Source organism: Diceros bicornis, chromosome 11 (genome assembly GCF_020826845.1).
Source record: "Diceros bicornis minor isolate mBicDic1 chromosome 11, mDicBic1.mat.cur, whole genome shotgun sequence".
NCBI lineage: Eukaryota > Metazoa > Chordata > Mammalia > Perissodactyla > Rhinocerotidae > Diceros > Diceros bicornis.
Window position 1 is genome coordinate 31,053,720 of NC_080750.1, and position 576,716 is coordinate 31,630,435.

At 39.2% G+C, this 576,716-nt stretch overlaps 2 protein-coding genes across 2 annotated transcripts; one reads left to right on the forward strand and one right to left on the reverse strand.

Annotated features, from left to right (window-relative positions):
- Positions 1-61,202: 61,202 nt before the first annotated feature.
- On the reverse strand, positions 61,203-307,758 carry RNF150 (ring finger protein 150). The gene is made up of 7 exons (XM_058550117.1): positions 307,275-307,758; positions 153,684-153,934; positions 138,255-138,326; positions 136,738-136,820; positions 115,727-115,823; positions 108,594-108,804; positions 61,203-67,028 (listed from the first exon to the last, which is right to left on the reverse strand). The coding sequence occupies exons 1-7, from the start codon at positions 307,756-307,758 to the stop codon at positions 66,910-66,912; spliced, it is 1,317 nt and encodes a 438-aa protein (XP_058406100.1). The 3' UTR covers positions 61,203-66,909.
- Positions 307,759-375,110: 67,352 nt separating this feature from the next.
- ZNF330 (zinc finger protein 330) lies at positions 375,111-392,514 on the forward strand. Its single transcript, XM_058550118.1, has 10 exons — positions 375,111-375,258; positions 377,122-377,254; positions 379,166-379,185; positions 379,286-379,356; positions 381,752-381,831; positions 384,253-384,379; positions 384,838-384,942; positions 388,879-388,925; positions 390,007-390,124; positions 391,513-392,514. Exons 2-10 carry the CDS (start codon positions 377,135-377,137, stop codon positions 391,785-391,787), a joined length of 963 nt encoding a protein of 320 aa, XP_058406101.1. The 5' UTR covers positions 375,111-375,258; positions 377,122-377,134; the 3' UTR covers positions 391,788-392,514.
- Positions 392,515-576,716: the final 184,202 nt, after the last annotated feature.

Genomic DNA, 576,716 nt, shown 5'->3' on the forward strand with positions numbered 1-576,716 from the left:
AAAAATTACATTTAATTATCAAACCATTGAAGATTTACAAGAGAAGAAAGCCAGTATAAGGGTAGTTATCTTTCCTTGTTTTTTTTTTTAATAGAACATAAAGAAATTCATTCATGCTTCTCCTTATGAATTGCTACTCTTTCTAAGACTCTAATTTTGAAGGAGCTGTCAGTTATGAGTGAAGTGGATGCCAGAGACCTCTTCCAGAACCAGCCCAGGGCCCCTGTCTCTTTGAGTCTGAGGAGTGAAGACCTTGGCTGGGCAGCCTCTCAAGCCAGTAAGCTGCTAGAGACCCATCATCAGTGCACGTCCCCATTTCTGTTTGATGTTGCTGCTTGTTGCCTTTCCTCAGCCACCCTTCTCCAGGTCTGACCTCCAGCATGTTGTGATACACGTTTGGCCTGGCTACATAGAACAATCCCCAAATGGAGACTTAATGATCTTGGGAACAAAATGGCAACATCACTGGGGTGGTTTTCATGGATCTTCTTTGGGGATATTTGATTGAGCATCTCCTAAGCAACCTGAATGGCTCAAAACGCGGTGTTCAGTGTTTCCTTTGTGACTGTAGTTAGGTCTGCACTGAGATCATCGTGGTAATCTGTTTAGAAGTATGAAAAGGGTCTGTTTAAGGCCAACTAGTATAAAGAAGGCATATCTCCAGATTTGGAGCCTAAAGTGGTATCTGCTCCTTTCTAAAGACAACACTTGCTGTTTCCAGTATGAAAACAAACAAACAAAAATTTTTAATGAGCTGATAAGGATAATCAAATAGTGTATGCAAAAGTTAAAGAATGACAATTACCCAATAAGTTAAACTATTTAGTATAAATAATAAAGATTAGTTTAATCATATTTTCTAACATAAAATATTGACTTAAAGATGCTATAAATATAAAAATAGTAAAATAAGTTATTTAAATAGGGTGAGATTATTCCCTAAAGGTCAGAAAAAATGTAAATAAAGGATTAAACTAAGTGGCTTCTGGACACTGCTGGCAATAGCTAACTTTTTCTAATGTACGGGTGTCTTGGAAGGGATGAAGCGTAAGAACGACCTTTTTCTCTGTCTCAGCGTTCCCACCCCACATCCCCTACCCTCCCTCTGCAACAGACAGGAGCGATTTGAGGAGCATCAGCTTCACTTGTGACCCAGGGTGAGACAGGAGCGGGACCCTCCTGTTCTGTGTGAACAGCAGCTGCAGAGGAGGCATCCCTGGTTCCCCTCTCCTCCCACTAGGCTGGTGGAGACTCAAGAGAGAGATGGTGGCAGGGAGTGGCCTTTCTGCTCCCTGAGATAAGGCTGTGGTGTGTTCATGCAGCTCAGGTGGAAGCTCCGCCCTTTCCGCACACTTCTCTGTGTGCTCCAGGGGCTTCGTCCAGCAGGTTGGTAGGACTTGGAAAAAGCTTACTTCTGTAGCTGCTTTGGGCATTTGCAGAAGCTCCATTGACTGATCAGTTACCTGCGACATCGAGGCAACAGCCATCAATTCTTGGAAACGAGAAGAAGATTGTCAGTGTGTCAAGGTGAAAAAAGAAATTGAAGTGTATTTACAACCTTGCCCCCCTCCTCCCTCTATCCTACTGGAGATCCTTCACTTGTTCCTTGGCTACCAGGCCTTCAGAATACTAAGTGGAGATGCCAAACTGAAGGAGCCCAGGTAGGGGATAGATCCATGTCCATAGGAGAAGGCAGGCAAAGGAAGAAAAGTCCAGGAAGGAGAAGGAGGTTGGGGGAAATAAAGAAACACGTCTAATGTGGAGAGGATTTTTACAGTCTTGCTGTACATTGTGCTGTGATGTCCTAGCCCTCCCCCAATGTTCGTCTCCCAATGACTCTCATTCAACAAATCCTATATCATTTTTCTTTATGTCTCAGGAAATATTTTAAAATCTACCATTTTAAACATTTTTAAAATAACAAAAGAACATTCTTACTGTGTACCAGGTATTTTCTAAGCGATTTAAAAATAATTGAATTCTCATAATAACCCTATGAGATAGGCACAATTATTTTTCTTACTTTATTATTGAGGAATTGAAGGCACAGAGAAGATAAATAGCTCAAGGTCACACGGGTAGAAAGTGACAAATCTGAGCCTTAAACTCACAGTCCAGCCCCTGAGTCTGTGCTTGTAGCCATTTGTATTATGCTGCTTCTCTTCCGTTTTTACATTGGATTTTTATTAAACATACAAAAATGAATATATACTCCTTTCTCAAAACATCAAATCATTATGAATCAGCCAAACCATCCCTGAACCACTCCCATCCTCAAATTCTGATTCTTTTTCCTCTCAGAGATAATCATATCCTTCCAGATCTTTTATCTCCTGTATGTTTGTAGGCATTTATGTATATGTGTGTGTGTATATATACATATAGTGTATATATATATGTGTGTGTGTGTGTCTGTGTGTGTGTGTGTGTGTATATATATATATATATGTATACCCACACATATATCCACATAGATATACACATGTATACTTGCAATTGTAAAAAATATAGACTATTGTGTGTGTGTGTGTTCTGTTTATGTTTTGTTTTACTATACAATGTGTCTTGGAGCTCCTTCTAGGTCTACATATATTACTGCTGCATTTAAACAAATTGTTGCATAATATTCCATGGTATGGATATACTATATTTTATTTAAGCATCTCCCCAGTGGGAGTTGGACCTTTAGACCGCTGCCACCACCACTCTTTCAAACAATGCTGCAATGGCCATCTCTGTACATATCTCCTGGGTATATATATGAGTATTTCTCAAAGATAGATTCTGAAAAGTAGACATGCTGGGTCATATACAAGGTGCAACAAAAATTTTAGTTGAATTGTCATTTTTGTGTATAGCAGTAGATATAGGCATTCCTGAGAAATTTATTTTCTGAAAAATCATGCTCCCAAAATAATAGCACTTATGGGACACTGCACTGGGCCAGACCATTCAAAATCTATGCAGCTTTGTAACCAGAGCACTAACAAAGCCAATAACTTTCTTTTTCTCAGCCACCCCTGCTCCAGGCCTGACCTTCGACTGTTATGATGGAGATTTGGCCTGGCTGCAGACAATAATGTCCACATGTCCACTTGGACCACCCAGGAAGGCAGCTCATCAAGGCTAGAGGCTGCCCAAAGGAGATTTTCAAAATTCACCAAAACACTAGACTGGAAATGCTGGATTATAGGCACTAAGACAACACAGCTGGAAGTGAAGCTCTGAGCCAATGGGGATGCCTTTACGGTGGACACAGGACGTGCAACCTGTCACAAGCCCTAAGCTACGCAAAGTTGGGGATGCACCTCTCCAGGAAAGAAGGGAAGATGCAGGAGCTGATTTTATTTGTTTGTTTGTTTGTTTGAATAGAGCTGAATAGATTCTGGTCTATGTGCAACAGCTGATCTGAGAACTTTTGTCTTTCTTCTAGAAGGTTATCAATTCTATTTCCACTTTTCCAGCTTTCCTTGCCCAGGAAAAACTGTGTATGATCCAACATAACTCCCTCATTATACTGACATCATTACCCTATTCATCAATCATGTATGAGTTACTTTATGTTATAAAAAACATGTACTGTAGCTGAACAGATTATTGCTAATTTGCTTTCAAAAGTGTTTATACCAATGACACTCCTACCAGCAGTGTACCACCATCACTTTTGAAGTTGGATTTCTGTTGCTCTTGGACATATCACTTGCTGTGACAGGTTCAAGTGGACCTGAGCTCATCAGGTAACCATAGCAACAGGATGATTTATTTTGCATATTCTCTCAGAATGATGAACTTAATTCCTTTGGGCCATGAGACTGATTTAGAGGTCTTAGGGTTTTCTCTTAAATTGTCACACTTTTTTTTTTAGGTTAAAATTTCCTCTAACTTTCCAAACTGAAGATGAGGCTCTTTAACAGAAAAGACAAAACAAAGTAAGAACTGAATATTCCTGCCTTTTTTGTGACATTGACTTTACGTTGCCAGTGACAATCTTGATTTATAATAAGATATACCATATATTGGCAAAATATAGGAAAGATATTCCAAATGTCCAATTTTTTTCAAGAAATAATAGAAAGTGCAATGCAAGGGGGAAGTCCATTATCAATATATTTCTAGGGAGCTAGCATATTAATGTATTACAGAGTACGTAATACATTATTACATTATTACATCACAAACGGTTAATTATTCCTCAGTGTTACAGGTCGAATTGCATCCTCCCAAAATTGATATGTTGGAGTCCTACCCCCCAGTACCTCAGAATGTGACCTTATTTGGAGATAGGGTTTTGACAGAGATAATCAAGTTAAATCGAGGTCATTAAAGTGGGCCCTAATCCCATATAACTGGTGTCCTTATAAAAAGGGGAAATTTTGGACACAGAGGTGTGCATAGAGGGAAGAGTTTATGAAGAGACACGGAGAAGATGGCCATCTACAAGCCAAGGAGAGAGGCCTGGAATAGATTCTTTCTCACAGCTCTCAGAAAGAACCAAGGTTGCTGATATCTTGATTTTGAATTTCTAGCCTCCAGAACTGTGAGAGAGTAAGTTTCTATTGGTTAAGCCATGTAGTTTCTGGTACTTGGTTATGGCAGCGCTAGAAAACTAATATACTCAATAATCAGTTCCAGTGGCGACCTCTAATAAACCATGCCTTCCAGTATCCACACCCTTATCAGTTCCTTCCCCTTGAATCTGTGCTGAGCCCATAGCTTGCTTTAACCCACAGAGTATGACTGAAGTGATGCTGTGGTGGTTCTGGGCTGAAGCCTTAGAAAGGTCGGGTACTCTAAGTTTTGTAGCTTGGGGAGCCCTGAGTGGCCATTTAAGAAGTCTGGCTGCCCTGCTGGAGAGACCACATAGAAAGGCCTTGTAGAAAGCGAGAGATCTTGAGTCTACATGGAGAGAGAAAGGTCCAGCTGTCCACGCATGTCAGCTGAAGCCAGCCTTCCAGCCACCCCTGCAGAGGTGCCACAGATGTGAGTGAACCGTCTTGGACATTATAGCTGCAGCTATTGTCTGACTGCAGTTGCATGGGAGATGAGCAGAAGAACCACCCACTCAATTCACAGAATTGTGAGCAATAACAAAAAGTTGTTGTGTTGTAAGCCACTGAGTATTGGGGTAGTTTGTTACATAGCAATAGATAATTGAAATGTTCCCTTATTCTACAGCAATAGAACCTCCAAGAGACCAAGTACTGGCTAATGGGATGTTAGGAAAAATATTCTAGAACATCTCTTTAAACCCCTTTCCCAACCTCCTCTCTGAAATGTGGACATGGTGCCCATCTTAGACAATAAGTGAGTAATGTCTTAGAGATAGCGGAACAATAGGATAGCCTGGGCATCTGTCTTGCCAGACCCAGACTAGTACATGAGCAAGATATAAACTCCTTGTTTACTGTTATTTTGGGCTTTAATTACAGCACTAAACCCATATCCTACGTCAACCTACAAAAACAGAAACCAATTGAAGAGTCAAAGAGTGTATTTGGGATCAAAGAATTGCAATTCAGGGAGTATAGATTCAGGTAGAAACACAAATAGTGTCCTGATTACAAGAGAGGGGCTCAGAGTTTTTATGGGAAAAAGGGAGAAAGATGACGTAAGTTGTATTAAAGAAGAGTTCATTGGCACTAGATGAGGTAAGGCTAGAATTGTACTTCATAGATTGGTTTGAGATTAGGTCATCAGGCGAAAGGCTAGACTTGTACTTCATTGATTGGTTGAGATTCGGTAATTGGCAAAGTCCAGTTTCATCATTCCTTACAAACAGGATATTCTTGTCTTTACTGACTCCCTGGAATGTTGGCAGTTTGGTCTAGTTTGAAAGATAAAGAAAACAAGACATGCAAGACAATTCCTCTGAAATGGCTGCCCTGGCTCTATTTTAATATGGCTCCGTTCATGTCATCTTTCACACCTAATTAATACATAAAAGATAATTTATTGATGAAAACATTTTACAATCTTTTTCTCAAAAAGTTTCTCAGCATGTTTCACAGTCTTTTTCTCAGGAGGCTGTGGTGAATTAGGACATTGCCTTAAATGAAAGAAAAGGAAGTAAAATACAGGACAAGTACGTGGGATCATATATGCATATGTATGACAACATTATTTCAGATGTGATCCTTGGAATATCAGTTCTATATACTTAGGACTTAGTTCTTAGTATGCCTCAGAAGGAATTTAAGAAACAAGGCAGACCACGTCTATCTTCTGTCTAGAGATTTGCAATGCATGTGAACCTTTTAAAATTCTGCAGTATCTAGATGTGTTCAACTCAATTAGAATCCCATGGAACTCACTTTGGGAAACAGTCCAATCTGAGAGTGACTAGATTGGTTTGTGTTGACATTGTGTATATTTTAGTGAGGATGAAAACTGGAATCTGCACCCAGTGAAAAAAAAGGTCCATATAGGATTAAGTTGTTGCTCAGAAGGTTTACTGGGTAATACTTTGCTTTTTCTTTTAATAGCCCTTTTGGGTTTTCGTTTTCTGACTGTGCTTACTTTAAGATCCGGCTAGGCACCCTGAAAGGCTTCCTTCCCAGCCTCTGGGATCTACCACAAGTCAGCTGCCGCCTCCTCCAACACAATAGCCCCGGGGGGATCTTTTCCTTTCCTCAGCTGCCTGTTCCTTCTCCCTTTCTTTACTTGGAGTTTTATTTTTTTTAATGGAATTCTTTTTCACTCCCTTCTTTCACATAATCTAGAAGCCTCAGGCCAACTCCAGTCCACTGCTGCACTCTGCCCTGGCTTCTGGTGCCTTAGCCTGGGTGGTGCTACGATCGTCTGTGAGCTTATGAAGGGAATTTGATATTCACAGAGTTCTCTTAGCTGTGAGAAGGAGCTATCTAGGAGAAACACTGCTGAACACCCAGATGAGTCCACCAACCAGGTCTTTAGATCACTGTGTCTGGACTACATACACTCTGTACCCTTGCAGGACAAAAGATTGAAAGAGTTACAAGAGAGTCTCAGACCTGGAAAGACTGCAAGGAGGAGTCAAATATTCATAGCTTAGTCAGAATTGAATTCACATTCACCGCAGACCCAGCCACTTATTCCAGGGTCTTTCTGTTAGTTCCTCTTATTTCCACTTCTCATTTTCCCTTTTTGATTAATTCCTTCCTTCCGCTTCATACCTGTTTATGTCTTCCTCATAAAACCACTGAATACAATTATAGGTCTAAGAAGATAAAATAAAGGTGTTTGGAAACTTTCTGTAGCTGGGTCAGGAAGAAGACTCTCTCCTTGATCAACCTCTAGTCAGGCTGGTCAAAAAGAAAACCACAGGCCCCAAACGGCATCATGCTAAAAGTCCATGACACCAAACATAGACTTAATGCTTGATCTAATTGCAATTTCAACCTCTCCCAGAAATGTACTCTTAATTTGACCAATCTGGAATTTTCTGGTGGAGCACCAGTAAGGTAATCTGTCACATAGGCCCTCTCCAACCCCCAGAGGAAGAAGAGGTATTTTTTTTTTTTGATAATTTTATTTATTTATTTATTTATTTTTTCCCCCAAAGCCCCAGTAGATAGTTGTGCGTCATAGCTGCACATCCATCTAGTTGCTGTAGAAGAGGTAATTTTCATCATAAAACCCACATCACTTCCCTTCCCCCCGAAAGAAACTCATCCTGGTCCAAAATAACCTCTTCTTTTCTTTTGCTAACAGCTCCATTGCCCACTCTTCTTCCTATAAAAACTTTCCATTTTGGGACCGGCCCTGTGGTGTAGTCGTTAAGTTTGGTGCACTCTGCTTCAGTGGCCCAGGTTTGTGTGTTTGAGGGTTCAGATGCCAGGTGTGGACCTAAATCACTTGTCAGCCATGCTGTGGCAGCGACCCACATACAAAATAGAGGAAGACTGGCACAGATGTTAGCTCAGGGCGAATCTTCCTCAAGCAAAAAAAATAAATAAATAAAAAGGAAGATCAGTGAAGGAAAGGAAGACTATTCTCTACCCACTCTGGGTCTTTTCTGGCTGGGCTACAAATTAAACTGACATGAGACCGAACAGCAGGAGAAAATCAAACAAAGCTTTATAACATGTATACATGGGAGAAACCAGGGAAATAGTTTCTCAACAAAATGGTGGAGGGTCTCTTCTTAAATAGATTTAGGTAAAGACGAAGGAGGATGTTGGAGGTGGGGGAGTCAGTTATGGTGATTACCAGAAAAAGGTTATTATGTAGCCTTGCATTCTGCATTGATAAGTTTCTATAGATGAGGTCATTCCCCACTCTTCCCAGTACAGATAGGGAGACACTTTTACAAATGGAGATTTCCCTTACAAATGTAAATGTTTAGTAAACAGAGCTTTGATAAGAATGGGCTTAGATATGGGTATCTGACTGACCTCCCAGTCTATCCATACCCAGAGTTAAATTCGTTTTTGCAGTTAGTGGGTGAGGTCAAATGTCACTCAGAGAAAATAATCAAGGTAAAGAGACATATTTTGAGGTGGCCAATTTTGACCTCCCACATTGGTAACAGATGTCAGCTCAGAGCTAATCTTCCTCAGTACAAAAAACCCAAAACCTTCTATTTTGTCCCACCCCTCTGAGCACCCTTCCACTTGTAAGACGGGATGCAGCCTCATTCATGAATTGTTTAATAAAGCCAATTAGATCTTCACATTTACTTGGTTGAATATTGTTTTTTCACAGGCTCCTCTGAGCTCTCTTCTCAACTAAGCCTCAAACTCGGCCTATAAAAACTGCAGATTCCCTGCCCTCCCCCACTGTCTCCCCCCAGCTACCCCAGGCACACACAAGCTAAGAGACTTGGACAAACACTAGCAGGGTTTCTAACAGCTCAACACCACATCCTGCCCCCCTTAAAATACCTTCTTGAGAAAGCTCAAGGCTGCCAGGAGAATTTACTGTTCGTTCCAGCCCAAACTGGTAATATGCAGACAGGCCACTGAACCTCTCATAGAGCAGTTCTTTAGAAAGCTTGCAATTATAAATCCTTTCTCTGCCTCTTTGAGACATAAATCTTCTACCACCCTGAACTGTCTTCTCAAAGACCTGAGAGCCATCTCTTTGCAAAGCAAACATTTAAGGAGATCATCTCACTTGCTCCCTGCCTGGCGGGCACCTCGCTCTAATTTATATCACTGCCTCCTGTCATAAACATTTGAGAAGTTTGTTTCTCCTCTGGATAAGAGCCACTGAACAAACCCAGATGGCCTCGTCACATGGACTAACCCCCTTCATACTTCTCAGAGTCTTTCCTTAGAACACCCCAACCTTTAAAGTGTTCCCTGCCTTTTGTTTCAGCCGTGTTGAGTTCAGTTCACACTGGACGCTTCTCTCTGTCACAGTAGTTATTATTGAATAAAATCTACCTTTACTGCTTTAACTGGAGTCCAGTTTTGTTTATCCTTGACAGTCAGAGTGTTGTTTGCATTCAGCTTTTCCTGATCTCCCCAGGCCTTAACTTGTTCTTATGCCTCCCACGTTTCCAGCTTTCTTTTCCACTGAATATTGGAAGCTCAATTGTCAGACTCTCCCCACAAAGGGCAAACCTGGTTCACACTGACGCACAATAGAAGGTGTGTGGTAGCACCTTGGCTAGGTTATCATCATTAGCATATTATCTGATTTCTTTCTCAAATGTTGGGTAAGACTTAATAAAAATTCATTTTCTCTGGGCTCTTTTCTTTCTCCTTTCCTCAACCCTTTCTGTTCTTCCTGCTTATCATTTTTGCATCAGGGGATACCCAGAATATTACATTGGGGGTCTTACATTATGTTTGATGTATGAAATGAAATGCATTTTCCTAACATAGCTCTACTTAACTAACTAGAGCAATCCTTCTGAATCTTTCCCTGTCCATGCCAGTTCAGGAGAACTGAGGGAAGTGCAGGGGAGGAACTTCCAAGGACTCTGCTCCACTTGAGATTCAGGGTGAATCCTAATATCATCACTGGAGGCCAGAGGTGACTGGGTTTTTTGCCCAATGCTTAGTGAAAAGCAGTGACTGAATGACTTGCCAGCCCTGGAGTGGCCCCTTGTGGAAGGGAAACCCAGTGTGATCGCTGAGAACCTGGAGGGTTTGGGTGAATTGGGTGAGTAGCCAGTCACCCCATCTGCAATTCAAGTCAGTGTTTGTGGCTCTTCCAGATTTCCCTGTCCACACTAACGTGCCCAGGAGTGGCTGTGGTTGTCAAGGACAAGCTACCAGACAGGCATATCCATGATCAAGATCATCTCACTCGCTCCCTGCCTGGCGGGCACCTTGCTCTAATTTATATCACTGCCTCCTGTCATAAACATTCAAGAAGTTTGTTTCTCTTCTGGATAAGAGCCACTGAACAAACGCAGATGGCCTCTTCTCATGGACTAACCCCCTTCACACCCCTCAGTGTCTTCCCTCAGAACAAAACGGAGACTGAGAAGTGTCGCACGGAGGACAAAATCCAAACTTCCAGGTGGGACAAAATTCATACAGAAGCCATAGGTACCTCCAGGAAATACTGTAAGACATTTAATAAAAGTGTATAGTAAACACCTGGTAAATGTTAACTATGCTGCAGGCACTGTGTTCAACACTTCATAAACATTACCTCATTTAATCCTCTCAAGATCCTCTGTGGGTAGGTTCCACTGCTACCTCTATTTATAAAGAAAATGGAGCTGATGGAAAGTGAGTAATTTGCCTAATGGCAAACTCTTAACCAGTGGCAGAGCAAGCACTTGACCTCACGGTATGATCCCTCCCCACCTCTCGGATTTTGTATCCTTACCAGGTGGTCTTCTGGTCACCCCACTGAGCTTCTGGCTCTCTCTCCAAAAGCCAAGCACGCTCTGCTCTAAGACCTGAGCAAGTACTTTTCCCTCTGCCGGCACTCTCCTTCCCTCAGATAATATGTGGGTTTCTCCCTCCCTTCTCCTAGGTCTCAGTTCAAATACCAACTACTCAGTAAGGTCTCCTTTAACTCTCCTATCTAGAATGGCATCCGCTACCCTTGTCAATCTTCATCTCCAATACCCTGCCTTATTTTTCCTTTTAGCGATTATTTTTTCAGCCTAGACCTCTGCCTTGAATTCTAGGCTGTGATAACCAATTGCCAACTCAACATCGCCACTTCGCTGTCTACCAGCCTTCTCAAACTCACTGGAGCCATATCCAAAAGCCAGCTGAAATCCCCCTCTCGCCTTCCCCCTGTCGGTTATTCCTGCAATCTTCCTCATTTCCATTAATGGCAACTCTGTTCTTCCAATCCCTCAGAGCAAAACCTTAGAGTCGCTTTTCAGTCTTTCCTTTCTCATACTTCCTGCTCAGTCTGTCAGCAAATCCTACTCTCTACCTTCAACATAAATCCTGGCTCCAATCACTTCTCATCACCTCTACGGCTGCCTCCTGGCCTGGTCACCATTGCTTCTCAGCCAGATGTTCGCAATAATCTGCTGATTTCCCTGCTTCTGCCCTAGGTCTCTTCAGTTTGTTTTCTACAGAGCGGCTATCAGGGTGGGGAAAATCCCCTTTCTTCCCTTGTTGTGTTCTTATGGTGAGACTAATAATAAAAAATTGACACAAGACTAGATTAAAAGCAGAAAAACTCAGGGCTGGCCGGTGGCACAAGCGGTTAAGTGCGCACGCTCTGCTGCGGCGGCCTGCGGTACGTGGGTTCAGATCCCGGGTGTGCACCAACACACTGCTTGGCAAGCCAAGCTGTGGCGGTGTCCCATATAAAGTGGAGGAAGATGGGCACGGATGTTAACCCGGGGCCAGTCTTCCTCAGCAAAAAAAAGAAGAGGATAGGCAGATGTTAGCACAGGGCTGATCTCCTCACAAAAAAAAAAAAAAAAGGAGAAAAACTCAGTTTCATACATATGTATTGGAGATCGTAAAGAAATGATGCTTAGAGAGTGAACAACACAGGCAGTACATATACCTTTTACTTAAAGAAACAATAAATTTGTGAAGAATTGACAGGACAAAGAAACCTAGGTTTGGGTTACATAAATAGTGAGGAATTTAAGCAGAGTTTAGGCTTGAGGTAGTAAATTAGCAAGGTTTGTTTATGCAGGATTCTTGGCCCTGAATTCCCCAGCTCTGGTGATAAGGATACAGGGAGAGCACCTTTCACGTGGGAGACTTATTTCCTGCTTTCAGGGGAACAGAAACAGGAGAGTCAGAATGCCCTTTTTGCTACTCAAGTAACTTTAATTCAAAATAATCAATATACTATTGTGGGATATTTTGGGGTGGTCTGCCCTGGGCCCCAACACAGACGAAGTTGTCCTCTTAAAATATTAATCAGATCATGTCACTCCTCTGTTCAAAACCTACCGGTAGGTTCCTGTCTTACTCAGAGTAAGAGCCAGAGCCCTCACAATGGGCTAGCAGACCCTATTCTCCCTGTGCACCATTACCTTTCTGAACTTGTCTCCTAGAAAATTGGAATAGATAACTGCAATGTTTATTGGAAGAATTCATGAATCAATAGCACTCATAGATCTACTTGTTCATCTCTTTATTATCTGTCTTTTTCCACCTGAATGTGGGAAGAGCAGAGACTTGTCCAGAGTAGGTACCCTATAAATATTGATAGGGTGGATAAACATCTAGGTGGACTCAGACTATCTGACTTCAAAGCTCATCTGCTTAACCCACACCAAAATGGACCTCAGGCCCTCTGATTTCATATACACTCTGAATCCCCTGACCTTTCTCAACCACCATTTTTCATGTGTCTGCAGCAATTTGACACTATATTCGCCTGCTTCTCTCTTAAAAGAGATTTCACAGCTGTATGCTTTTCTTGTATGCTAATGGTTACCAAACCTAGTATTTCGAGTTCCAGACTTGAATTTTCACACAGCTGCTGTGATGAGACCTGGTCCTGGAGAACAAAGTAAAAAAACTCACGCCATGTGCCAGCACAGAAGGTGCAGCCAATAGAGGTTAGTTCCCTTTCCTCTCTCAGGACAAAAAAAAAGGCACTCATCAGTTCAGTTTTAAGCTGGGGTGCAGATGGAGACCCAGGAGTGGGGGTGGTCTCTCGCCAGCTGAACATTTCTATTTTGTTTTACTACTGCTCTGTAGGCCTCCTCTTATTTGCATCAACCCTCGGAATGTGGAAGTGAAAATCCGTCCCCTGCCACCCCAATCCCTCTCAGATGCTTCTACTTCCTTTCTCGCCACTGTAAGGTTAGGCGATCTTCCTCTCTGGAAAGGATTTTCACACATGCCTTTTTTGGGCACGTCCTTCTTGAGTGTTTCAGCAGAAGGAGACATCCAGCCACACTCCTTTCTAGCTCTGTGATGTTGAGCAAGTCACATCATTTTTTTCCTTTTGGTAAAAATGTGTTCCTCATCTATAAAATGGGTACATTATTTGCTCCACCTAGTGTTGTGAGGCTCAAGTGATATAATAGGATGAAATAGTGGTTTAAAGGTATTAGATTGTATAATTTTTATTTATATTATAATAAAAGTATTATGTAAGAGAATAGAAAAGTGGTTGCTAGGAGTTGGTGAAACCGGCAAACAGTCAACCATTGATGATTAAGTAGGTAGTAACTAAAGATTTTTTCCTTTTTGCAATTACTGATTATAGCTTTTAAGTTGTTCCCCCACCCATTGTTAACTATGCTGTTTGGGCAATATGCCAGCTGACTCCCACTAGGTTCCTATAGATAACATGGGTGGTTGAGCTGTTTTTCAGGAATTAGAACCCCTTGTCCACTTCAGCCTGGTTGAGACAACTAACCCATCAACTGAGCCTGTGCAGATGTCCTATAAGCCACCTTTGATATCAAGAGGCTAAAAACTCCACCCTCAGGTCATGCTAATGCCATCATTTTGTGAACACGTGTCCTATGAAGAGGCGTGAAGTCTGACTACACTTGTGCAGATCATCAATTACCTCACCTCCAATCATCTATCTCCACATTTCAGACCCCCTTGCTCCCCTGGAGAATCTGTTTCCTTGCCTTTTCCAGCTTCTGGTGGCTGCTGGCATTTCTTGGTTCATGGCCCCTTCCTCTCTCTTCAAAGCCAGCAGTTTAGCATCTCAAATCTCCCTCTGCTTCTGTCATCATCACATCTCCTTCTTTCTCTTTATGTCAAATCTCCCCCTGCCTCCCTCTTAGAAGGACACTTGTGATTGCATTTAGGGCCTACCTGAAATCCAGGATAATCACCCCATCACAAGATTCTTAATTTAACCACATCTACAAAGATTCCTCTTCCATATAAGAGAATATTCACAAACTTGAGGGATTATGACCTTTGGGGTCATTATTTCAGCCTACCACATATAGGGTTCTATCGTTTTAAGGAAGACAAAAAGTCAAAAACTGTTGCACTAAATAATAATAGTAATAGTAATAATGATAATGATAATAATAACACTTATATAGTATATTCTATGTGCCAGACACTGTTTGGGTCACGGTGTGTTTGATATGTGGCAGACTATCCATTTACCTGCAGGTGTTAGGGTAAGTAGAAATGGGGGGCTACTGCTTGTTTAAGACCAAGAGTAGAGCTGAGAGTTATTAGCGAAGTAGCAAAAGCTGACGATGGACTATTGTTGGATGTAGCCAAAAAGAAGGTCATCAGTAGAAAACAGAATCCCTATTCCACACGTGTAACTGGTGGCAGTTAAATTAAATTCATTGGGAATACACAATCACTTAGATAGTAACCAATGATAGAACAGAATTCTCTCTCCAAAACTTAAAGGTTTTTTTTTCCTGAAAACTTCAGGAAAATTTTCCTGAAACTTAGCCTAAAAAATAATAAAAAATTCTATGGTTGGGTTACTTAAGGCCTTATGGGAAAAATAGGACAGAGGAACCAACCTTGCAGAAACTTACAAATATTATCACATTTTCTAAACTCAAACAATGGAGGACACACTAAGTAGATCATCGGTGACATTAAGCACAGCCTAAATTAAAGGGCACTGGATAATTAATTGCCACATACCTTTTCTTACTGGCTAGACACTTTTCAGGATTTCTCCCCCACTTAATTGAGATGGTTATAAGTTCAGTTGGCATTATTGCAGACAACACTTATTTGAATTTTAAGATATGTTTCCTTTTTTCCTGGGTCTGGTTTCCTGCTCAAGCATCCAGTCCTTTCCGATCTGGAGTTGTTTTCTTCTGCTTCCTAGAATAACTCTGATGTTTGTGAAGGAACATTTGCATAATAAAGGAGGTTATTTCTCAAACCCCTCGATTTATGCACGAGATGGTGAAAACAACAGAATAGAGCAGAGCATTGCAACCTGGCTCTGTCAGTTCCTTTTAGAGGTTTCAGTTCTTTTCTTTCTGCAGATCAGAGCTAATAATATAATGGACATTCAATCAGCATTTCTACGCACCGAGTGTTGGGCTCAGTGATTTACATAAGTTGTGCTATTTGCCCTCACAATAACACTGTGAGGCAGTGTCAATCACCATCTTAGAGGTGCGGAAACTAACTCTTAGCCTAAAAAATGTGGTCAAGGTAATCTCACTAGTAAGTGGTAGATATAGATTTGAATCCAGGTTGGGCTGACTCTAAATCTTTATGTTATTATTGCAGTAAAATATACATAACATAAATTTACCATTTTAGCCATTTTTAAGGGTATAGTTCCATGGCATTAAGTACATTCACATTGTTGTGCATCTCCAGAACTTTTTTGTCTTCCCAAACTGAAACTCTGTATCCACGAAACAATAACTTTCCATTTCCCTATCCCTCTCAGTCCTGGGAAACCACCATTCTACTTTGCGTCTCTAAGAATTTGACTATTCTAGGTACCTCATATAAGTGGAGTCATACAGTATTTGTCCTTTTGTGTCTGGCTTATTTCATTTAACATAACATTTTCAAGGTTCACCCATGTTATATTCTAGGTACCTCATATAAGTGGAGTCATACAGTATTTGTCCTTTTGTGTCTGGCTTATTTCATTTAACATAACATTTTCAAGGTTCACCCATGTTATAGCGTGTGTCAGGATTTCCTTCCTTTTTATGGCTGAGTAATATTCCATTGTATGTATATACCACACTTTGTTTGTCCATTCATCTGTTGATGGACGTTTGGGTCGCTTCCACCTTTTGGCTATTGTGAATAATGTTGCTATGAACAAAGTCCCTGCTTTCAATTTAAGATCCTAAATCTTAAGCACCGCTCTTCAAAGCAGCAAGATCAGGGCTCTGAGACCGAGGTTGGTGAGCCTGTAGTTTCCTTTATACAAGCCAAAACAAATCTAACATCACAGGAAAGGAAAGGAAGGAGTATAGGAACTTTGTTACCCTCCCCAACACCTTCCCAGTAGAAAAACAGATTCCACTATTGTTGACCTGATGGTACCCAGAATTAGCTGCAGAAATTGTGAAACACAAGTCACAGTTCTACTTCTTCTCCTTCACAGTTAAAAAAAAGTACACATTTTTCATCAGTATGGGAGATATCTCTTTTTAAAATCTGCTCTTTGGTATAATTTATATGACAATGCTATTTCAACCACACCATCTTACCTGCCTGGCTTTCTCCCTGTCTATCCACAGGAGCTTTTGTTCATGCTGATATCGGCCCGGCTCTGTATCACTGGGAAGACACATTTCTCATTCTTCTTCAAGGCATTTTCTGTCTTGACAGATCAGGTGTGGTTTATTTCTCAGTAATTAATCAAGAAAGCGTAAAAACAAAACTTTCTCTTCTGATTCTCCTTGGTAATCTCTCAGTGCCAAATCTCTTCAACATCCCCCCTGCTTTGCCTTCCTTCAATGTCTCCTGATTGTCTTGAGACATTGTCTCCAATGTCTTCCTGCCACTGGTTCAGGATCCCTTGAAGAGGCTGGACAGGAGTCACCAGCGTGTGGCAGGGTTTGGAGAAACCTCAGGGCTTCAGGGGAAGGACCCGCCTGCACTTTGCCGATGCCACATCTCCCAAAGCTGCAGTGACGGTGTCTCCAACTCTGCCATCCACCTCACCTCATTGCTCTCTTCCCAGCTCCGTGGTTTTCTGATGATCTGTCACAGGAATGACTCAAAATCCGTGGGAATGTGCACCTAAATTCTTATGGTTCAGGGAAAAGTCTGCAGAACCTAGATGCACTAGATGTTTCCAGCTCCAGTGTGCCAGCAGGGAGGTAGCTGGCCCTTATTCAGAACTGTAGGGACAAGAAAATAAGAATATCTCAAACTGAGCCGGGAGAGAGCAAGGGAGTGAAGTTTGTAGACCAGAAAAAAAGAATGTGAGGCAGATTTTGCATCAGGAGTCAGAGTACGAAGCCAGGAGATTGAGGAATCCTGTAGGGAAGGTCACGTGATAACGGAACCTGAGCTGTGGTCCTGCCCTGTGATGCCTGAACTGTGGGCTAAGCGTCAGGGACAGAGCCCATAACATTACTCCTAGAGTTTTGAAGGCAGGTGGGAGAAACCAGTGATGCAACTGAACGTCTCCCTTATGGTAGTTTTGTTTGTTTTTGCTGAGGAAGATGCACCTTGAGCTAACATCCATGCCAATCTTCCTCTATTTTGTATGTGGGTTGCCGCCACACCATGGCTGATGACTGGCGTAGGTTTGTGCCTGGAGTCTAAACCTGGGCTGCCAAAGCATAGCACCCCAAACTTAACCACTACGCCATGGGGCCGGCCCCTCCTCTGTGGTAGTTTTAATGTGCCTTTTTAAGCTTAAACTGGCTGTGAAGAGACAAGGTTTCTTAGAAGGGTGGGTATTTATTATTCAGTCACTTATTGTTCTTAAGGAGAATTTCTACTGTGGTGAACTTCATGAATTTATGTACTAGGAAATCCATGTTTTGGTATTAGGATCAATGTCCCCTCTGAGTTGTTTAGGCAGCAGGTGGAATACCTTGTTATGTGATTCACAGACTAGGAAATTGGAATCCATGTGAATAGACATTAATTTTGAAATCAAATAAAATTTAAAAGCAGGCTTACCTGACACTTTGGCTGCCTGTGGTCAGGTATTCTAAATGCTCCCCCACCTCCTCCTTCCCTGACCAAGCGAAGATCCTCTCCTGGCTCTTTTCCACACATTCAGACCTGACCCATTGCTGAAGGCCAGATCTGTGCCAACTCTTCTAAGAAAGCAGCCTCTGCTGCCCCAGCCTGGAAGCCTTCTCCCCTCCTTTCTCCACACTCCTGTATGACTTGTGGTCTCTCCCACACGAATACACTCTCATTACTAGTCTTAGACCCATTAGATACCACACGTTGAGAAGGATCCTTTTGCTTACTGTACTCTTTAGACATTTCAGGTGCTAAGTCTCGTCCCTTGAGAAGACTTGAGTGAAACAGGTTCCTCGTATTGTGTACTCCATAGGTAGATCCAGTCCAGTGCTGCGCCCAAAACTGGTTCTCAGAAATGACTTATTGACTTGAGAGGGTGCATCAGGAAATCCAGAAATGCTCTCTCGTCACATCTTAGTGCCACAGTTTCGTGGAACACTTCGGAGGAAGGACACCATGCTGGCTCAGCAGACCTTGTGTTCCACACTTTCAGTTGGGTCCTTCAGTGGCGATTTTCTAAACCTCATAACCAGAGGTGGACATTCAGAACAGAGGAAGGTGGGTGTATTAGTCAGGGTTTTACAGAGAAACAGTACCAACAGGATGTGTGTGTGTGAAAAGAGAGAGAGAGAGACTGATTTTAAGGAAATGGCTCAAAGCATTGTGGAGGCCTGGTAAAGCCAAAATCTCTAGGGTGGGCCAGCAGGTTGGAGACTCAGGGAAGAGTTGCCGACCCAGTCCGAGGGCAGTCTGCCTGCAGAATTCCTTCTTACTCGGGGAGGTCGGTCTTTGTTCTGGTAAGGCCTTGGACTGATCCGATGAGGCCCACTCATGTAATAGAGGGTAATCTGCTTTACTAAGTCCATGCATTTAAATTTTAATCTCCTCCCAAAAAAGCATGCTCACAGAAACATTCAGAATAATGTTTGACCAAATATCTGGGCACTGCCAAGTTGACACACAAAATTATCCATCGCAGTGGGGATGAGGTAAAGACATTTCCTCTTAAGTAGGTGAGCTTCCCCACCTGCTGGACTGACTAGCAAATAGAGGCTGTAGTGGACAGGCCTTTGAGCAATATTTCCTAAGGAGACTAGAAAACAAATAAAACGAATTCTCTAAATGGGAAAAGGTCAAAAGGGAGAGGTGCCATGCAGGTCCAGGCTGTTGATTTTCACAGGAAGGTGAACAGATGGGAGAAAGTCCTGGTGAGAACATAAGGCACCTCTCTCTGGGAGGCCAGAGGCAGTTGTTGAGGAAGGCTCAGAGCCCCTAGTGCTCCCCCAGACCCAGCTGGTGGGCTCCTCTGTGGGCCTGCTGCTGCCCCCTGCAGGTCCCCTTGCAGTGCCCCTTCCCGGTGGGCATCCAGCCAGAGAAGTAGGCTCGGGCAGAGGTGCCTGGCTGTCCGGCCCCTGCCACTGAGGGGCGGTCCTCCTGGGCTTTTCATCTCCACCCTGGCTGATTCCTTTTTTGTCTTTCTCATCCTGAGGACACTTGTACACTTCTTCAAGACGCTGCTCACTTGCCACCTCCTCCATGAGGTTTGTGCTGAAGCCTCTAGCCTACATTTATTTCTCCTCCATGGAATTGTCTCAGGGCTTCCTCTGAACTACATGTACCTCACTTCACTGGGCATTACCTACCTACTATCTGTGGGACTGTAACAAAATACCACACCCTGAGGGGCTTACACATCAGAAATGTACTTTTTCACAATTCTGGGAGCTAGGAGTCCGAGATTAAGTTGTAGACAGGGACGGTTCTTCTGAGACCTCTCTCCTGGGCCTGTAGTGGCCATCTTCTCCCTATGTCTTCACATTGTCTTCTCTCTGTACATGTCTGTGTCTAAATTTCCTCTTCTTATAAGGACATTAGTCCTATTGGATTAGGGTTCACCCTAATGATTTCATCTTAATTGAATCATCTCCGTGATCATCTATCTCACAAATCACGTATCTTCCAAATAAGGTCTCATTCTGAGGTACTGGTGGTTAGGAGTTCGACATATGAGTTTTTCAGGGGGACACAATTCAGCCCATAACGGTGCGCTTGGGCGAGTTGCTCAACAGCCCAACTTTTTCACCAGAAAAATGGGGAAAATAATGACTATCCCATAGTGCTTTTGTGAAGATGAAATGAGTTAGCATAGAGCCTGACAGATATTAATCATGCAATAAATAGCAGTTACTTTAATAATAATACTCAGTGATTATTGTTATTTAAATGTCTTATTTAATGATTTAAAAGTATTTCTAAAAATTTAACACTTAGAATTCTTATTAAAACAAGAATTAATAATAAGAACATTGGGTTAAAATTGTGGGCTTTGGATTCCTGGCTCCAGTACCTGCTAGCTTTTGGATCAGGGGCAAGTTATCCAATCTGTTTGTCTATGTCTCAGTTTTTTGATCTGTAAAGTGGGGATATGAGATAACTACCTCACAGAATTATGTAAAGACCTATTGAGATAATGTGTATAAAACATATTAATCATTCAATAAATGGTAGCTCTATCAAATTAAAAGCTCACACATGATGGAATACTACTCAGTCATAAAAAAGATGAATTCTTGCCATTTGCGACAACATGGGTGGACCTTGAGGGTATTATGCTAAGTGAAATAAATCATGTGGAAAAAGACAAATATTGTATGATTTCACTCATATATGGAAGATAAAACAAGAACAAAAAACAAACATATAGATACAGAGAACAGATTGAGGTTACCAGAGTGGGAGGGGTGCTGGAGGATGGCAAAAGGGGTAAAGGGGGGCATTTGTATGGTGATGGATGGAAACTAGACTTTTGGTGGTGAACACGATGTAGTCTATACAAAAGTCAAAATGTAATAATGTACACCTGGAATTTATATGATGTTATAAACCAATGTTACCTCAATAAAAAATTAAAAAGGAAAAAAAAGCTAACAGATTCTAAAAACACAGCGCTTAAAAAAGAGAGAGGCTTGTTTCTCCTCCATGTAACAGTCCAAGGTGAGCGAGCCAGACTGGGAAGGAAGGCAGCCCTGCATCACAAGGTCCGTGGCATCCTAGGTCCCTCCTCCTTCGTTCTCTGCCGTCCTAGGGTGTTGTCCTTATCTGCACAGTTGAAGTGGAGCTGCTGCAGGGTCCATGTTCCAGCCAGTGGGTAGAAGAAAGAGAAAATCTAGGATAAGTGACTTTCCTTTAAGCAGGTGACACACATATAAGTTTTCTCATCTTTGGTAAGAACTTGATCACGTGGCCATAGCTAACTTCCAAGGAAGGTCAGAGATATAGTCTCTAGCTTGGCAGCTTGTGCTGAGCCAGAATTATTCCGTTGTTATGGAAGAAGGAGGAAATGGATTTGGCGGGAGGTGGGGAGTGGCAATGAAAGCACTCTGCGACAGTAACTTTCATACTGTTACCGTGTGGCTTAAAAACAAAACTGACATGCCTTCCAATATCTTAGCACTATGATTATACTGTGTGGTCCTTGAAGGCAAGGGGTTGCCTATTACTTCAGTTCTTCTCATTCCATCTAAAAAGCCAAACTATTGAGGCATTTTTGCTAGTGGTTTTAATAAATACTTGGATTTGGTTGTTTGTATCAAGAAACATAGCACTGGGGCTGGCCCGGTGGTGTGGTGGTTAGGTTCATGCTCCTGGCTTTGGTGGCCCGGGGTTCACAGGTTCGGATCCTGGGCCCAGACCTACACACTGCCTGTCAAGCCATGCTGTGGCAGCGTCCCATATAAAGTAGAGGAAGATGGGCATGGACGTTAGCCCAGGGCCAGTCTTCCCCAGCAAAAAGAGGAGGATTGGCAATGGATATTAGCTCAGGGCTAATCTTCCTCACCAAAAAAAAAAGAAACATAGCACTAACATAGTTATACCTCAGCATCAGGTATCCTTTAATTTTTGAAAATGATGTCTTCTAACTATGTTGTCTATAAAGTAAATAAAATTTTTCTAGTTTATTTCCATTACAAACTCTTAGAGGTGTTCCTAAGAGAAGAAACCAGTCTTATTAGTAAAGAAAAACTAAGATCTATGAAACACTTTGGAAAAGGATGCCATGCAAAAACTATGCATTCCTTGATTGAGAACAAGAATGTAAAAACTGATATTTTATATAAAATCATTTAAAAAAGAGTTCAGCAATAAAATTTAACAAGTATTCCCCTCTGTCTCCATACAGTGCTGGTATTTTCCGTAGGTTTATGCATCTCTTGTTTCCCTCTATGTCTCTGATCACAATTTGTCGGTTTCTTTAACTCTTATTTTCCTGTACATTTCACCAGAATTTTTCTGTAGTCATCAAGATTTTACCATTCTTCCTTTCCTTTTATTCGTCTACTCTTTTCAGGTGATCTCACTCATTCTCATACATTTTCTATACCCAGGCTCACGTTTTGAATTGAATTCCAGCGTAAAATTTCCGAATGTCTGTCAGACATCCGCCCTGGATGTCTTAGAGTTAGCTCCAACACAACATGCCTAGAATTGAGTTTGTTATCTGACCTGTCAATCTGCTCCTTCTGTATTATCTACCTCAGTTAAGAACATTACCATCCATGGGGCCGCCCGGTGGCGTAGCGGAGTTCGCTGGCTCCGCTTGGGCGGCCCGGGGTTCGCCAGCTAGGATCCTGGGCGTGGACCTACTCACTGCTCATCAAACCATGCTGAGGCAGTGTCCCACATAGAGCAACTAGAAGGATGTCTAGCTAGGACATGCTACTATCTACTGGGGTTTTGGGGAGGAAAAAGGAAAAAAGGAGGAAGATTGGCAACAGATGTTAGCTCAGGGCCAATTTTCCTCAAAAAAAAAAAAAGAACATTACCATCCATGCTACACTCTAAGCTAGAAAGTCTGGACTTACGTCTACTCATTCTTACCCTTTGCCCTCCCCCAACCCCCTCCCTAGAACCTGATTGGTTACCAATGCCTGTCATTTCTAACTGTGCAATGTCTTTTGAATTCCTTCCCTCTTCTCTATCTTTTCCATCACTGCCAAGGGCTTTTTTGGCGGGGGGGGGGGGGGGGGGGTGCGGGGTGGGGGGGGTGAGGAAGATTGGCCATGAGCCAACATCCGTTGCCAATCTTCCCCTTTTCGCTGAGAAAGATTGGCCCTGAGCTAACATCTGTGTCCATCTTCCTCTATTTTGTACGTGGGACGGCTCCACAGCATGGCTTGGTGAGCAGTGCGTAGGTCGGTGCCGGGATCCTAACCTGTGAACCCCAGGCCGCGGAAGCAGAGTGTGTGAACTTAACCACTATGCCACTGGGCCAGCCCCCCTGGGCTTTTCTTAAAAAATAATTTCTGGCAGTATTGTGTTATTGGTTCTAGTCTTTATCCAGCTACTTTCTAAAATACACATCTGACCTTATAACTTCCCTTAAAAATTTTTTTTATGGCTTTCCATGGTCATTAGGGGGCTGGGTAAGTCCTTTGGCAAGAGATTCAGTAGTCATCACACTCTGGCTCGTCCTTTGCAATCGTATCTCCTTTATTACCTATTATGCCACCCATAGCCTGATTGTTTGCTTATTTGGCATTTCCCCAAAGTGATAATAAGGTGCTATCTCTGTATCTTTGTTCATGCTCGTCTCTCTACCCGGAATATATAGAAAATCTGTAAGTGCCGCGAGAGGTAAGGAAACAAGAGTGATCACTATTGTCATCCACAGAACATTTCTTTGGAAGGACGGATCTGCACTGGGGAATAATGAGGCACATAATATTGAATCTTCATGGTAGGGAAAGATAGAGGACACTGAATATCAGGGGGAGTTGGCAAATCCACATTTCACCATTTAACTTTGGGCCAACTCTTTTATCTCATAGAACCTCAGTTTCACCAACTACAACCTGGGACTAGAGAGCCTCATTTCAGCTAACAAAAATAGCATCCCTCTAGGAGAGATACTATGTTAGGCTCTCTGAAGGTTGATGCTAAATGGAAAACAACATAACACAAAATGAAACAAAACCCTTGTCCCTACCACTGAGGAGCTTAAAGTTGCCCAAATCAGCCTGGAAGTAGGCAGGACTGGTGCTGAGTACACTGATAGCTACATGGTGCAGCAAAGTCTCAGATGACAAAGTGGAAACCAAGCGAGTCCTTGTGCTAATTCTTTCTCTTGATATGCTCCTGTCTTCTTGATAGTAACTAGTTCTTCTGGAAGGCAGCAGAGTCAGCATTTCCCCAGCCAGCAGATGGCTCCCACAGAGCCTTCCTGCTGGTGAAGAGCAGCTTGGGGACATGAGGATGGAGCACTTGGCAAATATCCAGTGAATGACGAAAGCAGCTTCTGTTACACACACTTGCAGGATCCTTTAGATATCCGGATATGACGGAACAGGCTCCAGGGCCAATGAGATGTTTCCCCACATCTGCTCTTCTCTCTAACACTGAATTTATCTTTTGGTCACAATGAAATGTATGCTGTAAATTGTTGTTATGAAAGAATTTGCTCACATGATACAGAGCATTATTCTGAGACCAGCAGTATTTGATCAGCCTGGGCATTTTGCTTTGCAGAACTTAAATATATTTGATTGGGGAAATAGACGGAATTGGAATCAGTTCTGGCTAAGGGTGTGCAGAGAAATGTTTTCAGAACATCTGTGAACTGTGGTCATGGGCATGGTTCAGATTTTAGCTGTCAGGAGAAGAAGATTTGGAATAAAATCCCACAAATAATGGAAATCTTACATATATGGGTGGAATCGTTCCAGTTTTGCTAGGACCCAGACTAGCACTACCTCTACCACTTACCACCGCCTCTGGTAACACAGCCTCTGCCAACAGGCTGCTGTCTGAATGGACCAGATATAGAATGCTGGTGATGAATGAGTGCCTAAATGTTTACAACTATCACTTGCTGAAAGCTTCATAGGGAAACACAAAACTTCACTAGAGCAAGCTGATTACGGAGCAATGGTGGAAACAAGACCTTAATACAGCTGGTCAGAAGAGGAGAGAAAGCAATCAGGATAGAAGGAAGGGGATGAGAATCTGGAGGACAGTATTGGTTCTGAGACTTTCTTTCTCCTGCCAATCCCGTGGATTTGCGCCTGAGTCTCAGGTGGGAGCGATGATGAGCAGAAATGCAAAGGATGGTTTCATACACAGATCACTGTAGGGCGTTGGGAACCCAGGGAAAGTCTCCTCTGGGCTCGTGGTGACAGAATGTGGCAGAGGAAGGCATGTTCCCCACTTCGGTAGGGCTGTTTTAAAGCAGGTCATTGCTGGCTGCAATGACTGGGGTTGGTGGCCAACCCCAGTGGTAGAGAAGAGGCATCCTCATTTGACTCTGGCAGCAAAATTGTGGAAGAGAGCCAAAGCATAAGAAAATGAAAGAGCAAATGATCAGGAGTGGTATAAAGTGTTTGTTTGGGGTATTCTCCCCCTGCCCCAGGAAGGCTTGAGGGAGCGGAGCAGGAGGCCCCCACCCAAGTGGATGGGAGTGAACCAGATAAATGTGTTATATCAAATCACCAAAATAAAGTGTCCCAAATACCCACCAACTCATGTCAAATCCCAAGTCATGACATCACTAGAGAGACTGCTTGCTGGTCGTTTTCCAATTTAACTTGGAGGCTTGGAGATTTCATTTGACACAATCCTGTTAGATATCAGCAAAGCTTCCACATGCCACTGTAAATTTACTGTTCCAAGAAAAGACTGCAAAGATGCATCTTGTTTTTCTCCTGGATGTTCTTCCAAAGATAAAGCTTTTAAAAGATGAACTTCGTAGTTTCAGAATTCCATTTCATGTGTATATAGTTTATATGTATTTTATCTGTGTATCTGCTATTATCTGGACTTCTAGGGATAATTGTCAGAAATTTCTAAGCATTCTTTCTTGCTATTACTAAAAGTTGTACATTTTTGTAACGCTCTTAAGCTCACAGAGCACACTGACCTAACATCTTATTGTATTTTCTTCTCAGAAGAAGGTATGGGCCACATTTTATGGATGAAGAAACTAAGACTTGAGTATCTTCTTCAAAGACTGAGTGCTAATGGGACAGATGCTGCCTAAGCCCAGATTTCCTGGCCTTAAGCCTGTATTCTTTCCTCTATACAGAGGGATATTGTGCTACCAGTAAATGTTATTCATGAATCATTTCTAAAATGTAATTTTATCCAGATCTGATCAACCAAGTGCATGAGCTTGAAAAAATGATAGCGTTCCCTCTCTTTGATGTACTTGAGAAAATAGACCAAAATGCAGCCAGCAGAAAGGAAAACATTCTGAGAATCCTCCGGCTGTAATTTCTGTGTATGTTTCTCAGATAGAAGTTTGCCAATACAATGTCGGCTGTGTGCAGTCCTGCTCACAGTACTTAGTGTACTGGTACCCCATATAGAGTACACAGCATAGGGCTGGCTCTCTCTTTCCATAAACTAGTTGTCTTCTTTTGTCTCTGTCCTTCTCATCTGAAAGCTAGGCATGGCGCAGCCAAGCCCAGCTTTTCTGTTGCTAAAACAACAGCATGCCTGAAGCTGTTAAAGCTACAATCTGTCGCTCTGTATAATATCACAAGGCAAAGAGGGCATGGCTTACCCCTCCCCGTTGGTCACCCCCCCAAAACTCTGCCTTGTCTGATTTCTTTTCCCCTTCAACATCATTTGTGGTGTGCACTTTAACTAGAGGTCCCTTCTTTGAAAGTGTTAGAAGTCGCCCCATGATTTCATTTGTCCTGGTTAGGCACAAAACAATGACTTTTTCTCTTGTTGAATGATAGATTTTGCATGTTCCTTCTAGAATATATAGTCTCAAAAAAACTCACAACTTCCATGTTGTCTTAAGGTGAAAATCTCATATGACTAATGTTGGTAAAAGTGTTTGAAACCATGGCGCCTGGTCACTGATCACCTCTGGACTTTGGCAAGTTAACTTCTCCCTTGCTATTTTTGAAGGAATGACTCACTGTCAGTTCAGCAACATAGGAGATCTCATTAAGGGCAAACAGTGCAGAGCAGGAGGTTTTCCCACCAGTTGGGAGGTTACCAAGAATAATTCAAGACATTCACTCAGCAAGCCAGGTGCAATCTTCCTGCACACATCATTTCAGTATCAGCTGTGCTGTTTCAGTTTCTAACATACAAAAGCAGGGGCAATGTATGAAAAATGAATGTTTGTTTACTAATTAGAGCATCTTTTGTTTTTCTGACTGTGGTTGGCTCGGTTCCCCTAATTTGGTTCCGGTTTATGCAGAGCAAGCCTCACAGTGAGCTGGAGGCCCGGAACTTGCAGGAGTCTCCCCCACGGCTTTGGCCTCATGGGCAGAAACTGGGCTTGTCTTTGCAATGGAGCTGCTGCCCACTTGCATAAGAGGGACTGGTCCCTTCACACGAAGCTGGTGTTATGGAGAGTCACACTTGGATCTGTACTACACCTGTATGGAGATGTAGGCAATGGGGGTCCAATGCGTTTTCCAATCACTTGCCTTATATTAATAACATCTTTACATTTGTGTCTGAAATATATGTTACAGAGCATTTTCGAGTTGCAAAATCTTTTTGATCTCCATAAGAATCCTGTTACTAGCAAGGATTATTATCCAGAGTCCACAAATGAGGAAACTGAGGACCCTAGTAATAAATAATAAGATAAACAAGAACAAAGGTGACTTATTGCTGCCATTTATTGGGCACCTACTATGTGCCAGGCATGGTAGTAGCTGTTCTACTTGCATCATCACTGATTTGGTATCAATCCTGCCAGGTAGTATCCTTAGCCCCGTTTCATAGAGAAAGAATCTGATGCTCGTTAGCTCAGTTATGTTGTTACTTGCCTCAGGCTACACAGAAAGCACCAGAGCTGGATATAAACCCAGGATCCTCTGGTTCCAATTCCCAGGGTCTTTCCACCATCTCATACTCAAGTGATTTGCTCTAGGTAACCGAGGTCTTCCTACTATAAATCTAATTTGCTTTCCACTGCATCAAGATATCTCTTTGCAGTATAATTTACTTGTAGCTATTTTTTTTTAATTTATCTATTTTTCTCCCCAAAGCCCCAGTAGATAGTTGTATGTCATAGTTGCACATCCTTCTAGTTGCTGTATGTGGGACGCGGCCTCAGCATGGCCAGATAAGCGGTGTGTGGGTGCAAGCCCAGGATCCGAACCCGGGCCGTCAGCAGCGGAGCTCGCACACTTCACCGCTACACCATGGGGCCGGCCCTACTTCTAGCTATTTTTAAATTCACCCTTAATTGGTATTCTCTTCTGTATTCCCTCTCTCATATCCCTAGATTTTCCTACCTAAGAGTGTGCAATAAAAAAAAACAGTGTTTCTTAAGACAGCTTGATAGCACTTCAGGTTATAGCCCATTCTCTCAAGTCATGATATTCTCAAAACAAAAGCAAGTTTAATTACCTTTTTTAGAAAAAGGAAATACTTCTTGAACAGCCCTTATCAGAAATAAGGGGAGTGTATTATGAAATATTATTATCCTAGGCAGGGCTTGGAGTTTGGGACACATGCACAACCATTAGTCAGGGCTCTTTCATTGTCATGACGGAAAGTCAACTCAAAATGTCTTTAGCAAATAGGTGTTTATTAATTCAGATTGCTGAAAGGTCATGGGTAGATCTTAAGGAACCACTACATGTCTTTTTCCATTTCTTACCTCTGTTTTCCTCTGTGCTGTCTTCATTATCTGCCAGGCTCTCTCTAAGGGGTGGTATATTAGTTTGCTAGGGCTGCTGTAACAAAGTGCCACAGACTGGGTGGCTTAAACAACAGAAATTCACTGTTTCATAGATCTGGAGGCTAGAAGTCCAAGATCAAGGTATTGTCAGGGTTGGTTCCTTCTGAGGGCTGTGAGGGAAGGATCTGTTCCACACAAGGGCGTTCATTGAGGGAACAGCACAGAAAAAGCCGTGGAGTCATGGAAAAGCATGGCATATTTGAGAAGTAGCCAGCAGTCCAGTGCAGTTGGAGCATAAAAGTTGAGAAACTTCTTCTCCAGGACTTTGTGTTAACCCACGAGGACAACTCCAATCTTGTTTCCGCTGGATCTGGATCCACAGTTCGTTGGATTATTATTTACAGTTCTCTATTTTTTTGTTTCATGTAGTTATCAGTCCTCATATATAGTAAGTGGTTCTCAGGGGCCTGAGAATTCTCTAGTTCTAGGGAAAAGCAGAGACTTAAAAATGAGGGACAGAGAAAAACAAGGAGCTTGTCTTTGGGTCTAATTCCCTCTGAAGTATAAGTTTGGATGTCATAGGGTTACCTTGAAATTTATTGTGCAAAATTAATTAACAAAATTGCCTTAATCAAGTCTAGAGTTAATCAATATCTTCACCTTACTCTGAAGAAAATCAGCACTGTTGAATATTTTAACTTTGATCGTTCCCCTCCCAATTTACCTGATTTTGTTGTCTTTAAAAGTTAATTTAGTAAGGGTCTGTAGGTGGTAAATGTGCTCCATACTTATTTATTTGTGTATTTATTTATTTATTTGGAAACTGTCCTTATTTAAGCCACAGCCTGGGGACCAGGATGAGATGCTCAAATATAAGTTCTGTCTCCCAGCTTGCTTAGAGCCTGATGACATTACTTTTTATCTGGTCTCTCAATACTTCCTTATTCTCTTTCACTAACCATTTCTGTGAGACTGTTTAAGTGCCTTATGTTCCCCCACGCCAAACCTGCTTTTGTTGTAACATTTAAATTAGGACTCTCTTGGAAAATCCTCAAAGAATTGTCCTTTACTTAAAGGATATACCCAAGAGATTGTGTATATAGGATTGTGATAGTTGATTTACAAATGTTGAAGCCAAGTGAAAAATTGGTTCATATAAGCCATAATGTAGATTTCATGACTGGCCTATCATTTTAAAAATAAACTTTCCATTTTGGAATATTTTTAGATTTATATAAAAATTGCAAAAATAATACAGTCAGTTCTTATGTGCCCCTCACCAGATTCAGTTTCCTCTAATGTTATCTTGCATTACCAAGGTCCATTTATCAAAACTGGGAAGCACACATCGGTATGTTACTACAGACTAAACTTCACACTTTATTCAGATTCTACTAACTTTTCCACTAAGGCCCTTTTTCTGTTCCAGGATGCCATCAAGGATGTCACAGTGCATTTAATCATCCTGTCTCCAGAGTGTCCTCTGGTCTGTGACAATTTCTCAAAGACTGATCTCAATAGTTTTGAAGAGTACTAGTCAGGCATTTTGTAGAATGTTCCTCAATTTGTCAATTAGATAAATGATCTAACAAATTATTAGAAGGGGTTATCGATCTTAGGGAAGACTGCCACAGAGGTGAATTACCTTTCTTATTACATCATATCAGGAGGTACATTGGTCTATCATTTTAAAGAATCTATTTCTTCTCTTAAAACCTTTAGTTTTTATCTTTCTTCACTGCATATATCCTATGCAAATCTCTCCTTCTGGCTTGGCTCCATACAATCCACCTATAAAGATTCTCTAATCTCCCCTGCACCTTAAATACTTTTTCTTTAATCCTGCTCTTCCCTCAAGCTACTTGTCTCCCTCTCCATGTTTCCTTCTCTTCCACTCTCTCTCACCACCACCTCTTTCCCCACTTCGGAATATCAGTTCACATCCTTACTTATTTGCCATTTGGCTTGAGCCTCTTTCTGGCATCTGATTTGTTCTCCAATGATCTACAATGATCCTCAAATCTCATGATGGAGTAAGAGAAATCAGGAAAGAGGAAAGATTAGAAAAGACAGTATGACATAGTGGGAAAAGCATAGCATTTAGGCCAGGAAAGTTGAGTCTGAAAGCCAGCTCATTCACTTGCCAATTTTCTTATTCTTTATATGCACCCTCCCTCCATTCATACTGAATTAGTTTTCTGTAACAGACTATACTGTTCCAAACCCCTTGCCATTGCATGTGTCCCTTTCCCCTTAGCCTGAGGTGCTCTTCTTCGCCCATCCTTTCTGTGATCCAATTGTCTGGTAAACTCCAGCTCATCCTTCTGAAAAGCTAATGGACAGCATGGTGACTATAGTTAACAATACTGTATTGTATACTTGAAATTTGACAATTTTTATTTGTCAATTTTACCACAATAAAGCTGGGGAAAAAAAGAATCAATTTTTGAGTATTTCTTAGATCCTCTGGAAGATGTCATCATCCCCACCTTTGAGTTGGTGACTATCTTGTGCATACCTCTATTGCAGCATCTAATACATTGTACTGCAAGGTCTAGTTATCTATTTAATGTTGATTTAATGTATCTATATTATTTTGGGTTCTCTGAGGGCAGTTACTATGGCTTATCTATGTTTCCTTTGTACCCATCACAGGCACATATTTGACACAAAATTTTTACTGTATGACTAGATCAATTAATATTTAAAGTTGAGTAAGTCAAATAATATCATCCTTAGACAGGTTTATTGTAAAGATCAAATGAGAAAATTGTGGTGGAAGCACTCAGTAAATTGTAATGAGCTATGTAAATTTGAGTCATTATAACCCCTAGTCACCCATTTCTTACTCCTGTGAACCCCCACCACCCCAAATACTTTGTTTTTATCACTCCTATGCCACTTACCTTACTATATCTTGTTTTGAGGGCAGATCGTGTCTATTAGTTACCTATTGTCACATAACAAATTATCCCAAAACTTTGCGGCTTAAAACAACAAACTTATATTCTCTCACAGTTTCTGAGAGTCAAGAATTCAGCCACATCTTAGCTGGGTCCTCTGCCTCAGGGCCTCTCAGAGGCTGCAATCCAAGTGTGGCTGGGTGGTGGTCTTCTCAAGACTCAAGTACAGGAGCATTTGCTTCCAAGCTCACTCACCTGGCTGGTGGCAGCCTCAGGCCTTTGCAGGGCTGAGACATCAGTTCCTTGCCATGTGGACCTCTTCACTGGGCCACACAAGACACGGCAGCTTGCTGCCCCCAGAGCAACGGCTAGAGAGAAAGAGAGAGAGAGAGAGAGAGATGGTGAGCAAGATGGAAGCTACAGTCTTTTTGTAATGTCACCTTGGAAGTGACATCTCATCACTTTTGCCATATTGTATTTGTTAGGGGTGAGTCATTCACTAGATCCAGCCCATACTCAAAGGGAAAGGCCTACTTACTGCATGAATATCAGGGAGCAGGGGTCATTGGGACCATGCTAGAGGCTGCCCACCACAGCACACTACATACTGTGATGCCCTATAGGACCTAGCCCTGGCTAACATAAAGCAGGTTCTGCATACATTGTTAATAAATTGATTTCAATAGAACAGAGTTGATGACACCCCTGAGGTAGGACATATGTTGCCACCTGGAGACATTTTCCCAAACACCTCCCTGTCTCCCACTGCCATAGATTTGCCCCTCTCTGCTGGGCACCCTGGTCTCCTGCTGAGCAGAGCAGGAAGGTGGGAGTCAGCTAAGGCAGTCAACACAACCTATTTGGGGCATTGCTCCAATGTCTTTCTGGCATCTGTCTTGAATTGTGCATTATTTATATATAGCAAGTGACCATTTAGTCATTCACTCAACAAAGGTTAATTGAGTACGTTCTACGTGCCAGGACCTACGGATCCAGTGGTGAAGAAAACAAATCCCTGCCCTGTGGAGCCTACATTGTAGTAATTATTTTCCTTTTGGGCTTGAAATGGTTTCTCTACAGTTTTTGGGAAAAGAAGCCAGACTTTATTATACCTTCATTGCTGTGTCATGAAGGTCCTGGGGGAAAAATCTGAATAGACATCAGCTCATAGCAGGGGGGCCACTACTTTCCTAACTCTCTCACCTTCTTCAAGTCTTTGCTCACCTATTCAGTAAGGCTTATTCTGACCATCCTATTTAACAAATCTGCCAACACCCACTCCCACTTACCCTCTCGTACTCTTTCTTTTTTCCAATATCACTTATTATCTTCCAACATACTAACAATTTACTTATCATCTCTACTCTCTAGTGTCTATCTCCCTTTTGCTTGAATCTAAGTTCCACAGGGGTAGGGATCTTTATTTCCATCTCTGCTGTATCCCCAAAGCCTAGAACAGTACCTGGCACATAGTTGGTGCTCGGTAAATATTTGTTGAATGAATGAACTGAGTACCTCCAGGTCAGGCTTCCATTGTAGGCCCACTTTCTAGTTTGGCAAGATTTTTGTGAAGGAGTAGGGATGCAGAGAAAACCAGTGATGCTCTTAGCTGCAGCTATTGGGCCCTCAAAAGGGAATTAGATTTAATTTGTTCATCAGGCTAAAAAATGAGATGTGATTAGTAAATGTCAAATTGGTCAATGACGGATGTATGGCCATCATTTTCTCCTGCTCACTCTTTCTTCCATGTAGTCCATTTGGGGCATTGTCTGGTTTTCACCCAGTCCCAATGATTCTTTGCACATACAGGCTGAGCAGGTGGGGTTGTGAAAGCCTGGGGTTGCCTGGTGATTTGGGGTGAGTTATGTCTAATTGGTACAGAATCAGCATCCCTTACCCTTTATCCGCCAAAGAATGAGGCAATGCTGGGAAGCAACAATTGCCTTCCCCAAGCAGTTCAGAAAGTTCAATGCTGCAATGTTTCCGGGCCTTGCAGATAATAGGAAGTGATTATGGGAAGTGAAGTTACTCTGCTTGACCTCATCTTTTTGGTTTAAATTTGTTCTCATGTGTGTCTTCCACATTTTGCTCTTAATGCCTGATGGTTTTGAACCAAAATCCTTTAGCTAAGCCGTTAACATTTTGGTGGGTGGAGAGTCTGTTACAAAGTTGTACTTCATAATTGAACCACATTCACACATGTTCAGAAGATGATTAAGAACAGATCTTGCGGGCTGGCCCTGTGGCTTAGCGGTTAAATGCGCGCGCTCCGCTGCTGGCGGCCCGGGTTCAGATCCCGGGCGCGCGCTGATGCACCGCTTCTCCGGCCATGCTGAGGCTGCGTCCCACATACAGCAACTAGTAGGATGTGCAGCTATGACATACAACTATCTACTGGGGCTTTGGGGGGAAAAATAAATAAATAATTAAAAATTTGTTAAAAAAAAAAAAGAACAGACCTTGGCTTCGCTCCTGCAGCAGCTTTAGTCCACATAGAGTCCCCGTCAGAGGGTAGGGAAAAGTCGCCCTCTTTTGTTTCCCCATCTTCTCTCTTCTCTGTCTACCTTCAGAGTCTCCCTTCTGTTTCTTCCTGGCCAGCTTAGGTTGTCATTCATGTATTTCAATTCATCTGGTTTTCTCTTGGAAGTGGCACCAAGTCACAAGCAGGTAATAAGGGAATTGAAGTAAAAGGAATTTTGAGGTCCAGACTTGCTGCTGTATGATTAGCCACACCTTAGCAGAACTCTAGGTGTTTCTTTGCCTTATCAAGGGTTCACTTTTATTTTTTTTCAGAATAGGTCAGGGCCCAGGCCTGCGGCAGACGTGTATCGTGTATCCCTCCATGCGAAGAGGGTGAAAAGGGAGAAAACCCCCTCCTGCCACACAAATCTGAATGGACATAAAATCTCTAGCTCTAGTGGGGAGGAGCTCTCTTTAGGGAGCCAGAAGTGCTTGGAGAAGACACTATAGTATGATATAGAATCAGATCCTTTGTGAAACCAAGTGCACTGGAGGCTCACTTAATTTTTTTTTGTTTCAATTTTTAAATTGATATTCTTTTTTATACTTGAAAGTGAAATATGTTTATTAATGTAAATTGAACAAAAGTAGAGAAGTAGAGAGAGTACAAAATTAAAATCACATGTATTCCCCATCACTCAAAGATAAATAATGTTAACACTTTGTTATACTTCCTTCCAGTCCCTTAAAAATTTTTTTCATATAATAGTAACTATATAGTACCTAATTCTGGTTTTTTTTTTTTTTTTTGGTGAGGAAGATTAGCCCTGAGCTAACATCTGATGCCAATCCTTCTCTGTTTGCTGAGGAAGATTGGCCCTGGGCTTACACCCGTGCCCATCTTCCTCTACTTTATATGGGATGCTGCCACAGCAAGGCTTGACAAGCGGTGCCTCAGTGTGCGCCCGGGATCCGAACCTGCAAACCCTGGCCTGCTGAAGCTGAGCGCATGCACTTAACCGCTACACCACTGGGCCGGCTCCCTAATTCTGTATTCTCTTATTTTCCCATAGCATGAAACATTTCTCCAATTTTTACAAACTCCCCATGAAGTTTTTTTTTTTTCTCCAGTGGCTGCAAAATAATCTAGGAACGATATGGGCCATAGTTTACTAACCAATAGCCATAATCTAAACTAAGGATCAGCAAATTCTTTCTGTAAAGGGCCAGATAGTAAATATTTTAGGCTTTGTGGGATGTATATCTCTTTCACAATTATTTAGCTCTGCCATAGTAGTGCAAAAGCAACCATGACAATATATAAACCAATGAGTGTGGTTGTGTTCCAATAAAACTTTATTTACAAAAACCAGCAGTGGGCCACATCAGGCCCACAGATCATAGTTTGTGGACCCCTATTCTAAGCTATTACATTGTGTTAAATTTTGCTATTTTTGATTCTATGGTGAATATTGTGCTTCCTCATCTAGAATCACTTCCTCAGAAAACATTTGTAGAAGTAAAATTGAAGTGAAGGTCAAAGTCTTTGAAAGACTTTAAGGCTCTTCATCCATATTGCCAAATTTCTTCCTCAGAGAACACAGTTATTAGTAATGGAGGAGACTGCCAACTTTATCACACTTTTTCCAGTACTTATTTTATTCATTTCATTCAAAGCCATGTTTAGATAAATTACTAAATGGAAAAAAGTAGACTGAAAAAAAATAAGGTGTGAGGAAAAAATTAAAAATTTTAAATAAATAAAAAATCTTTCTCATTGTGATGGGCAAAAAAAAAGAAATTTCATTATTGTTTTAAACTGCATTTCTTGGAGGCTGAGAGTTTTCCCACGTTTGCTAATCTGTTGCATTTCCTCTTTGTGACATATCTGCTTATGTCTTTTCTTACTTAGAATCTAGACATACGTAGCTGTTCCATTTAACTACATTCAAGAAGTTTTAAAGGCAACATTTGAAACTACCTAAGTACATCTTGAGAGGAATATTTAAATACATTTTTGTATATCATTAACAATGGCGTTTTATGTGGCCATTACCAATTTTTTGTTTTTTTTTTGTTGTTCTTTTAGGACTGCAGGTGAACAAAATTTAGTGGTCTATGAGCCTCAGTTCACAGCAATCTATAATCAGACATCCATGTAAGGCAACTTCTTTATTTTATTTTATCTTATTATTTTCCCCCTTCACGTCTGGTTTCCTGGGGCTGCTGTAACAAACTGGCGTAAATTGAGTAGCTTACAACAGAAATGTATTCTCTCACAGCTCTGGAGGCCGGAAGTCCGAAACCCTATCACTGGACTGAAATCAAGATGTTGTCAGGGCCACACGCTTCAGAGGCTTTAAGTGAGCCTCTTCCAGCTTCCAGTGGCTCCTGGCGTTCCTTATTACGGCCACATGACGCTCATCTTCAAGGTCACTGTCTTCAAATCTCTCTCTCCTCTGTCTTCACGTTGTCTTCTCTGTGTGTATAAAATCTCCCTCTGCCTCCTTTTATAAGGACACCTATGACTGTATTTAGGGCCCACTCGGATAATCCAGGATAATCTCCCCATCTCAAGATCCTTAATTTAATCACATCTGCAAAGACCCTTCTTCAAATAAGCTAACATTTACAGGTTCCAGGCCTTAGGACCGATATCTTTGGAGGGGGGCATTTTCCCCAGCACAGTCTCCCATTTACATTCCTATTCTTGTCCCTGGTTTAAGCATTTCTACATATTTAATGTATCTTCTTCCAAACCTTTCAAACCTTTATTTATCTATGTATAGCCTTAAGAAATGTATAATGTGGTTGTGCTTATATCTCTTAACATTTTTAAATTAATATTTTAAAAGTGGTATTGTGCCTTGAAAAGCTTTCTGTTCCTTATTTTCCCTTCAAGATCAGATTTTTGAGATCTCTCTGGTATGCGATTATAGCTCTTCTTCTTTTCTGACTGCTGTGTGATTTTTTTTTTTTTTTTTTTTTTGTTTTGTTTTTTGTGAGGAGATCAGCCCTGAGCTAACATCCGCCAATCCTCCTCTTTTTTTGCTGAGGAAGACGGCCCTGGGCTAACATCTGTGCCTATCTTCCTCCACTTTATATGGGACGCCGCCACAGCATGGCTTACCAAGCAGTGCGTCGGTGAGCGCCCGGGATCCGAACCAGCGAACCCCGGGCCGCCGCAGCGGAGCGCGCGCACTTAACCGCTTGCGCCACCGGGCCGGCCCCTGCTGTGTGATTTTTTACCATATGTACAGTCTTCTACCTGTGGACGCGTGAAAGATCTCTAATTCCAGGTCAGCTGTAAATTTCTTATATCATTAACTTGTTTGTTTTTACAAACACATGTTTGGCTTTTGTGGTAATACTAACCAATGATGACTGAGTGTTTACAATGTGCTGGGCATCACATAAAGCATGTTTTCTACGTTATCCATTTAACCCTTCTAACTTTGTCTTTATCCCTTTAAACTTATCAAGAAACTGAGTGACAGAGCAGCCAAGCAACTCTTCTGAGGTCATACAGCCAGTGAGTGGGAATACAGTGTTGAAAAGGCAGTCCCTATTCCCAAGGAATTCCGGGCCAAATGAAGGAGAAATACACACATTCTGAAACTCCATGGCAGTGCGGGTGTATAGCCAAGCACACACACCACACACACACACACACACACACACACACACACGAGACTTCATGGGGCTCGTGCCAACGAATCTGCTCCCTTCATGGCAGGCACGATCTGGCCAGAGGTCTGGGGTTCCCCTTTCTTGCTCTGGTTGTTTCAGCCTATCTGTTCTGACTTTCTGCTCTTCGCTCTGAACACACAGCATCACAACAATTGCCAAGATCTATACACTGTAACCCCAAAACAGCTCTCAAATATATCTGTCCCCTCTGTTACCATACTTGCTCTATTTCCAATCTTCTTGCCAAGACTGTTGCAATGGCCTGGGTTAGCCAACCTCGTTGTGTTCCCCCCACACTCGCCTCCTTACCCCTGGTCTACCTGTCATTCCACAGCCAGATGAATTTTACTAACATGGAGGAAAGATCATCAAAACCTTCAAACCTCATGATGCATCTGCGCTGCTGAAATAACTGAGTGCAAATAACTTAGTGGACCATTCAAGGCCTTCCGTGATCTGACCCCAACTGACTAGCCAAGGCTGTCTCCCACCTCTTCCTTGCAGACATTTGGTCTCCTCATTATTTTCTGATTATGTCCTATAATATCTTAACTCTGAGTGGCCTTTTTCTACTCCCAGTATTTATTTAATTCCAACTTATCTTTCAAGTAACATCTAAAATAGTAGCATCCCCAAAAAATCATTTCCTAATTTTCCCCAATGAATATTTCCTTTCTTTATAATTTTTAAAATTTAGGGAATGTTTATTCAGTACTTATTCTATCCAGGCACTGTTCTAAAGCCATAGACATGAACTCAATTGTCTTTGTTCAACTTGGTAAAGTATTATTTTCCCCATTTTCAGGATGAAGAGACAAAGGCACAGAGAGGTTAAGTAACTTGCCTGAGGTCACACAGCTATACTTCTCAGAGTTGTTTAATCCTGGCAGTCTGTGCTTTTAACTGCTCTGTGTGCTGCCTTCCTCCCCTCTGTTCTCCTTTTCTCTCTTTCCTTATTCCCTCCCTCTTTTCCTTTCTTCCTTTCAATTAACAAATATTTGCATTACCTGTAAGGATAGATCAGTGAATAGAGGAGTTGCCCTCATGCATGCATGGTGGGGAGGATGCACAGAAACAAACCAACCAACCAACAAACAAAACTCACAGTTATATTAATCAAGGAAACTTCAGGCTGCTGTGACTTGCTCTTCCTTGAGCAAATCTTAGCATTTTAAAATTAACTCCATTGTAGAACTTAACACTTTCTTTTTTGAACTGTTTTGGAAGAGTTTGCATATAGATCTTACCTGTCTTCAGGTGGGTCAAATCCCAAGAAGTGCTGTTTTTTTCTTCTTTTATACTCAGTAATTTGGGCACAGTGAACACCAAATAGGTATGAGTTGGATCAATGGATTTGTTACTGAATCAGGTTTGTTTTGCCTGCCGCCTCGAAAGCCAATCACCAAGACAATGAGATTGCAGAGAGAAAGGGTTTAATCACAACACAGCCATGTGAGGAAACGGGAGAACGAGTCTCAAATCCACTTCCTGGAAAACAGGAGCTCAGGGATATTTATGCGGAAGGGGGCAAGGTGGTCTGAAATGTAGAGATAGACGGTTGGAGGTGAGGAGAGGTGAGGTAATTGATGATCTGCGCAGGCGTAGTCAGATTTCATGCCTCTTCATGGGATGCATGTTCACAAAACGGCGGTGTTGGCAGACCCGAGGGTGGAGTTTTTAGCCTGTTGAGGTCAAAAGATTGCTTATCAGACATCTGCGCGGTCCCAGTTGATGGGTTGATGGTCTCAACCGGCCTGAAGTGGACAAGGGGTTCAAATTCCTGAAAAACAGCTCAAACATCCATTACCATGGTGACCCAGGCTTCAAGGAGATGTTATCTATAGGAATCTAGTGGGAGTCAGCATGTTGCCTAAACAGCACAGTTAACAATGGGCGGGCAGTTAGCCAGTAACCGCAAAAAGGAAAAAAACTTTAGTCTTTAGTCCCTAGCTACTTAATCATCAATGGCTAACTTTTTGCTGGTTTCAGATTGATGGAGGAGCTTCAGTCAGTGCAGAACCTGCTAGTGATGGCTGGTCATCCTCAGTCCTGGGGCCTGACACATGGCTGATTCAGCATCTGGCTGGTTGGCCTGGGGGAGGCACAGGGCCCTCACAGTGGAGCATGAATCTATAGTATTTTTTTTTTTTCTGGTGAGGAAGATGTGCTGTGAGCTAGCATCCATTGCCAATCTTCCTCTTTCTTTGCTTGGGGAAGATTAGCTCTGAGCTAACATCTATGCCAGTCTTCCTCTACTTTCTGTATGTGGGATGCCTTCACAGCATGGCTGATGAGTGGAGTAGGTCCACGCCTGAGATCCGAATCTGTGAACCTGGGCCGCCGAAGCAGAGCACCCGGAACTTTAACCACTTGGCCAGGCGGCCGGCCCCGAATCTATAGTATTTTGATATATATCTGAGCAAGGCCTAGTACTTGAGGGTGAGGCCAGATGCCAAGAATCCCTGTCGGGATTTACATTAGGAAGAAAGGCTCGTCTGAGATACTGCTCTGGGTACACTCACTCTCTTCTTCTAGGATTCTGTGGGCTCTTCAGCGTGTGAAGCAGGTGAGGCTGGGCTCCGAGGGAATCTGCAATAAGCAGCACATTTTTTTGAACCCCATCAAAGCTGGTTGAGCCTAAGGAATTATAGTAATTAGCAACATGGCAACGATTTAGTTTCTAGAAGAAAGTAGGCCCTCCTGATGCCAGAAAAACAAGCGGTCAGAACAAAGTTCTCTCTGTGTGTAGCACCGCCTTCTAAAATTGGGGGAAATCGCTGAAAAGGCATCAGTGTGCAGCGGATGAGAGGCTGACTGACAGAGGTCGTCTGCATTTAAAAATGAGAAGCTGTACCTTTCAAAGTCTGAAAGCCAGGCCTGCCTGAGCATTGTAGCTGCCCTCCTTTATCCAGCCAACTTCTCGCACATCACTGCTTGGGGTAGCTGGCATTCCCTAATGTCTTGGGAGTGTGGCTAGTCTTGGTCTGATTACATCTGAAGATTCTCTTCAGACAAGTTCTGGAAAACTTCAATTTCCTTCGAGTAAACAGTTTATGAATCTGTGCTTTGATATGTATATGAGACAATCCACGTATCAGTTGCATGGAGTTTGTGGAAAGGAAAAAAGCTTGTAAAATATTTATACTCCCGTGTGAACTCCCGTGTGACATTGACCCAACTGTGTCCAGAAAATAACAAATCTTCCAGGAAGAAGAAATTGCTTCCCACTTCAGTGGAAGTCATCACACCTTCTTCCAGGCACCTCCACCTTAGTCTGAGAGACTGTCACAGTCTGTAAAAGTGCATTTGTCCTGGCCTAAGGCCAGAGACCTGGGTGCCAGGGTCCCTGAGCCCCAGAAAGGATGACCTAACCAGAAAGGATGATCTTTTCTCCACTCCCAACCTCTTTCTTACCCAAGCCTATGCAAGAATAGCAGATTCTTCTCATAAAGACCTCAGCTGGTGAGCAGCCTCAGAAGTCCATCGAGTCCCAAATGGATTTTATATTTCATTTACAAAGCATTATTTATTAGCATATGTGCAAATCTAGCAAGGTCACGTAATGTTACAATTCTTTGTTTTTCCTCTTAGATTCTGGGAACGTTTTATTCACCTTGTCCTTCACTGTCCAGGAGAGAGCCTGGCAGAAGGCATGTCTTCAATGACAATTTGTTCAATGAGTATATTTGATAAGGAATGCTTTGTTTAATTAATGGAAATGTCTTTGATATATCTGCTGATTATAGAAGTCTGCAAGTTCATTGTAAAAAAAATCAGCAACTCCTAAATGTATAGAAATCTATAACACAATATCTTCTCCCAGAGATAACCACTAGTTGGTTTGATGTATATACTCTCAGAGTATGTAACGCAGAAAGAAACAAGGAAAGAAAGAAAGAAAGAGAGAGAGAGAGGAAGGAAGGAAGGAAGGAAGGAAAAAGAAAAAGAAAGAAATTTGTTTTATAATCGCTTTTTCATTCTATATATGATGTAGAGGGCATATTTTCAAGTCAGTACACATGAATCTATATCATTTTTATTTTTTTTATTTTTTTGTTTTTTTGTGAGGAAGATCAGCCCTGACCTAACATCCGATGCCAATCCTCCTCTATTTTGCTGAGGAAGATTGCCCCTGGGCTAACATCCACGTCCATCTTCTACTTTATATGGGACGCCGCCACAGCATGGCTTGACTAGCAGTGTGTAGGTGTGCACCCGGGATCCGAACCTGTGAACTCTGGGCCGCCGAAGTGGAGTGTACACACTTAACCGCTGCCCCACCGGGCCGGCGCCTATATCATTTTTAAAAGGAAGTCCTTAGGGCCGGCCCCCTGGCTTAGCAGTTAAGTGCGCGCGCTCTGCTGCTGGCGCCCCAGGTTCGGATCCCGGGCCCGCACCGATGCACTGCTTCTCAGGCCATGCTGAGGCCGCGTCTTGCATACAGCAACTAGAAGGGTGTGCAGCTATGACACACAACTATCTACTGGGGCTTTGGGGGAAAAATAAATAAATAAAACATCAAAAGGAAGTCCTTAGTACCTTATTACACATTTGTATGTGTATAGCATAATTAAGTTAACAAAGCCACTATTGTTGGACTCTAGATTGTGTCCAGTTTTTACAATGATAAATAATGCTCTAATGAACATCCTTGTTGAGAAACACATTTTTGCACACTTGCCTGGTTATCTTCTTAGAATAAATTTCCAGAAGTAGAATTGCTAGGTCAAGGGTATTTATTTAAATTTTTGATATTTTCAGATTGTCCTCCAGATAATCTGAATTTTAACTAATTTTATTTCTAACAAATAAATAATTAACACATGACTATTACTAATAAATATCACATCTATTAAAATAGTAATTTTAAGTCATTTAAAGATTTCTGTCAAGGTGTTTCTCCACATCCTCATTAACATTGAACATTATCAATCTTAAGACTTTGCCAAGACAATTGATGAAAAATTATATCCCATTGTTGTGATTTGCATTCCCAATGTTATTTATGAGATTGAGCGTATTTTCATATGTTAATCTTCAGCATTTTTTTCTTCTTTGATTTGCTGATCTTATCCTTCACACATTTCAAATTTCTGGATTATTTCTTTAAAAAGTTCTTGATATCATATTTTGCCCAAGGAGCTCCAGGCAGACTGAGTTTTATTAGTCCTAAGAGGTCTCTGTGGGAGAGATATGACTTCCCAGGGTGAGGCTGGATCAGCGGCAAAATGACCAAGACATTACCATGGAGGTGGGAGTGAATATTATTATCTGAGGGATGAGATATGGATATACATATATATAGTCACAGTAGTCACATTTTTATCCAGTAATTCCAATTCCAGCAAGTTTGTCTAAGGAAAAGTTAGGAAAGGATACAAGGATTTATATTCAAGGATGTTCATCACATGCTCATTTATAAAATAGTGCAAAATTTGAAACAAACTAAATGCCTAAAATAGGCAAAGAATTAAGTAAATTTGGTATGTGTTATTATCACAACTTTAGTAATGTGACTGGCAGAGGTTAAAAGATATATAGAATTCAATGGTATCAGTTAACTATCGATAAGAATTGTGGTCTAAACAGACAAGAAGAATATGAACATAATTTGGAATAAAATCAGGTGGTTAATGGAGTGAGTAGTTGAATCCAGGCAAGAGGTCAAGAGGCAAAGAAATTTGCAAGAAAGGTGCAAATTTCCATTTACCCAAAGCAGGAGACAGTAATAAGTATAGTATGACTTGAACCCAGGAACATGGACCATATAGAATGAAGCCCCTGTTGCAACAGTGACTGTGAAAGGAGCTTGGCGCACCCATTGGAGACACCAGCAGGTTTGCTTGCATGTCTCCAGCCCTAGATGTGGTGTCCCTGCCCAAACTTTCTGGCCAATGAACAATCCCAACTGCAGATGTTGTCCTCTGCTCTCTCTTGTCATGGTAACTGCAGCAGGGTCTGCCATGACATTTACCAAATTTAAGTCACTCATAATATCTGTCAGTTTTTAATCTGTCATAATTAGTTTATTCACATACCAAACGCCCATTCTGGATTCCACTCCATACTCCTGTTCTCCACCTTCTGTCTCTCTGCTTCCAGAAGATAATCCTTTAAATAAATACAAAATTGTATTAGTCATCAACTGCTGCATAACAAATGATCCCTAAATTTAGTGGCTTATATTACTAACATTTAGTTTGCTCACAAATCTGCAATCTTGCAAGGTGTGGCAAGAATAGCTCATCTCTGCTGGGCAGTTTGAAGTCTGTGAGCCGAATTCATCTGGTACCTGGGTGACTGGGCTGGAAAGATAAGAACACCTAGGGGGTAGATCAGCTGGGGCTCCCCAGGCATCTCCCTCTATCTCTATACAGTCTCTCCACATGATGGCTTTGGGATAGCCCACCTTCATACTTATCTGCTCAGGGCTTCCAAGTCGTGTGTCCCCAGATAGAAAGCTCAGCAGAGGCTGTAGTGTCTTTTATGACCAAGTTTCAGAAGTCTCATAACATCACTTTCAATGCATCTGATCAGCTGAAGCAGTTCCAGAGGTCCCAGAGTGTCAAATATTACACTGTAAACAGAACTGTGAGATAGGATGTATATAGTTGTGGCCATCTTTGGAAAATTCGCTCTGCTCAAAAGTCAAGATAGGTTCATGGAACGGCCAGTATTTTAATTTTTTTGTTTTAAAGCATCCCTATGTACACCAAAGAGTGAAACATGTTAGAAGCAATTACTTCTACTAAAAAACTGCAGTAGTACTTCTGCCACTGCATTTTGGGATGAGTCTTCTTAAATTGCCACCAAAGAGCAAATGAGCAGTGTGATCAGTCATTAAAGGAGGTTTTAAATGGGGGGCTAACATGTAGCTCTATGGGGGCATCTTCCTCACCCCGCCAAGGTTCAAGAAAGGCTTCACTGTGTATTACCATCAAATCAGTTAATTAGGGGCTTGTAATTGGTTTGTGGAGTCCCGGGTAACTTTGCCTTCCTTGTCTTCCTTTTTTGCTTGTCTGGATGCTGTCATTTGAAAGCAGGGGAAACTAAACGCCATCCCTTCCTGGACAGCGAGGGCATGGAAAGGGCGCTGCTACGTGTGGAGACAGGTTGACATCCAGAACCTGCCTCACCTTGGGCAAGTTACTTCATCTGAGTCTCTTTTCCTTTGCAAGGATGTTGTTACTATTTCTTGAGAGATATTTCTCACCCTTCCTATGTATTGAAAACAGTTGTACTTCTGAGCAATTGGTTAGGATTTATGTGTGGACAGTGTGAAGTGCATAACTGACAGGGTTTCCTTTCTTTATAGGTTAAAATCTAATTTGTGATCTCCTCTAGCAACCGTATGCGTGTTTTCGGTACACTTGTAAATTTGAGTTTCACCCCTAACTCCATTTTTTTAACCTTGGAAAAACTATGAAGGAGTATTTTTTTTTCCACCCTTATTTTTCTTCTTTTTCATTTATATCTTTGTTTCATTAATTATGCCTTTTTTCTTTCATTACAAAGTAAATCATTTATTCATTGAAAGTGGTGCAATAAAAAAGCATAAAGAAACCATTAAAACCACCCATAACTTCACGAATCTTCATAACTTTGTTAAGATTTTGATGTGTGTGTATATAAATCGGGTTATGGTGTTTTGTAATTTGCTTCTCCTATTCAGCAACATATCACATCTCTTTTCCACCTATTTTATGATATCTTTCTGTAGTTTATGAATCTCTTTAAGTGCTCTTAAATTCTTTCTGGAACAACACACACCATATACATAAGTAGACAAACAAACCAACAAATGTGTCTCCCCAACCTGCCTCGTGGGTTGTTACCAGGATCAGGGGAGATAATGCAAACAAAAGTTTTCTGTGAGCTGTGAGGCAGAGCACTCAAGAGATAATTTATTCTAGTATCTGTTTGCTGGGATATTTGGTATAATTCTATATTTTTATAATTAGATAAATACTAGTGGTTTTAATTATATGTGAGTTTTCTGTTCGCATTCCAGCAAAAAGTAAGCGTGATGGGAAACCCCTACTTTCCTGGCAATACACTCCTTCACAACCAGCCATCTAAACTGAGGTGGTCATAGAGTGTTGATTCTTGTTGACTGTGGTTGCCAAGGTTACAACTGCTTATGGCAGTTATATGAAGTAAACCTACATCTTAAGCACGTGACTTAATGTTTCTGCTCCAATCCTCTCCTTTTCCTTTTTCATATTCCCTCGCTCTCCTGCTGGGTGACTTTGGCAAAAATTACAAAACGTGCTTCTCCTGCTTTCTATGTCCTGTCCCTGTCTGTTGCTCTCCCCTCTCCCTAGTACTCTCTATGTCATCTATACCTCCCCATCCTATGACCTAGTCCCACTGAGTCCTGCTTTTAGATCGAAAACGATCTGCTAACCATGTCTATCCCTTCCCATCTTCCACCTCAGGTGATCAAACGGATTTTAATAGGAAGTTACTGGAAATCTAGGGTTTCAAGACTCAAATGAGTGATTCTCTAATGGAGGAACTTCAGGCATAAAATTACATTTAGCTTGGTCACTCAGAAAAGTATGTCGAAATCTTCCACTATGTTAGTAGAATTTTGTTTTTTCTTTGAAATCCTTTGTAAATTTTTCCTTGTAGGCTATATTGTAGGAGTTGTGGCATAGACTTTTCTAGCTAACCAAATATCCATTTGCCTACACTTTCCTGGCCCCCTTGCAATTAGGTAAGTTCTTGATACACGTTCCAACTAGTGGGCTATGAGTCAAGTGATGCGTGTCACTTCTGGGATGAAGCATTTTAGAGCTGGTATGTGACTCCTCCCCACTAGCTCTTCTTTATCTGACTGAAGATGCCACAAGTTTCAGAAAGTGGAGCTATAAGATGGTGAGCCTCCATCAGCTGGAGTCTCTGGTTATGGGAGCAGAGCTCCTCACAAACTCATGTTAGACATGCAATGTGAATGAAAAATGGACTTTTGTTATGTTGAGCCATTGGAATTTTAGAGTTGTTTGTTTTTCAACACAGACTACTCTATCTTGACCAAAACTAGTGTACCCTAGTTCATATCATATTTTTTGTTGGTTCGTTCTCTTTCTCAATATGAAATGTTCCATTTGTCTTTTTTCCATGTGTCCATGTGTTCATTGCTAACATATAGAAATACAACTGATTTTTTTTGTGTGTGTGAGGAAGATTGGCCCTGAGCTAACATCTGTTACCAATCCTCCTCTTTTTGCTGAAGAAGATTGGCTCTGGGCTAACATGCGTGCCCATCTTCCTCCATTTTACATGGGACACCACCACAGCATGGCTTGACAAAGCGGTGCGTTGGTGTGCACCCGGGTTCCAAATCTGCGAACCCGGGGCTGCTGAAGCAGAACACGCGAACTTAACAGCTACGCCACTGGGCCGGCCCCAGAAATACAACTGATTTTTGTATGCTGATCTTGTATCTTGTGACCTTGCTGAACTCACTTATTAGTTCTAAGAGATTTTTGTAGATGCCTTGAGATTTTCTGTGTAATCACAGCATCTGCAAATAGAAACGATTTCTTCCTTTTTTATCTCTATGCTTTTTATTTCATTTTCTTGATATATTGCATGGGCTAGACTTTCAGCATTATGTTGAGTAAGAGTGATGGAAGCAAACATTCTTACTTTGCTCCTAGTCTTATGGGGAAAGAATTCAGTTTTTCACCATTAAGTGTGATGTTAGCTGTAAGTTCTCTGTAGATGCTCTTTATCAAGTAGAGGAAGTTCCCTCTGTTCCTATTTTTTTTGAGAGTTTTATTTTTTAATCATAGATGGGTATTAAATTTTGTTAAATCATTTTTCTGTAGTAATTGATATAATCATATACTTTTTCTTCTTTAGTCTATTAATATGGTAGATCCACATTAATTAATTTTTGAATATCTTTGCATCCCCAGAATAAATCTCACTTGGTCATAGTTTATAAATCTTTTCATATATTGCTGTATTCTATTTGCTAATATTTTGTCAAGGGACTTTCACATTTATATTCATCAGGGATATTGGCCTATAGTTTTCTTTTTTTTGGATTGTCTTTGCCTGGTTTTGGTATCAGGGTAATATTAACTTCAGAAAATGAATTAGGAGATGTTCTTCCCTCTTCTATTTTCTGGAAGACGTTGTGTAGAATTGGTGTTAAGTCTTCTTTAAATGTTTCCTAAAATTTTCTGGGACATCTTCTTGGCCTAGAGATTTCTTTTACGAGGAGTTTTCATTTAAATTTATAAATTCAATTTCCTTAATAGATATAGAGTTATTCAAATTATCTATTTCATTTTGCTTGAGTTGTGGTAGTTTGTGTTTTTCAAAAAATTAGTTCATTTCATCTAAGTTTTCAAATTTATGTGTGTACAATTGTTGGTAGTATTCTCTAACTATCCTTTTGATGTTTGCAGGATCTGTAGTGACTGCCTTTGTTTCACTCTTAATATTGGTACTTTATGTCTTCTCTCTTTTTTCTTTGTCAGTCTTGCTAGAGGTTTGCTCGTTTTATTGATCTTTCCAAAGAATCAGGTTTTTATTTCATTGATTTTCTCTATTATTTTTCCATTTCCAATTTTATTGGTTTCCATTCTAATTTTTATCATTTCCTTCCTTCTGCTTGCTTTTGGTTCATTTTACTCTTCTTTTTTAGGTTTTTGAGGTAAAAGCTTAGACTTTTGATCTGAGACTTTTTCTCTTTTCTAATATATGCATTTACTGGTATAAATTTATTTTGCTTTGGATTCATTGGGCTTCTTGACTCTGTGGAACAGTTTTCTTCATCAGTTTTGAAATTTTAATTAATTGCCTCTTCAAATACTGCCTCTGCCTCATTCTTTCCCTTCTTACCCTCTGAGACTTCAGTTAAACATGTGCAGTATTCTTTATGTCTCTTACATTGTCTTCTGTGTCAGTAATCTTTTTGTCATTCTATCTTTCACTGTGAGTAGGATTTTTCTATTTTCCAGTTTATATATTTTTTATTCATCTGTGTAAGCCCTATCTGCTGAGTTTAAAATTTGGTTATTTTCTTTCTTATTTCTAAAAGTTCCATTTGATCCTTTAAAAAATATGTTTTATACTCTAAACTATAGAACTATAAATCTGTTTATAGTTTCTTTTTCTCTTCAGATGTTGTTAATTTTTAAACAAAATTTTAAACTTAGTAAATTTATGTAATTCCAAGGTTTGAAATCTTTGAAAAGACTAATAGTTTATAGTCTGTGGTCTGTTTCTGTAGTCCATAGTTTCCATTTGATATCACTTATGACACCTACTTTCTTTAAGTACCTGGTTATCTTTGGCTTGGTCTTGGATTTGAAATATTTGTTGGGTAAATTATCTGAGGTCTAATAGGAAATCAGCTTTTTCCAGAAAGAATTTACATTTGATTCTGCCAGGTGCTTAGAGGTACTACCAGTTTAAGACAACTCCAAACCAAATTCAAGATTTGGAATTCCCTGGAAAATAAAGGAGATGCAGGAGAGCTTAACTGGGCTGCAATTCTGTGCTGAGACTGGTCTATGTGGGAGTACAGCCCTTTGCAGTCTAGATTATTATGGGGTGGATCTTTTATTAGATTTCCTATTATATGACGTCTCTGGGCTTTGATTTCTCTCTTCCTCTCTCCAGAAGGCCACCAACATGAAAATCCAAGATTTTTAGGGTGGATACCTACTGTCAGAGTGAAAAAAGCTTCTGTCTGTATTTGCACCTCTAGGATCTTGATTTCCCTTCTTTGTAGGCCTAGTAATTCCTTGCTATCTTTTTAGTTCTTTGATTCTTTTAAGATGTATTATATATATAATCTATGTTTATTTATATTTTATCTCATTTTAAAAATAAGTTTTTACCGGAAGCATTGGTCTGAATAACCTAACGCAGCATTTCCAAAAACAGGATGGACTTTGTTAAGAGAGTGAATGTCGTAGAACCTACACATCTTGGGGAAAGATACTCTCTTTTATTGTTTGTCTCTCTGGCTTCACTTCCTCTGAGGTTAGCACAAATAGGTTTTCATCTTAGCAGGAGTAGTAAATTCTGAAATCCAAGTGTTGACTTTCTGAAACTATTGTGTGTGTGGTACAGGAGAAATGAATAATTAATAGATATTGTCATTCTATCATTCCTTGCATCCTTGAGATTCAGAATTCTCCTCATAGAATAAAGGAAAAGCATACAGATGTAATAGAGAAGTGGTTAATTAAAAAACTTTGTGGTATTAAACCTGAATTGGAAATGTCAATGTAAACACATTTTAAGAAAATGTATATATCACTGAAGAGGCATGGAAACAATAACCAAACCAGTAGCAATGAGTAGCATGAGAGCCTAGCTTGTTTCTTGACATATTATTTCTTAGAGATATACTGATTTCATGTGTGGGGCAGAAATGTACAAAACGATTCTGGAATATTTTGTTATACTAGATAGCGAGGAAGCTCTCAAAGACTAATAATATCATGCAAGAAGGACTTAGGAGCCAACTCAGACTCCCATTAGCCAAGAACAGGGCAATTTGGCTTCTGACAGCAAAGCCTAAGCAAAAGGAATATTCTAATTGGTCTAGCCAATTAGAATCTTGCGTGGAGCATGGCTTTCCCAGGTATCCATTATAGATTTCTCTCTCTCGAGGACCTTACTTTGCTAAGGAGAGGCTGAGATAAGTCAGAAGCTGAGTTTTCCAGGTTCTCTGGTTTAATAATAGTACCTAGCCTCGCCTGAAGCAATACATAGAGGTACTAACCTGCTCTCCATCAGCATAGTCATCTTGGAAGATATTTCTCTAGAAATTTCTCTCATGACCTGTCGCAAATATGACAAATTTTTTGATTTATGTCATTTTATCTTTTATTCTTTTCTATCGTTTTTTCCTCCATATTTTGCAGCTAACATTTAAGTGGTTTGCTTACTACATTATTTTTCCTTAATCTCCCAAACTGCCAGGTATATAATACCCAAATATCACTAGTTCCAGTTCCTGGGTGAAGTGGCTTTTTCTTTTTGGATGAAAAGAGTAAAATAGGTAGGAGTGAGTTGGACAGCTGGCAGGTAGCTGGTTATTGCTTCAATCATTTATTCTACAAAGAAGCAGTGAAAACCTACTCTGAGCCAGGTACTATGCTAGCACTGGGATGCACGGAGAATAGAAATGGGATCCCCAATTCCAAGGAACTTGCAAGGAGAATCGATATCAATCTAACAACCATATAAGTGAATTATTAATGCTAAACATTGTTTAGTGCTATGTTTAGCACATGGAGTAGACCTGTCATTAGAGCTATGAAGCCAAAGTACAAGGCGCTATGTGAGCATTTAACAGGGCTGCCTAACCAACCTGGGGTGAGAGAAGGTTTCTCCAAGGGAAAGCTCCTGAGCTGAGATCCGAAGGATGAACAGGCATTAACTAGAAGGGAGTGGGGCTGGAGCACGTGGGAGAGTGGTATAAACTAATTCTGGAGATGTTGTCAGGGGCCAGATCATGCAAGACTTAGGAGGTCATGTTAAGGATTCTCTCCTGTACTTGGACTTAGTAGAAATGGGAGGTGTTAAAGGATTTTAATTGGGTCAGTGTGAGGGAGTGTGTGTGTGTGCACGCGCATGTGTTTAGAGGCTGCTCTTGCTGCTTCATTTAGGTAAAGAATTAAGTGCGTGAGCTATCTTGTGAAATGCTATGTGGAACAAGATATTTGTGGTCAAACAATGAGTAGACGACACTCTAAGAACACTCCTTCCACATTACTTTTCAGGAACTCAGGTTGGACCTAGGATAAGGCATTTCTAGTTTTGTCATTGCCAACCTCCTTTTCAGCTGGGGTATATGGTTTCAATAATACATAGCCCAAGGGCTCTGTTTTCTGTTGTAGACCAATATACTTTCTCCCTTCTGTGAAACACCCGCTACCCCAACCATGTTGGTTGCTGTTGTCTAATCCCCCTTTCCTACTGTACAAGTATTACTGGAGAGGATTTCTGAAAGGTTATTCTTCCAAGTATTATTTGAGTGGAATCCATGTACCTCTGTTCTCCAAGGCCAGGATGTCTTTTCCATTTGATGGTCAGCAGAGCCCCCTACTGGGAGAAACAGCTCAATGACATAAATACCAATACAAAGTGCAAGCTTTCTGTAACATTTGGTGTGTGTGTATGTGTTTGCGGTTCACTCGTTTAATGTTAAATGTAATTACTGTGCACCGGCTAAGAAACTTACTCATTATCTTTGCAATAACTCTGACATATAATTATAAATGATTAGCTTCTCATCTGGTACATTTTCCAATTACTCTGGATTTAAGAGTCATTGTAAAAATTAATACAAATCACAAACTTATACTCTTAAAAAATCTGGAATTGATGTTGAGAAATAATTTGGTCCAGACTCCTGCTTCAAGAAAAATATCTAATCTTTTCAGGATACTGAGTTGTCTGTTCTATTCTTAAAATTTCCAGGGAAGGCCACTCCACAATATCATCAAAAACCAATTTCTATGTTTCTAATAATCCATTGCATTCTCATATTTGATAAAAATATCTTTTAAAATAAACTTATTTTAGAATAGTTTTAGACGTACAGAAAAGTTACAAAGATGCTATAGAGTTTCTGTGTGTTCCTCACCTAGATTTGCCTATTGTTACCCTCTGACGTTCCCAGGGTACATTTGTCACAACTAAGGAATTGACGTTGGTGCGTTACTATTAACTGAACTCCAGACTTTATTCAGGTTTCACTAGTTCTCCTTTAATGTCCTTTTTCTGTCCCAGGATCCCATCCCAGATACTACATTACATTTCGTCACGTCTTCTTAGGCTCCTCTGGTCTCGGACAGTTTCTGAGCGTTTGTTTTTGATGATCTTGACAGTCTTGAGGAGTACTGGTATTATTGGTATTAGTATTTAGTAGAAAGTCCCCTCATGTTTATTTGTCTGATGTTTTTCTCATGGTTATACTGGAGTTATGGGTTTTGGGAGGAAGACCACAGAGATAGGGTACCATCTCATCACATCATGTCAAGGGTGCACACCATCAACATGACATCACTGTTGAGATTAGTGCTGATCACCTGGGAGGTGGTGTTGGTTAGATTTCTCCCCTGCGAAGTAAATTTTTGTTGGTGTTTTTGTTTGTTTGTTTTTTAAATTGAAATCTATTTCCTCTTATTTTCTAGAGGTAGAGAAACATGTCAGCTTTCCTTTCAGAAGAGGGAAGGCAGTGTGACGTAGTGGTGAAGGACAGCTTTTAGAAGCTGGAAAGACTTGGGTGTTTTGAACAGTTTTGCCACTTACTGGCTGTGTGATCTTGGGCAAGTTACTTCCTAAGCTTCACTATCAGAATTTGAAAAATGGGGATAACAACAGTACTTTCCTCAACTGTTACGGCCAGGGCCCAATCACATGATGCAGATAGAGCCCTTACCAAGTGCCTGGTGCACTAACACGCACCTAACTCTGACACCCAAGGGTTTGCTATTATTACTGACGTTCATATGATAGCAGTGATTATAAGCACTAGGTATTTATTTTAAAGTCACTGTTGAGTTTATTCTTCGGAGTCAGTAGCAGCAATTCCTCAGCATGCAATTCTTTCCATTAATATGCAGGCCTGGACTAGGGTCCTTTGGGCTAAAAGGCTGAGCCTGGGTGGTTCATTCAGTTATGAGTTGAACAATCTTCACCGAGCGGCTCCTAGGTCCTGAAGATACAGCGCTGAACCAACAGACACAGTGTGGCTGTAGCCCTGCCAGTCCGGAGGAGAGTGCTCAGAGAGAGGGAGATTGGAGATACAGGCAGGGCTAGAGCATATGGGACTCTGTAAGTAAAATATAACCTTGTTTCTTCATTCCTGATCTGTAAGTCAAATAGTCTCAGGCAATAAAACATGCTATGGGTGGAATTCAATCTCCTCCACATCCACCATCATAAGATGAAAGCAGCCCAACCAAGGTGGTGATTTCACCTGTTCTCTCTTGCCGCTTGGCACTTGGGGGCTCTCTATTGGGCTCTGAAATGACTAGAATGGTGGTTTTCAAACTTTAGGGTGCATTAGAATCCCCTAATGGCTCTTTTCAACATGAATTTTGTATCCTGTACCTGATATTTCCCACATTGTCAATCTCTCTGCGTCTCACTCTGCACTCTGTCTTCCTCACAGTGGTTTGTTTCCTCACGTGTTTTGAGATTTTTGTGTGTGAGTTTCTGTTTCTTGGAACTTGGTCGTGGAGATTTCCTTGAGGGCCAGGTTTAAAGAGTATCCTCCGGTGAAGATATGAGTTGACTCTACTGAACACTTAGTGTAACTGTCAGTCTGGGACCACATTAAACTCAATCTGTGCCTCAGGTATTCAGGTCCCGCAGGTGGTTAGATTCTGATGCAGAGCTCATGCAGAGGCTTGTCTGTGGTTAGGGCATGTGGGGGTGTGAAGTGGAGGGGGAGATGGTTCATCTTTTCTCCTCCTTATCTAGAACCAAGGCCACCACTTGTAACATCTGTATCAACTCCTTCTGGAAGACATATTTTTTCTGGTTTGCTCATTGAGGTTTTCCTAGTTTATCCATCATTGTGGGTGCTGGTTTGGGGCCAAGGTCTCTGATTCTGACCCTGGAGTCTGTCCCTGTCCCTGGCAAAAGCAGTATAAACTCTTCCTGTGGTCTATTTTTGTATGACCTTTAAGCTAGAACAGTTTTTACATTTTTAAAGGGTTGGTGAAAAACAACACCAGTGAAAGAAAGCGACAGAAATCACGTGTGGCCCACAAGCCTGAAATCTTTGTCTGGCCTTTTACCGAAAAAACGGAAAAAACGTGTGGCTCCCTAGACCATCAGGGATCAGCATATGCCCCCAGGGCGAACTCAGTTTTTGATGCTTACTTTCCCCTCTGAGTACTACTTTCTTACAGTTTCTGGCTTCCAAGAATTTCTCTTACTTTCCCACCAGCTTAACTATCCTTCTTGAAGGAGATTTCTAATCTTTTATCCCCATATTTTTAAGTGTTCTCTAGTTTGGAGGGTTTCTCTGGACATCTAGTTTCCCTTAATATATGAAAACGAAGTCTTTTCTCTATACTTCCTGTCAAGCAAGTCTCAGCGCCATAGCAGAGGCTAGAAGAAGGGCAGGCTGTTGCCTGTGAGCCAGTTTTGGAAAGTACAAAATAATAACCAATTTTATTTTGAAAGAGGGAGTCTAGAAAGTTAATAACGCATACTGGGATCTTAAGACAATGAGGTTTCTTGCATAGCTAAAATTAGCATCACTGGGGACTCACCTTATAGGTGGTCTGTGTGTGTGTGTGTGTGTGTGTGTGTGTGTGTGTGTGTGCGCGCGCGCGTGCGCACACGTGCATGTGTCCCTGCTTTTATACTGTGGTTGGATCCACCCTATTTTGTTTCCAGATTAGAATTTTTCCTGCTCAGGGAGTGTTTTGTGACTATACAAAATATAAATCAATATAATGAAGTCCACTTTCAGTTTTCCTTGCTTTCCATTCCTGAGATTTCTGAGCAGTCTGGAGATGCCTACCCATTTATGGAAGGAGCATGATGCAACCCAATGAACTCTGGCAATGGCGTCAGGAAACGCAAGTTCTAGCCCTACCTCTGCCCCTAATTAATGTCCTCTCCTTTCTCCTCCTCCTTGTTTCAAACAAAGGGAATAAAAAAGAGGGAAAGAGAAAGTAATAAGAGGCAAATGGACCACTTTTAATTTTCCCAATTGTAAAGGAAGGGCTGTACATTGTTAGATTTACTGCGAGTTTTGCTGGTAGAAAACATCAGGCCCAGGCCCATAGCGATGAGATGTTACACTCTGTTGTGTTCTTACATTCTGTAATTAACTTTCTGCGCTCACATTTATTTATAGATATTGATGCCATTTCCAAAGCTCTGAATTATATGTTTTTTTTTTCTTAGAGATTTGAGACCCTTGACTCCTATTAGATCCATAATATCAATGACAGCTGTGTTGTGTATATAGCTCTCATAGCAACCAAGGGCAGTTGCCTGCCAATGAAAGCTGGTTCTGGTTTCTCCCCTGACTATTTAGTAAACGATCCTTAAGAACAAAGAAGGTAGGAGTGTTAGCGGGAGGCACAGAGCGGGTGGGTGCTTAGGTTAGGGGGGTCATGACTATGATCAGACCTTCTGGATGTTCCCACTGGGAGAGAGTGGGGAACGTCTTCCACAGCAGAAAGGCCTGAGGGCTTTGGGGAGGTTAATTGTTACCTCCCAGTGTGCCAGCAAATACAGGCTCCCACTGGTTGCAGATTTAGGGTGGTATCCTACCAGTGGTAGGGCACTGTGACTGCAAATCAATGAAGGGAGATCTAACCATGGTGAGCAGAGGGCTCTCCTGGTATGTGATGGCAAGTAGAAAGGTCACTGTCCCTTATTCTTCTCACAGTCAAGAACAAAGAATCACAGTGAGAGTTGAGGGAAACTCTATACCAATGAGTGTGATGAAATAAAAGGTAAACTAATTTCTGTTTTTGGATCACTAAGCGTGATGGAACTATTGTTCTGAAACATCTGATATGTATGAAACCTCTCAGTCATCTGAATTTTTCATCAGCTGGCACTCCCACTCTTTCATGTAGTTATCATAGAGCAAAAATAATTCACATCATCCCCCCCATCATCCCCGTTCCTCAATCTGGCACAATGTCTTACTCAACCAAGGCAAGGAGATGAGCAGGGAGACTTAACATTGGTTTAGAAGGAATTGTGAGACTTAGAAAAGAACTAAATACATTTTTGTGTTTTTTGAATAGCTCCTCATACTGCAAACAGGTGTTCACAGAGAATCGGGTGGCCAAGCTGGCTTATTACAAAGCTCTGAAGAGTTTTAAATACTCCATTCTCAAAGGGCCGAATATGCTGCATGGCTTCTCAAAACAAAAGCCCACAAAGTGGACTGTGTAAAGGGGCAGGGACTCTACTTCCCCGGTCAAAGCGTGATAATAAGGCAGCCACGTAGCCCCCGGTGCTCCCTGGCACACATGTGACTCTGAGCGGCCCCGAGTGACCTGTTTCCTGGAACATCTCCAGCCCAGGTGAAGCAGGCACCAGGCTGGCGGTGCAACCTGTGCACGCTGACCTTTCCCTGATAAAGTAGGCGCAGGGACTAGAAACAAGGGTCTGTGGGGTATGCAATATAGACAGGTGGGAAATGAGATCTAGCAGCTTTTCTCCAGTTCGAATGCCAACACGTTCCATGCAAGCAGCCTCGTCCAGCTCAGCGTTGAAAATGAAGCCCCTTGAGAATGAGGATTCTGTCATCAGTCAGCTTCGGGTAAAGCTGGGTTATACAAAGTCGAATTGGTGACTTAACGAAAGCCTTCTCGAAAGTTTTTAATAGCTAATATGTATAGTATGAAGCCTTATCCCAACTAAGTTGACCTTGAGACTCTGAGCTGTAATTTCTAACACATCCCAGGATATGTCCCAGAGAACATGTTTCCCAAATTGGGAACCCCTGGTCTAGTGGAAGTATTGTGGACATTGGAGTCAGGAGGGAAGGTTTCTAGATCCTGGGTAATAGCTTCACATCCCCAGATGTCAGCTTCATTGCTGACAACAGGCAGATAAAAATTGCGATAATGAAGCACAAAGTTGAACGTGACTTCTAATGTGGCACAATCATGATTGTTACTAACAATCCCCTTAGAATATCTTCCTACCTACAAATTAAGCAGGGACTGGTCCCGAGAGCCGAGTCTCCAGGGCACAAATGTTTTTCTGCTGTCAACACAGCAGTTCGTCTTCTGGGTAGGAAACACCACCTGGAGGCCACAGCGCTCAACACAGTTTGACTTTTTGCCAGCTGACTGTGTGGAATCCACAGCTCCTGGAGGGGTGCATGGCCAGGTGGACGGCTTCTGTCACAGGCTGAACTGCACTTGGCATGTCCAACCCTGCCTGCTCCTCCAGGGGGCGCGTCAGACAGAGAGGCTCTAAGGCACACCAAGGGCCCTGCCAGTTTCAAGTAGGTGATAATAAATAATAGGGACACCTCTCTTCTTTCCTTTCTTCCCAGGCTGGCTGCTCCCATCGTTTTTTATTTCCTTAGCATTCTCTCGCTAATTCAAAGAAATTGCTGTTTACAATCCTTTCGAGATGTACAAGTAAATATAAAAAAGGACCTCGCCGCCCAGCTCATCTGGTGAGATCCGTGGTGTAACCCTGCTTAGGATAACCTGCCCAATATGGCTCAGACAAAAGTGCTCAGTTCCCACTCAACAGCACCTCAAGCTAATTTAGCAAGCATTCTTCTCCTGAAGTGCTCAAAAGCCTTTAATCACTTCACTTAGAGGAACAGAGCTAACAGGAGGTCTGGTTTCCGGCACTTGATTTACCTGAGAGAAATAAAGAATATTAAATCTCTCGTTCTTTTAACATAATCACCATTTAATGATGAATGTCAATGTTTTAAAATCCATTGTGACACCTCTGGAACTTAAGACCAGGCAAGATGATTAGGAAATATCAATGACACAAACACAAGCATCCGGTTCCATTTTATTAAAAAACAAAACCAAACAAAATTTTGCAATGAAATTTCCTGGAATTCACAATCCTTTTCAAATCTTTATAGTTGCAATTTTTTTTAACAAGTACATAAGAACACGATTGCACTTATTTACATGATAGTCTTCTATATAACAAAAATAGCCATGTTGTACGATTGACTGTTTCCAATTATCATCCTTAATATTTCATCACTAGCCCAGTAAGAGACGAACTGTTTCTGCTCTCCAAGCACACAGAGAATAGAATAAAGCAAAATAAAAGTCTGTCTCAGAAGACAAATCCCTTTAAAGACAGTTTTTTAAAACTTCTGTGTATTTCAAGAGAGATATAAAGTGCTTTGGGAGGAGTAAGGTAGGTGCCTGAGGTGAGGAAGAAGGAGAAAGAGATTTATACAGGAAAAAAAAAAATAGCTACACTGCCTTAACTAATCATTTAAATATGCCCGTGACTTTGTACAGATGATGATGTTTGGGGAAAATAGCTACAGAACACACTACTGAATTTTTCAGCAATTAAGAGCTAACCAAAGTCCAAATTAAAAGTCACCCATGCAAATGCCATCAGGAATAACTTTTGTGATTTCACGTGCCAAATAAATCAAGGGAGCTCAGTCTCATGATCTGAATATGAAGAGGATGGGTAAAGCCGTGATGGGACCATCATGTGTATGATCTGCAGACTGGCCAGAAAGACCTCGTGGGGAAGCTCAGTAAAATTCTACCCGTGACATTCATTTTACAATAAAAGCACACAATGTATGTTTAGGAAGGAAAAATAAATCCATTGGATTTTTTTCTCGCCAGTAAGGAGGCACTACAGATTGATGTATGATGCCATATCTGACTATTTCATAATGGTAAATTCATTCTTTGTAGCAGATGTTTTTTTCCAGTGGAAAAAAATAATGTGATATATACAAAGGGGTTAAAATAAATTGGGTTTTTTTCTTTTCACATTATTGAACTGGCAATTTCTGGTCATGTTCTGCAGTCTACAAAATCAGGTGTCACTTACATACTGCGTGTGAGGATCCCCTGGAAACTAGAATAGTCATCTTCCCAGCTCATGAACATTTTAAAGAACAATACCCATTATTTTTCAGGAAATGAATGGAATGTAACTTTTCACAAGTACAAAATTACTTCAAGTTTTCTAAATATAAGGGACATCCCACTATAAAAATAACAGTCCCTCCCTACCCTCCCCCACCCCTACATCTCTTTCTAATTATAAAATGGTACAACCATTTCAGATTACTAATGTGAAAGCAGGAAGGAAACATATTATTATGTACATGTACAAAACACGTCAGTATTTCACACCATTTACATTCATATGAAAGAAGTCTGTTTATTGACCTTCCTTTGCAATTTGACAAGAATCAAGTTGAGATAAGTTACAAAACAATCAGGCCCAGGCCTTATAACTCTGCACAAACATTTCAGCCAGAGGCATCTTCTTCGCAAACAAAGCAATTCAACATTTTGCAGAAGAAAGGGCTGCTGACAGTGAGATCTTCTGTGGGGTTCTTCAACTTTTCAGAGTTTGTGACATTCCTTCCTCTTTTGATGAATGTGGACCAAATTCTCAGCAATGGAAGAAGTTGTACGATGAAAGGCAAATAACCAGTTGTTGAGGAAATGGTGACCCTAGTCAAACTAATTGGCTGAAAAAATAATGACGATTATTCCAGCAGAGGGCACCCTGTCCCCTTGCAATAACATCCTGAACAGTAAGTACCATAGAAGCCAAACAACACAGCTGAAAAGTCCATATAGTAGTGGTCCTCAACTGTTCTACTATCAGTACCGACCATAGTTTGGTATGTTCTTCAAAAGAGCAAGATATAATGTAATTAACTAGTTCTTATACATGAAAATTCTTTGGCTATTTAAAATCTTCACATTCTCAGAACAATATTCAGAGTTCAATAAAGCGCTAGATTTGTCTACAACTTTTGAGGGAAAAGGAGGCTAAACACTAGACTTTAGAGATGGTGTGGTACTAAGGCCACGATATATTTTTTTAGATTTCTGGATTTAGTAAGGTCAATCACCAGCCTGCAAGAGAAACCCCTCGAAGGTTTTACAGTTTCATTCAACCGGGAAACCCACCTTTACTTTCATTTATGAGAATATTAGGAGAAAACTAAACTAGTCAATAGAAAAAACATGTGTCCATGTGGGTGGTGATCAGTCTTTGGTTTATACAGTACACATGGTCCCTGCATTTTCCCTGCTTCTCCAAGTCCTTCACTTTAGTAAGGATGACAAGACAATCGGCCAAGCAGTGACTCTGGGCAACCCAGGTGGAGCTACCTTCTCCAGATTTTCTCCCTTACTCTGCTCAGACCTGCAGACCTCTTAAGAGATGTATATTCTTGCCTTACCATTACCATCAACAAATATTTATCAGGTGGCCATAGCATGAATGGCTCTGTGGTAAGTGCAAACCTCAACAGTAGCAGGAGGATGAGAAGGTCTTTGATCACTGAGATTCCTGAAAAAGCCACTTGACCGTGAAGCACTCGAGGTGGGCATAGTTCAGAGGGTGGCAAAGGGAGATGCGAATGACCTCAGCAGGTTCCTTGCAGAACAAGCAGGTTTTGTAATTAAAGGGCTTGCTAATTAAGAGTTCACATCTAGGATCCGGTATCACGTCTTTAGTTTTGGGATGATAATTTAGTGCCATCAAAAGGTTCAGAGTGGAAGTGTGTGGCTACTGATCTATGGGTCTTTACAAATTCTTATTCCTATCACAAAAGGCCTGGAGTTGTGAGATGGGGAGAAAAGCAGGGAAAGGGAAGAGGTAAGTGACGATGAGAAACTCATACCTGCTTCTCAGAATCAATTTACTTTCCAAACAATCTCAACCTTCTTTGCAATCATAAGAGTTTAACTCATGAATGTTCAACTCCTTATCCGCCCCCCTCACCCCAAAAAACAAACAAAAAAACCCAGGTCAGCTCTAAACGTAGAGGATGACCATTTATTCGGGAAAAGCATCCATGTTCACATCCTGCCATCCTCTTTTCTGACTCCCCGCAGGCAGTATTCCCACCTCCTTATAACTGCCATCGTCAAATGTACTCTTCAGTCCCAGCTATGCAATAGCATGGATGAGGGACTTCTGTGACACAGAGCAGTGCACAAGGAACCGTGTGTCCCTCACCTTAGAAGGATAGTTTCTTTGTGCCTCTTTTTCAGTCTTAAGGAAGAAGTGGCCTCCTGATCACTTACCTGTTCGTAAGCAAGCTCTCCTGCTACGATGTTAAGGAGCATGAGTGGACATCAGATACAGGACAGCCCACAAGTCTGTCCAAGAAATCCTAACCCTGGGGGCCTGTGGTGAACTAGGAAGGTCACAAATGCTGGATGTGGAAGCTAATCGATCTAGAGAGCATTCTGGAACTGTTACCTTGCCATTATTTGCCTAGGAGACTTTTCTGGCAAGGAAGTCTGAAAAAAAAAATAACAATAGCTATAGGTGGTCTGAGATAAAATTAGTGATATGAGAAGTGAAAACGAGCCTAGCTCCACTAAGGAGGAAGTTAATTTGCTTCTATAGTAAACTGGTTTTCCTCACCAGAAGTGCAAATATAGATACTGCTACACCATAATAAGAAAAACACCAACAACAGTAACAATGATCATCACAAGAATAACTCTATAGTTCCAGAGCCACAGAGGTTTTTTGCCCTGAAAGACAGGAAAAGAATGTGTGTGGGTGTGCGTACAAAGAGAAAGGCAGTCAGAGAAGCCAGAGATAGAGAAAGACACACAGACAGAAAAGGGCAAGAAATCTAAGTGAAAGCAGATAAAAATGCTACCGGAATTTGCCTCAGGGGCTCTAGACCCAGAGAGGGCTGGGTCCTTGCCCCTTGGAGAGAGTGACTCTATATCCTAGGTTTTCTGAAAGAATTTTGATTTAATGAGATTTCTTTGCTTTCAGTCAAGGCGCGATGCATTCAATGGATAACGAAATGCCATTTATTTTTTATGCTCTGCAAGAATTTTCATCTAAACAAAACGCATAAATAAGAAAGAAGCCTATGTTAGGCGATCTGTCATCATTTTTGGTTCTGAAAGTGTGGCAGCCACAGGGATGTCAGGGCACTAACTGAAAGAGCCACTGGGCACCATGGTTTTTGATATGACCAAATCCAGACCCATGAAGGTCCAGGGATGTTTCCATCAGAATGAGGAAAATGCTGAAAACAAAACAAAGCAAACAAAAAAAACCTCTTTGGACAGGGCCGGCATGGTGGCGCAGCGGTTAAGTGTACACGCTCCGCTGCGGTGGCCCAGGGTTTGCAGTTTCAGATCCTGGGTGCACACCGACGCACTGCTTGTTAAGCCATGCTGTGGTGGCGTCCCATATAAAATAGAGCAAGATGGGCATGGACGTTAGCCCAGGGCCAATCTTCCTCAGCAAAAAGAGGAGGATTGACATGGATGTTAGCTCAGGGCTGATCTTTCTCACAAAAAACAACAACAACAAAACCCTCTTTGGACGGAGATTTGCCTCCATGGTTATGATCATTACTGTGTGATGTCAGAATAGGAGGTGCCTTTGTCACTATTAACTTTCTACCTTCTCCAAACTCTCCACCTCTTCCTGCCTCGATGACAGAGTTGACATTTCAGGGGTGACCAGACTCTAGAGACTAAATCAGTATTCAGATGCTGTATTCATAATCAGGGCTCAGTTCCTTCCAAAGGGACCAGCCACACAGGAGGTAGCAATTCTTAGAAGTGACTCTAAATTATTCTGAGGGAATGGAAATGCTCCTTTTCTTGCCCACAGCCTTGGGATGAGAGGGGGATGCTGACATCTGAGTTGAGAGTTGGCTATTGCAGGTGGTCATAATTCACCAAGTAGAGGCCAGACGGTCACAAGCCCCTAATACTTTTTCTCCCTAAGGCCACACAAAGTCTTGTATTTGGAGTCAATATGTAACTTCCCACTTTTTCCTCCCAAATACACAATGCTTTAGCTATGGCTGTGGGGCCAGGAGCACTGGGACTGGGAAAAGACTTTCTGCCAACCAGGAAGAAGGACAACTAGGGGTTGAGGTAAAGCTGGGCGCCCGTAGTCTGGAATTCTCCTTGGCTCCTGAGTGCCACATATCAGTCTACGGGTTTGTCACAGAAGCTAGGGATATAATTTTCTTTCAGCACCAAATCAACATGGTTTGTGTGACTTTTAAAAAAACAACTGGTCAGAGAAGTAACAGTAAACAATAATGGACATAAGTGGTGTGGTCAGACAGGTCAAGAAGAAATTTCAAAAAGGGCGTTCTGAACACTTATTCATTACAAAACAAATGGATCTCTGGGTTTCTCACTGGGTGGAGTCTAGTTCTCTCTGGAGGTAATTAGTATTTAACCTTTTGTCTTTGCAAGGCTCAGGGAATCTAGTGAGGATATTGGAGAAGCTCTAGACCTGTGCTGTCCCAATCGGCAGCCACGAGCCTCATGTGGCTATGAGTGCTGGAGATGCAGCTGGTCCAAACTGAGATGTGCTGTGAGTGTAACATACACAATGGATTTAGAAGACTTAGTACAAAAAAGAATTTAAAGTACTTCATTAATACTTTTTACATTAATTACATGTCGAAACAACAATATTGGATGAAATAAATATATTATTAAAATTATTTTTACCTGTTTTTTTTTTTACTTTTTTTAACGTGGCCAGTAGAAAATTTAAAGTTACATTTGTGATGTGCATTATATTTCTATTGGACAGTGCTGGTCTAGACACTCACTACAGAAAAACACACATCTGCAAATACACATCAAGTCTACATATACTTCTAAAGGGTTCCCATCCCTTTGACACTCTCTGTACACTACCAGCTCCCCAGCGCAGAGATCCCTCTTGGGGGGAGGGAGTGAAGAAGACTATGGGAGAAGGCCTGTTTCCATTTCTTTTGAATCCTTCCATGCTGGTTAAACTTTTTTTTTTAATTACCAAAGCCACAGGAAAATCCTCCAGAAACAAACCTTTGGTAAGTAGAGAACCTCCTAGGCTCAGGGGGTTTGTAGCAGAACCTCCTCGGGGTCAGGTCCACACATTTCAGATGGGCCTCCTGGGCCCCTCATCATCTACACAGAATCCTATAAGGGCCGCTGTGGCCACAGCACATGTCTGTAACCAATTCCTGATTGATCTGGTCGCCAGCAGGAAGAGAGAACACTTACCAGAGGACTACACAATCCACAAGGTATTTTCTCTCTGGGTAGGGAATACAATTTACAGTTCTTTTGCTGTTGAATTATCCTTCTAATCCCATTTGACTTTGGTTAATACCAAAATTTATTTTGGGCAAAGCTGACTGAAGGAGTCGGGGGTGCAGTCCTATGCTGATCGAGGAAAGGAAACACCTTGAGATTAAGAATTCCACACTGAGAACTAGGATGTGAAGGTATCCAGAGATTGCAAACTCTGCGACTAACAGTGATTTTAAAACAAGGCAAAACTAAACAACTTCTCCTTGGCCTTAAAACTTCAATCATTTAGATATTCATTCTCAGCAACACAGGAGTACCAAATCTCAAAAGTGGTTATTGTATGTTACACATCAAGTTACTCTGCCTCCCCAAGGTAAAAAGTCTGCTACATGTCATCAGTATCTGCGAAAAATGGATCCCCCTGGCAAAACACTCAGTGGTCATAAGGTCAGAAGGAGACTTGGGCACCATCTTGTTAAACTCCTTCACTTTACAGGTGGAGAAGTGGAGGCCCAGCAAGTATGTGGCTCATCCAGGCCTCCTGACTCCTGGTTCAGCTCTGTCTTCATTCCTCCCAGCCTCCTTCCCACGCCCAGACACTGGGTTTCATCCCAGACACCGGGTTTCATCACAGGAAATGTTGGACTCCTAGAGAGACGTGACATTTCTGGAGGTGGTAATCATTTTCCTTGCTTTGCTGCCTACTTAGAAAGCATCAAGTAGGAAATCATTAAAGGAGGTAAAAAAAGAGCGGCCAGTGGTCTCCCTTGACATACCCTCTACGTTTCAGCAGGCAGCAAGGTTTTATGGCAGACTCTGCTTTGGGATGTGTGTGACATAATGACGTGGAAAAGCCTCGTCAAATACGTAAATCACTCAGTGAGAAAAGCTTTCTGCCTAGTTTCCCCAAGCAGCAGCGCGGCCTTCTTACAGAGGAGGAGGCGATCCAAGATTGTTCAGAGAAAACTATTCACTACCTTAGTCAGCTCTGCACCTGTAGAGTCTACATGTATTACAAAATTGCCCACTGAAAAAATAGCACATCTCTGTCATAGTTACAAAAAAAGAATAGAAACATAAACAGTTTAAAAACGCCGGTGGGTTTTAGTATTCATCTGATACCTCTTTTCCTTGCCCTCTTTGTCTCTCTCAGTCAGGAGAAACTTGATTTAGCAAATTTCGATGCTGTACCTTTTAGATCAAATGGTGTATCAAATCACACCTCCTTCTCACTTGGTATCTGGATGCACTCAGGAAGCCCTGGTAAGCAATTTTCTAAGGATTCACCTAAATCCTTCCTCGAGGTCTGGCAAGCTTTAATAGAAGTGTGTTGGAACTAAAGTAAAAGCTAGGTGCTTTTGCAGCCCCCACTGCATTGGAGACTGGGCTCAAAGATGATTGGATCTTTTCTAAAGCTTCCATCTGCTGCAGAAGCCACTTGTAGAGGTAACAAAGGACTGTTCTAGCCTTGGGGAAACCAATACAACAGACATTTTACTTTTGAGAAGAATATGTGGTGTCTGGTCTTAAGACCAGGCTTGCAGTTCCGGTTACAAGCCCTACAGCCATGAAGAATGGAGTTAATGCTCTGGAGGGCACTTCTGAGTTCAGAATTTCAGCCAAAGACTGTAAGGTCCAGAAAAATTGACGTGCCCCACTAGAGCTTCCTTCTCATGTCACAAGGACCCTTAACAGAGCCTGGCAAGTGGAAGCCAGGGTGATGTAGCTGAAAATAAGGAGCAGTGGCCTCAGCAGATTCAGAGTTTAGTGTTGGGGATCTCTGGCAGCTGGGATCTTCAAAATCCACTTAAAAGAATTTAGATTCTTAATGAAAGCTGGCCTTAGACTGTTTCAGGGTGCTGAGGCACTTCCCAAAGCCATGCACACTTCAGGCTGAGAGGTCAAGGCCATTAATCTCAGAGATGGAATACAAACCCAGCATAGCAAGAACTGGTGCTTCTAAATGGAACTCTATACAAAAGCTGGAGTGAGTCAAAGGAAAAACAAAGAAGTGGATGTAAGGTAAACTACACACAGCTTTTAAAAGGAAACTGCCAAAGAAATCAAACGACATTCCAAAAAACAAGAGAACAAGACCTGGAAAAAATGGAAATGAAACTAAGAAGCCCTAATACTGTCCTTCAGTCTGTTTTAGGAGCTTCTGAAGTGTGTGTCTACAAGGACATGGAAGGGAAAATCAGCTTTCAACTTCCCAGCTGCCAAGGCCATGGACTGTTGCAGAGATGGAGAAACTGCATCCTGATGAACGTGACTTTGGATATTGCTTTTCATTACCATTCTTGAGTGGAGCGCCGTTGGAGTTGCCAACGTGTTCTGGAGGTGTGTGTGCCCGGTCCAAGTCTTGGGGGCACTCCTCTCTTCCTTCCCCTCGGGTCCTACCATCCCTGTTTTCTGTATTTGCCATTTCAAGATTTCACCTCTTCGCAGTCTTGGTCAGTGGAAAGTTCTACATCAGACAGTCCAACCTCCATTGCCATAATTAGCGAGATGTCAGAATCACTGCTTACAGCCGGTTCCTGCTCACCTGGGGAGGAGAAAGCAAAGTTGATGGTGAACACTGAACTATGTCTTTGGATGCTGGTTATCTCAATACAATTGTCTTTAGTAACATTTCTTTGAAGGCCAAAAGTTAAGACATTAGAAAATTGGCTATTTTGTAAAAATAAATCAGTTAGAGCCTCATCTCATATTATAGCCCAAAATAAATTCTAAGTGGGTCAAAAAGTTAAATGTAAACAAGACACCAATAAAACTAGAAGAAAATATATCTTACAAGTATATATCTAAGTAAGAAAATATATATCTAATATAAGTAGGGCAAGATAGTCTACATGGAAAAGCAATTGAGCAAATCACAGAAGAAAAGATCGATAAATGTGCATAAAATTTAAAAAATGTCAAAAACATGAAAAATAAGGTCAAAAGGCATATATCACATTGGAAATATTTCTAAAAACTTCACAGATGATTGTATTCTTAACATATAGAGAGCTTTTAAATCAGTAAGTAAAACTAACAGTCCAACAGAAAAATGGGCAAAAATTACTGTTACACAATTCACAAAAGATTGTAATATAAATGACCAATAAATATAAAGTAAAAATGAGCTACTCATTTTTGTTTATGAAATCTTCACTCTTTAAAAAAGAGAATGTTACAGGGGCCGGCCCAGTGGCGCAAGCAGTTAAGTGTGCGTGCTCTGCTGCGGCGTCCCGGGTTTCGCCAGTTTGGATCCCAGGCGCGCACCAACGCACTGCTTGTCAAGTCATGCTGTGGCGGCGTCCCATATAAAGTAGAGGAAGATGGGCATGGATGTTAGCCCAGGGCTAGTCTTCCTCAGCAAAAAAAGAGGAGGATTGGCAGACGTGAGCTCAGGGCCAATCTTCCTCACACACACACAAAAAGGTAATATTACAGTTAAGGGTACACTGAGGTAGCTTCTTTGATCTATTGCACTTGGAACTATGAAATTTTCATGCAGTAATTTCATTTCCAGAATGCAATATAGAGAAATAATCAGAGCTGCAAAAATAGTCCTTTAAGCATTTTTTACAGCAGCAAAACATTGCAAGTAACAAAGTCCAACAACAGAGAATATCCGAATAAACTATGTTACTTCTAAAGGACAATCTTCTTGTTATAACTTAAAATGACATTTCCAAAGAATTTGTAGTTACATAAGAAAATGCTCACGGTATACTGTCAAGTGGAAACAGAAGTATTCAAAGCTTTATATGCAGTGAGGTTGGCAGAGAAAGTTAACTAGAAGCAAGGAAGCCAAAAATTCTAATAAGAGTTGTCTGAAGTTTTGGGATCTATATTCATTTTCTTTTAAAAAAATTTTTTCAGTTTTACTCCCAAACATTCTGCAATGAACAAGTATCATTCGTTCACTCAAGACATAATGAGTCCCCATTATGTGCTAAGGATTGTGCTACATACTAGGGATATAGGTGAAAGTAAGACAATTCCTGTCCTCAAGGAGCTTACCATTCCATAGGTAAGCAGACCATTAGCTGGTCAATGACAACACATTAGGATAAGCAATATGCTGGAAAATGTATCTGGTGTTATAGGAGCAGGTAAGAGAAGGGTCAAAGAAGGATTCCCATAGGGGGGTGATGTTTAAACAGAGTCCTGAAGGATAACTCGTATTGCAGCACATGAATGAGAAGGAAGTATCCTTTAAGCACTAGCAATAGTGTGTACAGATATCTGGAGGTTATAGGCAGCCTTGTGCAGATGGACATCAGATTGTATTTAAATATGACTGGAATGCAGCCTCAAGCTAGGGAGTATGAACAGGGGAGGCTAAGGATCTCAGCTGCATAAAAGGCAGCTTTAAAACCAAAAGATCTTGTATGTTCCATTACCCTGCAGAAGAAATACACAATTAAAAGACCAACAAAATGTCTAAGTCCTAAGGATGGTTATAGCATGGATGGTTCTAACACTTTTGCTCTGATAATCACTGACACAATTTATTTCATGTTGAGGTACGGTTAAGGAAAATATATGAGCTTCATGAAGGGCAATGAATTCTTAAGATGTTTAAAAGGAAACAGAGAACTAACAGAGTTATGGCCTTAAGAATCAGTTTTAGAGAAATGCGGTGTGTCACAGGAATATACCCAACCTAAAGACTCAGCTCTACTATGTTTCCTGGGCCCATAAGTGCATGAGTCACAGTAACGTAGACAGATCAATGGCTAGAATAAAATTTTGGAAGCAGCTCTCTGAAGATAAAGGTATTTAGTATTTGAAAATGGTGGCATTCAACAAACATTCAATAAAACTAGTCATTTAGAAAAAAGGTTCTATCAAAAAACTTTTAGAATAAATGAATTCAGTAAAGTTGTACAATGTAAAATTAATAGACAAAAATCTATTGCGTTCCTATACACTAATAATGAACTATCGGAAAGAGAAATTAAGAAAACAATCCCATTTACAATTGCATCAAAAAGAATAAAACACCTAGGAATAAATTTAACCAAGGAGGTGAAAGACTTGTATACTGAAAACTACAAGACATTAATGAAAGAAATTGAAGACAACACATATAAATAGAAAGATATCCATGTTCAGGGATTGTAGGATTAATATTGTTAAATGTCCATACTTCCCAAAGCAATCTACAGATTCAATGTAATTCCTATCAAAATTCCAATGGCTTTCTTCACAAAAATAGAACAAACAATCCTATAATTTGTATGGAACCACAAAAGATCTCAAGGAGCCAAAGCAACCTTGAGAAAGAAGAACAAAGGTGGAGGCATCATGCTCCCTGATTTCAAACTATAATACAAAGCTATAGTAATTAAAACAGTATGGCATTGGCATAAAAACAGACACACAGATCAATGGAACAGAATAGAGAGCCAGGAAATAAACCCATACACATATGGTCAATTACTTTATGACAAAGGAGCCAAGAATACACACTAGGGAAAGGACAGTCTCTTCAATAAATGGTGTTGGGAAAACTGGACAGCCACATGCAAAAGAATGAAACTGTACCACTAGCTTACACTATACACAAAAATTAACTTGAAATTGATTCAAGATGCAAACATAAGACTTGAAACCATAAAAGTCCTAGAAGAAAACATAGGCAGTAAGCTCCTTGACATAGGTCTTGGTGATGATTTTCTGAATCTGACACCAAAAGCAAAAGCAACAAAAGCAAAAATAAACAAGTGGGACTACATCAAACTAAAGAGCTTATGCAGAGCAAATAAAACCATCAACAAAATGAGAAGGCAACATATTGAATGGGATAAAATATTTGCAAATCATATACCTGATAAGGGGTTAATATCCAAAATATATAAAGTACTCATATATCTCAATAGCAAAAAACAATCTGATTAAAAAATGGGCAGAAGACCTGAATAGACATTTTTCCAAAGAAGACACACAGATGGCCAACAGGTACATAGAAAGATGCTCAACATGATTAATTGTCAGGGAAATGCAGATCAAAACTACAGTGAGATATCACCTCACACTTGTTAGAATGGCTATTATTAAAAAGACAAGAAATAAGAAGTGTTGGCGAGGAAGTGGAGAAAAGGGAAGCTTTGTGCACTGTTGGGGGGAATGTAAATTGGTGCAGCCACTATGGAAAACAGTACGGAGGTTCCTCAAAAAATTAAAAATAGAACTACCATATGATCCAGCAATTCCACTTCTGAGTATTTATCAGAAAGAAACAAAATCACTATCTTGAAAAGATATATGCATCCCCATGTTCACTGCAGCATTATTAACAATAGCCAAGATGTGAAAACAACCTAAATGTCCATTGATGGATGAATGGATAAAGAAACTTTGGTATATATGTACAATGGAATATCATTCAGCCATAAAAAAGAAGGAAATCTTGCCATTTGCGACAACATGAATGGACCTTGAGGGCACTACGCTAAGTGAATAAGTCAGTCAGAGAAAGACAAATACTGTATGATCTCATTTATATGTGGAATCTAACCCCCTCCTCCCAAAACAAATAAGTTTGTAGATACAGAGAACAGATTGGTGGTTGCCAGCGGTGGGAGTTGGGGGGTGGGAGAAATGGGTGAAGGGGATATTAAATGTTAAAAAAAGCCCGCGGCATTCTTGGGATAGGCTGCATACTCATAACATGTAGGGAGATAAAAACATTAGATATGTTTATTTAAAAAAAAAGAAACTGTTGATCTGAATCATAGAATCCTGTAATAATAAAGATCTAAAGAACTAGTGGGAAAATATACAAATTTATAGTAAAAAAAAAAAAAAAAAGAAAGAAAGAAAAAACTGAAATTGGATCCCTGCCTCACACTTCACAACAAAATACATTGTAGGCTGGCTAAATCTCTCTCTCTCTTTCTCTCTCTCTCTCTCTATCTATACCTACACCGATAGCCCACCCTTATTTTTTGTGTGTGCACTTCCTTCTCATTTATCGTCTTCTCCAGACCCATCTGGTACCTCAATTCCTGACCTTTGGGAATTCTCTGACGCAAATTGTGATGGCTCCCTCTTTCCTCACGGCTGCTCTGCACTGTCTTCTCGGCAGGGCCACGGCTGGCTGTTGTGCAGGCTGTGCTCAGCACCACTCCACAGGAAGTCTTCAGTGGAGTCCTAGTGAGAGTAGCTGCTGAATTTGGGCAGGACACAACCCGCACAGCCAGACACAGGCGCTCGTTCTGTTTTTCCGGTCCACTATGTCACTGATCCTTCATCCATTTTTTCCAGTTGCCCAAATTTTGTCTCTTCTTACATTTTCCCTCTCCATGTTGGTCTACGCCTTACAAAAGCCCTTCGCTATAGTTTTGTGGGATTTTAGGAGAGACTGGAAGTAGTTTCATACTTCAATCCACTCTTTTTACTCAGTGCTCTCCTTAAGCATCACTTTTACAATGAGAAATGTATTTACTTAAAATCATATTTATGGGATTTTATATGGGAAGATAGGTTTACTGGGAACCTATCTTACTTTAGGAGACTGTATTCTAGTCTCAGCTATTAGTAACTATACATGTTACTTTGTATAAGTCACTTTCTCCTCTAGGGCTAAAGTTTAATTGTCTATAAAATGAGAGTTTGGACTAGATATCTTAGAGTCCTTTCCAAGTGGTACAGTTTATAAGTTTATATGTTGATGCCAAACTAGCACAGTGCCTCATATATGGTGGGTTCTCAATAATTAATAGAATTACCACTCAGAAACAAAGTTGTCTATCTTTTTTTATAACCCTTCAAATTGCTGTTGTTATTTTTTTAATTTTTTCTTAATCAAAAAGAAGGTCTGCTTATTGTATATTTAGTACTAGTATGTACTATTGGGAGAATTCAGTACGTTGAGTTGTAATGAAAGCTGAAATATCCCAGAGATAAAAAATGAGGGCTAATTTATAGAGATATAATCTCCATTTCTTCTCTCATTTTTGTTTCTGCAATGGTCCATGAACCAATGCAGCTCATAAAAAGCCAAAATTTTCAGCTCACAATTAAACTGTAAGTCAATGAAAGAGCTCATCATGGAGTGATTCTATGACTTTCATATAGATTTAGTGAAAAAAGAGAAGCACAGATGAAGAGCTAACTTAGAATCCTATAGAGATAGCTCACTGGACCTGCAGTGGCACCTTCTCACCTTCACTTCTGGCTTTTCACCCACCAGCCTCAGCAGATTTCACGGATTCATTCTCACCACAGTGTTTTCTAAATCGAAATGTGTGAATTGAAAGACAAAAGTGCCACAGGGGTGCTCTAACTATGGGCTGCTGAATTCGCGATGCTATTTTGGAAATTGGCTGTCCTGCACAGCCCTAGGCAAAGACGAATTCAAATCAATAAAAATACACATTTCCAAAAAATGGTTCACTTTGATGTGACGTTGCATCGACCACATCAGCTAATCATTTTCCATATCAAAACTTAAAAAAATGACCTGAAGACATTTGAAACTTGAAATTATTCTTTACTCTGTCCTATGTTTTCAATTGAACTTCGTTTGTTCCACAATTTTTAAAGTCCTTTAATCCAGGCAGATGTCTTACTTTGAGGCTACAATAATACAAATGAAAACGCTGTCATTAAAACATTTAGAAGGTTCTCCATAGGTGGCACTAATTGGAGAGTGTAAAGTAGCTATTAACAATACAAATGTTCACTGAATTTTACCTCCTTCCCTGCAAAAGCTAATAAAACTAATGCAAAAATAACATTGGCCTTTATTGAATTCTCACAACAACCTTTTGATGTAGGTATTATTATTCCCGTTCTATAGATGAAAATAAATACTTAGTCCATTTGACACAGTAGCATAATACCTACTTGACACTCTCTTCTCTTGGTTTTCATGCATTGTAAAGACATTGAGAGAATTTAAACAGGGAGTCATATGATCCACTTAATATTTTAAAGACCACTCTTGCTGTTACGTGAAGAATAAATTGGTAGGACAAAGGGTGGAGGAAATCCAGAGGAAACTACTGCAGCAAAAGAGATGAAACATGACCGTGGCTTGTTGTGGCAATAGGAAAGGAGATAAGGGGACAAACTGAAGAAATATTTTAGAAGAAGGATATCTAGAAAAGTGGTGGACCGGACAAAGACAGTAAGAGAGGAGAAAGTAGAGAATAACTCCCACATTTCTTGAGCAATACAGGTACCATTTACTGAGCTGGAGAAATTAGAAGATGAACAGGTGGGGAGAGATTGAGAGTTCCGTTTTGCATATGCTATGTCTGAGATGTCTGTAAGACATCCAAGGGAGATGTGGAGTTGGCAGCTAGATAAGGAGTCTGGAGTTTAGAGAAGAGGCCATGACTATCAATAAATGTGGGAGGCTTCAGCATAGAGAACGTATTTCTAGGAACAGATCGGAGAGTAAGAAGATAATGCCAGGGGCAGAGCTCCCAGGAACACCAAAACCTGGAGCCAAAGACTCAGACTGGTGCCCCCGACATGATTTGTTTGGCCCACACAACGTTTTTTTAAAAATGTGAATTAGTTACCAATATTTAAAAGTCAGGATATTTTACATACAAATTTATATTTGAAATTTATCTTGGAAAAAGAAATATCTGGCAATATATGCCCAATTTCTAATGGAAATCATTGAGGGGAGCTCAGTAAGGGCTACCCCACTTAGCTCAAGGCAAAGAGGCTCAAAGTCACTACAGTGGTCGAATAGCCTGCTGGTTCACATTACTTGGCCTGTGTAGACATTTGAGTTTGAAATCTCATATTTAGAAGGAGGGCAGAAGAACAGCAGAAGAGGTTAACCCCCAAAAGAGCCTGAAAATGGCCAGAGAATAGTGTGTCATTGATTCATTTCCTTCTTTTCTTTTAAATATATTCTGCTTTTTTATCTCCTTTATAAGCACTGACTCACAATTAATGATCCATACCTGAGGAAACGAGATCCTGTAAATATGACTGAATTGGTTGGGGTGGATTGAAAGACTGATCCCAAGTCATCTAATTCTTGGTCTTGAATCTCTTTATCAGAGTGGGTTAAAGAGCATCTGATTAGATAGTGAGCAGAAAATTCTGTTTTAAATAGAGCTTTGTGACCTATTTTGTTGACCCATAACTACTGTTTTCATATATTCTCACATTTAATTCTAAGTAAAATCCATTAATAGCCTAACTGTGGTCAGCCAAAAAATTCTAGTGGTGCGATTTGTTTTATTAATTCCATTTAGTCCAGAAATTATTCATACCTTTGGTTCGTCTCTTTCTTCTTTAATATATAAAATGTTACCTAAAGAGTCACAGGTTTCCTTTTGTGAAACAGGCATTGCCCTTGTCGTTCTGCTGTGGTTTGATATAACTGTCTATAACAGAGGGCCTGGAGGACTTTCGAGTTCATTCAACCTGAGAATATAAGATCCTGACATCTGCCCTGTCTGGTCTTGGGCACACTTGGCCTGTCTTTATCACTTCTCTGGCTCAGGCCCATGCCATTGTCAACACTCCCATTTCAAAATCCCACTCTTCATAAATAGGAGGCACTTGGTAAATGTTTGTAGCATTGAAGTTGCATTAAAGTTCCTCTCTGACCACACAGGGCTCAAGTTTTGTATTTTATTAGCTAATAACAATATTAATTCTTACTGAGTACTTAGTACATGCCAGGGACTATGCTAGGTGCTTTAAATAGATTATCTTAATTAATATTCACAATTAACCTATGACATAGGAAGAAATACTATTTCTATTTTCAGGTGATAAAATTCAGGCTAGGAAAGGTTAAAAACTTCCTGAGGCTTACATGGCAGTAAGATTTGGAACCAGAATTCGAACCTAGGTCTGTCTGACTCCAGAGTCCATGAACTTGACCATATCTCTACTTAAGAGATGAGATTCTTAACCCGAGGATTAGTGGACTTGCAGGGGAGTCCATGTGCCTGACACTACATACACATGTTGATGGCTATGTGCACATATGCATTTTTCTGGTGAGAGGGTTGCTTTCATCAGACTCTCACAGGAACCACAAAAGGCAAGAACCATTCACTAAGAGATTTTGCATCCTAGATGAGTTGGAGAACACATCACTGCATGCAACAAGAATGACTTAGCTTTTTTTTTTAACACATATTTTGGTTTACATTTCACTATGTGTTCTATTAACTTGACACTTTTCATAAGAAGTCACTGCTTTCCTACTTAATTGTTTCTTTATGATGGTTACTCAAAGCTAAAGCAGAAAATTATCCTTCCCAGATGAGGTTTGATATTTACTCTACTGCCTTTCTTATGAAAGAAGGCATAGAGCAGTAGCAGGCTGGAATAAGTCCTCCTCTGTTAGGAATTAACAACATTGCCCTTAGAATAAGCGTTCTCTGTGTTGAGAGAAAATAAGGTGGTGATGAATGTAACCCCCAGGTGTCCTGATTCCCCAGGAGGTTTGGTGTTCACATGCTGGGAGCTGCTCTGCATCACACAAAAGCTTATTTTTCCCCATGTACTTAAAAAATAAGGTTTCAAAGAAAAACAGCATCCTTCCGTCCACTGCTACTGATGCTTATCTCCTTGAAAATAAGACATCATTTCCAATCACTCCTGTATTATACAAGAGCACCATAGGGGAGATGCTCAATCAGACTGGCTGACTTACAATGTTGTTGTCTTTTCATTTCTTCTCAGAATCGAGGTTTCATAGGGCTGGGGCACTGCCTATAAGTTCCCTGTCATAATCTTAATGGGAAAGTTAATTCAGCTTCAAATGCATAATGTTTTCACTAAAGAAATGTGTTCCTTGCTTTTATCTTTTTTGCTTAATAAGAGTTTGTGAAGAGATAAACTTCTAATTTGGTTTACATTTTCTCTCTCATGAGTGACTTCTGCTGCGAGAATGTAGGCCTCTGGGTCACTTTCCTCAGAGCTGGGCAATAATGTTAATAATAATAGCTAGAATGTATTGACTTCTTCCTATATGCCAGGCATTGTGCTAAGCAATTGCATATGTCACAAATGTAACAACACCTTGAAATAGGTGTATGATTATCCCAATGATTGCTTCACATTTTACAGGTGAAGTCAACTTGTCCAAAGTCAAGAACATAGAAAGGGGCAGAAATGGAGTCCCAACCCAAGCCAGTGCTGTTGACAGCTGTGCTATTCTGGAATGGCACAACTGCTAGATATCTATTTGGCTACTAAGTTGTTCTCATAGACAATACTTGGCCACCTTTGGGAACCAAGCATTCCAGGCTTATAATACACAGTCGTGCGCCATATAACAATGTTTCAATCAACGACAGACTGCATATACGATGGTGGTCCCATAAGATTAGTACCATATAGCCTAGGTGTGTAGTAGGCAACACCATCTAGGTTTGTGTAAGTACACTCTATGATGTTTGCACAATGACAAAATCACCTAACAATGCATTTCTCAGAATGTATCCCCATTGTTAAGCAATACATCACTCTAAATTCATCCATTTGGCCAAGTGATTCCTATAATCATTCAGATATAACTGGCCCTTTTGCCTTTTTAAATTCTTGCTCCATAATTATAAATATACACATGACAAGCTCAAATTAGGGAAGTTTTTTCTCACCTTTCAGATGGGGAAGTCTAAAGCACTGTTTTTATTTGGTCTTGGTAAAGGAGAATTCCCCAGAAGATTATATATTAAATTAGATCACATAGTTATGATTTCACTTTGCTTTTATCTCTTCCTCATTGGTTTTCTTTCCCTGTGACACTTCATCCAAGAAGAGAAAGATTTTCTCCAACTGCTCAAATTCCTTCTGATTTAATTAACAGTTCATGCATTAATTCCTTACTAAGTGCCAAAAGAAGGGACAATGTGATTTTTGCATTAGTTTTACATCAGTTTTTGCAGGAAAGGAGGCAAAAATCTAGCAAACATTTATCTTAATAGCTATTTTACAATCACCAGTTAGTACCACCTACAGAAAACCGTAAGTGGTAAGCTTAATATCTGGTATATGGAAGGCTCTTGATATATGTGAATATGATTGAAGTGAAAAAAGAGAAAGGAAAAGCTGCCAGATGGATTTAGAGAGATAGGCAGATATCATGCAGACTTATCCATTTTTGCAATTGTATAAAATTATCTATAGACTTCATTTATTCATTCATCAATTTATTTAATTGCTCATTCATTCAACAGGTATTTAGTGAACACTCATTGGGTACACAGCATTGTTTATGAGTACCGTGGAGGAAATCAAGATGAACTAAACACAGGCTCTGTTTTTAAGTTGAACTTGATCTAGCAAAAGAGATCAGACTTGTATCTACACAAATTTAATACAAGGTGACATATGCTAAAAGAGGGGTATAAATAAAGTACTAAGAAACAAAAAGGTGGGGAAAATTTCACCTCTAGCTGGGTAACCAAGAGGTTCATGAAGTAGGTTACATGTAAACCAGTGCTGAGATCTGATTAGTACTGGGAAGTATGGAGATAAAGGGAAATGGCATTCCTTTCAGGAAAACCAGCATGAGTAGGCATCATCAGAGCAAATGTCAAGGCTGTGCATGGTGTGATCTGGCTGTAGCTTAGGATATGGAGAACGACGAGCCATGTGCCAGAGGCAGCCCACAGGTGCTCTGCCTGCTTCCTGCTCTCTGTGCTCTCCTGCTTCAAAGGGAGCTAGAAGGCTGGGTACTGTATTTCCCAGACTCCCTTGCCAGTCAGCTTCCTCTTAGGTCCTGCCAAGGAGATTGGAAGGCAAGTGGAAGAGGGAAGCTATACTTCTGGTTCAGGCAGCTCACTGTGGGTTCCAGAAGTGTTGGCAATGGTTTCAACAGAATCAGAGGGAGGAAGATCCTGAGTTCTTATGCAGCAACAGTGCTGGTGGGCTCCCCAGTAGAAGCAAGACAGCTCCAGCTACATCCGAGTAGTGGATGCGTGCTCAGGAGCTCTGGGTAACACTCTCTGGTTCCTCCGGTCTTCCAAACATTTTTTTTTTTTTTGGTAAATCAACTTTACTGAACGATAATTTACCCACAATAAATTGCATCTATTTTAAGTATATGATTTGATGAGCTCTGAAGGGTGTGATGGATGTATGCACCTGTGCAACTGCCACTATTATCCTGATGGTGTTTTTTTGAAATGTTGAACATTTCTATTTCCCCCAGAAGTCTTCTCACGCCCCTTTCTAGCCAGCCCTCTCTGTCGCTGGCTCCAGGTAACACCTGCTTTGTTGTTTTTTTTTTAATAACTCTTTATCAGAGTTTTTTGTGTGCGTGTGTGAGGAAGATCAGCCCTGAGCTAACATCCAATGTCAATCCTCTTCTTTTTTGCTGAGGAAGATTGGCCCTGGGCTAACATCTGTGCCCATCTTCCTCTACTTTATATGGGACGCCGCCACAGCATGGCTTGACAAGCTGCGTGTTGGTGCGTGCCCAGGATCTGAACCAGCGAACCCCGGGGCCACGGAAGCAGAGCACACACACTTAACCACTGCGCCACCGGGCCGGCCCCATGTCAGAGTTTTTTAACATCAGTTTAATTGACATTTGGGGTTGGATAATTCTTTGTTGTGAGGGGAATGTCCTGTGAATTGTAGAATGTTTAGCAGCATTCTTGGTGTCTACCCACTGAATGCCAGTAGTACCACCTCCTCCCTTCTGTGACACTCAAAAAAGTCTCCACACATCGTCAAATCTCCCCTGTGGGGCAAAATCACCTCCAGTGGAGAATCTTGATGCTCTAGATTAAGGTGCATTTTCCATAATTTTATATAAATGCAATTTTACAGTATGTACTCTTTTGTGTCTGGTTTCTTTCATTCAGTATACCCATTTTGAGATCCATTCATGATGTTGCATGTGTCTACAGTTCACTCCTTTTTATTGTTGAATAGTATCTCAGTGTATGGATATATCACATTTTGCTTATCCATTCACAAGTTGATGAACATTTTAGTTATTTCTAGTATTTAGCTATTGTGAATACAGCTGCTATGAACATTTGTGTGCAAGTCTTTTTGTGGGCATATGTTTTCATTTCTCTTGCATTGCTGGGTCCATATGGTAGGTACATGTAACTATACAAGAAACTGCCAAACTTTTTTTTTTTTGGTAGCAAAAAACCACATCACATTAACGTCACCTTAAAACAACTTCCAAGTGCACAGTCTGATATTGTCATCACATGCACATTGTTGTGCAATAGATCCCCTGAACCCCCCCAACCTGCATGACTCCTGCGAGATAGGATCTGACTTCTTTCTTTTGCATGTGGATTTCTAGTTTTCCCAACACCATTTGTTTAAGAGACTATCCTTGCCTGTTGTGTAGTCTTGGCACCCTTGTCACAGATCACTTGACCACATAAGCGAGGGTTTACTTCTGGGCTCTCTATTCTGTTTCATTGGTTCATTTGTCTGTTTTTATGCCAGTACTATATTGTTTTGATTAATGTAGCTTTGTAATATAGTTTGAAATCAGGAATTGTGATGCCCCTAGCTTTGTTCTTCTTCCTCAGGATTGTTTTGGCTATTCATGGTCCTTTGAGATTCCATATAAATTTTAGGATCGTTTTATCTATTTCTGCAAAAAATGCCATTGGGATTTTGATAGGAATTACTTTGACTCTGTAGATTGCTTTGAGTAGTATGGACGTTTTAACGATATTAAGTCTTCTAATCCATGAACATGGGATGTCTTTTCATTTATTTGTGTCTTTCAAATTTCTTTCAGCAATGTTTTATAGTTTTTAGTGTACAAGTCTTTAATCTCCTAAATTAAGTTTATTCCTTAATATTTTATTGTTTTTGATGCTATTGTAAATGAGGCTGTTTGCTTAACTTCCTTTTCAGGTTGTTCATTGTTAGTGCATACGAAAGCAACTGATTTTTGTGTGCTAATTTTGTATCCTGCAACTTGGTTGAATTAATTTATTAGTTTTAACAGGTTTTTTAAGAATCTTTAGGATTTTATACATATTAGATGATGCAAACAGAGATATTCAACTTCTTTCCTTCTAATTTGGATACCCTTATTTCTTTTTCTTGCCTAATTGTTCTGGCTAGGATTTCCAGTGCCATAGTGAATAGAAATATTCAATATAGAGCGAGAGTGAGCATCCTTACCTTATTCCTGATCTCAGAGGAAAAGCTTTCAGTTTTTCACTGTTGACTATGATGTGAACTGTGGGCTTTTCATATATGGCTTTTGTTATATTGAGGTAATTTCCTTCTATTTCTAGTTTGTTGAGCGTTATATCATGAAAGTGTGCTAAATGTTGTCAAATGCTTTTTCTGCATTGAGATGTTCATGTTATTTTTATCCTTTGTTCTATTAATGTGATGTATTGAATGTTGAGATCTATGACCCATTTCAAGTTAACTTTATATATGGTGCAAGGCAAAGATTGGTGTTCATTTTTCCCTAGCATTTTCATAATCAATTTCTTATATTAAATTCCCTACTTTGAAATACCTAGAATGATTTCCATTTTCCTGACTGGGCTCACTGAATATAGGCAATAGGGTTGGGAAGATAGGCTGCACTAAAGGTGAAGAGGAATTTGAATGTCAGGCTAAAGTGTCATGACTTAATTTAACATACATGGATTATATTACGTTTGTGCATAAGAAGTACTTGCTTAGATAAGTTACTGAAAAATAAGCAATCTCAGTTTCCTTATTAGTAAAATAGTGATAAAAATACTTTTTTTTGTAACCTGTAATAAAATTTGGTATGTGTGTGTACACACACACACACACACAGTGCTTCACTTCACAGTGTGTCTGCCTGGTAATATGCAGCTAGTATTGTATTTAATGTATTTACTGGAACCTGCTTTATTCCTTTCCAATTAAGCCTCTTGGCTTCCTTCTTCACCCATTAATGTGCTGGTGAACAAGGAGTGCCCTTTCTTTTCCTGACAACTACCCTACTATTTCTGTAATGTTCTATTTCTTCAGTGCTATTGGATGTAGATTGATGCATCAACATTTCAGAAAGAGCTCATTTGCCATGTGACAGCCTTATCCCTACTGCTTGTACAAGTATCACCCTGTTACAAGATAGTCCAACACAAGAGCCAGAAGAAACTAGAGAACACGGCTCTGATGGAAACACAAAGTCTAGTTTAAAGGTCAAGCCACAGAACATAGCAAAGTAGGGAATCCTTTTCTTTCCTCTGGAAGGGGTTGGGGAGAGGAGGACAGAAGTAGGAACATACTTTCTTATATGTACATTTTCAAAAAGGAAGAAGCATTTTAAATAGTGAATCTGCTGAAATATAAATCCTTAAGAAGAGCATAAGCAAATTATAAGGTAAATAATGCTCAATGCTAAACTGGAGACTAAACACTGCCACGAATATATTTGGGTCTCCATACACAGGCACCATTTTACATCAAGCTGTTCTACTACCACAATCGATATAAGATCTTGAGTGCAGTTTTTGTTTCTGACCATTCTGACCATCTGCTTCTCCAGAAAGCACATGGAAAAGGCTGTTTATAAAGTTTCAAGACTCCAAGTCATTTTTTAAGAAGAATCCCTGGTTGCCCCCACCTTTTCCAATAAATACTGCATAATTCACCTTTGGCTGGTTTGAGAACAGGTCACAACCTGGTGTTCTGGGGTATGGGGCAGGAGGGGAGGGCTCAAAGTGGTGGTACGAATGAGCCCTCAAAAACTGACAGGCTCACTCTTAGCTAAAGAAAAGAGGTCTGATGTTTTGACCCAGAGCATAGGTTTATATCCCCACAATAAATTACTGAAATTCACCCAGATGGATGTGTTTACATGCCTTCCTGGAAAACCTAATGGATTCTCTGTAAAGCAGATAACAGCCAAGAGCAGTGCTCCAGTCATGCATGTTATAAAGTCATAACCTAACCCATTCCTCTGGCTCACAAAATACAATTTCCAGCTCTTCGTGTTTAGAACAAAAAATGGAACTTGTAATCAATATTTGGCCACGCCATAGGAATTCCTTGCCACGACTTTAGAGTGAGAATAAAGCAGACACAAATGAGACAAGCTGTTCAACAAGGTAAGGGAACATGAAAGGGCAAAGGGAAGAAGGGGGGACACTAGCCGGGCCAGACATTTGTCCTCCTTTCTGCCCCTTGGGGACAGAAACCACTGGTCTTGTCTCTTGTGCCTTCTTCTGCTTTGTTTCATAATTAAGCAGATAAAGGTAGAAGAGCCTTAGAATTTACTTAATCAGTCACTCACTTGGTCAATCAAATAAAATAATGGATATAAAGCATTTAGCCCAGTTTCTGGTTCAGAGAAACTCTTAATACAGCATAGGCTATCGTGGTGACAACGATCAAGCTGGAGCTGCTGTTTATGTTGCTGTTCGCAGTTAGACGAACCCATCCGATGCACTTTATAAGTGAGGAGGCAGACCAGGAACCCACAGTCAGGTGACAGAATGGCACAATACTTATTATGTCAGCGTTGAGATTAGGTCTTCTAACTCCTAAAACAGCTCTTTCCAACTGTTTATTTCCCCTTTATGAGCACATTCTTAAACTTTGTAAAAAACACCATACTCCCTTTGATAAACATAAAAATCTTATCCCTCCCCACGAAGGCTTTAAATCCACATCCTCTCACAACCTCGCCCTTGAAAATCACTGCTATCTTTCCTGGAGCCCTACTGTAAGGAAGATTTTGTTGAACTTTAGAGTCAGTATTTTAAAAGATGATTTACATTTTGTTGTTTTCCAGATATAAAATTAAGTCATTACTTTATGGGATGTTTTTCCAGATACACTATCCCCTACCATCAATCATTGGTTCAAAAGGTTGAAATCTCTAAATGCTTTATCTGAGTTTGGTACCTCTTTAAAAATCTCATGCTACTTCGAAGCAGTTTTTTTTTTTTTTTTGCTGGGGGCAGACATTAGGAAAACACTACTAGATTGCAGGTAATAATACAGTAAACTAAACTGCTGTGGCCCCATCGCCAAGCGTTGATGCTTATTAACATTCAGGTCTCTGCTCAGCGTCACCTCCTCAGAGAAGTTGTCCTTGGCTGCCTGACCTAATAGCCTCCAGTCACTCTCTAACTCCTTACCTGACATTATTTTAATTTTATTTTTGATAGTTCTATCTTGACATTATAGTCTATACTTCTTTTTCTTCTGTCTTGTTCAGTAGAATGTAATCCCCATGAGATCAGGGACTGCCTGCATCACCACAAAATTCCCCAGCACAGAAAGGAGGGTCTGAGTTACACCAGATGCTGAATCAATACTCATTGAGTGAATCATGCTATATTCAAGACTGTCTTTTCAGTAAAAGCAAAAACAACAAATAAAACTACATTAGTTCCCTTTGTACCTCACTTCTAGTTTTATATCCCCAACAAAGCAACCACTATTATGATTTGATATGAAGCTTTACAGTGCATTTTATACAAACGTCTGTATGTGTGTATGTATATATGTGTGTGTGTACATGTGTACACAGGTAATAAATAAATTCATGAACAAGTTAAGTACTGTTTTGTGTAATTAATTTTTTTATATAAATGAAAGATTGCTGTATATGTTATTCTTCAACTTACTATTTTCTCTTAATCTTGCTTTTCAGATTTAATTGTACACTGTATTTCATTCCCTTTAACCTCTGTTAACTAGTTCAACTAAGAATATGCTATATTTTTAGCATATTCTTATTTTCCCAAATGAAAGACATTTAGGTTATTTACAATTTCCCAAATGAAAAACATTTAAGTTATTTATAATTTTTGACTAGTTTAACAGTTTTCCCTTGTATATATCTTCTAGCAGATTCTCCATAAATGTTAGATTCCTTCTCCTTTCCTTGTGTTCAGAGCTAAGAATACATGATCACTTTTTTCTCTAGGGAAGAAGCATTTTGAGGAGATTAATGTAGCTCCTAGATGCTATCATTTGTTTGGCTTTCCAGAAAATAAACATCAGAATAACAAAAGAAATGAAGAGGTGTCAAGTATCATTTTTAATCACTGGTCCCAATAAAGATTAATTATAATAACAGCTGGTCACCCGCCTGCATCTACATTGTAGTCCATGATTATGGCAGGGGGCAATGAAGGTGGGAGTAACAGTGCTGGTAGAAAATAGTAGATTCGGCCCAGAAGTGTTCTAATACTTTTTCAGAACTATAATTATTGTTTATCATCATCCATTTACAATGTTCTTTCACATATTGGAGCTGTTTTACTGCAGGCTGCCTGAATCTCAGAAAGGCTAAGTCATTCTCTCAAGGTCTCCCATGGAACCAGTAAGTGGCAGACCTAGGTCTCAAACCCACTTCTGTTCTTGCTCTGGTGGTTTTCACAGGGCTCCATGAAGTCCTGGAGGTCTGCAGAGGTTCCCAGGGGTCCTAGGGGTCTGCTGTGGGAGGAATCGGGAGGCTGAGCAGTGGGGGATGATGATGGTGATGATGATGAAGGTGACAACAGTAACTGGAACGAGGACACCTGAAACAGTTCTTCCCAAACCACCATCCTCCCCCTCCTCTAGCATTTAGTGGAGCAATATTCCGAGGCAGATGACTAACTAATAGTGCAATGAATCTGTTGAAATCATTTCTTAAACCCTCTCATTCACTTCACTAATCTGATCTTTATTTCCCTGAAAGCCAAAACAAAACAAGCATCTGATAGCAAAAATTAACTTCACCAAATGCCTCTTCTTAAGGTGACACAACAAGGGAGAGGGAAGGACCCGTCCTTCACTAGATGCTGTGCTGGGCACCTTTCATTTATTAACTCAAAAATCCAAAGAGTTTAAACTTATCTCTTTATTACATTTGAATTGTACACAAATAATTGGGTTTGAAAAAGGGTTTTGCTACTAAAAACCTAAATAAAAGGAATTTACAATGGCAGTTTGCACCTTGCTAACTCAGTCTCCAGTAAGTGGGGTAGGGGCTCTGGTGACTTGCCCTCTTGGCCCCCTGCAGGTTCCTTCCCACCAGGTAGGGGTGTGGCCAGAAGTCAGAGAGTGGTGCTGCCCACCATGATTCCCCCTTTCTCTCAAGAGCACCTGTAATCCACAATATTCCTGATACCTGGTTAACAGCACTGCCTTATTTCATTATTTAAATGTTCCACCTATGGATGTTTTTTCTCTTAACTAGAGCAGATTATTAGTTCTCAGAGGGCAGCGGCTTATTTTGCATAGATACTACCCAACCTCCAGCCCCACTGCTATACAAATAAAACAAATATGATGGTTATCACTTGAATGTATTGAATAAACGAATAGGAAGATCTGAAAAAATCATGTTGGTTTTTTAGAGGCTAAAAACACTGGGGAGGGAGATTCCTACTCTTCTGATTTCAGGGCCACATGGAGCACATTACACTAAGGCATCAGGCGAGCCCACAGACTAGGCTAAGAGAAACAAGATCTAGACTGCACAGTAAGTAAGGTAAGTGATTCATTTATTTATATGGTTCAGGAATCTTATTCCTGCTCTTCCCAACCCCTCCACCTTAGTAGGTATCTCCTAAGACCATTTTTTGGTTTCTTATTTCTCTTTAATGTTTTCAGAATTATGCTTAGCACTCCCTGAGAAGAGAGGCCACTTGTGTGGAAGTTTGTCCCTGTTGCTGGCATAGGTGGGGGTGTGGCTAAGCCAGCTGTTCTGCCAGTGGCTTGTTAAACTTAAAAGTGAGGAGGATTGAAAAGGTACCATTTATAGTTGGACTATCATGACAGGGTGAACAAATATGATAAACATAGAATTAGAAAAATGACTTAAAAACTAGCAATTTTCCAGTATTAAGGATGGAAGACAGAGGTATTTCATCCTAATATTCTTAAATACTTGTTCAAAAGACCAAATCCCCTGAACAAGCCCGTTGGGAGTTTCTGGAATTTAACGTGTGGGTTAAGGTCTTAGTATTTCCTGCACCAGCTGGAGAGTGATCACTCCCCTCTCTCTCTTTTGTAAACGAATGAGAGCTATACAAATCCCTTATGTAGACAAAGCCTGTAGCAGATCTGGCAAACGAGACCTATTTTTAAAAAAAGCACTTGGCAAAGTAACTTCTACTTTGTACGCATCTGTTTTACATCTGTCAGAATCTAAATTTCTTCCGAGAAGGGGCGATTTCATCCTAGCTCAAAAGGGGCATTAATAAATATTATAGTAAGTCATTGACATTGTTGGCAAAATGGCTTTAATTAATGAAACAGACTTCTAGATTAACTTCTGGTGAGGTCTTCTAGATACTTTCAGAGTGTTTTACAATGTCTTTTCCCCCTAGTTATTCCTATGTTTTGTGATCTTGCATAATGGAAAGTCATTTCAACATGTGGCCCAGTGTAGACTCTGAATTTTGATTTTTTTTTTAAAGGATAATGCTGCTATTTGGAATGATTATTGATGTTTATAATGAGTCCCTTCTCCTTTTTTTTTTTTAACCCCATGATTGGCCTAAATATTTGTCCAGGACAGAGCTCCTGCCTAACCCCCTTTGATTACTGCATGCTGTGTTTATCATTTTGCCAGTGTTTCCCAGTGGTGCACAACCAAAGAACATTTTAAACTTGTATTTTTGAAGAATCTGCAGCCACAAGCATAGAACGCATCCTAAATAGGAGATGCTCTGTTGCTGGAGAGATCTTACCATGTAGTCTTCAATGTTTATTTTTTCCTGCTCCTCCTCCTTGCAAATGTTTTATATTAGTTTGCCACATAAGAACAGCTGTCTGACACCATTTCTAAAGTCTCTTGTAATGTGAGATGCTTTGTCAATAATGGTAAATATGGTGCAGAGTGGTTAAAAATCCATAAATCCCCAAATCACATATAACCCGCTCATCTGGTGCTGAGTTGTCTCTGTGGATACCAAAGGAGTGTCTTCAATACTGGGGAGCTCCCAGGGAAAGCAGACTCCCTCACCCCCAGGATCTGCAAGCCTGGCAAAAAGCAGCAAGGGTCCTTGAAAACTTTACCTTAAAGACCCTGTTCATTAACCCACTGGAGACTAAGTCCCAGGCCACCTTCGGTTTTCTTCCACTTCCCCTAAAAGAAAATCTTCTGGAGAGGGTCAGGGGGTGTGGGCAGCATGGGAGCTGGTTGGGATTTCTAAGACTGAACATCTTTCCCTCAAAACTTTGACTGTAATTCCAGAATCAGAGATGAGTATATTTTTCCATTTTATGGTTGCGTTTTTAGAGGTAGGGCTTCTCTAAGAGGGGGATGCACATTTAGGCGCTGAGAGAACCCTGGAAGTAGAAGGCGAGCAAATCGTAAGCACAGACATACATCAATGTAGAGGCAAAGGCCCAGCAACATGACTCGGAGGATAAAAACATATTTGACTCCAAGAAATTTGCTATATCCATTATGAGAGCTAAGTCATGCTCCATATGTTCCATAACTGTAATTGTTCATCAAGATAGAAAAATAAAAACAAAGAAAGATAGAGTTCCTACCATTAATACCTCCTTCCAAGTATTCAGCTTCCCAAACATATTTTCTACACTGCATCTTTGGTGGAAGATTATACTGCTTAGCCGTTGCCAACTGAGTAGCGCTCAGTGGCAGATCTTAGCCGCCATGAATCTAAAGGAACTGTAAAAGGTAACGTTGTTGCCTTACCCATTTTCGTTTAGCAGTTAATTTTATGACACTAAAGACCTCTCTCCTCAGTAAAATTATATATCTGAGAAAACCAATTGTGATTCTTTCCAAATTCATCTTTTGCTCTACTGGATCAAGGATTTATTTTAGTATCTTGGCTTGTTAAAGCATTTTCTCTAGAGAAAGCACTTCCTTTTACCAGAATATGATTCTGGAGTTACTACTTATGCTTAAAAATGTAAGTGAATGCCTGAACCACAGCATGTAGGTCACATATGAGGTCCACAACATTTTATGAGCAAAGGATCAATTATGATAACAATAAAAAGGCAGTGGCCTCTGTCCGATATAGCCATGTTGGCTGCCAGGATTAGACTCCATCAGGATCACAAACAAGGCAGGACTGAATAAAAATTTACTTGTATCTTCTATGGATTTTCTTTTGAGATTGGGATTAGGGTTACAGGGACCAGTGGGCATCTTTACTGCATGCATGAATAGGCAGTGTGGGGTCTACCAAGGATCCACACAAGGACCAAACACCCAACACTGCACTCAAGTGTTCACCTGGGAAATTCTCAAAGCTGCGTCAATAAGAAATAGGTGACGTTAGTTGGGTTGAAGAGAACGTTCCAACTCCAGGGCCCCTGAACAAAATTAGTATCAGGGATGTAGACAAAATTTAAATGGACGGTAGGGATAAGACCACACTTAGGATGTGTGAGTCATCTGGATTCTGTCCTTCTTGAGCAGGCATTCTAGGGGCAGTGGCACAAGTTTTCAAACTCTGGTTTTAGAAAGAATTGCGTAGGAAGCCTGATAAGAATGACAGTTCTCAGCCCACCTCTGAAAATTGTGCTCTAGCAGATCTAGGGTGGGGCCCGGGGGTTTGCATTGCAATTACAGCCCCGTGGGTGTTCAGAACATATTTGAGAAACTCCAATGTGTTGGAAAGAACCTGGGCTTTGGAGGGAGTGACAGAGCTCTCATCCCAGCTGCCATTTACTCAAGGTGTGACTTTTTTTTTTTTTTTTTTTGGTGAGGAAGATTAGCCCTGGGCTAACATCCATGCCTATCTTCCTCTACTTTATATGTGGGATGCCTGCCACAGCATGGCTTGATAAGCGGTGCGTAGGTCTACGCCCAGGATCCGAACCCGTGAACACTGGGCTGCTGAAGCGGAGTGCACGAATTTAACCACTATGCCGCCGGGCCAGCCCCTCAAGGTGTTACTTTTGATGAGGTTCCTGGACCGCTCTCCACTTCAGTGTCTTATATGTAAAAGAGGGATAGTAATTATAAAAGTTAAAAAAAATATGCAAAGAAAGCTCTTTGCAAGACCCTTGGCACATGGCATTTGCTTGATAGTGTCTGAGTTCCCTCTACCTTTTCCTCTGTAGATAACAAAAGAACATTTTTCAAATGGTTATTACAGACCAGGCACTACGCTAAGGAGTTTTCATTACTTTTAAACCCACGAGGTAAGTGTTCTTGCTACTTCCACTTTACAGATGAGGAAACGGAGGCACAGAGAGGTTGAGCAATTTGCCTAAGGTTACACAGGCAGCAGGAGGCAGGGCCTTGACTTAGCTCTACTGCTGAGAATTTTACATTATGTTCAGGGGTATGAATTAGGGGCAGGAAATTTCAAGATCTCTCTCTGCTGTCTAATAAAGACCCACACTTACTCCCCAGTGCCTTTCCCATTTGGTCACGTCCCTTGATGCCTCACCAGCTGAAGATGATACTCATGCTCAGTGTGGACACAGACACATACAATTGTGATTTGGCTGTAAAGTGTGTCGTTCTATTTAGGGCACAGGTGCTAGGAATACACGGTACCTAAAATTAGAGACTGCCTCTACCCAAAAATAAAAGTCCAGGACCAGACGGCTTCCCTGGTGAATTCTACCAAACATTCAAAGAAGACTTAATACCTATCCTTCTCAAACTCTTCCAAGAAATTGAGGAGGGGGGGAAGCTCCCTAACTCATTCTATGAAGCCAACATTACCCTGATACCAAACCCAGACAAGGACAACACAAAAAAAGAAAACTACAGGCCAATATCACTGATGAACATCGATGCAAAAATCGTCAACAAAATACTAGCAAATCGCATACAACAATACGTTAAAAAGATTATACACCAGGATCAAGCGGGATTTATTCCAGGGATGCAGGGATGGTTTAACATTCGCAAATCAATCAACGTGATACACCACATTAATAAAATGAAGAATAAAAATCACATGATCATCTCAACAGATGCAGAGAAAGCATTTGACAAGACACAGCATCCATTTATGATAAAAACTCTGAATAAAATGGGTATAGAAGGAAGTACCTCAACATAATAAAGACCATATATGAGAAACCCACAGCTAATATCATCCTCAATGGTGAAAAACTGAAAGCTATCCCTCTAAGAACAGGAAACAGACAAGGATGCCCACTGTCACCTCTCTTATTTAACATAGTACTGGAAGTCCTAGCCAGAGCAATCAGGCAAGAGAAAGAAATAAAAGGGATCCAAATTGGAAACGAAGAAGTGAAACTGTCACTATTTGCAGATGACATGATTTTATATATAGAAAACCCTAAAGAATCCACCAGAAAACTTTTAGAAGTAATAAACGAATACGGTAAAGTTGCAGGATACAAAAATCAACATACAAAAATCAGTTGCATTTCTATACACTAACAACAAAATAGCAGAAAGAGAAATTAACAATACAATCTCATTTACAATTGCAACAAAAAGAATAAAATACATAGGAATAAACTTAACCAAACAGGTGAAAGAGCTGTACACGGAAAACTATAAAACATTGCTGAAAGAAATTGAAGAAGACACAAAGAAATGGAAAGATATTCCATGCTCTTGGATTGGAAGAATTAACATAGTTAAGATGTCCATACTTCCTAAAGCCATCTATAGATTCAATGCAATCCCTATCAAAGTTCCAACAACATTTTTCACAGAAATAGAACAAAGAATCCTAAAATTTATTTGAAACAACAAAAGACCCCTAATAAGTAAAGGAATCCTGAGAAAAAAGAACAAAGCTGGAGGTATCACACTCCCTGATGTCAAAATACACTACAAAGCCATAGTAACCAAAACAGCATGGTACTGGCACAAAAACAGTCACACAGATCAATGGAATAGAATCGAAAGCCCAGAAATAAACCCACACATCTATGGACAGCTAATCTTTGACAAAGGAGCCAAGGACATACAATGGAGAAAAGAAAGTCTCTTCAACAAATGGTGTTGGGAAAACTGGATAGCCACATGCAAAAAAATGAAAGTAGACCCTTACCTTACACCATACACAAAAATTAACTCCAAATGGATTAAAGACTTGAATGTAAGACCTGAAACTATGAAACTTCTAGAAGAAAACATAGGCAGTACGCTCTTCGACATAGGTCTTAGCAACATATTTTCAAGCACCATGTCTGACCGGGCAAGAGAAACAATAGAAAAAATAAACAAATGGGACTACATCAAACTAAAAAGCTTCTGCACAGCAAAGGAAACCATCAACAAAACGAAAAGACAACCTAACAATTGGGAGAAGATATTTGCAAACCATACATCTGATAAGGGCTTAATCTCCAAAATATACAAAGAACTGATGCATCTCAACAACAAAAAAACTAACAACCCAATTAAAAAATGGGCAAAAGATCTGAACAGACATTTCTCCAAAGAAGGTATACAGATGGCCAACAGGCACATGAAAGGATGTTCAAAATCATTAACTATCAGGGAAATGCAAATCAAAACTACAACGAGATATCACCTCATGCCCATCAGAATGGCTATAATTAACAAGACAGGAAACAACATGTGTTGGAGAGGATGTGGAGAGAAGGGAACTCTCCTACACTGCTGGTGGGAGTGCAAACTGGTGCAGCCACTATGGAAAACAGTACGGAGATTCCTCAAAAAATCAAGGATAGAACTACCATATGATCCAGCTATTCCGCTGCTGGGTATTTATCCAAAGAACTTGAAAATACCAATGCGTAAAGATACATGCACCCCTTCATGTTCATTGCAGCCTTATTCACAATAGCCAAGACTTGGAAGCAACCTAAGTGCCCATCAAGAGACGAATGGATAAAGAAGCTGTGGTATATATACACAATGGAATACTACTCAGCCATAAGAAACGATGAAATCCAGCCATTTGTGACTACATGGATGGACACTGAGGGTATTATGCAAAGTGAAATAAGTCAGAGGGAGAAGGTCAAATACCGTATGATTTCCTTCATTAAGTAGTAGATAACAACAACAATAAACAAACACATAGAGACAGAGATTGGATTGGTGGTTACCAGAGGGGAAGGGGGGAGGGAGGAGGGCTAAAGGGATAATTCGGCACATGTGTGTGGTGATGGGTTGTAATTAGTATTTGGGTGGTGAACACGATGTAATCTATGCAGAAATAGAAGTATAATGACGTACACCTGAAATTTATACAATGTTATAAACCAATGTTACTGCAATAAACAAAAAATTAAAAAAAAAAAAAATTAGAGACTGCCTAACTTGTAGGGGCACATTTCTTCTTTTCAGATAGTATAGAGACTTTTGGTCCATTATAGAAACAAAATGATACATAAATTTGTTTGGGCAGCTGTTCCCTCTCTGATGAGCCACGTTAGAACTACAGTTTCATTTCCAGGAGCAATAAATGGAGAGTCATGAGCAGAAACTTCAATTATCCCTGCCGAAACATGGCTAACTACTATGACACGAAGTGATGGTACTAAGTCATATGTCTATGTGCAGACATGCATGTATGCCATATCAACGTGGAGTTGGGTACGTGTGTAAAAGTACTGCTTGAGGCATGTACCCATGCTACATATGACACACAGTATGAACATGTGTGTATGCATGTGCATGTATAGGTAGGTGCAGTGTGTTTTTGGCACACGTACACACACACATGCTTCTACATATGCATGGCTGTGCGAGCACACATGCAATGTGTTTATCCCATTGCATGAATTTTCCTCAACTTCCTAACAGGGAAGACATGCTTTTTAGTCCATTGTGTTCCTGCTTGAATTTTGATTTCCGAATCCAATTTTCAAATTAACTTATTATTTAAATAACAGTTGCAGTATTATTACGGTATTATTTTTTCTTAAAAAAGTCATTCTGCTGTTCTTGTCGCACAGCAGGATTTTAAGAGCAGCCAACACTTTCTTGCGCTGACAGCTCTGATTAAGGCATAAATCTTTATTTATATAAATGAATGATTAGTTTGACAAAAAAAATTTTGATGAAACTTTAGTCTATAAATCTACTAATTGCTCCTCCCTGCTGTGAACATTAGTTACCAGTGAGAGTATTAACTGTGTATGTTATTGCTTAATAGGGGCACGCGCGCACACACACGCGCGCGCGCGCGCACACACACACACAGTTGCGCTGCATAGTCTTACCAATAGGTATTATTTAATAAGACCTAATAGGAAATTCGAAACAGTGACCTTCCCTTAGACATCAGTGTATGTAGAGGGAGTACTGTTGCCCTGCAACTTTCCCTAGATTTGGGGTTACAAAGCTGTGCTGAGCTGCAGAGAACATGCCTTGTCTCGAGGGGCTGCCACGACTCAGGTCCAGCCAATTGTCGCCATTAGGGGAATGAGGCCCAGGATCACTGCTGCTTCCAACTTTTTCAAGCTAGAAATTCAGATCTGTATATAAAACCTTACGATATTTAAGTGTTGGTAACTAGTTGAACGTTATCAGGAGCATTCTCAGGGCCAAACCCAACTCATCTGCAGGCAGAAGGAGTCACATGTGACATCAGTTTGCTACCTCTGCCTAGAATAATTCCTGGGGATTCCTAGAGCTCTAGTTCCTAGTGGTTTTGGATGATGAGCCAGGGCCCTGGGTGTTGGTGGGTGTGTGTGTGCACGTGCATGTGTACATGTGTGAGTGCATGTGCAATGTGTGTTTGTGTATGCATGCACATGTGTGTGCATGTATGCACACAGGGAACCTGACTTGATTCTCACCCTGGTGTCCTAGCGTGTGCTCCACAGGAAGCCTCCAGAATGAGGAAGGACAGTCTCCCTACCATCCTGGCATTCTCAGACTTATCCAGACCAAGTGGAGTGGGACCTGACTGACAACCACCACAGCTGTGTCCTGGATGGAGCTGAGAGGGAGAGTTTGGCTAAATCACTTAACCACAATATATTTTCTTTTCTCTAGAAGTTTCTCCACAAATTTTTCCCCCAAAGGGAGGAAGGAAGCGCAGTTAAGACCACCACAGAAGAAGCTGGTGAGTTAGATACTTCTGTATTTTAAGAGGTCTCCTAGTGGATTTTCCATGTGGGGGTGTGGGACTCAACTGCCACAAACTTGGAGGTTTCTGTCAATGGGTACTCTTAAACCTTTTGCTCCAAACTGTTCCCTGAGGTTTAACCTATAAACACAAAGAGAACATCAAGACTTAGCAAATCTGAAATTATCAGTTTACCCACAGATCATTTGTCCGTAGGTCTGTATACTCAAAACACTAAGATTATTGGTAGGGCCATTGTCTGTGGAATATAACCAATACTGAGCCATGTGTAGAAAAACATAATTATGACTTTCTAGAAACTGACACTAATGGGTTGTTGACTGATTGATGGGCTGCCTAGTAATGATGCTGATAACCTCAGAGGCTTCTCTGTAAATGGTGTCATAAGAACAGTCGTTATTTTATATGAGATCATGGTAATAAAAATTGCAATTTATAACTCAGTAGTACTCAAGTGATCAATTAGGGAAAAAGATAAATAACTAGAAGCGAGCATGCAGTTCTGGCTCAGGAAGTAAAGTAATTGCTGTAATTGAAGACGAGCAAGGTAATGTCGGTTTTCATCCCCACAGGCAGACGGTTTAGGAGACAACCTAGAGCTCTCGGGCCTTGGACTCTACCTATGAAAGGGGCTGTGTAGACATTTTTACAATATCAAGACATTTCAGTTGTACCAATAAGCACTTGGGATGTGTCTGTCCAATGGGGGTTCTCACCGGGAGGCAGTGAGCGGAGTGGGGAGAGGTAACATTCATGATTTATTGAGTGCCAGGCACTGTGCCATCAGCTGTATATGCATCGATTGATTTCACCCTCACAATAAACCTGTGAGGTGAATTTTATTTGGACAATTTTAAAGACGAGGAAATTGAGGCCCAGGGAGGTTAAGTGAGTTGGCCACAGCTACTAAGTCAGTGGCCGGCCAGGATTTGAGCCCAGATCTGTCCCATGCCAAAGTCATCTGGTTTCCCCCAGCCTATATTATCTCTCAGTAGGGTCATCTTCTCTCATCATGGGTTAATATAAAATAATAAGAGTAGTGCTGATGGCACAAAACAAAAATGAAGAGCTTCATTTAAGTTGCACCGGTTTCTGGGCTCTTGGTTTTATGACATTTCCAAGGCAATTGCAGAAATTTATGCCCACTCAGGCGGTAGAGTCTTTCTCCATCACATTTCCCTTTGCTGCTGTTTCTGCCGCTTTGTCTCTCTCTGCTGCTTTTAATCCCCTGTTTCTGCTGTGTAGTACAATATCAATAATGATAAATAATAAATCATCGATCCATTTCTACAAGGCATTAGTCTCCCTCCTTCCTTGTGATGGGGGACCAGTTTAGCCTTTGTGCTCCTGTCATATGGGAGTAGCATCATAGTGTTGTCCAGAGGAACTGGTTCTAGGGAGGCTCATCTGCTGGTGCCTTGGTCCACCTTGAATATCCATGGAAGAATATATATTTATATATTCTTTTCATTAGCAGACGAAGCGCAAATATATATTACAATACGGTCTCTTCCATCTTCTAACTATTGCTATTGTTCATTTCTTTTAAAATTCAGCGTGTTCATTCATTCGTTCAACGAATGTTTACTGAGTCTAACTGTATGCCGTGAACTCTGCTGGATTTTGGAACATGAAGATGAAAAGCCACAGTCCAAACCCTTTAAGGACCTCTAAGTTTAGTGGAGGGATAGACAGTCTCTCAAGACAGTGTAACAGAGGTAACTGAAAGGAGATAATTGTAGGAGAAGGGGTACCAGATTCTGTTTGGAGTAGCAGAGAAGACATCTCAGAGAATACAGCAGATGAGATGGGCTTGAAGGATACGCACGAGGAATGTGTGGAGGAAGAAGCATCAGGGACGGTGTGTCTGGAGCCACTAGTGGCTTAGAAACGCTTCTGTGTAAAGTGCCAAGTGGGAGTTGTGTAAAATCTGGGAGAGACCTGCAGAGGCCAAATGCTTCTTGATTTGTTGAGATTCGCCAGCTTCAGATTTGGACTCAGAGGTGATAAAAATGTTTTGATCAAAACAGTGACAAGATCAGATTTCAATAGATGATTATCCAGGAAGCAAGACGAGGACAGACGGGAGGACAGTAAGACTAGAAACAGGGGGAGTGAAACGGCAAAAATCAAGGTTAGAGATGATAAGGTCTTGAATTATAGCAGTGGCAGAGAGAAATGGCACACAGAGAGAGATTTAAAAGGCAGAATGAACACGGCTTGGTGACTGCTTTACTGTGGAGGGCAACAAAGCGGAAAGAATATAGGGTAGCCCCAAGTTATTGGCTTGAGCACTGGGAAGTAATTTCACTGTAAAAACTGAAGTCACTAACTTAATAAAGCAAGCCTACACACTAGTATATTGCAAATATAATACAAATGTAGCATGCAAAAAGGAAACACTCTTAAAAGTTTGGTACCATACACATTTTCTGAAGCCAAGTATGCCAAGCAAGGCCAATATTTTCATTATAGGAAAAAGCACCTTTTTCTGGGGGGAGTGGTTGGATGCTAATACAAAATGTGTATTGAATTAGTGGGTTAATTCTTCGATGGCATGTCAACTGACCCTTCTTGTTTTTCTTTATTTTTAAATTTAATTTTTAAATCAAAATTTTTTGATTAATTTTTATTTCACACCAAGAATATATAGTTTAACAAGAGAAACAGTATTTTATCCTTTACTTTTAATCATTCTACGGAAATTTTTACTCTGCTATATATTTTTTTTTCTGCTATATTTTTTAATTTCTAAGAACTCTTTCTCATTCTCTGAAAATTCCTATCATATCTTTCTTTTCCATGGACGCAATATTATCTCTGATTTCTGAAAGGACACAAACGATAATTTATGGAATTCTGTGCTCTGAATTATCTTGATTTCCTTGGAATTTATTTTTGTTATGTTCTCTCTCTTAGTTATAGTGGCTTCTTGCAATTACCTAGCCATCCTAGCTCTCCATCCATATTTACAAATGAGGCACTATGATTACGTGTGCTTGGGTGGGGCTGGCCAATGGGGAAGAGACAGAGATATGGGCCTAAGGCAACTACCATGTGGCTCAGGGTGGGGGAGGGAATATGGGGGCCTAAATGCTCTTACATAGTCTTTCTCTTGATCTTCTTTTGGTATGGGTAAGAAGACTCCACACCATGGTCTTCCTGGGGATCTGGTGCCCTATATCCTGATCCTCTCTAGAGTTCTGAGCGTGAACCTGCTAGCTTCTTACTGGCTTCATCCTTTAGAAGGCACTTAGATTTCAGCTTTCTCCACTTCATGAAGTGAATTTCCACTCATTTGTCATCCAAAATTTTTTGACATATTATCTGCTGTAATCTTTTCTCCATTCTTGGTGTCCATGTAGGTTTATAACTTTTATAAACCCTGGTGGGACTTCGTTAGGTAGCAGAGACAAACCTGTGGGTTCAATCTGCCATGCATAGCCAGAAATCTTGAGTTGATTTTTGATGGTTGCTTTACGAAGAAGACCAGTCCTGATGCCCTTGAGTCTTAAATCACCTCATATGGGTGTGTTTTAATGCAATTTCTAACTCTGTTATTTTACTATTAGTTTGGAACAAGTGAGTTTTTCTGGCATTTCTTTGTAGGAAGCCAGTTTAACTATGTGGTGCAGTATTGGAAAGACAACTGGGTAAGACAGGAGCTCAGTTTAGCCCCTCTGCTTCAGTTTTTCCTTTTGGGATAAATATTACCTGTGCAAGAATGTTACGTGACAGAACAGATATTATGGGTGAGTTATGCTTTGAGGTCTTAGGAAGAATGATCAATGAATTCAAGGTATTTCTTTTTGCCAGGAGAGAGCAAGCCTCAAATCCTTGAAAGATGATATTAAGATTTTTTTTTCCTGCTGCTATAATAACAGATTGGCATTAATTATTAAATTAAATGTTCTTTATGAAACATTCTCATGCCTCCTAATTTCACAGTAATAGAGAAGGAAATTGAATTTTTAGCATTCAACTTATTAACCAGTTAAACTAAATCCTTAATAAAATACCTGGAGCTTAAATATTTTAGTGACAAGTAAAATAGAGTTAAGTTCTAAACTATTTAGGTGGGCTGGAGAAATTCTTAGGTGATAATCTCTAATTTGCTTTAAAATAACATGACAGATACAAGAATGGATTCACATACACTGTAGACCACCCTGGAACTGGGGTCCAGTGAGTGGGGTTTTCTTCCTCAATTTGGGACCAAAAACTCTGAATGTGGTACTAGTGCCTCAGCGTTCTCATTTGTAAAATGGAAATAATAACAATTCCAAACAATGTCACAGGGTTTTAGTTTTTTTACTACTTCCCTGAGAAGAGAAAATGAGACAATATATGTGGTATTTACAATAAAAATAAAAAGCATTATAAATATGCAACGATTGTATGTATAAACGTTGAGACTAAATACCAAACTATGTATTCACATACATATAAGTACATAAACACAGACTTCACACTGACACCACTATCTATTGAAGAAACACAATGCTTTTTTCTAGTATTGTTTGACCATTGTCTAGCATCAACATTAAAACAGAATAAAGAAGAGCTGCTCTGAATAACATTTTGGTTTACATGACTTGGCAGCATAGCTATTATCGTTAAAATCGACACTAAAAGCAGCATTAGAACTAGGTGAGGACTGCTTAAAAGCTTCTGTGAGCAGAAGGCTGGAATGTTCCGAGTACGGGGTCCTCTGTATATCGGAATCTTAGAAGGAATCCGGGCTACGCTGTGCTGCTCTGCCAGCTGCCTACACCCACTGTCTTCCCAACCACTCACTTCATAGGAAGACGGGCAGATGCTGCAGTCTCATAGTGACCTTTTCTAGTCACAGAGAATGTGGTAGGGGGGAGAGCTGAGGGCACAGTTCTTTGGTAGGTTGGCTTAGTGGTGCTGGAGGAAGGGCAGCAAGAAGGGCTTTTAAGTGAGGATGTAAGATCTTTCTGTTGTTGTTTTGGTTTTTTTTTGCTGAGGAAGATTCACCCTGAGCTAACATGTGTGCCAGTCTTCCTCTATTTTGTATGTGGGTTGCCACCACAGCACGGCTGCTGACAAGTGGTGTAGGTCCGTGTCTGGGAACCGAACCCGGGCTGCTGAAGCGAAGGGTGCCGAACTTAACCACTAGGCCACAGGGCTAGCCCCGGGATGCAAGATCTTGATTGTACCTTTCCTAGTGAGACTTAAAAGGATACCAAGAGAGAGATTCTAACTTTAATCATAGTTATGAAACTGGAAAGGATCTCAGAAATCATCTGCCAGTACAGTGCCTTATTTGACATATGAGGAAATGAAAGTGCAGAGGGGGTATGTGACTTGCCCAAGGTCACACAGCTAACTGCAGGCCAAATCAGGACTCAGGACCAAATTTCCTGCCTCTGGCTAGTGGTGTTTCCATTATATCGTCTTACCTCAAGTAGCTCCAGTAACGTTTTGGTAGTTACACTTTTTTTTTCTGAACCACTGAATTTCATTTCTGAAATATTTTGGCTTACACAACCTTGAGACTCTGAATTTTCAAGCCAATTCTTATGTCATCCAAAAGGCATTTTTAGCTGTTCCTGCTTTCTTACTCTCTGAATGATGGAACTGCCCCATGATTTGCTTTAGAATTGAATGCAAAGAGAAATATTATCTTATTTACACTGGATGCTGCTCAAACATTGACAAAGTACTGACCCTCCAATTGTGTTTCCTGTCATCAGCTGTCACCTCTCTGCTGAGATCCATGTTCAGTGGGACAATGTCTGGTAAAATGCAGATCTGCTCAACAGCCCTTTCCTGAGCTCACTCGTGTAACAGCTGCTGAGCCACAACGTGTACCAAAAGGGAGACAGCCTTGGGAGGAATTAATCAAACTGGAGATGGTGCTCTCAGTGAACAACTCAGGACATCTGAGACAATCTCCCAGAAATGGATGGATTTCGTCTGCTGGCTGAGTTACTTCATTCCAGGAAGACAAGTTTCTTCCGAGTGGATGGTGTGTGTCATGCCCAGGCTGAGCGCTCCAAGTGGCAATATATCTGTGGTCTAAATTGATTAATTCTCTCACAGGCTGTCTGTGAATCTGCAGATCCTCAATACTCCCTGTCAGGGGCACCAGACGCACAAGAGAGGAAAACCCTGGGAGTCTGACCCTGAGTAGCCTTTCTTGGATTGGCAAGTGCTTTTCATCAGGGAGCAGCATTATCATGGAAAACCTGGTGGTTTGTGGATTGGATAGTTGCCATCTGGGTCACTTGATGATCAAGGCATGTTCTTATTGGAAAGATTTTTGCTTTTCAGAACAGCTGTCCCTCTGTTGAAGCTGTCACTGAGCTGAGGGCTCAGAAACAAGGGAGAGATGTTCCAGGGACCTGGCACACTATGAGTCATGGGGAGGATGGTGTTGAGCAGTGTCACAATCTGCAAATGCTTCATTTTGTAGAGAAGTAGTCCACCGCGGCTTGACTATTTCCTGAAGGGGAGATGACAGTGCAGTCTAAAATCTTAAAGGGTTGGCTGATTCTGTTGCCTGCCACAATGGGATATGCTCACAAATCAAAGCAATTATCCTTCCAGGGCTAATGTGAATCTTATGGGCACCAAGGGAGATCATTCTCGTCACTGGTTCCAGGCAGCATATTTATCCCTAGTCAAGGGTAGCTACTTTGCCATTTCAGGCTTTGATGCAAGTCAAAACAGCAGACGTGGCTGCTTCCTCTTGTCCTCCCTCATAAACAGTGGAATGCTTTATCTAGATATGTTTATTTCTGGATGCACCAATATATTTTGCAGCCACATGAAACCTGAAAATTGCTGCTTTGCAAATGTAGCAAAGCGTAGTTGTACATTTGAAATAGACATGTGATGTTCATGCCAACTCTTCCTTTTTCTCTCAGTTGTCTTGACTCAGAGGTTCAAAATCGGGTGCCCTGGAAAAGTCCTGAATGTACACTCGCTCTCTTGTTTTCATGTTCAGGTTGTGGTTCAAAATCGGGTGCCCTGGAAAAGTCCTGAATGTACACTCGCTCTCTTGTTTTCATGTTCAGGTTGTGGTGGGAGAAAGCCTGGGGCATTTAACACTTTTGATTATAGATGTTCTGAATGCATCAGTGGCTCCCTAAATAATAAACATAGAACTTAAAATTACAAGAGTGAATGTCATTTCTGGCCCAATTTTAAGAGAATGTGATTTACGAATGAAGAATCCCCAGAGAGCTCTATATTGAGTTCCTCAAATAAGAGAAAGCGGCTCATTTCAGACCCGACACACAAGTCTCTGAATGAATGCTTTGGAAGGTTTTTCCATAATCAGTACAGAGCACGGATCCCTCGAGAGCTCCTGGTGACTGCAGCGATAGCTGTTAATGGCTTTTTTTTTCTGAAAATGATTTTTTTCTGGGCTGCAGTTTCAGCTGTGTTTTAATAATTATTTTTGTCTCGTGAGTGCATTTTGAGGAGTATAAGCATATTTTTTTCCAAAAAGTCTGCCCTATCTCTAATTCTTTGAAAAGGGACCGTAGTTTAGTAGAGATATCAGCTAAGAACGTGGGCCTCAGGGGAAGGTCATCAAGACATTCAGGAACTGATTCTTTTGAACTCTCCTGGGACTCTTCCTGCCTCAGCTTCTACTGAAGAGATGTGGACAGCAAAGACAGATGAGACAGCATCTCCCACCTCTACCCCCAGCTCTTGCTCCCCGCCCCACTGCCGGATGTACAATGGACATGAGGGGAAACTGTTCTGTGATTCTTGACCCTATCACCCATTTTGAGACAACAAAAAGGAGAAAGAGGGGGCCGGCCCGGTGGTATAGTGGTTAAGTTCACACACTTCCCTTTGGTGGCCCGGGGTTCGCAGGTTTGGATCCTGGACGTGGACCTACACACTGCTCCTCATGCCATGCTGTGGCGGCATCCCACATACAAAATAGCAGAGGATTGGCACAGATGTTAGCTCAGGGACAATCTTCCCCAAGCAAAAAGAGGAAGATTGGCAACAGATATTAGCTCAGGGACAATCTTCCTCACACACAGAAAAGGAAAAATGGAGAAAGAGGAAGGTAGGGAAATTGGAAGAGAGATTGCCTGTGGAGAGAGCACTGTCATGCTGAATCCCACTCCTCTAGCAAAAAGTGTCGGGAAGGGCTACCGCCCACGCCCAGTGAGGGGTCACTGCAAGGGAACCCCCAAGGGGATTCCGAACTATGTACCCTGCAGGTGGGACTCAGCGAGAACTGACTCAAGCACTAGAAATGCCACAGCCGACTGTGGACTCAGGCCTCCTTCCTGCCTGGAGTCTGGAGAGAGGAGGCTGATGGCCTGCATGGGATCAGAGGCTGGAGACAGCTGGAGAGGACTGTCAGGGCAGGGGATGTGTGAGTGTCCCAGAGGTGGCCACGAGGAAGAGCACGCAGGACTGGGCTCAACTTGGGCCCTAGCCAGAAAGACCTCCTGGAGGGGTGAGGGCACTTCAGATGACAGAAGCTGCAAACGGAGGCCTGGATGCACAGGGGCTACAGATGATCTTGTGAACAAGCAATAGAGAGCCATCTATCCTGAGTTATGGGAAGTACAAGGGAAAGGGCTCTGCAGAAAAAAATTACTTTTGTCTGTGTTTGGAACCTAAAGGGACTCTCAGAACTGTCAGTTACTTAAGAGTGAGCAGAAAATTCCTGCTGGAATTTTCATCCAGGGGCAGGGGACTATTATACCCACTCAATACAGTTGTGGCAGTGCAGCAAAAATCAAGATGCATTTTGAATACGTCAACACATTAGATACTCTATGCTTCCCCCAAGGATCAGAATTGATAGGAAGTTTCCCAGAGGAAACCCACACCACATTCCATTTTAACCGGCCGAGTTTTAGCCTACATACTAATTCACGTGTGCTGCTTTCTTCTATAAAGCTTGAGGACCAAGTCTCCCGGCCACACACGTTAAGCCATGTGCTCCTCAGAATGCATGGCGGCAGATTTGAGATGTCTTGATTCCGTGCATCTCCACATCCCTTTCAAGCTCCCAGCTCCCTCCACCCCTCCACACCATCGGCTGACTGCTGGTTCCTTCTAGTTTGAGGTGGAAGGAGTGGCAAGTAGGTAATGGTCTAGAGGCAGTATCGGTGGGCTTGCGTAGTGATTCAATAAAGGAAATAGGTGATGGTGTCAACAACTTCTTTGAAAAATAAAGTGAAGGTTTCAGATCCTCTTGAGATGTAGAGTGGAACTTCCCTTTGGGGAAGGACTAATAGAGTCTTCTCCTTTCGTGTCTTTCTCTAGCTCCTGTCTGGAGTTTCCAAATACACAGGCTGTTTGTCTAGCTGTGTTTTCCTTTGGTCTTGAGGAACTTTTTTCCTTGCTGAAGCAAATCCAACAATCTGCAGCCTGGGCTTGGGAAGTCAGAAGGCAAAGTATGTTTTTGGTACAATCAGGCATGCAGACAAAGACTGGTGAGGGCCACATGGGCATTCATACAAATGACCCCTTGCACGGAGGTGGAAGGGCAACACTGTGTGGTTTGAGACTGCCAAGTGAGGTTATAAAATGTGGACTGTCAGATACATTAAAGATACACAGACAAGAATGTCTTTCTCCCAAATGTCAGACTTGCAACAAGCGTGGATTTCCTTTGCTTTGTAAGTGTCTTTCCTCTTCTTTTTCCTGGAAGCTGAAGACGATCCTTTAATGCCAGATTTTTCCTTCTTCACTCTAAAGGCAATCTGTTCTACACCTTCCCCCCGAGTGCTGAAATGACTTTTACGTGCATTTGATCAACCATGCACCAACGTTATTTGCCAAGAAAGAAAGAAGAGATGTAGGGGTGAGAATGCAAGTAGTAACTAACAAATTTTTGATCTTTCAGAGATTTAGAAAAGAATAAATAAAGGAAATGAGAAGGGAGCGAGCAACTGTGTTCATTTTCTCCCCTTGTTCATCCTCTGAGCATAGCGCAGCTAAGCACGGGGCTCTGGAGAAAGACACTCCTTTCAATTCCAGCACCACCTGTCCCTAGCTTATGACCTTGGGTCAGTTACTTTAATCTCTCTGTACCTCTGTTTCCGCTTCAGTAAAATAAGGATAATAATAATATTTACCTGTTAAGGTTGTTGTGAGCTAATATGTGTAAACAGCTTAAAAGGGTGGCTAGTACATGGTTGGTGCTACGTATTTGCTAACTACTGCTATTTCTTCATTTTCTAGTAATTGCCTGGGTCTCTAGAGATGTGAGGCAGGAAAGGATAAGGTAAAGAAAAGTCAGGTTGGGGCCGGCCCGGTGGCAGAGTGGTTAAGTTTGAGTGCTGTGCTTCGGCAGCCCGGGGTTCGTGGGTTTTGATCCTGGGCACAGACCTACACACCGCTCATAAAACCATGCTGTGGGGGCATCCCACATACAAAATAGTGGAAGATGGGCACAGATGTTAGCTCAGGGACAATCTTCCTCAAGCAAAAAGAGGAGGATTGGCAACAGATGTTAGCTCAGGGCTAATCTTCCTCACACACAAAAGAAAAGTCAGGTTCAACCTCCACTGGGTTATTTATTTGTGATTTGTAGCAATATTGTATCCCAGTCACACTTATTTCTCAATCCACATTCTTTTAGATACCATTATTGAGTTGGTTACAATAATGTCGATGAGAACTTAAATCTTTCCCTCATTTATTCATGCATCTGTATTTGTTCATTTATTGATTATTTGAGTTAGGGCACTAGGCAATTTACAAACCTGTAGAGAGCAGAGAATTCTCTCCTTAAGGCATCTACAGCCATTTGGTTAATGGTATAAACCATTAACATCTAATCAGAATGATTATGTTTGGAATAGTCTGTTAAATCCCAACAAATAAAACTTATCAGAATTAAACGGTTTAGGAAAAATATTTTATGAGAAAAATTCAGTTTCTGTACTAAAAGAATGATATCTCTAGCCATATTCACACAAGCCATCAGTCTTCAGCTGTGATCTCATGCCTCCTGTCTCTTCATCTTTATCAATACCTTCTTTTGAAATTACCTGGCATTTTCCCTTCTGCTGTGAACAGAAGCTCCCTGCTTTGAGCTTAGATTGAACACTTTCACCTCAAGTCATTCAGTAAACATCTACTGGATGCCTGCTATGACCTAAACACTCTGAGTCTATTTTAGGCAAAAACAGTTTGGGGATTGTGAATTATATGGATACAGACCATAATTTTCCATTTCATTTTCAGATGTATTTTAACCCACAAACTCTGCCTTTTCATTTGTTATCTGGGCTTTACTGAAATGTAACAAGTATGTAGCCACTTTTCAAAATAAAGAATCTAACATGACATTTTCCCTTAAAAATCAAATAATTATTTTATTGCAAGGAAAATGACCCATTTTTGATTTGGTTCTTTTTATGGACTCAAAAAAAGCTCATGCTTTCAGTGTTTTTGAACCGCTAGCAAAATTTTATCAGGCTTTCTAATATAATTCACTGAGACCACTAATGGTGATATATCTGATGGTAATTGAAGATGTCCACTAAATGGAAAAATTACGTGACCACCTTGTACTCTGAAAAGAGAACTTATTGTTTGACCTGACTCAGCTACTTACTCCTCTGGGCCACAGTTTTCTCATGGTAAAAATTAGAAGCTTATCAGAGGAAATGAACAGACACTTCTCCAAAGAAGATATACAGATGGCCAATAGGCACAAGAAAAGATGTTCAACATCACTAATCATCAGGGAAATGCAAATCAAAACAACACTAAGATAACACCTCAGGCTCATTAGAATGGCTATAATCACCAAGACAAAAAACAACAAGTGTTGGAGAGGATGTGGAGAAACAGGAACCCTCATACACAGCTGGTGGGAATGCAAACTGGTGCAGCCTCTATGGAAAATGGTATGGAGATTCCTCAAAGAATTAAAAATAGATATACCCTATGATCCAGCCATCCCACTACCGGGAATCTATCCAATGAACCTGAAATCAACAATCCAAAGAGGCTTATGTACTCCTATGTTCATTGCAGCATTATTCACTACAGCCAAGAAGTGGAAGCAACCTAAGTGTCCCTCGACTGATGATTGGATCAAGAAGATGTGGTATATATATATACAATGGAATACTACTCAGCCATAAAAAAAAGACAAAATCGTCCCATTTGCAACAATATGGATGGGCCTGGAGGGTATTATGTTAAGTGAAATAAGCCAGAAAGAGAAAGACAAACACTGTATGATCTCACTCATATGTGGAATATAAACCAACACATGGACAGAGAAAACTGTATTGTGGTTACCAGGGGCAATGGGGGTAGGGGGTGGGCACAAGGGGTGAAGGGAGACATATATATGGTGATAGACAAACAAAAAGGTACAACCCAAAATTTCACAATGTTATAAACTATTAAAACATCAATAAAAAAAATTAGAAGCTTATCATGGTAAAGATTAAATGATTTTTAAGGTTCTCTTATCCCTAAATTACTAGGATTCTAGATCTGTGCTCTCCAATATGGTAGCCACTAGCCACATGTGGCTCCTGAGCACTTGAAATGCAGCTGTAAATGTAAGTGAGATGTGCTGTAAATGTAAAATACCAGATTTTGAAGAGTTAGTATAAAAAAAGAATATAAAATATTTCAGGTATCTTGGGTTAAATAAAATATATTATTAAAATGAACTTCACCCATTTATTATTTTTTTAGTGTGGTTATAGCAAATTTAAAATTACATATGGCTTGCATTACATTAATACTAGACAGTACCACCCTAGACTTTCAAAACAAAGGGATGGAAATCTATCTTTAAGGACTTTTAATGTCTAATGGTCAGTGTTTCAATATTGAGGTCCCTATGCCTCTGAAAGTCAAGTTTTCAAAGTTAAAACTCTTACCTACCCAAAACCAATAAACCCTACATGGGCATTTACCATCAAGTTCCACTTGAAGTTACTTTGTTGAGGTCCTGTGCAAGTTCTATGGTTCCAGTATTCAATGTTCAACCCCTATGGTATTGTCTCAACTATATCACAAAAGGTTATAGGAAATACACCAAAATGTTAAGAGCATTTATTTCTGGGTAGTGGGGTACTAAGCGATTTTTGCATTTTTTAATTCTTTTCTCCATCTCTCAATCTTTCAACAATGAGGACTGTTAGTTTCTTCATCAGAAAAACTCATATCTTGAAATTTCAGCATGAATGACTTTACAAATTCTATAAATATCACAAATATATAAAAAAGAGGCCAACTTAAAAGGAAATATCCCCAAATGTTTTAATCTGCTTGTCTATACTTCCAAATTTTCTATAGTTAATAGGTTACTTCCATTTAGGGAAAAAATATACCTTATTTAAAAATTGCAATATCAACCCACCCTTTTAAACCTTCAAGCTAAATTAATTTGCAGGCTGATTTTCTTAGAATTTTTGAAGCTTTTCTATCTACTGTGTTAGAATGAAGAGTAGATGCTTTAGGATTTAGCTTCAATTTTGATGCTAATTTTAATATTTTTTTAAATTTATTTAATAACAGCTTTATTAATAACAGTTTATTTAATAACAGCTATTTTAATATTTTTATAACTATCATCAAACAGAACAGTATTTAGTTAGAGTCCATGCAGGAGATGGGGAAGAAACTCAAAAGATATATTAATGTGCCACTGTGTCTAGGGGGTTAGGTTGTACTGCAAAGATGCCCATCTAAAGGGGTGCCATTTACATCTGAGTCCTGCAGTAACAACGGAGAGCACCCTCCTGCATGCAGTCCAGACCAGCTCAGACAGCCATGCACACACTCAGGAGGGCTCAAGGGCATGCGTGCACACACACGCATGTGCACACACACAAACACAGTGAGTAGGTTTGGGCCCTATTCCCCTCCGCTGAGTATACCCTGCAGTCGCTTTCCTCAGCTGCCCTCCACTCTCAGAAGCCAAACCCACCACCCTACCCACTTCAGGGACCATGGGGGTACCTGCAGTGCTGTGGTGTGTGCCCTGGTATCAGTGTGTGGGCAGGCAAGACAGAGCCAGGTCTGCTGTCTGCCCTGCTGGCTCTGGAAAGAGCTGGGCTTCTAAAGGCCTGTCAGGTATGATTATTTAGCCTGGCAGTGTTATACTCATTTAATTTCTTTTCTTCTTGAGGAAAAGTGTCTTTTTCCAATTCCCATGAGGCAATGGCCCTTTTGACCATGGCACTTCTAAGCTCAGCAGAACTTACTGTTGGTAGTAAAGATGATTTCTCCCTCCTGTGGGGTGGGATCTGTAATCTGGACCACCTGTAAGGCTCCCACAGTCCGGACAGCAGGGTCCAAAGTGACTGAACTTTCATTTACGGTCGTGTCACTCGCACCGGTGATCTGGTTGGTCGGTGGACCTCCCAGAGATCCCTCGAAGTCGGTGGGCAAGTCGTCCATGCAGTCGGCATTGGGCTGCCAGGAGTAGAAAAAGATCTCGTCTTAGTGTATGTCATCAAGTTAGAGATGAAGTGTCTATAGCCTAAATATTTTGTCTCCATGAAAAACCAAGTTCTTTACTGTTTTCTTCCCGAACCATTTTATTTAAAAATATTCCACATATAGTTTCTGTAATTAACATGAAAACATCTTCCAAAATTTCCTTTCCAAGGGTTCCATTTAAATCTAACACAAGGTTTTAATTCCAAAAGTAGCAATATCCAAATATTAATATAATTACTCAAGGGGAATAACATTTATTTATAATGATAGCCCTTCCTTATATACAGTGTTTACTACTCATATAGGAAGTAGCTGACAGCCTAATAATTACCCCCAAAGACCCATGCATTGTTTGCAAATGCACTGATGACACAAGATGGGGATAGAATCTGACTCATTGTGAACTGTTAATCAGAGATACACATATACACAGAAACATGCACACAAAAGCACAGGGTGAGGCTATTTTGTTGTTGTTGTTCAACATAAGCCAAAAAACCAGCTGTAGAAAAAAGTCCTATTTACTCAACATGCAATTGATCATACATTTGTTAATTCCTCTAAATTAAAATCTTAGAATCATAAAACTAGAGTGAGACCATCTAGTTTAATTATCCAGTCATTGCAAGACTCTTTCCCCTCAATATCCCTGACAGCTCCACTTGAACAACATAGAAATGGGAGCTCTTTGCTTTGCAAGGCAGCCTACGTTGGCCAGCTTTGGTAGACTATTCTATTATTGGCCAACTTTGCAAGTTTTACTCTTTGGTAGTTCTCCTGTTTGAAGTGATATTGAATATATTTATACCTCTTCCACAAACAGCTTTTTAAATGACTTTTAGTTGTTATGCCTCTACCCAAATTCATAAAAATTATTTTTAAAGGTGACGGTAGAGAGATATGGTTTTGAGAAATACTTAGAATAGCTATTAAATTGTTTTCTCTGGTCTGAACATCAACACTGCCTTGCGTGATGATAATTACTACACGGTTTTGCATTGCCAATGGTTACAGATCAGGATGGGCAGGATTGGGTGAGGAGAATTTGGGCTGACATTGACTGAATTAATATCACAATGGCTACACTGTGTTCAAAGTTCATTAAGAGAGAAAATCTACAACTCATGGACTCATTGGGAGCACAAGGCAAGAAATTCAAAGAGCTGGACTCTTGTCCTGGTTTTCTGCTCTTCAACCAGTCTCCTAAGCTCCACACTTGTCTTTGGAAATCTCCATCATCCCACAAATCCTCAAATTCAGCTCATTCCCTTTTCTCTGTATTGTCTCTCCTTTTTGCCTTCTCCATCTCTATAGAAAGGGAGACAATTTATTGAAACTCAAGCTGTCAAAAGTCAATTCACTGAATGACCGATCCCCCAAATTTACTGATTGTGATATTGGACATGAGCAGGTATGTTATTAACATTTCTCTCCCCTTTATCAGTCTCCCTTCAGTTTCTTCCCCAGTAATATTCCATTCTCCACTTTCTCACCAAAACATTCTTTTGTAAAAACACAGTTATGATTCTTCTTTTCTCCTAAAGGATGAATTATAAGCTCCTTAGCATGGCAAAACAGACACTCTACAGCCTTGCCCCAGCCTACTTTTCTGGCCTCACCTTGGCCTTTGGAAACACACATAAGATACCACCTATTCCCTATCTCAGTGCTTTACTTATGCTGTTCCTCTGCTCAGGATGACATCTGCCCCAATCAGCCCTCTCCCCTTTCTCATCACAGGGTCTCAAACTAACCCTGGTGAACTCCTAATCACCCCTCAATTCCCTGGCCAAATGTCACCTTTTCTGAGTAGGTGCACCTTTTCTCCCTCCCTGGTGGTCATTTTGATACTCTAACACTTTTCCCACTCTGTTATGGTTGTTACTGTGTTCGTCTCACTCTACTAGTCCACAAGTTTTTTTTTCCAGTTTTATTGAGAAATAATTGACATGTAAAATTATATTAAAAGCATACAACATAATGGTTTGATATATGTATATATTGTAAAGTGATTACCACAATAAGTTTAGTTAACATCCATCACCTCACATAGTTACAACTTTTTTTTCTTATGATAAGAACTTTAAGATCTACTCTCTTAGCAACTTTCAAATACACAATACATTATTGTTAACTATACTTACCATGCTGTACATTACACCCCCAGCACTTATTTATCTTACAATTGGAAGTTTGTACCTTTTGACCGTCTTCACTCACTTTGTCTACCTCCCACCCCCTGCCTCTGGCAACCACGAATCTGTTGTCTGTTTCTCTGAGTTCAATTTTTTAAATCCCACATATAAGTGAGACACAAGCTGTTTAAAGTGAAGCAACTACATTATATAGATCTTGAATTCCAAGCCCTCACATAGTGCCTGACAAATTATTAAGTGCCTAGTAAGTACTGATTTGAAAATCTTATCTGAGTCTCAGTTTACTGCTTTGAAAACTTAGGAATGTTAGTATCAGCACTAGACCAATTAAGGGAGGATTTGAGAAAATACTTTAAAAATTGTCAAGTTTTGTACAAAGGTAAGGCATGCTATTCAAGGGTAGCAGAATACGCCACCCCAAAATATGCTCCACTGGCATAGGATTATTTTGAGCTGAAGACAACTGAGAAGAAGCAGATAAAGAAATGCTCTCCGCCCTCCCCTCTTTGCCTAAAAGCAGGACATAAATTTGTAACGGTGTCCCCTACTCCTTGTACCAAGAAGAACATTTTTATGACCAGAGACTGGGAGTTGACACCAAAATGGATCTGTACAAACAAACCTTACTAACATGCCCTTGTCTGCCATTAGCTTCCCCCCTTATATTTACCTTCCCATAACTTGCTGCCCTAGGAACTCAAAGCCTTTTTCTTCTGTGTTGTCACCTCTCTGAAAATTTCTTATTCTTTTCTTAAGATGGTATGTAAGCCCAAGTTCTAACCACTCCTTTGTGTTACTCATTGTTAAGTGCTCCCATGTGTATGTGCGATGCATGTGTTAATAAACTTGTTTGATTTTCTCTTATTAATCTGTCTTTTATGAGTCTAATTTACAGGGCCCCAGGTGGACAACCCAGGAAGGTAGAAGGAGAAGTAAGTCCTCCCCCCGACACACACTATGTGAAGATGCTTATAAGCAAAACCAGTTGGGTGTGGGATATCAGGGAGGAAAGACTTCACAATGAGGACACTGTGCTGTTTATTCTTTCAGCCATAAGCACCTGAATGCAATCATATATGCATCAACAATTGACATTTTTCAAAATGTTGATTTTTCTTGTTGATATTGTTCCTTTGTTTTCTTTCTTTTCTTTTTTTAAAAAAATTGTTTGTGGCCTAGTGGTTAAGTTCAGTGCGCTCTGCTTTGGCGGCCCGGGTTTGGTTCCCAGGTGCGGACCTACACCACCACGCTGTGGTGGCCACTCACATACAAAATAGAGGAAGATTGGCACAGATGTTAGGTCAGGGCAGACCTTCCTCAGCAAAAAAAAAAAATTATTTGATTAATTATGATGCGGCGTGTTTCCTTTTACTTTGTGGACTAGTGGGAACAGTATTATATCTTTAATGGAGGGGGGAGAGGGAAAGAGAAAGAGCTATTTAGCTCAGTGAGACTGTTAATGGTAGCAGGAATGAATAATTTGGCTTAGATATGATATTTAATAGACCATCCTTACACAACCTCACAGTTTATATCTACTCTAAGTGGTTCATCAAATAGAATAATATTTTGAAAAGAAACCCAATTTATATACCTCTAAGAGAAATTATAGTCATAATGTTTAGTAAAAGATGTCAAATACCATCTACAAGTGAACATGGTATAGGTATTCAAATTCAAGTTAGCATGAGGAACGTCCTCAAAAAAACCCAACTGCTAAATAGATAGGGACTTGTGAATACACTAGCTACATTGGATTTTCTGTTCAATAACAATCATCCTATTCATACCAGGATAAGAGTGACAGGAGCAGGTGTTTGTTGGGGTATGAAAGGCCCAGGTTATATGGTATCTTATAGGAGTACTCACGGAAACCTGTGTTCTGTCATCCTATAAAGACTCGCCTAGGCCTGACTGGAGAGAAAGGAGGGTGAAGTACTGTAATGGAGATAAAGGGATGAAAACACTTCTGACAATAAAGGACTTTTTTCTCCCCTTTCAGTTCAGGATTTTACTTCTCTTGGCAAAACATAATGGAAAAAGATCGCATTGTAATGGGAATTTCGTGATCTGCGAACTATGCTCTCATTCTTTAGCTCATTTTAGAGAAATCCACTTACAAAATGAAAATGTCCCTAGCTCTTAGCTTTCACCTTATATTTATTTGCCTTACAGCACAGGCAAGCATAAGGATACTCAGTTAAAAACAAAAACAAACAGAAAAACCTCACCACTTGTATTTGGACAATCCAGTGGATCAGGATTACAACCAAATCATTGGTTGTAATTGAGTGGACATTGTTCAAAGGAAGATCAAGGTGAGCTTCATGAATCAGATTCTGTGACTACAGCCTTCAGACTCTGAAGGCCTACAATGCCACAAACATTTATTAAGTACTTAGCACGTGTAAGGGACACAGACATAAGGACCAACAGGCACCAATTATAAGACAGACTGACAGGATTTCTTCAATTTTCCTTGATTAAGAAGAAATGGAATATAAGGAATTTAGGAAAATTGTAAAATAATTTCTTTATGCCACATAAGAAAGGTTTCAGTTAGCTATAGGAAGTGTTTTCTAGTTGAGAAGGCTGGGCGCTTGTCCAATGACATGGAAAGTTATAAGAATGGAGTGAAGATTTCATCTCTCTGGTATAATTTAGGCATGGCGCTACCCCACGGCGAAGGACGGAGTGGGGTACATTCCTCCCAGATCCAGACTTGAGTATCATGCTCTAGGAAAAAAACCAGAAAAGCCTCAGGAAGGCACGGAGGGTAGCCATATGCCTTGGTGCTTCGTGAGAAGAAGCACCCTACGCGTGCCATCTTCTTCACGGAGGATGTTCTGTTCTCTGGGGGGAGCTTGGATGTATGTCATGTTCCTGTTCGGCTGGCCTTTAAGAATCCTTGACAAAATCAAAAAGATGCTACTGATGTTTATTTTTCTGAAAGTCAAGTGTGCCAAGTGTGCCAAGTAAAATCCTATCCAGACTTGCTAGGCATCAAGCCAGAATGCCCACTGGTAAAAGTCAAAATGTTATTAGTTTTGGAAATAAGCCAAAAGGCCACCCAATAATTGTATTTTAAAAACAATGAATAGCTCTAAACTCAACTCATTTACAAGTAGCTTCTGGAGAAGTTATACTTCCCCAGGGAAAGTCTGGAGTCAAATGCTATTAGGACAAAATTTAACCACTGGGGGTGGTTTGGTTTCATTCTCTCAACCAAGAAACACTGGGATCGACACTTAGGAGCTTTGAAAATATCCTGAGCAATAGGAACTAGGTCAAACGATGTGACTGTCTACTTTTAATTGTGAGTGTTTTAAAGATTCTGAAGACCAAAGACACATACATATACACATGCAAGCACACACGTACATATATTTCCCCTCTCCCTTGTAAGAACTAGTTACAGCCATAAATGTGAAAACTGCAAACACTAGTTCAATTTCCGAAGTCACCAGTATCTGGTAGAGATGTTGGGTTTTTTCTAATGTTTCATGTTCACTGTAATTGATTTTCACCTTGAATGCATTATGCATTTACAACTCTGGTCTGAAAATTTAATGCATGGCTCTTCAACCCTAGCTCAGAGCTATATGTAGTCACACAAGTTGATTTGTGTCTGGTGTATCAACTGTGAAAATCAGCATACAGCTGGCATGGGGACAGCTAGTACAGGGTAGAAAATTCAGCCAATGCACGACCTCATCATGCTTCAGGTGTGCCTTCTCCAACAGAGTCACTCTGATGTTCCTAGGAAAATTAGCCCTTTGGCATTAAAGAAAACCTTTGATATCTGATCTGATCCTTCCTTCTTCAGTGACATCTTGGGACTATTGACATTCGCTTTATTGTCTGCCATTAGTAGTGAGGAGTGACAACAGGGAGCCTGCAACAAAGTTGGGGGGGAAGGAGAGATGCTGCTTTCTGGACCCTGTTTGTCTAGCTTCTTTTAGACAGTGCCTGCGTTTTTCTCATATCTCTCTGTGCAGCCCTCAGATTTGGTGGCCTGGTTTGCTTTCTGCCCTCCCCACAGCAGCTGGTGTCTCACTTGATATGGTCCTGGGAAAGTCTTCCTGCAGCATCAAGCCAGCCAGCTGGTGGGATTCTCTCTGCAATGGGGAAGAGACTAAATTTATAAAATGTATAACTGAGGGGACCAGCTTGATGGAAGCACTAGAATTAAGTGGCTCTGGCTCTGGTTTCCTGCTCACTCAAGTTCTCCACAGAGATCTGAGTTCAGCAGGGGCTCTGAGCCAGATTCCCAGCAGCTGTCTTCCCCTCCCATTGTTGGGAAGAGCTCCTTTCCTCTGAGAGCTAGGTGATTGTGGGGCAACATCAGAAAGTGTGGCATGCAGATCTCCTTGAGGACAGTGCAGGGGTAATGACACAAGAGGTAATCAATGCACAACTGGCCGGTCAAGCCTCTGCTGGTGTCCCGCCTATACTCACACACTGCAGCCCAGATGAGAAGCCCGTGAGCTACATAAGCAGGATCCTGACTCACAGACAAAGAAAATCGACATGGTGAGAGGGTTGTGATGTTCTCAGATTCAGAAAAAGTGAGAGGAGAAGTGTTTTTGGACACGGGAGTACTCTTGGGACCTCGTCAGATGACATCACTGCTATGGGGTTGAGGCGACACAGAAAATCCAGGGATGATGCTTTCTCCCTGCTTTGGGAGTAATGCAGAAAGACAGACATGACGATGCTGTAGGCTGTGCTGTGCTTACCGGGATCCCTAGGGCTTTAAGAATGTTCATCTTGCACATGGGACAGGTGCGATGGTCTAGAAGCCAGGGGTCAACACAGGACTTGTGGAAAAGATGCCTGCAATGAGAACCATACATCTTAGAGTGGCAGTCACTGCAGAGACTACCTAGTCCCCTACAGCCCAGAGACCTGTCCGGGGTCACTCAGCTGCTCAGTGGCAAAGCCGAGACTTGAACCTCTATCTCCTAACCTCCTGGGCCAACTTCCTGCTATACCCTGTGGTGATTTCCAAATTGGTCTGGATCCCAGGAGTGTCCTATAGGATAGAAAACCGAATCTTCCAAGTTTCAGAAATGGAGAGAACATAGAAACTGAGAGATTTTTCTCTTTCTCAATAGGAAGAAGGTTTCGTAGAAAGAATGCAAGTAGAGACACTGGTACAGACCTTTCAGGACACCTCGATAGAAGCTACTTGTAAATAAATCCAAAGTTTCTTTTCCCACAGCCAGAAGACAACTGCAAAATAAAGGCTCATTTCCATTAATATTTGAGGGTCTAACATAAAACGGCAGAAGAGCTCCTGGAAGCATTTAACAACACAAATGACATTTTAAGTTGTTATGGCCGCTGGTTGTCAAATCAGAAGCCGAGCGAAAGGTACTGTAACATTTCCTGATGTGTTCAACTCTACTGCCACGTTCATGTACCAGCCCTTGGGAGCCTTCATCTGAGGGGCAGGATGAGGGGGGCATTTAGTAGGTGCAGGAAGGCCTCCTAACTGAACTTTCTTTCAACTTGGCTTACAAGAGCCGACTCAGCAATACCAGGAAGTCCGAAGCTTTTCTTCTCACTCACAAGACTCCAGACCACAGGCAGAAGCAGTCAGAACTTCTCGCCTGGGGCAAGAAGAGAGAGAACTGTCTGTCTTAAGTATGAGGGCTTCTCTAGGACATTCCATCCACGCCTGACTCTCTCTCTCCTCAGTGGTGCACTACCCTGGAAAACTTCTACTCTCTCTCACTTTCGTCTTCTTTTGTTCTAACAGTTTTCTTTGTGTTAGAGGGCTTCAGGCTCAAATGCTGAAAAAGGACCTCCACGTTAGAGAAGCGTACAGGAAGTGCCACCTTTTAAACTGAAATTGAAAAGAACCCATGTGCCAAGGATGGGATTAGCTATATACAGGATATGACCAGATTAGGGATTAGAAAAAGGACAGGAGTAATCTGGGTGTGTCATTATGTGCCCAGATTGTGGTGTGGAAAGCCTGCAGATTTAGCGCTTGGAAGCCATACATCACATTCATTCATTCCTTCATCCACGCATTCAACAACAAGTAGTATATGCCAAGAGTCCTGCTCAGCACCAGGAATCAGTGTGATAGCGATTTGGCTCCTTCTTTTAGGGTATAAAACAGGAGACGCAGACATTAATAAAATAATATAAATAAACTATTTAATGTCAACAGTGCTAAGTACCATGTTATGACAGGGAGCTTGAGGGGGCTTATAACTGGGAGATTTATCCTAGTTTGGGTCCTCAGGGAAGGTTTCCCAGATAAAGTGCCAAAACTAAGGTCTGAGGGGTACACAGACATTATCCACTTGAAGGGGAGGGGAGAAGGGTATTTCAGGCAGAATGATTGGCTCATACAAAAGCCCTTGGCTGAGCGGAAAGAAGGCCAGTCCCAGGGCCACGAGAGATGTGAGGGAGAGGCTGACATTGGATGAAGCCACCTCCCACCCCCGCCAAAAGCAATATGCACCTCCCTGTGTTCAGGCTGTGCACTCAGGAAACAAGTTCCTAATCTGAACTTGCTTACCAGCTGGTGTCCCTTCTGGGAAAGAAGTCAACATTCTGGTCCCTTTGACTGTTCCCAGGAGGCAGGCCTCTGTTGTGTTTTCTGCACATATGCTGGAGTCAGAAAGACGGCAGGGCCAATCATTAGCTGTTTTAGCTTAAATAAGTCACCTGGTAACCCCAAGTCTCAGCTGCCTCATCTGTAAGATGGAGCTCTATCTGCTCACGCAGAGAAACCTTCCCTGAGTCTCCAATCCACAGAAGCCAGTGGTTAGTCAATAACAGCCTGAGTTATTTCCCTCCATCCACTGGTCATTCTTACATCTCCTTTGTGATGGTTAGTTTCATGTGTCAACTTGGCTAGGCTACAGTGCCCAGTTATTCAATCAAACAGTAATCCAGGGGTGTTTTGTAGAGATGGTTAACATCTACAATCAGCTGACTTTAAATAAAGGAAATTATCCTAAATAATCTGGGTGGGCCTTATCCAATCAGCTGAAAGACATTAAGAGCAAAACGGAATTCCTGGAGAAAGAAGAAATTCTATTTCAAGATGGCAGCATCAGCTCCTGCTCAGTTTCCAGCCTGTAGGTCTGCCCTACAGATTTCAGATTTCCCAGCCCCTACAATTACATAAGCCAATCTCCTGAAAAATATCTATCTATATTTATATATATAAATATAGTGGGATGCATATAACCTACTGGTTCTGTTTCTCTGGAGAACCCTGACCAATACATCCTCCAATTAGAATATAAGCTCCATGAAAGCAAGATCCTTGTTTCCCTAATTCACTGTTGTATCCCATCATCTAGAATAGTTCCTGGCACACAGATGACGCTCAAGCAATATCTGCTACATGAATGAATATTCATCAGAGGACCTGGACCCCTCACTGCCTGCACATGGTTATCAAGTCCCATGGATTCACTATTCCTAAATCCCTTTCACATTCATGGCTTCTTTTCCTTTCCCAATGCCGCTCCCTCATTCATAATCTCATTAATTTTTTTTCTGTATTACTGCAGTACCATCTAACTGTTCTCCAGCCACCAGTCTTTTCCTGTTCTTTTCATCCCACTCATCCTTGCCAGATTTATCTTCCTAAAATAAAGCACTAGTTACATCACCCCTTGTTCCACTCTGTTCTGTGCTAGGAGCTGGGTCCAAAGAAGAATAAGACAAGGTCCCTCCCTTCAAGGCAGTACCACAGTCCTTCAGTGGTTCCCTGTGAATGACAATGTAAAGGCCGTTGAAAGGCCACGCTCTTGGATCCATCATTTTCCGGCTGTTTGATCTTAGACAAGTCTCAGCTCTCCAAGATTCAGTTCTTTATCTGTGAAATTTTATCTTTGCAAGTGAATGAGTCTGTGTGTGTGTGTGAGAGAGAGAGAAAGAGAGACAGAAAGAGAGAGAGAGAGAGAATAAATAATGCCCACAGCTTAAAACATAAGTCCCAGCCCTCCTTAATTATAAGCTACGACTAATCTTATTAACACCACTGTATTGCATCTTGGTTTTTTTGATATATGTTATTACTCTGATTTCTACTCTTTAGGATAACCTTTATAACACTGAAAGCAAGTAACTGCAAATTTAAAAAAATCAAAGGAAGAACCAAGGGGAAAGAAAGTGTTGAAATGACATTACAGTGATCATGCTGATTATTAACTAACATTCATTTATATCTAGCACCATATTTCTTGTGTTGTTCATCAAATATGAAGACTATATCTTTATAATTGGGATTGCAAAACAATTTTTCCCTCCCAAATAGAAAGAAAAATAAAAGTCACTAGACTAAATAAATAAAGGAATAGGGAAAAAATCTAGAGTTTAGTGAAATGCACCAACAGTGTAGTAAGGCAAAGCCAATCTCAACGCATCCTGTTTGTACAATTTGCAGCAAAGCACTGTCCCTTCCCGTGTTTTAAGAAAGGCTGCGTGAGAAAGGACACCGAGAGGAGCCACGAGACAAGATATTCTCTCTCTTCACAATCCTGACGAGCTGGAAATACAACAGAGGGCTGACAAAACTCTTCTCCTTCCTTTCACCAAAGGGAAGCAAACATTTTAGAAAGAGTTCTGCAAACACCTGACAAAAGATGACACTGACAACTGCATAATGATGCCAAGATGATTATAAATAATAAGTTCTCACATTTTTTAGCAGTAAGGACAAACCCAGTTAAACTCATCTCCACCTCTATTGATTCTTCTTTTCTGTTGTCTTTTCACCTACATGTGTGACTCTTTCCCCAATTAAATGACATTTTTTTCCCACCTGGAGGAGGAAGGGGCTATTCTGGCCTTTCCATTTCACTCTCTTTTGTAGGCTTTGTCAGACCCTGCCACCCTGCCCTTGACATTAGGATCCTATGGCTTTCCTTTCGGCACCAGTGCAAGCTGTTTCATTCCCTTTGGTGAAATAGTTATCAAAGAACATGAGTCACTCAGGGACCTAAGAAACCCATTCTCCCAGGTAACATAAACTATTGAAATAACATACATCCAGTGCTTCGTTGGATAGCCAAAACATTTCTTCAGAGACTCTGAATCTTATTTGCAAAGTTATCAATGAAGTAAGACAGTATTTTAAATTAATAAACACTAATTTAATTTAATCAATAAATATCTACTGGTTATTGAATGCCTACTATGTACCAGGCATGTTACATCCATTATTAATTCACAACCTATGAGGTAGGAATTATTATTCCTAGTGTATGGAGGAGGAAACTGAAGCTCATTAAAGTAAATTATCCAAAGAGCTAGTAAGCTGCAGAGCTCTCACTCAAACCCAGGCCTACAGTCAGTGTTATCCAATTCTACACTCCATGACCCTTCCTTCCCTCACTGAACTGTCATGGACAAGGAGAGGGGGAGTTGGAGGAATTCAAATTTTTATTCTTTCCCAAGGTATTTTTTTGCTCCAGCTTCAAGGAGGCAATATCTTAGTTACAGAGGTTGGGGATCAAGCAAAACCACAGGGAAAAGTCATCTCCCTTAAGTGTATTCGCTTGGCTACTGAAGAGAAAAGCTGTCAAATATTGGCCTCATCAGGCCTGTACTTAGACATCAGTCTTCTTGATTTATTTGTGTAGAGGATAACGCTGGCTTCTAGATGCTTTGAACTCCCCCATTCTCCACTGCCCAATGGATGTGGGAAATGTTGAGTTGGCAGCTCCATCAACTTTCTGCAAAATTTTCAAATTTGTATCATGAAGTGCCGTGAAAAGTAATATCTACTTTTTTTACAAGGCTCTTCTCGACCTGGTCTGGTTTCTCTTTCTTGCCTTACCTTCCTAAAATACAAATATGATATCACTCCAGACTTGAAATGCTCCAGCTGCTCCCCACTGCCTACAGCACAAAGTCAAAATGCCTGATCATGGTACACAAAGAAAGCTCCCCCAGTGTGGCCCTTCTCACATCTTCTGCTACGCCCCCATGTTGACCCCACACTCTCACCATAACTCTGAATCCCCTTCTCACTTTTTGTGTGTGTGTGTGTGTGGCAAATCTTGCTCATGTTTCAAGTCACAGCTCAGATGTCCCTTCTATCCCCTGAACATCCCATCCTTTTTCTCCAAACTCTGCCAAGGAGAGTGTCTTTTCCTTTTCTTCCTACTGCGTTTTCCCACAGTGCTGCAGCAGCTAAGTATGTGCTCTGGTTTCAGGGTCTGAAGACCACTCCTTAGCTTTGTGACTTTGACAAATAATTTAACTTGCCTGTGGCTCAGTTTTCTCCTCTGTAAGTATTTTATGACAATGTCCTTTAATAGTCATGACAACCCTCTGAAGTAATATTGTTTGGGATAACCTTTCAGAGGGTTGTTATGACAATTCTAAATGACAAAGGGCACAAAACACTTGGAATACTACCTGGCATGTAAGAAGCTATAGTATCACGGTGCTGGTGTTTTTTTGTTTATATGTGCCTGAAACTAAAAGTATTTTAACAACTGGTACAGCACAGGCACAGACCAATCAGAATGGATGCCAGCCATAAACAATGAGCACAGCCCCAAGGCTTAGTATTCACTTGGTTTACTGTTCTAGGTCCGGAGTGAGTTTGTGACACCTTGGAGGGCAGAGAGGAAGTGTTTCTATCTATCTTCAAAACCTAGCAGAGTACCTGGAATGGGATATGCTCTCAGAAATGTTTGCTGAAAAAATGAATCCTGAAAGTCCATCTTCCCCAAATCATTATTTAATTAACAGTAATTTAGTTCCTATTCCATGCAAGTGAGCTTTTTACGGTAGAGCTTACTCTGGAAGCACTTAAGTTTTTGTGGACTCTAAGATATGAAAGAATTCTGCCTTCTTCTGAGTTCCTAATGAGGAGATTATGGGTGTTGGTAAACCCATGCTCTGCCTAGACTGTCTGGCAGACAACACATAGCCTTGCAAAACAGGGACATTCTTTCTACACAAGTCTCATTTTGGGAACATTGATTCATGGATTTGGGCACAGGCATTACTTGGTTAGAATGACCAAAATGGCAGTGGTGATGGCACTTAGAAAATGTCGACGGAGCCCAGACAGTGTAGTGGATGTTGCATAGGAGAAACGTATTCCACTCTTACCCAGAGGACAAAAGAGATCTAAATTGCTCTTATTGATTTTCTTAATAGGATTCTATTTGTTTAGCTGCTCCTAAAATCAGGTGAATTCAATGAGAATTTCACCAGTATCTTGATTCCCATGGCTTTGAAAAACACATGGAAATCATCAGCTTTTTCTGTGTATTATCTTTGTGTGGCCCAGATGCCTTGCCTGTGGTCAAGTAATTAGCAATCAGGCATTCAGTATATCATGGAATTTATATTTTCGACTGTGCTGTATTATGCAAACCAGTGGGTTTAACATCCATCCCCATTAGTGAGAAAAATGGTTAGTGTTGACGTACTGGTACTTTGGTATAATATGGACGGTGGATTTCTTTGTTATACATGAGGAGGTCTGAAAAGGAATACTTCTCTGTATTGTTAAAGAGATTCCAAAATGGATACCAAAACTTCTAACTACTAGGAATGCTGAGTTCTGAGAAAAAGTAGGAAAATTGACACAGAATAAAAAAATCATCAATGTATAGTAGTTATGTATTACTACTTCACGCAGAGCACTATGCTAGGCATTGGGGTACAAAGATGAATCAGATACGCATCCTGTTGGTGAGGTGTTTTTAATATAGAACTGATAGGCTTCTAGGAAGATACACAGTCCACACTGCGTGGAGATTAAAAGCTCTGGCTTGGGAATAAAGCAGGTTTCATTTTAAATTTTGGCTGACTGACCTGGGATAACTTCTTAACCCCTCTGAACCTTAGTTGATTAATTTATAAAATGAGGATAATAACAGTACCTATCTGAGATGTTCATCATTATTGTTCATCTAATATGTCAGCTCTTTACAGAAAGATGGGAAGATTATGGGCTCTCCTAGTGGTAGCTACGGCCACGTGACTAATTCTGGCCAATAAGTTATGAAGAAAAATAACAGATTTCACTTCAGACTATGGCATTTAATAACTGGTCTGTCAATGAACAATGTTCAAGATGGCAGCTGCTTTGTCAGCCTGACTGCCATGAGCAGACTCTTCCTACCGACACACAATGGACATAAAACATAAGTAAGAAATCTTTGTTGTAGTAAGCCACTAGAGTTGGAGTTTTTTTTGTTACTGCAGCAAAGCCTAGCCTATCCTGACTCGTAAAGTACATTACGGAGTTGTTGTAAGGATTAAATATCTGTGTGTAAAGTGCTTAGTTAGTAAGTGTTCAGTGGATTAATAGTGACAATAACTCTTTTAAGTGATGTTAGTACAACATGTAAAGTGACAGATCGTAAACAGATACAAGTAAAACAGCCACAGAATTCAGGGAATGGAGCATCTACTTTGTGAGGAAATTGGAAACTATAGGATGGGAAGAACTTTGAAGTGTGGAGATGGGAGGAAAGAAATCCAAGGAGCAGGAATTTACACAAGTAAAGGCATAGCTGCAATGTTGTGATATGTATAAGAAATGCAATTGGGTTGAAATCTAGACTATTTTAAAAGTAAGAGCAAGTAATAGAGTTGGAAAGGATGGGTCCAAACCAGCATTCTGAAATAATCCGGATGGACTGAGTAGAAAGGAGGTGTGAACAGTGAGGAAAATAATCATGGACCTGAGCCAGACTTTCCCTCATTCCTCGTGATGATGAACTTCTCGTTATTAGGTTATTTCCTTCCACACTGTCTCATCTTTCCACATCTCCTATACAGAAAGTCCTTGCAGTGGTGCCAAGGAGCTGTTTTGGGGTCTTGGTGTGGATCAAACCAGTTAAGCAGACACCAGCCCCTCCCTACCATTAACTCTATCCAACTGGCCCAACGCCTCACTGTGGGGGTGATTCTGCTATTGGGCTTGGTCTAAAATGGTTGGACCAAGTGTGAAAAACTGCATTTCCCTGATGCCCCCTACTTAGATTATGTAAACATCGTTTAAAAAAAAAGGAAGAATGAGCCAGCCTTGATGGTCTAGTGGTTAAGGTTCCATGCTCGCTGCCTTGGCAGCCCGGGTTCGCTTCTCAGTCTCAGAACCACACCACCTGTCTGTCAGTTGCCACGCTGTGGCAGCCATGCACATGGAAGAACTAGAAAGACTTACAACTAGGATATACAACCATGCACTGGGGCTTTGGGGAGAAGAAAAATAAAAGAGGAAGATTGGCAACAGATGTTAGCTCAGGGCGGATCCTTCTCTGCAAAAAAAAATAAAAAAATAAAAAGCAATCATTTGTCTAAAAAAAAAAAAGGAAGAAGACAAGGAAAGGGAAATACGAGCTGTCACACGGAACTGGCAGGAACCATATTCTGGCTGTTATAAACATAATTACTTTGTTTTGGCAAACTAATATGTTATGCTAGCAGTTTTACCTGAGGGAGAAACAAAAGAATGCAATAGAGTAAATTACTGCCCACCTCACTAGCACAAGCACTGCCCTTGTGTGAAAAACGCTGGTCTGTTTTCAGGCCCACAGTAACAAGCTTGGAGTCATTGTGGCGAAAGTAAAATCCCTAAAGCTGGGCTAGATTTGATTTGGTTTCCTTGGGGTTCTTAGACATTTGGTTCAGAGCGAGATGGGGGTTTCTGAGGCAGATTTTTAGCCAAAACCATATTCCAGAGAGTTGAGTATATAGCAGAACACCCTCGTAGGGCAGGGTGAGGGTGGGGCTAAGGTGTCAGGTCCATGGCCAGTGGTACAGTGGAAAAAGTGCTGGCTTAGAAATCAGAAAATCTGGCTTTGCTTTGGTCCCTGTGACCAAACGCTCTGAGTTAAGGTTTTCTTCTTCTTTTACTAAAATAAAGGGGCGATAATGGTACCTGCCCTTTATATATTATAGGCTATTGTGAGATATGTAAAGAGCTGTGTAAACAGTAGAGTGCTTTTCAAAGTTAAAGTATTATAATAAACAACCATCTATTTCACCCAGTTGGGTTTAAACAGCATTAAAGAAAAACCAATAAAACTTAAAAAACTAAGAAACTGCATCAGATCCTCTTGCTACTAAACTCAACGGCTTTTTTAGCTACAGTGGAAGAAATCGATCCTTTGGGAATGCAATTTACAAGAGAATTGCAGAATCCTCATTTTAGAGCATGTCTCACTCCTTTGGGTTCTGGTAGAGGGAGGCTCTGTGCTTAAAACTTGACCCTGGTCTAATTATATCATTTGGCTGGGGTGGCAAAGCTGGTTGGCATTTGTCCTGTGTGTCTAGTTGATTAATATAACCAGGGATCAGGACATTTGCAATCAGAATGCCATATTTAACAAGGTTATTACAGTTCAAGATTTCTTTCCTAAGGCAGTATTTGCTCTGTTGAAACTATAACAGAAAATAACACATCAGACATCACTGACCAGCAATGCAATCTCCTTTCATGTTTCTTTCCTTTAATCTCTTAGATTAAATGATACCTAATTTTTGGCAATGTACACATACAAATCCAAAGTAATCAAAGAAACATTACTAGAAAACACCATCAGCAAACTCTGAACTTAAATTTTACCTAATTTTGACTAATGTACAAAGTGAACTACTTTTTCAAAAAGTCCACAGCATAGCTTCTTTGGTACTTTAATTTTTTTTCCATTATTTTAATTGAGGGTATAATATACAGTAAAATGCATAAATATTAAGCAAGCTGGATGATTTATTAAGAATGTATATATTTATGTACATACAACCCAGATGAAGATATACACTGTTTCCATCCACTCCCTGCCATGTATTCACCATTATGACTTCAGTCACTATAGATTAGCTCTACCTGTGATTGAACTTTATGTAAATAGAATTATAAAGTATCTATTCTTTTTTTGCCTGGCTTCTTTTGCTCAATATAGTGTTTTGCAGATTCATCTGTGCTGTGAGGAATATCAATAGCTTGTTACTTTTCATTGCTGAGTAGTATTCCATTGTATGAATGTACCCCAATTTGTTGATAGATTTTTCTGTTGTTAGACATTTGCGTTGTTATGATTTTTTTGGTTGTTATGAATAAATGCGCTATGACCATTCTTGTACAAGTCCTTCTGTGAATGTTTGCATTCATTTCTCTCGGGTATACACCCAAGAGTAGAACTGCTAGGTTAGAGGAGGGTATGTGTTTAACTTTAGTAGAAACTGTCAAACAAATTTCCAAAGCAGTTGTGCTATTTTAAACTCCCACCATACTACATAAGTTTTAATTTGGCAGACTGTTTAAAAATTATTATTTTTAAAATAATGATTTTCATAAACAATGACTATTGAGTAGGATGCCTTACACCAACATAAATTTCATATAAATTTTAAAAATGTACTTAATTGATCAGTTATTTTATTTCTTGATCGGGAAGGATTGAAGAGGAAGAGAGAAAAATAAACAAAAATAACTCAAATTTTATAACATAACTTTTTTCTGTTAATCAAAATGTATCATAAAAACAAAATAAAAGCATTTAAATGAGAAAAAGCATTATTTAACAAAAATATGAAAACAAAGTGTTTAAAATAGTTAATAGATAAAATAGTTAACATTTTGTCATTTCTAGGCCATATCATTTTCCCCCTACATTTTAACATCTCTGAAATTAGGAAGCACCTTACAACCAATGATGATTTATATTAGAAATGATATATGAAGAGTTTGTGTTAGTCAACAGTGATACCTCAGAGAAATCAAAGACGTGGGAATTAAAACTAAGTGCTACCTTTATATTTGGCTATCAGATGAGAAAGATGTTTAAAGTGCTACCAGTTCCTGGTTCCAAAAGGACACTAATAAAAGCACTCTCACATTTTGCTAGGGAGGTGTAAATTGTTACCACCTTGCATGAAAGCAGTTGGACAAAACTTATTAAGATCCTTAAACTCACTTTTGACCCAGTAAATTCACTTTTAGGAATATATCCTAAGGGATAAATACAGAAAAAAAAAAAATAAACAATTAAGGTCTTGACTTTAGAATAATAAAAAGTGGGAGCAGTTTAAATACTGAATAATAGGGATCAGTTAAATAAACTCCAAAAATGGACAATTATGCAACCACTAAAGTATTTTAAAATAATTTCTAAAGTTACAGGAAAATGCTTACTTTTTAATGTCAAATGAGAAAATAGAATAAAAATTGTATTAATGGCTTGACTCTACAATGTTTAATAATACACATGTGATATTTATATATATGCATTATACAAATTAAATATACCAATATCAATAATGATTATTTCTAGATGGTGAGATTATTATTTTTGTTAACTTTATACTCTATTTTCAAGATTTTCCACAATTAGCAATGAAACCTTGAAAGTTATTTTTAAAATCGCATCTATAAACAAACTGCCGTAAATAGAATGCCCAATAATCTAATTTGCACAACATGGGCATGAAAGAATGCATCAAACCTTAGGAAAATCAGCCAATACTCATCACTCTTAAAAAAAAAGGAAGTTGGGAAAAAATCTGTTCCTAATCAAGCCTGTTACATATAACAGGCATGGCAGGGTGAAGTCAGGACAGACCCCCTCCTGCCTGGCTAGAAAGCAACACTTTGTTTTCCACTTCACGAGTTTAGAACTCATAGTTGAATCCTGATCACATTACAGTGCTTTGTAAATTTTTTTTTACTCATAAAGAGTTTGGAATTTTCTGTCCACACAGACATTCAGTTCACTTGACTTATCTTAAAATCAGACTGGGTCCCTGGGGTTAAAAATCTTAAGGGGCTAGTGTCTATTTTTAGTGCTTTCAGTAAAACTTGTGGTTCTTAGAGTTTGCAAATATTAAAATGATGTCCATTTTTATATCAGGTTATAATTCTTCTTTATGTTATGTTGTTGATTATGATCATGTCGTGCCTGGTAGGGAGAGTGAATGAGAGCTCCTTGTACCCCCTTAAAAAGGGACGTTCACAGATGAATATCCGAGTCCAAATGTGATGTTGCCTTGGGTTGTCATTAAAGGATCTAAGACATGGATGCCACATCCGAGTTTCAGGAGAAGCAGGAGAGGCTATGAACCGCCCAGGTGGGTTTGGTTGGAAGGATCCAACAAGAACAAGAAAACTCTCTGGGACACACTGAATAAACAGCCTTCTAGGGAGGCCCATCGGATGCAAGCCACTGGTGGTAAGGCATTTTTGGTGTAGGCGCTGTGTTCTCATACATTAGATCAGTAAATCCTATTAATTCAATTTTAAGGAGGCTGGGCCTTGGCAGGCAAGTCACTCTGGAAGACTCAGGCTACGTGCCTGTTAAGAAAGCTTTACAAATGGATCCTTCTACTGTGTGCTATGTATATAGTAATAGATGTATATATTTATTGTAGATGTCTCCCAGAACTGCTTCTCTCGTAGAGGAACATGTCACCTGTCCTTGGGGACAGGAGTTAATGGATTGTAGTATTTTGAGAAGTCAATTAATCATTAGGCCCATGTTAAAAATATACATTAGTTACATCAACTGAGACAGAAAAGTAGCTAGCTGGCTGACTGGTGAGATGGACAGGGATGATTTATGAGTGTCTTGTCAATTGTAGACACATGTTATGTAACAGACCTTCAAAGAAGTCATCGAAATTAGTAGACCGAATTTAGCCTCTGACTTTTCAACAGCTCTCAAAAAATTCCTTCTCCAAATCTCCAAGCCTATCCCCTTGAGGTTCTGACTCAGATATTGAAATGTTGTTAGAAATTCCTTTGCTAGTTAGGCTATCTATTGCCCCAATTTGCACGTACATGCCTTGTTTGTCCTTTCACTACTAATTTGTATTGTACTTGAACAGTAATCACTTACTCTGTTTTTGATTTTTAGTCTGGCATATTATTGTGTTTAAATCTCTATTTCATCTCTTTCAACACGAATGCTATTACTCATGGCCTGATCTTTGTGAAAGCACAGCCTTAAGTTTCAAAGAAAAAAAAGGAAACAGTATGATAGTCTATGTCCTGAATTACTAAAGGGAGCTCTTAAATTGATACAATTGAAATTTAGCCCCATTCCTGAAACAGAGAGAAGAGAAAGAGGATGGACAGCATAGTATTTACATACAGAATCAAACAATGATCTGTCCAAAATGGAAGTCTGCCTAAATGACCCAGTTACGGGAGTGTTCTGGGGCTGGATAACTCAGAAGAATGTCTTAAAAAGATAAGCCAAAGCTGGCCCTCAAGTGATTTTTTGAGTTATAAAGAAAATGTGTTTCAGGGCTTGAAATTTGTTTCTTCTGTTATGGTTTCTGAGTGAAACAGTGTGCTAGCTGCTGGATTTTTTTCTATTGTTTAGATTCCAAATGGAAAGATATGAGCATGTTCTAAATGCAAACAAATGAGATGTATCTATCAGTTACCAACTAATTCGGGCACCCATTTTCAACTATTTCAAATGCTGACTCATGCTGGGTTTACCTCCTGAATCTCTCCACACCAGGTCCATCTCTCTACATCCCCAGTGCCAACACTCCAATTCAGCCAGCCAGCATTTCTTATTTGGACTTTGCAATAGTCTCCTAACTGGTCCCCCTGACTCCAGTCAGATCCCTTTGAGCTGCACTTCACCCCACTGCCAGCGTGCTGTGCAGGAAACACAAGCCAAACCCCTCAGCAGGCCCCGAGAACCTGGCTATAATTCAGGCTCCCCAGATAGGCATTCAGGTCCTAAACGATCTGGGCCGGGCTACCTCTCCACCATTATCCCCGACATGTGCCTTACACTGACAACTCCAGGTTACCACTAGTTATCGTTGCTTCATATACTCTTCTTAGCTCTGAGCGACTGGAAAACTCCTTCAGTACAACTTTATGGAAAATAATTAGGCCATTTGAATTCATAACCTTAGAAACAAGGAAATAATCTGAAATACGAACTAGGGTCTACACACATAGCCTTGCTTATAATAGCAAAATAAGTGTGTGTGTGGGGGGAACAATTTAACTGTCTAAAAATAGTCAAATAAATCATGCCATCTGGAATATTATATATCAATTGAAAATGATGTTGAAAAAGTTTTAAAAACACGGAAAATGTTTATTCTAGAAAGGACTTAAGGTGACTTAGGAGATGCAGATATCCAAAAAGATGCCATAAAAGCAAAAAAAGAAAAAAAAAAGAATGGAGACATAAAACAGAGTCAGGCATGAAGCTAAAAAATCTGTTTTGGCTATGAGTGGGCCACAAATTTGGCTCTTAGCTCTCTATCAACAAACGCAGAAAAAAATCTGGGGAGTATCACAATTCAGTATCCACAATATAAAAACATTCCCTTGCCTGGGAGACATGCAGTTGGATTCTATACATGAACTGCTCTAGGAGTCCCCATGAAGAAGCCAGAGTACAAAATCCTAACGATGGACACAATGGCAAATCTTCCAAGATTGCATTTTACAGTAATCTCCGATAAAAGCCATGGCAGCTGCATTAGCCAACTCAATTCTCCTGCAGGGAGCTAATATGAAATGGTGCATGTTTGCAGTTTTCTGAGAATCTACCTTGCTACAAAAGTACATTTTAGAGGAATAGAAGTACTGAATTACATTTCAATTAATCTTCCCAAAAAATAAATTTTTTTCAGTCTTACTTCTGATACACATAATGAATTTAAAATTTTACTTGCTGAAAAAGTACCTGGAGTCCAGCTAATCTAGCTGGATAATTAAAAATAGACATATCAGAATGAATAATTAAGGGGCAAGAGTAGAAGCAGAGAGATTAGTGAGAAGGCTGCTGCAGAAAGCCAGGAAAGAACGGATGGTGGTAATGATGTTAGCGATGGTAACAGGAACAGTGATAGTTCCAGTAATAATGATAAGAGTAATGTCATATTAGTATCATAATTACAGCAATAATAATAATACTAGAAATATGTAGAATTATCATTCTTTGTCAGGTTTTGAATTAAATATGTAAAAACCAATTTTTAGTTAGCCAACTTAAATTACATTCTTGGAACACAATCTAAGTTCCTTCATTGACATTTTCTTCTGTTAATAAAAGTCAAGCCTAAATTAAATACAAAAAACTCCAGACTGGGGGAAGGGGGAATTATTGCTTAATGTCTACAGAGTTTCTGTTTGGGAAGATTAAGTTCTGGAGATGGATGCTGGTGATGGTTGCACAACAATGTGAATGCACTTAATGCCACTGAATTGTAAACTCAAAAATGGTTCAAATGGCCAATTTTATGTAATGTATATTGTACCACACACACAAACACATTTCCAGAATTATCTGATCTAACAGATCATCTTGTCAGGACACAACTGACATCCTGTTGTGAAGAATGAGGAGCCCAACAAGCTGGGGACCTGCAGAGCCACCCACTGACCTCAACTCAGAGGCTGCTCGGAGCAGCCATGGCATTGCTCTCCTTCAAACATTGTTTGGAAGTTCTTCAGTGCTTGGACACTAAACAGTACAAGTGCAACACTTCCCAACCAGAACTATTTCGGGATAGATGTTATTAGTTACTTCTTTTATCCAACCATCTTCGCCTGCTTCAAGATACAAAGACCTCAGTAAAAGTACAGGCAATGATGCCTCCTACAGGACGCTCCAGGAAACACTATTGACGAAATGTAGCCACATGACGTAGTTTGCTGTGTGGGAATTTTGTTTATGAACAAGTTAAAAGTTGGGGCGCATCTACCAAAGATAAAAAGTTGAGTCTTAGAGGATGTTATTTGTAATCCAACTGTGATAACAATAAGCCAGTAAGACACACCGCCTCTACAGGCCACTATTACGCAATCAAACTATGTTGTCTATACAGGAGAAACTGCTTTCTCTGTCATCTCTAGTAGGGTGGGATGGTGAAATGCCAACAGCTCATCAATGGTTTATTAAGAAATAAGCTGAAGGGAATCAGGACACATTCCTGTTTTACCTCAGTGGAACATTCTGACTGACTTGTAAAAAGACCCTCACTCTTGAGGAGTGGGTTCTACATAAGGACCAACATCACAGGGTCTTTGGTTGGTTTATTCAACTTAGACTTTTATCAGCTTCTGCCTACAGAGTCAGAGACCAAAGGAAGGTCAAAATGAGCCACCAATAATCTACCATTTCTAGCAAATTCTTATAATGTTAAGTGAAAAGAGCAGGATATTAAATGATGTTGACGGCAGTATCTCAAACTTACAAAAATAGGCATAGGAAATAAAAGGAAAGAAATATATAAAAATGTTAGCAGTAGTTACCTGCACGAGGAAGTTAGGTAGATAATTATATATTTATTCATTTTACAAATTTTCTATAATGAGGATATAATGGGCAAAACAAACCATTGTTAGAAAATACGAAGACATTTCTTTTTTCTGTGGAGCCCATCTTAACTTCTTTGTGCCTGGTATTAGTTCCTCCAAATTTTTTATTCATGTTGCTATTATTGTTGCACATAGCACTCTGTATTGTGGTTACTTATTTAAACTCCCATCTCTCCTCCACTAGACTGGTTTCCGTTAGAGCAGGGATCACGCCACCTATCTTTTCATCTCTGGTACTTCACACTATTCCTGGCACACAGTTGCTACAAAATAACTGTTTGTTGTTTCCGATGAACATTTAGTTACTAAAAAGTTTATGGCAAGGGTCTGCTTGTTACCAAGAAGCTTTTTAATTTTTCCTAAATTGTGGAGGAGAGTTTGCAAAAATCAAAGGAAAAGACAATAGTAGAAACTAATATCCTCCCAAATTAGTAATAATGCTTTAGTGATAAAAGCAGTTGAGAGATAGGAAAGAATTTTATATGTGCATAGGGAAAGGATGCATACATGGCTTCATTTTTAAAAAAATGGCAAACAAGGGTCTTTGTCCTGCCCAAAGAGTTCATATTCTTTGAGCATGAGTGTTTGAAATTGGGTGGTTAAACAGACTGAAATGAATAACCATTGAAGAACACGATGGATGGACATCATAAGATAAAAGCTATGAAAGAAATCAGAGAGCCTTTCTTATTCTCTGGACAAGAGAAGACAATACAACCTCAGTAAAATATCTTTTGTGGCTAAATATCATAATCACAAATACTAGCCTAAGTCACAAAAACTAGCCTTAAAATATAGTATATTGTATATTTCAGCATATGTATGCTGTAGCAAAACCAAAGTTCCTTGGAAAATACCTTAGTGGTGTATTAGGATCAAATCCAAACCACAAAAGTTAGACTTGATGGACCCCGAGGTGTTTTGTGTGCTGCTATGGGTCTCTCCCTTACATTAAATGTACAAGCCCAGCTCACCCCACGGGGAGCCTCGCCTGCATGTGATAGAGAAGGACCCTGAGGAAGAAAGACCGAGGGGCAAGAAATGGTTGATGTGTATGTGCATGACTTAATTTTAATAATCATCATGACTACAAATAAGGAGGGGAAATCATCATTAATTCTTCTTAATTTGTGCAAAAAGAGACACACAAGAGAATGATTTTGAAAAAGTCACAGTACAAGTGTGTCCCTGGGTGATTTGGAAAGAAATCTTCAATGGCAACAATAGAGAAGAGATGCACCTCGCATGTCAGGAGTCAGGAGGCCACAGAAAAGAGTAGGACAGAATGAAAACAACAAACTGGAACATTTTTTTGAAAGAGTTTTTACTCAAAGGGGACACAAAGAATTCTGTAGATGAGTCAGCCTGGAAATAATGGGAAAGAGAGTCTATGAAGTTCATAGGAACAAAGACTTAATAATATCCCAGAGGAAATTATCTAACGAAAAGCAAATGCCAGTGCATCTGTTTGATAACATCCATTAGTGCACACTGTCTGGCAGAAACCAGCAACAGGCATAGAAATATCTTGAATTCAAAGTCAGCAAGGAAAAAGACAGATGAGCTCTTCAAAGAGTAGATATGTGTGGCTAGTCTAAGATCAAACAGTCATTAACTGTAACCTGTGTTCGGTAATGTTCAAAAAGTATTTTGTTATTCAAAGCAGGACCCACAATAAGGAAATGAAAGAGGATGGACAGTAAGGAGCTTGAAGCCAAAAGAAGTAAGGAATGAGCTGAGAACCAAATAATGATGTAAAAAGGAAGAGCTTGAGGCAAAATTGAACTGGCCTAGGGTAAGGGCTAGTATAAATAAAATTAAAGTTCCTAAACTTTCATTTTTTTGTGGTAAATATTAAAATGTTATTTTTTTTCTTGGTTACTATTTCCAAAAAAATAATACTATAAAAGGAGATCTGGAATAATATATCAGGAAAAATCTAAATACAGCTAAAGTAATGCAATTTGTCATAATTAAGAATTGAAATCAGCCAAATGTTCCACAACAGAGGCAGGGTAAATCAAATTGTGGTACATCTATGGCTTGGATGTTATGCAGCCTCTAGCAATTATATGTAGTAACACAGAATACACTCATAAGGGCTCTAAACGAAGAAGATATTTTATATGGCACGAATTACGAAGCTAAAGCAATGCTATATATAGTTTTAAAAACAGATTTTCTTAATTACATTTGGATTCTCAGGGAAAAGTTGCTATTTAACTTTAATTTGCTTTGGGTATTTTTTATAAGTAGCACCCTCATAGGGCTCTAAGCAATCTCCAAGTAGCAAAGGAAAGGAAAGCACTTTCCTTGCTTATAACTACAAGGCTTTATAAAACCCTTAATAAAATACAGCAGAGATGAAAGATGCTACCCTGAGAGGCTCTCTGTGGTTCACATACTGCCATTCTTTGCCAGTGTTTCTAAAAGTCACCAAGTAGATACCAAATATAATGTCTAGAGATGAAGCCGGCTACCTGAGGGTTACTGTAGATTTTCTTGTTTAACCTGAGGGGTGACTGAAGGGGTCAAGAGGATTTGTGAGCTTGTTTTGCAGAAGAAAGAGAATGCCTTCAGGGAGGCTGTGATCACTGGATGACCAGCCCCCAGCTACCCTTGATGCCCAGAAGTCAGATGGCCCAAGGGCTTCTCTGGAGTGAAAGATTACCCCTTTGTTTCTCAGAAACTCCTCCTGCCAAGCCCCTTAGCTCTATAAAACTCGGCTTTCTTCTCTTCTTCAGGACGGTTTGAGAGAACCCATCCCCCTGCCTTCTCATTTTGGCCAATTTGAATAAGACCCTTCTCCATCTCCAAGCACCGATGGCTCAGTGATTGGTTTATTGTGCATCAGGTACATGTACTTGAGATTAAGAGGTTGGGTATCAGAGACAGAATTTATATACAGCATCGCCATGTGAAGGAAACTACTAAGTCTTTGTGTGTCCAGATTTATGATTCTGTCTTAGAGACAGTCAAGCATCTACAAACTAAGGAAAGTGAATCCCACCTGAAGGGGTTGGCTGGGGCCACCACAGGGCACTTTCCTCAGGCTCATTTTCCTAATGATCAATTTGCTTAGGAGCATTTCAAGTAAGATGCATTCCCCTTGGGAGTTTCTGCATCTGAGTATTTTTTTGTCACTTCTTTGTCATTTTGGTTTTTTTTAAACTAATTCCTCTAAAGGCATATTTTATTTCTTTTGTATTTCTAATAAATAGTTCTTAAAGTTGCATCGTTTTATGAATGAATGGATTGTTTTATATCTTTGTGTATTTTTTTCTACTTTATTGGGACTTAAATACTCTAAGAATTTTTTTTTTTTTGTGAGGAAGATCAGCCCTGAGCTAACATACATGCCAATTCTCCTCTTTTTGCTGAAGAAGACCAGCCCTGAGCTAACATCTATTGCCAATCTTCCTCCTTTTTTTTCTCCTTTTTCTCCCCAAAGCCCCAGTAGATAGTTGTATGTCATAGTTGCACATCCTTCTAGTTGCTGTATGTGGGACGCCGCCTCAGCATGGCTGGACAAGCGGTGCGTCAGTGCACGCCCGGGATCCAAACCTGGGCCTCCAGCAGTGGAGCATGTGCACTTAACCGCTAAGCCATGGGGCCAGCCCCTCTAAGAATTTTTAAAGCTAATCTTTCTAAGTCAAGAAACTTTCTTCAAGGGATAATTTAATTTCTATTTTTAAGATACTTCACAGATGAAAAAAAACTAAAAAAAAAAGTTTTCAATGAGAGGAGGACAGCTTTTATATGACTTTAAAATGTTTGATCTTATTCAAGTATTTAAACTTAACTATATAAAAAGAATTCAGATGCCTTAACAGTGAATTTCAATTAGGGAGAGGGATTAGCATTATATGAGACACAAGGGGAGTTTTTCCAACTACACATGCTGGTACCCTCCTCTAGATTCTAGAAGTTTTGGGGTGAATGTCACATTCTCTTCCTGTTAGTGAAAAAAAATCAAGGGAAATGGAATCTGCCTTTGGCTTCCTACTCACTCCTGACCATATTCTGGCTGTCGATCCCTTCATGATTATTCATAAAATATTTTTAAGAGTTTATTAATTTAATTAAAATAGCACTTGTAAAAGTGAGAATGGATTCTGAATATCATAGACCTGCTGTTAAAGAAAACTCACACTTGGAGCTACATCATCCAGTTCTGTACCATGAGGTTCTAGTTCACAGAAGTACCCTTCCTTTGGTGCAAAGAGGATCAGAAAAATATTTCTAACATCACAAGATAAAGTGTTTTCAAGGAGAAAGGTTACACAGAAAGAATAAGCTTTTCTGTCATTTGATATTTAAACATGGAAACATTTGGGCAGATGGACCTTGCAGGGCTGGGCCAAGCAGGTCTGAGTTGCTGAGGGCAGCAGGCACTCTCCACACATGCTCCCCTCCAAAGCAGGCAGCCTAGCGACTCACCGGCAGGGCAAGACCCGGACAATGTCGTTGGGCTTGTACCCTTCAATGCAAACCGCACAGTTGTCAAAATCCGGCTCTGTTTCCTGCAACAGGGAAAGCACAGATGAGCCTACTTTTATTGCTTCAACTCTGTGTAAACACCCAAACGACAAGCCAAAGGAGAGCTTGCCTGGAGCAAGGCTTTCAATAGACAAGGTGCCAGTTCTCTTAATCAATAATTTACTGTATATTGGCTTAATTTCCATTCCTTCTAACCTCCACTTTCTGTATCTGGGTGCCACTGCAACTGCTTTTGTAAGGAAACAATTTTTTTAATGTACCATGACTAATAATGCTATTTATTATAATTAGATATAACATCAAAATCTTGAGGATGAGAAATAAAATTTATGGAAAATTGTCTGAATGGTATTTAATCTATCCATTCCTCGGGAATATAATGTACAGAACTCTAAAATAGTATTCTAACTTTTTTTTCAAGTATATAAATCTCTTTTAATCCCTCACAATGTATCACTTATGAAATAGTCCTTGTTCTTTTACTATTCTTTGAGGGGGAAAAAGTAATGAAAAAAATGTACTTTAAATTTAGTAATGCTTTTAAATGAATTTTATCTTATTTAGCTCAACAGTATTTTTACATAGTTGAAAAACAGCAGCATATAATTGCAAGACAAATCAATTATTCAGACTGGAGACAATATCTGTATACACAGAGAGTTGAGAATCCCTTACAATGCCCCCAGGAGCTCCAAATCTATGTATTGCAATCCACTGCTCTAAAATTTCTCCTGGGGAAATGATTTTTTTTTCCTAGGGAGAAGAGAGACCTTTACAGGCTTGCAGGCATGGACTACACTGCTTTGTTGTCCCTCCTCAAGATACGCTTCTATTTTGGCTTTATGTCATCATTCTGCAGTGAGGGAGGCTGTTGCAATGACTTTGGGGTTGTAGATACTAGATTTCAGAGAGACTGAATACACTTTTCGCATTTACTGTACACTTAAGTGGAGGACACTGCTCAGTATGTAACACTGTCTTCCTTACAAGGATTCATGGAAAACCTTTCTCAGGTCATAATCCCAGCAGCAACCATTTTGTTTTTATCTTGTGGGACACTGGGCTAAGGTAATTAGATATTGTTTGAATATTGAATATTGTTTCCTTCTTTGCTTTGGTTGCTAGAAAGTCCTAATCTAAACTTGGGACGCATTTACATTATACATTTCAGGTAATGCATTTGTGTATTAATTTCATCCTGACTTCATCTATGTTATCTACATTTACTTCTCAGTTTCTTATATCTTCTGTCCAACTATTTACTTTTCCTACTGTATGCATTTTATAAAATTCTTTACATTATATTTAATCAAGACAAGCACAATAACAGACGCTGGGAGGAGAACTATTAGCATGCATTCCTCCTTTCCTCTCCTTCCCTCTCTTCCACCCTAGCTGCCAGAAAAGTCAGGAGCTTCTTTGAATAGCTCCTCACCAAAAAGAAAAGAGGCTGTTACCTTGTCACCCTTCTTGATGGTTCTGACCTGGAGCTTGCTGATCGCTTTCTTGGCTGCATCTCCCAGGCGGCGCTGAAAAACCAAAAGCTGCTTGTTAGTGAGAAAGATGTGCAATTCTTGACTTTGTTTCTGATGGCATTTAATGCACCAGGGCAGTTATCTCTGAAGTCATGCACAAATGGCATGAATGTTAAGGATGATGGCTGGAAGAGATGGGGCAGTGCTCTCTGTGCAAAGTGGCTCTATTAATCGAGGTCTATTAAAGAACGTTGTCATGGAGAGAAGCTCTTCATGCCCAATGTTAAGCAAGTGGCATATGACATGGGAAGATCCTGCCCTACAGTGACTCTAATGCAGGTTACATCTAAGCAGACTAGCAAAAAAAAAAAGGTTTAGTAATTTGCCACTCTAGCCACTTAATTGAGATAGCCAATCTGGAGTAGTTGGAATAAACTTCATCTCTTTTGCACAATCAGGGTTTAGTGCTTGTGTATTCCTTTCAATTTGGGATTTTAAGCAATTTCCTTTGCTTTTATAGACCCAACCTAGCTTTATATTTGGTCTGTACTTCCCTATTCCATCACATTCTTACATGCCAATTTCATCTTCTTTGTGTATGTTTAAGTGTGAGTGTTTATATAGGAAAATTCATAAAACATACACGCTCATAACAAATAATTAGGAAGAAAACACCTGAGTGACCATCATTACCCATGCCAAGGGATAATATATTATATACTCATTTTTTTAATAGAGAAAATTACTATCCTAATGAGCCCTGCAATAAGGCAATGATAGGGCAACAGGGAAGAGTGGGAGAGGGAGAGGGAGATAGTGGGGAGATAAATAAGTTTTAATCTGTCAAGGAAAAAAGTGGTGCGCTTGTTGAGTTTTCTACCTGTTGTATCTCCTTCTTAGGTATGTGTACTTCTGGTCTGTATTAGATGTGTATTTGCAGCAGTGAAATATATTTGAAGAACTAAGATAAACAGGGCAAACATTAAACAGAATAACCATGTGTTTTCACTAATTTTGCTCCTTTTGGAAATAACAGTCAAGCTTCTTACTTTTCTTTAAAATTGTGAACGTATGCTAGTGAACGGTTAATATATCATAGGTACTACGATAAAGCTCTATATGCAATATCACCTTTATCCTTACAACAACCCTATAGAAAAATACTATTTTATAGAAATAACTAAAACTTATACAGCTTAGGTAAATTGTTTAATATTATGGAGTTTGTGACAGGTCAGTCAGAATCTGAATAAAATTAAGTCTGACTTTAAAGCCAAAGCTAAACTACCACTCTCATTATTCACCAATCACCCAATCAGCCAATCAGCTAACCAACCAACATTTGCCCAGCCAGCCAACTAACCAATCAGCTAGTCAGCGAATCAACTACATTTGGCCACCCAGCCAACTGAACAATATCCAGCCAGCTGGCCGGCCAGCCAGCTAACCAATCAACATCTGGCCAGCCAGATAACCAGTCAACCAGCCATTCAGCCAACCAACTAACCAATATACTGGCCAACCAATCATAATCTATTAAGTACCTATTATGTGGCAGTTCCCTAAGCATAGAGCAGTTAAAATAAATAAGTAGAAGAGGGGCCGGCCTGGCAGCGTAGAGGTTAAGTTCGAGTGCTCCGCTTTGGTGGCCTGGGGTTCTCAGGTTCACATCCTGGGCGTGGACCTATGTACCACTTATCAAGCCACGCTGTGGGATTGTCCCACATATAAAAGTGGAGGAAGATGGGCACAGATGTTAGCCCCGGGCCAATCTCCCTCAGCAAAAAAAAGAGGAGTATTGGCAACAGATGTTAGCTCAGGGCTAATCTTCTTAAAAAATAAATAAATAAATAAAATAAGTAGAAGAGATGTTCTCCTTGTTAATTCATTTTTCTCTTTACTATTTTGTCCTTAATTTCTAAAATAATTTCTGGCATTTTTAACAGAAGAGTAAGCTTTGGCTGTTTCCTAAAACGCAACCTACATGTACTCGAGATTTATGCAGAAGTCCATGAGTAGCTAGCAAACTAAGGTAGGAGGAAAAATAGGAAGAGTCTATAATGATAAATACCAAGGGGAACATGAGAATGAGAAGGAAAGAAAAGAACTGAGATGAACTAAACATGATGGAACTCTCTTTCTTCTCCTCTTCCTCTAGTTATTGCATAATCATCCTTTGGTCTCAACTTAAGCCACTTCTTCAAGGAGCCCTTCCTCCATGTCTCCCTGAAGAGAAGATTCTGCTAGTCTCTACAAAGAGAGGGACAGCACCTTGTCCCTGTGCTTCATAGCACCGTCACAACATTTGCAATTTGATATTTGTTTTTATGATCAATCCTTTTACATTTCTCTCATGTAAACTCCCTGAGGGCAGAACTGTGTTTTTTCTGCTTCTCACTGTGTCCCCAGCACCTAGAACCAACCTTCACTATACTTCAATAAACTTCAAGCTGCCTTCACTAACTGACACTCAATCATTCAACACATACTTGGGATTACTTATTTTGTCCCAGGTCCAGCTCTGGCTTTTGAAAAAAATGGTAGTGAAAAAACACACAAAAATTCCTGCCCTCTGTAGCTTACTATCTAGTGGAAACTCAATAAATGGTTGATGAGTGAATAAAATCTTAAACCAATAGATGTTTTTTAAAATCTAGCCAGTTAATGAGAAAATTTATGGACAAACTATAAGTAATACATGTGGTAAGGCAGGCAAAGCTGTGGTCCTGGCCTTGGCAAAACCAGCCAGTCTCAAATAAGGGCTGCTTTTCATTGAAGAAGCCTGGAGAAAGAACTGAAAGGCATTGAGAAAAGGCTACTAGTTACCAGGAGTAAATGCAATAAACCTGCAGAATGTTACATTTAGAATAAAAAATCTGGACCAAAAATAAGAAAATGTTGATTGTTTTTATTTTTAAGTCAACAGCTCAGATATTTATGCAGTTGTGTTTAATTGGTATTATATAATATTTGGCCCCAATTCCATCACTTTAATTGTTCGTTACTTCTAAAGGCTAAGCAGGGCAATTAAGTGGCTAAAATTATTTTCAAAAAATGGTCATAGATTATACTCAAAGGAAGACCAATATTTTTTCTTAAGGAGGTGAACCAGAAACAATATTTTCAAAATTTAATTTCACTTAAAACAATTCTTTAGCAAATGAAATATGCCCTTCTTAAATGTGAGCATGTCAGGTAAGTTCAAAGACTACTTTAAAATTTTGCCATGTATTTAACGTTACTTTTGGCGATATCCGAATAAAAATGGGGTTTCTTTAAAAAAACATCCCCTTTCTCTTTTCCAGTAAAAAAGCCCTTTCCATGCCCTTTTTAAGGAAAATTCAAGCTGCCTTTATATAAAAAGTAAAAATGGTGTGTCTATTCAGAAAATATAAAGCAAGCTGACATTAAGATATTGGAGATTATGGCTAACAGTCTACGTAATGGTTAGGGAATTAGAAAAAAGGATTCCATTACTAGCATTCCGCTGACTGATGGCTGAAGGAGGTTCAAGGAATTCAGTGAAGGATAAAGTCATTTGGGAGATGAGCTTCCCAAATTAGCAGAATTGATAGATGGAGAAATTGGAGTAAAAAAGAAAATGATAAGGTTGTCTTCACCATCAGGTCTATGAGGCCTTCTGCCCTGGAAGCTCTGAGAAACCAAATGATTCACAAGGCAGGAAGACATGTTTTCCTTAATCATTCTCAGAAATGGTATAATCGTCTTCCTTTCCCTTTCTCTGTCCTGTGAAGTTCCCTGAGTCAAACCTTACTTCATATGTTACTGAGAGATAATACACATTTACCTCTGTTGAGGAGGAAAAGGATAGTGTTTTGGCAAGAGCTGATGAAGGATATGAAAGTTTCCCCAATCAGGGGAAGAATAGATGTTCTAAATACCTGGAGAATACAGAAAAATCAGCTTCTGAGAGATATATAATAATTATGGGTCCACGTAATACTAGATTTCTTCTGTAGGAGTTCTGGATTAACAAAATAAAGGGAAAAGCACCATAAAGTTTTAAAAAATGCTATGATGATTTGCAGGTAGTCAAATTCTGGCAGTATATGCATGTCTCTTTTTCTTTTTAAGTGACATGAAAATCACACACAGAAATATTGACTTCTGAATTTTAAAAAAGTTCCTCTTTCAACAATTTTCAAACTAGTATTGTTGGATTTCCAAAATGCAAACTAAAGAGATAATGAGTAAAACATAAACATTCTTAATAAAATGGCCTAAACAAGGTAGTCGTTGCTTTTGTAGTTGGCGTCTTTTGTCTTTGGGTTATTAACTGCACCAAGCATAAATGAGAGTGAAAACTGCAGGCCCTGCTCAAACTGAGTCTCTTATGTAGTCTTGAGTAGAGAAGCAGGGATGGAATCAGAATTCTATAACAAAACAGATTCTTTTCTTTGTAGTTCTCAGAAATGCAGAGTAATGTGATGCTAATGGAAGGCACAGGGATGACCTCAGGTAGAGGGACCACCCCAGGTTTGTACAGGCCTTTTGTTTCAGGTAGGGATTCCTCCCACTTCTCCAGGTCGCTCTTATGAATTTTCTCTAACCCAACCAGACTCAAATGATACTATACTTTTCACTAAAGATTGTCAGGAATTGGGCCATCTTGGTAATTAGATTTATCCATCAATCTGATCTAAACAGGTATAAGAAAATATTTACCAAGGTTATTGATTCCTTGACAACAGTGAAGATAAACAGCTTTATGGAAAATAAATACTGAGCCATTTATTAAAAGAATAAAGTCCTACATAAATGCCAACAAGGATGATAAACAGTGACAGACTCCAATTCAACCCAAGACTTATAAATTAGTTATCTCCTAAATATTTAAGAAACTGAGAAAAATACCAACACTTTCCTCTTCCCCTCCTCTGTGTTATAAACAGAAATGCAGGAAGGTGATAAAAAACTAGGAATAAGGATGCCAAAACCCGGCATCAAAATTGAGTTTATATTCTCCCTATGTCTTTGGATTGGATAATTCTGTATCATATTTGCCCCTTTTCTGGAAGCTATATTTTATAATCATGACTATTATCATCATAACCACCACCACCAAGTGGGAAAACAACTAAGTGTTCTTATGTTCTAGGTGAAGGGAGGATGCTGTAACCATAGAGTTGGTCCCAGTCCTCTGGAACCTCATGTGGCCACGGGTGACTCAGACATTCCCTCACTCGCTCTATTACATAATAATGATCCTTCCAGGCCTGGTTGATATGTCAGAAATCATGGCACAGCCAGTCCAATTAATTTCTATGATGTAGAGCACCACTCCAAAAATCTAGAAAAATGGATAAAAGAATGAAACTGACTATTCTGATAGACATGGTGACCTCATAGAGCGATGACTTAAAGCTGTTTATGCACACACGATATAGGTAAAAACATCAGGGTTATTTTTTGTGGGAGGTGTTGCAGAGGCAATCGCTTGGAAGTTAGAAGATACAACTTTTATCCTATTTCTGTCACTATCAAACTGCGTGACTTTGGCCAAGTCACTTAAACATTCTGGGCCTTAGTTTCCCTTATTAGTAAAATTAGGGATGTAAAGTCATGTCATTTCCAGCTTGACCAGTGCATGGTTTTCACCTACGCAGAACAGAATCGGGAGGCAAAGATTCTTTGAGGCCTGAATTACCTAAAAAAAGCAAATCAACGGCTAATTACTTCGCTGAATACTTCATGGATACAATGTACACTTTGCCTTTCTGTCCCCCTGAGAGCTTTGAATTTTCTCTAGAGCAACATCAGGGACCATTTTTGTTCTCGCTCTTTAGGAGACAGAAGCATCTCTGCCTGCAGACCTACCCTTGATGGCTGACACTTGGTATATTCCTTTCCTTTCCCTTTCTCTTTCCCCGTGAAGTTTAAGTTTGTTTTAAATTCCATCACTTCTCTTGTTCCAACATAACTTCAGTACCAATATGTGCAAATAAAATCAAATGGACATGGGCCATGTACATGCAAATAACAAGGAAAGGCATTCTCAAGGAGAGGTAACTCTTTCAGGAAAACTTTGTTGAATGCCATTACCAGGCCTCACCTAAAACAAAACAAAACAAAACAGGTCTGGTTTCTTTGGATTAGCCTCGAAGGCAATATTGTTTATGAAGAAAAGAACCTTACTTAATTTAACTGATCTGCCTATATTCAAAGTACCCACCATCTACCGGGAGTCCTGTGGTTTTCAGGACAGAGACCCAGTCCTTGTGTCTGAGATGGGATGTCCTAGGAGATAGTGAGACAGTGTCCCAGAGCATCACCAGAAGGCAGGCTCACCTGCCATGGCAGGAATGCTGCTTGCTGGCTTTGCTTTGCCATCGTATAGGGCTTCTATAAGCAGGATAAGAATTAGTGAACAGTAGCAAAAGTGGCACCTCTGGGAAATGAGGGACACATGGCTCCTTAACCTCCTGGTGGGAGGACTTAACCTCCTGGAGGGGAGGACTGCCCATAGTGCATATTGGTGTTCATGATCAGGAGTCTGTCATGTATCTGACCCCCCCACCTCAAAGTTCAAGAAGAGGTCACTAGATGGGAAGTCATTAAGTAGGTAGAGTGAAGATGAATCCTTAGCATCCTCAGTGAAGCTCCCTGAGCTGGGAAATCTTAAACTAGATACTAGAAAGGACTTAACAATCAATCCTTACTTCTAATGCCAAAAAGGGCCAATGTTCAAATAGCAGAATGGTGCAGAGTTCCTTGTATTTACTGTTCTGACTGAGACCTACTCCTCATGGGCTAGGTCTCCTCAGTATCTCAATACCGTTGAGGTAGCTTAGCTTGGTCTGGTGGAAACTACTCTGACTTGAAATCACCAACCTGTTTGAGTGTCCTTGAAAAAAAATCACTTAATATTTCTCTCTCAAATCTATTATACCTAATGTCCCTTTAAGTTCTAAAACCTATAATTCTGGTTTCAGGCAGTTAGCATTCTCAAATGGGTGAGTAGAATTATGGCCTGGTGTCTTCTACCTCCCAGTTCTTACAACTGTGGTTTCCCATCTGCAGCCCTCCTGGGAACACGGGTTCTCAGGGCTGAGAGGTGTCCCGGTTCTGCAGCGTAGAAGTCCACTCTGGTGACATCAATGGGCTATTTTCTTACAGTGCTCATCCAGGGGCATCATGAAAACTTGTGAGGAGAGAAACAGAGATGTGTCACAGTATTTAAAAGTCACCCACATGTGTTAAACGGCCAGCAAAATATTTTTCCTAATCATCATAGGGCCTTTCCATCTCAGAAAAGTGGGTAGTGGCTGGCAACTTCTCTTCCCATACCATCTTGGTGCCTTTACTAGTGTCCTGCTCCCTTCACAAGTGCAAGTGTGACAGAAAAGGCTTCCTTCACCTAAGCACCCTTCCCTCAGCTTCCTCTCCTGACCCACCTTGCTTGGCTCTGGCTGGAGTGACCACTGCTCCTATCTTTATGATTCAGACCCAGTTCCTGACTCCAAATGCTCCTATGCACGTACCACATTTGATTGTCCTCTTGCCTCATGACCCTGCCCTGCCCAAGACCCTGATTCTACTTTGCTCTAAAACCACAGTTAAATACAAACCCTATTCACTTTTAAGTAGTCCCAGCTGCTGACACCCCAGCTTTGACAGTATTCTAGACCCTCAACTAAGCTGCCTAGGGGAGTCATATTTATGTCTGGGTTTACGTCCAATTATATAACAGAGTATTCTGGACTTCATCAGAGATGAGACGCCATTGGGCTGGAATGTGACATGATGAAAAGCAGCCCCAAAGGTCCTGTGTGTGCTCTGGGCCAACCTGTATCCTAACCCATAGGGGATGCTTCACTGGGCTCTTTCATGTCACAAGGCTTGCTTAGAAATGGGAAACAGGAGTCTAGCCACCTCCTTCAGCTCTGCAGAGACACAACTTGAAACAATCAATCACTGGACTCAGGCACATACAGGTCAGCTGACAGATCAGGGTCCCCAAAGGAGGCTGGCCTGGAAGAAAAGATGACAGACTGTACCAAAGACAAGCGTCATGAGTGAAGAAGGTTGCTGCAGAGCAGTGGACCCTGAGCAGAGGAGCAGTGGATCCAGATGCAGCGAGAAGCTGTGTGTGGTCTCTGCCAACTAGCCTCCTTGCTTCACCTCCCTCAGAGTGCCTGCATGCACTGGGAAGGCGAGGTATGAGGCAAGAAGGGAATAGTTTCAAATAGCGATAACAACTGAGAAGAAAATAGAATACTTAAAATGATATGATAGAGGGAGAGAGACTGGGCCATGAGGCCACATTAGTGTATCCGAGGCTGTTTCTAGACCTCTTCTCCTGGGACACCCACTCTGCGGGGGAGCTGACCCTGTCCTGACCTTTTAAATGGCATCTATGTACTGATGAATCCCATATTTCTATCTCCACCTATTCTTCTCTCCTGACCTCCACACCCGCATATTGAATACCTCCCTGGCATCTCTGTTTACATATCCGATAGGCTCCAAAAATTTAACATTTCCAGACCCAAATTCCAGATTCCCCAGCCTCTCTGGATCTCTCCTTCTATTTTTCCCATTTCAGTTAATGCTGTGAGAACCAACCGAATTGCATCCTTGATTCTTCTTCTCTCACACATATGGTAACCATATGATTTATTATCCAAACTGGAACACTTGTGAGAGTAAAATGGGGAGTTATTAATAATTAGGCTGATATCACACATATAAACTAGGATATAGTCCTTAAATTCTACATTTAATCCACAGGATTTTAAAATACTGTCCTAAGCTGATCCCTCCTGAGCTTCTCCACCTCACTCACTCTAGTCCAAATCCATCATCTGTCATCTGACTACTATATAGCCCTCCAAGTGGGCTCCTATCTTTTTTTATGTGAATTGCCTGTTGATGCCACTACAATATAAGCTATGTGAAGGCCACGTCCTTGTCTATGTATTAGATGTGGAAAATAACTTTTCTTATGCATAGACACAGAAACTTCTGGAAGTACAGAAAGGGAAGTGTTAAGAGTTGCTGCCTCCGGTGAGAGTTGGAGGAAGGAAAGTTGACAAAGGGAGTTTGAGATGGAAAGAAAACTTACTTTCAAATGCACACACTTTTATTTTGTCTTTTTGTGTGTGTGTATACACACAAAATGTGTGTATACATTATTAATGTTAATTAAAAAATTAACAAAATTTTAATTAAGAAAAAATTGTTAATTAAAAAAACAGTGATGCATGGGAAATTATTCTCCAAGAAAGCCAGACTCTTTCTCTGCAGTCTATTTATATGCCTTCCTTTTCCCAAAACTCTGGAGAAAAGATGAAAAAAAGATTCCATTTTGTTTCAAACTGTGTCACCTGAGCTAAAAAGCCCATCTCTAGACTTAACTCTATGTGAGTTATGTGAGAATTGAGCTATTTAATTTTGGGGGGGAAGTACATTTTCTAAGAATTGCGTTATTCATTAAGGTGATCTCATTAACAACTCCCTAACAATCTGTCACACCTAGTTTCTCATTCGATCCTCACATCAAGCCTGTGGAGTTGACACACGATCATTCTCACTTTACATCTGAGGAAATCTAGGCAAGAGAGGTGAAGTAACATAGTAACAGAGAAAGGTGACGGTCACACCACTAGGAATCGCTGGAGCAAAGATTTGAATCCAGACCAGCTCGACTCCAAAGCTGGTGTCTGTAACTATTACCTTGCGTTAGGTTTATCCTGGTGTAGCTGCTTTTGGAAACACAGCACACCAGCCAAATCTCCCTCTCCACTTTCGGCTGTACCCTTTATTCTCCATGTCACCATCTAAAAGAACTTGCTGAGAGGTTACTAATGTAAAGAGTATCTAGCAAATCTTACTCCATGGGAAACTGCATTGGAATGATCTTCTCCAGGTACAGTACACATGAAAGGGCTAGTGATCACCTAAGATGATGGTGACCTTCCCTTAACTGTGATCTGCACAAAGCCAAGCAGAGACTGAGGTGCTCACCTGGCTAATTCAAGTTCAGTCTCTCTTTCCCATGCCTGAATGGTTGGACACTTCACCAATGTAGCATTAACATCTTTGATAGTCCATTGCAGGCTGTGAGCCTACATCTAATCTGAGCATCACTCTTTCTGAAGGGCCAATAATGCTTTAATAAAATGACTTACATTGACCTGATGCTTATTATAGCTATAGCTTGCAGAGTTGTAACTTTCTGTTGAAGAGAATGGAGCACCGTCTATCAAAAGAGAAATATTTTTCTAAGAGAAATTATATGTTCTCATTCCTTCCGTCAGAGGGTTAAAAGTATAGTGTGTATTTGGATTAGGAAACAGTGTAACTTTTAACATGATCCCAATTCACTAAGCGACCCTGAGAGTAACATCCTTTAAATTCGAGGAAAGTTAATAAAATGGGAGCGGAGTAAAAACTTAACCCCATGAGGGCTGGCCCCGTGGCTTAGCGGTTGAGTGTGCGCACTCCACTGCTGGCGGCCCGGGGTTCGGATCCCGGGCACGCACCGACGCACCGCTTCTCCGGCCATGCTGACGCCGTGTCCCACATACAGCAACTAGAAGGATGTGCAACTATGACGTACAACTATCTACTGGGGGGCTTTGGGGAAAAAAAAGGAGGAGGATTGGCAATGGATGTTAGCTCAGAGCTGGTCTTCCTCAGCAAAAAGAGGAGGATTAGCATGGATGTTAGCTCAGGGCTGATCTTTCTTACCAAAAAAAAAAAAAAAACTTAACCCCATGAACCACTTCCATACCATCCACTTCCAATTTGCTTTTCGCATACATCACAGAGCATGCATATGCCTAGACAGACATGCAAACTACACCTACCTGCACAAGGGAATTAGTGATTGAAATAATGACTCAACTAATTCAAGCTTAAAATTTCATCTTTGCCTCAACTGTCTAATGATTGCTTAGATTGTCTATATACTCAGAACTATAAGGCTATCATTTCTATTTATCATGGTCAGATTAGCTGAGTATCTTAGCAATAACTGATATATATATATATATATATATATATATATGTATAGTTTCTTCATAAGTAACCCTTCGGAACCAGTGGAACTGAACATATTAGTTCTATTATCTATCTTCACTGCTTTGTGTCTAACTGGTAATAAGTGTCCATTTAAGTTCCAGAATATTCAATAAAAGTGGCAAAGTTGGATTTGTAAGTGATCATCAAGGAATCTATATGATAGATCTAATGGGTACCATTCATTGAGAGCTTAAAAAAAAGTTCAGAGGCTTTAAAAAATAATATACATTAACCCATTTAATTCTCACTATAACCATAAGAGGAAGGTACATTCTCATTTAGTTTAGAAAACTAAAGCATAAAGAGATGAACTTGCCCACTTTTGGTAAGTGGTGAAACTTGCCTACTATGTAGCCACTAAAAATCATGTTTCAAAGATCATTTAATAACAGGGAGAAATGCTTACCATTTTACAAAAAATAGAACACAAAACTTACATGTGTATGTGCTTGTGTCTCACACGTACATAGACACACATACAACGACAATTTACTGAATATATATATAGTGGGTTAAAAAACCTGAAGGGTAATGTACTCAATTGTTAACAATTCAGTGGAGTGATAAGTGATTTTAGCATTTTTCTATGATTGCCAAAATTTATTGGAATGAGCATGTATCATTTTGAGAATCAGAAAAAAGCAATAACAATGTTTTAAAAAATTATTCCAGAAGCTATAGAAAATTTAAACAGACCAATTGCCATACGATAAATAAAACAAATCTAAGAGCCATTCTCCTAAAACAAACAACAACTCAGAGCTTACTGGTTTACGGAAAATTTCTACTAACACTTTAAGAACCGGCTAATTCCACTGCTATTTAAAATGCTCTAGAGCTGGGCTGTCCAATTGGACTTTCTGTGATGATGGAAATGTCCTATGTACGCACTGCCATATGTTAGCCACTTAAATGTGGCTAGTGTGACCGAGGAACAGGATTTTAAATTTTATTTTATTACAATTAATTTAAATATAAATAGTCGCACATGGTTAGTGATTACTATGTTAGAAACCGCAGCTCTAGACTACAGAAAATAGAGGAAAATTTGCAAATTCTTCTTAGAAAGCCAGTATAACCATTACTAAACAAGATAAGAATGTAAACTATGCACAAATCTCACATCTGAATATCAAGGTAAAAAATAAATAATATACTAAATAAAATACTAACAAATACAATCCAGCACATGTTAGAGGAATAATATGTACTGGGAATTCAGGATGGTTCAATATTGGGAAATCCATTGATATAATCCACTTCCATTAATAGATCAAAGGAAAAAACTCAGACCATAGCTGTTGAAAGGCGTTTGTTAAACATCCATTCTTTTTTTTTGTGAGGAAGATCAACCCTGAGCTAACAGCCGATGCCAATCTTCCTCTTTTTGCTGAGGAAGACTGGCCCTGGGCTAACATCCATGCCCATCTTCCTCTACTTTATATGGGACGCCACCACAGCATGGCTTGACAAGCGGTGTGTCAGTGTATGCCCGGGATCCGAACCGGCAAACGCCGGCCGCCGCAGTGGAGCGTGGGCACTTAACCGCTATGCCACTGGGCCAGCCCCTAAACATCCATTCTTGATTAAAAACTCTGAATAAAATAGGACTAAGTTGACATTTACATAACATGATAAAATATATATCTCAACCTAGAAGACTGCATGAGAAAATAATAAAATGGCGAAATGATAAAAACAATTCCATTAAATTCAGGATGTTCCTACTAAATACTGAATGAAGGCGAATACGTTCACTATTACCTTAGTTGATTTTGGAGGTATAAGCCAATGAAATTAGATAAGAGGAAAAAATAGGAGGTTTAAAGTTTGAAAGAAGTAAATTATCACTAACTGCATATTATTAATGTAATCCTGATAAACCAATATAAACAATCACAAATACTACAATGTAGTGGTTAAGATCATGGGTTCTGAAGCCCTGCTGCTTGGTCCAATTACTGGCTCTATTGCTAACTAGCTGTGTGATCTTGAGCAAGTTATTTAATCTCTCTGTTTCCTCCTCTGTAAAATGGGGACAATAAAATTATCTACTATAGGGTTATTAAGAGGATTAGCATGTAAATAAATATAGAGCTCTTACAAAATGCCTATATATAATAACTACTATATAATATAACCATTATTGTTAAGGTAATAATAATAAGCATATTATAATAATTCAAAATTATAAGTTATAAAAATCTATAAATTATTAAATTATATACAAATTATTAAAAAATTTACAAAATTAACATATAAAAATCAAAACCCTTCCTCTATGAAAAAGGAGATTTCATTTATAATAGCAACACAATGATTAAATACCTAGGAACAAACAGAAGAAGAATGTGAAAGATTAAATAATATTTTAAAATGTTACTAAGGGATGAAAAGAATAGCTGAGTAAAAGGAAAACATAAACCATACTTGGATAGGAAAATTCAATATCAAAAGGTTATAAATGCCTTCTATATTATTCTATAAATTAAAAAACTAGGTAAAAGTGATTCTAAATTTATATAAAAATCAACATAAAAAAAGTGAAGATAGAGCAATAAAGGAAGATTAGCACAAACATATATCAGACATATTACAGGGCTCAAGTACTCAAAATAGTATTTTACTGGAGTATGAATAGATACGTTAAAGGTATAGTTTAGAGAGCATAGAAATAGAACCAAACACATATGGGTATTTAATATATGTTAAATGGGGGTACTGCATATGGGGGAAAAGATTATTCAATAAATATCAGTTACAAAAATAGGTAGGCTATCTGAAAAAAAAAATTGGCTCTCCACTTGGTTCTTTACACTGAAATAAGTTCTCTATAGATTAAAGATTTAATCATAAAAGTGAAATAACAGTAGTGGATGAAAACATGAGAAAATGTTTTTCTGTAGTCTTGGGCTGTAGAAGATCTTATTATCATAAAAAACTCAGGCTCTATATAAAAAGATTGATAAATTCAGTTACATAAAACTCCAAAATTTCTGCATGGCAAAAAGCACCACAGATAAATCAAACACAATGAAAACTTGAGAGGAAAAAATTAAATCCTTCATCACAAAAAGGGTTAACTTCTTTGACCAATAAAGACCTGATACACATCAATAAGAAAATGACCAACAACTCAATTGAAAAGTGGTCAAATAATATAAGCAGATACTTCATAGAAAAAAATTGACTTTTTCTATTTTACTTGAAAAGATGTTCAACATTACTTGTGATAAGAAAAATGTGATACCATTTTTAACTTATCGAAATGCACACAACAAAAAGCTGTCACACAATCTTTTGGTGAGAATATGGGGAAACAGTATTTGTTTATTATTATTATTATTATTGTATATTATATATAATGTATTATATTGTATATTATTGGGTATATTAGTATAAACAGTATTAGTATATTGCTGGTTAATGTATAAATTGATTCAACTTTTTTGGCACACAATTTGGTAGTAAATTTAAAATACATATACCACTGCCCTAGCTATTAAACCTCCAGAATTTACCTTACAGATATACTCACAAATGTGCTCAGTGTCACGTGTACTTTTTTTTTTTGGTAGGAGAAAATATGTCCATTAATAGGAGCTCATTTAATAAGTGTGACATATGCAGAAAATGAAAAGTTATACAGTCATTAGAAATGAGAAGGCAGCTTGGACTGAGTGTTGATATGGATTAATCTCCAAGACGAAGTGAGAAATAAGGGTACAGAGTTAAGTGTGCTATCATCTGTTTAAACACACACACACACACACACACACACACACGTGTTTGTAAGCACATAAAGTATTCCTGAAAGAGAAGATATTCCAGGCAGAGGAACTGAATAACTGAGGGACAGATATGAGAAGGCAATTACTTTTCGCTGTATGCCATTTTATACCTCTTGCATTTTATACCATGTGTATACATTATCTGTTTCAAAATTAATTGCTTTTTAAAATAGCTTTTATCTTTTTATCTCCTTTTCTTTTTCTGTTCACAAGGAGGAAACCCTGGCTCTTTCCAAATTATGTTGACACTGTTAGCATAATCTCAGCTCACTTATCCTTTCTCCCTTTATTATGTGCCTAAATAAATAATTGTCCAAAAAAGGAGCAAAAGAAATGTGAGATAAAGCACCTCCATTTTACAGAATACTAGAAAAACATCAAAATATGTGTATTTGGAAAAGATCTGAAAAACTATACAGCAAATGTTAACAGTGTTTATCTTGAGTGGCGGTATAAGACGTAATTTTGTTTTTGTCTTGGTATGTTCTGTGATTTCCAAAGTTTATACAATAATATGTATTACTTTTGTAATAACTTTTAAGTTTTTTTTTTTTTTTAACATTTTGCTACTCACCTGGTTCCTGTCCCTGGCATTTGCATATCGAAACCTCTGGATATAATAAAAGACGAGCCATGCGAGGGAAATGATCATCAGGACAATGAAGGAGATGGAGACAAACACAACCGAAGTGCGGCTCACGTATTTCTGCAAGTTCCGGGTTCCAATGGTGATGTACATCGTCACAGTGATGTTTCTCTCCAGCAGGCTTACTATCTCCTTCCCTTTTGGCTCAGGAATCATTATTGCCACGATGTCTTCTACACCTGTTGTGACAGGGGCAGGTGGGGTATGGGGGTAAGAGAGACGGAGAAAATCATAGTGAAATGTCTGGACAAAGTAACATGCAACCAAATAATGACACTACTTTTGAGAATTTTATGCCACATCTAATAGCCAGGTCTAATTCTAAGATCTAATAGCCAGAAACGGAGTCAGATTTTGTCTTTCTTTAGCTACCCTGGGATGGTGCTGTCTTGTATATGAGAAAAGAGCCTAAATTGAATTCATGATTTTGGTACCAGCTAGGTCATGATCACGCTATCTCCAGCTCTCTAAGGCATTGTTGACCCTGGTGTGTTAAAGGCAGACCCTTCCCAACTAGCCCAGTTTACAGTTCTATGTTGCATTTCACAGATCCCCTCGGGGAAGAGAAAAGGCACTTTGCACTCCATGGCAAAAGGGTAAAAATGTCCAGTTTTATGCCATCTGTCTGCGAGCTCTCTCTCTTTTCCCCACACAGACACTAGGAATACTCAATTATGGATCTCTACTTATCATTTCCAAGACAATTTTCCCCTACAATGAGTACCCAAAGCAACCCCCAAAAAAGTTTCTTAATGAGCTCTAGTATGATTTGCCAACATAAAACAATGGTCTCAGAACTATTTATTTTACCTAATTCAGTGTAAACATCTTCACACCTCGTGTATCCTCACACCAAGCAAAGGGATGATGGAGGCTGCACAGATAATTCCAGGATTGTTTTCCCTCCACCCTTGAATACTCCCACCACAATGCTGCTGTTATTGAATAATTGGAAGCAAAAGTGGCAACTTTGTTGGGTTTGAGTTATCTGGGTCATTGTCCCTGTTCTTCATGACACTATGTGAAGCACAGCCTCTTGGTGAGGAGTTTTGGGGCCTCTACAAGGGGGTCTTTAGTAAGGATATGAAACCAGCTCCAAATGAACCAAGTCGACATGTCATTGTGGCTGATACATGGACTAGAACACTGATTTCACCAGGATAGGTTCTTAGGGATCACCCCAATTCATACCTGCAAAGCTCTTCATGGGCCCCACTTCCACATGGAAATAGCCCATTACCTGGAGTCACTACAAATTAAAGGGAGCAAATTTGCAATTAGGATGTCGTAGATTCAGGACAAAATTAAACACCACTATAGCTGCTTAAAGCTGGCTTTATCCACATGCTGAGGCCAGTCAGCTGGATGGAACTCCCAGATTATATTTGCTCAGAGTGTTACAAGTCTCTTAGAAGCTACTTAAGGCTTTCACTTGACCTTGATCTCTATGCAGGTTTTCAATCCTAAATTCCTTGATGGTATTTCACTTAAGCTGAATAAACACTTTAAAAACTAACTGCATACAAAGGTGTCTGTATGTGCACCCTCAATGACGTATTTTTAAAAATTCCTGAAACCTTTGCATTGACCCAATTGTAAAATCATAAAGCCACATGGTGTTTAGATGTGGCTGTTGTTTCTGGGAATTACTGACACTGATGGCTTGAATTTCAACTTTGCAGAATTTACTGACAAGTCCAACACTCCTTTTCTTTTCATGTTTACTTTGGCTGAGGGCTGCATGTGGTCTGAGGTCTTGTGAGGGATTAAGGTTGCTGGCAGGTTTTGTCTCAACAGAAATATGATCTTCTTTGTACTGGACTAATCTGGTCTGGTGAGGCTCATCCCAGCGCTGGAGCCATTTTATAGATATTTAAGTAGTGGCAGAGTCATAACTTTTCACTTAATTGATTTCCTTATTTACATTTTTTAATCATGTCTATTCAAGGCTCAAAAATGAGATTTTATTTTGAGTAGGGAATCTTGGGGTTATTTATAAGAATTTGTATGCTCAGACTTGCATAAGTTTTACATTTTTTAGTAGTCAAATTTCATTAATACATGGCTGTACGGCTTCCAGTTTTGATACTCTGCTTAGGAAGTTCTCCACCAAAGATGATAGAAACACTCATCTAAAATTGCTTTTCGAAAACTTATAGTTTTACTTTTTACATTTAAATCTTGAACAATCTAAATGTGATTTAATAACAATACAACATTTATTGAGCTCTTATAATGTCATGGACAGAGAGGAAACAGATAGGATGCAATTTATTTTTCCCCTAAATTCTAAATATATTTGGGTCTACTTTTGGATTTTATTTTATTGTGAGGTTGATCTATTGTTTGCTGAATCTGTATCAAGCTATTTTAGTTGTGTAGCTTTTAACACATTTACTGTCTGGTAGCCTAACTTGTCCTTCACTAATTTCCCCTACAATTTTCCTATTAACTACTTATATTAAGAGACCGTAAAGCCTCCAGCGAAGAGTTGGGCTCTGGAACTGGACGGCCTGTTTGAAACTCCAGGTCAACATTTTTTTTTTTTTTTTAAAGATTTTATTTATTTATTTTTTTCCCCCAAAGCCCCAGTAGATAGTTGTGTGTCATAGCTGCACATCCTTCTAGTTGCTGCATGTGGGATGCGGCCCCAGCACGGCCAGAGAAGCAGTGCGTCGGTGCGAGCCTGGGATCCGAACCCGGGTCGCCAGCAGTGGAGCGCACTCACTTAACCACTAAGCCATGGGGCCGGCCCCAGGTCAACATTTTAAAAACAGGCCACCAAATTTTGGATATCCACCAAGTTTTAAATTATTCATCAATCGTTTTCAGGGACCTGAGACAACATTTTCTCTTCCTGTAGGGTAAAGGATAATTAACTATTTTAAAGCATTTCTTTTAAACTTAAGTGCTTAGTTACACTACTTGTGTTGCCTGTACCACTACTGTGCCTTCATGATACACAACATCCACTTGGAAAGACAAACAGTGAACATGGTAGTGGGGCGGGTCTATTCACCCACACTTCAACCTTATTCTTCTTCAATACTCATAATGAACTTCTAGGGCTGATGATGGTAAAAAATGGATGGGATTCTGAGATATTTCTCCATGCACTTTAGGCTATATATTGTGCATGATGAAGAGATACTGAGGGTATGCATTTATTCCAGTAGAAACAGTCATTGAGAATTTAGGTACTTAGGGTGTCCAAAATGGTACAAAGTAAAGTGGATTTGGATGAATTATCTGGCCAGTCTGATCAATGCACAAAATCCAGGGCAAAAAGCTACTATAGGATCTAATCTGTTTAAATGAGACATGTGCCCCAATGTGAGTTATCAGACGATTCCCTGATCTTTGCTTCATTTTGGAATGTGCAGCTAGTGTCAGGAAGAAGCTGGCAGATTCTCCCCAGGTATACTGCAGTGTAATTGCTTCTAAGGGTGTGTGTGAGGCAGGGAGGGGGAGAAGTAGGGGTGAGGAGGGGGAGAGACAGCAATGAAAGCCCAGCTGAGGGATCTCCTCAGAGTTAAATGCTGCCCTAAGTATCTAACCTACAATACACCAGAGGCTCTGAGACTCAGGGAAGAGAGGTTAACAAATAGCATGTTTTGTATGGGTAAAATCTACAAAGAGGCCCTGATATTTGGGCAATTCTATGTTTACTGCAACATCTAGTCACTCTAATACTGAGTGCCTCTTTTTGCAAAATTATGCCAGCCTACCATCTATTTTCCTCCCAAAGCTACTTTATACTTCTGAGTGATTGCTGTTGTGTGATCATTGTGTATTCTGGAGAAGCTCTTTAGGCCTGTGAGAGAATATGTGACCAGCACATCTATGATCTGGCCGCCAGACAAATGGCAGGAGTACCCTGTTTTTTCACTGCTTCCTTTTCCCAGGAGATGCTCAACTGCCATTATTTAATTTGGCATATGCGGAGAGGTAAGGGATCAAAACAAAAGTTCAGAAAGCCAAAGAATATTTAATAACCAGGAAATCCTTTACTTACAAATTCAAAACCAGTTTGTGTAAACATTGCATTAACAGAATGCCTAGTACACCAGCAGAGTGCTAGAGATTTACAGAGCCGGCAGCCCCATTCCTCCCTATGCATTTTGAAGGGTGATAATGTCCCTCCTAGGTTCATGTGAGCAAAAATCCTCTTTCAATTCTCTGCATCCCCTCGCTCCCCTAATCTTTACTTTAGTCTCAATGATAGCCCTTTAGAATTTAGGCAATAATAAGAAAAGGCTGCAGTTCCCATTTGTAGATATTTTCTATTTATACACTGAATATCTACCTTTTCTTTTTTTTACAGTCAGCTCCTGATTATCATCTATTCTGAAGTGAGATAATGTATGTGAAATGATTTTTCAAATTGCAAAGTACCATATAAATGTAAAGTATTACCACTTTCTGTATTGATTTAAAATATTTTTAATAAATACAGATGCAAAAATCCTAAATCACTCACAAATAATACTCCAACAATATAGTAAAAAAATCTTCACGGGCAAGTGGGATTTATGCTAGGAAGGTGAGGGTGATTTAACATTAGAAAATGTATCAATGCTTTTTAGTACATTAACAAATTAAAGGAATAAAGCATATGATTATCTTGTGGAGCTAGCCGTCCCCCAACATCTCCTCTCTTTTACTTCTACAGCGTTAGTGTTTAGCTGGGCACAAGCTGTCCAGCGAAAAGTGCTACTCATCAGCCTCCCTTGCAGCTAGAAGTGGCTACATGATTAATATTTGGCCATGCGGATGTGAGTGGAGATGATGTTTGCTACTCCAGGGTCTTATCCATAAAAGGACTGAGGATGCACACCCCAGATCCTGTCTTCTCTTTTCCCTGACTTCAGATAGAGAGATGTGGAGCAGGCAGCTTCTTAGAGAAGGAAGTCATGTGTTTAGGATGGCCCCCATTCCTGATTCTTATTAAGAGAAATATAAGGAAATTCCCTTAATGTGATAAAGAGTGTCTCTCAGAAGTAGTACATTAAATGGAGGGAAAAAACATTAGAAATTTTCCAGTTCAAATCACGAACAAGACAAGGATGAGCCAATATTTAAAGCAGATGTGGTATCCTGCGCAAAGAGACATAGAAATTAAACAGACTGGTAAATCTTGGACAGGAAGAGTGCAAACTGTCATTATTGGGGGGATTATACAACCACCCAAAAAGGCCAAGACAACTTAGCTATTAAAATTAGAAGAATGTTCAGTAAAATACAAGATTCAAGATCAATATACAAAAGTGAACAGCTTTCTATACACCAGTAATACCTAACCAGAATATGTAATGGAAAAAATTATCTACCCATATAGCAGAAGAAGTCATAAAATATCTAAGGGTAAACCTAATAAACACTAGCCCTATATGAAGAAAACTATTCAATAAAGTTTCTGTGAAAGACATCAAAAATTTCTGAACAAGAAGATTTCATTTTAACCCAAGGGTTATTTAGTATTATGTATTTAGTTTCCCAGCATATGTGATTTTTAAAGTTATCCCTTTGTAATTATTATTATTTTGTTGTTGTTGCATTATGGTCAAGGAACATAGCCTCTTGATATTGATACTTAATCATGTAATACATTTTTGAGGGGTAAATGTTCCATTTGTGCTCAGAAACATTGTATTCAAAAACATTCACTGTTGGGTAGACATCTCGCTTTGATCAAGCTTATTAATTGTATTCAGATCTTCCATCTTTCTGCTTATTTTTGTCTGCTTGATCACCTGAAAGGCGTGTGTCAAAATGTCTCATACAACTCTCGCTCTGGCAGTTGCTGCTTCACCTTTTCAGTTTGTACAGTTAACTGCATATGTATTTATGACGGTTCTGTGCGCTTACACTATTGTTGCTGTGGCGAGATCTAATGTCATCACGATTCTTGTTCTTTGGAAGTGATCTTCTCTTCCTGTTTGTAACCTTTTAGAGCTACATTTGAGAACAGTCTTTGAAGTTCTTAAATGTCACTATGTCTATTTATGAGTATTTATCAGTTAGCTTGGTAGCACATGAACACTTTCAATCTGAGGAATTTCATTTTTTCTTTAATTCTAAAAAATTGGTCTCCATACTCATTCAAATAGTTTCTCCTATATTTTTTCTCTCCTGTGATTCCTATTATCCTGTTGGTGGCACTTACTCTTCTATTTGTCATATTTTTTATATTTTTCCCCTCTCGTTTAAGAAACTTTTTATTTTGAAATAATTATAGACTAATAAGTGGCACAAGTAGTACACAGAGGTCCCACGCACCCCAACTTCCTCTAGTAGTGGCATTCTTACATATTAAAGTGCATTATCAAAACAGGAAATTGATTGGCACAATATAATTCACTAGATTATAGGACTTACACTTCACCAGTTTTAGCATGTACAGATTTTTAAAATGTCTTTGTGTAAAATTCTGACATTTTATCACACATATAGAGTCATATAACCACTACCACAATTAAAATATTGAAATACTTCATCACCACAAAGGAATCCCTTCTCTTCTCTCTTTCCCTAACCCCTGATGTCCACTTATCTATTCTCCATCTCTATAATTTTGTCATTTCTAGAATGTTACGTAAATGGAATCATACAGTATGTAACCCTTTGAAATTGGATTTTTTTCACTTAGCATAATGCCTTTAACATCCATCCAAGCTGTGGCGTGTCTCAGTAATTCATTCATTTTTATCGCTGAGTAGTATTCTATGGTATGGAATGTGGTACACCACAGTTTAACTATTCACTCATCGATGGACATATGGGTTATTTCCAGTTTTGGGCTATTAAGAATAAAGCTGCTATGAATATTACTGTACAAGTTTTTGTGTGAATATAAATTTTTATTTCTCTGTGATCAATGCCAAGGAGTGCAATTGTTAGGATGCATGGTAGCTGCATGGTTGTTTTTTTTTTTTTTTTCTTTAAATTTTATTTGTTTATTTTTCCCCCAAAGCCCCAGTAGATAGTTGTATGTCATGGCTGCACATCCTTCTAGTTTCTGTACGTGGGACACGGCCTCAGCATGGCCAGACAAGCGGTGCGTTGGTGCGCGCCCGGGATCCGAACCCGGGCCGCCAGTAGCGGAGGGCGCGCACTTAACCGCTAAGCCACCGGGCCGGCCCTGCATGGTTGGTTTTTAAAAGAAATTGCCAAATTGAGCGGCTGTATCATTTTACATTCCCATTGGCAATATATGAGTGATCCAGTTTCTCAACATCCTTGCCAGCATTTAGAATTACCACTGTTTTTTTTTTAGCCATTCTAATAGGTATACAGTAGTATTTCATTGTGTCTTTTATAATTTCTCTTTATCCATTCTAGCTGACTTGTGGAAGTTTCTCAAGCTGATCTTCCAGCTCATAAATTTATCTTTAGCTGTATACATTCTGCATTTTACCCCATTTATTGTGTTCTTTATTTAAACTATTGTATTTTTCATACTAAATGTCGCCCCCCCCCTTTTTTTTAACAACTTCTAGCTCCTGCTGCATAGACTCTTCCCTTACCTAATATTTGTGGTCCATCTTTCCAGTTATTCTTTCTCAGCTGGTATCTATTCATACTGTACTTTCTTTAATAACGTGGTACTCCTCAGTTGTCTCATCACCTCCATCTGTGAGCTCCTGTTTCCCTGGAGGAATCACCTACTTTGCCCGATAATTTTTTTGGGGAAAAACCAAGGCGGCGGCCCCGGTTTTGTTCCTCCAGAAGATTAAGGAGAGATGTGAAGACGCTCAGAGGGCCCCAAGCACCATAGAACCACCAGCAACTCCTCCCATTCAGGCAGGTTCTCTGCAACATCATAGACGGCTCGCCCTCCTCCCAGATGGCCCCATCCCATCTACCTAAGGCACTGACGTTCCGGCCTCCTAAGTCAGGAATTATCTTCCGGATCCTTATAGCTACACTGCTTTGTGCATCATCCAATCCAACCCAACTTCCTACCCACGTCCTGCTTCTCCAACTCTTCCTCTACGACTCTCGGAAATTTAAGTCTCTGGTCCACAAATTCCCTAGGAGCTGTCACCTCTTCTTGGAAGGATCCCTTCACCCCCTTGATCCTTCACCTCCTTGCTGTGATTGATCTGGCTGCCCTACGAGGACACTACTTTCTCTGCACTATGGTTAAGGGAAAAGTTTTTTTCTCTTTAAATTTTTATTAAACCACACTCCACATATCCTAGGGCTAGAAGATGGTTTTGTGTCCATGCTCCATCTTGCTACTTCCAGACCATTACTCCTAGCTCCATTCCATCCTCCTGCAAAACCACTTATCTTTTTTTTGGTGAAGAAGATATGCCCTGAGCTAACATCTGTGCCAGTCTTCCTCTATTTTGTACGTGGGTTGCTGTCACAGCATGGCTGATCAGTGGTGTAGGTCCGCGCCTGGGATCCGAACACGCAAACCCCAGGACGCTGAAGCAGAGTGCCCCCAACTTCACCACTATGCCATGGGGTCGGCCCCCCAAAACCACTTATCTTTTGAGATTCTCTCCACCTGGATTTATAATCTTCTCTCTGCTCTCCTCGCTTCACCTACCAACCTCCTGTTCATCTGCTTTATCTCCCCCTTTAGACCCCAGATCGGCCTGGAGCTTCAGTATTCACAAGGATAACACACCCAATACTCTGGCCTGTTGCTGGTTCACCCTCCTCTTCTCCACTGACCGTCTCCTCCAGTCCTCCTCAGACACACATTCCCATTGCCTTACTCCGGACCTGTCACTACTAGAAACCTCACCACCTCTGAAATCTCCATTTCAAGATGTCACTTTCCCCATGCCACTTCCTCTGCTTCCAGCTCTCTTTGCTCAGGTACCTTCCCACCCATTAACCCACCTCTACTTCCCTCCCATCCATCAGCCCTCTCCTGGCTCCACTTCTCTCCTTGCTCAGCCTAGATCACATGGTCCGTGGGCATCAGCACTCCTCTAACAACACTCTTAGCTCTCTTGCTCTTCTATTTCTCCACAGAACATGCCCTACAAAATCCACTTTTCTTATGCCTCCACTTCTTGTGAACACTGCTGAGAGAAAAAATCTCACAAGTTATCTGTTTTCACTTTAAATTTATGATCCCTTTCCTCAAATGAACACCTAATATTGCCTGTTCTACTCTATTTTGGACTCACTCTCCCTGTGTCCAAATGATGACCTCATATCTTTACATCTCTCCTCAAACCTCTGTACCCTCTTCCCACTCACATTCTCAGTTAATGATCTTACTGCAGGAGCTACTGAGAAAACATACCCATCAGAGGGAAATATCCTGTCCTATTATTAAATGAGGTAATTCACAGTGAAGCACTTAGCACAGGGCCTACCATAAAAAAGCCATAATATAGATGTTCAGTTTCATTAGTATCATTACGGTTTCACCACTGCCAAATACACGAATAGGACTGCCTCTGCCCCACCCTTCTCTTGGTACAATGCAGGACATGTGCCCTCTGCTACAAAGGTCTAATCCTGCCAGTGAAATGTGCTCCCAATGTGTCACAGTCACTTGGGCAGGTGTAGGCAGGGCACAAAGCACTTTTATGCAAGCAATGCTGAAAGCAAATGCCTTCTTTTCCTGCTCGTCTTAAATAGGAGCATCTAGGAGGCTAAGCTGTGGCAGCTTACCACCATAAGGGGAAAAGACTAGGAATAGAGCTGGCACAGAAGGAGGAGAGCCAAAAAATCAGGGCAGAAATAATCTGATGACATGATTTGAGCCTTGATCAAGCCATACTTGAAGTTAGAATTCCTTTGGACTTTGCATTTATTCTGCTAAAGGCAGTTTGGGCTGAGTTTTCTGCCCTTTGCTTCCATATTACATAACTAGCTAGTGACCAAAACAAAATTATTCTAAGAATCCAGGACTTCTGAATCACTGAACCTCATTATACTTGCATGTAATTTCTTAGGTGGTCTATAATTTAATTTTACCTTATTTATTTGAATTCATGTTAGAATTCACCATTAGTGTTTTCATCTGTGTACATTTCCAAAAAGAATGTCCACATCAAGGGAAATTATTGCTGTCTGCCTCACATGTATAATTCCAAGGCCATTCTAGGCCATGAATGTGTGGTCATTCCAAATGGCTCCAAAGTATGTTCTGTTAGCTTTTCTACCCCGGAAAGAGGTTAGTGCTATCCTGAACCATGTACCTTTCCTGAAACCCATGTATTGGTATGAGAAGAATGTTGTCTGGAACACAATCTTACTCTGGACAATAATCATAGTTTCAGGGGACAAAAACAAATTCATAGTAGGACTAATTTAGGAGTGTGAAAATTTTTCATTTGGGAACCAAAATGATAACTTGTAGTGCAAACCCACTGACATGATTTCTCCAGAAGACCGCTAAACTCAAAACATTAAAGGTTCACCTGAATTGTTGGGTAAAACTGATTAATCTGTGCTCCCCCAATGCTTTGCTGAAAACTTGAAATATGTCAAATGCTAGATGTACTGAAGTGCATTTGAATTATGCACCAGATCCCTTAAGTGGAGATTTGTCATTACAGTCAGAGGCAGACACTCAATAACAACTAAGCTTTATGAGGTCAAAAAATCTTTAAAGCAGATGCTAATGATAGCCAATTTTATTTTCCTTAGAATGGCTATAGTAATTTTAACTCGCTGACGTTGATTCCTTAGCTATATTTGAGATGATCAATGACACGTTTTTTTCCTGATTTACAAGTGTGTAGAACTTTCTATGAATTTGTGATAATTGTAGGGAGAGTTACAAATACAAAATAAGGTAATTTATTTATAGTCCCACCTGTGGCATTTTCTTAGAACATATTCAGTAAATTGGACTCAAAAATAACTTCTAGTTTTTGTGAGAATTTTAAGTGGTTAAAAGTGATATCATAGAGTCCACGCTGAAATAAATCATGGAATACTAAATTGATTTTTACAATAACTCAGTTTTTATTAGAGCAAATAATCATGCTTAAAGAACCTTCTGGTTACATATAATATGTTTTAAATTCTAATCTGAAAAGACAAAAGCCAATATACATGTAAGTCTAAGAAGCAGACTAATGGAATCACAGGATAGGAGACCACAAGAGACCAAAATTCCCCAGCATTCCTTTCTTCCTAATAATGTAGTAAATGAAATTAAATAGCAGAATAATTTACCATAACTTCTAGCTGAGTGACCCTGGAAGATTTACTAAAGCTTTAACCTTCAGGTTTATTATCTCCAAAACTCTAACAGTAAATGTACCTAGTCAATTAAATGAGTTAATGCATATAAAGAACTCAGGACATAGTAAGTGATCAATAAATATCAATAGTTATTATTATCATTGACATTATCAAATAATTATTTAAAATAACCCAGACAGTATAGAACTTGCATTTAGACCAAAAAGGTAGGGTGGGGGTGGGAAGGAGCATACTAACCTTGGTTTCCACTGAGGGCTAGGAACAAAGATGAGCTTCCAGATAATCTAGAGCACCCTGAATACTACAGAGACCCCCTCCAAACAGCTGAGGACCATGAGGCCCATGCTGAGCAAGTTGTCATTGCTGCAACATGAAAGGGTTAACTTTCTACCTCACATTGGTCAATGAAAGGAAACTCTGAGGCAGATAAATAGAAAATTAATCTTCAAAGAAATAAACGATCAGAACTGGGTTAACAATTAACGACCCAACTCATATTGCTCTCTTAAGGTAGTGAAAAATAAAAACCATATAATTTTTAGTTTGAAACAGTCACATAATCAAAGCAAACATGGATTTGTGTTTTGTTTTGCTTTGAACTACTGGGGGAAAAAAAAATCACATCAATTATTCCCCACTAGACTATTTTTAACAACGCATGAGAAGAACTTAGAATTACAATTAAAAACAATCACAATATTTTGGATCTAACGAACTTCTAGATATTTATGGTGTACTATATGGCACCATTACATAGAATAGGGAAACACACACGAAGCATCTCTTCTCACAATTTTTGCTTATTTGTTTGGTAGAAGTGACCTGGAATTCCCAATTCACTGCATAATTATTAAATCTCTCATTACTTTACTTGGTTCATCTCTATGTCTTTTTAGCATTCACTCAAGTTGTCTTTGGTAGTCTTTGAAAACTAGAAGTGAGAATTCCTTTTATTTTTTTATTTATATTCTTTTTTTTTTCATCAGGATAAAAGAGACCTTGTCCTCTTATTGGGTAAATATTTATTAGATGCATTAAAATCTCTCACCAGGTTCTCAAATGTCAGCTATTCATTATCTTTTCAACAAATATTTATTAAGCAATTATTATGTACCTGGCACTGTGCAAGGCAGTGGAGAATATAAATATGAATAAGACATCATTCCTCTACTCATAGAACTCATCGTCTAGTAGGGAAAGACAGACACATAAATAAATAAAATGTATTAAACTTAATACTCACAGTATTCCAACGCCATCCATTATTTGGAAAGCGCAATTATTGGGGGGAGGGGGTCATGAGAAATGAGTTTAACTTACAACTCTTCTAATTCCTATTTATTTGATCTTGGACAAATTACACAACTTGACAGAAGAGTAGTTTGCTTTTCTATAAAGTACATAATAATACATAAGCAAATAATTGACCCATTTGCTCTATAGGTAATCTGGTCCTAATAACAAAATATGCAGATAAACACACTAAATATTGCAAATGTAAAATGCTGGTATTAAGCCGATATCTAGCACAATGCCTCACAGGCGCTAGATTTAACAAATATTTGTTAAAGACTACATTGTAACATCACCTATTCTCAGATTTATCATCTTATTTTAGCACATTTTAATAACTACTTCGTTCATAACAGTATGTATGAATAAAGATAATAATAACAAAACATGTAACAACCCAGCTTAAGAAAAAAAATACGCCCAGTAGCTTTAAAGCTCCTCACATGGCTATGCACTCTCTCTCCTCCCACCCCCTCTGCTCCTAAATTTTGCATTAATTATTCTCTTCTTTCTCTGTATAGCTTAACATACATGCTTGTACCACTAAAAATATATGTTGTTTAGTTTTGCATGTCTCAATCTTTATATAAATGGAAAATGTTGTATAGATTCTTATATGGCTTGCTTTTTTGTGTGCCCTGAGCTAACATCTGTTGCCAATCCTCCTCTTTTTGCTGAGGAAGATTGCCCCTGGGCTAACACCTGTGCCCATCTCCCTCTACTTTATGTGGGATGCCGCCACATCATGGCTTGACAAGTGGTGCATAGATCCGCGCCCAGGATCCGAACCTGCAAACCCCGAGCCACCGAAGTGGAGCATGTGAACTTAACCACTAGGCCGGCCCCATGGCTTGCTTTTTTTTGGGGTAAAGCTTTATGAGTTGGTACTTATTCATGTTAAGGTGTATTGCTATAATTTATTCATTTTCATTCATTATAGTCTCAGTCCTAATTTTAAGGGGAATGGTTTTAATGACTTAAATTAGAGTATGAAGTTTACTGTAGAATTTTGCAGAAAGCTTTTATCAAGTTAAGAAAACTCACTTCTGTTCCTAGCTTGCTAGAAGTTTTAAATAAATTATATTGATTTTTTCTAATGTTTTCTGTATCCTCTGAGATTAAAATATAGTTTTTCTCTGTGGTAAATAACATCAGAAGACATTCTAATGCTGAACTAACATCACATTCCCAGAATAAATTAACTTTGTCACGATGAGTTCTTTATCTATTGCCAAACAGTTTGCTCGCCTTTTGTTTAGGATTTTTACATCCTTAGATTGGCATATGAATTTCCTTCCTTATCTGACCTGTGTAGTTGTTGGTATTGGTTTCACCAGAATTCCCTTTATGAAAAGTCCAGAATGGAAAATCCCTTTTTTAAAAGCAATTAAAGTTTACTATTTTGGTTTCCAGATATCTGGGAATCCCCACATAGTTTCCCTATGGTAAAATGATTTCAACAAATAATATTAAGGTCAGTTAAAACACCAACTATTAATATATTGAGAAAACACAGCAAAAGTGGGACAGAAATTGGTGATATACCTTGGTGGATCGTAAACAGGCTTCTCAAGGATCAGAGCTCAAGCTCCAAGGAAGTGGAAAACACTGCATATCCTTTGGCGGAGTCATAAATTCTAGTAACTAGTTGTGATGAACATTGTTATGAAATGTTTTTAGACTAACATATAAGTGAATAATGTCTATGAGGCTCCTTGATCTTTATGCTCTCCATCAGTAGTTCTCACAGCACGGGGAGCTGGGTGTATTTTATCAGGATCTCAGGTCTAGGAGGAGGAGAAGAGTTTGGCAATTGAGTACGTATTTTGTAAAAATTCCCCAGATCTGAAATATACCTCTCTGTCCTTTGTTCGAGACATTCTACACTGTAAGTCAAAGAGTCCACAGCAGATGCTGTCCATTACCCTTCCACATCTCCTAGCCCACACCATTTTAGGGCACACTGCCCTGACTTTCAACTGTTAGCATCTGGACTTCTTTGCTTAAATGACCTTCCTTGACCACTAGATACCACTGTGTGTGAGAGGGGAGGAATTACCACCACCTGAGGGCAGTCCTGAACTAATGACTGAGGAAGTTGGTGGGTAAAGACCTCAGCTCCCTCCCTGTGCTGGTGTAACTCTGTGGCGCTTGCCACACCATTTCCCAGAGCTCCCCAGCGGGATTAAGCTTCATCACCCACAGCAGTACCTTGCTTAATAATACACCCTTTATTGGCTCCTTTCCTTCCCCATCACATTACTCCATTCCCAAACTGGTATTTCCTGTAATCACCTCTCAAATAAATGGCTTGAACTTGAATCCTTGTCTCATGCCTGCTTCTGGGGCAACCCAAACTAAGACTGTGCCAAAAACTATTTCTCTTCTTTTCTTTCTTCATAATTCTCTGATTATAAATACTAGCTATAATGGCTCCTGCCTTAGCGACATACACTGCTTCCTAAATATCACTCTTTAATAGATTTACAAATAGAAAGAAAACATCAAAGGCAAAAACATGAACTTCTCCCCACCAATTTTTTAACTATTAAAAAAAAACCATTCAGCAGAAGTAGGTCTAGAGTCTTTTATTTCATGCTTTCTCATGACCAGTTGTCCTGAAGACAGCTGCAGTCACATATAGCTACTGAAAACCACCAACGAAACCACCTATCTGAAGAGAGAGTCAAGTATCTTTCTCTCCCATCTCTGCCCTTACGGGAGGAGAATATTCTTTGGATACTGAGCAAACAGCATCCACTGAAATTACTGAACGTGTCAGTCATTCTGTAAGGCTTGCTATCTAATATGGTAGCCAGGAGCCACATGTTGCTATCGAGTACTTGAAACAGAGCTAGTATGACTAAGTGGTCGAATTTTTAATTTTAGTTAATTTAAATTGAAATTTTAAAACCATTACTAGGTTCAATTAATGGAAAACTTTTAAGTATGTTTGAAACAACTTGGGTATGAGAATCTACCTTTCAAAGCTAAGTTTTATAAAAGCTAAATATAGATCAAGTATGTCTGATGAAAACTTAGCATCAGAACTGAGATGTGCTGAAGTGCAAAATACGCATTGGAATTTGAAGAACTAGTATTAAAAAATGTCACTAGTAATTATTAACATTTGATATTAATAAGATATTCTTACATTGATTAGATGTTGAAATGATAATATTTTGGATATATTGGGTTACATAAAAATATTAAATTTAATTTCTCTTGTTTCTCTTTCCTCTTTTTAAAAAATGTGGCTACTAAAAAATTTAAAATTACATATATGGTTCATATCATAATCCTATTAGAGAGCACTGTACAGTCATTCTATCCACAACTTTTATTTGCTAGCCTCGTGGGTAAAGTCATTGCTGTATAAGAAGATTAAGACAAGGAAATAATACTCCCTGTTCTTAAGAGTTGACATTTTAAAAGAAATGTCACAGGTTTGGTATTAATATTGAAGCCAAACTTAAGAGCAAAATAAAAAGAAAAGGCATATATAACTTTCTCATGGAAAGTAGCTGTTCTCTTACATGAACAGATTACTGATCCTAAAGTAAATTACAGAACATGATTTAAGAAACAATGTTACCCTCTTTAAAAGTCTACAAAGCTTGCTCTGCCCAAACAATGAAGTAAATACTCTGCCAATGTCAGCTTTCTAGACTTGAATGGAATAATAGAATCAGGCAATTAGGTCCTAGAAGGAGGTTTCCTCATCTACCCTGTTGTCATCTTCTCCTTTATTTTACAGATAGGGAAAATATGGTCTAGCCAGCTTAGGTGACTCGGTTAAGGTTAGAAATGATTTTATTCTTTCTCAAAGAAAAAAACCCCATTAATTCTCAAATATAATTTATGCTATTAGTAAAAAACTTTCTGTATTGCAAAGCTCAGACATTTAAACCAGTGGTTCTCAGATGTACCAACTCTTCTTGATACTTCCTCTCATATGTCCTTCCACATTTCTGATATGTTTATACTAATATTTCCTGGATCACCAATTTTGGACATTTTCTATTGACATCCTGCCATGGTAGATGAGGACTTAGCTCACACTCACCTTACCATCCCTCCATCCCCACCTAATCCCTCCCTGGATGAATCAATAGTATTCAGTGCAAATACTGTTCATTGTAGAGCCGAGTAGTGTGTTACAATTATGCGTCTTTTCTTCATTTTTCCTGAGGTTAATAATTGCATCATTCTTCCATTTGTCTGGTTTTCCATATTTCTATTGTTATTTTTCCCCCCCAAATGCTACTATCTCTGCCATATGCTCACCAACAACATTTTCTATATTCCCCAGACACGTCAGTTCTGCTTGTCTTTAGACTGAGACACTTCCCGCCTGGAACCCACTGTTCTGCTCCAGTATGGACCGAATGCCTTGAAGCTCAATACGCAGCTATCATCTGGGGGCTTAGCTTACATGGTAATCTAACGATGGGAAAGTTTTACTTCACTTTGCACTTTTACTTTAAAGTCAACTTTAAAAACATCTTTTATTTTTATTTTGTAGACATATTAAATAACAGCAAAACAGTACTGCCAATGCCACAAATGCCACCTCAAGCCATAGAGGTTTAGCCTTATTGTTGCCCAAACCTGGTTGATTGCAAAGTGGCCCTAAGTTCTGGAGTACACAGGTGCTGGTGTCAGTGATGCTTCCAGGGTCACTTTGTGTTTAACTCCTAACCGTCTAGCTCATCATTGTTGGAAAACAGGATCGAGAGGCTTCTATGCCAAGGTCACATGGATCCAGTTGGAATTTAAAGACACGGCTTTATTACTACGGTGGTGGTAATGGCATCTGGTTCTGCTTATCTCATCTGTTCATCCAAAGAAAGTACCAATTTTAAACTGACCACTGAAGAGTTTCCCCATGTGGACAAAGCTAGGAAACACAGTTGCAGAACTACAGCGCTCTACCTCTGGGAGCCACCTAGAGACCAACCTGCCAAGTCCAATCCCCATATTTTGCAAAAGAGAAAACTGAGGCCTAAAGACTTACCCAAGACAAAAAGGAGGTTGGTGGCAGCTTATAAGTGGGTTTTAAAAACATTTAGAAAGATGCAAGTAACTTATTGCTGACAGTTAAATTATGATCTTACAGATGGATGTTGTCATTTTGTATAGGCTAAGCTTCCTAGAAGAAGCAAAATTATTTAAATATTCATATCAATAATTGTAGTTCTTGGGCATTTATCTTGTAATATTATAACAACTAAATGTGTAAATTGAAGCAACAAGTCACAATCTTTCCACCTTTTTTTTTTTTTTTTTTTTTTTACCACATGAAACACACATCTTGAGGACTTGTTATTAATTATTTACTATCTGGCTTTGGAGGTGACAGTACTTGAAGCAAATTATAGGTAAATGCTGACAGTTAGGCTGATTCCAGAAAGATGCAGCCAATCACGGCTGAACAGAGAAATTAAGCACATTTTTACTTCTTGTTCAGAGAGAGACTTGCCACAGTCCCTAGACACGGGACTGAAGACACTGACTTATTTGTATAAAGAGACAGTGGCCAGTAACCCCTCCCCTCCCCCCAAAAAGTCAAGAACTAATGGAAAAAATTGTTCTTCTTTTCTTTTGGACCTGTTTTTTAGCATTTATTCAAATTTTCCAAATTATACCTAGGTTATTCTAGACAACCCTGCTAATGCACAGTAATTCTATAATTTCTATTCACTGACTTACACATGCCCACAGACTGCATTCTAAATATCAAGGAGCTAAAGGCCTGTGATACCCATCACAGGCTTTCCATATGCTGCCTTCACAGCCAATGCAGAGTGTTCATTATATAGTGCTAATTGTTTCCCTTTGCTTATTCTAGAAATTACTACTTGTTTTCTCTTTTGTAAACAACTGTGAAGTGAAACAAAGTGATAGTTTTCTTTACCCCATTAACAACTTTCATTTGGAAAATCATTTGCAAACATTAGTTTCTGAAGCCTCAGAACTATTCCAACAGATTGGAACCATAAAACTTCATTTCCTCAATAGAAACATACCACTCTGAATGTCAAGATTTCAACATTAAATAAGATTCTAATGAAGGCGAAAGATAGTTACATATTTGGGTTGCTGAGCAACAAATAAAACATTTTTCCAAATCTAAAGCAAATAAGTATATTCTAACTGAAATTTAAGAACAGTAATTTATATGGGAATAATAATAACTAAAGGACAAATTTAGAGCACAAAGAAAAGCTTGGTTGATTTTTCCCAGCATAATGTTAGAATACTTATACAAAATGTGGAAAGAATAGAACAATGTTAATACTCTTATCTTCAGATAGTCCAATTAATGGGGTCATTCAGGAACTAAAATTCTTAAAATAATGCAAAATGTCTTCTGAAAATATATACAACATAGTAAACCTGGCTTCTTCCCAGGAGGAAGGAATTTTATTGATAATATGAAAAATGCTTCAAGTTCTTGATTTCTTTTCATAAAAGAATGTACAGTAATTATTCCAACTTGAGTTCTCATTATTTAAAACTTAAGTATACTTGAATATAATTTTATACCTTATTCTCAGCCTGCAGAATTTCCATCTGAGTACTTAGGAATTGTCAGACAAACTTGCTAGGGAGAATGAGATAAGGAGTTAACCAGGGACTGGAAAGGGAAAACGAAGGTAAAGCAGGAGGTTGAGCAGTAGAACTTTATCTCCAGGGCAAGCTTAGGAGACTAAACGGGAGGCTGTGGCAGGGTCAGCCAGGCCTTGGCCTTGCTCCTGAGGCTGTGAGCAGGAGAAGAGCTCAAGTCCACACAAGAGCAGCCAGGGGAAGAACCATAGTGTGCGCTCTCCTCTACTCCGTGAGTGAAGCTTTCCTGGGCACGACAAGGCTCTCTGACCCTAGTCCTCCCTGGTGGGAAGGAGACACTCAGAAATATCTATTTCAAAAAGTGAGCTGTGCATGTTAATGAGCAAGCCTCCTCCTCCTCCCTGATTCCAGGGACAACTATGGAAGTTGGCCATCCTATGCGGAGAGGGGGTCTGCCCCTTGTCTGGGAAAAGAGCTGGGATTTGGTGGAGCATCAAGGGCTCTGAGGCTGTCAGGGCTGGTGTAGAAGAGGCCAACGGATATCTAACATCAATGACAGGACAGTGTACACCTGCACAGGAGTGGAGGGATGCCCCTTGAAGCAGAGTAGCAGGTGACCAGGAACAGTGGCATCAATCCTGCTCCCGAGGATCCCTGAGGGACAGAGAGGATGGGGAGATGACGCTCTCTAGAGTGATGCATCCTCCCACCGGTGTCATAATCAGTCTTGGTGGGTGTGTTAGTTTCCTATTGCTGCTGTGACAAATTACCACAAACTTAGTGGCTTAAAACAATATTAATTTATTATTTTACAGTTTTGGAGATCAGAAGTCTGAAATGGTTGTCACTGGGCTAAAATCAAGGTCTCAGCAGGGCTGTATTCTTTCTGGAGGCTCTAGAAGAGAATTTGTTTCCTTGGCTTTTCCAGCTTCTAGAGGTTTGTTGCCACATTACTCCAACCTCTGCTTCCTTCATCACATTTTCTCTCTCTCTGACCCTTGGCAGCCTCTCTTTTATAAGGATCCTTATAATTATATTGGATAATCTAGTAAAATTTCCTCATCTCAGGATCCTTAACATAATCACATCTGCAAAGTCCTTTTTGTCCTGTAAGACAACATATTCACAGGTTCTGGAGACTAGGATGTAGACATCTTTGGGGGGCCATTATTCTGCCCATCAGTGAAGGTGGCAGTAGGACATTTTTCTAGAGTACGTCTCTCAGGGACATGCAACTGGAGCCTGATCTTCCCTGATCATAGTGAAGGCCCCTGATTTTCCCAGCTGTTTATATGGCCTGGAGAAGTAAGATTGTTTATGATTTCCCTAAGGTCTTCATCCTGCTTGAACAGACTGCCTTCAGCCAGGGGCTGATTTCAATAAACGCTAAAGTCACTATTTCTCAGAGCGGAGAAGGGGAGTTACTCCCTGTCTCCCCTCACCCCCCTTTCCCTGCTAGCTTCTACCCTCTACCTCCTCTCCCCCAAACCCCAAATCCCAGCACACGGGCGGGCATTCAGCCATAAGCAAGATCTTGGGGAGAGAATTCTAAGTAAGGTAATGACACGCACTGTAAAACACTGGCCAGAAAGGATACAGGTCTGGTCCATATTGGCATGAAAAAAAGTTGCATGTGAGGGTGTTGTTGGCATAACAGTGACAATTTGCCTCCTAGGGACTAAAAATAGCTGCCACCCGCATCTGAGAATGTAAGAGCTTTCCAAATAATTATGCACTCCATCTCAGCTCCCTCAAGACCTTTGCAAGCCACGCAGAGACATGCATGCTTCCAGTCCCTCCAAGAGAACCTCTCGTGGAAAGGATAAAAACAAAAGCCAGCAGATTAACCATGTTTGGAGTGGAAATCCAAGGTCATGCCTGCTCTAAAACAGCCCCGCCAACTCCTGAAAGATTTTAAAGAGGGTAAAGTACTGAAAACTGTAGCCAGATTAATATCTCCTGACACTAGGAGTTACCAGATTGTCTTAAAGGCAAAGGCCCAAAGGATCTGACAGGAGAGGCTGCTCTGGGGCCCAGCTAATCTGTGTACATATCAGACAAAGGGCACAAGGTGAGAATAAAACTGATCAGGAGGGTTATTTATAATAAATATTGCTACTGGTTGTGAAGCTGTTGCTCTGACGTGCATGAACTTGCACACATATACACACTCACTCCACTGCCTATTTAACCAGCCCTAACAACCCGAAGCCAGAGGCTAATATTGAACAGTGAGTGACCTTATTGTGGCGGCTGGCGGCACAACAGAAACCACATTTAGAAGGCATCAAGACTAAAAGTAAGGTCTGAGAGTGAGGAAATCCAGGCTATGAAAGAAACGAAAAAAGGCTTTCCACATTCCCTGAAGACTGGCGGCCCTGAAGGGCAAAACATTCACTTGCTGAGCTCGCTGGAGCAGAGGGCAGGGGAATTTTTCGCTCAAGGCTGTCACCCATCTGGTTTTCACCTGGATCATCTGGATGGAAATTTATGTGCAATCAATCTACAGCTCTTTACTGAGTGCTCAGCACTACCAAATTTGAAGAGATAGCATGAGAGAATGGAAAGGAAACTCGATTTAGAATAGTTAAAACTGGTTTAGGGGCCAGCCCGGTGGCGCAAGCGGGTAAGTGCGTGAGCTCCGCTGTGGCGGCCCGGGGTTCGCCAGTTCAGATCCCAGCACGCACCGGCGCACCTCTTGGCAAGCTACGCTGTGGCGGCGTTCCATATAAAGTGGAGGAAGATGGGCATGGATGGTAGCCCACAGCCAGTCTTCCTCAGCAAACAGAGGAGGATTGGCAGATGTTAGCTCAGGGCCAATCTTCCTCACACACACACACAAAAAACACTTGTTTAAAGTCCTGCCTTTACCATTTCATAGCTGTGTGACTTCGGCATTTAATTCCACTGTGTCTCAGTTTCCTCACCTCTGTGATGAAATAATAATAATTATTACTACATAATATATATTAATTATATATTATAATTACACATTAATAATAATTTACATAAACTTGAGAATTTATCATTGTTATTATTATTGCTCTGGCTACTTCAAAAGGTTGATGAAAGAATAAAATATGAATGGAAAAGTTCTTTCCTATCCTATTAATGTTATAAAAATTATATACCACTATTGAAGAAGCAAGGTAAATTTGGTTTCCAGTTAGGGAATCTAGTTAGGGAAATGATACACACACAAGAGTTATTTAAAGAGAAAAACTGTATTTAGCAAAGTGTTACAGAGTCCTGTAGTCAATTAGATTTCCTGATTCCATGTACTAAAGGTTCCTTGTGTGCTACAGATCAAGAATAAAAGTGAGAAAAGCAGTGGTCAGGAAAAGCTTCATGGAAGAGAAGAGTTTGAGCTGGGAATAATTGAGGCAGAAAGGAGCCAGAAGAACATTTCGGAATGTGAGAGATTCACGAATCAGTACATAGAGAAAGCACGAAGTAAAATCTGCATATAGTTTCCCTGCTTACAAGAAATGCTGTCACCCTTCAGACTCACTTAAAACCCTCTCCTACACACCATGATGGGGAACAATACGGTAATCTCCACCAAAACAAAAAATGCACATACCTTTCGACACAGCACTTGCACTTTTAGGAACTTATCCTACAGATGTATGTATGTATATATATATGTGAATAATATTTATAAAGATATTCGTTGCAGCCCAGTTTATATACTTGATAGAAATATAATTTAAAATCTAGAAATATAATCTAAGAGGCCATCAATAGACAATTGGTTAGAAGATTGTGGTATATCCACAATGAAAGGAACTGGCCACCCACTTCCGAAAAAATTGTCCATGAAAACCCTGTGAACAGCAGTGGAGCATTGTCTGATACAGTGCCTGAATGTGAGAGGGTGGTGCAAGAAGACTGGGCAGGGTTCCGCTCTGCTGTTCACAGAGTTGCTAGGAGTCAGAATAGGCTAGACAGCACTAATAACAAAAGTATATAGTATGTTCCATATGCACTGATTTTGAATAATTGTCAAGATTTATTAAGTAAAAAAAGTAAAGTCTAGAACTGTGCATACAACATGCTACCATTTGTGTAAAAATAAAAAAAAAAGACTATGTATAGATTGCTGTCAATGCACAGACTACCTGTATAAAAGTAAAGAAGTCACTAGTAAGAGATTAGGATAGAGGAGCGGGGGAGATGCACTTTTCACTATATACCCTTTGGAATTCTGTTATCATATTCATTATTACCTATTCAAAAATTACTTTGAAAGTATCATCTGGTGACCCAGTGCTTTCAAAGACTCAAAATAAATTCGCACGCTTTGACTTTAATTTAGGAAGCCTCAATAAATAATGTTCCCTGAAGAGCCTCTAATTGAAATTGCTTCTAGGTAGATAAGAATGCATAACAAAGTTGTCCAACATAGAGTCCAGTCCAGTTCCCTGTGGACTTTATTTAATAGTTGGGTACTGTTATGGACTGAATTGTATCCCCTCAAATTCATATGTTGAAGCCCTCACGCCCAATATGACTGCATTTGTAGAAAGAGCCTTTAAGGAGATAATTAAAGTTAAACGAGGTCATAAGGCAGCTAATTTTCAATAAGGGACCCAAGAACATACAATGGAGAAAGGAAAGTCTCTTCAATAAATGGTGTTGGGAAAACTGGATAGCCATATGCAAAAGAATGAAAGTAGACCATTATCTTACAGCATACACAAAAATTAACTCACAGTGGATTAAAGACTTGAATGTAAGACCTGAAATCATAAAACTTCTATAAGAAAACATATGCAGTATGCTCTATGACACTGGTCTTAGCAGCATCTTTTTGAACACCATGTCCCACCAGGCAAGGGAAACAAAAGGAAAAATAAACCAATGGGACTACAACAAACTAAAAAGCTTCCGCACAGCAAAGGAAACCATCAACAAAAGAAAAAGACAACCTAGCAATTGGGAGAAGATATTTGTGAACTGTCTATCTGATACGGGGTTAATATCCAAAATATATAAAGAACTTGTACATCTCAACAACAAAAAAACAAACAACCCAATTAAAAAAAATGGGCAAAAGATCTGAACAGACATTTTTCCAAAGAAGATATACAGATGGCCAACAGGCACATGAAAAGATGTTCAACATCACTAATTATCAGGGAAATGCAAATCAAAACTACAATGAGATATCACCTCACACCCATCAGAATGGCTATAACTAACAAGACAAGAAATAACAAGTGTTGGAGAGGATGTGGAGAAAGGGAACTCTCATACACTGCTGGTGGGAGTGCAAACTGGTACAGCCACTATGGAAAACAGTATGGAGATTCCTCAAAAAATTTAGAATAGAACTACCATATGATCCAGCTATTCCACTGCTGGGTATTTATCCAAAGAACACGAATGCGTAAAAATATATGCACTCCTATGTTCATTGCAGCATTATTCACAATAGCCAAGAATTGGAAACAACCTAAGGGCCCATCAAGGGATGAATGGATAAAGATGTGGTGTATATATATACGGTGGAATACTACCCAGTGATAAAAAAGCTGAAATCTTGCCATTTGTGACAACCTGGATGGACCTTGACGGTATTATGCTAAGTAAAATGTCAGATGGAAAAAGTCCAACACCGTATGATTTCACTCCCAAGTAGAAGATACAACAACAACAACAACAACACACATACATAGATACAGAAATAAGATTGCTGGTTACCAGAGGGGAAAGGGGCAGGGAGGAGGGCGAAAGGGATGATTAGGCACATGTGTATAGTGATGGATGGTAATTAGTCTTTGGGTGGTGAACATGATGTAGTCTACACAGAAATCAAAATGTAATGATGTACACCTTAAATTTATATAATGTTATAAACCAATGCTACCTCAATAAAAAAAAAAAAGGAAGTCATAAGAGTGGGGCCGTAATCTAACAGGATTAGTTTCCTTATAAGAAGAGGTGGAGACACCAGAGCTTTCTCTCTCTTTCCACATGTGAGGACATAGCGAGAAGGCAGCAATCTATAAGCCAGGGAAAAAGCTCTCACCAGAAACCAACCCTACTGGCACCTTGAACTTGGATTCCTGGCTTCCAGAACAGTGATAAAATAAAATTCTGTTGTTTAAGCCACTCCGCCTGTGGTATTTTGTTATGACAGCCCCAGCTGACTCGGATAGGCACCATCGCGGACTCCTGTGGAGGAGGGCAGTGCTCGGGCCTTGAAGTCTGTGCTTGCAGTCCTCCAGCCAGCGCTAAACTGAGCTCAAGTGGTAACCGCAATGCGTGGCCCACAGAGGAGCATTGCTGAAACACGATAACACACCACTAGGTAAAATTGAAAGGAAGGGCCGGCCCCGTGGCTTAGCGGTTAAGTGCGCGCGCTCCACTACTGGTGGCCCGGGTTCGGATCCCGGGCGCGCACCGATGCACCGCTTCTCTGGCCATGCTGAGGCCGCGTCCCATATACAGCAACTAGAAGGATGTGCAGCTATGACATACAACTATCTACTGGGGCTTTGGGGGGAAAAAAATAAATAAATAAAAATCTTTAAAAACAAAAAAAACTGAAAGGATGTGTGCGAGTAGCCCAGGGTCCTGGTTCCTGGGCTGCCCCCATGACTGTGATTTTGAACTATCAGCCTCTGCAGGATTTGTCTCAAGAATCTCTAAGTTCCTTCCAGCCCGTGGGTTCCAGGATCTATGACACATAGACAGCAAAATGTGCCACTGCCAAGAATCAAATTCACTTCCAAAAATAGTGCAGTTTCATATTTGTGAAAGATAAATAGCAGCCTGTAACCTAGGAGTTCCCAATCAGGGAGAGCAGATCTACTTTAGATCTCAAAGCCTCACAAAGTCGAAGCTGGCTGCTGCTCCCGCGGCTGCAGACACAGAATCTTCTGCACTCTCTCTGAGTTTTGCTGGCATTCTCAAGGTAGGGAAGGCAGAACACGTTCTACTCTGACAATTCACTACTCTGAAAATCCACCTTTCAGAAACCCTGACACTCCAAAAAAGGGCAGTGAAGAGGTATTTCACCTCACAAACAGACAGAACTATGACAATTCCTGTTGTTCTCAAAGTAAGAGAGGGGGTGTTAAACCAACAACTAAAACACACATTGCCCAGGTATCATTCATACCAAAGATGGAAGTGACTGCTGATGGGCTGATCCAACACTTGGAAGAGAAAGACGCAGGAACACTCTTGTGGTTGAAACTTAACATCACATCATAGTGAAATAGCAATATTAGGAAGCCTTGCTGAAGCGCTGATGCTTTTTGTTTTTCAGTCTAGGGTTTTAATTCTTATTATCAAGGGTATGCATGACGTAGCAAAACCTAGGAACAGATATCCTTATGGTTCAGGCATGGAATAATCTCTTTAACGACAATGAGGTTAGGGAAATGGCGATGTTTGTTACAAACACTTGGGGTATGGGGTTTCAAGAGAAAATATGACCCAGGATTGTGGGCAACAATTTCATATTGAATTCATCCTGAACTTGGACAGAACACATTTCCATTGTATTTATTCCCAGCAAAGCTGAAGGAAGAGCTTTATCAGATCAGGAGTTGAAATGGACTTGAAAACCAGTTTTGAAAGGCAAGCAAGCCTCTTCAAGGAATCAGTTTAGAGAAATTCTGCCTCCAAATCTCTTCTAGTAGATAGTTCTGAATGTACGGCAAAATTTTATCCACTTAAGTAGTTCAGAAACAAGAATGATAAGATCTTAAAGCACAAATTTCATAAATATATTCTAGATTCCTTGGCTCAGTATGTATAAAGAAGACTCCTGATTATAGTTTTTACTGCTGGAAAATCTCTAGAACTCTGGATGCAAGAGTGGTTTATCACTTGAATTGTTATTACATATGGTAAGTACACAGACATATTGGTTTACCAACAAATATATTCAATTTTCAGCAACATCAAATTGCCACGCAGGTGGCAGACTAATAACTCTTTCAGAATATTAAAAGTAAATGCAATAAAATTTTCATGCACAAATCAAAGGACATTAAAAAATATCAGCTTCAAGATTGATATAATTGCCTGCATTGATTTAAATTTTTGACTTTGTTCTTGTCACACACTTAGGTCAAGACAGAGGTAATGGGAATTGTTAAAAATTTGCCTCCCTACACCCCAAAATGAGTTGCTGCCTAAAATGTTATATTTCAACATGGATTTTGTTTGGGAGGTTTCATAAATGTTAACTGCTTGAGACAGGCATCCTTATTCAAAAGTTATTTCAACTTGCTAGAATTAGAGATGGTACCAAATATAAATAAGTATAACAATATGGAACCTTTTCACCTGAGTTTTACAAGTCTTATGTCATAATAACTATCAGAATGACTCATTCAGTACTAATTTATCGTGGCCTCTTGAAAATTGCTACACAGAAAAGGAATTAAATAAATTAGCCTAACTAAACTTGTAATTGAATAACTACGTTGGAAAAATGTTTGAGAGGAACAGACAAACTTTTAAGATATAGGGCAGATATTTCTCATATCTATATAGTTGATCAGGCTTATGGAAACCTTTCAAGAGATTACATTCCTGCTATGCCTATGGTTGTAAAAATACAACCTATCTTTAAAAGTCTAATTGGAAATCCCTCAAAATGAACTGAATTCTGCGTTACTCCATCAAAGCCTATCTCTCTGAGTATCTTTCTCTTTTCTCTAGATATTGTTTTATTTATACTTGTCTTTTTGACCATCTTCTGTCTTCTCATATTTCCCCAATTCTTGCCCATTCTTGTCTTACTCCTCTTCATTTGTCTTATCTACTCCTTTCACACCCATCTTTTTAGTTTCAGTAATTATTCAATAGAGAGTTGTGTTTCTATTCTCAACTGTAAAAGAAGATGAAAGGAATAGTTCATATAATCTCCTAGGAGGATTAAAGATAAAACCAAATTTAATGATAGTTTTTTTGGTTTCCCTTTTATAATCTTTCATCAGTTCTTTTTCTTCACTTTATAGAATATATTTTCCTGCCTCTGGTTTAAAACAATATCCAAAGTAATTGAATAGGTATTTGTATTAAATGTAAGCAAAGAGTAAATACATTTAATAGAGGAAATAAATATAGATTTATAGGAATTAAATAGTACTCTTTTCTTATTGGAAAAGACTTTCTTGAAAAATCAGGATGTTTTAAAGGCATGGTTCGAAATTCTAAAGATAATATCAATAACTGAAATCTATTTGAATTTTGTTAAATAATTTATACATGCTTAGTCTCAAAAAGAATTTTAAGCAGTTTACAACAAAACACACACTTAATTTTTCTTTAATTCACTCACTTTTTTACTTTCATACTAATGAATAACATTTGTAAAATAACGGATTTGATGTGATTGATGTAATGTATAAATCTATGTGTATATGTCTCTATCTCTATCTATACTATTGATCCACACATCACCTGAAATCATTTCACAGCATGACTTCCCACTTTAGTTTGAGGAAATACGATATCTCAGTTCTGCTTAGAGAAAGCAAATAATTTTATTAAAGATTATTATACAGTCAAAGCAGCATTATTTGAAGAGTTACAATTTGGAGTATTAGAAATGCTTTTCACCAGAGTGTTTCTTGAACTTTTTTATTGTCAAAGTCGCATGCACAACACAGTCTTTATTGTATATTTGATTAAGCTCACACCAGGACAGGTTATCTGACTCCTATCATAGTTCTATCAGCAGCCTCTTTTTCTAAGAACAGACATATGATGTCAGCCCTTAATCCGTCTCCCGCCCCCACCTTCTTCCTCTGTCTTAAACTATGCCACACAGAATGATTAAGAGCTTGGGTCAAAATGACGTGGTTACATAACACCCACTATTTCTGTCTTATGGAAATGCTTCCCCTGGGAGTTACTCAATATGTTTCTTAGCTCAGAGAATGCATCTCCTCTCTGGGCTTGCATTGAAAATAATACCGTTTAGTCTAATCCCACTGACAAACTGCTAAACCTTTTAAGCAGGACTGCTGCACGCACCATGTGACATAACTCCGATTTGAACAGGGCTAGCAGCTTACAATCAAGTCAGGTGTAATGCAGAGGTGGAGAGCTGCAGAGGGAAGGCTGGGCAGCTCCAGTTCCAGCTCTGCCTCCCTAGGCAACTCACCTTCTCCCATGGAACCACCATTTTCTCAATGAGGAAGTCAGCTTTCATTATCTCAAAGGTCTTCACTCTTAAGCTCTTCAAAGAGCACTCTCTAAATTCAAAAAGGGAAAGAACATTCCCTGTAGTATTCACTACGGTATACCTAACGCCTACAGCACTGCCTGACACATAGTAGGTGCTTAAAAGATATTTGTTGAAAGAATGAACTAAGTGGCAGGTTTAACACTATCACTCTTAAGTGCCTGTCACTAATTTACGAGACTCGAGATTCTCTATCTGCCATGATAGAGATATATTCTTGAGTAGACACAAAATTACTTATTGAGCCAAGTATAATAAGTAAAAATAAACAATTAGGAAAGGACTGAATTTTGAGAAGGAGAAAAAGGGCGATGGAAATATTTTTAGGGAGTACACACACCACACAAAATAGTACTACAATGGGTGCTGGCTTTCAGGCTTAATTTATACTATAGAAAATCACATGTACCATATGGTATAACTCTCTCAGGAGACTCTGGAGAGGGATCTAGGCAGTGCCCCACCCCCCAACACATATTGATATTGGACTGAATTACAACCTTTGCAAACTATCAGGATAAACTGTTCACTGAAGTTTGCTGAGGGGACTGATGGCATAGGGAGTAAGAGAAAGAAGGTAGATGGCGCATCCTCTCTTGTCCTCTCACCTTGCCCACTGCCTTTTTCTACTTCAGTAACACCTGCCACATTACAATCCCCAACATTCACTTAATCCCCAATATCCACGCACAGCCTGTCTGTTCTCCCTGCTACCCCCAAAATCCAAGTGAAGGGGAGGGAAGGTCATGGGTGCATTTGATGACCATGTGGGGAAAAGAGAGATGCTGCAAGATTGACTTTTCTTCCCTTCAGCAGAGAAGAGAGGGCTGGTGAGGACCACAGGTGATGGAAGTGGAGGGGCAGTTCAATCACTAGGGCCTTGGGAAAGAAGAAAAGCAGTCCTACAAGGTTCTCCGTGAACTTATGAAGCCTCCACCACTAAGGATTTTAGCCCCACTTCTGTCCAGCGCCCTATTTCCATCTGTTCCCCTTCCAGGTCTTTCCCCACTCTCACCTTTCTTCTTCCAAGCCCTAACTCTGAGTGAGCCCTTGACTTAGGCCATCAGAACACCACCAGCTGCTTAGCTCTCAGAAGGGCCTGAAGATAGGGGAAGCCCATCAATGTCAGGGGAGCAAGGATGGCTCTTCTAGAGAGTGGAAAGAGTGGGACTGCGTCCCAGAAACCAACTAGGACTCTGAACTCAGTTTCTCAAAGACCGTTATATCTGCTGCAGTGGTTCTGTACTGTTTTCAGTTCATTCATTCAACAAATACCTATTGAACATTTACATTGTGCCATGCTGGGCTCTGGGGCTATAATGATGGTGAACAAAAAGATATATGTTCCCTACTTTCACGGGGCTTGAAGTTTAGTGAAAGAGACAGATACTAATTTTAAAAAATCTCTACCCATAAACATGCAGTTACAAACTGTGATAACTATCAAGAAGGAAAGGAATGAGATTCTCTAGGAATGTTCTACAAAGGAGCCTGATGTAGGGCTAAGAGTCAGGAAAGGCTTTCTGGAAGAATTGACACTAAAGCTGAGCTCTGAAGAAGAGGAGGAGATTTGTCATCAGAGGTGGGGATGGGAGCAGAAGGAAAAAGAGGAGGTAGGAAATTATAACCCCTTGAACTTTAAAATCCATAATTTTCTACATTATCTTATTCAGATGTGGCTAATAGAACTATGTCTGAAAACGTGCTAAAAGGCAGTTGTCCATGAGAATACTCTGGTAAGGTTAAGAGGTTACAGACCCAGGTGAGTATGAAGACAGGATTCTGATCAGTGATCCTTGTGTCACCAATTCTGTGTCTCGTAATAACCCTTTTTTGTATTTGGTAACTACAAAATTGTCCTTGCTAGATTTTTTTTTTTTAAGATTTTTATTTATTTATTTTTTCCCTCCAAAGCCCCAGTAGATTGTTGTATGTCATAGCTGCACATCCTTCTAGTTGCTGTATGTGGGACGCGGCCTCAGCATGGCCGGAGAAGCGGTGCGTCCGTGCACACCTGGGATCCGAACCTGGGCCGCCAGCAGCAGAGCCCGCGCACTTAACCGCTAAGCCACGGGGCCGGCCCCTAGATTATTTTTTAAACAAGTTGTCTTTGAGACATATGGACTTGAAAAGTCATTGCCGTTGTAATATAACCATTAATCCTAGTTGTCACAAGAAATTGCTTTCTACCTGGTATTTAACAGAAGAGCTTCTCTACTCTTCTCCCTCCAGGCCTGAATGAATCGATAAACCAGTGACTACAGCAGATGACATCCTTCTTAAAAAAATAAAGGCTCAAGTGAGGGATTTTTGTTCCAACAAACACCACAGGCAAAGGCCCTATGGCAAGAAAGAGCAGAGAACGTTCAGAGACTATTGGAGGGAAATGGGTAGATTAGGAGGTAAAATTGAGAGAGCTTGTAGGAACATGAGAGATGCGGGAGGAGTTGGTGCCAAGAATGACTCCAAGATTTCTGACCTACAAACCTGGACAGATGGTGGAGCCATTTTTTGAGGTGTGGCGACATGAAAGAAATCTAAATTTGGGAAAGAAGACATGTTTTGGATATGTTGAGTCTGAGGCGACTTTGAGAAATCCAAATGGAGATACTGAGTGGATGCATCTCTGGAGAAGTTCAGGAGGGGAGATATAAGGTTAGAGGCTGTCTGAATGTAATGGTACTTGAAGCACAGATGTGGACAAGGTTGAACACGCAGATGTTATAGAGAGAGAAGATAAGGCAGCCTAAGATCAAGCGTTGAGGATTTCCACATTTAGCACTGAGCAAAGGAGAAGGAGCCTGTAAAGAGTCAGAGAAGAAGCACTCAAGAGACAGGAGGAAGACCAGGCTGGACCAATGCTGCAATTACATCTGGTAAGAGAGGGAGTATTAAGTAGGCTTCTTTAAGGTGGTGTGAGAGCCTAAGCACTGTGCAAAATAATTATACTGGAAAATTTTTCCTGAATTGCAGGCGAAACCCATGGGAAATGTGGCTACATCAAGCTATGCCAAAATGGGTGTTAACCAACCCACATTAGAAATTAATTTTGGGAACACAACTCATCTGTAACTTGAGTACATCATGTACAATGATAGATGGACACATTTTACTTTAGTTACATGTTAAATATTTTGAGTGAACAGAATTTTTTTTCTAATGCCACTTTATTCCTGGAATTTACTATAATTTGAATTTCTATTATTAAGAACTAGCATGGAAAGTAAGGAGGAATGAGACATATGTGCATTTCTCCATTCTTGGTGCATTTTTCTTTTGTCTCTGAATGAGTCTCTGAATTTGTCTCTCTGCGGCGGCAGAAAGAATTGACCAACATGATCCCTGGTAAAGTGACGTCTGGCAACAGGAGCTGTGGCAGGGAATACAGCCAAAACCAGAGATGAATGTCAAGTTCCTTTAGATTTAATCTTCTCAGCAATACATGATGGAACTGGCCGTGGCTGATTAGGCAATAGACGCTTGTTTGGTTTAGTTGACATTTGCAAATTTGCAGGGGTGGCTCTACTAAAATTCTTATCTACTTCCTAGGGACGAGATGTGTTGATAAAGCACAGGCTCTGGATTCCCAGCTGTGATGTTCACTCACACCCAACAGTCTATTTAAATAGCATGTTATTCCTAAATATTAAGAAGTGCTTTGGAGATTAATACATCTTTTCTTTTTTTGGCAGTTGTCTTACATCCATATGTTTAGGTTTCAGAATTACACTTGAGAATATGAAACACAGGAGAACAAACCAGATTTAGATATTTCTTCCTTTAAAGCAAAATGGATACACACTTGAGTTTATACTGTATTGAGAATAGTGTTGGTCTAAACTATAGAAGTTTATACTTGAGTTTATACTGTATTGAGAATAGTGTTGGTCTAAACTATAGAAGTTTATAAGAAAACTATAGATGTCGGAGAAAGTTAACTTAAGAGTTAAGAATTCTTAAAAAGAGTTCTATGTACTAGGCTAGCTCCTACAAGGCATTCCAAAATTTCCAACCTTTGCTTGTTATGCGTTTCATTATTTTTAGATTTTCAATGTAAAATATTAATTTCCAAAGGTTAGAAAGGAATTGAGGCACTAACCAATCCCTACCTCTTCTTTTATAGCCTATCTCCTGAACAGCCCATTGGTTCATATCCACACACCTGAAATATAGAAGAGCTGGAAGGCTGCCCGGGCTCATCCCAGGCTCAACGTAACAGAGATTTATTGAACATTACGCTTACCCATGCAGGGGAATGGTGTAGTGGTAGTGACAGTCTTCTGCAAGGGCTCTGAAAACACCCCTCCCAGAAAGTGAAAGGCCACCAGGTAGAGATTTGGGGGACCTAGGTTCATGTCTTGGTTCTGCCCTCATTAAATGTGTGACTTTGGCCTAATGAGTAAAGGTCTCTGAAACTCATCTTCCTCTCTAACCAAGGGTGAGTGGAATGCATAGATAACTTTTAAAATTTCTGTCGAGTCTATAGTCATATTTTTCTTATGTTTCAGTTGATTTTTGGCAACCTCAGTGCTCCCAATCATCTTGGGTACTTGAAAGGCAGTCTGATTTGTTCATGTATTTAAATTTTCTAATTTTTAAAAATAAAACTGGATGTTGAATTTGAATTTCCCAATTATTTCACAAAAATAAAGACCTAGAGGTTTTATTTGATCAAAGGCAGATTCAAAAGTTGATATGTTCCCACTCCTTGGTGTGAGTAATAGGATTAACAGAAGAGAACTTTGTTTATATTTCTCTCTTTCCATCGAGGGCTCAGAAAGTATAATGCGAGATAAAACTCAGGTGGGAATGTGAGAACACCCTTTCTGTTAAGCTGCCAGAGGGTTGACTTTACAGGTTTTAGTGGGTTTGGTACAAACTCAGGCCTGGCTAATTCTAAACGCCATCTTCTTTCCTATATATACCACTTTGCCTCTAGGAGATCCAGTTAGAGACTGGAAATTCATTGAATTATTAATGGGAAAACAGCATTCTATTACCTATGTATCTCTATTTCTTAACACAAAGCCTTGTGTATAGTAGGTGCTCAATGATTAATCGGGAAGACTGGGGGGTAAGAGATTTCCATTGCCAATGACCTAGACTTACATCATTTAATTTGTGGACTGGTATACTGGATCAATTACAACTCTTCTTTTATCTCATAGGGGTCTTTGAATATGTGGGCCAAAATAACCACATCTTCATCTTGGTATCTAGAATGTTTGATGTTCTGATTCTTAGTATTTCAGCTGCTGAGCCTTCAGGATTTTTGTGGTGTGTGTTTGTGTGTGTGTGTGTGTGTCTGTGTGTGTATGCATGCGTCTGGCTGATTCCATCGAGATATATAATCACCATCTCCATTCCTACCTCCAAACAGTAGGCATCCTGCAAGAAGGATTCTTCAAGTTTCTGTGATCCTAAGTCCATTTTCAATTGCCCAAAGGAAGTGAGTGAAGGCTCTAAGTGAACTGCAGGAAAACCTGAGCAATGAAGATGTGAATAAGAAACAAGGAGATGACGTAGCTCCAATTCTCCAACACAAATTCCAGGAGTACTTAGCAATCATAACTGATTCCAGATGTACTGAAAGGTCCTTATCTACCAGGTAGGCACTCCCATTATAAGATAAATATACTTTCTCTGTAGCTATCTGCCTTGGAGTTTCAGATCCTTGAATTAGTACATAATTAAAGAAGTGAATTTCAATATATATTTGAAAATTCTATTAGCATCATTTCAAATGTTTTTTTTGATAATTTGTTATCCTCCTTTGTACAGTGTCTAAGTCATCTGCTAATTTTTAATTGGGTTGGCTGTCTTTTCCTTACTGAGTGGTAGGAGTTCATTATTCTAAATATAAGTCTTTTTTATTGGATATATGTATTGCAAATGTCTTCCACTGTGTGGATGTCTTTTCATTCTCTTAATGGAGTCTTTTAATGAATACACATTCTTAATATAATGAAGTCCAGTTTATCAATCTTTTTATAGTTAGTGCTTTTTATTTCCTATTTAGGAAATCTTTGTTTATCCCAAAGTTATAAAAATATTCATCTATGCTTTTTTCTAAAAGTTTGATTATTTTAGCTGTCACACTTATATTTGTGATCTCTCAATTTTTTATATGGCATGAAGAAGGGTTCAAAAATCCTTTTCTTCCAGATGGATAACTAACTGATTCAGCATCATTTACTTAAAAGACCATTCCCCCCTCTCCACTGTATTGCAATGGAGACTGCTCACATTAACTGACCCTGTACGTCGTGGTCCGATTCCAGACTCTCTTTGCTATGCCATTGTTCTATTTGTCTGTCTTATTTACTGTGATTTTATTATAAGTTTTGATATCTACTAATATAAGTCCTCCTACTTTGCTTTTCTTTTTCAGTATTGCCTTGGGTATCCTAATCCTTTCATATTTTCATATAAATTTAACATCAGTTTGTCAATTTACATACACATATACACACATGGATGACCTGCTTTGGGTTTTAATTCGATTTTACAATATCTATAGACCAATTTTGAGAGAATGATAATCATTAATTACAGAGAAATTAAAACCACAATAGGCTACCACTCCATATCCAACAAAAATGGCTAAAATTTATAAAAGGAAAAAAACCCTGATAATGCCAAATGTTGTCAAGGATGTGGAGCAACTGGAACATTCTTACATGGCTGGTGGGATACAAATTGATCCAATCACTTTGGAAGAATATTTGACAATACCTACCAAAGCTAAAAATATGCTTGAACTTCACCCAGCGATTTCACTCCAATCTTTCATGCTATTCCATGTCTGGCACACCCTTCCTTCTCTTGTGTGCGGAATACCTTTCTCTCTATAGCGTGTGGTTTAAAGCACAAGTTCTAGAGTCAGACGGCTTTGCCTTCATATTCCAGCTCCCCCTTACTGGCAGAGCGACGCTGGGTAAGTTACTTAACCCCATGTGTCTCTTGTGGACAAAATGATTAGCGTGTTTGCGTGTCATTTATGATGTGGATATTACTTAACCACCTCCTAGGGCTATTGTGCTGGGACAACTGAATGATATAAGCCACACAGGAACAGTGCCTGGCAACTAGTAAGAGCTCAATAAACGTTAGCTGCTATTATTATTTTTCTACCTATTGTAATCTTATCTATCTTTGAATGCCTACCTAGGTCAAATTGCACCTCCTCCAGGAAATTTTTTTCCAGACAAAGAGGAAGGAAGTATTAATTCTGAAAGACATTCAGTCTCTCTCCCTCTCTTTCCCTCTCCTTCCACACCTTAATCTTCTATTATCATACTCATTATATTTGGCTTTGATTGTGGATTGTTCTGTTGGCGTTTGCCCCTCCAGACTGTGAGCATCCTGAAGGTGGAAATCCCAGCTCAGCTGAGTGTCTCTCTAGATTTTCACGGCTGCTCTGCACTTAAATATTCAATATGTGTTAGTTACATTGTATTCAACTGAATCAGGGAAGCTGGGCGCCTCTGAGTAATAATGTTACTGGATGCATTTGCTTTCGGAAAAGCTTGTCATTTGGAACGGCTCTTTAACAAACGGTTGGACTCAGTGGACAGTTTGTGATCTAAGAGCAAAGCAACCAGCAGGGATCCAGGAAAGTGGCTTGAACACAGCATGAAAACACTTGGGCTGACTGGAGTGAGTGGTTGGGGTAAAAATCTGCCTTTATTATGAAAACGTGAAGTTGAAGAAGAGTTTTCCAAATACGATCTTAAAAGCAGTAACTGCCTTGGGGGGGATATTATGATACTTGCATTTCTCAAAGAGAATTGGATTTTCATACACTGGGCTCCGTCTTGAGTTTGTGGCTGGAAAGTCTTCGGTTTTTAATCCTCGAGTTTTGATTCTACTCAAGCTGAATCTAAAGGTCAATTTGTGCTAAAGGCTTTAATTTATTTTGCATTTAGTCTTATTTACAAAAATCTCTGAAGCACTGTGGTGAAAGATGTGCGCTCTCTCAGGCGGCTCGTGTTGGGGTCCCCAGGCAGGATTACAAACAGGGGCCCCACACCATGTGCATAAATATTTGCAAGGTTTACATCAAAGTTACAAACTGCTAAACAAAATGTTCTATCCTCCACCTTCATAAAGACCCGGAAGCCAGGTTCAAATTTAGAATTCTCGGGCTCCTCATGGTTCCCCAACGGTTCACGGTGGCAGAGGGCTTCCCTTCTCTTCTCACCCCCAGCGGCCCCTGATCTTGGGGGGCTTCCTGAGCAGGTACGGACAGCCCAACCCATATATCCAAGTTCCAGCCACAGCTGCCCACAAAGAGTCGCCATTTGGTCCTAGGGGAGACAGCATGGTTTACCCTCCAGAAGGTCGCAGAGACATGGTCACAGAGACAGCATGGTCTACCCTCCAGAAGACAGATCTAGGCAAACGGGCTGCTGGGGCCCTGGAAGTGTGAGCTCTGGGGTCCAGGGACTGCAGCATGGTCCTGAAGGAAAGCAGGGCTGTGGCTCGGTGTGGGCCCCTCCCTTGCATTATGGGGAGCGATATGGCTTAAAGAAGACCAAAACAAGGTTTTCTAAAGTATGAGGCCCTCCTGCTTGGATCTAAGAGCAATACTGAAGATACTTAGATAGTATGCATTAATGATGGAATATTTTTATCTCAGGGTATTCTTAAACTCTATTTATATGACCTGCTGGTATTCTTAACCACCAATATTATAGTATTAAACAAAATTTCTGGTGTTACTCTCTCCTCCTCAACAATGAAAAGCCTAAAACCTTAAAGAGTTTGTTGTAATACTGAAATATAAGTAGTTACCAGAGAGCAAGCAATTTTACTTGGGCTTTTTTCCCACCATAATTCTGAAAGCCATAATTTTTGGTGCCATTTCTACCTCATTCAGACTAATTCAAAAGAAAAAGAAAATTCTGGACTTTCTTTAAAACCAGGCCACGAGGGGCCATCGTGGCCAACTGGCAGATGGGTTGTCATTGGTAAAGACTCATCAGAAACTCTCTTCCCTGTATTGAATTGAGTTGTCTACCCCAACTCCAGATTCTGCTCCTCAGAGGGTCTACCCTTCTCTCAAAAACACAGATGTTAGAATATCAGATGTATTTACTTACTTATTTTGAGAAAAACGAAAGCTACAATACACTACCCTATACATCCCCATCCAGACAACATGCCTAAATAACTCAAATACAAGCTTTGAAGTCAAATAGATTTGATTCCCGTTTTAGCTCTGTCATCTTATCATTATGTCACATGAACTTGGGTAACACCATAAAGTCTACAGGTTGTAAGAATTAAACGGAATCATTTCTATAAAAGGACTTGGCATGGTGCAGAAATGTTCAATAAATGTTTGTTATCTTCTCTTTTTCTCTCTATTTCTCTCTATTGCATTCAACTCAAATTTTTAACTCATCACAAAAGTAAATTGATAATAATAAACTAGAATATAAGTGACTTTCCTTCACTCGATGATTATAAATCCCCTGTTAGGACATATAAAATCATATTTCAGATTCACATGCACAAAAATCTTCTTAGAGTGAGAGGAGTTTTGGAAGTTGATCAAGGGATGTACCTGGTGGTTCTGAAGAACAAAGAACATTCTTGATACTAAATCGAGCTCTCAGACTTCACATGCGAAGGCTATAGCTGCATTCCAGTTAACCTCATTCTTTTTTGAGTACAGCTACTCTTTTTAGAAATTACTTTTTCCACTAATCACTGCCAGTCATATTGAAGTTATTGTGAAATAAAGGATCTTTTCTTTCAAAAAGCCACAATTCAAATCATAACATGTGGCTGAGCTATGCAAGCTCCTGAGGCAGCTGCAACTCCTGGAAAACCGCAGGAAAGCTGCCTGCAAACAAGAGCAGAGCCCTGCCAGGCCTGGGCAGCCAGTGGGGGGCTGCTGGTCCTGACCCGGCTGGTCACTGGAAGAACCTGGCTGTGAAGCCACGTGAATTCAATTTCCCTGTCCCTAAATGTAATTGCTGGTTATGGATGGGTAAATAAACTGGCTTCCCTTGCCTCTCTCCTCTTGCTTTGTAATATTATAATACTTCGTGTATGTGAGCTATCTCAGCAAAATGCAGATTCACATGAAAATGGAGAATATGTATACACGTGTATACAAAAAAGTGTTGTAGCTTTTTCTTTTCATATGTAAAAGATGCGCTAACTTCTTTACTGAAGAAAACAACTCAAAGCTGCTTGTCCCAGACACAGCAATGGTATATTTAAAGGAAATTGTGTGGGGACATGTAGATTTCCAGTGTTTTCGTCTGCAAACAACTCACCGTCTCATTGAGGCATGACTCCTCGCTAAGCACTGTAGTGGAAGCTCCAGGAAAAAAATCACTTTTTTAAAGAAATAGAAATCCTTGCCATTAGGAGCAAAGTAAAATCACATTTAAAATATTTCTAAGAACATATGAAAAATATCACAATGTAATCGGAGTTTCTGGGTTCTTTTCCATTCAAAGTGAATCCTGAGGAGTGTGAGCTACCGCTGAGCCGTGACAGCCGCTGTGAATCCAGAGATTGTCAATTACACAGATGCTACAACACATAGGCAATAACCAGGACAATACAGAACCCTGATGGGCCTTTCAATGAGGAGAAAAGTTTATTTTTTCCCAATCAGTTTAAGGATGTTAAGAAGGGAGAGACTGCAATAGCATAAATGCTTTGGTGAGTTAAATTGAAAAAACACATTTTTTTAAATGATTTCTAATTAAATGACTTCTAATTTCAGAAGGAGAATACTCGAACCTTCAAACACAAACCTGGTAAAAATGGTTACTAGAAGCAAGAGTGATGAGGTAAACAGAAGAGGAATCTACAACCTTCCCTTAGTCTCTGCTCTTCCTCCTGAAGACATCCTTTCTAAATGTCTGCTTTGCAAAGGCGTCTTGCTTTCTTTTTTTTTGGTGAGGAAGATTGGCTCTGAGCTAACATCTGTGCCCACCTTCCTCTATTTTGTACGTGAGACGCCGCCACAGTGTGGCTTGATGAGCGGTGTGTTGGTCCATGCCCAGGGTTCGAACCTGCGAACCGAACCTGCCATGCCTGGGCCGCCAAAGCGGAGTGTGCAAATTTAACCACAATGCTACAGGGCTGGCCGCAGCCTTCTTGCTTTCTTAACCCAGTTCTCTCTCTATCCAGATGGACCTCCCTGCTCACTCCAGGGACACACTTGGCTTGGTCCTCCGCAGAATGTCCCTTTAAGTGCTGCTGGCCCAGCACACAGATCCCTGGGCTGCCCGTCCACTCCCAGGCAGGCCTGTTGCTCCCATGTTTCTTCTCCTGGTTCTTGCAAATCCAGCTCTAACTCTTGCAATACCTGTTTCTGCACCTCCTGCTTTCTTCCGGGACTTGGTCAAACTCCCTACTTTGGCATCTGATGTCATTTGACCTCCCTTGACTCTCTGCTCTGCAGGGTCCTTTAATTTGTATACAGATTTAAAGTTTTAATTTGATTTGGACCAGGCAACATAGAGTAGTGCTTAAGCACTTGGCCTCTGATGTACTTGTTGGCTTTGAGTCCTGGCTCCAACATTTTCGCGAGCTGTGTAACTTTAAGCAAGTTACTTAACTTCTTTGAGTTTCGGTTTCCTCATCATAACAGGGAGAACAACATCACCTAACTCATATGGCTATTGTGAAGAATAAGTTAGTAATTACATATAAAAGTACGTAAACGGTGCTAGCAACAGAATAAACACTGAAGGATTATTAGCTATTATTTTGGCTTCAACAGGATCTTTGGATATGAGATGTTTTGTCTACCATTTTCTGCCTCTAAACTTTTGCTGGCTGGTCCAGCCCTGATATCCCACCCTCTCCACCACCAGAAGAGGGAAGATCAAGGAGTTCTCCACAAGCGGATCTTGTGCCTCCTCCTCCCATCTTCAATTGTCAATATGCTGCCCAGGAGGGGGAGAAGTAAGAAAGGGAAGTAATATTAACTGAGTACCTGTCATGTGCCAGAGCTGGGCTAGTTGAATGCATCCTCCTTACCTCATGTAATTTTTGCAAGAGTCCTAGGAACCCAAATGCAACCATTGGCCCTTCTCTAAATCTTAAGTGAAAACAAACTACCTATAAAAAGACATCTTTGAGACAATTGAGGAAGCCAGAGTATGAATTTTCCAGAGGACACTAAACGTCAGAGAATACTAAGGACTATTTTTTAATTTTGTTAAATGCGATAATGTCATGGTGGCTGCGCATGTCTTAAAATGTGCTTATTAGCCAGAGATCCACATTGAAGTCGTTACAGGTGAAGTTACATGATGACGAGGACGGCCAATAAAATATTCTACCACACTTCCACCCCACAAGAGTATGTGGTGGATAGATGATACAATACTGGTAGTATTTTGATAATTTTTGAAGCTGTGTCATGGCAACATGGGGTACTGTTCTTTCTAGATTTGTTGCATGTTTGGAAACTTCCATAATAAGAGTTTTTTAAAAGAAGGTATCTCATTTACAAGTGAGGAAACTGAGGCCCCTATAGGTTAAGTAACTTGCCTAAGGTCACAGAGCCAGTATTGGAAGTTCTCTTGAGTCGATGCCAACTGCATTCCCAAGAGTGGCTCTTCTAAGTTTCTATGCTGTCCTCTTCACATCAGAATTTCTCTTTATCTTCAAGATTCAGAGAATCTTGCTTTTTCTTCACTCCCGTCTCTGAGGAAGTTTTCCTTTTTTCCAATCCAACTTCTCCCCAAGTCTCAGCCTAGAAACATCCTGAGTTCTTAATTTCACTATTCTTGATTCCAGCACAGTTAATGTGACCTTTCACTGTTTCTTTCCCCTTTTTTCAAAGTCTCTCCATCATAAAACAACCTTCTGACAACTGACCCTCTCCTGCCTGTAGTTCACTGCTTTCTGCTTGCATCCTTCCCCTGACACCTGCTGTTTGTCCAGCTCTTTACTGCGTGTCCTGCCCCCACCACACAAAATAATGGGCTTCTCGAAGGTGAAAACATAACCTAATTTCCAAACCATTTGGACATTTCTCAGTTTTCATCCTGCTTAATGTCTCTATAGCTGACTAACAGTCTATTTCTGCTTAAAACTCTTTTTGTGTTGCTTTTCCTGCTCCTGGACTGTCTTGGTTCTCCTCCTCATCCCTAAATCTCCTCCACCCATTGTACTGAGGAGTTCTTCCAGATTCTGTTTTGAGCCCAGTTCTGTTCCCTTTGAAAATCCCCTCCTCTGGCAATGCCTCAACAATCAACTTGAGGTGAATCCTGCACCTCTATCCCAGTTCCAATCTTTTCCTGGAGGTCACAAAACCTCACAATTGAAAGAAATTTTAAAATCACCTAGTTGACCTCTTTATCTCATGTGTGGGCTACTAAGTAAAACAAGTCAACATATGCAGAAATGCTTTGCAAACCATCAAGTACCAAGAGAATGTCAAGTTCAATGTGATCTAGTCCTGTATTTCAGTTGCTTGCTGGACATCTCCACATGATTGTTATTCAAGCCTCTTGGACTTAAAATGCCCCAAGTGGAATTCATCATCTTTCTCAGAAATCAGCTTCTTTTCCTAACATTCTTACTTCTGTGAAGGTCATTGCTATTATTTTAGTTACAGGCTTAAGATTTTGGGATCATCTTAGACTTTTTTTTTCAATAAATAGAAATTTTTTTAAGAGCAGGTTTAGGTTCACTGCAAAACTGAGCAGAAAGTACAGTGTTCCCAGATACCTTTCCCCATGTGCCCCCCACCCCCCAGGCCTCTTCCACCATCAACCTCCCCCACCACAGTGGTACATTTGTTACAAATGATGAACCTACATTGACACGTAATTATCAGCCAAAGTCCATAGTTTGCATTAGGGTTCACTCTTGGTGTACATTCTATGGGTTTTGACACATGGATAATGACACATATGCACCATTATAATATTATACAGAGTAATTTCACCGCCCTAAAAATCTTCTGTGCTCACCTATTCATCCCTCCCTCTAAACCTCTGGCAACCACTGATTTTTTACTGTCTCCATAGTTTTCCCTTTTCCCAGAGTGTCATAGTTGGAATTATATAGCATGTAACCTTTCAGATTGACTTCTTTCACTTAGGAATATGCATTTAAGGTTCCTCTGTGCCTTTTCGTGGCTTGATAGCTCATTTCTTGTTAGTGTTGAATACTACTCCATTGTCTGGATGTACCACAGTTTATTTATCCATGTACCTACTGAAGGACATCATGGTTGCTTCCAAGTTTGGGCAGTTATGAATACAGCTATTATAAATATACATGTGCAGAATTTAGACTCTTTTTTTAATCCTCTATAAACCTCACATCCAATAATAAGTTTGCGTAACATTTAGGGGTTCAAATACACTTAAAATATACTATCTCATTTAATGCAGGTATTATAATTTCGTAACCACCAACAGGAAATAATGCTCAAAGATGAGAAGGGCTCACCCAAGGCCATGTAGTGTTAGCAGACATGGAAGTAGAGATGGAAAAGCAAGGACTTGAGCCCCAGCTTTTCTCCGTTAAACATCAATCTAGTCCCTCTAAGTTGCCAAGTCCTAATATTCTGTGTCTTGAATCCACCCTTTTCTCTTCATGTTCTCTGTCACCAGTGTGGTTCAGAAAGGACTCTCTTGCATGGACTCTCACAATGCTCTCCTATTTGGTTATACTTCTCTTGGTCTCCCAGAGCCCCTCTTTTAACTTCACCACCTTAACCACATTACACAGTGTCTAAATATACCATACTATCTCCTCCCAGCTTGGGAAACCTCAGTGTCTCTTCATTGCCTAGTGAATCAAGTCCAATGTCTCACCCTGGTTCTCAGAGCCCTCCAGCCTGAATACCTCTGCTTCCCTCCAGTCCCTGCACATTTTCTGTATCATAAACAGTCAAAGTAACACCCTGGCCTTACCTGCCTTCCTCTAAGTCTTTGCTGCTCCAGGCCTTCTGCCATGCAGGCCCCTCCCTATCATCTTCACTGGCTGGTTTCAGCACATGGTCCCAGAGACAAGCAGAACAGACAGCAGGGTGCCCAGAAAGGGTTCCCAGTCGTCCACTGCCTGACAGTGTAATCACAAAAGGATTTGGAGGAAGAAAAGATGCTGCAAGTCACTTTCCCAGTGTGGGAGATCAAGATTTGGCCACCCTGAAATATGTCTCTTTACCTTGATTATTTTCCCTGACGGACATTTTACCTCCCCCAAACTACCTAAAGAATTTAACATAAAAGATCTGTTCCAGGAAGGAGTTACTGTCATCTGATGGCTGTAATACAATGTAAAATAGATGTTACAATAGGAAAGGCACCAACAATCCCCTCTTATCAAAAATTCTGTCTCTTCCTGGCCACAGTCTCTAGGTGACCCTGCTAGGAGTTGCCAGACAAACATTTACATTTATAAGGGAAATCTCCATTTGTAAAGGTATCTCCCTCTCTGGGAGAAAAGAGGGATGGCCTCTCTAGAAACTTATCAGTACGGAGGATAAGGCCTTAAATCTACATACCCTTGATTACTGTGATTTCTGTCTCCCTCCCCACCCCCAACATCCTCCTTTGTCTTTAGCTGAGGATGGTATTTAAGACAAGAATCTCTGCCATTGCGTTGAGAAACTCAGTTTCCCTGGTTTCTCCCATGTATACGTGTTATTAAACTTGGTATTACTTTCTCCTGCTAACCTGTCTTTTAATTATTTGGCCAGCCATAAGAACCTTAAGGCAAAGGGTGGAAGGGGATTCTCCCTCTTCCCCGACACCAGCATTCTGCAGTTGTATTTATGCACACAATTTTTTTAAAAGAAGGGGAAAAAAAGTCGCCACTAAAACTACTGACCCCCAGTTTTTTGACTCAAAAGAAAAATGTGGAAAGAATAGTAAATTCTCTGAAATATTGCACAGGTCTTTTTCCTAGGGGTTGTCCCAGTTATACAATACTGCTGGGTTTTTTCTTCCTATTTATCTGTCGAGTTATAAAAAAAATCCTTTAAAGGCAACCTTGCAGCAAAGAAATATTTATAAAAAGGACTTTACCCCAAAGAATGTTAGAAGAAGTGCATTGCAAGGAATAAAATGAACTCAGGATTTCCTGAAACATCATTTCTGACTTTGTATAGACCACGTTCATATTTTAATCTTGTTTACAAAAAGACACAAACTCTTGGATCTCAAAATGTAAATGAAATCAATGGTCTAGAATGAAAAGATCCATGTCAAATGTAAAATATCTTACAATCATCAAGAAAATAATTCAAGGCTGATGCATTTCTAGTTTTATGTAATTGATTTAAAACTATTTTCTCCAGGTATGAAAAAGAGATTTTTTCAAGTATCACTCTCATTCTTCGTAAGAGTCTTTGACTGAAAGGTTATATTTAGTTCTTATTAGACGAAGAAAATCAACAATCAGACCTCTTTCACTTTAGCAGAAATTTTACTGTAAGAAAATTTCAGAATAAGATATAGTGTTTTCGAGTGACTTCTCCAGTGAGCTGTTTTCAGGATTAGAAATAGGTGCTAAATTTTCATAATCATTACCATCACCTCTCCCACCCCCCACTGCCAAATTCCCCAGCATATGTTTTAGAACTAAACTGAGATTTAAATATCTGCCATCTGGAAACGCATATGAAAATCTTTCCACGTTTCCAAGTCTAGTAAGAGCAAATGTCTCTTTCATGTGTCTTTAACGCTAACCAATTCAAATGGTTTTCTGAACAACAGGTATTTCAATTACAGAAGGTTCCAGCAGCAGGGCTATTTCTTTGGTCCTTTGAAGGACTCTCAAGTTGATAGAGAAGAGAGCTTTAAATACATAAACTGAATAGTTGAGCATTTTATGGTTGGGCTCTAAATTCAGCTTGTAAGTCAAAATTAGCCTGGCAAACTCCTCAAATCACCCATAACGTACAATATAAAGGGTCGGTTTGTGTAGACTGTACCACCTGCTTGGCAATTTCTCACCTCCTTTAACTCTTGGCTAGTCAGTGCTTCCCTAGGCTTTTTATTATTCAGTTTATTTATTCATCCACAAAGCACTCTCTTCTCCTTGGCTACTGGAGATTTTTCTTGGCTTATTTATTTGTTTTCATTTTACTTTCTTTTATTGGTCAACGGCAAGAAAAATCCTTAAAGTCCTTCATACATACATCTTGTAGGTTTCTCTTTCCGTGTTAGGATTGACTGCTTCATGGTCTATGGTGTACTTTCACTCTCTGGTCAGTGGCAATATTTAAAGATATCTTTCTCTTCTTCCCCCTCCCCCACTGCCTTAGAGTTTCCTTTAGGAAATTTATATGTACATGTGATGCAACTCCACATTCTAAGGTAAAGCCACTATAAAAGGTAGTATATTCTGCACAAGGACATTAGGCTGAGGGGCAAATGGGTGCTGGAATCCAGCCCGATCTCTTCCAGCCAATCTTGTGGCCAGGCAGCTGGGCCTGCTCAGGGAATTTTTTGAATTCTCCCAGAAGCAACTAAATGTCCTGGCTCTAGAAAACATTCTTCCTTTGTTGGGCCTGTTTGTAATGCCTCTTCCTACTGCCCAGGGGACCAAGAGGTTGAGGGCATCTTCACCCAATCTTTCTAAACAACCAGGAGAATGTGGTAAACCCTGTGAACCATGGCCGACCATACACTTCCTACTTACTCAGCTCTGCCGGCCAATGAAAGCTAGAGCACGTGTCATTTCATGATGTGGATTTTTTTTCAGAAGCTCTTCACGATCTAAGCTGTTTCATTTGATTAGATTATCAAGTAAGATCCATGGTGGGTTGAGGATGAGGTCCAGGCTAGACTAGACCCTTCACACTGGCCATGAAAATTGACACACACGGTGGTTAAGCTGCACTGAACAGATAAAACACTTCCTCATCCTCTCTAGTTTGGCTGCATGCTCCAGCAAAGCATAGCTATCTTGCTCACAAACACCACTGAGTAACATCAGAAATCTAAGGGGTCAGGAGGAAATGAAGGAAAAGAGGCATAATCACTATATCTGTCCCTCCACGTGGCTTTAGGGACCTTTTGTTCCTCCAGCTAACAATGGAGGAAAACAGACAATTCCTGCCTGCGAACTGGAACACTAAACATATGGATGGAATCAAGACATCTGATAAAAGTTACAGATAATTCCACTTCAAAGATGGCTGTGCTTTTCATTTCTGAATGTTTTAATCATTTGGTCCATGTGCCTGTCTTCCCAACACAGGCCCTTGGGGGAACAGATGTGTCCCATTGTGTTACAGGTAAAAGCCCAACACATGGGAATTACGCTATCAGTAACACCACACGCCAAAGCCCACCTGTCCTTAGCACCCCACATCAATAATCTATGCATGGGAGAAACTGTGAATGAAATAAACTTTGTGGCAGTAGGACTCAAAAGGGAAAACATAAGACCTTAGTTGAGCAACACAGCTTGCTAACTCCCCCTGCAAACGGTAACACAGAAAAATTTGCATTGCAATTCATTCTCCATTCCTCATCTGAGCAGAATCCTGGGAAAGCAGCTGCAGCGACTACCACTGGAGGCCCAGCAAATGTGCTAAGATATCGGTGCCAATTTAAGAGAATAAGGGGTGACAAGAAAGAAAGGCCTCTTTACATAGGCAAAAATGGTCTCTGGGGACAGTCAGCTGGTACACAGTTGGGAAGCAAGGCTTATGATCCCTTTGCACCAGGGTTTGTTCTGCAGGCTGGTAGAACAACAGCTCTCTGGAAGCCTCAGATCTTTCAGCCTTAGATCTTTCATGATTTTTTTCCTCCACCATCACTTAGAAAGAGAACATATGGACTTTGTTAGAGGGGCTATTGTGGAATGTACAGTGACAAAGGCAAAATATGGCCCATTACTGGCTTAATGGCTATGTACAGATGGGAGTGAGATGATACCTTTGGAATCTTTTCGTTTGGTTGGCTGACTTTGCCAGTTACAGATCATTTCTCAACCTAATGGCAAAATGCCATTCAATGACCAAGCAAGTTTAAAAATCCCGGCATGAAACAAATACTTTGAGTGTATGGCATTATCCACATTGTAGCACTCTTTTTTTCATTTTGTATACCCAAATGATGAATGAATGAAAGCTGATTTGGGGAAGCAGATTGGCTGCAATGTTAGAGAAAAACCAGTATCAACTTGAGAATTATTTATTGCATTTTTGAGATTCCTTTTCTTAAGTGCTTTTTATTATACATTGTATCAAAACTTTCCTAATCACCGAAACAAAATGTGATAAAAGCACGGAGGACTATTACTGAAGACAAGTGTGTTGTCCTACTGAAGCGACTGTCAAAAAGCACTTACCTAAACTCATTTCCCCCAATGACTTCCATCTAAATTTGCCACATTGCAGGGAACTAAATCCTATTCCCTCACTTCATACTCCTTTAGATATAAGAATCTGATCCACAGTAGATCCAGTAAGGAAAGTGTTTGCAGATATTGTGGGACATATCATATACCAAGTTCAGGAATAACAAGAGACAATTTGACTGCACTAGGTGCCTTCCTTTATTCAACCAGTATTTATTGTGTACCTACGATGTACTCTAGTGCTGGCCAAGAGAAATGGGGTGGGGGCGGAAGGGGCTACAAAAAAAATTTTAAATTTTCTAGTAGCCACATTAAAAAAAAGTCAAATTAATTTTAATATGTTTTAATTTACCTAATACATCCAAAATATTTCAATATATTATCAATGTAAAAAATATTGAGATATTTTACACTCTTTTTTTATATTAAGTCCTCACAATCTAGTTTGTATGTTACACCTTCAGCATGTCTCAATTTACCATGCACATTTCAAGTGCTCCACAGCCATACAGAGCGAGTAGCTACCAAGTTGGACAGCACATCTTTAGACAAAACTGAAAACTAACCAACCGCCTCTGTGCTATCCTGCCTCCCTTATTTGTTTGCTCTGTTCTCTCTGCCAGAATGCTCTTATACTTTATCCATACATCCATTTACTCATTTAACATGTTTAAACCTTAGTTTACAGCAATACGGCAGAATAGTTAGCCTGTAAACCCATCTCTTATAAAACCCTAAGAAATGTTTGCTAAAACATAACATATTCTTTGCAATGCATAGCTAGAATTGAGGGAACATAAGGAAAATTTCCAGAACCAAAAACTAGACAGGGCTGAAGGTGATGGTACCTAAGCTGCCAATGAGTTGGTCCTAGGCAACTGAGAAGTTTGGCTTCCACGTAATAAAAAACAAGTTGGCATTCAGATCCGTCTCTAGCAATGGGACCACAGAATGGTATTCTCACAGGGAAACAGTGAATCTGGAAAAAACATGGCCCTCAATCATAGGGGAAGGCAACAAGGATAAGTGGGGAAAAAAATCCCTCTCAAAATTCATATCTTTTGGTCTCTCCTCACTTAGGACTAGGGTTCAAATTTAAACTAACACGTATGTAACTCCTAGAAATACTACTGGGTGCTTGGCAGAAACAAACACAAAACATCTCAGCAGGGTATACCTTCATCCCAGGGCACACCAGGTTATAACTGGTTAAGCTCTACCAAACATGAGCTTGCAATTCCAAATTATAAAACAAATGAGAAAACAATGCATCCTGGGCAAAGAGTTAGCTGATCAAACAAATAGCAGGATTAGACCTCCTCAAGAAATTCTAGTAATAGAAATATCAAAGGGAGCTTGTAAAATAAATACATATAAAATATTAAAGCCACAAAATAAGTCAGCAAAAACATGATAAAACAACAAAGATGATGAAAAAAGACCAGGCAGATTAAAACAAATAACCAAACTGTACTTGAAATGATGAATACAGTCATTCAATTGAAAAAAAAAAAAACACTTTCAATAATTGGGTTAAATAGTTATTTAGACCCAGTTTCAAGAGAGGGTTAGTGAACTGGAAGAAAACGATCTATAATTCCACAACTAGATAAATTATCATTTAAGAATTATCTTGAAATAAAGGCGTTTTTGACAAAGATTTATAGCTTACCACTAGAAGACCCTTGTTAAAAAAAAAAGTATTAAAATACATTGTTTAGGAAGAAGGAAATTGAACCCAGAAGAAAGAAATGAGATATGAGAAGGAATAGTAAATAAAGAAATTGGTAAAAATGTGCTTATATGTAAGCAAGCATCAATTATTTAAAACAGGTATAATAATAATAATAGAATAATTTATTTGATGATATAAGAAAAAGTAGACCTAAAACGACCTAAGCAAAGGAGATGACTGGAGTTAGTGTTCTAAGTTTCTTCTAAGAAAAGGACACTTATTAGCTTTATAATTTAAGTCACTTATGAATTTTAAAATCTTAAGGGTAAAATAAAAATTGAGATACTTTTTTATCTTTAAAATATGGAGAGAAGAAAGAGCAGACAAAGTAAACCCAACCATAACATTATGTGTCAGGCACTATACTAGACACTGGAATCCCCAGAATGAATAAAACAATCACCAAGGAAAAAATCCATATAGCTGATGGATAAGAAACACAAGCAAATATTTATGATACATTGAGAGAAAGTGAGAGTATGTAGGAAGGAATGATGTATTCCTCATGGAACATTCAGGGAAGAGTTAACAAGGAATCCTAGAGCAGCACTGTCCAATGGGAATATCATATGAGACACACATCAAGAGTCCAGTAGTCCCATGTGGCTAGTGGTGATCACATCGGACCACATGGGTCTAGAGCAGCATTTTCCAACTTGATGCTCTGTGTATCAGTGTGCCCGACGACATTTAGCAGGGATGTGCAACATATTTTCTGTGTTCAGTTGAGTTTGGTCAATTCTAGGATGAACAAAATTAAACAAGCATCTATGCTGCAGAGTTTCTCAGAGCTTTCAACACATGTACACTCCCAAGAGGGAATGTGGTATGCAGTATCATCTTTCACGAATATATTTGCTCATGTAGTTCTTTTTGTCTACAGCACATCTGATAATGCCTCCCAGAAAAATCTGCTGCAGAATATCACTGTGATATTGGTATTGGCAAGATGTAAAGTTGGAAACACAGGCAAATGTCAGATCAGAATCTTCTCCATTAGGCTAAGAAGTTTGGATCTCACAATAATAAGCAACATGACGCTCTGAAGACATTTGAGCAGCGGGAGTCAGGAGTAATGACTCTGGGTGTCAAATGTGTCCAGATAAAGCTAAGCTGTGCTATGGCTGCCACTTCCTAGACCAGATTTGAGGGGGGGGGGGGGGTCTCATTTTACTAAGAGCAAGGTTGATGGCTGCATGCTTTCCCCCAGTTAAACATATGCGAGGCTAACTTCTCTCGTCAGCTGATCACAAAATCATTCCTCCTCAGCGGGCCCACCACCTGAGATGAGAGGAGAAAAAAAAAAAATCCTCAAATTGTAGTGAACCCAGGACATGTACAGGCTTTCCCTGATTCTGGAACCAGCTTGGTTCAAAAGGAATTAGAGCATGCTCATAAGCCATGATAAATGATAAAAATCTCTGGAATACATGATTTATAATTAGGATAAGGGCCCTAAGTGCTATATAGATGACTTTACTTTTTTTCTGAAAAATATATTTTATTTTTTGAATAGGTCATATATACGTCACATTGTTCAAATTACACACACACACACACACTCTCTCTTATACAATGAAATGCCTCAATTCTACTCTTCTTCTACCTAGCTCCCATCACCTCTGTAGCAGAGACTGGGTAGAAGGTGTCTAACCCTGCTTCTTCATGTTGGCACACAGACTACAATTCCCAGCTTCCCTTGCAATTTGATATGGCCATGTGATTAAGTCTTGGTCAGGGGAATATGTGTCACCTCCCTGCCTGGCCCACAACAACCCCCCATTCATTCTCCCTTCTCTTTTCCCATCTTCTGGCTGAATGTTGACACCTAGAGCAACCTTGAAAGCCATGTAATTAGGAAGGAGAAGCCTCTATCAGCCTTGGCCCCTGAATGACTGAATGGAGCAGAGCATTCTCCCTGGTTCCATTCTACGGACTGTATGGATTTATTCCAATTGCTTGAACCAGTCTCTCATTCATGGACATTTGGATTAGATATTGATTTTTATTCTTCCCTGTGCTAGCATTCTTAAAGATCATTAGATAATTAATGAGCTTAGAATATTTTATCCAATCCTGCTTGATCAAAAAGTATATCTAGTGCAGAGTAAATCTGACAGGAACTTAAAGCTAGAATGTAACAGATGATGGATTGCAAGGCTGAGAATACTCTGCTACTGATGGACACACTGTTGAAATCTCACTTTGGATACTAAGTACACAGTGTTGGGACAAGCTGAAATCCGAAAACCCCTCTGTAGAATTAATCATATTTCTGTGGGAGCACTAGACAACCCCTCCATTCAAATGTTACTGATGTCATATGAAAAAAAGCCTCGTGGGTTCACATTTGGCATTCATTAAGAGGTAGTGGCTGGAATTAGTCAGAATCCTTGATGATTAATCTTTGATATGCATGGCCACAAATGGGGTTCAGTCACTTAGCCAGATGTTTCTTGTGGAAAGACTGGAGCACGTCACAGAAACCATTTGCTTAGTCATTTAACTAGAGTGTTTGCTTTTGCCAACAGCTTGACAGTTTAAAAAGAATAAAAGCCTGTTCCCCATTGGAAAATTTTGGAATTTTGCCATAACCATTACATACAGTGCTCTTAGGAAATTCCGGCTTTATGGCTCTTTAGACAAATGGAATATGAATTTTACTTCAGTAGAGAACACTAAAAAACAAAGTAATAAAAGAAAGCAACAATGCAGCACCATGTTCTTTAATATTCTTCTTTAAAATTAAATATCGATTATAATTTTGCAATTTATTTTCAAGCAAGAACTATTGAGTATTTGAGGCTCTGGACTTTAGTGTTGGTGTTGGGATTGTGGCAAAAATGAAATGCTTCTTAAATTTAAAACGCTATAAAATTCCCAGAGGTAAACTTGACACTTCACTTTATTTCATATGTTTTCCAGTAGTGAAAATATCATTTCAAATTAAAAAAATCTTTGTCAGTACAGCTTATATCCTAGAAGGTAATCAATTATATATTGGGCTTTCTTTGAAACAATGACATTAATTTAGGAAAGAAATTAGCAATCAAAAATAACATTAATATTCACCAAAACCAACATAATTTATTAAAATATGCCATAATCATTAATGATTACTTGCTTTCTTTGTGAATATTTAGGAAGCATTTGATTCTAAGAATGGGTGGCCCGGATATTTTCACAGCTATTCTTACAGACACTCAAGAGCTAGCTGCATTTTAATGGAGAGGCTGACTATATATAACTTGTGAACACATTGATATTCCCTGAGATGAAAGGTTCTGCAGAAATGATAGAATGTACATATTCCTATCAGGAAAAAAAAAAAAAAAAGGCAAACATTTTCCCTGGATTCTATCCTGGTTACTTAGCATGTCATTTACTTGATGATTTATAGAAACAGGCTCTATCCCCATGCCACTCCAAGTAACTTCCAGATTGTTCCTACTGGTATAGCTTATATTTTCTCAAGTACCATGGGAGAGGCTATACAACCAATACAAACCAGATATCCTTCTTCACAAACTCAAGATCAGGGATACCAGACTTAGGGCAAAGCAGCCTCTCTGCACCTGCCCCTTCAACTCTTCTTCAATTTATCGAGAACTTGAATTAGAGTAACACTTAACACACTAGTACAGTTATAACAAACAATAGTTTTTTATTAAAGCTTTAGTGCACAGAAAAGTTTAACACATTGCCCTTACTATTGTTATTGGTTTTATGGAAGTTGGATAACTTTAACACAACACAGAACTGGAATTCATGGTCAGTATTTATTTTGGCAGGAGAAATTACTGGTCATATATCAGCATATCAGCAAAGATAATTCCTTCACAAATTATGGCATCAAATGTTAAAGCCAGTCTAATCAATCAACAGAGTAAAAAGCCAAACTACAGAATGGGAGAAAATATTTGCAAATCAAATATCCATAATATATAAAGAACTATAGTTCAACAACAAAAAAATAACCCAATTAAAAAAGGGGCAAAGAACTTGAACAAACATTCTCTAAAGATAATATAGAAATAGCCAACAAGCATATGAAAAGATGTTCAAAATTACCAATCATTAGAGAAATGCAAATCAAAACCACAATGAGATATCATCTCACATCCACTAGGATGGCTACTATCAAAAAAAAAAAAAAAGGACCAGTCCCGTGGCCTAGTGGTTAAGTTCAGTGCGCTCCACTTCTGCGGCTGGGGTTCGGTTCCTGGGTGCGGCCCTACACCACTCGTTGGCGGCCATGCTGTGGCGGCAATCCACATACAAAATAGAGGATGAGTGGCACAGATGTTAGCTCAGGGACAATCTTCCTCAAGCAAAAAGTGGAAGATTGGCAACAGATGTTAGCTCAGGTTGAGCCTTTCTCAGCAAAAAAACAAAACAAAACTCAGAAAATAAGTGTTTATGAATATGTGGAGAAACTGGAATCCTTGTACACCGATAATGGGAATGTAAAATGGTGCAGCTGCTATGGAAAACAGATGGCAGATACTCAAAAAATTACAAAATAGAATTATCATATGATCCAATAATCCCAATTCTGGTTATATATCCAAAAGAAATGAAAGTAGGATCTTGAAGAGATATCTGCACACCCATGTTCATAGCAGTATTATTCACAATACCCAAGAAGGAGAAGCAACCCAAGTATCCACTAACAGATGAATGGATGAATATAATGTGGTATATACATACAATGAAATACTATTCAGCCTTAAAAAGGAAGGAAATCCTGTCACATGCTACAACATGGATGAAACTTGAGGACATGCTAAGTGAAGTAAGCCAGTCACAAAAAGACAGATATTGTGTGCTACTACTTATATGAGGTACTTCAAGTAGCCAAATTCATAGGAACAGAAAGTAGAATAGTGGTTGCTAGGGTCTGGGGAGAGGGGAGAATAAGAGTGATTGTTTAAGAAGTGCAGAGTTTTGCAAGATAAAGTTCTAGGGATCTGTTGCAAAACAATGTCAATACACTTAATACTACACAACTGTACACTTAAAAATGGCTAAGATGGGGGGCCGGCCCGGTGGCGCAAGTGGTTGGGTGCGTGCGTTCCGCTGCGGCGGCCCGGGGTTCGCCGGTTCGGATCCCGGGTGCGCACCGACGCACCGCTTGTTAAGCCATGCTGTGGTGGCGTCCCATATAAAGTAGAGGAAGATGGGCATGGATGTTAGCCTGGGGCCGGTCTTCCTCAACAAAAAAAGAGGAGGATTGGCATTGGATGTTAGCTCAGGGCTGGTCCTCCTCACACACACACACAAAAAAATGGTTAAGATGGTAAATTTTATGTATTTTTTACCACAATTAAAAACTTTAAAAAATTATAAACAAAACACAGTCCTTTTGACTAGTCTAAGAAACCACAGTTGTGAAAACTCCATTAGAACCCTATGGCTCCCAAAGGAAGTACTGGTTGCTTTTCATCGGATCAAAGCAACTTTAAGGTAATGAAAGTTATCTTTTACTTTCACCAACTCTCCACAATTTAACTCTCCACAACTCTCAAAAAGCCATAGCTCCACCATGTTTTAATAGCTTTGGGGTGTTCACTCTTCTTTCCAAAGCTGAGTGAACGATAAAGGGACGTAACTAAAATTCTCTAAGACTGTGGAACATAAATGTTCCCATCAATCAATCAATCAAAATAAATGAGGTGATGGATGTTACTTAACTAGACGCAGGGAATCCTTTCACAATGTATATGTGTATCAAATCACCAAGACGTACACTTTAAATATCTTACAATTTTACGGTCAATTATACCTCAATAAGCTGAAAGTTTTTAAAAAAGGAACATAACTGAAACTATCTACTTCAGATTAGGTGTTCGCTCTGGCTCTGGGGAGCAGAGAAACCGGCACTTGTCCTTATGCTATGAGTCTTCTTGGTGTGAGCCAGAATGCAAAAGGTTGCCAATCAGAGCTCCTTTCTGCTGCTGCTGACTGGTTCACATTCACAGCCTTCAAACGTCACCAACATGGGAGTAGTTTACTCTAAGAAGAATGCCATGGAATGCTTAGTGGATAAATGGAGAAGACGACACACAGAAGTTACTTATACATTTAATATCCATGGGAAAAAGTATATGTATTCCTAAGCCCCAAGTGGTAAAGTAAATCTAAATCCCATAAGATGGCACTATTGCTGCAGGAGACATTACTGGTTTTCAGAAGATGGCATAACAGGTAGTGATCCTCATTAATTACTCAAGCCTATGTCCTCACACTGACTCAGCTCCTTAAGACTGTGAGTGTAAGTACACATATACTCGTAATGACGAATATATGGCATTCGGTAGTGTGCAACTGCAACTTTAGGGCCAAAAAAGATAGATTATAAATATTATAAACAAATATATATTAAATATAAATATTAAATACAAACAAATATAAACTTACATGTAAACAAATTTAATTAAAACATAAATTAGATATAATAGGAAAACAAAGCATTTGGTATGTACTAATAACTTAAGATACTTTAATAGTGTCACTTCATTTATCAAACATTCTTTAGTGTCTGTTACATGCAAAACTGTACTAATCACTGGGCAAGGCCTGGGGGACAAGGAAAGTGAAATAACACAACCCAATATGGCAGCCGAAGTAAGAGCTTCATCCGTGCATCATGTTTAATGGTGTCTTACACGATAAAAGGACTGTCAATAGGTAGAAAGAATAAGATTTCAGAGGTGAGTGGAAAGACAGGAGTGCATTTAAGACTAACAGAGTATCATAAACAAAGCTGTAAAAGTACATAAATGTGAAGTATGTATGGAGAATAAAAAGATCTATGGCAAACGCATAGGGAACAGGAAAAAACATAGCAGCCCTTTCCACTCTAGCGATATTTTATTTTAAATTTCACATGTGGGGCTCTGTTTGTCTTGTTCATTGTTGTGCTTTATATGTTTCTGGCTTATAATAGGTGCTTGAAAAGATTTGTTGAAGGAATGAACAAAAGATGAGGCTAGAAAGACAGTTGAGGGGCCAGATCATGACTGTCCTCAACTGCTATAGGCTTGGTATTTGGATTTTTTTTTTTTTGTAGTAAAAAAACCCACGTAACATAAAATTTACTGTCTTAACCATTTTTAAGCATATAATTCAGTAGTGTTAGGTATATTCACATCGTTATGTAACATCTCTAGAACCGTTTCATTTTGCAAAACTGAAATTCTATACTCATTGGACAACAACTCCCCATTTAGTATTTAGATTTTGTCCTGTAGGCTATACTACGCCTCTGAAAGTTTTCGATAACGACCCCTGCATTTTGGGAAGTAACCTGTAAGTAACGCTAAGGGTGTGTTAGAGAATCAGTGGGTTACTCGAAGGGAAAACCATGAGGTGGTTAGTGAACTTCTACAGTGAATTGGCCACATTGTATATATCCCTGTTTTGTTAAGGAAAATCCCATTTGCAACATATTTGTTAGAATTGTTGCTATATAAATTTGTGTGAAAAATATTGATAATGATTGCTCATGTGGCATTTAATTTTAAAAAATATTCAAAATAATACCTTAATATCAAACAGCACAGCACAGCTCAAGATAAACATACTCTTAATCGAATCTACTGGTCTTACTTAAAAGACCCTAGCTCAAAAGCACTTCAAATCACTGACTGCTGGTTTGAATATTTCTAACAAGCACACTATTCTCCACCAGTCTGAACCCCAGGCTTTCACCTTCCCATGCTCCTGGCAGTGACCCAGTATTGAGCACAGATCCATCAGCAATTCATTTATTTCTTGCATGCTATGCTTTAACAGGACATAAGAAGAAATACATATAGAGGTGGGTTGTAGAAGAAAATTATAGACTTCTTGGCTGTTCTTATTTACTTTAACGGGCACACTATTTTATTTCTTCAAAAAAACGTGATATTCCACTCAAGGTTTTTTGTTTGTTTTTTCTTAATTAAGATCACTTTTGCTCATCATCTTCCTACTAAATCGCCCCTCAGCTTTTTAGAAAGCATAAAATGTGGCGCCCATTAATTTATATCACTGAAACAGCCAGTGTAAATTAAACTACCCTACTTTAATACATCATAATATATAAAGACTTTAAGGAACCAATAAATAATGTTTATGGGGAAAAACTTTAACTTGATGTGAGGATAAGCTAATAATAACAAGAGAAATCAACTTCATTAAGAGAATTTGGAAGAAGACAGAAAACAAACATAATCTGCTGAGAACATTAGATCTACATTTTCTTCTGAAGGAAATGCAATAGTGCAGGAAGACTTGGAATTTCCAAATTACTTTGAAGACGTTTTAGTCCCAGTTTCCCAATAAAATAATATAATTTATTTTCTTTTTTCATCTTGTAAACAGAAGCCTGAAACATTTTTACAATAAACTGTTGGATCAAAAAAAAAAGACGTTTTTCCCAAGATAGAAAGTTAAGGAGCTCAATGCCAAGGACTAAATTATTTCCAGCTGTAAAAGTGGATTTCATTTTTCCGAGGAAAGCTGGTAGTCACTGAATTCAATACCATTTGTATCATATTTAAGAAAAGATAATCAAAGGAAGATTAACAGTGCAAATCAGTTAGTGGGCACCATGTACACACACTTATAGAATCAACCAGAGTCATAAAAAAAAATTTAAGTTCCCATCTAGATATATTTCTAGACATAGAGGAATTTACATTTTAAAACAGCTAACATGCAAATACACATATCTATATACTAACATGTTGAAATATAAATAATTGTTTATTCACTAAGTTAAAGTACTTATAGTTTATAGAATTTAAATTGTATGTAAAATAATTATAACATATGCAGAGAAGGGAGACTCTATTCTGTTCTCCCACCCTAGAAATCTGGGACATCAGGTTAGTCACATCTGATCCTGTTTGAGATTGTACCCCATGGTGCTCCAGGTGAAGAGAATGCTTGGTTGATTTTCAGGTCCCAGAATAAAACTCCTAAACAAGAGGGAAGACAAAGACTTCTCTCAATCTTGGGAAAATGATGGAGACAGCTGAGGTGCATGCTATACTCCAAGACACTCCTGAGAACATGACCTTCGGTGGTACCACTAAATATCTTCCACACCGTGCAGAGGACTTAGTCCAAAAAAATCAAGAAAGAAGGCTGAAAAATTAATGGAGCTCTCAGTTTCTTTTGGTGCTATGGTCTGAATCTTTGTCCCCCCAAAATCCACATGTGAGAATCCTAACGCCCAATGTGATGGTGCTAGAAGGTGGGGCTTTTGGGAGGTGCTTAGGTCATGAGGATGGAGCCCTCACGAATGGATTAGTGCTCTTATAAAAGAGATCGCCCAGAGCTCCCTAGCCTCCTCCATCAAGTGAGGATACAAGGAGAAGTCTGAGACCCAGAAGAGGGCCCTCATTCAGCCATGCTGACACCCTGATCTCGGCCTTTCAGTCTCCAGACCTGTGAGAATTAAATTTCTGCTGTTTATAAGTTACCAAGTCTGTTGTATTTTGTTATAGCAGCCTGAATAGACTGACATTTGGGGACCTAATCATAGCTTTAAAAAATAATTTCTGTCCCATTTTGATGGCTATAAGAGCAGAGAAATGACTTGGAGCAGCAGGAGATGGCAAAAGGCAGTGACAATGGCCACAGAAGCACAAAAAATTAACAAGAGAGGAGGTGACCTTTGCTCAATACAGGCTGAGGGCCTCAAGTAAGGCCCCCCCAACACCAGAGGAGGGAGAACATGACCAGAAGCAAGACATGAACAATAGCCTCAGAGAGGACAGCCAGGCCCCTGGGGAGAAGGGAGGGAGCTCTGGGTGGTGGCTTGAAGGTCTAACGTGGATGACAGACTCAGAGTTCAGGAGGTCCCGGTCCCCTGTAATTGGTACCCAAGCACACTCAAGACACTGTCTACCCTTGGGAAGGATGCAAAAGCCCATGTTGTGTTTGTGTGGCAGGTGGGGAATAAAGTGTGGAAGTAACATTTTCAGAAAACAGAGTAAAGGTCCTAGGAAAAAATCACTGCACTGCTGCTCATGGTTGGGAACAGGTATGAGAGGAGGACAGATCTTAAGAGTTTCTTTAGTGAAAAGTAGGTGAAATCCAAACAGGAAACACAACATTCTAGACATTGGGATGGAGTCAGAGATCACCTGAGACCAGTTTAACTGGTTAAAGTTAGCAGAGGAGAGATGGAGAGTAAGAGGAGAGGGGGGCAGAGAAAGAAAAGGGGAGGGGAGAGCCAGTGGGATGGAGGGGGACGGAGGGAGGGGGAGTACACACAGAGCACATAGATTCATTTAAATAAAAGACATACTTTTAGGAATTGGGTTACGGCAAAAGAGGGAGTATACTGTCAAATGAATGTACTGTAAATAAATCCTTTGTAATAATTGCTAAAACCTGCACACACACACATACCCTCAACCACAAACACATGAACTGCACAGAGCACAATAAGGCAACCAGTGAGGTTTTTGAATATCAAGCTACTCCAAAAATGAGGAAATAAGGATTAACTAAATGTGACCCAGAACAGGTATTTTCTTACTAAATTATAGAATACACACATATACATTTGATCAAATATTAACATTTTAATCACTAGAAATGATAAGCAAAGTGTGTACTGCTTTGTGTTCAACAAGGAAGAGGAATCAAAATGAAAACAATATTAGTGGGGATGAAGCACTTGGAGATGTAAATAATAATATGCTTCTAACTTTCTCTTTTAATATTATTTCTGGGTCAAGATAAAATAAATGCAATACAAATATCTGCCTACAGATAGAGTGACCATATAATTTATTGTCCAAATCAAGGCACTTTTGAGAGTAAAAGGGGAAGCCATTAACAATTACACCAGAGCAACAGGCATAAACTGAAATAGTCCTGGGCAAACTGGGGAGTCTGGTCCTTTATGCATGGGTGTTACAAGTCACTTATATCAGTGGCTTTCTACCTATGAACAGCAAACCCTGGGTGTAGGGCGGGGCACAGAGGTACACTAAGAAGTACAGAAATCTAAATGCCCAACAAGGGCAGGCAGTAGATGGACTCATACACATTTATATACGTAGTATTAATTTTCAAATGGCTATAGACAGTATTATCTTTTACAAAATTTAAGTACATTTCAATATCATAAAATTCATGGTCGATTTTGATCATTATGCCTTTTCTCAATCAATGGCTCCTAAAAATACCATCAGCAACATGTGCTTGGCTGAGAAAATTTAACTTTTAAAAGTGCTAGAACTCACTTTTTGGTCATTGTTATCCAAAGCATTTACCAAACTCTTTAGTAAATGTTGGCTGTTCTTATAAACATTCACCTATCAAAAAAAATTCATTGAGCACCTGCTATGTAGTACTAAGTCTATAGCTAAAAATCTGAATGTGGTTGCTATCCTTGAGAAGCTCAGAGCCCAGTTAGGGAGACAGATGTTCAAACAAATAATTACCACCTATTATGTTAAGTGCTGTAATATAAGTAGAAGTCCTATGGACGTCTTATTGAAACTGACAAATCACAACATGCCATGGCAAAGGCCATATGATATATAAACACAGGGCTCTGAGGTCAGAGAGGGTGGACTGCTCAATTAGGGAGCACTGGTGAAAGGCAAGAGGGTGAAGAGGACACCTCCATGAAGAGGGAGAGTGAACGTACACCATGCAAATGAAAGAGGACAGAGGAACAGTACAAAGGAACTGCACGCAGAGATAACATCCTCGCTTAAACCCACATTACAAAAAAATCTATACTTCTCACGCAAATACAGAGCTGCACCTAGCCAAAAGACTGTCTAAACTACGGTTTGAAAACCTCTGACCAAGAGGAAAATTTTTCAAATATATTTCTTCTATATGCTGTTTTGGCTTAAAAAAAGTTCTATGGATTACTTTTGTTTGCCACTGGGAAGAAGAATTAAGAACAAGAAGAACCACCCTAGAATTAATGGAAAGTATACTCCTGCTTTTGATGAGATGCCAACGATACTTGCTTTGAAACAAATATAATGTAAGAAAATATAAATGAATAAAGTTTTCAAATGTAGATTATTATATAAATGAACACTGTAAGTAATATATGAGATTAAGCCTTGGACCATCTGCAGAGCCACCATGAACTATATCCAACGAACCAATTACCTGGTGAATGCATTTCATTCTTAGGACATGACAGGCCCTGGAGAAAATATAAGATCCAACTTGTTTTCAAAGAATGCTTCTTGAAACTATATCTTGATAACCAAAGAATCATAATCGTAGGTCTCGACTGGGCCTTAGAAAGATAGCTACTTTCTCTTTGAAAAGTTAATGATTCAAGAACATGGAATCATCAGTAAAAATTAAACATGTATTTATTGGACATGTTCTGGCAGATGAAATTTGCAGCTCGCTTGCCTATAATAATGTGAGGGGAAAAAAAAATCAATAAAACCCAACAATTTCTAGTGAATCAGAGAAATTCAATTTACGTAACAGTGTGTTGAAGAAAACATTTTGCATTTATTTGGAGACTGTCAGTCTTATTGCATAAAATATGAGCCTCATTTTATCTAAAGAATTAGATTGCTCAAGACAAACAAAATTTAAAATCAATACGATTAGATAAAGGGCAAGTCAACACCTCCAGGTCTCTCTGCTTTGCCTTCAAACACTCTGACATTATTATGAAGGAACAAACTATTCCAAAGGTCTGAGGCATTTGAAAAATCTGAGTACTTTCTAAAATTTCAACTAGTTTAATTCAAGTTGGTTCTCTTTCCATGCACGATGAGATGAGTTGGAAAAAATGCAGTTTGGCCCCATTACTGCATACATAATTTTTCACTATGTCCTAAAGGAAACAAATGTTAAAATCACTAGGAAAACAAAAGATACTAGCAATTGTCACTAGTACCAAACAGAAAAATAAATATCAGAATATATAAATTGAACACTAAAAATTAGAGGCAACTGGTAATTTCTATTGTAGGTAGTGATTCTTATCTCCTGTATACATGCTCTACTTCATTTTCTGATAATCATATATTCATCCTCCCTCCCTCCCTCTCCCCACCTCTCCCTTTCCTCCATGCTGGGGGTGGCAGTGGTGGTGGTGGTGGTGGTATCTGTCCTTTCTTCCTTACACCCACACCAAATGTACACATATAAAGCACCCTAAGAGAAGTTTCTGAAGTCCTTGAACCTTGTCTTCAGCCAACTTTTCCAGGAAAACCGAGAGAAGGATTAAATACTTCAAAGAAAACTTGGTAGAGCTGTATGACAATCTTTTTTCAGATTCAAAATGTGTTTCAGTGATCAAGTCATTTGGGGAAAATGCTTTGACTTTTTTTTATTGCAAAATATAATCTGAGTATCAATATGTAGAAAAATATTCAAATATAATTTCTTTTTCGGCAGTGAGCCTGCTAGGAAATAACACAGACTCATTTGAAAAGGAAAACTGGAAATCTTTCCAAGAGATAGGTAGGTAACTAGCAAAGAGTAGAGTGCATGTTTGAAGACATGCTGTGTTTGTGAAGGAGACGGGCAGGCCATGCAGAGAATTGACCTTTGAGTCTCTCTGATAAAGGAAAGATGCCAGTCTACACATAGATGACAGCAAAGAAGAATTTCTGGCAAGAGTTTACCTATTAATATGGTAATGGGTCATTCTTTCTTTATGCAAGAATTCATAAAACATTCACTTCTACAAAACGGCTGAGCTTTTAAAAACATTTGTTCTAAAATGCTCAGTAATATTAGAAGGAAGAAGACCGATTCTAGGTATACTCTGTCGAGCGCACATGATACAGGAGTTTTAACATCTTGTCTAGAGAAGTTTTATGTAGGGAGACTAAAAAGATATAACTACGTTCCTCTTATAAATATGTTCTTGGCATCTGAGTCCAGGTTTGGATTTCTATTCTCTTGTATTGTTAGCCAGACTAGCCTATGGGTATACATGCAGAATTAAATCATTTTAGGAAGGACAAAAATTGGAGGTGGGCATAAAGTGAAGGAAGTCACTTTGACAGGATGACTTAAGTGGGTCAATGGTTAGGTGGCTCAATTACCAGCCAGTTTCTGAATCCAGGGAATACAACGGTTTGATTAGTAACCATTCCTTTCTGTATTACGCAAGAGAGTCAAAGAGGTCATCCTTCAAGTGAAAGGATATGCAGAAGTAAAAATAATACTCAAGATTCACAACCTTGATTTCAGACCCTAAAATAGATAATCTCCCCATGCCCAATACACACACAACAGTGTTAAGGTTATCTGGAAGGATCTTGGAGAACCCAAACCAACTAACACTTATGAAGCACTTCGGTTCTTTACATTTTCTCATTGAACTCTCATAACATCCTCGTAGGGTAGGTAGTAGGGTTGAAGTGTATTCTACTGATATCAAGATTTCCTTCTCTTCTTTATGTAAATTAAATATACACGTGCAAAGTAACCCTACATATTTTAAAGGACGCATGCATATTTAAGGTGATACATCAAACACATTAGAGAGGATGCTTTTTGGAAGGGAGAAACAGTACACACACATATAATGTTAGCAAAATGTCTTATTTTTAAATTTAAATATTTTAATAAAATCATATCCTTCAAGCAACACGTATAATCACAATCTTGACCACTTAGTAGCCCATAAGGAGATCTAAGAAATTTAGTGACATTTCCTAGCAACAAATTCTACACATGAGCAAAGGCTCAAAATGTTGGTCTTTTTAAAGGAATTCTGGATCTACATCCAAATCCTAGTAATGGAGAAGAAATTACCAATTTCATGTGATCTAATCATTAATATATGAAAAATGAATACATAAAATTTCAATGGCCATTCTCATTCTCTTAATCGCCTATGCTAAATATTTATATGATTTTTTGATAGTTGAAAAAGGAAACGACAGAAAAAATCTTGTCTTGAGCTCGAAAATCTTGTCTTGAGCTGGAAAATATTTTCCATCCAGATGTAGATGATCAAAGAGCATTAAAGCCATTTAGGCTCAGATAAGAAGCCTCCCCCACCTTGTTCAAATTTAGCATATCTAAAAACCAGCATTGAAAGCCATTCCCTCACATGTTTCGGGGACTTTTTTCAGATAAAGGCAGGTTCTGAAATATTGAAGCAGGGAACATTCACATGAGCCTGGGAAGGTCTGGACCGGACTTCAAAACTGTGAAAAACATGGCCCATCTTACTGAAGCTTCAGTTAATGTCAATATCTGTTTTTCATTTGGGAATAGGAGTAATCAGTTAACATATTAATGCATTTATTTATAGTCACTGTTTACGGAGCATTTACCAGGTGCCAGGACACTGAGCTAAGTATTTCACAAGCATTATCTCTTTTAATTCTCACAATGACCCTATGAAGTACATCCCAATAGAATTCCCATTGTATAGATAAGAAAACTGACAGCTTGGAGAGGTTAAGAAACATGTGCAAAGGCGTTTGGATAAAAAATGTTCGTTCCAGGAATGCAAGCCGTGTTTTAAATCATTAAACTCTACTAAAACTCCCAACATTAATGTATTTGAATAGAATAAACAACTATAAATCAAAATAGGAGACTTCACAGAAACATCTTGTTAAATGGAGGGTCACAGTAGCCCTTTCACTTTCCAATGTGTACAGGTGTATATCAAAGAAATTTGACGAGCATTGTCAAAATCATTTTCTTGAATACGACAAACCCTAAATTAAATTCAATAAATACTTACTAGAGTCCTACTCTACCCAACACACTTTGCTTTGGATTCTGGGTTATAAACATAAGTCAGGTCCCTGATTTTAAGCAATTATTAACTTACAAAGTTTATTGACCCATTTTTACTTATGAACACATCCTTATCAATTATTATAATCGCTTTTAGATAAATAATCCTAGTAAATGGTTGTCCTCATTCTTTAGTATAAATATATTTGCAGCATATTTTATAAGAAATTGAAATTCAGATGTAGCATACTTCTTGGTCAAGGTGTCCACATGAAAGGTCAAATTGAAATAAATTATAAATGTAAAGGAAAAATGCCTTAATAGGAAAGCCAAAGAGAAGGGTCTATTTCTACAGGGGGAAATATAGGAGATGGATAGAAATGGGAACATTTTAAAATTAGAGAAATGCTGGAATTAATTATGATGCTAAAATGGGATTCAGCACAACAGGCAAAAGGTTGTCAAATATCAGCTTGGTTTGATTGCTGATGAAGTTTTGTCTCTCTTTCTTATATTCTTGGATGCAGGCTGGGGGAACTCTATTTCTACAAAGCTTTCCAGTTTTGTCTCCTACCTAAATAGACAGTAACACTCCTCTTTAAATAGAATGCATTCTTTTCCGTCACTCCCATTCATGACTGGACTAGAGTACATTCTTTGGTTGCCAAAGCTTGGGATAAGTTATATAAACTTGTTATTGGAGCATTCTAGGAAATACACAACCGCAAGTCTGGAAGGAAGTTGCAGAGTAGACTTTGCTTTCATACAACTGTTATTTACTGACACCCACCAGGGCCAAAATTGAAGTTCACACTTCATGAGTCATTGGTTCCATATCTTTGGAAGCATGATGTATGAAGAATTCTTTTCAAACTGCTGATTGCTTCCTCGGCTTCTGAACATCTGTGTTGCTCTGTTCCCATGACCATTTTTCTTTGGCCAGCTGAAGATTAATTCAAATCAAAAGGCAATTCATCATGCTAAGTTTTCTCCACATTTATTCCACTGGTGAGGGAATTATTGCCAGACAGTACGTCATGTGGTCTCACAATTACTGGCCCAGGTAAGAGGAGGTATGTTTGTCATTCTGCAGAAATGGATGTAAGGATAAAAGAAGATATCTCACTTGTTTCACCTTGTTTGCAGTACATTTTTAGATCACATCATTTTTTTTGCCTTTTAAATCTTAACATTTGCCCTAGACACCAAGAAAACAAAGAGAACTTTCCTCCTCCCCACGGAAAGAAAAAAAAAAAGTACTCAAACTCAGTGTTGAAGTCCAGTCTAGAACTTCCAGGCTCATGGGAGCACTGTGTGTACATGTTCCCCTGCTTTAATATTTCACAGCTTGCCTACATCTGAAAAAAGTTCAAAAAACAAGTGTGGGGGATTGGCTTTTTAAAGTTGCTAGTTTTTACATACATTAAAATGCTGTTCGAGTTACTCTGAACATGTCAAATGCCTTCAACCTTTCTTGCTGAAGGAATTTTGACCCCTTCCTGCACCGTTACATCTCTCCCCTGTCAAAGGGATTTCCATTTGTAGCAGAGACAGACAGAGGCTGGGCCAGATCAAGGATATGGGCTTGTGTAGCTCTAAGCCAGTTCCCAGAACTGATCAAAGACAGACACACACACAGATGGTGACTCACAAGATAAACTTTTCATCAAAAATAAATAAATTCAAGTAATATATCAGTGGGTATTGGTTATAAATCATTACATCTTGAAAAACAGAAAATGGGGGTCAAATAAAGATATTTTTAAATGCAAAAATGCCTGCCAAACACACAAAAACTCCTGTCAAATTAAATTAAAATGGACACAAGAAACTTCTTTATACAATTGACTCTCTTCTTTTTTTTTTTTTGTGAGGAAGATCAGTCCTGAGCTAACATCTGCCAATCCTCCTCTTTTTTTTGCTGAGGAAGACTGGCCCTGGGCTAACATCCGTGCCCATCTTCCTCCACTTTATATGGGACGCCACCACAGCATGGCCTGACACGCGGTGCGTTGGTACGCGCCCGGGATCCAAATCGGTGAACCCCGGGGCCGCCGCAGCGGACTGCTTGCGCCACTGGGCCGGCCCCAGTTGACTCTCTTCTTGAACCACATTCACAAGATTTTCCAGGGATCACCGTCAGAGACAACTAAGACTATGTACTGGCCAACCCTGAAACGGGCCTCATCAATAGTTGTTTGGTAAAGGTTCTCTGACTCTTTCCACTCCTCCTTCTGTTAAAATTTATATTGTTTTTTTCATGAATGAATTGAATGTATATTTCTACAGGATGTAATTTTTTTCTCTTGAAGCTCAAAGATGGCCAAAGCTGTCACCCGTAGTGCAGAATTATGCCAGGCCGCCCCCTGCCAGTGATACTGCAATTAACCAGAGGAGAAGTGAATGGAAAAATAAGAGTGTGCTGCTTGAGAAACATCTGTGAGTATGCTACCAAGGTATCATACAAACGATCAGGAGAAAACCAAAACCAAGAAGGGTTGTGACTCACTTTCTATAGGGACTTTAAAGACAAAGATCTACTCTGCACCTTACCTTCACTTTGATCTATGTCATATAAAGCCACCTTTCCTATTCTACAGAAAACAGAGTCTTGAGTAGAACCAGTGAAATCCTGCTTGCTGTAACACACCAACACCTGGCTGAGAACGTGTGGGCAAGAAGTGGCAGGGTAACTCACAGCAACTGCTACACAGTAAAGCTAAAAGAAGCTGCTGTAAGTACAATGAAGTACAAGGTCTCCATTTAGCTATGTTCTGAAGGAATGTTACAAATGTAATGTTACACATCAGTAGACCACTGGGGAACGAAACCCACAAGAAGACCAATCCAGGATGGGTCAGAACTGTATGTGAGTGAGAAAGAATTGGCTGTTGCAGCTGTGCCGTGAAGAAGACGGTATCTTCGATAGATTTATATAGCTTTGTGGAAGCTACCTAGATATACCAAGATGACTGAAATCAATATAGTTCTCCTCTCATTTCTCTCGCTCTCTTCTGATAAAATCTAAGAAGAGCAGTAACAGACTTGCAAAATAACAGCAGCGTCAGGCCTGATTTTCAGCCAGAGGCAGGGCCAGGCCAATTGTTTATGGTCGGCATCTATTCTGAGTGACAGGTATTATGAAACATTGTTAATATTAGTTGTGCCTCAACTAAGGGATGAAAAATATCTTAGAAATATGAAGTAAAGGGGAGAATATGAAGCCAGGTATTTCAAGGGTTATATTTTGCTAAAAGTGAAAAAGGAATTATAAATAGTCTATCAACAAGTACTAGAGATAACAGTTGAAAAGTGCAGCGAACACAATTAAGGATAAGGACATGAGCCTTTAAAAAATCTTAAGACATAGGATCTACAGAGAAAAAAAAAGTGGCACACTAGAGAGGAAAATGATAAAAATAAGAGCTATAAGAACAATAGAATTAAGATAAAAAAGCTTAACAGAAGAAAAAAAACTTTATAACAGCTATAACAATTAAAGGGTTAATTTCTAGTAAAATAAAAAAGACTTTAAAATGTTTTAAAAATTAAGACATCTTAAAATTTAGAAATAAGACCACCATCAAAACCCCAATGGATAAGTGGGTAAGAGATTCAGAAATTTATCTAAAGATAAAAGACAGAAAGTGAAAAAAAAAATCCACAAAAATGTTGCTCATAATTAAAGAGAGATGAATGAAGGTAATTATACCAGCAAATATTCCAGCAAAACTTTTTTTTAATAATAAAAGTCTTTGGGGTTGAAGCGGGGAAAATAAGTAAATTCATTCATTGCTGATGACATTATAAATAGCACATATCTAGAGACAGGTTTGCCAATGATAAAACAATAAATATGTTCAGTGATTCCACTGCTATAAATTTACCTATGGATATAATTGGTTAAAGGTGTATGATGCTTATAATAAAAACTATAAACAACTTAAATGCCCCCTAATGGAGGAAGAGTCAAGTATATTAGAGTGTATTGATGTAACTGAATATTACGCTGTCACTTAAAAGGACAAATCTGATCAAGAAATGTGGAGATTTACAAAAACATTAAAAGTACAAACATAAATGAAAATATATACATATATGTATGCATACATATATTGGTTATATAAAAAGTTACTTTTAAATTTATAAATATTGAACCTTATGCTGCCATTAAAAAGATAAATATGATTAACAAAGAAATATGAAGTATCAATAAAAATATTAAAAGTAGAAAGATACATATATATACACATAAATATATACGTATACAAATGCATACATATATTGCAATTATATAAAAACTACTTAAGTGTTTGAAACAAAAATCAGAAGAGAGCACAAAGAAATGAAACTGGTTGTAGTGCTTGGGATTTTCATTATGGGTAAATATTTTTCTAATTACAATTTTTTTTCTGTTTTTATTATATAAGTAGATTTAAGAGAAACAGCTTTTAAAACCTGGAGAAAAGTATTTTCCAGTTGACATATTCTGATCGTAAGAAACCCCAAAAGGAAATGAGTTTATAGACCTAGACCTCTCGGAAACGGAATTAGGGGAGTTTATAACTTTATTAAAGGTCACTGATACTTGGCTTGTATAAGAATCCCTCTCAGTGAGAATATACTCAAGAAAAAACTCAGCCCTTATAATTTTCCTTTCTCTTTAGAAATATGTGACTCTAAAATTGCTGAGTATACTATTTAATGGTGGTATGTAGTGAGTAATGTCTATGCAGAGATGTTTTTTCTGACTGGCAGTCAGCAAAATTGTGTGTAATACACAATTACATATATACACACACATACTATACACACATATAAACAATATATACACACACACAGATGTTCACAGAGTGACAATCATTTAAGTCCAACAAGCATGGTTAGATAATGGAGTGTGTCTTAGGGAGGGCTTTCCTGAAAGCAGCAGAGCTCCCAGTTCCTTCCTCCTCCTGCCGTAAGCACTCTGGCTTTGGGTTGGTTTCTTGAACACTTGAACATGCCCTGCCTCAGGGGCTTTGACTTTGCTGTTCTTTCTACCTGGAACACTATTTTCCCATCTATTCATATGGCTCAGCCAGAGGTTATATGCAAAATATACAACAACCAACACACTTTTGAGAAACAGCCAATTAGTCCGAACATCTGACCAATCAGAAGGATGCTGGAAGTAAAATCCGTAAGGCTATCCAGGGGCCTCCTCATGGAATGCCAGCCTTGAGGCCCTCACTTCCTTCAGACCTGGACTCAAATATCCCCTCTTTGAGGAGGTATTCCCTGACAGTTCTATCTAAAATAGCATCCCTGTCATTATCTTGTGACTCTACCTTCTTTTTTTTTTATCCTGAAGCATTTATCATTACCTGACTATATATTATATATTTATCTGTCAAACTTTCTATTGTCTATATTCCTCACTAGCATGTAAGTTCCATGAGGGCAGGGACCTTGCCTGCTCTTCTCAAGGTTGCCTGTGACTTCCACTTGCTAAATCCAATGGTCAGTTCTTACTTCTCATATTTGAGTTACCATTAGCAGTTGATCACTCCTTCTTCTTTGAACTCTTTTTCTCCTAAACTCTAAAACGTCAAAAGAATGTCTAATTTTCCTTCTGTTTTTCTGATTGCTCCTCCTCAATCTCCCTGACCTCTAAGGATTGGCTGAAGGACCCTGGGCTCAGATCCTTGGTGTTCTCAGCTAGAATCACACCTTTAAATAACACCTATATGCTGATGACTCTCAAATTTCTGTCTTCAGCCTGAACCTCTCTCCTGAAGTCCAGATTCATTTATCCATCTGCCTGCTTGACAGCTCTCTGGGATATCTAACTGGCTTCTCAATCTTAACTTGCCTCAAGTGGAACTCCTTGCCCGCCTCCCAAATATGTTCCTCCTAAATCCTCCCTAGCTCTGTTCATATTAATTTTACTAGTGGCTCAGACAAAAACTTTAATCTCATCTTTGATGCTACTCTTTCCCTCATGTCCCACATCTAGTCTATCAACAAAATGTGTTGATTCATACTTCAAAGGATACTTAGAGAATTTTATTGCTTCTCACCACCTCTATTTCCATCATCTTGGTCTGAGCCAGCAGCAACTCTCGTATGGATTATTGCAAAAGCCTCTTAACTACTCCCTGCTTCTCTCTTTGCTCTTTTCAATTTATAACAGCACCAGAGCCAGGATAATCTGGTTAAAATATGAGTCAGATCATGTCATTCCCTTACTCAAAACCCTCCAAGGGCTTCCATGTCACCTAGATGTCCTTATTATGACCCAACGGCTCATTATGACCTGTCCCCTTGTTATCTCTCTGCCCTCACCTCTCACTGCTCTCTCCTTTCCTTCAGGCCACTCCAGGCACACTGGGCTCCCCTCTGTGCCTCAAACAAGTCAGGAATTCTGCTGCCTCAGGGCCTTTCTGCTTCTTTCTTTGGCTGGAATGCTCTCCTCCAGATATGCACCTGGATGGCTCCTTCATATTACTCAAAGTCACTTTCTTAGTGAAGTCTTAGTTGGCTAGTATATCTGAAAATTAAACTTTTCTAGACTATTTCACTTATGTAATATTTACTTTGATCACAGCGCTCCCAGTTTAAAGCATTTTAATGGGAGGCGATGAGGCTCGAGGAGAAAGCACAGGCCAGATCATGAGAGCCCTGTTGAGCCAAGTGAAGATTTTGACCTTTCCCAGGAGGTAAGGAGCCAGCAAAGGCTGTTAAGCAGAGCTGTGATATCATCATAGTTGTGTTTTAAAACGATTATTTTGGTAGTGCCGATTTTCTTTTTAAACAAAGCATGGGAATATCAAACTATGGCATGATAAGGAGACCAACAGAGTTTACTTGGAGATTTCAAGCAAACCTAAAATTTTCCTTAGTCAAATTGCTTCTATTTCTATTTGTTACTCTGTGACCAACTTACACTTAGTGGTTACGTTTACTGAGTCCATTTCATAGGAACCAATGAACTTCAAGTTCTTAAAGCACTTGGGATTTCACATCAACTTTTCCCCATAATCCTCAAAGTTGCAAATATTAAATAATCAGAAACCCCCAAATAAAGCAAGATTTCACGTTAACAGGAAAACCTTTAAATATTAAACAGTACAATAAAATTATAAGTGATGTGAGCCCAACTGTGTAGCATGCTGGGAGGGAATCTATTTCCCCTCTAAAGGAACAGATTCTACTCTAGCAAATTGTTGTCAGACTTTTCTATTTTTCAAGAAAAGCCAAAACTCAGATGTTTATATAAAATCTCCCAAGTTTTGAAATATTGAAATGAAATCAAATCTTTCCACAATCACCTTCGACTCCAGCTATGGCCATTTTCACCATCTGATGGGTGGTTTTGGAGCCTACAGTACCCTCTCAGCCACTTACTTACTTGCTCAGCCACTTGACGCCTCAGTTTCCTTCATTGTAAAAATCAGATATTAATAACAATACCTATTTAATAGGTCTGTAGTAAGGAGTAAATTAAATAATAAATATAAAGTGTTTTACCTAGTGCATGTCATATAGTAAGTGCTCAAAAAAAGTTAGTATTCTCATGGTCAGTTTATTTTATGGAAAATAAACACTTGGCACCTGCCCACTTAAAACTACTGAAGTTTCTGAGTCAACTGATATTTCCTGATACACACTCAATGCAGATTACTATTCCAAGGGCTGTGCAGATAGGCAAGGAAAATAAGCAGGTACCTGCCTTGTCATGAAAACTAGAAGAGGAATCAGGGTAAATGTGTACCAAGCTGACTTAAGGACATGCACCAAAATTTATCAAATGAACAAATGGATCTTAGCAAAACCATAAATAAATCTGAGAACCTTAAAACAAGAGAGCAATTTGAGCTGTAGATTATAAGGCAGGGCAGGGTGTAGGATGAGGCCATACTGACTAGTTTCTTCAGGAAAATGAGTGTTTAGGCAGGTTTCAAAACAGGACAAGAGATGATATTTAAATTGGTGGATATAATGGGAAAGAAAAGCAATTAGGACGTTAAGGAAGACATCATGGAAGTCATCAAAGTGTGTGAAGCCCATATATTAGACAGATTTCCCCGGCTGGAGTGGGACTCTGGAAAGGGAAAAAGGGCCTGAGGCATTTGCCTATGAGGGGTGGTCATGAGAAGAGATTAAATCTGTCAACAGTGATAAAAATGAAAAAGAAAAGGAGATAAATGATCCAGCCTCATTTCCACTGCTAAAGCTGCCTCTTCAAAATACTCTCTCCCTCCAAAGGATGATCTGTTTAAAACGTCATTCCTTTAACATCACACTGAAAGCCCTCTCTCACCAGGGAGCATAAAAACTCCACAAGCCCCTGGTTTGCGAGACAATTGAGATGATCTATATTTATCCACACTTTTTTCCGTCACTCCTTTTAAAAACTGCACATTTGCTGTAAAAACCACATAATGACATTTAAGGGAAATATTTCAAATGAATAAAATTACCTTTAATTCCCAAAGCTCACACAATTCTTTTCATTTTTATATTTTCCTATCTCATTTATGTCCATAAGTCTACAGATTTGTCAGGTTATTATCATCATTGTGTATATTCAATTCCATTATCTATTTTGTTCATTTACCATGTATCCAAAGGTCCCCTAGGTTTCCACAGTCGTCATTATGACTTAAACATCTGCAATAATAGTTCATCAAGTTGATGCCCCTAATTTAATAAAATATTAGGCATTTAAATAATGCCTGTTCTTTTTTGTCACAGAAAATGCTACAATACACATCGTTTTGCTCAAAGTTATTCTTTTAATGCTGCTGGACAATTTCCTTGGGATAAATTCCAAGGAGTGGGATGACTGGGCCAAAAGGTATGAACATTTTTATTTCCCCTTACTCTACATATATGAAGACGTGCATGCATGGATTATAATACTATGATAAAGAGAATTGGGATCTTTGGATGCATAACTAAAGACACTTCGCCTGCATCGTTATTCACACCAACTCACACTTCAGTTCTAAAAATGCCCCATGACCTCATAAGAGTCTGAACACGCTAGAAATTGGCCATTTAATAGAGCACAACTGAATGTCAAGACACGTCTTTTTTCCGCTTTAATTCTCCCTACAAAGTTAACGTGCTGATAGTAGAGACATAAGTAGCGACCTTCTCTCTTTGGATAAATTGCCCAGGAGAGATGTGATAGTGAATCTGCAGCCCTTGAAATCTAATAAACAAGAATTATCCAACACTGAGAAATATGAGGCATAGGTCTCAACTGTATTAGGCACTAATACAATAAAAGGATGAGGTGAATGCACATATCAAATTGAAACTATAAATCATACTGAATACCAGAGAAACTGTTAAAGCAAATGTGATAATAAAGAATAAAATTAAGGTTTAAAAAACCTGTGATATTTCATAAAACACTGTTACTTTAAAATACACGCAAAAAAGAAATGTCCATGTTACTATTATTGAAGAGCACAATTAAAGTGAAACAACTTTGGCCATAGTTCTCAGTTGAGCAGTTGGTAATAAAAAATGGTTTGGAAGGAGTAGTGGTATGTTTTGATAAAGATAGAGTGCCTTGGGAATAATTAGTAAATCTAGCTTCATGCAGGCAATGTGAAATGAAGATTGGTTAGTTTTTTGGTTAATCTCATCAGGAGGAAAGAACCAATTCGGGCAGTTTTGTAATTTCATTTGACCATCTGGGGTAATAAAATACTATTTATTGCCAGGTGCCCAACTCCATTGGTGCTAGGCACACTGAGATCATGCCTTTGTGGTGAAAATGAGCAGATCACAGAAGGAGAGCAAGATCAGCTCTGCTTCCCTTAGCCATCCACTCCATGGATGAACTGGAGCCTCTTTAGACATGAAGCAATCCCCGAGGACCGCTCAACTTAATGGTTGCATTGTGTTCGCCAGCTTATAGGCAGGGAAGCAGCCTGTCTTCATGTGGTCCTCAGAGAACACAACCAGCTGTGGTTCAGGGCACTGGTTTCTTGATTTCATCTCCAACTACTTTCAAGAGAAGTTGTATGTCAAAGGTTATATAATGCTATACAATTCCACTTCCAGGAGAGTGGTGGTTTAGATGCTCTGAAAGGTCTTCTCAAATATAAAACAACTAGCATTAAAAAGTGTTATGGCATTGCTGAACTCACAGGATGTAAGAGAAACTTCTGGGGTGAAAACAGACAAAAAATACCTGGGGGCTTGAAAAAGTGGTGTTTTCTTGAGAGCAAACGCTATTGTCAGTGCTATAATGGGAGACTAGGATGTGAGGCAGTACCAAGGTGGCAGAGGTAAGCCAGAGAGTCCTTGATTAAGCCTAAGATGCTGGGTAGAGGCTAAAGTGGCCCTAAGTCAGCAAGTCCTGATGACAAACAAAAAATCTTTAGAGAAAAGTATCCTCAACTTAGGCCTTCTAGTTTTTCAACAGTTTAACATCAACTAAATCTGAACTCCATCATGAGTGAGAGTCAGCAGAAATAACAAACGACAGAGTCAGATAATGAGGACTTCATATAGTGGAATAAAAAATGGCTATGGAATGCTTAAAAAAATTAAAATATTTGAATTAAAAAATTTGAATCACAAAAATAATAAAGCAATAGGAGATAATAAAAAGTGATTGGGAGATTGAAAAATGGAACCTTTAGAAAAAAATATAACTATTAAAATAAAAATACTCTGTTAATGGCTTAATCTAGAGTATACCAGGAAAAACATTCATCACCATTTACCATCTGAGTCCCATGGGTCCTTTCATTGCTTATATTTTTTTTTTTTAAAGATTTTTATTTATTTTATTTTTTCCCCCCAAAGCCCCAGTAGATAGTTGTATGTCATAGCTGCACATCCTTCTAGTTGCTGTATGTGGGACTCAGCCTCAGGATGGACGGAGAAGTGGGGCCTCGATGCGCACCCGGGATCCGAACCCAGGCCACCAGCATCGCAGCGCGCGCACTTAACCACCAAGCCACAGGGCCGGCCCCTCATTGCTTATATTTTTAAGTCATTTTAATAAATAATCTATGGAAGAGTAAAGTGATAAAAGGATTCAATGCACCCATATGATAGTTTCAAGAGAGAATGAGCTTTATTCTACTAAAAATTAGTAAATTTTCTGTTTTTCAAAAGACCTCTAAGAAATAATGAGTCATGAAGTATCAATTCTTAAAAATAGTTAAAACTACGCATAAAAGAAAGTCAAATGCTAAAATTGGGTACCATGGGTCCTGATGATTAAGCAACCATTTAAGCACAGCTGAAGACAGAATTAGGAAACAGAAGGATGGATCAGAAGAAGCTACCCAGGATGCAGCACAGAGATAACTTGAGATAGAAAATACGCAAAAGAGGCTAAGAGATATGGGGGGCAGAGAATGAGAAGGTCTAATATATATCCAATGAGAGTCTCAAAAGGAGCAACTAGATAGAAGAGAGGCAGTATTTGAAGGTATAATGTCTGAGGATTTTCTACAACTGATAAAAAAAAAAAAGTCCAGAGACACAGGAAGCACTCTTTTTTAAATGACTCAAGAATTCACACTTCAAAAAATGTTTTACTCATAGACCCCAAGCACAGATGCACATTTTGAAGAAAACACGGTGCATCTTACGTCAGCATTTACTAAATGCCTGCATGTCAGAAACTGGGCTAGGCACTAGTGTGCCGGAGCAGTTTATTATAATGAAGGTATTCCTCTCTTTGCACAATGTAATTGTTGGCCTGAAATTTTGCGTAAATTATTTTTTACTGAATCATATTTTAAAGTTAGTGTAGTATATTGCTATTTTTAAAATATCCTATTATATAGCCCCTGGTAAAGAGGGGAAACTTTCTATAAAACAAATACTAAGAAATTGTGATTTTTCACACACTATATTTTTCTAGAAACAAGCTGTAAACACATTTCTGTGAAAGTAACTATTTTTACAGTTGTTGTTAACATAAATTTCAAAATAATACCTAACACCTGCCCAGGCCCTTAAAATAGAAGGGTGTGGGCTGGTGAGAGAGACATGGCTGAACAGTCAGCGCTGACAATCTCTGCTAGACCTTCCAAGGTCTTCTTATACTTACAGAGCCTTTGGTGGCTTCTCCTCTCCTTCCTCCTCTGCCTGAGGCCTTTGTAGCACATTTTAAAAATACGCAACAGAAGGAGGAACAATAATCTTTGCATTCCTTTCCTCCCCCTACACCCAACCCTCAACTCTTTCCTCAGTCCCCAAAGATACAAGGGAGGAAAAAATCCCTCTCATTCTCCTCAGCTCCCCAACTTCCCATCAGAGATCCCAGGTCTCAGGAGAGGGTAGAGAGCCAGGGCTTATTAGAGGCTTTCTGGCCTGTCTTCCTCTCCCTTACTCCTCAGATAGCCTTGCCTCTCTTTGATGATCACAGAACACAGGGCCCTGGGTTTGGGGAAAGAAGAAAAACCCATATAAAATGCAAAACTGGATTTTAAAAAAAATTATGCATGATTCACAATAGTGTATTAGCTTTCAAAGGAAGGGCTGAGCTAAATCTCAACTAACCAAATACTAGCTGTGTGATCTTGGGTAAGTTATTGAACCTCTGTGTGTTTCAATTCCATCTTCTAAAAATGGAAATAAAGATAGTATCTATCTCACAAGAGATTTTGTGAAGTACACCGTGACGTCCATTGTATCCAATTTTAGCTTTTGAGATTCATTTTGAAACAGTAAATACTTAGAACAGTGCCTAGTATATGGTAGGCATTCAATAAATGTTAATTCTTGTTTTTAAAAAAGTTATATTTATATAATTATATCTAAATCATATTTTACAGAATTAAAATTATATGTATAATTATGTATTATATATAAATACAATTTTAAAATAATTTAGATAAAGTCTGGAAGAATTTAACCTAAAAGGTTCACAGTGGTTATTTCTGAGTGGGGAAGTTAGGTTGATTCTTTCCTTCCATTACTTATCTGAATTGATTTTGTTTGTCCGCAATTGATATGTATTACCAATATACTTATAAAAAGAAAAAATTCATTAAAAATCACAAAGAATGAAAACGACTATCATCTTAGTTTGGTTTCCCCAAATATAAGGATGGGGAAAAAAAGTTACATTTCCTTATGTGACCAAACTACTTTAGCTTTTATAAATACATCCAGTATTCTGAAATATTCTATAAAAAACTACCCTTTTGTAAAACATTATTTTTACAAAAAGACAACATAATTTCTTTGGCCAACATGTGGTTTGCTCATATCAACACAAGATTTTCCAAAATCCTTATTGGCTCTAGAGAAAATGTAACTGAACTATATTCCTTAAGTTTCAATACATTCGATGGTGTTGCTGTTATGCTCTTTATTAGAACACCAGCAGAAAAAACAATTTTGTTTGGCAATGTGGAATTTGTAGTTTAATTCGACACAGGAAAGAAACCAACATATTACAACACTGATGTAGTTGTCAAAATTAAGCAGGGATAAAGGGAACACATTGTCCAGTTGGATGTTCTGAGAGCCAAAGTGGGTTATTTAATTTGAAAATAATACGGGATTAGCTATCTCAACTGTTCAGATTTCCCAGTAGGGTGTTTCTAGCCACTCAGACATGACAGTGGTGGCAAAAGCAACAGATTATGGTTGCTAATCAAGAGTAACAAGGAGACAGATGATTGAAAACAGGAGATCACTGAAAAATCATTCTATTTGGATTTTGAATGAAGCTGTGATTCGTTTGGCAAATTTATTGTCATAATTCCGGGAGTATGCAGTTCAGGAACATGCAGAGAAATCAAAAGAAGTTGGTCAGTATTCAATTTCTTTTTGTGTGTGTGTGTGTGTGTGTGATTTAATTGTTTATTTTTTATTTTTTTTAATTTTTTATTCTTGTTTATTGCAGTAACATTGGTTTATAACATTGTATAAATTTCAGGTGTACATCGTTATTCTTCTATTTCTGCATAGATTACACCATGTTCACCACTCAAATACCAATTACAACCCATCACCACACACATGTGCCGAATTATCCCTTTCGCCCTCCTCCCTCCCCCCGTCCCCGCTGGTAAGCACCAATCCAATCTCTGTCTCTATGTGTTTGTTCATTGTTGTTATTATCTACTACTAAATGAAGGAAATCATATGGTATTTGACCTTCTCCCTCTGACTTATTTCACTTTGCATCAATTTCTTTTTTTAAATCCATAAAGCAAATAATTCACACTAAGGTAATTAAGAGCGTCATGCTTTATTTGCTTTCTGCGGATGAGCTTGAATGTTAGAAAAGAACCTGGAGAAACAGTCTGCTTGATTAATACAAACACAGTAAGTGCCCATAAAAGCCCTGCTGAGAGGTCGCTGTGAGCTGCCGCAGCCCCCACCTCCACTCTTCAGACAGACCCTTTCCTGCTGCCACCCCTCACTGGCCTCCCACTGGACTCCGCTCACCTCTACTACATGCATCAGCTGTCCCTTTGACAGAGCACCTGTATCCTGGTATCTGCCCTCCTCTGCTTCACACAGCAAACCTGGGCAAGAGTCGAACACCCCTCTCTTGACATCCTGCCCCACCAACAGGAGCACACCCCTTCTGCTCTGAAAGCGGTGGGCGTGAAGACTAAACTTCACTATGGAGGACATAATAACTCAAAGCGATTTTCTCTAATTAAATACATCACTTACTCTTTAACAAAATTGAAATAATTATCTTTAAGCAACAATATGAAGCCACTATGGCTATGATCCCATGAGCTACCTGATGAAACAAATCTGTGCACAAAATAAAAAGTGGGTATTATCAATAAAATGTGTGCATACAATTTGTATTCTGAACTTGATATATTAAACGGATACATTCCTATTAAGATAACTGAATATCTATTTTATTTTTTCCATCTATGGGAGATGTATTCCTAATGAAAACTTTTAATAACAGGTTTCTTATAAAATTACTACATAGTCATTGGAAATGTTTGGAAAATACACAAAGGAAGAAGAAAGGGAGAAAGGGGAGAAGTAGAGGGAAGAGGAGGAGGAAGTGGAAAACCCTTACCCTAATCTCACCATCCAGTGAATATTCAACACTGTGAATATTTTGGTGGCTTTTAAAAATTAAGAATATGATATACTCTCTGATTTTCAGTCTGCCTTTTCCCATAAAATCAAGTGCAAACGTTTTGGTCAATACACAATCATTGGCATCGTGTTTAACAGCTGCACAGTATTCCATCCTGTCAGGCAGTACCATGTCGTGGTGTGAAGAACATGGGTCCAGAGCCACTCTGTCTCATGTCTCAATCCGGCCTCTATCGGTCACTAGCAATGTCACTAAAACTATCCTATGCCTCAATTTCCTCATCTTCCAAGTGGGGAAAAACCCATAACTACTTCATAGGATTGTTGTGAAGATTAAATAAAATGTTGTACACAGCGTATTTAGCACAGCGCCTAGTGTACAGTAATGCACATAATAAATGTTAACCATTAGGTTTTCCCATCTGCCAGTCACCCCCACTGCTAGACTGTGTAAGTTTCTTGAAGGCAGCACCTGTGTCTTTATGGGCTTTGAGGTCCCAGTGCTTGTCACAGAGTCGACACATGAGGAAAGTGTGAATGACTGAATGAACGAATGGCTGGCTGGCTGGATGACTGTTAACTGGCAGGTTAGGCTTTAGACAACAGTAGCATGCCATTAAATATTTGGAGAGGACCGTAATCTTGTCCCCCTCAGAACATGGTGAGTTCAGTCACCTTTGATTTCTTTACAAAGCGCTGAGGGTGACAGGAGGCATCATCTTGCTCTTAGCTGGACTGTGTGGCTTCTTCCGCTCTCTCCACTTTAAACCCATGAGCTTTCCTGGGCTCTCAAGTCTACTCTGCAATCCCCATTCCTTCTTAGTGGTCCCTTCACACTAGGATTGTTGAGACCCCCAACAGTACAGCCAGGGGGCCATATATTTAGCCAAATCATTTATTCCTTAGTCTCCTCACCTGTATGCTATGATCCTTGTGTCCTTTCCAGATACACATTTCAGTGATTTGGGTTTTACATCATTTCCACAAAGTCCAAATATACTAGGTTAAAAAAAAATACTGTGAATTGATCATCAAATGGAAAGTTCTCTTCCTGATTTGTTTCCAACCATGGAGTCATATATTTTTTTAATCTAACACTATATGTGCTTTCATCAGAAGTTTAATGGTCTTATCGTAGGGCCCAATTTTCCTGCATTTCTCTTTAGAATTCATCCCAGTTTCAGTTTCATATTTCTTGTAGTAACTCTTTTTTTTTTTTTAATTTTTTGTTTATTGCAGTAACATTGGTTTATAACATTGTATAAATTTCAGGTGTACATCATGATACTTCTATTTCTGCATAGATTACATCATGTTCACCACCCAAATACTAATTACAACCCATCACCACACACGTGCCGAATTATCCCTTTCACCCTCCCCCCCCTTCCCCTCTGGTAACCACCAATCCAATCTCTGTCTCTATGTGTTTGTTTATTGTTGTTATTATCTACTACTTAATGAAGGAAATCATACGGTATTTGACCTTTCCCCTCTGACTTATTTCACTTTGCATAATACCCTCAATGTCCATCCATCTTGTCACAAATGGCTGGATTTCATCGTTTCTCATGGCTGAGTAGTATTCCATTGTGTATATATACCACAGCTTCTTTATCCATTCGTCCCTTGATGGGCACTTAGGTTGCTTCCAAGTCTTGGCTATTGTGAATAACGCTGCAATGAACACAGGGGTGCATGTATCTTTACGCATTGGTGTTTTCAAGGTCTTTGGATAAATACCCAGCAGTGGAATAGCTGGATCATATGGTAGTTCTATCCTTGATTTTTTGAGGAATCTCCATACTGTTTTCCATAGTGGCTGCACCAGTTTGCACTCCCACCAGCAGTGTATGAGAGTTCCCTTCTCTCCACATCCTCTCCAACATATGTTGTTTCCTGTCTTGTTAATTATAGCCATTCTGACGGGTGTGAGGTGATATCTCATTGTAGTTTTGATTTGCATTTCCCTGATAGTTAATGATTTTGAACATCTTTTCATGTGTCTGTTGGCCATCTGCATATTTTCTTTGGAGAAATGTCTGTTCAGGTCTTTTGCCCATTTTTTAATTGGGTTGTTAGTTTTTTTGTTGTTGAGATGCATGAGTTTTTTTATATATTTTAGAGATTAAGCCCTTATCAGATGTATGGTTGCAAATATCTTCTCCCAATTGTTAGGTTGTCTTTTTGTTTTGTTGATGGTTTCCTTTGCTGTGCAGAAGCTTTTTAGTTTGATGTAGTCCCATTTGTTTATTTTTTCTATTGTTTCTCTAGCCCGGTCAGACATGGTGCTTGAAAATATGTTGCTGAGACCGATGTCGAAGAGTGTACTGCCTATGTTTTCTTCTAGAAGTTTCACAGTTTCAGGTTTTACATTCAAGTCTTTAATCCATTTGGAGTTACTTTTTGTGTATGGTGTAAGGTAAGGGTCTAGTTTCATTTTTTTGTATGTGGCTATCCAGTTTTCCCAACACCATTTGTTGAAGAGACTTTCTTTTCTCCATTGTGTGTTCTTGGCTCCTTTGTCAAAGATTAGCTGTCCATAGATGTGTGGGTTTATTTCTGGGCTTTCGATTCTATTCCATTGATCTATGTGTCTGTTTTTGTGCCAGTAACATGCTGTTTTGGTTACTACAGCTTTGTAGTATATTTTGAAATCAGGGAGTGTGATACTAATATTTTAAAAGTTTATGTTGAATATCATCAATTATTCATTAAGAATTCAAGTTTGAATTTTACCTTTAGCTGTATAGGCAAAGTAAGATGGAAAGCTAAGATAATTTACCCTAAAAGCTAAGATGTAAAGAATCTATTTGGCGGAAATTCACAAGATAATAAAAAGTTATCTTTTATCCATGTAGACAACTTTAACCGTCTTTAGTGTTTATACTTCTGGTTTCTACTATTCTCAGCCAATTCTTAGTTTTCAGAGAAGAAAAGTATTTGGTTAAAATTAAAATTCATGGGGCCAGCCCTATGGTGTAGTGGTTAAATTTGGCATGCTCCAATTTGGTGGCCCAAGTTCACGGGTTCGGATCCCGGGTGTGGAGCTACACCATTCGTCAGCCATGCTGTGGCGGTGACCCACATACAAAACAGAGGAAGATTGGCATAGATGTTAGCTCAGGGTGAATCTTCCTCACGCAAAAAAGGTGGAAGGTTGGCAATGGATGTTAGCTCAGGGCGAATCTTCCTCAGGAAAAAAAAAAAATTAAAATTCATAACAAAACTTGACTTTTATTTAATATTACAAAACTCTGAATATATATTTGCTATGTGAAGAGGTAGCTCTACTATCTCCAAATGAGTTATTTGATTATAAGAGGAAAAAAGAAATAACAATCTGGACTTATAAAAAAAGATATTATTGAAGGTTCCATGGCCATGATACCTTTGTACATAAAGCTAAATTATTTCTTTACAACAGAGTCACAAAAATTCAATTAGTAGGACAAATACGATTTTTAAAGTTCTTAATAAAAATAAGCAAATTGCTTTTTGAAAGATGGTGCCACCTTATATTTCCACCAGTCACAGATCAAAGTGATGGTTTGGGGCTGACATTTTTTAATTCTTCAAGAAAGACTTGACAAAACTGGGGCTATGAGTAAAAGTGAACTGAATATTTAGAACATACTATGTACAAGTTATTACGCTAGGCTCTAGCCTAGCGTAACAAAATAAATAGCCTAACAAAAATAAATACAATATTCTTTCCTTTGCAGGTGTTACGGACTCTCATTTTTTAGAATGTGTATGCCTATATGTGTATGCGTCCCCATGTTTGTGCACGTGTTTCTGTGATGGTTGGGGGGTTTGTAATCACAAAAATTGAGTAACAAATAGTCACACCCTTTATTCTGGTTGAAGGTTTTGGCCTTTCCTGCTCATTGAACTGTAAGAACCATTTTATAATGAATCAATGACAAAAAGTCCTAAGCAATTGACTGGTGGCTCCATAAACAGATTTAATCAAAGTTAAAAAACAGATTCCCCTGATTAAACCAAACAAGTTCAATATTTCTTTTTATTCTTTCTTTTTACTTTTTAAGCTCTACTTAATCATCATAAAACACATACTGGACATTTTGCTGTGTATCAGATGCTATTCTAAGCATTTAGGATACCTTAATGCATTTAATGCTGGCAGCAACCTTATGAGTTAAGAACTATTAATTCCCTCATTTTATATCTGAGAAAACCAAGGCCACATAGCTCGTAAATGGCAGAGATGGGATTTGAACTTTTGTGGACTAAATAAGAAAATGCACACTACTCTCCCTACTATATAGGCACTTGGAAAATCTTAACCATTATTGGCTATGTATGTTTCCATTTTGGCCTACAGGTTGTAAATACTACAAGGTTAAGGGTTATGACTAGAATGTCCTGTACATGGCTTTCCTCCATCAAAAAAAGCAAATTAGTTATATTTCCATTATACTTATATTAAAAAAAACCAATTAACACAAAAGACAAAACCCAAAAATGGGGGGAGGCGGTGTGGAGAGTGAATATCAATGAATTGAGAGGTATTTCGTTTCATTAATGATGCCCTTTCAAGCATTATTTGTTGAATTAAAGGCAATGCAGAGTGTTTGACACTGTGATGTGGCTTTATAAGCTACAAGTTTAATAGCCTGACAATTCTTAAATAAGTTCTATGTATATCACAGGGCTCAATGTCTCTAGATCAACTTGCTTCTCCAGTTTCAGCAATGAATTCTCGCATCCTGGGTTACTGCTGTCTAAGATGTGGGACAGCCACAGACTTGAGATCAGTGTGTGAGAGGCAGGGAAGGAAAGCAACAGAGAGAAATATAGAACATAAAGGAATTCCCTGAGAGTGTTGATTTCTGAACGTTTCTGACCCCTCTCAAAATCGGAAAAAAAAAAATTAAAAAATATTAGAAACAAAAACACTTCCTAGAATATAGGGGAAAAAAAACTCTCGTTGGTAATATATTTCAAGTTTTCTATACCAGTGGCTGTTAGATAACACTTAAGAGAAGTCTCCCCATGAAAGGCAAACTTTAAAAGGCAATGAATTAGCGTGTATGCACTCTAAGAAGAAATGCATTATAATTCACTCTTCGAAGATAGACTGGACTCAGTAATTTAATAATAATATTTCTGCTCATGAGGTCAAACATTGGAAAAACTGGCCTTGACATCCTCAAGACCACTGGGGTGTGAGACCAATATTCATCTGTCTCTTTATCAAACTTCAATTCCTCCAACATGTATGCCCTCCCTCTAACTACACAAAGTCATACAACTTGCATATGAACCCCCAAATAAAGATGACGTAAAAGTAGCATATCCATTTCCATTTTGATGTTGAAATCAGCTGGAATCCTCTATCTTTATACAGTAACCTCAGAAAAGGCTTTCTTTCCTGAAGCTGCTCTTGTTGAAATAACACACTGCAGGTGCTCTCTGCATGGGTAATTTCCCTCTTCTAACCTTTCTCAACGTTATTTGATTCATCTGATCCAAGTGTGTTCAATTTGGAAAGGGATGGATCAGCATGAACTTCCTCCTCCTACTGTTAAATTATTTCTCCTTATGACTCTTCTCCTCTGGATACAAGAACAGTAGAGTAAGGTGCAATGTTAAAAGCTATCATTTGTTCAGTATATGTGTGAAAAAAATTAATCCATTCCTCAGTCATTTTAGCACTCTACAAATTATACTTTAAATTTCAGAGGTGTGTATTTCCATAATCTGTAAGGTCAGTTTATTCTTTGCAGCCACATCAATGTTTCCTTTCTATGGAGAAGGTATCAAAAGGGATCAGTGAACTGCGAACAAATGAGCCAACAGCAGTTCAGACACTGAAGCTTAATCTAAAAAAAGGATACCAATGCCACCTTTATGTAATCTTTTAGTTAGTTTACACTTCCAAAATATTTTAGACACAAATACTAATAAGTCTTGATACTAAAGCAGTTATCCATTTTAAGAATTCACATAAAAAATTTTTTAATTTTAAATCAGGTATACATGTTCTAAATTTATCTAAGCCAAGAGTTACAGCACCTTAGTACACATTTTGCTATGACAGTTTATGAAACTAAAAGATCTTTGTAATACTAATTCTGTCTGAATATTTTTACAAATTTTTTTTGCAAAGCAGATTTCCCCCCAAAACACTCAAGACATACAAAACCACAAAACAAATAATATAGAGTACTTGGTTGACTACTAATCTAAATTAGCGTAAAGTCTGAATTATTAATACTGACTACCCACAATACACCATGTATGTTTTTAAATAACTTCAGATTAATTGCAAATAAACCATGGCTTGCCTAACTCAGTTTTTATGGGGAATTGCTTTAATAACATAAAATAATCTGTTAGCATATCAATTGCTTATCATTTATAAAACAATATATATAGAGTGACTGAGGTTGTCTTAAAAACTTCCCTTTTGCAAAAGTTTGAAGTCATCCTTAAGCTCTTTGCATTCTAATTTTTTTCAGAGAGGAAACAGGTAGCCCCATCTGAAGCACCACAAATAGACGAGCTTTATCATAGCTCCAGTCGAGTCCAAAGAGATCAGCTTTACCGTAGCTTTTGCAATGAGTTGCCAGGTTATTTCTTGGATTCATCAAGTCAAAGTCTGTGGCTGGGTATGCCTACCTGGGAGAAACAATCTGACCAATATGCAAGAACCAGAAAGTTCTAGGCTAAGCATTTAGTGATCTTGACATGGTCAAACCAGAGGGGTGGGGTACTTTGATTAAATTCAGGGCATATTATCTCCCTGCTGCTGAGAAAAAAATTCCTTGGTCTTAATGATCTAGATTTTTTTTCTTGATCAGTCAATATCACCACATAATTATTTATGTTATGTGCCAAATGACTTGCCTGTAAGTTAGTAAAAGGTCGTCTTTCAGATCATCTTTCCAGCTTTGATTCTCGTTTTCAAGTTCAGAGAGAATAATTTCTCATAAAGCCTTTTTATGCTAAGATGGAAAACGTCTCAAAAAGCCCAGAGAAAAAGCCAAATAAAAGAGTTTTGCAATCATCCAAGGATATTGGTAAAAATTAAGGATCTCTGTGGAAAAATTCACATATAAAATATTTCTCTACTACTAGGATAGAGTCAAAATGCATTCTTCTAGGTGAACTAAATTGGCTTCTATCACTTGAATTATTTGGCAAGTTTTAGCACTGAGACTGAACAAACACAATATATTTGCCAGGTTATTACTGGTGAATTTTGTCATTTAAAAAATGGAATAAGAAAATTTGGTAGCATTTCCAGTTTAACTCTGAAGAGTTGAAGACCTCTGGGGGCTGGCCCTGTGGCGTAGCGGTTAAGTGCGTGCACTCCACTGCTGGTGGCCCCGGTTCGGATCCTGGGCGTGCACTGATGCACTGCTTGTCAGGCCATGTTGTGGCGGCGTCCCATATAAAGTGGAGGAAGATAGGCACAGATGTTAGCCCAGGGCCAGTCTTCCTCAACAAAAAAGAGGAGGATTGGCATGAATGTTAGCTCAGAGCTGATCTTCCTCACAAAAAAAAAAAAAAGAAAGAAAGAGAGTTGAAGACCTCAAATATTTTTGAATTATGGACAAGAAAAAAGGAAAAAGAAAAAGGAGGAAAATAAAGGAAGGCAATGAGAGAGGAAGTAAGAGAGGGAAGGGGGAAGAAAATTCATTGCTGGAAAAAGCATGAAACATTTGGCCTATAGTTTAATGAATTTAAAATATGGAACAAATCTAAATATGGGGTTTCTGAGTGTGACAGAATTCTCTTATGAAAATACAACATCCTATGGCTCTTGAAAGGACATGTGTTAAGAGGCACAGAGATAATTTCATGGGTAACAGAGCCGCCTACACACTTTTAGGAAGTACAGACGTTTCAACTGAAAGAGATCATGATGGGAGCTCTTGTTCTTTCAGAATAAAGGCTATTTATTCACCAGTACTAAAATCTTGACAGCAACGCATTTGTACAGTCCCAAAGACCGAAAGCCATAGTGTCAGGGCTGGCACTGTCAAGTCCTGGTAGCACTTCGTTTTTCCCTTTATGAGAGAAAACAAAAATCAAATACAAATGAGAGATACTGCCATAATTTCAAGCAACTTCTAGGGCAGTGCTATTCAAACTTCAATGTGCAGGTGAACCACCTCCGGCTCTTATTAAAATGCAGATTCTGATTCAGCAGGTTTGGGGCTGTTGCATGAACACACGGTGAGCAGCAAGATTCTAGGGCATTAGCACTGAGGACCTTTTCACCCACAACTGTGCAACAGTGTCAAAAGAACTGTTGCAACAGGTAAAACGTTTTATATTTTGAAAGGGAGAAATAAATTTGCTTTATATTATGGCAGGATGAAATTTTTTTGCTACCCCTGACCACTTCTGAAAAACAGAAACCATTGTCACGAACCTCGATTGTGGCTGAAGGTCCCTGCAGAGTCATGACGGGTGGCCCTATGCTAAGAGAGACACACTGACTTCAGAACAATGAAGATTCTGTTTCTGTAGTGTTTTGTGGTTCAGGCATGTGTGCTTTCAAAGGGACAAGAAGGAAAGGAAGATTCACATATGTGTTTAAAATTCATCTTTACTAAGTTGCCTTAGCGAAAATTCTAACTGTATAATATCAAGTGATATAACATCTGTACACCATCAAGTAGTGCATAAAAAGGGCAATCATGAATATAATTACATTTTAAAATAGGTTTTGTATAAACATTTGAAAACTGAATTATAAAGTAGACAGATATGAAAAGTACGCATTTAATTTACCATTCTGTCTAAAGCTAACATCAGTTTTCAGTCTTATTTTCACTCGATGCACTGCTATAACCTACAAGCAGGACAGCACCATACCCAGTCTGGCTCCTTCTTGCATTAGTGGAATCACAGCCCCAAAACAAAGAGAGCTTTAATACTCAAAAACAATTATGTCACATTGTTTTGAATCACTATACCTTCCACATTGGAAATTTCCTGCCTATGCTTTTATTTGTCAACATCCACCACCCTGCTGATAGGTAAGCCAACACAGAGGACTGTCCCACACTGGTTCCATTATCTGCAATTCCTCAGGAATCAGGGCACTGTATTGGTCATGGTGCTGCTGCCTGCTCAGCGGGCATGTTAATCACAGCTACTATAGCACAGCTAGGGACATGGTACCCAGTAGAAGAGAGGAGGAGGAAGAAGCAACTGAACTGGAAACAGCCTTGGCTAGAGAGGGAAAAGGCTGCTCCATGGCTGCGGCTAGTCTTTTCCAGCTTTCTGGGAAGGCCATGGAATGCGGCCAAGACCATCCCAGAGACAAGAACACAAGGGCCAAGATTGAGATAGGACCAGGTAGCAACCCCTTTGCTCTCCTCCTCACCTCTGCTTCCAACCCAAAACAAAGATCAGAGGTCTCATGTAGGCCTCATCTCTGAGATAAAGCATCAGACTACCAATCTCACTTGCTATCTGAGATCTTTGTGCCTCAGTTTCTTAATTTTTATTACACAGCAATAATGCCCTCCCCCGAAACTCCCAGTTCACGGGGGGGATGCAGAATAAAATGAGATAATATGAATAGAAAAGGCTCAAGAAAGAGAAAGGACTATGTAATTCATTAGTAATTATTACTCCAATACTTGTTACTGTTTTTTAAATTTTTCACCTGGATTGCTACATGGATCTAAGTAGTCAACTAAAATATGGCGCTCAGTGAAAAAGCCTGGGGAAAAACGGCAAGAAAGTCTACTTTTTAAATTTAAATTCCACGTAATTCTTGTTTTTTTGTCTGACCAGCCAGGCAGGGCGGTCATCTCTACATCCTAGTTCCAGGGAAGACTGGGAATACTAGTAAAATGGTAGTTTTAGCGAAGACAAGATGGATGAATAAGGTTGTCCAGGCTAAGAGAGGGCAGCGGAGGCGTTCTAAGGAAAGGATTAGAGGCTGGGTGGGGCCTGACCACTCGGTGTTCAGCTCAGGCAGCTGCAGCACCAAGCAGGGGAGCATGCACGGTGAAGATTCTGGAAGTGGAAGATTGTTCCCAGGACTCCGCCCTTCCTGGGCTGCTAGGACAAGCAGAAGAATCTTGTAGTTTGAAGTCTGTGAGGGAAGGCACAGCCAATACATAGGGACCACAGTATAACTCAATATAATTACCAGTCTTGAACTTTGAGAATACATTATTTTAAAAATAATACATGACGAATAAAATCTATTAGGAAGTGGCTGATATTAAGCAATATCCTTCAAGCAGAGAATTGGGATTTGGCACCATGCAAATTGCAATCACGAGGGCTGGCATGTAAGTCTGGTCTACCTGGTTGTGTAGCATTACCGCAGACTGTTAAGAGAGAGCAGGTGTGCCCAGCAACCAGAAAAGGGGGAATCCTGACAGTAAGAATGTGAACGGGTGACCCCAGGATTATTCTTGACAGAGGGCTGCATGCCTATATCAATCAGGGTCATGTCTGAAAAACAGGAACCACGCTAAGTATTTCAAACAAAGGAAACTGGTTCACAAGGAAAAGCTGAAAAGTAAACAGGGGAGGTTGAGGCAACCTAGAGATTAGCATCAGGAGCAAGTTCTACCACTCCTGGGACTGGAGGGATAAAAAGACGGAGTATGTTACTAAAGCCCACAGGCTGTGGATGACCTGTGGGATCTAGACCAAAAGGTAAGGTTGTCAGTAGAGCGCAGTCACAAACCAGGCAAAACCACTCCTGAGATGCTACCCAAAGCAGAATGAGACAGAAATATCCGGGCTTCTCCTCTCCCCAGTCTCCTATCAGTGCCTCCCATTGCCAAACCTTCCCAGAAACCAGCTGGCAAGGGAACCCAGAATGCTCTCTGGGATACAGGGAAGGGCAGGGGATGGTTCCGACAGCAAACTGGCAGATGATGGAGACTAAGACTTTAGCCATTAGGATTATCCAGTTAGTTAACCCCTTGCATTGACCTTATGCACGCCACACAACCTTCCAAACACCATTTGTTTAGTGAAGAAACTATTCACTAACCAGCACGTTAAGAATTCCATTTCCCTTGGCAGCTAAATTTCTGAGTGTAAATTAACAAACTGGAAGTCTTCTGTCTTAAATATAGTCTCCTATGAGTTTTGTTAGCGTGATTCAATCTCCCTGAATGAAAATCAAGATCTTGGTCCCAGGAACCAAATCTAGACCAAAGTTGTCCAACTAGAGGAAGCCCTGGTTCCAGGGCTGATTCTAGAGTAAGGGTAGACAGACTTTTTCTGGACAGTCAGAAAGTAAGTATTTTAGGCTTTGTGGGCCATATGATCTGTTTCAACTATTTACCTCTGTACTATAGCAAGCAAGTAGCTCTACAAGATATCTAAACAAATGGGTGTGGCTGTGTTCCAATAAAACTTTATTTACAAAAATGGGCAGCTGGCCAAACTTGGCCCTCAGACAGGGCCATAGTCTACTGACCCCTGGTCTAGACCAATGTCAACCAAGCAAAGGAAGCCCATCTTGAAGTAACTCTCAAAACAAAGGAATAAATAGCTAAAAATTTGAAGGTAGGGCCATTACTATTTAATAATTGGAATTATACTCTTTAATCTCAGTCTGATAAGCAAAGGTTCAAAATGTTACTGTATTTTTCCTTGAACTGCTACTTTATATCATAAATCACTTAGAAAATCTCTAGTTTTATTTTGCCTCTAACACAATTTTTATATTCATGATGACTTTTGACTTATTGCTTTTCTATATAATTTGAGTTGCATCTAATTAAAATAAGATATTAAAGAATTTTCCAGTGGGCTTTTCAAAATATTTTCATTCCTAGTACTTAAAACAAAATCTGCTATCATTTCTTACTTTTCCTAATGTGAGGTTTGGTGGGAAAATCTCTAGCATAAGAACATTTTCTTCTAGAAAAATATTTTTCTAGATCTGATTGAAAAGTTGATGATACTATCCAGACAGTTGTTTTGATAAAAATGTATGACGGCATAATATCCACGAAAAGATTACGTACATTTTATAAAATCGCAAACGGGAACTACTTTTCAAAGATTTCTTTGAAGTTTTCTAAAATCGCATAAAATAAGCTGACATGCATAGATTAAACCACTTCTAGTCCTTTCTAGACCTTGAAAGTTTTGCTCTAACATCTTTTGCTGTTTGCCATTTGCTCCAAATTCATTTCTCCTCTCTACCACCTTTTAGTTAGGCCTACTTCCTATTTCTATATTAAAACTGGTTTTTTTAAAAAAATAGCACACAATTGTATCAGTCATATTGTTTTTCTTTTTCTCTTAAAACAGGTGCTTATTATAATATCAGGCTACGGATTCTAAAATACAAGCAAATATGATTTGACTTAACCAGTTACTCAAAGCTGGGCTCCCTACCTTCACAGCATGTGTTTTTCTGTCAAGGCTTCAAACTGGGCATTTTATTCTTGATTTATTCTTCCTCCTGCAAAATTTAGCATTTCCACGCAGGTGGACCGTAACTCTGTTCCTGATCTCCCTTACACCATCAGCTTTGAAAATTTTCTTTTGTCAAATTGGCAAGGCCAGCCCTCTTGAGATCTTTACTTGTCTCTGACTAAAAATAAAAACACATTGTCCATAAAACACAAATATCATTCACATAAACATTTCATATAATAAACAGTAAATAAAATTTTTTACTTTAAATTTTACTTAGGTTTAAATATTTCATACATTCATATGCCAGTGAATGGCATTTCCTTCCCTTGGTCAAAAATCATCTGAAGGAAGACAGCTCTAATTCACCACTCCAGTCACCTGATACCAATGGAATTACTATTCTTCTCTCCCAAACCCCAAAATGTTGGTCTAAGGGCTTTAGCTTGAGAAGCAGCAGCCCAGGACCCTGGAAAAGTCACCTGGTCTAGAGTTGTGGCATTTTTTAACTGCACTCACTACACTTCCTCCTTTCTGACTATATTGGGAGAGACGAAACAAAAGAGGATAGAAATCAGAGTTATGCCCATTCAAAACGAGAGAGGACCCAAGAGAAATAAAAACATATGTCCACACAAAAACCTGCACATGAAAGTTTATAGCAGCCCTATTTCTAATCATCCCAAACCCAAATGTCCTCCTGTGGCATATCCATACATAGAAATACTACCCAGGAGCAAACTATTGATACACGCAACAACAGGGATGAATCTCAAATACATTACGTTCAGTAGAAGCAGCCAGATGCAAAAGGCTGCATACCGTAGGATTCCATTCATATGACATCCTGGAAAAGACAAAAAAAACCATAGTGATGGAGAGCAGAGCCGTGGTTGCCAGGCGATGGGAGTGGGGGGAAGACTCGATCACAAAAAGGCAGCACAAGAGAATTTTGGGACGTGATGAAACTGTTCTGTTTCTTGATTGTGCTGGTGGTACACTGACTCTTGTCAAAACTCATAGGATTATATACACACAAAAAAGTGAATTTTACTGTATGTGAATTTTAAAAAATGTCAAAAAATTCTTTAAGAAAAAAAAGAGAGGGGAGAGCCTTGTGATTGTGGAAGCAAAAACAAAGCCCATGAAGACTAAATCCCACCATTGTTTATTTAACAATTTGAGGAAGATTCTAGTCTTCTTTTCCCTATGCTCCCCCTCCCTGGGTAAGTGTGACCAGTCAGCCTGGTGTCCTCACCACATGTCAGGATTCAGCGCTCGCAGAGGTTCTGCCTATGATGGCCTCAGGCCCTGCTGAGGACGGACCAGCTGTCCACGCTCCAAGGCTGGAGACCCGGCCAGGGGTGGGCTCTGCTTCAGGCCTTGTCCACTGACCACTGGGGTTAAGCTGTTCCTTTAATATAAATTATGGAGTCTTTGATTTTTCTTGCAACAGCTTTAAAACAAAACAAACAAAAACCCAGCAGCTGTTGCTTGCGTCAATCTCTGAGATTTTGGTCAGGAAAAAAAAATGAATCATTTTTTCCCTTGAAACCTAAGCGTTCCAAGGGAAGCACAGTAGTCCGCTCTCAATTTTTCATAAAACGTGACCATGCTCTGAAACTGAGAAGGATGCACAAGTGGCATAAATCGATTCTCTGAGAATTTATCCCGTTCCAACATGAGACTCAGTGCAACTGTCTGACCCCTCAAATTATTCCCTTCCCACTGCTGCATGTGGTGTTCAGCAGATGTTGACTTAATAATAACAGCGACTTCTACTTTTATAGTACTTACTATGTGCCAGGCGTGGTTCTAAGCACTTTACATATATTAACTCTTTTTTTCAAAAAAAACGATGATCCTGTGTGACAAGTACTCTTACTTATCATGCCCATTTTTCAGATGAGGAAATTGAAGCTCTTGAGATGCTGTACTTGACCATTCCCTGGGTCAGTGGGGTAAATGGGGAAGTGTGACAGGGTTGCCCTAGGCTCACACGGACTCCAATGAATAAAAGGAACAGTCCATTTTCTCCTCTCTGAAATCTCGGAAGTTAGAATCTCAGAAGACCTTGTGGGTTTTTTGAAAAGGTTTGTTGGCGAGGAGGGCCTCCACTTTATAAGCTTCGCTGCTTTGCAAGGGAAACAATTTCACTCTAACCCATACTAAAACTAAAACTCTAAACTAAACTCTAAACTCTAAAACTAAAACTAAAACTCTAACCCATACTAAAACTCTTACCAGGCTTGCTTTCAAAATCAGAGAAGACTGTGTCTATAAATAGTTTTAAAAGGAGTTTAAGATTAAAGATAGGTTCATAAAATGTCTCTTCCATTTCATATGCAAAACATCTCAGCACAACTCAGTCATGGCTTACGGTGAGATAGCACTATTTAATGAAGTTCTTTATCAGTTCTTTCAGGTTCAATAGAGATTGTTAATAGATGTGCCTAATTCATTGCAAAAAGCAATAAGGAGCATTTAGCTGCTGTGATGCATTCTTAGTGTGGAGATTGCTTAGAGAGGTCAACTCTTGGCTAAAAATGTTGGTTTTCTGCTTTCCCCAACCCTGTCTCCTTGCATTCAATACAACCTATCATATTTTCAATGATCAAATTAAGCCTTGCTTTGTTCTGAAGAACATTAGGCCACTAAAACTTCTAAGAAAGACAAAAGGCTGCTTTGATTTTTTTCCTTTCTTATTTTTACTTTCCTTCATCTTCATTCTTTGCGGAGAGTGTTATATAGTTATCAATGGCTAGAGTTAGACTGTCCGGGCCCACATTCCAGTTCTACTATGGAACAGTCAGGTGATCTTGGGTAAGTTACTTAACCTCTCTGAACTTCAATTTCCTCATTTGAAAAATGGGGATGGTAAGTAAGAATACTTATCATGCAGGATTATCATTTTTTTTTTTTAAAAAAGAGTTAATATATGTAAAGTGCTCAGCACAACGCCGGGCACATAGTAAGTACTATAAAAGTAGAAATAGCTGTGGTTATTATTAAGTCAACATCTGCTGAACACCACATACAGCAGTGGGAAGAGAATGATTTGAGGGGTCAGACAGACACAACTTTAAATACTACCACGTATTAGCTTCACGTCCTCTGAGCCTCATCTGTAAAATGAGGCTAATAATGCCTCCCAATGGGATTGTTATACACAGACTGAACGCCTGGCATTTCGCTGGTATCCTGCTCCTGTGTGGTAGTAGTCAGAACTGCAGGCTCTGGACCAGAAAGCCTGTGAGACCTTGGGTCAACTGCTCACCTCCCTGAGGTTCGTTCCCTTATAAGTAAATGGCAATAAAAGTAGTACTGAGTTCACAGCACTGCTGTGATGATTACATGAAATAAGACATATAAAGCCCAGTCAGGGCTCAACACACATTGTTTAAAATTATAAGACAGACACTCCTCTCAAAAAGCCAGTGTATATTATACAGGAAACTGGAAAAACTATACCTAATTCAAAAAAGACATATTCAGGTAATATTTTAAACAAATAAAAAAATGAAGAAGTACTTCTCCCTTGAACAACACCTCTTCCCAGGGAAGCCAGAGTCATCGGCTGTGACAGGAAGATTACCCTGCAGTGGCACATTAAATCTCTCCATAATCTGTCACGAAATCCCACTGCCTCTTCTCTCAGTCATCTCTGAAATCGGTCCTTTCCCTGCTCTCTCTACTACTAAGTTCTCGGCCAGTTTATTACTATTTTGTTTGGTTTTGCTGCAAAAGACAATATAAAACAAAACCTCTGGTTCATCATCAAATTGGAAATCGCCTGTCTGCATTCTGGCCCCTCTGCCATGCTCACCCAATCCAGTACTAGCTGCTATTATCAATTTCAATTTTCTTTTCTCATTGTCAAAATGTGGCACTGTCACCACTTAAAATGTGCCTTCTAATTCTTAATGAGCTTCATTTTCTATTCCTTATTTATCTCAAATAGTCCTCTTTTCAAACCATCTCCTAGGAAAAGTTCTATTCTGTGAAATATCAATTACTTATCTGAAATTGCATATTTTTTTCTCTTCTGCCTCTAAATGAATTATATTTGTGTGAGAAAGGGCCAGGGGAAAACATGTCAGCTGTTACAATCTAAGCTTAGCTCTGTGGAGGGCTTTAGAATTAGTCGTCCAGACAGGCTGACAGTGATGGGAGATGCTAGGATACTGGAGCTGCACATGCCCAGCAGGGCAAGTCAGACTGAAGGGGAAGGTAGAGCAAGTCTGTGACAGGAAGTCAACAGGAATCTGTTGGAAGTTAGGGGCACTGCCGCAAGGGTGGAACGGTTCTCGGGCCACGTGTGAGAAGTCTGATTACCAACGAGATATGTTCCTGTGGCTCTGGTTGAGTGACCTGTTTGCTGGACTACAAATCCAGTGTGCTTGTCACCACCGAGAAGCAGCAGGATTTCTAAAATATTAACCCTTGGATAAATAGCCATCCTATAGCACAGTACTCCTAATGCAACATTCTAAGTCACAACCATTCAGATCATCCACTGCTCTGTCTACAAGCTTTCAACACTCAGGCTATGGACACCTTCACATGCAAGCAGCCACCACTGCTGTAACATTTTTAGTGGTCAAATTCTAGAAGGGAAGTCCAGGGCTAAAGACATGTCAGCATTTGGGGAATTCTATTTTATTTTACCAACGGCCTTATCAGTCATTCAAATAAAGGATATTCCGATGTTAGTTGAGCTGTTATTTTGAGCTAGGTAATTTTTCTTTACCTTCTTCCTGTGTCTTCTCTGAGCTCCCTCTTAATTTCATCTGCCAAGCAATTCATTCTAAGCAGAGAGAGCACAGAAGAGGACTTCTCACATCTCTTGACAGAAAGCAGGAAATAAATGAGACAAAAAGAAAACCACGCTGCCCCAAATGAAAGCACCTAAGGCCCACTGCTTCGATGGGACAGAGACAAGAAAACAGCATTGTCAACCAGATCTTAGCATGGGAGGGATTTTCCGTGTTCCATATTTAGCAACTTTAGGTTTATGAAACTTATCCACTAAAAGAGGTAAATTTTTATCTTTCAAAATTATTAGGAAAAAACCCCCCGAATACCACTTAAAAGCATAATGTAGAAATATAAGCAAAGTCAAAATAGAGGTCTGTGAGGTTCAAGACCTTTTAGAACAAAGCAAAAATAATCGAACTATTCGTGTACATGTGAGAGAGGGGGAGAGAGAGAGAATATATCTACCTACCTGTATTTAGAGCGAGAGAATACATTGATAGAATTTTCTAAAACCAATTATTCCTTTAGAGATATGCAATATTCACGTGTTCAAAGAACCACTTAAATCTATTCCTTCAATAGCATTTGCATATGCCCCCATTCAGTATCAAGGGAGTAGAAAAGCTTTTAGTTTTCTTTCAGATTTCTACTCCCTGTGGAGAATTTTGTTTAATTTTCAAAACCATAATCTGTTCCATTTGTGCCCCACGGTTCTCAGAACTTTATGGTCACTCTGCATTCAATACTGTTTCACTGTCAAAGCATAATTATGTGTTTGTACCAAAGAAACCAAACGCAGCTTCCTTCCCAAAAGCATGCTCCAGCTTTGCCACTTTGGCTAATTGTTTAGTCCCAACACACGGGCCAGAGGCACCACTGCAATACGGTCATTTGAGCTCTAAGTTCCTCTGTTGTTCTGAACTCTTCAGAGAAGAGGGACTAAAATAATCCAAAGTAGTTATACATGTTATTGACTATATTCCCTAAGTTTCTTCAAAAAAAGCCTAAAAGCAAGGTGCATAACAATTGAGGGATTAAATAGTGATTCCTGCATCACCACTGCCCTGTTGGATGACATTATGGGCCATGTTTCCTGGAAACAACATAACTTTGAAACCAATGCACAAAGTAATTGAAGGATTCAATTCAATTCCTATTCAATAGTCATATGCACCCTTTACTGTTTTTTTATAGAATTTTCTGCCTGTTCTGGTCTTCCTGTCCTGAGATGGATGATTTGGGGATAACTCTCCTTGTGCTCCTGATCCTGACTTTCAACCTCCTTGCCTGTGCCTTTCTAACTCAGCGCAAGAGGAGGAAATGTGCCTAACACAGCAGGGGTTCTGCAAAGTCAAGAAACATCAGATAAACCTATTTTTAAATAGTTTGTTAGCTACATTTGCAAATATCATGCTCAGTATGGTTTTCTTCAACTTTCAGGTGAAGGATTTCTACATGAAAAGCAATGGGTACATTAGTCAATCTGGAAAAAAAAATACAGTTTATACCATTTTCCTTGTGTTTCCAAATCTTTTTAGACCCTCTGGAGATACTTATCATATAGTCTAAGAATAAGCTACCCTATGTTTTCTGACTTTAAGACATCCTATAGTAAAAGGCATACTCCTAATGAACCATCAGAATGGTTCATGAAAGATGGTGAATCCAATAACAGTCTTACAAAATTCCCCCTCATACCATAGGCTGATTTCTCAACAACCCAAAAAGTGCAGTGAAATAACCAATTCTTTTGAATTTGTATAACTAGGAAATGAGATCCTTAGATTCTGACTTTTTACCATAAGCAGGAAAAACATCAATAACCATTCTCAAAAAAACAAATCCAATGACTCACTGAAAATGGTTTGTGCTCAAGGCCATAGTCTTGATCCCAAATTAGGCCCTTTCTTTCTTGCCCTCCTCCTCTTCCTTTTCCACTCTGGTTTAGAACTATTAACAGGTTTGATTTACACGTTGGTGATGTTGGTCTTACTGAGGAATTTTGGCTGCGCCTTGTCTGGAAGTTACAGGAGGTGTTGAACCAAACTGAGACAGCATTATGAAAGACATGTGTGTGTATGAAGGGATCAATGAGGACCCTGATCAGTAGGAAACCTATGTCAAGGGAGGAGAGCCCTGTTGAACACAAACAGAACACATCTCTATTTGTTCCTTCTTTAAAAAGATTTTATAAGTGCCCCATCCCTACCTTTGCACATAACATACCTAATTTCTATCTCTTAAAATGCACTATAATGTGGTATCGGTCAGATTGCCCCTAATTTGAATCATATTTAAATTTTTAAGTAGAATGCATATTTAAACAGAATGCACTCATTTCATTTGTAGGCATGAATCAGAAACATGTGACAAAAAATGACAGCTCAGCACTCTTGAATGTTTACCATTTAATGACTTCAGCCTAGCAGATAACCGTTTCCATGACCTGAAGTATTATCACTGTCCCCTAAATAACTGAAAAGAATATTATCTTAGCATTTCTCTGGGCTTATAGCAATGCTATAGATTCTGAAATATCTGTTGAAGTTATATATCTGAAAGACAGAATATGCAAGTTATAACTTATCTCCAGGAAACAAAACCAAATAAGCCAAAGTTTACCCTTTAAAAGAGGGAACTTGCAGAATAGATTAATTCAACACAAAGCTAAATACCAGGGATACAGCATTTTGAAAATAATCCCAGTGTCTATTTTGATTATAACTAAGTCTCTTAAATTTGCCAACTATGGAAACAAAATGGACCTTAGAAATAATAGAGAAGCACTTCAGCTTTTCCCGCCAAGTCTGGTCTTGGCAGCCTGTGGACTGAGTTGGTACTAAAGGATGCTTAGGCTTCTAATCAGCAGTAAAGAGGGTCAGAGACAATTCTAGCATAGAGGAAGCATGAACCAGAGTGTAGACTCAGGAATAAGCCTGAAGCAGAGAGGTGAAATGACTGACTGGTTGAAATAAAGATTAATTTTGGCAGAATTTGGGTTAGACAATGTGGTAGACCATATTTTACAAATAGGCCATCACAATATCTTCCATCTCACACCTTCTTCTCACAATGTGACCTTGACACTCCTCCCATTGGAAGGTGGGGGTCTACAGCCCTTCTCTTTGAATCTAGCTGGGCAGACTTTTGCGACTCCTTCCACCAACAGAGTATTATAGAAGTTCTGCAACTTCCGAGGCTAAAGCATAAAAATGTCTTGCTCTCTATAATCAGCAAGACAAAAAATAACAAATGCTGGAGAGGATGTGGAGAAAAGGAAACCCTCATTCACTGCTAGTGGGAATGCAAACTGGTGCAGCCACTATGGAAAACAGTATGGAGATACCTCAAAAAATTAAAAATAGAAATATCTTATGATCCAGCTATCCCACTTCTGGGTATTTATCCGAAGAACTTGAAATCAACAGTCCAAAGAGGCTTATACACCCCTATGTTCATTGCAGCATTATTCACTATAGCCAAGAGGTGGAAGCAACCCAAGTGTCCATCAACAGACGACTGGATAAAGAAGATGTGGTGTATATATATATATATATATACACACACACAATAGAATACTACTCAGCCATAAAAAAGACAAAATCGTCCCATTTCCAACAGCATAGATGGACCTGGAGGGTATTATGCTAAGTGAAACAAGCCAGACAGAGCAAGACAAACACTGTATGATCTCTCTCATATGTGGAATATAAACCAACACAAGGACAGAGAGACCACTTGGTGGTTACCGGGGGAAGGGAGTTGGGGGGTGGGCACAAGGGGTGAAGGGGTGCATTTATATGGTGACTGACAAATAATAATGTACAACTGGAATTTCACAATGTTATAAACTATTATGACATCAATAAAAAAAACTGAAAAAAAAAATGTCTTGCTCTCTTGTGATATTCACTCTTGGGGCCTGCAGCCATGCCGTGAGGAATTCCAAACCAGCCCAGGTGGACAGACTACATGTAGAAGCCATATGTAGGTGCTCCAGTTGATACACCAGATAAGGTCTTCACAGAGAGTCAGCATCAAACTGCGAGACACATTAGTAAAGATGGTGCCAGACTGCCCCAGCCATCAAGTCCCCCCCACGTTTTGCGTTTTCTCAGCTGAGGGCCCAGACATTGGAGATCAGAGCCAAGCCATTGCCTCTGTGCTCTGTCCAAATTCCTGACACACAGAATCTGAGCATAAAAATGGTTGTTTTATGCCACTTAAGTTCTTGGGTGGTTGGCTACACAGCAAAAGTACCAGAACAGATATTTATTGTGAGGTAAGTATTAGAACTCATATATGACCAGATTAAGAGGTGTAATAGGAAATCATCGGCGATTTTCAAGCAAAGTGATTTTGCAATTAAGAGTTTAAGACATTAGAGAGGATAAGTTAGTAAGAAGAAAGATCATTTTAAAAAATTCTAACATTGGCCTGGTCTAATGCCATTTCAGTATAAGAGAATGAAAGAGAAGAAGAGAAGATATATTTAGTTGAAAGAGTCAGTAAATTTTGATGGTAATGGAGTTTAAAAGATAAAGGAGTGAGAGGAGTCACACACACTTCTCGCAAGTGTCTCTGGTGAGCAGGACAAACAGAAAGGACAGTCAGTTACCAGGAGGTAGGAGCAGAAAGATAGCTTCTGTTTTAGACTCAGAAAATCTGACGCAACAGTAGAGCACCCAGGAGGATAGGCTCTTTAAGCAGCTTGAAATAAAGGGCTAAAATCTAAGTGAAAAGATGGGTTAAGATCTACATATCATCTATATAAAGGAGATAGTTTAAAGTACAAAACCAAATTGCTCTGTGAAAGGAAAGAGAATATAGAAACAAAAGAGGGCCAAACACTCAAGATTTACAAGGCATCTATACTTGCCGGGCATAAAAAGAAATATCACAGAAAAATCTATTTAAACTATGTCCCTTTTCATTTATAATCTCAGCATTTGACTCTTTCTCCAGTTCCTTGACTACCTCCAATTCAGTGCCCCCCTTTCATACCCACATCCTCTATCCCAGGCCTCCCATTCTGCTCTGTCCTCCTTTCCTTCATCATGCAATCCTTGGCCTATCCTACCCATCATTCCTCTTCCTCCTTTTTCCTCCCTGGTATGGACTGAACTGTGCCTCCCACAAATTCATATGAGAAGCTCTAACCCCCAATGTGACTGTATTTGGAAATAGGGCCTATGAGGAGGTTATAAAGGTTAAATGACGTCATAACAACGGGGGCCTAATTCATTAGGGCTGGTGTCCTTATAAGAAAAGGAAGAGACACCAGAGCACTCTCTCTCTCTCTATCCTCCTGCCATGTGAAGACACAGCAAGAAGGCAGCTGTCTACAAGACAAGAAAAGAGGCCTCAGAGTGAAACCTACCTTGCCAGCACCTTGATCTTGGATTTTCCAGCCTCCAGAACTCTGAGCAATAAATTTCTGTTAAGTCACCAATCTATGATATTTTGCTACAGCAGCCCGAGCTGACTAATACACTCCCTGATCCAGACAATTCTTTAATGTCTTCCTCCAAACCTCATGCCAACCATGCAGGCCTTGTCCAGGCCACATACAAAAGACAGTCCTAAAGCATCTGAGATCATAAAGAGATACCATCACGGTCACCAAGAAATTTAAATTACCAGTAGAAATATTTACAGTAAGAAATGATCCATTATTTTTTATTAAAATACTCTTTACACAGTAAATTCTTCAATTGTGTTTAAATTTTAACTATGTAAATTTAATTGACACAAAAAATACTTATGGAAGTTTTTTGGGAAGAGTGCATAGTTAACACATCTGCAAAGAACAGAGGAAGACTGAAGTATAAATGGGAATACCTGGACTCCAGCTTGTGCTAAGTGGAGAGACAGGACATGCAGTGGGCATGTGGGAGTAAGACCCAGGCTTCCTAAGAGAGGTTTGGCTTCTAACACTATTTGCCATGTTGACTTCTCTCCTCAAGACAGACATTGGCAACAAAACTAAAAATCGTAAACCTTAGGGAAACAACAAACCACTACCTGCTAGAAATGATCAATAAATCCAGGGGCATGAACTAGAACCAGAGGACTTAGAGCTAGAAGGGTCCGTTGAGGTCATTTATTCCAAACCCGTCAGTTTGTAGATGAAACAGTTTAGGCAAGAATCTCTCAGGACCTTGTAACTCTCCCCTCCTCTTACGATATTCCACAGCATGTCCACTAAAGTTAGGGGAAGGGAGAAATCTTTCTCTCATGACTCTCCAGATTTTCATTCATTCATTCATTCATTCATGCGTTCATTCAACATTCAACAAAGATATAAGAAGTACTAAGTATCAGGCTTGTGCAAAGTGATTTACACAAAAGAGGAATAAAGTACAGTTCACAGTGACATGAAACCCCTTATGTGGTAGGAAACATTGACATTATAACACATAACAAGCACAAAAATGGTGCTTCTTGTTCCTGACATAAAGCACAATGACAATAAAAATAGCAAAACAATAACAAGAACAATGAGAACCATAATTCCAAAATTTCTAAAATTTTGAAAAATGTAAATCTTTACTGAATTTTGAGAGGTGACATAGAGGTAACTACAGTGTTGTTAGTGCTGTCAGAACTGACTCCTAGCGACCCTTTGTACAGCAGAGGGGAACACTGCCCAGTCTTTCTGCACCATCCTCTCACCTTCCAGTGCTACATCAGACAATTCTCCGCTGCTATTCACAGGGTTTTCACGGCCAATTTTTTTGGGAGCGGGTGGCCAGGTCCTTCTTCCTAGTGTGTCTTAGTCTGGAAGCTCCGCTGAAACCTGTCACCATGGGTGACCCTGCTGGTATTTGAAATACCGGTAGCACAGCTTTCAGCATCACAGCAACACGCAGCTGCCACAGTATGACAACCGCCAAAGGGGTGGTGTGGTTCCCTGACCAGGAAACGAATGTGGGCTAGGGGTGGTAAGTGAGCCGAATCTTAACCACTAGACCACTAGGGCTGGCTAACTAGACTACATAAACAAAATTTTCTAAAAATCTTCTTTTGACCTTGTAAGGGATTGAACAGTGGCTCCTAAAAAAAAAAAAAATGTTCAAGTCCTAACCCCCGGAACCTGTGAATGTGACCTTATTTGGACAACAACAGATGTTGTTGTTAAGGATATTGAGATGACAAATGTCCTTACAAGAGAAAGGCAGAGAGATATTTGGGACTCAGACACATAGCGGAGGCGGCAGGTGAAGACTGGAATGATGCAGCCCCAAGCCAAGGAATGCCTGGAGCTACCAGAAGCTGGAAGGGGCAAAGAAGGATTCTCCCCTAGAGCCTTCAAAGGGAAGGCTTGATTTCAGATTTCACCTTGATTTCAGATTTCTGAAATCCATAACTCTGAAAGAATAAATTTCTGTTGTTTTAAGCCATCCAGTTGTGGTAATTTGTCATGGCAACCCTAGGAAACTAACACAACCTCTTTCTCCCCAAAGGCCCATTAGTCATTACAACTACTCACCACAAAATTTTTTTCTTTTCCTTCCAAAACTCCAGCCAACCCGGGTCTCATCACTTCTCCCTAACTCCTTCCCACTCTTCCAAATATGTTCTTTTCTCCAGTAGGTCCCTGCTCTCTGTACATACAAGCTTAGTGAATGTGTCAAATTTTCTACATCCTTCAAATTACTTATTTTGCTTTATCTACCTATTTCTCATGAAGGTATGCTAAAATCTCCTACTCTAAGTGTGGATTTCTAAAGGTTTCATATTGCATCCACTAGGTTTTCTTTATTTAGAATCTATAGTGTAGGTACAGCACAAATTCATGATTGTAATGTCTTCTTAGTGGATTGTTCCTCTTAGTAATGAATAGTATTTCTCTTTATCCCTGTCAATGCTTTTGCTTTAATTCCTATTTTATTCAATATTACTATTATTGTTAAGGCCAGCATGCTTTTAGTTAGTAGGAGGGTGTGTGTGTGTACAAAAACGGTATATTGGCATTAACTTAATTAGTACTATAGATGAACTACACACAAATACACTTATCAGTTCAGTAAGGTATCTTTTCCAGTTTAGTAAGTAAGGGCATATACTTAAATAAACTAAGTCAGACGTATATAGTTTATAGTACTTAGTTCATGTCAATGCATCCCTTTTGATGCCCCACTAAAACAAAGAATAACTCCTTCAGGTACTGAAGAGAGAAACCTATAAGAGGTGGTCACAGCTGACACTGTTCTCTATTCCAGAGAACACAAATAAACTGCTACTATGTATGTGAAATAAAAGTGACACCTCCTTGCTACAATAATATTGTCAACAGCCCAACTGAACAGGGTATGACTAAGGAGTTTGCTCTGTAGAAAACTTTTCCTTTACTTTCTCTTTTCTTTATATTGCATATTTTTTCTACTGCCACTTTTTTTTTTTTTTTTGCAAGGAGGACTAGCCCTGAGCTAACATCCAATGCCAGTCCTCCCCTTTTTTCTTGAGGAAGACTGGCGCTGGGCTAACATCCGTGCCCGTCTTCCTCCACTTTATATGAGACACTGCCACAGCATGGCTTAGGAAGCGGTGTGTCGGTGCGCGCCCGGGATCTGGGCCTGCGAACCCTGGGCCGCCGCAGTGGAGCGCACGCACTTAACCGCTGCGCCACCGGGCCGGCCCCTCTACTGCCACTTTTTATCTCCACCTTTCCCTCTTCCTATTTATCAACTGTCTCCTTCATCCTAAGAGGCTAATTATCTATCTCCACCTTAAGAATTTAATTTCTTCTTTTCATCTCCCTTTCTCTTTTTCCCCATCTCTTTTAACTTGCAATACTATGAAATCATATCTGTTTTGAAATACTGGTTGTACAGTAGCTAATAAATGATGTTTTTTATAGTCCCTGCTCTTCATTTTAAAATCAGCCAAGCTTCTGTATGTTTCTTTAAAAAAAAAACCATAATGCACTATTTTTTCTTCCATATAGCTCTTGCTTACCTTCTTATTGTGGGTCAGTGACTCTCACTAGAAAAAATGTTCTTGCCCAACACTTACTGGTTGGAGTATAAGAATGTCTCTGTAATGATGGCTGTTACATCTTTTATGACAACTGTCTCGCAGACATTTTTTATCGACAGGAAAAAGTAGATGTGTACAAGATTAATTCTGAATTTCTCAGGTTGGTATCCAAAGTTGTCTCCAGTGAATCCTAGCAGTAGAGGGCAACACCCCGCCCCTCCGGGAGCAGTGTGGTATAGGGGAAGGAGATGGGCTCTGAAGCCCACGGAGCAGGTGTGCATATCAGCTTTGCCACTTACTAGCTGGGTAACTGTGGGCACATTACTTAAACTTTCTGAGCCTCCATTTACTCATATGTAAACCGGAAAATCAAAAATCACTTTTCAGTGGATTGTAAGGATCAAATGTTACTTAATGTCCATAAAATGGCTGACACACAGTAGGCATTCATTGCATATTAGCTGTGCCCGTCATCTGTCCCACTGGCATACCCACTGGGCCCTGAAACTCATCTGAGCAACCAGCCTCCTGATTTCTGCTTCTCATTCCGTGACAGGAAAAGGGAGGGGCAGACTAAAATCAGGTTATCAGAATGAACACAATTTAGGGAAGCTTAAGGCCAATTCAAAGGAGAAAATGGGCTTGAAAGAGTCTGAACTGTTTGTATAGCTAATATTAGAACATTACTCTGACGACTTAAACTAATGTTCTCTCTTGCCTTCTAATTACCGATAAAACCTTAGGAGAAATTTGCCTGGGTGAAGCTGCATAAAAAAAGTGAAATAAAGCAAAGCAATTATGTGGGAAACTCAACTACATCTTTTTTTTTTTATGTTGGTGTCCTGTGAATTCTGACAGCTCTGAAGGAAACAAGAATTGCTATAATATCACCTCAGAAATATAAGGTGCAGAAACACTTTGCTATTCTTTTACACACACACACACACACACACACACACACACACACGGGTGGAGGGGAAGGACGAGGGAGAGAGGGAAGGGAAGAAAGAGGGCAGGGGAGAAAGGGAGAGAGAAAAAGGGAGAGAGAATATGAATATACACAGTCTTACTAGGCTTTAACACTGGTCACCAGTACAACATTCTCACTAGGCTTTAACGCTGGTCACCAGTAAAACGTGCTTATATGTCCAGAATCAATTTTTTCACCTTCCAGGGAAAAAACTCTTTCAACAACATGTTCCATAATTCTGAGATAAAAGGGAGAAAACCAGTTCTCAGTTTCTAATATTTTACATGATTGTAACAAAGTCTCTGTGAAGCACTTGGCTGAATTCTCTTGCTGATCCAGCCTCTTTGAAGACTCTTCTCTAGGAAGGCAACGTCCATTGGGGTGTTCTGAAGCCTGGAGGCTCTCAGAGACACAAAGGAAGAAAAACTAGTTGCTACTTATTTTGCTGCCTGGTTTGGATCCTGGAACCCTCAAGGCAGAATAAATCTGAAGTACTGGACGGGGAGGGGAGCTCTGCAACCAGGAGATTGGCTGAGCTCTATCTTGGTCCTAGGAGGATTACAGCTACCATTGCATCCAAAAGAGGGAAAAACCACAGACGAAGGACATGGCTGTGAGATTCTTTAACCTTAGTTAAGGGCCTGGGTGCCTTGTTGTTGAGAGGGCATCGAAGAGGGATCCTGGATTCCCAGCCAACGGGGCAGGGGGAAACATAAGAAAGAAAATGGGTAGAAACAGTTCTAAAAGGAAAAGAAAACTTATGGTTTATGGTCAGAAAACAAAAGTGATCGGGGAAAAGTGTTCTGGGGACTTAAGAGTAGGAAGAACCTTCTAATTTTCTAACTCCCTGCATTTCTGACCTACCAGCACAAGGCCTATTGGGTAGATGTCCCCTCAAATGCATGATGAGGGGGCATCTTGTAATCACGTATGAAGGTACAGAAGACCACTGAGAGTGCCCCCCACACTATGAGAAGAACCAGCAATAGATACAGTCTGTTTTTCTCTAATCTTGAGACTTACTACATGGCGTTTTACTCAGGACACCTAAAGGTGAGCCTACGGCATCTTGTCATGGAGCTCTGTTCTCTGCCCTGTCTTAATGTTTTTAATCAGTAACTTAGGTAGGTACACAGATGCCATTGTAATCAAATTTATAGAAGACAAAAAGATAGGAGACAATGCCACTGGTTGTCCCCAACATCTTCCTTCAACAGACTTCGATCTTGAGCTGGGCACATGGCCACTGTGAATAAAGTCAGCATATTCCAGCCTCCTTTGAAGCTTGATGCTGACCTACGTCAAGTGTAAGTGACAGTGTTAACATGTGACTTCTGAGTGGTCCCAGAGGGCAGCCTAAGCAGCCCTAGAATATGTGTTGAAGATGATGAAGCTACAATATTTAAGAGAAGTCTGGATTCCTGAAGTTCATGAAGATGCTGGAATAACCCTGGATGTTACAAATCTACACTTCAATTCCATGAGAGGGAAGCTTCTACCTAGTTTAAAGCCCATGTTATTTTGGATTCCCTATTTTCTATTTGCAGCTACACCTAATATTAAAAGACTAATAGCTAATATGATGGATAACTGCATCAGGATATAAAAAGGCATCAAATTTTAGCTAGCAGAAAAAATGGGCTGATCTAACTAAATAAAATTTAATGGGATAAGTGGAAAAAAATTACTTCTACATTTATTGATGTACAAAACCAATCATACAAGGATAGCTAGGGAAGCATGTTTTAGTGGCACACATAGAAAGCAATTTTAGAGGCTTATGACCTCAATACAAGACAATAGTGACATAGCAGCCCAAAGAGCCAATGTATCCTTAAGATACATACATAAAAACATAATACCTAGACACTGGGTTCAGGACCTCAGATGGCTACAGGGTCTATACAGTGAAGAGTCAGGTCAGGAAGAGACAATGAACTGGTGAACACATGCCTTGTCTTTAGACAGACCCGCTACTCAGCTTCTGCCAATGGTTTCTTTTTAGGAATGAGGGCCCAGGGTTACCAGCTTTTCTGATTTTTTTCCCAGAGAAGCTGGCAATCTGGATTTCTATGTGACATCTCCATTTTTTCTAAACATCAGTTATTAATTTAAAATTTTTAAATGAAACTACAGATGCCAAAAAGAGCCAGACCTTCATGGGAGGCCTGTTGGTTGTCTGTTTTCAGGAAACTTTTCAGATGACAGGAGAGGATGACCCTGCTCTATCCAACTTTGGTGAGTCCACACCTGAAACAGTGTAGTTTTGGGGGCACTAACCTTAAGCAGAACCAGCAAGAAGGAATAGCAGTAAATCAGTGAGGGTAATGGAGGTCTGGCTTCTGGAGCCAGTGAGGCTAGGGTTAGAATCCCAGCTCTACTCCTTACTAGGAATGTGGCCTCAGGCAACTTCCCTGGCCTCTGCGGGGGTCCACTTTTCTTATCCATAAAATGGGGGATAATCATAATACCTACCCCATCAGGATGGATGTGAGGCTTAAATGAGCTAATGTGTTCAAAGAGCTAAACTCATGCGTGACACGTTTTAAGCAAAACAGGAATTGAGAAAACTTGAAAATATATTTTTTGAGGAACTGTAGGAACTTGAGACTTTCCCTCAGATTAGAAAAAAGATCAAATGGCAAGATATTAGTCTTCAAATGTCTGAATACGTCAGGGTGGCTTAGCCAGTCTTATTTATGAGGTTCAAGGGCAGGATTGGAAAGAAACAGTGGAAATTAAAGGGAGACATATTTGGATACAGTAAAAGAAGCAATCAAAAGTTAAGTAGGGGCCGGCCCAGTGGCGTAGCAGTTAAGTTCACGCACTCCGCTTCAGCGGCCCAGGGTTCACCAATTCGGATCCTGAGTGCAGACCTATGCACCACTCATCAAGCCATGCTGAGGCGGCGTCCCTCACAGAGGAATTAGACGGATGTACAACAATACATATAACTATCTACTGGGGCTTTGGGGAGAAAAAAGGAAAAAAGGAGGAAGATTGATAACAGATGTCAGTTCAGGGCCAATCTTCCTCAAAAAAAAAAAAGTTAAGTAGACTTTGCTGTTTCCAAATACAATATAATAGTTTCCTTTCGCTGGAGGAAATTAAACCTCAATTAGACAGCCACTGGGCAGATACAGCAGGAAGGAGTTGAAGTATTGACCTAGGGTGGGTATAGGAACCAGATAAACTAGATGACCTTCAGGTCCCTTCCAACTCCGAGATGTCTGTGATGCTCTTACACAGCAGCAAATACATTCAATTTCTTAGTTGTCCTTTAAGACAGATCCACTAATTCTTATGGAACAAGCTACCAACATACAAAGGAATGACAAGAACAAGGTAAGAATTCAGATATGCCAGAAGGTAATCACCACCAAAGGTTCCCCTGATTTGTGCCAACACACAAACTCATACACACACAGTATTCAAATTCAAGGCCAGCAGACCTGACTGCAATCTTAGTGAGTATACTGACTTAAGTCCAGGCTAGTGAGATCGTAAAAGCTCGCAGATCTAATATTCTATTTTGGTTGGCATTAAGGAAAAGGGAAACAAATGTGACATCTTAAGGAAATTTGTATTCATCACTTTTTTCTTTAAACCCTTGATATCAGGTATCTGAAATGTTTATTCTTAGCATCATTTATTAAAAATAATGCCATACATTTACAGAGTACTCGATTTATGATCACATTCGAAGAGATACATTATCTTGTTCTTTTTCTTTTAATACATCATGAGGCAGGTCAAACAGAGATTATATTTCCATTTTACAGACCAGAAAATTGGGCCCTGGAGGGTATAAATTGAGTAAATGGCAATACAGGGTCTTCTAATTTCAAATTCCCTCTTCTTCCCATTATGCCATATTGTATCTTTAAAGGGCCAAATAACTTTTTTTCTTTTTGAGAAGAGTAGAGGCATACATATTGTACACAGATAAATAGAAAAAGGTCTAGTTTATCCATTCCTCTGTTTATCCATAGATAAACTAATTCCAGTACAAAACACCTAAAAACATTGGATGAAATATTAAAAAACATCCCTTGTAAAAGAAATGAGTTGGAGAAAATGTCAGGCCGGAAACAACAAGAAGGCATAATTCTACACAGGTAACTAGCACTGAAGGGCCATTGTCCTGAGGGCATCTACTACTCCAGGCAGCCTGGAGCCAGAGCTATGAACCACACCTGCGACGAGAAAGAAGACCAAGCCTGGGCCCAGCAGGATGGGAGGACACAAAGGGAGATTCTTGTGTAAAGCTGGAATCCCTGAAGGGCAGTCCTGAAATGGATGAACTATGAAAAAAATAACAAACCCTGCCCTGCAGGAGAGTCTTCTGTTTGGGCCTTGGATCTGAGTGTGATAGAGAAAGAAAAAAAAAATCTCCCCTGGGTCTTTCTCACCCCAAACACACATTTACACAGGTAGAACCTGAATTTACTCTCTTGGGTGACCCATGATACCTTACCCTCCAAATTATTTTCAAGTGGCCTGAGTTAGTGCACCAAGGCTTTCTGCAGAAGCAAATCCACAGTCTCCCAGAAGGAGAACTCTATAAACACACATCTCAAGAAATTCTCATGAATGAAGCTCTGAGAAACATAAAGTCACAGTCAGATTCACTAAACACATGAAAACATAAGCCTCCATGAGTAAGACTTGGAAACAACAAGGTACAGAAGCAGACACGCAAAGCCTGCAGACATTAACAGAATATAAAATTAATGGGTTTATTATTTTTAAGAGAGTGAAAGAAGAGATTGAAAATATGAAAGATTAAGAGACTATAAAAATTGACTACACAGATTGGAACAAAAACAAAAAGCAAACTTGCGGGCCGGCCCCGTGGCTTAGCAGTTAAGCGCACACGCTCTGCTACTGGCGGCCCGGGTTCGGATCCCGGGCGCGCACCGATGCACCGCTTCTCCGGCCACGCTGAGGCCGCGTCCCACATGCAGCAACTAGAAGGATGTGCAACTATGACAGACAGCTATCTACTGGGGCTTTGGGGGGAAAAAAAACAGGAGGAGGATTGGCAATACATGTTAGCTCAGAGCCGGTCTTCCTCAGCAAAAAGAGGAGGATTAGCATGGATGTTAGCTCAGGGCTGTTCTTCCTCACAAAAAAATAAATAAATAAATAAAACTGTTTAAAAAAAAAAAAAGCAAACTTGCAGAAATGAAAAATATAATTGAAGGTCCATACTCAGGTTCACTAGACAATTACAGACATAGCTAAAGAGACATTTAGGGAACTAGGAGACAGGGCTGAAACATCACACAGAAGGTGTGAGGTTCAGAGACATGCAAGATAAAACAAAAGTACTCAACATTCATTATGGAGCATGGAGCATCATGCATATGGATGATCAGAAGCATATACAGAGATGTGTGGAGAGGCAATATTCTAAGTTGATAACTAAGGATTTCCTAGATAATGAGATCCACGCCCATACACCTCACAGTGAAACTGAAGAACACCCAATACATAGAGAAGATATTGAAAGCAGCCAGAGAGAAAAGACATAATACTACCAAGTAGTGACTGTGAGCTGATTTCTCAATAGCAACAATGACAGCTAAAAGACAATGGAATATTATCTCTAAAATGCTAAGAGAAAATAACTGTCAATATAGAACATGACCAGAGGTTAGCAAACTTCCTGTAAAGGACCAAATAGTAAATATTTTAGGTTTTGCAGGCCAGCCTCTGTCACATATTCTTCTTTTATGTTGTTGTTTTTTTTAATCAACATTTAAAAAATGTAAAAACCATGCCTAGCATGGGGCTGTACAAAAACAGGCCTCATACCAGATTTGGCCACAGTTTGCCAGCCCCTGGAAGAGACAACAAAGTTATCTGTCAAAGGGAAATAAAGACATTGCCCGCAGACTCTCAGTAAGAAAACTTTAAAAGGATGCACTTTAGGAAGATGCAAAATGACAGCAAAAAGTCTGAGATGCAAGAAGAAAATAATGAGCAAGCATTGATAAACATCTGTGAAAATCCAGAAAAACAGTAGATACATCTTCACTCTATATAACTATGCAGTAAAAAGTATATAGAATTAAAATACTAGAAAATGGGTTTCTACATATGATTTAGAAAGTTGGAAAGAGTGCTGTCAAGTGTGGGCTCATGGGTCAGTGTGGAAGAGCTGGGGTCCCCCAAACACAGAGAGTTTGCGCTCAGTAGTGAGTTCTTGTCCACAAGCCTCCACTGAGTTCTCTCCAGGAAGGCCAGGTGCAGGGAAGGAGGCCAGAGTGGGCCCCTCCTCAATACAGACATGGAGGAAGGGATGAGTTGCCCCTCCCAGAAAGAGACGAAATCCACTCCTCATCCAGACCCTTCTCTCATAGGGAACAAAAGCCTTAACAAAAAGAAAAGAAAACAAAACAAAAACAACCCAAATGTCTGTCAACAAAAGAACTGATAAAATTGATAACAATGGAACATCCTACATGCTTTAAAATGGACGAATCTCCAAAACAGAATTCTAAGGGAAAAATCAGATACAAAACGATTCCATTTATGTAAAATTAACCTGTTTTATAAAGTTGTATAAAACTTGTATGTAAAGTTTATATATATTGATAGATACATACACACATTTTTATATGGTGTGTAAAACAAAAGTGTGTATGTATGTATTTGTTCTTAGGATATGTAAGGATGAAACAACAAAGCAAGGGAATGATTCAAGAACTTCAGGATAGTGGCTGCCTCTGGGCAGGAGAGAGGCATGCAATCCGGGAGGGGCTCCCAGGGGCTTCTAAAGTGCTGTTTATCACTAATCTAGTTATACTAGTTAATCTCATATACTGAGTTAATTTAGTATACTGAGTGATGGGAATATGTTTTATTTGCAGTTATTTACCATTATTCTTTAATTTTATATATGTTACACGCACTGTTATGCATATATGATATATTTTGTAACTAAAATAAAAGTTTTGAGCAGATATGCATATAGCAGTTAACAGTAGTTCCCTCTGTGGTGGGGGAGGGTGCAGAAGAGGGGTAATGGCCACCTTTACTTCTTGATCAATGTGCTTCTATTTCTAGGTTTGTTTGTGGTTTTCTTGGTAAACACAAGAAGTAATTTGCATTCATACTTGGTTGTTTTTTTTAACACTAAAGATAATTTTTAGCTTCTAAAACAATGAATTATACTCATTTTAAGAAGATTCTTTTCTGCTTGAAAGGATGAACATGAGGTTTGTACAGCTTTCATTTTTCTAAGCTGCAAAAAGCCATGTCATAAATTTAAAAATAAAGATACCATATTTAAAGATACTTTAAAGTTTTCTTTACCATATGTGTTCACTTCAGAAAAGATGGCATTTAAATTTACTGTGATCAAATAATCCTTTTATTTTTATTCTGGGCAAAGTAACACGGTGATTTATAAGGCTGCATATTTCTTTACACAGACAAGAGATCCTGAAGTCTTGATTAGCCAAGTGGAGAAAGTACTCTGAATACTTCGCTGAAATTCCAAGAAACTTCAAGAATCAGTGTTGTGTTTCTTTTACCCCTAAATGACTTCAAAATTCCTTTGTTTGATTAACAATGGCCAATAACCAGAGTGAGAAGATCTTTATGTGGGACTCAATGCTCTCTTATGCTCTTTCCAGGTCTAAAAATCTTTTGGGCTTCCTTTAAATGCAGCCTTGTCCTCAGCAACTGGAAAATGTGATTCAATTACACTCTCTTCATGTGGTTTTATCAGAGGCAGCAGCCTGAATATAAAAACATTATTTACCAAAGCAGACCATAATCTCCAAACCATGTTGTTTGGGAATCTTTTACTTCTCCCCAAATAGAATGTAAGTCCCATAGAACAAGGGACCTTGTGTGTGCATCTTAGCATCTCCAGAGCCTAGTTCAGGGCCGAGCACACCCTAGGTACTGAGAGCTGTTGAGTCTATTGGCTTGCTTCACGGCTCAGAAAATTAACTTCTTTCAGCCATCCATCCATATATTACACAAACTTTTTTTTAGTGCCAACTCTGAGCCAATATCATAGTAGATACTGAGATTACCAATGTGATTAATACAGTTTCATGCCTTTGGGAGGTTAAGTCTACACCAAAATATAGTTTGGAATTATATCTACCAGACACAACATGGATAAAACTCACAAACACAATGTTGAGTGAAACATGCTAGAGACAAAAGAGTACATTCTGTATGATTCTGTTTATATAAAGTTTGAAAACAGGCAAAACTAATCTATGGAATTTGAAGTAGGGATAGTGGTTACCCTCGAGAGGATTAGTGACTGGAAGGGAGCATGAGGGGAGCTACTGGGGTTAGTGTTTTGTTTCTTAATCTGGGTGTGACCACTTTACGAAAATCCATCAGGTAGTATATTTATGATATGGGCACTTTTATATATGCCTACTATACTTTAATAAGAAGTTCACTTTTAAAAAGAATAACAGTTTAAAAAAGCGTATGGCTTGTATAAGTGGATTTCTCTTACTGTTCATACAGTTGAGCACACTCTCAACACTTTCCCAGTCTTGTTCTAACTCAGATGCCACCCCCTGCAGTGTCTCCACTGAGGCCCAAGCTTGAATGAATTTCTCCCTCCTCAGAACTCCCACAGCATTTTGTTTATGCACCTCCCTTACTTTCTCTAACTCTAAGCATTGTGTTAAAATGTGAAACAATCTTTAACTCACACCAACAGTGCTTTGGATATATTAGGTACTCAAAAATACTTAAGCAAATAAACATGTAACATTCTAGTCCCCGAGCTGCTCCACATGGCCTCTTCCTGTGCTCCTGGGTGCTCTTTCCTCTGTTCTTTTACTCAGTATAACAGATACTGCATAATCTGTGGGAACCTAGTCTAAATGCGATGCCAATAAACCTGAAACCCTTTCCACTGATGGCTTGCACACATTAAAAAGAAAATAGCATTGTTCTCTCGTTCTCACGATAAGTGTAATATAAAAATTCAAAACAAAGGGGCCGGCCCGGGGCCGCCAGCGGTTGAGTGCGTGCGCTTTGCTGTGGGGGCCCGGGGTTCCCTGATTTGGATCCGGGGCGCGCACGACGCACCGCTTGTCAGGCCATGCTGTGGCGGCGTCCCTCCATAAAGTGGAGGCAGATGGGCATGGATGTTAGCTCAGGGCCAGTCTTCCTCAGCAAAAAAAGAAGAGGATTGGCAGATGTTAGCTCAGGGTCGATCTCCCTCACAAAAAAAAAAAAAAAAAATCAAAACAAAGACAAATAAGTTACCAGTAATTTACTATACACGTTGTCTTATAACTTGATCTTTACTCTTATGACACCATACACCTCTTCTCTTGTCCGCACATGCAGTTCTCACTGAAGTTCACAACATTCTGGAACAATGGTTTCACATAATGGCTGCCTGCTGAAAGAATGCATCCCACTTTGCTTAACCAATTCTCCATCTATGGACATCTGGGCTATTTTAAAGTTTTTACTTTTTTTTTTTTATTGATATTTTAATGGTTTCTAACATTGTGAAATTTTGGGTTGTACATTTTTGTTTGTCCATCACCCCATATATGACTCCCTTCACCCCTTGTGCCCACCCCCCACCCCCACTTCCCGGGTAACCACAGTCCAGTTTTCTCTGTCCATGTGTTGGTTTATATTCCACATATGAGTGAGATCATACAGTGTTTGTCTTTCTCTTTCTGGCTTATTTCACTTAACATAATACGCTCCAGGCCCATCCATGTTGTTGCAAATGGGACGATTTTGTCTTTTTTTATGGCTGAGTAGTATTCCATTGTATATATATACCACATTTTCTTAATCCAATCGTCAGTCGAGGGACACTTAGGTTGCTTCCACTTCTTGGCTATGGTGAATAATGCTGCAATGAACATAGGGGTGCATAAGCCTCTTTGGATTGTTGATTTCAGGTGCGTTGGATAGATTCCCAGTAGTGGGATGGCTGGATCATAGGGCATCTCTATTTTTAATTCTTTGAGGAATCTCCATACTGTTTTCCATAGAGGCTGCACCAATTTGCATTCCCACCAGCTGTGTATGAGGGTTCCTGTTTCTCCACATCCTCTCCAACATTTGTTGTTTTTTGTCTTGGTGATTATAGCCATTCTAACGGGCGTGAGGTGGTATCTTAGTGTTGTTTTGATTTGCATTTCCCTGATGATTAGTGATGTTGAGCATCTTTTCATGTGCCTATTGGCCATCTGTATATCTTCCTTGGAGAAGTGTCTGTTCATTTCCTCTGCCCATTTTTTGATCGGGTTGTTTGTTTTTTTGTTGTTCAATTGTGTGAGTTCTTTATATATTATGGAGATCAACCCCTTGTCAGATGTATGTTTTGCAAATATTCTCTCCCAGCTGGTGGGTTGTTTGTTCATCTTGATTCTGGTTTCATTTGTCTTATAAAAGCTCTTTAGTCTGATAAAGTCCCACTTGTTTATTTTTTCTTTAGTTTCCCTAGTCTGGGTAGGCATGTCATCCGAAAAGATTCCTTTAAACCCAATGTCAAATAGTGTGTTGCCTATATTTTCTTCTATGAGTTTTATAGTTTCAGGTCTCACCTTCAGGTCTTTGATCCATTTTGAGTTAATTTTTGTGAATGGCGATAGCACGTGGTCCACTTTCATTCTTTTGCATGTGGCTGTCCAGTTTTCCCAACACCATTTATTGAAGAGACTTTCCTTTCTCCATTGCATGTCCTTAGCACCTTTGTCGAAAATTAGCTGTCCGTATATGTGTGGTTTTATTTCTGGGCTTTCAATTCTGTTCCATTGATCTGTGTGTCTGTTTTTGTACCAGTACCATGCTGTTTTGATTACTATTGCTTTGTAGTATGTTTTGAAGTCAGGAATTGTGATGCCTCCTGCTTTGTTCTTTGTCTTTAGGATTTCTTTAGCTATTCGGGGTCTTTTGTTGCCCCATATAAATTTTAGTATTCTTTTTTCTATTTCTGTGAAGAATGTCATTGGGATTCTGATTGGGATTGCATTGAATCTGTAGATTGCTTTAGGTAATATAGACATTTTAACTATGTTTATTCTTCCAATCCACGTGCATGGGATATCTTTCCATTTCTTTATGTCATCGTGGATTTCCCTCAATAATGTCTTGTAGTTCTCATTGTATAGGTCCTTCACCTCCTTGGTAAGATTTATTCCTAGGTATTTTATTCTTTTTGATGCAATTGTAAATGGTATTATCTTTTTGAGCTCTCTTTCTGTTAGTGCATATAGAAATGCAACTGATTTTTGTAGATTGATTTTGTACCCTGCAACTTTGCTGTAGTTGTTGATTGTTTCTAACAGTTTTCCAACAGATTCTTTAGGGTTTTCTATATATACAATCATGTCATCTGCAAATAGTGAGAGTTTCACTTCTTCGTTACCTATTTGGATTCCTTTTATTCCTTTTTCTTGCCTAATTGCTCTGGCCAAAACCTCCAGTACTATGTTGAACAGGAGTGGTGAGAGTGGGCAGCCCTGCCTCGTTCCTGTTCTCAGAGGAATGGCTTTCAGTCTTTCCCCGTTGAGTATGACGTTAGCTGTGGGTTTGTCATATATGGCCTTTATTATGTTGAGGTACTTTCCTTCTATTCCCATTTTATTGAGAGTTTTTATCATAAATGGATGTTGTATCTTGTCAAATGCCTTCTCTGTGTCTATTGAGACGATCATGTGGTTTTTATTCTTTGTTTTGTTGATGTGATGTATCACGTTGATTGATTTGCGGATGTTGAACCATCCCTGCGTCTCTGGTATAAATCCCACTTGATCATGGTGTATGATCTTTTTAATATATTGTTGTATTCGGTTTGCCAATATTTTGTTGAGGATTTTTGCATCAATGTTCATCAGCGATATTGGCCTGTAATTTTCTTTCTTTGTATTGTCTTTGTCTGGTTTTGGTATCAGGGTGATGTTGGCCTCATAGAATGATTCAGGAAGTGTTCCATCTTCCTCTATTTTTTGGAATAGTTTGAGGAGGATGGGTATTAAATCTTCTTTGAATGTTTGGTAAAATTCACTGGAGAAGCCATCTGGTCCTGGACTTTTATTTTTTGGGAGGTTTTTGATTACTATTTCAATCTCTTTACTTGTGATTGGTCTATTCAGATTCTCCATTTCTTCTTGGTTCAATTTTGGGAGGTTGTATAAGTCTAAGAATTTATCCATTTCTTCTAGATTGTCCAATTTGTTGGCATATAATTTCTCATAGTATTCTCTTATAATCCTCTGTATTTCCATGGTATCCGTTGTAATTTCTCCTCTTTCATTTCTAATTTTATTTACTTGAGCCTTTTCTCTTTTTTTCTTAGTTAGCCTGGCTAAGGGTTTGTCTATTTTGTTTATCTTCTCGAAGAACCAACTCTTTGTTTCATTAATCCTTTCTACTGTTTTTTTGGTCTCAATATCATTTATTTCTGCTCTGATTTTTATTATTTCTCTCCTTCTGCTGGCTTTGGGCTTTGTTTGTTCTTCTTTTTCTAGTTCTGTTAGGTGTAATTTAAGGTTGCCTATTAGGGCTTTTTCTTGTTTGTTAAGGTGGGCTTGTATCGCTATGAGTTTCCCTCTCAGGACCGCTTTTGCTGCGTCCCATATGGTTTGATATGGCATGTTATCATTTTCGTTTGTTTCCAGATAGTTTTTGATTTCTCCTTTAATTTCATCGATGATCCATTGGTTGTTCAGTAGCATGTTGTTTAAACTCCACATTTTTGTCACTTTCCCAGTTTTTTTTTCCTGGTTCATTTCCAGTTTCATAGCCTTATGGTCTGAAAAGATGCTTGTTATGATTTCAATCTTCTTAAATTTATTGAGGCTTGCTTTGTTTCCCAACATATGGTCTATCCTAGAGAATGTTCCATGCGCGCTTGAGAAGAATGTGTAGTCAGCTGTTTTTGGGTGGAGTGCTCTGTATATGTCTACTAGGTCCATCTCGTCCAGTTTTTCATTTAAATCTAATATTTCTTTATTAACTTTTTGTCTGGATGATCTATCCATTGCTGTAAGTGGGGTGTTAAGATCCCCTACCATTATTGTGTTGTTGTTGATTTCTCCTTTTAGGTTTGTTAATAGTTGTTTTATGTATATTGGTGCTCCTATGTTGGGTGCATATATAAGTGATATGTCTTCTTGATGGAGTGTCCCTTTTATCATTATATATTTCCCTTCTTTGTCTTTCTTAACCTGTTTTATCTTGAAGTCTACTTTGTCTGATATGAGTATGGCAACACCTGCTTTCTTTTGTTTGCCATTAGCTTGGAGTATTGTCTTCCATCCTTTCACTCTGAGCCTGTGCTTGTCTTTAGTGCTAAGATGTGTTTCCTGAAGGCAGCATATTGTTGGGTCTTGCTTTTTAATCCATCCTGCCACTCTGTATCTTTTGATTGGAGAGTTCAATCCATTTACATTTAGGGTAATTATTGAAATATGAGGGTTGAATGTTGCTGTTTTGTCACTTATTTTCTGGTTCTTTTGCATTTCCTTTGTTTCTTGTCCCATTTGTTTTGGACTGCCAATTCAGTTTGGTTGTTCTGTCTTATGATTCTTCTAGTTTTCTCTTTGTTTATCATATGTGGTTTTAATTTGATTATTTGTTTAGTGGTTACCTTGAGGTTTGGGCGAAAAATCTTCTGTATGAGATAGTCCATTATCTGATAGCCTCCTATTTCCTTATACTAAGTCAATTCAGTCACTTTCCTCTTCCCCTTCTAAGTTGCTCTTGTTATACCTTATTCTATCTTGTGTTGTGGCTGTGTGCTTACAATGATGAGGTTAAATTTATTTTTGGTGAATTTCTTCCTTTGATCTTTGAGTTTAGTATTTAAGTGGTTGCTAACCTATTCCGGTAAAGATCTACTATTTCTCTGATTTTGTCTACCTACTTTTCTCCTTACTCCAAGCTTTGTGTTCCCTTTCTCTTCTTGTTTTCAGGCCTGAGGGCCTTCTTGAGTATTTCTTATAGTGGCGGTCTCGTGGCCATGAACTCCCTTAGCTTTTGTTTATCTGGGAGAGTTACTATTTCTCCATCATATTTGAAGGATATTTTTGCTGGATAGAGTATTCTTGGCTGAAAGTTTTTGTCTTTTAGTATTTTGAATATATCATTCCAGTCTCTTCTAGCCTGAAAAGTTTCTGTTGAGAAATCCGCTGAGAGCCTCATGGGAGTTCCTTTGTACGTTATTTTTTGTTTTTGTCTAGCTGCCCTTAATATTGTTTCTTTGTCGTTGACCCTGGCTAGCCTTACCACTAGGTGTCGTGGTGAAGGCCTTTGTCTGTTAATATATATAGGCGTCCTGTTGGCTTCGCTTACTGGTATTTCCTGCTCCTTCCCCAGATTTGGGAAATTTTCAGCTATTATTTCCTTGAATAGGCTCTCTGTTCCTCTTTCCCTCTCCTCTCCCTCAGGAATACCTATAATTCTTATGTTACATTTTCTAATAGAGTCCGATATTTCTCGGAGTCTTTCTTCATTTCTTTTTAGTCTTAGTTCTCTCTCTTCTTCCATCTGGAGTATATCTGTATTCCTATCCTCTAAAGTACTAATTCTTTCCTCCATATTGTCAGCTCTGTTCTTTAAAGATTCCAGATTCTCCTTTATCTCCTCCATTGTGTTCTTCATCTCCATCAGCACTGATAGGTTTTTCTTTATGATTTCAATCTCTTTTGTGAAGAAACTCCTAATCTCATTTAATTGTTTGTCTGTGTTGTCTCGTATTTCGTTGAGTGTTTTTATGATAGCTATTTTGAAATCTCTGTCATTTAGTTTATGGATTTCTGTGTCTTCGGGGTTGATTTCTGGGTGCTTGTCATTTTGTTTCTGGTCTGGTGATTTCATATATTTTTGCATTGTGGTTCCTGTGTTGGTTTTGATTTTCCTCATCCTGGAAGTCTCTGGTTGCAATTTCCACCTGCCGCCACTGTCTGGTGGTAAAGGGCTGTGTAGTCTAAGCCCCCTGCGCTCTGCCCCAGTTTTTCTGCTGCGATCCGCAGTTTTGTTTTGTTTTGTTTTGTTTTTTTTCCCCACTGCGATCCACGGGTCCAGTCCAGTTTATTCAGGTCTGCCTCGGACCGCTAGATCTGGTCGAGCTGCAGACTCCGGGTTGCGGGGAGGGGGGAGCTCTCTCTTTTGCCCTCTGGGTCCCTGACGTGGGAGGCTTCTCGTTTGCCCCTCTTTATCCGCTCTCTGGGTTGCTCAGATGTTGATGGTAGCCCTGTGGCTCCTCTGAGCCCTCTGTGCGGGAGTTTCCCACTGGCTGAGAGAGCCCGAAGAGCTACAGTTTCCCGCCGAGGGCCGCCCCTCCCCCCTCTCTGGGAGCCGCGCGGACCGGATCGCTGATCTGACGGGGAGGGAGCGGAGTTCTCCTTACCTCTCCCCACTTCCTCCGGGGGCCCAGCACGTTCCGCTCTCAGATGTGCGGCAGTGTGGATCCCTCCGCTCTAGCTTTTCACTGTCTGGGATTCCGTTGTTGGTCTGTGGCTGTTACTTTTGTTGTATCTTGTGGGGGAAGAATTCACGGGAAAGCTCACTTCGCCATGATGCTGACGTCACCGATCTAAAGTTTTTACTTTTAAAAACAACAAACATCTTTATAAAATTGTCCATTCACAAGAACTACATAAGGGTAAATCCCTAGAGGCTTATTTTCTGGGTTAAAAGTATACACGTTAGGGGCTGGCCCAGTGGCATAGTGGTTAAGTTCAGTATGCTCTGCTTCAGCGGCCTGGGGTATGTGGGTTCTGATCCCGGGCATGGACCTATACTACTCATCAAGCCATTCTGTGGAGGCATCCCATATGCAAACTAGAGGAAGATGGGCACAGATGTTAGCTCAGGGACAATCTTCCTCAAGCAAAAAGAGTAAGATTGGCAACAGATGTTAGCTCAGACCCAAACTTTCTCACCAAAAAAAAAAAAGTATAGACGTTACAAAGGATTTTTCAGTGCACACATTGTCAAATGTGAAGGCTGCAATAATGTATGTTTCTACGATAGCAAATTCCACATTTCAGTGATTCACTGTTTTCAGCTTTTAATATATTTGAAATCAGAATGCTCCTTATAATCTATGGTGTCTTATAATCGCTGTCAGCCAGGTGGCTGTTAGGACGTGGTTAACACCGCCTGTGCCACACTCCAACACCTCAGCCAGAAAACCACATCGAGACTATTTCAGGAAGGGATATGGTGCTGACTATCATCTAAAAACATTTTGATGAGAAAGTGCCAGCAGTGAATCTTGCAGAATAGGTTTCAGTGGCTTGGAAAAAAATCCCAGAGGAATAAACAGAGCTCTCTTTTATGAAATGCTGCATCCTCAAAGCTCTCAGTGGCACAGATAACACAGTGCGAGAAAACATGAATGTTGACACTCTAGGTTGAAAAGGGATTCAGAAGCACTGCAGTCATTGTGAAAAAGTTTTAGAAAATAATCAGCTAAACCAATTTATTTTGATTACATTTTCTCTTTACATATGCATAGGAGTGACATGGTTAAAATCTATATCTAAATAAGTATAAAGAACACCTTACAATAATTATAAAACAAAATTCTAAACTAGATAGCATTGTATCATAGTTTACTTGATGACACTTTTTCTTTCTTAATAATACATGAAATAATGTCGGGCCTTAACACTGATGGTAACTTAAATTCCTTGAAAAGGAATTCAGTGTCCTGAGTTCTACCCAATATTAGGTATTGTTCTTTTTCACTAATCTTTGCCAATTTTATATAAAAGTGACACATTTTAACTTGTATATCTTTGATTACTAATGAGAATGGGCTTTTCCCCCCATTTTCTTGACCATTTATAGTCCCTTTTGTAAACTACCTATTTTTATTTTTTTGCACATTTTTCTATTAAGATGTTTATTATTTCTCACTGGTTTTTGTGGTAGCTCTTTATAAATTAAAAATATTAAACCTTTGCCTGATATGCCATGCAAACATTTTTCTCAGTTTATTCATCATTTTACCTCTGTTAATGGTGTTTTTGGCAGTTCAGAGACCCATTCAACTAGTGAGAGATGCCAATCAGTTTCACATTTGATCAAACTTACCCATCTCCTTCAGAAACCTCTCTCACGAAACTCCCTCGCAGACAGGAGAAAATCACATACATATAAATGTCACACAGCTAGAAATAACTCCAATTAGCATCAGCATATATTCAAAATTATAAGACATTAGAAACCTGCAGTCAGTTTCCTGTCTTTGATCACATTTTTCCCCAAAGATTGACATTCTGGGTCTTTCTAGACCAGCATTCGTGTTGGGTTACTTCACAGCTGCTCAGTGGTAATGTGATCAGCAGAGGCAGCACAAAGCCTGTCCAAGAAGAAATAGCTTCTGACCACGGCCACTCCTCAGAACTCTCCAGCTTTCAGCCTCTGGATTTATCAGTGCACAGGTCTCCCAATGCTACGGCAGGTCAGACATCCCTGGGCCAGTTCTGGCACACAAGTACAGCCAGGCCTCTGCAATGTCCAAAGTGTAGCCTGCCTGCTGGCATGGTGGGCGCTGCCAGGTACCAGGAGTCAGGAGCCACGGGTCCTAACCTTAGCTTTGCCTCTAACTGGAGATGCGACCTTGGAGAAATGATTTTACCTTTCTGGGTCTCAGTTTGCTCATCTTTAGGATAGGAGCGGTTGGAATACTGGATCTCTAGTGTCTTTTCCAACGCCCACATTCTGGTTCTGTGATCCATCCCTAACTCCACTTTCCTCGCTTGCTGCCCCAATAATAAGAACAATCACAATAATAAATTCAAGTGTGTCTTTCTCCAAAGGTGCTCTTCTTAAACATTTTGCTATACTGCCTCTTATATCAACAGAGAGCAGTCTGATCTGTATTTTCCTTCCTCATTTCACAAGGACTGGGTTGACTTGAAAATCAAGGTTAGAAACCTCAAAACGTTTTTAGACTTCTGACCCACTCACCTCAGCCAACACACATTGGCGCTAAAGCATGTCGAATATTTTTCCAGCTGTTTTGAACGATCACAAGGATGGAGTTCTTTCAGCACTTCCTTAAAAAAATCTGTTCCGTAATTACCTAACTCTAGTAGAAGTTTTTTTCTTCTGAAATGTAGCCTTTTTGGGATTCTTCCCCTTTTTCTGTCTCCATACTTCATTTTTGCCCCTCATAAAATTATACTGAAAATTAATCCTAAGATTTATTATTTATATTTATAGTTTTAATATAATTTTGTATGATGATCACACTTCTCATTATTGCTGGTATAAAAGGGTGAAAAAAATATTACTTTCCAAAGAGCTGGCACTAGAGTTATTCTTAAAACAGGGAATATCTTTGATTGGGGCAGGAGATGAAAGAACTCAAGAGCACAGCATCTGCTGGTTCTAAAGCTTCAAGGAAGAGGGTGAAATTGCTCTTCAACAAACTAGGAGAGAAATATATTGTTTAGGAGCTGGCAGATGTAGAAGAAAGAAGAGAGAGAGGAGAAAGGAGCTAGGGGAAAATTTAAGATTGGACTCTGCTCGGGAGAAGGACCAAGAGAAACTTCTGGTGAGTGGTGGTCAAATTCTTGCACAGCCCCATAGAAACTTTACTCCAACTTTGTCTTACAACAAAAATGAAGAGAATGGGGCTCCTGAGAAGTCTGTTGAGAAACCCCACAAGAAAGTGGAAGGGCTAGTATGATTATTTTGACTTCTGAAGCAGTATCTATTTCAGGAGAGCAGATGGAAAAATCAGGGACCAGAGATGTCAGTTTAAACACAGGATTACACCAGAGAGTGATTTGACCTGATGGCAAAGTTTAAACACAGGATTACACCAGAGAGTGATTTGACCTGATGGCAAAGAGCAGGATGTAGCACTCACCCACATCATTGAGTTTAAAAAAAAAATTCAAGAACAAGAATATTGAAAATGCAGTACTGAACTATATCATTTGTGATGCGACCCTTCAGATTTTCAGTAAAATCCTGTATACTAAAACAAGATTGTGATTGTGTGTGTGTGTGTTATGTGTTTTAGTAGGGTCTTTGTTTTGGGTGGGGGGGACAGCGAGTGTGTGTGTATATTTGTGCACATGTGCACGTGTGTGTGCGTCTGAAAGACGATTAGGTTTGGATCAACGTGGTGTGTAACAGAAATGACAGCAAAGGTCTCATGATAACCATGAAAATGTATGCTCCCTGGAAAGCTCAAGAAGACTCAAAGAAGGATTTAAACTTTTAGAGGGCATAGAATGAAGATTCAAATCAAAGTAATGGAGACCTCAGGGGACTAGGAGTCCCCAACTGATATCTGGATTTTACTTCTTTCCCAAATAATATTTGCATAACTCCATAGCGTGCTAATTATGTTCTAGTCTTTATATATTTATGAACATCTTCAAGTTCTTTTGAAATCATTTCTAAGGAAAGCAGTCATTTCCATAAAGAATTAAATATGTAAGTAATCGTCTCTTGGAAGAACAGGGTGAGAGATTTTCATCTCCAGCTGGAGATGAAATTCTGGAATGGATTCCAGAATCCTTTCACTGGATTCCATCCAATCCATGGAAAGGAGTAATTTTTTCTTCCATCATGTCCAAAGTGACAATGACAAATACTGTATGTCTACTATTAAATAAGTAATGGCATCAGGGATGTTCAGCCCTTTACATTGCAAACTAACCCAATACAAGGCAAAGTCAACAAAGGGACATGACTTGACTGCACCTTTTCCCTTTCTGACACTTACCAGCCTCAACAATATCTAACCTAGGAGTCATCTGATTGAGGGTACTGCACAAGGATGCCTGCTAGGGAACTAGATTATTTATGATAAGCTTTCAAGTATATCCACAGAAGGTGTATAAAGAAAACCACATTTTAGTCTTTTCTTCAAACCATTTCTCTACCAACACTATATCAATACTGTTGACAAGCAGAAAAATATATTGATTAGGATTTCACTGCTTAGTTCACCCTTCCAAAAAAATTAGATTGGACAGAAAACACAGAATGTAATAAACAAGAAGGAAAAGCAATAACCCATATATTAGATAACTGCTCCCTGATCCTTTCTTTCCCAAAGGCCATGAACATTTTAGTCTTTCAGCACAAGTACTCAGCCATTTAGCCACCTTCTACCTTCCCTGACAACACCAGGGAGCAGTTGGAGGTTTGCTGTTTTCATTCTAAAAGAGAAGCAGTTAATGTCACATTCACCCCATAGTTAGGAAATTCCTACGTTAAGAGGTAGTGTTTACAAACAAGAATAACTCCATCCAGAAACCACTCTATAGTGGTCCTGCTTTCCCGGCTCAGCTGGACATCAACACAGTGATTGAATGACAGGAGAACCTGCATGGCTCAGAGGCCTGCTGATAATTCATGAGGAAGAGCCTTTTAACCTCTGAATTTATAAAGCCATGGTTGAGAAAATTTATCTCATGCCACGGAATGAATTGTACACCATTTACTAAACAGTTGTCTTAAGCAAAATAAATAACTGAATAAGTAAAATAAAAACTGTAGACAATCAAGTGTGGTTCTGGTAGAGTACAGTGCTTCCTCACTAGGTATTACTGAAACAGGCTGGAGAGACCAGGGTGGTCGTACTTTCCAGTCCACAAGCTTTTCCTTCTTGCCCCGATTCTCTGCCATATACTCATTCACTTCCATTTCTCAGATCTTTTCAAAATGAAGATCCTAATTGCATAATCTTCATCTCATCGTCCTCTAGGGTTAGAAGGTTAAAGTACACGGCCTTTCTCTTTGACTGTGCAGGCTCCACCAACTGTACTCACACTGCTCCAGATTCTGGATCCCATTTGCTAGTTCACAAGAAATAAAATGGCTGGAGACTCTTCTCCAACATGAACACACGGCCCTCTGCCTCCGATAAAAACTACAAACGCCTCTGCACAATCCAGGGAGAGTGTTAGAGCTCTTCCTGGCTTTGGTTCAGGAAAAACTAGCATCTGAGTTGTGAAGACTCTCCTTTACCCAGAAGCCCTTCTGTGCGAGCTTCTATTAGCAAACATCTTGGCAGCCACGGGTATCAGCCTGCTCCCTAAGTACTGGGTCCAGGCGAGATTACACAGGGTCATAATGCTTGACATTGTGGGCATTTTTATAGAGCAGAGGAAAGAACCACAGTGAATCACTGGGATATTACCTAAGACCTAAGCTTTTAAATCCATTGTGACCTTTCACACATATACATGGCTATGTAATAAAACAAAAGCTTTGCCAAACAGTAGTTAGCCGTATCACTTGCAGTGAATTGTAATATTTCCTCTTTTGTTTCATTCTTAAGAGTGTTGTATACTCTCCTAAATGTATTAAGTTGCAGTTAAAGAAAACAACTAATATAAAAGTTAACGAGACAGGTGGAATATAATTAAGTTGATCTATTTATAGGAAATCTCAGAAACACCAGTGTGGAAGTTTTAGATGTCAAGTTCTATTCTCTTAGCTACTAGGATGATTCCATTTACACAAAATTCCAAACACATAGGTCTCGGGACATCTATTTAGTTTTTATTAAAGGACAAGGAGGCAGTAAGATCGCAGGGGAAAAAAGTAGTGTTTTACTTCAACTCTGAATAAACCCATAATTTAACAAAGTTACACTGCAATAGGGAAATAATGGAGAGAGTGTGTTCTTTTTTTTTTTTTTTGTGAGGAAGATCAGCCCTAGGCTAACATCCTTGCCAATCCTCCTCTTTTGCTGAGGAAGACCCACCTCATTGCCAATCCTCCTCCCTTCCCCCCCCCCCCTTTTCTCCCCAAAGCCCCAGTAGATAGCTGTATGTTATAATTTCACATCCTGCTAGTTGCTATATGTGGGACGCCGCCTCAGCATGGCCAGACAAGGGGCGCGTCGGTGCGCGCCCGGGATCCAAACCCTGGGCCACCAGTAGCGGAGCGCACGCACTTAACCTCTAAGCCACGGGGCCGGCCCGGAGAGAGTGTGTTCTAATCAGGGAGTGTAAAGAGAAGCAAGAGGTGATGCGGTTTGGGGGCAGAGGAGGAAAGGAGTGAAGGTCAAGTTTTCTCGGTTTGTACACATCACCTAATTGGCCCACCCCTGAACCTGATGGAGAATGTTTGGTGGCTACTCATTGGAGCACAAAGAGAACAGAGACTCCTGTAGTTCAGGTCAGAGATCGCTAGTCAAGACCCAAAAAAGTCTCTGCTCATCGTTATCACCTGGGTTCCAGTCATAACCACAAGAGCCATCTTCCCAACTGTTTACAAGAGCAACATCACTCGGCAACATTCTCAGCGCTGAAACCTTTGTCTTCTATCTGTTTTGAATCATCTCTAATGAAGCTAATGGCAGTCAGAGCTGAGTAGCAACTCAGCAGCAGAAGAGCTATGAAATGTTCCCACTCTTTAAGAGGGAAAAGAGTTAATTAAAAGATTGCAAGGTTCCAATGACTAGATTTTACCTTTAGATCTCCTCATATATTAAGAATGGTACATTCAAGCTTGTGCAAAATATTGTTTCCCCCTCTCTGAAGACTTCAACAAATACTCTGTACAATAACACTAATATTTTGATGATTTCATTCAACGTCCCAAAGCCAAATCCAAATTGTTGCAGACATAAGAGGAGCCCAAACTGTCAACCTCTTTTTGCAAAAAAAAAGAAGTAACAGTTGCTGAAATGCCAGTATTTGCAATGGCATAAACAATGATCATTCAAATAATGAAGATTCTAAAGCATCAGCTTATATCTTTGTAAGTTTGGAAAGGATGTCTAGGTTGAAATCATTCTATTAAGGCCTAAATAGAAACTTGGGCACTTCCAGCATCATCACAGTGATCTCTCTCTCTCTCCCCACCGCACACACATGCCCTATACACATGTGTGTGCACACACACGCCCCCGTAACTCTATACTCCAAGTGCAGTCCCCAGATATTATTTATCCCCATCAAGATTTGGCATCCAAATATTAATATGATGACTATGCTTTTCTCTCATTTTTATAATCCCAACCCGGTATCCTATAGTTTAGAAGGTTAAGTTAAATTTAGAGAGTCTTCTGATTTCTATATATTCTATACAACACAACCATTAAATTTCTTTCTGGAGATTTAAATGCCAGGATTTAGCAATGGCAGTACCAAATTCATACCCATAGATAAACAGGAATAGGCCTGTGGTAATGGTTTTGTAAATTAAAGGATGTTGCCTGACTGGCCTATTTACCTAATATTATTATTTGCCCTTGGGTTAATCTAGAGAAAACTCTCAAATTAAGGACTAGCATGCTAACCGGATGGGACTTGCGATATCATCTAGTCCAAGTGCATCATTACACATCAAATCCAATAGCCTCAGCCTCTTCACCTCTTAGCAGCAGCATCTAGCATTGCTATGCACCTCTTTACTGAAATTTTCTCATTCCTAGGTTTCCACAATTTTAGTTGTTTTGGCTTTCCTCTAACCAAAAAATTCCTTTGCACTACCAATCCACAAAATGCTGTCTCCCCGTCCCCCCGCCTCGTGTATCCTCACCTTACACTTCTGTGGTGTTGGTCCCACCCATCCATTCTCATAGTTTCAACTATCAGGACTATATTAGTGGCACCAACATCTTATGTGTCCAATCTCAGCAATCTCAAATGCAACACGCCCAACACTGAATCCACATTTTCCTTCCAAAGCTTTTCTTTTTCTTGTATTCCTTTTTTATGATGTCTCATTCACCCATCCAAAGTGTCATTTTTCAGTCCACCCTCATATTCAGACACCAATTTCTAGAAATTATTTCTGCCATCTCCAGACTATTGTTATCAGCCTCATAATTAACATTCTCTAAAACCAATGTCTTCTATACACACTCATCAGTATGAGCACAATTACTTTCTAACATAGAGCTCCGACACAGTTTGCTTAAAAACCTTTAATGGTTTCCTATCACCTATAAGAAAAGGTCCAACTTTCTTAGCACCTTTCCCATCTCAAACTGTTTTTCAGTCTCACCTCACCATATGACCCATCTACTTGTCACTCTGGCCCACTCCCCTTCTCTCAATCAAATAAATGGTTTCTTTTGCTGAAAGTGCCCCCATCTTCTACCTTTCTCACAACTCCACTTATTTTCAAATGTCACCTCCTCTATGAAGCCTCCCTCAAATCTCCAGGCCACTTAATCATTCCCGGGTGTTCCTACAGCACTTTGTTCACACTAATAATATCACACATCAACTGTATCCTTTTTGTCTGTTAGATGGTAACCCGCTTTAGGAAAATAGTAGTATCTTGCTGTTTAAATATGTAAACAGTGAAAAACACTTTTGAATTAAGAGTGAGAAGATGTGAATTTGAGGCCTACTTTGGATCGGACTCAAGCTCTGTGAGCTTCGATTCCTTCACCTGTAGGCTGAGATAACAGTATCTTTTCCATCGATGAAGTGCTATTCTGAGAATAAATGAAATCAAGCAGAGGAAAGTACTGTGTCAAATATAGACAAATATATTAAGTATAGTCCAGAAGTACAATCTTTTAATGTCTATTCTTTTACCTGAAATATATCAAAGAGTAAGAGATTCTAGAGCCAATGCTCAAATTGGGGATGAATATAAATGCAATGAAAAATAGTTATTCTATTATCTTAGCAGTCAACGTTCCTAGAAATCAAGGGTGACATCAATTTAATGTGATCTATACAGCATTATGATATTAACTATTAGCATGCAGAAGCACTGTATTATAGAGAAAAGGCATAGGCTTTTAATTAAAATAGGTGTGAATCATCCTAGCACTTTATTAGCAAATGCTTTTATAGCACTTATTACATGGACAAATGCTTTACATATATTAACCTATTTAATTCCCACAAGAATTCCATGAAATAGGTCCTATTATTATTATTCCCATTTTACATACAAGGAAACTGAAGCAGGGAGGTTGGCTACCTTGTCCCAAGTAGCAAAGCTACTGTGAGGCAGAGCTGGGATGTGCGTCTGCACAGTCTGGTTGTAGTCTGGCTCTAACCACTAAACCATGCAGCCCATCTAAATAATGGTGTGACAGGCTAGCACAATGCCTGACCCACAGTAAATTCTTGACAAATGTTAGTTTCCTTTTGTACATAACAGTGCTCGGGTGATGATGATACACGCAAGTGGTCCTGAGGTCTGCTACATCGTCTCCTGACAATACTCCCATGCCATATGGACTCCGTGAAAAGGGGATTTCATCTGTATAGTGTGTTACCCTGCTTTCCATATGAGTAGAATGTCCAAGAAAACTAGAAAAGACCAAATCATTTTAACCATCTATTAATTCATCCATTCAAATGGGATATATATATTTTTTTCTTTTGTTGCATCATTAAAATGTCAGTACGCTGGGCTTGAGGCAAAGGTAGAGAGTTCACCAATTTTGTTCTTTCAGATCTTTTGGTTGTCTTTTGACAAATCCCAGTATGTCAATTACATTTTCTATTACAATCAGTGTGGTTCACATCATATTAGCTTGTTCCAGTTCTCCCTCCCCTCTGATAATTTCTGAAGCACTCCTCTGGAAGTGAAGTTGGTGCAGTTTCCTCTTCTGCATTACATTCAGGGAGGAATGGTGTGAAACACTTTCCAAATATAGCTCACATCTCTGCAGTGCTCGTGGCTTGCTCCTGCTTCAGACCTTGGGAGTACGTTTGACTACAACTATTGGGGTAGGCCAGACGTCTTCACGGTTCTTCCAACTGTGTTAATTCTTACATACCCTAGTTGGTACCAGCATGCTTTTGTTTTCTTAAATTTTTTTCTAGTTTAATACTGTATTCTATTTCAATAAATTCTATATCTGTCAACTGTCAGCTATGCAGGGGTTCTTAGATTATGTACTGGTGCATTATCAATATTTTATAGTCATATATTTAATAATAATTTATTTAGCGCTTACCATGTGCTAGGTTCTACGCTAAGTGCTTTACATGCATTCTCAAAAAATTTTCACAACAAACTTATGACATGTTATATTTCATCAATCTGATGAAGATTTTTTTTTTTAACATTTTAACATCTCTGAAACCAGGAAGCTTCTTATAATCAATACCATATCAAAGTTGTGAATTTTTTTCTCAGTGTGTGCAAAATATTGTTACATCTTAAAATTAGTGGCATTTTAGATTCAACAAAATTTGGTAAGTGCCATATTTACCACATTTTAAAGTTGAAAACACTGAGGCTCATGTTAACAAGCTAAATAAACATATGTGTACGTCAACAGAAAGAACTTCGACTTATCTTCTTTTTAACAGTTAATTGCAGCATGCAGGCAGGGCATCCATCCCATAAAATGTAGCCACAGCTCAGACACTGGGGCTCAAGTCCCAATTCTGCCACTAAACTAAGAGTGTGACTCGGGGCATGTTGCTTAAACTTATTAACCTCACCTGTAGTCAGAGTAACAACCCTAACTCCAGAGGGTTTTTGAGATGATTAAGTGAGATAATCTATGTGAAAACTCATAGCACAGTGAGAGATACACAGTGGTCAGTGAACGGCAACGATGATCATAATTTCACAACACATAATAAGGGAAAAAAAAGGAACTGATTAGGTCTGTTTTACTATTTACCCCCAACCCAATTTTACTCCAAATAATGTAATACCATTATCATGATTCTCTTTGTTCCTATCATACCAAGAACAGTATAAATTCTAGTTCCAAACTCGCCAAGAGGTCTACTACCTATTCTAGCTAGTACCCTGCAGTCATTTCAGTTGTATAAAACATATTCTGAGCGTATGCTTTCTCTGTGTAAGGTCCTGTTCTTTGTACTAGGTGGTACAAAGGAATCAAGGATGAATAAGGAATTACCCTGCCCTCTAGTCACTTTAAATCTAATGATGGGTATACACAAACATAGGATTCATGGCAAAATATTGTAAATGCTTTAAAACAAGTACAGACAAAAAGTCTATCAGAGAACGTTGAGGAGTTCACATCTAGACGGAGCAAAAGGAAATTCCTCAGAAAAGAGGTAGCATTTAAGATGGCCTCGAGGGCAAGACAACAGATGGCAGATCCTAGGGCAATCCTAGGGATAGAACTGCATAAGCAAAAATAAACAGGCTGATTTCTTCTTCTGTCTATGACAGAGCTGATTGGAACAGAATAACCCTCCATTAACAACAATAAACAGTGGATTAAAAAAACAAATAGCTATTTAAAATTATAACAGTAATCAAGGCAACAAGGATATGAGGAGTAAGATCCCAGAAAGAAGGAAAATACACTGAGGTGAGCCCTACATTTGCTTTTTATTTGCCTCAGAGAATTTGCCAGTTTGGGTCTCAAACCCTTAGTGACCAAAGAAAACAGCCACCTGGGGCCTGCTGCAGTCTTACTGGGCTGGGGAGGAAAAAACTGGAGTTCACACCTACCAAAGTTGCTAATACTTGAGAGGCCAAGGACCAGAATAAAAAGGAACCACACAGTAGTGAGAAGTTTCTGCAAGCATTTCCTCTTGAGGTCTTAGATGACTCCTATGCTGCTCATCAGCAGGGCAAGATGCTTTGAAACCTATCAGAAAGCGGCTGTTAAGAAGTTAAAAAGCTAAACAGCGATTTCCACGGTCTCAGAGTACCGGAGGACAAAAACTGCTGTGCGGGATCTGTGAAGGAAGAGGTTCCCTGGTAAAAATTCTGGAGGGCCATGCCCTAGAAGCAAGGACAGAGCAGAAATGAACCAGCACTCACAAAACCCACAACGTACAGGACAACAAAGAGTTATTGGGGTGAAAATGCCAATAGTGCCAAGGTTGAGAATTCTGATCCAGAGGAAGTGGTCCCTAAATCTTTCACAGATAACATCCAAGGGAGTTTCTCTCCTAAGTATATATGTCAGGAGAGTCTGTTTTTATTTTGCGGTTAATTTAAAAATAATGTAAGTAGTATCTGGGTAATTTTGATAATACAGAGAGAAAAAAATTATAAATACATTGACATATAGGCAGACATAAATTCATATTACGAGGGTCTTTTTGGCCTACTTGCACTTGGGGAGATTTGTTCTCAGGGTAAAACAATGTCTATATGTCAAGAAAATATTTTAGGGAATACTAACACTTACTGATGAGAATCTTACAAGTGAAAGTACTAGGATTTACGTTAAAATAAGCAACAAAAGGGAACACTAAAAATAGATGAATTACCAAGCATGAGGAATCACAAACCCAATTAAAGAAAATCTTATTTAAAATCAAGGGTGTAGCAACTTAATGAGCAAGCAAAACTGCTCTGGGATTATGTGAATCAGGCATCATTCAAATCCAATTAAAATTCTAAACTATATACTATATACACATGTATACACACATATTTTTAATTCCCATAATGACAGTAACAGTGCCATTCTTTTATTTTGGATTTGAAATATTTTTCAGGTAAATAGGATTTGGTATTGGTTTGCAAATGTTAACAGTAATTCCAAATTTAGGAAAATCACAGTAGGATAAATGTGAAGGGAATAATTTATTTATAAAAGTAAAAATAACATTTAGTGGTAGAAATTTACATAGACCTTTTTAGTTTTTTTTTTGGTGAGGAAGATCGGCCCTAAGCTAATATCTGCCAATCCTTCTCTTTTTGCTGAGGAAGACTGGCCCTGGGCTAACAGCCATGCCCATCTTCCTCCACTTTATATGGGTTGCAGCCACGGTATGGCTTGACAAGTGGTGTGTCAGCGCGTGCCCAGGATCCGAACCGGCGAACCTCGGGCCGCTGCAGCGGAGCTCACACACTTAACCACTTGCGCCACCAGGACGGGCCCTAGACCTTTTTACTTTAAGAGCATTAATAGACAAGAGCCTGACTCAATTCTCTAAGAATATCATCATTTTTAACTAATGGGAATAAGTCACTCTGAGAACTATAACTATTCTTTAAGCCAAAATATACAAAGACTATAATATACCAAAGATACTACCATATCCACAGGGGGCAAGGTTTGACTTGTGGAATAATTAGATCCATAGTAATTTATACCTTATATTTTAATAAGAAATATTTCTCGTTCAAAAGAATTGCATTGCTGCAAATATACAATAAATTTAATAACAATGGCAAATTATCGTTATCTAATTCTTAAGGGAAACAATGTTTCCAGACAGCTTATCATCTTTGAAGTTTATTTTTTTCCCTTGTAAAAAAATACATTGAAACATAAAAATTAGTAGAAAGTCAAAGAAACCCTACATGCTTCACAATAGGTGAAATTTATATAGATCTGGATTAAAATATTAGCTTTGCTTTTGTCCATCTGTGATTTTGGGCAAGTTTCCAACTCACAGGGTCTGTGAAAGGAGTAAAGGATGAAAGACACCTAATGTAATGCCTAGAGCCTTAAGTGTTCAGAATGAGTGTCAATTCTCTTCCTTCTAATATTTATTCAATCCAGCAAAGATATGCTGAGTTCCTCTAACGAACAGGTGATGAATTTAATATATAAGCCTGGAACCACAAGAGGTGCTTTGCAGAGAGGATTTCTCGGCTTATTCAAAAAAGGAGAGACTTTTCCTCAGTAGTCTCCCATGGGAAGAGAAGAAAGGGTGTGAGAGAAGCAGAGCCCAGTGGCTATTCAGAACGGCCAATGTGTCCGTCACATAGTGGCAGCTGACAGGCTCCCCAGCTGTCACCTAGTCATCTCAGTTGAAGCTCTTTTGTCAGAGATCCCCGGGCCCTGGTCCCTGGGGAACTGGTGTCAGGACTGCTGTATGGCCCTACGCTCATGAATACCAAGGCCCAGTCTGACTTTATCCATCACCGAGTTGCTAGACAACAAGGCACTGGCAGGTGGAGAGGCTTATGTCACACTCACTTGCATTTGAACCCTGCTGACCTCTGACCTTGGCAATTGAACACAACAAGTTTTGGATGATCCTGGGTTCCTCGTATCTCACGTTTTTCTCAGCCTGGAGCATGTTAAATAACGGCAAACACTGTACACTTATGTTATGGATGACTTGCTACGTGGTGTTAAAATAATATCTTATTCAAACTATCTGCTAGCTACAGAAGGGAGGTGTGTCTGCTTCACCAGAAATTCCCATTCTTCTGAAAAAGATGGATGAAATTTGGGGCTGAGACTCACCCAGAAACACAGGACAGTGGAATGAATGCTCCATGACAGTGACCCCCCAATTAGTCTCCCTGCATGACAAAACATCTCTTTAGCAACATGGTGCTTACCACACAGGCCAGGTGAGGTAATGGCTGATTTCAGGGGTACTGTTCCTTTGAAAAACAATGCCCCATTTCAGTTACCAAATCAATCAAATAAGGGCCAAAGTTTGAGCTGTTTTTCTGTGTTCTTAACTTGTTCTAGTGTAACTGTGATGAACTGCAAACAGGAAACACAGCAGAATACATCTGCAGGAGTCAATGAACCGCAATTGTTTTAACACAACACTGACAGCACGCACTGTTCCAACATCTTCACCTACTTATAAATTTCATTTTAATGCCAAAATATCACTTATTCTGGGGTGCACAAACTGTACTGTAGTAATTATGTGCCACCTTTTCAAAGACTAAATATAAAAATAGAGAGCAGGCTCATGGTTCTGTAATGGTTCAAGATGAATTATAATTAGCTTTACTAAAGAAAATGGCTTTTTTCCATCTTACCTACAATGTAATGTATTTTTAACAGTATGACTAAATTAATAAAATACAAAGGTCTTCTTATGAGTAATAAGCTAAGATATACTTAATATAGTATCTCAATAGAAAAGAGAAAGTTGATTAGTTGTATACAGCAGTAAGCCAAATTACAAGTCATTTAATTTTACCAAAGAGAATAAGACTTTCTCATTTAAAAGAATCGAGTTTTGATTAGGTGAATGGTTTCTCAAGATAGTCACAAAGGTCAAGAGGATGAAAGTGACTAATGACTTTCTAATCTACAGAACTTGGATTGTAATAAAGCATCACTTCATGCTTTTTCTGAGCATGGTCCTGTAAGAGGGACATTTACTCTCCTGAGTAGGTTTAGTGTTTGCAACGTGAGCCTTATAGATGCTGATTATTTCCTTTAACCACTTGGTCTAAACTACAGGTACTCCGACCAGGTAAATGGTATCAAGATGGGTCATGATCAATCAGAACAATTAGCTATTACCACAGCTGGGGCATCATTCAAGAAACCTGTGCTAGTTACCAGCATAAGGGGCTGGGTGCATAAGCCACCTTCACTCAGGAAGCTCTCAGTCTAGCAGGAGAGACAGCTAGGTAAGGAATTAATCTCAATAAAATGGAATCAGTTTCATATAATAAATGCATTTATGAAAGGAAGGAAGAACAAAATAATGATACAGTATATTTATTTTCTTTAGAAATGAACTATTAAACTGATAAGGATAATACCACTTAATTGCTTCAAACTCTCTTTGCATATAGTTCTTCAGAGCTAAAAAGTAAAGGCATGCAAATATATAGGAGATTAAGTTCATTCTAGAGCCAACTTCAATTGCTGCAACAAACAATTGCTTTAACCAATTCCTCTTTTCTTATTCCGATTTAAAGGGAATCTTGAGCTCTCTCTCATTGCCCTGAAGGACACAACTTGGCATATCTCACTGGTCATTTGTCATTTGCTAATTCTTGGAGAGAAATCCTGACATCCTTCTTCCTGTCCCATTAACTTCAGATTCTTCTGGAATGAAGCAGTGTGTACATAGAGAGACACATTCATACACAAACTCTACAGGTAGGGTTTACCATCAACCTGTAAGATTTCCTGCCAGTAACAGTAAGGTTCCCTTGAAATATCAAGTCTCCCAGATACCCAACTCGCAGTGAAAACATCCAGGCAGCACTATGCCCACCTACTTTCAGATTTCTCTCTGTTTGACAAGAGCTGACTCCAAAGGACATTTCTATTCCATTATCTAAAAAGTCCCCTTGCAGACCTCCAAGGCAAAGCTCCTCAGAACAGAGAAGCACTTGCTTGAAGGCACCCAGTCTCCTCAGAAACATGGGTAGGATAATAGAAGATGTCAGGAGATAATTACTGGCTTCCAGCTCCAGACCTCCTAACATTCCTAAAGGGAAGCCAAAGGAGAAAGGGCTCAGGGCACCAGCCTTTCCCTAGTCACTATTCTCAGCTGCTGGAAAGGACCTATAAGGAGGTACCTTATCAAGGATTCAGTTCAGGTTAGAGAGTAGATGAATCCCTTAGCACAAGCCCAGTAAGAATAGCTCTGCTGTGCACAGGATAAGGAATGAAGTTTGGTGTTTTTGTTTTTTGGGTTTTTTTTAGTGAGGAAGATTAGCCCTGAGCTATCATCCAATGCCAATCCTCCTCTTTTATCCTGAGGAAGATTGGCCCTGGGCTGACATCCATGCCCACCTTTCTATACTTTATATGGGACGCCACCACAGCACGGCTTGACAAGCGGTGCGTTGGTCCGCGCCCGGGATCCGAACCTGCGAACCCTGGGCTGTGGAAGCCGAATGCATGACTTAAACCGCTATGCCACCAGGCCAGCCCCAGGAATGAAGTTTTTAATCACTCAAATTAAATCTTGCCTTCAACACAAGGCAAATAAAGCGTATGTAATATAAAGTCATTACTGCATCCCTTAAGTGAGCAATGCACCTGAGAATTATGGATGCGTACACACTCTACCACTCATTTATCCATTCATATTCTCAATAGATATTTACTGGATGCCTTTTATGCGCCAGGCCCTAGGAATGCAGCTGTTAACAAGACAAGAACCTTGCCCTTGTGGAGCTTATCTTCTCACAGAGGAAACAGACAGTAATCAAATAAATGAATGAACGGGCCGGCCCCCTGGCTTAGCGGTTAAGTGCGCGCGCTGCGCTGCTGGCGGCCCGGGTTCGGATCCCGGGGGCGCACTGACGCACTGCTTCTCCGGCCATGCTGAGGCCACGTCCTACATACAGCAACTAGAAGGATGTGCAACTACGACATACAACTATCTACTGGGGCTTTGGGGGAAAAAAAAAAAGGAGGAGGACTGGCAATAGATGTTAGCTCAGAGCCGGTCTTCCTCAGCAAAAAGAGGAGGATTAGCATGGATGTTAGCTCAGGGCTGATCTTCCTCACAATAAATAAATAAAATAATACAACAATTTCAAGTAGTGATAAATGCTATAAAGAAAAACAAGGGAGAATAAGAGAAGAGAGAATGAGTAGCAGATGAAGTTATTTACCCTCTGATGAAGGGGGCAACTGAGCCGAGTCAGGAATGACATGAAGGGGTGAGCCATGTAAATATCTGGAGGAAATCTGCAAAAGTTGAGGGTGGTGACTGGTAACTCTCCCTGCTCACTTGGGTAATAAAACCCCATGATTCTATAATGCTACCAAATTGTACTCTGCCGGAAGATATTTCCCTCAGGGTACCGGTGGCATAAGAGCAAGTTGAACTTGAAAAGTAATGAGTTGGTTAAACGAACACACAATAGGTAAATGGCTACCAAATATTCTTGTTTGGAAGTCATTCTCAGATATTTCAGAAGCATAAAGAGATGGTTTGCTGGATGAATAAATAATAATTCTATCCAAAAATTGGAGGAAAGAGGGTTCCAAAGGCCAGTAGGTGGCAGCAAGTTTGGCGTATTTGAGGACCAGCAAGAGGGGCTGGAAAAGAGTGAGTGAGGGGAAGCATGGTTGGAAAAAGAGGTTGGACAGGAGGCAGGGACCAAAACAGGTCAGGCCTAGGGGGCCACAGCAAGAGCTTTGACTTGGTTCCAACTAAGATACGAAGCCCCTGAAAGATCTGAGCAGGGAAGTGATGTCCTTTGCTTTTTAAAAGTTCATTCTGTCTGTTGCATGAGGAGCAGACTAGGTGGGGAACGGAAGCCGGGCATCAGCTGCAGGTGACAACAGCAGTCCAGGCAGAGATCATGATAGCTGGGACTCAGCTGGTGATCACAGAGGTGGCAAGATGCACTCATATTCCAAATACTTTCTTTTGACAATAATTACAGTTAACATGTATCAAATGATCAGTTGCCCCTTTACTTCATTATATAGTGTAAGAGTTCACAACAGCTCTGATGGATAACACGAGGCATTTCCCAGGGGAAGACCTGAAGGCTTAGGTTAACCACTTGATTCCTGAGCTCCCGGGCCCTCTCCGCCCAGCAAGACCTCCAGCTCTTGGTGGCTCCTCTTCTACTGTGCTCACATCCTAGAATGGTGGAAACTCATTCTCACTAACCAAGTGACTTCTAATTTCTATCTCCAGCCCTAAGTTACTTTATGTCTCCCTAGGCAAGTGACTATCAAGGGTCCAGACCCAGGTCAATTGTGGACCAGAATCATCTTTTTCACCACCACTCTATATTGCCTCTCAAACTGGGTAATGACAACCAGGATGGGCGAAATGGGGAACTTCCTACTTGGTAAAAATACCACGGTAACCTCTATCTCTTATGCCAGAAGCCTATGATCAAGATAATGAACATTTAGCATATCAGTGAAATTTCACCCAACTTAATTAAAATGTCTAATCATTATCGTACTCTTTATGTTTTACAGAAGTCAGTGTGCTTTCCTATACTTGCTATGTTTGTCATTTGTTTGTCTTCTTGCTGGTCTCCAAAATCCAGTTATTATCAGTGATTCAGTAAGTCATGTCTTGAGGTAATACTTAACTGTACATACCATCATGGTTTTAATCATTACACTTAGGAAATTAAAAAAATCTTTTTTCATGTAGGATTTTGATATCGTCAAAGGAAAAAGCACTATTTTTTAAAATAATTAATAAAGAACCCTGGGATATAAGAAGCCGAGAAGGACTTCAGATTCATCCCGCGTGATGGTTGTCAACCCTGGCTGCACATTAGGATCATCTGGAGAGTCCCCTCCCTCCACCAGACCAATTACATCAGAATCTCTGCAGGTAGGACCTAGGCATCTGTAATTTTTAAACTTCTCAGGTGATTCTAATGTGCAGCCAGGGTGGAGAATCACTGATCTAAACCAAGTCCCCCTCCAGAAGCCTCCTGCTCATCATTTTCAAATGAAAGAAAATGACACCCAGAGGGGGGAAGTGATTTGCCAACGGTGGAGCCAATTTGAGGTAGAACCACAACTGAAACTCGTTTCCTAACTCCCTGTTCAATTTGCTTTTAACATTCCAAAGACATAGATGAATGTAAGGGAACAGTGGGGGGTTTCACTAGTGGTAATCCTGATGATTCTATCACCGAGGCTTCATTTCTTCTGATTCTCTATCTTCTGTCTTGCCCCAGCTGCCAAACTAGTCTGGCCTGGAACAAAGTGATAGAGAAAAGCCGTGCTAGAACACTGCAGCAGCAGCACCATCAGCAGTACCAATAACTGACAGATGTTCTTTGTCCTTCAAAGGAGAGCCATACTACTGAGTGAGCATCTATCTGAAGATGTCACTAAACCGGCTATTAAAAAACTTTGCTCTACAGGTACACATGAATAGCCTTCAACTAACTAGTGCCATATTCAGGAACTTGACCTATGAAAGTCATCATAGATGTGCATCCATTTTTAGGTACGTAAGATGGTTACAGCAACATTGTTTATGTAGGGGAAAAGCAGAAACAGCATAGAAATATCATGGAAACATCAAGGAAATTTCAAAATATACCCTTAAACTTAAAAAAGCTACAAAAGGGCCAGCCCCTGTAGCCTAGTGGTTAAGTTCGGCACACTCCGCTTCGGTGGCCCAAGTTCGGTTCCCAGCTGCAGACCTATACTACTCATCAGTGGCCATGCCGTGATGGCAGCTCACATACGAAATAGGTGAAGACTGGTAACGGATGTTAGCTCAGGGCGAATCTTCCTCAGCCAAAAAAAAAAAGCTACAACAACATATGTAATATATTCCCAATTTGGTAGAAAAATATGTATCCACATGATGAAAAAATACTAGAGTTGAGTGAGTAGTTGAGTTACTGATGATTGTCATCTCTCTTTCTAAATGTTCCATATTTTCAAAATTTTTTATAAGGCACATGTCATATCTAAAAAGATATATATAGATATATAAAGCTGCAGGACAATAAACACATAGGCAGAAATATATTTGGTTACAACTTTTTTGATAGTCTGTGTCCTGCTTGTTACCAGTATGTCTTTTCCCCCTTAGACCAAGGACACGAACCGGGTACCCATTTCACAGCACATTCTACAAAACGACTAAACATTTTAGTGGAAGACTCAAATTAAAATCTCTCTGACTTCATTTATCCAAATCAAAAGCTAAGAAAAGTTATTTTGGTGTCACAGAATATCTTTGTATGAAATTAGAGACTAACATATTAACAGCCCGTCTTTCCACTCCCCAGGTTATTTAACAGATCTTAATATTTACTGAGCACTTTCCATGCACTAGGGATTGTTCTAGGCTTGGGGAACTTGATCACGAACAAAAATTGTCTAAAAGCCCTGCTTCTCGTGGTGCTCACATTCTGGTGGGAGGAGACAGATAATGAACATGTTCAAGACACTAAAATGAAGCAGGGGGAAGGGCAGGGTGTGCTGGGGATGAGAAGTGGGGGAGGGATGCTGCTATTTTCAATAGAGCAGCTAGGGAATGCCTTAGTGATGAGGTCACAGAAGAGCAGGGACCAGAGAGAGGCAGCCGGTCCTATGAGTATCTGGGAGGAAGAACATTCCAAGAATCTTCTTGATAAATAAAGGGGAAAATTCTCTTCCACTATTCTTTGGGTCATTTGGAATTACTGATGCAGGTGTAATCAGCTACAGAATGGCCAGATGAATATCTTCTGTAGAAAGTGGGGACTGGGAAAAAGAAATATTTAAGGGGAAAAAAAGGCATGCGTATGTACACCGACAACACCTCTGAAAAACCTCAAATCTTTGTCTTTTCAATAGTGCTTAAAGCGACCGTGTAAAAAACCATTTATAATGGAGAGATATCAGGCTGAATTGGTTAAGAAACAATTATATTTCCTGGATTTTACCTAATATATGTACTCATTATATATCTTTGCCTGGCAAGAACATGAACAGGCCTTATATTTAATATAAAAACACTTTTAAAGTTTTAAAAAATCTCTACTATGAAATAAAAGTTCATACATTGAATATGAAAAAGCTTAACAATCCAATACGTAAGCTTTAATTTTATGACAAATGATGCTTATTTCTACTGAAAAAGATTTTCTAAATACCACTGTTACACAATAGACAAGAATTTTTTAATGATACTTAGAGAAATCAATTTATAAACAATGGTTTTGAAGCAGTAAAAGATATGCAATGTTCCTCTTTTATGCAGAAAAAAATAAGAACTAAATCTAACCATAATCATTAATATTCTGACTTCAATCTATAAAGCACACTTATCCTACCTTAAACTGCCAATTGATTAATTCCTCAAAGTTTAAAAGATTATATTATGCCTATAGACAAGGTTTCCATTTAACAGAACTACCACAATTGCAGCTTAGTAGAGGAACAACCACACAGCACAAGGCTGCTTTATTTCTCTGGGTTTTATATTACCAACAAAATCCTCAAGAGCTGAGATAATCTGAATAGGATCTGAATTTCATTTTAATTCAGATTTGCATCTCTCAATTTACATTACCAAATACACAGAATTCCAGCATCACTTCAGCCACTCAGTAATAAGTGAAGATCCTCCTTAAAGTATATACAAGATGAAGGATCTCTTCTGGGGATAAACTGAAGCCTCTCAGGGGCTATCAACATCTAAATTCTTTATATACGAAGTTTCACGTCCAGAAATTCAGCAATAATGGTTAAGCTCCTTCTCTTCAAAAGTTGAGACCGGTTTCTAAACAAATTAATGTTGCATCAGAAGCATAATTACTTCTTTCTAAAAAACTAGAAGAATGAGTTATAAAGTACCAGGTTCTTTCTAAACATTTCCAGATTTCTTGGTCATAAAATTCCTTCCTTTTTGAGAAGTCAGGAGATTTTGAAGAACAAAGGCATCAGCAGAGAGGAGGATGGAATTCTTACTAAGGATTAGAAGGTGGAAGGTAGGATTCCTTTGAAGTCCCCCATATATGTATTTCTATGACCTGAAATGAGTAAACAAGCCATACAGTTTCTTGAAACGCCCAGACCATATTAAGTTATGCTGCCAATAATGTTATTCAATACTGACGTGAATTATGGCTTTTAATAACGGTCTGGAATTCCTGGCTATTGGATATCTGTCTGCCAGTAGAGAGACAGGTGAAGCCGTACAGTTTAGCACCAAATAAATAAATAAATACAAACTCAGTGGGGCGGGTAAGACTGTTTCGGCCTGGGAGATTAAGACCAAGCATAAATGATAGCTTTTCTGTATGTATCTTAATTAAGAGAAAAATGAATTGGAAACTGAGGCTCTTAAGAAATGTTTCTTAAGTATCTAAATGATAGAGAATCATGGACTCTCAGGCTTGGGATGGCCCTTCAGACATCACCTATTGGAACCCTGCACATGAATCCTATGTTCAGCAATTCCACAACACTCTGCTTCAGTTTCCATCTGAATGCAAGAGAAAGCTTCACTTCCCAAGGAAACCTCTTCCATTTCTCAACAGTTCTGTCCTTACGAATTTTTTCCTTTACTAAACCAAGTCTGCTTTCTGTAACTTGTCCTCACTAACCCTAGTTTGACTCCATAATCTCCAAATACATAGGCCCTGGGGTTGAGGCAGGGGCATAACTGAGTGGAGTAGGCCAAGAGCGAGACCATAAGCAATGGCAAGCTGGGCCAACTAATGGGCACACTGCTCTGCTCCAGCCACCTGCTGCCGGGCAGGAACACAGGCCCTTGTCAGATTTTCTGATGAGAAGCCAGAAATCTCAATTTTAGTAAAAATATCCTGCTTTTTGAGTATATAAGGAATAAACTGTGGAGTTCAAACAGCTCTTAGAGATCAACTAATCCAAACCTTTCATTTTATGAGAAAACTGAGGCCCAGGATAGAAAAAGTGACTGACTCAAAGCCAAATGGTTCATCAGAGGTAGGTCTGGAGGAGGAGAGCCCCAAACATCAGGTCCCATTTCTCCCCTGACACAAATGTAGTCTGTAAGTCAGCAGTGCATTTGGCCTATAGACGTGTTAAGGTATTCTGAAATAGGAATCAGCTTTAGATTATTTCCTGTATCGAGTTATCACTGTCCACATGTAGTATTTATAGTATCTTTTCAAGTTGAGAGGGTACATGGAGCAGTAGTCACAAGCACAGACTCAGGAGACAGACTGCCTAGGCTTGCAAGCCCGGCTCTACCACTTACTACCTGCATGGCCAAGTCACCTCCCCTGTCTAGGCCTCAGTTTTCTTGTCTGTGAAATAGGGATAATAACAGTCCCTGTCTCAGCATTGTTGTGAAAATTAAATGAACTAATACACTTAGACACTTAGAGTGCTTACAACATGCCTGACGCAGAGTAAGCGCTACACGGGCAATTTTATTACTAACCAAAGACAGAGCTTAAAGGAAAATGTAAAACAAAACTGACCATAAATATTCTAGAAAAACATGAGTCCTGCAAAGAAAAAAATTACAGCAGCTAGTGCTAAAGCAAAGGTGGACGTTAGCAATTAAAGTAATGGCCATAAATGTAGTATGAACCCATGAATTAAACTCTTAGCACCCACCTACACAGGAAAGAGCCTCAGTAAGTATCCCACATTTTCTCCTCCAACCTGGGCTGGATACTCCATCCTGGGCTCCTCCTTGCCAAGGGCTGCGATTATTCTTTGGAGAGTTACTGCAAACATCTCTTCCCTTCCTCAGTCTCTAAGTCACTATTAGGCACCCAGTCTCTCAAAAGCTCTTCCTAGACAGCTAGACTCTAGTTTCCCTTCCCTTTAACTAGGTACTAGCAACAGACAAAAAGATAGCAAAGACACTCGTTAAAAAAGGAAAAAAAGCGGGCCGCCCTGGCCCTGGTGGCGTAGTGGTTAAGTTTGCGGGCTCCGCTTCCTCAACCCAGGGTTCGCAGGTTCAGATCCCGGGAGCGGACCTACACACCACTTATCAAGCCATGCTGTGGCGGCATCCCATGTATCAAGTAGAGGAAGATGAGCACAGATATTAGCCCAGGGCCAATCTTCCTCAGCAAAAAGAAGAGGACTGGCAACAGATGTTAGCTCAGGGCTAATCTTCCTCACCAAAAAAAAGGAAAAAAAGAAAATGTATCATTTCTTCAACAATACAACACAGTCATAACCACCTCCATATCTTATAGATCTACCATGTTTATCATTTAGGTCCTTCCTGATGAGATTTCAATTTAAGCCAAGAGAAAGCACAAACGCAACACGAGAATCCTAAAATGTTCACCAAGCAGAGGGAGCTGGAACACCCTGTCTCAAATCACAGAAACCATAGACAGAAATTGGCAGGACTGCTCTGGCCTCTAAAGCACGAAAGGGGAAATAAAGAGCTTTCCCAAGGCTGCCAGGGCCTCACTGAGCCCTGGGCGTTTGATGATCCAATTTGTGGCTCCTGCGTGTCACTGTGTACAAGGCTTACAAAGTTAACATTTATTGACGGCTACGTGCCAGCTACAGATGTAAGCAGTGTACATGTATAACTCATTTAATCCACATAACAACCAACTGAGGTGGATACTATTAGCCCTGGTCTCACGAGTGAAGATACTGACGCTCTGAGAGCTTGAGTAACTTGCTCAAAGATCCACAGTGAGAAAACAGTAGAGTCAGGACACAGACTCAAGCGGCTGGCTCTAGAGACTACACTCCTAATTAACCCCTTCCCCAAATGGACTCTAGAAATTTCTGGTATCACTTTCCTCAAAGTATATTCTAAGGAGGTTCACAGGTATCTGACAAGCTCCGAGGAGATAATCTGGGTCTCACTGCCTTTACCTGCAGCTGAAAGTTCACTTCTGGGGCTCTCACCAGGTGGAGGCTGCATTCCTCTGTAGCTTTGACTCTGGTCCCCACTGTTGCTCTTTCCCAAGGCAAACCCGGGCAGACGCACTTTAAAGCACTAAAGCTTTCCTCACATCCCTTTATACGGGACACGTAAAATCTCTGGTCCATAGGCATTTTTTTTTTTATTGGAGGGGGAGAATCTCTTTTCTCTGTTAATCTCTTTCTCTCTCTCTTCCCTAGGACACAAAGTGTATGAGCTGAAAGAACAATGGCTAGCAAGGAGAACAGGAGCAAAATGAAAAGCAGAGAAAGAATTAAGACTGTGTTAAAAAGTAACTATGAGTCATCAGGGAAATGCAAATTGAAACCGCAATGAAGACGCCACTTCACAATCACTGGGATACCCAAAATCAAAAAGATAGTCAGGGGCCTGCCAGGTGGCGTAGTGGTTGTGTTCGTGTGCTCTGCTTTGGCAGCCTGGGGTTGGGCGTGGACCTACACCACTCACCAGCCATGCTGTGGCAGCAACCCACATATGAAGTAGAGGAAGACTGGCACAGATGTTAGCTTAGGGCAAATCTTCCTCAAGCCAAAAAAAAAGATAGTAACAAGTGTTGATGAGGATGTGGAGAAACTGGAATCCTCATATACTGCTGGTGGGAATGTGAAATGGTGCAGTTGCTTTGGAAAAGGATCTGGCAATTCCTCAAAAGAGTAAATCATAGATTTGCCATATGACCCAGAAATCCACTCCTAGGTATATACCCAAGAGAAATGTCCACACAAAAACTTGTACATGAATGTTCATAGCAGCATTATTCATAATAACCAAAAAGTGCAAAGAACCACTAATTGATGTCCACTAACTGATGAACATATAAAATGTAGTGTATACATACAATGAAATATTTGACAACGAAAAGGAATGTAGTACTGATACATGCTACAGCATTGGTAGATTTTAAATATTATGCTAAGTGAAAGAAGCCAGACACAAAAAAAACACATATTACATGATTCCATGTATATGAAATGTCCAGAATAGGCAAATACATAGAGACAGAAAGTAGATTAGTGGTTAACTAGGGCTAGGGGCTTGGAGAGTAATGAGGAGTAACTACTAACGGACACAGGGTTTCTTTTTGAATTAGTGGTGAGTAATGTACAACTCTTGTCAGTCTAGTAAAAGCCATTAAATTGTATACTCCAAATGAGTGAATTATATGATGTGAATTATCTCAATAAAGCTGTCATATTTAAGAAAAGATTTTAAAAAACTGGTTACAAAGTAAAACTACTAGGCTATCCCAGGAGAATCTGTGTCTTTGCAAATGAGAAGCCATAATTGCAGAAGTGGCAGAAACCCAAAAGCATTTAAGCAGGAAAGGAAAAAAATATCAGAAAGAAAGGCTATATGGAAAGAGGAAGGGGGAATGATTTCTATTTAACTGAATTTCAAGATAGTGGGTGTGTTGGGGTCATATCACCCCAAATGCACAGATATTACATGATGGGTTGCATAACTCTCAAGTCAGACCTTCTCCTCACCTGAAAGCTATCATTTCTGAAAATAAAGGATCTAGAGGAGAGGTGAGATTAAAAAAAAAAAAATGCAAAGGCTGATGTTAACTTTTTGGAGATTCTGAATTAAAAAGTTCACATAGGGGCTGGCCCAGTGGCACAAGCGGTTAAGTGTGCGCACTCTGCTGTGGTGGCCTGGGGTTCGCTGGTTCGGATGCCGGGCATGCACCGATGCACTGCTTGGCAAGCCATGCTGTGGCGGCGTCCCATATAAAGTGGAGGAAGATGGGCACAGATGTTAGCCCAGGGCCAGTCTTCCTCAGCAAAAAAAAAAAGAGGAGGATTGGCAGATATTAGCACAGGGCTGATCTCCTCAGGAAAAAAAGAAAAAAAGTTCACAAATGGGGGCTGGCCCGGTGGCGTAGTGGTTAAGTTTGCTCCTTCAGCTTTGGTGGCCTGAGGTTCTCGGGTTTGGAACCTGGGCGCAGACCTACACACCGCTCATCAAGCCATGCTGTGGCGGGGTCGCATATGCAAACTAGAGGAAGATGGGCACAGATGTTAGCTCAGGGCCAATCTTCCTCACAAAAAAAAAAAAGTTCACAAATGTAAGGATCTTCTGGCATATTGCATTCCATCTTCACAAAATAAGAACATTTGATTAGCGTCTAAAATGCACACCATTTTCTAAGATGAATTTAGAAATGTGACTCAAATTTAACTAGAAAAAGTAAAGCCTTCAAGTTCTGGAGCTAAGAGTAAGACACTGACAGCCAGACCAGTGCTGGCACTGTTTGAGATTCAGGCAGAATTTAAGAGGAAAGAGAAGGGTTAGCCAAGCTACCTCATCATGTATCTCCTTATAATGAGACTTTAGCAGAAATCAATGCAATCTCTGACTAAAGTGAATACCGTCTCCTAACGTGGCAATATGTCAAATGATAATATGGAAGTTTCATGGGTATTAGCAGATACAGCATTAACACATTTTTGGCAACAGCACAATTAGAGAGTAGAGAATTTCCTTTACATTTTTTAGTCCTTAACTTGCAAACGGTTACTAAGCCCTTTACTCCCACTATGTCTTTGTCTTAATCAAGCATCATTTGTGTGGAAAATCAGCTCACCGTTTCCTTAAAAACAGGCGAGCCATTAATTGATCCAATGTGTTGGCAGTTCGGGAGAACCTTTTTAGACAGGAACAAATGACGCCTCTTTGTGTGCAAAGAAGCTGAGGTTAAGATTTCATGCATATGCACAAAGAAACATTTAAAGAACCCTGCAAAGTCAGCTAACAATCTTCTTGGAGTCTAAAGAACAAAAAAAACCCTCCTTCACCCCTCCGCACATCAAGGTCCAGCTATTAAATGTTTATTTAAAGATATTTTAGATGACTTAAAGTGCCCTTCCATAGTCCTCCAAATCCTTGAATATCAAAAAGTTTAAGTAGTGCTCCTACAACTCAGAGTCAGAGTACAATCTGTTCCCCTACAAAACTGCTGAGCTCAAGAAAGTACATCAAATGTTCCTAAATGATCCACCCGAACTTTTCTGTTAACTGTCTCTTCTCCTCTTCACTAACTAACACACTGCATGTTTCTGGCCTATGTGTAAGAAGCATTGAACTTTCCCCACCCCACCTGTTTGTGTTAAGGTTGACAAGTTCGTTGTCTGAAACAGCTGGTGTGGATTACCAGCGGCAAACCAATTGTGTATTTTTTTTTTTCACTAGTAGGTGACATGAGCTCTCAGAATAAAAACTTGTCCCCAAAGAATGCACCCCCTCCCCGCAAATGTAGCCAAAGCTTGGTGTTCCATTTCAGTAGTCTATTGTTTATTTTCTTTAAAAGCCAGATTTCAATAATGTTTTTGATTAGGCGACTCCAGTCAGAAAATGCATCTGTCATTCCTATGCCCTCCTTCTCCCTCTGGATGCCATAGCTTCAACTCAGGAACCCCTCTGGGGAAGGAGGGCCCACTTCTCAGGCACACAGACATAAGGAGCAACCCTGGACTCAAGGAGTCAGCTGAGTTGTGCTGCTGCTTATGCTGCTTATGCTGACAAGCCTGGGAGGACTTGTTTGTTTGTTCCTACCGCGGAAGCATTGCTATGCCAGGCATAGGGATAAACAGCGAGTTTTAGGACAATATCGTATTTCTGGTCCTGGCACTCTGTGATCATTAAGAAAAGCTTACTCTTTCTACCCTGAAATCCTCTCATTCTCGCCAGAAAGAAAACCTTCAGCGTACTGAACCTCCCCATCAGGCAAAGGAGAATACAGTACTGGAAAAGTAGGCATAACTTTATGGCCACCATGCTTTTCTTGGCTTGTTGAGGATTGTGATTTACCATCGTGCCCACCTTTCAGCTTTTCCAGATGACAGCTTGGCAGAGCACGGACTGTCAATATTATTTATGACGTGCGTCAACCCGGCACGGGGGGACTCTTAATCTCCCAGGAAGAACTGAAACCCGACTTAGGGAGCGAGTTCGCGGCAGTGAGCTGCCAGCACCAGCAACTCTACCCACCTCTTGACACACAAACGCCCACATCAGGAATATACTCGATGCACATACCCGAGTACAGAGCTGAGTTATCAGATCTATCGGTTCCAAACAGGTGCGGGGCCGGTCACTAACCGAGAATGTCCGAGCCCCGCCCCCCAAACCCCACCTTCCACATCCTCCTCGGAAAAGTTAGCCCACCTCGGCGAACCCTCGTCCAAGTGGCGCTATGCTAAGCGGAACACTCTCTGGTCCCCCCAGTACAGTTAGTCCTCTCTTCTCTGCAAACCCTACGAAGTGACGCGCAGCAAAACTTAGCGGGTCCAGGGAACAGAGACGCGCCTTTCGCAAAGCACACTTTCCAGAAAGGAGCTAGAAGGCCGACGCGGGATCCTTCTCAGCGCCTCCATCCCCTCGGGCTCCCCACCCCAGCGCCCGCCCCCCAGCCGCCGGGGCCGCTCACCTGCATGGGGCATGGTGATGGTCTCGTTGGTGTTGGAGCCCACGTTGAAGATGACCACAGCGGAGGCGTTCTGCAGGAACGCGTTCCGGATCTTATCCCTGTACGTGCAGTTGCCCTTGGGAATGAGGGCTATCCAGTTCTTGCCGTGGGCTGGGGCGGCGAACTTGGTATTGGGGTCGCAGGCCAGGCGGTCGTGGGCCGAGGTAGCCATGACCACCTCCCCGCGGGCGTCCTGCTTGGGTGAGTGCTCTCCGTAGCGCCCGCACTCGGTCTTCTCGGTGTGCAGCTCGGTGCCGCCGCCGCCCGCCACCCCGGCCCCGGGGTCCGGCGCGGGCTCGGCGTAGGTGATGTTCACGAAGGCGGTGTACCATTCCTCCTTCTCGGCCACGGTGAAGTCCAGGCAGAGCAGATGCACGAAACAAAAGGAAAGCAGCCATGTTGAGAGAGCCAGACTGCGGCACGCTTGGATGAGAGACATTGCCATCTTTATCCGCCGGGGCCCCCTCCCCGCCCCCCGCGCCCTCCCCCCGCCCCGTCCCTCCGGCTCTGGCCAACCCCCGGCCGGCCGCTTCTCCTCCTCCTCCTCCTCCGGCTTACTCCCGGGCCCGAGGGGCCGCGGCCGGGACGCGCAGTCGCCGCGGAGACCGGATTCCGAGCGAGCGGATGGTGCCGGCCCCTTCCCCTTTCAGCCGGAGCGTGGCGGCTGCATTTCGCTTACGGGCCCCGGAGGGGCGCAGGAGGAGGGGGCGCTCCGGCCTTGCAGAGGAGTCCAGCTGCCGAGCGTCCTGCTCCTTCGACCGGCTTCTCCTTCTCTCATAGGGGTGACAGGAGGGCCAGGAGCGTGCGAGGTGGCGGCTCTGCGCCCTCCAGCCCCGGCGGGCGCGGGCGCGGGCGCGGCTGCTCGGAGCCCGGGGTGCTGCCTTGGGTGTCCCCGTCGCCGCCGCCGAGCGCTCGGGCGAGCGAGTCCGGCTGCAGGCGCGGCGGCCGCTACTGCTGCGCGCCGGTTCCTCGGGCTCTGGGCGCTTCGCTCCTCGCTTCGCCGGGTGGCTGCGCCCGGCACACGCTTGCCGCGGGAGGGGCCGGCTCGGGGGTAGTGGGAGCGAGCGGCCAGAGAGGAGTACGGCGTCTGTGTGTGTGTCTGTATATGTTTGTGTGTGTGTATAATGTGTGCGTGCAAGGAGGAGCTTAGTGTGATGTCAAAGATTCTGGGCTTCGCTTGCCACGCTCCCTCGGTCTTTCTTTGTGGGCAGCAGCGACCCCTGCTGGGTCTCAAATTCAACCCAGTCGGCGATTTGGTGCAGGTGGAGGCAAAAGGGGAAGCGACCCCTTGACCTAGAGTACAGGAACAACTTCCTGCGCCTTAAATGTAGCGAAATGTGTGTGCCTCTCGTAAACAACCTTCCCATTTGCGGGAGGAACTGCAGTGAGCTCCCCAATTACCCATTCTAGGGCGAAAAGGGAAAGCTGGTGGGTCGCAAGGTCCTTCCAGCAGACACCTGGAATATCTAGGGCAGTGACTATCAAATTTAAGTGTGCATCAGCATCACTTAGGGGTTGTTAAAACTCAGACTGATGGGCCCCGCTACAAAGTTTCTGATGCAGTACGTCTGGCGTAGGGCTCCAGAATATGCCCTTCTAACAGGTTCCTAGTTGGTGCCGATGCTGCTGATCTAGGGACGACTCTATTAGGGTGAGTATAGGAATAGGCTTCTTTTCTACCATCTGGAAGCAAATATGTGACATTTGTTTTCTTATAGAATGAGTGTGTTCTAACTCTATAAGAAACTGGGTGAGATATTTCTTCACTGTATTTGTTCTGGTTGTCATGACAGGTAACAGGACTCAGCATCAATAGGCAAGGGAGGTTTGTTTGGGTTGTTATTGTTTATAGTGTGTTCTCCAGTTGTGCATAGAGATCACAACTAGTCAGCAGAGAATACAGCCCCTCTAGAGTAGTGTTCTTAAAACTGTGACACAGCACAATTCGTTACCAATTAATTGTTTGAGTAGTTGTTATCCTTTTACACCAACAGTTTCCTTGGCTGGGGATACCTGCTGTATAAAGTTTCTAAAATGATTTGCATGATAGCTCTTAATCACTCACATTGTACTTCCCACCTGGCATTCTTTCATACAGCCCAGGACCCGATTCATGATGGAAACAAAAGTCCACCTTTTCCCCAGGACCTTAGTTTATTTACAGCTTTTTGTTAATGACTGCCCACCAGCACAACTTCTCTTTTTCCAGCAGCAGTACAAACAACTGTTGGCTATTAGGGGCGAGTGAAGAATCCCAGCTATACCCAAATTAGAGGCAGGCACAAGAAGAACTACTTAGGAGAATTTGTCTCTTTGGCATCTGATGTGCTGGATTTGTGTGTTTTCCTAACTTGTCCATTTTAGAAAATAGGCTTCTAGGCAATTGGGACAGTGCTTTTTATAGTGCCTAATGCCAAAAAGGCAAAAGTGGAGACGGCATGGCTGCTGGTTCCTGAGCCACCAGAGATCTGGAGGAGTCCTGTGGCTAAAAACCCCCAGCTAGGTTCTGTACAGATGCCTTAGCAAACCAAGGTAGTTCCCCAAACCTCTATCTCAGCAATATTTCTCCAGCCATAACACTTGGGGAATCTGTGTCATTCAGAATGTATGACTACCCTTTACCCTTTCTTTCCCTTGGAAAAGTTAGAGGCTGAAGAGATGGCAGGATCAAGGAAGCAGCATCCTGCTGGGAGATTGATTAATTACAGGGGCATTGGGCAAATAAATAAAATACTGAATATAATGGGAGCGAGGTTTCTCAGTGTTGGAGAAGGAATTTACAAGTATGGAAAGAAAGAAAGTTATAAAGAACCTGGAGATGTTGGATTGTGTTAAAAATGAGTGCGAAATCATTAAAAAATATATGTGTGTGTGTGTGTGTGCATATAAAAATGCACCATAGCTATCTTCATTCAGAGGCTAGAAGCAATGAACACATCAGGTGGCCAGAAGATCTACCATCCTCCATTAAAAGGAAACAGGGCTGATTTCAGGGCTTGGACTGGGAAAGTGAGCTCGGAAGCTCTTGTAGTGACGTGCTCAAAGCAGGATGGGAACATGCCAAAAGGACACATGAGCCAGCTGAAAGGAGCTCCCACTGGCCAACTCTGGGACAATTTGAGCACCAAAATAAATAATGATCGTAACTGATTACAATCTATTGGATAAAACAGGAATCGATAAGTCCATGCTAATCTAACTGAATATATAAATAAATGGGAAGAAGGGACAGCTCCCCTTATGGAGGAATGCCGGCTAATAATATTGATAGAAATCAGTTATCACTCTGGTGGGTGGGTGTTTGATGTGAAGCAGGATGTTAGCCTAGTCTCAAAGTATCTTCTGAAAAATACTTATTGATTACAAGGGGAGAAATGATGAATTTATTGAAGAGACGTTGGAAGACACCAAAGTGCCCAGGTGATCAAGATGAGCATCACCATTCATGAACGAGTCACATCACATGCCTTCTGATGTGATGTGCTGAGAAGAGCACAGCATCTTTTCTGTCGCATTCCTGCTAAGAACGCTCGGCCTGACTCCGTATATGAGGGAACATTGGATGGACCCAGGTTGAGAGGCATCCTCCAAAATGAAAGGTCTGTATTCTTTAAAACTCTTAATTTTAGGCGACACAGAGAAAGATAGAATAACTAATTGATTCAAATTGAAGAAGACTTAAGAGACATGACACTAAATACAACAAATTTGATCCTGGATTGGCTTCTGGACCAGACAGGAAAAATAAACAGTTGGCAAAAATTGAGTGAGGTCTGTGGATTGGACAGCAGTGTCTTCTCAATGATAATTTCCTGATTTGGATAACTATATTGTAGCTACGGAGAAGAATGTCCTTGTGGGGGAGATATGTACACTGAAGTATTTAGCAGTGATGAGGCAATCTGTCTGCACCTTGCTCTTAAATGGTTCAGAAAAAAAATAATGATAATCTCTAAAATCTTTGTTTCCACTAGCCACTATTTCAGAGAAGTTGAAATCCAATTCATGATAAAATAAAAAGTTGAAACTCCACCTTTTTTGGGGGAAGGGAGGATATTAATCTATTTCCAGCTTGGTGCTAATGATTCTCCTCCAGCACGACTTCTCCTTTTTTCCCAGTAGTATTACTTGAACCATTGAGCTGGGTAGACAATAGGGAATAAAAGAGATAAGGTTCTTGCTTTCACAGAGTTTACATTCTGGGGTGAGAGAGACATAAAATTTTTAAGTTTTAGATTAGTCCAGGTAATAACAAGTGCTATGAAGAAAAAGGCAGCAGAGTGAGGGAGGGTGACCTACTTTTATATAAAGTGCTATTTGACATCAGGATCAGCTGCTCTGATGACATGACTTTTGAACAGGATCCTGAAAGAAGTGAGGGACCCCTGTGTATATTTGGAGAACTTCTTGTACCAGGAAGAGGGAGCTGAGGGCCTCAGGCAAAATCGTATTTGATGTGCTTGAAGAATAGCAGAGAAACCACTGAGGATGAAGAGGAGTGAGAGAGAGAAAGAGCAAAGGAGATGAGGTCAGAGAGATGGGAGGCTGGTCATATGGGCCCTTGTAGTCCAGGGTAAGAACAATTTGGATTTTATTCGGAGTGAGAGGAAAAACCTTTGGAGAGTTTTAAGCAGGTAAGTGACATAGTCTGACGTGTTTTAAAAGCTTGTTCTGACTGTATTGGAGCAAGTATGGAAGCAAGGAGAATAATCAGGAGCTATAACCATAATGGAGGAAACAGGACAGTGACTTGTGCCAGGAAGGTGGCAATGAACATGGGGAGAAGTGACTGGATCCTCCATATGTTTTGAAGATGGAACAAACAGTATTCTCTGGTGCATTTGAAATGGGGTAGGAAAGAAAGAGAGGGTTCCAGAAGGACTCTACAGTTTGGAGTCTAAACAACTGGCAGAATGGAGTTGTCGTTTTCTGAGATGAAGAAGATTGCAGGAGGAGCTGGTCGGGATAGGAATCAAGAGTTTTGCATATGTTCGGTTCAAGGTGCCTAAGATATCCAAATGACAATTTCCTGTCATCTGCCTCAGCATAGAGTCCCAGAAGGAAGATGACTGATCGAAGCACACGAACAGTTTCGAAGTTATTAACACACGCAGGATGGCCAAATTGCTTTTCCAAATGTTGGTCTCACTTAATACAACATGCCCCAGAGTAAACCGAGCTCCCTAAAATAATTTTTGAAATATCACCAGAAGACAGCTTAATGGTGAGTCCTGGCCTGAGGGGGACTCTCTCCATCAGCCAAGCAGCCCAGGCCAGAGAGAATTAGTAGGTTTCCCTAGGGTTCTTTGGTGTAGGGAGGTATTCTTGTTTTCATAAAGGGTAGGAGCGGATTTGACTTAAATGCAATATGTGTGTCTGAGTTAAAAATGAAGAGCAGCCCCAGCAGAGAATGGCATGTCCCATTTCTCTGAATGTCAGCAAATTGGACTTTCCTTACAAAGCTCTCAGCCTTGACATGCTTTAGCTTCTTGCTGGTAATGTGCACTGCATGTTCAAAGGGAATTCCAATGAGGTTTTTTTTGTTTTTTTTTTTTTGTGTGTGTGTGTGTGAGGAAGATCAGCCCTGAGCTAACATCCGTGCTAATTCTCCTCTTTTTGCTGAGGAAGACCGGCTCTGAGCTAACATCTATTGCCAATCCTCCTCCTTTTTTTCCCCCAAAGCCCCAGTAGATAGTTGTATGTCATAGCTGCACATCCTTCTAGTTGCTGCATGTGGGACGCGGCCTCAGCATGGCCTGAGAAGCAGTGCGTCGGTGCGCGCCCGGGATCCGAACCCGGGCTGCCAGTAGCGGAGCACGTGCACTTAATTGCTAAGCCACGGGGCCAGCCCCTCCATTGACTTTTAAAAAATGAATTAAAATATTTGAAAATAAAATTCCTCCTGCATATACATATTTTTGTGGCTTAGTAAAAGTTTAATGTGGAGAAGTTTCGATATACAGAATTTTATCCATATTGTATTTTTTATTTTACATTGATTGCAGTTTTTTAAAATTGATGCCTTTTCAGTTCTTCAGCAAAGGTCCTTTCTTCACAATACACACCTAAATAACTATTCTCATGACTGAGAAGGAGGCAAACTCTTCAAAAATATATTCTACATATCTGTGAAGGGTGAAGAATCTTCAAAATATGATAGGGGGTTCACATGACCCATTACATATGGAGGCTGGCATTATTATTTTAAAAATCAATTCCCTGTGGAGTCGCAGCCTGTGGTATTTAGTTTCCTGTGGCCTGTCCTAAGGATATTTCCCTCTTCCCCATCTTCCATATTTGCTTGGAGGGGAAGTGCCATGTGCTGGAGTGGAAGAGTGGGAGCTTTGCCAGCAGATGAACCAGGATTAGAATCTCAGCCCTGCCACGTGGATGATTTTAACAATGCCGAGCCACAGTTTTCTTTTTAAAACTGGAGTGATGACACCCCTCCCAGGACTTTTGGAAGATTCTAAAGGGCAATGTGTGTCGGGCACATAAAAGAGTGAGAGAGACTCCAAGGAGAGGTCAGGACGATAGTAGGAAGAAACAGAGTTTAGAAATTTTAACGTCCAAAAAAATTTAAAGAAGATCAGTTTATTTATTTACATATATATAGTTGCCTAGTTTGTGTTAGGCCCTGTGCTGGACGCTGAGGAATAGACAGGGCCCTCCTCTCAAGGAGTTTAGAAGCTAGTTTTAGAGACAGATGAAATCATCTAAGGGAATTATGAAGGTAGAGCGTGGTGGTTGTTCAAACACACAAGTAAGAAGAATTCAGTGACAGCAAATAGTTCTACATAGAAATGACAAACTATAGGGAAATTGAACCCGGCTGACTCTGTGTCACATGTAGCACAGAGAACCATACAGACGACTAGGCTTGGAGAGCTCCTCCAGGAGGGACGTCCTACTCCCGCTTATTTTCCAAGCATCTGCTGCAATGTCTGGCCCATAGAAAACATTAATAAATGCATTGAATACCAAATAGTAATGAAGAGCTGCAATTTTTGAGCACTTAATATATACGCAGGCGCTAGCCTAAGTACTTCACATAGACTGTTTTATTTAATTCTCAGGATGACCTTACGGGTGGGTATCATCAGTCCCATTACACAAATGAGGAAATAGAGACTTAAAGAAGTGCCTGAAGTCATGCAACTGGCAAGTACAGGAGTGGGTTTTTTTTTACTGGAAGTCTGGCTCCAGGCGATGGTCTTGAGGGCTATCCTATGGCACTGCTATTCTCTTTGTCTTAGATGTTTGCCATCTTGATCGTTAACTGGACTCTGATTTGTAACTTCACTTCTTTGCCTCTGGGTAACTCCTTTGTTCACATTAGCGCTCATACCGTCACTTTTACCTCATTTGTGCCTTCTTGGCCAGCTAACCATGCTACTGATGGTGGGCTGTATTGCTTCTCTGAGACCCTGTACTAGCTGTACAGGCGAAGAAGAACTTGCAGAGTCTAACAGTCCTTGTAATTTCTGCTGCAGGTACTGCAGATGGAAATGGAAGGTTATAGAGAAGTTTTTTTGGAGAATGTGCATGAAACTAATGATATTCATTTCTTTGCTCTTTGTTCCCTTACTAAACTCAAATTTCAGAACAATAGGATACTTTGCTAAAAATAACCTTTTTTCTTCTTTTCTCCTTTGAATTATCAAATGAGTTCTACTCATTCCCATCTTTGATACAATTTTGACATTTAATTTGGGCTTTTTTGCCCTTCTCATTAACCAGAACCCTTCCAGACAACTTTATGTCATGACATTTTTTTAAGAGACTGATACCGGCTCAAGACAAGGTTGACATAAGGGAAGCCATATTGTAGAAAAGAAACCCTATTGTAACTTTGAATGACCTCTGACTAACTAACCCAGCTGGATATGCACCCTCCAGGAGATCTAACTGCTCTGTAGATTTTACAACCCCTGCTTGTGTGTGTACCTCCCAGCTGTGATAAGATGATAACTTTGTTCTTTTGAGTTCCTTAGGAATATGATGACCCCTGAACAGAAAGTCTATGCTGATAGCCATCATCAATGAAAATTGAAAGAACTGGTGTGGCACTCCCAGTCTATAACACCAGAGGGTCAACATTCCTAACCCTCTCTCCTATAACTCACTGACCTATATAACTGCTGTAAGATTTTGTGCCCCCTTAAGGTGGTTCTTTTGGACGTTAGTTGGCCATCTTCCCTCTTGCTAGCAAGCTGAAATAAAATGCCCTTTGTCTGCCACTATCTTGCCCCTTGACGATTGGCTTTTGTCTTGTGGTAAGCAGATCTTACCCTTTGTGTGGTAACAGGACGAGATATAGAAAGTCGGTCTAGAAAAACTCACTTGGGACTTGAGCCAAAACAAACAGAAAACTTTTTCACCACAATACATCTGTTTCTTTTTTCTTATTATTTTTTCACATGATTGTTCAATTTTTGTTCTAAATTATTTCTTTTCAATGGGTACATTTTAAAAAACTGGCTTCTTTTCTCTTTCTGTCCTTTTAAAGATCATCTTGTCTTCTTTCACCAGAAAGCTGAGCTGGAGGAGGATGTATCTACAGGCCAAGACATTCAGAGAATTGCATGCTGACTGACCATAGCAGCTGTTAGACACCAGCAGCTTTAAACTATACTTGGTCAAAATTACCAGAGCGGAGAGAATCCAGGCCCTCTTCCTGGCCTTTATAGCTGGCTGTTTAGAAGGACGCTTTTATAAATAATTTCCCTTTTAGGATGATGCCCATTCCCACAAGGCTGGTAAACAGCAATCAGCACAACTGAGGGACACAGCCTGAGGACTGAAAGGCACAGGTGTCAGCATTTTAATCCCAGCTCTGTGCCTAATTTGCTATTTAGGTCAAGACTGCAGGATGACTAACTCATTTTGGCATACTTTACTTTTGACCCTAATTCCTCCACATCCATTGAGCTGTAGTCACACAGACCCATCACAAGACTATGGCATTACTATATTTCCATTGACTGATTCTCTCACCCCATAGTAAGGTCACTGAGAAGGAACAAGGATAGAAAATAACATTTGTTTCTTTTTTCCCATAAGCCAGACCCTGTGCTAGTTTTCATATAAGTTTTTCAAGTCTGAATTCTTGCCACAGTGCTACAAATAACTAATCTGAAAGCTCAGACCAGTCCCTTTCGAGTATTTTCTCTTGTGTAAAATAGAGGCTGTTCAAGTTGATGATTTCTACAGACCTCTCCAATTCTAATGTTCTGTGGATTTAATGATGCTCTTAATCAGGTCACACACAATTATGTATTTCCTTTTCTGTTATTGTTGCTGTTAGGCTTGACTCTGTTAGGGATTCTAAATGGATCTGTAGAACTTACTTCAAATTTCTTGTTGGGCAAAGTAGCCACTCAGTACTCTTGACAGAAGAACAGGCCTCCTCTCTCTGGAAATGCTTCCCTCTTTGACTGATATGATGAGAATGAAACTTCGAAGAAGGTGACACCAGCGTGGCCAGCCAGTTCATCCAGGTCCGCCATGGAGAGCACTGGGGTGACAAGAGTCAAGGAGAGTTCCCACTCACATCTATTATTATTATTATTATTATTTTATCAAAGATCTCACCACTGAGCTGATAACTTTTATTTGAAATTTATGCTGTAAACCTGACATTGGCACCTCCAGGCAGTGTTACCATGTTTCTCTAGTAGGTTCACTTTCCCACTCCCCTTTGAATACTTCTTGTCTTTCCTCTTGTCATACCTTCTGCACACTCTTTAGTTTCTTACTCTTAGCTTATGATCTCAACTGGTATTTGAAAAAGGAAGGCTCCAGAATCAAATTCCTCATCTTCCCACCAACTGATCAAAAAGCAATCTACTTTTACCCCATTTTATCCTTTCCTATTGTTTAAATGAAGAAAACACCCTCCAGCCTATGGAGGCCAACTCTTCCACTTTTGCTCAGAATCTTGTCCCCTCTTGCCTTTTCAAGAACCTAGCTGTTAGAATTATCCCCTCCCTCTCTTGCATTATTAATCACTTCCTTTTAGCTGGAGTACCCAATCTGCACACAAATGTGCTCAAATATCACCTAAAAGAAATGTTTCCTACTCCTCCTACTCCTCCAGCTACTGCCCCGTTTCCTCTTTTTTTTTTTTTTATAGCAAAACTTTTCAAAAGCGTTGGCTATAGTAACCGTCACCCCATTCCATCCTCCACCCACTATGTTCTGTCCTCTACCCAGACCACTCACTGAAACGTCTCTGGTTTCCAGTGACCACTGCTTTGCCAAATCCAATGAAAACATTTCTCTCCTCAACTTAGGTCCTCACTGTCCTCAACTTAGGTCCTCACTCAGCAACACTTGACATGGTCCACCACGGCCTTCTGCTTGAGATGCTCTCTTCTCTTGATTTCCTTAGAACTACTCTTTTGGCTCCTCAGTCCAGCATGTAAATGTTGGGTCCCCTAGGGCTTTGCCCCTAAGGGTTCCTAAAGACCCAAAGGGTTGCTGTGGCCCTTTTTCTTCATTTTATACTCTATTTAGGCAATCTATGTTTCCAGTTTTAGGTATCTCATCTTTGAACTGATGATTCCTGGATCTGTTTTTTCGGAGCCCCAGACTCACTTATCCTGCTGCCTAATTTACATATCCCTGTTGATGATTTATAGACATCACAAAATTAACATGTCAAACTCTGAGCTCCTAATTCTTCCCATCCTTGTGTTCATGATCTAGTAAAGGGCACCATCACCCACTCAGGTACTCAAATCAGGAGTTGTTCTTGATTCCTCCTTTTCCTCACCAAGACCCCCCACCCACCCAAATATCCAATCCATCAGCCAGTTCTGTTAATTCAATCTTCAAAATAAATCTCAAATCTACTCTCCCCTCTCCATCTCCCCTGTTACCACCTTAATGCAGTCTACTGGCCCTCCCATCAAGATGAATATAGTAGTCTCCTAACTGGACTAAGTGCTTCCCTCCTCCATGGGACCTAATACAGCAATTAAAATGGATTTAAAATGTAAATCTGATTGGGTTAGCCATCTCCCACCTCATTAAATGATTCCATGACTTTCTCCGTCTGCCCCTGCCTTTTCTTCAGGCTGGTAGTCTCCTCTCATCTCCTCAGCCACACTGGTTTTCTTTTAGATTCTCAAATGTGGCAATCTCTAGTCCCACTGTCCTCAGGGCTCTTGCACATGCTATTTGCTATGTCTAGACTGCTCTTTCTCTCACTGTTCATAGAGCTAATGCTTCTTCCTTTACTTTTAAATGCCATTTTTTCAGAATTATTTCCCCTGACCACTCTCCTAAAAAAAAAAATCCCCCTTCAATTATTATCTTTCTCACCACTTAGGGGGAAAAAAAATGTGTGTGGGAGGGAAACCCAAAATCCTCACCATATTGAATATATGTGGGACTTATCCTTTTGTTAAGAACTATAACCATTATTTGACTAAGTAAGACTTTGTGATTTGTAATTTGACATGCATCTGCTCAACAGCCATTATTCCAAAAACATAATTCTGATCCTTATGGCACATATCTGACCAGCCTTTCCAAACCACTTGCCAGCAGCTGTGCCACGTTGATAAAGATTGTGTTTTGTTGAAGTATTCTACAATTGGCAAGTGTCATACTCTATACAGTTGCTTTAGAGTCTGGTTCTCAGTGATTCCTTGCTTTTGAGGAGCCCAGGCCAGTTGTTCAGGGATAAGCATGAATTGTATGCAGAAGATTGCCTCCATATCAGACTTTGTGGCTGATGAGCTCAATTTTCTAGTTGATGTTCATTAATGCTTTTAGGAGCGTGGATATTCTTAGACACTAGAAAATTTAGGACAGGAATGATTCCTTCCTTTAGTGAGAAAAGAGAAGGATGGGATAATTACATATACATTTTTTTCATCGAGGAAATATAGGAAAGGAATACTTATTTACTTTGGACGATATTTTCTACAGGGCTATGTGGTTCTTTCCTAAATAATAGAAATAGGGCCAGCCCTGTGGCTTAGCGGTTAAGTGCACACGCTCTGCTGCCTGCTGGCGGCGCGGGTTCGGATCCTGGGTGCGCACCGACGCACCGCTTCTCCGGCCATGCTGAGGCTGCATCCCACATACAGCAACTAGAAGGATGTGCAGCTATGACATACAGCTATCTACTGGGGCTTTGGGGGGAAGAAAAATAACTAAATAATAGAAATAAGTGTCATGAAAGCAAGGACCCTATCTATATTCCAAAGGCTTAGGAAAGGCTGGCGTGTGGTAAATTCTCAATAAATATATATGGAAGGACAGAAAGGAAGGAAGGACAGGCAAGCTAATTAATCAACGCAACGCCAGGAACAAGAAATGCTGCTTCAGCTAAGCATTTACGTTTGATAATAGAATATTTATATCTATAGGACAGAGGAACACATCCTCTGGCCTGAACTTTAAGTATGGAAATTTCTCTAAGGTCTAGATTGAAATTCAGTCCTGGTCATTAAGACATTTATTTCACATTCGTATTGGGCCTATTCCAGAAAAACAATTGGTATAGGTTTACAAAATCAAAGATAATAGAAAGTAGGCCAATTAAGAGTAAAAAAGAAAACTAAATCAATTAAAACGAGTAGAAAGAAAGATGTGACTAGCCCAAGAATATATTAATTACCACTCTTAACTGCTGACTTTAGACAAAATTTCCTAACAGGACACAAAAGGAAACACATTGGATTAAGTACTTTTTGTTTGATAAAAGAATGAAGACAATTTCTCTTTAGATATATATTTTTCCTTATAAATGATTTCAATATATCACATTCATTGTGATTATTATTGTAGCATGATAATAAATGTTCTATACTTTTGCAAAAAGCACAATGATGTTCAAATGGGCATTTCTACCCTGACCTTTTATAAAATTCAAAAGAAAGCATTAAAATATAATGCAATAGAGACATCTCTATGGAGCATATAAAGTGGAGATAATAAGGGTACCTACAAAATAGAAAGGCTAAAATTCACTTATGTAAAGTGCATAGAACAGTGATCTCCTTACAGCAAACACTAAGTAAATATTAACTCTTACTGCTATAACTTACTACCACTTCTGCCATTACACCTACTTATCAGGCATTAAATGAGGACTCCAAACGTGTAATGATCTGTAGTAGGAACTATTCTTGTGCTATTAAAGCAAATAGTTGGCAAGGACCCAAGACTAGAGAGAAAACGGAAATATATACTCATGTGTACATATACATATATGTATGCGTGTTTGTGTATGTATCTAATTTCCTAGCTAGCTATAGGAGCCATTTAAGAGATTTCTAAAAATTTAAATTTAATTTTTAAAAATTTTTTAAATTTTTTATTTATGTATTATTTCCCCCAAAGCCCCAGTAGATAGTTGTATGTCATAGCTGCACATCCTTCTAGTTGCTGTATGTGGGACGTGGCCCCAGCATGGCCAGAGAAGCGGTGCGTCGGTACGCGCCTGGGATCCAAACCCAGGCTGCCAGCAGCGGAGCGCGTGCACTTAACCGCTAAGCCACTGGGCAGGCCCTAAAAATTTAAATTTAGATACAGATATTTGATAATATTTAGTGAGAGTGTAAAATCTGGATAATTTTCAGATTTTGAGTCAATTTTTTTTTTTTGCTGAGGAAGATTCACCCTGAGCTAACATCTGCTGTCAATCTTCCTTTATTTTGTATGTGGGTTGCCGCCACAGCACAGCTGACGAGTGGTGTAGGTCCGCTCCTGAGATCTAAACTCACGAACCTTGGCTGCTGAAGTGGAACACACCAAACTTAACCACTAGGCCATGGGGCTGGGCCCCTACCCTTAATTCTTAAGTTTCAACTCACATCCTCAGATTTATTGGTGATGACAGTCATGGGAGAGAGGACAGTCAAATCACTTCATTTAAGTCCAGATCTCAAACTTTGGAATAAATCAATATTCTCAACCCTGGCTATGCATTAGAATCACCTAGAAAGGTTTTTGCTTTTGTATAAACCTGCAGAGATTAGGGTTCAGTTGACCTGGGGTGGGGCTCTGACAATGGTAATTTTAGAAGCAACTCAGGTGCTTCTAAGGTGTGACCAGGTTGAGAACCATAGATAATTTGGATAATTGGGGGGGAAAAGTGATGATTTAAAAAAATATTAACGAATAATAACCATTATACTCAATTCTCACCTAGTCAGTGTTCATAATTAGCTAAATAATATCCTGAACTTTACCTAAATTAGGTGTGTTATATAAGTTTTTTAATGGCAAATAAAACTGTATAGAATTTAAATAGTTTACAAAATATAAAGGTGACAAAAAAAAATAAACATTGGCCCATGAAGAAATAAATATAGAGTTAGAAATATTTTCATTTAACATGAATAAGATGAGACTAATAAAAATATGCAAAATGCAGAATATTGTGAAGCCTAGCTTAATATGAGGCAAGCAATAAAGAAATATAAAGCTATTATAAAGACTATTAAAATAAAGGAACTCAACAGACTATATTGCTAAAATATACGTATATCATTTCCAATTAACAGGAATGAGAGTGTGTGTGTGTGTGTACCTACACATGCACACCTGTGAGTTCTTGTGACTAGTATAGTTGACCATTTATCACAGAGTAACTTCTGTGGGCTAGCCAGTGATTTACAGCCGATTTCAACTCTTGCTGTACTTGGCATAGCTACACTAAATTGAATAGTCTTTAAAACCAGGTATTACCAAAAAAAAAAAAAAAAAAAGAAAATCTTACTTTCTGGTGTGTAGACAAAAAAAGAAAAGACAGAAATTGTATCAGTTGCACCGCCCATCTGTTCACCCAAGATAAAAGTCTGTCACGGATCAGGGCCTACTTGGATGACTGTATCTTATGGAAGATCCGATGCTCAGGTTCAACCGTGGTTCAGGTTCCCAACTTTGGAGATTTTGAGGAGTCAAGTTGTGTCTCAGGGTATCACTGTGTCAGGACGGATGTAACGTCAACCACAGCTGCCTCAGTATGTGTCTGGGGTTCGGACACTTTCAGTGTCCCACTGCCTTCCACCTACTGCTCACTGGGACATGACCAGCATCTCATTGGTTCCTTTTCCTGATACATCGGAAGAGAGAACTTAGCTTTACTGGTTAATTTTTCTAGGACTCAGAAAGAGGGGACGTGATCTAACCAACAATGGAATTTACTATTTTATATTTCTTAGGGTAAATATGACATATTTAATAAATTAGAAGCAGGGTTGATCCTGTTGACTAAGTCAAAGTAATTTTTAAATTCACATCACATTGTGAATCCAAATACTAGAGCCTTTGACCACATTTTCCTGGAGAGAAAAAACATCTGCAGGTGAAATATTCCTTACACGAATTGAAACCTTCTTCAATATTTTTTATCCCAACCTCCAATATTATATGATCGCAAAAGAACAATTATTTGCTTAATTTAAGAAACGTTCACTACATCATTCACAGAATTTTAATTTCATTCTTTAGGAAAAGGGGTCCACATGGGATTATGATCACATAATATGAATCAACTATCCTTAAAGCATAAGTTAAGCCATGTTCTCCTCATTTATGAAACTGAGCTCCCCTGGGAGTACTTAGGAATGATTTGCAATAACTTCTGTAATTACCAGCAATCTGGCTCACAGAAAAATTTGTTGAGGGTGTAATTCAAGGGTAAAAAAGTCAACATTCGGGATGAGACTGTACACTGCTCCCTATCCAAAGTTGCCGCTGAACATTAGCTAATATTTGGAGCACTCTTAGATATGAAACCCACTAAATAGCCCTGCTGGCACTGATCTTGTAGGTCCTACATCACACACAAGGCAACTTTATTATTTATACCAAGAGAACTATACAGTCTGTTGGAGGTTTAAGGAATCAATAAATAATACCCTTTTCCCACTCCCACGATTAGAACAAATTGAGATATAGACAAGGATTCTGACAGATGGAGGCAATATATTTGTTTTATGACTAAGAAAAGCTCTTTGGAGAATGTGACGGTATTTTTTATGATAAATAGTGCTGGTTCGTCAACAAACCAACCCTCAAATCTCAGTGGCTTAATACAACTAAAGTTTATTTCTTGCTCATGTGAAGTCCAATAAGGATGTTTTTGCTTGGCAGGCAGCCTTCAACATGCTCATTCAAGAACCTTCCATAATGTGGCTCCATCATCCCCTAGGGCTTTAGAGTATTCTACTGAAGTCTCCACATCTGGCCAACAGAGTGGGAAGAGAGAGTGTGAATGATTACACAGGTTTTTATGTGCCAGGACCAGATGTGGTACACATTAGTTCAACTCACATTCCGTTGCCTAGAACTCAGTCACATGGTTTCACCTAATACTAAGGAAGATTGGGAAAATTGGGAAATTTAGTCTAGCTCTACGTCTACAAGGTAGAGGAAATGGATTTTGGTGAAAACATAGCAATCGTGGCCCAAGTAACTAGATGTCAGTCCTGCTAATATTTCCTCCCTGAATTAAGCAGACTTACCCCTGAAAAGGAACCGAATCTCCCTGCAGGGTAGAACCTGCCTCACTAAGCTTATAGCACAGCTAGAGAGAGGCTCAGCGCCCACTCTCTCTGGAGGCAGGCAGATTCCAGAGAAAGGAGAGGAAAGAGTTGATTGGATGCTACTAATTCTTCCAATCTCATCAATCAGAGAAAGGGGGAGGAGACAATCCAGGAGTGCTACTCTAGGAAAATCATCCACTTGGAGATGTGATCCTCTATTCTACCCCAGCCTCCCTTACACAGCTGCCTGAGTAATCCTGTTAAACACAAGTCAGGCGGTGTCACTCCTGTGCTCTAAAGCCTCCCGTGGCATTCCATCTCTCTTGGGGTAAAAGGCAAAGTTTTTAGAATGGCCAAATGGCCCTTCATGAGCTGGCTCCCCACTCAACATCCCTCCGTCCCTGTCCCCCTGGTCTCTTTAACGTCATCTTTCCTCACTCCGCTCCAGCCACACCCACCTCCTTGCTGTTCCCTGGACGTGACACATTTGCTCTCACTTCAAGGCCTCTCCGTTGCCTTTCCCTCTGGAAAGTTTTTTTCCAAGGTCTCCTCATCTCCTTCAAACCTGGGTCAAATCGTTGCTTCCCTGATCTCTCTGTTAAAAATGCACACTTCTCCTCTTATATTACCCTCTTACTTTCCTACTCTTTTTCCCCAACTGATCTCCATTTAACATAGTATATAGTTGACTTTGTTTATTGTCTTTCTCTCTCTCTTTCCTCTTAGAATGTAAATTCTGAGAGGGCAGGGATTTTCATCTGCATTCTTTGCTACTGTAACTCTAGCACCTGGTTTAGTTTCTGGAATTTAGTACATACTCAATAAAACCCTCTGGAATGAATGAATGAATCAGGTATATTAAATTAATTTTTTTGTATTATTTGTAAATAAGTTTTGTTTTTTTATAGCTGTATAAGAATTATAAAAATAAATCTAGTTTTATGTTTTTATCTATTTAAGTAATATTATAAAAGTAATTTAAGTCAACACTGGGAGCTAAAGAATTGTTTTTCTTTAAAAGAGGTTTATGTAATTATTACATGTTACTCTTTGAAATACACTATTTTAGCTAGGTTGATAGTAATCTGGAAGAATCAGAAAACTGCAAGTATATTAGAATTAGGAGGAAACAAATATTATCTAATCTAATATTTTACCTTAAAATAAAATAGATCAATTCTGGCATTATGGGAGATTATTTTTTTAGTTCTTCTGTGGCTTCTTGTTTGCCAAGTTTTCTGGATTTTATGGGCAAGGAAATGATGTTCTTAATCTTTATGACATTTATATTTACACATAATTTGAAATTCCTTGAGGAAGGCAATGTGTTCCCATGATAAAATAAAATTCTTCGCAGAAAATTTCTTTAGTATACGAGCTTCAAATTTCATTCAGAAATGAAAAGCTGTTCTAATGGATTTAACAGGTATTGTTGGGAAATATTTAATTCTTGGAAAAATTCATGATGTAAGTCTGCCATGTATTCTTTGACAAACCTTTCATTTATGTCAAAAGGAAATATGCAGTTTAGTAACAGTGATAAAATTGTCATTTACCCAATTTTAACTATGGCTTATATGCAATCTGCTAATCCCTCTCAAGCAATTTGGGAAATGTTGCTATGAATCATTAGAAATATAGGAAGATTTGAGCTGTAAAGTTTTATTAGGGAATTATATTAAAGCCACAGGAATTCTTCAGTGAGTAAGACGATGCCAGGATGAAATTCACTTAGGAATTCAGTTATACTGCCTGTGTCCCTGAAGGGTGGATTAAACACCCACACTGTGGAATTTTGCCCAGTCATATGAAAAGAAAACATGAGAATTCCTTATCAAATTATTAGATTTTGAGATGAATGTAGCTAAATAATTAGTGCTGGGAGGGAATATACTACTCTCATGAAAAAATGAACAGGGAATATCTGAATATTATTTCTGCCTATGACATGACTTTGTTACTTTAATATAACACATTGCAAATCACAAAGTGCCATCCATTTATTTGTTTTTTATTATTTATTTGTATTAAAAAAGGTGAAATTTATTCACAGGAAGCATTGCCCTCAATTTCACTGAAGTGGGTAATGGGTCTCACTATGAGTTATGTAATAAGGTTTTCCCAACCCTTCTATTTACTTTACCCTCATTCTTAGGACCAACTCTGAATTTTATCCTGAAGATGTCTGAGGTATACTAACCGCTTCTGGGGAATAAAAAAGGGGAGTTCAACCTATTTTTTGTTATGATGATAAACTTTACATCATGGTGCACCTATATGTAATATCTCGTAGTGAGAAGAATATTAAATTAGCCTATGAAAACAATTCTAGGCAGTGTTTTTGAATAGCCAAAAGCATGTCCCCAGGAATCATTCACGGCATCTTAATTATACACTTTGCTTGCCAGATACATAATTATGTTCTTCTTTCCCTGCCTCAAGCTGAGAAAGGTTTTTTTTTTTTTTTTTTTTTTTTTTTTTTTGTGAGGAGATCAGCCCTGAGCTAACATCCGCCAATTCTCCTCTTTTTTTTTTTTTTTTTTTTTGCTGAGGAAGACGGCCCTGGGCTAACATCTGTGCCTATCTTCCTCCACTTTATATGGGACGCCGCCACAGCATGGCTTACCAAGCAGTGCGTCGGTGCGCGCCCGGGATCCGAACCAGCGAACCCCGGGCCGCCGCAGCGGAGCGCGCGCACTTAACCGCTTGCGCCACCGGGCCGGCCCCTGAGAAAGGTTTTTAATTCTTCCAAGTGCTGGGGGTTTACAGTCATTAAAAATGTCAAAGCACTTTTTGGAGAAGTTGGTGGGGAGAGGGAGTTAATACAGTGTAACAGGCTGAGATGTGTTCCCCAAAATTCAATTCATTGGAATCCTAACCCCCCGGTACCAAAGAATGTGACTGGATTTGGAGAAAGGGTCTTTAAAGAGGTAATTAAATTAAAATGAGGTCATTAGGATAGGCCCTAATCCAATCTGACTACTGTTCTTATAAGAAGAAGAAATTTGGACACAGACAGGGAAGACTATGTGAAGACACAGGGAAGATGGCCATCTATAAGCCAAGGAGAGAGTCCTCAGAAGAAACCAACCTTGCCAACACCTTGATCTTGGACCTCTAGCCCCCAGAACTATAAGAAAATAAAATGTTGTTTACAGCCATCCAGTCTCTGTTAGGGCAGCCCTAGCAAACTAATGTACACAGTAAAGCAATAATGGTAAAAAATCTTCAGTTGAGCATTCACCTATCCAAATAGAAAGAAGATAGTGAATGGGTGGATGACATAGTAGATTAAGAACAGTCCAGAGGGATGTAGGGTCTCCATTACCTATTTTCCTATTTGTTTCCCAACTGGATTGTGATGTTGCTTAGAGCAGAGATGATGTTTAATTTGTCTTTGAACCTCCTGTTCTTTGCACACAGTAGGTGCTCATGCATGCCTAATGAATAGACTGATAGTTAATTAGGGGAGGTGTGCAGCAATGGTGCATAGTATGGTGTAACGTATAGTTACGAGAGCCTGTCTGGAGTGAGATGGCCCGAGGCTGAATCCCAGATCTGCCACTTATGAGTTGTCTGCTCTTGGGCATGTTTCTTCATCTCTCTATGCCTCCATTTCCTTATGAGTAAAACAGAAATTATTATTATACTTACCTCATCAGTTTGCTGAGAGTATTAAATGAGTACCCACATGTAAAAGCTCTTAAAATTGTCCCAGGCACATAAAACGTACTCATTAAGTCTTTGCTATTAAATTAGGCATTTCAAGAATGTCCGGAGAGTACGTGATGGGGGAAGCTCTGCCTTAATAGTTGACATAAAGCAGGGTGATAGTGCTATCAGTTCTTTGGCCAAATTCCAACTTATGTCCTTCCCACATAAGTAGCCAGACCCTCTGCACTCCAGGGAGAGGAACTGGCTTTTACAAAGCTAGAGAAGAACTTCTCAGCCTGCATAACAGAGCAAGGTCATCCTGCCCTTCCTTAGCCGGCTGTGTAGCTCAACACTATGATGTCAGTAGAGTTGTTAAGGGCAAGCCATTTTCACCATCTATTGCTAATGACTATGTTTAGATCAGAAGGCTAAATATTGGGGGATTGGGAAAGGGTTGGGAAGAGTTAGAGAACGCACATAGTCACAAATAAGTGGAAGCCCAAATCTCTGCCCTACTTGACCTCCTTGCATCTAGAGAGAGATACTGTGCCCACATGCTGCAGAAAACTTAAACACTTGTTCTTAAAATGCAGACCATAGTCTTGAGTGCAAAGGGGACATAAATTAGATGAATTTAATTTGGGGAAAGCTTGTGTGAGAAGGTGAGCTCTCGGTAAGGGTTGATGGATGAAAGGATATAAATTGGTAGAAACAAGGAAAAGAAGGAAACCGTTATTCAAGAAGAAACTGTTTCAGATGCAATATCTCATTTATCCTATTAATAAGCCTAAAGGTGAGGAGAGGGAACTGCCTCTAAGCCTGTCTCATAGTGACAGGAGGTGGGAGCTCTGCGCCTGTTCACAAAAATAATTTCTGGGTGATGTCATCCTCCATCAAACAGATATTTTACCAATACCTTCTCCTTCATAAAGATTGCTCTTCTGTCTGAACTCCTGTTGTTTCACTCATATGAAAATTATGGTATACATTGTATTTAATTATAACTCTCTGGGCATATGCTGTAGATAATTAAAAGAAAGGAACCCATCAAGGTCCAGGCATTTCCAAGCCTAGAGGCCTTGGAAAGTGGCAACACCTTGTGGAGTATGTAAGGATGCCTTCAGCTGCAAAGAACAGAATTCCCGACTAAAAATGGCTTAAGAAACAACAGGCTTGGTGTCTCACAAAAAGTCCAGAGGTAGAGGGTTCTAAGGTTGGTGAAGCCCACAGTGCAACATTGTTGTCAAGGACCCGGGTGCTTTCTATCCCTCTGTTCTTCCACCTTCAGGGGGTCATCAGAGTCTCCTCTCACAGTTATAGACAGCTGTAGAAGTTCAGGGTCACATGCCAACACCACAACATCCTCTCAAAAATGGGGAGGGAGAAATGCTCTTCCTATAAACCCTTTTCAAATAGCGAGAAAAATCTTTCCTAGTACTGCCAAGCATGCTGTTGCCCCCAAGTAGAATTCAGATCACATTGACCTGGTTTGGGTCCTACAACCGTGGCCAAATCTAGTCACTGAGAAGGCGAATAGAAGTATGATGGACTTAGCCACTAGTGCCTCATAGTACATAAGGGGTGAGCCCCAGAACAATACTTGGGCTCTGCCTGTAAGGGAGAACAGGGAAGGAAGTGGAAATCACAGGTGTGCACCCCAATGAATTCACATGGTCTAGGAGGACTTCATGTTTCTTTTTGCCAGTCTGTTTGAAGTTGACTTCATATTTTAGCTTTCAGAAAGCAATCTATTTCTTCTATTCTTGGGCCTGCAATGCTCTGTTGCCCGTTCTTGTATTGATCCCATATATCTTGACTTTATTGGCGTGTTTGAAAAACTCTGAAGAAGGAACCATACGTGATAATAACATATACCATCTCCTATTTGCAATCTGTGTTATAGTATCAAGAGTGCTTCTACGCATAGTTTCATTGTCACTCAAAACAGCGCTGTGAGAAGACTAAGGCTCAGGTGAGTCCAAAGGTGTCTTGTCCAGAGTCAAACAGCTTTCAGTTTATTGCATTTGCTCCATGACTCAGGTCTTCCGACTCTTTGCCCAGTGCTCTATCCCCTCCTAATGCTCAGAACAGTGCCGACAACATAATACGCACTCAACGTATATTTGTTAAATAAGTGGGTTAACATTTAAAATCTGGAAAAGTGTGCACGTCATTTCTGTCATTTTTTTTCAGTTTGGGAAAATATAAAGCACTGTAACCAGACAGCCACTGGAGGTCGCTATTATTTCACAAAGGTGAATTTGTTGTTCTTTCAGAAAGAACAGCCTGATCCTGTTTTAAAATCCCAAGTGAAATGATGACGGTTGTTGTTACATAACATTTACTGACTTCCCAGGGCTTTAGGAATTACAACTATAGAAAGCACACGCTTAGCATATTTAGCATTAACATTTACCAAACATTCTGCTGAACTGATGTAGCCAATTTTTCCTGTGACATTTCCCTTTATTTATAATTAACATTACTTCTTTACAGTGTAAAGTTGGTGGGATTATTTTGTTAATACAAAAAGGTCTTTCCTCAAAGTCAGTTTTACCCTCATTATATTCTCAAGGAAGAGCCATCTATATTTCCTGTGGGTATAATTTGAGAGACATTTAGAACTCAAAACCTCTTTGTACCTGGGCCAACCTTGCACAGATACCTCAGATTTCATCATTAGCCCTTCATTCCTTTTTGTGAAGTTTGTGTCCCCACTTTGAGGGCTGTGCTCCAGAATGGCATTTCCCAAACTTGTGTTCTTCAAAATATGTATGGCATAAAACATGCCATAAACAGGAGGTTCCTTAGTCAAATCACTTCGGGAAATGCTGCCAACCATAGCCCCCATTTGGAGCTGCAAAACCATATTAGCACTTTAAATGGAGAAAAGTTCAACAGCAAAGAAACAGTTGGTGTTACTTTGTTTGATAGGCTGTTTCCAAATCTTTTGACCAGAGGTCAGCAAACTTCTGTGAAGAGCCAGATAAGGAAATATTTTAGGCTTTGTGGGTCATCTGGGGTTTCTGTTGGAACTTCTCAAATCTGCCATTGTGGCACGAAAGAGGATAATATGTAGACAAATGAGCATGGCTCTGCTCCAATAAAACTTTGTTTATAGACACTGAAATTTGAATTTCATAAAATTTTCTCATGTCATGAAATATTACTGACATATTGATTTTTTCCCCAACCATTAAAAATTTAAAAACTCACAGCTGTACAAGTTTTGTACAGAGCTTGTAATGTGCACCAAAACAGGCAGTGGACCAGTTTTGGTAGATGGACCACAGTTCGCCGACCCCTGCTTTAGACCACAAGCCCTCTCTTGCTACTCTTTTTATTTTTCATGTGGCATCTGTTAAGATTGAAGGTAAAATGAATACAATTTGGAAAAGTATATATCTAATTTTTATGAATTGGTTTTTCGACCTAACAGCCTGCTTGCTGACTTCAGATATTAATAGGGAGAAAGGGAGATAGGAGAGATGAAGGTCTCTTTGGGTGGGGAGCCCCAGAGGGCACAACTACAGACAATCCTCTCTCTAACTGGCCTGCCACTGCTTCACTAATTGTTGGTCCTAGTGCACTGGTGTGTAGAGAAGCTTCATTAAGTCATGTCATTCCTGGGCGAGACTGTCAAGAGCTAGTGTGCTGTCGCCATCTTTATCTTCCCATTCAGGGCCATATGACACCACACACAGTTAGATAGTGGAGCCTCCAGATGGAAGCTCTTTGTTGGACATTTTTCTTGTTTTCAGATTTTAATATTGTAAACAATGCTGTAATCCACTGGTTATATTCCTAGATCTCTTTTTAGATATATTGCTTCCTTAAATAAATGACCCAGGATACATATGGGGACAATTGAAGTATCTGTATGTAATTCAAGACGAACTATGATTTTGTCTCTATTTCTGGACAGATGACATTCTACTCTTTGTTAAGATAGTAATTAATAGTGATCTGGGCATTGGCACTAAAAGAGAATTGGGAAGACAAAATTATCCAGACTCCACCCTTCTATTCGTCTACCTATTTCAGAGGCTTCAAGTATGGAAGAAGAAGGTAACAGCAGAAAGATGCACAAGGATTTGGTCACAAATTCCTCCAGTAAAGCTGTACCACATTGGAGAAAGCAACATTAATCCCAGGAACAGAATCTTAATTTTTTTGAACTATACTTTGTAAGTTAAAAGAAAAACAAAGAAGTCTAGTAAAAGAATATGATCTAGAGTGGCACTCTAGAAATGTCAGGTCAAAGCAGATCAAAATAACTGTGAAAAGTGAGTAGAAAAAAGTAGATACTCTATTATTTGGAGGTGTCAAAGTGGCAGACACTGTGGGGGTTGCTTTGATGGCAATGTCAGGAATCCTAATGTCTCTCAATGTTTTCAAGTCTTCAGCCCTTGAAAATTATTCCAACTGTATCGTTCTTATTTCTGATTCGTTTACTTGACATTTTAGACATAGTCAAATACCAATTGTGTTTTAACTCCCAAACTACTTTCATTTGTTACAATCTGCAACAATAGTGAAAATTTTGTAACAGTCCTTGGTTGTGTGTCTTCCTTGTTTCCAAATGTTCTAAAGCTGTGAAACTGGAAACTGAGTTCCAGATCAGCAGGACCAGCATCATCTGGCAGCTTGTTAGAAATACAAATTGTCAGGCCCCACCCAGAGCTATGGAGCTGGTCCAGCATTCTGTGTTTTCATAAACTCTCCAGATTATCCTGATGTATGCTGAAATTTGGAAAACCACTGTTCCACAGCCACTAGTCAGAACATACTAGTATAAGATAAGGAAAAGAAAGAGAAAGTCTGAAAGCGATCATGGATTCTTGGGCTAAGGCTAATCAACTGTTAGAAGAATAAGTATGGAAAGGGAGCCTGCTGGAAGGAAACGACTGGAGGAAATAGAAATCTGCATTACAGGGGAAATGCTGGTTGTATTCTGATGAACCTTATCCCAAGTGTCATATAATTGTGTAAATCTAAAAGTATATAACTTTGGATAACATGTCTTTGCAAAGAAGAATAAGAGGAATAATTGTAAAACTTTGCAAATAATCTAAAAATGCATTATCTCATGGAAAAACAGAAAATAACAAAATTAATTTCTCAATAAGTATTTCTTAGATCATTTTTTAATGGTTATAATTAGGTAAAGAATCAAAGTAACTCATTTAGGAAGGAGAAACAAAACACTCACACGTTGAATAGCAGAAAAAGATGCAAGAATTACAATAAACAGGTTAATGTTTAATTTTAAAGGAGGAAAGTCTGGCTTACGTTTCAGGACACGGCTAGAGTGAGCATGGAGACATTCAAACTAAATTTCTCCTTACACTCAGCAATATTCTCATCTTCCTTTCATTGATCTATAGTCAGGTTGGGATCTATTTTGTCTAAGTTATTCAATTTAACTCTCTAATTGTTTATTATTCTACTCATTTTCACCTGTTAGGTCTAACCTTTGTTTTGTTGCAATATTTGCCCTTTGTTTTTCTGTGATATTTATAAAGGTAATTATAGTTCTGGTACCTCTACAAGAATGATTTAGCTTATTATAGTCATGAGTCATTTAACACATTTTTCTGATCTCTCTGACCTCAAAGGTCCTCACCTTCTAAAAATTCCATAACTGCACAATTTTTAATTTGTGCTATAGTCTAGAAATCCCAAGAAGAAAAATAAAGGAGATAAATGAATTTGTTCAGAAAAGCATTTTAGAAATAAGAATCCCAACATTAATATTTATTTTGCACTAAACTAAACATGAATCTATATTTAGGAATGGTTCACTGCTCATATAATTAAGCTAATGTTACAGAACTATGGAATCACAAGTCTGCAAATGAAAAGAAATAGAGATCCTGAATCAAATTTAGAGTTAATGAGCCTTTTCAGGCTTCATCGTGTTAAACAATATATTCTCTTATTATAAATATTTGTAACAGTTATAAGTCAGATGATATACAATACAATGATGAACGCACTTTGGACAAAGTAGCCTGTAATTTCTCAGTTATTTTGAGGAATTTTATAATATAGATGGCATTTATTCCATGTCTTGAAGCACCTATAGATGGTTTTTTATTGACATGAATAACTATATAATGTTCGAATGGCTGAAGGTTGCCTCTAGATTATCAGAGCTGTCAAAATCCATTTTTACACAACAGATTGAAAAAATAATAAAAAGTAACTCCCTTAATTCATACTTGTTATTTCTATTATGGTTATAAAGCTCCTATTCTTAGGAAAGTGAAATCTGTAAGTTTTTTTTTTCTGCCTCTACAAAGGAGAGTCTATCATCAAAGCAGTCAAAAATGACCCTGATTATTTTTCCTAAGATAAGGTCATAACTTTTATTTTGATTTCCAAAATTGTACATCCATTAAAGTGAGAGTCTTGGGTAGGCTTCCATGTAGGGATACTAAAACAGTCAGTAAATAATCTCATTTTGGAAATGGCCACAGGAAGCAAATGGTAAATCAATTCATACATCAACCGGCTTCAGAGTGTTCCAGAGAATAATAGAATATTCCCTCTTGCTAGAACCTCATTGTTATGTGGAGATGTCAAAAGGATAGCAGCGTCTTCACTCTGACTTCCTCCACCCAGTTGTTAAGTTTGTGTCCAATATATGAAGCATCAAGGCTAATTTTTAGTCCATAACACTTATAAATGTCTATTGTGTACCAAGCACTGTGATAGAAGCTGAGAATACAAAAAAAAAATAAGATACAATCCTTCTTTAAGAAAGCAACAGTCTCCTGGAGGAGACAAAAATGTAATTTTAATATGGTCATGTAAATGTTATAAGTACATACACACCGTCTGTTTAGGAAGCAAGGAGAAAGAGCTTGTAACAAAGACTGGCTTGTGCGAGGGAGGCTTATGAGAGGAAGACCTCCTTCCTTCCATCCAGCATGGTCTAGGAGAAGGGTATTCTCACTAAGTAGCAAGACCAGGACTCAACCCTAGGTCTTCTCATGCTTTCCAGTGCCCTTCCCACTAACAATGATGCCTCTTGGGAAAGATTATCCTTCTTTACAGTGATCTACATGAGGATTGACCCTTACAGTGGAATATCCTTATTGATGAATTCAGTAAAATGTGTTTGATGAGAGAAAGAGAGGTAGGGATTCGCACTGCTGGCCAGTGAGTGAGCAAGGAATGGGAGAATTGAATCTGCTCTTCCCTTAATTAGTCTCAGTTTCCATGGACCTCTCAGGGCTTCTTTAAGATCTTCTCTGAGCACAGGGATGGATGCTGACTTTTGAGGCTCCACTCAGCCTTAAATCAAATTTATTAAAATGTATCCACATCTGACATTAAATACTATTTGCATATAACTATAAAAGAACTGAACTGAGTTGCAGTTGACTAGTTGACATAAAATTTTATTTTGTAGATATTTAATTAAACAGTGGTAAGATATTTCCCCCTATTTTGGAGGCAATAATTTTCTTCAGGTTTCAGAGACATCCCTATGTCCTTTGAAAAGCTTGTCCTAATGGGCATTGTGCCTACATGCCCAGATGCGTCTCCTTCTGTGATCATCGAGCCCTACTTAGAGTGAATTAAAATATTTATATTATATTTTCATTCTATGCTCTTTAGTACACATTGTATAATACTGTATACACTATTTTATACCTATACGTAAGATCAATGTTTTAATTATCTATTGCCACAATAATGTTCTCTAACAAAGAACCACAAAACCTCAGTGGCATACAACAATGGGCTTTTATTTTCTCATGAGTTTGCTCATCAGCTCTCTTCAATGCACGTCTCATCTTTTTCCTGGGATCATGCACTAGCTGTGCTAACATGTGCTTCTCATGGTGATGGCAGAGAGGTGAGAGGGCAAGTGAAAACTCATGAGATCTCTTAAGACCTAGATTTGGACCTGGCACAGTCACTTGTTATATTTCATTAGCTAAAGCAAGTCACACAGCCAAGCCCAGAGTCAAGAGGCAGAGAAATACACTGTCTCCACATTGAGACTATGGCAAGAGTGTGGATATGGATAGAGGTGAAAAATTGGGGCTGATAATTTGCTATGCTCTATGAGTGATTGAAAGGGTTTTAAAGATATTACGCACTCACCAGTTGACCTTAAACCTATACCCTGTATGAAATGACCAAACGGTACCTCCACCAGCTAGTGAGCCACGTGCCCATGATGCCAAGTCACCTAGGTGAACTTCCAGGGTTGGAGCTGCCTTCCTTTAGGCCCAAGAAAATTACATTCATTGGGCATTACTTACACTCAGGTCAAAAGCTGGATTTATGAAATCAGGATAATCATTTTACTTTGAAACAAAATGTTACTGAGGTCGTGGTTTCCAAGAGAAGAGCTACCTCTACCAGCTCATTGACTTGAGACAATCCAATGACTATTTCCTTTGTCCTAGATGTTAGGTGTTTTGTTTGTAGTGGCCCAATTTCCCTGTAAGGCTTTCCCTTGTATTCAACTAACCCTTGATGTCTTGATCACTTATTGTGTGGTAGTTTCAGAGCGATGGCTTACATACTTGCTTTATGGCGGGTGTCTTTTATAAATTTCTGATTGTGTGCTTATTTATTTTCATTATACATATACTAATGTTTATTCTAAAAAATTTGAATACATAGGTAAGCAAAATGTCAAGCACTGAGTACTTTAGAAACACCGTTTGAAACATTTCCCACAACAACCCTGCAGGATTGATATTATTTGGCGCATTTGACAGAAGAGGAAACTGAGGAACAGTGAGATCAAGGAATTTGACTAAGTTGGCGTAGCTGGTAAACAGCTGTCAGGATCTTCTGGCCCCATAGCCAGTGCCTAACCATTATAGTATGTTATGTTGTGCTCAGACACTGTGCACAATTCTTCTACTTGAAGATCCGTGGTGTATGTCTCTAAATTTTTAATTAACACAAATAATAGACGCAGTCTCAGTATAAAAAATTAAACCATTTAGAAATATTTAGAGTAAAAAATGAAAGTTCACTTTCAAAACCCCCAAGTCTTGTTCCATTTCCCTCCCCAGAGGCAACAACTGTTATCAACTTGGTGTGATTCTCCCTGGCCTTTTCTTATGATTCATAAATGCATTTTATGTTTTGTGGGTGTGTCTTTACGTGTGTGTGGGTGGGTGTGTGTGCACTTTACAGGAAAGGAATCATATTATACCTAGTCTTCGACAATTTGCACTTATTACCTAACGTTCTATTTTGGAGATGTTTCTGTGGCAGAGTACTAGTTGACTCCAGTATCTGTTTCCCCATTCTTCAATAATAAAAGGATTGTTATCGAGGCACATGCTGCCCAGAATAAAGTGGCATTTTCTACCATCCCTGGCAGCTAGGTGTGGCCATCTGACTAAATTTTGTACACACAGATATACATGGAAGTCTCTGACATTTCCCAGTTCCCTTCTTTAAGAGAAAGCTGGCATGTGCTGTTTGGGCCTCTCCTTCTTCATCCCTTCCTCCATCCTGCTGTCTGTAAAGCAGATGACACCATCTTGAACCACAGGATTGGGACCCAGCACAACAGAGCAATAAGATACAGAAGTCCAAGTGTCAATGCCATGGAGTGCCATGCCAGCTCTGATCCACCTTCCTTTGCTTAAGAGACGACTACATCTCTATTTCATTTAAGCCACTGTTGTTTTGAGGTTTTGTGTTACTTGCAACTGGTCTTAATCCTAGAATCATGAGCGAGTTGCAGCAAGTCACAGAACCAGAAACCAGAGCATGTGCTACTGACTTGGCGGAAGTGGTTAGGTGACAGATGGCAAGGAATCAGATATTATTGGCTGGAAAGTTCATGACTCTGTTTGGTTCAATGGTCCCGATTGTATCTTGAAAGGCAAACCATAAACTGACAGAGGCTACGGGGTTGGGGAGAAACGAAGAGAAACTGGAGAATGTTGATGGCTGCCTTTTCTGCCTTCTTGCTGCAGCAAAGTCCCACGCAGGAGAGATGAACCCAGGCCAGAGAAATCCAGCAATAAAGATGGAAGAGAATACAGCTCCAGTAAGGACAGCATTGTCTGCCTGGAATCTACAGTCTAAATTGTCTTATTGGCTGTGTGAGACCCTTTATGAGAAGAAAAAACCCTTTTGTACTCCCAAATGGAGCAGTTATAAGCAATGACTCTGAAATGACAGCTTTAGCAGGAGGTAACTTCGTGGCTCCCAGTCCTTTTCAATTACCTCTGCTGAGAGTTTTCCGCCAGATGATGGAAACCAGCCTGAGGGCAAAAGATTAAGGTTGAGCTGATTGTTTCAGAAACTGATAGTTTCAGAAGGCCTCAAGGTGGCCAATATCAAACTGAGAGAAAGAGATGGGCAGAATACTGAAGGCAGGAAGGAAAACACAAGAGTCTTCAGGCAATACGGCTTAGCCTGGAGCCAGAGTGCTGGGGTGAAATCCACGAGCTGTGCCACCGTGGGAAATTGCTTATCTCTCCATTCAACACAAATTTACTGAGCTCCTATTATTTTGCCAGTCACTGTTCTTGATCTGGGGACAACATAGCAAAAAAAAGAACAAAAAATGTCCCTGCTGTCATGGGTCTTGAGTTCTAGTTAGAGGAGAGAGGTAATTATCAAGTAAGCAAATTAACAAGATAATTTCAGATAGTGGAAAGTGGTAAGAACCTAAAGTAGGGTGACAGAGAGCGTGTTATCAGTGCTCGTAACATCCAAGGAAAAGCCCAGATTCTATATTATTTCTAAAATCCTTCTGTGTTAATTACTGCTGGAGTTTAAGGTGGCCTAGTGTATTGCAACTCTCTTTCCCACTTGAACTCAGAACCAACTGAGAGATGAAGCAAAGGAGTCAAGGCTGATTCCACTCAGCACGTCAGACCTATTACTGAGAAAAGCTAAATTTGAGTACATGGCTTGGTCTGTTGCAAAAATGGACTTTGGAATACGGAACCTCAGAATGAGCTAACTTTTCCATCCGGTCATTGGCAGTACTGCTTTGTTTACTTATAAACAAACTACAATTTATATGCTCAATTTAACAAGAAAGCGCAAAGCAGGTAAAAATCTGATGAAAAAGAACCTTTCCCACACACGACTATGGATTATATTTTTAGTATCTTCAAGGAATCTAATTTATAAATATTTCTTCATCTTTTATCTTGATAATAAGCAAAATAGCTCAAGTGCCTTGTATTCTCAATATTTTATGTCATTAGCTTAAAGCTTTTAAGTCTTTCAAGTGTTCTCTACTAACCATGCTCACGTCTGCTGGTTTCAAGTCAAGGATTAATAAAAAAATTTAAGATATGAAAAGTATAATTCTACAGTATCATCAATAACAATCTAGTTACATTTGGAAATAGGAATATCACAAAAGGGATGGTATCCTCGAATTATGTGGTGCACAATCCTACGAAAAGGAAGATTACAGTGCTCACTTTAAAGTATGTTTCTAATTCCCTCTGGTGAACCTACTATAGAGATGTGAAAATACAGTCTTGGCTCTTTGCTGCTTCATCCTGATACACCCTAAGCCCAAGTCCTTGTTTCTACTGAGGATAGTAGGGTCTGGCAGCATGCTGGAATTACAGATGCGGTACATCGGTGTGGGAATGTAACCTTGATCTCCCCCCGTCCTTCCTTTGTCTCTCACATGCAGCCTTGAATGTACGTTAATACTAGAGCCAAAACTGAGGCACAGGACATTCCATTGCCTTGGAGTGTCAAACTTTCCTAGGAAGCCAATTTTTCTTTAAGAAAGTTTCTGCAATCTAGATACATGCCCTGACATTATCTTTTCTGGGTATATTATTTCTCACACTCAGTTCTTGTTCTGTTTTCTCCGACATTATAGAAGAAAATTAATTGAAATAGAATAAATTAAGAGCCCTGGTGTTTTATCATCCTGACTGTTTGGCTCATCTAAGTGATACATTGGGGAGATCAGGAGATGCTTGCTGATAACTCCTTTAGAACAAAGAGTTTTTGTTTGTCTGTTTTTGTTTACTTTTAGGTTCCGTTTACCATAAAGAATCTCATACTGTTACGGTGCTGGATAAATAATAATACAACTGCAAATATGGCAATTAAAGTTGTGGGAGGAACACTTTTCAAATTAAACTGCAATATTTTGTCCCAAAATGTCTATAGAATTGACAAATCTGGTCAATTTGATTAGAAGGAAGTAAACTAAAAATCTTTAGCTTTCATTATAATCCTAGAATATTTATAACATTGAAAAGAAGTATTGGGAAGATTGTAGAAATTCTGTTTTTGGAGGTGTCTGAAATAAGATTTCTTTAGTTGGGGAGGATTAGGGATTGAACCTTAGATGGAATATTGAGAAAATACTGTCTGTTGCAACCTGTGCGTGTGTGTGTGTGTGTGTGTGTGAGAGAGAGAGAGAGAGAGAATAAATGCACGCATGCACACTCTATTTCCTCTAGAGCTGAATTAACAATGCTAGCATATTGGAAGCTTTCTATCTAATTTGAGGTTCAAAGCTGTAGCAAGGTTAAAAATGACAATTTTCTAAATGAGTAGTAGAAGAGTAATCTTTGGCTTCAAATTCAAGGCTGTTAATTTTCTCTTACATTCTCCTTATTTTATTTTTTCCCATGTGAGAGATGTGTCAGAAAGAACAAATTGTGGATAAATTTTAGGGCAAAAGTGTGGGGACCACTTCTCAATTGCTCACAATGATCGGCTGAGAGGCCCACTTGCCATTCACTTACTGTCTTTAGCTTAAAGAAGATGAGTTCCTTGGGGTTGATAGGGGAAGAGGGAGGGTGCAGATGGCAGGAGAATGGAGGTACAGACAAAGCTTTGTACTGACAAGGGCCAGGGCAGATCCATTCACGTGGATGCTAATTTAGGTTCTCCAACTGCTTCTTTTTTTTTTTTTTTTGCCGAGGAGGATTTGCCCTGAGCTAACATCTGTGCCAATCTTCCTCTCTTTTATATGTGGGTTGCTGCCACAGCATGGCTGACGAGTGGTGTAGGTCCACACCCGGGATCCAAACCTGCGAACCTAGGCCGCAGAAGTGGAGCGTGCCGAACTTAACCGCTAGGCCAAGGGGCTGGCCCCTCCAACTGCTTCTTAATGTCCAGCTTAATATTCTTCAGGTTCAGTTAAATATTCCCGCAAAGTTGGGTATTCCTACATGGAATGCTGGCCCTGCTCTTCCTCTGACTAACACTGAGTTATTTCTCAGATCTCAGCTCAATGCCACCTTCTCCAGGAAATCTTACTTGCCCTCTAAATTAGGATCCTGTTTTATTTTTCTCTCTTAGTACCCTGATCCTTTCCTTCAGAGGAATATGTGTATAGAATTATATGCATAGGAAAATAATGTATAGTTATATATTAATATTACATATTAAGATCTCTTACTCATTAAAAGTTTCCCTCCCAAATTCGAGTGCATGCCCTAGCAGGGCAGGTACCATATCTGGACGGTGCAGCCCCATTTGGTAGACAACCAATCAATATTTCCTGAGTGAATAAATCAGTCAATATTGCCTCACTTTCTCATATGGGAATTTGTGAGATTCTTTGTCTTCATTTCGAATTCACCTTCAATTGCCATTATACCTTAATTGCTCAGGTTAAGAATTTCCTAGTTCTTCCTTCGTTGCCAAGGCGATTTAATATTTAAAGGAGATCAATAGAGATTTGTTTTGTAAAGAAAAGAGTCATTTGCTTGTATAAATATTCCATATTCTTTTAAAGGTTAAATTTATTTTCTCATAAATACTCCCCTGTTTATGGGGTTTTCACTGCTGGGGCAGTGTCCTTTCACAATTGCTTAAACCCTCTCATTTTTCAGTAAAGGGCACTTTCACCTTCTGCCACTCTCGCAACACTGTTTAATGGGATTTGGGGAGATTTGTTTCCTTTTTGCTTGTGGATGGCCTCAGGCAGTAACTCTGTCCTGTAACTTCTAGATGCGCAGTAGCTGTCAGGCCAGAGCCCTCTACCTGATGCTCAATCCCTATGCAATGTGAAGCCCCAGGGGAAAGATGAGGCAGATTAATTAGTACTAATTACTCTTGAGCCAGAAGATCTCCTCTTAGTATGAAAAAATATAATGAAATCCACCCCCCAGTTTGCTCAACTGGTCACAAAGGCTCAACTGGTTCCACGGTCCACACGCAGACACTGACACTCTTTTCTGGGAAACAAAACACAGCTGAGTAAACAAGGCACAAACCTTGACTTGGCTCTCCTGTCACCTCTGGTGACCATCTAATTTGTCTCTTCCCTCTTATTCACAAGTATCTCCAATAATTCGGTATCCTTTTAGAACGCATTGTGCTCGAAATAACAGGCTGTCTGACTGATAGTTGTTTAAGCCGTAGGAGATGATTTTTCTCACATGACAAGATATCTGGATGTTGGTAGTTGCTGACATTCACTCAGTGGCTCACAAAGTCAGGACTTGGGTTGGCATCTCTGTGATTCTCCGGGTCCCACCCACATGGCTGTCAGAGGACTGATGCAGCTCCCAGAACCTCTGCTCACCTGCCCAGGTTCAGGGGCAGGCAGCACGGCCGGGCAGCAGCAGAAGCTTACTCCTCGCTCCCGTCTCTCTCAGCCAAGAGAGAGAACTCTTCCTCATAAGCTTCCCAGCTTCCTTTACCTCCTCCTATGTTTCGTTGGCCAGAACTGTATTACATGGCTGCTCCAGCTGGAAAAAAAATGAGTAATAGGTTTTTCCAACCTTTACAGTAGGTAATGGAAAATGGAGAAGGGAATCGGTAATGGTTTTTGAATAGGTACAGAAAAGAGTCCATAATAGGTCCTAACCTGAAATGCTGCTCAACCCTTTGCAATCTCATTTATCACAGGACAAATACTGCATTCTCAGCTGTGACATTGTCCTCATACTTTAAGATGTTCCCACTTCTCTGTTTGGTGCCACACTTCCCATCTGAACCTTCCTTAAAAAAAAATATTTGGCACAGAATCAGTGAATCATACATGTCTATGGTAGATTAAGAATATTAGCAGAACATGCACTATTTTTTAAAAGATTACAGGGCCAGCCCTGATGGCATAGTGGTTAAAGTTTGGTGCTCTCATCACTTCGGCAGCCCGAATTCGCTTCCAGGTCGCGGAACCACAGCACTTGTCTGCCAGTTGCCATGCTGTGGCAGCAGCTCATATAGACCTAGGAGGACTTACAGCTAGTATATACAACCACGCATTAGGGCTTTGGGGAGGGGAGGGAGAAAAGGAAGATTGGCGACAGATGTTAGCTCAGGGCAAATCTTTCCCTGCCAAAAAAAAAGAAATTACATTTTTCTTTTTATTTTCAAATGTTTTTCTCCCCCCTCTCCCTACTAGGGTGTTGTTTTCTTTTTTCTATGGACTTTTCTCAGATACTGCAATTCCTAGAGTAATAAATGTAGAAGTTTATAACAGGTCGCAGTGAATTTGTTATTTATATAAATGAAGATCAGTACTTTCATGATTTGGGATATTCAAGAGAAGCATTATGGTGAACTTCTCTATATTTATTATTTTTTGAAAAGGTAATAGGAGATAGAAGCTCCCCTCACCCCTAGCCTTTCTAAAGTACACAGTTTAACAAAAAATCTGTCCATCCTAGAAATGTTATCATATTCTGGTAATTTACCACTCAATCACAGCCTTTGGGGTTTATTCATGAACCCTTAGCACATAATCTGTCACTGAATTCCTACCTGTGGTATCTTAAATCACCTGGTGCCCTGAAGAGCAAGTGGATTCACATTTCAATTCACCAAAAATGGAAAGAAAAAACGGACAAGTGTTCTTGGTAATTGTTGGTTATTCAGTATGTAACACTGTCAAGTTACCTAATGTGCTAACCTTTCACATGAAAGAAAATAGAATCTGTATAATCTTCCTATAATTGTGATTAGGTGCAGAAATTGATTGACCTGAACTATTTAAAGTTTTTTCATCTGTATATAATTAATAATAAATGAATTCTGCAAGGCAAACAATCTTTTTTTTGGAAATTCATTTATTTGATAGTCTTGATTTGACCTCTTTGAAAATACCCTACAGCTCTGCTTTTTCTTTGCTTCTTTGATTGGGCATGGGCAATCACTCATGCATAAAAATTCTTCCTGACTCACTCAATGACACTTTCTCTTTTGCATACAAATGTTCTCTATAATTTTTTTTCTGCTGTCATCAGATGTCCGTGCGACATGATCTAAAAATATGAAGACGGAGCTCATCCAGAGTTCAGTGTTTAAATAAAATATACAGCAAAGTTAATCTGACACATATTTAATGATGTGTATAATTGTTATTGTGCTGCATGGTAATTAGACATAATGGTAAGCTACTCGTGTCATAGCAGTGGAGAATATATTTGTACAGACAGACACAGCATTTTTATAATCAACAGTGGGAAGAAGTTGAAAATGGGGGGGAATGAGGATGGGAATGTAGTTGGTGGAAAGCCTCTCCCCTATCATATGAAGATGGAATATTTTCCTGTTTTCTCCTAGCTCTATCAGATCTGATCTAAAGAAAGCTACTTAGCGTCTCAAGATCTTTCCCATGTTGATTTTCCCAGGATTTAGATGGACTAGAACGTCAATCTGTACTGGGACTTCTTAAGCTCTTACATCTGGGTCTCCCATGTTGATCATTTTGGAAAGAAAAGAAACTGATTAGAGGACTAAAATGTCTAACAACTCTCAATAGAACAAGTAAGAAAAAAACATTTTCTATATATAATTATCTTGGTGTAAGACCCCAAGAAGCAGTGGCCCTTTGTGGTCATGTGTGGAGAAGACAGCGAGTTTGTGTCCTTACCTTGAACGGGCTATGTATTACCAGTTGGGGTGTGGAAAACACTTCATAAGCCTAGGTGATCATGGTGACAGATCTCCTAATTACTCACTTAGTAGGTATGGTAGGCAGAATTCTAAGATTGCCCCAAAGATTCCTGTCCCCTGGTGTACATGCCTTGTGTAATCTCCTCCCTTCAGTGAGGGCAAAACCTGTGAATTAGGTTATGATATAAGGCAAAGGTGAAGAAATTTTGAGATGTAATTAAGGTCGCTAATCAGTTGACTTTGAGTTAATCTAAAGAGATTATCCTGGGTGGGCCTGACCTTATCAGATGAGCCCTAAAAGGGAGAGTCTCATGCTGGCTTTGAAGAATTGAGCTGCCATGTTATGAGACAGTCATATGGCTAGGACCTGAGGCACCACTAGGAGCTGACAGCACCTACCACTACAACTACAAGAGACTAAATTTTGCCAACAACCTGAATGAGCCTGGAAGAAGTCCTTGAGCTCCATGCGAGACAGAGCACAGCCATGCAAACACCTGGATTACCACCTTGTGAGACTCTGAGCAGAGGACCCAGTTAAGCTAGGCTTGGATCTCTCACCTATAGAAACTGTGAGAAAATAAATGAGTGTTGCTTTAGGTCATTAAATTTGTTTGTTTTGCAGATATAGAAAATTCTGACACTTGGTTTTATCCATTCATATATTTAACAAATATTTATTGAACACTTACTGTGTTTCCTATTCTGTTAATCTACTCTGCACTTTTTTTGTTTGTTTTTGTGCTGAGGAAGATTCTCCCTGAGCTAACATCTGTGCCGATCTTCCTCTATTTTGTATGTGGGTCGCCAACACAGCATGGCCACAGACAATCGGTGTAGGTCTGTGCCTGGGAACCAAACCCAGGCTGCCGAAGCAGAGTGTGCTAGACTTAACCACTAGGCCACAAGGCCTGCCTCCCTGTGCATTTCTTTATGCAGAAAAAATTACATTTCCTTGTATTTTGTGTAACTGATCTAATTTTCATGAGCCTTCACCAGCTGAAGTGAGGGACAGAGAGGAAAACTTAAACTTGTCAATTAAAATCATTTCAGTCTCTTTTAATTTTACACATTCTCATCTCACGTAAGTATTCAACCAATTTGAAGTCCAACTCCATCAAGAACATTTCAACACCTTGTACCTGTTCCCCTCCCACTTCCCAAGTCAGCATCTTGGTTCCACTGAGAAGTTACCGCCTTTCTGCATACTCATGGTGGTGCATGGGAGATGGGTCCTACATCCATGCAGTGACCTCTGGTCTCTCACTGGTCTTGGCTGTGAAGTGGTTGGGCTGGGCTGCTCTCTGGGTGGTGACCACTAAGCTGAGGCTGGTCCCATCACTGACAGTTCTGCTGATGTCTGCTGCTGATCTGTGGCTGCTGTAGGTCATGGTCGTGTCTCTCTTCACTTAGTCTGGGTTTCAGGTACTCCCTGACACAGACTCACTTGGCTTCCCCTCTGAGCCCCTTCCATTTGTCACTGGTTTGGATGTCCCATCTAAATCTTTTGCCCTGGTAGATCCAATGGCAGAACTTCTGGTTCTAACTCAGCATTTATCCACATCTCCCCCCATCTCCAAAGGGCATGTGGAAACTTCTGGGTTTCATCCTCCGTGAGACAACTAAAATTTAGCCTTCCCTCTGCCAGATCACAATATGCTGATGAGTTTTTTTTGGTTTGTCCCCCACTCCCCAACCCTATACCACTGCAAAGATGGAAGGCACTCTCCTTCCAGAATCCTAGATGTGAAGAAAAGCAAATCTCCTTATCCACAGTGTTCCCATAGACTTAGCTATCACATTTCCCCCAACCTAGAGGAAAGTCTAAAGAAGACAGATTTAGACACACATATCTCATCCCTGCCTCTCCTCCCTCAAACCCCTTCTTTTACTACAATCCCTTGATGCTGAAAGGAGCTAATTTTTATTTCTCCTTTCTATTCTCCCAGGAACACCCTGAGTACCCTTTAGCCAGGAAGGGAGGGCTTTGGGCTCCCTAATTTCTCAGCCATAATGGAGGATAGTGAGTGGTAGAGAAAGACAGGTTGGCCAATAAGTAAGTCTAAACTGGAAAGTATTTAAAAAATAGTATACCCAATTATAATCCTCCTGTAATAAATTTCCCCAAGCTCAGGGGATACTTACTCTTATTTAGGGGTCACTGCTCCCTCTTCCCAAAGAGCAAGAGCTAAATCTTTGTCTTGAATCTACTTTCTGATTTGCCCCAGCCCCCAGGTCCTCTTAGGGTGGCTGGGTAAAACGGGGCTGGTCACCTCCTGTGTCTAAGAACAGATCTTCGACCCAAAGAAACCCGTGCTTTCAGGTACCAAGCTCAAGTGGGCGGGTAGAGCTTCCCTTGAGCAAAGGTGAGTCTCAAGGGACCTTGCTTAACTGGAGATGAGATGTCTCCCCTGTTTAAGGACAGCAGGCTATGTGGGATGCCACCTCCAAACCCAAACTCACCTCCACGTTCTCGTGGCCTTGGTTCTGTGACGCAGAGGGAAAAGAGTGACAGCTGAGTTAACGCCCTTGACATCAGAATGCCTTCACTTTCTACCTTGGTGGATTTCTCAAGCCAACCTTTGCTTTGTATTATCAGCGATGGTGATACATTCCGGCCTAATATAGATATGGAGTCCCACCTCTTTCTCCAAAATGTAATTTTTGAAATAGGTCTGGGGTCTGAGTTGCTGGAATAAGGCTTTCCCCTCCCAAATGAGGCTCAGTCCCTTCAGAGAGAAAGGGCCTTACTTCTCTCTCGCCCACTCCTTCCTTTCTTTAATCTGCTAATTGTCTGTAGTTGCCTGCAAACATAATGTTTCTTCATTGTCCTGGCATCAAGATGGTTCAACTCTCCAAGTCTCCCCTGGGTGTTTGTCGCCTATCAGCAGTGCAAGTGTGTGCCGCCCACAGGTTCTTAAGGGTCCTGAATGGGCTGTTCCATGCAGCCAACTTGCAGATGTTTTCACTCTGATGTACAAAGAAAATGTAGCTTGTTTAATTTGTCAGTAAGTGGTCTGCTTTTCCTTATAAGCCTAAACTTTGTATGATGCAATCATTTGAACAGCCCTTTTAGAGAGTACTCCATTTAAAATAAAATAAAAATGCACGTTGCCTCATATTCTACATAACTCCGGTCCAAGAGGGCGTCTGTGTATTTGGAGGGGTGGTATAGCTTGACGGCGAGGAGGTGCCGTGCTTGGATCCATACGGTGCTTTATAAATAATAAATGCAATAGTTACAAATCTAACACTATAATGCACATATATAATTATATAATATATTGATATATAATATACAATGTCTAGATCTTTCTATGTCTATCTATCCAACCATCCATCCACATATACAATGTTTTATATTGTCTGTAAAGCACTTAAAGAATGTCTTGGCAAGGGATGCTCCACGGCCTTGTGCCCACTGAGGGCTGACAGTCCCATTTCTGGGCACTCTCAAGGTGTGTTCTCCTGCAGCCTAAGGCCAGTATGTCCTGGCCCATTTTCTTATTCAGCTTGGTCAAGCCTAGTCTTCTTTCCTGTGGCCTTGGCCCTGTCTGGGTTCTCACTGGCTTTGTAGGTACTCTTGCCTCCATCTGTCCCTAGTCCCCATCCCCAGATCCCTGTGAACCAGATGGGAGCATGAAGTGGGCTGCTTCTTCCTTTTCTAGTCAAGATTTCTACAACATCATAACTGCTTCCTCTCCTGAGGCAGCGGGGGTCTGAATCCTAAATGCTCAGTCCTTGGTTTGCTAGAGGATTTAGAAAATACAAAATTCCTTCAAACCTTTTGCCTTGCTGCAAAAACCCTGTTTTGAATATCAGGAAATGGAAATTAATTCTTTAATTCTCTCTCCATTCCTAATGTAATAACCTTAACATCTTCTCCCCACTTCCAGCAGACAGTTGTATGCCTCGGGCGAACTAGAGTGAAAATCGCGTAGGTACACAGAAACGCAGGAGAGGAAAACATTAATAGTCTTAAGGCTATTACTTAAGTACACAGAGTGTTCAATAGTGAATAAAATGGAACAATCTCTGCTTGTTGAAGGATATATCCTAGTGAAGGAGACAGATATTATACAAATAAGCACATAACGCTAGTTAGTGCCTTGGAGCAAAACAGTCGGTAGGAGAGAGATTGCCTGGGGTTGACAGCGGTGGGAAGCATCAGGAAAGGCCCCTCTGAGAAAGCAACAGAGACCTGAGGCTAAATAGATATTGGTCAGGCAGAGCATAGAGGGGAGAACATTCCAGGTGCAGGGAACAAGGTGGGGGATGGTTCTAAGGAGAGAGATGGTTGGCAGTGGCTTCCTTCCCATCTCACTCAGGGCAGAAGCCAAAACCTTCCTATCACCTACAACACTCTGCCGTGCATAATTGCCCATTACCTTTCCTACCTAATGCTGTGGTGTCCTTTTATCTCTCTGACATCATCCCCTACTTCTTTCCTCTTTACGCCCTCTGGAATAGCCACACTTGCCCCTTTGCTGTTCCTCAAGCACCCCAGGCAAGTTCTTACCTCAGGGCCTTTGCACTTGCTGTTTTCTCTGGCTGAAGGCTCTTCTGAAGGGTAGCTGCAGGGATCTCTTCTCACATTCTCCCACTTTTTACTCAGAATGCAACCTTTCCATAACACCTGCCTTGGCCACCTTATCTAAAAACGTCAGTTCCTCCTGCTCTGACATTTTATGTCACCCTTCCCTGCTTTTAGTTTTCTTCTTAGCACTTATCATTATCTAATGAACTGTATATTTTATTCATGTATCTTATTTATTGTCTGTCCTGCTCATAGTGTAATGTAAGCTGTGAGGACAGGGATTTTTGTCAATTTTATTCACTACTGTATCTTAGCAATTAGAATAGTGCCTGGCACATAGTAAGCATTCAATAAATGTTTGTTGAATGAATAAATGAGTAGTTGACTGTTTTTGTTTTTTGGTGCACTTGGTTTGTTTTCTTCCCTTCCTCATGGTGTTTGCTCTACCTCAGTCCCCCTGTGTCCTCTTGCAGGCTTAACCCACTCTGCCTCCTCTCAGTCTCTTTGCTTCAGATTCCCTGACAATCTGACACATGTCCTGGGATTTTAGCTGGTGATTCAAATTTTGTTCCTTCCTTCATGCCCTTAATGATTATTTTTAGGTCCTATGGTACCACTATGCGCCAGGCACTGTCTTGGGCACTGGAGTATGGTGATGAGGAAGACAATATCCCTGTCTTCATGGAGCTTAGATTTTCAGCAAAAAATTTTTCCCCAGAGATTCTGTCTTGTGACAAATCCATCACCTCTGACTCTCTTCTGCCTCCACCTGCCACAGGGCAGCAGTGACAGCAGCAGCCAGCCCGGCAGGTCATCCCACTGTTCAGTCACCAAATCTGGCACAACGGAGGAGGATGTAGGTGGAAAGAGAGATGAGTCTGTCTGATGCAAATCTTCCAGAGGGAAGCAGAGATGCCTGGGTGGTAATCCCTGAAGGAATTATTCAGCTGGGAGGGGGCAGTGAGGTGAATGCCCTAGTGTGAATATACAAGCTGGCCATCCAATTTCCCAATGCTGTTTAACTTCCTTGTTACATGATAAGGAGGGTTGTTTTATTCTAAATTTGTTCTTAGATAAATTAGAATGGCCACTGAGGAAGAATGGCTACATCTGTGTAGGCCATAAAAAGCAATGAAGTGCTGTCATTCAGATTCCCATAACCACATGGTTTTACAAAACTTGATTGCTCACATTTGGACAGGCCATTTGAAACATGCATATTGTACACTCTAAACCACACACTTCCAGTGCGGCAAACGCCTACAGAAAGCTAACTGGAAAATTTGACAAGTACCCATAGGTGGCACTAATGCCTTCCTATAGGGGGCTCTGATGTATTGCAATCATTACTATGAATGAAATCAGACTTATTGTATTATATACATTCAAAATATTGAAGGATAGCTGAAAGTATTCTGGGGAGAATTAATTTTTATTAGCATAGTATAGCTGATGAAAAAGGATTAAAAGCTTTATATATATGGTATTTAGTTTATTTCGACATCACATTTTAATGAATGTACTCTATTTTCACACATAACTGAATCTTAATAGCTAATATCATTTTCATATTTTAAGTTGGACCACATAGAATTCTTATCCAATGAATGTCATATATTTTCCATAATAACGCCAAATTTTAGTATGATTATAAATAGAGAATCACAGACTTTTTTTAGGTCTATTTCACAGAAATGACTGCTACCACACTGCCTATTATGGTATGGTAATTGTAAGGTCCTTCAGGGTGGGGACAGGATCTTCTGCATGCTTGCTTATCCTTATGCAAAGCTAGAGCATCAAGCAGAGCCTCACATGTAGAAGAGATTCAGTACGGAGAGAATTAATCCAAGAGCTGGCATGTACACTGGTTGGCTTAGAGAAACACAATTCACACAAAAGGTAGCAATAAGCATGGACTCTGGAGCCAGACTCAGGTTCAAATCCCAACTCTGCTACTTCCCTGACCCTGAGCCCCAGTTCCCTGCTCTACAAAATGAGGATAATAGTAGTACCAGCCTCCCAGGGTGGTGGTGAGGATTAAATGAGCTACTTAAAACATGTAAAGCATTTAGAACAATGCTGGGCACGTGGGAAGAACACAATAATGTTAGCTACTATTATATAAGATAAGCACAAATACTGAAAAATAAAATATAGGACTAAGACACACTTTTTCACCTTCTTCCCCCTACACATCCCCTTTCCAGACACCTGCACACATACACACATTCCCAAACACATAGACCCCTCATAAAAATGAATAGAAGAGGTTCCTCCACAGGCTACCAGGAAAAATACTTAATTCTCTCCTGGGGATCCTGATGTAGCATTTACCCTTTAAATGAACCCAGCCTGCCCCTGTAAGCCTCAGCTGGGATTATGTAAAGGCCCCTGCAAGGCCTTCCAGCTCTATCCCTGGAATAATTCCAGGTCACTTTCCATCTGCCAGTAGTGCTAATCCTTGATCTTGGAGTGATTAGACAGTCTTTTCAGATATTAATTTATGTGGTTTTCTCCCTTTTTCTTGTCTTTTCTTTTCCTCCTCCTCTCTCTTTCTCCTGCCCCTGCCCTATTCAAGCTGACCCTTGACTCAGCTCTGCTGGCTTCAGTGACTGGTGCAGGTGGGGGCAGAGTTGGGAGATGTGGTTAGGATGGAAAGCACTAGTAACCTGCAAAGCGTCCTGACTTACTTTGCTCAAAATCTAAGCCCATACGATAATTAGAGGGTTTGTAAAGTTGGTAGAAATGTTAAGTGAATTTGTGGGGGTAGAGTGCTTTAGAAGAATTTGTGGGGCTAGAGTGGTTTCGTAGTTCTAAAACCACTGCAGGGGAGAACGATTTCCTGCAATTTTTTGAAGGGTTCTATTGGATTGTGACAGGGTTTGCAATCTGAGGGTCTTTTTTTTTTTTTTCTTTCCCCCCACCTCTGCCCCTCATGGCCCTATAAGAGCCTTTTCCCTCCCTCCAGGGCACTCTTTTTTTTTCCCCCCCAAAGCCCCAGTAGATAGTTGTATGTCATAGTTGCACATCCTTCTAGTTGCTGTATGTGGGACACGGCCTCAGCATGGCTGGAGAAGCGGTGCGTTGGTGCGCGCCCGGGATCCAAACCCGGGCCGCCAGCAGCGGAGCGCTCGCACTTAACCGCTAAGCCACGGGGCCGGCCCCAATCTGAGGGTTTTAACAGTAAAAGAGACCTGAACATTGTTCCCTGACAAAGTCCCAGACATGTGACGTGACTCCGGGAGGACTGGCTGCACAGTATGCTGGAAGATGGAATCATAGCACCTCATTAAAGATTTCCACATGCAAAGCTCAGATTGGAAGTGATAGAGAGCCGGCAGTAAGCAGACACGTGGGTAAAGATTATTGAGTCTCCAAGTAAGCTATGTGGACAGCAGACCAAAATCCAGAGGGCCCCTTCCCTATGCCTTGGCCATGCAGACAGCTCTGGAACAGTAGCAAATGCCTGTGTGTGGAGAAACATCAAGAAATGACAGATACAGTCTCCCACCTGCTTGGTGGGGTGAGGCTCAAAATAGAAATTAACTTGATGTATACGAAATAGAGGTAGGATGGTTTGGCAGGTGTTTGTGTCTTCAGCAGTCCTTACCCTTTCTTCTGCTAATAAAACTCTGACCTCCTTTAGGGAGTTTACATCTCCATTTGAGGACACTTGATGGAATTGTTGATCGTCTTCCCGTAGCAAAGAGAGGAAGGCATAAGACCCAAATTAGAACAGTAAGGCTCCCCCTTTCAGGACTTTGATTCTTGAGAGGAGTGATATAGATACAGTCTGCCGTCTGTATCTGAGGTTCTGCATCTGTGGATTTAACCAACCACACGTGGAAAAGCCTACGATGGTTGCGTCTGGACTGAAAATGCACAGACTTTTTTTCTTGTCTTTCTTCTTTAAACAATACAGTATAACAACTATTACGTAGTGTTTACATTGTATTAGGTGTTATAAGAAATCTAAAGATGATTTAAAGTAAATGGGAGGATGTGCATCGGTAATATGCGAATACTACACCATTTTATATAAGGAACTTGAGCATCTGCGTGGGGAATGGGAGAGGCTCCTGGAACCAATCCCCCTGGGTACTGGGGGAGACTGTACCAAAGAACGGTTGGATCTGATTGATTCCGTTTTTAGTAGTAATCAGTTCCTGCTACCTAGATCCTCAGAGCTGCCCTGGGTTCGACACTTTGCAAGTCTGGTTCTTCAGGTTTGCCTTTGATTCTAGAACTGCTTCATATACTTCCCCCACATGCCTCTTGAGGTTAGAAAGGGTTTTGTTACAAGGTTAGAAAGAATTGGAATTTTTTCTTACAACTCCTAAAACTGACGGTTCTGGTAACTGTTATACCATCCTGCTGTGCATAGCTTTGGATTGAGGAACTGTGGTTGTAGTTGGCCTTGGCTTTCTGCCAAGAAATGCATATTGATGCCTCCTTTAGCTTCACACACTGAACCTTCTAGTAAGAGGTGAGCCACTCTTTCCCCTGTCTCAGCCCAACTGACTGATTCTTTTGACTCCCCCTCTCCCAGAATCTACTTCACAGGAAGAACCAGAGAGGAGGCTGGAGGGTCCAAAACCTCCTGATCAATTAGAAGATGACCCACTGTCCTCAGTGTGTCCCAAGATGAGCTTTGTTTCATTAATATCCAGATTTCAAAACATTAGCAGGAACCAATCTTGTTCTGATCGGTGGCTGATATCAAAAGCTGGATTAAGTTTTGTCCCAAAGACAAAGTCTTTTAACAATTTTTCTTTTACCCTTTCATGTCATTTCCTTTTGTCTGAGTTGCAGCTTTCGTTTGCTGTGCAAATGTCGCGCTAAAATTTTTATTTTATCAAAAATTATTCATCTCAAAATATTAGTGAATTCACAATTGCAATCCAATGTTTAATATCATCATGTTTCGTCGAAAATTTAATTTGAAAATATATGTGTTGTTTTGAATTATTTAATAATAAATTTAACTTTATTCATGTTAGATACATATTTTCTTGATTTTGAGTGTTTCCATTTCCTCCCTTTTTTGCAATTTAATCAATTAATATTTTAATACACAATATAAGAGGGGATAAAGACTAAAAGATATTCAATGTATAATTTAAAAATTCTTAACATTTTGTGTTTGCAACTTATTATATTATAGGACAAACCATTTTCAGAATAATAAGCAACATTAAGCTAAAAAGTTTCTTTTATTTTCTTTCTAAATTTACTTTTATCAAATCTTTTCAATTTTGTTTTCTAAAGTCAATGAGCAAATATTAAGAAACGATCTAAACAAGAAATGATCTAAGCCCAACACATAGTAAGTGTTTAATTAAATTTTTATTGAATAAGTGAACAAGACAATTTGATTTGTTTTTATTCACTACTAACTATCTTTCAGGACATTAAGCTACTCTTCTTGATTTGTCCCTTTTCACACATCGTGAGGGATTAACTCATAGATTTTTCTGTTGTGTCTGTTTCCATTGTGTTCATACAGAAGTGCTCTCAGCTTGTCTGAAGGGTTCCCATGAGGTGAAATCCATTCATTGCATAAAGTTTAGTTGAGCATCTGTTACGTGTTGGACATTGGGTTGCCACAGAAGTCAATACACCACCCCTGCCTTCAAGGAGTTTGAAAGAGTTGAAGAATAAACTCTCTTATCATCTCTCAAATGATAAGAGCAAAACTGGTAGGCGTGGTTAATAGTATGGTCAAAGAGCCATCAACGAACAAATAGAAGTAAATGTGAATCTGAAAGGCTTCCGGGTTTAGGAAAAAATTCACAGAAGATAAGCTCAGAGAATTCAAATATGTGTCAAAATGTCAATAAAAGTTTTCTTGTTCTGTTTTGAGCTAAGAACATCTCAAGAATACTTCTCTCTGCCTTCAAAACAAATTTCATCAGAAAAGGCTAAAGTAGAACAATTAGATAGCTTAGCAAAAAGTATGGTTGCACAACACCAAAAGCATAACTCATAAAAGGAAAAAAAGGGTAAATTAGACTTCATCAAAGTTAAAAACTTTTGCTCTGCAAAAGAGAATGAAAGATAAATTACAGACTGGGAGAAAATATTTTAAATCACGTATCTTACAAAGATTCTTATATCCAGAAGATACAACAACCTCTCAAACCTCAACAATAAGAAAACAAACAATCCAATAAAAATGGGCAAAAGATTTGAACAGACGCTTCACTAAAGAAGAAATATGGATAGCAAATAAATACACGAAAAGATGCTCAATATCATTATTCATTTAGAGAAATGCAAATTAAAATGTGAGCTATCACTATATACATATTAAAATGGCTAAAATAAAAATATCTCCATGATACCAAGTGTTGGTGAGGAGACAGAGCAACTGGAACTCTCATACATTGCTGGTGGGATTGCAAAATGTATAGCCACTTTGGAAAACAGTGTGTCAGGTTCTTATAAAGTTAGACACATGCCTACCATATGACCCAGCAATCTACTTTTTATCCAAGAGAATAAAAACTTATATTTACATACAAGACTTTATATGAATGGTTATAGCATTGATTCATAATTGCCAGAAGCTGGAGGCTATCCGAATATCCTTCCACCCATGAATGGATATACCAACTGTGATACATTCATGTAATGGAACATTATTCAGCAATAGAAATAAGCATACTGCTGATAGACTCAATAATGTGGATGAATCTCAAATGCATTTTGCTAAGTGAAAGAAGTCAGTTCCAAAAGGATATATAATGCATGATCTCACTTATATGACATTCTAGAAAAGGCAAAATTACAGGGACAGAGAATAGATCAGTGGTTGCCAGGGACTACGGATGGGTGGAGAGTTGACCCCAAAAGGGCAGCCAGGGAAACATTTTCAGGATGGTGGAACTGTTCTGTATCATGACTGTGGTGGTAAATATGTTTTTGTTAAAGCCATGGAACTACACATAAAGAATGGATTTTATTGTATATAAATTTTAAAAAACGAAAAAAATTTAGAGTTTCTACCTTCAAGTTTCTTACCCAAAATCAGAAATAAGGAGATAAAAATTAATTTAATTGTTAGTATAATTCCTTCAATATTAATGGTGGGTAAACAACAGCACAGATTATTTAGTTATACAGATGTACATATAGAGCTTGACATTCGAAGTGCTAAATCCATAGATTTAGGTTAACCATTTGAAGTATAAAATGATGAATGGAGAAAATGAATTTTAAAAACATTAAATTTCTGATAAGGTTCACGTGCAAAAATCCATGAAAATAAATATTAAGGGTAACCCACGTGAAGTTACAAAGGCACCATTAAGAAATATTTGGTAAGAGTGAGATAGCAAATCTTGGCATTTGGATTTACAGGAGCACCTTTGTTTTCAGTTCTGGCTTAACCACTGCGCCTGAAATATACTGGAAAAAAGGTAGAGATCTGAAAGTTCCAATACCACGTGTATCGGGAATTCCCAACAAATTGGATGTGTTGAGCATTTTAGTGGTTGTACTGGTCAGGACTCATCAAGTTTCAAAAGACAGAGACCCAACCTCAATTAGATAAACAGAAGGATAATTTACTGGTGGACAGAACCCAGAAGATGAAAGAAAAAGGTGTAGGAAGCTGAGATAACATGGAAGGACAGATGATGAACTCACATGGATCTGACACCTTACTCTATCAAACTTTACTAATAATTTCAAGGGTACAAGTAATTGTGACGCACAGATGAATCAGGGAAATGATCAGGACCAGCAATGCAGGTCCTCACATCTTTTCTTATTACATCTGGATGCATTCTGGCCCAGATTATCACACAAGATCTATAAGTAATGCATGGGGCTACATTACTCACACAAAAGAATGTTGTTTGGTGATGAAACATCTCTGTTTTGTACCCAAATAGTTACGTAGCTTACATGAGATTTTCTGAGGAGCTATGCCCCATAAATCTATAGATTCCAGATTTGTTTATTATAATGATACCACAGAGACCAGGAACATCCTTTTAAAGACATTACATAGATGAAAATTCTCCTCCCCATAAATATTATTGGTGTGTTTGCCAGAAGGTCAGTCATTTGAGTGTTTACAAGGACTTTTGACGAGGTCACCTTTCTCATATCTCCTCTGGAGGTGCCACTGCCCCACTGCCCACATGAAAATGAGAGAATGGGTGCAGTCCTGCTGCTACTTCCTTCTTGGAACCAAGGCCTTGACAACTTCTTAAATCAGACTCAACATCACTAAGAGTTTTTTTTTTTTTCTCTCTCATCTTCGCTCTTTCTCAGTCTCTCCTTGGCTTCATTTTGCAGATAGGTTCTTTCCTTATAGTTTGGAAGATAGTTCCCAACAGCTTGATCTTAGAAACTCCAGTAGAAAGAATTATTTTTCGTTTGTTTCTTTCCCTCTCAGAAAACTAGGAAAAAGCTTGACGGTCCCTGTTTGGGTCATGTCCCTTCTCACTGTTAGGGAATTCAAGTCCTGGGTCAAGTGGAACGAGGGGAGCAAGCTCTGTTGTTTAAGAAGAGAGATGGGAAATCTTCCCGGGCAGATAAAAATGATAGCCAAGACCCCACCAAAATATCTGAATCATTCTTGTCTTAAACACAATCAGGTTTAGTCAAAATCCTAGTATTCTGTTAATAAATATATTCTTAAAGATACTTTAATCCATGTTTTACTAGGTGTGAGTTTAAAGTAAGACTTTTGTTTTAAAATATCACACAAATAAATGTAGAATGGTTGTTTTTCAGATTAGTTTTTTTGGGGAGGCTATACTCTTCTTTAAAACATTCTGCAAGCATTTAAGAGATTTTTGTAATTTTGTATGAAAATACTTTCAAAATCAGTTTGTGAATTACACAGAAACCTCTTCTCATTCCTTTATAATTATTCCTATATTAAATTTAATTGTCTGCAGTCGAATGTTTTATCTTTAGCATTTGTCTTAACAACAGAAAACTCTGAAAGTTATTAAGTATATCGTGACAGAAAAATAATTTCAGAAGCCTTTACAGGTCAGACCACACATAAATTAATAAACAATAATATTTTACTCTGCAACTGAAAACTATTCCATAAAATGGAATACTGGCTGTAGAGAATACAACGGCGATAAATCTTTAAAACAAGAATATGCTGTTCGGCATGCATTTAAAAATAGGATCCATGTTCTTTTCGGAAATGCTGTAAGATTTATTTCCAATTTTGTTTCATAGTATACATTTTGACTATATGACTGCTCAGTTGGATCTGTCCTGAGCAGTATTTTTTTTTTTTATAAAAAGGATCATGGTACATTTATGCAGACAAAAATATGTGATGACAGTGATAAGTGTGGACTCTGATTCTTCTGTGTGATTGAGAACTAATTGTGTCCTCACCACTATTTCCTCCTCTTCTAGCCTTTGGACAGACAAAGATCACTTCCATTTAACTTACTTGAGACCCAAGGACACTGGGTCTAGAAAGGTTGTTCTCAACCCTCCTGAAACTTTCAGGGTCTTTTCTGAGGAAGACTGGCCCTAGGCTAACATCTGTGCCAATCTTCCTCTACTTTGCATGTGGGTTGCTGCCACAGCATGGCTGATGAGTGTTGTATGTCCGTCTGGGATCCAAACCCGAAAACCTGGGCCACTGAAGCAGAGCCACTATGCCACTCAACCACTATGCCACAGGCGGGCCCCTCTGGGTCTTTTTGTGGTATCTTTGTGAGTTAGCTTGGGAGCACCTTCAAGGGAGACTTTTGGTGTGTTTTGTTTTTGCTTTTGCTAACAGTGATGCTTGGGTTCTCAGGTGGATAGAGAGAAGGCTCATTGAAAAGGAAAGATGTGGCTTTGGGCAGATCAGCCACCGCCACGGCCACCACCACCACCACCCTGCTCAGGTCTTCTTGGCTTCTAATTATGAGAGTAATAGAAATATGCTCTCCAAAGCACAGTGAAGAAAAAGCAGTTCATCTCTAGATCTTCTTAGAGGGATAACATTTCTGTTAAGAATTTTGGAAGGATGAGCAGGGCTCAGCAAGGAGCAGGGGAGGGTGAGGGGAAAAGAACTCCAAGCCAAGGTGACCCTGTGTAAAATGAGAACTTTAGGCAACTGGAAGCTGCTCACTGTGGACAAAGACCAGCAGCCCCAGGCCAGGAAACATCCCGGTTTATGAGGAAACTTGGACTTCACTCTGTAAATGATGAGTTCCATTTGAAACGGAGAAGCCTTTTGAGCAGACTGCGGTTTGGAAGCATACCGCTTGTGCCGCGAGCGGAGGGATGCGGTGGATGCGATGAGAAGCAGGGACGACTGGCTCGCCAGTAATCTTCCTTGTGAGAATGGGGGAAAGACCGGAGCTCACGCAGGAGCAGTGAGAATGGAAAAGGGAGGAGACGCACAGCAGCTGTTACTGACAACCTATGATCTCCTGAGTGTTAGGATTGAGAGAGAGGGAGGTGTTCTTCCTGCTGCGTCCAGACAGACCTTTGCAGAGAGTAATTATGATAAACCACTCACCTTGTTGAAAATGCATTCCTTGACTTTTTGTTTTTAGACAAAAAGACAAATTCCTTATCTATTCACTTTGGCACCTCTAGTACTTAATATATATAGTAGACACGTAATAAGTACAATTATTCTCCATCCCATCTCTTCCTTGTTCTATGAATACATGCCATTTAAAGTGATCTGTATTTTCCCCTGAGGGCGGAAAGAGATGTTAAAGGAGATAAACCGAAGTCACTGTCAGTGGCAGAGCTGGAAACAACTCTTGGGACTCACAGTGATGAGCTGGACACACATCTTGTGCAAATAAGATAATTAGGATAAAATTCTCAATAAACTATAAAGTGTTATACAAATATAAAGATTATAGTTATGCTCTTTTGCACATTTTACAGTTGCTGAATGTGGTAGAATATTAATAAATGTTTTTAGGGTCAGAGATGATATGAATGTGCTAATCTGTGTGACTGCAAGCTAAGACTATTTATTATTTTAAAGCACCTTTTTCATAGAAGCAAAACTCAGGAGTATTTTAAAGTGTAGAATTTTGGCAAGGCCATCTAATATATTCGTATAAATGCATGCCTTGAAGTCTTTTTCTGAAAATAGCAACCCATTTGGGAGACACATTCTTAAAATGATCTTACATCAAATAAATATTGACGTGATTTTTAAGGTCATTTGACACAAGAATATTAACAGGAGGCTAGGTTTGATGCATTTTTTTTTTTTTTACCAATAAGTAGAATTGAAATTCATTGCATTTATTTTATAATATAAATTTCTAGTAGGAAGAAATCATTTTGAGTTTCTGTAGCCCCCGTCGTACCCTAAGTGGTGAGGAGAGGTATACAGGCTATTCACATACAGTGCTTGTAAAATGTTTTTCATATCCCATTTTTTTCTATAATGCTCAGAAACCAAAGGACCTGAGATGATAAAACAGAAGATTCTTTCAAGCTATTATTTGTCTCTGCATATTTCATTTTTTCCTTTCTGGGCTATGCTTCATAAGTAATAAAGGAAACAAAAAGAATGAAAATTGGGTCTGGGAGGACAAAACTAGAGAGGAAAAATAGTTTCTTATTGTTGAGATAGATGATGGATTTACAGAGGCAGGACAAAAGGTTCAGTCCTTCTTCTAATGAATATTTTTGTTCCAGATCAAAGCACAAATATGTTTCAGGGTTTGTGTGTGAGAGGATATCCATTATGATAACAAATATTTCTTCTTGGGATCCAAATAGCAGGGAACATATCTCATTTCACTATAAAGCTAGACGCTTATTTTGTTTATCTGACAAGTGAACTGGTGATGTCTTCACATCCCACGGAGTAACTTCTTAATTTCTAGATCCCAAGGAGTGATCCCAAGTTCCCCATCCACCTCAGATCAGGCTTTTGGCAAAAATTGATTTTAAGAAATTACTATGTTTCCCATTTTTGGTCACTTTTTTGTGTACGTATATGTGTTTGTGTGTTGGAAAGGAGGCTGTTCAATCAAAAAGAATTGCCATGTGCTGGAAGAGAAGAAGTGGGTTTTGCATCTTAATTTTTAAAAATGAAATCATTAAGGTGATACCTTTATGAGATGATGCACTCTTTTTCCAGGTCCATTCATGACCGCTCTGGGAGTACTTGCTCTTTGAAGTCACCTTGGGTCTGCCTTGTCATTGTTGCTTTCCTTGCATTGGCAGTTCCTTTCCATCTCTCCCTCTCTTACTTCTACTAAAAGGAGTGTCCAAAAACCAAAATACCAAATTAAAGAAGATTGCCACAGTCAAGACAGATCATAAAGTTTCAAGCGAGGATGTCAGATGAAGAAGATATAATAAATAACATTCAAATTTTTAGATGGCATGGTAGGCAGAACGACCCCCTGGAGGTGACCATGCCCTAATCCTGGGAACTTGTGAACGTATTATGTGACAAAAGGGACTTTGTGGCAAAAGAGAATTTGCAGGTATAATTAAATATATATTGAGCTAAGGAGTTTATCCTGGGTTTTCTGGGTGGGCACAGCAGGGAACCTTGTGTGCTATGTCAGAGAGATGCAATAGCAGAAGTTAGAGAGATGAGAAATGTGGGAGAGATTCAACTCCACGAGTCTGTTGCTGGAGGGGGCCACATGGAAAGCTTCAGAACAAATATGTGCACTTCCAAGAGCAAATACCAGCCTCTGGATGATGGCCAGCACAGACGCAAGGACCTCAGTCCTACAATCATAAGGAGCCGAGGTTAACCAATAGGGAATGTGCTTGAAAAATAATTCTTCCCCACAGCCTCCACCAAGGAATGCAGCCCTGCTGACACCCTAATTTTGGCCTTGTGAAATCTTAAGCAGAGTACTCATTTAAGCTCACCCAGAGTTCTGACCTACAGAAGCTGTGGGATGAAAAATTTTATGTTGTGTCAAGTCACTAAGTTTGTAGTAATTTGTTATGGCAGCAATAGAAAACTAACATATATGGATATAGATTCCAATAGAATCTTTAGTTCTATTTTTACTGTTAAAATTAAAGTTTTGACAATGAAAGGGGAGAAAATGAAACCAATTTAGGTAGCTTTTCCTCAAAATTTACCTTCTTTTATCAGGCAGGGTTCAGTCAGGACCAGAGAAACCATTGAAGGTATTTCAAGCAGGAAGGATAATAAGCACTTTAGAAGCAAAAAAACATAAGCAAGTGTTGAGGAAGTGGAATTGAGGAAAACCACCTCTCATGAAACTTGGAAATTGAAGAAACCACAAGAAACCACTACTGATGACCTCAGATATCTGTGGCACCGAAACCAGTAGTTCTCAGAAGAGTGACTGGAAGCCGCTTCATTTCTGCTGTCTGCTAGAGCTGTATGCCTGCCTGGCTCTGCTGGAGGAATAATAATGGCTTCTGCCTCTCTTCTGCTTTCCAAATCTCATGTGCCTGCCTCCCACTGGTGGAGTCTTCCAGCCCCTGCAATGCAGAGAAGAGCACAGGAGGAAAATGGTCCTGAGTGGCTAGCACATTGCTATAATTTATTGTTTCTGTTGCATCAATACCCACATGTAGAAAAATAAAGAAAAAGGAAGGCAGAAAGAGGAAGGGAACACCATCCACCAAAGCACTTTGATATAAGATTCAGACACTTGCAAAGTGAAATTGTACAGCAGCCTCGATTCTTCCTTACAAGCTCCCTTGGGTGAGTGCCTTCATTCTAAGTCTCAGGATATTTTTTCTGTACCCACACAATGTAGAATCATGGAATATTAGAGACCATTTACTTCAATTTTCTCCTTTTATATAAAAGAAACTAGGAATCTATAGAGGTTACTGAAGAGTCAAAGTCAACATGGCTAGTTAGTGACTAAACAGGTTCAAGGTCCTGTGAAGTCTTTCTAGTCTCCTAACTTACTGTCAAGGTCTATGAAATGTCTGGGATTTTTACCTGACTTGCAGGCTAACAAGTTAGCCTGTTACTGTTCAATGGATGCGGACAGAAGACACAAGAATCTTGGGTCTGGGACAAAAGACGTTAGTATTCATGGCACAGCAGTCGCCAGAGTGTCAGCATGGTCATACCGGTTTCACTTGATTCTTAAATCTCATAAAAGTGATGCAGAGGGGCCACATGGATGCTATACATGCAGTAGCTTTGCATCATGGCCAGAGAAGAAAGAGCTTGAGGAATTTACTGCTTTTTTTTAGCAAGTGGAAGCCAGCCTGCTCTTTGTCCAGTGAGGATGTTACCTCAATCCTCAAGGTTGCTAACTGCGAACATAACCCTGAGAAATGGCTCTGCTAAATGGCCTGTGTTTTTGGCACACCAGCAAGAATGTGCAGCTGAGGGTCCACAGCAATTGCCTCTCCCAGCACCCACCAACCTAGGAAGTACTGGAGGACACACAGGCAATTCTTCCCACTTATAATTTAAAAAACTTAATGTTTGCCACATGCAAAATAGTATCTGTCATATATACGTAAACATTCTTTTTTTTCTGAAATTTATCTACAATTCTGCATATTGTTATAGTTTGTTCATTTTCACTACCATGTAATGTTGCATTGGGTGAATATATAACAATTTACTAATCCATTCTCCTGTTGACAAACATTAGAGCTGGTTTGCAGTATTTTGCTATTAGGCTGCTATGAATATTCTTGCATACATTCCCTGGTACATATGTGCAGAAGTTTCTTTAGAGTATTTGACTAGGTGTGAAATTAACTGATTATTAATGAGGCTAAAAATAACTGCATATATTTATTCACAGTTTGTGTTTTCCTGTCTGTGAATTTCCTGTGCATATCTTTTACCCACTTTTCTACTGGTTTGCTTGTGTTTCTAAATTTATTTTTAAGAGTTCATGATTTCATCACTGATTCATGGTTAAAACAAAACCTGTTATGTACAGACAGGAACATTCTGAATCCACCCCTTGCTGCCAAAAAAAAAAGGTATCTATTAAAACCTATAATTTCAAACATCATTTTAATGGCAATATAATAAAAGCATTCTTTTTAAAATCAGAAATAAGACAAAGATGCTCTTCATCATGGCTTCTATTCAACATTGTACTGGAAGTCCTACCCAGCTCCTTAAGGCAAGAAAGGGAAATAAAAGATATAAGGAGCTGGAAAGATAGAAAGAAAAAGGCCGTTAATCACAGATGATATAATTCTCTACTTAGAAAAGCCAAAATTATTCACAGAAACATTGTTATAAATAGTCAGAGAATTTATAAGTCATATGGGTATGTTTAGAATCACAAATGAGTGATGAGTGAAATGTTTTTCTGCAACTAATAAGATGACAATGTACTTTTTCATCTTTAAGCTGTTAATGTGATGAATCACATTTGTAGATTTTCTTTTTAAGTATTAGACCACTTCTGTGTGCGTTTGTTCTTTTTCTGTTATCATCTCCTGCTTGGTGCATTTTAATCTGTGGACAACCTGGAGGCCTACGTTAGCAATTCTTTCCTCCAGTGAGTATTTACATTTGCTTCTTGTTGAAGTTGGGGACACCACCAAGCTGGGGCCACTTTAGCTGCCTTCAAGGACCCAGCTTAGAACCTGAGCCTCTGATTGAGCAACTTGAGCTGGTGGCTGGCAAGAGGCTTAGTCTCATGTGTATCATTGCTGATGCTGATTTGGGCCCTCAGACAAATACCTCTTAGATGTCAGTTTACTTTTTTTTTTTTTTTTGCTGAGGAAGATTCACCCTGAGTTAACATCCTTTGCCAATCCTCCTCTTGTTTGCTTGAGGAAGATTAGCCCTGAGCTAACATCTGTGCCCAGTGTCCTCTATTTTGCATGTGGGACACTGCCACAGCATGGCTGGTAAGTGGAGTAGGTCCGCACCCAGGATCCAAACCCGCGAACCCAGGCCGCCACAGCAGAGCATGGAACTTTAACCATTCAGCCATGGGGCCAGGCCCTCAGTTTACTTTTTAACCCTCTGGTTGTAGTTTCAGCTTTTATTTTCAGGGAATGGGAGTTACTGGTGTTAGAGATTTTCTTTCCTTCCTGTGAGCTCAGTAATACATTACAAATTATGTTGCAAGCAGGATCTAGTTGTTTTGTACCAGAAGGGATTTTTAAAGAACACTGTTTTCCATTTTGACCCACTTTTTTTTTTTTTCAATCCATCCTTATAGCTGTCAAATTCCCTTCTTGTGGAATATCAGAAATCAAGATGTGGCTGAAATTGCTAGTGTCTTGCTTAATACCCATTATTCATTTTTCTCTTAATAACAGAACCTCAATTTTATTCAGGGTTGCAACAGGTCCAGCTGAAAAACTGCATTTGCCAGTCTTTCTGGCAGCTAGGCATGCTCACGTGCTCTGGTCAATTTTCAGAGTCCAGGATCATTTGGTTGGGCTGTCATGAAACCCCGTTGACAGAGGTTGACTCAATTGTTGTCTTTTTGTCGTTTTCCCCTTCCTCAATTTTCCTGCCTAAAAGCTTGCTTGGTGGTGACTACCCTCAAGAACTTGGCCAAAAGAATCCCAAAGACTTTGGCAGTAAAGTTCTTGAGCCACTGTACCTCTCCTGGACTTCTTGTAACATGAGAGAAAAACAAACTGTCTTGTTGAATCCACTATTACTTGGGTTTTCAGTTACATGCAGCTGAATGCAGTTGCCAACTGATATATTTTATATCTGATTTTGATGTAATTTTTAATTGTTGTCTTTAAGTAGCAAGCTTTAGAAAAAAATCACTGTAACAAATTACATTTATTTTATATGTTTGGTAATTTAAAGTGTTTTGCTTTATCATGGTTAATTATGGAAGCAGCTGGAGATTAGATGCATCTATGCTTGTTATTTCAAGAAATCTTTATCGAAGTTATAATTTGATCCTATTCAAAGAAAAATGAAACTATCATTTAAGTCAATAGTTATTATCTGAGTCGGCCCCATGGCATAGCAGTTAAGTGCGTGCACTCTGCTGCTGGCGGCCTGGAGTTTGGATCCCGGGCCCGCCCTGACGCACCGCTTGTCAAGCGATGTGGTGGCGCGGCGTCCCATAAAAAGTAGAGGAAGATGGGCACGAATGTTAGCTCAGGGCCGGTCTTCCTCAGCAAAAAGAGGAGGATTGGCATGGATATTAGCTCAGCGCTGATCTTCCTCACACACACACAAAAAATAGTTATTATCTGACATTAGATATTTATCATGATTAACACATTTTACGCTACTAGTTAGAAAATTATCTGATTCCGTTTGTAATAATGCCTTGTTATTTCCTCAAAGTACAACCATTAACGTACTTGTACTTTTATCATATTGAGTCTCTTTTAAAGGCATCGAAGGTTATCTGTACATTGTTCTTCTACCAGTTCCCAAGTGGAAAATAATATAATCAATTATCCTTTTAACTATTTCATTATTTTAACTTATCTTAATTTTTTTTTTGGACATGTGGTACCTATTGCCACCCTGGTGGCTGTATTGGATTAAAAAAATCACATTCTAAGTTTAAAATTAAGAATAAATGACTTTTCAGGTTTGGAAGATAAGGTTGTTTGACTTTGCTGTATAATCTTTATTGTCAATATTTTAAAAAATTTTTAAAAACTCATTCCATCTGAAGCTTCACACTCAGGCAGAGTTGTAATAATGATCATTCCTAAAGTGAAGGGAAGACACTAACAGGAGAAGAAACTTGAAATATGTGGCTGCTTTGCCCATTTTGAGTTGAGCCTTCACAGTACAACCTCTAACTACCCAGTGTGATTTAAATGTCTCGTGTCGGTGCACCCAGAGTCCCAAGTGCTACAAAGACAATACCTCACTGAATCCTCTGGTAGACCCACTGGAGACCATTGGAGGCCTGAGGTCTCAAGGAGCAGGGGAAAGGACTAACGGAGGAGCCCGGGCTAAAACAAGGCGCATGGGCTGTGGGTCCCCTAGGGCCAGGTGGACAGAGAGGAAGTTCACACTTAATGTCTCCAGCATGTCGGCTGCCATGCGAAGAGTTTTACATAGAGCAGATCCTTAATCCTCCTAGTAACCTGGGAGGAAGGGGCATAGTAACTGCGGGTCAGGGATGCCCAACTTTAGGAATGTTCTGGAGCCTCTTGAGCTTTCTTAGATTTGCTATTCTTATTTCTCTACAGAATACAATAGGGAAAGTCGTAAAATCAAACTAACAAATGCTTAAAGGTGGGCTGATAGTTAGGAATCCTCTTGTGGTGCTTTTTATTATTTTTTCCCACTCTACTAACAGAGGAAAGTGGCAGAAGGAATTATCCTTCCCATCTTTCTCTATGTGGCCAAGATTATTTTTTTAACCTTGTTTTTGCACTGAGGGTGTTGCCCTTTGTGGATCCCAGCTTTATGCAAGTGTCCCCACTCCAGCATCCTAGACTTCTTGGCCACAGGGCCTTGTCTCCAGTGACATGTTATTCTCTAGAATCCAAGTTCTAGGTCACTGGGGTTTTTCAGATGGTCTCAGCCAAATGCTTTCTCCGAAGCTTGCTTACTGTCTGGATTCCCACTTTTTCATTCCTCCCAGTCTCCTTGAACTTTTGCTACTTTCCTGTCAGTTTAGTCATGCCCTGGATCAAGTTTTTATTTGTTTGCTTTTGTTTTATCCAGAATTTTGTGTGCTCTGTTCTTACAGAGTTTCTCTAGACGTCTTCCCGGAAATAGATACCTGGGTTTTATCGAGTGAATGAGATAGACAGATAATTTGGAGATCATATTACAAAGGTTTAACGATTAGATTGATGGGTAGGAGAGATGAGTTGACTCTCAGATTTCTGGCTTAAACAGATGGATCAGTGCTCTGTGTTCACCGAGTTAAGACACCAATACAGAGGCATCAGTTTTGGGGGAAAGATGTTGAATTCAATTTTGAATAGGTATCATTTGTCATAACTGATACAACCAACTTTCAGCTTTCTTATTTGTAAAGTGGAGATCATATCTACTTTACAACAGAGTTTTTATGGGCATTAAATATTATAATGAATATGAAAATCTTAGTAAACTCTAAAGGGCTATACAGGCATTAGATACTTAGAAACCCTGCCTCTCTCCCCAAAGCTAATTGGTCAGACAAAGAAGGTACTTAGAGCCCTCCTTGTAATAAATTGGGCCAGTGTATAATAGAGTTTGATAACCAGTGGAAAAAGAAGAAATAAGTTGCTAGTTGGTTATGAACACTCTAAGGCTTTTCCAAAGCACGCAAACCGCTTGTTAAGGATCATTTATTAGCCCAACTAAAAAATATGATGCTTAAAAAAAACTGAGGTGGAATCAATCATGCAGTTATTTTGTGAACCACAATTATTTCCATCCTGATTCTTAAGGATAGTGAAATACACAAAGATGGACAACTTAGGTGCCTGGATTTGGAAAGTGATTTTCTGAGCTAGAAAATAAATTTTTGTTTGCAGAATTAAATGAAAGGAAGCCAAACTGAAAAGCCCTTAAATGGGTAGGTTAAGGAGTCCTGTAGTTCAGAGGTCCCCGAACTGTCTGCCCCAGCACAACAGTGTGCTGCAAATGAGTTGCAAGTGTGCCTAGACCTGGGCCCTTGAGTTGGGGACCAGAAATTAACAAGTCCTCCTCCTCTAGAAACAATGAGTATGAGAGATGCCTGTTATGAAAACGCAAAGAATACCTCTTTCAGGAATATAAATGAATAGGATTTTAACTTCCCACCAAAAAGAAAATGAAAAGGGGGAAAAAATCACAGAGTTACCTCTGGCAACAAACAGACCCATTCTGTTTACCCCTTGTGTGCCCTATAAATACTATTTTCTATTGATGCCACAGCAAGGAAATGTTTAGGAAGAACTGCTATAGATGGCTTCTTTTAAAACTTTCATCCAGATTTTCTGCTTCTATTTTTAACTCATATTCCTTTAGAAAACTGTAACAAAATATTGCATATATATGACGTCAATCATAAATTTCCAGATTGATGAATGTTCACAGTTTGAACACAGTTGTCATAAATAGAATATTTCCAGTATTCCAGAAACCCCACTTGTGACCCCTTCTGGTCACTACCTTCTCCCAAAGGTAACCACTATACTGGCTTCTAACTCCATGAGTTTAGACTATTTTTGAACTTTATATAAACAGAATTATAGTGTAATTTTTTTCATAGCTGACTTTTTAATCCTGGCTTCTTTTGCTTAATATTATTTTTGTGAGATTCATCCATATTGTTGTAGCTTATCCATTCTTGTTTGTGTATAATACTTTGTTATATGAATAAGCCATGATTCATTTATCCATTTGTCTATTGAGGGACACTTGGGTTGTTTCTAGTTTTGGGACTATTGCAAATACTGCTACTGTAGACATCCTTTTACAAGTATTTTTTTATTGAGGTAATATTTGTTTATAACATTGTATAAATTTCAGGTGTACATCATTACATTTCGATTTCTGTAAAGATTATTTTCACCACCCAAAGACTAATTACAATCCATTACCACACACACGTGCCTAATTATCCCTTTTGCCCTCCTTCCTCTCCCCTTCCCCTCTAGTAACCGCCAATCCAATCTCTGTCTTTATGTGATTGTTTGTTGTTGTTTTTGTCTTCTACTTATGAGTGAGATCATACGGTATTTGACTTTCTCCCTCTGACTTATTTTGGTTAGTATAATACCCTCAAGGTCTGTCCATATTGTCACAAATGGCTGTATTTCATCCTTTCTTGTGGCTGAGTAGTATTCCATTGTGTATATATACCACATCTTCTTTATCCTTTCATCCCTTGATGGGCACCTAGTTTGCTCCCAGTATTGGCTATTGTGAATAATGCTGCAATGAACATAGAGGGGCATGTATCTTTACACATTTGCTTTTACATGTATTCTGGTAAATATAGGTATGCATTTAGTGCATGATGCTAAATAACTTTCAAAGAGGTAGTCCCAATTTACACTCCTCCAAACAGAATGAGAGTTCCAGTTGCTCCACATTTTTACCAACACTTGGTATTGTCAGTCTTTTTAATTTCAGCCATTTTGGTAGATGTTGTGGTTTTTAAATTAGTATTGTTTTTTAATTAGCATTGTTCTGAAAACTAAAAGTATAGCTAATACCTCACATCAAACATCTCTTCCCTTTCCCTCACCAGAAATAATCAAAATCTGAAGTTAACATGTTTGCTATGGATGTTTTGGTAATTTTACTACATTTATATAGGTAAATAATGTATACAATTAGTTTTTACTTTATAATTTTACATAAATAGTATTTCAATTAGATTTTTCTTTAACATAATTTTTTGGGATTAGCCATGGTGTTACTTATAGGGTAACTTTGTGAATTTTAATTGCTATATAGATAGCATATAATTTATTTCTTTCCCTCATATAGATTGCTTAAAAATTTTTGCTATTAAAAACAGTGTTACAGGGGGCCGGCCTGGTGGCGTAGTGGTTGAGTTCACATGCTCTGCTTCGGCTGCCCGGGGTTCATGGGTTCGGATCCCTGACGTGGATCTACATACTTCTCATCAATCCATGCTGTAGCAGCGTCCCACATACAAAATAAAGGATGATTGGCACGGATGTTAGCTCAGGGCCAATCTTCCTCACCAAACAACAACAACAACAAAAAACAGTGCTACTGGTTTAACAATTTATGCTCACACCAGAATTGCTTAAAATCTGTTTCTCAACCTTTCTCCAATTTTTCGAATTGCCAGACCTTTTAATTTTGGCCAATCTGATGGGTATGAAATGATATTCCATTGTGGTATTGATTTGGATATTTTTAATGCTATTTAGATTTCCTCTTCTATTAAATTTCCTGTTTATATCTTTGGCCTGTAATTCTTTTGGGTCGTTTGCGGTTTTCTCACTGAATGGTGGTTGTTAATTTATTCTGAATACAAATCTTTTGTTAGTTACGTGAGTGTCAAACTCATCCCCCTAATTTTTGGCTTGCCTTTTCACTTTGTTTATGGTGTCTTTATCCATGCTGAAGCTTTAATTTATAAGTTAGTTACATGCATTATTTATTTTCTTTAATTTTTGCCTTTTGTGTCTTAAGAAATAATTCATACCTCAACATCATAAGGGCATTCTCCTATGTTTTCTTATAATAGTTTTATATTTTTGTTTTGTGTATGTAGGTCTTTAATCCATCTAGAACTTATTTTTATGTATGCTGTTAAATGGAGATCTAATTTTATTTTCCCCCGTATGGATATCTGATAGTCTCCACCTCATTTATTGAATAATACGTCTCTTTTCACGGATGCTAATGCAACCTATACCATTTACAAAGTCCCCAAATATATGTGAGTCTGGATCCAGGATTTCTATTCAGTTACATTTGTTTATTTGTCAACATCTGACTCTGTACAACACTGTTTTAATTACCAAAGCTTTATAAGAAATAAGTGTCCTTCTCTTGCTTGTGTATAAAATGATCTGAGCTATTCATGGCTCTGTACTCATCCATATAAATTTCAAGATCAATTAGTCAAATTCCATTAAAAAATCCCTGTCAGGATTTGATTTGAATTGCACTGAATTTAGAGAATATTTCAGTCCCTCATACTTTTCATATCCAAAACTGTTTATTATAGTTTTGTTGTTTTGTACAGATAACGCTTTAGATTTACCCTATATGTTAAATGAATTGATACAGAGTATTGATTTTTGCATGCCCCCCCTTCCTTCAGAATTCCATTTTCATCTGTCTAAAGTACACTCTTTGAAATTCTTTCAGTGAGGGTCTGTAAAATGGTAAAGATATTTTGTCTTTGAATATTTCTTTATTTTGCCATCAATCTTTGTAGTGAATACTGGGAGGCACTACCCAGATCCCTCTTCAGAAATGAAGGATTTATTCCCTGAGCTGCTGGGAGTTCAGTGAGCTGAGACAATTTAGTTGTCAGCCCTCTTCGGAAGTAGTCTAGCCCAAGCTTATCCCTACTTCCCTTGTCAGCCCACATCCAATGACCGATGTCACAGGTGTATAAAGGCTGAGTCCACTTGCCTCAACTCTGAAGGAACATTCCAGATTTGAAGTCAAGGCCTTCACTGAGACTATACTGCAGGCCAACTCTTCCCTCTGTCCAATCCTGCTACTCTCCCTTCCTCAGGTATCATTCCCAAAGCATTGTCTAATAAACTCTCTATCCTCGTTTCTGACTTAGAGTATGCTTCCAGAGAAGCTAACCTGAGATAGTTGATGTCCGGGATGAGTCAAGAAAGCAGAAGCTATGACAGGATTTTTGACTTGAATCATTGGCCACCTGACTGTCAGTGAGAACCTTTACATTGGTGATAGATGGAGGACAGATAGACCTTGGCACAAGGTAACAGTGCAATAGGTAAAACTTTCATTAGTAGTGAACTGGGATGTATTCTAATGGAAGGTAATATATTAGTGGGTGCAATGTGTCAGGCATTTAAGAAATATGAGGGAAATAGTAAGCTTAAGGACAGGGGAATTGGCTGTTGCTAAGCAAAATTGATTTTTTGGAAAAAGCAAAAAGCTGAGAATTGTTAATGGCTATTAAAAATCTCAGAGTAAAATTCAGAAGGCTTCTCTGGTAGCAAATAAAGAGGCTTTTATCTCCTGCAGTAGGAGGGCAGAGAAAGCTGAGGAACAGACCCAACACTTAATCATATGTGTGACTGAGCTCCAAAGGAGATTAATAACCATGCAGCCCAGCTAGGTTGGCTATGCCAAGGTCAGAAAAAAAATCTCTGATGCAATGGGCTGGGTTGTGACTCCTGAAAATCTTGAATCTCTAGATTCTCCTGAATCCTCTGAGTCTGAACATGGTCCAATATTCCTGATTAATGACTAGTATCCCTCCCACCCCCTTGCTTAAACACGAAGAGGCCTCCTCCTTGTAGTACAACCTGTGCTCCCTTCAGGATCCGCCCTCCGCTTCCCTCCCGGCCACTGGGTCAATAACTTGGCTTTCTTTACAATGTAACCTGGCACAATTATTGTCACCAGTGGCAGGGGAAGAGTGGCAATGAGGGAAAGGGGTCTCACCCTCAGAAGATTAGAGAGATGGATAACAGAATAAGGTGTCCCCAGGAGCAAAATGGATGAGCAGGAAACAAGGATACTGCTGAGTCTGTACAATCAAAGGAAATCAAGGGAGTGCATGACCAGCAGCCTGAGAGCAACATTCCAATAATGAGCTACAACTCTTTGCCCAGTTTTTAAGTCTGAGCCAGTTTTTGGATCTGGAAACCATCAACAGGGAAAAGACGATCCCCACAAGGAAGGCCCTGAAATATTATAAAATGTGTACAGTGTAATAATTCCCTCAGTCCTTCCCCAGAGAGTTCTTTGCAATTTCCCTGGATAACTATATGCTGAGGAAATGAGAACACCAAAACACTTCCCAATGGAATGGCAGATACAGGAATTCACCTGCCTTCTAGCAAGCTTTACATTAAAGAGATTTGCAAAATTGTAAAACAGTACCACTCTTCTATGTTTCATGTTTGGGGAAAATGCAGCTTTTTTTCATATAAATTTGTTATTTATATTACTATGTAATAGACGTATGAGTTTTTTTTAATGAATTAATAAATACTTTAAATTTTACGTTTTAATTTTTTATATGGTAAATATCAATAGATACAATGCACAAAAACAAAAGCTTGTTAGGGTTTTCAGTTTTTAAGAGTTTTTAAGGGATCCTGAGACCAAAAAGTCTAAAAACTGCTGCAACAGACAATACCACAAGCCAAACCATCTTTGTAATCTTGGAGAAAGTTGCATAGTCTCTGCTCAAGTTTCCTCACGCGTAGATTTAGGAGTTAAGAATACTTACACATGTAAAGTAATTAGAATGCTAGGAGCACAAAATGATATATAGCCATTACTGATACTATTCTATTTTCTCTGTGAAATAGGAGACGATAATATCTGCTGAAATTGATGGAGGAAGTGATGGAAAGTTGAGGAAAGGGGAGAAGATTTGATAAAGCCATGTGGAGAATGGGGATGATAGATCTGATCAGGAAAATATACAAGGATTGAAGGGCAATTTTGAAAGCCTTGTGGAGGTCGGTGACTTTGGATCTAGCATAAAATCATGATTGTGTAATTTTTTTCCTCAACACTCAGAAGTCCAGTGTAGGAAAGAAAAGGCAAGCTGTTGAATTCACAGAGTTGGGAATGTTCCAGTTGGTTTAATCAGAAAGTAAATAAGGCAAACTGTGATTGACATGATGAACTGTGTTTTATAAATTGAGGAAAAAAAGAAAGCAGAGAGATGATCCATAGGGAGGAAACAGGTCAAAAGATTTGAACTTTTCATTAGGAGGGGAAATTGAGTAAGAGAGTTGGTAAGATAGGAGGTTGGGTAGTTGGTTGAATTTTGGACTTCAGTGGTAGAGTATATCCACCTCATGACAAGACCTGGAGTGTGGTCATGAGAGTGGGGGGCCTGTAGAGGAGTGGAGGTGAGGGCTATTGGAGATGAAAAAATCAAGAACCCGAGAGCATGGGTCTTCCATTTGGATGTTAATGTGACTCTGAGTGATGGCAGAAGTTGGAAGTCAGGTTTCAAAGTTTTCCATCAATAAGGAGTGGGTAAAAAATAGCAACGATGAGGATTAAAAGTGGTATGGCTACCTAGAAAGGAGGAAGAACTATCTGAGTGAGGCACTGGAGAGCACCTCCTAATCAAGAGACGAAGGTTGAGAAAATAAGCACCCTTCAGTTCAGAGAAGTTTAAAGCAAGGGAGAGGATGTTAGGTTTCAATTAAGGACAGGCAGAACACACGCTAGAGGCCCAGAATGTGGGAGAATTTGTCACAAAAGATTGGAATTCCAAAGGGCACAGTGGACACAGAAGACAAAGGAGGGGAGTACAGAACTTCACCAGGCAACTAAGGGCGCAGCTTGTGCAGCAAACATGAAGTGGGTTGTGAGGCACAAAAGATGTAGGTAGCAGAAAGTTTCCAATATAATTAGGCAAGAATTTTTCTGTTTGAGTTAACTGATCCAGTACCAAGTTTGTGAGTTCATTTCCCTCTTCCTTTTAGATTTTTCTCTTCCTTATATTTCCCCTTTTCTGAAAAATAAAATTGAGGGGGCTTTCCTATCCCCTTTCCTCCTTCAGTTCCCCCATTTTTCTACTCTCCAGCATCCTCTGTCTTCCTCTGGCAGGTCTCTGCCCTAGATTGGGAGCCCCGCCCCCCGCAGGAGTGGGCGGGACAGGGGCGGAGCGAACAGAAGTGGGCGGGCCCTTTTCTGTCGGCGTGCTGCCGTAAGGACGCTGCTGACGTAAGAGGATATCCGGTCCGGCTCTCAGTGTCCGAAACTGCTTCTGTCTGCCCTGCCGGGGTCTTGGTAGCTTCTTACCCGGAGTCGTGGTCCACGAGTTGGATCTGCTGCTGCGGCGGGCCGGCCTCACACCACTCCCTGCCCCTCTGCCCCCGGAGTGAGCCCGGCCTCCGCGCGAGGGTGAGCGAGGTCGGCCCGGCGCGCGAGGGAGGGTGTCCCGCGGGAGGATGACGGTTGTCGGTTCCCCGAGCCGCGTGGCACCTCTGCTGAGTCTCCTCTGGACGCCGCCTTCACCCCGCTGGGTCCCCACTGCAGACTTTCCCTCCAAAGCTGCAGTGACCCCGTGCCTGTTTCCTCCTTTGGTGACACGGGCCAGGTCCTGATGAAGCTCGAGCGTTGCTGGAGATAGGGCTTAAATTCATATAAGGCTGAGAAAAAGAATTCACTGTTAAGTTTCCAAAACAAACTGGAGAAAAAAAAAAAATTGAGGCTCAGCTCTCTGAGCGGATTCACCCCTGGAGACGCAGAAAATTTATCCGGATCATTACCCTGTGATTATGTTCTGAGCTCCTTTGGCATGGCAGTACACATTTTTTTCACCCTGTAGATTTTGTCATTTTAAATACCGGAAGGGTGACCTGGTGGGCTTAAGTAACCAAACCTCCTGGCCTGATTTGTCCATGTTTTTAAGTTGCAACTTCCCACCACTAGGTTTTTTGGTTGGACATTATAACAGGAGTTGAACCCCAAAGTAGGAAAACTTTATGAGTGACCTTCAAGTATTGTTTCAAGTACAAGCTGGTGCATGATTTTGCTGTATTGTAATATGCCCTTTTGAATGAGAAATATAAATTTCTTTGAGGTGTGCTTTCTTGGAACTCTCTCCATGTGTTATGGACATGGTTTGGTTTGTTTGCATAAGAATGTTCGTGTTTTCAGGGAGGCTGTGTGTCATGGTCACCAATGAAACTCGGTCCTGTCTTTGGAGGTTTAGAGTTTGTGGATCTTGAGTAGGGCCTAGAAGACTAAATCTGTATTTTTAGGAATTTCTGCAGTTGTTTTTTGAGAATCACTCTTAGAAAAGACTTAGAAATTTGAGATTCATATTTCAGAGCAAGACATAGACTCATTTATTTGTGTCTCTCTTCAGTTATTGAATGCTTAGTGTATGGCTGGCAGGGCTGGGAGGCAAACATTGCCAAGAAAGATAGGGCTGGAATCCTCAGGGAACTTGTAATCTTCACATTGGATGAAAAGCCAAATAAAAATGTGTTATTTAGTAAAACTGTTGTTTTTCTAAGTCTGGTAGTTCCTTCAACCAGGGATGAAAGCTGGTTTTAAAGTCCTTATTTTGATATGTGTGGGAAATATATACCCTGAAACATAAATTTGAACCCTGTTAAAATTATATGGCCCCTGCATGTAGAGAGAAGGGCAGCTTTCAGAGTCAAAGCAACTATAATACCTTTAATATGTCTTCAGAGAGTATAGTTTGGCTTTGTAATTAATGTCATTTGAGTTGACTGTTAGATGTTTTATTTAGATATTGTATAGAAGAAGTAAGACTTGTTATACTTCAACTCTTGGCAGCATCAGGTTATCTAAATATAAAAGTCAAAAAAGTGATAGAAACTGGGTAACTAATATACTTTTGAATGATTTCTTGTTAATGATATATGCCTAATAATTTTTTTTAACTTGGTACAAAATAATTTTTAAAGAATACTTAACATCAGCGAAACTTGTTTTTTCTCAATGGGAAAAGAAAACTATTTTGGCTTTTAGGATAAATTTTTTTGATACTCACATTTTTAGAATTGTTTTGTAGTGCAAGTAAGTGCCTTGTTTCATAAGTCATCTATTTTTATTTGGGATAATGTATGCTTAATGTTTCGTAAAGACTTAAAAATGTGCTTAACCGTCAAAATGACAGGGTTGAGTTAAAATTTAATGAGAATAAGAACACTTCATTCTGCTATTTCTTAGTTTATTTAAAATAGCAAAGCAACCAGGCAATTATATCTTTTCTGATCTCTTGTGTAGAAAGAGGGGGAAAATGCCTAAAAAAAAGACTGGTGCGAGAAAGAAGGCAGAGAACCGCCGGGAACGTGAAAAACAACTAAGAGCATCAAGAAGCACCATAGATTTAGCGAAACACCCGTGCAATGCTTCAATGGTAACGGCTTTTTTTGATATCACTTGATAGTTGAAAAACTATGTAATAGTTATCTGAAAAATACCTGAATAAAATTTCATTGAATACAGTGTTGCTGCATATATTTAACTGAATTTGAAATCTGTGTTGGAGGCATGTGTATTATTTTCATTAACGCTAGGTAGCAGTGATTTTTCTTTGACTTTGTTATTTATAAAACCTAGCATATTAGCTTGGCTACTGTTGGTGACAGGTACTGAACAAGAATACACGCTAGGAACTGTGTGATGTTTTCCAGCTACTCTACCCTTATAGGCCCGAACACAATTTGTCTTATTAGTTGGAGCTTTTTTTCATTTTCTCTTAGCAGTTCTTAGCTCATCTGATTTCTCTTTTGTAAACTTTCCACTTTTCTTGATGTCTCTTGGTTTCCTGTTCTACTACCTTATTTCTCTGTACCGAGTGAGTTAGTCCTGACTGTTTCTGGGCTCCTTTGTCAAGGTTGTGAAAAAGCAAAAGGTGGTTATGTCATCATTGCCCCTTTCCTTTCTTTGACCGTGGGTCTCTGTGTGGTCCCACATTTCCCTATTTCCACTCCTCTCTACTTTTTCTATTCTCGCTACTCCCCGTTTTTCTTCGTCTTTTGTTTCATCAAACACATATGGAAGTGCTTAATATGACTTAATTCCACAAGTGTTTATTGTGCATCTACTCTGTGCCAGGTACTATTTTAGACACTGTGGGGGATACAGAGATGAGTGACACAGCCCTTGTTTCCACAAGCTTATAGCTCAGTCATTTTGTGTATTACTTAAGACTTGTTTGTTTATAAATGACAAATCCAGCTTAAATAACTTTAGGGAGAAATAGAGTTTATAAAATGAATAATGGACTAGCATGTAGTTGGGAAGGCTGTAGCTGGGACACAGGGACAGCTGGAACCTGGAAGAACCTTGTAGTTCCTTCTTTTGCTTTTGTTTCTTTTTGCTTATCAGTTCCATTTTCTCAGGTTGTCTTACTCCATTTGTTTGGGTTTATAGGCACAGGTAGCTGGCATGTCTCGTTTCATGTGTTGTTGCCCTCAGAGAGGGAAAGAACTCTGATAATTCAGACTTGGGCAGGTGCCCATTCCAGGACTCACGTTTATGGTGGTGGGGGAGCTGGATGACGTAGCACAGATAGGACAGTGGGAACTTCCTTCTGTGTGTCATCGTCATTTCTAGAGAAAAGCGGTATGGGGCAGACAAAACAAGAAGTGACTCACATAAATACGTATAAAGAGGGCTAGACTTTGGTTAAGTGTTGCAGTAAAGGTACAATTAGATCTAAGATACATTAGGACTAGAAGGTGATAAAGTTGAGTTTGTGGAATGGGGTACAGTTCACAGGGGAGGTGGGATCATCACCAGAGCTTCCAACATACTAAAGATTGTGAGGAAGGACTTTTCAAGGAAAGTCATTAGAATAAGTAAGGCATGGAAAAGAGTACAGGACATATTTCAAGAATGGCTGACAAATAGTGACTTGAGTCTGAAGAGAATAGGCCAGCATGGTTTAAAAAGTGGTTTGGGACCAGACTACGTTTAGGATTCTGGATTTTCTGTGAGCTTCATCGTGTTGTGTTCTCTACTGTTTCCTGTGTCCATTCTGTATTATTTGTCTGATTTCTTAAGAAAAAAATGCAAAAAACAAACCAACGCTATATTTAGCCTCTTTGTGAAAATGCCGCTTCTTTGTCTAGCACGGTGTGCCTGGGAGCATACCTTTGTTATTCAAGTATATGTAGATGCTTGTATACATGGGTGAAGTTGAAGGATTTTGGGAAAGTGTCACTTAAATTTTTACATGAAAAACAGGATATTCTTTATAATGCAAGTAAATTTGCAATTTTTAGCTGGTAGAAAATTAATGTTATGTTTTTGTATTTTACAGGAATGTGACAAGTGTCAGAGGTAAATATTTATTTCTTTTTCTATTGATATTTAATAATATAGACCCTCTGACCTTTTATTTGATATTAACTATATTTTAAATTTTATTTTACATGACAAGGCGGCAGAAGAATAGAGCGTTTTGCTATTTTTGTAACTCTGTACAGAAGTTACCAATTTGTGCACAGTGTGGTAAGTATGTGAAAACTAAGGACACATACTTTTTCTTTTATCAAACATTTGTTTGGCAGCTAATCAGTTTGAACCTGTGGGTTTGTAAACATTAAACATGTTTACAAAATGTTTTGCCTTACCATTAATAAAATAACGTAAAATGTTACTTGGCTTACCAGCATACTATCAAGTCTTGATTTTGTCTCTTTGATGTAGTGTGGGAAAATAAGATACAATTTAGATATAGGTTACCAACATGTTGTTTTAAACATTAAAAGATCAGACTTCAGACTAATAACATTTGATGATCCTGAGTATTAATTATACTACCTTAGTCTTGTTGATATCCGTTTGTTTACTTTTCTAAATTTTGATTCCTGCTGATATCGCGCGCAGTATGTTAGACCACTGAGAATAATTTTGTTCCACAGTTACCTGGTGCCAGTTTTTGTGATCAGCTGTTTTTGTCTTTGGCACTTCGCATATGAATCTTGAGTTTCCTCATATACGTTCCCAAGTGAGTGAAATCGAGTTCCTAAGCCACGTACTCAGTTCCCAAGTATAAGTGGAAACTTTCATTCAGAGTAAATGATTGTTTAGAATAAAACTAAATGGTAGTTCACAGAACAAGATTGGTGTTTCCTAAATGTTCTTCCACAGAATACTTGAGATTTTAATAGGTATTTTTTAAAATGATGCATACATTTGAGCAACGCTGCAAGTTTCATCCCCTCCTTTCCATCTGGGTGATTTCTATTACATATTTATATGTTAAACATACTGAAGACCTCCAGAAAAAAACCTGATTAATTTTATTCATTCCAGATTTACTCCCTAAACTTTTATTTGAACAAATATCCCCTTTGGTTATGGGATAATAGTTTCAGGTAGAACAGAGTTTGGAATATGCTCGTTTAAATGTGTTTATGTATGATAACATTGCAGAAAGTTAGGAATGTTTAGGGCTACTTCCCTGAATATTTCTAATGTAGTTCTAGCTTTCAAAGAAGATGTCTTTGAGGTTTATATTTAATGAAAAAGAGAATATTGGCCTAGATAGACCACTCATCTGCCAGTTTTTACATCCTTATTTTATAAAAGATAAATGAATATAGACTGAGAAAATAGATTAGGGAGAAAATTAAGTTCCTGCTAGGAAGTTCCCACATTCTGGGGGTGTCTGGGCTTGAATTTTGTAGCACTTTGTACATGGATGCATTTCCCACTTACTGATTCTTGTACTTAGTGTTAGTCATGGAGCAGTTGGATAGCTGCTGCCTCTCATTTCCAGTTTTTCTTTTCGTCCTATTTCCTGTTGTCTAGCTTTGTTCCCCAGGTGATCAGGATAATGGGAAATTGAGCATCTTCTATTTCTTTCGTGTTCCACTTTGGAGTCTGAGATGGGTGATTAATATGTCACCATTAATCTTCACATACTATATGATAAGGGAGTTTCCTGACAGTGTTTCGGGTTGGTAATTTCCTGCTTGATCAAAGCCTGTATGGCTATATTGTGATTTTTAGCTCTATCACTATACTCCTGGTTTTTTTGCTCATTTTTATGTATGGGTAAACTTAAAAAAGAACCAGGTAAGTTGCCTAATCATTATTTGGTTTGGTTTGAAATGTTCTCTGGAAAGAAATAAGCAATAACTTCAAACCAGACTGTTTTTATTGTGAATTATAAAATGTAAAATTCATTTTAAAGCATAGCTTTTTAAAATATAATTCATCTGAAAATTCTCAAGATTTTAAACTGCTATAATTATCGTTCCCATCTGTTGATTATCATACTGTGGCAACTGTGTGTTGCTGTGATGCTGAAAGCTATGCCACCAGTATTTCAAATACCAGCAGGGTCACCCATAGTAGACAGGTTTCAGCAGAGTTTCCAGACTAAGACAGACTAGGAAGAAGGACCTGGTCACCCACTTCTGAAAAAATTGACCATGAAAACCCTATGAACAGCAAAGCATTCTCTGACATAGCCCCAGAAGATGAGAGGATGGCAAAAAAAGACCAGGCAGAGTTCTGCTCTGTTGTACGTAGAGTTGCTAGGAGTTGGAATTGACTCAACGACACTAACAACAGATAACAATTGTTAGATTGCAAAGTATAACCTACAATTGCTGATTTTAATACAAACATGAATTAGCATATAGCTTTATTGTGCAATACATTTTTGCAGATTTATTAATAAATTTCTAATCTGAAAAGATAGAACTTGGTAACAAGATCTCAGTTATATCCATTTTCTTTTTTTTAGTTATGTAAGCAGTAAAAAATGCTGGTTTCTATCCATTTATTTTCAAATGATTTCCATAGGAACTTAGGCTAGATAAAAAGAGGAATTAGTGAATACTTGCATGTACTACTTTGCCAGACTAATAGTGCAAATTTGTTTCTTTACTAGGGAAGACAAAGTGCATGATGAAGTCTTCAGATTGTGTCATAAAGCATGCTGGTGTATACAGTACTGGCCTTGCAATGGTGGTAAGCTTCTTGTCCTCATCTCTTAGACTAGTAGGTTTCCAAGCATAGGAAAAAGTCACTCTGACCAATGGTTATTTTTTTCTAAATAGCATTGCTCTGTTCTTTGGTTCAGTCAATGTGGAGCTATCTAGATTACCTGTGGCATGTTCTTTGTATGATTTTTCTTTATTACTCACTTGTTTTTGACTACTTCCTTTTTTCTTATTGGGAAACATACAAGGAATGGAAACTAATTTAATGTTGACTTAAACAAAAATTTATTTGTCGATAGTACCCTTCTAATGTGTCTTAATTAGATTTCATAGGATATTGTTTATTATACTGAAAGTCCTGCTTAACCAAGGTTCAAGCTTTTGGTTAAATAAGCAACCTAGTTCCAAAAGAACCTAGGATTAGGAGGTTTTTTTAAAGCTTTACGTGTCAAAAAAGAGTACATACTTAACACAGAGTTATATGTAATTTCTTCATTACATATAGAATTTTCTAAGCAAGTTTATTGTTTTAAATAATACAAACAATTGCATTGTGTGATGCCTTTTATTCTCTTTTTCACTAAACAAGGTATCCTTTTAACCAGTTTTATTGTATTCTGTTGCGTGATTTTATGCTTAGGGCCAAAATTTCTGTCCACCCGGAAAGTAACACTATTTTTACATCCAGCAGAATATTTTATTTATAGTAAACTTTTCAAGAACTTAGAAGTTTCCATCATGAGGCAGACCTTTATATATTTCATGTGTGCATGTCTTATAAAAGCAAGGAGCTAGAATTATTCATAATCATCTTGTGAATTCTTCTTTATTTTAAATATAGGATTGTCAATGTTATCTTTATTCAAAAACCATTGGAATCTTCCTTGGTAGCTTGCTTATCTCTAAATTTATCAAATACTTTTTAAAAAAATTCACTGAGTTGTACGAGTGTGAATGATCTCTTCTTATATAAAGAAAAAGTTTAAGTAGAATGATCTGTCATTAGCTATGAATTCTAGAAAATGATTTTCTGGAAATCTTCTATTTGCCTGTTGAGATTCCCTCTCCCTTCACTCTTCTCCACCCTGCTTTGCCCTGGGAGCTTGACCTGAGTGTATGGACTGGATCAATGGCTTTCTTACCTTATGGCTTCTTTTGGGTTCAGCCAATGAAGGACGCTGGCAGGAGACCTGAAGATGGGAGTAGAATACAATCTGGGTGTTTATTCTCCCAGCTCACTCCCTACCCGGTTGTCCTGGTTTGGATATAGATTGGCCACAAGTCCTCTCCATATGGCCAGGTAGTCCCCTCCACTCGACTTTCTCTTGGGGTTCTGGTAACTCCCTCCCCTCCTCTTGTTTCAGGCCCAGGAATGGTAACTGCATCATGCCTTCATGTTTTTTCTAAGGCCTTCCCTGTCCTTTGTAAATCATCTCTTTTCAACTCTCCTGGATTACCCGGTTTAGTGTGCCATCTCTTTGTTGCTAGAACCCTGAGTGAGCCAAGAGATATATTTAAGGATTTGCTATCTACACCGATAATCCATTTTTAAGTCAAAAAACATTCTTTCTATTTTCTCTTCACCACTTTTGTTATACAGCCTTGAATAGTAGAACACTGAATTGAGATTCAGAAGACCTAGATTTAAATCTCAGCTCAGCTGTAATGTAGCTCTGGGATTTGGACTTAGTCTTGGGCCACTGTGCCTCATCTGTAAAGGGAAGGGCATCCAGTCCCATTTCCTTAAGATTCTTTCTAGCTCTTAATGTTCTGTAGATGTCATTGTGTTATTGAAAGGTAGAGTCTTACCATCTTATCTTGATATAGAATTGGAGAGTCTTACCGTGTCATTTAGTTCTGTATATTTTACTGTAATTTTTTTCCACAAGGGAATGTAATAATGATTTAAAGCATAGGTTGCCTTAAAAGAAAAAAGATGCTGGTAGAAGTTTAATATTTTCTCTTGGTTATTCTAGAAAAGCTGTGTGATTATTTTGTAAATTACACAGATAAGGAATTTTCTTTAGTCAGAAATATTAGTATTTGAAAAAATTCAGTTTGGTTACTGGACATAGAATGCTTAAACTGTGGACTCCAAACTTCATTTGAATTAGAATTCAGTTTGATGGCAACAATTCTAGCTCCTTGAGTTACTTTAGTCATGAATGTTAGGATAAGTGTATAGTTTCCCCCTTGCTCCTTTTTCTTTTGATTTATAGCTAAGATTTTTATATTGTAAATGGCTGTTGGTAAAGTAGTTTGATTTTCAGAGAACCCTCTTTGATTTTGGCTTAGAGTAAACGGTAAAATTTTTACCGTTTAGCCACTCACTATCACTGAGGGTTGATAAATTGCTAAATGTATACAATTTTGATGGTTGCCGCTGGTTAAATAATGGTTGCAGCCAGTCGAGTGATAGAGATTAATTTTTCGTGTTCCTCTGTTGCAGGGTGCAATATGTGACTTCTGTGAAGCTTGGGTTTGTCATGGTAGGAAGTGTCTCAGTACACACGCCTGTGCCTGCCCTCTCACTGACGCTGAGTGTGTGGAATGTGAACGAGGTGTCTGGGACCATGGTGAGTGATTACTTAAAAGCAACGAACTTTGCTATAAGTGAAGGCTGGCTTTGAAACATTCTGTATGCTTTTTTTCAGATTTTTTCAGGATACTGTTAATCCTAACTGCTGGCACTGTTTTGGTTATCAGTTTAGTTGGAAAAGGGATTTAAACTAGCAGTAATAGTCAATGCTAGGATTGTTTACCTAAGCAGACAGGGAGGGGAATTATGAGAGAGTAGGTGTCTCCGAGCATTGTGAGTATTATATGAGTAGCCAGGGGATAGTGGGAGTTCACTTTTTTATGGTTCAATTTGGCAGTTTTCATTGTAGCCTTTACTAGAATGAAAACTGCTGTGACATTTTGGTGTAAATCTGAAATAAGTTGCCATCTTTTCTGAGCAGTTTTATAGATACGAGTTTTTTAAATTAAAGTTCATCATATTTACATTTGTGGGTTTTGTTTTTTAATCCAATAGGAGGCAGAATATTCAGTTGTTCTTTTTGCCATAACTTTCTCTGTGAAGATGATCAATTTGAACATCAAGCCAGCTGCCAGGTTTTAGAGGCGGAAACATTTAAATGTAAGTTTTTTATATATTAGATATTCTTTATACCTGTGATTCTTAGTAGTATGAGTGTTCAACTTAGTGAAAAAGGAATTTAGTTTTTCATGCAGCCTCTTATGGACTGACTGTAATTTAACTCACTATCTATTTTTCGTTTCTAGAAAAAATTCAGAACACATAATCCATTTTTTTCAACAAGGGTTCCAGTGGCATTTTGGTTGGGTCAATTCTTCATTTTGTAGGGTTGATCAAGTGTTACAGGACTTGTAGCATTCCTGTTCCTGAGAACTAAATGTCATTTTCACCTCCAAGTTATTATAACACACCCCCTCCCACACACACACATTTCCAAATGCCCCCAAGTAAGTGATACCACCCCTAGTTTGTTCCCGCTAGTTGGTGCCAGTGATTCCAAGAGAGGAGTATGCATCAGAAACACCTGTGTAGGTTTTTTAAAGATACAGGTACCCAGGCCTCATCCCTGGAGATTCTGTCTCTTAAGTCTGTGGTGAGTGCCAGGCATATGTATTTAACCTGCACACATAATTCTTATGTATCTTTCAGTTTGAGAACCAGTGTTACTGACTGGGTCAGTGGTTTCATCTTTACAGATAGATTGCATTTTACTTCTACTCTATTGATTCTCAAAAAGCTCAAATTTTAGAGTTAAACATTACTTGAATTCTCCCTATTGGCTATATGACTTTGGGCAAATCACCAAATCTTTCTAAACCTGAGTTTCCTTATTTGTTAAAGGAAGATGCTAGTTTCTTTTTCAAAGAGTTAATTGAAATGAGAATCCATATAAAGCGTTAGTATAGTACCTGGCACTTAGAAAACCCTTACTAAACAGGTAGATATCATCATGGGAAGGACTGGAATTCCCCAGATACTCACTTCTTTGAATTTGATTCTTCTTCTGGTATGAAACGCTAATCTTTATATTTATCTATAAATTTAAAGTTGCTAAGTCATCAATCTAAGATATATACATATATTATACGTATAATATATGTATATATCTTGCAGTATTGTGTAGGAATTCTCAAAGGATAAAGGAACGTTTCAAAGTATATAGCATTTTTGAGCCATTCTTAGGCTTCTGCAGAATGTATAATATAAAAATTGAATTATTTCATTTGGGGCTTGGGAGCTTTGCACATTTTGTAGTGTTTGAACCCCAAAGACAGGTAACTGTGAGTGATAAGGCTCTAATTCCATCAAGAAGTTCTAGGCCCGGTGGCGCAAGCGGTTAATTGTGCGCGCTCCGCTGTGGCGGCCTGGGGTTCGCCGGTTCGGATCCTGGGCGTGCACCGATGCACTGCTTGTTAAGCCATGCTGTGGCGGTGTTCCATATGAAATGGAGGAAGATGAGCACAGATGTTAGCCCAGGGCCAGTCTTCCTCAGCAAAAAAGAGGAGGATTGGCATTAGACGTTAGCTCAGGGCTGGTCTTCCTCACAAAAAACAAACAAAAAAAAGTTCTAGTGATTTAGTGATAAAAGACAAAGGAAAAATACAAAAATTGAGTAATTGACAGGATTTTAAGATAAATCTATCACCATGTCTTTGATACCTGATTTTTTTTTTTGTGAGGAAGATCAGTCCTGAGCTAACATTTGCCAGTCCTCCCCTTTTTTTGCTGAAGAAGACTGAGCCTGGACTAACATTCATGCTTGTCTTCCTCTACTTCATATGGGACGCCGCCACAGCATGGCTTGACAAGCGGTGCGTCGGTGCGCACCGGGGATCTGAACTGGCGAACCCCGGGCCGCTGCAGTGGAGCGCGCGCACTTAACCGCTTGCGCCACCGGGCCGACCCCTGATACCTGATATTAAAGTCATTCTCATTGCAGATTCACAGGTTTCTTTGGCTTACTCTAATTTATCCTCTTTCTTTATTTTTTTTTCAGTGCTTTATTTATTCTTTGTCATTCTCCCTTCACCGGTTGCCGTCCAATACTTGAAATTTTTTTTCTGAAGTACTGTCCTAATCATACACATAGGCCCCAAAGATATAGAGTTTGTTTCCACTCCCTTAGTTGGTCATATCTCATCATTTATCGAGTTGACCTTACAATGAAGGGATGAATTGGGATATTTAGAAATTCTTTAAAATAGTTGTTTACTTGCATAATCGGGGGGAAGGATGTTTAAAGGGGAAAAAAAACCTCACATGTTTACTCTGCCTTTATTTTTTTAAATAATTAAAATGGCCCAGGGTCTTCTGATTTAAAATGGCTTGTTGCCAGCAGGCTTTGATGCATCCCCACCTGCTTTCTTTTAAAATACTCTGAAGACGTGGAAATAGACTTAAAAAGAAAACCGTTTCCCAATCTAAAACTAGGAAAGTCAAACTATTTTTAGAATCTGGGAGAAATGCATTCTTTATATAAGTCCAAGATTGTAGTTCTTGGGGAGAGAAACCACCGGGCCGTGGAGTGAGTACATATGTGTGGGGTTGAGGTGAGTGGGAGAGAGGACTGGTGTGCCACACTCCGTCCCAGTGTGAGTTCCCAGAGGAGAAGGTGAGGGTGAGAGGGCAACACTGATTTCTCGGGATCGTGTCTCCGCGGCACGTCAGAGATTCAGGCAGTGGGGCGAGGGGAAGATTCTGTTCGGAAATGCCTGGTGCCCCTGGGAAATTGGGCTGGGAGCGTGTGCTTTCAGTATGTCTCCTGGCTGTGTATTTGAAAGATTTACAGCATTTTGGTTAAATATATCTTTTTTTTTGACTAAATGAAGAGTGAACCTAAAAACTCTCTGGGCGTATCTTTAAGTAGAAATGATTGAGATTTCAGCTTTTGTTCTTCACAGACTCTGAAATAAGTAGTTACTATCAGAATAACTTGGTATACTTATATATGCCTAATATACCAGAAGTACTCAGTTGATTTTAACTTTTATTATTAGCACGTAGGATAAGTAATACAAATTCAACTGAATTATTATCATTACTGTGGAAGAGAGCAGGATAGTTGGACAGAAGCAATAATAATACACATAATTGAGAACATCGTCTCTGAGTTTTAAAAAAAATATTTGCCTGTTCAGATTGAAAAGGTTCCCCATGAACCAGGCAAACTTAAATAAAAGAATCCCCAAATTAGAAACATCTGGTCAAATATTTGAATTACAAAGATAGGCTTCCTTTTATTTGTTCTCCTTTTAATTTTTTCAAGACCTTTAAGTGAATTGAAAGTCAGTCATTTATCTTCAGCTTTATCAGCGTAAGGTTTAGTTTATTTTCTCTTTCGGTACCTCCGTTACTTATTTTTTTCTTCCATATGCTGGCATATTCAATATGTGCCAGACCTGGCTTTTCCAATATATTTGCACTTAAGTTTTAGGTTTTTCCTCATTAATCATAGATAATGACCCAAATTAATGTGGCTTACTGACTTAAATAGGTATAAAATATTTTAGGATTTTTTTCATCTGTTTACTGCCCGCTTGAACATTGTTTTTTCTTCATAGTCACCCCTTTCCACCCGAAGTATTCTATTCTCTTATTGGAAGTTATGCAAAAAATAGCAGTAGCCTGCACTACCAGGAAAAAATGTATGTTAATGGAGACAATGATTCTTTTTAAAATTTAACCATCATATGATTAAAGGAAAAGCTACAGGCAATCTCATGGAAAAAATGGTATTTCACCATTTCAGTTTTCTAAATATAATTATTGAAGCTTGCTGTCTCCTAGATCTGGAGCAACGGGAGGAGTGTGGAGAATAATTAGAACCGTGATGGGAAAGAAGGCTGGGTGTGTGCAGTTGTTACTTTCCTTCTTTCTGGCTGGGAATTCCGTCTCATTTTTATGTATCATCTAGGTTACGTTATGAGACAGAAAAAGAAAGTTAATTGATCTGAGATAGTATATCAAGTATAAATCTGTGGAAAATAGTGTTTTCATTCCAAGTTTGAATCTGGACATTATGTATTTTCCCCACAGGTGTTTCATGCAATCGGCTTGGTCAGCATTCTTGTCTCCGTTGTAAGGTATACTGGTGTATTTTTTATTTTTAGATTTTGTTTTTAATTCCCATAGTCTTCCACCAGTCTTTGGATTATTTATAGCTATAAGTAATCTACAAGGGTCTTTAAACATTAGATAGTTTGATTTTTTTATTTTAGAGATTGTGGAATTGAATTGAGAAAGCTTAGTGACTTTCCAAAGGTCACCCAGTTGGCTTGTCTTAAAGTTGACACTAGTGCACATATCTTCTGAATCTTAGCTCAGTGTTTTTACACCTTACTTTTATGGAGAACATTCTGACCAAAATGATGGAAGTATATTTCAATTAATGTCAAAATGCACTTGCTTAGGAGAGTTTGAGTAAAGTGAAGATTTTCGTAATGTGCTATTTCCTTAGACCTTGTCTACTGCATTTCTGTGTGTCCAAGATCACTAACAGATGCAGCCGATTCACTTCCTCTTAAAAACATTTCTCTGGTTTTTACTTATATTCCTAACCCTCTCTCTTATTTCTCTCCCGTCTCTGCTCCAGTTTTACCAAATGGCTTTCAAGTGTTGTCTGTGCTGTTTCCTCTGCCTTAGATCACTCTTCCATCTTTGCTTACCCTACTGCACCCCATTCTCCTTCAGATCTCAGCTAAGACTTCGTGTCTCCTAGGAGGCCTTTCCTGAATCCCATATCTGGTTTAGTGCCTGGCCCTCCTCAGCACTTCCCTTTCAATGCGTAGTGTCATGTAATTGCCTCTCCACTTGTCTGTGTCCCCACTTATACTGTATACTCAGTGAAAGTAGATAGGCTCTTCACCATTATGTCATCAGGGATTTTGTGAATACTCATATATTTATGAATGAATAAATGTGTGTACCTGTCATACCCTGTGTGTAGTTTCTGCCTTGTGTTAGGTCATAGGTCAGAGGAGTCCTGGCAAAGACCATTTTCCTTAAGACATTGAGATCAAGAGTGTGGCCAGTCCCACCAAAACTCTTAATTTCTGCCTTAACAGGACTGTATCTTTAAATTTCCTTGAAATGTTGAATGATGTCTTTGTATATTTTTTTAAATTGTTTGTTTATTTACTCGCTTATTTTTTACTTCTCCTATAGGCTTGTTTCTGTGATGATCATACAAGGAGCAAGGTGTTTAAGCAAGAAAAAGGAAAACAGCCTCCCTGCCCCAAATGTGGACACGAAACTCAGGAGACTAAGGATCTTAGCATGTCAAGTAAGGCTCTTCTTAAAATACTACTGGTGTGATTTTGCTTTCTTGCTTAGACAAGATTTCTCTCTTTTTTTCTCTTTCTATTTTTGTTTTTGCCTCTTATTCCTATTTGAAAAGATGAATGCATTCTCTTAAGCAAGTGGAATTTTACAGCCTTGGAAAATTTGTGGGTAAAATTTCTCAATTTAAGTTAGGAAATATACCATCATTTATTTTGATATTTGGCATTTGCCTCAGTTAATGACATAGTGAATACTGAAATTTAAGACCAAAAAGAGTGATTTTTCTGTTTTTGCTGAGGCTTTCTTGTTAAATAATTGAGTAGCTATAAATCCTTAATATTCAAGTGCTGGTAATCTTCAGTACTTGGAAGTCAGAGTTTATTCTGAAGCTATTCTTAGGTGTGTGGTATTTGCACAGCTGTACTTATTATGTGATGCATCACTACTATAGGCAGTTTTATGGTTTTTATGTAACTTTTCTATGAAGGAATAAAGCTACTACTATAACACGCTTATATTAATGCAGCTTACAATTTTGTTAAAGAGAGTTTGACTCTTTACCAAACATATCAGAATGCAACCATAATTCTAAATGACTGACAGTACTTTGTTTAATCAAAGATATAGTTGTACAATGAGGTGAAACTGATGATTTTGCTAATTTTTTGCACTAAACTTTGTGTTGCTACTAAGGCAGAAAAAATGAGAAGCATTGTTTTCTGGGACATCTGAATTATAAAATAGCTTTCTTAAGGAAAATGTAATGACATATGAAATCAACTGTTCTGTGGTTTGAAAATAAACTTTTAATTGATCAAATGAAGGGCATTTTAGTTTTTAACATGCCTTTTTTAACTTATGTTTGGAGAGTACTATTATTCTTATTTTGTTTTCCAACTTCTTCTAGATTTAATGAAATGACATAGTCATCTTTATTATTTGTTATCTATAGTGTGTATATAGACTCCACTCTGAGTAGGATAGAACTGATTGTTGTTCCTAAGGTCTCCTGTCTTTCCAATTAAATATTCCCCCCACCCCCCCCGCCCCAAAGCTCCAGGAGATAGTTGTATGTCATAGTTGCACATCCTTCTAGTTGCTGTATGTGGGACGCAGCCTCAGTGTGGCCGGAGAAGTGGTGCGTCGGTGCGCGCCCGGGATCCGAACCTGGGCCACCAGTAGCGGAGCGCGCGCACTTAACCACTAAGCCTTGGGGCCGGCCCTCCAATTAAATATTAAGTGGAGAAATTAGCAAATTGTGGCTTACTTTTTCATTTGGGAGTAAGAGGCAGCCAATAAAGTTTATGTAATTTTATATGTTGTAGAGGGAAATGAGGACATCGAGAACTGGAACTAATAAAGTGCCATGTACAAATCTGTCTTTTGTAGCACGTTCCCTGAAATTTGGCCGGCAGACTGGAGGTGAAGAGGGAGATGGAGCTTCTGGGTATGATGCCTATTGGAAGAACCTTTCATCTGAGAAGTATGGTGATACCAGCTACCATGAGGAGGAAGAGGATGAGTATGAAGCAGAGGATGATGAAGAGGAAGAAGAAGAGGGTGGAAAGGATTCAGATGCTGAGTCATCAGATTTGTTTACTAATTTGAATTTAGGAAGGACGTATGCCAGTGGCTATGCTCACTATGAGGAACAAGAGAACTAGGAGAGCTGCTTGCCCATTGGTGACAAGGAATATGTGTGCTTGATTAATTGGAGCAGGAATATGTGTGCTTGATGAATTGTGTGTGGATGTTCAAAAGTACTGTCACTTAGCCTTGTGCAAAAGACTCATCACACTGGGGCAAGGAGTAGGGCATAGCATTTTTATAGGAACTGATAATCAGGCTTATAGCATAAGAAAAATGAGTTTCAAATGTAAGATGTTTATTTATCCAAGCAATTGAAGCATCATGGATTGAATTTTTACTGATTTCAGTAATACTAGTGGGTTTTCCCAATTAGATACATATACAGGATAAAGGAATAGGAAGGTAATATATTTGTTTGAATTAAATTGCTGTTTTTATTAAAAAACAATGGTTATAAATTCATTCTGTCTCTGATTTTGTACAATGTAATGGGTAAAATTAATTATTGTATTTTTCCTTGTATGTCCACAGGATAAAAGTCAGATGGTATATGTTAAATTTTCATTAAATATTCATGTTACTTAAGTAGTCATGATATATATGTTTTAGCAATTGACTCATTCATTTCTTTCTTCACAATGTATGTCCTGAGCAGTATGTATAATTAATGCCTAAATGTATAGACAAAGGTGACTACATAGCCAATTGTCAGAGACACAGAATCCGAAACAGTATTATTACACAGATGCTTTACCCAGGAAATTTCACTTCTCTTTGAATAAATCTAGTATTTCACTTATATACTTTCGATATTTTATTTAATTTCTTCTTCTCAATTTTTTAAACTTATTTTGGAAAGCATTCCAATATTTCTGTATAAACTCTTTGCTTCATTTTTTGTCTAATATGCGAAATAGGTAGCAGAGATTAATAGTGTGGTAGATACAAAGTTATGCAGCTGAACCCTGTCATTCATGGTAGATGGAGAATGGATAGTTGCTGGCACAAGTTCCAGGTGTTATAGCTTACCCTGGCAGTGAATTGGATGGTGTGGTAGAAAGGAATGCATTATTGGACTCGCTGGCATTTGAGAAGTATGGAGAAAATTGGAGCTATGAGGATAATAAGGTTGCATGGCTATTGCTAAGCCATTCTTATTCTATAGAGACATAAGGAACAGCTGAGGACAATAACAGGAAATGAAAAGTGAGGTGTGAAAGCCAGAGGGCTTCTGGGTGCATGTGAAAAAGCCTTCATCTCTTGCAGCAGGAGGGCTGAGGAAGCTGAGGACCGAGCCCAGGATTTACTAGTCTGAATGGATAAACTTCAGACAGTTGCCAGTCAAGGCAGGTCTATTACGCAAAGGTCAAGGAACTGTTTGGGAAAACCTGGGAACCTGACAAATGAGGTGGAGGCATCTGAATGGATGCTGCTGAAGATTTTTACTCCCAGACTCCTGAACTTTCTGAGCTGCAGTCATAGCCCTCTCTGTTAAGGGCAAGCACTGTCCGTCCCCCACTCCACTCCCAAGCTGGGTGACAATGCAGGGGTCTCTCCCCAGACCACATGTACCCTCTTTCAGGACTTGACCTATCTCTAGGTCACTAGGCCTAGTATTAGGGTTAAGTAACTATATTTAGGGTTAAGCAAAACTCAGTTGGAGAGGTGCTGGGCCTGAATAAAGAAGAAATAGACTATACCCCAAAGGAGCTGCAAAAATTGGCCAGTATGTACTGGGAGAAGCTGGAGGAGGATGCTTGAGACTGGAATCTGAGGGTGTTGATCAAGAGGGTCAGAACATAAGATTAGGGGAGGGTTTGACAGCACCCTCATTGAGTCCTTAGGTTGTGGGATAAGAGGTATCTTAAATTAAGAAGATTTAACATCTTGGCTAGGATCCCGGGAGATGATGTGAACTCACTACCAGGATGACTTCTAGCAACATGGAAAAAGCAATGGCCAATTCTGAGCAAAGTTGAAGTGCCAGTATTACTGTGGCAGATGGAAAGGATTAAAAGGTTGAGGGAAGTGGATATGCTGGAATGGATAGATTACCTCTAGTTGGAAGATCCATCAGATGATTATGTTCCATGGGAAGGCCCAGTGCACAAACCATTTAACAAATCCATAAAGACGTGTGGATAATGGCATAAGGGTCACTAAAATGTTTAGTGATAATTCTAGTCTACTGCTGACCATAGAAACAAGCTACTACAAAGCTTAGCTTACTGATGGCAGTGGGTAATAAGACCCTGAAATAATAGTGTCCAAGTGGCAGTGTCTAATTGCAAAAATCAAGGGGTCACAGTTATAATGACAGTCAAGGTGAGAGTGGTTAACCAAGGGGCCCTGACCTGCAGAGAGTTAAGGAGGTTAATAGAACACAACCTTAGAGGCAAAATAAATAGGCAGCCAATAAGAGTCTGACTCAGTTTGTACTGTTAGACAAAATCAAGGATGGATAACATGGAGGCTGAAGGGTGGTCACCCCAATAAAAAGTTATCATCCCTTGCTCAGTTTCTGGACCAGAGTCTAGAGTCCACCAACTGAAGTCCACCAACTGAAGACTTGGCTGGGTCCTAGGAGGAAGGCCTCTGCAACACCATGGCATCTGTACAAGGCAATAATTTCCCCAGTGCTTCCCCAAAGGGACCTAGAACCATTTATTCGTAATTCTATCCTGAGAAAGAAGGAATATAAGACATTTTAAGGATTGTTGGACACAGAGTTTAAATTGACACTGATAGCTAGAGATTCAAAGTGTCCTTGTTTTCCTCTGTTAGAGTGAGGATGGAGTCCTGGCCAAGTTTAAGGTTACAGTGTTTTCACTGGGTGTTTGGAAGGCCAAGCGGAAGCCAAGAGGAGCCTCATACCTCCTCTTCACCCTAGCCAAGACAGTAAGTACAAAACAATAGTACCTATAGTCTGGAGTGATGGCAGAAATTAGTGCCACCCTTAGAGAGCTCAATAATGCAGAGGTGAAAATCCCATCATAGCTATATTAATTCACCAGTCTGGCCCCTGCAGAAACTGGATAGATCCTGGAAGGTGAATACAGACAATTGCAAGCTCAACCCAGTAGTCTTGATGGCAACTGCTATGCCAGATGTGGTATCTTTATTAGAGCAGTAATGTGTGACTCAGGTACATGAAATATAATCTTGGATTTTGCAAATGCATTCTCTCTCAATCAAAAAAGGGGATCAGAAGCAGTTTGCATTCACATGGAATAGACAATATACTTTTATAGTTTTGTCCCAGGGCTCTGTTAACGCTACCACTTCATCCTAAAGAATATGGATCTGTTTCATCAATGCTATTATGTTATTATTATATATATTATTATGTTGTGAGGCTGGATGAGCAAGAAATGGCTACAACAACGAGGCCTTAGTAAGACATATGTGTTACAGAGAGTAGGAGATAAAGCTTAAGAACTTTATGCCACATTCATAAAATTTTTAGGGGTCCAGTAGTCAGGGAGAGCATGGTGCACCACTTATAGAGTAAAAAATTACTACATACACCTCATACCATGAAGAAGGAAGCACATTGCCTGGTGAGACTCCTGCGGCATATTTCAGACCACGCAAAAGGCTGCCCATTTTGAGCGGCGCCCATAGTGGGAAAGAGCTCTGCAGCAGGTCTAGGTTGCAGTGGAAGCAGCCTCACTTTTTTGGCCATAGTGGATGCTATTGTATCAGAGATAACAGTGGTAGAAAAAGATGTCTTGTGGAGTGTGTGGCAAGCTGCAGGAGGAGAATCACAATTCATCCCCCTGTGGTTCTAGAGGAAGGTCATGCCATCTGCTTATATATCTCCTGGGCTAGCATGGACTCCAGCCTACCAAAGCTGATGTAGTTACCACCACTGCAAAATGTCAAACCTGTCACCAATAGAAATGAATGCTGTGCCTCTGATAGGGCATCATTACTTCATGAGGCAGGTCAGACCAGCCATCCTAGAAAGGCCAGCGGTCCATTCTCAATGGAATAGACACACATTCTGGGAATGGGTTTGCCTTTCCTTCTGCAGGGCCTCATCCAGCATCAGTACCTGAGGGCTTATGGAGTGTTTGATTCGCTGGCATGAGACACCGCATAATATTGTGTCAGGTCAGGGGATCATCTTTAAAGCAAACGAGGTGCAGGAATAGGCCTGTGACCACTGGAGCCACTGGTATCACGTGCTATGACACCCAGAAACTTCCTGCCTGAGGATATGTTGCAAGGGTGTGCTGAAGACATACTGAAGCACAGAACTGAAGCAAAGCTCAGAGGCAACACTCTGCAAGGATTTTATTCCATTCTTCAAGTCGCAGATATGCACTGAATCAAAGATATTTCTATTCCACTGTGTTTCCAACAGAGAATCCATGTATGGTGGGTTGAATAGTGTTTTAGTCTGCTCTGGCTGCCATAATAAAATACAACAGACTGGATGGCTTAAACAACAGAAATTTATTTTCTCACAGTTCTGGAGGCTGGAAGTCCAAGATCAAAGTGTTGGCAGGTTTGGTTTCTCCAGAGGCCTCTCTCCTTGGCTTGCAGATGGCCACCTTCTCACTGTGACCTCATATGGCCTTTTCTCTGTGTATGCACACCCTTGGTGTCTCTTCCTCTCTTCCTCTTCTTATAAGGACACCAGTCATATTGGATTGGGGCCCATTCATATGACCTCATTTAACCTTAATTACTTCTTTAAAGTTCCTATCTCCTAATACAGTCACATTCTAAGATATTAGAGGTTAAGACTTCAATGTGTGAATTTTGGGAGGACACAATTCAGTCTATAATTAATAGTGTGCCCTCAAAATTCATATCTACCCAGAACCTCAGGATATGACCTTGCTTGAAAATAGGGTATTTGCAGAAGTAATTAGTTAAATTAAGATGAGGTCATACTGGGTTAGGGTGGGCCCTAAATCTGAAAGCCAGTGTCCTCATAAGAACAGGAGAGGACACACACAGACACACAGTGAAGAAGAACATGTGAAGACAGAGACAGAGATTGGAGTGATACACCTACAAGCCAAGGAAGGTCAAAGGTTGTTGGCAACCATCAGAAGCTAGGAGAGAAACATGGAACACATTCTCCCTAAGAGCCTCCAGATGGAACAAACCAAAACCTTGATTTTAGACTTCTGTCCTCCTTAACTGTGAGAGAATAAATTTCTATTGTTTGAAGCCACAAAGTTTGTGGTAATTTGTTATGACAACTTTAAGAAAACCAATACACCATGGGAACTGAGTGGAAGCAGGTGTTGCCATCACTCCCAATGATTCACTGAGAAACATTTGCCTCTACGACTCTGGGCTCTGCATGATTAGAATTCCATGTCCTCAAAGGGAGCACCTCTCTTCATGGTACCCAATAAGCACTCCATTGAATTATAAACTATTTCTGCCAACTTGGCAATTTTGGCTTTTTATGTGCAGGGACCAACAGTCAGGAAGAGAAATCACTGTTTTGGCAGAATGAAGTAGGGCTGCTTTTACCTGATGGGGACAGAGATGAACATGAATGGAATCCAGGTGATTGACTTGGGTTCTTTGGGTGCTCTTTTGCCTACTTGTGTCACAGGCAAACCACTCTAGCCTGTGAAGGGCATGGTGACTAGACTGGGGGATGACAGTCTAGGTCATGACACCAGGTAAGCAGCTGAGACCAGCAGAGATAGTAGCAGTTAGGTAGCTACAGGGTTTGCCTCAGCTACAGAGCTGCCTTGGCTGGATCAAGCCCTTCCCAGGACAAAGCATGCAATTGGTGACCGAGTAACTGGTTTGGCTGTTTTGGCTCAGTATGGCCCAACTATGACAAATAGCTATTAAGCTAATATCCTACACAGAATCTAGTAGCTGACACTTAATAACATGGGGCAAATATATTTTCCTTCTTTGCATTTTGGTCATGGTTTGGCGAACTCTTTGCTGGAATATCATAATGATGTGTGTAAGGGTGACCTTTATAAGTCACCTACAAGCTTCTGCTCATGCAGAATGTATTAGTCCATTTCAGAAAGTGAATAGACCATATAGCATGCACACCTATCTTTTACAGAATGACCGTGGTTACTTATTTGCCTAATGGGAACAATTCAAAGGATGAAACTTAATATATTAAATCCTTAATCATATTTTGTGTAATCAGATATAGATAGTACAATGATAAATTAGATATACTCAAACATTCTTAATAAGGAATCAGAGTTAAAACATAATGTATATGAAGGCCAGAGTGTTTCTGATACAGAATCTTTGTGGAAAGGCAAAAGAATGCGCTAACTGCGATTTGCTGTTTCTCATATTACATTGAGAAGCCTAGGTGCAGGTCTCTCCAGACCCTCAGCTCTTTCTTCTCCACTCAGGGTGTCTGCTGGGCTCTACCCTGGTCCCCCTTCTGTGTGGTGTGACTTGCAAAATCTCTTAAGGCAGTAAGTTGGGGCAGATGTAAGGCTCATCTTCGTCTCTCATCTTTTAGGGATCACTATCCCCTTCATTAGCTCATGTCCTGTGTCTTAAAACTGCTATTTTATATATTTTGTCCCTCCCTAACCCCTTTTTTTTTCAGTGGGAGAGTAAATCTGGTCCCTTCTACTCTGTTCTGGCTGAAGTGCAGTCACAACCTAGATATATTTTACTACACAGAAACTAGTCCTTTAGAGCTGACTCTGACATATTATCTTCCATCCACGTTTATAAGGATTCTGTTAGTATTTTTAACCCACCAAAGAAAAAAAGGTTGACAAAAATCTACTTGCAGTACTGTGCATATCTATTCCTAACTGTGTTAACTCAGGTATATTAGTAGTTTCGCCTTAAAATAATGTTGTCAGTGGTTTTCTATCAGTAAAATAAGAATAATTCTTACTACCAACTTTACATTTGAGTGACATAAGTTTTAAAAATTATATTTATTTGCAAGTTTAATGTAAGTACATGTTTTCACTTGTCAGGAGAAATCATGGCAACCAGTGATCCTTGATTTTTTTTAAAAAAATTTTTAAAAGTTACACTTCCATATTTAGAGAAGAAAAGTCCTAAGGCTAACTTGATGAGAATCCTCTAGTTTTGACGGATCTCTTGGGGAGCATTTAATTTTTATTACTTTTTATACCCCAAAAAATTTAAGCATCTATGGCTCCATGGTGACCGAGAGGAGGGGTTAAATAGAAGAGCAGCATTCTGCAGATCCTTAGAGATTCACAAAGTAAGAAAGAACCCTAAGGATCCTCTAGTTTGGTTCTCCGCCCCCTTCAGGAATTTTCTGTAGATCTCTGACTAAGTTTATCCAACCTGTTTAAATACTGTGCTTTTTTTTTAGAACTGCAAATAGTTGTGTCTGTATCTTCACAGGAGATGAATATTATTATTCAGAATAAACTTTGTTAACTTAATCATATGTACCTGAGGCTTAAATAGATAGGATCATGAGATCTTGACTCATGGGTAGATTTTTAGATTTTTGGCAGCATTAAAAATCTACCTTAGTGTAGTAGACAGAATAATGGCTTCCCAAAGACATCCACGTCTCAATTCCGGGAAACTGTGAATATGTTACATTGCATTGCAAAGAGGAATGAAAGTACCAGATGGAATCAAGTTTGCTAACCAGCTGATCTTAGAATAGGGAGATTATTTTGGGTTCTCCGGGTGGGCCTAATGTAATCACAAAGGTTCTTAAGGGTGGAAGAGGGAGGCAGAAGAAAAGGTCACAGTGACATGAAGAACTCAAGTCTCCCTTGCTGGCTTTGAGGATGGAGGAAGGAGACCAGGAGACAAGGAACATGGGCAGCCCCTAGAAGATGGAAAAGGCAAGGAAATGAATTCTCCCGTGGAGCCTCCAGGAAGGAACACAGCCCCACTAACACCTCGATTTTAGCCCAGTGAGACCTGTATCAGACTCCTAACCTACAGATCTGCAAGATAACAAATTTTCATTGTTTTAAGCTACTAAATTTGTGGTAACTTGTTACAGCAGCAACAGGAGACTAACAGACTTAATTAGCTCCAAAACCTTAAATGAGAGTGTTAACACTTTGGCCTGTTTCATGTGACTACAGGATCAAATATTTTCACATAGAATAGTTATTATTTCCAAACAAAATTCAAATGCTCTCAGAGTTTCCTGTAAAGTAATTATTCGCTAAACCATAAATTAGGTGCAGAAATTTACAGCAATACATCTCCTCAAAAACAGGAAGAAGAAGGTGGAAAACACAAAGTCCTCCACACATTAGCACATTGTCTGATAGTGTTCACATTAATGAAGAAATTTAAAACTGACTCATGAAACTCTATACCCTTTGGAATACTGTCACCAGGCTGCAGTGAAAACAAAAGATGCTAAAGTATTGATATCGGCAGTCATCATGGCTGTTATATTTGGTCTCTGGAGTTCTTTATTCAATGCTGCCTTTGAGATGTTTGTAGACCAATGAGGACTAAGTCATTAATGAAATTTTAAAACAAACTCATTCTAAACATTGGAGAAGTAAGATTTCATTCAGTATGACTTCCCTGGGCTAGATATATGTTGAGAATTGCACACTTAAGGTTAATATAAGAAAATGTACAGAGAGAGAAGAAATGCTGTGTGACTATTTTTCCTATTTGAGACTTTGCACAGCCCCAAGAATGCAACTGTGGGCTCCTGTGAGTCCATGGGAGGTACCAGTTAAGAGAGCATAGCTCTTCTTGTGCAAAACCTATGTGCTAAACACAGGTATAAAAGGCAGAGTAAAAATAGCAACACATTCTCTAAATAGCTCATGTAACTGTAAAGCAAAACATAATTTTTACATGATTAACGCCAGGAAATAACTACCATATAGTAGAATCACAATTATAAATATACAGCACACACACACACACACGTTGCTATTTTAAAGTTAGAGATTTACATGTTACCCGTGTACACAAATTTAGCATAAAATGTCCTTTATTACCTGATTCTAACCTTAGATATCAAGTTTTCCTTAGCCTCCAAGAGAAGAAAACAATGTTTACAAAACACAATGAAAGCAGGGTTCGCATAGTCTCTATAGTTTTAACTTTAAGTATCTGGTGTCAATTACTGTCGAAGCCCATGAGTGTGTAATATACCTGATGAGCTCATCAAATATCTTACTTTGCTGATGGTATCTCTGTCTTTGGAAAGAAATGTTATACTTAACGCTACCAGACAATCATGAAAAAAAAAAGTAGTGTTAGTGAAGCTTTATTTGCTTGGAAACTCCCTTTGTTGGATAAAAGAAAAGTTTAAAGAAAATATTTTTTCTCTGAATTTCAGTCTGGAATGCCACCAGGCCTCTCAACAGCTTTGAACTTGAGTCTAAAGAAAACATTTGATCTTCTTTGTCTTTGAACTTGACAAAATGTCCTTCTCCTTTGAAATCGCTTTTTTTGTTTCACATGTGCTTGTCCATGTGTTTTGGAAATATGAAGCTCTTGGGGGTAAAAGATGAGTCTTTTTTCTTTAAACTTTGAAGACTCTCCTAAGTGTCTCCTCCATCGAGTTGGCATTCCAAACATACCGCTCATTAAAATCTTATTCTTCCAATAGTGGTTTGGAAATAATAGTAGCAGGTGTTGGATTTAACATTTTCACTTAGAGGCGTTAAGACAAAAACAACACTCGAAGGTAACATTTCATTCCATTCAACAAATATTTCATGAGGCCCTTCTGCATGGCAATAATTAATGTTCGTTGAAAGATTACCTGACATAGCCAGTATGATCAATTTTTGTGGCTGATACATGAAAAACTTAAAAGTGATTCATGGATTCAAAAAATTTCCAGTCTTATTGGGACAAGAAAACTACTGTTGCCAAGTGATGTTACTTGGCCAAATGACCAAAGAACACGAGATTCCAGCCCTAAAACATCTACCCCTCACTGAATGAAATAAATTTACAGAGAAAAAGGCAAAGTTATACTTTATTATCAGGTGGAGATTTTGGCTTAATCTTATGCAAAACCCCAGTGACCTAGGCTGAACGCCAAGAAAAACTCTTCCATCAGTGCTACCAACCTGAAATGCCCACTCAGTGTCCCTCTTTCATGAAAGTAGGGTGTATAGACGAGGGTGAAGAGGAGGCGAAATAGAGACCAAAAGATCGTGATAGAGAACAATACTGGAAAGAAATGTAATTTATTAAGATGTGTCACATGAGTCTACATAGACTAACAAAGATAGCCCCATGCTTGTTCTAAATGAGCTCGTCTGACTCAGGGGTTAACTTTCAGTGGGAAGCCTCTGATGTTGCCTTAATTTTTGTTGAAATAAAATTTAAGTAAGAATATTCTGATTTTAGATCAAACAACTTAGTCCAGCAGCTTTTGCTTTGGCAGAAAGCCCATTCCAACTGAAAACTCATCATTAGGAGGAATGTTTTAGCTGCTAAGATAGCCATTAATAAGTCGGAATATAATCATGTATAGTTCAGATAAACACATTTGCATAACGCTTTAGACTACATCTCGAAGGATAAGGCCTTCAGTGATAAAATCAGATATTTTTTCTTCTTGGCATTTGTCATTGACTCACTTTTCATTTTAATAAGGGACTTATCTTGGCTGGCCTTCGGAGCATTCCTGACTCCTCAGCGTGTTGATGTCTTCTAATACCGCAGTGCAAGACTGCCATGACCTTCGTCTATATTTCAACCATGAGCTAAATCTAGACATAGACACCATTACACCAACTGAGCATACTGCTATATTAGCAGATCGTATCATAGGGACGCTATTTTTAAGGATAACTAAAGAGAGTATTTTTCTGAACTCTCTATAGAGAGCATTGTTCTTATGGGAAAATAAGGAAAACCAACATGACTGTGGCAGAGAGTGCAAAGGGGCTGGCACCCACAAGAAGAGGAAGAACTGGATCCCCACAGGGCTCCCTGGTCCACTAGGAGGGCTGCTGGGTGACCCTTGAAGCCTGCGGCAGAAATGCTTGGTGAAGCCACAGCCACACATGCAGCTTTTGGTGGCAGGAGCAAATACTCGAAAGAGGATGTTAGAGTCTATGATGTCACCTCCTCAGCCATCATTCTGAATGCCAGTTTGGATTCTACCCTACCCCACTACCCACTTCTCAGAGAGTACTTTCATGAGTGTATCAGTGACCTCCATGTGCTACATCCAAGGATCAGCTCCCTCTTATCTTACTTAGCCCATCCTCAGTATTTTACACAGAATGCTACTGTCTTCCCCCTCAAACACTTTCCCTTTGGTTTCCACCACCTCGTACTTTTCCAGTTTCCCTCCTACCTCTCTGGCCATTCCTCCTTAGCCTGCTTTGCTGGCTTTGCCTCCTTTCTCCACTTTAAATGCTGTATCTAAATGTTGTAATTAAATGTGTAACTGTACACATTCTACCTAGACGATCTTATCTAGTCTTGAAGCTTTAATTTTATCTTCCAAATATAAAGTGACTTCAAACACAAAGTGTTTCCCAATTTTCCCAGTGAAAAGATCAAAAGAAAAAGTGTTCAAGATTTTATTTTAACAACTGAAAAACATATACTTTTAGGGACATAGATAAACTAGCTAAATATGTTTACTTGTTAATTTCATTGCACATATTAACAATTACATATTATATAAAATAGTGTATTAATGTAGAAACATTACTTGTTCTATTGTCACATTTCATGAAATAATTACATGCAACATCTTCACTCGTGACCTTTGACTTCAGTCTCTTTCATCCTTAAAGCTACTCAAGTCATGAATACAGTTTTTCTGAATACATCCCTCTTTACTTCTGTTTTAGTTTTTAAAATTTAGTCCTTTTGGAATTGTGTATGACATTATAACTGGAAATTTTATCCCATTAGGGATATCTGTACATTATTTGTACAACATTAGGATAGCTAGTTTATTTTTATTTTTATTTTTATTTATTTATTTATTTTTTAATTTTTTGTTTATTGCAGTAACGTTGGTTTATAACATTGTATAAATTTCAGGTGTACATCATTATACTTCTATTTCTGCATAGATTACATCATGTTCACCACCCAAATACTAATTACAACCCATCACCACACACATGTGCCGAATTATCCCTTTCACCCTCCTCCCTCCCCCCTTCCCCTCTGGTAACCACCAATCCAATCTCTGTCTCTATGTGTTTGTGTATTGTTGTTATTATCTACTACTTAATGAAGGAAATCATACGGTATTTGACCTTCTCCCTCTGACTTATTTCACTTTGCATAATACCCTCAATGTCCATCCATGTTGTCACAAATGGCTGGATTTCATCGTTTCTTATGGCTGAGTAGTATTCCATTGTGTATATATACCACATCTTCTTTATCCATTCGTCCCTTGATGGGCACTTAGGTTGCTTCCAAGTCTTGGCTATTGTGAATAACGCTGCGATGAACACAGGGGTGCATGTATCTTTATGCATTGGTGTTTTCAAGTTCTTTGGATAAATGCCCAGCAGTGGAATAGCTGGATCATATGGTAGTTCTATCCTTGATTTTTTGAGGAATCTCCATACTGTTTTCCATAGTGGCTGCACCAGTTTGCACTCCCACCAGCAGTGTATGAGAGTTCCCTTCTGTCCACATCCTCTCCAACACATGTTGTTTCCTGTCTTGTTAATTATAGCCATTCTGACGGGCGTGAGGTGATATCTCATTGTAGTTTTGATTTGCATTTCCCTGATAGTTAATGATTTTGAACATCTTTTCATGTGCCTGTTGGCCATCTGTATATCTGCTTTGGAGAAATGTCTGTTCAGGTCTTTTGCTCATTTTTTAATTGGGTTGTTAGTTTTTTTGTTGTTGAGATGCATCAGTTCTTTGTATATTTTGGAGATTAAGCCCTTATCAGATGTATGGTTTACAAATATCTTCTCCCAATTGTTAGGTTGTCTTTTCGTTTTGTTGATGGTTTCCTTTGCTGTGCAGAAGCTTTTTAGTTTGATGTAGTCCCATTTGTTTATTTTTTCTATTGTTTCTCTAGCCCTGTCAGACATGGTGCTTGAAAATATGTTGCTAAGACCGATGTCGAAGAGCGTACTGCCTATGTTTTCTTCTAGAAGTTTCATAGTTTCAGGTCTTACATTCAAGTCTTTAATCCATTTTGAGTTAATTTTTGTGAATGGTGTAAGGTAAGGGTCTACTTTCATTTTTTTGCATGTGGCTATCCAGTTTTCCCAGCACCATTTGTTGAAGAGACTTTCTTTTCTCCATTGTATGTCCTTGGCTCCTTTGTCAAAGATTAGCTGTCCATAGATGTGTGGGTTTATTTCTGGGCTTTCGATTCTATTCCATTGATCTGTGTGTCTGTTTTTGTGCCAGTACCATGCTGTTTTGGTTACTATAGCTTTGTAGTATATTTTGAAATCAGGGAGTGTGATACCTCCAGCTTTGTTCTTTTTTCTCAGGATTCCTTTAGCTATTCGGGGTCTTTTGTTGTTCCAAATAAATTTTAGGATTCTTTGTTCTATTTCTGTGAGAAATGTTGTTGGAACTTTGATAGGGATTGCATTGAATCTATAGATGGCTTTAGGAAGTATAGACATCTTAACTATGTTAATTCTTCCAATCCAAGAGCACGGAATATCTTTCCATTTCTTTGTGTCTTCTTCAACTTCTTTCAGCAATGTTTTATAGTTTTCCATGTACAGCTCTTTCACCTGTTTGGTTAAGTTTATTCCTAGGTATTTTATTCTTTTTGTTGCAATTGTAAATGGGATGGTATTCTTAACTTCTCTTTCTGCTACTTCGTTGTTAGTGTATAGAAATGCAACTGATTTTTGTATGTTGATTTTGTATCCTGCAACTTTACCATATTCGTTTATTACTTCTAAAAGTTTTCTGGTGGATTCTTTAGGGTCTTCTATATATAAAATCATGTCATCTGCAAATAGTAACAGTTTCACTTCTTCCTTTCCAATTTGAATCCCTTTTATTTTTTTCTCTTGCCTGATTGCTCTGGCTAGGACTTCCAGTACTATGTTAAATAGGAGTGGTGATAGTGGGTATCCTTGTCTGGTTCCTGTTCTTAGAGGGATAGCTTTCAGTTTTTCACCATTGAGGATGATATTAGCTGTGGGTTTCTCATATATGGTCTTTATTATGTTGAGGTACTTTCCTTCTATACCCATTTTATTCAGAGCTCTTATCATAAATGGATGCTGTATCTTGTCAAATGCTTTCTCTGCGTCTATTGAGATGATCATGTGATTTTTATTCTTCATTTTATTAATGTGGTGTATTATGTTGATTGAGTTGCAAATGTTAAACCATCCCTGCATCCCTGGAATAAATCCCACTTGATCATGGTGTACAATCTTTTTTTTTTTTTTTTTTTTGTGAGGAGATCAGCCCTGAGCTAACATCCGCCAATCCTCCTCTTTTTTTTTTTTTTTTTTTTTTTTTTTTTGCTGAGGAAGACGGCCCTGGGCTAACATCGGTGCCCATCTTCCTCCACTTTATATGGGACCCCGCCACAGCATGGCTTACCAAGCAGTGCGTCGGTGCGCGCCCGGGATCCGAACCAGCGAACCCCGGGCCGCCGCAGCGGAGCACGCGCACTTAACCGCTTGCGCCACCGGGCCGGCCCCCTGGTGTACAATCTTTTTAACGTATTGTTGTATGCGATTTGCTAGTATTTTGTTGAGGATTTTTGCATCGATGTTCATCAGTGATATTGGCCTGTAATTTTCTTTTTGTTTTGTGTTGTCCTTGTCTGGTTTTGGTATCAGGGTAATGTCAGCTTCGTAGAATGAGTTAGGGAGCTTCCCCCCCTCCTCAATTTTTTGGAAGAGTTTGAGAAGGATAGGTATTAAGTCTTCTTTGAATGTTTGGTAGAATTCACCAGGGAAGCCGTCTGGTCCTGGACTTTTATTTTTGGGGAGGTTTGTGATTACTGTTTTGATCTCCTTACTGGTGATTGGTCTATTCAAATTCTCTACTTCTTCTTGATCCAGTTTTGGAAGGTTGTATGATTCTAAGAATTTATCCATTTCTTCCAGATTCTCGAATTGGTTGGCATATAGCTTTTCATAGTATTCTCTTATAATCTTTTGTATTTCTGTGGTGTCTGTTGTAACCTCTCCTCTTTCATTTCTGATTTTACTTATTTGTGCCTTCTCTCTTTTTTTCTTGGTGAGTCTAGCTAAAGGTTTGTCAATTTTGTTGATCTTTTCAAAGAACCAGCTCTTGGTTTTATTAATTTTTTCTATTGTTTTTTTTGGTGTCTATTTCATTTATTTCTGCTCTGATTTTTATTATTTCCCTTCTTCTACTGATTTTGGGCTTGGTTTGTTCTTCTTTTTCTAGTACCTTTAGGTGCATTGTTAAATTGTTTGTTTGAGATTTTCCTTGTTTGCTGAGATAGGCCTGTATTGCTATAAACTTCCCTCTTAGAACCCCTTTTGCTGTATCCCATGAATTCTGGCATGTCGTATTTTCATTTTCGTTTGTCTCCAGGTATTTTTTGATTTCTTCTTTGATTTCTTCGTTGAACTAGTTTTTTATTTGTCTTATAGATGTGTATTCATGATTTCTACATTGTAATTGCTATCTTTAAGGAATTTCAATAGGTTTGTTTTAAGGACACCTAAGGATAATAGTTGTGAGATCATATCTTCCATGATAATAGTTCAATTTGTGTTTCTTTTTTTTTTTTTTTTGCTGAGGAAGATTCTCCCTGAACTAATATCTGTTGCTAATTTCCTCTTTTGCTGAGGAAGATTTGCTCCGAGCTAACATCTGTGCCAGTCTTCCTCTATTTCGTGTGTGGATCACTGCCACAACATGGCCACCGACGGGTGGTGTAGGTCCACGCCTCGTAACTGAACCCGGGCTGCCAGAGTGGAGCCCACCGATCTTAACCACTAGGCCACAGGGCTGGCCCATGTGTTTCATTTCTGTGCCTCCATTTTATGGAAGGTGGCTTCCATCAGCATCTGAAACTAGAATTAACTGAAGTCTTTCTGCCTGCGTTTTCCCTAAATATTACTTTAATTTTCAAATAGAGTTATCTGCTAATCTGAGTTTTTGATATCCTTGAGATTTTTTTTTTTTGGATAGAAATAAAGTTTATTTTTGGTTTAAAAATGTAATATTTAATATCTTGGAGTTATCATATTATAATGCTTTTCGTCCCTCAAAGTTCAGCTTACAAATCTCTACGTTCTGTGTATTAATATAGCAAATTTAACAATCTCTTTTAAGGGATTTTTGAAAAATATTTTTTTCTGTTTGCAAGCTCAGTTAATAATACATCTTCAAATATTTTAAACTGTATTTATAAATTTAATCTATTTGATATCATTTTTAGCTACTTCAATTATCTGGCTTTAAAAGATAACATTCTCAAGTACTAAAAAAACTGTATAAATCTAACAAAATAAACTTAAACATATGGTGAAGTTATGGAAAATATTCCAATACTATAATGTAATAAGAGGTAAACTCCAAATCCTAAAGCAAAAATTACTCATTTTTGGATTTTGAGTTGTCATTCAAATAGATTAAATTCTCTTAATCATTACGACCACATATATCATCAAATATGCACAGATTCCTTCCTAACAAAAAAAAAAAATACTAAGACTCTGGTCTTGGTTCTCCAATCTTAAACTTAATTTTACATCTTACTGGAATTGAAAAATAGGTGTTTATTTAGAAAGAAAATAACAATTAAATAACTGAGGTTATTTAATATGCGTTCTTACCTGGGTTTGTGAACGGGCCAAAACCAATTTGTTGTTTTTGGTGTGTTTATTGTGACTTATAGTTAATAAATAGGTAAAAAATAGCTCTTCTCCACAACCAGGAAATGATGCAAACAAGTGTCAGGCTAGATTCTGCCTGCCACACTAATGTCTTTTAGCGAGTAATCACATCACAGTAATGTAACCTGTTTCTGTAAGTCTCTTGAAGTCAAAGTTCTCCGTTCTTTTTGATGGTCAAAAGCCTCTTATATGAAAGACTTAACCTAAGGCAAATTCAGCAATATTCATGTGTCGGGATTTAGCCAATCATCTAATGGAGACAGGCAACCAAGAATCCTCAGAACCAGCAGCTGGACATAAGATCACTTAGGGATCCAGCCTAGGGTGCTATACCTAAATGTACAGGTTACAGGACTCTAGATTTTCATTCATCCAAATGTGGGGGAATGTCTTTGTAAGATTCTAAACAATCTAAACAATATTCTAAACAACTCTACACTTATCCCGAATATCACTAATTTTTGCAATGAGAAGCCCATTTTTTATTTGCATTATGTGAATTACCAAAGCCCCAGCTATTGCTAAGAGCTAAACATAGTTGAAGTGCATTTATTCGCCAACTAAAGAATGTGACATTTCCAATTAAATGCTAGCTAACTACATGTGAAAAGTGAATTCCTGATTTTGGCAACTGGCTTCCCCTAGAAGTAGACCAAACTAACATAAATTTATAACTCACTAGATATATTCAATAATTTTAAATAAATTATAGATATAAATAAAAACTGGTGAAGGATGCATACTCATTAAGGAAGACAATTACCATCCTAGTTAATTGAATTTACGTAAGACCAGAAATTACATCCATCAAACTCACTGGATTCTTGTCAGTCACTTCAATGGGATACAGTTAACTTTATTTATAGTTGCTATATCAGTGACTCTATAAATCAAAATAGACACATGGCCTTGTTCTTTGGATTCATACTATACATACTGCAGAATTCTTTTTTGTACTCATAGAAATTAGCAGATCCTACTCAGCTTGATCACTTGACTGGCTTTTTCATTTCTTTGGCTCTTTGGGATCATAAGAAACACAAACATTTTTTTTCTTTAACTTTAAAGATCTGGAGTTTGATGGAATTCTTTGTTCTTACACATTATCTCAGGATCCTCAAATTCTCATGAATATCGCCATTAATTGAATACTACATGTTTCTCATGGTTTTCTCTGCCTTCTGATAACAATTCATAAGGTCAGTCTACTGATATAACTGTTATTATGCCCCATTATGTGAGATATTCAAGTATAAGAACTCTTTCTTTTCTGAACCATCATTTTAAGGAAGAAAATATACCATGTTCTATTTAGGTACATATGGTGTATGCCAATAAGCCCCCACTCTCTATCTCTAATCCTAATCACCTTCCTGAATTCTAAAGTTGTGTTTCCAACCATTTACGAGACATTTCCACTTAAATGATAACAAATATCTCAAGCATTCATGGACAAAAATCAAACTGTTGAATTTTACACCCAACCTCTTCAATCTCTTCCTCCCTGTGTCTTTCTCACGTGAGTACAAAAGTGCCAACATTCATCCGTATCCTCGGGCGAAAAATCTATGAGTTATTCCTGATACCTCTCTTTCTCTTTTCCGTTCCTTCCGCACGACCCGCCCCCATTATCAAGTTCTGTTGCCTCTACCTATAAAACAGACCCTGAATCACCCTCGTCCAAGTCAACAGGACAATTTCAATATCCTGTAGCTGGTCTTACTGCTCGACTCTTGCCCTTCTGTCATCCATTCTTCATGCAGTGATTTTGTTAGAATTGAAATTAGATCTTTCTCCTCTGCCCAAAACTCTCTAATTTTCTTACCACACTTAGAATAGAATAAAATCCAAACTCCTTGCCTTATCTTACAATATAGGACCTTTGCAGATTCTGACCTCATCTCCTAGCCCCTTCCTTACCCACTAGACACCAGTCAGAGAGCTTTTATTTCCCTCAGACTCAGTGAGCTAATTTCTACCACAGGGCCTTTGTAGGAAGACTGATTCTTTTTGAATAATCAGAATTCCAGTGTAAATTTTACCCCTTTAGATAAATATCTCTTGCCCACATAATCTAAAGTAGCCCCTAGTCACTATCATTTCACACTATTTTAATTCTGTTGATTGCATTTACCAGTAGTTACATTTTTCAGGTTCACCATTTATCTTCTCCAATAGTACTTGCAGATCATATTTATTTTATTCATTGGTATATTGCCAGGGCTAATGGGATGTGATAGGCACTCAGTGTACATCTTTAAAAGAATAAACATTCAGAGCCAGACCTGGTGGTCTAGTGCTTAGGTTCTGCACTCTCATTGCTTTGGTGGCCCGGGTTCAGTTCCCGGCCGCAGAACCACACCACCCATCTATCAGTTGCCATGCTGTGGTGGCAGCTCACATAGAAGAACTAGAAGAACTTACAACTAGGATATACAACCATGCACCGGGGCTTTGGAGAGGGAAAAAAAAAGAGGAAGAGTGGAAACAGATATTAGCTCAGGGCGAATCATTCCCTGCAAAAAAAAAAAAAGAGTAAACATTCAGAATATGCCCCAGGTCTCAAAATGTCTATTGATGATCTCCGTCTGAATATCCCACAGGCATCTCATTATTTAACTCCATGATTGTTCTTTCTCCTGTAGCCTTTATGACAAAGACTGTCAATCACCTGTCAATGTGATTTTTTTTGATGCCCCCATGGGTGGCTTTAGGGACTCAGAAAAGATTATTCAGAGGCTACATCTTCTTTAATATTTGGTATTTTGTCTAGCCTACAAATGTAATTACTATAATATTAATATGGCAATTTTAATCACTTACGTTTGTTTTAATCAGTTATATTTCTTTAAGGATTCTTAGCTAAATTTAAATATCTGTTATATTAGATTTCTTTTAAAAGTACTTCATTTGACTCACTAACAAATAAAACCTTTCCAAGTACTTAATCAATTCTTGTAAATCTAGTAAATTAAACTTATTCATATGCTGAATCTTACCTTCTCAGAAATGTTCCAGTATTGTTTATAAACCTAGTAAAATTGCAATGTAAAACCACAAGTCCAAGTCAACTGTCATTTAGAGATTTTATACTAATTAATCAAATTTGTTAATCAATTAATTTTGATTAACAAAATTAGTCAAAGAAAAAAATTCTCTTAAACCTGAAATATCCCACATGCGTAGATTTTTTGTTCACAAAAAATATTAATATTATAGATTTTATTTACTTCATAATTTTGATATTTAGATAAACTCTTCCTGAGGTGGAGAATATAATTATGTCATGTAATATAGTTTTGGGGTTATCACTCCAAATGATTTGCAGGGTTCACTTCTCAGCTGACTGAGGTTGCATATCAATAAGCAGTTTGGGCTGGATATGAAGTCTTACACTGCTAACACACAAGGTCAAGTTTTGATTTTTATGCCACCACTTGTCAGCCCCAGCTTTCCAGTTGTGATGTTAATGCCCTCCAGATGGGGTGGGCTTGAAGTCTGTTCCCTGGACCCCAGGTACACATTACCTACTTCTCACATCTGGGAATCTGCAAACCCCTCACAAGATTTGCAGCTAATTTTCCTCTCGGTATGAATTGGAGTTTTTTCTTCCTTTGCCTTCTAAGATATTTAATTGTCGTCTGGTTGGATTCTGCTTATATTGTGAGTATTTTTCTCTCTCAGTTTTTGTAATTTCAAGATCATGTTAATGACATCACCCCAAGTCAAAAATGTGAAAATAAATCTAAATTTTTCATCAGCCTTCCCCATATCAAAATTGTCACCTATCTTGACTCTGTCATTGGTCTCAAATTCAGTCCATTCTTCTCATTCTCACTGCCTTTGCTTTAGTTCAGGTTGTGGTATTTTTTCTTACTCGGACTCTTGTTTTTCTCCACAGCCTTCCAATTTCACTCTGCATTTCACACATTTGACAAAGTGATTTTTCTTAAATGCAAATCAGCTCATATCACTGTGCTTAAAATCTGTTCATAGTTGCAGGTACCCTTGAGAATTAGGTTTAAACTATTTTCTCATCCATCCATTCATAGTGCATTCCTTCTTCCATCCATCCTCTATCCATCAAACAAATAGTTCCTACTCGCTCCTGGGCATCCCTTCATCTCTATCCTATTTCTATTTGTAAAACCATATTTATGCTGAAAGTTTTCTACTTTCCACTCTTCCACTTAAATTTCACCCACTCTACAAATGGCCTTCAGGTAGACTGACCTGCCTAGAGTTCCTCAAACATGCTATGATCTCTCATATCTTGTTGGTTTTGCTCCAGAAGTTCCCTTTGTCTGGAATTCCTTTCCTTCCTCAGCCACTGGACTACCTTGCACTCATTTTTAAAATTTTAACTCAAGCACCACCTTTTCCTAGGATGTCTTCTGTCCTCCCAAATGAGGATTAGTTACAATTTTTCTATGCTTCTGTATCCCCTCATGCATATATATATTTTAGCACTAATTACAGTAAGTCATGATTTCGTTGTCCATCTTTTCAAATTCATTGAGTTTTTATCTCTGTATTTCCAGAGCATAGAACAAATTAGACACTCTAAAAAAATTTTTAATGGGTGAATGAATAAACAAATAAACAAATCAGTGAATAAAAGATGCCCATCTTTCAGAATGTGTTTGGTCACCAATCACTCTTAGGGACTACATTTGACTGGGACTTGACAGTTCAAGATGTTCATCTTCAGCTGAGGGGTCAGATTGGGTCTGAGTCTCCATTTGAACAAGCAGTATGTAGTCTGCAATGTCCTGAGGGAGAACTTGTATTTCTTGACAGTGTCTAATGCAGGGACCAAGGGTAGGAGTCTACTTTCTTCTTTATCATTCATAACCATTCAAAAAGTCTCTTTTTTTTCTTTACAAAATCTTTTTTATTTAAAAACAAAAGTAGATTTAGAAAACCAGATAAATCAAATATGTGGATTAATGGAATATTATAAACCAAACAATCATGTCAAGAAGTACAACGTTTTTAGCCACTCTAGGAAACCATTCCATGTATCCCATCCTAATCACAACTTGCTCTCACCTCCAAAAGTAGCCATTATCATCACTTTTAGAGTAATTTCTTATGGTTTTAAAAGTAATTTTATTATCCAACGTGATACCTAGACACTGTATTTTAGCTTTGCCCTTTTTTTTTTTCCAACTTTCGTGTATCTTTTAAATGCCTTTTAATCTATAGGCTCTTCTTCTATCCCTTTCATTCGCTGATAACTTATATGTTGAAGAATGCAGAGTTTCATACAGTCTGGATTTTTCTGATTTCATACTCTTGGTGAGGCTCCATGTATTTTTATGTCCTTGGTATTTCCTGAAATTAGCAGCTGGGTTCAAAGGCTTGATCAGACTCATATTTGATCTCTAGACTATAGGCGGTTTTATGTTCTCTCACCAGGAAACACATGCTATCTGGTTGTCCATCTTTTGGAGATGTTAGCAGCCATATACATGGCCTAAATCCATTAATTCATTGGAAGTTGCAATTCTTTTTCTTTCATTTGCTGGAATGATTTCAAAAAGAGACACTTCCCTCCTCCACTTAGGCTATCCAGTGGTGCAGTTCATGTAAGAAATGTGTAATAAATGTTTGATTCTTTCCCTTCATTTTCTAGTTTTCAAATAAAATAGTTGATTTTCTGTTATCCCTTGAAACAGACAAATTAGTTTATTTCTTTTTTTAAAATATCATTGTGAACTTTTGGATTTAAATATGTTATAGGTTTTATTCTATTGCGTTACTTATTTTTGTTGAAGCTCAAAGCAACCCATCTTTGACCAGTGGGGACCTCTTCATTTTGGCTCCTGAGTCCTTTGGATAGGACCCTAGTTTTCTTTGATAGCTTTCTTGCTACGTGGAATGATAAGCTGTTCCAGGCTTATCTAGTACATTTCCTGCCCTACATCTAGAATACCCAGTTCTCCAAGAAACCTTCTCCTAATGTGAAATGATTTTTCAAAACCACAATTTAGGTGCTAGAGATGCGTATCGCTACTGGACTGATCACTGTTTCTGACCAAAAAGGCCTCGTTATTTTTTAAAGACCCAAGTCCCAAGTGTACTCAGTTTGTTAGTCCAAGTGATAGGGTTAGGAGAATTGGGATAAATTGTTTTCCTCTACCCTAAATTCCTTCAGTTAACTGAGAATTGGTAGAAAATTTATACTTCATTTTTGCTTACTTTTAAAATATGAATGCATTTAGCAACATTATGCCCCAGACTTCTATCTTCATGGTCCTTACCAACATGTGCGGGTCGGAGGCTCTCAAGATCAGACTGAATTTCATGAATGACATAGCCCTGGGTTATCTCAGAGGCTCTCTTAAAACTGATGGAGCTGTGGTCCTGAGCAAATTTTTTCTGGAAGCTTCAGGGCAATGCTTCTTCAATAAGAACCATAATATACATTTGAATTAAGCAAACATATACAGTGTAAAATAGAGCAAGTGTTCGGTTTATCGCTGTGTGAATACAAACAAAAATGACAGAATTAACAGTTCTTTCCACAATTCTTTCACCATTTATATGGTTTTTACTCAACAAATTTGTTTTAAAAAAAATCAAATTTCTCATTTGAAAGAAATTTAACTTCTCATTTCTTATACAACTGTTATGTCCTTGGGGCAAATGTAATTAAATATTCAGATGAGAATACTTTCCTTAGTAATAGTCTGCACATTGACTTGAGTCATATTGATTCTCAATTGAAGTTTGTTGAATGAATACTAATAGCTATGTTTTATTAAGTTTCTACTAAGTGCTGGGTACTTTATACATGTTTTTTTCTTTCTGTTATTCACACAATAACCCTGAACTTTACATAGTCATTTCTCCTTTTATAGATTAGAAAATGGGGGATGGTATATTTGAAGAAATGTAGCTAGCAATTTCGGATCTGAGAATTCAACCCAGTGCTCTCTGATTTCTGAGTCCTTGTTTTTATCTACTTTACCAGATAGCTGGCCTGGCTTTGACTACACAAACAGAGAAGAAATTGCATTTCTTTTCCTAAGTAGAACATGAAGGGTCTTTGTAGACAATTTGTTATTAATATCTCTTCTATCTCCTTGGTACTATTATTGTGAATGGAAAATAATTGTAACATTTCAATAAATTATGAGAAGGATAGGTCCTAATATTCTAAGTGGCTAATAACTTTAAATTAAAAGCAGTTAACACACATTATCAAGTAGACAATTGTGTATCTATCAAATACTAGGCACTGTGGGAGATACAAAATGAAAAAGGCATGATGCCTGTTCTTTAAAAACAGAACCTAATGAGGAGGGGCCGGCCCGGTGGTGCAGCGGTTAAGTGCGTGCACTCTGCTTTGGCGGCCTGGGCTTCGCGGTTTCGAATCCCAGGCGTGCACTGATGCACCGCTTGTCAAGCTATGCTGTGGTGGCATCCCATATAAAAGTAGAGGAAGATGGGCATGGTTGTTAGCTCAGGGCCAATCTTCCTCAGCTAAAAAAAGAGGAGGATTGACATTGGATGTTAGCTTAAGGCTGATCTTCCTCACCAAAAAAAAAAAAAACCCCAAAAAACAAACAAACAAAACAAAAAAAACAGAACCTAATGAGGAGATAATGTACATAAACAATACAAGAGCATTTCCTTGCTGTCAGAAACTTCAGGCAAAAATTGTTGGCTGAGGTTGTGAGAAGGCTGTCTGCCTGGATTAAAAGGATGTGCACACTGGTGTTTGTGGGAGGGAAAAAGTTGGTGACCTGTGAAGGATCTTGACAGAATAGACTTAGGTAATTTGAGGCTGGGATAGGAGTGTGAATGAAGGAGAAAGTTCTCTTCTATTGGAAGGAATGATGCATTCAGAGAGTTGAGAGAGGTGCCCTGATTCTAAAATTGTGCCAGGGAGGAAAATTGCCATAACTATGGCACAGGAGCCTGCACTGTCACCCATGCTTGTCTCCACTCCTCAAATTCTGGACTCTTTCCTCCATCTTACTCTCAGCAGATAAACTTGCCTCTACTTTACAGAGAAAAAGAAGTCTTATATTTTAATATAAAACATACAAACCTACATGTATATGTACCCATCTGCTCCTCCTTTCTCTCATGGCAATAAAAAAAGTTATCTTTTATAAGATTAATTTCTCCACCTGCTTTAAATCCAATTTCCTCCCCCCCACCCCCAATCCTTACATGAGTCCTTTTCTCTTTTTTCTCTCAACCTCCCTCTCTTAGCTGCATTCTTCTCATTGACTTTAAACAGCCCAATTCTTTCCTATTTACACATTCCAAATAAAAAATGAAACTTCAGTAGATTCTTGATCCTTGTCCAGCTCCCCCCTATTTCCCTCCTGCTCTGCTCTTGAGAACCAAATTACTGGAAACAGTTGTCTACCATCCTGTCTCAATGTCCTCATACTCCGCTTTCTCATATCTGGCTTCCCCATGCATCTCTCCACCAAAATAACTCTCCCTAAGATCACCAGTGACTTCATTGTCACTAAACCCTGTTGATGTTTTTCATTCCCATCTGTACTAGTCAACGTAGTTAATGCAAACTTGCGCAACAGACAAACCCTTAAATATCAGCAGCATAACTGTAATAAATGTTCCTTTCTCAATCATGCATAGTCTGACACTGGTCAGATGGCATCTTCCATCTTGTAGCTATGCTGTATAGAATATATAACTCTTTTGATTATTTACTGCTGCTTAACAAACTACTCAAAGCTTCGGTGGCTTAAAACGATGTCAACATTTCTTTTGTTCATGAGTCTATATTTTGGAAAGGGATTTATGGACATAGTTTTTCTCTGCTCCACTCTGCATCCCCTGGAATAGCTCCAAGGTTGAGGGCTGGACTCACCCAAATGTGCACATGTGAGGAAGTTGGCGCTGGCTGCTGGCTGGGACCTCACTGGGCTGTTGCTGGGACACTGACATGAGGCCTTACCAGGTGGTTGCTTGGCTTCCTCACAGCATGATGTCTTGGGCAGGCATCCAAGACAGTGCAAGACAAAGCTGAATCCTCTTTTCTGACCTACTTCTGGAGTCATGCAGCATCACTTCCACCACTTTCCCTTTGGAAGCGAGTCACTGAGGCTGGCCACCACGCCATTTGACTGGACTGGACTGGATCAATGCTTAGCAGCATTGATACACTAAATCTGCTTCCATATGAAACTTTCTCTTCCCTCCTTTTTTATGACCCCGCATCTCCTAGCTTTACTTCTACATTTTTGCTCTTAGGACAAAGCCCCAAATCCATGACTCGGTCTGGCCCACACACTTCTCCACTCTTCGCTTTCACTATGTTCTCCTTTAAATTTTCTGCTTCAGCTACATGAGCTGGTTTTAGTCTCTTATCTAGACCACAATCCCTGGCACGCTGGGGCCTCTGCCCAGACTGTTTTCTCTTTCTGGAGTGCTCTTTCCTTAGCTCTTGTGTGTCTTCTTTAGGTAGCTTTTCTTGACCTTCATAATTAGTTCATATCTACCTATTATATCCTCTAACAGAAGCATGTGTATCCTTATTTAAAGCACTTATATCAATTCTCAATTTTGATTATTTATTTCTTATTTATTGTCTATCTTCATCATTACAATACAAGCTCAATGAAAGGGGTCCATCTGTTTTACTTATCAAATTATCCCTCCTGTCTACCTACCACAGTGCCTGGCACATAATAAATATTTGTTGACTAAATGAATGTATCACTCAGCCCAAGAATCTTGGGTAACAAGAAATATAGTCCCTTTATCTTTTATCAATAGTTATCAAGTTTGGAAATGTGTATGTGTGTGTATATGCGTGTGTGTCTAGGATCCTGACATTTACTATGCAAGGTCTGATATGCTTACCATCCTGCATCAGAACAGTCTCGTACAATGGAGAATTGCCTCACACCACACAACAATAGTGCCTCTCCCCTGCTTTGAGAAATCATAAATCAATGGTGTAACTGACCTTCTTAGCTGCCCTTCTGTTATTAGAAAAAGCAAATATTAAAGCCTGGCAGAAGTGAAAGAAGTGCTGTAGCACTGAGTTTCTCCACCCCATCTTCTCCATTCTGTAGAATACCACTTTCCGGGTCTCCATTTAAGAGTACGAATATGGTAGGTAGTTGCGTCTGCTTGGCCTTGCAGACTGTGGAGACCTGAGTACCTTCAGCAAGTAAGCCTGCCAGGCCTCTGAAATCTAATAGAGTTGCCTTTATGTACTGTCAAGGGGACAAGTTCACTGGTTCTGAGGGCCAATACTTCACCTCTGAGTATAGCAAAGAGTGAGCAACAGACATGCATCAGATTAGCTCTTTTTAGTTTGGTTATTATGATGGAGGTGGCAGAACAGACAGGATGAAAAGTTGACATGATCAAAATACATATGGAGGAAACTTAAATGCATATTACTAAGCGAAAGAAGCCAGTCTGAGAAGGCTACATACTGTATGATTCCAACTATATGACATTCTGGAAAAGGCAAAACTCTGCACACAGTAAAAAGATCAGTGATTGCTGAGGGGTGGCAGGAGGAGATGAATAGGCAGAGCACAGAGGATTTTTAGGGTAGTGAAAATATTCTGTATGATATTATAATAATGGATATATGTCATTATACATTTATGCAAACCCACTGAATGTACAACATCAAGAATGAACCCTTAGGTAACCTATGGACTTTGGGTGATCATGATGGGTCAATGTAGGTTCATTATTGATAACAAATGTACCATTCTGGTCAGTGATGTTGATAATGGGGGAGGCTATACATGTGTGGGAGCAAGGCGTATATGAGAAATCTCTGAACTTTCCTCTCAATTTTGTTATAAACCTAAAACTTCTCTAAAAAAATGCTTATGACATAGTTAACTGTAATGGGATGACATTAAATACTGGTTGAGCTTTCTTCCTGCTCCAAGGAGTTAACTCTGAAGATCTGGGATTATAGTGGAGAGAATGACAGTATTAGTTATCTATTGCTGCGTAACAAATTGCCCAAAAACTAGTGGCATAAAACTATAAGCATTTACTGTCTCTCAGTTTCTGTGAGCCAGAAATCCTGGAATGGCTCACTTGGGTGGTTTTAACAGAGTGTTTCTCATGAATTTGCAGTCAGATGTCAGTTCGGGCTGCTGTCATCTGAAGGCTTGACGGGGACTGAAGGATCTTCTTCAAAGGTGTCTCACTTGCATGGCTGGCAAGTTGGTGCTGACTTTGGTGACTGGACCTTCCCACAGGACTCCCTAAGTGTCCTCTGGATTTCCCCTAAGCTAACATTTCAAGAGACCAAGATAAGAGTGGCAATTCTTGCATTCTGTGATCACATAGAATGCCTAGATTCAATGCAGGAGAAGTCTTCACACAAAGGCATAAATAATAGAAAGTAAGGGTCACTAGGGTCATCTTTGAGGCTGACCACCACAGCGACTTATCCAATTCTCCAAGGCTGAGTTGGAGAGGTCTAATTATTAGTGTAGAAATCCTAGTTGCCTGCGGTCCTGCACTGGAGTCCAAACTGGTCTGACGACTTTTGAGGGAAAATGGGAATGTGATAGGCAGAATTATGGCTCCCAATCCCCAGAACTTGTGAATATATTAACTTGCAAAGCCAAAGTGACTTTGCAGATGTGATTAAGTTAAGGATCTTGAGATGGGGAGAGTATCCTGGATTATCCAGTTGGGCCCAATATAATCACAAATGTCCTTACACAAGGGAGGCAGGAGAGACAGAGGAGATGTGGCAACAGAAACTTAGGTTTCCATGATCCAGGGCCATAAGCCAAAGAATACAAACAGCCTCTAGAATCTGGAAAATTCAAGGAGTGGATTCACCCCTAGAGCCCTCAGAAGAAACGCAGCCCTGCTGACACCTTGATTTTAGCTCTGTAAGACCCATTTCAGACTTTTGACCTCCACAACTGTAAGATAATACATTTCTTTTGCTTTAAGCCCCTAAGTTTTTGATAATGTTGTTACAACAACAATAGGAAACTAATGCATGGAGTGAGAAGGAGGATACCTTTTTGGGGGGCGGAAAGTGGAGCGTTCTTTTCAACTAGTTCCTCTTCTGAAAGTCACAAGGCTGTTATCTGTAAACTCTGTGTGGGAAGAAAAGTAAACATTTTCCCCATTGATTGACTATTTGCTGAGCTTCCAGGCTTGTGGTCTTGCTCTGCTACTACCAGAAACTGAGAAAAAAAATATTGGGGATGGAGGGCATGGAAGCACAACGAGTATGAAAGGGAAAAGAGTTCGTTGTTCCAAGAGGAAGAGACAACAGAGTTGTCTGAGCACGGGGCCCTGAAGTGGGGAGTCACAGGGGATAGATGGGACTAGAAGCTGCCTGTTGCTGACACGAGGCAAAGAGGTGCAGGGGCCGGAAGCTGTAGCTAAGTCTACAAGGTTCTTCCAGTACCCAAGACAGCTACTTGCGATTAGGTTGGGTCCAAAAAATAGACTGAAATTTCAAAATGGAAAGGATGACATCTTTGTAACCAAAATGAAACTGTCTTAATTACTAAAAACGACTGACAAATTACAGAATCACGTTGAGATGCCCATAAGGTAGCTTGCTGAGAGTGGGTTTCCACAGGGCTGACTTGGTACCAGTTCCTGGCACATTAAAATATTTTTGTGTATACACCTCAGTCAGCTGAGAGGCTTCAACCAAGCTCGTTCTAGAACCATGCTTTTCAACACTGGATAACATTATGGCAGTGATGGTAATAATAACCATCCAATGTAAGATACGCCCTGGTGTCAGAGGCTAAATTTTCCACGTTAATAAACATTCTTAAGTCTCAGCTGTGCTGTGCCTCTCTTGACCAGAGATGTGAGCCCTGGGTAAATTACAGGGCTGTGTGTGCAGCCTCCCAGATCGTGGGATTGATTGCAAAGCATAGAGCACCACAGTGAGCCCCTAATGACTGTTATCATCCTGGTTACATCAGGAAGAAGTAGAGGAAAATGAACACCCAAATGTTGCTCGTCGAAAGGAAATTGTGTGTTGTGTTGTGGCAAAAGATGTACAAAAGACAGATGACAAGTTCGAGAGTAGGAGGAAGTGAGGTTTGATTTGAATCCTCCTTTGGAATATTTGCTTTAAAGTGTTCAGATGTTTATATAGATGGAATTGAGGAAGCTTTCTCAGAATATAACAACCAACCCACTTCCCTGTTATTCTTTTAAAACTGCTAATACTGTGATATTTAAAATTTTTTGTATGATCTCTCCCGTGAAGCAGAGCCTTTAAAGTTATATAAGGTTTGCCTTTTAACAATGAATTGCAAATAATAGATTAATCAGAGCTTTCATGTTTTATGCAGCCTTTTAAAAAATGTGGGTAATTTTCTGATGACATTAGTTAGATTTCGATAAGCCTTCTACATTTCAGCCTATGTATATTTATTCAAGCTTTAAAAATACATAAGAAGAGACAAAGCAGCCCCAAGCCATATTCTTTAGTGTCTTAACTTGTACAAAGTCCTGGGGCAAAGGCTGGAGTCCTGACACATGAGAGGTGTGTGGTAAAGGGGACATGACTTGGGCTTTGTAGTTAGAGAGACCTTTGTTCAGGCTTAAATCTTTGATTCAGTCTCACCTTGGCTGTGCGAACTTGGCAAGTTATGATATCTCTTTGAAGATGCAGTTCCTCATCTACAAAGAGAATGCAACCCTTCCTGCTTGTGTGGGATTCAATGTTATACACATGAGATATCTATTTTGTCTCTTTTCATTATGCACTTTAGAAGTTTGTATAAATATGTAGAAACGGAAGGATGAAAATATCCAAACGTAAGTGCTTGAAACTTCTGCAAAGTTTTGTATATTATACTATATATGAAAGAGTGTCCCTCTTTTTAATGTAGGTTCTTGCAAATTAAAACACCATTACTTATTTTTTTATGGAGGTATAATTGACATACAACATTATATTAGTTTCAGGTGTACAATATAATAGTTCAATATTTGTATATATTGTGAAATGATCACCACAATAAGTCTATTTAACATCTCTCACCACACATAGTTACAGAACTTTTTTTTCTTGTGGTGAGAATTTTTAAGATCTACTCTGTTAGCAACTTTCAAATATGCAATACAGTACTACTAACTATAGTCACCATGCTGTATATTACTATCTCCATGACTTACTTATTTTATAACTAGAAGTTTGTACCTTTTGACTTCCTTCACCCATTTCACTCCTGCCCCCCAATCTCTGGCAACCACCAATTTGTTCTCTAATGTGCCATTTTTTTCTAAATTTGCCTAGTACATCATATTTTATTATAAGTGCACTATTATTCTTTGTAAGTCTCTAGAAAAAACTGTGTATCTGTAGGATATAATATATATAAGGTACATAAAACATGTAAGGGAGAGCACATAAATGAGTGTATATAAAAGAGTAACTTTACTTATAATTATGATAAGTTACAATTATAAATACAATTAATTCAAGAAAATTTCTTTTGAAAATTTATTGTGTATCGAGCATTGTCCTAAGCATGGTGGGTAAAGTGGTGAATAAAATATACACAATATTTATTCTCATGAAACTTGCATTTTACAAACAGAAACGTTTGGGTTATCAGGAAGACTGAAGTTAGAATTTGAAAAATCCTGAAATTTAATAAAATGGGATTCTATTCTGAAGGAAGGACTTAGTCCACTTCTTGGAGAACGACTGTGTAAAGTTAAGGCAGAGTTATGGCAGAACTAACTCACTCCTACATTACTGCGTTTCCTTTAACATAGCCTTAGGCTATGCTGATAGTTCATTTCAGAAGATGATATCTATTAGCACCTGGCAGTGCTAAGCATGGGCAAGAAAAGTAAAATACACTGGTCTTCTCTAGAGAATCTTGTAGTTTGGTATGGGGGTAAGATAATTACTGAAGGCAATATAAGATATACGACATATTCCATAAGAGAGGGACAACCAAACAAAATATAAAACAACAGCAACAACAATAAACCAGATACGCGTTTAAAAGGAAAGAGAGATCTAATTTGATTAAACTAGGAAGGGCTTGCTGGAGCAGGGAGGCAAATGCGACAGACCTTGAAGGATGGGTAGGGTTCATTCACGTAGAGATGGTGGCGAAAGCATTCTAACAGAAGACTGAGCCCTCTACATATGTAGAAATCCAGGGGCCAGTTGGAGAACAGAATAGCTTCACTGAGTTCTTCACTGAGTTGAAGAGCATATATAAAAACTATAAAAAATACATAAATTTCTGATCAGCTCGACTGTCCACTTTAATTGTCAAAATATTTGGGACCTCACATTTTAAAAGGAATATAAATGAAACTATTCCAAGAATGATGAGAGAGTCTGAAATGTCACTTGAGGAAGGGCTGAAAGAGTTGTAAACTTGTCCTGGAAAATGAAGCCTAGAGGACACAATGGAAACAGAATTCAAATACGTAAAGGGTTGTCTTGTGGAACTGAGCAGAACTAGAGTCAAAGGTGGATGTAGTTTACAGCTGTTTTTGTCTTAACTGTCTTTGAAGATGTTCAGACAAATCTGGATGAATTTTGGCTAGGAAAATTGTTCCTCACTGGATTGGCAGGTGGATTAGATAAAGCCCAACGCTCTTCCGATATCAATACTCTACAATCCTATTTGCAATTGTGATTTTATTACTTAAAAATATGTTTGGAATTACTTGCAGAAAGATGAGCAGAATAGTGTTATTTTTAAGTGTGGAAAAAAACTTTTTGAGTGGATATCTCTTGTTTCATTTCCCAGCACACATTCACCCTCTGTGTACCTGCTGCTTCTAAATCCACGTGGTCTGGTGTTGGTGACTCCACTCCAGCTCTAGAGGTGATGAACATGATCCAGGTTTAGACAGATTATCCAATTATCCTGGCCACATGATTGCCTCAGGGATGGGCACATGACCCATTAATAACAAAACTATGCGACAAGATTTTTAGCAGGATTTCTGAGAAGGGTCACCTCTCATCCATGCTGGATGTAATGCTGAGCAAATATAGAGCCTGGAGCTGCCACCATTATCTACCATATGAGGCACGAGACGGAAGCCACACATGGAGGTAAGAAATAAGTGATAGAAACCAAGTCCCAGTGACATTGCTAGAATCCTCACCAAACAAGCTCACCATGTTTGAAGCCAAACAGAGATACCTCTGGACTTTTCAGGTTATGTAAATTAAGAGACTTCGTTTTTGTAATCCTGTTTGCGAAGGGTTATCTATCAGTTGCAACCCTGGGCTCCTAACTGATGCCGAGCTGATGGTGCAACAATTTAAGAATGGATAAATAAAGTTTGGCATATCTACTTGATAGCTAGGAGGTGGTCACTAAAACTTATGCTTATGAATGCTATGTAACAACATGGAAAGAGATAGCATACAAAATACCGTTGGTTCTCATTATTTGTGGATTCCACATTTGCAAATTTGCCTACTTGCTAGAATTTATTTGTAATCCCAAAATCAATACCCACAGCTCTTTTGTGGTCATTAATGGCTGTGTGCAGAGTGGAGAACAATCTGAGTCCCGTGATGCACACATTCCCAGTTGAGATTGAACAAGACGACTCTCTGCCTTCTTGTTTCAGCTCTCGTAGTATAAACAAGTGTTCTTTTTGCCGTCTACTTGGTGACATGGTTTCTGCATTTTTGTGCTTTTTGTTGGTAATTTCACTGTTTCAAACGGCCGGCCCCAAGTGTATTGCTGGAGTGCTGTCTAGTGTTCCTAAGCACAAGGAGGCTGTGATGTGCCTTATGGGGAAAACAAATGTGTTAGATAAACTTGGTTCAGGCACGAGTTATAGTGCTGTTGGCTGTGAGTTCAATGTTAATGAATCAACAATGTATACTAAGTATGGGATCTTTAAACAGAAATACACATAAAACAAGGTTATGTATGAATGGTTGTGAAAACATTGTGACCAGAGGCTCATGGGAGCCAAACCTTGCATTTCCCCTAGGAGCAATGATTTAGTGTTTGCTAATTCAGTGTTTGCTGCAAACTTTATAGAACATAGTTACTACCAATAACTAGAATCAACTATATGTAAAAAGTACATTTGAAAGAAAAAGATTGAAAATAAGATGAATCAGAATAACAGTGGTTGTGTTATGGTGACGGGAATGTGAATTTTTTTTTATCTTTTCCCTAATTTTCAAATGTTTAAAAATAAGACTATGGTGAAAAACATATTGTACATTAAAAAATTACTGCACAAATCAAGCAAACTACCAAAACAACCCCCCAAAACACTTTGGGCATTCTTTTTAGAGTCAGTTTAAAGTAATAGATGAAAATTAGTTTCTTACTTCATTATCTCTTTATTATCTCACTTCATTTAAAAACACACACACACACACACATACACACACACTAAAATCTTTGTTTTGGTATGACAGCTTGATTGTCCACTTAAATCACCAGATTTGGCTCTTAATGATTTTTTCCCTCAAATCAAATTTACATCTAAGAAATGTGCCAAAGCCTTAAATGGATAGATTGTTATAATCAGAGCATTGGAAAGGATGCTGGGGTCTATTTCACTTAACCTCCCATTCAATATAAATGTTCTCTTTACACCATCCCCAAAAGAAAAGCATTCAATTTTTAAAATGTTCTCTATAAAGGAAGTTTAATACCAAATAATACCTATTTTGTCAGTTATAACTGTTATGAATATTTCTTATATTTATCCATATTCCTATTATAATCTGTCCTTTCCAACTACAGAGGATAAATCAAATCCTCTTTATACATTATAGCTCTTCAAATATTGTAAGAAAGCCATCATGTTATTCCTGTGGCTTTTCTTTTCTAGGTGAAATATCCCCAGGAAACTTATCCAGTCTTCATAAGAGTATTTCTCTAAACCCTTTGCCATTCTGCTCACCCTCCTCTCCCTGAGCTCTAGCTTATCAATGCCCTTCTTAATATGATAAAATCAGGACAGAGGAAAATGCAGGATTTGAAGGCCCAGTAATACCTCTGCCCCTACTGCACTTGACGTTTCAATAGAGGAAATCCAAGATGGGGCTGAGAAATTGTGACTTCTGAATGAGTACACTGTCTCACAGTGTGACTACTACAAGGGGATAGCACTCATTGTCACGAATAGGATTAGTATATCTGTTAACATAAGAATCAATTTATAGGCACAGCTCATATTTCTTGTATTTTAACTTTTTCGTCTCTGTCTGTTTTCTAGTTCTTTCTCTAATTTTTATCAATGATAAATTTAAACAAATTATTTCATTTTGATCCCATTCAACCTTTTTATTTTTAAGTTCTGCTTTGCCCCCTTTCATGGGAGTTATAGATTTCTTTACCAATGTTGTTTACCTAAGCTACAAGTAAAACTTTTTCAAATTCTTAGAAATATTTTTGTCATAGAACATAGTAAAAATGTTTGGTTCTAGATATGTTACCCTTTGTTTTCACACCATATTGTTATTTCACACACATATTACCAATGCTTTCATCTGTTAAACCTGCTGATGATATAATGCAATTTTTAAATCCCCTAAAACTACTCACTGAATAATAGAAGCAATCAATTGTAGGGTACTGGATGATACAGAGGAATACGTTAAGATTTTTGTTGTTGTTAATTATGCTGTAAAAAATCTTTGTGCTTCTAGTTAGCCCTAGTGGCAAAATCATATATTTTAGATTTTTCTTACAAATGATCTTATTGTTAAATAAGGCATCTGTCCTAATAAATGTCTGAAACTGAGTTACATATTTTGTCAAAATCATAACAATTTTGGATTTAGGAATAGAAGCATGAACATTGTTTTACATTTTTATTTCCATACACCTTTCAACTTTATCATTCTTTAGTTCATTCATAAATGAGGATAATTTTACCTGTCAAATTTATTCAACATAAATCTCTCCCAATTTCTTTTCTCTTATCTGCCTTGATATTAAGTATAAAATAATCCTAACTACCATTTGTGTAAATATTCATTTCATCATTATTAATTTATGTATCTGCTTCATTCATATTTCCATGACAATTTACATTCCATAATTCCACACAAATTTATTGGTAAAGGACAGATTAGGACACAGTAAATAGGCTGGGGTGGGGAAGGTGTAGCTTGACATCTAGGAGGGAAATTTGGTTCACTTGATTTTCCATGGCATGGAAGATATTGGGAGTGTTCACCAGTGTTTCTGGTTCTACTCTTTCCAGGCACATGAGGTTGGGGCATAGGGGTGGGAAAAAGATTGTATTTTCATGCCCCCTTGGGGTTTGGTGTGATCTTGTGACTCACTTTAGCCAATAAAATGTGAGTAGAGGTGCTATGTGATGCTTTGGTGCTGAAGTACTTAACGCCCACATGAGACTGCCCAGTGTACTCCCTCCGTGCTTTGTGATCTTGTGTGCCATGAGTGTTGGTTTGCAAACTGGCCCCTGTACATGGAGGGCAAGAAGACTGAAGAAGGAAGTAGACCATTTCAGATTGTTAGGTGACAGTTTTAGTAAGCAAGAGAACTTACTTAAGAGGCTTGTCTTGGGCGTCCACAAGATGAGTAGATCTCCACACCACCTGCCAGAATCTTAAAAGTTTATATAGAGCCTTAACTGTGTTCAGTCACATACACTGTCCAGATGGTCTCAACAACACCTTACTCTCTCAAGACTGTATCTTTGAAAAGGGCTCCCACTGTGGGAACGGTGGGCAGAGCATACACTCCAAGGACAGGGGAGGGGATGAGGAGACTCCGATTGCCTGGGTCCAGCTCCCTGGTCAACTGGTGGTCACATCCTCTCGATGACCTGCTCCAACGATGAGATCAAGACAACCAGCAAAATCAAGACCATGCCTTGAGGACAGACAGCAGAGGACTTTGGGTGAACGAGAAACACTTTTGTTGTGTTAAGCTCTTGGTATTTTGGTGTTTTGTGTTACCAAAGCATAAACTAGCCAATCCTAATATACATGGATGCCATTTTTGTTTTAATTAGGTTGTACCGTAACTGGCAGTCACTCTAATTTTCCTCCCATACATATCTTGGACTGATTTTTGATAACAAACTGTCCTTTTTTTAAGGAGTGTGAAGCTTTGGAGTCTTTCTGCCTTTTCGCTTGTACCTTCTCAAATGAAATGCACTACACATAGTGTCTGGGTGCAATGCTTCCTAATCCATTTGTGCTGGCTCCAGCAAGAGAAGTTCTTGAAGCATCAGGAGGACATTTTCCCATTTGTTTGATTTTATGGATGAACACAGTACAGTATAGTAACAGTGAATGGGATGACAACCAGATAGCAGAAAAGGACTTTGGAACTGCTGAAAAAATTGAAAGCCATTAGGAAACAGCATGCTTGTCTAACTTGGATGAAAATGACTGAGGATTTGACATTCTCTCATCTCTAGTAATCCTTGATCTTGAATAAATAAGATGAGTGATGAAGTACTCATTTTGACGTGGAAACCTTAAAATTCTCTTTCTCTTGGCACTTATTTTATGCCATTATAGTCTTAGTACTAAAGTGGCCTCTGGAAGGAAGAATTCAAGGTACTTTATGGTGGAGGAAGGGACATGGTGGTTCATTTAACTTGAATTCTTATCAGGTCTCTGGAAATCTTAGTCTGGCATTCCCCAGCCAAGGAAAGGATAATTTCTGATGGAAAATCAGGGACATTTGAGAAATTTGAAAAAAAAAAATCCATTTATCAGATACATTTAATCCATTTATAAAATACACTCATCCAGAGCACAGTCATTTACAGTCTAAATGAGATTTGAAGTGATCCAACAAAGAATGTAGCTGCAGTGCCAGGTCTCAAATGCAGAGTGCTGGGCACTTCTGTATCTGTGGGTGGTGTCATTACATATTGCAATCACCATGATGGCACCTGCTCATTAGGAATTCATTGAGCGCTCATGCGGCTCTAATGCACTTCCATTTGTATTCCGAAACAATTTAGCATTAGGGACTTAAAAGTCATTAAAAAAAAAGTCATTTTATCAATCTTGTGTGGAGCTCTTGTTTTTACTCCAGGCAAATTAATGTGAAGATTATTGCAACATGTTAAACAGATTTAATTGTTCATTGATCAAACAGTAACTTTGAAATGCATGTACTTTAAGATGTAATATTTCCTCAAATTTTGAAGTATGAAAAAATGTTATTTTCCTGGTTAGATTGAGTGACAAAGACAGAGGAAGATGAACATTGAAATACATATAAAACTTATTAACTCCTTTTTTCTTTGATGTGAGGTTACTTTGGTTTAGGAATAAAGGGTATATTACGTATGTATGGTTTGCTCATAAAATCATAGTTTCTCCTACAGTAATTCAAACAACGCTGACTTTACAGAATAGTTTTTTGATTTACTTTATTTTAATGGATTTAAATGATTCTAAAAGATGCTACAAGCTGTTGAACTTGGGAAGTTAGTATCTTTTCAGATTTCTTTTTGATTGTTGAGGAAGATTTGCCCTGAGCTAACATCTGTTGCCAGTATTCCTGTTTTTGCTTGAGGAAGATTTAACATCTATGCCCATCTTCCCCTATTTTGTATGTAGGTTGCTGCCAAAGCATGGCCAATGACGAGTCGTGTAGGTCCATGCCTGGGAACCAAACCCAGGCCATTGAAGTGGAGAGTGCTGAACTTAACCACCAGGCCACAGGGCTGGCCCCTCTTGTCACAATTTTGACAAGCCATGTGAAGCCATCAAAACTTTAGAATAGACAACATCTTAAAAGTAATAGTAACATAGAAAATAATGATGAGAACCAGGCTTTTGTGGTCTCAATAGAGAAAGCACTTATTTTCAGAAAAGAGTTGAAAGAGAGAAAAAAAGAGGAAAAATCCCTCCTCTGTCCCTCCCATGCAGTCACAATGACTGCATGCAAATGTTGCCACGTTGAACTGTTCTAAATCGTCATTTTTATGAACAATCTTGTCAATGGATTCTGCTTCCTCACCTTAGCATTTTTAATAATTCCAAAATTCAGAGGTATTCTCAGATTAAGAAAAGCCTCTCAACTCTTTCTTTCTTGCTTTTATGTATATAAATATAAACTTAGATTTTCATATTTTGTAGAAGAATCCATAGAAAGTGAGAATATGAATTAAAGGCAGTTTTATACAAAAACAGGTCAGTCAATATATTATGTGAGAAGCTAGGACTGGCAGTACTTCTGACTAAAATGTTGGAACAAACATCTGAAAATCTTCAGTGTGGAATTGCCATCCTTTGGAAGAGATTATGATGATGATCTAGCACAATCCTCTCTTCTTACAGGTGTAGAAACAGAAACTTAGCTATCAAATTAAAAAACTATTGTTTACCATCAAGATCTTAGAGAAAGAAGAGAGCTTAGGAATGACACTAATAGGCACCATATAACAATTTGAATATTTATTTGATACTACAACTCCAAATACTCCAACAGAACCATTTTAAGGTCTTAAAAATATTTTAGGTTTTCTCATACTTAGTTTGCATGGTTACCCTAAAGGTAACCAGATTCCTGAATTAACGTTGAGGATTGACATAAGCATGCAGCTTTATTCATTCATTTATTGAAAATTATCTTTTGAGAACAAGTGGAGTATAAGGTACTAGTCTAGATGCTTGAGATATAGCAGTGCCTATATAAACAAAAAGCTCTGCTCTTGTAAGGGGAGACAGACAATAAATAACAAACATAATCAATTAAGTTGGAAGCTAGAAGGTGATTGTGCTATGGAAAAAAATAGAGCTGAGTGAGGGGAATTGGAAATATGGGGTGGGGTTAGTGTGTAAGCCCCGGTTAAATCTTTAAAAATAGTGGTCAAGGTGGGACTTGTAGAAGGTGACATTTGAGCAAAAGTCTGAATGCAGAGAGGGAGTTAGCTAAGTGGAAACCTGGTAGAAGAGCATTCCAGGCAGAGGGAAAAGGTGATGAAACGTTCGAAGGTGAGATTGCGCTTGGTGTGTTGGAGAAACAGCAAGGAAGTCAGTGTGGAGTGAAGTAAGAGACTGGGAACGAAGGAAGACAGATTGCCGGAGGTTCAGACCATGTGGGGCCGTGTAAAGAATTCACTGGCTCTGAGTGAAATAAGGACCATTAGAGAGATTTTTGAAAGAGCATTTTGGCCGTGTTGATGAGAAGCTCATCTTTATGAAGAGCTTTATCTTCACATCTAGGCTTCCTCAAAACCTCTTTTCTTTGAGCTCTTTCGTTATCTTGTTCCTCTGTAACCAGCGCTTTTCCTTGATGTGAAAGACTTGGAGGATTTTATGACTCTTCTCAGTTCAAGGCTCCTCCTATTCCCAGGCCTGTAAAGCCTTAGGTGACCTGCTCTGCCATGTGCTCTGCACCTGGCTGGCTCCTGGGTTTGCTCATGATGAGGTGCCTCTCTAGTTCCTTTTCCCACGTGGTACATTGTTTTTGGCCACGAAAGGCATCGCCAGCTCTAAGAACAGCTACTATACCTCTGAGATTCCCTCTGAGATTCTCATACATGTGCCTATGGCTTTGAGAAAATGAAAAACAAAATTTTCTGTCGTCTTCTCCTTATCAGCCTTTTTTTTGTTGTTTTTCTCAGTCACATCATCATATAAATTAACATTTTTTCACATCTGGGAGACTGTGTTCATTTTAAAAGGCAAATGGCCGTTTCCACTGGTGTCTCCTCTAAAACACACAAAAGTTCCATTCCAGTAGGTGAGTCTTTTCTAAGGATTTCTTAGTGAACTCTCAGGAGGGACGTATACGACATATGACATAGCAAAACTTCTTGAAAATTCCTCCTTCTCCAAAGTTCTACAATTACAGCAGCTGCTTGGTACTCATCTCTGTATTTCTTTTCCCTCTTTTCTCCTTCTTTCTCTCTCTCTATCTTCCACTCTCTCTCCCTGTGCCTCTTTCTAGGATCATATTTTTTTCTGCTCTGTGTGGCAACCCTCTCTCACCTCTTCAATTTGTCCCCACCTCTACCTCTGTGCAGCAAAATGCAGCATTTCTTAGTATCTACTCTCTTTAGAAGGTGGGAGGAGGGTGGGATTATAAATATTTAGAATTTAATGTTTTGTTCTGGTCCCACAATTTTTGTTTTTCTAATTATAAAAGCAGCATATTTTCAATGTAAAACATTAGAAAATAGAGACACACAAAAAGACAAAAAAAAAAAAAAGAAAATATTCATAATCCTGTCACCCAGTGATAACTTAAACACATTTTCTATATCTTTCCAGAACATTTGTGTGTGTGTGTCTATGTACTTTTGAACAAAAATGGATTCCTCTAGATTTGTAATCTTATTTCATTTAATATATCATGACTGAACCCATGCCAGTAAACATTTCTTTATAACAGTGCTTTAATAAATTAATAGTATTCCATTATATAAATATACTATTGTTTATTTAATCATCATGGTATACTTGGATATTTAGATAGTATTGTAGATTATGTTTCCCCATATCTCTAATTTTTCTTTAGAGTAAATGTCTAGAATTGGTATTTTAGGTCAAAAGGCATACATGTTTTTATACTTTTTGGTGTATATTGCCACATTGTACTGAGAGAGATGATACCAATTCTTCCATTCTTACCACTACTCTCTCAGGCCACCTCCCCTACTCCCAAACCCTCACCAATAGAGGATATTATTTTTTTAAACAATCATTGCAAATAATAACATACAAACAAGTTGTAAATTATCATTGTTTTACTTTCTTTTATTGCTTTCATCATTAGTGGCAATAAATATGTGTCAACATCCTGCAGATTTTAACTTGGACGTCTTTCTTTCTCCTGGAAAGTTTCTGACCCCTCCATTCTGGGTTGACCCCCTCCCGTATCTTCCCATAGAACTCTGTACTTTGAATGTCTCGTTCTGATCACCAGTTTACTTCTCTGTCTGCTTCACTAGACTTTAAGATCCATGAGGACAGGGATCCTGCCGTCTTGCTCATCACATGCTGATGACTAGCACATCATAGCTTCTAAACAAGTAGTTGTTAATAAAATCCCAGAAACTGTGATTTTTAATAATCATTGGTTAATATCTTCTTTCCCTTGTTAATGAAAATATATTTTACTTAACCATTTTGACAACAAAACAATGACCTTTTTCTCTAATTTCTGGAGATTAAACAAACACGCACATATTAAACCTGGTGAATGAATGAATGGCTGGATGAATGAATGGAAGCTCTTTCCAGTTTCTGTTCTACTTCTAGTCCCTTGAAATCTACTTAGCTGGCTGAGAACATACTCCTAACCTCTAGAGTGAAAGTCGACTTAAAAACAAACAAAAACAAAGCAAAAACACAGGCAAAGAAGAAAATAAATATATGGTGTTTGATACCTCAAAATGGATCATATTCTACTTTATAAGTTAATTCAAAGTTGGAGTTCTACCTATGCCTGGGTTTCCAGTTAATCCCTGTTTTTGCAAGTTATCTAGATACTACTTGTGGTCTGGAAGGCCTGTCCTAAATGAATAATGGGTAAAGGATGTCTGTATTGAAAACTCTAGATCTTAACCTTTTTCCGTTATATATACCAGAAATTTCCAACTGAATTTCTACCAAACTGTATTCTAAGCCTCAAATGATTTTATTAACATACAATTCAAATTAATTTTTATAAATCAGAATGTTATTTGGCCTAGCTAAATTAAAAAAATTATTAATATTCAGACATTAATAAAGAGGTAAATGATGTTAGTAATTTTAATATAGCTGTTGGGAAAGCAGAGAAGTGGTCTTGGTAAAAGCCAATTGAAATGAGTTTTGATTATTTGGACATCTCAGTTCAACTAATGCAAACAAAGTAGGAAGGGGACAGATTTAGGAAAATATTCATAGTTATCTCTAATTATTAATTACTGGTAAAGCAACTACAAAAGGACATCTGGTTTCGTGAAAGCAGTAAAAACAATCTTCTATTAAAATTATATTTTTAAACATAATAAAGGTATGTTGGGGATTGGGAGTTGAATGCAAAGTACTAAAGAGAAAGCTTGAAATAACTTAAAAATAATGTTTTTATTTATTTCTGCTCCTAATTTTCAGGCTCTGCAATGGCAAAGGCTCATACCAAGTATGGATATAAATAGCACAATTGCCTGGTGGGTGGATTACTAAAAAGAGGTGGCTCTGTTCTCCTGGAGATCTGTTTATTTTTCAAATTAACAAAGAGTAAAAGGCCTTTTCTGACACTTTTGCTTGGGGGACTGGATTAAAAGTACACCATTGATGTTTGGTACATTTAATTAAATGTCTGGCTTGAGTTTATAAGGAACTTCTATTTATTTTAGTCAGTTCACGTTGCAATAGATCATTAAAAATTCCATTAGAGATTATTGTTGACATCATGATAAAAAATGTTTAACAGGATAAAACCTCTCTGTTACCAAATTTTTGCCTCTACTTTGATATACTTTTTATTTGGTGAAAGTTTTAATCTCATCATCTCTTGGTTTCCTGATTTTGTAGTTTATGATTCAGATAGTGCTGTTTAATCAGTGGATTAGACTAATAAACCCAAGCTCATGCTCACTAAAATCTCAGCATAAACAGATTTGAATGAATGTGTTGTCCCGTCAGCATATTGCTTTTTTGTGCAATTGCCCATATAGTTATTGCCCATTTTATGTTGTAAACTTTAGGAAGATGAGAAGCATGTCTGTGTAACTTGATTTGAATAGTTTTTAATAACATGTGAAGCCAGATTAGATTAAATAATGACGATAATAATTTTAACAATTAAATTAAAAAAACCCCATTTATTTTACACCTAATTTATGTCTGGCAATGTACTAAGAATTATATATGTATTATCTCTGCAAGATAGGTATTATTATCTTGATTTTCCACATGATTAATTGAGGTTCTGTAAGGATAAATAATTTGCTGAAGATTCAGAGTTATTAAATGTTAGAAATAAAAAGCAGGCTGCTTTACTCCAAAGATCATAATATGGTAGTCCTTCCCTTATCTGTGGTTTCACTTTCTGTGGTTTCAGTTACCCGTGGTCAACCGCAGTCTGATAATATTAAATGGAAAATTCCAGAAATAAAACAATTCATAAGTTTTAAATTGCGCGCTGTTCTGAGTAACATGAAATCCTTCACAGTCCCGCTCTGACCCGCCTGGGACGTAGGTCATCCCTTAGTCCAGCATATCCAAGCTGTACATGCTACCCATCTGTTAGTCGCTTAGCAGCGGTATTGGTTATCAGATGGACTGTTGCAGTATTGCAGTGCTTGGGTTCAAGCAACCCTTATTTTCCTTAATAATGGCCCCACAGCAGAAGAATAGTGATGCTGGCAATTCAGGTACGCCAAAGAGAAGCTGTAAAGAGTTTCCTTTAAGTGAAAAGGTGAAGGTTCTCGGCTTAACAAGGAAAGAAAAAAAATCATATGCTGAGGTTGCTAATATCTATGGTAACTTTTATTACGGTATATTGTTATATTGCTTATTTTATTATTAGTTATTGTTGTTAATCTCTTACTGCGCCTAATTTATAAATTAAACTTTATCACAGGTATGTATGTATAAGAAAAAACAGTAGATATAGTGCTCAGTACTATCCGTGGTTTCAGGCATCCACCAGGGGTCTTGGAATGTATCTCCTCATGTATAAGGGGGGACTACTGTATTCTATTACTTACGTTGTTAACCGATAATCGAATGACATCTAAACAATTAGGAGTGTTGTGTTTTACTGTATTCCTGTCGTGATAGAGCAGGGATTCTCAGACTTTGGTGTGACGATTTAGTTAAAGTGCGGATTCTGATTCTGAGATCTCGCATTTCCAACAAGTTCCCAGGTGATGCCAGGGTTGCTGACCTGTGGACCACCAATTTGGGTAGCAAGCTCTAGAGCAGAGATGCCCTCTATGGTGGGGAAGGAATGTTGGGAAACATGCTCATTGGCCCTTCATTGGAAGCATTTAGAAGAAGTTTTCAACCTACAGAGTTTTCCTTTTTCTGGAAGAATCTCATACGCCTTTCTCTACCTTCTAAGATCAGTGCTAAAGAAAGCCATGAGTACTGATGGGAGTGCTTGCTACATCTCTCATGGGTTTCGGGGTAAAAAAGGATTGAAAATGACTGACCCAGACAGTTCAGAAGCTAGAATACTAAAAGCCAATTTGAGGCCTGGGTGACAGTGTCGATGCTCAGATAGAGGGGAAAGGAAACATAAAAAGAAGGAACTGAGTTAGAGAAAGAAGAGAGGTGAGAGAAGAAGAAAGATGAGAGAAAGTGGAGGAAAATAACCAATTACATATGGCGGCCACCAATTACATAGGGTGGCCCCAAAGATTGCCGGAAAGAGCCAATCTCACATCACCACAGAGCATAATTGGAGGAAGCTGCTCATCTCAAAAATACCGCATTCTTCATTTTGTTATGGGGCCTCAGATAATAGTTTTGATTCAGAGCAACCTCTAAGATAGTACACTGTGTCAATTAGCCTCTCCTATCCACTAGCAATTTCAGGATGAATATTTTGAGCTGGGTAAAAAATAATCTTTCATCTTCACTTTGATCTTTGACACAACTATTCTAGAGCTATCTAGTCTTTATAAGTTGGTCAATGCGTTTGTGTAATTGGAAAGAGTGAGATGGAATGGTAGTGGAGAAAACTAGCAGGAGTGACATAATGGTAGTCAAATTCCATTAGGTATTTTGTTCCCGAGAAGTGTGTGTGTGCACGTGTGCCTGTTACACATGCATGCACACACACAGACGCCACTTTTCTTCTCGTATCAGTGGACTGTTGAAAAATGAAAGCTACTTTTTTTTTTCAGTTGTGTTTTAAACAAATACAAGCATTGTTTTTATAACTCCTTGTTTGCAAAGACAACGAGGTAAAAATGCCTTGGCCAGGTTGTAGAGGTAGATGACAGATGGAAATATAGAGGGCACAAGGTAGCTTATGAAATGGAAATGTTATTGGAAGTTTGTTATTGCTTCTCCAAACTCTCCATAAAATAAAACATTATGGGAGGTCCTGGTAATAGAGATAGTAACAAGGGCAACTTTGGGTCAAAAACAGCATTACTTGAACATAATAATGAAGGCATGAACCCACATTTTGACAGTCACCAGAGAAGTTCTCATTTCAAAATGTGACAAGCCAACAGCAACTGCCCCAAACTTTTTTGATCCAGGCCTACTCAAGCTATCTCCTGGTAATGTGCTCTCATATGGAACAGCTAATTAAAACACTGAAAGTCACTAAAACAACCAGTGAAGATTTTATGCCACAGTATCTCTGAGGGGAGTTTTCTAATCCTTGCAAATGTGTTTACTTTCAACAACTCCTTGGTATGTATGGTTCCATCTGGATGGAATCTGTGCAATCTATCTCAAAATTTTAAAGAGCCTTCCCACATTATCGACTCATTAATTTCTATGTTTTCAACCTACAGTCTACGCCACTTTCCTCCTTGAGAAATTGCAAGTATGTGTTTTTTAGCCTGGAAGTTTATATGAGAAGTACATAGAATTTTAGTCCCAGTTATTTGACTATTGATCGTTGCTCTCTGTCTTATGACTTTGTGGAGAAAACTAGCAGGAGTGACATAAAATTGTTTGCAGCCTTTATTGATATTTACAGAAACTTGGACTTTGTGGACAGTAGATTTTATGGTCTAAGCTTCATGAACTTCTAACTGAACCCGAATTACTAAAGCTTCTCCAGATGATGCATTTTAATAGCATTAGCTAGTAAGGATCAGGCCTGAACCTCTCACGGAGGATCAGAAATGGATTTAGTACCCTTTTCTTCCAAATTTGATTCTAAATGACTGCTTTGGGATTAGTTGGCTGCATGTCTCCCACTATACAGAATTAAAATATAAGTACTTTCTGTCTTCTGTATAGATGGCAAAGTTTGATTTATCCCAAACCATAAAGGACGTGGGATTCAACCAGTCTTTCTATTGCACTATAGTGTGGGGAAAAATGCATTTAAGATAAACTATTTTAGAGTTTGAATCATGATTTTTGGCATATGTGCTCCAGAATATACTTTGCTTTTATCTATCAGCTCTATATTGCTTGTATTGCTGGTCAACGTATGAAGTCCATCCTTCACATTGCTTTCTCTGTCAGGAGAAAATTTACTGACGAGGTTTATTATTTGATTGAAATTGTAAATTTTGTTCTAATGGATTGAATTATCATAATTTTAAACTATTATGGTTATTTACTCTCTAATTCTGTCCTTAAGCGATAAAAGATAATAAATTCTGGTTTAGTAATAGTTTATTAAACACATATAAAAATTAGGGTGAAGTTAGCTTATTACTCTTAGATACTAGTCTAAATTATTGACTAGTTGGTGTTATTACTGATTTTATTCATAGTTTTCTGCCTTAATAGCTATTAGAAATTTTATTTAAAATTCTCTAATTTGGAAAATTCAGTTTGGGATGTTTTGTATTACATTTTCCTCATTTTTATAGAGAATATATTTGTGAAAAGAGATACAGGAGCTTATATTTCTGCACTAATATTGGGCCTGGTCAAAGTTTTCCACTTAAATAGTGATTAATTTTTTCTTTTTACTCTACTATGAAAATTGGAGAGCAGCCCTTTTCCTTGTTTAACTAAGGAAAATTTAATTCTTAAAACAAATAAAAATTCCTATGCACATGGAGAACTTCGCTTCATTGAGCTCCATTACCGATGAGCAAAATTATATGAAATAAGAGACACAGGCCAATGAGTTCCCTTATAAATAGCTAAGTCTGAATTGGATCTTCATAAAACATTTCTGACTTTTTCTCACTTCTTACAAAAAAAAATCATCTTCCCCTATGTTTTTCTATAATTACTTCATAGATATGTATTCACCCAAAATAAAGGCATATGGATCAGAAAGCCATAACTTTTAAATCTTTAGTTGAAATAAAAATGTATTATCTTTTAAAATAAGTATAATAATGTCGACGTGGACTGTTAAAGAAACTTGTTTGGGTTTTAAAGTAGTCAATTGGGAATGGCACCCTAGCTTCTCACGCAAAGTACCACAAAGGGACAAGCAATTTTCCTAAAACTTTTACAGCCCTCTAAACCAGTTTTGATCCACGCAGGGAGCTGAGGGACAGGTCTCTCTGTGAGCCCACTTTTCTCCCCGGTGCATGGGAAATAGAGAAAGTATACAACACAATCTCAGTTCCAAAGGAGTTTCCAACTTCAGTGAGAAGTCAAGATCAATACATGCACGAAGATTATATACAACTCAGGTCCCCTTTAGGAAAAAGAATAAAAAACTACAAATACAAAATTAGGAACAAAAGTGAATACTTACAGCCAGAAAAGAAAATTCTGATAAATTACCGGAACTTTGGGAACTTAGGTGCCTTTCTTCTGAGAACTTTCTAAGCAGTTTACCAGAACTGCTTACACAGAAATGCTCCCTGAGTGCACCCTCCCCAGGGTGCTTTCTCTCCCCACCTAGAACATTCCATAGCTCCAGGGATTCCGAACTCGTATAGGGGCCTGTGCAAGTGAGGAGCTCTGAGGTTTCAGCTTTGCCGGCTTCCCAGTGTGCCTGCCTCTGCAAACACCTAGTTTAAATGGCCATTAAGAAAACTGTAAAACACAACTGCAGCACCAAGGAATGTATTAAACCTTCAAAAAACACATCATATTTGGAATTCTTTCTGCATTCATCTATTTTTAAACCTGAAGAGTGAAGGTGTAGAATGAAGATGTTGGACAATTTTTCTTCTTTGCAATGTCTACTACCTGTGTCTCCAGTGCAATGAGGTGACTCAGAGCAGGAGGAGGGTCACACGAATGTTGACTCTGTAGCCAAGAATAAGCACCCTTTTGGGCATCCAGGAATGTAGCAGACCTGGCAGAGTAGACCTTCTCTTCGTATATAAAATTGAACTCTCCAAATAGACTCCAATGGATCCTACCTATATCTTATTCCCCGTGGACACTATATGTGAAATCCCTACATTTATTCATTCATCTGGTATTTATGAAGCAACTTTTATAGGCCACACACTGCTCTACCTGCTGAGACTGAGTAATGCAGATAACAGACGAAGCCGCTGCTCTCGCAAAGACACAGATATGCTGTGTGTCATGTGGTGAGTGTCAAAAGGAAAAATAGATGACAAAGGATGACAGGGTCTGGGGAATCAAGGAGAGCCTCTCTTTAAGGTGACAATGAAATGAAAGTGTAAGCAGGAGGGTATTTGGTGGAAAAGCATTCCAGTCAAAGGGATCAGCAAGTACAAAGGCCCTGTGGGTAGGCTACACTCAGTATGTTAGAAGTACAGCAAGGAGATTACTGTGGCTGGGGTGCCAAGGGAGAAGGGAAGAGGCAATGATGTTAGGGAAGTAGCTAGGAACAAGACTAGGTAGGGCCTTGTAGGTCATGGTCAGAAGTTGGGAGGGGGCTGAGCAAAGGGGTAACATGATCTGACTTGGGCTTCCATACGGTCACTCTGACTGCTGTGTAGGAGCAGAGAGACCAGTGAGGAGGCCAGGACAAGAATCCAGATGAGAGACAGTGGAAGCTGAGAGGAGGGTTTTGGTAGTCGAGGATGTTAAGAATTGGTTGGATTCTGTGTTCTTTACCATAGTGCCTGGAATCCGAGCTCCAAGGAGACTTACAAATTTTCAAGGAGGTTAATTGAAGGAACCCCACTGTCTGCTACACTAGTATTTATCCAAATGCAATATGGGCCAGCTGCATCAGAACCCCCTGTGGCTTTTGTTCAAACAAAGATTTCCTGGCTTTGCCCCAGACCTCCATGGAATCTCTGGCAAAGGAGGCCCAGGAATACGAGAGTTTAACAACTTCGCTTGTGATTCCTACCCAGGATAAATTTTGAACCACTGCCTGGTCCTTACAGAAGAGTTGAGGCCTTACAAAGGCTTGTCGTGTTAGACATTTCAAGCCCACACTTTAAATCCTTGCAGGCCAGGATTGAGAACATTTTGTGAGCTTAATAATGAGAATTATAAAAGCTCATTGTTTTTGCCTAAGTCTCAACATGGAATGCCTCCAGCAAGCTGTCACATTTCAGCCTTATCAGGGGTTTCATGAAACTTTCTGTCATTTTTAGATTGATTTTCATAATACTGAACCTTCTGGGTAAACTTGATTTTTAGCTTTAGATGAGAGATTATAAATACTAACAAATGGGACCTAGGATTTTCTTAAGCTTGTATCCATATGAGCGAAAAGTGTGAAGCTGTATATTTAAGAGATGAGAAAGGAGATTTGGCATAGCGTTCTTAGGCTATTTTGCTTCCCTATATGTTAATAAGTGAATACTCCCTTGTAACAAACTTGGCTTCCAAAATGGAAAATGATGCTTTGAGATGAGGCAATGAGGTATGAAGCATGAAATAATAGCTAATAGTTTATTATTTTTTGTCTTGCTTCCTCTCTCTATCTTACTTTTATTGCTTCATACTTAATTATTTTTATGGATAAGAGTGAATATTAACTCTGTTTACTCTAAAATCTTTTGCTATTTTATGCACTTGCATTATAGTCAGAATATGAGCATCATTTTGTATTCTGTGTTTTTCCAGTGTCATACACACAGTACATGTATTATGTTAGTCCCTGAAATTACAATTCTTAATGGCTTTATAGTGAAGCATTGTCATACTGTACTGTACTTCATATAACCATTTCTTATTGCTTCCCAATTGTATGTGAATTTTTCCAGTTTTACACTATATATAATGAAATATGACACTGCTCTAAACATCTTTATATAAATTAATTTATTTTCTTTGGGGCTATTTTCTTAGGAAATGTTCCCAAATGTAAGATTACTGGACTAACATATAATAAAAGATTTTTTAAAAAAATGTAACTTATTGCCAGACTGTTTCACAGAAAACTTGAACTGATATTCTAAGCCAGGCCCCGGATAACATTTCCTCTTCACCATAGCAATGCAAAATTTAAGTACTTAAATTTTTGCCATTTTAATAGATAGAACTTACCCTATTATTTAAATCTTTTCATCTTTTCTGTGGTTAAAATAGGGTATAGTACTTATAAAATTGGGACATGAATTTAGGGCAGAGTCAGAGTGACAGCTTTCCTACAAATGGCTCTCTGGCTCATCAATGTTATTTTTCTGCTCTTTGACCCATTTTGCAAGACACATCCTAACCAAGTGAAAGCTCTAAATACTCCATGAGGCTGTTTGCTTTGTAGAAAAGTTCAGCTGCTGGGCAGAAGAGGGCACTGTTTGTTTGTATCAAGGCAGGACAAACCTGTCTGACCCATTTAGGGAGAGTGATCACTGCGAGACAGCCCTTCACATGGGGGTCTGATGTCCACTGTGGTGGTGGCCGCAGCTCCATCCATGCCTGATGAAATCTGTTAAGCATTCAGTTTGCTATTATTCACTGAGCTCTACAGAGTTCCAGTTGCCTAGATGAGACCACTGGAGTCATTTATGTTGCTGACACCAAAGATTTGGCACCCAGGTCAGTGCCTACCACAAGTTGGAGTACTGGTTTGCCCCAGGAGACACCAGCTGGCCCTACAAGGCTCCAGGAAACCACAAGGTTAATTAGAGTTTGATGAGCAGTGAAGGCCAGGAATTTAGAGAGGCTGGAATAGCATCCAGACTGGGAGTGTAAGGACATTTGTGTTAAAATTGGGTAGTGCTACCCCAGATGTTCAGGCCCATCATATTTCTGCATTTCTTCCTTTTTTCCCCTTTAAAGAAGTCACATGGGAAATGTGCGAGTGCATTATTATTACAAAAGGTTAAATCAAACATAGAATGCTGAGCAATCCTTAAACTCACCCCTTTCCTCGTTCCCCTCACACTCGTTTCCTCAAAGACCACCACCGACAGTAGTTTGATGATTTTGTAGGCATTTACACACATAGGTTCATATACACATGTACCTTTTTTCTACAAAAGTGGGTTCTTACCATACATACTATTCTGAAACTAGTTATTTTTTCACTTAACCATAAGACTTATCACTGTTTCCCTAGGAGTTCAAATAGGTCTACTTTATTCTGCATAATGACCTGTAATATGAATTATCATGAATTACTTAACCATTATACTAATGAGAGGCATTTAGCTTGTTTTCAATTTTTCACTATTACAAATAATGCAAAGTGAATGTCCTTGTGTATATAACTTTGTGTATAGACTTAGGTGTTTCTGTAGGATGAATGCTAGACATAAAATTGCAGGGTCAAATTTTATGTACATTTAAAATTTTAATAGATATGGGTAGATTGCCCCCAAATGGGAGAATATAACTTCATAACTTCACTATCGATAAGTGCAGTCATCAGACTGTTTGATGGCACTAAACAGAAGAAAGTCTGGAAAGAATTTTCTAGGCCAAAATTTGAGTGCACCGATAGATTATCCCATTTGCACAGTTGCATTTGCTTCACTCTAATTCAATCCTTATAAAGTCTTTCCAAAATGAGATTCTTGGGGCTGGCATGAAGCTCTTGCAAGCAGCAATGGCCCTCTGTTATGTTTTTCTCAATCTGGATAGAGGGTTAGGATAAAGGAAAGAACAAAGTGTCTTCTTGACCTCTAGGAGAGGTGGGTGGGAAATGCCCTACCCACAAGGGTGGGCCGTGGAGAGCGTGTCTTACCAAAGATGCTTAGTAACGGATTCAGCCCTCAAGCTCCTTTTGTCCCTGTACCGTCCACTCTATCCTTAGATTAGATTGTGTTACTCCTCTGCTTAAAGCTTTCCATTGGGTCCCCCATGCAATTGAAATAAAATGCAAAGTCCCCACTTTGGCTCCTTAGGCCCTTCTATACTCTGACCTCTGCCCTTGTGACCTCATCTCATTGTCTGCCCTCTTGGTCCTCTCTACTCTACCCACACTGGTCTTATTCTGGCCCTAAACACACCGAGCTGAGGAGGGCTTGAAGTAGACACCTGGGAGGGCTCCGAAATGTGCTCTCTGCCTTGTGTGGCCTGGTAAAGTTAAGAGGGACTGCACTGGGTCTGATCGGGGCCAGGGATTTGAAAGACCAATAGAAAGGCTAAGTGCTCATGTGGTGGAGCCTGGAGAGCACGCTGCAGGGGATGTGCCAGTGTTTCCCTGGACCAGATGTGGGCCAGAGAGGAGAGATGCCATCTTGGGACTTAGAAGGAGGCAAAGAAACCTCCGAGGAAAGAGGCTGATGTGGAACGCAGGACGCAAAGTAACCACGGAAGGAGTTCAAAACCAGGAAAACTCCAGGGGAGACGCGTCCCAACATGGAAATCTCTGAGAGACCATAAAAGAGCCTCACTTAGGAAAGAGACAGCTTGACATCTGCTGATCCAGCAGGGACTTCACTTTAACCATCTGCCAGGCCCCAAAAGTCCGAAGAAACCTCTCAGCCAAATCAGAACTATGCTAGCTCCTCATCTCTCCTCATTCCACCCCTCCTTTCATATCCCACCCCAGCCTCTGTGCAAGTAGAACAAAGTGTGCGGGCAGGAGAGCAGAGAGAGTAAGAGCAGGACCAGACCCACTGGCCACCCTCTACCACCCAGGCCGTGTGAGCTCGGGGAAGCGGGAAGATTAAATGCTATGATAAATAGAGAAATTCATATGCCTGATATCTGTAAAAGATTGCAGTCAAATTACTGAATTGAGACTGTGTTTTACACAAAAGTGAGCAAAGGCTCTATCATCTGAGAGTTGCCGGGAAGTCAAGGACTTGCCCAGATCCCTTCATTCAGACGCAGAGTGCTCCCACTGTATAAAGCGTGCTTCTCAATCTTGGCTCACTCATGGTGCCACTGGGGGAGCTTTCAAAAATCCCAAGGCCCAGGCCACGCCCCAACCAAACAAGTTAGAATATTTGGGGGTGGGGCCCAAGTGTCAGAATCTTTAAAGCTCCCCACGTGATTTCAATGCACAACTGGTGAGACACCAAAATGAAGTTGCATTTTGTCACAATCAAGAGACTGTTCTCTATACTGGAAACACTTTTGTTTATGTGTTAATTCCAGGGCCTTCGTAATCTTTGAAGTTCTTCAAGGGCTTACGCACAAATTACAGATTTAAAAGTAAATTTTAAGTTTTAAAAATATTTATGTCATCTGTTACCTAACTTTACAAAAGATGTTATTTTTTTTTAATATAGAGATAAGGGCTTATTATAAACAAGAATCTAAACTGTGTCCTATGTGAGGTTCTGAGAAGGCTATCCACGACCCAGGTTGTTGAAGTTCAAAAATGCATGAGGACTTCATAAATATGCTGTAATATGATGAGTTCTTAATTAAGTTTATGATGGGACATGCTCTAGTTTACTGAGATATATCCAGGTTGATAAAGATTTGAATACCATTGGGCTTCAGGAGCCTTGCAGAAAGTTTTGGTTGGGTTTAGCTGTCTTACTTCAATACCGAAAGGAAGAACCTTGGAGAAAATTGCAGCTTAGCAGAAAAGGCAAGAGCCTCGCTTGTGATTTTTTTTTCATGCAAACCTTCTCCCTCATGGTGTTTATTGATTCCCAAAAACCGACTGTTTGGGCTGACTGCATCAGAATCACTTTGGGAGCCTGTTAAAAATATCAATTCCCCGGCCCAATCCCAGACTTCCAGAACCAGCTTTTTAGGGGGTGAAGTGTGGGCAGCAATATTTTAACAAGTGTGCCCAGGTGGTTCTGAGGCCCAGCCAAGTTTGGGCAGCACTGGCAAATGCCAGCTGATAATGAGACCTTGGACTAAGTATAAAAGCTGCAGTGGGGAGAGATAAGCCGTCAATTAGGGGACAAACTACTAGCTGTTAAAAAGAAGAATTAGTGGCTGTGGGCTGTGTTTTCGCAGAGCTGGCTCCCTGAGGTGCCATCTGAAAGATTCCTCGGTGAATATTTTAAGTCATTTTAGTGAATATTTTAAGTCATTTGGGAGTGTTTCCTGTATTTTCCAGTGGGTCGGGGTGGGGATCACATCGAGAATTTTCTCAGAAGTTTTCTTCATCTGATTGTATGTTGAAATGATTAGTTAGGAAAATAGGAAAGAGGAAGAATCCTGGTCTCTTGTGTGGGTTCAGCCTTCTGATGGGGCATGAACTCCCTTCACGTCTTTCATCATCTTTCTTTCACCATCTTTCTCCTCAATGTAGCACAGGGAAAGAGGAATAGGCTTAGAGGCCAGGTATTTTATGAAACAAAATCCTAGTGCTGCCATCTAGTAGCTGTGTGAATTTAGCCAAGTTCCATAACCTCTCTAGCATCAGTGAATTCATCAGTCAAGGAGGGTTAACTCCTCACTGGTTTTCTGAGGATTGAAAGAGTTAACACATTTAAGCATGCATTCCACCAACACCCAGTGCCTTCTATAAATCGATGTCCCTGGCTCCTGGGTTACAGCAGATGCTCACTGAATGATAGCTAGAGATTAAAGAATGGCCCAGTCAATAAGTTTTATGGGATCTCAAATCTATAAGGAGTGCTAAAATATTTCTGGAAATATTCTAAGATAGAGAAAATTGTGGTTACAGGAAGTCATCTCAGGACGAATTTTATGTGATTGGGAGAAATTCTTTCATAAGCTGCCTGGAATGGGAGTGGAGTGGAGGAGTGTGGGTGTTGATGGGTGAGACCAAGCATCTTTCTTTGCCTGAGACAGCCTCAGTTTATGCCTGCTGTAACAGCACCCCATTTTACACTCAGAAGTGTCCTAGGTTGGAAGCTAAATCATATGGGCATCCTTCTTAAGGATCGCGCTCTAGTAACATTCAATGGTCACTGAACCATTGAACCCTTTCTTATGGGATAGGGTTTACTGCAGAACTTTGGTGGTCCTGAGCAGAGTGTTCAAGCCTGGGCCAGAGCTGAACTGCTTGGATAATCAAGAAGAGGCAAGCATTTCTCCTAGCACCTCCTCCCACTCAGTACTCAGTCTTTCTTCTAAATACACATTGAACAAAATAGTAGTTTGAAGAAGCACTAATAGACCCATGGCTCAGGCTAGTCCAGATGGGACTACACACACTTACTACCTCAATGATAAGGTGGGAGGGTCATTTATGAGGAAGAGAAATGGACTAAGCACCAGGAAGTCCAAACTTTAGTCTTCATCACTATTTATCCTATATCTGACTCATTTTTCTCAGTCACTTCTAGCTGTTGTCATCGTACATGCCTCTAATAGGCTGTTGCTGGCTTCTGATCAGCCATATGCTGGAAATGAGATCACTAAATTTGATAATTGAGTTTAAAATAAAAATAAGTCCTGGGTGATGACCCAGGGGTCTCTCCTGTGAGTTATAGCGAATACATTCTAGGGCATCTTTTGGCAGCTCTGGGGTTGCTCTACTCCTTTCCTTATTTCAAGAATTTTCCAAATCTTTGAGGCTGCTAGTTAAGTGTGGTGGGCTATATTGGTCAAGGATGGCTGTGGTTTAAAGTTGCACAGGGACATAGACATGTGGCCTCTCCTCTTTTCTGTCGATGCTCGCTCCCTTGGTAATCTCTTCTGGTCTCGTGGATTTCATGTCATCTCCGTGTGGATGACTCCCAAATTTACACCCTCAGTGTGGGCCTGTTTCCAGAACTCCAGACTCGTATACACGAAGGCATATTTAACATTTCTTTGTTAGTGGGTAACATGCATTTCAAACTTAACGTGTCCAAAATCAAACTGTTAATCTCCCTCCGGATCTGTTCTTCCTGAAGTCTTCTCTAGCTCATGACCTGGGAATTCCATTCTTCCAGCTGTGCAGGCAAAAAATCTTAGAGTCATCTTTGACTTCTCTCTTGCACTCATACTACATTCACTATACCAGCAAATCCTATCTGTTTCCACCTTCAAAATAACTCCACCATTTGACGACTTTGTGTCATCTCCACTGCTACTACTTTGGTCTAAGCCACCCTCGTGTCTTATCTAGATTTCTTCAGTAGTCTCCCAATTGAGACTTTCCTTTTTCTTTCATCTTTTTTTTTTTTTTCTTTTTGGTCCTCCTATAGTCAATTGCAGCCAGAGTGATCTTGTTAAATAAAATTCAGATTATTTTTTTTTTCTGCTCAGTTGCCTCCCACAGTTTCACAATTCACTCAGATTAAAAGCCAGAGCCCTTACAATGACCTAAGAGAGTCTGCATGACCCGTCCTTGGCACCCCCCAACCCCTCGGCAAACCCCACCTCTATAACCTCACCCCAGAGACTCTATTCCTCCCTGGTTCTGCTGGCTACATTGCCTCTTTGCTGTTCACAGAACACGAACACGCGTTTCCACTAGCTGACTCCCACCCGACAAGCTTCTACCCTGGTCATTGCCCGTGCTCTTTCTTTTCTCTGGAATGCTTCTCTTGAGATGTCAACTTGGCTCATTTCCCTCACCTCCTTCATGCCCTCACTCAAATCGTTCCTTCTCAGTGAGGCCCTGGCCTCTTACCAAGCTGTATCCACTCCTCTCACTCCTCTTCCCTTTCCTTGCTTTATTGTTCTTCTCAGCACTGATCACCATTTGATGTACTTTATATTTTACTTATTTGTCTTTTTAAAAAAAATTGTCTATGTTCCTCAACTTGAATGTAAGCTCTGAAGACAGTGATTTTTTTCTTTTTCTTAATCTGCTTGGATAACTGTTAACAGTTATCCAATCCAGAAAAGTATCTGACACACGGTAGTTCCTCGTATATATTTGCTCAAGAAATGAATGAACAAATGAGTGAATGAATGAATGGATGAATGATGGATTCAACTAAGATTACTGAGCAAGGCATCAACAGAGGGACTTAGTGGCAAACTTTATAACCAATATATTTTCCTATTAACCTTTTTTTTATCTACTTAGGATTATATTAAAGGACCTTCAAGGGTTCTCCTGCTGGCTAGACCAACTTTTCTCTTTGGTTGGGCTCAGGGCCCTTTCTAGTGTCATTAATCTACGTGTTATTCATATTGTGGTATGAGAAGTGTCTGGGAGCTAATATAAAGGGGAACATTTTTTGTGGAAACTCTGATTTGCTTCTCTAAGTAAGCAGAGACCATAAATCCCCTTGAAGCACTTCTATAGTCTGTACTGGCCCTTTTGGTTGTGCCAACATGAGGTGGGTTGGTACTGCTGCCTTGGGCAAAGAGTATAATAGCACTCCTTTTGCTATGTTTATATCCAGCAAAATCTGTCTTCCCTAGGTTTGCAGAACTCTCAGAAGGGAGATGGACTAATTTTGATAAGGGGCCCAGGGGCCTTTTGAAAGGGAAGGGGCTGAGTCTCTAACCTAGAGGTCAGTAAACATTTTCTGTAAAGGGCCAGATAGTAAATATTTTAGACTTGCTGGCCATACGGTCTCCATCACAATCACTCAAGAAACAATTTTGCTGTTGTGACGCCAAAGCAGTTATAAACAATACTTAAGTGAATAAGCATGGCTCTACTCCAATAAGACTTTATTTATGGACACTGATATTTGAAATTCATATAATTTTCCCATGTCACAAAATATTATTCTTCTTTTGATATATGTTTTTTAACCATTTAAAAATGCAAAAATCAGGGGGCCGGCCCGGTGGCGCAAGTGGTTATGTGCGCACGCTCAGCTGCGGTGGCCTGGGGTTCGCCGGTTCATATTCCGGGCGCGCACTGATGCACTGCTTGGCAAAGTGCATATAAAGTGGAGGAAGATGAGCATGGATGTTAGCCCAGGGCGAGTCTTCCTCAGCGGAAAAAAAGAGGAGGATCGGCAGATGTTAGCACAGGGCTGATCTTCCTCACCAAAAAAAAAAAAAAAATGCAAAAATCATTTTTATCTTGTGGGTCATATGGAAGAAGACAGTGTTTTTGACCATTGCTCTAATCTTTGATTCTCAAGAAAGAAGATAGCCTAAGGGTTCCACTGGTTCAGGGGGGTCTTATTCCAGCACACAGTGGTGTTGTACTTTGAGAATTGTTGGCCAATGTTTACGTATGAGAGAGAACCGTAATCTGGGGTTTAGGTGGGAGGCAACCAACCTTCTGGGCTATGCAGGGGTTTGGCAGCATTGGCATGTTACCAGCATTAGATGCCCACCCTTGGGTTGTGTAGGGCCAGTGACCAGAAGGCAGTGGTTTGATCAGGCATCCCATTGTCTCTCTCTGCTGGGCGTTGGAAAGGTGGACTAACCCCTTTTGAAATCAGTGAGCCTCCAGGATCCATGTACAATTTAGGATGGGACCGGAGAGAATTCTCCAGAAGGAGTTACTGGGCTTCCTGCCAACGTGGTTATATAGGATCAAGCCAACCCTATTTGTAACCCAAGTTGGTAAAGACGGTCATGCCTGTTATATTTAACCTAGTTCTCTTTAGTCCCCAGAGTCCTATAGCATGGCACCTCCTGAAAGCTCAGTAAGTACTTGGTGAATTGAAATTTATAGAAACATAAGCCACTTCCCATTCCTTTGTCATTGTTTTTTCAAGCATTTCTGAGATTAAAAGGAAAGGGATAAACGTATACTGAACTCCCATGTTCAGGCATTGCACTATGAGCCACTACGTATATTGTGTGCTTTCATCCTCCCCAGAAGGTAGATATCTTTATTTACAGGTGATAAGTAACCTGTCCAACGTCTTACAGCTAAAAGGTGGTGAAGTCCATTTTTTGGAACCCAGGCCTGTCTGGCTCTTTCTACCTCCATTACATTTCAGTAGATGAATGTCACCCATTCTTTGTATAAAACAGGAGGAAAACTGTATTTGAGGTGTTGGCATAGATCATTTTCAAGCCCCCTCACTGTCATTAAACCTCAAATCAAAATTCATCTCCCTTATATCTGGCTATTTTTCTACTCATGCCAAATACACATTTAGTTTATAATATATTAATTTGTAGGCTTTAAAAAGATACTTTAAAATATAATGTATATACTTTTATGACTGTGAATTCTATCTTCCTAACCAGTAAGATATTTCTCCCAGAGCATCATAGGCTCTTTGGGATATACTTGGAGGACCCCACCCCTGGCATCACTTGAACACTTTTCCTTTAAGTTCGAATGCTTGAAAGCATATAGTGCCTCTCATCTCCCTTTAATCACTTTCATTACCTTTAACTGTTGCTCGTAGACCAGATGGCTGACTTTTAGACCCCTCAGGTTTCCCTCTCCTTTCTCTCCCTTCTTCACTGTCCCATCTTCCACAGTGTCTTGGCCAGGGGGAGAGGAGTCCATCATATGGGGAAGTGGCCATGCAATTACAGGTGTGGTGATTGTTCCCTCCCTGAGGAACTAGCGAGAAGACACTGTCTAGAGAGAGTAGCCTGGCTCTACCCTTTTTTCCTGGAGTGCAGTGGCATGATGTGTAGCATACCTGGGCAGTTTGGAGGCTGCGAACCTGGACTGGTCCATGATGGACACTTGCTCTTACGTCTTGTACTCAGATAGGATATTCAGGTAAGATCCAGCAATTCTAAGTATCTGTGTATAACAATCCTAGAGGGATATTTCATAATGGACTTTACGAGAACCACTAAAGAATTTATCGAGAACATTAGAATAGCACTCTTTCAAGAGAACTATGCCTATTTATGTGCACTTACATTTGACAAACTACAAAGGAAATAGTGGGCTGAGATGTCAGTTTCTGATTTCTCCTCACTAAGAAACTGGCGATAACACCTCCTTCAACAGTATGGCTGAGGACCTACTTTTTAGCTAGTGTGAATCCTTGCAATGTTTCACATTGTTCTTGTCACACATGATATGATTTTACTTTAGGGACCTTATAACCGAACGTGAGTAGTTTCAAGTTTCTGATTGTTCATGTCATCCTTTCTCTTGCATCTGTTTTCGCTTACCAGGAATCTTTTAAACAAGAATATCTTTTCATTTTTTGTATTCTAAGGATGGGAGAGGTTTGAAAGCACTTTTGGCAAGCCAGGAGTAGAAATGGAAAATAGACTTCACATTTGCACAGCCATGTGGTGCTTCCTATGAATCGCCACTATGGCCTCCCTGGCTCAGAACTGCTGATCAACTTCTCCTTTCCATTATGGTGGGGGTGACGGCAACCCATGGGAAACACCAGGCAGAGGGCTTGATGTTTGGTTAGGACTCAGCAACGGCTAGTTGAATCTAACACTCACCAGTTCTTCCACTGAACCCTGGGAAAGCACAGACAAAGGGTACAAGGCCGCTCACGGGGACTCTGCATGTGCACACGGAAGGGGTTAACTTTGGGCCTGGCTGGGGCCTTGCTGCAAATGCTATCAGTGCCTACACATGTTCAGGCGGCCTGTCCTGCCCACCTACCCAGAGGTCAGTTTAAGGAAATAGAGAGACAAAACTGGAATATATCTCAAGAAATGGTAGGATTCTAATGAAAAACCAATTAAAGCAGACAGATGGCCAACACACACTTCTAAGTTTCTTTAGAATATTTAGAGGAGTTATTTTTATAGCATGTGGAGGCAATGCCTGACAGCAGGTGTTAGTCACCATCATTTAAAGTGTGTCTAATAGAGCCTTAGGTAGGAATGCAGGAATATTGACATTTTATTTTGTCATTTTCCTATTAAGGTGTCAAACATACTTTTTTAACAGCATTTTTAATGATTTCAGAGGACAATTTATCAGCTCTCATCTCTGAGCTGTTGACACACTCACTCAGAATAGAACATCCTTTCCATGTCTTTATAAACTGAGTGTTTCAAGGAAAGAATATCAGGTATGTTATTCTTTTAAAATTATAATGTTTAAGTGAAATATGGGTCTTGTTTGCTGTTTATTACAAATGATAGAATTGGGGTTAAATTACCTAATTGCAAATCAGAGCTCCGGGGATCTAGTCCCAGCTGTGCAACTGAAATAGCAGTGAGGGCCAGATAAAGTCATTTCAGTTCCTTGGAATACTATTTTCCCATCGGAAAAGCAAGTCCTTGGGAAAGAGTATAAACATCAAGGGAGAGAAAAGCATGCAGTGGAAGAAAATTTTGGCAGAAACTTGTTAAATTCTGACAGCCTTACCAGTTAATTCTATGACCCTTTAAGCTATCGAGTACCTCACTGAAGACCTGTAGCAAGTTTATATAAACAATAAAGAAATGAATGGAATGAAGAGAGGAAAGGGGAACAAGAAAACAGAAAAGTAGTTAGAGATGTAATTGGAGGAGTTTTAAGGGAGGATTTTTCCCCCCAAATACAAATACTCAACAAGTATAAACCAACCTAAGAGAGCAGGAGGATTGGACTTATTGAGGAAAAGAGGACAAGATCATACAGGGCTAATTCAGGAACAAAAGTCCCAAGGATAAGTCCTCAGAGATAAATTAGCAAGTACCTTGCTTAAGATTTATGCAGTTGAAGAGCTGATTGCAAAATGAGCTGGATGACTCCAAAAATATTTTTTGTGGTGCTTTTTCTTCTAATGAAGGAGCTTTAGGAATAGAAAGTGGTTTTGAAATAAATATCCAGAAGGAAATACAGGGTTCTTCTTGGCTTAATTTTTGCTAACAACTCTAAGCAATTCAATTTGTACCTATGTGTGTAGGAATTACTAAGAAATGAAATTATTGCGGGAAAAATATAATCCCTATGTAAGGAGATATTGCAAATTTCTAAGTTAAACATTGGTGGAAAATAAAATAAGTAGCAAATTTTTTCAAATTATATACCTAAATGTAAAATCACGTCTCTGATAAAATATTGGCAGTGATTTTCTTTTTCTTTTTTTAATTTTTTTTAATTTATTTATTTTTGCCCCAAAGCCCCAGTAGATAGTTGTATGTCATAGCTGCACATCCTTCTAGTTGCTGTACGTGGGACGCGGCCTCAGCATGGCCAGAGAAGCAGTGCATTGGTGCGCGCCCGGGATCCGAACCCGGGCCGCCAGTAGCGGAGCGTGCGCACTTAACCGCTAAGCCACAGGGCCGGCCCGGCAGTGATTTTCAATTTAATAAACATTTGTGAACATCTACTATGAGTAGTACTAATTTGAATACCAAGAGCAGTACTCCAAATATTTACTGAAATAAAGCACTGAAAATTGTAGAATATTTCTAGAAATATACCCCATCTCTCATTTTTATGGTACTTCACAGGTTATTCTTTTATAAGCTTAAGATATTCTCAATGTGCCTAATTTTACAATCACAGTGATATGCCTCCTTTACTATTGTGAATTCATGTCTCCACCTAAATATTTTGTTTTTTACCTCTTTGTTTATCTCATCAAGTAACACTTGAACAATTCATTTTTGTATTTTTGTATGAAAGAGATAACAAAATATAGAGTTAAAGACTGAGACGTGAAATACGTCTTTAGCAAAGGTGACCTCTTCATTATGGTCAGGCCACAATTATTGAGTAATATTTGAGGACAATGAAAAAATTAGTGATCAGAGAATGTTAGAGTTGGAAGGAGCTATGGAGCTCATCTATCTTACATACATTATTTTACAGATTCAATTCCACACAGTAAGAACTGACTGACTCTGCGTCAGCACTGGGCTGGCTGCTGCAATCCAAACATGGAAAAATGTAGGCTCGAAGAGGCCCAGTGACATATCTAAGGTCACGTGGTATACTAGATACCTCCTCTTTGATCCCACTCTCCACCTTCTCCCCTCTTCTGTATATCCTTGGATGCTGATGTTTAGGGACATTATATCAATAAGATTTCTAGTCTTCTGGCTTTTAGTTGAGATTAGCCTGTGGGGAACACTGCGCAGAGATCAGATACAGGGGAAGAGAGTGAGGTCAGGGTACTTATCCTCCTGGTTCTTTCTCTTTCGTGTTGTTATGAGCCAGCTGCATCCTTGGACTCTCAGGGAGCCCTCTCCACACAGTTCTCCCTCTCTGGGTTCTCTCTGCTCCCTCTCCTTGCTCCTTAGGCTATGAGTGGTAAAAGTACTTCACAGTTACTAACCCCTGGTTCTACGTCATCCCTTGTGGTTTTCCTATACTTTCCCATGTATTTGTAAACAGTTCTTTAATTAAACTCTCCTTAAATGGCCTGATTTTAGCCTGCCGTCTGTTGGGATCATGAAGGATATATAGCCTATGGAATGATTTTCAGTTTACTTGATTTATAATGTCCCTTGAGATGTTTGTAAACCAATTTTTATTTAAGGTTCACAAAGTTCTAATTGTTGACAGAACTTAGTCATTTTTAAGCCATTGATAGATGAGGGGATTGCAATAGGGACAAGATGGCCAAGTCAATATGGTGGCACTGAAAGCTTACATTCAATTTGTTCAAGTTGGTATTTAAATAATTGGTGGTTCGACTGTATTCTTTGATTCTGAATTCTATCAGGTGGATTTCTATTTGGTGACAGATACACGTTCTATCTCTCCACTGTAAAAGTTACAGTAAAGGGCAAGCTGTGTTTTGACTGAATTATTACCAAGTTTGACTGATAAAGCAACAAAATTGAGACAATGTTTGTCTAGACCTGTGAAATAAGGGATGCCTACAGAGATCTGAGGAAACCTTGATGTCTGCCATCCCTTCTCTCAGCACTCTAAGATTCTATTTACCACTGTCTTACGGTTAAAATCTTCCAGTAGTAGAGCCCATTCTTGAGTTTAAGACTTTGGTATTTTACTTCCCCCATGTTATATATTTTTGATGACACATTTTATATCTATTTATTTTATGCATCCCTTAACTAATTCTTGTAATTTTAGTTAAATTTACTACTTTTGTTTTTTTAACCTTCATGCTCGCTTAAAAGTGATTAATCCACTACCTTTTATATATTTACCTTTTCCGGTGAGATTTTTAATTTTGTATGTTTTCTTATTACTAATTAGTGCCATTTCTTTTCAGCTTAAAGAAGTTCTTTTAACATTTCTTATAGGGTCAGTTTAGTGGTGATGAACTCCATTAGCTTTTGTTTGTTTGGAAAAATCTTAATCTCTCCTTCAATTCTAAATGATAACCTTGCTAGGTAGAGAATTCTTGGTTGGCAGTTTTTTCTTCTCAGCATTTTGAATTTGTCATGCCACTCCCTTCTAGCCTGTAAGGTTTCTGCTGATAGCCTTATGGGGTTTTCCTTGTGTGTAACAATTTGTTTTTCTCTTGCTGCTTTTAAGGTGCTCTCTTTATCCTGAGGTTTTACTATTTTAATTATGGTGTCTTAGTGTGGATCTCTTTGGGTTTATCTTATTTAGAACTCTCTGGACTTCCTGGATGTGGATGTCTGTTTCCTTCCCCACACTGGGGAATTTTTCAGCCATTATTTCTTCAAATAATTTTTTCCTGCCCTTTCTCTCTTCTCTTTCTGGAATCCCTATAATGTGAATGTTATTCCACTTGATGTAGTCCCAAAGGTCCTTCAAGGTGTCTTCACTTTTCTTAATTCTTTTTTTCATTTTGCTGCTCTATCTGGGTGATTTCCATTGCTTTGTCTTCTAGCTCACTGATTCGTTCTTCTACTTCATCTGGTCTGTTGTTGAAGTCCTGTAGTGTATTTTTCAGTTTGTTATAACTTCTGTTTGGTACTTTCTTATATTTTGTATCTTTTTGTTGAAATTCTGACTGTATTCATCCATTCTGCTCTTGAGTTTGGTGAGCATCTTTATGACCATTACTTTGAACTCTTTTTCAGGTAGATTGCTTATTTCCATTTTGTTTAGTTCTTTTTCTGCGGTTTTGTCTTATTTTTTCATTTGGAACACATTTCTCTGTCTCCTCATTTTTCCTTGCTCTCTGTGTTTGTTTCTATGTATTGGGCAGATCAGCTACCTCTCCCAATCTTGAAGGAGTGGCCCTATGTAGGAGATATCCTGTGGGGTTCAGCAGCACAATCCCCCTGGCCACTAGAGCCAGGAGCTCAAGGGGTGTCCCTTCTGTGGGCTGTGTGTGCCTTTCTGTTGTGGTGGGGCGATGGCTACGGCCCAAGGATGGGCAAGCTCATGCCTAGACTTGCTGAAATGTGTACCTGCAGCTCCTGTGGCATGACGATGTACAGGACTGGCCCCTGGACTGGCTTTGGGGTGCACCCATAGCAGCTGGAGAAAGTTAGTAGGTGGGGCTGGCCTGTGAACTGGCTGCAAAGTGTAGCCAAGTTTGCCGCAGTGCTATGGTGGGCAAGCTATGAGGCTCAGCTGAGGTGAAGGGGTGTTATGAGAGGTTTGGGGATTTGATCGGAGATGTAAAAGAAACTTTTTACTCTAAACAAATGGACTGAAGGTATATTTTATTATATAGAGGATAGTAAAGACGATAGTCTGTAAACAGATCTGAATATGTCAAATAATAAGAGGGAAAAAACACCAGCTCGACTGGAAAGGGAAAACTTCTATATCGGCTGAGATAGCAGCAGATCTGAATAGGTCATATAATAAGAGGGAAAAACGTCAGATCGATCGGAAAGGGAAACACCAGATCGACTGAAGGGGAATGACACAAATCAACCGGAAAGAGAAACACGAGGTTGACCGAAAAAAAGAACACATTAAATTAGTTATTTCATAGTAAATCAATTACTCACAACATCCACGCCCCACTGCCGGGAGAGTCCTGTCAATCGACACGGCTGGGCAAGGATCACACATCTTGGGCAAGGCGTCCCTTCCACAGGTGGAACTCTCACTGGGTCTCAGTCTCTAGTAGTTTATATAAGTAGTTACAGAGTTTACAGAGCAAGCATCTAGTGTTCCCATGTACAAAATGGTTATCAGTGGTGTACGTGCACTGAGCCCCTTGGCTAACGTCCCAGCCCAGTAGTTGTGTACGTGTATTGTTCTCTTTGGTTATCATCTTAGCCCGGTACAGATGGCCAGTCCATCCCGTGCTATGACGCTCTAAGAGCCTTGAAATGTTACAACTTGCAACTCTCTCCGTGGGAGAAGGGCCAGTTCCCACCACGCAGAAAGCAGCTTTTACATTTCTTTTTGTGCTGGTGGCTGTAGGTCAATGAGCGGCCAAACATGGTTGTACCCATGTCAAGACAAGGGGTGAGTGGAGCTCTTAGCAAGGTGTGCCTGCTGTGCTAGCAGGTTAGATGGAGAGCTCCAAAATGGCATCTGCCACTTCTGGCATTAGCAAGGTAGAGTGTAACTGTAAAAATGACTCCCACCAGTGTCTCAGTCCCCAAGGAGAGTCCCAACTGGTTCCTACCTCTTGAGCAGATGCTTTAAGATTAGAAAATGAGTCTCCTTTACCTATGGTCTTTGTACTTTTCAAACTGGTGTTTTGGGGCTGGTTTCTGGGTAGAGTGAGTCTGCACGTAAGCCCTTTAAGAGCAGGTTTTCCATTCCCTACAGTTCTATAGTTTTCCTGGATATAATCCTCTTTGGTTTCTAAATCCAGATGTTTTGGGGGTTCATCTTTCCTGTGCAGGATCTAAGTGTTTCATTGCCTCATGTGGAGCTCGAATCTCTTGCTCCTCAGAGAAAAGGTTCTGTACCTTTGAGATCCCTCCTGACTGTGGATTGCTGTGGCTGGGGTGTGGTTTTTCTTCCTTGATGAGACCATTTCTTTGTCTCTCCTGCCAGTCTCAATGCTGTGATTTTATACTTTATTGTGGAGGCTCTCTTCATTCAGCTTTCAGGTCCCTTTCAGAGGAAATTTTTCCATAGATAGATTTGTTGTGGCCATCGGAGCAGGAGAGTTCAGGATCCTCCTATGCTGCCATCTTGAACCCTCTCTTTTAAGCTTAAGATTTCGATTCTTGTTCAAATTTTACTCTCCTTCAGAGTAATAACACTTTAAACTATTGGTGATTAAAAATGACGTCAGGGGAAAGTGTTTTGGATCTTTCTGAGAAAGTTTTGGTGGGGGAACAGAAAGAGATTTGAAGGGTTTTGATCCTAGAATTGATCTGTAAGTGAGAGAGGAGGGCAGTGGGAACAAGGACACACTTTCAGGTTGGGAAAATGTGTCTTATAAATTTTCAAGACTTGGGAATAAGATATGGTTTAAGAAAAAGTTGAGAAAATTCTTTCTCGGTTTCAGAACTGGGTGCAAGTGATGCCAATTGGGAAAACAATGAAAAGCTCTTTGAACTAATTGCCTCATTTTATTGGTCCTGGCCTTTTGCATTATACATGAATATACATTACAGTTGTGGTGAAGAGGACTCAGTGAGGAATTAATACTAGTATTTATTGACTACTTACCGTATGCTAAGCAGTGTTCTAAGTATTTTACATTCATTAACTCATTTGATCCTCATAACAATTCCATGAGGAACATGCTGTTATTTGCCCCTATATTAATTTTCTGGGGCTGTCATAACAAAGTACCCACAACTGAAGTACCACCAAGTGGCTTAAACAACAGAAATTTATTGTCTCACAGTATGGCAGCTAGAAGTTCAAAATCAAGGTATTATCAGGATTGGTTCCCTCTGAGGGCTATGAAGGATAATCTGTTCTGGGGCTCTCTCCTAGCTTCTGATAGCCTTAGACATTCCTTGACTTGTAGATGGCCTTCTCCCTATATCATACTGTCTTCCCTCTGTGTATGTCTACCTCTGTGTCCAAATTTCTCATTTTTATAGTGACACTAGTCATATTGGATTAGGGCCAATCTTGATCATCTGTGAGGAACCTGTCTCCAAATAAGGTCACATTCACAAATACTGGTGGTTGGGACTTCAGTATCTATTTGGGGGACATGATTCAACCTTTAACAATACCCATTGTAAAGATGAATAAACTGAGGCACAGAGAAGTCAGCTAAGTTGCCCACCACCACTGAGAAAGTAAGTGGTGTTGGCAAAGTCTGTGCTCCTAACCATCATGCTATTTTGCTTCTCATAAAAGAAGCCCTGATGCAGAAAGACTGGATTACAATGCATTAAAATTATCGCTAAGGTTGTACATGATTGAAAGGTTTTACCATCTTCTATTCTGAAGCAACGGTGGGCATGATCTAAGCCTTATAAAATTATTTTAATTGAGATTTACATTAGCACTATCTAAAGATACATCTGTTTGAGGAGATTGGTTAACTGGCATCTGAGAAGAGCATTACAGTTCCTTTTACAAGATAATCTACTCTTTAAGTTGAAACTTCAGATGAAGACAAAATTAAAGGAAATTGTTTCTTCACGCCTACTGAGTTATTATTGAAATATGCTCTTTATATAGTAAAATGTACATGTCCTAAGTATAAAATCTGATGCATATTGATGAATGTATATACCTGTATGTTAATTGTGGGACTGAAGGTCTTTCACATTATTTTGCATCCTAACCAGCAGCAGAAGTCCTCAATTAGAGAGCATTTTAAACATTTGTATGATTGTCTTATTTTCCAGAAGTGATGAGATGAAGTGGTGCATAGACTAGGCCTAATTTTATTTTCATTTGTTTTCATTATCTAAAGGTGTTTTTCTCCTTTCTTCATGCATTTTTTTGGTTCACTTCATCAATTGTCTTAGTCTTGTTACTGCTTTTTATTGGGGTTTGTCCCTAATTGGAGATGGATCTTTAGGCTCCTACTTTGATCCATTCAGTCCACAGCCTGATAAGGGTGTTTGAAGGATTATCATGGCCGATTTTTTCCTATCATTGATATAAAAGCAGCAGTGTTTGGAAAACTAGAGACGAGTTTAAAGCAAGATGGAGAAAGGAAGATCTACTGGGGCAGCTTGTGTGTAGAGCAGGATGGCCATACTTGCTGTTTGCCAACCCTCTGCCTGGCACCTGTCTCTCTTCTCCTGTCACAGCTTGGCGTGGAGGGAGATACACATGCTGCTGATCTTGGCAGCACCTTCCTCACCTCTGAGGACAGCCTGAAGCTTGAAGCAGTCCCTAAGAGATGTGGTGTCAGTGTTAGTGGTGGAGTGGGGAGTGAATTCAGTCACTTTGACTTTCTTTGTCCTTCTCTCTGTTCCTATGAGAATAATGGAATTCCAGAAAGCAAGAGTTCAGAGAAACATTTGAGATCACGTAGACTATCTCTGGAAAACAATTGAATTAATTGTTCCTTAAGGTTGCTTCCAACTGTGTGATCCTAGAATTCATTTTTCAAATAAAGAAGTTGGGGTTCCAAGAAGTTAGTGATTTAAAAATAATAGACCAATAGTTGGTGCAGAGCCAGGACTGTATGACTTGTGATGCCAATGTTGGCACACCCATTATGAAATCCTTAAGCCCCCCATGCCAGTCCCCAGTAGGATTCTGTGTTCCTTCTGCCTCACTTTTAGTCTTTTGTTTCCTACTCAGACTCTATGACCTTTCGAGCTCTTGTTAAAAGGCTCACTTACCAACTGAGGGTTGAGTATGCCCCTGTCAAGAGTGGAGGTGAACATGGCAGGACTCAGCACACTGCTCCTCTTTCTCTGGCATGGCCACTGCAATCCCAATAAAATAATGACCCACAAGACCCACACCCACACACATCGCTGCCTGAGACACCTCAAAATGCTAATGTGGGAAACAACTTTCCAGCTGATAAGTTTGCTGTTGTAACTGTAAAATTTGGGAACAAAAAGAGAAACAGTGTTTAATTACAAGTTCCGAATTGTTTTGGATAACCAAGCCAAGAACTGTGGTACTTCAGATTTTACAAGTGCTCTGTCAATCACAGAGGGACAGGGGGAATTTGTAGTACTTTGTACAGCAGAGCAGATTATAATTGGACAGGCTAATTCCCCTCCCCTTTTCTGTTTCTTCCTTCAGAGCTTGGCTAGCAGCATGGAGCTCTGAAATGATGCTTGTCTGATCACAGTGTGCAGACAGTTCCCCTGTCTGTCTTAGTCCCCTGTTCAAAATTTATATTTACCAAAAGGAGAGAATACCCTGTAGTAAGTGGAAGGCTCATGAAAAATATGGCACAGAAAGCAGGGTGCACCGTGAAGTAAACCTGGGGCAGCGCAGGATATAACAGAGGCAGCATAATTGCAAAGAGCCATTCCCTGAGGTCGAGGACCCCTTTCTGGCCCAGGTCTTTCCTTCTTTCCTGCGGCACCTAACACAAAGCTCTCACCTCCTAGTTCCTCTTAGTCCCTCTGTCAGCACTGCTGCTAACTGCCTTACCTCCTCGGCCAGCCCCGGCTATATCATAAGGTCACACCAGCAAGAGAAGAAGCAATTCTTCTTGCAGCTTCCTTGCCAAGCCCTCAGGAAATTTTGTCCGGGCGCTGCTACCGAAAGAAAAAAGAAGAAACGGTGCATTTAGTCAATTTCTGACGCTTATCCTCTAAGTTTGTGTAAGTATATGGTAACTAGCAATGATTTATCCTAACACATCTTCATCTGAATTCCAAAACATTTTCTAAGCAATGCTCCATCAGTCCTCTAAGCAGCTTTTAACACGGAAAGGAAAATGAACATGTTTTCTATGACTCATAAACAATATGGATGCACTTAATAAACCCAGTTTTACACAGATTGTGATGATGATTCCCCAGCCCTAGCAAAGTCAAAGTGAGTCCACACTGGGGCAAGCACTCACTAGGTCAAAAGTTGTATGCAAATGCAAGAATGTCAATGGATGTGTTGGATACCCTGTGCCTCACAAACATTAAACATATATTGAGTCATTTGTGGTTCCATAGGCAATTTCTTCCTTACATTTTAAAAAAGTCTTTCTTCTTTTTTAAAGGACAAAAGTGCTACATATAATTGTAAATTTATACAAGAATATAAAAGAAAATATGAAAGTCACCTTCATTATCACCCTCTTTCTCACTTCCTGGTAGTAATAACTGGTAACAATTTGTGTATACTTGCAAACACTTTTTCCTACATATTAAGTACATATATTTATAAAATATAAATGTCTATATATTATTTTGCAAATCATTTTTATCGCTTAGTAACACGTTATGGTATTATAAAATATATAAATCTAAGTCATGCTTTTTAATTGCCACATACTTTTTCTCAACCTAAAAGATTTTTAACCCACCCCCTATTGATGATCATTTACGTAGTTTCCAATTATTTTCCTAGTGCAAACAATGCTGCAACAAATATTTTTGTGAGCAGAAATGCTGCAATAAATATTCCTGTAGCATTGTTTGCATTAAGAAAAGAATTGTTACAGTTCTTCCTGGAGAAGGTAAGTGTGTCTTTAATATACATTTCTAAAATGAATTGCTTTCAAAGGGTAATCCCATGTATCAGTTAGTTATTTTCATGTAACAGCTTAAGACAACCATTTATTATTATTCACAAGACATACTGGCTTAGTGGTTCTTCTTGGCTAGATGGAGTCATATGTCTATAGTCAGCTGTGGGGTGGCTAGGCAGCACTGCTGATCTTATTGGGGCTCTCCCCCACATGTCTGGGGGTCGACTAGCTGTTGGCTGCTCTAAGTAGCCTCAGCATTTCTCCTAAAGCCTAGCTGGGGCATGTTCTCATGGCAAGACAGAGGTCAATGAGAGGAAGTAGAAACATGCAAGCATTTCTTCAAGTGTTAAGTTTGCTACTACCTACTGGCCATGCAAGCTACATAGCTGAGTCCAGAGTATGCAGGAGGGCATTAGCAAAGTGTGAAAAACTAGGATCATTTTCCCCATCAATGTCCATACATATTTAAAAAGATCACACAGTGAGCCAGCCTGGTGGTGTAGTGGTTAAGTTCGCACGATCTGCTTCGTTGGCTCGGGGTTCGCAGGTTCAGATTCTGGTCGCAGACCTACGCACCGCTCATCAAGCCATGCTGTGGTGGCGTCCCATATACACAATGGAGGAAAATGGGTACCCATGTTAGCTCAGGGCCAATCTTCCTCAGCAAAAAGAGGAGGATTGGCAATGGATGTTAGCTCGTGGCCAATCTTCCTAACTCTAAAAAAAAAAAGTTCACAGATATTGTCAAATTGCCCTCCCGCAAGATTTAACTAATTTTTACTACTACTAATGGTATGGAAGAGGATTTTGGCAACAAAATTCAGTCTCCCAGTGTGAAAGATTAGGAACACAGCACAATTTTTCTTTCACAACCTTTGCCCTTTCCTTCTGATTTCTGCTATTGGACTTCTGACCATGTTCATTTTGGTTATATTTTTTATTGTATAGTTTTTATTAAAAATTTATAACATTTACATTCTTTTTTATAACTTTAATTAAAGCAACTCTAGTAGTTCTTATTTGCCTTAGCCATAATTCAAAATGATTTAATGTTTATTCTGCTACTCTTTTCGGAAAGCAACTTCCACATTCCTAGGCTCTATATTTTGAACTACATCTTAGTTGGATGAAATTTTATTGGGTAGGTTTTTTAATATATGGTCCTGGGTGCTGTATTTTCTGAGGTCATTCACCTCTAACAATCCCTTTCTGTTGCTTTTATACATGAATGAGTTGAAGATAAATTATTGGGTCACATATTTTCCCTTATTTATTCACTATCTTCTGGAGTTGAGTGTTCCCATAAAGAGCTTTGAGACAGATGATATTTTTCTTCATTCATTCATTTAACACATGTTTACTGAGCTTCTACTATGTGACAGGCACTATTCCAGGTACTGAGACTATGGAACTAACAACACACAAATATCCGTTCTCTCCTGGAGCTTAAATTCTAGTGGGAGGACATAGATAATAAGCAAAATGAATAAATAATAATTATCTGTATGGTATAAATAAATAAATAAGTAAATATAAGTAAAAAAAGAAAAGGGGGGTTACAGAGTGCCAGAGTGAGGGTTACCTTTAAATGGAGTGGTCAGGAAAAGAGTCCATGAGCAGGTGACATATGAATGAGGTGAATGAGCAAGACTTGCAGATATTTTGGGCAAGAACATTCCAGGCAGAGTAAACAGGAAGTGCAAAGGCCCTGGGGTGAGCGTGTGGTGTATTTGAGGAACAGCAAAGAGGCCTGTTTAACTGGAGCAGACAAGTGAGGTGAAGAATAGAAGAGACGAGGTCAGAACACTAACTGAGAGTAAGGTGAAGTTGGGCCTTATAGATCATTTTAAGAATTTAGTTTACATCAGATTGAGATGTAAGAACACTCGATAGATTTGAACAGAGAAGTGACAAGGTCTGACAATGATTTAACAAAAATATTCTGGCTGCTTGTAGGTTACATTTTATTTCTTGCTATTTGTCTGTTTTTCTCTCATGGATAGTCAGAGAAAACTTTTTAATTTTTTTATCCTTGAAGTATGAAAACATTCTCAGTATATGTTATTAGTTGTGGTAGCTTTCTATTAATATTTCCTGCATATTACATCCTTTTGACTAAAAAATTTGGTTCTTTCTTCAGTTTGGGAAAGTTTTCTTCTGTGATATCTTTTAATGTTTTTCCATTTCATTTACTCTGTTTCATATTTCAGGGGCACCATTTGTCTGTTTGTTGAATTGCCAGTGCTTGCTCTCCTGCCATCATTTTTGTTTTAATTACTTTCCTATCTCTGCTTCCTCTGTTATTTGGTAAGACTTTCTCAAAACTCTCCCCTGCATCACGCAGTAATTTTTCTCTCAATTGTATCCCTTCTTGTTTCAGATTTGTTTATTAATTCTTACCTGTCTGTGGTCTTCAACTTTTTTCATTATCCCTCCCTTTAATATTTTTTATTCTATTATTTTATGTCCTCTCTGACATCTTACTTCATAAATAATTTTCTTTATTGTCTATCGTAGTGAAAAGTCTAAAAGTCTCTAACTTCTTGGAGCATGCATTATTCTGGAATAGTGTTTTTATTTTTAGTATTCTATTTTCCTCCTTATTTTTCATTTTTCCCTGCTCTAGTCTTTTTGCATTGTTGATGTGCTTTTGTTTTCAGGCTTTTCATTTTTGAAAGGGGATGGTGCTACCTAGTCTTTCTCATTGCCCCAAATAGTCCAAGTGCATTCCATTTGGCTCCTTTCTGTTTTCATCTGGGCTTTCTTTGCTTCTTCACCTTATAATGCGAGCTTGAGGCGAGGTGTTGATGTTTAATGTTCTCTCTTCCATTTCTGAGGGTGGGGAGATAGTTGCTGGAAAAACCACTTACCTATAAGGGACCTCGAGTACCCTTCTGCTTCTTCCTCTGGTTACATCAAAGGACATTTCTGGGAGCACTTCTACGTGGTGAAGGGTGCTTTTGGGTTTCAGATTGCTTCCCATCTCGGGGGAGTGCATTTGCTAGGCGGATTTGATGGTCCTTCTGGCTTCTAGGACTCACTCTTTAATCTGTGGCAGTGGAGAAGAGTGTCTAGAATGTTCCATATTTCTCCCCCCTGCAGTTCCTATACCACCGAGTTGAGTTTGTTCCAAGTTGGCGGTCTCAGTGAAGTTTTCTGAATTTATTTTCCCCTTTTTCTCCTCTTCTGCCCTCTTTCTCCAGGAGTCAAGAGAAGTCATCACCCCGTTAGTTCTCGGAGCCCATTTTCTGTCCTAATTGTTCTGTTGCTGAGGGAGACTTTTAAAGGATTGTTTGAGTTAAGATTCCTTTACTTGTTTCCCTACTGGTAATATGTTCTTCCTTCATTCCTGTTTTTTCTTAATTTTTGGAGGATAGTAGTATTTACTCAGTTGTCTCATTTATGTAAATAAGTTGATTATATTTGAAAAGTAAAGTACATTGTCGGCTAGTTAAGGGTAAGAACTTCTTAGTCACTTTAATTTCAGAAGCCTCCTGATAAGGAAATAATAATTCAGGTGTTAAAAACTACTTTCTTTATTTCAATTGCCTTTTTTTTATTTGCCTGAGACTTGACAATATACAGTATAAATCTAATAAAGCACGGGTGTGTGTTCAGGCACCAAATAGGTTATTTCAGTGACTTGAGGCAGAGAAACCTGTTTCTGGACCAAGTCCCAGGTGGTGGGACTCCCTCCTTGTTTGCACTTTATAAGTAGTAGGAAAGATGAAAGCCCAACCACACACTTTCAGTTGCCAAGGAAACACAGAATTTTCTGTTGAATGAAGGAGAAACATGTGAACTCTCTAGTCTTGTTGACTCACTACAAGCTGATACCAATGATTCTGAATAAATGGTTTGTCAAACAATAGGGCCCTGTTGTTCTTTGCACAGATGAGAACTGGACAGAGGGTAAAAATCCAACACTTACTGATTATTTCTTTGAGAATGTGGTCTGGCCACTATCTTCTTTTCCTTAATTGGGTGGTTTTACCCTCTATATGTTCTCCCCTCCCCACTGCTTGAATGAATGCCTACAGGGTACGGAGTGTGTATGGGGACAGAGAGACTCAGACTAGTGGCATTTAAAAACACACAATTTGAGTCTTATCCTTCCAGGTTCTGAGCAGCTAATAGTTTAGAGGCATGGCTAAAACCATGGTCCCCTATAGAAGAGCCTTTCCTAATTAATTGGCTCCACGCAGTCTCCAAGATAGCTCTGCTTGCTGTTCTTATGTGATAAGAAGATGTCCCTTGGCTGTGTGAACAGTGGAAGTCAGCAAGAAGAGCTCCTGCTCATCCTTGAAGATCACACATTCTAAGCATCAGGAAGAGATCTTGAGTTGAGCATGGGCGTCCTGTAAAATCACACTGTCTATTTCATCTTCAAACAAGATTTAGTATGTAGCCTCCACTGAGGGAAAGATGATCACACCCTGACTGTATTTTCCTCAAGCTTTGGTTTAGCAACAGATGATTAGGCAAGAGTTGTTAGAGGACATTGTAAGCTTGTAAAACACTGAGATTCTTCTTTCTTTTTTTTTTTTGAGGAAGACCGGCTCTGAGCTAACATCTATTGCCAATCCTCCTCCTTTTTTTTTCTCCCCCAAAGCCCCAGTAGATAGTTGTATGTCATAGTTGCACATCCTTCTAGTTGCTGTATGTGGGACGCGGTCTCTGCATGGCCGGAGAAGCGGTGCGTTGGTGCGTGCCCGGGATCTGAAATGGGCCGCCAGTAGCTGAGCATGCGCACTTAACCGCTAAGCCACGGGGCGGCCCCAAGATTCTTCTTTAAATAATAATTTTTAAAAAGCCTTCAGGAAATGTTAGAAAAGCTTTCTTTAATGTCTATCTAGCCTCTAATGTAGTACTGAGTACATGTCAGACACTCAATAAATAGTATTCAGTGATTGGCTCTGGGACTATTACATTATAGAAGTTCATGGGGAAAGAATGGTCATTGAGAAAGGAGATAAAAATTAAAATAAGAATGAAACTAATTTGAATAAAAATGAGGTCTATACTTTAGATAAATTAATACAAAAATTCTTGTGCATATCCTTAAAAAATACCATGATATTTTCAAATGCTCAAGACTCAATTTACTTTTATGGATATGAATGGCCAGAATGTTTGTCACTGGATTGATCATCAGGATTGATTTGGTTGATTTCCCTGGGTAGTCTCCTTTTTTTCTTCATTGATCTAAATACCCTCTGGAAACTGAGCTCACAGATGAAAAATGTGTCCCTACCAGACAGACAGAGAAGAACATTCTTGGGTGCAGGGTCCCTCTCTCTCTTTGGATCATTTAGTGAGAATCTCCTGAGACTTGAAGAGTGCAGGTAGGGAGAAAGTAGGAGCACAGTCACTGAGAAAATTTGGGCGTTAAGGTTTGTCCAGGTCTGTATCAGCTTCATTCTTTTTATGTGTGAGGAAGATCAGCACTGAGCTAACATCCATGCTAATCCTCCTGACTGGCCCTGGGCTAACATCTGTGCCCATCTTCCTCCACTTTATATGGGACGCCGCCACATCATGGCTTGACAAGTGGTGCCTCGGTGTGCACCCGGGGTCCGAACCCGGGCTGCCAGGAGTGGAGCTCACGCACTTAACCACTACGCCACGGGGCCGGCCCCTGTATCAGCTTCATTTTACAGCTTTTTCATTATATTGTTTTATTTTTCTCCCTTTACTGTTTTTCTAAAATTGTCAGTTTTCTGGATGACCCAGAGACCAGGTCAGTATTGCCTAGTTCTCCGTGAATGTTTCAAACAAATGTTTGGCTATTAATCTACAATGGTATTAAATTATAATCAAAGGCAAATCTAGAGTCTCCTGGTTTATAGTGTTATTTTTGATGAGATTGTGAACATGTAAGTTTAAGACAGATGTGGCTCTGCTTATGTAGATACTCATTATGGAGAAGATAAGACATCTGCTTGGAAACAGAAAGAGAAATCTTTATGCTGCTGAATTAAACTGGAAAATCAGTAGTGATTATAATCTTGTTTGTTTTTTGTCTTACCTCCTGAAATTTCAAGATGTGTTAACATTTTAGCTAATGTATTATAAAGTAACAGCCTTGGTGGTCTAGTGGTTAAGATTCGGCACTCTCACTGCTGCAGCCTGGATTTGTTTCCCGGTCAGGGAGCCACACCACCCATCCTTCGGTTGTCATACTGTGGCCGCTGCGTGTTGCTGTGATGCTGAAAGCTATGCCACTGGTACTTCAAATACCAACAGGGTCACCCATGGTGGACAGATTTTAGCAGAGCTTCCAGACTAAGCACACTATGAAGAAGGACCTGGCCACCCACTTCTGAAAAACTTGGCCATGAAAACCCGTAAGCAGCAGTGGAGCATTGCCTGATATAGCGCCAGAAGGTGAGAGGATGGCGCAAAAAGACTGGGCAGGGTTCCGCTCTGCTGGACACGGTGTCGCCAGGTGTCCAAATCGACTCTATGGCACTAACAACAACACATTATAAAATGCATTTATACAATGTATTTTACATTGTCTAAAACCTAAAAAGGGACAGAGGAACCATGTGGTGAAATGAACGGTTGATATGTGAGTGAGGGAATTGTGCTGATGTTGTGGGCCTGACACTGGAAGGGCAAAGAGAACCAGCTAACTTGTCCAGCACTTCTTATTCCAGGCTCCACGCAGGTGTTTTAAATAGAGTATCGCATTTAATACACAGAATGACTCTTTGAAGTTTAAGTTAACATTATTATGAGGTTGAAATTGCCATTTTTGTAGGTAAAAAATGATTTCATGTTGGCAATTTCAAATGATTCAATCTAATATATGTATTTTTTTAATAGAGGAAAAAAGCTGATGTGCAGAGAGATTAAGTAATTTCCCCAAATCATACAGTTTCAAACCCAGGTTTTATGACTCTCAAATCCATTCTTATTCCTCTGTACTGGGCTGCCTTCCAAAGAGGCTGTGTTGTTACTTCTCTGTTGATGGTGGAGAAACCATTTAATGCGTCTGCATCGTGGTTTCCATACCCCCAATAGTCTATTAATGCCACCCACTTACTTGATAGATTTGTAATTAGAATCAGATAAACTTCTATGTAAAACTGATTGGGGAATATGTCCTAGAAACTTATTATCATATTCCTGTTTTTTAGTTCAGGAATGTGGCCAAAAGATATAACATCAACCAAAACAGAAAACATAACTTTTCTTGATATAAACTATATCTTTATAGTGTCTCCCCTAAAATCTCTTAAATTTCTTATAATTGGGAAAAATTATCTTTTACTATGGAAAAAGAATTTCATAGTTTGGAAATATTTTGCTTTTAGCATATTTTGAAAAGATTAAAACTGTTTAAATGTTATTGACTGACTTAGGGGTAGTTAAATATGTTTGCTCAAAGAAAAGAGAGAGACTTTACTGGAATGTTCAGCAAATTTAATAACTTTAGGCATCCACGACACCTTGTACAGCTTTTCTTATACATAGTAAATACTCAATAAATATTAAATGAATATAGGCAGTAAAGGAGAGAGAATGAGAGATTTTAAGAAACCCTTTTTCTTATAAATTGCACAATTACTGATATCAGAATGCCTTTCTAGACCTCTCGATTTCTAAAGATTATCTGAAGTATATAGTAATAGGAACTGTTGGAATAAATAAGATAATTTGTGTTACTTGAATGTATGTGTAGGGTGCAAATGTAAATGTCTTCTTTTTCTGTTGAGTGTGCCTAGACCAAGTACATGCCGGGAACTCTACTAGATGGTAATGGAACAGCAGCAACAAGACCGACACATTCTTGCCCTTATCCAGCTCACAGTGTGCTCTGGTACTCTAGAGGCTCTGCCTGGTAAATTGATTTCATGGAAATTTGAGTAGTTTCTTTGAGCAGAGCTTAAAGAGGATAAAAGGAGGAGAGTTGTCATTGGGTTATAGTTAAGGAACATTTACTGGGACAGGAAATTGTTTGGATGCTTTGGGGATGTGCAGTCAATGCTTAGCTGATGAAAATCATGATGTTTACATACCCAGCTCCTTCTGTCTGCAAGGGAGAACATCAGAGATTATTGGAGTGTGTGCTGTAGGAAGGGAGGCCCTTGCAGCAGAGCAAATCTGAGCAGGGAAGAGAAGATAGTAGCTGTAGTTCTGGATCACCAGCTATTGGTTCTCTGTCCTCAACCCCTCTAATCCTGGGGGTTTCTACAGACCTATATTTGCCCAGATTTTCAGCGGAATATTCTGTAGTGAACTGAAAAGCTTAGTGCAAGTGGTAAGTGTTATTTAATCGTATATATAAAGGCCTCTCATGGCATAAAAAAGTTGGTATACTCAAAGGTGGGCAATTTTCTGCTTAGTGTGTGATCTTCTACCCACTAAGATTATATTTAATAATAAATTTAATATAAAAGTGATTATTAACAAGTCCTCTATCTTTAGTTAGAAGGATTGGGATATAACAAAGTCTAGCAATACAAACCTGAGTACATTACCCAATATTTGACAGGTACGTAAGAACACATGAATGTGATAAATCTGTGAAATGAACTGGAGATTACATTATGTTGTGCAGTTAGAACCAGAGCATCCATCAAGGTGAAGGCCAGTGTCTGGGATGTGATCCAGGATATTCCCGAGTAGTGGCAGGTGCCAAGTCAATGCTGTTCATATGCTGCCTGTGAATGTGCTCTAAATGAATTCAAGTCCTGATTTTGCCACTTTATAAAGACAACCACTGAGCAAAGCTTGGTGAGACTCACCATTCAAGTGGCACCTGAAGATTTGGCCTTAGGTCTACAAGGATCAGTAACAGCCATTATGTGCTCCTGTGGGGGTGCACACAGGTGACTTTGCACAAGAGCAAAGGACAACATAAAGTTACATTGCTTAAATTAGATTTTTAAATACCATAACTATTAATGATTTATCTCAGATGATCCTTCATGAGGTTTCACAGCCCTCAAAATACCATGCTTAAAATATTTGTAATTGAGGTTTATGAAGTATAAGACTAGGCTCATTTAGCCTGATTTCTTGTGGCCCGCATAGAGGTTGGTAGTAGACTGTTGTATAAAGCAATTCTTCATTGGAGGATACCCCACAGAGGAGATGATTTCAGTGGGAACTTACTGTGGGGAAACGAAGGGTAGAAGTCAGAGTGGAAATAGTATGAATTTTGGGGTTGCTGATTCACTCATGTAAAACTCTCAAAGTGATACTCCTGTTTTTCCCTGACATGGTCCTATTCATAGTCTTCATAACAAAAATCTTCATATACCAATCTGGAAGTCAGAGTAGAACATTTTTGCTGTCTGAGTTTGAGCTTGTTCAGGTTCTAGTTCTGTGTCTCCTTTGGGGTGTGACTTGGATCACTATGAACGGGTGGGCTTGGGAAGTGTATGTGGGGGTAGAGATATCGGTTAGTTTATAATTGCCAGATTTAGCAAATAAAAATACAAGACAATCAGTTCAAAACAATGAATACTTTCGTTAGTATGATTATGTCCCAAACATTGCATGAAACACACTCATACTAAAAAAATATTGTTTTTTAGTGTGTTGTTTACCTGCATTTCAAGTTTAACTGGACGTCCTGTATTTTACCTACAACCCTTATTTAGTGAGAACTTTAGTGGAGGAAGCTACCATTTAAAGGCTGCCAGAGTTTTGTATGGACATTTGTTGATGCTGTTGTTCTGCGTGGTGGTATTTGATTGACCCCCTTTAGATAATCAAATGAGAAGGAAAAGGATGTGTGCACTCAGCACACTGGATCCAGAGTTCCACAGGGATTTTTGTGCCTTGTCAAAAGCCATTCCTCTTAAGACCCCCGTGGTATGCAAAGAAGGTAGCAGAGTACGAAGTGGGCATGTTTGCATTGACCCAGGAGTCTCCCTAGAGGAAGGGAATTAAGATTTTCCAAAGCCTGTTATTGGAAGTTTCTACTTAATTAAAGCCTGAATAATGGGTTAAAATGGTCCTAACTGACACTTCCTTGCTGATGAAGACCCATGATCTCAGAAGGGAACTATCATAAGGGCAAGGGAGACCAGGCTGGTGGCTAGATCCACTGCAGAATTTTTGTCCAGTATGTGCCACAGGCTGAAAACCCCCTCATCTAGTTTTCCTGGCAAAATGTGTGCCATGGCAGTGACACTAAATATGTGAGGAGTAATCTTGGGAGGCCAAGGTGCTTAATTCTAGGTGAATGCAGCACCAGAGAGTGTAAAACCATTTTTTGATACAAGTACGCCTGTGGCCGGGGCAGATGTTTAGGTCAGTAGTGCCAGCCTCACTAGAATGGACGAAGATGCAGGGTTAGCAAAACTGTGTTCTAGTTTGGTGAGCTCAGATTTAAAAAGTCACCCACCATGTAGTATCTCACTCAACTCATCCTTCTAGGCTCACTCCCCATCCTGAGTCCTACTTATTTGCTTGATTTCTTTTTCCCCCAAGTGTTAATTCTTTTAGAAGCCCCTCTCTCCTTGCAACTTGGTTAGACCACCTCTCTTTTGTCTCAGTTGAGCAAACACGTTGGAATGCTTTACTAATTCTTTTCCCTGGAGGCTACTTGGCCTTAGTATACCAATGAAAACTAAGAAGGGGGAAACGGGGGATGGGGGAGGGTGTTTATGAGTGTGTGTGATGTGGGGAGGTACCCCGATCTTAGCCTCACCCCTATATATTTAAAGTGACTAGTGCCTGGCACATCGAGATAGTCCATAAATGTTAGTTTCCTTTCACCTCTCTATTAGCAACTGTGCTGGAACCAGCGAGCTAGTTTCATACCCAGACAGAGAGGAGAGGTCAGGAAGAAAGAGGTGGGAGAGAAGATTTTCTTTTCTTTGCTTCAGAGGGAATTGTCAGTGTCTTCCTGGGAAGAAATGAGAGAATCTGTCAGGCAAGTGTGATATTAGAGTGTGAACTGCTAACTACCTGGTGACCTTACTCAGATTTTAAAAATCCTGAAGACCTTGCCTTTTCCTTTAACAAGATAAGAAATTTGGGCTAAATCAGTGGTTTGTAACCCTGGGTGCACACGAGCATCACCTGGTAAGTATCTAGAAAAATATAGAGCTCATGCCAGGATGACCATTTCTTCCCCCCACAAATCTGAATCTTTATTCTTCTGAAATCAATGTTATAAACATAATTCAAAACAAAAACTTCAATATTCAGTCTTAGAAGAGGTATGGGTCAATGTCCATCACATATAACAAGAAAATTTCCTTTAAAAAAAGGGGGAAAAAGTACTATAAGTCTTTCATATGAATGAAAATGTACCCTTTGGATTTTTTCTTTCTCATCTCATTAGCTTGTACACATGTGGGAATCAAAAAGCTTGCATTTTCTTCATTATAGTTCTTGCCATGATGTTTGATGGACTTTTTGCCCGTAACAAATTCATCAAGAAGAACAGGCCAAGCTCCATCTTCATCATAGTTACTAAGATCGGCGTGGACTGTTCTCCTGAATTCTAATACATTGTACCATTTATCATCCAAACTAGGATCCTTGAAGCATAAAAGGGGCAGCTAAAAATAATTAACAGGCATAATGGTTCCATAAAAGGTGTCACATGGGACTTTTCGAAGGAAACTGGCATGTATTTTCTCCCTACACATTCCTAGAAATTCTGACTTAATGGGTCTGGATGGGGGCTTCAAAAGCCCACCAGGTGGTTCTGATGAGCAACATGCTTGTGAATCACTGGAATCTTCTTGAAGTCCTTTGCACTGTGTTTCATAGGGCCTCATGTCTTTTATACCCTGAAGCCAATAGTGGACTATGGGTGAGTATCTAAATTCTAGGCATTTGTGTTTTGTCCTCAGTTGGCATTATTCACTGCTTTTTCTGAGCCTCTACCCTTTCTCTTTCCTTTTTATGACTTTACAGACCAGAAGGGGGCGGGAGTAAGAGGAAAAATCTCGAGGCCCATTTTGCTTATATTTCCCTTAAGAGAAACTTAATTCTAAAGCAGTCTCTCTGGAACCATGACCTACCGCAGAGAAAGTAGATTAAAAAATTATCGTACCCTCTGGGAAGAACGTGTTTACGCATTCCTGAAATCAGGTCATATTAGTGAACAAAGATTAATGGCACATCCAATTAAGGTGAGCAACAGGAATCGCATGTGAAGCATTGCTCTGACAATTACTGACCACCGCATCTCAGCATCTCTGGCTTGCCCAGGGAATGCACTGAACAGTTGGCTCTTTTAAATGAGAGAAAATCACATTTATTACTTAGCTTAATCTGGTAACGCAGATATTTTATATTGTTCTTTATTGTCCTCTTATAAGAAACTGAACTCATTTAAAAAACTCTGAAAATGATGTGTCAATCAGAGTATCCGTGCCACGTCTGTGGTCTCCGAAGGGGTGCTCCTTAGTCATCCATGTGTCCTATCATGTGATGCCAGCTATACACTCAGAGATTACTGGATAAGGGTAGGCAAGCGAACCCAGAGCAGCCACAGGCACAGCAGAAAAGATCACATGAACCAACACAATTTCCTTTCTCTAGAACATCAGCTAAGAAAGACAGGGCTGTTAACAGGTAGGGGAGGAGCAGAATTTTAAGGTAGGAATGTGAGAAAGGGAGGGGAGACCATGATGGGTTGCTTGCAACTCAATGATATGAGGGATCAGAAACTAAGAGAAAGCAGATGCAGTGCTGCTGAAGTGTAGTATGAGCATCAATGCTGGTCTGTGTGCTATTATGTATCACTCTTGGTCAGCAAAGAGAAAGAGAAGAAGCTAAACTTTTAGACTGTATAGCAATTTAACATTACTGCAACACCCAAATGTGCGATTTTGTGTTTTATTTGTCCATGATGGATTGGAGAGTGGTGGGGGGAAGTGTTCCTTGACCATAGATAGTTTGAGAAGCACTGCATTAGAAGCAGTGGGTCAAGGTATAGGAAGAAGGAACCACCTGGAGAAGCTCAGAGTCACATCAATGGCTGAGTTTTAATGAAGATTCATGAGTAGCTGTTGTTGAAGCTCATAGAGCCACCCGGAGTGCAGAACCTTCCCACCATCCTATCCTGTTCCTCCTGGGGTCTGGTTTACAGGCCATCTAACATTTGAGCAAGTTTCTGTTCCTTGCGACTATAGAACCGAAAAACATACATGAAAGCAAAGAAAGGAAACATCTACAGAACTGCATTGAGAATTCTAACTTATTACATAATGAGAATGTCTTTAGATTTTTTTCTTTTCACATATTGAATTGTCATGCTGTTTTAAATTAGAAATGCAGGATTTAACAATTTATTGATTTAATGATAGAAGTGTTGTATGGACTGGTGGCCCCAAGAGGAAGCCAGCTAGACAGCAGGGAGGGACTATATGGCTCATGAGACAAAAATATCCATCATAAGAAAGGAGCCTGGTATAGTCATTCAGGGCATAACGTGAATTTGTTCTTGAGGCTATCCTGACACTGAGCCCTGGAGTACTTATGTTCCTTGGAGAGTATTGTAAAATTGAGCAAAACGTAGCATCCAATAATTCTGCTGAGAATTCCTTCCTCTTTGCTTGCCAATGAAAGAGTGGAGCGCATGGAGGGCTAGGAGCTTTTCTCTTGATCCAGGGACACAAATGCAGGGGACACTGAGGAGCTCCAGGGAGCTGTAGTGGAGAGACCTGATGCCACAGTGTTACTGGTGCTCACGAGCAGGTTTGTCTCAAGAGTGTGGAACCTACAGAAAGTGGGCCATGGGTTTGACCAGCAATGTGGTGGGGTGGTTTGGAAAGGTTCACCACGGTGGAGACGAGTGACTGTGCGGTGCAATCTAGAAAAATAATGAATGCAACATCTGAAGCTTGAGGATTCCAGAGATGCAGGTAGCAGAACAAATTACAGATGAGGCAATTCTACACTCTCCCCACCTCTTTGAACCAAAAAATCTGAGACATTCATAAAGATCTGAGTAGGAAGAAGAGCTGACATCCTGCTGTTTTGAAGGCAGTGCTCTCGATCCATTGGATCCACAAAGTGTTGTAAGGCAGGAACCAGCTGAGTCACATCTGTGATTTATTTGGAGGGCAGTGGAATATACAGACTCAGCCAGAAAGAAAGGAGTTAGGGAAGTCTTAGCTGTGGGTGTGAGGAGAAAGTTAGGAAGGTAGATTGGGGCATCAATAATTGAGGACTACAGGTGCCAGACTCAGGAGCCTGAATTTATCCTGTAGGCCATGAGGAGCACTGAAGAGTACTATAAAGGGGAATAATATAGTGGAAGGACAATTATACAATATGGATTTAGATTGATCCTAGAGTAGTGTGCAGGAAGATTTGTGCAAGGGGATCTAGCATGAAGTCTTGTAGAACTAATGGGACCCTTAATCAGCGGCATGAGAGCTAATGCTAAGAAATGAATGTAAAAGACATTAAGAAGACAAATATTGATAAGGTGGGGATTGATTACATATCTATTTGGGTAACTTTGTCACTTTAATCTCCTGTATTCACTTTAATTGTTATCCACAATATATATTAAGCTACTATTCAATTAGTCAATATAAAGAATAAATTAAATAGACCTAAACACATCCTTCAAGAGTTCCTAATGCAAATAGGCAAACACATAAAAATATGCACCGAACAAATGCTGTGAGATCTCCTTGATTTAAAAAAAATAACAATTGGGAAAAGGGTCAGATTAATATAGTAGACATTCTGAGTCACAAAACGTTTTTAAAAAAAATGCAGTTTTATTACTTTCAAGTTTATATAGAACTAGGTGCTCTAGGTTAACATTACACAGAAGAGGTTTTGTTTTAATTAATAACTAAAATTTTTATAGTTAATATTATTTTTCATATGCAGCATTCTTCTAAATAATAATTTTTAATCATAATAAGATAGACACTAAATGTGTGCAATCTGTTAAGGACAATTTTGAATAAATTTGGTCTGAATTAAAGAGGGCCTTTAAAAGTATTAGGAGCCGGCCCCATGGCATAGCGGTTAAGCTTGGTGTGCTCTGCTTTGGCAGCCCGGGTTCACAGGTTCAGATCCCAGGCATGGTCCTACACACCACTCATCAGCCATGCTGTGGGGGCGACCCACATACAAAGTAGAGGAAGACTGGCACAGATGTTAGCTCAGGATGAATCTTCCTCAGGGAAAAAAATATGTAATTACGTTTTATGCAACTGCAAAATAACTTAGGAATACAAAGAATAGTATAGAATTGTGGGAATAGGATATAAACATTCTAATGGTCCACTAAACCATCTGGGCAGAGATTCTGGAGGAGAAAGAATTCAAGGAGTTATTTCTGTAGTAGGAGAAGCAAAATACTTACAGGCTTGAGCCCTTGGCTCCTACATAGTGATGTGAAAGGCTTTATGGGGGCTATGATAAGGTAGGGCATTGAATCTGAAATAATTTCGATATAATTTTAAGTATAATTTCAGTATAATTTTAAGAATGGTAGGAGGGCAGCTTTCTAAAAGTCTTTCCCTACCAAAAAGTGTTGCTATCTGCAATTCCAAAATGAGAGGCAGCTTCTTTAAGTTTCTTATTTTCCAAGGCTGATAGAAGTAGTTCTGAGATGGTAACACTAAACTCTCAAGTTGCTTGTGAATTATTAGGTGCTTTGTTCCTGTTTGTAGAGAAGTGGACTGGGGAGAGTACCTTGAAGAGAGAGATGAGGACACCTGAAAGGAGGAAAAGTGTTCTGCGTGGGGAGAAGAGGCTCACCAACAATGTAGCCAACTTCAGAGTTTGAACCTTTGATGGCAATTATTTTACTTATCAGAGTTTCACCCCTTCCTGATTTTCAAGTTCAACTAGTATCTCAGTGCCCAGTGATTTACATGAAAGGTGATAAGATGTTGCAGATTTCCTATATCTATATGTAATCTTCTATGTCTTCCATACTGTATATAATCACACCAGTTGCCTTAAAATTATGACCTGAACAGGAAAAAACCTGAAAAAGTCAGTTGGTCTTGAATTGGCTCTGAATGTGTTCATATGAAACAGAACCATAACCTACTGTCTTTCAGATCTAAAAAGTTTGCTCCTCTTCGGTGAAAGCTGATCTTGACTGGGGTAATCCTCTATGTGGGATGATTACTTAAAGGATTCATTCTTGTCATAAAATAACATTTTTTTCTGAAGATAATAGTAATAAATGTTTATTGTACAAAATTCCAAAAATATAGGACAATAAAAGAAATAAAGATGAATTACACCATCCACAGGTAACAACATTTCCTTTTCATGATATTATGTGTGTGTGCATGTGTGTGTGTGTGTGTGTGTGTGTGCGTGTGTGTATCCAAAGAACATCATATCTTTGGATATTTGAGTTAAACTGGCAGGAAATTAGTAGGAAGTTGGATTATTCTCCCCTTTCCCCATGAATTCTCCAAGAACACAAATAGATAAGCCAACTATTTTGGTTCCAAAGAATCAGCAACAGGGACTAAAAAATAGACAAACAAAACCCTTACCAGTCAAGATGTGAAATGATTGTTGGGTCTCTGATCTTCTGTATGATGGAAGTATGTTGGGAAATCTGCTTATACATTAAGGAGGGCATCTCCCAATGATCTCTTCAGATGTGATCAAGGAAGATAACAGAAAAAGAAAGATATCCCAGAGTAGAGTCAAGAGCTATGGAGAACAATGGACTATGGACTTATGAGCTATTCTTAGGGAGCCGAACTGGCACCCAATCAAGGAGAATTCACCAGCTTCAGAGTACGGAGCCCTCAAACATGTGCCCTTGTTTGCCCATGTTAGGATGTCAGAGTTGCTGTGGGCCGATGTCTGCTGCCTTCTTCCCACTATTCTCCTTTTCAAATGGGAACGTTAATGGCTATTATTCTGGCTGAATTCTACCCCTTGTATATTAACTATGTGTGGGTTAGGTAACATAATTTAATTCCCAGGCTTCCAGATCAAGAGGAGCCACAGCTGAACACATGTGGACATATCCATAAGATTCTAAACTTTGACGATGTTGACTCTCTTGAGAGAGGAGATGAATGTGTTTTGCATTTGGAACGAGGCAAGTACACATTTGGGACCAAAATGGAGAACTGTGGTAGGTTATATTATTGTCCTTAAATATTCATTGCTTCCCTGGGGGAGGATTATGCTTCCCCATTACATTTACATCAGGCTTGGCCACATTACTTCCTTTGGACAAGAAAATATAAGTAGAAATGAGAAGCCATTCATGATTCTGTCTCTCCTCCCACCATTTCAGAGAATGGTTCTTCACCAGCCAGTGTCCCAGGACAAAAAAGACCTGTAATAGATTGGATCATGGGCTATGAAGTATAGGTAACATGATCAAGAAATAAACTTTTCTTGTTGTATGCTCTGAAGACTATGGGCTCATTTGTTATTGCTGTATAACTTAGCTAAGCTGATATATTCTTGCTTTCTCTCTATATTTTGATTTTTAAAAGCAAAATTTTGAACATATTGCTTATACAGTTTTCTATCCTGTATTTTTCTCCTAACCTCATTGTGAAATACTTAAAAATATCTAGCAGTGGTCTTCAAAACGTAAAGACAAATAGTTTTCTATTCTTAAAATCGACTGAAAAGTTAGGTGCATGAGAATGCATAGACAGAGGTGCTCTGAACAAGATGTTGGCAGTCATTTGAGGTTTTCTCCTCACTTTTGCCAGGTGATATCTTGGATGGTTGAATTTAGATCATACCATCATGAGTTAATTGAACTCAGTCTCATTTAAAACAATAGTAAAACTCTGGCTGGTTTGCAAAGCACCTCTGACCTCTGATGTTCTTTTATCATTTCTCTTCTAATAATTAAGACTTTACCACCCACAATGGTGGACAGCACAGAGAGCTTGAATGTTCCTTCGTCCATGGCTTATTTCCCTATTTCTTTTTCTCTTTCTTTAATTAGAGGGAATCTACTTATTGGCTTAAAGGGAATAAAGAAAAAAAATATATTCACAAAAATAGATGAAGCATACATGCCTTAAAGAAAATCTGTCATATGGTTTGCAAGTGTTTCTTTTTTTTTTTTTATTTTATAGGCAGTTTTATTTATTTATTTATTTTTTAATTTTTTGTTTATTGCAGTAACATTGGTTTATAACATTGTAAAAAATTTTTTTTTTTAAAGATTTTATTTATTTATTTTTCCCCCAAAGCCCCAGTAGATAGTTGTCTGTCATAGCTGCACATCCTTCTAGTTGCTGTATGTGGGACGCGGCCTCAGCATGGCTGGAGAAGCAGTGCGTCGGTCCACGCCCGGGATCCGAACCCGGGCCGCCAGCAGCGGAGTGCGTGCACTTAACCGCTAAGCCACTGGGCCGGCCCACATTGTAAAAATTTGAGGTGTACATCATTGTACTTCTATTTCTGTCATATGGTTTGCAAGTGTTTCTTATATTTATTTTTTAACTTTACATTAACAAAGCTGACTTTCCCATGGCCTTGGAACAAGGCCCTCACTTTCCAGGAAAAGTAATTCAAAGAGAGCTATTTTATGGCAATTAGATATCTTAGAGAAGAGCTTTTTAACAACTCAGAGCCTGTCAAACAAGAAGATGTTATCTAAATGTCTTTGAAAAGAAGATTTTAGTTTCATTATTACTTCTTATCCATTTGGGAAAATAAAGCTCATGGGAGAAATGCCATTATTGTGCATATTAACATTTAAAACTTGAACAAACAATTCTGTCATTCCTTCCCTAAGCCCCATCAAGTCAACGATTGAGAACTGGGAATTATTACTTAAAGAATAATCAATCAGAAAAATATCTGAATCATATATCTTCAGAATATAATTCAATCAATTAATTGCTCATTCAAAAATAATGTATTTTTTTACTTTTATTTTTTAGGCACCAAAACATACATAGCACTATGGACAAATACAATAAAAAAACCAAAATATAATATGAATAGAAATAGCTTTAAGTAAGTCAATTTCTCTCCAATAATTTTAGGACAGATAAGTGAATTTTGATATTTTTTGTTACAGTAACTCTACATTGCAAACTGTTGGTGATTCTAGCCTTCTTTTGACTGGCCCCAAAAGGCATATTTTGGCTTTGCATGTAATTTTACAAAGAGAGGTTTCCTAGCTTCATAATAAACTAAACACTTCACTTCCAAGGGAATCAATCAAAGAGAATAGTAGATATCCATGTTTCAGTTCCTAAAAATTCCTTTAGATGTCTCTGTTTTGTATCTCATCAGAATCAATACAACAGGCAGCTGCGAAAGACATTGCCTGAAGCTGGCTTCCTAACAAGTTGAATTTGTCCTTTAAGCACAAAACAGGGCTCTTTGAAAATAGGATTTGACGAAGTTAGTGAAAAAAAATATCGATGATGGCATACAGATACATTATTACAGTTTCATAATATTTATAAGCCAAAAAAATCATCTATATTGGAGAGATGTCTTTTTCTACTTAGCCTGCAGGCAATTCTGTTGCACAATACAATTTTAATAATATTTGGTTTTGTAGTACAACCCGTGTTTTCACTAGAGGATATCCATTCAAACTGAAATGGCAAAAATTAGATCTACAGATTTCTTTATTCTATGACTAGTCTTTTTAAAGGATAGAAAATATTGAAATGACTCTGCTTTATTATATATGTGTGCACGTCTCTTAGAAATCTAAGCATGCTAGGATACGGTGATATGTTTGGGAAGGAAAAAACACATCTGAAAATGTTACTAGACTTGTAGTTAACTGTTGTGGATTAAATACATGCACTTTACCCTCCCTCTCTACCGAGTCTCAACTAAAACGATATTAAAAGAGTAAAAAAAAGCATGATCCAAAGGACAAGGAGTACACGAGAAGAAATTTTTTAAAAAGTCACCAAAATTTTGGCAGTTGGAAGAGCAGAGTGGAAAAAGCTAAAAGGTAACTGTCTGCAGATGGGGACAATAAGAAGTAGGCCACAGAACTCCAGAAGGCACCAAGTACCTCTGAAGGAAAAATGTGGAGATAAAATTGAGAAGTGTGATGGAAAGTTTGTCTAAGGAGCACGTCGTTCCTTGCAATATTGCCCACAATGCTGGCGAGCCTATCAACCACTCCTTCCCCCAACGCCTATAGAAGACAGGAGGTTTGCTTCCTAGAAAAATCAAACCCAAGAAAGTTTGGATTTGGGGACATCAGAAATAGTATAATGAAAGATGAGATGATATATTGATAAAAGAGGACTTAAGGGGACATCTAAACACTACATATTGATAAATCTCTTAGTCTTCTCTCCTTCTCAATCTGCAGAGTGTAGGCACTGGTGGCTTAGATCCAACAGGAAATATATTGGCAGATTTCTTTCTGGAGTAGTTGATTGGCTCTAGAGAAAACAATCTAAGTTTTTGGGTCCTGACCACCCTGCAAGAAGGCCCACCAGTTGGAATGTTCTGCCACCCAAACAGAATTGTCAATGTGAGTAGATATTCAAGCACAACTAGACATATGAAGGAAGTATCTCATATGAAAGTCAGAGACAAGAGCAAGATGAAAAGAACTCAGAAGAAAAAAAGACAATGTAGAAGCAGAAGAAAAAAATGATAAGATAAAGAATCATTAATATTCTTAGGAACACAGGGAATATATTTTACTGGAAGCAATAACAGGAAGCTATAAAAAGTTCAGAGAATAAGAAAGTCATAAGAATTAAAAATATTTTTAGCAGAAGTAAATAATTTAATAAAAGCATGAAAGATGAAGTGAGGACTCTTCTAAAAAGTTAGAACAGAAAAGGGAAAGATAAAGCAAACAGGAAAAATTATCAGACCAATCAAGTGCAAAACATTCAACTGTTAGGTCTTTGAGAAAGAGAACAAAAAGCAAAGAAAAGGAGGAAAAAAAATTTAAAGAAACAACGTGAGAAAACTTGCAAGTATTGAAAGCTACAAATTTCTACGTTGAAAGAGTCCTCTGAGTGTTCAGAAATGAATGATAAAAAACTCGACATCAACAAATAACATCATGACATTTCAGAACCCTAAGGATCCAAAGAAGATCCTAAAAGCAGCCAGACAGAAATAATAGATCACCTTCAAAAGATGGTAATCAGACAATGGAGCAGTCCCTTCAAAATCCTGAGGAAAAATTAATTGCAACCTAGAATTCCATACTCAGCCAGGTTATCCATCAACTGTGAATGCAATAATATTTTTAGATATATGGGATCTCAAAAAGTGGATCTTCTGTGCACTGTTTCTCAGGACACTACTAGAGAATGTGCTCCACTGAAAAGAGGGATCCAACACAAAGGGAGGAAGCCCACGGATCCAAATAAAAGGGGCTTCAAAACAAGAGCAAGAAGAAGGAACCATCCAGATGGTGGAGAAGGGAAGTCCCAGCATTAGAAATGTATAACAGATCTGAGAACAATGAGTCCAGATTAGAAAGATGAGCCCAGAGGCCTTCAAGAGGTATGCTTCCAAAGTAAAAGCAGAACTGATATCTTACCTGGTAGTGTAGGTTTGACAGCTGAAAATGATACTTCCAACAAGCCCAAATCAAGGATGTAATCACAACAATATTTTTGTCTTTCACTGTCCCTTTATGATTTTTTCGTGGACCATTTTCCCCCCTTTCTTCTGGATAAATTCTCCAGAAGTCCATATAGCTAATTGGCTCACTCTTAATAAAAACCTTTCAGAGGTTTTTATTAAACCTTTTATTAAACCTTTAAACCTCCCTTCTCTGGAGGGAGAAACAGGCTGGTTGTTCACCAAGCCTATGAATAACTTTTCTTCTTCTTCCTTTGTGCAAAGGTAGATTGCATTTCTCAGCCTCTCTTGAAGTTGGATGTGGCCATGTGACTGGGTTCTGGCTAATGGAACGAAAGAGGAGATGATTTATGACACTTTGGGGCCTGTCTCATAAAAATTCCTGATATAAGACGCTTCGTGTTCTTTCCTCTTCTAGAAGACTCATACAGAAATGAACTCAGTGGCCCAGGAAGCTATATACTGATGATGGTGGAGCCATAAAGTGGAAGGAGACAAATCACAGTTTGGTGCTTGGAGCACAGCCATCTGCCAATCAAGAAGAGACATTTCATGTGGTCAAAAACTAAACTTTTGTTTAGTTTTTGCTATAGCAAAATATTTAGGAAAACTGTCCTCTGGAGACTTGGAAGACAGACCATGTTTCTACTCAGCCTGTAACTTTGGGGAAGGCTTGGAAAAAGAGTGATAGGCATTACCACATGCTTTCAGCAGTCTCACTAGAAATAGATGAGCTCAGCAAAGGAATTGGCAATTTGAAAGCAGAAATGAAAATGAATAGAGAAAGGACCAGAAATTTGAGCCCTTGAATTTGAGACTTTCAATCTCAAATATACTCTCAATACATAAATTAGAATATCTGGTCCCAGACTATAACTGAAACCATGCATTTGGTTTAACATCCAATCTCTACTCCCAGCTGAGGCGGACCAGCTGCTTTCAGTGGGAGAGGGGCAGGCGTTTTGTCTATACTTCCTGCCCGCTTACCTGTGACTTGTAAGCTGTTCTTACTGATGCTGCGGGTTATGGGAATGAAGCTCAGTGGGAAGAAGGGAAAAGGGAGCAGAAAATATCACACTAGCCATGATTCTGTTGTAAGACGGGCAGATGTTTGGAGCTGATTTTCCTCTTTGGGCTACCTGGTGGTTCCGAAGGGGCTCTCCCTGCTGGGCTCATCTGGCTGCAATGTCTGCAGTGTGGGTGTGCCTCTCTAGCTGTCCACTCAGCCCACTGTTTAAAGAACCATTTTCTACTGTCTCTTCACCATCCAGAGAGTCCTCTTGGGTAGGGCTGAAAATGGATCCAGGCTAGCTCTCTCTGTGAGGTCCTCATCTCCTCCGCCAGAAATACTTTACTCCATTGCCCAAGCAGCTCACCGCTTCCCCTCCTGCTTGCCAATAAAGCCGTCAGATCCTAGTACTCCCATCTCTCCACTCCAGGGAACACATCCCAAGCACTCCAAATTGTTCCAGTGAAGCCCTTTTTGCAAACGGTAGCACCTTATCCTTTCCCCTTGGAGAAGGTGAAACTCACAGCCTAGCAGTGCACACACACACACACACAGACACCCACACCTCTTCACAAATCATACCTTCATCTCCAATCTCTTGACCCTTTTTATTCTCCTGTGGGTTTGGAACTGTCTGACTGGTTCTCTAATATCTCCTTTAAAAATATGCGCTTTGGTTTGATACTTCTTTTTGGAATTTCATATTTAATACCTTGCTGTGACTTAGCTGGAAGTTCCAATTTAACATCCTGTTACACTGTATGAGAAAAAGTTTCATACCTCTGTTGGAAGATTGAGGGAGAGAATTAGTTATAGGCACAAAGAAACCAATTATGTATTAGGAATGTTGAAAATTAAGCAGTTTTAAATTCCACATAAAACAAAAAGTTGTATAAGAAAGGAAACTAGCTGCCTGCTCTCCACCCCACGTCCCACTCACACTATGGCAAGCTACTGCTCACCATTCAGGGAACGCAAGTAATGGGGATGGGCCATCTTAGTCCTAAATATTCTTCGTAAATCAATTTCCTCTACCGTAAAGAAGCATGGAGGTGATGGATTTAAAAGGTAGCTTTTTCCACGTCAGATTGCCCATTCCAAAATATTAAAAACAGCTAAATAAAATGCATTTCTTTGTATAATTTGGTATCTTTCTTTAAAAGAAAAGTTTAGGCACGGTTAATGGGCTCTTTGTCCATCCCACTTATAAAATTAGAAACTTCCACTTCAATCCTCTCTGGCTCGTTCTTCCTGGCATCTAATCATTCCCCAAGTACAGTCAATTCTCTGCTGGTTCAGTAGCTGACATCCTAGAACAATGGTGTGGCCAGATTGTCACCTTTATCCTGAAGTATATTATAAACCAAATGTGGGAAGAAGATGAGCATGTTCACAAATAAGAAAGGCTACATCTGTAAGGTTCCCCCACCTTTTTCATCTGCAGAAAATACTTGTTTTGTAGGTTAGGTTTTTCTTTCAGTCAGAGCGAAGGATCACTGTTACTATTTTTCTCAGCTCACACAGGCAGAGTCATTTGTCCTATTTTCTGTGACTATGCCACTGTGAATAGCATATCCCATGCTGTGTTGTAGTTGGTGTGTTAAATGGCATCTTTCATATTGTATATTTCATATACATATGAAATATGTATATTCATATATTCGTATATTATATATGAAATATAATACATATTTCATATTGTAAGAGAACTCCTTAAGGTTAAAGGTCTTATTTATTTTCGCGTCCCCATGTCTAAGAAAAATGCCTGGAACAAAGGACTTAATAAATGTTGAACGAATGAATAAGTGATTGAACGGATAAATGAAAGAAAACTAGGACGAACTCAAATATGATTTGCTTTTGTCAGCATTTGAATCTCATTGTAATTGTTTATATGTGTCTGGCTCCTCCTCGAGACAGTGAATCCTAGAGGTTATAAATCCTGTCTTACTTATTCCAGTAGCTTCAGTGTTTAGCATTTGTGCCCAGTGCCTAAAATATAGTAGTTGCTAGTTAATGTTTGTAAAATGAATAAATGAATGCATTGATTTATGAGATGTGCAACTATAAGCACTGTGTACAGTCTGTGTCTCTTGCATTCATTCTGCCAACACTTGTCCTTCTTTTTAGGGACTTAAATCTGTAGTTGAAATCCCCAAAACATTAGCTTTAAGAGTCACTTCTCTCCTACCACTTTCACCACCTTCTAAAATACCAATTTTGTTTTTTAAGATAATAACAGTTGCTTTTCCTTTTATGTTAGGTCACCTAGATCTTGAATGAAGACCATGTTTACAAGTGCAGTTAGGATAAGCCTTTTATAGAACTGATACTTTGGTTTATAAGCCCCGACTTCTTTGTCCAGTCCACGCTGTTGGTATTGGGTGACTTAATGAAAGTGCCTGAGGCTTACAGATAAAAGGACTATAGAGCAAAGTTATTAGATGGGCTTCCTTCCTGAATAATACTTAGGGCAGAACGTCTTTGGCACTAAGTAAAAACAGATAAAATATTAGCATTTTCAGAGCCCTAATCTTATGTCCACACAAGTGCCCTGCTCTTGTTTTAACTCTGGCTTAGCACTGCTTGATATCAGAAGTACCCCCAATCCTCATTTTTGGGCCAGAAGAACAAATGGCTCTTCCTTATTCACAAGGCAGGTGGAGCATCCAGAGATCAGCTCTCTATTGTTAACTCTGAAACCACATTCAGGCTTACGATCTCCTTCTCTGTGCAAAATACAAAAACCACTGGGAGGATGAATTTTTAAAATCAGACTGTTATAGGTAGTTGAAAATTTAATTTGCCCCCAGCTGAAAAAAAAATTTAGCCTGCAAAGCAGGAGTAAAGGAAAATTTTTAACATATTGAAACTGGCTAAATCTGTCATGCTCAATTGTGCAACAGAGCAAAATGAGATGAGTGTATTAGTGGCAGTTGAGAAAAATGGCTTTTCAAATTCAGTTTTTTATGAGAGTAATTTAGGAAGTGTAGTATAAGAGTCATTAAGTACGAAATACCATAAATGTCAATGTGAGTTGTATTCTGCTTTTGTTTGGCTCACTGAGTGACATAGAATACCTTAAATCTGATGAAGAAGCTCTTTTGGAGACTATAAAGGGAGAGGCATTAACACAGACTGAGAGTAGCACTGGATTCCCTGGGAATAGGGTTCCTAAAACAAACTTTGCCCATCTTGTTGAGGAGATGGGAGGAGCTAAGAGGAAGCCTGTGCTTCCAACCCGTGCATGTTTGAGTAAAACCAAGGAGAACCTTCTTGTGAGTCAGCCACCCACCTCCCACTGGGAAAACAAGAGGAATGTAGGCAGGAGCAGCGAGCTTGTGGAGGATGATTTCAGGCAGGGATGCAGGAGCTAGGAGTGAAGAATGAAGCTTGAATCATCAGGCTGTGATAGAAGGAAACGCGAGCCCAAATGTACCTGTTGGCTCAAAGACTCCTGCAGGATTATGGTGGTTATTGTGTTGAGATGGGATGAAAAGGGAAAAAAGTCCCCCTCCCCCTCACCTCTGCCAGCCTGAGAAGTCATGGAGTGTGTTCTCTTGTAAATACTGGTTTGAGGGTCTCACCAACTCTAGAGAGTTTAAAAACCAGGAAAATGCACTATAAATCTAAGACCTCAAGGGGGAAGTATGTTTTAATGAGTCCATGTTTACTGAATACTTGCTGAGCCCAGTACAGTACGACCAATTTAACCTCTGTCCAGATACTTCCTATTTTTGATTCTCTGAAGTTCATTTTAAGTTCGTCACATGCCCTCAGAATAAAGCCTCAACCCTTCATATTTGTTGTACACCAGCATCCTCCTCTTTCTTTACGAATATTTCTCCAACCCTGCACAAAAAGATATGGCTACACCATCTAATACAATTTTATCATAACTCTTTTGTATAAATTTTCTTTTGTAGCATTTAGTTCCTCTGAAAACTGGCTATGGTTTCTCACCTCCAAGTCTTTGCTTCTTAATATTTCCTCACCTGGATTTCCAGTTGTACCTCAAGTTTTAGCCACATTGAGCTGAGCCTCTAAAGTTTGGGTCAAGTCATCCTTCTCCAGTCTTCCTCAGCTCTCCAGCTGGCACGGATGGCCTGATTCTCTAAATCTATAGCCTCCGCGCTGCCCTATGAGACAGCCATATCTGCTATCCCCGATTACCGGATATTTTTGCAAGTATATTCTGGTCTCCTTGACTGCAGATTCCATTGTATCCATCATAAAGTTTTATTTGTTTTTATGAAATTTTTATGTGTTGTGTAGCAGCATCTGGGCTGTGTTACATGTGTGTGTGAGTGTGCGTGCATGCACACCGGGAGAGGAACGAGAAATTTCCTTTTTCCCTTTTTCTCATTCCAAAGCACACTTATTTATTCACTTTTTTCTCTACTCTTGGCAGAAACATCAGTGAACAATCACTACTAATCCCCTCGTAACATCAGGGACTGTAATGGGCAGACACCCTCCAGTCTTGCACCATTTCTCTACGCTGCTGCCCTGTTTGCATAACCTCAGCTCAGAAACGGGGTGGACACAGCTGGCTCAGTGGTTGCGTGAGGTCAGGAGAATGGCCTACACACTCAATCAGTGTCAGGCATTCTAAGATGGGCTGGGGCAGAGGAATAATTTCCAGTTAGGAAAACATACGATAATAATTCACCATTCTTCTGTATTTAATGAGGCAGAATCCATTTAAACATTGTATCATCTAGTTTATGGTATCATTTTCATTTATTCATTCATTCACTAAATTATTTATTTATTACTTCATCTGTCATATATTTAGATCTATTCTGTGTGAATAAATTCAGTAGGGAGGTATAGCAGTTATCTATTGCCATCATAATGCTCCATAGCAAATAATCAGAAGACTTGAGCAGCATACAACACACATTTATTTAATTCATGAGTCTATGAGCCAAATGGGCGGTTTTTCTTGTCTGAGCCAGACTTGACTGATCTCAGCTGAGCTTACTCATTTATCTGTTGTCAGCTGGCAGTTTGACAAGGGATTGGGGAGTCTAGGAGGGCCTTGGCTAGCACAAAGGAGACAGCTTGGATCTCTTTCATGTGTTCTCTCATCCTCCAGCAGGTTAGTGTGGTCTTGATCACATGATGGTGAGAATCCAAGACAATGATGAGGGTGAACAAGACCTCTTGAAATATAGCCTCAGAAATGGCACAAAGTCACCTCTGTCATATTCTATTGGCCAGAAGTGAGTCAAAAAGACAGTGCAGATTCAAGGTAAGGGTGGTGCGAATGGGGAATAAACTCCATCTCTTTAATGGAGGAGCTGCAAAGTCACATTGCAAAGGACATGGATTCAGGGAGGCCATTTGGGCCACCCATGTAATCAATGTACCACAAGGAGACAGGCAGGCAAACCGCAAGTTAGAATATAATGTGATAAGGACTACAAAAAGCATATGTGTACAGCAGTAAGGGAAAATTTTTTTTTACAGTGCTCTTCTACCTTCATTTAATCATTTTTAAAGGAACAAGAGGAAGAAGGATGTAGGAAAGAGGCCAATCAACAATTTCTGCTCTTCTTTCCCTCTCCTTTTACGTAATACACACAAAGACACTTACTATGGGAGATCTCTGTGGCATTCAAAATTTGCCTGGGGCAGCTACTCCAAAGCCGTGGGACTGAACACTTTTGGAAGTCAGACCCTGTCTGCAGAGGTTATCTGAATGCATGTATTGTTTCTCCAGCAAAGATGATGCTGTTTGGACACTAAGCTCTTATTGAGTACATCAGATGCTTTCCTGGGTCTTCAGGGAATGCTTTTCTCGGTTACTTTTTGTTTTTGAAGTCAGTAATGGACACTAAGCTTCATGTCACTTTCTCATTCTGCGTTTGTCACTTGGTCTCATTAGATTTCTGGGCCTCACTTGTCTGTCTGATTTAGACTCCTGTCAACTCTCAAGGCAGAGATGGCTGCCTGCTATATTTTACAGAACTTAGCGAATGCTAGCTATGGGTTTAAATCAATGAATCTTACACTTTCTCATCCTGCAGTTCAGAACTTTCAGTATCATACCAATAACCTCGCAGAAAGTCAATTGCTGTTTACCTTTGGGTGCTGTTACAGGAAAAGAACCAACTAGAATTTCTCAACTGCAATCCCCTTGGACATCACTGTAGTCCTTAGTAACGGCAGGTGAAGAAGTGAAGGAAGTGACTGCATGGTTGAGGGAACTAGCAGACCCTGAGGGTTTTTTTTTTGTTGTTATTTTTTTTTATTTTTTGTGAGGAAGATCAGCCCTGAAATAACATCCATGCCAATACTCCTCTTTTTTGCTGAGGAAGACTGGCCCTGGGCTAACATCTGTGCCCATCTTCCTCCACTTTATATGGGACGCCACCACAGCATGGCTTGACAAGCAGTGCATTGGTGCACACCCGGGATCTGAACCCAGGCCGCCAGCAGCGGAGCACACGTACTTAACCGCTACGCCACGGGCCGCCCCTGCCTGTCCTTTTTTGAACTCCCAACAGTATCTTATTCTCAGAAGAAATAAATTGAAATGGATTAGAGCTTTCTGGCTCTAAGGGTCTCATACTACTGGAATTGTGTTGCTGCAGCATTTTCTTTAGAAATATTAAAGACTAAAGTAGACAAACTCATACTTGCTAGACTAGATGAGCTCTGTGATACCATGTACCAGAAAACGTTTTCTGAGATTATCAATTTTCCTTACTTCTTTGTTGTTGACACACTCATCTTGATTTAAGTCCACTTTCTTAACAAAGGATGTGCGTGAATTTGTGTACATACATACACATGACACTCAGATTAAGAAATAAAGCTAAAATACACTTTGAAAACCTCAGATTCAAACACTTTATTTTACAGGTGAGTAAACAGAATCAGACAGGAGAAAAAACATCTCGCACAATATCTAGCTAGTTGCTAGTTGTGTGTGAGGGGTGTCCTGACACTCAGTGCATTCAAATTGCACAATTTATAGAAACACTTTTACAAATGGAACGCCTTAGAAGTGGTGGAGGCGTCATCCCGAAACTTGTACTGTAGTTTGTTGGAAGTAAGACTACGTACCAGCCAAGTGCAGAGAAGCATAAGACACAGAGGCAGAGCCAACTGAAGGAGGAGGTACAGCATGGGATCTACATGACAAAATTTAGACCATAAGTGGCTCTTCCCAGTCCAAAAATATTCCCACTATTACTAGAGTGGCCATCCTTTCCAATTTGCCTGGGATAATCCTGTTTTATCACTGTTTTCCTGGCATGATTAACTTTCACTTTAAAAAGTGTCCCTGTTTAGACAAAACACTTCAGTCATACTAGCTATCAATACAGTGGGAGTGACACCACTACTTCATGTCATATAGGGTTTTCAATTTCCCAAATCCCTTACACTTACTTAATAGAAATATTATTGAGAGGTCCAAAACTTCAAAAAACCCTACTATCTATTGAAAACAATTAGCAAGACAGGATTTGACAAGTGTGAGGGAGATAATGGAAGAGAGTCTTTGAAAGGGAAGTCACAAAGCCACCAAAGACAAACTCCTCCCACCTTCCACTGGTGCCAGAGCCAATGTCCAGTGTGCAGACTGGTCACCTGGAAGGTGGTGTGGGGACTGCAGAATGTTTATTGCTCAACTGTTTTAATAAAGAGACAAATATCTCCTTGTTCTCTAAGCTGAAAAAGCCAATACAAGTTTAAAAGCATTACCAAGGCCTCAGGAAACTTTTTTTCTTAAAAACAATTCCATCAATGCTTTAATTGAGTGTTTAATAGTTGCCCTTTTAAAAAAATTTCATATGTATCCAAACACTTAATTTATTCATCAGGTTGCCCCCTCCATCCCTATCTTTTCCTTATTATTTTTGTTGAAGAACTTGCGCAGTTTCTGTAGAAACTGTCGAGTTTCTCCCACTCAACATGTTTAACATGTACCTCTGTCCTGTGTATCTCTTGTAAATTGGCAGCGGGGGCCAAAAGCCTGATTAGACTATGGGTGGTGTTGTGCTCTTTCATCAAGAGGCAAATACTGTCTGGTTGACTGTCATTTTGTGATGTGAGCAGCCGTTTACGCTCATTGCCTAATTCAGGGGTCAGCAAACCCCTGTGAGTCAAATTACAAAATTTAATTTATAATTTATTAATTATAAAACTATATATAAAAGTATATACATTTTAACATAATATATAAAATAAATTATAATTATAATATTAATAATAAATTATAATTAATTTATTATTAATAATAAATTAAATGTATCACCACCAAATATGATTACAAGAAACACAAATTTTTTTCCTATGGTATTCTCATTCTCGTAACATACTTTATTCTCTACCTTTTGAGTTCAGCTATGTCCTTTCTGATTTTCAGCCTGCTGGATCTGTCCATTTTGGAAAGAGGGGTGTTGAAGTCTCCAACATATATATATGTTTGGTGAATAAACATTAAAGATCATTACGTCTTCTTGGGTGATTGACCCATTTATCATTATGTAATGCCTCTCTTTTTCCCTGATAACTTTGCTTGCTCTGAAGTCTGCGCTCTCTGAAATTAATATAGCTACTTCCACTTTATTTGATTAGCCTTAGCATGACATATCTTTCTCATTTAAAAGTAAACTTCATTTACTTTTAATCTACAGATCTTCCTTGACTTACAATGGAGTTATGTCCCAATAAACCCATTGTAAGTTGAAAATATCAAAAGTTGAAAATGCATTTAAAACACGTAACCTACCAAACATCACAACTTTACCTTGTCAAGCTTAAACGTGCTCAGAACACTTACATTAGCCTACAGTTGGGCAAAATCACCTGACACAAAGCCTATTTTATAACACAGTGTTGAACATCTCATGCAATTTGTTGAATACTGTACTGAAAGTGAAAAACAGAATGGTTGGATGGGTGCAGAATGGTTGTAAGTGTATTGGTTGTTTACCCTTGTGATCACATGGCTGAATGGGAGCTGCAGCTCACCTCCACTGCCCAGCATCACGAGAGAGTATTGCATGGCATATCACTAGCCTGGGAAAAGATCAAAATTCAAAATTTTAAGCATGGTTTCTGCTGAATGTGTATTTCTTTTGCACCATTGTAAATTTGAAAAATTGTAAGCTAAACCATCATAAGTCGGGAACAATTTGTACGTGTATCTCTATATTTAAAGTGGGTTTCTGGGCCGGCCGGGTGGCACAAGTGCTTAAGTGCGTGCACCCCACTGCAGTGGCCCGGGTTCACCGGTTCGGATCCTGGGTGGGCACCGACGCACCGCTTGTCAAGCCATGCTGTGGCGGCATCCCATATAAAGTGGAGGAAGATGGGCATGGATGTTAGCCCAGGGCCAGTCTTCCTCAGTAAAAAGACGAGGACTGGCAGATGTTAGCTCAGGGCTGATCTTCCTCACACACACAAAAAAAGTGGGTTTCTTACAGACAACGTACTGTTGGGTCTTGCTTTTTGATCCACTCAGATAATCTCTGTCTTTCAACTGACATATTTAGACCATTGACATTTAAGGTGATTGTTGATATGGTTGGATTAATATCTACCATATTTGTTACTGTTTTTTCTTTGCTCCCCTTGTTCTGTGTTCCTAGTTTTGTCTTCCGTTCTTTATCTGCCTTTTGTGATTTTAATTGAGCATTTTATGTGATTCCATTTTCTCTCCTTTCTTAGCATATCAGTCTTTTGTTTACTTTTTTTAATGTTTGCCCTAGCATTTGCAGTATACATTTACAACTAATCTAAGTCCACTTTTAAATAACAAACAAAATGCTTCAGGGGTATTTTCAACCTCTTTATAATCACAAAATAATCCTAATTCCTTCATCTCTTGTATCATTGCTGTCATTCATTTCACTTATACATAAGCATACATAAATATATATATGCATATACCTAATTAATACAACATGACTGCTACTATTTTGAACAAAGTGTTATCTGTTAGATCAATTGAGAGTAAGAAAAATGAAAATTTTTGCTCTACATTCAATTATTCCTTCTCCAATGCTCTTCCTTTTTTTATGTAGACCCAAGTTTCTGACATATGTCACTTTCATTCTCCCTGAAAAACCTCTTTTAACATTTCTTGCAGGGCAGGTCTATTGGCAACAAATTCCCTCAATTTTTGTTTGTCTGAGAAAGACTTTATTTCTCCTTCACTTTTGGAGGAAAATTTCACAGGGTACAGAATTCTAGGTTGGTGTTTTTTTTTTTTTCTCTCAATACTTTAAATATTTCACTCCACTCTTTTGTTGCTTGCATGGTTTCTGAGGAGAAGTTAGACATAATTCTCATCTTTGCTCCTCTATAGGTAAGGTGTTTTTTCCCTCTGGCTTCTTCAAGATTATTTCTTTATCTTTGAATATGATATACCCAAGAATTGTTTTGTTTTTTTTTTCACTTTTCCTGCTCAGTATTCTCTGAGCTCCCTGGATCTGTGGTTTGGTGTCTGACTTTATTTTGGGGAAATTCTGTCTTTATTTTTCAATTATTTCTTCTGTTCCTTTCTCTCTTCTCAGTGTGGTATTCTTGTGCTAATGTTAAATCTTTTGTAGTTGTCCCACAATTCTTGGATATTCTGTTGCATTTTTTTCAGTCTTTTTTCTCTTTGCTTTTTCATTTTGGAAGTTTCTATCGTGATATCCCTAAGCTCAGAGATTCTTTCCTTAGCCATGTCTGGTTTACTAATGAGCCTATCAAAGGCATTCTTCATTTCTCTTCTAGTGCTTCTATCTCTGGCATTTCTTTTTGATTCTTTCTTAGAATCACCTCTCTGCTTACACCGTTTATTAGTTCTTGTATTCTGTTTACTTTATCCGTTAAAGCCCTTATCATACTAGTTACAGTTGTTTTAAATTCCCATTCTGATAATTTCCAACATTGTGCCATATCTGAGTCTGGTTCTGATGCTTGCTCTGTCTCTTCAAACTGTGTTTTTTGCTTTTTAGTGTGCCTCGTAATTTTTCTTTGTAGTCACACATGACATACTGGGTAAAAGAAACTGTTGTAAATAGGCCTTCAGTAATGTGGTGGTTGGATGTGCGGGAGGGGAAGCATTCTACAGTCCTATGCTTAGGTTTCAGTCTTTTGTGAGTCTATGGTTCTGAACTATGAACTTCATATGTGCCTCTCAGTCCCTCAACCCCCACTTTTAGGTGGGACATGATGGCTAGTGTTGGCTGGCGTGGGTATTTCCCTTTTCTCAGTTAGGTTATGCTCTGATAAAGTCCCAGTAGTTTAGGCTTTGGTAAAATAGTTTCTCCTGAGTGCAGACCTTGTTAAGAAGAACAGAATGCTCTGGTGTATTTCAAAATGGTTACTTTTCCTCCTTCCTGCCAGAAGCACATGGGAATTTTTCTCTGATATTCACTGTAAGAAACTGGCCAAGCTCCTGGAGGAGGGCCCCCCTGTGACTGGGCCCCCCTGAAGTTTTTAACTCTAAGATTTGTCCACTCTGAGCCCTGGTAATTCATCAGTTACAGTTCAGGTTTCCTATCCTGGCACTGGTTCCCGTAGAGTTTCCTGCTTCCCTCAGAGGTTTCTACTCCGGTAAGTTGTGATTATTTGTATTGCCTAGCTTTCACTCCAATTTCGGGGACAGCAGTTTGCCCTCTGACCATTTCTCTGAGAGATCTAAGAAGAGTTGTTGACTTTTCGGTTTGTTCAGTTTTTTACTTGTTCTTGGGACAGAATGATGACTTCCAAGCTCCTTACGTGCCAGATTGGAAACCGGAAGTCTGTTCCCTTCCTTTTAATCCTCATTTAGTCTTAGGTCTAAATAAGCATATGTTTAATAATTATCGCCATTACACTCTACTAATTTTGGTTGTCTGAAGATTTGTCTCTAAGAGATTTCTCAGAATAAGCACATAGAGTCAAAAAATCCTCTTACTTCTTTCATGTTGATAACAGTTTGACATTTTATTTTGAAAAGTAAGTTTTGCTTGTTAGAAATCCTTGGATTACATCTTCTTTTCTACAGTATCTTAAACGTTTCTCCATTTTCTTCAGGCATATCACATTGCTGACAAAAAGTTGAATGGTAGCTATAGCTGGCAGATTCTAGGTGACTTCCAATAATTTTTCTCCTGCTATTCATGCCTTGTTTAATCCTCTGCTCTTCAGTATGGGTAGAACCTATGACTTGTTTCTAACCAACAGAATATGGCAAAGGTGATAGGATTAGGTTATATTTGATAAGATTCCACTTTGGCAGATTGAAGCAAGAGTCTTTGCTGGCTTTGAAGAAGTAAGTTCTCAAGTTGTCTTGCTACTTTCTGGCAAGAAACTGTAGGAGGCATCTAGGAGCTGAGAGGCCCCCATCCAATAGCCAGCAAGAAAATGGGACTTCAGTTATACAACCACAAGGAAATGGATTCTGCTAACAGCCTGAATGAGTTTGAGAGCATTTTTGCCCCCACTCAAACCTCCAGTTTAGAACAAGCCTAGCCTGTAACTTGATTGCAGCCTCGTGAGACCCTGAGTAGAGGACCCAATTAAGCTATGGAGCAGAGGAGCCAGAGAGTGTGGTGGACACACTTGAGCCGAGAGAGGTCATTTTCTGATGGAACAGAAGGCTAAAGAAGAGACGAATGATAGCACCAGAGTGGCTGGGTAGGCTTGCATTTTGGTCAATGGAAAAAGATGACAGGAATATAAGGTGGAATTAATTAGACTAGGGATTGGAAAACTTTTTTTCTGTAAAGTGCCAGATAGTAAATATTTTCGGGTTCTGGGCCATACGGTCTTGGTCGCAACTATTCAACTTTGCTGTTGTAGTTCAAAAGCAGCCATAGACAATACATACATAAATGGACATGTCTCTGTTCCAATAAAACTTTATTGAAAAAAACAAGAGGTGGATCAGATTTGGCCAATGGGCTGTAGTTTGCTGACCCCTGTGTTATACTCAAGATGCTGAAAGGAGTTTCTTTTTTAAAACATTTTTTATGAGAAATTTCAAACATATACCAAGTAACCAGAAGAGTTTAATAAATTCTCATGTATCATTATCCAGTCTCCATAATAAAGAATCTTCTGTTATTCTTGTTTCATTAATAGCTCAACCTACTCCCATTCAATTATTTTTTATAGATTTTTTGGGAAAAAACTATACATGTTGAAATTCACAAATCTTAGCTATACAATTTTAAGAAATGGATACACGTATAACTCACACCCCCATTATGGGTGTCCATAGATCTTTAGAAGGAGCTGTTTTTAAGAAGTTGTGTTACTGCCAATACCCTGTGTGGCCTATCAGAGGCTCCATGGTGGTAGTCAACCACAGCCTTTTATCTGATTTCTCAATAAAAATAGCTGATAATGTATTAGAATGGATTCAAAAGTATCCTGGCTTAGAATTTAAGATAGGAACAGCCGTTGTTGATAGTTGAACTAAGGTCTCTCAGTGTAACCCACTATGGCCTTGATCAAAAGCTTCTGAAGCAAATGTAGTTCCACTTGGCATGCAACAGTTTGCTTCTTTTGTTTGGTTGATGTAACAGCTTTCAACTTGTCAAGGACTTGAATATTAGGCTCAGATTTGGCCCACCTGCTGGCTGCTTCAAAGGTATCAATGTTGCCTTGTCTTCCCTTATTAAAGATTGGCCCAATCAAATTCATTTGATTTCACTAAGTCACTAGTAACTTAGCGAAAAGTTAGGCTTTGGAAAATTGAGCTCTATCAGATGCCTAAACTTCATGGTTACCATATAACCAACAAAAGAATGTAGATGGGTTGCATCTAGTCAAAATATTTGGTACACTTCATAAGATAATAACTACCTGGAAAATTCTGTCTACATTTCATTCATATGCTTACTCATAATCAAATCTTTAAAGTTTAGGATGTGTAGTAGAGATACGACTCAAACAGTGAGGCATTGATGTTGTCCAGGCTGTATTTTGTTCAGTTCTGAGATTCTGTGTGATCTGTGCAGGGCAAGGGTCCCCTTAGTTTTGAACTTCATTCAGTTAAATTCATTCATTCACTCATTCTTTCATTTATTTATTCAATATATATTTATTGAGTGTATAGTAGAAGATCAATGAAACACTTAGAGATGAAGTGAGAATTTAGGGGATTTTATTGATGAGGGACTCTGAAGATAAGACAGCTTGAGGAGTTAGGGAGGGGTAGGAGATGGGATTATATTAGGCAATATACAGAACTGTGTGGAGATGAGGCTAGGTGATAAGGATGACCCGGAAGTCTTGAGTGACTTGTGGAAACTGCCACAAACTTGGAAAATGTGCATGATGGGATTAGTCCTCAATTATCTCTGGGCATATTGGGGAGAAGGGAGTGTGAGGCTATGAAGGGTAGGAAGGGCTTCACTAAGAGGCCCCTTTTCCCTCCTTCAGATCTCTGGTTTCAAGTTAAAGTTCTACAACATCTTCCTTAGACTAACACAAGTATATCTTTTTTAAAGATGGAAGAAATCTTTAGATTTAAAGAGATCATCTTGTTTAACCCTACTTTACTATTCAAGTCAGGAAACTGAGACCCTGAGACATTGTTTTCTCAATTTCACTGAAAGAGTTAGGATAAGAACCAAGTAAAATAACCCAAAGCCCAGCTCTCTTTCCACTATACTAAGTAGATACAGATTAAATAGAAAGTCATCCATTTAGAAGGAATAAAGGGTGTTTATTGCCTTGGGGTAGTAGAATAAACGTTCTCTAGTGAGATGATAGATATAAAAACATCTTCTTTGTCTGGCCTACTGAAGTCCGGACTCTACCCTTTAAGGACATAGATGAGGTAAGGAAGCTTGACATACCCAATTGGGCAAAGAAGATAAAAGGGTAGAGGCTCAGTAAGAATCTAAGCAGAGGCAGAGAGAAAGAGAAGGATGCCTGCTTGCCCCATCCCCAAGGCCGTCTCCTTCTCCCTCCCTCCTTCAGGCTCTCTTATAATCAAGTCTCTGTTCCAACATCCACTAACTAGAAAGCATTGCAATTTGCATTACAGGGGGAAGTTGATGTCAAGTACTTACCATCCTAACAAGGAAGTTAGAACAGAAGAGCCCTAAACCTTTAGCCTTGGAGAATTCTGATTTAGTGGCTTGGGAAAGATGAACTAGAGAGAAATGTCTGCCTAAGTATACTTTCACTCTCATAGTCATTGTTTTGTGTGGAATCCTTTATGGAATTTGCCTGCCTCCTCCATATTCAATTTACAGAAGTTTGACAGAGATGAATTGAACATTACTTGAAATGCTTTTATAAAGACAAAATGAAATCTGGTCAACTAAAACTAAAGGAAAAAATGCTCTAGGAAAATTGCCCCTCTTCAGAAAATATCCAATGACACATCTCTAGTCTCATTAATCACCACAAAAAAAGGTCAGTATTTTATTTTATTTTTGTTTGCCTCCATTTCAAAATCCCAACAGTGCCTTGATTATTTAAAATAATTTTATTTAATTGAGGCTAATTTTAAATCAGCCTCTCAAGTTTTCATGAGAGGCTCCTGAATCGATCAGTAATTTTAATTGTTAAATTTGATAAAGATTCATTTATCTATGCCTCTGGTGATAATATATTTGCAACAAAAAGTCCAATAAAGCTAAATAAAAATAAGTTTGATTTACTTTTGGTATTTGTGTGTAACTGTAACAGACACTGTCAATGCCCACCACATCCTATGGTATAACTGTTTCACTGTGCTCAGCTTACTTCCATCTGCCAGTATCAGCATTTACGCGCCTGAAGGTTTTTCCAGAACCACATAAGCCAAATCGACCATGTGCATGACAGGCCAGGTGTACCATTGCTGGAGAATTAATACTTCCCAACTCTAAGAGTAAACTTCAACTAATGGCTCTTGGAGATTCTGTATAAACATTCCAGTTCTCACTTCCCTATTGTGAGATACTTTTGAGGCAGGTGTTTTGCATCATTTCCCAGTCACTGTGGTAGTGGATTTAATAAAGCATCCAATCAGGGTTGCCTTCCCTTCAGTGTTAGATGCTAAAATGTGCCACTGAGACACTCCTATAGAAATGAAAGACCTATTATCACAGTTGCAGGGAATGCTGCTAGCAGACAGTCCTTAGCTATCAGCCCCATCTGACGATTTTCCAGCTCCCTTTAGCTGGAAAAAATCATCTTCAAGAACATGTGCCCATAACAGGGAAGCTTGCATCCAAAGACTGATTTATGCGTGGATAGAAAGGCCTGACCCTTAGCCCAATTTGGGACAATTTTGAGCGGCTATCCCTGCTCCAGAGTTACCTGCAGGCTTGGTTGAGGCTTCCCCTTGAGACTGCATCGCAGCCCAATGTCTCTCTCTGCCCAATCCTGCCTCCTTCACTTACCTTCCATAAGTGTAGGTTCCAAGGGCACTCTCAAATAAACCCTCAGCACACTAGCCTCCATCTCAGAGTCTGCCTCCTGGGGATGCCAATCAATGACATCTTTGTATCACTTTCCCACTCCCCTATTGATATTCCCTCTATCTACAAAGTTAATTGCTTGCATTCAAATTCTTGTTTTGCTTCTGCTTCTAAAGACATTAGTAGAGAAAGTGGTCATCAGACCCTCAAGATAGGATTATGAAATTGGATTATTTTTCCAGCCAGAAGGCAACTACGACCCCATTGCTGATGGTGAATGGAATGGTGATACCCTGTTTTGCTGTACCATCATGCTTTCCAAGGCTTTCCCCTGATGTTGCTGGGATGGCTCTTGCACGGTGGTATAGGTGGAATGGAATGCACTTGCTCATGTGATGTATCCGATATTTGAAACACATGGTTGCCACCATAATTAAAAAATTGTGGAATTGACACTAAGCACAAACAATGTGCTGAAGGAAGAAAATGACAGACTCAAGTCGGTCTACCAACAATTAGCATGTTCTGAAAGCTAGAAGGCCTTTATGACAGCATTTGAAGGGACTCTGATCTTTTGCAGTTGGAGAGCAAATTGAATTGAAAATTAGATTCATGGCCTGATTATAAGAACAGCAGAAATGCAGAGAAGGTTTCATTTCCAGTTCTTTTGTTCTAGTGTCAGGGCCCTCGATAGGGAAGGAGTGAGATACAAGACTTGGAATCAGATCATCTATATGGATGTGCTTGATTCAGAACCCTGGTTCCCACATTCCCCTGAATGTTTTGGGCCTGAAAAAGGGGCCCCTCTCTATTTATACAGGCTAAAAGACTCTGCTTGACTAGAGAAGAAGATGCAGAGGACTTATCTGCCTCAGATGTCTCTCAGTGATATTTTCCCTTTTCAATATTTGCCTCATCTCCTTTCCCCTTATGGTTTATAGGCCAATCACTAGGGTCAAGTCTTAGCATGGCCTGACTGGAGATGTACTCTTCCTTCTTCATGGAAAACAAAGGAATTAGCTGCCAACAAAGCTATAAGATCTGGCTAATATGTATCGATAGAATCTTAGAAAGAATAATTAAGATGCTGGATGGGAGTGATAGTGGTGTAGAATATAAGGCTTATAAGGGAAAGTTTATTAATATAAGATCATCTCCCAACTCTCTATTTAATATTCTGATAAGGACACCTGGATCTGGTCTTGATACAGTGTTGGTTCTGGATTGTTTCTGGAAACTTGGGGTAGGGGGATGATGCCGTATGGTAAATGAGGGAGAGGTGCAGGGACCACCTTGGCAGAGTATTAAGGCATTAGTGTAGAGGTGGAGCTATGCATGAGGACTAGAACAGGATTCCTCTCTTCAAGGCTGATCTAGTTACTGCCAAAATTGAGCTTACTATATGGTTCTATCCCTCCAGACCAACTAGCTACATGTGGGCAGATTGATCATATTGTACTCCTTCTACTCCTAAGAGGGCAACACTTTGTCTTTCTCGGTATGACACATATTTTGAGTATGGGTATACCTGCAGTACATTGGCCAGTACTGCACTCTGAAGGCTAATTTATTACGAAATCTCATGTAACATCTCTCAGACCAAAGGACCCACTTTATGACACAAGGCATGGGGCACTAGGTTCATTATCACAAAATTCTAACACATATTGCATCTCTCAGAAATTGCTTGATCAATAGAACTTTGGAAGAGCCTCTTATAGGCACAGCTAAGAAGCCAGCTTAAAGATAACATCTGTGGGGTTGGCTGTTATCATTGGCATGCCAAGGAGTGTTAGTAGGTGTGGTCCACCCAGGTTCTAGTAGTAAGGAGAGGTATTGTCTGTAGAGAATTTAAAAACAATAATCAACCTGACTAAAAGAAGGTTTCCTTTTTATTATCACAACTTTATTATCACAGTTGCTAGAGTTCCAGCAACTCTAAACAATGTCAATGATAAAATACTCCTTCCCTTTGCTGGAATGAAACATTTCCACTGTGTCCCCTGTCCCTTGGGACAGTACTAGGTGTCATCCATATAGATGGACAGTTTGGACAAAAGGCAAAATACATGAGGCCAGGAATCAAAGGATAGAAGTAGGAGTGGTCCTGCTTACCATTACTCCTAGTAATCCACTTGGGTGATTTGGCTTCGCATCACTGCAACTTTGGGTTCTGTCCATCTGGAGATCCTGATGTCAACTGAAAAGATGTTTCCACCAGAGTATACAGTAAGAGGTACACTAAACTGAAATTTAACTACCACCTAGTCATTTTGGGCTCCTTAGGCCAATTGACCAGCAATTGCTGGGTTAATTGACTTAATAATCAAGAGGAGATAGGGCTGCTCTTACTCAAGTGGCCAGGGAAAAGTAGTTCTGAAAATCAGGAGATCTACTAGGACTTCTACCTGATGCTTCCATGTCCAATAATAGATGTAAATGGGCCTTGGTAGAAACAATGGGCTGACAGGGAGTGGCAACCATGGAATAAAAAGTTCTGGGTTACCTATCAGGCAAGCAATGTAGACCAGCAGAAGTACCAATCAAAGTCGAGGGGACAGAGATGTAATATGGTCAACTGCAGCATTGTGAATGTAGGTTATCCCACTAAACTTCCTGATTTTGCTAACCTTGTTTGTTTAGACATTGTGAACAATCACGACACTGAAGAACACTAACTAATAGGAATGAATTTAACATGGCGCATGGATGGAACTGCACAATGCAAGGGGTGGACTGTTGGACGCACTTCCAATGCCCCATGTATATCTTTGGATTTTAACCATTTCAGTACATTCCAGTGGACTTCCAGCTGTTAGTGTTTGCATCTCTGTGCATGAAGGTTTTTTGCAGGCTGCTCTGCTCTTGTGCATGGTAGACTGGATTTGCCAGGGATATATTACCCCACTCTTTGGGAGCAGCCCTCAATCAATGTGTCTGAGGAGCTGGCATACAAACCTTCCAGTTCCCATGCCTCTTGGGTGAGATGATTCTGAGACATGGGTTTACCCCATTTCTTAGGGTTTCCTTGCAGAATTAGCTCCAGAAACCCAATGTAGTTGCTGGCTTAAAAATGTACTCTTATTCGCTTTCTTTCCTTTGCAGCTCTTTCTCATTCCTTATTGGCGTTACATCCACCTCTCAAATAAATACTCAAATCCTTATCTCAGGATCTGTTTCTATGGAAACTTCAACAACATCAACAATATTCAAATAAATTCTCTGAAGTTTTTCTCTTAACTCTGAGCCCAGGCAGACTGTGTAGACTTTTGTTAGTGATTAAATCTCTCTGGACTTTAATTTTCTTCATCTAATAAATGCAGATACTAAAAGTATCTACATCATTAGATGATTATCAGCATTAAGTTAATATTTGTAAAACATTTAGAACATTGCCTGACACAGAAGTTATTAGTTAAAATAAAATAATGTTTAAAGTTTTCTTTTTCTTTGGAGGAAGTAATGGGAAGATTTATCTTTAAAACTGTTTTTTTTTTTTTTCCTGAACATGATAGGGAGGGATATTTTCTGGCTGTGTTAAATTATTGGCTTTCCTTAACCATGCAGATAACTTGACATGTGTACTAACTAAAATAAGTCCATATAATTTTTTTTTTGCTGAGTCATGGAAAAAATTATAACATGGTTTCTATTTCATGTGCAAATTATCAAATACATGAGTGAATTATAGAATTTAAGACTGGCTTCATCATGCATTGTTGGATAGATCTTTAACTCACTGTTGGAGATCTAAGTCATTTAAAATTTCACAGCAAGTTTAAACATGCTGTGAATATTAGCAGGTGCTTTTATTGCTGTATTTCTACCGGTCCAAGATGGAAATTGCCCTCAAGGCATAAAAGTATATTTGCATGTTGCAGGCATAGGAAGCTTTAAGAAGTATATTTTAGAAACCTTTCTCTAGCAGGTGATAGGATTCTATATGCCAATAGACTTCTGGGGCTTGGGTAAGAGTCTTTAATTAGAAGTTTCCCTTTTCTAGGGCAAAAATTTACTAGATTCAATTTCAAAATGCTGGCTGTAGAGTTACGGGAACTGTCTGGAACATTATACAGGGACTTCTCTGTCCTCATTTATACACAGCCTCAGAGATAAAATCTGCCTGTTGTAAACTCAGGTTTAATTCCTGTGACTTCAGCTGATAGTTGATAAAGTGGTTGACTTCTGTGTGACCGGCCAGGCTCAGTTTAATTTATTGTGTGACCCAGGTTGCTGGCACAGAGGAAAGTTGATTTGACTTGTTTTGCTTGCCTCCTGACAAGGTTTTCTTGACTTCATTCCTAGCCAAGCGTCTGAGCCACTTTCCTTGCCCGGTTGTTTTCAAGCACACTACACTGACAGCTTTATCAATGTCTTTTTCCTCTTTTCCAGACCTACTGCTACTTCATTCCACTACTAAATGAAAGTATTAAGTTACATGAGGAATTTCCCCCATTTCCACTGGTCTTTTCCATCCTCACTGGTTCTCCTGGGACCTCACTGAAGGTTATTGATGACCTCCATTTGCATATGGATGGTATGACTATGATATTTCTTGCCAAGCTTTAATTAATTTTTTTCTGATTTTGAAAGCAGCATAGACTTAAAGAAACTCCTAAAATACTATGAAATACGGCATGTAAAAGTAGAAAGTCATCCATTATTCCATCCCACAAGAAGAAGTTTTATGTATGTTGTTAGATTTTTTTCCTATGAAAATATTTTATATTTCATATATTTTATATTTCATATATTTTATAAAGAGAATATTATATTCTCTTTTGCAACTTGAATTGCCCATCGTGGTTCTATAGAATATGTACAAAGTTATAAAATTTGTTACTCCCTGAGAGTATGTGTGTTAGTTCAATTATTCTTTACTGGGCTGCTTCATTTGGATTACTCTTTCCCCTTAAAAATATGTTCACTAATTTTCAGTCACAAGAGGACACCCAGTTTCAGTAAGGGAATTTCTTCATTGAATTCTAGACTAAGACATAGTGTTAAAAAATACCCCAACCCCCCCCCCCAGTCAATATTAAAATATTTAATCATAGCTTCAGTATAGGTATTGACCAATCAAAACAGATGTCAGCCATAAGAAATCTATCTTCTACAATGACTAAAATACATTCATTGTGCACAAACACAACAGAGAGAAACTTTTTACAATAAACACAACTTATATGAAAGTTAACTACCCAAAGGTAATATCTGGCTTCATTAACTTTCTCAACTTTTTCCATTATAACTTATCCTAATCCTATCCTTCTCTCTTCATAGACCTTAGCTAGACATGTAACTATTATATTTAGCTTCAGCCTCATGCTTAATTTGGTTCCCAGACCAAAACTCTTTAAACTCTATCCAACTGATTTTTATTTTTGATAATTTTGTCATTTTCCCTTTGGAAAGTGGTTCTCAATCACTTGCTATTTTGCCTCCCAGGTGACATTGGAGATGTCTGCAGACAGTTTTGGTTGTCACAACTCGGGGCAGGGTGGTGCTAATGGGTTGAAAACCCTGCGTTAGGGTTAGGGTGTCAGCTCACTGCCTCCAAGCCGATCCCCAGGTAGTTGGTCAACTCTGTACACATACAACCACAGTCATGGAAGATTTGTACTTGATACCTCACTTTCTTTTTCTCCTTAAGATAACTGAGTTGAGTAGTTGCTTTGAAAACCTCTAGTAATGGCTAGGGAGTGAATGATCTCCCATCCTGTTATGGGTTGAATTGTGCCACTCCCGCCTAAACTCTAACCCTTAGTACCTCAGAATATGACCTTATTTGGAAACAGTGTCATTGCAGATGTAATTAGTTAAAATGAGATCCTCAGGGTGGGCCCTAATCCAATATGACTGGTGTCCTTATAAAAAGAGGAAATTTGAACACAGACATACACACACACACTGGAAGAACACTGTGTGAAAATGAAGGCAGAGATCTGGGTGATGTTTCTACAGGTCAGGGAACACCAAAGATTGCTGGTAAACCACCAGATGCTAGGAGAGAGGCATGGAACAGATGCTCTCCCACAGCCCTCAGAAGGAACCAACCCTGCTGACACCGTGCTTTGAACTTCTAGCCTCCAGGACTGTGAGGCAATACATTTCTGTTGTTTAAACCACCCAGTTGGTAGTACTTTGTTATGGCAGCCGCAGCAAACACACCATTTCCTGTCAGGTTAGGTTTCATTTAAAAAGGGCCACTTAAAATAAATACTCAAGACAGAAAAGTAAAGAAATAAAGACTGAGAATTCTAAGGCATTATTTTTCCTATAAAGCTCCTTCTCTCTCTATGTTCTAAGTTATTGTGTTAGGAGTTGTTTTCTCTCAATACTGTCTTAATCTTTCTCATCTTCCATTTTTACCACTCAGTCTCTGCTTCCAAGGATGTCACTTCAATACCTACTACTCAGACCTGACAAATCAGCTTCCTCATTTCCAGCCTATATTTTTTGCTCCAGTTAAGGAACCTCATTGTTTTTAGCATGCCGTATTTTCTCCCTGTACACTCTTTGACAATTTATTTTGAACCACCACATGGCGTGTTTGTGATTGCTTTTCATTTCCAGCCATCATCATACCCACTTGCTTTCATTGATCATTTATTTAAAATCTGATCTTTTTTATCTATGTATGGACAGATTTATTTTTCCAAAAGCCTAACTGAAAATGTAGTATCCAACCTTCCACGTATAACATTTCATGTAAATATTATTGTATTATCCTGAAATTTTTTCCTCCTAGACATATAATTCTGAACTGTTCTCTTAAAACCACATTTTTTTATTGTGAAATTTTTGTTGTACATTATTGTTTATGAGTCACCATATAAGTGCATCCCTCCACCCCTTATGCCTACCCCCCACCCCCCTTGCCCCTGGTAACCACCAAACAGTTCTATCTGTCTGTGTGTTGGTTTATCTTTCACATATGGGTAAAATCATACACTGTTTGTCTTTCTCTTTCTGGCTTATTTCACTTAACATAATACCCTCCAGGTCCATCCATGTTGTTGCAAATGGGACAATTTTGTCTTTTTTTATGGCTGAGTAGTATTCCATGGTGTATATATACCACATCTTCTTTATCCAATCATCAGTCGAGGGACACTTGAGTTGCTTCCATGTCTTGGCTATGGTGAATAATGCTGCGATGAACATAGGGGTGCATAAGCCTCTTTGGATTGTTGATTTCAGGTTTGTTGGGTAGATACCCAGTAGTGGGATAGCTGGATCATAAGGTATTTCTATTTTTAATTTTTTGAGGAATCTCCATACTGTTTTCCATAGAGGCTGCACCAGTTTGCATTTCCACCAGCAGTGGATTAGGATTCCCCTTTCTCCACAGCCTCTCCAGCATTTGTTGCTTTTTGTCTTGGTGATTATAGCCATTCTAACGGGTGTAAGATGATATCTTAGTGTGGTTTTGATTTGCATGTCCCTGATGATTAGTGATGTTGAACATCTTTTCATGTGCCTATTGGCCATCTGTATATCTTCTTTGGAGAAGTGTCTATTCATTTCCTCTACCCATTTTTTGATTGGGTTGTTTGTTTTTTCATTATTCAGTTGCGTGAGTTCTTTATATATTATGGAGCTTAATCCCTTATCAGATATATGGTTTGCAAATATTTTTTCCCAGCTGGTGGGTTCCCTATTCATTTTGATTCTGGTTTCATTTGCCTTGTGGAAGCTCTTTAATCTGATGAAGTCCTGCTTGTCTATTTAAAACCACTTTTAATTCTTTTTATATTATATTTAAACACAAAAAAGCAAAAAAGAAGAATAAACGTGAAATATTAGATGTACTTTTTGCATCAGGGAAAAAAAAAGTCTCTGAGAATGTAATGATTTAGTCTATTTGTTGAATCATACCCTCTCAGTGTCTAAGCTAATTTGAAGGCCAGCTCTGTTAATTATATAACTTTTATAAGTCTTCAGTTTAGGAATGATTTTAAATACTGAGGCAACCAGATTAATACATGGATACTGACTGTTATGCAAAGTATACAGTGTAGTCGAGATTTTGGCAAGAAGAGAAAATACCAAACAGTTTCACATATACTCCATGGTCCCACTCAACAAACCATAAATCTTTCAGGTATAGACACACTGTACTATAACCAACATAAAAACAATAATTCAGTGTACTGAGTAATGCATAAAATGGATGCCTCTGATTTCCAATGGAACTCTCTGTTACAATATGATCAAGACCCACTTATTCTTTTCTAGTTCATGTGTATGCTTAGTTGGTACATGTGGTAAACATGGAATTGAACTAAAGGGTAGGGAAGAGTTGGATATGCAATCAAAATTAGGATATCAAAATTCAGTGACAAAATAACATATGCACATCCATGCGTCAACATGCATATATGAAGTGGTTTCTGTGTTCCTTAGTCAGGCATTATGGGCTGAAAAATAAAAAGATTTTGACCTTCCTCAAGGAAGTTAGAATTCACTTGGAGGGCTCGTGACATAAACATGTGCAACAATTATTGAGAAAGCAGAGGGCACACGACAGAATTTTTTTTGGATGGTTTATATGGCCTTCATTTGCTCTTTCAGAATGATGACACAAATTTACATGCACAAATTAGAATTTCTGTCTCAAATCACCTATTTAACTGGCATAAGAAACTCACACGCTAATAGTGGATTAATCTTTTTTTCCCCAACTTTATCAAGGAATAATTGACAGATATAATTGTATATACTGAAAGTATACAAAGTGATAATTTGATATATATACCCATTGTGGAATGATTACCAAGATCAAGATAACACATCCATCACCTCACATAGTTAACTCTTTTTTGTATGTGTGTGTTGTATGAACACTTAAGATCTACTCTTCGCAACTTTCAAGTATACACAACCATATTATTAACTAAGTCACTATGCTGTTTATTAGATCCTCAAAACTTGTTCCTCTTATAGCTAAAACTTTGTACCCTTTGACTTACATCTCCCCATTTCCAAGGGGTTCATCTTTATCATGTCTTTATTGGGTTATATCAACGAATAATGCTCCCCCACAGAGCTTTGCCAAACAGCATTAGAATACAAAGTAAAATTGAATATGATATAGATTTATATTATAATATTTATAATGTGTATTATAGCTATATAATATCTTTATTATATAATGTGTATATAATACATATATAATGTATATAACAGTATTTGTAAATATTATATAATTTATACATCATGTGTATATATATTATACACTATAATATATATACACACAATATAATTTAATATGTATTAAAATTTGAATAAACAGAATATTTCAGCATTAAGAGAGATTAGGATATTTCCCATTTGTATCTTCTGCCATTTTACAAATAAGGAAACTAAATTAAGTGTAGCATTTTTGAGATAGCTTTGTATATGTGTGGGGTACGGGGGAGAAGAAAAGGGGGAATACCCTAAATCCATATTCTCACAGAGAGAAAAGATGGAGATTTAAGATAAATGATGAGGAAGGGAGGGCAGGGAGTCAACTTGATGGCTGAGAAAAGGTCACATAGGAGGAAGTGAAAGCATTAGAATTTGAGCACCCATCTCCTATCTTCAAGTCCTGTGTTTTTTCCCACTTCACCACAGCTCTGGAAATTTCTATCTACAATTAAAATAAAGGAATTTGTTTAGAGAAGACTTGAATTTTCCCCAGCAGTGAGAAAAGCTAACAGTTCATAGAAAAGCTAGAGTGCCATTCTTTTTTCTGGATTGACATGATTTTGTGTGGCCGGTACATGGCTTAGAGAGAGACATGTCTAAGTCTGTTTATTTCCGATGCTTCAAGGAATCTGCTTTAATAACCAAAGAGGGTTTCTTTGCTTTTGCATAAAAGATGAACACAGCCATCATGGCTCAGGGAATTTTGGAGAGGTTTGTGAAGTCTGCTGGAGTAGACTTTATCCATAACAAGGCCAACCCTGATATAAACATTGCTTTGCTCTATTTTATTTGGAAAATTGGAATTACGCCTATGTAGAAAAGAGATATGAATCAAGTACAAATGCTAACAATTAAGTAGAAATGATGAACATATTTCAAACTCGAACATTTTGGAAGATTTTTATTATTACCGGAATCTGATTTTGTCACATTACCGAAAATCAAGGGTATAATCAAGCTAATTAGCAATTTTAAAACCTGAAATAGTTATTGGTAAAAACACTTTCTTGAAGGAACTCTACTTTGACACACTTTGTTCATTACTTTTGAATTATTTTCTGTACAAGAAAGTAATAAAATTATATATTTTAAAGTACGTACTCCAAATCAAACTGTCCTTCTCTAATTGGTAGACGTCAGAAAGTTGTACATTTATCAATTAAAATATAATAGGCACATATTCCTAGGCATACATAGATGCACTCAACTTTTTTGCACATTTTTTCTGGGCACTAAGAGAGATGTTATAAACAATGGAAGAGAGAAGATTGAAGTAAATTAATGAACTTGTATGGCTTGTTGAAGTTTTATGCCCAGACAACTTACTGAAGACTATTATAACTTTTTTCTTTAGTCCAGGAAAATACAGAGTATTTTCCACTCATTTCTGATAAATGAATGCAACTTATGATAGATGTGACACAAACACTAGATTTGTACATACAGGAAGTCTTTGCTTTGCACAGTGGTGTGGGACTTTAAAAATGACTCTGCAATTTGAAATTGTGCAAAGCGATCTTAATAAGCAATGCGAAAAATTATGATTGTTCCATGATCTCTAAATATTTTTGTCAAAACATTAAAACTCTCTTACTATTGCTTATAAATGTATAGGGAAGTGGAAAAAATAGTAATACTGATACTTATTTATACATTATAATTTAAAACATTACACTCATTGAGAATTAAGCTGTATTTCTTTGTAAAGACTTAAGACTAGTTTTAACAGTGCTTGCCTTTCTCTTCATGTCCTATAACGATATGGAGTGAGCATCTTCTTTATGCCTTGGTGACTTGTCATGGTCCTTTCTAAGGATCAGCTTCCAACATTTTATCTTTTGTGCTTTCAATGTCATGAAATATTCCCTAGAGCTCCTTCAATGGGAGTTTTCTGCCTGCGTCACTTCTGGAACATCTTCATTCTTTCCGCCACAACCACTTTTCTCATTAATGTCGATAAGTTCACCTTCACTAAGTTCCTTCTGTTGCATATCCAGAGTCTGGAACAGTGGAGGCATCAGCATTCCCATGGTCAGCTCTCTTCTAATCATATCAGAATTCACTGGCAGCATTATGACTTTCTGCGCTTTCGTCTGTTGACCAATTCCCTCTTGTGATTAGCCATTTTTGTAAAATGTCACAGGGATTTATCACTGGGAGACAAGGAGGCAAAACAGCTGTGCACTTTGCTGTCTTTGCGTCAACTGAAGAACAGCTGTGCAATAACCAGTCACTGACAGACCTTGAAAGGAATGATGTGATGGGTCACTGATCAGGATGTGTATTTATGTAATGATTTGTGAACCAAAGAACTAGCACCAAAGTTTTTACTTTATGTAATTATTCACATTTAATACATCATGGTGACTAAAATTTGAACTAGGTTGTTAGAGGACTGGTATTATTTAACTAAACCAGGTAATTAAAATTTGTGTGTATCATAACTGCGTAAAGACTGCCTGTATTAACCAAATAGGATAATTACAAATTGTAGAAGGAACTGCATAATTTGTAGGAGAACACAAATTTTCATAATATATAAATCAATACAAATTCAATTACTGAAAAATAAGAATATGGAGTAGATCCTCAGAATTCTATTTTATGTGTTGTGTTTTTGTTTTATCTTTTCTGTCTTTTTTAAATTTGAGTCTGAGGCATACACAAATGCGCACGTTCTGTGGATTTTCGTTCCCACTGGCAGATCCCTAGCTGTTCAGGCAAGGGCCAGTGCTTTGCTTTAGAAATTCTAAAGATAGATGTTTCATCATATCAACTGATGAATTGTGGCCCAGGAATTGGCTTTTTCACCTTGCCAGTACTTTTGTATCTAAGAACATTACCCTGTTTAGTTATCAACCTTATGCTCCGTTAACTCCAAAAGATGTTGGTCTGGTTTCAAAACAGACTCCTAGCCCTTGTCTTTCCTTATTCTGGCCTTGTTTCCCAGCAAATCTATTTTATCTACCCCACTATGGTCTAGTAAATATAGTTGAGCCAAGCACTCAGTTACATTTTGTGGAAGGATTTTCGCAGTACTGTGTGCTTTCTCTCTGCTTCATTGAGAATGGCGAGTTCAGAGGAGGGGCGTGGAGAGAGCACAGACTGTGGCATCCAGCCAAAGACTCGGGTGTGAACCCGTGTGATCACCCACTGACTGTGATCTTGAGCAACTTGGGTCAGCTGTCTAAGCATCAGTTTCCTCACTCCTAATTGTGTAAGTCCTTACGGTTTCAACACCTACCGCTGACTGCATTCAGGATGAAGCGGTATGTGGACCTGAGCACCAGCTCCGATTGATTGATGGTGGCTGCCCGGAGCGCTCACTCTCTGAAGAAAAGCCTGAGGCTTTCCTGTTCGGTGCAAAAGAGTTCTGCCATCGATTATTCTTGTCTGTGATGGTTTTGTGAAAGAGAGTGGTGACAAAACTCCTGTGTATTCTGGGCTATTCTGACATTAGTTAAAATTCTCATGGAAGAAAGACAGGTGGGCTAATTGATTGTATCCTTCTGCCAGGAGTTTATTCCTGGGACAGTCAATTGGCTAGTGGGGCGGTACTGACTACATAGAGTTGCTCCTTCCACAGAACAGTTTATCCTTCTATGGGAAAAATTTATCCAGATGTGTGGGACAGATAGCAAAACATATCTGGTATGTCTAAGTTTACAGCTTCCTAAGGTGACTTTTGTGAAGACAATAGCATTTACTTGAATATGGGCCATTTGCAGATGTGTTATGATCAGACAATGTATAATCATACCTTCAGGAGCAAAATTATATTCATGTCCTTCTGTGTGGCCCACTGAAATAGTGCACGGTTCTAGTTTAAATGCATAATCCTGTCCAAGGCTGCTTACTTTATGTTAAGGGAAAATTAACTTCCAATGAATGGTCTCCTTGCTGGTCATTTGCTAACTCTAAGAATAAAACACTATTATTGGGAGGAGGGAAATTGACAGGAATGAAAATAAAGGCAAGTTCTTCACATCTTGCTTACTTCCCTCTGACGTGGAATACTTCACCAAACTGAACAATTTGCTACATAAGATCTAGAAACTAGAGGAGGAAGTAGGCAGAGGTAAAGGTGGGTGGTGCTCCATGGATGAGGCAAATGTGCTAGAACTCTCCCTCCTCCTCTAGCAATATACTCTTCTCTCTCTTTTCCTACCCTGTTTCCCCATTTTTCCTTGTTCTTCTCTCTGGTCATTTTTTTCATAACCTGCCCTTCATCCCTTTTAATTTTCTCATTCTTTTTTAACCTGTTCTTAAATCTGCCAGGCGTTGTCTTGTCTGAGCTGCTGTGCACATGCCCCGGCTTACAGCTAAGAGGCTTAGCAAGGACAGCTCTCTATAGTTCTAGAGTGTGATTTCTCTAATACTTATGACAACTGTTATGATGCAGAGGGCTTTTCCCACCTGATCACTGAGTTTCTGTTCTGTTATCTCTAATATCAACTATAGGCTATTCCTTTCTTGCCTGTTCCCATCATCTATCCCAGTATCAAGTGCACATTTATGCTGTAATGCTGCAGAGGGCTTGGCAGCAGCCTAAAGGACTCGAGCCTCACATTGCTTTCTTCCTTCTCACAGATTTAAGCCATTAAACAACCCTTTCTAGACAGCTCTGGCATCACTTCCTCCTCAGTCTTATCATTTCTCGCTAGACCCTTTCATGTGCTCAAAGTACGACATCCTCCATGGTACTCGGAACGTGCTGGCTGTTCTCCACTGCTCTGGACTGAGACTAAGCCTTTGCCTTTGGCCTCATTTTGATTCCTAGACAATCTTTATTTTTTCTGCTTTAAATCCTAGGTTATCCCTCCTTTGGCTTCTGATTGAAACGCTTTTTCTTCTCTTCTTTTCAGGCAGCCTTCTTCACCATCTTTGCTGAAATCAGACTGGTCTCTGACTGATTCTTTTGTTTTCCCCTGCTAATTTTCCTTCAAACCATTGTTTTCACAGATAATTGGAAAAAAGCCTGCTGCAGTCTGCATTAGGAGATCCTGGATTTCTTTCTTCTGATCTCAGCACCTTTTAGTAGAGTTTGCCCCCAGTTCTGGCATTTGGGATCGATATGGTTTGAATTTTAACAAAACTCATTTTTTAATCCCTGCTGTCTGCCTCCTTTCCCTGCTCTTGTGTATTAGCTTTGTCATTTAGAGTCTCGATTTTTCTGAAACCTAGCCTTTTAATAATTCATCGGTGGTCATTACCACTTCCTCATAGCACCAAGCTTATTTGGGAAAACAACAGATTCTACGCATGCCTGACTTTTGCTTTGCGTCTTACAGAAAGGATATGAATAGTAATAGGTCTCTGTTTTGGCATGGATTCTTTCCCATGTATTTAAAAAGACATTCTATCTGCTGTTTTGTCTTTGGTGGTTGAAATTCTTCATAAACATTTTTTAATCTTACCATTTTGTGAAAGACTTAGACCAGATAAATCATAAGCCAATGCTAATAATGTTCAGATTGACATCTGTAATCTCTTTTATAAAACGAATATTTATTTTCGCTTGAGAGCTATTGGGTTCTGTGTGTTTATAACTAGTAAAATAAACTATTTACTATGTATTTTGTTCTCTTTTCTGTTTTGAAGCAAACCTTCTTGTGAGAATATGGGTTTTACTGACAGTAAATATCTTATGAGATGATTATAAATACATCTTTCATTAGATTGTGAATTCCTCTTAGGATATGGGCCTTATTACTCATATTTTGCAAAGTACCTGAAACAAATTTCGTCCTCATTAAATACTTGAATAATTGAAGGCATAAATGAAAAAAATTTTAAGGCTGAAATTTGGAATTAATGTACCATTCCTATTAAACATTCTTTTCTTTTTAAGTTCTGGTAAAATTATTTAAAGTTGCACATCATTTCTTCCTCAGAAAACCATGGCTTAGTAGAAGGAACAGTGGACCTGGATTCAGAAGACGTGGAATCAAATGTTAATGTTGCTACTTTCTCAAACTTTCTGAACCTCAATTTCCTCAAATGTTAACAGGGATATAATATACCTGACAATGTTAGTGGAAAAAATAAAGAAGACAATGAGAAAGTGTTTGGCACTGTGCTGTAGGCATGTAATAAATACTTTAAAAAATACTAGAAACTTCTTTCTCTGATTTCCATTATCCATTTTTTAAGATATAAGAATGAAGATTTATAGATATTTAATTCTTTTCAGGAAAAATTATTTAATTCTACCTTTAAAAAAATCTTTCTTTGACTTTTGAATATCGGTGCAATGGAAGAAATTTTTCTCTTAGCATGAAGTGGTCTGGGGGACTTTTGCCTCTGGGAATGATGGACCAAGGCACTAGTAGATGACTCCATTGCAGAAAACAACTGTGAAAATAGGATTTACTACAAAGCAATTACTCAATTACTTGGAGAATGAACAAAAGCATTCTTGTGTATTGTGTACACACTCAGAGGAGGGGACCAGGGGGCTTTTAGAAGTAAGTTCCTCATTTTTTTCATCTTTTAGTGTAGGACGACTAACAGTCTGCAGAGTTCCAGCAGTTGAGGCAGGCGGAATGGTGGGAAAACATATTGCCTTTCTGGCCAAGGGAACCAGAGGACTGGAGCCTGGGAAATGCGGCTGCTGAGGGAAGTAGGGGAAACCCAGAAAGGAAAGAGCCAGAGGAGGGATCCAAAATTTCTGTCCACATATCTGATTGATCTTTGGACCATGCTTGTGTTGAACAGACTCAGAGCAACTAAGTTAAAGAGAAAAAGTCTGGAGAGAGACTGAAGCTTCTGCCCCCAAATCAGAACTTCAATTTAAGCCCAACCAAAATAACTGTCTGCTAAAATGAAAGAAACAACCTGTGTTGGGGAGAAGAAAACCACAATGTCCAGAATCTCTGCAATGTAACATTCCAAATACCCAGCATAAAATCTAAAGTTACCTAGGGTATGAAAAACCAAGAAAATGGAATGCAGTAGCAAGAGAAAAGAAAATCAAATGAATCCCACCCCAAGGTGAACCAGATTTTAGAAATAACAGACAAGGACTTTTAAGTAGCTATTAAAACTATCCTTAGTGAGGCAAAACTAAAATATGCTCACAGTGAATTAAACGATGAGAAATCTCAGCACAGAAATAGAAATGCTAAAAAAGAACCAAATGGAAATTCTAGAGCTGAAAATTGCACAGGTACAATAAACCTCACCAATTTGTCCTGAAGACTAAATGCACATTTGGTAACTTATCTAGGATAGTGCCTTCTGTAGATTTCCTCTACTTCTCTTTTCCTTCAGACAGTCAGTCATGATGATAATATGACAGTTGTAATTTTGGGTCTAATGTAGCTTTCAAGGTCAAGTCTTTAATTGATACACAAGTTCTTGGCTGGAGCAGATGTTATTATTATTTTGGTGGCTTAAACAGTAAAAATTTATCATCTTACAATTCTGTAGGTCAGAAATCTGACACTGTGCTACAATCAAGGTGTGGCAGGGCTGCGTTCCTTTCTGGAAGTTCTAGAGGAGAATCCATTTCTTTGGCTTTCCAGCTTCTGGAGGCCACCTATATTTTTGGTTCATGGCCCCCGTTCTCCGTCTACAAAGCAAGGAACAACTGATGGAGTCCTTTTCTTGCTGCCGTCTTTTCTAGAGCCTTCGAAGGTCCTATGCTCTTACAGACCCCGGTAATTGGATTGGTCTTACCTGGATGATCAGGATAATCTCTACATCTCAAGGTCATTAACCTTAATCACACCTGCAAAGTCCTTTTTGCCTGGTAAGGTAATATATTCACAGGTTCTGGGGAATAGGATGTGGACATCTCTGTGTGGGGATTATTTCTCTCTCCTCCATTTCCTCTGTTCTCTCTTCTTGAAATCCTAATAGGTGGATATTGGTCTTCTCCATCCCTTGATTTTTCTGACGCATTTTCCTTCTCTTTGACTCTCTGATCTTTCCTGTGCCTTGTCCAATTTTTTAAAATAAAATTTTTATTTTAGAACAATTTCAGGTTTACACCAAACTTATGATGATGGTATAGGAGCTCCTTATATCCTGCACCCAGTTTTTCCTATTATTAACATCTTACATTAGTATGCTATATTTGTTACAATTAATGAATCAATGCTGATACATTATCATTAACTAAAGTCCGTACTTTGTTTGGATTTCCATGATTTTTCCCTATTGTCCTTTTTTTGTGATTGTTCCAGGATTCCATCCAGGATACCAAATTACATTTAGTCATCATGCCTCCTCTTGGCTGTGGCAGTTTCTCAGACTTTCCTTGTTTTTGATGAGTTTGAGAGTTTTAAGGAGTAATAGACAAATATTTTGTAGAATGTCCCTCGGTTGGGATTGGCCAGATGTTTTTCTCATGATTGGACTGGGGTTATAGGTTTTTGGAAAGAAGACCAGAGAGGTAAAGTGCCATTCTCATCCTATTACATCAAGAGTACACACTATCAACATGACTTATCACTGTTGATGTTAACTTTGCTCACCTGGATGAGGTGGTTTTTGTCAGAGTTCTCTACGTAAAGTTCCTCTTTTCCCCCGTTTCCATCTTATTCTATTTGGAAGGAAGTCACTGCGTGCCGCCCACACTTAAGGAGTGGGGAGTTATGTTCCACCTCATTGAGAGTGAAGTAGCTACATAGATTATTTGAATTCTTCTGCAAGGGAAACTTGTTTCTTCTCTCCATTTAGTTATTCAGTCATTTATTTCTATCCGTATGGACTCATGGTTATTTATTTTATACCTTGTGTTATAATTAAATAGTACTTTATTTATTTTGTTGTGCAACTTTTTCCACCTGGCCATTGGGAGCTCTTTCAGTCAGTTCCTGTGTCCCTGTAACATACTCCATCAGTGTGGTTTTGTTTGTTTTCTTGTTTGCTTGTTTTGGAGTGCTTCCTTATTTTCTAGCACTACACAATGCTACAGGCTTATCTTGTACACTTCCTGTCCTGCCCCTAATATCAGCCATTTCTTCAAGGATCCTTAGTTCCTTTTACTGGAGAATGGTGTGAGGAACTAAGATCTTTGCACTAAATGTGCTTGGTACTACTGGCGTGTTGTTGCTTCTATAGAGGCCCTCTCAGCTGACAGAACAGAGAAATACATGGTATATACTAATGCCTGTATGTACACATATCTATAAATATTTCTAAAGGTAATCATCTGTATTTATATTAGCTAAAGATGAGTTTATACTGATGTCCTTAACTCTATTCCATCACCAAATGGATCATTCTAGCCTACTCCTCTTTCTTATCTGTAACCTTCCGCTCTAACAGTGAGACACCTGACTCCCATCAATACCGTTTTTTTTGACTATTCAGCATCTCTACTTCCTTTGGTTGGTAGTTGTATCCACATTTTTCTCCGTAAACCACTCTTTCTGCACTCCCAGTCCACATAATTCAGTGGAGTTGACTCGACTCATTTGGAGTAATGGTTGCGTTCATTTATGGGGCCCTGGCTAAATAGCACAACCATTCTCCTTGGCTATGGATACTGGTTCTGTGGGAGACATTATGCCCAGGTTGGTTCAAATTTCAGGACTTCTGCAGGAGTAAGTGGAAAAGAGAAATTTTCTTTCTGTTGACCTTGGAGCTGTGATGATCCCCTGGGGAATTAGACTCCATGAAGTGAAAGCATGCCTGAGAAAGATGCAACAGAAAGGGAAAATTGACCAAAAGATAGATGGAGATACCTTCCTGATGCTTTCATCTGAGCACCTGGATCCATTCACACCTCCGCATGAGCATTTCCATTGTGAACCTGTAACTTCTCTATTGTGCTTAAGCCTGTTTGATTTGGATTCATGCCATTTGTAACCAGAATCTCTGAGTTCTTTGCCTATCTAGGTTTAACTGGATTTTATTAAAGTTGTGATCCTGAGGCACTGGAGTACAACACACATTAGGATAATATCCTTTAATCCCACAGATTTCACTAAACACAAGGTTAACTTTTAATCTATTGAGAGTTATATTCTAACACTAGAGTTTCTTTTGTGTCAAAACTAAGTAGAGAGCCAGCCTTGATGGCCTAGCGGTTAAAGTTCAGCATGCTCCCCTTCAGCGGCCCAGGGTTCAGTTCCCAGGTGGGGAACCACAACGCTTGTCTGTCAGTAGCCACGCCGTGGCGGTGAAGAACTGGAAGGACTTACAACTAGAATATACAACTATGTACTGGGGCTCTGGGGAGAGGAAAAAAAAAGAGGGGAAGATTGGCAACAGATGTTAGCTCAGGGCGAATCTTTCCCAGAAAGGAAAAAAAACAAAATGAAACAACTAAGTAGAAATTTTACGCCGACTGCTAGGACAAATTTTAATTCATGTCACTAGAAAATAAAGTGCTATATCTGTCTTTAATAATGAATTGGAGCAAAATGAAAATCATTGAACTTTTCCTCCCCCACTCCCTTATGCATATTTTCTTTCATTTTCTTTTTTCAAACTACGATTTGTCTGAGAACATGTAAGCTCTAAAACGAATCATTTCCTTCTCATTTTATCCTTTTTCAATCTGATGTCACTATTAAATTCTGCACTTACAGAGAAAAAGTGTCAGTGAGTCAGAGTTCTTGGTATTGCTTAGATCTCTGTTTAGCTGTACATTTACATTGAAATATTTGCTCTTAGAATTTTTAAAAAAATCTTTAGAGCAATTACATTTGTCATTATCCTATTGACCTCTGTACCTTGTGTGAAATTTCTGCCATCATTTCAAATTGTTTGATTACTTTTTTGAATGTTTGAACTAATTCTCAACTAGAAACAATGTTGGAAGTAATTCCCCAACTGCAGAATGCTAACAACAGGTGAGAGGAATTGATCAGTTATTTGGTTCTTTTGAACAAACACTTTAGAAACTTTAATGTTAGGAGGATACATTTATTCATGATCCTGAGCTTTCCTTCCAGGTGGAGAGACACTCACTGTGTCTCAGCGCTGGTCTTTCGTCACACCCTCCCTCACCACAGACCCTAGGGTTCTCCTGATGATGAGTTTGGGAAGTGGAAGTGCGCATGCATGGCTCTTCCTTTTCCTCTGCTCTTCCTCCCAGTGGAACTCCTCCAGGAAGCATGTGCCCTGTCTTAGCTCAATCATACTGTGTACAAGTAATCAAGTCCCTGCTGCCTAATGAGCACAGTTTTGGCCTTAACTATGTCTGTAATTGTTACCTCTCTTTATAAGCCTTGGATGGCTATTTTATGCCTCAAAATATTTAAACTGTCTTTGATCTCACTAAGAGTCCTTATAAACTGTCAGATCTTTTAAAAGAAATATGTATCTTTTTCTGATGTTATCTAGGTAATACCTAAAACAGCATGGGCAACAATAGCAAACCTCTGTGACCCAATCATTGGAAGGAAAGTTTAGTGGAATCTCATTTTCGAACTTCTTTTCCCCCATTTACTCCCTGTTCAAAGATGTATCTGGACATATTTAGTGGCAGTGGTTGTCTTAGCCCAGGTGAGCTGTCTCCTGGGTGTGAGAACATCTTACAGCTCCTCTTTTTCTCCTCAGGGAAAGGAGTTGGGGATACTATTGTACATGAGTCAAGACAGGAGAGAAGGGGAGAAGGAAGCCGTTTTATGACCAGAGTCAGCTTGGACTCTGCAGAGAAGGTGATAAGGAAGCTTTGCAGTGATGAAAAAGCAGAAAGGATGGGAGCTGATAGACTAACTCAAGGAATCACGAGTAAATGAGGTTAATTGTTTAGGGATGATAGAAGAAGAAATGTTGTTATACGCTTGTATTTGCTGATATAGACTTTAAAATATTCTTTGGGGTGAAGGAGCTCCCTCTCAAACCGTGCTTGTCACTCTATAAACTAAATTAGAATTAAGGCATACTGTTGACACTGAGTTTTTTTCCTATTTTTATTCTATTGCCTTTGCAATGTCATTACATAAGGTACTTTGGGTCAAAAATAGAACTGTGTGTATAAAGCAGCCAAATGAATCAAGTGAATATCACAGCATTTTCCAATCCACCAGTCAATCTTAGAAAGGGTGATTATTCATTTCTATCATTATCCTTCCCCTTTCTAAAATGGAGATAGAGAGTAGGAAAGGTGAAAACCCTTGAGAATCAAGTCTAGACATTCCATAGAATATTGAAAAAGAGCACATTTACTGTCCATCTCATGCTGCTGAAACTTTCCCTCTAGCATTGTCCAGAAATTCTTGGCAAACAGAAAATAGTTGGATCCCTGGTCAGCTCTTACCCTCAGGTGTAATGGATGTGCCAAGCCTTAGAATACCTGGCAAACCCACTGCCCATTTATGAGCAAAACTCTCCTGCCAATTAACCCTCATGGGAGGACAACCCTGTGACTCTAACAGTTTTTATCCCTATTGTAAGTGTAAGGGGAAAAATTTGGTTAGATTAGGGAGAGTAACTGACTGAAGGTCAGTCTGTCTAAGACTGGCCAGAGTGCTGTTATCTGTGTGGTCTACTTAGGAGGGAAAAAAAAGCCAATTTAATCCTCTATTTCAGGAATTTGAACTAAGTTTTAGTTGGCAGTGTTGTTTAAGGTTGAAGGTTGGACATGTGCCCATAGTGAACAGCAACTGTAAATACTCAAAAGAAGCATGTGGACAGAGATGGAATTGATACACAAAGAGAAGTAGAGAAAGACACCTACTTTTGACACCTTGAGAAAGACATCATTAGAAATAGAGGACACTGAAGGAGTGTCCAGCCCCTAGGGTCACCTCAGACGCTGATGGCATCCTAATGATGTGCCCATTCCTGTCTATGGGTCTCTGTTCCTTGAATCTAAAACACTAAATTATGTTTTCAACATAAAATGAAACAACGCATTTATTGTTAAATGTCCCCTCAGACTTCTCCAGTTTAGCTTTTTTGTTTGTTTGTTTTTTGTGAGGAAGATCAGCCCTGAGCTAACATCCATGCTAATCCTCCTCTTTTTGCTGAGGAAGACCGGTTCTGAGCTAACATCTATTGCCATTCTTTCTCCTTTTTTTTTCCTCAAAGCCCCAGTACATAGTTGCATGTCATAGTTGCACATCCTTCTAGTTGCTGTATGCGGTATGCAGCCTCAGCATGGCTGGAGAAGCGGTGCGTAGGTGGGCACCCAGGATCCGAACCTGGGCTGCTAGTAGCAGTGCGCGCGCACTTAACCGCTAAGCCATGGGGCCGGCCCTCCCCAGTTTAGCTTTAATGGCAAAACTTGCGCTTCCTTTTATGCATAAATGAGCAAGGCCACAAATTATGTTCTTATTCAACAACATTTATTCAATATTTTAGAATTGAAATATCTCAGCTATTTCAGGCTATCAGGGAAGTTTCTGTTGGAATGTTCTGTTAGGGAATGTTACAGTCAAGCATATATCGTATTTTCTTTGGCCACAAAATCTAGTGTGATAAATGCATTATTTTTTAAATTTTTCTGTAATTGAATTTAATCTGAGCTTTCACTATATCTAGTGTCAGAAAACTGAATCTGATAAATTCTGTAAACTCACTCACTTCAGTGTTTTCTTAGTCATTTCAGTCTCCCCATCCTAGGTGTTGTTCATGGCTTAGGGGCACTGGGCTACTGCTGCTATATGGATTCCCTGCCAGCGAGCAAGTCCTGTGTGGATCTTTGCCTTTGGTATTCATTCTTGTACCCTTTGAGATGTCCCTGCACATGTTTTAGTCTCCTAATGGATAGCATAGGCCAGTGCTTCTCAAACTGTAGTGAAGGATGATTTTTCTCCCTAAGTTTTTGTTAACCAATCCTAGTATGCAGCTCATATGGCATGCAACTTAGCACATGAATTTGAAACTACAAGTTGGTTTATATCTTCTTCAGAAGGAGAGTCCATTGATCTCACATTTGGGTGTTGTGATAACGTCAAATTGCTGTAAAATTTCTAAGTGCTTATTCTCAATTTCTGTGATTGTTTCATCACAGACTCTTAATAACCAGTTTGTGAACCACCATCTATCCGTGGATCATACTTTGAATAGCACTGGATAAATTCACTCTTTTCTGTGGGTCCACTTGTCAGAACCTTGAGACATGAAATTTAAGTCATCAGCTCACTCAGCTAACTTGTGTACCCCTCTTGAGAGCATGGGAAACTTTGGAATGTTCTTCTGTATCATTCCTGTAAGAAACTTGATGTTCTGTCTCAGACATTCTCTGCCTAAGCACTCATCACCCCAGTGATAGTGGCCATGGAGACACTCCTCTTGAGGCTTGTCACCTCCCTAGGCTTCAACAGGAAGGAAGACACATGTTCCCCCCTCTCCCCAACTTCTGCACTCCTGGAGGTCCAACCTCACCTTGGGGCTTATTATGGCTAATACTCACTTGGTTTGAGTTCTGGCATGTGTGGGAACACTAAGCCCTTCTCAGGGACTTTCCAGCGTCTAACATCTTTATCTCCTCCTTTCTTAAATTCCTTCCTATGCCAGATTAGGCAAGATTTAGCTAGTATTGAAAGTGGAGGTAGGGAATATACTGGCTCTTAATCTCTCTTATTTTTAATCTATAGAATACACCTTTATGCCTTTACTTCTTTAAGCCTTACTTTTGAGAAACGAAAAGACAAAAAAACCCATTTTTTATTTAACATTCCCAAATTTCCTCTTTGACAAAGCCTTCTCCCTGAAAGTTCACATGTCTATTTTAAATCTCAAAGTTCAGACTTTCCCTCTGTTTCTCTGTATTCAGTCATGATGGCCCTTGGCCAAAGCAGTGGAGTCATTTGGATGAGGAATGGTGGGACACTTTAGGTAATTTCCCAAAAATAACCCTGCTACATGAGTATGCATGCAGCCTGGAAAACGTTGCTCAGAGGCATATAGAAATCTGCTTTTAGCAGTGATTTTCTATTTCTCAATTTTCAAGTGTCTAGACTGTGTAACCAGAATTTTCAGGAAGGTGTGGCAGCTGTAGAGGACCTGGCTCAGATCATGCTTCTAAAGCACCTGCTGCATGGGGCATAGCTGATTGACAGTCTCAGCCGCCACATCTTTGGGTGCACACATTCATGTCAAGTCGTGCTTCCCTGAGGCTGCTCCCAGCTAGTGACTGAGCAACATGGAGGGACTAGAACGAGGAATTCCTGCAGTAGCTTTGACTTGGAGAGTCCCCATTAGCCTGGCTGAGACTTTCGTACAACTGTGCTGCAGTCAGAGGCTCTTCCTGCCTAATCTTTCCTTCCCTCTCTCCTCTATCAGGTGTGACTCTTGCATTGATGTATGAATTTTCTCTCTGCCTACTCCTGCTCTTTCCTCCTTTATCCTCCACAGGTTTTTCCATAAATACATCTGTTGCACTTATAGTCATGTCTTGATGTAGATTTCTCAAAGGACACAACCTGACACAGATTGGTAGCATTTATAACCCTTGAAAACCACTGGTTTGATGCACAGAACCCTCTTTTTCAAATAAAAAGTCATGAGAAAGGTCAAGATATAAACCAAGGTATAAACTGTGGTTTCCTGATTGAAGTGAGTCCAGGTTTCTCAGAGCTGGGTGGGTTCTGGGGGGAGGGGAGGGGGGGATGGGGCTCCTGGACTCTGTGGAAGTGTTGGGAATCATGACATCCACTGCATTTTACAGACGGAACTGGTGCATGAAGAAAATGTGACGGGAATCCATGTACTGTTCCTAACCCATCTTAGGATATAATGTGTTGTCCTGTACTCTGAAGGAGTAAGCAATTTAAGTCCTGATTGTTCTAATATGCGCATCATTGGGAGACTAAACAATGGTGGCCCTTGGACAGAAATGTATGCCTAGGAATGAGCCTGAGCTATTGCTTCCCTTCTCCTGTCTTGGGCAAGGGGAGGAGTTTGTGTGACATACCATCCACATTATTGGTATATCAGCTAATTTGCTTTCGAGCTTCCTGGGACTATTGCAAATAAATTACAGAATAATTGGGATACCTGGTAGTCTCCGTATAGTAAGGTATAATATCTCGTCGGTCACACCACCCCATTCTCCAGGTAGTAGGAGGTCGCTCTGATGAGAAGTAAGTCATTAACTTAATTTGATTTGGTTTAAGTTTCATGACTGGTGGAATGTATATTTCTTCATGTGGAGACCTATAAAAACTATGCATCTAGCCTCTGTCTCTCTTTTATTTGAGAATGCCCAGAGCTTGTTACAGCTAGGTAGGATGATCTAAGACACAAAGACAATTACTTTGGCAATTGGGTGCTGAAGGCAGGGACTTTACTGCCAGGATGACCACTGGATGGGATCAGGAGGCTCCCAAAATATTCTGTTATGCCAAAAACCAGCATTTGGAGAACTGTGGATATTAAAAGACAGCTTGGAAATAAGGAAAGTAGATTTGTCTTAAGGACTGATTAGGAAAGTTAAGATCATAGAGCCAGGCTCCAAGTAAAGGGTATATTCTAGCAGAAGGCATAGATAATAACAACTCTCAACTCAGGAATATGTAGTGGCATCTGAGAGACGTGAATATGTGCAACAGATACTCTGTCTCCTCCCCACCGTCCCTCCCTCTGCTCCTCCACTCTCTTTCCTTCTTTTCTTTCTTTTTGTTGGAATGAACTAATCAGACAGACCAGGGTTGGGCTATTGTTTCTGCTTTTTGTGATTGAGGTAGCCTTGGACAAATGATGTAATCTATATGCCTCAGTACCTTCTTTTTAGTGAAGATAATAAAACACATTTGCAAGGTCAGTATGGGAATACTTGAGAAAATATCTCTCTCACGAGACACTGTAAACTTGGCCTACTGTAATTTATGTTTATATAGTACTATATAGTACTCTATGGTGACTGGGTTTTTAAAAATAAAGCTTTTTGGGGTGCTGTGGTTAGTGTGTTTTAAGTAGAGGGCTGGTGTAAGTCTAACAGACTACTCCAGGGAAGTGATTCTCTGCAGAAGCCCTGAGCCAAATGGAAGTTGGCTTCTTACTATGAAGGTCTCTAACAATTTCATCGCTTTGCTGGAATGCTGTTAAAGGCTTAAATGGTTCATAGTTTTGTAAAAGTCTAAGACGGTAGACTAAAAAGACTTAAATGATTTAAGCCTTCCAGTAGCAGAGTTCATTCCCTTTTTGGGATCTATCTCTTACCCCCCAGGCACTCCTGCCTTTCTCCATTCGTGCGAGGGTTCTCAATTTCTTCTGTATGCCTGCAAGGCTTTGCGAACTATGCTAGTATGGACCTCTACTTTACAGGAACCATGTAAAATGGCGAGGTCTGAGGCACAAAGCTAGTTACACTGATTCTGTTGTCCCACCTGCTTTGTCTTGTGACTTTGATTCCCTTAGAATGCTGGTGAGGAAACTGAGCCCCAGCCAGAGGTCTTATAGCTTATGAATGGAGGTGCCCATTTGAATCCAGGTCCGTTGACTTAAACTTGGGTGATCTATCATGCCTGGATTGTTACTTTGCCCTCTGATACTTGGTCTTCCAGGCTCTTTTCTGTCTACTTGTATACTGATCTTCTATTTTAACCCTCATTCTCATTCTTTGAGCATACTATGATTGAATGCTTACCATATTTGGTCCTCTAATACCTGCTGGCCCTTTAAGACTGGCTTTAGCTTTCCTGCTCAAGTCCATCACCCTGTTATCAAAACCTGCTGTGCACCTGGAGCCCTCCACCACCCAGCTGCACACGTCATAAGGCACATTAGATTTGCAACTTGCGCAGCATTTGGAAATCTTTTCTCTTAGGTCCAACACTGAATCTTTTTGACGACACATCTCGCTGTATAATTTCGATTAATGTAAACTTTTAAAAGTTACCTCAAATTAACATTTGCCACAAGTTCAAAATTAGAGAGAAATAATGTCAAGTTTAAATAAAAGCAAGAGTCTAAAATCTACGTAAAAAATTGGATTTAACTTTCCAGTAGACTATGAGTCAGTTTCCCAAACACATTTTTCTATAGGGAGAATTTTCTGTCTATTTGACCAGATAAATTTATATTTACTTTATGCTTTGGTTTTGTAAAATGGTCAGCAGCAGGAACATGGAGAGTTGGAAGGAGAGTAAGTGGTATTAGAAAAACATGGACTCTATCAGTGCAAATATTGAAGCTATAAACTCTCTTTGGAAGCTGTCTAAAAATCTGAATAAAAGACTCAGATCATATTATAAAAATTGTATTTCTTTCCCAAAGTCAACTACTAACAAAAAAAAAGTAGAAAGCTGATTGTCCCATCACACTTTACATTGAAGAGGAATAAAACAAAATATTTTCAAAAATGCCATTAAAATAATTCAAAATAAGATATTGAACAGAATTTTAATAAAAGACTAAAATTTAGACAAATTATAATTTGAACAAAAAAGGGAGAAAGAAATGAGCTTATAAAATAACGCCAGCTGTTGATTTAAAATAGTTAAAACTAAGTATTTGTCTATTGCTTTACAGATTGCAACTGGAGATTACAGGGTGTTTTGTTTTTTTAGCGGAATTATTTGTGTAACTACCAATTGCTTTATGGCTACGGACTGTGTAATAGAACCTGTTAATGGAATCCAGTTAGTTCAAAGGAAGTTCAAAGGAATCTCTAAAGAACAGCAAAAATGCTGATTTGTTCTTTTATGCAATTGGAAGAAAGCAACAAGAATGATGCTAAAATTTTAGTGTTTTGACATCCGTCCAGCTTTTGTTTAGGTTTATTGCACTTTTCCAACATTGACGAACTTCCAAATGTCATACCTCTAGCAGAAAGTGGCACTTACTTCCTATTGAAACTTTCTCAGCATGGACTACAATAAATTGTTGGTCCATAAGGAAGGAGTTATGGGAAGATACCGACTCTTTCTCATCTGCCCAGGTGACCATTTGAGGAGGGAGGAAGTAGAGGCAGAGAGGCAGGAGAAATTGCATCATTGACTTGCCTGTTTGTACTGGAAGCTGAAGGGCTACTGAGGCATTTCTGAGACAAGTTTTCCAAAACCCTTTGTTCTAACAGTGATGTCCATATTCTGCTACAATCTGTGGATGTTATAATTAAGAAATTCAAAATACATAAACATTGAAAAGTGATTAATTATTACTTGCAAACTTGCTTCAACATTCCATCCAGATCATGTAAAATGTATATTCTGACCACAAATTCTCTCAGAAGCTTGGCTCATAAAATGATTGAATCTTGTGAAGAATGGGTGGGATCGTCTAAATTACTTGAAACAATTGAAAGTAAAACCTAAATAAATTCATGGAGATTTTTATCCTCATGTGAATAAGAAGAGTTTTTTCAGTCCATGTTGATAGAATACTTCACTCAAGTCATTAAAAAGGAAATTTCACAAAACTCCTCTCAAAGGAAACTGAAGGACCCATTAGAGAGGTTTTAGAATTTGGAACGAAAATAAAGACTATCAGAAATTTATAAAATATTGCATAGGCCAAAAGAGAGTGAAGAATGGTAAAGTTAGAGCCTTCCCTAAATATTGTGGATTTCTTCCTACAGTGATGCTCAAAGTTTCTGTTATCTAAACCTTCAATTTGCATGGGTATACAGTACATTTAAGTATACGCCAAAGATCACAGCTGACTCAAAATAAGTATCTCTGGTAACATCTTTAACAGGTTTGCTGAGCACAGTATAACTGCCTGCATTTGTCCAGTAGGCCTAGACTGTGATTCTCAAACTAAGAGATTTTGACCGCCAGGGAGCCTTTGGCAAAAATGTCTGGAGACCTTTTTGGATGTCAAAACTTGGGGAGAGGGGGTGCTAGTGGCATCTAGTGGGTAGAAGAAGGGTTGCTACTAAACATCTTACAGTGCACAGGATAGCCCTCACAATGAAGAATTATCAGCCCAAAATGTGAACAGTGCTGAGATTGAGAAACCCTGGCCTAGACCCAAACTTAATACTGGAACTAATGAGGAATAGGTGTAAAATCAAGAATAATAAGGAAAGTTTTTCAAGAATGGGATAAAACTACCACTATAGATGAAAATGTACAGTCTACAGTGAAGACAGTTACCATAAATACTGCATAAATACATGTGTTTGCTCTATAGCTTAATTCATAGCATTCTAGCACATATTGATGCTTCTGCAAAAACTTTAATAGTTGCACATATCTCTGATTTTCAGGCAAAAGGTGAGCTTTTTGCTGGGGGAAAATAAACATATTTTATTCTATGTGAGCATCATGTTGTTCTATATGAAGCATCAGAACATGACTAAAATGGACATTTCAATCTCTGTATTTGACAGTTGACTTTGGCTTGACCTAATGGCAGAATTTTTATATTCTTGATATGTCTGAGAGTGAAAAATCACAAATATGGATTTATACATGATTTGAGTAGATGTAGGACTCTTGGCATCATTCTGAAAATTTTCAGGAGAAAAATTATTTAGACCTTGTGAAAAAATAGTCAATAAAATGCATTCCACCAAGAAACACATTATTTGCATGATTTAATAGAGAATTTTGACCCCGAGACTAAATTGGTGTTTCCTGAACATGTATTTATTACTTGAGGATGTGAGAGAACAAATTTCCAGCTGATATTGACAGCACTTTATAGTGGACACAAGGATCGTTGATATTCTTCATGTGATGAGAAAAAGCATACAATTGCATCTGTCTACCTTGAGTTACTAAGCAAGAATGTCTTTGAACTAAAGATCTGTTAGCAGCAGAATTGTTCTCCTTTGGCCATTGTGTATTGCAATCAATCTATTTCTTTTCTATTAAAAATTTGTTAAGGCATCTATAAGCACTCCAAGAATTATCTACATGTTTGTAGAAATTCTCAAGAATTAGATATTATGTGTGAAAATATTTTATTCTAGAGGTGGAAAATCTGATCAAGAGATGACTAGTATATTTGAGAGTAAGCATTGTTGGCTTAGTGTAGCGTTTATGTATTGCCATTAGAATGAAAAATAATCTATATGGCGTTCAAAATATTTGGAAAATGTACTAGGAATCCATTCTTTCAATGCACCCTCTGGCCTTACTTGCCATAGATTATTGAACTATGACCTTTTTGGCACAGTAATAATGCTGTTTTCTCTAATCTTTGTGTTCCCTGCCCATCTGCCCAGTAGTAATGCTCTGCTTCCTACTGAGGACTATGCACTCTGTTCCAGCTCATCCCTCATCCCTAATGGAAGGCGATGGATGTGGAAGATGGCAGCTCTCTAATATGGCAGGGAGACCCTTGAGCTCATGAAAGAATAGTGAGCTTCTATGAAGAGTGTCCTACTACAATGGTAGAAATGAATTCTCTTTCTAGGTACCTCTTTCATACCTGTAGGAGGCTTATTATATAGCTATTCCTTTTAACGTAGTACTACAAGTAAAATACAAATGTTATTCGTATGAATTGAGGCTTAGGGGAGTGCATTTTCGTGTTTAGGATCCAATGTCTAGCTTCTCTGATTGAAGCAAGTGAGCCCATTTGAACAATTTGAGAGTGGCTATGCATGAAGCAGGAAAGGAATTAAGCATCTTTAATTTACATTTTGGTGGCCCTTTGAAGTCAATACTCAAAAACCCAAACCTAAGCTCAATATATAAATCATCAAGTTATCTATCATTCACATTTCCCTTGATATTTTTCTTCCTATATAGAAAGGTCAGCAGGAAGTGTTCACACATCTGAGTATTGGATATTTGAGAATTTAACCAACTTTTAAAATAATATTGTATCATCTAGAGTTGTGATATCCAAAATGGTAGCCCTAGCCACAAGTGGCTATTTAAATTTAAATTAATTAAAATTAAATAAAATTAAAAATTCACTTTCTCAGTTGGACTAGCCACATTTCAAGGGCTCAATAGCCACATGTGACTAGTGGCTACTCTACTGGACAGGACAATTATAGAACATTTTTCTCATTGCAGAAATTTCTATTGGACATTGTCAATGATCTAGAACAAGCTATTGTTGGCAAAAGTCACACAGATGCAGATATTTAGAAAATGCCTTCTTTCATTATTTGTGTGAGTTTCTAAAGATGTTTGGTGAAAGTCTGTCAATATAAAGTTGCTATATATTTTTGTGAGAAAGAAGCCAAATGTGATGGTTAACTGTGTGTGTCAACTTGACTGGGACACAGGTGCCCAGACATTTGGCCAAACATTATTTTGGGTGTGTCAGTGAGGATGTTTCTGGATGAAATTAACCTTTAAAATGATAGACTGAGTAAAGCAGATCATCCTCCTTAATGTGAGTGGATATTAACCTATTATCAGATATAGGATTTGCAAATATTTTCTCCCATTCCGTAGGTTGCCTTTTCATTTTGCTGATGGCTTGCTTTGCTGTACAGAAGCTTTTTAGTTTGATGCAGTCCCACTTATTTATTTTTGCTTTTGTTGCCTTTGCTTTCATTGTCAAATCCAAAAAGTCATCATCACCCAATCAATTAAAGGTCTGACTAGAACAAAAAGGCTAAGAGTGAATTCCTCCTGCATGACTGCTTGAACTGGGACATTGATCTTTTCCATCCTTGAAACTTTGGCTCTTCTTGAGTCTCAAGCCTGCCGTCTTTCAGACTGGAACTTACACCGTCAGCTTCCCTGGTTCTCAGGCCTCCGGACTTGGACTAGAACTACACATTGGCTCTCTTGGGTCTCCAGCTTCCTGAGTGCAGATCTTGGGACCGCTCAACCTCAATAATTGTGTGAGCCAATTCTTTATAAATAAATCCCTTCATACCACCTAGCACAATGTTGGGCAAATAGGTGTATTGCTGGGTAACATCATATATGTATAATCATAAAATATCATATCAATATCATATATACAATAATACATCATATACATTTTATATATATGATATATGATATATTTTATATATTCATTATAACTGAATTACATATAATGAATGTATATAATGTATATAATATATGTATAACATATATAATAAAAATATATATGTATATTTATTTTCTCTGGAGAATCCTGACTAATACACCAATACACAGAGGAAAGGAAGTCTTTGGTAGATAATTGAAAGGTGAAGTTTGACCCTTGGATTTTCCTTTTTGTATATTAACTTATCAAGATCCAGCAGGGAAGTGATCCAGTAAGGGAGGCAAGGGTTTATCTGTGAAGTGGGGAAAAGCGAATCGGGCTAAAACACCAGAAGCAACCAGGTAGAGTAAATATGCAGGGGAAGAAGATATGAGAGCTATATAACAAATTACAAATTTGGTAAAAACTGGATTCCCCAATAGCAAAATAAAATTATGAGGCTGAAGACCATAGTTCAAGGTGAATCTTAGGCATTTAAAAATATGATTGTTTATTCTTAAGATGCCCACCTAGTGGCTTAGTGATTTTAAGAATCCCATCACATTGCTTAGAATAAATGAATGAACCCGGGTCTTCTTAAAAAATGGTTTCTGTATTCTAGGGCCTGAGCAGGAGATCAATGATGGAAGATTTGAAGCTCTCATTTGGCCTGCACCTTATTTTATACTGCAATTTAGCAGCATACAATGGACCATTGAATCATCAGCATGTGCAAACAAGTAAGCAAACATTCATTCTTTCTCATGATTGAAGAAATAAACAAGAGTGGTATTAATTATCTGGCTAAAATAAATTATAATGAATGCAAACTCATTATTGTTAAAATCAATGCATTCATAGCAGAAGGTACATTTATTGAAGTCAACATACTTAATTACCTTTGAAGTAATAAAGAGAGTAGGCATGAAGTCCAATGTCTCTTGAGCCTAAACACTAATTTTGATCTAATTTTCTTCTCCTTGATGTTGAGAGAATGAAAAGGCAAATAAAATTAAGAAACCAACCTTAACTTCATTAGCTGTGTTAACAGGGGATTGTGTGCTGTTTGTACCACGTATATTCCATGTTGTGATCCAAAGAAAGGTCGCTTGCTTTTAAAGCCAATAATATTATTATAAGAATAAAGGCAGCCATACGGCCTTTCTTATTCTACAAGAGTACAGGAGACGTATATAACACTACAAGAGTGACAGTGACAAAAGCAGAAATTTTTACACTGTGGAGGGAGAGTGTCTTAGTCAGCTCAGGCCACTATAACAGAATACTATAGACAAGGTGGTAACTGAGATTTATTTCTTACAGTCCCAAAGACTGAGAAGTCCAAGATCAAGGTGCTGGTATGTTTGGCTCCTGGAGAGAATCCATTTTCTGATTTGTAGACAGCTGTCTTCTTTCTGTGTGCTCATGTGGTCTTTCCTTGTTATGTGCATGTGGAGAGAGAGAGAGAAAGGGAGAGATCTTCCTGTTCTTAAGAGGACACTAATCCCATCATGAAGGTCCCATTCTCATGATCCAATTTAAATCTAATTAACTCCCAAAGGCTCCATCTCCAAATACCATCATGTTGGAGCTTAGAGCTTCAATACATGAATTTGAGGGGGGGACACAAACATTTAGCCTATAACAGAGTCTCTTTTTATGACACTTAAGCTTTTGTCCAAGGACTTTCCTCTTCTTTTAGTCCCTTTCTCTTATCAAAACTATGTCCAGACTTTTATTTTTCTTTGGTTTACAATCCTAGATACTTGCTGTGAGCACTGGGATTTTGTGATCTTGCTTAGTCTTTCAGGTGTAGTTTGCCAACTAAATTGTGAGAACTCCATCTCAGACTTCTTCATAGCACCTAGCACAATGTTGGGCAAATAGGTGAATTGCTGGGTAAATAACTGTTAGGTAAGTAAATGAAGAGTGAAACGCCTGGTATTGATTATAAGAAATGACTCTGGCTGGAATGGCATTTTCCCCATTGAGAAGGAGAAAAGATCCTGATCAGAGAAATGACCTGCTAATTGTTCTCGTCACACTGCTTGGCTGTTAGAGATTCAGATAAGAGTATTGATTTAGAAGGCCCCAACACTTCTTGGAAGATTCAGGACTATAGTATCTCTTGAATTACTGTATCTGATCAACATTTCCCATACAGCTTCATCCTTGGGTACATAAATGTTTAGCTTCAGAGAGAATATAATTTCTGTTGCTTTTCTTCAGAAGAAATATTCAACCTTTGAAAATTGTGTTATCTATCATAGCTTCCTCATAGGTAATCATAGGACTAGCGAAAAAGTAAGCATTTCAGTATGTCACCCAATTTTTAACACTTCCCATTGGTAACATAAGAGCAAATAGGTAAGCCTGTGGAAAATAAATAAGGAATGCAATCTCTAATGGAAGAATAGCAAATGATACATTGAAAAATAGCAAAAGTAAAGTTAAAACTAGTTTGTTTATCCATACAAATACACCAGAAGGAGGCCTTTGAAAAAGTCCCACTGGAAGTCTAACTGAGCCAGATGCTCTGCTGTGAGCACATTTTGGCCTGGTAGCTGCTGTCAAAAGTAAAAAAAGAAATTGATGATCCTTCACATGTAAAATGAAGAAGTTGGACAATACACACACCAAGTTCTGATGGTATATGTATCAAGGAAAAGAAATTAACATGTTGGATGATGTTAGACGTTTATATAGTCCATTTGTCTTTGCAGTGATTATTATATGACTTCCTGCAAAGCTGGTAGTTTCTAGGTAGTTTTACAGCAGAGGACTAAAGACATTTAAGTGGATCCCAGGTAACACCTGTTCTAGTTGGGTTAGTCCAGTGGTTCTCAACTGGAGACAATTTGGCCCCCTAAGCCCCACCCTCAGAGGCATTTGACAATGTCTATAGATATTGCTGGATCCATGTGAGAGGAAGTTGCCCACCTGATGCCCCATCAATCTCAAGTACTTTGATAGATATTTCCTAAAAATAAGGACTTTCTCCTACGTAGCCACACTACAGTGATCAAAATCAGGAAATTAACATCAATACATTACCACTCTAATTCACAGACCCCATTCAAATTTTGCCAATTGATCAATACTGTCCTTTGTAGCAAAAGGAGTCAGGTCAGACTTACTCATTGCATTTACTTGTTGTGTCTCTTTAGTCTCCTTCAGTCTAAGACAATTCCTCAACTTTTCCTTGATTTTATAACTTGGACATTTTTTGAAGATTACACACTGGTTTATATTTTAGAGTGTCTCTCAGTCTGGGTTTGTTTGATGTTTCCTCATGATTAGATTAGAATTATGCCTCTTAGGTTGGAATATCACAGAAATGGTGTCGTGTTCACTTTTCTGGCATACTTTCAGGTAGTGCATGGTTTCAATTTGTCCCATCACTGATGATATTTGCTTTGATCACTTGATAAAGGTGATGCCTCTATAGTAAAGCTACTCACTGTACAGTATTTTGTGGGGAAGTACTTTGAAACTGTGAATATTTCATTGTTTGTCAAACTTTTCATTTATTCATTTAAACACATGTGGATTTATGATATTTCATTTGATGTGTTATAATCCATTATTATAATTATTTATTTTTATGCTCAACGTGTCCCTGATCGGCCAGTGAGCACCCACTCAAGTTGTCTTTTGTATTCTTTTGACATGTACCTGTCCTTTGAGCACTTCCTTGTTTTCTGGCATAAGGTGTTCTAGGCTTCTATGGACTGAATTATGTCCTCTGCCCCAAATTAATATGTTGAAGCCCTAACCTCCAATGTAATGATATTTGGAAGAGGGGCTTTTGGGAGGTAAAGTTTAGATGAGGTAAGGAGGGTGGGATCCTCCTGATGGGATTAGTGCCCTTGTAAGAAGAGACCAGAGAGCTCTTTCTCTCTCTCTCTCTCTTTCTCTCTCTCTCTGTCATGTAAGGACACAGCAAAAAGATAGCTGTCTGAAAACCAGGAAGAGGACTCTCACCAGGACCTGAGTTGACTGGCACTCAGATCGTGGGACTTCCCAGCCTCCAGAACTATGAGAAATGAAATTTTGTTGTTTAAGTCACTCAGTCTACAGCATTCTGTTATAGCAGCCTGAATGGACTAAGACACAAACCCATGTTGTGTTTCCCTGTCCCAGCCCTAGAACCCAATGGCTATGCCCTCGGCTGTTCAGAACTCTGGACAACAATACGGGTCTTATTGTTTCCCTGGAATTCACTTCATGCTTTGAGCTTTTTGCCCCAAATTTGAAAATCTATCTCATTCCCACAGGGTTCTAACTTCTGTACTCTAGATTAATATGAACAGAAATCTGCATGAACCTAGTTAATGCCTTATAATGCTCTAACAGTGTGCTTACTTATCTCAGATGAAAATATAAATTTTCATCCTCACAGTATCTCTCTTGAAGCTCCATGTCGTAACCATGAGTTTTGGCTCAAGCTCTAGGTTGTGCACTTCTGTGGCAGGCTGGCACGTAAGTAAGCCTTAGTGCAGACGGTTATCGTGGTCTCACACTGCACTGTGGAGCTGTGCAGATCAGCTGGGTGCAGGGCTGCCTTAGCTTTTGCCGCTGAAGGAGAACAAAAGGGCAGGCTTTGGAACACAGGAACCATGCCAGTTAAATTAAAATGTATCTGAGTCTAGTTTCTCCTTTGCTCACTGCTGTTTCCAATTAGATATTTGATGTGGACTCCAATGTGAAATGCCCTTGGGATGGTAGGGGAGGTTGGGTATCGGTCTCTGCTTTGGTACTCTTCCATGTAGTTTTTCTCCTGCATTTCCTCTTGATCAGCCTTGTCTGTCACTTGCTGTAATATGGATCTATCTTAAATATAGGAGAAGCACTTTTAGACAGGAAGGAGTATGTTGAAAACTGTGAGTAACTTTACCAGTTAAGGATTTACTGCCATTCGTAGCATAGAGGCATATTTTCTGTGTTTTTCTTTCAATAAACATATATTTTTCAATATACTTTAAGAAATCAGGGACAGCCATATTCAAGCTGTTTTGACCTTTATGCTTTTAACAAAAACAGTTACTAAAAGCAATCTCCAAATTCACTGGAGAATTCATTTGTAAAATATGTTTGCTATAGTCAAGTGGAAGTCACACCAACAACCACTTTGTCTGGCAGGACTTGTTGTGGGTTGTTCTACAGAGAAACTCTTCTTCACGTGAGTTTTCTTGTTGACTTAAATCTCAGAATTCAGAGTGACAGAGGCAGTGGCCAAGTGACTAAAACAACATGTAAGCCACCCAAAGAGAGTGGGCCAAGCCCTCCCTACACAAGCCTGCCTGAGGCCTCCAGCTTCCCAGCCTGAAGATATGGATTCCTGAAAACACTTAAGATACAAATATGTTCCCTAGGAGAGGGGTTGGAGTAACTCATGTTTTATTACCAGATATTATAATAGATTAATTTTCTTAATTTCAGTGATGAAACTAGGAATTGGTCGTGGGTGTAAGGCTGAATGGACTATTGAGGGGAGCAGAGCAGGAAATTTGTCCCACAGAGTGGTGACCTGCTTAGGTGAAGATAAGTTTGCCAGGTGCCTGAGTGGGGGACTCTGAATAGCATGCAGTCTCTGGGCAGCTTTGGAGAAACGAGGGAAAGGGGATGGAATACAGTACGGAGCCAAGGATTTCACAGTCTTGTGGAGAGGAGATCATTTCAACGTGGCCACCAAAGAGGTGTGTTATTCTCTATAAGAGCCAGGCATGTTAGCAGTTTCCGGGGAGCACAGCATAGACCTTGCAGTTGTGTTGCCTACAAAGGGGACTTATATTATGTATTATCTCTCTTCTTGGCTGCTCATTTTTTATATTTGTGTGATGGTGTATCTACAACTTAATTAATTGCTATTTACTAGGCATCATACAAACAGATGATATATATTATCTCATTTAATCCACTTAAAATTTCTATAGGGGAGGTATTATTACCTATACATCTCCATTTTATAGATGAAGAATCTGATCTTACAGGGTGAAATGAAATGATTAGCTCGTTAGCATAGCAGAGCCAGGATGTGACCCAGGTCTGTCTGATTTCAAGGGCCATACTTTATTTCATAGAGGTAGTACTTAACAGTGCCTCCAATTGTGGCCCTACATTTTTTTTTTTTTAGGTCACAGACGATGGCTATTGAAGAGTTTGTCTCTTTAGAAATTTTGGACCCTGAACCATAGACTTATAAGCACTACGTTCTAACTAACTGAGACAACGAGTTGCTTGCTATATCAGTTAACTTTTGCTATGTAGTAAACCACCCCAAAACTCAGTGGCTTAAAGAATAACATTTGTTTAGTTCATAATTCTGTGTGTTGACAATTTGTTTAGGTTTGCTGGGCAGTCCTTGTGATCAGGGCCAGGTTCAACTCTTCTTGTCTGGACTCTCTCACACGTCTGGGACCTCGGCTTCGACTATAGGATGACCTCCCTCCATGGATCTGTCATCCCCCAGTAGGCCAGCTTGAGCCTGTTCACACGGTGGCAGAAGGCTTTTAAGAGCACCAAGGTAAGAGAAGAATGTGCAAGCACCTTTTAAGTCTCTATCTGTGTCATGTTCACTAATGTCGCATTGGTCAAAGCTAGTCACATGGCCAATGCAGAATCAAAGACTGGAGAAACAGGCTCCTCTATCTAGAAGAATCTGCAGCATCACTTTGCAGGGCACTACATTGCAAAGGTGTTACATTACAAAATTGTTAATGCAAGGAGGGGAAGAATTTGTGATCATTTAAAAAAAAAATCTATCATACTTGCCTAAATCTGTCCAGTTCTACAAATTTTCGGTACTTCCCATGAAGGAAAACCCGACAAAAATTGGTGCTTTGTCATAGAAAACATTCATCATTACTGAATATAGACTCACGGATATGAAACCCTATGTCTGGTTGGTCAAGTAGTGAAAACTTCTCATTAGCTTTAAGCTAATGAAAAAAGTTGTACTGCCATCATCATTACTCATGCTTCTTTACAAATTTCCTTTTTTAATTGGAAGGAGGATTCTAAAAATTGTTTATAAGTCATGTATGAATTTTCACAAATGACTGTTATAAAGGCATCCAGAAAATAAAATACCCTTTGTTCCAACATGCTCTGAAACCCAAGGAAGGCATTCACTTGAGCTCTGGGTTTTCCCCATGGAGACTCAAAAGCAGGTGATTACGTAGTTTAGAAAAGCTTAGAGAAGCCAACTTAAGGGCAATAACCATGAAATGTCCCTTTAGGAAGAAAATTTACCATTCAATGCCATGGGATAAACAAATTACTATGACAAGAAGAGAGATATTCTCTGCTACATGAGGAAAAAAAAGGGATTTTCATCAAGATTTTGCACCTCTGACGTTTGGTGGTTACATGGCAGGAATGTTTTCAGGGCAATGTTCCTTTCCTTTCACAGTGCTCTTGATTGCTACTGGGTCTGATTCTCTCCTCCTGAAAGCACTAAACTCTTTCGTCTTGCCTCGGGAACTGAGGACTCATACACATTATGGCCAGAAAGGTTGAAGCAAAAGCTCTCTCTTCTCTCTGCAGAGGGGACTTTCTTATTCTGGGCCAGACCCCACTTCCTTGAGGGTAATGAACTCCCTCACAATCAATCCTTGTCAACAGGAGACACTTTGTTATATGAAATAAAAATAAAATTCCATACTGGGTGTATAGATAGTTTGAAGTATGAATATATTTCTCCGTATATGTCTATGGAAAGCCATAAAAAAGGACTGCAGACAGAGAAGCAGAACTTTTCTTAACCCCAAATCAGAAATGTGCCCCCACAAAATTCTCAATACATATACAGTCACAGTCTCAAATGCGGCTTTTCCCATTGTTTTAACAACTGAGTATGTACATTTTTTTCCCCGTAGCAAAAGATAGGCAAATAGTTTTAGGTTAAGCTCTGAGAATTGTTCTTTCTGCAAATATTGGCTTTGAGGTGTAAGGCTCCTAAGTCAAATAAGTTTAGTAATCATGGTCTCCAGATGATGAATAACACATTTGATATTCTCTTATGGCTTTCGTGACTCACTTATTATTGCCTGTGGGTCCATTTGCTAAACCCTTGTTTGCCAAAAGCAAGTTTCCAGAAGCTAAGTTGCCAAATTCCATTCTCTAAATGGCAAATTTGCAGTGTGGCCAATTTCCAAATTGAGTAGAAGCCATGTTGCTGAGGCCACACCTAACCCTGTTCCTGCTGTCATGGCTGCCTTCTTCACAAGCTCATTGGACTATGACAGAGGGGACTGGAGAAGGAAACTAACTGACATCCACAGAAAGTAGTCATCCAATCCACCTGATTACAGTGTATTGAACTCCTCCTCTATTGAGGTCATCCTTTCATGAGTATCACATGCGACACAAATACCTTCACTTTCTGTGCCCGTTCATGGAGATCTACCCACATGCTTCTTACCCAGACTTCTTGGTCACCAACTTCCCAACTGTGTTTCTTTCAATTCCCTGACCTTCCAGCCAAACCATCAGCCACATAGCCCATGGTTTTCCTCCTTCTAGGCAAAATGAATGGGCAGGTTCCCTGCTCAAAATTCTGCCCACTTGGTGTGGTTTTTCCTTCACCACAGTCCTGCAGAGCTGTCCCAGATTGGGGCCGTAAGGTTACAGCTGTCCTCTTTCAAGGGATGCCTGTATATTGTGCAGGACCATCTATCTATAAACCAAACCAGGAATTTTTTCTTCTTAGTCAGCTGGCTGCAGGAACTTCATGCGAGCCATAGGTGCAAGTTGAGAGAAAGAAGGCAAATCGTAGGAATAGGGCCTATGTGACTTATTTGTGATTTCTGTGCCTGCTCTAGCCCCATTTCACCTATACGACTTCCATTTTATGATGGTGTTCAAGCTCAACTTTATATCTTGGTGGATTAGACAACACCCAGTTCATAACTGGCAGGTAACTTGGTGGCCCATGATCATGTGATCAGTCTCTTTTAAAGCCCAATCACAAGCCAAAAATCTGTTTTCAAAAGGAGAATAGTTACGAGCAAAGAATGGTGTGACGTTGCTTTAATCTCTAAAGGTCTGTGCTGTATTTACTTATAAGAGTCTGCCAAAGGCTCCATACAGCATCTTTATCTGCCACTAACATTTTAAGCATCATCAAATCTATTGGGTCATATAATTCAAGTGGTGGAATAGCTTTTATGGCAGCCTGTACCTGTTGTAGAGACATCTTTTATTCAGGGCCCCATTCAAAAGTGGGAGCTTTCAGGTCCCTCATTAAATGGGTCAGAGTAGCATGCCCAAATGAAGTATATGTGGCCTCAGAAATCCAAAGAGGTCCACTAGATATTGTGTCTTTTCCTTAGTGTTCGGAGGGGCCAGATGCAGCAATTTGTTCTTCATCCTGGAAGGGATTTAACTGATGTGGCAGACTCCTGAGATATTTTGAGATTTATTTCTCACCCTCTCTCATGCAAGTGTCTTACTAACGTGTGTAGAATGGCCACTACCTCCTCCTAAGCAAGTCCAATCAGCACAATTTCATTAATGTAGTGGATCAGCATGATTCCATTGGAATGAAAGGGCAATCAAGGTCCCTGCAGACTAGATTATGACATAGTGCTGAGAGTTGATATAGCCCTGAGATAGGACAGTGAAAATATATTGCTGGTTATACCAGCTGAATACAAACTACTTTAAAAAGTAGTTTGTGTTCTGATGGTCTTTACTAACAGGTATACAAAAAATAGCCAGCCCTGGCAGTCCAGTGGTTAAGATTCAGCGCTCTCACCTCTATGGCCTGGGTTTCTTTCCTGGTCGGGGAACCACACCACCTGTCTGACGGTTGCCATACATACTGTGGCAGCTGCATGTTGCTGTGATGCTGAAAGCTATGCCACCAGCATATCAAGTCCCAGCAGAGTCCCCCATGGTGGACAGGTTTCAGCAGAGCTTCCAGACTAAGAAAGACTAGGAAGAAGGATCTGGCTACCTACTTCCAAACAAATTGGCCATGAACACCCTATGAATAGCAGCAGAGCATGGTCTGATACAGTGCCAGAAGGTGAGAGGGTGGTGCAAAAAGACTGGGTAGGGTTCGGCTTTGCTGTACACAGGGTTGCTAGGAGTCAGGATTGGCTTGACAGCACTAACAACAATACAAAAAATAACATTTGTATGATCAATAGCTCCGTAGCATGTACTAGGGAATGTGTTGATTTGATCCAGCAATGAAACCACATTTGGAACAGTAGCTGCAATTGCTTGATAATGTTTGTGATAATCCACTGTCATTGTCTAAGATCCATCTGTCTTCTGCACAGGCCAAGTTAAGTAAATATGGAATCTTTGCTTAGTGAACGTCCATTAATCAATTCAGCCTCATCTATCTTTATATTCTTGCTACCCTGATCCCACACTTTTAAGAGATATTACTATACATATTTCTCAGGTTTCTATCAGTATAGATTGGCAAAATCATGCAATTCTTTTGGAGTGTATCACATCTCTATGAGTCATACTTAGAATCTTATTCTTTGGGACCTGCTGAGATGTGAATCTAGTTATAGCACTAGAAGCCAAGAGAGATAGTGGTAGTAGGTTTTGAGGAGGATCAGGGGTCCTGTGCAAGACATCTACCTCGTTGGAGACCATACAACTTCTTTAGTCAAGGAGAGACTATCTTGGACAGGGATGGAAAGGCTGCTTCTAATGCCAAAGAAGGCTCCACAAAATTTAGGGCGTTCAAGTTCAAGGCATGCAACTTCATTGCAATCTACCTGTAAGTTCCCACCCCAACTTTCAGTGTCAAATTCCTGCCCAGTTAGTGACCTAACTTTAACAAAAGAGACCATATTATGTCAGAAATTCAGTTTGTGTTGTAACTTAGCCTTGCACAGATTACTCTTTGGGTTTTGTTTTTAGAAAACTTGGCCCTAGACTAAGATTTCTATAGGGGTTAGGCTATAGGATATAGAAGTTTCTTTTAGGGAAAACACAGACATTTTCAGGTCCCTCATGAGAACTAGGAATTTAAAGCTCTGAGCTCCTCATTTTCTTTCCTCAATTTCTTTAGCTCATTTGGAGGCAACCAACCCCTGTTTTACTCCTTATTTTCACTAAAATGCTGTATGGCAGAAAATAATTGGTCATCCAGAGTCTTGCTTTCTATAGGCTCTTGACTGCAGAACCAAACTAGTGTGCAGAGATCTTAAATAGGCAATGGAAGTTTATCAAATACATAGAAGATAAATGAAAATTTTCATTGAAAATTTCTGGTCTTAGCTGGAAGATATGACCTACATATAAGAATCTAGTGGAGTATCCATGTCAGAATGGTCATGCAATATACACTTTATATGGAAGTGTGGAGAAAATCTAAAAAATGAAATGCTTGGGTGTGATGAGTTTGGTTGTAGGCATCTTAGAAAGTGATTTTGGGCTAGGTCTCAAAAAGAAGATGTCTTAAGCAGAAAAGAGGCACGATCAAAATCATATATGTCCGTGAATCTCTGACAACAGCGTTGGATCAATTAGAGTGGAATGAGACCAGACTCAAAGCAATTACTTCCAACAAATCAGGATGAAAATAGTTCTAACAAGAGAAAACAGTGCCAGGATCTGGAGTCTGTGCATTCTTGATTCTGGAAAGAGTATACCATATTCCTTTCCGTATATTCCATATATTCATTCCTTTCCTACAGCCACCTAGAGTTTAAATATCTCTTCTTCCTCGTATCCCCAGCCCTCTTTGAAACATCCATGGAGGTAGAGAAAGAGCATGGATATAGATCAGCACAGCCTCAGCAAAACCACAAAAGAGGCATAACTTGACTCATCTCCTTTCCATTTGCGCGTGAAAGTTCCTGCCCTTACTTTGGGCCATGTTCTGTCCTCTTCTCTTTATCTAACATGTGATAAAAGATCAAACAACTATTTCTTGATAGCTAATATACCTCAGCTGATATACCTTAAATCCTCCCAGAGGATGAGACAAAAGGCCTTCAAAGGTCTTCACTTTAAATGTGTAGATATAAATAGATATAGTCTTGTCTCAGGATTTCTAACAGTGATTTTCAAAATCTTTAATGTTCATAAAAATAATGTGAGGTGCTAATTCAAAATGCAGATGCTTGGAGCCAAGCCCTAATTTACTGAATTTTAAACTGTCTGGGTGATTCCTGTACACATTAAAGTTTGAAAACTGCTGTTTAGTTCAAGCCATTAGTTCTGCCTGGAAATCCCATTTCCTTTGCATGTGCAGCAAATTCTTGCCCATTCAAAAATGTTCATGATGTTTATGCCTGAAAAAAAGAAGACAATGTTTGCAATCTCAGATATTATCAAAATGTCAATAGTGCTATCTTTTATGTTTTGGGTATATTACAATGTTCATTGTATATATATATATATACAATCTGTATATAATATTATGATAGCTGAACACTAACATTTCTTGATGTACCAGGCACTTTATATACAGAAAAGTAAGTAATTAATTTACTCCTCAAAGCAACCATTTAGGGCATTTGTCAGTCTTCTTGGCCAGCATTTGAAACCTCTTCCTGTATTTGGAAAATATACTTTATATGGCAGAGTCTGCCCCCTGCAATCGAAGTTGAAAATGTCGGATGCTGGCTCTCACAGCCGCCCTTGCTACTACAGCCCGGGCATATGATAGACATTCCACTCATCAGATACACCAGCTCCAAAGTTGGAATCAGAAGCTTGTGACATGACGGAGGAGAGGCCTTTCAAATGTCTTATGATTATGGTGGTGGGAATGTATATCTATGATGCTGGATAAAAGCAACTCAACTAGTTTTATAAATTATCTCTATATGGAGGAAATTAATGGTGATACCTATATTGCAAAGGACAGGTTTCAACTACCTTGGAGAAAAAGCTATTTTCAAAACTTCAGTAGCATCTTAGAGAGTAAAACTTCATTCAAGCTCAGTAGATTTTTCTTGTTTTAGCTGAATATTTAGAAAGAAAAAGTGTGTAAGAGAAGAGTAAAAAGAAAGAGTGGTACATAGCACTCTCAATATTGATGTGATTCATCCCCTATTTTTTCCATTAAAGAAGCAACTGTACGTGAGTATAAACCAAAGTCCTCTGAATTTTAAATCCATAGCAAAAAGCTCCCTCCCACACACAGTTGGCAACAAACACACACACACACACACACACACACACACACAAAATGCAGATTTCTTTCGTAGATAACACCATCTCAGGTGTGTCTGATGCTTGAAAGATAAGCTCAACTTTCTAATTGACTGGAAGTTGGACACTCATTGCAGTCATAAATCATCCACACTTAAGAGGTCCCTAAGGCAGGCTGCTGCTATTAGGAGACAGAAAAGAAATGGCAGAATAGACCCAATGAGGCTGCTATGTCTCCCTAAAGGACAGACCAAATACTGGGATCATGAGTAGTTCAGTGAGTGAGAGATTTTGAAAGAAATAATTTAATTTGTATTCCTCAAAAGTTAAATCCTTTTTAGAGTGGGATGTTACCGCCCATCCCTTTTGATTTAGGACACATGAAGAAGTGGTAAATAGGGGTAGTGGCCTTGGAACTAATTAGTCCTGTTGCTTGTGAACCTGAGCCTGGAGTCATTAAGCTCTGGGCTAGTATCCTTAGAAGGGCCTGGGACTTTCGATCCATCGACATGCTGCTCTTCTATCATGAGGAGTGGCCTTGAGAATCCAGTCTCCTATCATTCTGGACTAGTGTTTCTGCAAAAGCATCAAAACAAATTCTCACTGGTTTTTTTTGGAACCCTCTCAAAGGCCAAAGATGGCTGTCATCATCAGACTCATACACCATTTAAAGCCTCTGAATGAATGGTCTGTACATTTTTGTATGCAAGTGGGGAGGGGTTTCTGCACTATGTGTACCAGCCCAGAGTTATGTTAAATCTTTCGTGTGTGTTAATTAAATTTCCTAAGAGTTCTGTGGTAAAAAAGCTTGTCTGGCATTTCAGATATGCTGAGAAAGGGAGTAGTTAATATTTCAGTGCTGATATTCCAAAAAACATATTACTTAGGGGGATTTGTGGAAAAAGAATGTATTGATGAGGATATTTCACTAATACTTTAACCATTCTTGTCCCCCTGTCCTTTTATTGTACCTGTCAAGAAAAGCTTTGTACCCAAAGCTTTTGTACCTTACCTTATCTGTAATTTCTTCTAGGCTACTGAGCACCACTAACGTAAAACCAAACAAATCATGTGAGTTAATGCAACTACAAATTCCTGGTCTCTGACCGAAGCTTGGTCTTCAAGGTTGTCAGGCAATGTTTTCATATGTTTCTATTCCCTTTCACCATATTATCTTTGTCGACTCTTTTTCATTCAGACTAAGGCCTCTGACTACCCTCTGTTCTCAACTATTCTCATCTCCTCTCCCAATCACAGAAAAATTAGAGGTAGTCAGCGAACTCATCATTCCCATTTTTACCTTCTCTCCTATCCCACCTCAAATCTACCATCTCAGTGGAAAAATATTCCTGTACCTCTATTCTGATGGTTACCTATACCTCCTGCCTCCAATTTTCTCAGAGATCTCACTCCATCAGTTATCTCCTCTCTGAGCATTCTCTCATTATGTCATTGATGCTCTTGAGTCTATAAACATTCAATCTCTCCTATCTTAAAAATCAGTCTCTGACCTTTCATCACTCTCTAACTACAGCTATGTCTATTTCTTTATCTTCACAATCCAGTGTTTGAAAGGGTAGTCTTAACTCTGTATCTCTATTTCTTTATCTTCTTTCACTTCTTTATTTGTTGTTGTAAAGCTCCTTTTTTTCAATGTTTCATTAAATCTGCTCTTAGGAATAACTTCATAGTTGTTAAATTTAAATGGCATATTCTCAATCTTTATCCTTTTGGCTTTGCAGTGTTTGATACTGTTTATAACTTTCCCCTCAAAATTCTCTCCTGTTTAGCTTCCAGAGTTCCATTTCTCCCATCTCTCTAGACATTACTGTCAGTCCGCTTCGTGAGCTCATCTTCTCCCTCCATTCTTTGTATGTTGCTCTTTTTTCCATGTTTCTGTTCTTGGCCGCCTTCTGCTCTCATTCTGCACTTTCTTCCTGGGGGGTGATCTTACCAACTCAGATTGCTACAATGAATCTGAATTCGGGAATTGTATACATATATTGAATATTTACTCTGTTATGAGGCTACCATCAACCAGATACTCAAGGCAGAAACCTAGAAATCATCTCTGAATCATTTCTCCATCTTTTTTCTCACCTTCCTCTAATCATATGCAACCAGGTCCTAAGTCCTCTTAATTATCCACCTTAAGTAACTCTAGTATCTAGCTCTTTATCTCCATTCTTCCTGCCATTGTCTTCATTTAGGCTTTAATCATTTCTTCCTTGAAACACTGCAAAATTCTTTTTAATAGTCTCTCACCTAGCAGACTTCCCCTTTCTGTCTGCCACTTGAATGATCCTCCTATAGTATAAATCTGATTAGATCATCTACCTGCTTATAGTTTTTCATTGCCTCCCATGACCTTCAGGATAAAATTCAATCTTGATCTGGCCGTTGCCTATCTGCCCTGCCCACTTTCTTACTGTTCTCTAATTCATACGACGCTCTCGCTTTGCTACACTACATGCAGATAGTTCTCCCAAAGTTATGTCTTCTTAAACTTCAATGCCTTTTGCATGCACTTCTTTATCATCCCAGAATGCCCTGCCTGAGCTTCTTCACCTAAAGCTAAACCCTTTTCATCACATAAAAACTCCAGTTATATATCTCTTCTGAGAAGATTCTCCAACCCACCCAGTCTGGGATGAGAGTTACTTTCACATGCTTTCAAGTACCTTCACGCCTACACAGAGCACTCATCATACTTTGTTCCAAGTATTTATTTATCTTCTTCACTAAACTATCTTCTTCTTTCCTGTATTATCAATATCAGAAACAGTGCCTGGTATATTACAGTTGTTAAAGAGAGATTTATTGCATGAATGAAGACAAAGGATAAATATAATGAGAAGAAATATAAAAGACTGAGTTGAAATTTAATAACGGATATACAATTTTTAATCATTTCTTAAAAACAGAGCCTGGTTATGGGAAGTATTTGCTGTACAGTGAAGTAGAATTCTCAACTGCGAGGATTAAAACTCTGGATTATAATTCGTTAGGGAGACAGGGATTTTTTAAAAAGAAGATTTCTTTTAATGAAGGCAGATTTTAAAAATGTGGTAGATTCTTATTCCTCAAGATGGCTTATATATGTCTCAGGCCAAGGCAAGTTATCCCGAGAGGTTGAGTTTTGAAAAATCCTTAAAATACGAAACCCACAGAAGCAAAATTTCATAGTGAAATCTCTATTTGTCTTCCATCTTCCTGGCCCTGGATAAAATAAAGTTTTATGGTTCATTTTTTTTTTTTTTTAAGTTTGGGTCATGGAACTTAGCCAAGTAATAGGATGGCTAAAATATTTTATTAGTTATAAAATTTTGCTCAGATTACTTGAAGATTTATTAAGTCACTCAAATTTTGAGTGGGAACTCATTTTTGTGGATGTTTGCTTACCTTGAAAACTGCTTACCCTGCCTGAATGGGTTTTACTGTTTCAAAGTAAACTCTGTTATCCTTTACAGTGAACTCATCCTGTTGTCCGTTTATGCGCCAAAATGAGCACACATATTACCAATAATTTCCAGCATTGATAATGCAAGAAGAATCTTGTTGCAACAGAGAGGGTTAACACATTTTTATTTCTTCTTATTCCGTTTATTTTTTTCTTATTTTTCTAGTTTGAGTATAAACTGAAATTGGTTTTTGAGACCTACTGTTATTTCTAATGTAAGATTTAATACTATAAATGTTTCTCAAAACACTATTTTGGTTGTATCCCACAAATTTTGATATACTTTATTTTCATTTTTATTCATTTCAGAATGTTTTCTAATTCCTTTGAGACCTCTACTGTTATCCATGTGTCATTTAGAAGTGTATTTTAACATTTCCAAACATATGGGGCATTTTCTAAATATCTTTCTGTTTTTGATATCTAGTTTAAGTACTTTTGTTCAGAAAACATATTTTGTATCATTTCAATTATTTTAAATTTGTTAAGGTTATATGTTTTTGTTTGTTTTTTGCTTTTTTATAGTGCCAGAATGTGGTTAATGTTGTTTAATATCCAATTGCAATAGAAAACAATGTGTATTTTGTTTCATTGGACACAATGTTCTATAAATAGCAAATAAGTTAAGGTGATTGATAGTGTTGTTCTGGTTTTCTATATCCTTGCTGCCTTTTGTCTGCTTGTTCTAACAATTATAGAGAAAGGAGTGTTGATGCCTCCCATTATCCTACACTTGGTCTTAGCTAAAAGGCCGAGAAGTGATTCCAATGATAATTGTGGATTTTCCTTTTTCATTTCCATAAGTTTTTACTTCACGTATTTGGAAGCTCTGTTGTGAGGTTAATACACATCCAGGATTATATGTCTTCATGATAAATTGACCCTTTTATTATTACATAATATCTCTCTTTATTCCTTTATTTCTGGTAATTTTCTTTTCTTCTTTTAACCTATCGATATCATCACAATTATACATAAAAGTTTCTTGTAGTCAACATATAATTGGGTTTTATTTTTTTTACCTATTCTGACAATCTTGGTCTTTTAATTGATATGTTTCTACCTTTTACATGTTATATAGTTATTGATAAAATCAAATTTAGGTTTAACATTTTTTTATTTGTTTTCTGTGTCTCTGTTCTCCCTTTCTTGCATTCTTTTGGATTATTTGAATATTTGCTGTATTCTGTTTTGTATCCTCTTAGATTTCTGGCTCAATCTCCTATTTTTTTTTTCAGGAGGCACTTTAGGTTTACATTACCCGTACCTGATATTTCACAGTCTACTAAGAGCTAACAGTTTACCACCTCTGGTGAAATGTAGAAACCGTTAAATCATTTGGATCCCTTTTTCCTTCCTACTTATATTATAGTTGTTATATATAATTACATATTTGAACTTTGAAAACCCAATCAGACAGTGTTATAAATCTTGTTTTCAATACTCTTACATATTTAAAGTATTTAGGGGGATAAAAACAATCTATTATATTTACTCAGATATTTTCTATTTTTGTTGCTTTTCTTTCATTCCTGAAGTTCCATGTTTCCTTCTGGTATCATTTTCCTTCAGCCAGAAGAACCTTCTTTCGACTTTCTTTTAGACCAGGCCTGCTGGCCATTAATTCTCTTAGTTTCCTTTACTTTCAATCTTTTTTTTCTGTTCTTTTTACCTTTGACAAAATTTCTATTGATCTATATTGATATTCACTTACTCTTTCCTCTGTCATTTTTATTTTGCTATTGAGCCCATCCAGTAAAATTTTTATTTCAGATGTTGCGGTTTTTACTTCTCAAATTTTTATTTGCTACTTATTATAATTTCTATTTCTCTGAAGAAAGCTTCTATCTTTCCATTCATTTCAACAGTATTTAACATTTCCTCAGTGAACATGGTTGTAATAGCTGTTTTAAAGTGTTTGTCTGATAATTTCAACATTTTCTGTTATATTGGTGTTGGTATCTGTTAATTTTCTTTTTCCTTAAGAAATGGTCACATTTGCATGGTTCTTTGTATGTCAGATAATTTTGGATTATATCTTGGAGATTTTGAGTATTATGTTGTGAGACTTTGATCTGTTAACATCTTCTGGAGACTGTTAGTCTTTTATATTAGTAGGCGACCATCCATTTAGGTTCTGATTTCAAGTTCTATGTCTCCTTTTGTGGATGATGGTCTCAATATTTGCTCAGTTCTCAAAGTTTTTGTTATACTGTTTGGGTCTGTCCCAAACCTGAGCTACTGGGAGGTTAGTTTGGGACTTGTGAAGTGGTGTATACAGTAGTTCAGTTCTCAAAGTTTTTATTATGCTATTCCGGGTCTGTTCTGCACGTGCATCTCTCAGGGGTTAGTCTAGGACTTGGAGAGTGGCTTATATTGTAGCTCAATTCTCAAAGCCTTTGCTATGCTGTTTTGGATGTGTTCAGCAAGTGTGCAGATTAGCAGTGAGCCCTGGATTGTGTGGACCCGAACCCGGTCTGTGGTGGTGAGAGCACCAAATCTTAACCACTAGACCACCAGGGCTGCCTATAAAATTCTCTTATAATCCCTTTAATTTGAGAAGGGTTGGTAATGATGTCCTCTCTCATTCTTGATTTTGTAAATATTTTTCTTCTGTTTTTATTATCAACCTAGTTTCAATACTAAGGACTTTCTTTTAATCCCTTAAGTAGAAACATTACATCCAACTTATCAACACTACATTTTTTAAAAGCATGTCAATTTTAAAGTAAGAATGTCTGATAATCTATTTATTGTTTAGTTCATACCATTCAGAGTTACAGATAAAAGAATAAGATAGACATACGCAGTATATTCACATGGGCATTTTATTGACATAATACAGACATAAACAGTATGGTATACTAGAAAGAGATGTGGATTTAGAGTCTAAGAGTCCTGCATCTGGGTCTTGAATCTGTGCTACTAAGGAAGTTCATGAACTTGGAATAGTCACTCTATCTTTGTTTGCTTTCTTTAGCTCTCTAATTCAGCCAAAATAAGCTACTACTCAGAATTGAAGTAAGGCTAAAAACTAAATGATTTAAGTCAGTGTCCCTTGAAATCTGTATCCAAACATGAAAATTTAATCACCATCATTATACTTGGTTAACTTTTCAGACTTTGCACAATCTCTGCGTCCAGTGTCTGCAGCATATTCACATTATGTAAGCAAATTTTAATACCTCATTATACAATGCCTTTATTAATCACAGCAGCAATACTTAAATACTAAACCAGTAAAATGTAGCAAGTCGGACATAATTTCAAACTTCAAAATTGGCTTCTGGTTGTAGATAATTTAAGTATAGTTTCTTACTAAACTGAGAGAAATTTTTTCACTGTAAGGCAACTGTTAAATCTATTCTTTCTTTTCGCTCTTCCTTTCTTCCTTCTTCCTTCCTTATCGCCTTTTCTTTTTCTTTTTAACTTTATGCTCTTTCTCTTTTGCCTGACTTCTCTTTCTCTCTTTCATTCTTTCACTCTTCCTTCCTTCCTTTTTCCTCTTCTCTTGCTTGCTTTTGTATCTTTTCTCCGAAAACATCTACTTGATGCCAGTTCTGTGTTGGATCATTTGCTAGTCACTGGAGAAGAAAGAAAAACAAAACCCTTGACCTCAATGAACCTTTATCTTCCATGCTACCCATCCCTACCTGAAGACTCTGCTAATGGCTTCCCACACATCTTACCAACTGGTCTGCCTGCAAAGGAAGAAAACAATTATCCATAGTCATGCCCCTTGCTCGTGTTGCATTTCCACATCTTGGGATAGGCTTAGTCTCAATCAATGTTTTTAAAACTGCAGAATATAACTTGTCAGGGCATTGGGTATTAACCAGCACTTTAAAAATATGAAATAGAATAGGATATGACAGAAAATATTTCATAACATATAGTGAGAGTAAGTATTGTTTTATGAAGCTGTTGTTTTACTTATATTTTTTCCTATCTAATTCTATATCTAGCTACGTTCACAAATATATGTGTGTACTGTTCATGATGCAAAATGTATTTCTTACAGACCATGGTTCAAATATGTGCAAAATAATGGCCTAAACTACTAAGATTCAGGTCCATTCCAGGGTTTCCAAAAAGGAAAATAGACAAAGATAAGTGGTGATAGAAAAGAGAAGTAATAGAAAAGGAGTCACTTTAACATTCATCTCTCTGAGCTAAAATTCTTTAGCCAGGTTGATTCTTGGTGCAATCTTGGTAAAGTTGTTCTTAAAGCTGTTTTCCAAGGATGTTAATCTGATTGGAGTTGAACATATACTGCACCCCACCAGGTGCAGAACATCCTTGATGAAGAAGACTCCCATAGGGGCCCTTAGAATTAACTTACCTACTGAGAGAGCGTAGATTCTACTCCTTTATCTTTAATATACAAAGTAACAAATCCTATGGTTTTAAAATGGGGAGAGTTTTCCTGGAATTGAAATTCTGACAAGTTTTGAGAAGCCTAAAATTCCATATCATTTTTAACAATGGAAAGAACAATAACTAGTGAGCCAAAAGGCAGATGTATTGAACTCAAAGGGAAGCCTAAAGCTTCAGTGATGCTTCTTGTTGTAAAACTTTACTAAAGAGAAATATGTTCATTAAAGAGTGCTTTTTTGAAACATCACATTTTTGGGATTCCAACATTCCTATCTTCCATTGTGCTAAATTTCTAATAGATCATTATAACTTCTGCAATACTTCCAAAGAATTTCACTATCAACAATATTTCTTAAAGCTAAATATGATTTATACACTGTTAGCAAAGGAAAGCATAAGATTCTCATAAGTTTATGAACAAGATATTTATTTACGCTCTTGTGCTGTATGTAACAAACATAATACAAAATGTGATAAATATATCCCGGGAAAATCCTACTTGAAAGTCAATTAAAGCAGTGAGCCTTTTGCTAAGATACCTCTGCCATACATTGACAATGATGGTAAAAATGCCACCATCTTTGTCTTTAAGAAAGGAAATAAGTGATAGTTATATTACAGAAATAGTTATCTCTAGAAAATTCACTCCATTAGGGCATGTTTTAGTTTTCTATGCTGCATAACAAATTACCAGAAACTTAGCAGTGAAAACAATCACATTGATTATTTCACAATTTCCATGAGTCAGAAGTTTGAGCACAACCTAACTGGGTCCTCTGTAAGACTGTAATCAAGGTATTGGCAAGTATTTGATTCTCATCTGGCAGGTCAACTGGCAGTGGACTCACTTCCGAGCTCACTCAGGTTGTTGGTAGAATTGATTTCCTTGTGGCTGTAAGATGAAGGGCCTTGAATTTTTGCTGCCTGTTACCTCAAGGTTGCTTTCAACTCCTAGAGATCAACTGCAGCTTCTTGCCAAGTGACCTGCTCCATATATCCTCTCAGAACATGGCAGCTTGCTTCTTCAGAGCCAGCATGGGAGAAAGAGAATAAGTCAGCTAGCAAGATGGAATTTTATATGCTGTAACATAATCATGGAATATAACATAATCATTGGAGTGACATCCCTTAATCTTTGCCATCTTCTATTGGTTTGAATCAAGATATTTCCTGCCCATATGTGAGGGGCAGGGATTACACACAGCATTAAACATCAAGAGGCAGGGATCATGGAGGCCACTTTAAAATCTATCTGCCATGAGGCAGGATCACTTTTGTCCTGTTTATACTAGTATCCCAGGAGCTTTGCAATGTGCCCAGGACAAAGGTTGTAATCAGTGATAAATGAATGAATAGATGACTCAGTTATTACACTCATTACGATTATGTTATCATTCTACTTGTTTAATTTGACACAATATTAGAACCTGAGTTTTTATTTAAAAAACCTTCTAAGATTAGTCTGATGCAACCATTCCCTCCGCTTTATGTTTTTTCTTTGGTTCCATGCTTTTTTAATCTAGGTAGTCAGCTCCTAGATAAATGACAGTGAGTGTATGTTCTGTTCAACTAAATGTTTAGCAGTTTGGTTATAAGAGATAGATAAGCATAATTGCATTAATAGTGCTATTTCCTATAAAATATCTAGATAAAATAATTACTATTATGGGTAATTACAACCATTAAAATACATAATTTTCAATTTAAAGCAACATTTAAAGAAACAGATATACCATGTTACATTTAGCTATTAATTCATGTAAAAATTATTAAGCATTTATAATCCAGGCATTGTGGTAGCTGTTAGTAAGTGTTGGGAGGCATACAAATCCTGCCTGTTTGGAGGAAATGCTTCTTCATTCTTCATTCCCCATTGAAATGAGTCAGTGTGGACAACCTCAGATTTTGGGGAGCCATGAAAGATATGCTGTAACACTTATAGCATGGAGGAGAAGAGCAGAAGGGCCATCCCTGTGAGTAGATCATAACCAAGAGGGAAAAAGCACAAAAGGAAAGAGCTACACATTCCCACTTCCTGCTTCTAACTCAACAATCAGAGAAACCATTACATCTCCCTTGGAAAGAGTAAGTGATGGGGAAGAGGAAAACCATTGATATTATATAATGGAGATTTTGTTCATACAGAAGGAAATGTCAGAAGTGGGGAAGAACGAAGAAGCACTACCTCCAATAGGCAGGACCATTGTATTTATCATGCTATTTTAAAAATTGTTTTTATCTTTTATTTAACTCATTTTCCATGCAATAAGGCTGAGTAGATGAATCTCAATCTGAATCTTTAGTAATGTGCTCGGTATCTGAAGTTTTTCTGTTAGTTCCTCAATTTCTAACCAGTATTGTTGACATCAACCATCCGTTCCTTCTACTGCATATTTACCTTTACCCCAATTTTCACAAAACCAAGGAAAGCCAACTATTTCTTTTAAAGACTTAATAAGGAAAATGTCCTGTGTGTTTCTCCAAGTTCCCCTACTCTATTCTTGCTTTCTTTCTCCAAGTGACAAAAAACAAAAGAAATTGTGTATTAAATAATGTTTTTGTTCATAAAAATTCCTGATGTTCTTTCCAATAATATATCTCCCTTGCAGCTAGATTCAAAAGTTTATCCAATTTTTCTCATTTGCTTTCATGTTTAATGCTCAATCAATACAACTAGTTTCCTAACCAATAACTTTATTAAATATCCAGAAACTATAAACTTAACCTAATCTGGATTTATACTGCCACATTTTAAAGAATTAATCTTAAAATATCTAAATAGAATACTAAAAACAAGATTTTTTTTTATTATGAGAAACAAAATGAGGTCTCCATCCTTTCACTATTCTTACATTCTGGCAGAATATTAGAACAAAAAGGAGAATCAGATAAAAAACATAACTCCATATTCAATGAAATTAAGAGACATCTGAAATCCCAAAACACAAAATAAGGAAAGAGTTCAAAAGCAGGGAAATGTGGGAAGACATGTAGAGAACATGCCTATGACTGAAAAATCTCAGCAAAAGCTGAGTGAGCATTCTTCTGTTGACAACAATGGAAACACCATGTGTGGGCTGATAGTGGGAACTTCTCTAGATTTGGCTATGTTCCAAGAAAAAGAAAAACAGAGGAGGCAGAGTGAAATGCAGAATTAAGTATTTAAGCCTCATTTACAGATGTAGATTGTTATTGCTATAAAACTAGAAAGACTTTGCAAACAACCCTACAATTGTATATTTTGGTAAGCTTTGAAGAAGTAAACACTAAGAGAACTCACATAACACAATCTTGGTACATAAGGAAATTTTCCTGCTAGCCTAGCACATAGTGTTGGTCCTTCCTACACATAAGCCTCAGGCATATTATTGATTCAGCAAGAACTCACTTCATTTAAAGGCAGTAATTTAAAAAACAAAACAGGCATGATTGACAAGCAAAGTGAATTCAACAGCACATTAAAAGGATCATACACCATGAGCAAGTGAGATTTAGTCCTGTGACGCAAGGATGGTTCAACATATGCAAATCAATCAATGAGATATGCCATATAACAAAGTGAAAGAAAAAAAATACATGATTATCTCAATAGACACAGAAAAAGCATTTGACAAAGTTCAACAATTCATGATTAAAACTCTCAACAAAATAGGTATGGAAGAAACTTATCTCAACCCAATAAAGACAATGTATGAAAAGCCCACAAGAATATCATAATCAATAGGGAAAACTGAAAGCTTTCCCTCTAAGATCCAGTACAAGACAAGGATGCTCATTCTTGCCACTTCTATTCAACATGGTACTGTAAGTCCTAGCCAGAGCAATTACGCAAGAAAAAGAAATAAAAGGCATCCAAATTGGAAAGGAAAAAGTAGAATTATCTCTACTTGCAGATGACATGATCATATATGTAGAAAACCCTGAAAACTCAACAAAAGTGCTGTTAGAACTGATAAATTCAATAAAGCACAGGATACAAAATCAAATACATAAATCAGTCGTGTTTCTATACACAAATGATGAACTATCCAAAAAAGGAATTAAGAAAACAATCCCATTCACAATAGGAACAAAAAGAACAAAATACTTAGGAATAAACTTAATGAAAGAGGTGGAAGACTTGTACACTGAAAATTATAAAATATTGGTGAAAGAAAATAAAGAAGACATATAAATGGAAAGACATCTCATGTTCATGGATTAAAAAAATTAATATCATTAAAATGTCTGTACTAACCAAAGTGATCTACAGATTCAATGCAATCCCTGTCAAGAGCCCAGTGGCATTCTTCAACAGAAATAGAAAAAACAATCCTAAAATTGATAAAGAACCACAAAAGAATGAATAGCCAAAGCAATTTTGGGCAAGAGGAACAAAGTGGGAGGCATCACACTTCCTGATTTCAAAATATATTACAAAGCTACAGTCATCAAAATAGTATGGCATGAAAACAGATACGTAGACCAACAGAACAGAAAAGACAACCCAGAAACAAATCCATGGGTCTTATAGGCAACTGATCTTCAACAGAGTCCCAAGAACACACATGGGAAAGGGATAGTTTTTTCAATAAACGGTGTTGGGAAACCTGGATAGCCACATGCAGAAGAATGAAATGGGACCCTTATCTCACATCAAAATGGATTAAACACTTAAACATAAGACCTGAAACCATAAACCTATTAGGATAAAACATGGGAAAAAGCTTCTTGACGTTTGTCTGGGCAATGATTTTTTGAATATGACACCCAAAGCACAGGCAACAAAAGCCAAATAGACAAGAGGGATTGCATCAAACTGAAAATACATAGCAAAGGAAACAATTAACATGGAGAAAAGACAACCTACAGAATGAGAGTAAATATTTGCAAACTATACATCTAATAAGGAGTTAATATCCAAAATACATAAAGAATTCATACAACTCAGTAGCAAAAAATATGTGATTAAAAATTGAACAAAGGGGGCTGGCCTGGTAGTGTAGCGCTTAACTGTGCACGGTCTGCTTCGGCTGCCCAGGGTTCACAGGCTTGGATCCTGGGCCCACACTTATGCACCCCTTGGCAAAGTGTGCTGTGGCGGCGTTCTATATAAAGCAGAGGAAGATGGGCACGGGTGTTAGCCCAAGGCCAATCTTCCCTATCAAAAAGAGGAGGATTGGCATTGGATGTTAGCTCAGGGCTAATCTTCCCCACAAAAAAAAAAAAAAATTGAACAAAGGACCTAAATAGACAATTTTTCAAAGACGACTTATTAATAGCTGAGAGATATATGAAAAAATGCTCAACGTCAATAATTATCAGGGAAATGCAAAACAAAACCACAATGTGATGTTGCCTCACACCTGTTAGAATGGCTATTATCAAAAAGACAAAAGATAAGTGTTGGCAAGGATATGAAGAACCCTTGCGCATTGTTGATAAGAATGTAAACTAGTACAACTATTATGGAAAACAGTATGGAGATCCCTTAAAACATTTAAAATAGAACTACCTTACGATCCAGCAATCCGACTACAGGGTACATATCTGAAAAAAATAAAATCATTATCTGGAAGAGATATCTGCACCCCCATGTTCACTGTAGTATTATTTACAATAGCCAAGATGTGGAAACAACCTAAGTGTCCATTGACAAATGAATGGATAAAGAAGATGTGGTATATATATATGTATTTATATAATTCAGCCTTAAAAAAGAAGGAAATCCTGCTACTTACAACAACATGGATGAACCTGGAGGACATTATGCTAAGTGAAATAAGCTAGACATAGAAAGAGAAATGCTGCATGATCTCACTTATATGTGGAATCTAAAATTATCAAACTCATAGAACAGAGAGTAAAATGGTAGTTTTGGTAGTTTCCAGAGGCTGGAGGAGAGGAGGAAATAGGAAGATGTTGGTCAAGAGATACAAAGTTTCAGTTATGCAAGATAAGTCCTGGGGATCTAATGTACAGCAATGTGAATATAGTTAACAATACTGTATTGTATACTTGAAGTTTGCTAAAAGATTATATCTTAAGTGTTCTTACCACAATAAAGGAAAGAAAGAAAGAAAGGAAATGGTAACTATGTGAGGTGATGGATATGTTAATTAGCTTGATTGTGGAGATTATTACACAATGTATACATATATCAAAACATCATCATACAACTTAAATATGTGAAGTTTTATTTTTCAATTATATATTAATAAAAATGAGAAAAAGAGAAATAAAGTAACTCCTGAAAAAAAAGAAAAGGAATCAAAAAAACAAATTGCAGACCAAAAATGAAAAAACTTATCAGAAAATTGTTGTCACAGAACAGATCAAACTTATGACAAAATATGTCACCATGATTTCAAAAATTAAAATGAAGAAATTGTTATTAAAACAATTCAAAATAGAGATATAAGACTTCAAGAAAGGTAAGTGAGATAATCAAAGAAGATAAATCATGAGTGGACAAAACTCAGAAAATAATGGAAGAAGAAAAAGAAAAATGTCACAGAAATAAATTGAAAACAACACATAAAAAAATAGATTTACCTAACATTCAATAACAGAGAGAAGAGCAGAAATAAAGAAAGCAAGCAAAGCGAAATGGAAATGAACAAAGAGTTAAATATGAATACAGAGAAAACGATAGTTATGACAGATAGGCACAGGCAATCCAACATACGTGTAATTGGTGTTTCTAAAGAAAAGAATCAAAATCAAAATAGTGAAACAAAAAATTGAATACATTGTTGAAGAAAATTTTCAAAAATTCATATTTGAATTTAAAGTTTAAAGGCACAGTAGGTCCTGGGGAAAAAAAATAGAAACATAACAGTTAACAAAAAGAATTATTGCAGAAACGTGTATTAGACTTTAAAAAAATATAGAAATAATCCTCTCTGAAAAACCAGACAAAAGATTATGCTACATGGGAGGGGTATAAATTAGTAATTTTCAACCCTAGGAGTACTGGAGCAATGTCCTCAAGGAAAGAAAGTGTTTCCCAATAATTTCATATCTGACAAACAAATTTCATAGCTGTTATTGCAATACAAAAACAATGGAAAAATATTTTAAACTTGCAAAAAATCAGGAAATTTATTTGATACATGTATATATCAACTTGAGATATGTATATATCAAACTCTATTTCCTGAATATAGCAAATGTTTATTTTTAAATGCCAAAGTGAGACTCACAAAAACTCACCATATGCTAACTAACCACAAAGAAAAGCTCACTAAATTCCAAAAGGTAGCAATAGCAGAGATAGTATTCAACAGTCACAATGCAATAAAATATAACCGAAGAATAAAATTATGAAACAAAATATCTTTTCATCACAGAAAATAAAAAATTCTCTCTTAACTCTCAAGTTAAAAGGAATGACAAACAAACGTTGCTAGAAAATAATGATAATCTAAACATTACAAAATAGCATTTAAAGGAAATTCCATGGACTTAAATGCTAATATTAGTAAGTAAAAAAAAAAATTAATTAACTGACAAGAAATTTGAAGAGGAGCAATAAAATGAATTGGAGCAAAACAGTGATGGAGATTGAAAAATGGTAAAAACAGAAGTAAAATCAAAAGCTGTCTCTTAAAAATATCCAAGTCATGGCTTTATGATGGTTAACTGTGATAAAGGGAGAAAACTCAAATATACACAGGCACACACACACACAAATGTCAGTACAGATTAACATCAGAAACTAGAGAAATGAAATGATCCACAGGAAACTACTTTGCTCAAATGCATGAAAAGGAAATCAAAATCTGGGTGAAATTAAAATTATCCAGAAGATGTAATTTATCAGAACTGGTTCCGGTAAAGATAGACCACCTAGAAAGATGCATTTTGATAGGAGAAATAGAGAAATGTGCCAAAGTTTTACTCCCACAGAAAGGCAAGAATTCAAGATCCTTTCATCAGGGAATGCTACTGTGGGGGAAGAGGGAGAATCTCCCTCTGCCCTTTTCCTTAAGGTTCTTGTGGCTGGCCAAATAATTAACAAGACAGGTTAGCAGGAGAAAATAATACCAAGTTTAATAACATGTATACATGGGAGAAAGCAGGGACACTGCGTTTCTCAACACAATCGCAGAAATTCTCGTCTTAAATATCATGTTCAGCCAATGACAAAGGAGGATTTTGGAGGTGAGGGGAGTCAGTTACAGGAGATTACCACTAAAGCACAGTAAACAAGAGTAAGGTTATTATGCAGCCCCAAGGCCACACCTTCCACATTGGTAAGTCACTAGAAATGAGCTCATCCCCCTCTCTTCTCAAAATAGAGAGGGAGATACCTTTACAAATGGAGATTTCCCTTATAAATGTAAATGATTGCCTGGCAACTCCTTGCAGGGTCATCCAGAGAATGTGGCCAGAGAGACAGAACTTCTGATAAGAGGGGCTTGTTGGTGCCTTTCCTATTGTAACATTTACCCTACGTTATCTTTATAGCAGTCATGATAAATCTGTTCTAGGAAGGAGCCACCATGTCAAATTCTTTAGGCAGTTAGTAGGGGAGGTAAAATGTCCCTAGAGAAAACAACCAAGGTAAAGAGATAGATTTCAGGATGGCCAAATCTTGATCTCCCACACTACCAAAACTTTAAAGAGAACAAAATTGTGGAGCATAGAAAAGAAAGAAAATTTCCAAATTCTTTTATGAAACAAGCATGACAACAACTACAAAACTCAATAACTATGAAACAAAAATAAACCTGTAGATAAATTTAACTTATTAATATTGGATGTAAAATTTGCAAATGAATGTATACTAACAAATGTCTAAAAGTGTGATAACATATTGTGTTGAGGATGGTAAAGAGACAGGCTCTCTCAGGCATGTCTGGTACTATTGTAAACTGATTTTGGATTATCCATGAAAATTACACATGTATATCCTCTTTGACTCTGAAATCGACTTTTAAGAATTTATGCCTCATCTACAGATACTTTTGCAGAAAATTACGTACATGCAAGTTTGTTCATTGCTGTATAACAGTAAAAGATTGAAGCAGCATAAATATTTAGCTGAAATAGCCTTAAATGAATAAATTTCTGATAAAGCAAATATGGTATCTAATAAAATGGATTATCATGAAACTTTATGAATAGGTAGCTCTGTATATACTAATATGGATAAATATCTAGGGTACTTTGAAAACTGAAGAAAGCAAGGCGTAGAAAAATGTATAGCTTATGGCATAATTTGTGAAAAAAAAATGTACATAGGCTCATTGGAAGGAAAAGCACACTAATAACTGTGGTGTATTAAGGTGGGGGAATGTGGCAGAGAATGGGAAAGAGTGGATTTGGCAGGAGAGATACTTTTCACTTTGCTCCTTTTTTATAATTCTTGATTTTTTAACTTTGTGAATGTATTACCTAAAAATAATTTAAAAACTACAAATAAAAGATAAGCAGGATTACATCTTAATAGCAAACAATGTTGAATTCAGGAGAAAAGCTATAAATGAAATAAAGGAAGAAAGTTTATAATAAGGATACAGTCAGTGGTATGCTGGCAAATGTTCTCTGGAGGAAAATTGCCATCTATTTATATACATAAATTACAAATTTTATTGCTATAAAGGATGTATAGTAGATAATTCACAAATAATAACAAAATATATAATACTTTTTATTGTAAATCCACCTAGCCAATTGAGTCTCACAGAACACTTTCATTGATTTTTGCCAAACTCTTAGATCAATAGCCAATCTATGGTTGCAATTCAACAATAAATGGAACTGTATCCTGATCTGCTAACTTGTTTCCCAATAAATGTACTATCATTAAATCTGATCTATGATCTACTGTTAAATTATTTCTCAATCTCATACAAATTATATTAATTAAACAAAAACATCTTTAAACTTCAGCACTAGATATGACACACTTTTATTTTTTTTTATTTATTTTTGTGTGTGTGTGAGGAAGATCAGCACTGAGCTAACATCTGACGCCAATCCTCCTCTTTTTGCTGAGGAAGATTGGCCCTGAGCTAACATTCGTGCCCATCATCCTCCACTTTATATGAGACACTGCCACAGCATGGCTCTACAAGCAGTGCATTGGTGCACACCTGGGATCCGAACCAGCAAACCCCGGGGCCGCTGCAGCGGAGCGCGTGTGCTTAACCACTTGTGCCACGGGGCCAGCCCCGACACACTTTTATTTTAATCAATACTATTAATAACTTATCCATCAATTTCTTAAGTCTAAATCAGAGGTCAGGCCTATGGGCCAAATCTAGGCATCTGTTTGTTAACAAAGTTCGTTTGGAAAATAGCCAAGCCCATTTATTTACTTGTTGCCCATGGCTGCTTTTAGGCTACAATGTCAACATTGAGCAGATACAAAGCCTAAAATATTGATTATGTGGCCCTTTACGGAAATGTTTGGTAACTCCTGGTCCATACAATCAAAAACACAATATACCAAGCTGTCATTTGTAACACTTGCTGAGTTCTGTGGTGTAAATGCTCCCAGCATGGCCTATTTCAAGCTACTGCCATGATGTCACTGAATGCAGTGGTGGAAGAAGGTGTGCAATAGCGTGCCATTATATAATATTTTCATTATACAGATACAATAGATGTGAAAAAAATCCTCAAGAATGTAGATAAATAGTAAAATGTAGCAAAGTAATTAGAAGATGATGTGATTTGAGTATTTTTGCCTTTGTTTTTCATAAAATGTATTTAGTTTAATTTAATTCTTAATAATGACAGTGTTTAACAATGGGCTCGCAAAATTCCTGAATGTTTAACGATCAGCCCATGAGAGGCATTATGAGCTGGCCCCAGCACACCACTGGGTGCAGTGCAAGTGGAAGGTTTTTCAGTTATACACTGCTGTTTATCAAAGAACATATCATCATGTATAAAACAAAAACTATAGAAAATAGAAAGAAAATAGAAACATATCTTTGCTAATCCGTGAAAATCAAATGGACAAAAAATAAAGATCTAGAAGAACAAATAACATAACTAATAAGGTATATCCAATTGACATATAATAAACTATAGAGCCTGAAAACAGTGAATATGTCATCTATTCAAATCCCCACGGAACATTTACAAAAATTGGCCATATATTGACCATAAGGCAAATCTTAATAAAATATTTCTTAAACAATTCTTGGAAGAAAAATTAAAATTGAAATTACAAAATATGTATAAAAGAATGTTATGAAAATTTATTAAAACCAATGGGATATAGCCAAAACTGTGCTTAGAGGAAAGTTCAATGCCCTTAATAGAAAATTAAAGAAATGTTATCTTATCCAAGAACTTGACCTTTAAAGGAAAGAAGAAACAATAAGAAAAGCAGTTTTCAGCTAAATTAATGAGGACATAAAGAAAGAATGCAGAAACATACAAAATAAATAAGGAAGAGGAAATCACAGTTACTCAAATCCAGTTACTCATTCAGAGCCTACCTGGTATCTACATGGACTAATCTCTCAAGAGAATCTATTATTTGGGACTTTATGAAATCAGGATAAAAACAAAAGAATGAAATGAAAGGAAGAAGGAAGGAAGGAGGGAGCGGAGGGAGGGAAAAAGAAAGAAATTGTTGAGAATTGTTGAATTTACTAATATAAAATCAATGAAGTTAGAGATATTTGTGGATTTTGTTCACTGCAGTATCTCTAGGCTGAAATAAGTACTAAATAAATGTCTGTTGAATGAATAAACGCTATAATTCTCTATACACAACATAAGTTCTAAAGGCTATACAGTAGATGCTGATACCAATCTCCAGTTCCTTCTCTTTGAAAAGCAGTTGACTTCCCTTAACCAGGTCCTCTAAAGGCAGTGTCAGAGTGAAGTCCTCTGCCTGCCTCCATCTGATAATGTCATCTTCAGTGCTTGTTAAAAAGGCAGGTACCTAGATCTAGAGAATTAGATTCTCTAAGGTTGGTTGCTGAGCATTAAAACAAACAAACAAACTGAAAGGTGTTAGAGTGATATTTAGGATCACTAAAATTTGAGAATCATTGCTTTAAAGAAGCAGTTCTTGAAACAGTCATGAAATATTTCAGTTTTTCTGTCTTCCAGGTGTATGGTAGAATTGGCCTTCTTGGTCTCATATATTTAGGTTGGAGCATGTGACCAATGTAGCTAGCATAGTGGTTCGTAACCAAGGGCAATTTGACCTCTCTGACCCCCACACATTTGGCAATGTCTGAAGACATTTTTGGTTGGTACACTGGCGGTTGGGGAGCTGCTACTGGCATGTAATGGGTACAGGCCAGGGATTTTGGTAAGCATCCTAAAATGCACAGGAGAGCCCCTCACAATAAAAAAAGTTATCTGGCCCAAATGTCAATAATGATGAGATTGAAAAATCCTGGGCTATTGACTTCTGAGCTGAAGTGATATGTGTCCATTTGGGGCCATGTATTAAATTGTTGGTGAGAAACTCTCCAGGCCAGTGTTCCAGATAGATAATTTCATATCATTAAAATGATTGCAATCTCTCTGTAATTTCAGAGAATAGATATTTCTACGAGCTACATTTTCATTCTCTGGGCCAACACAGAGGCATAGCAGTGATGTGAAACCTTTATGGTGACTGAGCTCTGCAGGCAAATCCTTTATCACGATTCTGTATGATCCTCACATGGGCTCCCTGTCTGATCTCTAGTCTCTGTATTAAAGTAGAAAATGAATATTTTCTCCATTTTAAAATCTTCTTTATTATCTACGTGTGACCTAATACTTTACTTATGTAAAGTGCACTGGAATCATTCTAAGTTTGACCAAATTGGATTAGGCATTAATTTGCTGAGTAAGGGGAGGTGTCCAGGTTTACAGCCTTAGGGAAAGGCATATGGCATTGACATACACTGGCAGGATCATGTGGTCCATCTGCCTTTGTGGTCTATCAGTGATCAAGTATACTAGCACTGTGTTTTGGCCCCTTTATGGTCTCAGGTGTAACAACTTTGCCTCTGGGAGATTCTGAGAACAAAAATGTCACGTACGTATTATGTAAGTTGATTGATACTGAAAATTTGTACAACAGTTTAGTTAATTATCATTATTGGAGCACAACTCTTTTAACTCTTTGTGATTTATGCAGAAATATTAACCTCATAGAATGTTTTGGCAGAAATTCGATATTCTAAATCTTACAAAAATAAAAGATGCAGTTTTTTTGTTTTATTTGAGCTACCTCTATTTCATTCCTTCCAAAATTTAAATATTGTGGAGTACAGAACCAATTTTATAATGCAAAAACAAAAATCAAACGAAGTTTAAAGTGTTATTTTATAATCAAATTTCAAAGAATTCCTCTGTTCTGCATTTTAGGAGAAGTCTTAACTTCAATTCCGATTTCAACTTAATTCAAGCAAACAAATTCAAAAGAAAAAAAAAGTGGAACTAATTTCTCTCTTTCTGTGTGGAGAAAAGAAAAACTGATGAGAAAGGGCAGATGATCTGAGGATTATAGGGTAAGAGGTCTTCAGAAAGAAGAAGTAACTTGCAAAAAGACAAAAGAGAGAGAGAAATTTTGCCAATTCTTATTTTGCAATCTCTCTTTCATCTATCTCTTTATCTCCAATAGCCCTTTTTTCATCCAAGCTCAAATGTTTCTTGCCTCTATCTGGGATCACAACAAGCCAGTCAGAGCTTTTCCTAGCTCCAATCCTTTCTGCAAACCCTGCCATTAGGTGTAATCCCAACATGAGAAATGCCCAATAGCTCCTTTTTGCCCATAACATAAATTCAAATCTGATCTGACCAGTTCTATCCAATTTTATCTCTCACAATCCCAGTGTTAAACTATTTCTCCAGCCAGGCCTGTGTCCCCATCTCTTTGAATATAGTCTTTTACCCTTTTCAGAACTTCCAGCCTTTATTCATAGGATTGATTCCAAATCTGTCCCATCTTGATCTCCCTCCTCTGTGAGCAATTTTGGCATGTAACTATACATAACCTTATACTGGAGTTAGGTTGTTGTTGTTGTTATTTTTTGTTTTGATTTTTCCACTTAGGGGGAAAGAATTGTGTTTTACATTTCTTGTTGTCATGGTGCTCAGCACAGCATATTCACCCTGACTCTAGGGTAAAGAATGGGACTTGGCTCTGCTGTGGCCTTGTGGTGGCCTAGAAGCACTCCCAGGAGGCCTAGCAAAGAGGATTAGGAAGCAGGGCTCCCTGGGCCTTATCCTCCAGGTTTAATTAATCCCAAGAGCAGAGTACTAGGACCTGAGAAAATTAACAGATGGAGATTTCAAAAGACATCATCTCAGTCTTCACTAGTTGCAGGTTAGAGCTGCCTTAAATTCTTTTTGGAAGGAGTAAGTAGAAATAAAGAATAAAGAAATGAAGGAAGAGAAGTGGAAGGAAGGAAGAAAGGAAGGAAGCAGGGAGCATGGAAGGAAGATCCTACTTTGTATTTTGGAGGGTTGGCTAAGGACACCCCGAGGGTTCTGCGGGAGCTGTCTTTTTTTAGTAGGATTCCTTCAGACAGGTCTACAATGAATTAAAAATATGTATCTAGCAAGGGACCCTAGTTAAGTAGCTATCATTCCTGATTACACTGAAAATCCCATTAAAAAGATCATCCTGACACTTGTATTAGGCCTGTGAGAAGATGAATTAATAACTGTATTAATCTATATCCTACTCTAAAGCATTTAAGGTATCTTTAAAAGATGTATTAAATATAGCAAATTAACAAATTGGAATCAATTAGGAAACTACAGTAAGGAGGAAAAAGCAGTGAGGGACCTCTCTTTAAGTACCAGAGAGGTCCCCTGTCTCTCACATTTTTTAGCCTTTACTGTTTGTGAACAGCCGTTGTTTCTCTGTATTCCTCTACCAGACTTCAATACAACCTAGAGATAACCAGCCATAGCACCACAGCCCTTCTAAGCATTGTTCCCCCATATCTTTCAAATGATTGAAAAATTATATCTGCAAGAGCATTTTCCTCCAAGAGCATGTTTTTCCAGGTTACAACCAGTGAAACCTTCAGCAACTGCGCCGCCACCTTGTATCAGGAACCACTGATGGCCTAAATACTACCCAGGAGCGAGTCTTCTTTGCCAGGCCAGTCCTCAAACTCCATTTTACCACTTATTTTCTCAGACTACTCTCAACACCACCTTTATCAGTTTCGTCCGTTGAGAAGCAAACACCCAAGACAGGATCAGCCATCCAAAAGTTTTACTGAAGAAATGCCTGTGAAGGATAAAGGGGAGGCAGCGTGCACAGACGAGGAGAACCTCCAGACTGTAACGCAGGGTCTGACACCTACAGAAAGAGAGGGAGAGGAAAATAGGGTTGGATAGGAAGAGCCTCAGACTGCGGCACTGTTTTAAGAAAGTTTTGTCCAAGCTGAAGGGAGGCCTGGAGCCAAAGCTGACCATTAGAGGGGTCCCTCATCTCCTGTAGCCTGAGCTCTGTTGGCACCTCTGCCATGCAGCCTGGGAGAGACATGACCTTAGCAGGAATGCAGTGGTGGATCCAGAAGAGTGGCAGCTGAGAATGTCAATCAACTGTGCTCCCACAGCAGTGCATTTGCACGGCCCCCACAGGTGGTAAGGTCTGTCTTACTGGCTATGACATCTGTCTACTGTATTTGAAGCTTTGGTTACAGTTGAACATTAGGATAATGAAAGTTTATGTATTGTTTTTTTCCTACAAATAGGTCAATATTACATTTTGTAGCCTAGTTAATATACGACATTGAACGCTAATGTCAAGTATGTCTATGTATCGCCAACAGGTTATCTTGGACAAGACATGAGCCACTTTAGAGCTCAACATATCTCCAGGATTTTGAGCTTGGTGAGTAACGAGATGGGTCATATGCAAAATCAAGACCTTGGGGGTTAGGCACTGATGAGGGAAAGTAAGCAGTGAAAGTCAAAGAACATATATACCTAAATGAAACAAAGACGAAGATAAAACCTAGATCATTTAAAAGAGGAAAATATAGGGGCCGGCCCGGTGGCGCAAGCGGTTAAGTGCGCGCGCTCCGCTGCGGCGGCCCGGGGTTCGCTGGTTCGGATCCCGGGCGCGCACCGACGCACTGCTTGGTAGGCCATGCTGTGGCGGCGTCCCATATAAAGTGGAGGAAGATGGGTGCAGATGTTAGCCCAGGGCCGTCTTCCTCAGCAAAAAAAGAGGAGGATTGGCGGATGTTAGCTCAGGGCTGATCTCCTCACAAAAAAAAAAAAAAAAAAAAAAAAAAAAAAAAAAAAAAAAAAAAAAAAGAGGAAAATATAGAAATGCAATGAAAGCATTAGACATTATTAAATTTGTAAAACAATTTCTTTTTCTGTTTGGTTACATAAGAGGTCATAATCAGGTTCCTGTGACAATAATAGGTAGCCTGATTTTTCTGCCTTTGAAGCTTTGTATCTTTATTAATTCCAATTTTAAATAAATTAACTGACAAATTAAAAATGTACTAGAGGAATGTTCATGATATAGCCCCCCCCAAGTATTTACATGATATTTCTATGTTCTGATATTAGAACCGGTATTTTCCCAGAAATAGAAATTTGCTATGAAGTAAGATTTTTGTGCCACGCAATGGAAACTCCCACTGGATATTCAAGATCAGCAAAGAGGCTGCTCATGTTTCAATTTTTACTTTATTCTTGTGTCCACATGAAGTGCAAGGATGTTTGGGGAATTTCAAAGACAGAAGTAAGAAAAGTAAAATAATGGTAACTTCTCTAAAGCTGTGAATAGAAAAGCACTCTGCATTATGTACTAGAAAAATAGCAAGTCATTTTAATTTTAAAACACAACTCTGAAGCTTGGAGAAGTTAAAGATTGGGAAATAAAAGGATAAGCTTCCCCCTTGCATTATTTAAAATGTGTTAAGAAATGAATTCCAGAGAATTGAAAAGAAAAAAAGTTTATCATAAACTTCAGAAATAAGGAAAGTAAAATTAAAACTGCAGGCAAGCACTGCAACTAAATAATAGGAAAGAAAAGGCAGACCCTCACCAGAAAGTCATGCTTGTTCTCTACTGAAAACTACTGAAATTAGAGAATTAGAAACAGAAACAGGACATCCTCTGGGGAAGCTGGTCCAGTATGAGAATCAAGCAATCCAAAGGTGATTATTTAAACTGTGGTTAAAGTCCTCCAAAGCAATAATTATAAATGTCAGAGGTGTTGTGATCTCTGTTTCGCAAAGAAACCAAAGATGTTGATTAGTGGTATAGGAGAACTGGTTTTCTTTCCTGGTAGTGATTAGAGAAAACAAGTTACTCCCACATTCTCTTCACTGCTAATTTATGAGATGGTCATACATGGTCAGTGAAAACTCTGAGGCTCTGGGACACAGCTTCATTATTTTATGGGAAAAGGACTGATCCATAGTGGAGCCTAGCTTCCTTGATGATGTACCTAGCAGATAATCCTTCGAGAAAGGACCATTCATCTTTTTATCCGTCTCCTTCTTCTGAGTCCTAGTTCAGCACTGACTGTGTACAGAGTAAATAACTGTTTGATATCTCTTTAATAAATGTGAAATGATGTTGGGAGAATCAGAGAAAAATCTAGTCTGATCTTGTTTTGCTGATGAGGAACGTGTGGTTTGTTGTTGAGTAACTTGCCCATCATCGCGTGGTTAGTCCTAGAGGCGTTAGTGAGGAATGTATTTCATTTCTAAAAGGAAAGAAGGCAGTAACTTTGATTGAAGTAAAAGGGAGACCTTTCATTGTTGTGTGGTATACTTATTAAATATCCCTGTGCCTACAGAACCTTTAATAAGCAAAGAAAGTAGGTATTGGCATAAAAGGGCTTATATTTGAAGCAAAGAAAAGCTTGCACCCCATTTTAGCATTCACTAGCAATATTTCTTGAAAAATTTCTTACCAAAAGGAAATATCACTGAATGAATAGTGAGAAACCAAATAAAAGATGTATTGTGCTAAAAATTTGTTTTATTGAAAATCAGTGCAGGATGTGAAAACTTTAGTAGAGCTTATATGGTCTCCTTCAACTTGCCTAGAATTAGATTTGACATCTATGGGTATTAATTTATATTTGTTAATTATTAGGACTTAATGAAGTTCTTCTGAAATAATATTAGAACGTCTCCTTTTGAAGTATGGCATTTTCAGGCTTGCTTTATTTTTTATCTCTCTTTATTAAACCAGAAGTAAACTAATCCTTCAAATCATTTCTTTCTGTCTACGGATATATACTTGTTGCTAATAAAAGTTATTTTTTCTCCAGACAATGTGTCCAAATTTATATATATGTTATGATAATTATAAATCCATATTAAATATTAGGTGAATATGAGTGAACATGGAAGGAAATCTATCATTTATGTATACTAAGCATGTGTGTTTACATTTATGCATATTATGTTCCAGGATCTGTCCTTTAATTTAATTTACTCTTTACAACAACCTTTCTTGTATGTGTGATTATCTCCATTTTATAGATGAAGAAACTGGAGCTGAGAAAAGTTAAATAAGTTGCCTAAGATCATACGTCTAGGGAGTGACAAAGCCTTTCTTATAAGGTGTTTCTGCTTCCATGGTCCATATTCCTTTCACTAGACCAAAAATGCAGATGAGAACTGAGAAGAAACACAAAGGAAATAAAACTATGAGTCCTCTAAAGAGCAGGTCCTGATAACCAAAAGCAAATTCTCTTAAAACATCTGACTTTCACTGTCGTATGTTTCACAATAGCTGCTTCTTCTCTTCCTATTTATTTTCCCTTCTCTCCAGTGACCTTAATTATCTTTTTCCTGTCACCGTGGGTTCATAAGAGCAGCTGACATAGACAAGACAAGAGTGTAACAGGATCTAAGGCTAATTAGGTCCTCATCCATGAAAGACAAGTTCAGAGACAAATAGACCTGATGAAAATGAATATCACACACTATGGGGAAAGCTTAGCAGTTGTCATAATGGTAAAAGAGATGGCTGGGGTGGTGGTAGGGTGTTGGAAAATTATATTAATGTGTATATCTGCACATACCAAATAATTCATATTTTTGTTTTTATTGGATGGGCCATTGAAAAAAATGAGATTTGTTGTGCTCTATCAATTTTGTTGCCAGATCAGATTAGATAGTATCACAAACAGGAAGATAAAGCCCTTCAAGGTGTACAGCTCCTTGTCAGTCACAAGCTGATTATTAATATGTTCTCTTACAAGTAAATTATCATGGTTCAAAAAGCGAGAGAAATTGAATGACATCCTGTTAAAGTAAAGGCGAAGGACCCCATCAGTGAGTCTGAAAGGATACAGTTGAACAAAAAATATGAGACCATAGAGGATGGTATGCTATAGTTTGCAAGAATGTCAATGAATAATCTTTTAAATGTAGATGGGAGAGGGTATGGCATAATGGCTGAGGGGTTCTGCAATCACACTACTAGTCACGCTCTGCCCATTGCATTGGGAGACCTTGGAAATGTTGCTAAACCTTTCTGGCTACAATTTCCTCATCTAAAGTGGAGTTAATTGTAATTATTCTGATAACCAAATGAGCTAATTTATGATAAGTCTTAGGAAAACACCAGGCATATAATAAATGCTGGATATATAGTAGCCATTTTTATTAAGATCAGGAGGATGTAGTCCAGGAGAAAATAGATCCTTGCCACACCCTGAGAAATTAATAGTCAGGGAGAAGCCTTTCACTAGAGCTGCTGAATTTGCACAGTTCTGTTTTATTTTATTTTTTCCCTCCAGAGTTGCTGCATAGATTGAAAATAAAGTGATCTAAACAGTTGGTGTCTCAGTATATTAAGCCTATTGGTCCTTCAGAATATGTCCACTTCAATGGTATATTTGAAAAAAAGAAAGTATTGTAATTAACTGAGGATAAATTGCTTTTCAAAGTAAAATCTGCTTACTGTGATAGTAAAAACAAACCCTGTCACTTGGGAGTATTTTTAGTGCTTAGGGGTGGTTATTTAAATATACACACAGATGCACACATCAACACACTTATTCCTTTTACAGTGCCCTGTACAGGGGTAATTGGATTCAACTGTAAATGTAAATTCTTTTCAGGGGAGATATTGATACTGGTCAAACCTTCTAATAAAATTAAAAATTTATTTGTGTTCCCATAGTCATTATTTATGGGACTTTTGGCACTATAGAAGTAATAAATCACTGTCCAAAGACTCACTTTGTCATTAGCAGTTACCGTCAGCAAACACTGCTCTTGGCTACATGCTGAGAAGGGAAAAAATCTTTTTGTAAGTCTAGTAAGGAACGAACAGAACTATTACTTGGGCTTTTGCAGGCAGAAAACAACCTAGATTTGATTTTAAGAGATTGGGGTGATTGATCTTTGAGGTCTACGTGTTGCCTGGTTTTGCATCTGTCTACTCCAAGACAATAAAAGGATAACTCTATGGCAAACTTAGTTTCACTTGTTCCTTTTTCATTGAATATTGCTTATGGCACATATGTCAATGTGCATCTTTTGTGTGTGTGAAAACATTCTGTGCATTTATAATAAAAAACTTATGCAAATGAGGAGAAGGAAGAAAGAGAATTTGGTTAGAATTAAGAACTTGACCACTTCCACTGTGCCTACTGCTACTTCCCAATTCCAGCCATTCTCATCCCTGTCCAGGATTATTGCGACAATTGGGACACTGGGCCCCTCATTCTACCTTCTCCCTTAGACTATTCTCAGTATAGCTGCCTTTAAATGTAGATCACGTCACTCCTCTGCTCCAAACCCCTCATGTAACTCAGAGTAAAACTCAAAGACCATGTTGATTGGGCTCCTGCCACCCCGACCTCTTCTCCTACCTCTTCCCTCTCATTCCTTCTCTCCAGCCACACTGGCTTTGTTGCTATTTCTGCCCTCTGCAGCACCATTCCCACAAATATCCATATGGTCTTTATGAAAGCGCCACCTTATCAAAAAAGCCTTCCCTGGCCACCTAGTGTGCAATACCAAGCCAAGCCCCGTATGCTGGCAGACTTTACCTCATTTACTCAAAGTAATATTTCTCCATAGTGCCTGTTATAGTCTATAGACTATATGTCTTAGTCTACATTCATTCATTTATTTGTTTGTTGGCTGTCCTTTCCAACTAGAATGTAAAGATCCTGTTGGCAAGGACTGTGTTTTAATCACTATCCTATCCTCCATAATTAGAATAGTGCTTGGCCAACAATAGGCACTAAATATTTTTTCAATGAATTGTTGAAGCCTACTTGTTCCTAACCCTAAAAGGTTGAATGAAGCCAATTATTTCTTCCTGACTTAATTTCTCCTAATGAGATGGAGCTAAGTGTTATACATTCTCTGTGATTTAGAAAGGTAATAATGTCTAGAGATTTGTAGGCTTAGTCTTTAATTGCTTTCAAATTATTGTTCCAGTAGGAGTTCCGCCAGTGAAGGACAATTTGATAGTACCTACTAAAATTTTAAAAATTGCACGTATTTCAGGACTCAGTATCTCCAGTTCCTGGCAACTTTTATAGAAAATGCTGGGAGACACACAAAAGGAATTTCACTGTAGTGTTTGTCATGCAATGACTAAAGAAATCACAGAATTACCAGATGATGGAGTACTAT

Bases quoted from the DNA above. Each gene is read 5' to 3' on its own strand.
- RNF150 (XM_058550117.1), bottom strand. From the start codon at position 307,758: ATGGCAATGTCTCTCATCCAAGCGTGCCGCAGTCTGGCTCTCTCAACA. The intron at 153,935-307,274 runs GTGAGCGGCCCC...CTGTCACAACAG, and splicing joins CATCACCATGCCCCATGCAG to GTGTAGAAGACATCGTGGCA. The intron at 108,805-115,726 runs GTAAGCACAGCA...TACTCCTGGCAG, and splicing joins TTAAAGCCCTAGGGATCCCG to CCCAATGCCGACTGCATGGA.
- ZNF330 (XM_058550118.1), top strand. From the start codon at position 377,135: ATGCCTAAAAAAAAGACTGGTGCGAGAAAGAAGGCAGAGAACCGCCGG. The intron at 377,255-379,165 runs GTAACGGCTTTT...TGTATTTTACAG, and splicing joins ACCCGTGCAATGCTTCAATG to GAATGTGACAAGTGTCAGAG. The intron at 379,357-381,751 runs GTAAGTATGTGA...TTTCTTTACTAG, and splicing joins ACCAATTTGTGCACAGTGTG to GGAAGACAAAGTGCATGATG.